Source organism: Leuciscus leuciscus, assembly GCF_965113295.1.
Source record: "Leuciscus leuciscus genome assembly, chromosome: 20".
Lineage (NCBI taxonomy): Eukaryota > Metazoa > Chordata > Actinopteri > Cypriniformes > Leuciscidae > Leuciscus > Leuciscus leuciscus.
In genome coordinates this window covers 17,779,371-18,251,559 of record NC_138744.1, presented here as the reverse complement: position 1 = coordinate 18,251,559, position 472,189 = coordinate 17,779,371, and the positions used below count along the sequence as shown (strand labels likewise).

The 472,189-nt window shown below is 38.4% G+C and overlaps 20 protein-coding genes and 5 long non-coding RNA genes across 38 annotated transcripts; 8 read left to right on the top strand and 17 right to left on the bottom strand.

Moving 5' to 3' along the window:
* Window positions 1-6,950: 6,950 nt before the first annotated feature.
* znf574 (zinc finger protein 574) lies at window positions 6,951-24,074 on the bottom strand. Of its 2 annotated transcripts, none has more exons than XM_082149045.1 (7): window positions 23,983-24,074; window positions 20,313-20,476; window positions 16,602-18,006; window positions 15,060-15,513; window positions 12,243-12,337; window positions 8,768-9,198; window positions 6,951-7,810 (listed from the first exon to the last, which is right to left on the bottom strand). In XM_082149045.1, the coding sequence occupies exons 2-7, from the start codon at window positions 20,472-20,474 to the stop codon at window positions 7,295-7,297; spliced, it is 3,063 nt and encodes a 1,020-aa protein (XP_082005171.1). In that variant the 5' UTR covers window positions 20,475-20,476; window positions 23,983-24,074; the 3' UTR covers window positions 6,951-7,294. The 2 variants fall into 2 exon arrangements, with proteins under 2 accessions (XP_082005171.1, XP_082005172.1); XM_082149046.1 differs by having other exon boundaries at window positions 15,060-15,510.
* A 2,446-nt stretch (window positions 24,075-26,520) lies between these two features.
* On the bottom strand, window positions 26,521-40,543 carry gsk3ab (glycogen synthase kinase 3 alpha b). Its single transcript, XM_082149530.1, has 10 exons — window positions 40,213-40,543; window positions 37,015-37,202; window positions 35,903-35,986; window positions 35,642-35,752; window positions 35,378-35,508; window positions 33,798-34,002; window positions 33,617-33,712; window positions 30,965-31,151; window positions 28,334-28,411; window positions 26,521-28,226 (listed from the first exon to the last, which is right to left on the bottom strand). The coding sequence occupies exons 1-10, from the start codon at window positions 40,385-40,387 to the stop codon at window positions 28,162-28,164; spliced, it is 1,320 nt and encodes a 439-aa protein (XP_082005656.1). The 5' UTR covers window positions 40,388-40,543; the 3' UTR covers window positions 26,521-28,161.
* LOC309483622 lies at window positions 31,159-33,450 on the top strand. Its single transcript, XR_014200603.1, has 2 exons — window positions 31,159-31,461; window positions 32,921-33,450. It is a non-coding gene; the product is annotated as an uncharacterized lncRNA (long non-coding RNA).
* Window positions 40,544-40,701: 158 nt separating the features above from the next.
* On the top strand, window positions 40,702-50,609 carry znf526 (zinc finger protein 526). Its single transcript, XM_082149529.1, has 8 exons — window positions 40,702-41,573; window positions 43,458-43,831; window positions 43,922-44,082; window positions 44,674-44,781; window positions 46,248-47,038; window positions 47,135-47,261; window positions 48,051-49,637; window positions 49,725-50,609. Exons 2-8 carry the CDS (start codon window positions 43,576-43,578, stop codon window positions 49,884-49,886), a joined length of 3,192 nt encoding a protein of 1,063 aa, XP_082005655.1. The 5' UTR covers window positions 40,702-41,573; window positions 43,458-43,575; the 3' UTR covers window positions 49,887-50,609.
* Window positions 50,610-51,410: 801 nt separating this feature from the next.
* cicb (capicua transcriptional repressor b) lies at window positions 51,411-98,756 on the bottom strand. Of its 2 annotated transcripts, XM_082149526.1 has the most exons (21): window positions 98,528-98,756; window positions 87,974-91,838; window positions 70,732-70,881; window positions 70,282-70,438; window positions 69,190-69,298; window positions 68,599-68,781; window positions 68,360-68,492; window positions 65,586-65,773; window positions 65,379-65,511; window positions 65,115-65,212; window positions 62,139-62,979; window positions 59,689-59,828; window positions 59,433-59,593; window positions 59,060-59,241; window positions 58,067-58,534; window positions 57,343-57,653; window positions 56,762-56,916; window positions 55,289-55,440; window positions 55,042-55,176; window positions 54,828-54,953; window positions 51,411-53,306 (listed from the first exon to the last, which is right to left on the bottom strand). In XM_082149526.1, exons 2-21 carry the CDS (start codon window positions 91,734-91,736, stop codon window positions 53,020-53,022), a joined length of 7,872 nt encoding a protein of 2,623 aa, XP_082005652.1. In that variant the 5' UTR covers window positions 91,737-91,838; window positions 98,528-98,756; the 3' UTR covers window positions 51,411-53,019. The 2 variants fall into 2 exon arrangements, with proteins under 2 accessions (XP_082005652.1, XP_082005653.1); XM_082149527.1 differs by lacking the exons at window positions 87,974-91,838; window positions 98,528-98,756 and adding an exon at window positions 71,574-74,093.
* Window positions 98,757-101,297: 2,541 nt separating this feature from the next.
* Window positions 101,298-149,319, bottom strand: erfl3 (Ets2 repressor factor like 3). Its single transcript, XM_082149487.1, has 5 exons — window positions 148,748-149,319; window positions 120,844-121,078; window positions 107,085-107,200; window positions 105,947-106,986; window positions 101,298-104,999 (listed from the first exon to the last, which is right to left on the bottom strand). Exons 1-5 carry the CDS (start codon window positions 148,767-148,769, stop codon window positions 104,367-104,369), a joined length of 2,046 nt encoding a protein of 681 aa, XP_082005613.1. The 5' UTR covers window positions 148,770-149,319; the 3' UTR covers window positions 101,298-104,366.
* LOC309483593 lies at window positions 110,112-116,108 on the top strand. Its single transcript, XR_014200598.1, has 2 exons — window positions 110,112-112,006; window positions 112,045-116,108. It is a non-coding gene; the product is annotated as an uncharacterized lncRNA (long non-coding RNA).
* Window positions 112,206-118,753, bottom strand: LOC309483591. Its single transcript, XR_014200596.1, has 2 exons — window positions 115,460-118,753; window positions 112,206-115,401 (listed from the first exon to the last, which is right to left on the bottom strand). It is a non-coding gene; the product is annotated as an uncharacterized lncRNA (long non-coding RNA).
* Window positions 129,074-138,374, bottom strand: LOC309483592. Its single transcript, XR_014200597.1, has 2 exons — window positions 131,191-138,374; window positions 129,074-131,158 (listed from the first exon to the last, which is right to left on the bottom strand). It is a non-coding gene; the product is annotated as an uncharacterized lncRNA (long non-coding RNA).
* Window positions 149,320-151,617: 2,298 nt separating the features above from the next.
* Window positions 151,618-153,027, bottom strand: LOC309483072 (SCAN domain-containing protein 3-like; the record flags this gene model as incomplete). Its single annotated transcript, XM_082148716.1, has 1 exon — window positions 151,618-153,027. One exon carries the CDS (start codon window positions 153,025-153,027, stop codon window positions 151,618-151,620), a length of 1,410 nt encoding a protein of 469 aa, XP_082004842.1.
* A 14,520-nt stretch (window positions 153,028-167,547) lies between these two features.
* pou2f2b (POU class 2 homeobox 2b) lies at window positions 167,548-204,954 on the bottom strand. 3 transcript variants are annotated; one of them, XM_082149064.1, is made up of 17 exons: window positions 204,772-204,954; window positions 178,977-179,042; window positions 178,573-178,607; window positions 178,429-178,488; window positions 177,294-177,392; window positions 176,875-177,123; window positions 176,601-176,700; window positions 175,447-175,538; window positions 174,419-174,556; window positions 174,180-174,321; window positions 173,777-173,925; window positions 173,204-173,395; window positions 172,657-172,705; window positions 172,417-172,558; window positions 172,216-172,278; window positions 171,282-171,355; window positions 167,548-171,068 (listed from the first exon to the last, which is right to left on the bottom strand). In XM_082149064.1, exons 1-17 carry the CDS (start codon window positions 204,869-204,871, stop codon window positions 170,767-170,769), a joined length of 2,052 nt encoding a protein of 683 aa, XP_082005190.1. In that variant the 5' UTR covers window positions 204,872-204,954; the 3' UTR covers window positions 167,548-170,766. The 3 variants fall into 3 exon arrangements, with proteins under 3 accessions (XP_082005190.1, XP_082005188.1, XP_082005189.1); XM_082149062.1 differs by lacking the exons at window positions 171,282-171,355; window positions 204,772-204,954 and adding an exon at window positions 183,238-183,397 and having other exon boundaries at window positions 170,881-171,068; XM_082149063.1 differs by lacking the exons at window positions 171,282-171,355; window positions 176,875-177,123; window positions 204,772-204,954 and adding an exon at window positions 183,238-183,397 and having other exon boundaries at window positions 170,881-171,068.
* A 20,287-nt stretch (window positions 204,955-225,241) lies between these two features.
* On the bottom strand, window positions 225,242-245,094 carry dedd1 (death effector domain-containing 1). Of its 2 annotated transcripts, XM_082149524.1 has the most exons (7): window positions 244,940-245,094; window positions 244,327-244,505; window positions 243,566-244,050; window positions 243,357-243,476; window positions 238,392-238,520; window positions 227,624-228,011; window positions 225,242-226,573 (listed from the first exon to the last, which is right to left on the bottom strand). In XM_082149524.1, exons 3-7 carry the CDS (start codon window positions 244,029-244,031, stop codon window positions 226,567-226,569), a joined length of 1,110 nt encoding a protein of 369 aa, XP_082005650.1. In that variant the 5' UTR covers window positions 244,032-244,050; window positions 244,327-244,505; window positions 244,940-245,094; the 3' UTR covers window positions 225,242-226,566. The 2 variants fall into 2 exon arrangements, with proteins under 2 accessions (XP_082005650.1, XP_082005651.1); XM_082149525.1 differs by lacking the exon at window positions 244,327-244,505 and having other exon boundaries at window positions 244,940-245,068.
* A 900-nt stretch (window positions 245,095-245,994) lies between these two features.
* On the top strand, window positions 245,995-250,176 carry rabac1 (Rab acceptor 1 (prenylated)). The gene is made up of 6 exons (XM_082149090.1): window positions 245,995-246,102; window positions 247,683-247,763; window positions 247,974-248,186; window positions 248,491-248,588; window positions 249,110-249,211; window positions 249,297-250,176. Exons 2-6 carry the CDS (start codon window positions 247,693-247,695, stop codon window positions 249,383-249,385), a joined length of 573 nt encoding a protein of 190 aa, XP_082005216.1. The 5' UTR covers window positions 245,995-246,102; window positions 247,683-247,692; the 3' UTR covers window positions 249,386-250,176.
* Window positions 250,177-251,392: 1,216 nt separating this feature from the next.
* Window positions 251,393-274,965, bottom strand: atp1a3b (ATPase Na+/K+ transporting subunit alpha 3b). The gene is made up of 22 exons (XM_082149044.1): window positions 274,658-274,965; window positions 274,501-274,565; window positions 261,661-261,777; window positions 261,516-261,575; window positions 260,252-260,455; window positions 260,032-260,145; window positions 259,818-259,952; window positions 259,604-259,721; window positions 259,250-259,518; window positions 257,907-258,105; window positions 257,567-257,811; window positions 257,092-257,284; window positions 256,370-256,682; window positions 255,914-256,064; window positions 255,629-255,797; window positions 255,376-255,530; window positions 255,132-255,255; window positions 254,464-254,609; window positions 254,228-254,358; window positions 254,043-254,144; window positions 252,956-253,047; window positions 251,393-252,746 (listed from the first exon to the last, which is right to left on the bottom strand). Exons 2-22 carry the CDS (start codon window positions 274,504-274,506, stop codon window positions 252,718-252,720), a joined length of 3,072 nt encoding a protein of 1,023 aa, XP_082005170.1. The 5' UTR covers window positions 274,507-274,565; window positions 274,658-274,965; the 3' UTR covers window positions 251,393-252,717.
* A 15,884-nt stretch (window positions 274,966-290,849) lies between these two features.
* Window positions 290,850-361,108, bottom strand: LOC309484671 (nectin-2). 2 transcript variants are annotated; one of them, XM_082151011.1, is made up of 10 exons: window positions 360,573-361,105; window positions 335,675-335,784; window positions 335,227-335,479; window positions 334,152-334,448; window positions 333,668-333,785; window positions 331,833-331,981; window positions 294,794-294,923; window positions 293,451-293,508; window positions 292,039-292,110; window positions 290,850-291,839 (listed from the first exon to the last, which is right to left on the bottom strand). In XM_082151011.1, exons 1-10 carry the CDS (start codon window positions 360,619-360,621, stop codon window positions 291,657-291,659), a joined length of 1,419 nt encoding a protein of 472 aa, XP_082007137.1. In that variant the 5' UTR covers window positions 360,622-361,105; the 3' UTR covers window positions 290,850-291,656. The 2 variants fall into 2 exon arrangements, with proteins under 2 accessions (XP_082007137.1, XP_082007136.1); XM_082151010.1 differs by lacking the exons at window positions 290,850-291,839; window positions 292,039-292,110; window positions 293,451-293,508; window positions 294,794-294,923 and adding an exon at window positions 322,685-326,369 and having other exon boundaries at window positions 360,573-361,108.
* LOC309484672 lies at window positions 354,379-357,699 on the top strand. The gene is made up of 2 exons (XR_014200934.1): window positions 354,379-354,482; window positions 354,561-357,699. It is a non-coding gene; the product is annotated as an uncharacterized lncRNA (long non-coding RNA).
* A 1,326-nt stretch (window positions 361,109-362,434) lies between the features above and the next one.
* On the top strand, window positions 362,435-374,511 carry g6fl (g6f-like). Of its 4 annotated transcripts, none has more exons than XM_082149066.1 (12): window positions 362,436-362,621; window positions 363,572-363,904; window positions 363,994-364,263; window positions 365,720-365,755; window positions 366,377-366,700; window positions 369,503-369,757; window positions 373,141-373,179; window positions 373,286-373,405; window positions 373,561-373,634; window positions 373,832-373,858; window positions 374,191-374,237; window positions 374,431-374,511. In XM_082149066.1, the coding sequence occupies exons 1-12, from the start codon at window positions 362,528-362,530 to the stop codon at window positions 374,450-374,452; spliced, it is 1,641 nt and encodes a 546-aa protein (XP_082005192.1). In that variant the 5' UTR covers window positions 362,436-362,527; the 3' UTR covers window positions 374,453-374,511. The 4 variants fall into 4 exon arrangements, with proteins under 4 accessions (XP_082005194.1, XP_082005193.1, XP_082005192.1 ...); XM_082149065.1 differs by having other exon boundaries at window positions 373,283-373,405; XM_082149068.1 differs by lacking the exon at window positions 365,720-365,755 and having other exon boundaries at window positions 362,435-362,621; window positions 373,283-373,405.
* Window positions 374,512-376,758: 2,247 nt separating this feature from the next.
* On the top strand, window positions 376,759-390,688 carry abhd16a (abhydrolase domain containing 16A, phospholipase). Its single transcript, XM_082149860.1, has 20 exons — window positions 376,759-376,912; window positions 378,110-378,166; window positions 378,317-378,383; window positions 380,489-380,575; window positions 380,708-380,793; window positions 380,880-380,953; window positions 381,773-381,880; window positions 382,044-382,158; window positions 382,818-382,919; window positions 383,036-383,099; window positions 383,191-383,240; window positions 383,393-383,516; window positions 383,596-383,700; window positions 383,790-383,853; window positions 384,316-384,372; window positions 384,459-384,521; window positions 387,440-387,516; window positions 388,312-388,410; window positions 389,780-389,826; window positions 390,063-390,688. Exons 1-20 carry the CDS (start codon window positions 376,811-376,813, stop codon window positions 390,153-390,155), a joined length of 1,641 nt encoding a protein of 546 aa, XP_082005986.1. The 5' UTR covers window positions 376,759-376,810; the 3' UTR covers window positions 390,156-390,688.
* A 218-nt stretch (window positions 390,689-390,906) lies between these two features.
* vars1 (valyl-tRNA synthetase 1) lies at window positions 390,907-412,038 on the bottom strand. The gene is made up of 31 exons (XM_082149859.1): window positions 411,951-412,038; window positions 410,951-411,295; window positions 410,436-410,579; window positions 409,542-409,749; window positions 409,208-409,323; window positions 409,016-409,091; window positions 408,822-408,922; window positions 407,770-407,897; window positions 407,376-407,540; window positions 407,197-407,278; window positions 406,945-407,064; window positions 406,236-406,344; window positions 406,065-406,153; window positions 405,885-405,975; window positions 405,665-405,789; window positions 405,471-405,574; window positions 401,580-401,738; window positions 401,413-401,503; window positions 401,212-401,317; window positions 401,018-401,088; window positions 400,278-400,403; window positions 399,114-399,218; window positions 398,924-398,992; window positions 398,739-398,817; window positions 396,477-396,604; window positions 396,173-396,328; window positions 395,801-396,019; window positions 393,940-394,051; window positions 391,698-391,876; window positions 391,230-391,379; window positions 390,907-391,130 (listed from the first exon to the last, which is right to left on the bottom strand). The coding sequence occupies exons 2-31, from the start codon at window positions 411,293-411,295 to the stop codon at window positions 391,062-391,064; spliced, it is 3,822 nt and encodes a 1,273-aa protein (XP_082005985.1). The 5' UTR covers window positions 411,951-412,038; the 3' UTR covers window positions 390,907-391,061.
* Window positions 412,039-412,990: 952 nt separating this feature from the next.
* LOC309483308 (uncharacterized protein) lies at window positions 412,991-422,044 on the bottom strand. Of its 2 annotated transcripts, none has more exons than XM_082149069.1 (2): window positions 421,367-422,044; window positions 412,991-415,077 (listed from the first exon to the last, which is right to left on the bottom strand). In XM_082149069.1, the coding sequence occupies exons 1-2, from the start codon at window positions 421,661-421,663 to the stop codon at window positions 413,788-413,790; spliced, it is 1,587 nt and encodes a 528-aa protein (XP_082005195.1). In that variant the 5' UTR covers window positions 421,664-422,044; the 3' UTR covers window positions 412,991-413,787. The 2 variants fall into 2 exon arrangements, with proteins under 2 accessions (XP_082005195.1, XP_082005196.1); XM_082149070.1 differs by having other exon boundaries at window positions 412,991-415,074.
* A 133-nt stretch (window positions 422,045-422,177) lies between these two features.
* ino80e (INO80 complex subunit E) lies at window positions 422,178-427,418 on the bottom strand. Of its 3 annotated transcripts, XM_082149086.1 has the most exons (9): window positions 426,970-427,038; window positions 426,814-426,884; window positions 426,656-426,708; window positions 426,510-426,582; window positions 425,226-425,343; window positions 424,760-424,874; window positions 424,253-424,351; window positions 423,849-424,057; window positions 422,178-422,246 (listed from the first exon to the last, which is right to left on the bottom strand). In XM_082149086.1, the coding sequence occupies exons 3-8, from the start codon at window positions 426,680-426,682 to the stop codon at window positions 423,851-423,853; spliced, it is 639 nt and encodes a 212-aa protein (XP_082005212.1). In that variant the 5' UTR covers window positions 426,683-426,708; window positions 426,814-426,884; window positions 426,970-427,038; the 3' UTR covers window positions 422,178-422,246; window positions 423,849-423,850. The 3 variants fall into 3 exon arrangements, with proteins under 3 accessions (XP_082005212.1, XP_082005211.1, XP_082005213.1); XM_082149085.1 differs by lacking the exon at window positions 424,760-424,874 and having other exon boundaries at window positions 426,970-427,418; XM_082149087.1 differs by lacking the exons at window positions 424,253-424,351; window positions 424,760-424,874 and having other exon boundaries at window positions 426,970-427,418.
* A 1,870-nt stretch (window positions 427,419-429,288) lies between these two features.
* Window positions 429,289-432,808, top strand: LOC309483561 (zinc-binding protein A33). Its single transcript, XM_082149454.1, has 6 exons — window positions 429,289-429,477; window positions 429,748-429,843; window positions 430,297-430,530; window positions 430,852-430,874; window positions 431,017-431,132; window positions 432,083-432,808. Exons 1-6 carry the CDS (start codon window positions 429,364-429,366, stop codon window positions 432,643-432,645), a joined length of 1,146 nt encoding a protein of 381 aa, XP_082005580.1. The 5' UTR covers window positions 429,289-429,363; the 3' UTR covers window positions 432,646-432,808.
* A 333-nt stretch (window positions 432,809-433,141) lies between these two features.
* LOC309483559 (uncharacterized protein) lies at window positions 433,142-448,809 on the bottom strand. The gene is made up of 9 exons (XM_082149451.1): window positions 448,642-448,809; window positions 445,660-445,712; window positions 443,881-443,901; window positions 443,497-443,769; window positions 442,228-442,518; window positions 441,051-441,338; window positions 440,760-440,938; window positions 439,937-440,038; window positions 433,142-439,791 (listed from the first exon to the last, which is right to left on the bottom strand). Exons 2-9 carry the CDS (start codon window positions 445,703-445,705, stop codon window positions 438,862-438,864), a joined length of 2,130 nt encoding a protein of 709 aa, XP_082005577.1. The 5' UTR covers window positions 445,706-445,712; window positions 448,642-448,809; the 3' UTR covers window positions 433,142-438,861.
* A 196-nt stretch (window positions 448,810-449,005) lies between these two features.
* Window positions 449,006-459,280, bottom strand: mdc1 (mediator of DNA damage checkpoint 1). The gene is made up of 10 exons (XM_082149450.1): window positions 459,229-459,280; window positions 458,650-458,803; window positions 457,937-458,509; window positions 457,767-457,851; window positions 454,537-455,756; window positions 450,865-454,019; window positions 450,598-450,780; window positions 449,850-449,975; window positions 449,644-449,754; window positions 449,006-449,554 (listed from the first exon to the last, which is right to left on the bottom strand). Exons 2-10 carry the CDS (start codon window positions 458,789-458,791, stop codon window positions 449,345-449,347), a joined length of 5,805 nt encoding a protein of 1,934 aa, XP_082005576.1. The 5' UTR covers window positions 458,792-458,803; window positions 459,229-459,280; the 3' UTR covers window positions 449,006-449,344.
* Window positions 459,281-460,311: 1,031 nt separating this feature from the next.
* On the bottom strand, window positions 460,312-466,286 carry tubb5 (tubulin, beta 5). 2 transcript variants are annotated; one of them, XM_082149452.1, is made up of 4 exons: window positions 466,131-466,286; window positions 463,718-463,826; window positions 462,443-462,553; window positions 460,312-462,284 (listed from the first exon to the last, which is right to left on the bottom strand). In XM_082149452.1, the coding sequence occupies exons 1-4, from the start codon at window positions 466,185-466,187 to the stop codon at window positions 461,227-461,229; spliced, it is 1,335 nt and encodes a 444-aa protein (XP_082005578.1). In that variant the 5' UTR covers window positions 466,188-466,286; the 3' UTR covers window positions 460,312-461,226. The 2 variants fall into 2 exon arrangements, with proteins under 2 accessions (XP_082005578.1, XP_082005579.1); XM_082149453.1 differs by having other exon boundaries at window positions 462,443-462,550.
* Between the last annotated feature and the right edge of the window lie 5,903 nt (window positions 466,287-472,189).

The window sequence follows — 472,189 nt, the reverse complement described above, 5'->3', positions numbered from 1 at the left end:
CCCGCCCTTTCCCTCTCTCTCTCTCCCCTTTTCCCTGAAACGGCTAAATATGCATTCAACAGCTGTCTCTCCACCTCTGCTCTGCTCCGCAGCCTCATCAGCACAGAATCCCCTTTTGATGCAACCCAACACTCTCCAATAAGACACAAATCTGCGCAGGGATGACGCGTTTGAAAGCCTTGTGTTCTATACCTGTAACCGGTGGGAAATCCTTGAATACATTCCTCATTTCCATAAGATTTCCTTGTTAGTCTTACAGAGACATGCAGAAACCCAAGGGTACAAGGCTGAGAGAGAGAGAGGATGGACAGAATGGGAGGGGAAGGAGACACAGAGGTGGAAAGGGAAAAAGAAGAGGAATGATGGAGTGAATTGGAAGAGGGATGAGGGAATGGAGGAGGGATAGGGAAAAGGAGGGAATGGGAAAAGGAAAGAGAGAGAGAGAGAGAGAGAGAATCGACATTCAGCTTGTGCACTGTGCCTCACTGGTGGAATAATGATTAGCTACTCAGTATTCCAGTCACACAACCTCTACAATAAATGGGGGAAAGGGGGGAGTGTGTGTGTGAGAGAGAGAGAGAGAGAGAGAGAGAGAGAGAGAGAGAGAGAGAGAGAGAGAGAGAGAGAGAGAGAGAGAGATGGTATAGCGGTGTAACGAGAAGGACCGGCAGACAGAGAGCGCGTGTGAGAGAGAACGAGAGAGAAATAGACCCGACTAGACCAGATAAGCATGACAAACCTTTCAACAGGAGGCTGTGCACACATGTAGCCATTTCAAAAACACACATGAGCATAATATGGCATTTCCAGACACTGCCGAAGCCGGCATATGATAGCTCTCTTAGCATGCCCCCACCTCATTCACCACATTTAGCCCCTCTCTCGCTCTCAAAGACAAAGGGTCAGAATAATCCACGAGGGCCAAAGCATCTTTTCCACATACAATCAAGCTCATGTATCTCTTTTGTTAATGTCTCGGGCAGCATATACATACACTGCAGTACGGATATAGCACACACACACACACACACACACACACATACACAGAGGGGCAACACACAAGAGGGAACACTCTGTCAAAGTCACAGTAGGTACAGCTACCTCAGCAAAGAGACAGATGCAGAGAGAGAGAGGACTTATATACACACCACAAAAAAAGATGTGCATCATCCTCCAAATATCTTTATCATTTAAACACAAAACAAGCCTCATCGCAGCGAAGTCGCTCACTGAACGAGTAAAACTGCTGTAGCGGAATCAGGGTCAGGCGTTTGCGGTACCAGACACTCGTAGTCTTTACTCACTGGTGTACTGTAAGGTCAGCAGGTTCAGCTCAACACTGAATATGCAGCCTCATGGCTTGTACTCATGGCCTGATATTTATAGAATTTACAAAAACAAGGATAAAGGCAACCAAAATGGTTTTATTTTTGAAGGCTTGATTTTCTCCAGTATTGTTGTTGATAATATTTAATCAATTCAACTTCACTGCATGATTCCTAAAATTTTATTTTATATAAAATACCATAGAGTTCCTAAGAAATCTGATTTAGGTAGCAAGTAAACATTAAAGGAATATTCTATAGGTTCAGTACAGGTTAAGCTCATCAGCATTTGTCCATAATGCGGATTACCACAAAAAATAACAACAACTGTTCACTCATTTTCTTTAAAAGAAAAAGCTAAACTCAAGGTTATGGTGAGGCACCTACAAAGGAAGTATATAGGCCAAGCCATTTTTTGAAGGATTTATATGGCTATTATACTATTTGAGTTGTAAAGTTGTTCTTGTCATTTTTACGGGGGTTTGACATATGGCAAAAAGTTGTAAAATTGGACTTTACACAACTTATTAACTTCCCATAAATTAAAAAAGTTTCACACTATATCATGTTAATATATTAAGGTCTTGAGCAAGATTTTAAATGTTCTTTTTCACTCTAGACAATTTAGCAACAAAATTATTTATTTACTGGCCATTCAAAAATGGCCAAAACAAAAACATTAGGAATAAATCAGATTGAAATCCAGATATCACTTAGATTTAAATATGTTTATTATTAAATCTGCTTATGAATACCATAGAAATAAAATATAAATAAAAACTAAATTCTCAATGACTTTTATAACACCATTTATTTCATTGTATTTTTTATTTTAAAACAATTTATTTGAATTTTAAAGAGGTGGTGCTTCTCGTTCAGTGTGCGACCCTCTCTAATGTTGGAGGCTCCTGGTTGAAGGAATTTTTTTTGTCAATTTATGAATCATAGGAGGACAATTAATGAATCATAATCTGCCAAACTTGCTAGTGAGTGATATGTGTTACCCACCACTGGTTAATTTTCACCCACATTTGGTGTGTTACTGGGTGTTAATTTCAAACCCTTGGTCTTGAAGCTATATTACTGAAACAGCGAGAATTTTAATGTTTACGGATTGGCCTCATTCACTTCCACTTTATTTATTTATTTATTTATTTTTTGTGAAAAAAGGGAGAACGTGTCAAAATGAATTGTTGTAATCAACATCATGCCACAAACGCTGTTGACTGAGCTTAACTTTTACTGAATATCCCTATTGGTTCTATAATAACATCCATTATAGCCCTTTCTGCATGGTTAAAAAGCAACTGTGTTATTATCAACTATGTTGTATGTTAACAGAAGGTAGATTCAATCAAAAGCATTTTGCATAAATCGATTATCTTATTTATTTGTCCCCCAAAGCAGTTCAATGCCAAAAAAGAAAAACTCCTGGTGCATCTTAAATTGGCAAATTGCACATTTACATGAAGGTCACGCAGTAATTGCTAGACAAAGTCTGTAAATTAATGAGCTGGGGAAGATATCTATCAAATAGTTATTTGGGAATTCAGTGCAGGGAAGGGGAATGCTGTTTTGATATCACCGTCTATCATTTATGGGACTAATCATAATGATGCAGCAGCTTTATGGGGGAGGAGTTCAGCGGCCAGGAGTAAATTGAGGGAGCAAAGAACCAAGTGCAGGCAAACGCTGTGAGCTCCAGTAATGGCTCTACTTAGCCTCAATCTCTCAATGAGCTGAGGTAATGGAGCTCAACTCAAACCTCATTCAACTAGTGAAAATTCATGACGAGATTTGCAGTTAAAGAGCCCAAAGTACTGGTTTCACTGCAGTCATCACTTATATGGCAAACTGCAGGATCATTTATTATGTTTGTACTCAGGGGAGCTGGTTTAGTGAATGTCATTATAAAAGGAGAAATTTAAAGGGATTGTTCCCCCAAAAATGAAAATTCTGCCACTAATTACTTACCCTCATGTTCCGAACTCTAAGACTTTCGTTCATCTTCGGAACACAAATTAAGATATTTTTGATGAAATCTGAGAGCTTTCTGTCCCTCCATTGACAGTCTACGCAACTACCACTTTGACGCCTCAAAAAAGTTCATAGATATCATAAAACTAATCCATAAGAATTGAACGGTTTAGTCAAAATTTTCTGAAGAGAAGAGACACGAACGCTTTATATGATTTAGTTCAGGCTTTTGTTTACATGTAAACATTGATCGGCAAACATAAACATGAGCTCAACCGAACCTGCTTGACGTGTGAGAACAAACCTCATTGGTTCTTGCGGAAGCTCAAATGTGCTGCGTAACACACAAGAATGAACCTCATTGGTTCTTGGAGAAGCTCAAACGTGCTGTGTAACACACGAGAATAAACCTCATTGGTTCTTGCGGAAGCTCAAATGTGCTGCGTAACAAACGAGAATGAACCTCATTGGTTCTTGCAGAAGCTCAAACGTGCTGCATAACAAACGAGAATGAACCTCATTGGTTCTTGCGGAAGCTCAAACGTGCTGCATAACAAACGAGAATGAAGCTCATTGGTTCTTGGGGAAGCTCAAATGTGCTGGGTAACAAACGAGAATGAACCTCATTGGTTCTTGCAGAAGCTCAAACGTGCTGCGTAACACACGAGAATGAACCTCATTGGTTCTTGCAGAAGCTCAAACGTGCTGCGTAACACACGAGAATGAACTTCATTGGTTCTTGCAGAAGCTCAAACGTGCTGCGTAACACACGAGAATGAACCTCATTGGTTCTTGCAGAAGCTCAAACGTGCTGCGTAACACACGAGAATGAACCTCATTGGTTCTTGCAGAAGCTCAAACGTGCTGCGTAACACACGGGAATGAACCTCATTGGTTCTTGCAGAAGCTCAAACGTGCTGCGTAACACACGAGAATGAACCTCATTGGTTCTTGCAGAAGCTCAAACGTGCTGCGTAACACACGAGAATGAACCTCATTGGTTCTTGCAGAAGCTCAAACGTGCTGCGTAACACACGAGAATGATCCTCTTTGGTTCTTGCAGAAGCTCAAACGTGCTGCGTAACACACGAGAATGAACCTCATTGGTTCTTGCAGAAGCTCAAACGTGCTGCGTAACACACGAGAATGATCCTCTTTGGTTCTTGCAGAAGCTCAAACGTGCTGCGTAACACACGAGAATGAACCTCATTGGTTCTTGCAGAAGCTCAAACGTGCTGCGTAACACACGAGAATGAACCTCATTGGTTCTTGCAGAAGCTCAAACGTGCTGCGTAACACACGAGAATGAACCTCATTGGTTCTTGCAGAAGCTCAAACGTGCTGCGTAACACACGAGAATGAACCTCATTGGTTCTTGCAGAAGCTCAAACGTGCTGCGTAACACACGAGAATGAACCTCATTGGTTCTTGCAGAAGCTCAAACGTGCTGCGTAACACACGAGAATGAACCTCATTGGTTCTTGCAGAAGCTCAAACGTGCTGCGTAACACACGAGAATGAACCTCATTGGTTCTTGCAGAAGCTCAAACGTGCTGCGTAACACACGAGAATGAACCTCATTGGTTCTTGCAGAAGCTCAAACGTGCTGCGTAACACACGAGAATGAACCTCATTGGTTCTTGCAGAAGCTCAAACGTGCTGCGTAACACACGAGAATGAACCTCATTGGTTCTTGCAGAAGCTCAAACGTGCTGCGTAACACACGAGAATGAACCTCATTGGTTCTTGCAGAAGCTCAAACGTGCTGCGTAACACACGAGAATGAACCTCATTGGTTCTTGCAGAAGCTCAAACGTGCTGTGTAACACACGAGAATGAACCTCATTGGTTCTTGCAGAAGCTCAAATTTGCTGCATAACATGAGAATGAACCTCATTGGTTCACGAAAGTCAAGCGAACATGCTTGAGCTTCTGTTTATCATAACTGATGTGTGAGTTGATGAACGTTTGTGTGAGTAAAAGCCTAAATTCAATCTGTTCATCATATAAAGCGATTATGTCTCCTCAGAAAATGTTGGACTACGCTCAATTCTTATGGATTAGTTTTACAGTCTCTATATTAACTTTTTGAGGCATCAAAGTGTTGCGTTGCTCTCAATGGAGTGAGAGAAATTGCTCAGAAATGAATAAATTCAAGATGAACGATATTAACGAAATTCAATATTTTCAAGATGAACGAAAGTCTTAAGTGTTTGGAACACCGTGAGGATTTTGAGGAGTAATTAAAGACAAACATGTTCATTTTTGGATGAAGTACCCTTTAAAACGCTTTTCCCCAAGTTGTTTCATTTGTGCCTGCACAAAAACAGGCCTGGTTCTCAGCACACACTTCTGAGGCAGATTGGCTGGACAAATGATGCCTCTTTCCTGCAGGTATCTGGCCATTTTTCCGAGTCGCCGCACACATGGGACCGCACATTATATATCGGTGCGTCATATCTCTATGTTGCTTAGCAACCGAACATAGCCTAAAGTTAGTATAAATACATTAGCTGAAGAATTTCTTATTCTCGTTATTATTATTACTACATTTCGGTAATGTTTAAAGGTGATACCAACCTTTCTAGAACTTCCGCCATCCATGGAATTTTTACCTGTGTTTGAACAGCTAACTTACACTACACGTTCCAAGAAGTTACCAACATTTTCGCACCCTCCAAATCACGCACTCAGCTTCCGGCTTCCCATATATGGACTACAAGCTGTGAACGCGCAAAATGATTGACAGGCGGAAAGCACCTCACAAGCCTTCTACAAACAATCAAATTTTTTTTGTGATTGTTATTGTTATTTCAGGACAGTTATTTCAGTGATGGTTGGATCCTGATATTTTGAAGTAGATTTTATTTTGTTGCATTCAGTTCAATAAAAATCGCTTTAAATAAATATCACCTTTAAAGCCATGTGAAAAAGAAGTACACTTTGGCAGTACTTAAGGAAATAATACTTTAAAATAATATACTTCAGAGCGAAAAAAATTAATGTTTTCATACACTTAGCCTACTTCCATGTTATTTACAATTAAATGAACATGTAGTATAGTTAAAAAAATTTATTAAATGCAGTTAGTTGATCCATCTTAAAGAAAGACTAATTTATTAATTTGATAATTACTTCTGCTGTTTTTGAAATGGGGTTAAAGTGTGTTGCCGAATGTACAGACAATAATTTTTGGCAAGCTAAAATATACTTTAATGTAATTTCTATTGAAACTTGTATGGCATGTATTTAAATATACATTTAATTACGCATTTGTAATGATGAATTTGCAATTTAGTACATCAAATAACACTGCAGTTAAAATTATAATCAAATACTTGTGCTTTAGTCAAAGTTGTGTTAGTCAAAACATCAAAATAAGCAACTTTTTTATTTATTTATTCTGAATTAGGATTGTTTGTTGTGCAAGAATCAATAACAATGTTGGTATAGAATAAAACTAGATGATTAAAAATTGTGTCATTGCACCTTCATTTCATTCAAAATGATCAGCAAAAATGATTTTTCCCTGACTGGCCCAAGCTTCATGCGCAGTCATCGGTGAGCCGACAAGAACACTTTCTCAGCGACTGTATTCCAGTTTGCACACTTAAAAATCTCTTTAAATGAAACATTAACAGACCCCAACAAGCTCAAGCTTTTTATTAAAATGTAACACCACAAATGATGGTCCACTTTTTGTATTAAAGGCAAATAAAATACTCAAATGAAAAGGTAAAATTAAAGCGTAATTACAGAGGCAAATTTAATTACAAAAGGCTTTGTGATTTTGTTTTCTCCAGGATAAAGATGCTGAATCCTTGTACATCTATATCACAAAAGCAAAATATATCCTAGTCAAAGAGGCGTCTCTCACAAATCCACACGTACAAATAGACTTAAGTCCTGACCTGTTGTTTATCTATTGCTGAATCTGCCTTTCCAAAAAAAAAAAAACTAAATCATGTTAGGTTGATAATTCTTCATCATCTTTACACAGTCTCCTCTAAAATAACCTCAATTGTGTGAGGCACATCCTGACCTGCCACTACAGAGATGTTGGGAACATTTATAGAGGGCACAGTGATGCTGGGCATGCTAAGGTTAGGGTGCAAGAAGACCACAGAGTTGCCCTCCTCTGCCACCAACATGCCCTCTTGGATCACAGGCATGGTGGAGGAGGATGGTGAAGATGAGGCAGACTCCTGTACTAAGAGGATGGTCTGTACTGCTGCATCATCATCCAGCTGTGCAGAAGGATCCACGGGGTCATTGGCGTGCAGACGCATGTGTTTGTCGAGGTTGGGTCGTGAGCGGAAGGCGGTGGGACAGCGAGGACAGACGTATGGGCGTTCTCCGCTGTGCACGCGGGCGTGCTCCGTTAGCCTGGCTGCCACACTGAAGCTTTTACCGCACACCCAGCATGTGAACGGCCGCTCGCCGCTGTGAATGCGCTCGTGATCCTGCAGGTGCGGAAGCTGCCGGAAACGCTTCCCACAATGAGTGCACTGAAACAGATGTGAGAAATTGTGAAAATATTTTGATGAAGATTTTCTGATTATGACTGATGATGTAGACGAGACGAAAATGATATGAACATATGATTTTTATTACAAAGATCTGACAAAATTCTTGTCCGTAAAAATTTACAGTAAGTTTACAACATGTAAATGTAAATAAATAAGTATAAAAGCAAATAAATAAGCATAAAATATTTTATCTACTATTTAATAGCTTAGGTTTTTCATATTTCATTTATGTTGATAATTTTTTTGAAAAAATATTTATACTTTAAAAAAAATTATTATTTGTCTCTTATGCTCGCCAAGGCTACATTAAAAGCAGTAATATTGTGAAATATTATTGCAATTTAATTAAAAAATAATAATATTTTAATTTATTTATAAATGTAATGTATTTCTATGATGGCTACGCTGAATTTTCAGCATCATTACTCCAGTCTTCAGTCATATGATCCTTCAGAAAATATTTGAACATGCTGCTTTGATGCTCAAGAAACATTTCTTATTATCAATGTTGAAAACAGTTGCTGCTTAATATTGTTGTGGAAATGGTGATATTTTTTTCAAGATTCTGTGATGAATCGAAAGTTCAAAGAACAGCATTTATTTGAAATAGAAATATTTCGTAAAATTATACAAGGTCTTTACTCTTACTTTTAAACAATTTAATGCATCCTTTCTGAATAAAAGTTTTATTTTCTTTCAACAAAAAGAAAAAGTAAAATGTACTAATGATATGTAATGATAATATCATTATGATTATACTAATGATATTGAATGGTAATATATATATATATGAATAATATTAAAATTGACAAAATGTTTAAATTAAAGGACTTTTATGCATGACAAAACCTAAACAAAAGATTGAAATAAACACGAACACTGGAACCAGCACATATTTGAGCCATTCAGGTTCTCCCTTTCCTGAAAGAAACGTACCTCAAAGGGTCTTTCGTTGGTGTGCGTTCTCATGTGAACGGTGAAGGTGGACGCATAGGCAAACTCCTTCCCGCAGAACTCACAGGAGAAGCGGCGCGGGGCGTTTCTTTTGCCTAATGCTCCACAGCAGTGAGCCACGAGGTGCTCCCCTAAAGCAGCACTGGAGGCGAAGCGCCGTCTGCAGGGGGTGAGCGGGCACCGCAGGGGTGTCTGACCCGTGTGGGAGAGGCGATGCAGGTCGAGACCATCCTGAGTCACACAGCGATGGCCGCACATATCGCACTCCAGCTGACCTCCCACCTTGCCCCTTCCCTGACCTTTATATCTGCGGCGTCCCGTCTCCTCCCCCGTGCAGCGCTGCAGGTGTGTGTCCAGCACGGTCTGATTCAGGAACTGAGAGCCGCAGTTAGGACAAATCTTTGGTTCTTTATCTACAAACAAAGACAGAGGGATTGCAGGGGTTTGAGAGCGGGGGAAGATGTGTCACGAAAAATTGGAATATCGCATACAACATTTGCAAAAAAAGCACCATTTCCATATCATGTGTTCAAGAAAAAAAAAATCACCACTTCATGGGAAACTGGTGCAAATTGTCAATAATAAAAATGGAAGATGCTGCAATTGGGAAAGTCACTGTAGCTCTTTTTTCTAACATAATAAACTATTTTCACCTCAGAGAGCGCACAGATGAAACAAACACCGTCATGTTATCTTTCGTTCGGAGGCGGATGCCTGATGTGTGGGAACACAATTGTGAAAGACAGTGGAGTTCTGGGAGGTAATTATACCAATTCATTTTGATAACAGACTTTGGCTCAGGCATTTCAGAATGACTAAAACAACATTTGAAATGCTGTGCAATGAAATTGGTCTTCTGGTTAGTCCAGTTATCCAATCATATGATCTGCTGAGACAAAGTCACGAGTTTATTGTTGTGCATCAAGGAATTTATTTGGTAAATGTGTTTCCATCGTAGTTTATGCGCATGTCTTCTTAATGGATACAACAAATTACCTGCCTCAATTGATATAAAATACACTTTACCTGCATTTTAAGATTTTATGCGCAACTTGGTATTTTCGTCCAGCTTTTGATATCCCAAAATACCATAAAAATACTACAACTAGCAACTGTGCAACCCTTTTCTTTTCACATGACCATATTTAGAAAGGGCCCATCAAATATTTTATTGAGGGATTAAGCTTTTATTTTTATTTTTTGCACGATTTTCTACATAATAATTTCTATAAAAGCAAATTTACCCAGGTTCTTTATGAAATGTCAATGCATTAAGCCATTAAAAAATTGGGATTATTAAATGAACTATTTTATCCAAACTGGTAGCTGTGGGTAAGTGTGTCAGATGCTTCAGGGTAAACTGTGCCAGTGGCTCTTCTAACAAATGCTATTGAAATATGAATCATTGACATTACCTAACAATTCAACTTAGCCCTTTAATGTGGGGGAAGTTGTGCCAATGGACCTTTTTTTTCCTGAGAATTCTCATTTCTATGGTCATATGTTATAGTCACAGTTTTACTTCCCACACATTTCTCCTTGACTAGAGGACAACTTAAGTTAAAAGTGGCCAACTTACCCCACTCACATAGAAAGCGCTTATCTACAATAAGAGAAATGGACAGCCACACAGACCCTCTAGTCCTTGGCTTCTGATGTATTGCACATGAGAGATACTTATGTTTATGCACACGTTTCCTTACACACACACTCAAGCAAAAATACATCTGTGGCTTCTTATCAAATGAATAAAAACAAACACGTATTGTTTGTTCCTTATCTGAAAAGAGGGCTGCATACAAAGAGAGCAACAAACATGAGCGCACAAAAAGATCCCCCTATTTTACACAGCACCAATCAGCGGGAGGGCCGCTGATAAACAGACATTTCACAGAATGCACAGCGCATATACAGAAATAACAGCACTTTATGGGGGTCACGGGTGATGTGATGTTTAGATGCAGAGCATTCAAACTATCAGACTGTGACTGCTTCACTGACCTTTACAGGCTTTTAAAAGCTTCTACTATGCAACCCTGCACTCCCTTGTTTACACCTATACAAAAAAAAATGATCCTGCTTCATTCTCTTCCTCTGCTTAGCTGAAGGGAGGAACATCTGCGGCAGGGGACTGATACATGTAAGAGGCTCTGATCAGAGGTGATAGTGATCAGCAGCTGATCTTATCAATACACACACAAGCCATCCTGATCAATGTCACCTCTGACCCCATCTATTTACTGGGAAGGAATCGATGAAAGCTCATTCATTTAACAGGTCTATCAAAGAGTTGGTGTGTGTGTGGTCAGATACACAAACATGAACCCAGACAGAGCTGTGGAGAATTGAGTGAGTTTGTGAGTGTATTAGGGATGTCTATGATCCTTTACTGCATTTCATATAGAATAACCATTACAAAAAGTAGCTTTAGAAGCCTATATATTTAAAACAATGAATGTCCCCCTGTAGTCAATCATTTGATCCCTTAAAACTAATCTTTGATCACCAAAATGACATATTTCAATGTTTTTACCTCGAAAATAAATTTCTTAATGCTTTAAAATAGCTTGAATGTAACACCCTTGCCTCATTTAGTATACGCGGTATGTATGTATATATACCGGTATATATATATAAAAGCCTCTAAGTGCCATCTGAAATTTTCTTCTAGAATGATAATTTTTATCAAGTTTGTATATTTAAGTTCAGTAATTACACTTACAATATGTTGTAAATGGCCTCAAATGGCAATGAAAATTACCTTTGAATTGTCATTTAAGTGAAATTACTGAACTTAAATATACAAACTTGATAAAAATGATCATTCTAGAAGAAAATTTCAGATGGCACTTAAGAGGCTTTTGCATCTGAACTCTTCACACACACACACACACACATATATATATATATATATATATATATATATATATATATATATATATATATATATATATATATATATAGAGAGAGAGAGAGAGAGAGAGAGAGAGAGAGAGAGAGAGAGAGAGAGAGAGAGAGAGAGAGAGAGAGAGAGAGAGAGAGAGAGAGAGAGAGAGAGAGAGAGAGAGAGAGAGAGATTAACCAAATAAATTACGTTTTCATATATATATTATATTCACTATAATTATTATGTATGTAATAAAAACAATAATGCAATTATTCATTTTACATACAGACAATACATAGACTTCTAAAGCTACTTTTTGTAATGTCTATTCAATGCTTTTGTCTGCCACAATGATATAATGCCTTTGAAATATCTTCATTTGGAGCCTTTTCTCAGCAAATATTGATATGTGCTTAATTTAATTAATCGGTATATTGTTTAATTAATTTGATTAAATTTTTAATCAAATGACAGCCCAAATCCTAACGCATGAGCGCAAAAGAAATAGTGTGTGAATGAGAGCTCGTAAGGACAAAAGGCTGAATGTGTAATTGTTTCCTGTAGGCTGACCTTGGTGGATGAGAGAGTGGAGGTCCAGCTCTTTGCGTCGTATAAATGCCTCCCCGCACACACTGCAAGGGAAGGGATGGCTGGTGTGTAGGAGTCTAGAACAGGGAAAAAAAGAGAGAAAGTGAATAAGAAAGGCTGCATCTTGCAATCCCTTGAGCCAATCCAGAAACAATCGCTATGTGAGAAAAGCCACGTTTGAATTCACCCACATTTCATAAGGCACACAGTAGTCATGCACTCGCATAAAGGTATAATTAACATCAAGGAAAAATAATGCAGCTTCAACTTTGAGCTGAAGAAAAGTCATTAAACATAGGCGTGCGGGAGAGTGGCAGCCTCTATTAATGTCTTAAAGCCCACTCGCATTGGGATCCAAATCACCAGGGTCCTTAGTAATTATTGCTGACATCAATAATTACTGCTCATATTTACTTCTCAGTATCATGGCAATGTCATCTTAACCAGTGCCCTCAGTAAAATGATTGGGAAAAAAAAGAAAAAAGAGATTTTTTTTTAATTATTGACATTTTAATTAAGAACGCAATTTCAGTAAATTACTGACATATGCTTATTAGCTGTATCAGTGCTCTGGAAAATCACGAAACTTTGATGTTTCAGAGATAATAGCTCTGTACTAATGCAGCATTAATGTGTTTTACTCCTGTGCTACAGACCATTATGAGAAATTCAGTAATGAAAGCCCCTGTGAATAGAGTTTAAAATAATTAGATAGGCATTATAATCTTACATAATGTATTATAAAAGGGCATTCTGCAATTCTGGTTATTGAACTTGTTTAGAAGAATTCAACTTATACCAGGGTAATTCCCATTCAACAGCACGTTCAAATGTAGTCAAAATGCTGATGACACTAAAGACAGAGGAAATAACTGTAATCGTGTAAGGGAAGGAGTCAAGTTTATTTGTATAGCGCTTTTCACAATACAGATTGCATCAAAGCAGCTTCACAGTATTAAATTAAAATAATACAACAAAGTTTGTTTCAAGAGGAATTTATTGATTGATAAAATTAAATTAAATATCCCCAAAATATCCCCAACTGAGCAAGCCAAAGGCAACAGTCATATCTCACACTAGACCATCATTAAGGTACTTCAGTAGAAAGAAGCTTACACTCTATTGATTTTTTCCCCCATCAGCAGCTCCCTAAGTGTTCAGCTATGCAAACATTTTAATAAGAACATTTTTTCAACTGTAATTCAAATTACATATTAATTTATGGCTAAACAGCTGAAAAACTAAATACAGAACCACAACCAAAAATGTATATGAAAAACTATTATTGGTGTCAAAACATCAACAAAGATTTTCGTAGATGAACTATTCTCAAATATAACTTAGCATGATGTTTAGCAACATTTCTTTTGTGTTTTCTGTATTGGGAACACTCAATCTTTCAACTCACCCCTCATTCATTTCTACTCATTTCTAATATGCTGATTTAGTGCTCAAGAAACATTTCTTATCATCAATATTGAAAACAGTTGTGCTGCTTAATTATTTTTTTTTTTTTCAAGATTTATTGATCAATTGAAAGTTTAAAAGAATTATTAGCACTTATTTTAAATAGAAATCTATCGAAGCATAATAAATGTATTTCCTGACAAATTTGATTAATTTAATGCATATTTTAGAAAAAAAAAAGTTAAACAAAAATCTTAATGACCCAGTTATCTGCCACCTTTTTCTTTAGTATTATTTTATCATTTTTCCAGCAGCAATAGCAAAGCCACATCCTATAAACACAACAGTAAGATGCCGAATGTCCAGGGTGACTGTTTAGTGCTCCTGCTCGGATTTCTGCAAGATTCACATTGACTGGCTGTCAAATGAAGGCATTGCTAAATACATCACATGGGAGTCAGTGAGAAATGTCAGAGGGACTTGTTTAATTGATCACTTCTCTAAGAGACTAATCAGACCTCTTCTGGACATTGTACGGTTTGACAGGCAAAGTGTTTCTGGTACGGAAAAACCTGTAGGGTCACAGACCATAACAAGGAAGGGCACGAACAGAGCTTGTTAACCAACAGAAACATCTCTGTGATTGGTCTGGTGTCATCTTTAGTTCCCACTCAAATAAAATGGCCTATCCATTGCACAAAAAAAACACACACGTAATACTTTCCATGTTTACAACTGTACACATCATTTTCACTATATACACAAAATGCAACTGTTCACACGCCTCATAGTTCAGCACCGCAGCGAGCTGTCATGATAGACAGGAGAAGAAGCAGCTTTCCGTCCTCTCTTCCCACACTGACAGCTAGTTTTGAGTTGTTGTTTGAGAAAGTCTGGCATCGTGGTGACGCTTCCTTACATCATTACTCCAGCAAGCCATGTTGATGCATCGGATACTGACTACACCGTTTGAACAAACGGATCAGATTTCATCACTTGCTAAATCACAGCTGGACAGTCGCTCCTAAAGATCGGATTTGAAAACCAAATCGGATTTGTAAGCATCGCCAGACAATTTAGGTTCTTGCTGACTACTTATACCTTTCCATCTCTATTTACAGTCAGATTTAATATCAATCCTCTCTGGGAACAAGCTATGGAGGAGGATGAATTTATTTAAAGAGACAGTTGTGTCATTCTAAAAGGCTGTTTGATCTGTTTGAAAATAAAAGAAGATATTTTGAAAGTGTTTTTTTTTTTCTGTCCATAAAATAAGTGTTTTGGACCCCATTCACTTTCATTGCACAGACAAAAACAATTAATTAAAAAAAAAAAAAAAAAAAAAAATGTATGACGGTGAGCAAATAATGAATTTAGAAAAAAAACACAGACCTGTGACTCTTCAGCTGGGACTCAAACTTGAAGCTGGCTGGACACTCTGGGCAGATGTGTAGACGCCCATCACTTGATTGTCCCTTGCCTTTCCCTCTGCCTCTGACCCTGCGTTCCTGGGGTTTCCCCTGGTGAATCAGCATGTGCCGTTTAAGTGACGTCGGCTGGAAGAAGCGCTTGTCACAGAGGGGGCAGTTGAATATGCGGGATCCTCCGTGGGTCAGGTTGTGACGCAGCAGGTTGGCCGGAGTTGGGAAGCTCTTTTTGCAAATTTTGCAGTTGAAGAGTTTCTCGCCCGTGTGCTGGAACACATGCTCACGCAGGCGGCTGCGCCGTGTAAAGCCCTGGCCACAGTGTGGGCACTCGTGGGGCAGGGCGGTGCGTGACCAGTCGCGGCTCAGCTTGGCGGGGGCCTCAATGGCACCATCTCCAGCTGCTGCTGCTGCTGTTGCTGCTGTTGACAGAAACACGGTTAATGGGGAATCTAAACAGAAGAGACTGTCCATGTAATATCAAATTAATTTGATACGATACAGGCTTAAACATTATGAACATTGTGAAATACTTATTAAGTAATGTACCATATCACAATCTGTCACTATCAGATACTAGAAATTTGTAGTACTTAGCAGGTATCAGTTTCACATATTAATACAATTATGATAATATTTCAGAATATTATGGTTTAATCAAATAAATGTAGCCTTTTTGAGCATAAGAGACTTCTTTCAAAAACATTACAAAATTTCACAGACCCCAATTTTTTGAAAGGTAGTGTAACATCATACATTTAATATGTTCTTGCGAGCTGTGGATCAAAAATGTCCAGATACATAAAGTTGGCAACACTGCAAAAAAATCTGATTCTATTCCAGTTAGTCTATTATTTCCTTTTTTGTTTTAAGCATTTTAAGCAATTACTTTATTGCTTATTTTCTATTACAATAGTATCTGTAAAATAGAATAAAATTGTTATAATTATTATCATAGTTTCTGATCAGTCACTATAAAGCAGAATAAGACTATGCAAAAAAATGATTCTGCATAAATGACTTTTTTTCCCTTTCAAAAACATAATTAATCAGTAACTTTAAAACTTTTACTTAAAAGGATAGTTGTTCTAAACTGTATAACTTTCATTCTTCGGAGGAACATAAAATAATACATAAAATAAAATAAAAAGGAATTAACAATAGTAACTAAAATGGATTGGTTATCAATATTCTGCAAAAAATATGTTTTATGTTCTGCAGAAGAAAAGATATTCATGCAGGTTTGGAACAACTTGAGGGTGAGTAAATAATGTCAGACTTGGGTAACTAGCCCTTTAAGCATGGTTTTCAACAATTTCTCAATTGTACAAAAGTTCTCTCCTGAGTAACTTAATGTACTCAGGTCTGACTATTTTAAGACCCAGCGCAGCCTAGAACCATAAACATGGAGTTACATTATCAGTTAGAAAACCGCCCAAACAACAGAGCATGTACGGATATCCTACTTAGTAGGTCTCTTTGGAATTGTGTTGTGTGCACTCAGTCTGACCTGGTTGCCTGAGGTTCACGCTGTCTCTGGGTTTCACAACAATAGATGGAGCTGCAGTAGGGTAGAGTCTGCTTTTCACTTCAGCAGCGGGTTGATGCCCCGCAGTTGTGTTCTTATGCTCCCGGCGATGGTACAGGAACTGTGTGGTGCTCATGAACTCAGCCCCACACTCAGTGCAAGTGTGCAACGCCGCCTCCAGGCCGTGCTCGGTTCTGCGGTGTGTGGCCAACTCCTGATCGCTAGTGAAAACAGATCCGCACTGATGGCAGAGGAAAGCAGAGGAGGGTCCCATCACAGATTCCTCTGCGGCATTACTTTCCACCTCTGCGGCATTACTTTCCACCTCTGCTTGGGTCTCCTCAACCACAGTGCTCATTTCCATCTCCATCTTATCAATGACCACCTCCATTCCTTCGTCCTGCTTAGCTCCGTCTCTTTCCTCCACCAAAATCTCGGTGCCTTCCACCACAGGTTCCTGCTCGGTCTGGAGAGCCTCAGTTCCTCTCATCCCATTACTGTCCAGCTCAACCTCCACATGTGCTCCAGGGGTCTCAGTAATGGTCTGTTCCAGAGTGGTCACCTCCATTAGGCTCTGGCCTTCTCCTGCTGTGGCTAAAAGCAAAAGTCCCTCGCCTGGGGCCTCCAGCATGGCAGTGGAAAGCTGTGGAATGGTAGGTGGTGCCTGCTTGGGTTCGTCCTCCACCTCTGAGCGGTGCTGCTTACGGTGATAGAGGAAAAGAGTGGTGTTGAGGAAGCCCTCTCCGCACACCGTGCACCGGTGTAGAGCGTCTTTCAAGCCATGCTGAGTCTTGCGGTGAGTCACGAGCTCTGGGACCATACTGAAGCTTTGTCCACACTCCACGCAGAGCAAGCTGGAGGGGGGTTTGGCTTTCTTCTGCCCCCTTCGCCTTGTGACAGGGCTGTTCTCTTGAGCCGAGGTCTCCACGGGCACAGCTTCCTGAGTGACCGGGACCTCTGGAGGTTCATTGGGGACACTGTTGCCTGCTATGCCCTGCTGAGAGATCGCAGGTGTCACAACTCTTTCAGAAACCTCCACAAATACTTGACTAGTGCTCTCCTGTCCTCCTTCTTCTGTCACCTCCATCTGTTCGTGTGCCTGCTCAGCGTCCTCATATTCTGGCTGGCCAGGCAGCGTTTGGGCTACTGTTTCGAGAGTTTCTTCACTCTGTTCTCCTCCAGGACCAGGTCCCGTCTCAAGGCAACAGCCCATCTTGCGGTGCTGTTGCCACAGTGACAGAGCATCAAAGAGAACCTCACAGTCAGCGCACTGGTACAGAACACGCGGAGCATCGGACTGAAAAGTTTTCTTCTGTGCAAGCAGAGTAGACAAATCAACAGTTGTCTGAGTCTGGATCTGGGGAACGGACATAGCCTGCATCGCCACCTAGTGAGATGACAGAAAACACACACATACATCAACTAAACATACATCAAGTTATCTGATGACATGCTATGACAATTGTAGAGGGAATTTGGGTCAAGGATCTGATGGTCATTTGTTTAGTTTGAATTTATTTATTTATTTATTCAAAAATACAGTGCTTTATTTTTCAAAATAAAAATGCTACTCTTAACTACAATTAATTGAATAAACCCCTTCTAGGATTTGCACGTTTTGATTTCTGAACTATAATTCATTTTGATATATATTTTATTAATTAAAATTACAAACATGCGTTTAAAACATTTGAAAACGATTTTTCCTTCTCTTTATCATTGATACTAGACAATTTGTCATAGACTTATTATAAATTCTCCAGGGAGTCTAAAAACATACTGAGGTGTTTGTAAAAATAATTTAAAAATAAAAAAATTTTGCAGGTTTAAATTCGATTTTATTCCCAGCTTTTCAGTGTGGACATTATGTCCTCTTGTACCAGCATTGTACAACTCCTTTAATATTTTATATACACTAAAAAGTACAAACAGATTTAACTTCTCCCTGAACACAGTCACAGAAAGGAAACACCCAGATGCCGAATGTAAAAACCCACTCAAAGAGTTAGCTCATGTCACACTCAATTCAAGCTAACATTCACTGTTACTAAGGGCACGGCGTGGGGGTCCGTGCTACCGTCATTTGATGCAACCGGCTGCGACAGCCTATTGAACTGACATGGCACAAAACTGTTTGTGTGTGTTTTTTATTTTTTTTATTAATAGTTTAAGCACCCACTTAAGCCATCTTGATGAGAGGGTATTAAGAGTAGAGAGGATGACTCAGAGAGACAGTGAGGTTTTGCTGAGGACATCCATAAACCGGATGGGCAGATGCACTTATGTTGTATCTATTTTCAGCGTGGATGTTTCAAATGAGATAAGAGCAGATGGAGATCTAAAAACAAAGTCAAAGAGACGATGACACTGCGAATGGGCAGAACAGACTGCAGCCTCGTCTCGTCTCCGTCCACCAGCTGATATGGAGCAGCATTATAATATAATACTAAAAATGAGGTGAAAACTATTGATATAAAAACATGTAATAAAATAACTAATGCTAAAAAAACTAAAAAATAACTATCTTCACGTCACCTCATGTCCTTATTTGGCTCATAAGTGTGGGTCTTGTTTTTGGATATACTTGAAAATCAATCAATTGTTTCTTGGGTTGTACTTCTATTTGCATCTATTAAATAGTTGTTGTTTTTTCAATTTCTGGGAATAAAATAAGGCCTAACAACAGGCCAAAACAGCATTTTTAGCATTTTAACATTTAATAATAATTAGAAAACATTAAAAATATTATTATAACTTTTAACTTAAGTGGACTTAAAACAATATTTACATAAACCCATTATAATAAATGTCACTTTTAAAATGTGTTTGGTAATGTGTCTGTCAATAATCTATAATATTCATACTTGTTTCCACACATACACCTAATACATTTACACATCTGTGTAAAAACATACATTTATTTTTCTGTGTCTGTGTGCATGCATATAATATACACAAAGAAATACAAATGTGAAAAAAATCTAAATTAAAAAAAATCTTGATATAGAGAAATAGTTATAGTTGTGTGGGAGGCCTCATCTGTAACAATGCAATAACGAAAAAGGCACATTTTCTCATTTGATTCACTTTTTTGTGGTGATTTGCTACTTGTTTAAAAAGCAGAAAGACAGAAAATGTCTTTTTCAACTGTGACTAATAACTAGCTTGAAGGGAGCAATTCAGATCATTATAAACACATTCAAACTTGAGTGTTTTTACAACAACTACAGTAAAAGTGCATTCACATCAGAGCGTAAAAGACAGAATCTCAAGCGCCTAATTTCCCCCCTGTAGTGAAGAGGCAAATTAGAAGCTGCGAAAAAAACAAAAACATACGCTTACAAAATGATCCTTTTACATATCCTTTCAGTTCACCATTCAGGATTACGGGAAGCTGCTCTTCAAATTTTCTAGTCTATTTGAGGTAATTATAGTTACGAGTTCAAGGGGTTTTAAGGGAATAAAATAGATTACATTTTTCCCTGGCTTTCAGGAAACGCATGTTAATGCACCCCATTTAGAGATAACGCTGAGTAACACCACAACGAAAAATTATTATTTAATGAGAAGGAATTTGACAAATCCATCTATGTCATGTGACTCTTAGGAAAGAGATGACTTCCTATGTGGGCTGACGAGTTTAATCAGAAAGATAAACCTTTGAATTAGTTTAGGGGTGAAGTGTGTGTATACCTGTGACAGACCAGCAGCGGCGGCTGCAGCCTCGATGGGCGTCTCATTGGGCAGGAGTTGTGGAGTCTCTGCAGTGCAGGTCATCTGATGTGCAAGCACTTCCTCTAGTGTGGGAAACTCCCGATAACAGGGAAAGCACATGTACACTGAAGACGACTCCATGGCTGCTCCAAACAAACAAGAATATGTTGATATAAAACAATAATACACATTTATATAAAGCCAAGAAATGAAAACATTTGATAAAAGGGTAAAATGTTAAAGGTCTGATTCCAATAACAGCGCCCTCTTTTGATGCAACAGAAAATGTACAAATAAAAATAAACTGCAGCAATCCTACTAAATCTTTCAAATAAATATTTAGCACTTAAAGGGATAATTCACCAAAAAATGAAATTTCTTAAAAAGAAGACATTTTGAAGAATGTTTGTAACCAAACAGTTGATGAGCCCCATTGACTTCCATAGTATTTTTTTATTTCCCTACAATGGAAGTCAATGGGGTCCATCAACTGTTTGGTCGACATTCTTCAAAATATCTTCTTTTGTGTTCAGCAGAAGAAAGAAATTCATACAGGTTTAGAGCAACTTAAGGGTGAGTAAATGATGACAGAATTTTCATTTTTGGGTGAACATTAACATTCCTTTAATGAACCTTTCATTTGGCGAACCTTTAACATTCATTTAACAAAAAAAGAGAAAGATAACTTTTAGAAAGTTTAATGCATACTTTTTTAGACAAAATTATTGTATTCAACATTTTTATATTAAGTAATTGTGATTATTTAAAAAAAAAATATATATATATATATATATATATATATATATATATATATATATATATATATTTTGACAGTCTTCATTTCTTTACTTATAAAGATTAAAGTTATTTTACCTACATTAGTCATTTCAAGTTTGCTGTCGGTAATGTAGGCCTAGGTTTTTTTGTTTTTGTTTTTTTGCATTAAATTGATCAAAGAAATGTACAAAGTTACAATTTTAAAATAAATGCTGTTCTTTTGAAGTTTCTAATCAGCAGAGAATCTTAAAAAGTTTCAGTTTAAAAAAAATGTATAAGAAGAAGAAATCTTCCTTGATCAACAAATCAGAATATCAGACTAAAGAGAAGACTGGAGTAATTCAGCTTTGCCAGCAGAGGAATAAATTACATTTTAAAATATACTGAAATTGAAAACATTTATTTTAAACTGTAATGATATTTCACAAAATTACTATTTGATCAAATAAATGCAGCCTTTGGCGTTACTACTTAAGAAAAACAGCAATGCTTTTTTGGCTGATTCGGCTGCATGCGTGTCACACCTCCATGAGGTGACAGGAAGAGGATGGACTGGATTGTTATAAGAAAGAAAGGAGGATGAATGTGAAATAATAGACATTCCATTGCAGATGGCAAGTGAAATGTCCTTACAGCATGTTATCAGTGTTATCATGAGGGGGATGAGCGCTACATGACGAGCAAACTGTGGTAAAAACAAAGCCATGCTCATTAGTTTCACTCAGCATAATTTATCAAGACAGCACAAAAGACTAAATAATTACAGCTGAAATGTCACAGAGCAAGCTTAAATGGGAGTCAAATTTATCCTGACAGTCATAAACATATGAAAAACAAAGCTGCACCTAAATGTATGTAAACAACAAAATCTCAGAGGTGGACAGTAACAAAGTACATTTACTTGAGTACTGTACTTAAGTACACTTTTTGAGTATCTGTACTTTACTTGAGTATTATTTTTTCTGGAAACTTTTTAACTTTAACTTCACTACATTTGAAAGACAAATATCGTACTTTTTACTCAACTACAATTCTGTCAAGGTCCTTGAGTAGAAAATAGTAACGTCAGTCAGGGGATGATTTTGGTTGGAAAATGGAAATGAAAGTCGGGTTGACGTCAGAACCCGACTGATGTTGGTTTCTGATGTCAACCCGATTTCATTTTCAACCACAATACGTCTGTCCAAAATTGGAGATTAACGTCAATCTGACGTTGGATTCTGACATCAACCTGATTTTCATTTTCAACGTTGGGTTTGGTCTTCTAAATGTGAATTTTGTCCTTGTTTTGGAGCACACTAGCTTATAAATAACAGTAAGGCTAACATATTCATACTAAAAGCCAAAAAACTTTAAATAGGGCACTATTTGAGGGAACAGCCATTTGGGTGTCCAAAACCATTGTGGACATTATTGAGTGCACTTATTCAACCTCACATTCAATCCCACGACTGGAACTGTGTTCTAGAAATAAATATGATATTGATATGAGGGTAGGTAAGCAGGCATAGATTCAGAGGCATAAGGCACTGTAAGTTTTACACACAACAATGCAACAATAATAAAACAATGCACTGACATTTACTTTTGATACTTAAGTACTTTTAAAAACTAGCACTTCTGTACTTTTATCGGTTTTTACAACTTTTACTTGTAACGGAGTACTTAGTATTTGACCAGTAATATCTGTACTAGTAAGGAAGTTGTGTACTTTGTCCACCCCTGCAAAATCTGGATATGAAATGATCCCTCCTTTCACTAGCAGGCAATGGCCTGTATAGTTTATGTCAGTAAGGTTAACATGGCCAATTTATTCAGTAATAGTTACAGATAGACTGATTTTCAGTTTGACCAGTATTTGTCTTCTTCAATACGAGGTCAACAATATAAACAAATATGTCATCAGGTAAAGTTAGGTTGGTCTCTAAACAGATCCAGCAATGGATGATATACCCAACAATCACCAAATATTATTGGGTTCAAGAGGAAACAATAGTATTCATTAAGTTAATAATGAAAATTGAAAATGGTGTAATACTTAATAGTTATTTAATATTGAGCTGTAATTATATTTATACACATTTTTTACATTACTAAAACTACTAACTTTACTGTTATTATTTATAATACGTGTGATTTTATTTGAATTTTAGACAAAACTATAAAAAATAAAGTCATTATTGCCTTCTAGACAGTACTGTCAAAAAGCAGATGTAAAATCATTAATAACGGATTCGCAAATCAGTCATAGGACACTTTATAAATAATAGTTAATGTCATAAAACAACCGATATTAATGAATCTCTTGAACTTCAGTTATAATGATAATACCCTATTAACGATGTCTATAGCAAACACCAAAACCGGTTAATTGACTACAAGGGTTTCTCTCTTCCACCAAACTTGTGTTACACTTGGAGGATCTGGATGGACAGCAGCACGATCACAGCACCAAACACAAGCTAACTAACACCGGTTAGCCAACAGCCTCAACCAGCGGGCTTTGCTGGCCTGCTAGCTTTTAGCCTGCTAGCTTTAACTAAACAACAGTTCATATGTTATAAATATATCTTTACAGAACTACAGTCTTTGGTTTATTGACCGTTATGTGTTCAAAGTGCAGCCGCTGTGGGTGCTCGGTCGCGCTCAAACATTGAAAGCATAACGCGAGCGAGCGAGAAGCGCCGAAGAAGGGCGGCACGCGCTTCTTCGGTGGTAGTTTGGCGGAATCCGCCCGTTAGCAAAGGGCGAATGTCTCCCCCAGTCGAGTCTCCGAGACGTCAGGTATTATTAAATTACAGATACTGTTGGTAACCTTGGATTACTCTTAAAAAAAAAACATTGTTCCCGCTGTATAAAATAAACAACTCACCGATGTATGGCCCAGTCCCTTCGTATCTGTCAGAAATGTTATTTTGAACGTCTCAACAAAGCGCGATGTCATTGGTCCACAGCACTTTTCAACTCCACCAATAGAATTCCTTTAAAGGACAGCGTACTTGCAAAAATGCGTCATCTGGGACTCTGCGGGTTCAACTTCACATCAGTAATAAATAACATTTTCGGCGTTTCGGCTTTGGTCAAGAATGGGTGAAAACTGTACCAAAGTCCTTTTCAAGGACTGTACAGACCCTTTATAAAGACATCCCTTAAGGTATCCTTGTCTACTCTAAAGGCCAAGGGAGTTCATAATGGTTTCCATTATGTTAGTGGCGTTCTCGGATGCCTATGGCCTTTCTGTCAATCATAGTAAATAAAGATTTTGACTGTTCATAATTTTGACATTTCAGATGTATGTGGTTAGATATCTTGGTATTTAAACTTGCAAATGTCCATCTGTAACTTTATAATTGCTGGTCTCAGAGGGACCTGGTTATCCTTAGATGTGTTGTTCTACTTTCCCGGACTGAGGGAATTCCGAGGCTCTCTTTGTATGTAACTGTTATGTGCTTAGATATTGATAGAGCGTTATCTAAGTTTATTTGGAAAAACAGAACTTTTTCAGAAGGAAGACTTAATGCTCTTGATTTATTTTTTTAATCAATTGGATAAAACATTGTTTGCCCATTAGAATTTTTTTTATATCACCAATTTATTATTTGAAATGAGTGTCGGATTAATATTTCTGCGATTGTCTGACCCTTAAACTGTCGAATTATTATAAGCAATCACTAGAAGCTTGGAAATTAGCCTTTAAGCATAATTTCTCTTCACACTTATGCATACTGTGGAATGTTATAAGAACATGAACAGGATACATTTAAAAACAATGGTTTCTGTTTGATAAGGGAATTCATTTTGTTTCAGATTTGCTAAATAGTATGCTAATGGTGAGATTCATATCAACAATTTACTTCCTTTTCAGGGATTGGGTCTGTAACGTGCATCTCATAAATGACTTCATCTTGTGAAAACACTTATCTGTTATAACTCAATTGTTTGGCAGATACAGATTCCAAACCATTTTTATTGGAGGTAACATTTAGGATAAGAAATGTAATAATTTTGAATAACTGAAAAAAATAATGGCCACAAATGGTAGGACTATTGTTTGTCATACAACTGTAATGGCTGTTGCCCACCATATTGCTCAAAAACCAACAAATGTGGAATTAATGAATATTTGCAAATGCACTAGACAAAGGACAGTGGAGTTTCACCTTTTTGAAAGAAAAATAGAAGAAATTCATTAATGGCCTTGGAAAATGAATGCAGTCAGTAACATAAGACTAGACCCAAGACTATAATTAAAAATGATGAAGATTATAATGTCATATCAACACAAACAACATTAACCTTTGTTTGTTTTTTTGCGTGATTTAATCTCATATCTCTACCCTGTAATCTCAAACCTTAATACCCAATCTTTGTGTGAATAGAGGACAACCAAGACTTCCTGATTGGCTTTTGTTTTCATAGCACAGTGATCAGTCTAAACACAGAGTTTCAGTTCTTAATTGAAAATCCACTCCGATGTGAACATCTGGTGCCGTTATTCTTTGAATGCCAGGCAATGCAAATGTCCAATCATACAAATGCAATAAGGCATTTCAAAATCATGACCCGGCCTCAGCTGAAGCTATGAGCCAATTCGAAAACAAAGCTACTGAATTTTGAAGAATGTTCAGTCAGATTTGAAATCCATGAAGACCCACACTGGTGATCATCGGGGCATCAACTTCAACCCTACTGAGCTTTAGACAGCAATTCTCTCCATTTAACTAACACCTAAACAAGGTTATTTTTATTCATGATGTTATGATGGCAGTATTTTGTACCTAACCTTTAAGCCTACACCTACACTTTAACATTAAGTTTTAATGGCAATTACAAACATAATTTAAGATCAATTTTGTTACGAAAAAACAAATACAGTAATATTGTGGAAATAATTGTTCTCCAATTAAACATTTTGAAATGTCATTTATTCCTTGATGGCAAAGCATCATCATCAGTCTTTAGTGTCAGAATGTCCTTCAGAAATCATTCTAATATACTGATTTGCTGCTCATGTAACATTGTCTATTATTATTAATGTTGAAAACAGTTGTGCTGCTTAATATTTTTCTGTAAACCATATTTTCTTTGATGAATAGAAAGTTCAAATGAACAGCATTTATGAAATACAAATATCTTGTCACATTAAAACATTATCTTTACAGCCACTTTTGATCAAATGTATCCTTGCTGAGAAAATATTTCTCTAAAACTTTCACTTTTGAACAGTAGCATAGTAGGAATGGTGATTACAGTTTAAGGAAGGTAACAACAATTCTGTTATTTTTTTAGCCTTTTGAGTAGAAGCATCTTCACATTCAATTATTATATTATTTTGAAAAAAATTCTACGGTATTGGATGATCCAAAACGATTGGATGACCCATGAATAAATAAACAATTTAACCCACAGAGACATTTTATAACTTTATTAATGAGTTTATTATTTATACCAACAAACAAAAACATTGTTTATCTCTCCCTCTCTCTCCCTTTAACCGTTCATTTTTTCACTGATGGGCCGAGCAGCCGGTGTGTGGTGGTAGTGTGTCCCTGCCCTTTCCAGAACATTCCATCAGACAATATTCCAGAGTTTGAGATATGAACGTTACATCAATTGACATCACACACAAAACCCCTCCCCCATCAGATTGTTAAAAACAGAATCAAGACAGCAATACAATAAATAAAAGGATCAGAATTAACACTGATGAGGAGGGGGAAGGGCAGGCAGGCAGGGGGGCGGGAAAGGAGAGAGAGTAAGAGAAAGAGAGATCAGGTAAAAACAAAATTTTGTTCAGTTTCGTCTTCCTCCCTGGACGCAGAGAGAGGCTGGATGAAATGTTATATACAGTTGTATGATGAAGGGATAGAAGGAGGGAGGGGGAGAGAGAGAGAGAGAGAGAGAGAGACCGAAAAAGGCTGGTTTCTGTTCATGCCAGCACTGCTCCACTAGGAGAAAAATCTAATTACAAGGACAATAGAATAACAATAACAAAAATAACAAAATAAAAGGTACATGGCATTTACATATTAGCAATGAGAGAGGAGGAGAGAGAATGGAGGGAGGAAGGGAAAGACAAACAGCTCTGTTTCAAAGTCTCATTTGCTAAGTGTCCATGGTGTGCGTGTGGGCTCATGTATCATGTGTAATTTGGATGAATATCCACATTTAATGGGCACACCAATGTATAGAAACACTCACACACAGGTGTAGACTCCATAATGCAAATTCTGTATTCAAACAGAACGGCTAACACAGCTATTGATGGGATTGACCTATGCGTTATACGTGTGTGTGCATGCACATGCACAAAGAACTAACAAAATGAGCACGTTTTTATACTGAAACTGACAAAACAAAACCCCAGATAACCCTGTCTCAGCTGCTCCGCTAAATAATCTCCTTAAAAAAAAAAATTAAAACACAAGTGTGCAATGATTACTTAAAATTGACATACGCACATATTAAGACACTCTTTGCTCATTTTCGTCTCGGCGAAGAAACATCACACATCTGGACACACACAACACTGACATCTCATGCTCGCTGCTTTATAAAACACATTGCAGTCCTTGCTTTTGTCCAAGAACTCCAAAAGAAAGCTAAAATTGATCATTTTAAGAGCAAAAAACAAATTTAAAGGAGCTTGATATCATATATCATTCATTAAAATGTCAAATGGATGGCATCTCAGGCAGAGAGCAGTAACTGTGCGGTGCTCTTCCTGCCACTAGGGGGCAGACATGCCCTAACTGGCCCTTCCCAGTGTTCAATCCTAAAGATGACAATCAACTCAATCATGGGTTGATAATCACACTGAATTTAAATCGACCTCCTGTGATGATCGACGCTATTCATCTGGGCATCACACTTCTACAATCATGGGAGAACATGATTACACATAACACGAGGTGACGAGTGTGAGTGATCGTGTGTTTGTGAGAGCGTGCAAGAGAGACTGTTTGGAGCTGCTGCTGGGAAAGAGAGAGGAATGAGAGAGAAGGGATGAGGAGAGAGGGGTGATGATGTCTAAGTAATGCTGAGGGAACAATTAGGTGTTGTTGCTCAGGGGTCCCGGTGCTGGACCAGACTGGGCTGGACCGTCTGAACCGCCATCTGCAGAAAAACAGAGTTCAAATACTTCAGGACATGTGCATTTTCAAATTCATAGACTGACAAGAAGAGTAAATCAAAGACATGAGGTACGTATGCGTGATCAGTACCGTGCGAGGCAGGTGTCGTCTGCGAGCGAGCGTGGGGAGGAATGAGATTGGAGTTCAACTGTGGTTGGATAGACAGCTCTGCAGGGAGAGAAAGACAGATGTTAGCCATCAATATAGATAGCTTTGTACTTGCGTCACTGGATGTGAAAGCAGTCTCACATTGCAAAAAGCAAAATGATGGTACCCTCTAAGATTCCTAAAGGCCAAAATTTGAGGCATGTGTTGTGACAAGTTCAATGAAAATTGTTTGAATGACAAAATGTACCATTCCACTCACTACTGTCAGAGCTCTAGACCAAAAAATAGTCTAGGTCCTAAAATTACACCACTCAATATAGACGGCACTGTCATTTTAGCTTAAGTTCACTTTTGTGGATTCATTTTGAGGATCTATTGCAGTGGGAGAAGATTCATTTGGCGATGCATCAAATCATATCAAGCTTTCTTTTGGAGTATGAGTGTTCAGTACATTGTTCCTATAGGCACTAGTTGTATAAATACACTGAGTGTGCACTTCAGCTCAGTGAGTGGCCACTTTATAGTCTGCTGCCTTTTAACAAACAGACACTAAAAAAGGGACACTGATTTGTCAACAGTCAAGGGTGATCTCAAAAGCCATTATTGTAGTGAATTATACCTGAAGTGAACGAATTTTATGTTTAAGTTAAACTTGTGTGTGTATATATATATATATATATGTGTGTGTGTGTGTGTGTGTGTGTGTGTATATATATATATATATATATATAAATAAATTGTATATATGAAGAGTTCAGATGCAAAAGCCTCTAAATGCCATCTGAAATTTTCTTATAGAATGATAATTTGTATCAAGCTTGTATATTTAAATTCAATAATTTCACTTAAATGGCAATGAAGATTACCTATTAATTGTCATTTAAGTGAAATTATTGAACTTAAATATACAAGCTTGATAACAATTATCATTCTATAAGAAAATTTCAGATGGCATTTAGAGGCTTTTGCATCTGAACTCTTCTCATATATATATATATATATATATATATATATATATATATATATATATATATATATATATATATATATATATAAATAAATTGTATACACTGCTATTCAAAAGTAAGCCAGGATTAGACCTTAGTTCAATTAGGGCATTTAAGTAGCTTTTATAAATGTGCCTTTGAAAAGAAACATTACTGGTGTGCATCTTGAGACAAAACAAAGGCACTGATATTTTAAGATATGCATTTTAGTCTGGGACTAGGCTTAAGCCTTGTCTGTGAAACCAGGGGTTAATGTTTAAAGTTAGTGGTGGAACGGATCACAAAATTCACTGTTCAGATCATTTACAGTTTTTGAGCCACGGATCGGATAATTTTTCGGATCAGCAAAAAACAAACAAAAAAACTTCTGTTTCTTTCTCAACTGTTCACTTATGACATAAACGAGAGAATACTTGCCAAGACGGGCATTTAGACATAATTGTGTTTACGTGTCCGTTCAAGGGCAAGGAAACGAGAAAGAGAATCGATTCAGTGTTCTGAAACGCGCCTCTCTATCTCTCTTTCTCTCTGCGCGTGCTTCGGGTGCTTGCGGCTGTGTGTACAGATTATCCGTTCCACCCCTATTTAAAGTTAATGTTAAAGTCTCATGCTCACCAAAACGGAATTTATTTGATACAGTAAAAACAGTAACATGGTAAAATATTATTTCAGCAAAACTGAATTTTCAGCAGCGTCACATGATTCTTCAGAAATCATTCTAATGTGATTTGGTGCTCAAGAAACATTTCTCATTATCAATGTTGACAGCTTAATATTGATCAATAATGCTTTATGAGTCTATATGCAGTAATCAGATATCATTTAATCAGATCTTTGCTCTGCAATTAAGGATAATTTCTGTTGCAGTACAATAATGAACAGTGCAAGCTGTGATGCCCAAATCACAAATTAATGACAAATGAACTGGTTCTTATGCTCAAGTTTTAAACAAGTTCATTTATTATACAAGGATAGTTCTTTTTTTTTAAACAGAGAACCACTGCTTTTTGCTGTGTTTACTTTTAGGTTCATTAGACTTAAATCAGTCTAATTACTGAGTGGTTGTTCGTTTGACAATGTGTAGTTAAAGTTAAAGACATGTTCACAACAAAACAACAGAGCTTTACAGTAATAAATGGTATTCTAATGTTAAAAAAATACACTTTAGCATAGACAAGTATACAGTAAGTATACTTTTTTTAAAGAAAGACAATTAGGATCATCAATAGTGGCAGAATTAATTTGGAACAAAATAGTTTTCATTTTTTGTTGCATGTGACCATTTTATTAGAATTCTATTCATAATAATGTAGGATGGTATTGAGTGCTTTCTGTATTGTTGTCTACAAAGAACATTTCAGATCAGTCACTCACAACATTAGATTCTAGGTAAAATACTATTGTAGACCGGTGACAACACACAGGCATTTGAGAAAATCAGCTCACTAGACATAAGCAACGCCTTTATGTACTAAACCACAAGATTTTCCTTATATGTGTGAGATAGAGACAGAGGTAGAGATAAAGAAAGAGAGAGCATGAGCATCCGATTAATCCGACAAGGCTGAATCTGAACAGAAGTGGCAGTTGTCTCAGTTCAACTCACCCACAGGGCTGAAGTTGAAGAGTTGGGGAAGTTCTCGGCCATTAGGCAGACGTGCATTGGGCTGGCGCAGCTCCTCAAAGAAGGCATGTGCACAGGCCTCCAGCGGTGAGAGCCGCGTCACCGGCGTGTACTCCAACAGACGAGAGCACAATGAGATGGCTTCAGGAGGGGTCCTCGGCTTAAACACCTAACACAAACGCACAGATTCACAGGGAAACGTCACATCTAACCAGTTTAGAAGTTAAAGACTTGCAGCATCGGGTATCGATTAACCTAGTGATGCACCAAAATTTCAGCAACCAAAAATATCTTTTCTATACAGTTTTGGAGGGCCAAAACTATTGGCCGGAACAGTGATGGCAAATTAGTCAGTGTCTATTTCGTGCACATAAGATACAACAGCGAAACATGTCGGCTGTGTGGATGCTAGGGCTGGGTTGACAATATCGATTTCTCAATTTTGATGATCTTCATTTTGATGAACAAAGATCTTTTAGGCCAGGGGTCGGCAAGTAACTTTGGCCGCGGGCCAATATTTTTTTTAGCCAGTAGATGGCGGGCCAGCTACACGGAGTAGGCCTATGGATACAAATTAAATACTCTTATATAGGCCTATAATTGTGGAATATGATGTGTCCGTCACCGTCCGTGGATCATTCATTCAATCTTTTTTTTTTTTTTTTTAAACCAAAAATAAAAAGATGAAAAACGACTTGTTTTTCCATTATTTATTTCCTGAACTGAAATGAAAAAAACGAATAAGGACGGGTTTTCTGCTTGTGCTCAGATCAAAAATAGAAAAAATTAATTAGCCTACTGGATTAGACAAATTTTAATTTTGATTTTTAATTTAACACCTTATGCATATATCAAGGAAATCATTTTAAACAGATCAAGTAATATTGTGGTAACAGATTACAGCCATTTTAATAAAGGTGTGAATAGCAATCATGCCTCATTCCGTACAGTCCGACTTTTGAACTTTATTCCTTTTTTTTATTATTATTTATTCGGGGACACACACATACACACCTAAGGTTTAAGGAGGTCTGTGCGGGACTGTTTTTTTTTCTGTCCCGCTCCCACAAGGTTCTATTCAGCAACCGCTTAAAATATACTCGGTGTTCACCCGCTTTATTTCCCGACCTGACGGGTCCACAAAATTTAGATCTCGTTTCCATAATCTCACATTCAAATGTCTCTAACGGAAAGAAGGAGATTAAATAGCCTATAATAATTATAAATGCTATACAAAAATTGTGTTCGTGTCAATATAAATAGTAGGCTATTTTAACATTGTAATGTCAGCAGAGAAAAAAAATGCCACAGAAAAAAAAAAGAAATATAAATAACAAATTAAATAGGACAAAGCCTATCACTCAAATTTCTAAGCAACATAAACGAAAATCATATTGCCCTACTGACGAAATGAAGTAGGCTATTTTCTGGCGAACTATTTCAAACATCCTTGCAAAAAAAGAATGTTGTTGACTGACAATGGTTTCAGTACCAAACAGCTCCTCAGAGATAGGTGTACAGGCGGTCAGAATTAAGTGCGGATACGCTGTCAAAAGATGTCGGGAGTGCGAGTGGGCTATTGTCAGTCAGACCGCCCGCTCCGTCCAAAGTACACCAGAGTTCTGACCGCTAACGTCTTTTGACGCGCGAATGGACACAAAGTGGTCAAGCGTATAACTAGACGCGGCAGGCGCGAATTTGACGCGCTATTCGCGTCCGGTGTGAACGCACAGTTATACTTTATGTAATCCTGCGTCTCATGATTCCCTATGGGCGTTTCACACAGTATGCGGCGGTGAAATCGACTACGGCTTTTCTCAAGTAGTGGAAGAGTTTTGTGCAGCATTTAGGACTACCAAAATAATCCGGCGGGCCAGAAAATATTGCTGGCGGGCCAGTTTTGGCCCGCGGGCCGCCAGTTGCCGTTCCCTGTTTTAGGCTATGCCGTTTTCAGCTGCGGCGTGAACAAAACTTCACTAAACATTATTTAAAGCGCACCTGCCACCCAACAATCGCCATAAGCTTTTCTTTCTTTTTTTTTACCTCTGATATACTTTTGAAACATCATTAAGTCTGAGCTTTGAAATACTTTCAATTTTAAAATGAAGTTCAAACAATGTATTTTTACGCTTTTGAATGTGGCTTAAAAGATTGCTGGAGCCACCTCAGTTAAAGCTGCAGAGCTTGTAAAGTTCTCTTCCACTTTACTACTAGCTACAACACAAATAAACATGAATGAACATATGTTGAGAAAAACATTTACAACTGTTGTTATTTAAGATATTTTTTAATAAATCTGTTATGAAAACTTATTACAGCCGTTTAATTAGTTAATATTTCAAATTAATCTGAGTAAAAAATTATATCATTAAGAAGTTGATATAAAAACTTCCTTATGTGCAATTTTTAAATGGTTTACATAGAAGTCTGTTTTCATTTAAAGTATTGAAATTTGATTAATTCATTATATATATATAAAAAAAAAAAAAAATTCAGTTTTCATATAAAATGAGGGTTTCTGTAAAAAAAAACATTTTGGTGCATCACTAATTTAACCTTCAATAAAGACCTAAATGTTTCTTTCCGTGAGCTAACTGAGAACCTTCATGGCTAGTGTAGCAACAGGTGCTTTACCTTTGTCCAAGGGTGTGCTTTGATCTGTGGGAATTTAAACTCTGTGTAGTTGGGGTTCATCTCTCGGATCTGTTCTCTTGTCGGGGTCCCCAAAACCTGCAGAGGGTGGACAGAGAGAAAATTATAAATGTGCGTCTATGCTTACTCATAAAACACAAAACAATGCCGATTTTCCTCTCACCTTGATGATCTCCACTAGCTGGTCCACTCCACTGTCACCGGGGAATATGGGCTGTCCCAAAAGCAGCTCTGCTAATACACAGCCGGCTGACCAGATATCAATGTTGGATGTGTAATCCGTGGCTCCAAATATTAGCTCAGGAGCGCGGTAATACCGCGAACAGATGTATGACACATTGGGCTCCCCACGAACTAACTGCTTTGCACTGTGGAGACAACACGATGGGGGATTATTGGAAACCCTAAACCATTGCAAAAAAATAAAGCTGCATTTAGAATCACATCAAAGATCTCTGATTCTAAGGGGGCTTTCACACTGGGCAGGTTTGCTGCGGTTCGAGCGCGATTGTTCCTGGTGCTCCCCTCAACCTGATTCTATCAAACCCTGGTGCATTTTCGTTCATCTTACGTCATCACAAACGAGCACGCCGCATGATGGAAAACAGGACGCAGGTCAATACATTGTGTTTTGTATAGGGCTGTCAAAACGAATGAATTGATTGAGTTATTTATTTATCAGTTTAACACTTAAATATTTAACGCGATTAACAGAGCATCTGGTTTTTTTGGCATTCTTTGGCTGCGTTACATTAAATGGTCATGCTATCATTTATTCAAGTGCTTTTAAACAATCCAAGGGCAATAAAATGCAAAAGAGAACACTGTAAAACTTTCGTTCATCTTCGGAACACAAATTAAGATATTTTGGATAAATCTGAGAGCTGGCTCACTCATCCATAGGCTTCTATGTTATTGAAACTTGCTGGCCCAGAAAGTTAGTAAAGACAATATTTAAAATAGTCCAAGTGACTACAGTGGCTCAACCATAAGTTTATCAAGCGACGAGAATACTTTTAATTTTTTATTAATTTAAATTTTCTTCTATGTGGGCCTCTGAGTGAGTTCACAAAGTGTAACAGCGCAACGCTTCTGGGTTGTGCGTCAGAATGTAGGCTCACTATTGGCCAGAATCACACACATGACCAGCGTCGGCCAATAGTGAGCATACGTTCTGACGTACAGCCCAGAAGCGCTGCGCTGTTACACTATGTGAACTCACTCAGAGGCCCACATAGAAGAAAATGAATACATTTTGGACTATTTTAAACTAACTTTCTGGGCCGGCAAGTTTCAATTACAGAGAAGCCTATGGAGGAGTGAAAGAGCTCTCAGATTTAATCAAAAATATCTTAATTTGTGTTCCGAAGATGAACGAAAGTTTTACGTGGTTGGAACAACATGAGGGTGAGTAATTACTGACAGAATTTTCATTTTTGGGTGAACTAACCCTTTAATACCATTAAGCTGCTTGTTTTAAAGCAATTTATTGAATAAAGTGCTATTAACGTGACGGGATTTGACTGGAGTGCCAAACGCTGCTCCCAGCAGCATGGGCGGCATTGGGATGTTCGCCTACAGTATAGACTACCCCAGCTCAGGCATTTCAAACATTTTTGCCCCTAAGCAAAGAGCAAAAAAAGAACTTCGTCTGGAGTATGCTGGGGCCTAAAGACCAGTATATATCTTATACATGGGTGAACTGCAAATACTTGTCAAACAGAGAAGTGTCAGGACACACACCTGCCAAAGTCACACAGTTTGAGTACAGCTGTGTCTGGGTCCACCAGGAGATTCTGTGGCTTGATGTCTCTATGGCAGACGCCTTGGGAATGAATATACGCCAGACTGCGAAATAACTGATACATATACACCTGAGATAGAAAGAGAAAAATAGAAAAATTGTGGGGGAGGAAAGAGAGAAGAAGAGAAAGATGTTATTGTTTACTGTCCATGTGCATATGAATGGGCACAGTAGCAGCAGTCATGATAACACAAGAGACTTACTTTGACATAGATAATGGGGATGGTGGTCTTGGACTTGTTGAAATGGCGTGCCACCCTGTACACGGTTTCTGGTACAAAATCAAGCACCAGATTTAGATACACTTCATCTTTCTGAGGAGAGAGAGAGAGAGAGAAGAGAATGCAGATTAGTTTGGTAAAGAAAAATAATATTCTTCAAACATATTCAATATGAAAAAATAATATTGATGGGATATAAAAACTTGGGGGAAAAAAGAAGCAAGGTTGGATAGAAAAACCTACCTTTTCTCCACTGGAGTAGAAGAAGTAGCGTAGCCTGACAATATTACAGTGGTCCAACTTCCTCATTATCTGTAGCTCACGGTTCTGTAGAGAAAGAAATGACGTGTGAAGAACGGTAAAAGCACACAATGAAAATCAAACATCTATCTTATAATGAATTCATCTGTGAAAATGTGTTGCTCTGAATGTGCAGCCCTATGCTGGCTGTAAGATACCACACACACTCATGATTCAGTGTTTTCACACTCAAGAGTGGTTCCATTTACATTTGATATTAACATGCGTCTCAGGTCTGAGATGAGAGATTGCCATTTAAAGCTTTACAAGCGTTGTGAACGGCAAGTACTCCTGGCTCACATTTGAATAACTTACAAATTACTATACAAAATGTAAAAGATGCAGAAAATCAAGTTTTGCAGACAGAATGAGATAAATTATGACTGCATTATATTACACTACATTTCTAATTGTTTATCTTAATACAACTCTAATATTGAATAATTACATAATTTAATTATTGTAATTATTACTTAATATTTAAGTGGAAAAACAATGTGGACTCATGCCCTATTACAACTAAAGAGGATTTTAAAAAAAAGTTAAGCTCAGACTATAAGCCCAGGTACAATGTTGAAGGGAAGAAGACTTTTTTTTTGGTTCACTTTGGGGTCTATTTGAAAGAGGTTCAGGTCTTCTGAAAATGTAAAGAGCAACACTTCCTCAAGGCAGCAGAGCCTGAACAAAACAACTTACTTTGGAGTCATAAGGCATTGCTTGCTACTTTGTATTTTATGAACAAGCTGTTGAACATGAAAGGGGGTGTTTCGATGCGATCTTAAGCCTTTTTGTTCTTTTAGCTTTGAAATCTAAGCAAAAGCAACACGAGATTTTGAACGTTTATATCACAGTTCAAATCGCAACTTGTCAAAATAATTACAACGTGCTTGTAGGAGCCCGATTTAAAAGGCATGTAGCATTAAAAGTAAAAACCTTTCATTTTGGACTTGGAAAGGAGCATTCTGCCTTGTGTGTGCATGCAGATTTGATATATTTCAGGGTGTTTTTATTATGATACTGACATTTTGCACATATGCATGTTTTCTCATACTTACCTTAAACCGCTTATCCTGAAGCACCTTCTTTATGGCCACCATCTCCTGGCTGTCGATGAGTCGAGCCTGGTACACCACTCCAAACGAACCATTCCCGATCACCTTGATGTCTGTGTACGAAACCTCCTGAGGACGGTCGGGACCCTGCCCTGGTGTGGCTACTACCGTTGTCACTTTCCCACTATCCCCTAAAGACACAACAAAATGAGTTTAAAAAAACAAAACAAATGGTCACTGACTGAAAACATCTGACTGTCATAGACCAATAGAATCACAACGAAGATTGACACCATGCGAGCCTGTGTTAGCACGTACAACCTGAATTAAATGCTTTATCAGGGGTCGGCAACCTATGGTATAATCCTGGCTTAATCTAAGCCATGTGTTAAACCAGGCCTATATGAACAAAAATGTAGCAATCATTTCTTTTTTTTTTTACATTATTCACTACTCCGCTTGGAAAATAACGTAATTTATCTGGGATGATAACGCAGCATTTTGGCTAAGACTACCAGAAAAAGGACATTTTTACTTGGCACAATAAATGTGAGTGTAAAATGTAATTTGTGTTCTATGAGAATTGTATAACGTCCGTGTAGTCATTATATGCGGCAGGATTTGTGGTAGACAAGCTCCTCATGGTAAAAACACAGTAAAATGGCTGACAGTATTAATTATGAAGCTACCATGTAATTTCAACTTGGAAAAACATTAGTAATACTTCTAATCAGCAGGTGATTTGAAAAGACAAGTCGCATGTAAGATTTATGATTCGGTTATTGTGCTTTACATGCTTTTTGAAGCCTGAAATGACCAGTGCCCATTTATTATAATTGCATAGGAAATGCTGATCAGCACATTCCTCGATTCCTCGTGTTCCATGGAAGAAAGTCATGTTTGGATTGACACGAAAGTGGGTAAATGGTGAACTATTCCTTGAAACTACTCAGGCATGCCTGAGAGGCCATTAAACACATGAAAATATTGAGGCTGTGTCAAACAAACAGCTAACCAGTGTTAGATCTACAACAGGTAGATCTTTTTAAACTCATCTGCGCTCTCTTATCCAGCAGGCTATGCCTTTTTGCCACTCTGTCTGACAGGTGTTAATAGTAATCCAACACCCATGTTAAGAAGCGTGTCCAAACACAACAGAACAACGAGCAGAGCTTATCACTAGAAATAGCAGAAACACCCTTAAGTCTGTTTGAACACGGGTGGAGGATGAGAAAGCTAAAATCTGACCACATTTCCACCTGTGGACAAGAGCAGACCTGGATAATGGGGATGCCTGGAGACAAACAAAGCCATAGGGTGATGTTTTGTCCGTCAATTCCTGTCAGTTTAGATTTAGAAAAGGAATGACAGATTTACCCAAACAAATGCTTTGTTTCATTACAAGGCAAAATTATTATTTGCTGGATCAAAGCAGAGCAGACAGCTGTTGTCATGCATGATGGAGACGGGTTGCTGCTATTGAGTCATTTCATGAGAATAACACTGCTTCAAGTGGGATATGGGATACCGTGAGTTAGTGGCCAGTTAATATGGCCATCACATAAACAAGATTTAAAGAACATTTTTGGATGTTGCATTTAAAAAAGCTATATGGAAACACCAAAATACACTTTTACACTTTAGGTGGATAGTGGATCAATTTTTATTCAGATAGATGAGCGCATTAACTATGAGGGAAACATTCACAGAATAAATTACTAAACCAGTCATGTGACTGAATAATTCACTCACATAGAACCTGTACTGTCATGATTCTGAAATGTCAGAACCAAAGCTTGTCATTAAAATACTTGCTAGTATTACCTCCCATGATGTGTGTGTGTGAGAGAGAGAGAGAGAGAGAGAGAGAGAGAGAGAGAGAGAGAGAGAGAGAGAGATTTAGGCCATTCAACGAAACTGTCTTGTGTTCAGTCAGTGGTCATGTTTATGCTACTTAGTGGCTTTCAGTGAAAAAAGCTGCACTGAAGGATGCTTTTGCCATTGATTTCAGCAGAACTGTGTATATACACCATCTATTTGCAAATAAAAATCTAATAATACATGTTACACGTATGTAGAGGAATATGCATGTAAAAGGAAACTCAACTGCTTTTCTCCTGATAAAAATGTGGCTAAAATGTATCAGGTTGTGAGTGCAAAATGTCAGCAGGCCAATTAATAAACGGATATTAGGCTGAAGAAAACATGTAGACAAAAACAGCTATGGCTGTTGTGTGTTGTAACAACTGGTTCAAGGTTTCTCAGAGGACCATGGGTTACAGTCGGACATCCATCCACCCAGTTGTTCTCCCCTCATTCCTAGTAATAACACCCATCACCACTTCCCATGGAAATCCAGCAGTCAGCACCAGTGCAGATGAACGCTGCTGCCAGCACTGCAGTCACTGGGAATCATTTATAGAGCACCAAATGAAGAGGTTTATGCCTCCAGGGAAAACACTAGTTTTCACAGTAGCCCAACCACAAATTTACAAATGGTAATTTTCCTTCATAGGAGGAGAGAGTGTTTAAATTCAAAGCTTTGTAATGACCTATTAGATAGTGATTAGGGAGTCGTTAAACATTACATTCATAATATGTTGTACATATTGATTCTGATCTTTTCCTTTTAATTATATGCACAAGCAAACACCACTTTAGTTCTCTCTATGCTTAACTTACATAATTTCACGGTCAGAATAATGTTAAGGATAGTTATGATGCGATCAAATGCATCCAGGGTGGCACAGGATAAAACATATTTAAATGAAATGCAGAATTGAAGATACAATCTGTTAGATGTTATGCTAACTGAGCTTTGTTGCCAAGCGAGCACATCTTGAAGAACACAACGACGTCTAAACATCCAACAGACTACGATTCATATTTTAAAACAGGGCTGAAATGGGCCAAAAATATGATGCACTTATATCGATCATAACAGATGTGTTTAGCCCTTGTTCTGATGAAGGATTGTCGAGCTAATATAGTTAGCGCAATCAAAGCCCTTGATCCGTCTACAAAAACAAGCTCACGTTAGCTTAGCCAGTTAGCCGCCTAAAGTAGGTTAACGCGATCATTACAAAATAATCAAACGAATTAATGAACATCATGCTACACTGACTAGCACTTCGGCTTTTATTAGTCTACCATAATCACATTTATTGTGATCGTCGTGTGATGTCATTGAATGATACTCACTGCCCAGCTTTAGGTTTCCGAAACCAGACGAACTCCCGGCTGAGGCCTGCGCGCCCCCCGTCTTTCCTGAAGAGCTTCCACCGGCGACGGCTGATCCGGCGGCGGCTGCAGCGGCTCCAGGGACCCCCGGAGGCTCAGCAAACGAGCTAGTCCTGGGCCGCCCGCTGCCGCTCATATCGGGTTTCGTGTGTGCCAGAGCGGGGGTAAAGAGTGCCGGTAGACTGGCCCAGGCGCGTAGTGTATATGTCAATTTAAACAACAATAATCGTTAAAAAATAAAGATCCCTGAACTATTCTATCGGTAAGGTTGTGCGCCTCCTCTTTCTTCTGTGTGGTTGCTGGCTGGGAAACTGGAGCTGACGCACAATGACGCTCTGAGCGCATTGTCTTCTGGGTAGTGAAGTTCAACAACGCTCTCACGTGCAGAGATCCTGCACCACAAGAATGGGCAGCTTTTCATTATTCTTTCATGCCAAGGACCCCCAAATATAATAATACAGTTGTATGCAAAATTAGTAAATGCCTTTTATATTATCATTGCAGTAAAATAAAATAAAATATTTAAAAATGAAAGAATGTTGAATGAAAAGACCTGCATTACAGAATCCTAAAACAGTACAGTCTAAATTGGCCATTTGCATGAAAGTCAAATAGTGCTTTTCCCCTAATCATTTGGGAAATGAGAATGGCAATGTTTTGAAGTCAATGTGTATCACTTGCGTGACTATTTTCACTTTACTTCCAGTATATGGCCTCTTTATCTGAGTTTTCTCATTGCAGGACATGTTGTGTTTTGGGATGTTTCATTATTAACGAATTTATTGGTGGTTTAGGGACCTTTACATCATGATACAGCCTCACATTCACATACCCTAGCATCCAAAAATGCTTCAATCACTAGACTGTCCATCACAGCAGCTAGAGTTTGACAGGCAGTCTTTCTATCCAATCAGCGCCTTGCACAAGCCACACGCGTAGCCCCATGGGGCGGGGCAGCACAGAGCAAGAACAGAGGCCAGACAAACGGTACATTTCCATACCCACGATCTTGTTTACGTTAATATATACTCAACGAGCAGTGCGTCGCGCTGAATAATACTGGTTTCTCTCGGTGAGAAACGCATTGTGAACACCGTAAAGACGAGCGCTGCACGAGGAATTGCCCATCTGCAGCGCGTGAGGCGAGGTTCGGAAACGGTTGGGGAAAGAAGGCCTCCCCTCAGCGATCTTGGACCTGCGGGGAAAAGTGAAGAGCGCCGCCTGACGACCGCCGTACAGCGGGGTGGCTCGCTCAGGAGACAGCGGTGCGCTGCATAAGCTCTGGCAAAATCTGAAGAGCGCCACCAACTGCTCGCCACAAGGTAAACAACTCGTGTGAAACCTGCTAAATGCTGTTGTCTGTGTGCACTACATTATTACTGCCTAGATAGAAGATGATTGATAATAATGCGTATTGTCAATCAGTTGGATTTCAATATCTGCACCCGTAATAGTCTTCTCGTTTACTGATGGACAGCAAATTGTGGACTCTTTATATTACACAACTGCCATATGTCATGAACGGATTAGGTAAAATATGAAGCTAAAGTATGATAATTCCACTTGATGTGCGTATAATATTAAATGCAATGAAATATTAAATATATATTTTCATAAATATCTGACAGTGTTGACAAAAAGTTGGAACACAGCTGTAAAACCTTATAAAAAAGAGATACTAACTTCTTTTCTCAAGACCTAGTTGTAATATTAAAGTCCACATGAAATCAAATTTTTTGTGGCTTTCTGTATGAATATGTTAGCCTTACTGTTATCCATAAGCTAGTGTGCTCCAAAACAATGACAAAATTCACATAAGCAATAAGCATTCAAAACGTAGGATGCAGCCGAAATCGCATACTTACTATATAGTAGGCGAAAAATAGTATGTGACAAAATAAGTATGTCTGAATTCACAGCACTCATAAAAGCAGGCAAAAAGTATCCGGTTGACCTACTTTTTCCAGTGAGATTCTGAAGTGTGCATACGATGGACACTTTACTATCCCGTGAGGCCACAGGAGAGGATTGGCAGTGAAGCGACGTAACTGACGCTGGTAGGTCACATGATGGTGACAACATGGCGAATGTAGTATGTCCAGATAACATTCATACTACACACATTCTTACTATATAGAACATACTTTTTTAGCCGTCGTAAAGTAATTACTTATTCAAAATAAGTACCTAAAGAGAGTGTATTTGATTTCGGACATAGCAACCGTCTCTCACTTCCGCCAATGTGGATACATTATTTTGATGACATCCCTCTGCACTTCAGCTTCTTTTAAGATTTTCTGTCCAATCAAATGCTCTCTAGAATCTAATGCGTCCAACCCCCTACATTATAAATAGATGCTGAAGCTGCGGCTAAAATCCATCACTTGTTTACACACTATTTTCTACATGGTTTGAACAGTGTAAATATGCTTTACATTTAGACAAATGAAGTCTGGTGTCATGCGAACTGCCGCAGCGCTCCCACAGTCTTCTCCGGTCCAGAGACGACAGCACAGAGCAGATACCAGACCAGAAAACATATCACACCCCTTTGAATTCTGCACAGAATGCTATATTTTAAAGTGATATGGAGGAGATTAGGAGGAAACTGCAGCTTTACCGAGCTCAACGGCTCTTGCCGAGCTGTGTTATAAACTAAACGCTATTGGCTTTTTTTAAAAAGGGGAGGAGATGTTGGATATGTCCAGCCCTGTCTTCCTGTTTCAGTGGAAATTACGTCAACACATTGAATAATGCTGCGCTTTTTAAGTTATTCGAAGCCCGTCCTAGGCTGATTTGTATGCCGGGGTACATGTCAGCTTAGGACGGACTTCGAATATTAAACTTAATATTGCTACTAGGTTGAGAAACACTCATATAAATGGATGACTGAGTTATGGTCTGGTATTGAATGATAAAATAAAGAGAAAATCATATGGAATTGTACAGTTGTGTTAAGAACATTATAGCGACCATCTCAAAGTGGAAATGTTACTTTTTTTTTAACTAAATGGCAGATAAAGTGATGTGACATGTTTTGTCCCATGTCTCGATGATTATATAAATTATGTCTGTAATATCTAATTATTGTCCTGTGGAAATCTGCTCCGAAACGATAAATGAAAGTGCAAGGCCAGACAATTTGTCTGGGACTCTGTCTTCTGACAAATGTGTATAAGTTGGATTTTCTTCTTTTTTTGTTTCAGGTTGTTTTTAGGCTTAAGATTCATATCTGGCATGAGAATATATACTGAACCCAGTGGCTGTGACTCATCATAACCCCAGCAAAAGTCTTCGCATCTGAACAGGTTTAGAACTGTTACCATGAGTGAGCAGGAGTATGTGGAGCATCAGTACATGTGCAGTGAGTGCCAGCAGCTTTTTAATACGCTGGAGGAGGTGCTGGTGCACCAACAGATCCACACCGGAGCAGAGGGGGACGAGGTGGAGATCCTGCCGAGCTTTGAGGACTGTGACGCTGGAGAGAGCCAGTATCAGTGCCTGGAGTGTGGAGCCATCCTCAGGAACCCTGACGAACTGCTGCTGCATCAAGAGCTGCACATGAGAGAGGCAGGCCAGGGTGAGTGTGGTGCTTATTATGTGTGCTGCACATGTCAGATTGTTTCCTTTGGAAGTGCGTGTAATCAGCACCTTAATGCTTTATTTTCAGAGCTATGCGAGGTCACAGAAGTGGATTCTGTCGACGCAGAAGTGCCAATCCAGTACCAGTGTCTGGAATGCCTGGCTCTCTTTGAGACACCTGAACTGTGGTTGGCACACAGACAGACACACAGCAGAAGCACCACCCACAGCAGCCTGAACACTGACACAGTGAGCGCACACACACACACACACACACACACACACACACACACACACACACTGATGAACAGAGCTGGGTATCCATGCAGATCTGATTCGCTCAGCTTCTGGTTCATTTGGGAATGCTCCAGCTGTAATTTTCATTTGTATATGAAAGAAATTCTCTCTCAGCTAATGAACCTTTTGACTTTTTTGAGTTGTTTATGAAAATGTGAATTTTAAATGAACAAACTATGCAGTTATTTTGCATACCAGCAAAATAAAACAATACTTAAGAAGTAGTGTAGATATCTAATGTTGACAGACTAAATAAATAAAACCAATCTGTAATATCAGATTCGAGCTAATAACTCTTGTAGTGTCAGTAAGACAATATTGCTGTCTTATAGAGAAATCAATTATTAATATAAGTGAAGCTGTCTACACAGTGAGTGCCACTGTCAGGCTCTTGAGGTGCTCAACAAACAAGTTGTGTGGGTACATACTCAGAGAATAAAAGATTTGTCTTGTCATGTAAAGAATCATTTTGTGATTAATCAGAAACTCTTACTGAAGAACTATCTTTTAAACAGTCTAATTTCATTTTGTGTTCTGTTTCAGGAATATGTTCTTCAGGCAGATGGTACAGTCACTCCGGTTCAGTTGCTTAATGTGCAAAATCTAGTTCTGGATGAACAGAGGGCAGGCCAGATCCTGACCCTAGCCCAGGTCTGTTGCATACTACATACATTTATACTCACACAACAAATACATTCTTTCTGTCGTGCTGAGTAGTCCTCCCCATTCATTAGTCCAAATTCCTGCTGAAAACCATAGTTAAAATATGGTGTCACAAAATTTCACAGGTATAAAAATAAAGAATAAAAATCTTCTTAACTGCTATTTTCTTCTTGTTTTGTTTCTTAAGATAAAAAATACTTAGAATACACGACACATTAAAAAAACGTAATGTTGAGTGCTGAACTTCCATCAAGCTTTTCGTGACAAAAATATTTTTTGAGATGGTTTTCGTTGAATTAATCAACAAATCTTCAGCCACAGCTGCCATGTAATGAGATAAACACCAAAGCCTGTCATTTAGACAGTATTGGCAACTTCAGTTCAGTAAAGGTGCAGTAAGCCATTTTTGTAAAACGCTGTTGAAAGTGGATCGGAAAGAGCACCACAACAAACTTGTAGCCAATCAGCAGTCGGGTCTCTCTCTACACTCATGATGAGAGAGTAGAGAGAGAGAGCAAGAGGGGGATTTGAAGAAAGAGAGATGGCTGAGAGACTTTACAAAAGAGTAAAGGTCAGAGGAATATCACTGGAAAATGAAGGGTTATGATCAGGCAAGAGCTTTAGGACCCATGTTAAAGGAACACGCCGACTTTTTGGGACTTTAGTCTTTTTGGGACTTTAATCACTCCGCAGAAGTAGCAGTGCTTCACCTTCTGAGAATATAGTTCCCAGTATGTTTACGGTTAGAAGATGGCTGTGTCTCATGTGACCTTGTTATTTCTACACGCTGTGACTATACAAATCACAACATGTAAATAGGAAAATGTTGGGGTTATTTTGTCACTTATTGGGAGCAGTATGCTAGCTGGAGCCGCTTACCTCCAGTCTTTGTGCTAAGCTAGGCTAGCGGTGGGTGCGTCAGACAGAGTTACAGCACGCACGGAGATGAGAAGGGTATGTATGGACTTATCTAACTCTGGGGGATACGGTGGATAAGCTAAAGTCGGCGTGTTCCTTTAATATAAGAAAAGCTTTCTAGCGCTGGAGAGACCTGAAGGCCTGAAAGCTGAGGTTGGGTTGTCTCTGCTCCATACGGAAGTCACATTGGTTTTCGTGTGTGTGCTGCTGGCAACTAACAACGAACTCCTGCTTGTATAAACTCTGCTATGATAAAGAAGAATGAAGGGAGGGGTGTGTTTGTTTGGGTTATTCAACAATGAATCTCAGAAATCGCTTACTGCACCTTTAATATTTTTTCAAGAATTGTGCTTGGGAACATCCTTACGGACTTCCAGGAAATTCGCTTAAGACATTTCTTGAATCCGGCCCCAGGTTGTTCCCATCTTATTCATTCTGAAGGTTCAGTGTGATAACGTCTGTGCCTATTGCCATATTGTTTTAGGATGTTGTAGATCCCTATTTCTTAGCTTACCTTTGTTGCTTTCATTTTTCAGGCTCTACGAGAGCAAGAAACCCCATCTAAAACTGCAGGCGCTCCTAGAACTATGCTAGTGCCAGCAAACGCTTCCATGCCCGGCTCCACCTCTGCGATGCTCCGTCTACAGTTCTGCTCCGCCCAAGCCATCGCTGACGGTTCTGCCTCAGCAACTCTCAGAAAAGCTAAACTCCTCGCCCCTCTCTTACCTACCGATCCTATCCGGCTGGACAATGTGACCACTTTGAACCTTCTCCCTTCTTCTGGCCAGGTGAACACACTAAAGAAGGAAAATGAGGAAATTTTAATTATCCATCCTTATGAGTGTTCTGAGTGTAATCTGCTGTTTAGCACACCAGAGGATTTCCTTCAACACCAGGGGGAGCACTTCTTAGGCCAGGACAAAGAGAGCGGGGACACTGGGGTGATGGTGGGGTATGATGACAGTTCTGGGGTTAAGGAAGATGAAGGAAGAAGCGACGGATCAGAAGAATGCAGCAAAGTTGGCAAAGTTAGTGGTGGGAGACGTACGTACACTGCCCGCTCAGCTGCTTTGGGTTTGACGGCATCTGTCTCATCCAGCAATCTTCAGTGTGAGGAGTGCAAAAGAACGTTCACCTCTGCCAATCGGCTTGTGGCACACCTTCGTGTGCATGAACAAGGAACACACGAGTGCCCAGAGTGTGATAAAGTGTTTAAGAAGTTGGTGTCCCTTCAGACACACATGCGCACACACTCCGGTGAGGCACGTTTTCTGTGTGTGGACTGTGGACATGGTTTTACCACAGAGATGACTCTTATGATACACAGGTAATAACACACACAAACTCTACAGCCAAACATCATAACTTGCTTGTGATTTGCATATCAAACATGGCTTTTTTTTTTTTGTCTTCCCCACTTAAGGAAATCCCATACATCTGAGCCACTGCACAAATGCCCATTTTGTGCCAAAACCTTCACCAACATGACCAAGTTCTTGTACCACCGCCGCACTCACCGAGTACGTGAGCCGACCACTCCAGTCTCTCAGGTAATTGTCGGTTTTAGGAAATTAGCAATGCACAAGATCAGCATCATGTTGTTTATCAGTCGATATTAGAGATTAAATTTGTCTAATTTATCCGAATTGGTCAATATTGGATATATATCGGGCAATATTTCCCCTATTATATCCTTTAGATTGTCTTTGGCCTTCACAAAGTTGAACTCGATCTTTAAAAGCAGTTGGGATGCACTGATATTACAATTCTGTCCAAAACTGGTATTTTGATAATTATTTTACATTTTTTGGCTGCTAAGCGACAAATGCCTCGTATTAAAATTCTATACTGTTTTGTCTAAATAAAAAATAAAACACTAAAAACTAAAATCAATTGTTAAAATGCTACAATATAACACATTATATTGTACAGGATGAAAAATAGATTGCTAAAGATTACATTTAAGAGTATTATTAAATAATGACATTGCTTGTTATCTATGATCTAAAGCTTAGTCAACAGTAAATGAGCATGTACAATTTAATATTCAGTATTGGTGATGCTTATCCAATATTTAATTTTTTTTAAATGTGTAAATAAAAAATTGCAAATAAAAAACATCTGATAACGTTGTACAGCTATATTGTGCATCCATTAAAAAATTTAATGATTGTATACTTGTACTAAGGTCTAATTTTGCATTTCCCTTTTTTTCCATTTGTAATTAGATGCAAATTAAGAAATATAGAATGTTTTTTTGTTTTTTGATGGAACTGAATGTGAACTGTTAACAACAAGAAAAAATATGTAAGATTAATTCAACTATCTCCCCTCTGCAGTTTGTACTGGCACAGCAGTCTCCTCTCTCTATTATCCAGAGAGCAAGAGAACGAGAGACTGCTTGGAGGAAAGAAAGACAGTTGGTGACAATTCCTCCAGTGAAAGATGACAGAAAAGAGTCAAGCGACACAGGTCCTGTGCTCATTGAAGGTATTGCTGTGGTCTCCCAGTCTTCAGAGCCGACAGAGAATGGGCTTTATGCTGAACACTCAAACACAGAACAAGAACAAAATGGAGGGAAAATGCTGACAGACGACCCAAACCATTCAGCTACTGCCTATGTGGAAGGAGGAGGAGGGGGAGAAGAGGAAAGTAAACGCAGGATTCCTGCTGCTGAGGAAGATCCAAAGTTTCTGTGCTCTATCTGTAAAAAAAGATTCTCCTCGCAGGTCCGTCTGTTGCGGCATCGCCGAACGACTCATATGACCGAAAGGCGTTTTAAATGCAACATCTGTGGGAAACCGTTCAAAAAGCAAATCCATCTGCGAAACCACCTGCGCACACATACGGGCGAGCGGCCGTTCCAATGCAGCGTATGCGGAAAGACCTTTTCCTCTCTTGCTAATCTTTCCCGCCATGGACTCACACACACGGGAGTTCGTCCCTACCGGTGTGACATTTGCCACAAAGCCTTCAGCCAGTCGTCAAATCTACGTCAACACCGTCAGCATCTTCACAGCAATGCAACACCCTCGCCCTGTCCAGACTGCTCTGCCACTTTCATCCGTCCTGCCAAACTCGTAGCTCATCGTTTTCTTCACCACCCAGGGTCGCCGGCACCTTACCCCTGCCCGCACTGTCCCGAGGGGTTCTTGCGCAAGCGGCAGCGAGACATACACTGTCTGGAGGAGCATCCCGACCAGACTCAGCCTCACTGCATCTCCCAGGACTCCCAGGTTAGAGGTCAGCAGGGTTCAACAGATGACACCGAGCAACAAAGCGCTCCTTCAATGACCAAACCCAATCTGGATTGCACTATTTGCGGCAAGCGCTTAAACTCTCCTGCAAATCTTCGCCTGCACCAGCTAAGTCACGGACCAGGGCCCGGCCGGCCACGAGGCTCCAACTCCGGCCTTGGGAAGTCTCATCCCTGTCCGGTGTGTGGAAAACTGTTTGTTTCAGCCTCAAGCGTTACGCTACACCAGAGAGTTCACACCGGCGAGCGCCCCTATCCTTGTGCGATCTGCGGAAAACGTTTCCGCCAGAACACGCACCTGCGGGAGCACCTCCGCACCCATTCGGGCGAGCGTCCGTTCCGATGCGAGTTCTGCGAGAAGGGCTTTGTGCAGAGCATGCATCTGGCAGAACACCGGCGTACACACACGGGCGAGCGGCCGCATGCTTGCGGTGAATGTGGAAAGACATTCAAAACCGTTTCAAACCTTAGGAACCATCGGAAGACTCACGCTCGCTCCCAAAAGCAACAAGAGTCGGAGCACAGCGGAGAAGCGGTGCTCGCAGAATCCAACTCAGAAACTGTCACTGTTGTGGAGGCGTCCGAGATGGACATGGCAACAGCAATACCATCTTTCTGCCAGCTTGGACAGCCGCAAGTCTTTCAGATACAGACATCTAACCTGACACAGGTCTGTATGCTTGTTTTGCTTTGTGCAATTTTGTTAAAATCTTTTTGCACCAACCAAGTAATGGTTTATATTTTCTCACTGTTTCAGACTCAGGGCACTCCCACTATCATGTGTAATGAGTTTGGAGAGACTATAGCCATCATTGAGACAAGCGGAGACCTGGCAGAGGCCATCGAGCTGTACCACACTGCACTGGAGGGTGGCATCAACATGGAGGCCATCACTGTGGACAACCTGCAGTTGTTGTGAGAGAACAGTGCCGCATTCCCGTGACCATCATCTTGGAGATTTGAATATCATGATTAAAATGAGCTTAAGTAATGTCAGATGGGTCAGAACAAGCATCGAGACAAAAAAGGACAAGTTGAATTAGGCCGTCTAAGATAAGGTGTTGCAAATTCAAGACATTGTATTGATTTCCATTGAAGTTCTTGAATGTGTGAATAAGTGTACCTCAAAAAGCCACTCTAATAGATCCATTCAAATCTTTTTCAGCCTTGTTTTGACTTTTTTGAGACAAAAATAGGGCTGATTTTAGAGGATGCAACTGAAGTCTGTGATAAATTTGCTCCTGTTTTGGGATTAGGAATGGACATTCTGGCTTGCTGATGACACTCTTGTTCTGACAGAAGGCATGATGACACAGATTTAGAAAGAAATACACCCATAGACAGTGGAGCAAGTTGATACCACAGGACGGCTGGAAATTATTCCTAGTTTACATTCTGACCTGCAGTTCTTGCGAGGAGGTAGTTTAAGGGCATTGAGCTGAAGATCAAAACAACAGGGAAGAGGGAAAACAAAACATGTTAGTGCTCATTATGGAGAGACATTATGCACCATCACTGCGATGGACAAAGGATCCCCATGTGTTACATACATCACATTTTTGTCTGTACACTGAATGTTTGTAGCTTTTTTTAATGTTATGATGCTGATTTGGAGAAGTCTTGCTAATAAACTTAAACTGTTCGTCTCTGTCTCGCTTGTAATTGCTTTGAGGAAGTGTAGTTATAACAGAACTAGCCAGAAATCATGATGTCACCTTAAAGGGCATCATTTCCTCTATTCTGTGGAAAAGGTATATGATATTTTGAAGAATGTTTCAACTGTTTTGGTTCATACAATGAAAGTCAAATGTTGCCAAAATAACATTGGAACACGCCGACTTTCATTGAATGTGCAAAAACACACCGACACATTTTGAAAATGTTCCACAGACGAAAGAAAGTCATACAGGTTTGGAACAATGTGAGGGTAGGTATATTAACTTTTTTTGAGTTAACTTTAAATCTGTTTTTGATGTTACGTGGAATCTATTAGTCTCTCAATACTGTAATTGGCTTTGTAGGTTGATTTCCTGTACAGCACCAAATACCCACAATGTAGCACACTTGCATATGGACACAACCCATCATCCCTTTATTCTTAAAAATCACATGAAGCATCTAATAGCTTGATGAACAATGAGCCTTCCAAAACTTCTTCCCCAGTTCAAAAAGAACATTTACATGGATGTCATCCCAGAATCGCACAAAAACAGATCAATGACATTTTACTAAAAAGAAAATCAAAATGCCCATGTATGACATCACCCAAACATTGTCCAGTGAAGAGATAGTACTAGTCTTTTTGTGTGTGTGTGTAGCGTATAACAGAGAAGAGGCTGTTTATTTGAACATCTGTTTATTTGTATACTGAGAGATACAGTTAAAATGTAGAACTTATCAGTATAAAGTATTTCTTGTAAAGCAGCAAAACAAGGTAACGCAATAACAGTTTATAACCATATTTCTTTATTTATCCTTTTGTTTTACAATTTTATTTCCTGTTACTGGCTTTGTTCCTTCCAATGATGCTTTTGCTCTTTATTCTGATGGTAGAGTCTTTGGACTCTTACGGCATTTATGTACAACAAAGACCAGCGTGCAGGAAAAGATCACCGTTGATGGCCTCCCAGTCTCACCTTACAGCCTTAAAGTGATTGAGAAAAGAACGATAAAGTGACAGGAGGAGGAATGAAGGGGAGGAATGTAAGTGGCAAATGGAATTAATAATAATAATAATAATAATAATAAAAGTATACAACTATCAGAAAGATGTTTGGAGTGTCTTACATCAAAGGCCTATGTAATTACTTCCTGGTAAGAAATAAAACATTGTGAATACCAAGATAAAGAGAAACATGTTTAAAAAAAGGTAGTGGAAGGGCCTCTAGGAGTGAGGGAAGAGGGTGAACTCATCCCTCTGTTTCTGCTAAAGAAAGAGTATATTAATAGGAATACAGTATATATAGGTTATAAGGATCAGATCCACAAGAACAACAAAGCATTAATAAGAACAGTAATAATGAGAGATAATTTTATAACATAATGACCTGTAGCATTACTTGTTGAAAAATCAAGTTTCTTCTCTAAAAAGTTAATAAAATTCTTATGGTAAATTTTTAAGAATATATTCCCAACATTCTCATTGCTCTGTGCTTCACCAGCTCATGAAAAGTTGAATAAAAAAGGCAAGGAAAGAAATGTTTAAATATGTGGAATCTCTTAATATATGGAAAAACATAAATCAATGGCAATAATGTGCCTGTTGACTTCCCTTCCATGACCTTTTCCTTCATGGCTAGCCAATCAGAGGCTTTGGAATGACTCCAGTTTGATTGGCAACCACTAAAGCCAATCATAGGACGAAAGGTTTCCAAATGGCAGCACGCAGTTCAGAGTCCCTCTTCGAAGGTTTTCAGTGCCTTAACAAAGCTCTCCGTGAAAAGTCTTCAAAATTAAAACACCACAGAAGAAATAAAAACACAAAATATCAAAAATAAAAGTCCAATAAGTCTTCATTATCACTTAAACTCAGCCAATGGAGGCCCGCCTCACAATGACCTGCAGTAACCCACGAACCAATTTAAAAAAACACCTGTGGCCAAACTACTGCCAATCAGGCCATATGAACAAAACTCAGTCTGAACATGGATTGGGTGCCCTCATACATCCCGCCTTTCTAGAGACATCAGCAGCACTGTGACTTCACTGGCGTATAGGACAGGCCCACTAGTTTCAAAGTCCAAAGGAAGCCTAATGACTAGGATAATGCTGTAAATTCAAGAGTGTCTGTGTTTATGTAGGCAAGTGTCTGCGCGTGTCAAATGTAAAGTTTTCATATTTCAATGTCACGTAAAATACTGAAAAGTTTCAAAACCCTAAAGTGTTTAAGGCGTCTTCCCCTCATCTTCTCCATAGACATGAACATTTTGCTCTTGCTTTTTCTCTCTATGTCCTTCGCAGGCGGTCATAGCAGAGACAAGACAACAAATGTAGATCATGCAGACGTTGAGGGGAGACATCTGGTCTTCAAGCCATCCGTCTGCCCGTCAACCTCATCTGGTAGAGTCCTGTGAATCGCCAGCGTTTCTGGGCTCCTCGGGGCTGTTCTGCTCCCGCTCTCGCTCCACATCTCTATCCTGAGGGTCTGCCCCCACAGCCATGTCACTGATCGCCACCCCAGAAGGTCCCGGTAACGAGGAAAGATCTGAAATGCCAGCCGATTCCGACGGAGCTGCCGTTTGCATGATCTTTTGCCGGACCTCGCGGATCTTGAGCTGTAAGCACACCTTAGTGGGGAAGATATCAGCGTATCGCGCCTGGAACGCAGCAGTAGCTTGAGCTATTGATCGACAGAGAGAGGGGCCAAAGGGGGAGAAGAAAGACAGCATTAGATGGAGACAGAAACTGAAAAGGAGAGGTTAACTACTATTGGACAATCCCAGGGACGCCCAACTCAGACTCAGCCAACATCAAGAAGAGCTAAAAGTTTTGCACAAATAATTTTTTTGCAACTGCATGGAAATGAGAGATCAGCACAGCATTTAAAAATTCTCCTTTTGTGAAAAAAGAGAAATCATAATTGTAGATTTCCACCATTTGATGGTGAGAAAAATGACAGATGACAGAGGAAACTGAAAATGATTAAACCGGTAATTATTATGCCAAAAATTATAATTACAATTATTAATCATGATAGTTGTCATTTCATACATTTATTTGAACATTTCATTGGAATTTCATGCAAGCAAAAATCAAGAGAATGTCAGTTTATACACAGGGTTTACTTGACCTCATCTTGTCTCCTGATTGATTATATTCAACATATAAATTAACACACTCTACATTATGAAAACTAGTAAAACAGTGAAGTTCAAATTAATGTTTTTTCTTCTTTCTTTTTCTATTAAAATCAAATCAAAATGAAACGTTATTGTGACACATATGTTGTTTAAGTGCACTTATTCAGCTGCCACAAACACAAACATAGCTGAGATTAATGTTTTATTACATTTCATCACAGAGAAAGTTCTCTCACAGATTTTTATGGGACCCCCCTAGAGGGACGAGGTCCACCCACCACAGTTTCCCAATAACTGTTTGTTAAATTTTCTGTCTGTGTGACACACACACACGACATACACACGCACAGAAAGCTGCTTTAGACAGCGCGAGCCGGCCGCATTGAGTACTCTTTCGCGCTTGGACAGACAAAAGCCCACAAAATTATGCCAAAATGCCTGTTTTGTTCAGTATCCTCATAAGCACAGTCTTAAATTAGTTAAATAAAGTCTTAAATGAACACAAGGAGTTATGAAAATAGGATGCGCATCAGATCCGAATCATGTGCAACAGGTCTTAAAAGTGACAGCAGCCTAATAAACCTGCTGATGTCACTAATGTTAATCAAAGAATACAAGAAAAAGAGAAAGTCACTCACTGCTCTAGACTGAATAGTAAATAATCTATATTTAATTTATAATTTATGCAGTGAAAACTGTGCAGTGTTTGAAAACTATCCAATTTCTGTATATTTCCAACCTGTTAGATCAAATATTTAAAACATAACGCCTTTATATTGTTTCTACATTAATTTGGAGATTGAATGATTGAAAAAATAAGCTTTTATAAAAATATATAAAACACTTTGTTAGGTGCAATTAATCGCCATTAATTATGGGAAAATGTGCAATTAATTAGTGGATTTTTTTAATCGGGCAAATATTGCCATATTTTTACTATATTTCCATAACATCAGATTAGCGTTGCGAATGATTTGTATTTTATTGCACTTATGAGCTTTATGTTTGCTGTCTGTGAGCTGTGTGGGTGGTACGGGACTCTATCCAAATGTGTGCATTACCTGAAGGGAAAAAGCCATGCTCCTGGAATAGCTGCATGACGAGAGCTCTCCTCTGATCAAGAGTTCGCCTGAGAGAGGAGTAGGGCACCTTTTCAAACTCCAGCTCCCCCAGTACATCCTCTCCATCTTTACCAGAGAGAGAGAAGGGTTATTATAATGTAGTTGAATCTGTGTAACATGAATCATGAAGGTTTTGTGGGTAGTGGAGTATTACCTGGCCTATCAAAGGTGAAAATTTCCCCCTCACACTTTGCAGCGCTTTTAGGTGTGTTGGGCTCTGAACTGCAGCTAGATCTGCGGCGGCTTTTCCTTTTTGGAGAGATGGGATCTTCTGTGGACGAGTCCAGGTCTGCATACAGAAGTGGGGTTGAGGGCTATATGATTTTTGATTTGATATGCAAGAAAACTCATATAACTCAATAACTCATCAGTCTGTGGAGAGGTCTGAATGTTACTCTCACCGGTGGAGTTTTTCCTCTTCCTGCGGTAGCTGCCCAGTATGGCTCGTGGGGAGGTGGCCAGACTCTGCAGGGTTGGAGAGGGCAGCACCTCCTCTGGACGGAACTCTGGCAGCTCTGCGAAGCGCTCTTCAAAGTACACCTCTGACAGGACCCTGCACACATGACCAGTCACAAGATTCTGAACAATCTGCACATGCATTTTTTAAATATTTTTTTTCATGTAAACCTGGATATAAATAGGAATGCAACTAATACATTTTTATATATATATATATATATATAACATTTATGATTCTGCAATATTTCCAAGTCAACAAACGAGGTAATTTGTGACACTTTTGCGTGAACTCAACTTTGTACAAAAAGTACCAAGAATCACAAAGAAATTCTGAAGTTTGTCATTTCTGAACAAAATTTTTGCACTAAAACTTTTATAATAATTTGTTTCATAATTGTTTAATAATGAACCACAGTTTCATAATGATCCGAAAATATTTCAAACTTCTCGTAATAACATAAAAGGTCTCTAATGTTGTTTTATGCCATTGCTTTGGCAAAGTATCTGCCAAACAAACTAAAATCGAAAGTGCAATATGGTACATAAAAGTATATAGTCTGTTTGAATAAAAGTATATAGTCTGTTTGCGCTGCGTGTTTCAAAGTGAAGTGCTCACTTTTCTCACGCCATCAGCTCATGATCCGGTGTTTTCTGCATCTCAGAACGTCTCAAGTTCATTGAGGGTCACAAGAGGGTCATTTATTTTAACTTGAATTTGCTTTACAATATATGGTTACATTACGGTCATAGGAATATTAATAATATTAGTATAAAAATATTATTACTGTTATATTCTATTTGTTTGGCTTCCTAAAACACCAGGGTGAATGTAATATAGACCGAGACACTATTTTTTATTTTTTTTTAACCTTTATTTAACCAGGAAGGTCCCATTGAGGTTAAAAACCTCTTTTTCAAGGGAGTCCTGGCCAAAAGGCAGCAAACTATATCACAACTAAAAAGAGGTTTGAGTCACCTTTACAGTTCAGGTGCTGGTCAATTCATCAAATTTTTTCTTTGTTCAATTTGTACACTAAACATGGGTTGGAGTTCTTAATTTTGAACTTTTGAAATTTTGTTTCACAAAATCTTGTGGGAAACACTGCGCTGTTCAGCAACTTTTCATGAAATCCACATGATTAGAATTTTCTTGAGAGGGCGAAAGATTTATACACGCATATTTCGCATCAGGTTCAAGTTGGTCACACGAATTTACCACGTTGACCAACAGAAAGCTGCTTGGTTTGAAAGTGACTTCATTGGACAATGGACCTTATTGTCTGAGACATTTTATCAATATGATTGCACCTTAAGACTTTTGATAAATAAGTACAAACATATGATGACTAGAGATACATTAAGCTGGAAATAAATCACAGCAGTCTCAAGAAAAACACATTTCAGAAAAAACATACTTGTCAACAGAATCAAATGGTCGTTTAAGTGGTGGGGGGCGGGCCTTGACTTTTTTAGGTGGTGCATCTTTATCACCATGAGACTGAGGCGGGGCAGGATCTGACCCAGAGGGAGGAGGTAATGGAGAAGAAGGGTGGGAGTCCTTCCATTCAGCCTGAGTAGAGTAAAAAAAACAACAGAATTAGCGTTATCATAAAAACAATTAATAAATATATATATATATATATATATATATATATATATATATATATATATATATATACACTTGTTTATTTAGCCTACTGCACCTAGTGATATCTGATATTTAAAACCTGATGGCCCGGTTTCACAGACAGGGCTTAGAGTAAGCCAGGATTAGGCCTTGGTTCAATTAGGACATTTAAGTAGCTTTTATAAACGTGCCCTAGAAAAAACATGTCAGTGCAAGTTGCTGTCAGTTAAAACTGCTCAAACATGCATTTTATTCTGGGACTAGGCTCAAGCCTTGTCTGTGAAACTGGGGGAATATTTTGATATAATAAATAATACTATTAATCATTCAGTTTATCATGTAGTTGACAGTCAAATTAATGAGCCTAACCTCCTTAGCGTTTGCTTCTTTGCCACGCCCACTATGTGTACCACTTTCCGCTCCAGAGTCTGTGGACCCCTCCTCTGGTGGAAGGGTTGCTGGAGAGCTCATCTCAGATGCCTTGTCTATCTCAAATGAGAACCGACTACCACTCTCTTTGTCTTTCTCTCGCTCTCTCTCTTTCTCCCTGTCCCTCTCCTTGTCTCGTTCTTTGCCTCTCCCTCCTCCATCATAACTGCCCACTGGGATGTTGGCCACTGTGGCTTTCACTTTCTGAGGAGGCCTTGCTGTAATCAGTTTGGGAGTCCCCGGAGCACTGCCTGTTGAAAGAGAAAAGAGGGACTGTGTGTACTCTTCAAAAGTAATCGCCACTGGGCGCATACCCACCATGAAAACAGATGGGGTTTATGATGTGAAAGAGGACCTATAATGTTTTTGTTTTTTCTTTAGTGTGTTGCTGTTTGAGCATGAAAAAGGTCTGCAAAGTTACAAAGCACAAGAGAGTTATTCTCTATATCAGTAAGCACTTTTTCTGAAGGAGGGTCTTCATAGAGACAGCAACTATACAGAGTAATACAGACAGACTGGGTCAGGTTCTACAACAATGTAAAATATGTGAAACATAAGGTGTTTTTTGAACTTTCAAGCATGAAAAACTATTCTAGTACACCCAAAAAACAAAATCAAGACTTTGTAAAATGGTATACTTTGGCCTCTTTAAAGTCTATCATACCAGAATGAGAGGGTTGAGCAGGGCTTCCAGGCTGCAGTGGCATTGAAGTGCCCTGTGGAGGCGCAACTGAGCTGCTACTGCCCTTAATCGGGACCTGGAACTGTTTGTCAGGCTGTAAGAGAGAGAGCTTCTCTGTCTGTCTCTCAGACGACTGCGTGTAGACCTGACTGTCCGTGTGCTGCCGGTCCAGTGTTCTCTCCTGGTGCAACTGTCTCTCAGAATGTGCAGATATGTTCCCCTGCCTATCCAAGGTTACAGAGGTCATGGAGTTTGGTGTTGTGTGTTTAGGAAGGATGTGTGAAGATAGACCAGAGGAACTGGACACCGTGTACACCACACTTGGAGACACAGTCGCCACAGACACCACCCCAGTTGCCAAGGTCACATTTGTAGGGGTGTAGATGGCGGTGATGGCAGGAGCGTGAGGGGCGCTGGGAGACTGGGCTGGGGCCAGCAGTGATGGCTGACCTGGGCAAACAGAAGACAATACACTTACAAATGTCCAATATGCAAATTAACACAAAAAAAGACAACACAAATAATGTTTTTTTAATTATTATTATAGCACTGATCAGGCCCTTCTTGTGTATTTTTGCAATCATTGGATTGATGATTTGTTTGAAAAAGTAAAATACTGAAATTAAGTCCATAAAGTGTGGGGAAAGTTGTTTTATTATTTGCAAAGCTTGCTCAACTTTTTTTCAGCAAGAATGCATTAAAACTGATCAAAAGTCACAGTAAAGAGTACAGTTACAAAAGATTCATTTCACATAAATGCTGTTCTTTTGAACTTTCTATTAAGCATAGAATCCTAAAAAGGTGCATCATGGTTTCCACAAAACAATTAAGCAGAACAACTGTTTTCAACATTTATAATAATAATAATAATGTAATTTTTAGAATGATTTTTGAAGGATCATGTGACAGTAAGACATTTAAATACATAATACATTTATTTATTTATTCAATTTTATTAATTATAAGTCCACTGACCTGCAATCAGTGGCTGCACCAAAGTTTGTCCTGGATGAGCGATCGCTGCAAAGGTCGCCAAGGGGGATTGCACATAAGTAGATCCAGGTGTTGCTTGAGCTGTCTGAGAAGAGGAGCCTGTTGTGGTGGAAACTAATGGCAAAGGAGAAGAAACCCCAGGAGTGGACTGTACATAAGTGATTCTGTGGGAGAAAAAGTAATATTCACATAAACCAGATTAGACAGCTTTTATAGAGAGAGCAGCAAGGCAGGGTTATTCTCTAGTGCTGCAGCACTTCAGGAGTGTAGGAGTTGTTAAAATAAGAGTGGGGGAGATGTTTGTGCGTATGCGGCTAGGTGAGTATAAGTATGCCTGTGAGAGTGTGCGATCTACCTTGTTGATGGGGGCGGTAGCAGCACGGTCTGAGACGGGGTAGAGCCTGGGGCGACCACTGTAGCTGTTCCCATAGTAACAGAAAATGGGCTCCCAGGTTGCGCTGGTCCCGTGGAGGGCAGTTGCGACTGGACGACAGGCATCGGAGCAATCTGAATAATCTAGACAGAAAGGAAACAGAAAAACATGCTGATTAATACAGGTATTCTATTCAGTGTAAATTTGTTATTGAAGAATTTCCCATTTGAGATCTCACCTTGCTTCCTGCCTGTGCTCCATTCTGAACAGGAAGAGGAGGGGCTACCAGGGGAAACTGGTGAGAGGGGGCAGGAGCAGCCCTCACTGTTGCCATGGGAACCAGCATCTTGCCCTGCAAGACTGGTGACTGTGTTTGCACTGCAGGGGGGGGGACAGAGTGTTTAAAATAATTGGGTCTTGCACAGACTGTCTTATCTGGCATAGCACAAAACTACGGAGAACTGTACCTGTAAAACCCAAAGCCAACATGATGATACAATGTAATAATACAATGAAAGAGACAATAGGCACTTTCACACATACAGCCTTTTCTGTCAGGACCACTATCGTCAAATACGATTGACAATTAGCATACAGTATGGATTGGCGGTATGGTTCCGTTCTGGGCAAGAACTCCCTGCGCATCCATGCAGCCTAGCATGGATAAGAGCTGGGAGAGCAGCAATAACCCCTCTTACGGTAAACAGAACAGAACCAACATGAATGTATGCAGATATCCTTAATTCAAGATTTTAAAGTACTTCATAATTCGAGAATTTATTCTGATTCAAGGGGAATGCCAAATCCTGACTGACGAGAGGAGCTGGGGATGGAGGGTAATTAGCTCCTGAGAAACGCGATAGCTACTGATAATACTGAAGGAGCTTATATATGTATACAGTGATAGGCATCGTATTCCTATTGGTAGACGTGGATCAGCTGATGTGAGCTTGACTAACGTGACCTGCTAGAACTGACGCTACGCTTGATTTGCTGAAAATGAACAGCATTTTTCTGTTTGGAGTTCATGTGTCAACAGATCCAGCAATTTCATGGAATACGAAATTGTGACATTACCAGTGCATCGGAATGAAATCCCAAATAATTCATAAAGCTGTCTACACCGCAAGTTTAAATTGTGTGTCAGTAGTAGTCAGTTGACACGTTTCCATTTCTGAGTTACTTCGGCCACTTTAAACTCCTCGTCTGTCTCAAATAAAATGATTCTTATTATTTTATAATTGTCCAAATGAAGCCCAGTGTATACTTCAGTTTTTACATGTATGTTAGGGTATGCATACAGTGCGTGGCAAAATTGTAATCATCAGCATGATACGTGTACAGACAGACTTTTCCAACCGCACATACTCGCGCTCAGCTTGTAAATGTGCCTAGAATGTTTTTCACTAATTAGTTTGTCCACAACATGTCAACATTGGCCTAGCCGCAGCGCGCTGTTCTGTAAACTTTCTCCTCCAGCTCAGGCCAACTGGCTATGTGCCCACGATTAACTCCTTTATTTCTTTAAAGGTAAAGTATGTAGTTCCTGCAACACTAGTGACACCTATGTCAAAATTGATTTGTTTTTCGCTCATATTTGTGTGCGTGTATGTGTACTCTATAGCCGCTTTTCCACTGCCAGACCAAACCCATTCTCGTTGCTCAACCGTTCTATTCCATGCCGGTTTAATTTTCCACTGTGGGGCTGATAACAGAGCTCTTGTGAATGAAATACAAATGCATCAGTCATTGCCTTGGTAATAAATAAAAAAAGAGTTTACAGACTGTAAGTGATAAAAATAGCAACTACGCGTTATAGAGGATAATCAGATATTTCTTTTAACTGTATTATTAACTTGTTTACTTCGCTCAAATTGCACATTTCGGCAGCTGCAGTGAAACTGGTAGCCAGGTAACGGACAAGTGACCAAACCTGAGTGGCGACGTCACTACACGCATTCTACAAGCATGGTTAGGCAACCGTGGAAATAAAACCGTAACCGTTCTTTACCATTCTTTGAACCGTTCAACCCAACGATGGAAAAGCAACTACTTTTGATTGCTTGACGTTAATAGCATTATATAAGTACGCAGCATATTTCAGATGATAAAAAAAGCGAACCTGCGAATTTTACTGCAATTTAACAGGTTTCATGTGTGAACGTGGCTATTGTTTTTAAATGGAAAAGTATCGAGTGCTGCAGGGATGACGTCAAAACCCGGAAGAATAATTTGTCAGCGATTCCCTCAAGATGGGTTTTTACATTTATAAGTAGATTAAGTTCTGTTGTAAACATAACTTGACAATACTTGGATGTTTTTCTTTACATCGTAAATTATAAACACTCATATCAAACACGCGGATTTTGAATCTGTTATGATTTTAATTTTAATTTTATTTTAAAAGTAACTAGATAAGAATGTTTGGGGTGTGAGTGTGTGCAGTTTACATTGCAGAACAAAATGTCCGTAGTAGAACAAAAAGTATCGTCAAGTTATGTTTACCACAGACTTTATTTTACTCATAAATTGAAAAACCCCATCATAAAAACCCATAGGAAAATCTCAAAGGAACCAGTGGCGAATTAGACTTCTGGGTTTTGACATCATCCCTGCACTACTCTATTAATATGGCAATGTATTTAACACATATTTGAGTTCTGTTTTATTAAATGTATGTATCCTCACCTCTGGCTCCTGGGCTAACAACTCCCACAGCAGGACTGGAGACGTACCCCGACTGCTTCCCGTTGGCCAGTGAGGCGTGAGTGGGCAGAGCTGTGGGTAGGGTGAAGATACTGGTTGGCTGACTGGCCTGGTGAGGGGAGGGGCTCTTGGGATTGTTGGCAGAGAGGGTAGGGAGAATGTACTGGACTTGTGTTATCGGTTTTTGGCCTGATGAGGCAGAGGGGAGAATGTGCGACTGCAGCACGGGCAGAGGCAGCGGACCGTTACTATGAGTAAACGATGCCGGGGAAACAGAGTTTTGTGGAGGAGGAGGTGTGACAAGCTGTACAGCGGGCGGAGCCTGGAATGTGCCTCCCAAAACTAGATTGGTCACCAGCCCCCCTTGACCTGCTGATGCACTAACAGGAATGGGCGATGATGAGGAAGAGTACCCACCCCCTCCAGCAGAAGCTGTTGTCACGTTTCCTGTGGCACCAGGACCGATGAAAAGCTGTGTCTGGGGCGGAGCAGGTTTCCTGTCGTGAGGGGACTTGCTGGCGATCGGCACTGGTGTGCTGACCACAGGACGCACCACATTTGTGACGACAGTGGACGCCACTCTCACCGCTCCTAGAACTGACGACACTCCTCCGCCAGAACTGACCAGGATGGACTGACCTGCAGAGGACTGGGACACACCTCCTTCACCTTCCCTTCGCTCTCCATCACCTCCCTCCATTGTTCGTTTTCTTTTCGAGGAAGTTTCGCTAAAGCGTCTAGAAGTGGGGTAGGAGGAGAGAGACACGCTCCGACCATGACCGGGGCCGTAAGACGAGGAGCAAATCACTGGAGCAAAAACTCTCTGATGAAAAAGAATAAGAGAAAAGTCGCACATATGCAAAAAGAACATAAATTTGCCAAAGGCAGCAGGCAAATGCAATGACACAGATCTTTTACCAGTTAATAAAAATACTGTATAATGGCCTTCTGTAAACTTTATTAATAATTCACTTTGGAAAAAAGCTCAAGGACTACAAGAAATTTTCTAGTTCTAACAGAAAGCAAAGCGTTCTACATATCACACTATTTTGCGGGACTATATTCATCTTAAAGGGATAGTTCACCAAAACACTGTAATTATTTACTTTTAAGGCCTGTTCACAACCAAGACAAATGTTTGGTGCAACAATTCAGTTTGATAAACATTTTAATTTGAATGATAGGCTGTTAATGCGTCTGTTCAGACCAACACCAACATCTGCATAGTCAACGCAGCCGAATTTCTGAAGATAGTCATAAAATAAAAGGGATCATAAAAATTGCTTGTTTTTATTTAGTACTGTCCTGAATAAGCTGTTTCACATAACAACAGAGATGTTGACATAGTCCAAAAGACAAAATAATGACTGAATTTACAAAATGAAGTTAATGAACCAGTTAAAAATTGGATATACCCTTGAATTTTAATATTGTGAGTTGTTACCTGGATGATCAACAACTGTTTTTATGTTTTGTGATAGTTGTTCATGAGTACCTTGTTTGTGCTGAACAGTTAAACTGAGCACTGTTCTTCAGAAAAATCCTCCAGGTTCCTTATATTCTTTGGTTTTCTAGTAGCTTCTGCATAATGAAACCCTTTTTAACATTATGATTTTGCGATCCATCATCCTACTCTGTGGACAACTGAGAGACTATTAGGTGAAGGTGAAAACATTCACTGGTGCTCAAGATGGCAACGCGATGCATTAAGACTGTGGGTTGTACATCTGCTTTATTCATTTTGTTTAAAGTTCTTTTTATCACTGCCCTTTAGAAGCAACATGAGATATTTACATTACCCTAATGACAAAAGTACAATTTACCCTGATCATCCACTTCAAAAGGTTTACACACACCGGCTTTAAATGCATATTCTGGGGTCAGCGACACCTACTGTAAGACAGTGATTTCGCATTTTCATTAAGCCCATCAACCGTTTTTATGCATTGGTTTGAAAATCACATGTGAACTGAATTTTCATGCCAAACATTTGTGTTGGTGTGAACAGGCCTTTAGTATGAATGCCTCTCTTTTCCATACAAGTCTTTGGTAGCCATTCGATAGATTTGTGTAAGAAAAATACCATAATTTCAGTCTTTGTTCACTAACATACATTGAACTTTGAGAGCAGTAGCTTGTAAATCTAATTTCCAGTGAGGAGTAGGGGCACACAGGCACTGCAGGGGGGCGCAGGAGGTTGGCAGAAAAAAAACACGGAAAACAGCCGTTGCAACAACGTTCAAGTGTGTGAATACCGATTGGTGCTCTGCCTTTATATAAAGCGGCACAAAACGCCAATTCCACTGCAACCCTCTACAACGCAATTAAATCACTCACATATATGACTACATTTTCCTACTAGGCGACTAAATAATGCCTATCATTAGCCAATTGGATGATAAATTGTTAGATTTCACTAGCCAGTTTCTGAGTCAGAGGCTAAGTTTAGGTTTAGCACAGATATATTTTTAAAGTACACTATTGCAATTGATCTCAATTGCAGCGTATTAAACGCACCGTAAACTGTAGTGTGAAAGTGCCGTTGCTTAGCTGAGACCACTCTGTGTTTCTCTCACACACGCAAAGAGAGAGTGAGAGAGTCTTACCACGCAGAATTGATGCACTACATGTAAATTATATTCTTTGTTATATTTTTCTGTCAAATTCCAAAGTTCATTTTGGAATTATTCAGCCTTTAAGAACAAGCAGAAGCCACTGCCGGTTTCTTTGGTAGTGGGTGGAAATTGGCTCACCTATTACATCACATCCCTGTTTTGATTTCAGCAAATCCATTCTACTCTCACTATTTGGACAAGCAGTTTTACCCTAAATTGTTTTCCGGAGCAACATGAGGGCAGGTAAAAGACGACAAAATGTTCCTTTTTGTGTGAATTATCCCTTTAAGGAGCACATTTTGAGCAATTAACCCAGACAGATATAAAATATGTGAGATGGTACCTTGCGTTCTCCTTCATCTCCAGATCCATTTTCACTGTCACTGTCTGTCACCCTCTCCTTACACTTCAGGTCAATAGAGCTACCCGGATACGAGTCCTCTGAATAAGACATGACAATAGCAAACAATAACCGTTACAACAGAATGACGCAATTGCTAATAAATAATTACAAAAAGAAATCATCTTCACTTAATAATGTATTTTTAAGACCCTTATGGAATCAAGGACCAGAGGAAGTGTCTCAGAAAAATGAAGTCTGACTCACCAATGACATCATCATCCCCCTCTTCTTCACAGATGACCATACGCTCGTCATCGCTTGTCATGTCCTCACTTACCCCCCTCTGCGTCTGAGAGAGAGCACCCCGCCTAGCAACCTGACCGCCATCACCACACATCTAAAAATACAGGAAGAGTTAGTTGAGCATGAATCTCTGAAAATGTGTCACTTGGGCAAGTGGGCATTTAATACCTGTGCGAGCTCAGCAAGTGCCTGTGGATTGCCTCTCTCGCTCCTCTCCAGATTGTGCATGGCGCTCTGAGAGAAGGCACGAGGACGGGGCAATTGACCATGTCCTTCACCTCCGCCTCGCTCTGACACGCTCACCATGCCAGGCCCCACACCTTTAAGCTCCATCCCCATTGAAACAGATGGAGGTTCTGAAATAGAAGAATTTATTATATATTTTGTGCATTCACAATGGAAAAAATAAACAACAGGCCACAAGTGCCCATCCACTTTTTCCCTTTTTCAATGTAAAAGGTCTGCAAAGTTTTAAAGATTAAAGAGCACGATACATAAAGCACGATACAATAACCTGCACACGTAACAATGTAACAAATCTGCATAATTTCCACCTATGGTCTTCACTGGCCACCCTCAAACACTGCAGCTTGTTGGTGTTGTGTGCATGTCAAGAAGACGCTGTTTTCTGCGCTACAGAAGCATGTTCTCTTTGTAAACACTTTCAAAGGATGAGGATGTGAAGAGTCAGTAGTTAAAACTACCACAGAGATACAACAGCAGTATAACCTTTTGAGGATTGTTTATCAAATCTCTGCAAGATTAACACAGGATTTGCAAATTAGTAGTTTTAGGGTTTTATATTGTGTAGGTCTCCGGCTAACCCACATTATTAATGTCTTACTGAAATACTTCTGCTAATCAGCTGTGGGCCACTGTTACCTACAACTGTGTCAATTAAGGGATGGTTCAGAGTAAAATCAACCTAGGGTCCTTTGCACCATGACCTCGAGCCAAACACCCCCCCAGAAGCTTTTTTTACACTACATCCTTATGCATTGCTTTCTGCCAGGACTTTTACGGGTTTTTCCCAAATCACGGATGTGACCTCGACGTCCGGGTTAGCAGTAGAATGAGCCATCAGGCAAGTGTTATTTAAATAAACTCCTGATGTACTTACAAACTTTCCAATGCCTCATTTATGAGTACAGAACCTATTTGTACTACTGTAGAAGTTTGGTACCATTCTGGGCATTATTAGTGGGGTAATTTACGAGATAGAACCTTGGAACCATTAGCACCTGCACTAAGCCATTCGGCTGATATCTCTAAATAAGCTCTAACTTTAATAATGTTCAACCAAGGGAAAAAAGGCTTCTGGCGGGGGGGTGTTTGGCTCGAGGTCATGGTGCAAAGGACCCTAGGTTGATTTTACTCCGAACCATCCCTTTAATGCAGATTGTCTGTTATTATTACTACTTTGAGTAATAATAAAGGATGGAGCAAGATTTTTTTTTACAAACTTTAATGTTACATCAGTAATTCACGTTAGTGCTTGGCTAACGTATGCACTGTTATTGATATTGTTAATAATACAGTTCCCACAACACAGAAATATACACATCGGTTTGTTGATGGACATACACTTGTTAATGCTGATGTAGAGGAATTACAGTTGCAACATCTCATAATGTACGACAAACTGAGTAGTGTATCACTGAGAAATGTCCAGCTGAATTCATCCTTGCGATGGAGGTTTGGGTTGAACAACTAGATTTTCCAATGTTTCATAATCGCTCCTGCGCTCAAATTCATATGGTAAAATAGTGTCATCATTACTGTCTTTACAGTGTGTGCATTTGTTATATTGTAATGGCCATTTATTTTCTGACACACGCTGTAAGCGATAGACCAAACACAACAATCAGAGCAGAGCAGGCTCGCGGAAAAGAGGGATTTAAAGAGACTGAATCTTTGGACGAGTTGTTGAGTCTGAGAAATGAGGTAATGTGCAATGTATATTATGAGAAAATGATAGTGTTTTGTGACTTTGATGCATGTAAACCTGTTGTAGGAGACTTCCAAAACAAAATTATGAACCTTTAAATTAGCATAATAGGGGCACTTTTCAGTTGTTGATCATGTATATAAAAACTCAATTTCAAGTTTATTGCAAAAAATGCAAATATACACAAACAATGAATTAGTTTGAGAACGTGGGGAGACTGACTCTGTTTCGCCATTCACAGTGCTTCATGGGAGTGGGCGGTTGCCGAGAGCTCTTTTGGTGCATTTGCACTACACAATTCTGATTGGTGCAGATTTCTTGGCACAATCATGGCTACTGTAGTTTTTCACCAGGAATTGTGCTGATAAATATGAGTATTAAAAAAAATAAGCTGTGGGCTGATGGCTTCAACAAAAGCATTTACCATTGATTAACAACCTCATAGCTCACAGTAGATTATCATTAAAAATCAATTCCATAAAAAGATTTATGGGAAACTGATTCGGGGTTGGGGTTGGGGCAGGGGCGGAGACCAAACTTGCCCTAATCGGTCAGCACTATATCTTACATTTCTTGATCATCTATATGCATTTTATGCCTTGAAAACACTTTTAAAAAATGTCAAATTATCTAGCTTGAAGAATGACTAATTTACAAAACTAAACTAATGTTTTGCCAAGTATGCCATCATTTTTCCCCCAATGTATTGCTGTCTTTGAGATTCTTGGAAATATTGATTATAAATATATAATTTGTAGCTATCTTTGTATAATTGAAAAAAACTTTACTGATGCAAAAAATCTGCCAAGTGATAAATAAAATCCTTATTGTTGAGCAATTAAAATTCAAAATCCTTTCAGCTATTAAAAAGGCTTATAAAATATTGAACCAATTAGATCACATTACTTTTTTTTAAAAGTGCATTAGTTGTTAAACTATAATTCACATTAACACAGTGCACAGTGACAGCTGCACTGCTTGTCCTGTTCCGCACCTGTGGTTTCTGACATGCTCCTCTCGCGGATGTCTTTGCCCCCTGGAACACCACGTCCATCGCTGCTGGATTTCTTTCTGTCCTTATTACACCATTTCCAGTCAGGATGTGCCTTAAAGTGTGCCTCCTTCACCTGTGAAAGAATGGCAGAAATATTTACAAAGGGCTGGATTGACTTAATGGGGGTTATTTAGGTGTCTAAACATGCATATCTGCAAATGTAAGACAGTTGGAGTAACCTGAAATGCGAGGTCGTGGTATTTTTGTTTTTCTTTGGGTCCCAAGGCATACCACCACTCTCCAAGTATCTTGCTGACAGTGCGGTTGTCCTGGTTTGGGTGTCTCTGATGAACCAGTGCACGATGCCGCTTGCTGAAGATCATGAATGCGTTCATGGGTCTCCGGATGTGGTCTTTCTCTCTCTGTAAAGTGAAAGAGTAAGAAGGAATGAGTGAATGTGTCTGTGAAAGAGAGTGAGTTTTTTTAACTGATCAAAAGTGTCAGTAAAGACTTGTACATTGTTACAAAAGATTACTATTTTATATAAATCCTGTTTTGAACTTTCTTTTAATCTAAGAATTTTGAAAAAAATGTTTTACGAATTTCACACAAATATTAAGCAGCACAACTGTTTTCAATATTGATAATAATATGAATTGTTTCTTGAGCACCAAATCAGCATAAAGGATCATCATGTGACACTGAAGACTGGAGTAATGGCTGTTAAAAATGAATAAATTACATTTTTAAATATGTTAAAAAACACCCACATTAAAAAGACTTATCGTCCCCAAACTTTTAAATTATAGTGTACATGTGTAAACGTTTACCTTGCCAGGACTGGTTTTGTCATCTTTGGGCAGTGCACTGAGGGACTGAGATCTACGCTTTCCAGGAGATGCAGAAATTGGCGGATCAGGAAGAACACCGGGGAAAAACCTGGACACAAAAATCCCAGTTAATATTAAATGTTAACAGAGGAGGAGAATCAGTGGGGGTCCAGCAGCATGCTTTTATTATCCCAGTATAATACTATACTGATATATTTCCCCCATATACCTCTACTAAACATGTAAACAGCTCACTCTGAAACAATCTCAATTTCTTGCTTACAAGGAATATTTTTCCTCACATTACAAGCATCACTACAAAAGAAGCATTTGATCCAAGAGGCCTATTTTAAACAAGCATGAGAATCCACCATCATCATCCGAGTTATTTTATTAATTGCAGAGACATTAGAATAATGTATTTCTTCTACTTGCATGCACATGATTTTTAAGATGGATTTTCTATTATACAAGCATTTTGGTATTAGTTAACTGATAATTATTACACTGTCACAACCGTATAGCTACTGTGGACCAAAACAGGCTCAAAAGATCCTCCAATTTCACTTTTGCAACCCTCAGGGCCCTTCACTGTGCCGTGAAACAATACAGCAGAAAGCACCGAGCCAATTACTGAAAACTGCAATGCACAGTGTCAATGAGCTACTGCTTTGCAGCCCACCACCAAGACAGAAAGCACAGAGCACATCTGTAATATCCAGTGTACAATATTAAAGAGATGGATGCTTCACATGTCAATAACACCTTAATGCAAAGATAATACAATAAGCTTAATGGGTAAAACGCATTTAGCAGGAACTGTACCAGATGACTTGATTACAACATGGAGCAGAATTTTATATGTGAATTATAAGGGAGAGGGAAAAACAAGTGAGAGAAGTGTATTCAGATGACAGTTCATTAATGTAAATGCTGCTGTCATTCATAGACACAGGAGAAAGTGGAATGCTTTTGTTCTCCCTTTCTTTGTGGTGCCATTATACAGCTCTTTCCACAAAAAGGAATACCAGCAACAAAACACATTCAAACAAAATGACGCATCTCACACACAACACACACTAGACCACTCACGGATCATCCACGTCACTTTCTGTTTCACTGTCAGGTCTCTCTCGCTCCGCATCCTTCTCTCTCTCCGGGGGCAGTTCATCAGCGGAGGGTGTGGGGCGTAAGGAAGGGTCATGTGTTCCCTCTATAATCTCCTTCAGCACTGACCCGCTTTGAGACTCTGAAAGTGAAAGACGAGTTATTCATTACAGCATCTTTAATGAATCCCTCCAATCTGGCAACCTCGGGGGTCAATCGTTGCACTCGGTAATGGCTAAATTACAGAGGCTAGAGTTACAGAGAGTCACTGCAGATGTGATAGGGGAGGCCAAATACATAACAGAATCCGGACTATCCCAGGAAATATGCTTCCAAATGTTTTTAATATCGACCACACAAAAAATATATATTATAATCTCAAAAGGATAACAAGCTAATTTTGGAATCAAACGATGGATGTACAAAGTAAATTACCTTTCTTCAGAGAAGCTGTCTGCGGATGACTGACAGTTTGTTGGCCCTCACCAGGTTGTGCCGATGGATCTGATTGGGTGGGTGCCAGGAAAGGGACCAATGAATGCCAAGGAAACACTGGAACCGATCTGGGCTCAACATTAGTCCACACTACAGGAGAAAATAACAGAGCATTATTCATTCAAGCCAGTATTAACACCAAATAATAAACCATATCAACAGCCAAATCAAAGCCTGACAAGCCACATAAATGACTAGATGTTTATGTATGTAATAAATATTATACCATTGGCTGCTTGGAATAAAAAGATGTCTCAATATTTATTTATGTTAATGATATAACATTTCAGTGTCACTCTCCATACTATCTAAACCATTAGTAATTTTACAAAAGCCATCAAAATGAAAGAGGAAGAGCAAGGATAACGGACCAAAACATCTCATATTATTTAAGATGCAGGCTAACAAGTAGGTTAATATTATTTATTAAAGCTATTATTTTGTTAAACCAAGCTATCATAAATATTTTAACATTATAAGAGTAAACTAATGTAGCTTCAAGCTCAATTATGTTTCACGAGTGCCATACATTACAAAAAAAGGTCTGACTGTCATGAATACAGTAAGTGCATGGACATATTGTTCCCGAATGATATGAAGAAAGCAGTATTTGGCGCCAAATAATCACTTCAAAATTATTTGAATCAAGAACAGAATATTTTGTGATGCTATTACAACTACAATACCACTATTCACGAATACTTAATTTCGGTTGCAAAACAGTTCATTTTTCATTCTATAAGGGAAAAAAATTGCAGACATGTTGAGTAATAATGACTGACCAAACATGCTGAGTCCTTGGCGAAGATACTGCGGGCTTTCCGATGAAAACATGGTTGAGTTAGAGGCTTTAAATGCTTCTTTTTTTTTTTTTAAGAAAAACTTCAGAAACATGTAATATTAAACAAAAGTACTGTTTCAAACGTGCATCTGATATTAGGTAAAAACAAGTCCTTGCGATTAAAAATGAAGTATCCACATGATGCTTTTCCCAGACAGGTGATGTTGAGTCCAGCGATGAAAATACGCGGCCATAATCGATGCTGCCAGCATCCGTCTACTGGAGTTTCATTGGTACCAAATGTTCTTGTTATGACATGTAGCCACACTAATCTTTAGTTCATGATCGCGTCCTTCTGTTTTCTCAGATTTATTGGCTCAGACACCAGATCATATTCGTGTAAAAAGTATGACAGCGTGCTATCAGGTACCGCACAGAAAAGAGTAAAGCGCCGTTCCACCTCCAGGCACGCGCAGATTATAACAAATGACGATCTTGGCGTTAAAACACTTTCGGGTACACAGCTACTATTATATAGACTGCTTCGGTTCGAAATGCGGAAACGGGTTTGGTTTATTTGGATGATGTAGTATATTTTTGGTCCTGTTGGCCCCCTCCTTGTCCGAGCTTGTTTACATTGACGGATAGCTGCGGGGATGAAGGGGTTAAGTAGGCCTCTCGGTCATCCTCGGGCTCGAGTAGTGCAACAGTCCGCTACCTGAGCTCACCTCAGCCCAGGCGGGTATACATGTACAAGATCACGATTAATAATTAATTTGGCAACAAATTACATTTATAAAAATAAAAGAGCAATACAGGCATTAAATAACCAATGCCTAAAACGTGAACACGGTTATCTCAGTAAATCGTCGCGAAAATGGGAAGCCCAAATCTGCCAAATTAGCAGGTTAGCATGGTCATGGTGCTACTACACCCGCAGTACGAGTGTAATTTATTCTTTGGGTTGCGACACACAACGGAAGCGATTTTCTATTTAAAAAGATTAACGAAAGATAATATCCTTCAGGCAGGGAAGTGATATGTATCAAATGCTTAATAATCAAAGGCCACATGTAATACACATCTGTCTTTTTTCACGTGGCCACTATTATTCTCCCTGGCTGTCAGTGCACTTTATCAGATCCACATCCTGTTTCACATCTGATCCAAATTCATCAGTTTGGCGTACATAGCCTGGTTTCCCGACTTATATCTGATTGACAAACGCATAATTACATCCTGCATAGCATACAAGTAACCGGACTCTTTCTGTACTGCCACTTTGGTTTAGGGGCTGCATGTGGGATCCGGACCTGGTTTCAGCAGCTCAGTTCCAGATGAGTCCGTCCCCTCGGGAACGCCCCTGGTATCGCATCCGCACCACCGGGCGCTACAACAGAACCTGTCCTCATGTCACGGCGAAAAACTGTAGCACTACGCCAAAACACCCATATTTAAAAAAGGGAAGAAACGACCGTGTCCGGCAGTGAGAAACTACCAAAGCCAGAGACAGAGAAATAGGCAAGCAACACCTGACCAACAATCATTAGTTACACTGTAGTAGCACTGTAGCTGTTCGTTGTAATTACTGTTCGTGATACACACAAAATATTTGTTATTCCTAATTTTGAACTAGTCTTCGTGCCACTGAAATGGTCTATACTTTGCTATAAATACTAGTTCGCCACAAAATTCCACTTTTGACTATATCCAGAATAATAGCAGCATCTCATATTGTCAAAGAAAATGAAACCCCTGTAGATTGTACAACCGCACGCTGATCCTCTAATCCTTAACGCGGAAAGCATCGTTTTGTCTTGCTCTCCTTTATCTTACACTTTTCCCTTGGAGGGTTTATTTTGATCAAGTTCAATCTGAATCAGGCTTAAAAACGAAGCACGTTTTCCTTAAACTAAATTCTAGTTGCAGCGACTTCTCTTGTTAAATGCCCGCTCCGAAACCCCCTCCCTCGCACACACCCCGGCCCCAATAAGTCTCATCCAAAGGGCTAATCGTCCAGTAAACTCCTCGCCTTCGCCTCTGACACACTCGAAACTAGTAAGAAATCCACTAACATATGACTGTGCGAAACGACCAAACTCCGCCGTGCTCTAACCCGCCACGGACAACGGTGGGGAAATACAAAACAGAGAAGAAAAGCTGGTCAGAGATGATCCGGCGCAGTGCTGTTGTGATGAAATGACGGGTTTTAATAGTAAGAACAGCCCCTAAAGTCCAGTGCGATTCTCCTGCATCAGGGTCACTTTCCGATCCGAGGCGACCCGCGGCGGCTCACGCGCTCCTCTCTGCTCGCTCTGTAGGTGCTCGTAGTAAAGAAGCCGTTGTCTCATAACATCACTCAGTTGGCCACGACTCTTCCCTCGATTTCGCTCTCCTCTCTCATTTCGCAAACCCGTTCTTTCTTTCTTTCTCTTTCCCTCCCTCTTCCTCCTGTTGTATAGTACACTGCCCTCTTTCGTTCTATCAGCGTGTGTGTCAACCTCGCCCAGCCCGTGACCCGCCTTTTACTCTTCGAATGCTTTCTTAGATTGGTCTACGACGCAACCTATCGTAAGACAATCCGACACGCTGATTGGTGAAAGCGTGCGTTGGAATGTCAGTCATATGCAAATCAGCTTTGCCTTTAGTCGTCTCACTGGACGCGGCTGAAAACGAGCTAATAAATCATTAACACCCGAAAGAATCTGGGGCATGACTTTACGTGGGTTCTCGTGATATTTGGTCCCACGGTGACGTTGAAGCTGCCGCGGTACTCTTAACTGGCAAAGAGGCACAGCATGTCATAACAGGAACGATACATATTCGGGGATTTGCGTTTATTATAGGTTAACGAATGCATTATTTTAGGATAGATTTATAAGACTCAAAGGCATGTGTGAAAACAAATCCTCATATAGCCTGGACAATCTCTCTCCCTTCATAACAGTTGTTAAAATGCAATACTATTTTTTGTGGTCATTTCAAAGAAGAGGGCGCCATAAACACACGTAAATATTGCATCTATTTAAAGGGATAGTTCACCCAAAAATTTAAATTCTGTTATCATTTCCTCATCCTCATGTTTTTCCAAACTTCTGCTGAAGACAAAAGAAGATATTTTGAAGAATGTAGGTAACCAAATGGTTTCTGGTCCCCATTGACTTTCATAGTATTTTTTTTTTCCATACTATAGAAATCAATGGGGTCCATGAACTGTTTGGTTTCTGATATTCTTTAAAATATCTTCTTTAGTGTTCAGCAAAAGAAAGAAATTCATACAGGTTTGGAACAACCTGAGGGTGAGTAAATGATGACAGAATTTTCTTTTTGGGTGAACTATCCCTTTAATAGTACTTTTAAAACAGACAAACTTATATTTTATTTATCCACATTAAAGTAAATGAAACAAATGAAAATGTAGGTAAAATGAAACAAATGAAAATGTAGGTAATTGCAATACATTTAACTTAAATTTGGCGTTGAAATAACTTTTAAATTTTTACAAAAAATATACATCACTAATAATGTTTGTGTAACTAATGCAAAAATAACTTGAGGAAACTGAACATGTCAACTTCCCCTCACACTAAAGCCACATCAACTCCAGTCAAAATGAATTGTCAAAATAAGGCACAAGCATTGCCAACAAATGCAAACTGACCTCATTGCTCACAAAGTAAACTCAACTATACAATTTGCACATTTTCTACACTGCAATTTTCAACACTTTAGTTCACAATAGACCCTTTTCACATTTCCTTGTTTCTCGGAAGCGGAAGTCATCATAGTTGGGTAAACTTCTATAACAGTGAATGAGAGACTACATTAAAGTTTTATTGTGCTCAAATAGCAAAATAACAACTCCACAAGTGTTTTCACAACTTTCAAAGAGAGGAAAAAAATAGAGAGAGATTGATAACCGCAGTCAGAAGAGAGAAAGACATCAATTTTACCGACACTTCCACAGCCGCTGTATTAACACCCTCACAGCAGCGTTAACTAGTTTCTTGTAAATTGATGCAAAGGCAATATAATACAAAGTATAGTGTATATATATATATATATATATATATATATATATATATATATATATATATAAACATTGCAGGATTTTACGCGTCATCACAGTCTGTGAAAAGGGACCATATTCAACAGTTAACTACGGCCCTCGAATCTGATTGGTTGAGCTGATTACCAAGAGTGATATTTAGTATAGCAGCACTGGGATGTTACATAGTTTTTATCACTCTGCTGGTTTGTGTTCATGGCGTTTATATTATTTATTGTGTATAGAACTGTTGTATAATAGCAACATCACACTCGCAATTGTGCTGATTGACAGCTGTAATTCAGCTTATATTCAGTACTACATCGCTCTTGCTCATGTGAACCGAACACCTGTCTGCTGTACACTTCTCAGGAGTAAAAAGTGAGGGCAAGAGTATGGGTTTGGTCTTTATTGGCTAGTGTGTTTGGTTAAAAAAAAATAGGACACAAATAAGATTTGTCATTGGGTTTTCTTGGAGACCATACAGCTGGACATACGTCACAAATGTTAAGCAGACGAGCAAAAAACAAAGCCAAATGAAGAAAGAGAGAAGTATTCTTCACATGCCATCGTGTTTCCCCATCTTTTACTATATATAGGATATACTAAAGCACAGCGAACTTTGTTTTGGTTGAGTGCAGTAATATAGGTCAGAGAATAGACTTGTGACCACGCTTACTGCCATCAGGACATTGACCACTGAATTGGCTGATAGTGGTTAGGTGACTGTAAAAAACACTATTATCAGTGTATACAACTCTCAGGCAGCATGACAGGGGCATGCTCACGGCGCCTATGAGTGTCAGCAGGCCGGTGTGTGGGTCTATGTGTGTGTGCTGAGTTCACTGACTGGTTTGTTTGTATGGGTCAGAGGGGTATTGGCCATGTGCCCAGTGTCAGGCAGTCCCCTCACAAACAGTCACGCTACAATGGGGAAGATTTGTGTGTGAGAGAGAGAAAATACAGAGACATTGTAGACATAAGCGTAGTAACATTTTCCACACAAACCACAGTGACCAAATAATATTATAATGTTACCACATACTATTATCTGAGCAATACATTACACTCTATATTTCTGCCAGAAGATTATCCTACACATTACATACACTAGTATGAAACAGAAAGACACTCAAAAGTGGATGAAAAAAATATCAGTGGTCGTGGAATGTTTGAGAAAAGAGAGGGAAAATGGGTGGGAAGGGGAAACTGTGCAAGTCAGGTGAGTAAAAATAGAACAAGAGTCATTCTATGGAGAGGAGGGGAGGAGGGAGTTGTGAAAGTTGTGAAAACAGGGCCTCGCTCGCTGTATGTGGGAAGATGGTAATCGAACGACAGGAAAGGAGAGACAAAAAGTCTGCAAATGGACTAAAAAATAAGGACTTATGATAGAGAACGTGATTATGTGGGCACACATATTTACAGTCTCAACTGATGTACTGAAATCCATGCACATCGGACTGAAGTAAGAATGGGTTATTAAGAGACATGTCTCCTCTGTATAACACAATGTCAGAGCAATGGGAGGGGCTCTTCATTCTCAGCCACTGAGCTTGTGCGGAGCTCCTGGCAACAGCCAATGAAGGAAGGCCAAAACCTTCCAGCTCAGACTGTGATTATAGTAAACAAATTCTTAACTCTTTCCTTGCTGATTCCAGCAAGAATGACTCACAGCAAAATATAACATCAATCAGTCACTACTTCTAACTTAAATAAAATGTACATATCTAAATACATGAAAATGGCAGTAAAATAAAAATAAATAAACAGTTACTCCATTGTGAGTGACAGTTCTCACAAACAGAGATGGCCGAAGCTGATTGAAGGGTTAATAGTGTAAACCCAGTGCTCCAAAACCTTTCTTTTCCTCCTATCCAATCATTGTTTTAATGTGATTAAAAGACAATCTCAAAAATCCCACTCCCCGTTTCCATGGCAACAGCTTTATGGGTACTGTTACTCATGCCGCTTTGGTGACCACTGACCATGGCATCTACACACACACAGCCCTTTTGTAAGATATTTATATCACTACTGCTGCTGCCATCTGCCAGTACCAGCATTCCAGCTATTTTCCAAAGGACAAATGGAGGGGAAAAGAAATTAAAATGGTGGCTAACCAAAAAATCCAGCATGTTGGATTTCTGTACATATCTGTTGATTCACTTACTCATAACATTATTACCACAGCTAGGAACGTCAGATAGAATCTGGTGCAGGTCCATGAAATGCACCACAGAAAAAAAAAAGAAAAAAGAAAAAAAGGTAGTTATGAAACTGTATGCAGGTAGGTTTCTTTAGTGCTTGTAATGGCACACTCTTCTCACATGGTGGCAGCACCATTCTATGGGAAAAAACGAAGGCGATCACAGCTCTGGCAGACACACAATTGAGTGAAGGAGAGATTACAGCCAGAGATGGGGGCTTTTATGTGAATGTATGTGCAAGAGTCTTACGAGAATACATTTTTAGATCCTGCGATCTCCCTAGAGATATAACATAGAAATCAAACATTCAGTGAATTCTAACATGCACCTTAAAATATAGATTATGAGGAAAAAAATGGCATAAAATATAGTCATGAAAAAATACTGTATAACATGCTGACTATATTTATAGAAATGTATACATGTTTGTGTTGTCAAGGAGAACCCCCCACCCCCCACCCAAAAAAAGGAATGGCTGGCATTCCCAGGAAAACTCTGATCAGAGAAAGAACAGCAAGACTTCTGCACTGCACCAGAGAGAGAGAGAGAGAGAGAGAGAAAGATAGAGAGCGAGAAATAGGTGAGGGAAAAGAGTAGAAAAGGCCGACAAATAAGTGGGTGAAAAGAAAAAATGAAAGAGAATGAGTACAGCACTGATGAAAAGGGAGACACTGTTCTACCATATTAGTGATAAACATTGCAGAGTTAGACTACACGACAGATGGCGACTCGAAACTCTGCACATAAATGGAAGAGATCCTGTTCTATGCACTACTGAGGCAGAGACCTGTCGGAAATGCTGCATCAAATACGGACTAAATTACACTATAGCCCCAAATAAAAACAGTCGACAATACGTAAAATGTAATTAAAGTGATGAGTTGAAGTTTGTATATATCTATACAGTCTCTTTTATCAGTTAAAAATGTGCAACATAAACCTGATGTTTACAGTAACTGTTCTCAGTTATGAAATAAATCAAATAAAAATTGCTTTGCACTTTTGGGGAAAATAACAGTAAACATGCATAACTGATTAGGACAATGCATACGTACATATATAGATATATATATGGACGGACTAATCTTCTCTTTAATCCTAAACATCCACATTCACTCGCTACGTAAATACATCTGAAATAAGAACACACACACACACACACACACACACACACACACACACACACACACACACACACACACACACACACACACACACACACACACACACACACACACACACACGTTGATGCACCTATCATTACGAGGACATTTTATACTGTATTGTATACATGATTTTTATACTGTGCAAAACTGTATATTCTAACTCTTAGGATAACCATCCGAGAATATATATATATATATAATTTATAAGCAGTTTTCTCATGGTGACCAAAAAGTTTCCCCACGAGATCAAACATTTCTGATATTACTATACTTTATTTGTCCCCATAACATAGGCTTTATTTGTCTCTTAAAAATAAATGCTGACTCCTCAGTCTAACAAACTTTGAATAGTAAAAATGTTTTTTAAATGTATGAATTTAAAAGGTTACCAATTATCATAAAGCATTGGCAGCATTGCAAAATTTATTTGTACCACAATCAGCTGATCAACTAAAGAAAAAGAAAAAACAGTTCAGTATTTTCTGTTTAATTTTGCATGATATATTAAAAAGATATTAATAATTGTTTTGTTTTTTCAGAACAATATTTATAATTTACATTTCAATACTTACATTTCAGAATATTGGTCTCTTATAATGCCTATAATCCTTTGTAGGTTAACCTCAGAGGTTAGCTCTCATTAGTGTATACAGCAATACAAAATTCCATTAAAAAGATAAAGGCAAAAAAAAAAAAAAAAACCTTTAGGGCAGATTCTATGAATTTATGGATTATGTTTCTTTTCAGCACACTGTTAAAATTTTTTGTAAGAAATTACAGTATATTCCAGGTTACTACTTGCATTACTTTACCAGAAATTCCACAGTAGGACTTCTCTTGTATCTAACTCATTCTTGGAAATGTCTAAAATATCATACTATATGTCTACAGTGCATATGGTGTTATGAAGGTACCCAGCACGCAGTGCGGCATGAATAGATTATGCTGTTCTTGATTCTTGTTGGTTTTATCTGTACTGCTGAACTTATTTTTGGTTCACATTTAGCAGTTTGTGTTGTTTGTTTATTTTGTAATGTTCAGAATTGATCTTTTTTTGTATTATTATTTGTTGAGTGCCACCATTGTGTTTTGTATGTCGAGTATTGATGTCTGTGCATCATTAGGTGAGGGAAGAAAAAAAGTCTTGTCACATGATGTCACACCTTTCAAAGATAAATCTCAGTAGCCGCTTTACTATTGTGAAATATCCATCTACAAAGAATTATGAATTTGAAAGAAGATATCTTCATGCTGAAAAAAACGCTAATAATAGTATAGTTTGACTAACTTAAAATCAGCCAATTAGCTTATTTTATATTCTAGCTTGTCATTGTTTTAACAAATGTTTCCTTTGTCACACTTCTAACGTGGCTAGATCAGACATTTGAATATGAATATACAAGGTCCAAGATCCCAAGCAAATGGAACACTAAAACAAAACAATTACAGTACTAAACAATATAATTTCTTACAGTGGTAACTTCTTACAAAGTCAACTTTATAATGTGAATTCACAGTAAAAGGAGAGCAGTAAATTACTGTGATGTCAGCATCATTATGCTGTTGATGAACAGTAATTCTTAAGAAAATGCATGCATTAATTTCACTGTAAATGTCTGACTACAGTAATTTATTGTAAAATAATACTCTTTAATCTTGTAAATTCCTGGCAATTTTTTTTACAGTGCAGGTCTGCAATTTTGTTATACAGACTGTGTGTGTTGTCTCTCTGTGTTAACGTCCTTCTCACGAGCCTGCGTGTCAAGGCAGGCCTACACGATCAGGCCTAAATCTTTACAAAGGGCCTGTTATCATTTCACAACACACACTCCCTTTCCCTCTAATAAGGTTTATCAAACATTCAAATATTATATATATATAAACACACTAGCATTCAAGCCACATACAAAACAACTTCCATCAAATTGACACACTGTTATGTTTGTATAATTGACATTCCATCATTCCTTAGCACACACAGCACATTCACAACTGAACACATGTAACTAAATCATAATCACTTCAGTTCAGGTTTTGGCTATTCAAATCAAAATTTTTTTTTTTTTTTTTTTTTTTTTTTTTTCACTTTACTTCACTTTCTCTTTTTTCCATGTAACATGTAATGACCATGTTTTGAATATTGTGCTAAAAACAGCACTGCAAGTGCGACAACCAGAGCAACGTCTAATCGAACCCACTATTACAGCAACTGATGATTACAACCACACTGCAAAATCCAAGACCCAGCAGAACACAACCTAAAACTAGATTTTATTTAAATTATCTGAAATATGGAGAAATATAGTTCTCTGTGATATTTTTTTTATTTACAAGCACTGAAACTGAGAAATCATACTTTTGATGTGCTATTAGAATATATTAATTAAAAATGGGGAAAAAAGGAATGTTTGAACAAGTGTTTGGTCCTTGTGTTCCATTGAAATAGTGTATTTTTTTCTATTAAGAAAAAACGGATCATTATGCAATTTGAGAATCTGAAATAAAGCAGTAGAAAATAAAGACAAAAGAGCATTTCAAAGAGCTAAAGTAAAAAAAATGCATAATTTAGGGAAAGAGTATGTGTCTGAATTTACAAATGGGGACTGTTGGTTAAATTATCAGGAAATGACAGGACAGTTAAATTAAATTACTTTTGAACTATAGGTACACTAATTCTATAGCTGAGAATGGGTCAACCATATCAGGATGTGTAAAAGTTTGTAATAAAAAAAAATACATACAACACATAATACAAAATACCCAGGCCAGCAGCTATGTGTGAAAATATTCTGTGGCAAAATGAGACAAAGATAGAGTCTTTAAGTCAAATTTCAAAGCAACATTCTAACATTGAAACAACTAAAAAGATACCATGTGAGGAAAGGTGATAGAAAGACCATGCTGTGGGACTGCTTTTCATCAGCAGAAACTAATCGTCATTTTAAAATGTGGTTGGTGAAAAATACAGGGAAATGTAAAAACTGCTAAATAATATGATTTTTTTTTTTTTAAATGAAGCAGAATCCTTTGTAATAATACAAAATATGTATGCAAACCTATTTCAATCATATTTCAATAGAAATTTTAATAAAACAAAATAATATTTAAATATAAATGGTAATTTTCAGTGTTTTCAAATAAAAATATCACAAAGAAAAAGATTTTGATATTACATTTGTAATTTAGTATAATGAGAAAACCGGTTAGGGCCAATAAACATATCCTCTTTAAAAAATATCCTTATTATTAAGAAATATACTGTTAGCCAATCATTATCGAGAAAACAAAAAAAAACTGACAGAGCTCAAATTATTTTTATGTAAAAGGCATAGTTTGTGGAGTGAAAAAAGAGACTTGAAACTACCATAGTCAATTATACAGTTTAACAGTCATCATACAAAACATTTTGCAGAATGAGATGAAAAGTATTCTAGAAAGCCATGTTTTATACTGAATTGAATGGGAATGAATGTTTTAAAATATAGTGATTTTTTTTTTTTTTTTTGTCACACACAGTATTACATTGATCTTATACTATTGCATTGGTGAATGTTTGGTTCTGATTGGTTAAAAGGTCTGACTGGTTTTGGTTTTGAGGCGTTGATTAATCTTTATATCACTGCAGTATTTTCAATAACTTAAAGAGAGTTCACCCAAAAATGGAAATTCTGTCATCTTTTACTCACCCTTTTATCATTCCAAATCTGTATGACTTTCTATCTTCTGCGGAACACAAGACATTTTAAAGAATGTTGGTAACCAAGCAATTTTGGTTACCATTGACCTCCATTTTATGGACAAAGATATATTTTTTTATGTTCTACAGAAGAAGGAAGGTCATACTGGTTTGGAACAACATGAGGGTTAGCAAATAATAAATAAAAAAAATTTTGTGAACTCTCTTTAAGTTATTAATAATACTGCAGTTATTGAAGATTAATCAACATCTAAAAATCAAAACCAATCAAGTCAAGTCAAGTATATTTGTATAGCGCTTTTCACAATACAGATTGTATCAAAGCAGCTTCACAGTATTAAATTAAAATAATACAACAAAGTTTGTTTCAAGAGGAATTTATTGATTGATAAAATTAAATTAAATATCCCCAAAATATCCCCAACTGAGCAAGCCAAAGGCAACAGTGGCAAGGAACCGAAAAACTCCATCAAGTGACCTAATGGTGTCCTAAAACTCCATCAGGTGACCTAATGGAGAAAAAAAACCTTGGGAGAACCCAGGCTCAGTCGGGGGCCAGTTCTCCTCTGGCATTTATGAGCTAGAGGCCGGATTGTAGTTTGAACTGTAAGATTATATGAATGCCTGGCTGAAGAGATGCGACTTTAATCTAGTTTTAAACTGGGAGAGTGAGTCTGAGCAACGAACAGTATCAGGAAGACTATTCCAGAGTTTTGGAGCCAAATGTGAAAATGCTCTCCCTCCTTTGGTGGTTCTGGATATCCTAAGTATGACCAAAAGCCTTGAATTTAGTGATCTTAAAGAGCGCGATGGATTATAGGGCGATAGAAGATCGGTTAAATAGACTGGAGCTAAGCCGTTTCGGGCTTTATAAGTCAGAAGCAATACCTTGTAATTAATACAGAACTTTATAGGTAACCAATGCAGTGATGATAAAATCGGTGTTATATGATCATATTTTCTTGATCTCGTAAGAACTCTAGCAGCTGCATTTTGGACTAACTGTAGCTTGTTTATTGAGGATGCAGGACAACCAGCTAATAAAGCATTACAGTAATCCAGTCTCGAGGTCATGAATGCATGAACTAACTTTTCTGCATCAGAAACTGATAGCATATTACGTAGCTTAGCAATGTTTCTAAGGTGGAAAAAGGCTGTTTTTGTAACATATGAAATATGATTTTCAAAAGACAGGTTGCAATCGAGTATAACACCCAGGTCTTTTACTGTAGAGGATAAAGTAACAGGACATCCTATGATGTTAAAGTTGTATTGTGCAAGGTTTTGTGGGCGGTTTTTTTAACCGATAAGTATTACCTCTGTCTTGTCTGGATTTAATAAAAGAAAATTACGCGTCATCCAATCTTTTATATCTTTAACACACTCTGTCAATTTGGAAAATTTTGCGTTTTCATCCGGCCGTGATGAAATATATATTTGAGTGTCATCAGCATAACAATGGAAACTAATTCCATGTTTCCTTATAATATTTCCAAGTGGCATCATATATATTGAGAATAACAGAGGGCCTAACACAGATCCCTGCGGCACTCCATAGTTTACTGGAGTTATGATCGATTTTTCTCCATTTAAATAGACAAAATGGTAGCGGTCAGATAGGTATGATTTGAACCAGCTTAATGCTTGTCCTTGAACACCAGTATAATTTTGTAGTCGATCTAAGAGTAATGTGTGATCTATAGTATCGAACGCAGCACTAAGATCAAGTAAAACTAGTATTGAGATACAGCCTTGGTCAGAAGCTAAAAGTAAATCATTTGTGATTTTAACGAGCGCAGTTTCAGTGCTATGATGCGGTCTGAATCCAGACTGAAACTTTTCATAGATATCATTTTGTTGCAAGAAAGAGCCCAGTTGAGCGGACACCACTTTTTCTAATATTTTAGACATAAATGAAAAATTTGAAATGGGTCTATAATTTGCTAGATTATTATGATCTAATTGTGGTTTCTTAATGAGAGGTTTTATAACTGCCAGTTTAAATGTTCTTGGAACATGACCTAATGATAAAGACCAGTTAATAATATTGAGGAGAGGCTCTTCCACTACAGGTAACACTTCTTTCAGTAGTTTAGTTGGTATAGGATCTAATAAACATGTTGTTGTTTTAGATGAAGTGATACGTTTATTTAACTCTTTTTGTTCTATAGTTGTAAAGCACTGTAATTGTTCTTGCGGGGTGATAATTGAAGCTGAATTATAAGGCGCAATTGAAGATTGAACGTTTACAATTGTGGTTCTGATGCTTTCTATTTTCTCAGTGAAGAAGTTCATGAAATCATTACTACTGAACTGTAACGGGATATTTTGTTCGGGTGACGTCTGTTTATTTGTTAGTCTAGCCACGGTGTTAAATAAAAACCTTGGATTGTTTTGGTTGTTTTCTATTAGTTTGCGGAGGTGCTCAGCCCTGGCCGCTTTTAGGGCCTTTTTATAACGTGACATACTGTCTTTCCACGCGATTCTAAAGACCTCTAAATTAGTTTGTTTCCATTTACGCTCTAAAATACGGGTTTCTCTCTTTAAAACATGCGTAGTATTGTTGTACCATGGTGCTTTAATTTTCTCTCTGGCCTTTTTTAATTTAATAGGTGCAACCACATCCAATGTTCTAGAGAGAATGGTGCTCATAGTGCTAGTTAGTTCTTCTAGTTCATCTGTTTGTTTGGGTTCAGGCAGCAGCTGAGACAGATTAGATAAGCAATTTGAGAAATTATCTATGGTGGATGGGAGGATTGTTCTGCCTGGTTGATAACGCGACACCGCATGACATATTACAGCAGTACGTAATATGCAAGTTACCATGTAGTGATCAGTGACATCATCACTTTGTGGAATGATATCTATATCGGTTGGATCGGTTCCATGTGATATAATTAAATCGAGTGTATGATTAAGACGATGAGTTGGTCCGGTGACGTTTTGCTTGACCCCAAATGAATTGAATAAATCTGTAAACGCAGCCCCTAACGCATCATTTGGATTATCTACATGTATGTTAAAATCTCCAACAATTAATGCTTTATCGACATTGACTAATAGGTCTGAGAGAAAATCTGCAAACTCTTTTAGGAAATCAGCGTAAGGCCCTGGCGGTCTATATACGGTAGCCAAGGCTAGAGATAATAGGGATGTTTTTCTAACATCTAAGAGCGTAACATTTAGTACAAGTACTTCAAATGAAATAAACTTATAACCCGTTTTCTGAGTAACATTGAGAATATCTCTATAGATGGTTGCAACACCGCCGCCACGACCAATCAGACGGGGCTCATGCTTATAACAGTATCCAGGAGGAGTAGACTCATTAATACCGAAATAATCATTTGGTTTAAGCCAGGTTTCAGTAAGGCAAAGTACATCGAAGCTATTATCTGTGATTATTTCATTTACAATAGCCGCGTTTCCACCGCAGGAACTTTCCCCAGGAACTAGGGACTTTGGGCTGGTACTCGATGTGTTTACACCGCAGGAACCAGGGTCTAAATGAAGTTCCGGGTAAATATTTCCCCCTCCGATAGTCCCTGCTCATGAGGTAGTACTTTTTCAAAGTTCAGGAACTTTCAGGGGTGGTACTTGTGCGCTGCACAAGCTGATTGGTTGTGTTCACGCCGCATTTTGGTTGGATGATTCCACGCAGCATTTTATTTATTTTTAACCTCCCTTTTTAAAAAATCTATTGCGGTTCGTGTCGTGGCTTCATGCAGTAGGAGTTGTCTGTCTGCAAATATGGAATTTAATAAAAAAAACTGGTGGACTGGCGACGAGTTTCAGGCTTTATTAAGGGTATTTGTGGAAGAGTAAACTTTCTGCGCGTTCGTCCCAGCCATCTCACGTTCAATGTCCGCAATAGCTGATAACATACAAATTTTATATCTAACGTTAGCATTACGAGCTTACTGAACACGCTTTATCAGTGCTCGTCTCTTTTCTGCCACAGCTTTTATTATTAAGTCATTATGTTTACACATTGTCATCTATTGCAAGGCACTCCAAACCATGTTACAAATGTACTATAACAGGATTGAAATAGCGCTTTTGAGGTTAGTAACAAACAACTATTTACAAGACTGTCACTATTTATGATTGATAGACGGGGTTCAGGCTTTTTTTAAGCGTATTTGCGAAAGAGGAATTTTTTTTGCGCGTTCGTCCCAGGCATCTCACATGATAACACTGATAACATACGTTGTCTAATTTTATACGCATACGAGCTTTCTGAACACGCTTTAGTATCAGTGCTCGTCTATTTTGTTTTGTTAATTACCTCGTTAGTAAACCAATACATAACTGCAGCACAGTTTGAATCTCCTCCATAGCCTACTTATTATAAATGTGGCGCTCAAAACTGATTACTGTCCGTCGCAGACTGGGAGGAGCAGTTGCGCGCAGTTTACCTTCCCGGTACTTTAGACCGCGGTGTAAACGCATAAAGCAACCGGTCTGGGGCGAAAAAAGTTCCTGGGAAAAAAGTTCCTGGTACAAATTGTTCCGGGTAATTTCGGTGGAAACGCGGCTTAAAACTGCCTTAGGTGTGAGTGATCTAAAGTTTAGAAGACCTAGCTTTAGAAATAGTTTTTGTTTACTAATAGCAACATTTTCTGTTTTAATAACAATTAGATTTTTCCTAGATCCTGCAGTAGATTTATTATTTGATCTCACTAAACGAGGAATAGACACGGTTTCTATGCAATGTTCTACACTAGTATTTATATCAGTTAAATTGGTGCAGCAGAGACTATGATTTGAACTTTTGGTTACTAGTCAAAGGGTATTTAACAATCAGACCTTTTAACCAATCAGAACCAAACATTCACCAATGCCATAGTATAGTATCAATGTAATACTGTGTGTGGCTAAAAATATTACTAACAAAACACTTAATCAGTAAAATAGTTTTGCTACTGATACGTTACATAACTTCAAGAAGAGCAATGTTAACTGTTTTCCATTAAAACAATTATGACAACTAGCTTCACTACATTCAATTAATGATTTAAATCTGATATTTGTGGTAGTCTTTTAAAACACATTTTAAAAATTACATTCAATCTGTTTTGACATTTTGTGTGCATAGACAAAAGTTCAATAATGGTGTATCTATATTCTCTAAATCGTTTCTATTTTAAATTTTTATTGAATCAGTTTAACATGGCATTTTCTCATGTGTTATCATGTAATTGAAGCAAAACAACATCTGTCAAGGGAATAACAACTTAATATTTGGTGTCAGCATTAAATGTAAATATAGAATTCTCTTACCAGTTCCAGGTCGCCCCATGATGATGTCTTTGCATGGCACAGGATGCAAGGTCTCTGTGGGAAGTATGAGTGGCAGCAGGGCAGTAGGAGCAGGGTGACAAGGGACAGGCTGCTGCAGCGTTACTTGGGCACTCTTATCTTGTCCCCCTCCATCACCCGCACCAATGAGACCAGGCCCTGGGACAAGGCTAGGCACTGATATGCAGGCTAAAGTGGCGCTGGATTGCGAAGGTAGACCTGCAGGGGTTGAATTTGGAATGGAAGAGGTAGTAGATACTAGAACAAGAGTTGAGGTGGGATTCTGCAGTAAGACAGATCCATTAGAGGAAGCAGCGTTAATTGGAACAGGAACCTGTAGTCCTGTCTCTAGATGTACACCAGTTTGGCTGTTTTCTGTGGAACTGGTCCTGTCCACCGCTGCAACTCTAGCCAGTGGGAGTTCTGTAAACTTTATTAAAGGAACCTCAGGATTTCTCACTATTACTGGAGAGTCTCTCAAAGGCTGCTGGGAGACTGTAAATTGTGAACCTGATTCTAAGCCTAGGGGAGAAGCTGGTGGGGAAGAGGCAGTGGCTGAAGGCAGTCTTTGGGGGTGTGTGACAGTAGTGGTCTGAGGAGAGATAATGCAGAGATTTGTTACATGGGAAGGGTCACGACAGCTTTGTTCCTGATCGGATTTGGCATATTCCTGCAACAGTGGAGTTGGGGGAGGAGGGGCATCTGTCCTGCGTTTGCCTGGGCTCATAGGTACAGTGAAGGTTAGACTGGTGTGGAAGGATGGCACAATACCAGACAGGTGTCTGTCTTTCTCCCTCTCTGTACCTCCTGTTCCATGTTTTGGGACACCACTGTTGGTACCACTTGGGTGTTTGTGGCGGCGAGGAGGCAAGACTGGAGAGGCAGTAATAGGGCTAAAATTTGCAGGGTGAAAGCCAAAAAGTGGTGATGCTGATGGGGAAGGTGTAGGTGAGAATGGGGACTGATTTGAAATTGGTGAGAATGAGGATGTTACAGACCTTGAGCCCAGGGATACCAGCATAGTTGCAGCCTCACATTCATCAAAGTCAAAACGAGAGTAATCTTGAGGAACCAGTGAAGGCAAGCCAAGACGTGGACGAGAGTCAGTACCTCGACTGCTTGTCTCACTACTGTCGCGAGAAGTCTCATCCCAATCAAATTCACTGCTAGCACGACCCCGAAGATCTGAAGGGGTGACGGTCCCTGAGCTACTCTCTCCACCTCCTCCACTCCCTCTCTCTCCCACTGCTCCCTCCATTTCTTTGGTACGCATGGAGAGGTGACGAGAACAGTAGCCACGACGCTGAGACTCTTTCATGCAGCCTTCTCGTGAGCACAGGCGCCGCCACTGCTTTCCATTGAACTTCTTACGGATTCCATTAGGTGTACAAACCACATCGCCTTTCTTGTATTTCTGTTGGGCAACTGACAAAGGTGTCCTTGATCTTGAGGAAGAAGCAGAAGAAGAGGCAGAACTCCCTGGAATTGGGGTGGAGGTCTGTGAAGGTGTAGGAGTCTTTTCCAGAGGTGTCAGAGAACCCCTGGAGCTAGGGGAAGGAGGCACAGAGGGTGGCATAGGGTGAGAGATCCCTCCATCAGACCCTAAAATCGCAGGTGAAGGGGTTGGCCGTGGACTTCCTAAAGATGTCCCAGAGATGCCTCGCACCACTGTAATGGGACTTGGATACCCAGGAGGTTTGGAAAAAATTTGTCTGTGCTGATTAGGAGGACATGCTTTTGGTCCCCCTGAGACTAAGTGTCCTCCACCATCTCTGAGTGGTGCCATGTTGAGCCGCAAAACCTCCATGTCCACCTCTGGAGACTGCAATTGCTTTCGCTCGTGTTCTCTTTCTCTAACTCTTTCTCTATTCCCAGTTCCCTCATCTTCCATCCTAGCTGATAAAGTAAACATATTGTTTGCTACCATCACAACTGCTGGTGAAGTGGAAGATGAAAGATGTGTGCTTCCATAGTGATGAACCCCTGTGTGTGGAGATGGGAATCTGCAGTTCTCCCTGGGAGTACCTGCAGTTACCAAATCCATTCCCTCACTTAACTGACATAGTTCCCTCTCCACTTCTATCTCCTCTCTGTGCTCTCTCTCTTCTCGTTCCTTCTCTCTCATAACCCCATCCCATGGTGGAACAAGGAGGCGCAAGTTCTGGTGGGCAACGCATACAGTCTGTGAACTTGATGTCTGTTGCGTCTCCTCATTACTACACCTCTCCTTCTCCTGCTCTAACTCCTCCTGCAAAAGCACCATGTAAGGGGAAACTGAATGAGAGTCAACCTGACTAACCACACCTTCTCTGTAGCACTCCCTACCATTTTCTCCTCCATAAGGCACACAAACACGCGTCCCAACCTCCACAAGATCATTTCCTGGGGGTGGGGCGTCTAAAATGAGGTCAATGGGTTGGTGTGGACGACTTACTAAAGTATGAAATGGATATGAGAGCAGTGTCCCTTCCCCATTAATCTGCAACTCTACATTCAGCTGCTCTCTACTGGACCCACGCACCACACCACAAATAAATACACATTCCTTCATCAGCTTCTCATCATCCTTTAAATTTGATCTTGGCCGTCTACGTGCTAGCACCCTTTGGTTTTTCAGTCCTTTAGCTAGTGCTTCCGCTATTGTTGCAGACCCTCTCTTCTCAGTTTGAGTGTGATTGGGGGACAGGAGGACAGACAGGGTTGAATTGTTGGACAGGTTGAATCTTCTTGACACTCTTACATGGTTACCTGAATTTAGCTGCACACAAGAGGGCTCAGGTACTTCCAGATCCACAGAATGTTCACTGGCTGTGTCTGTGGATGATGAGCGCACAGAATTTGGGGCTTGATCCCCATATCCATCTACTTCCACCGCTTGCATCACCTTTTCTCTCTCAGAAGGCACCTCACTTTTCAACATATCACCCTTAGTTCTATCTCCTTTTGGAGTTTCTGTGCTTGCTATTTTGCCCATTTCTCTCCTACTATTCTCACTATTGTCTAGATCAGAATCTGCTTTAACCAAATCATTTCTGACCACAGGAGTAGTGCTCTGACAAATGGAGTTGTGTGGAGAACTTAGATGATTGCTATGAAGAGCGAGTTGGGCTACAGGGATCGAACTGATGGAAGAGGTACTGGAAGCTTGATGTTCATACATGTATTTCTTTTTGGGTACCCTGGCTTTAAAAGTGGCTGTTTTTCGACTGGAGGGTGTGGTGGAAGTATGGTTGGCACTGACAGAGTTGCTTTTATTTAAACTGTTGGCTGTATTATTTGTGTTTTGTGTATTGCTAGGAGTGCTGTTTACATGTTGGTTGCTAGCTTTACTGTTTGTGCTAGTAAAGTTTTGTGTGTTTGCGTTACAGATGTCTGTGCTATTACTGTGTACATTTTCCTGTGCATTGCTGGCTATCTTGATTGAGTCTGTATTATCTGTTAAATTGTTAGTGTTAATGTTCCTGGGGCTTTTTGCTATATTCACAATTACTGCATTCTCTTCAGATTTTGATGTTTCCATTGTCCTTTCTCTTATTCGCTTATTTAACCCCTCATTGTTTGAGATGTTGCTACTGTTGATGTGCTTGTCCTGAGAGCTATCTTCTTTGGATGGAGTGCATTTCTGGTGTGAAGGTGCAGGCTGTGTTGTTTGTGAATGTCCTTCAAGCTTGCCCACTCGTTTTCTTGCTCCTTTTGCTCTTGCCGATAAAGGAGAGCGTCCTCTCTGTTTCTTTGGTGGCCTCATCTTTTTTAGTTTGGCAAATATCTTTTTCCCCCTTTTGTTGTTTTTCTCTTCTCCCTTTTAATTGGCTCTTTTGAGGTTTCTTTTATTTCTTCTCAAAACAACCTGTTAACAAGAAGGAAAAGAGTCAGAGAGAGAGACAGATAAAGAAACATTTCCTTTTTGTTATTACAAAGTGATTGGGAAGATACTGCTCAAAGTGTATGAATGTGACTAAACTAAAAGTAGTGCTGTGTACACAAAAAGGTAAAAGACATCAAGTCATTTAATGTCTATATTTAAGTAGATTTTTAGAAAAGATTACAATTATTTAAATAGAATACAGTGTAAAATGTGAGTGTGCTAAATTATAACACAGACAAACTTCACAGTTCACATGCAAACAAAGAATATGCACAATGAAGAAACCTTCAGCAAAGGACACACTCTCTCCAGTACATCAAGTACTCTTCTGACAGTGAGGTTGGATGATCAAAGTATATTCATGTAAAGTTAAAAATAATTGTATTTTTTATTTTTGTAAACAAATTAAACATAATAATTGTAGGACACACTGAAAGTCACACCAGGTGAAAGTCACATTTCAATCAGTGCCATTGAGAATAACAATTTAGTCTTGATGCATTGTAATAGACACGTAACCTCCATGGTGTGCAGAACAGATATTAAGTCTTACTAGATATTTTGCTTATTTATTTTACTTTTCTGTTCTGAAAGAATAGTGTAAATTTCCAAGTCATATAGGTGAAACACTTAAAAAAGTATTTATAATGTTGTTTCATTTTATGTTAAATTTATAGGTAAAGGTCAGTGATATAGCTTTTTAAATTCAAGGTTATAGGTTTCCATTTAAAGCACAAAAAAAATCTGATTTTTTTATGTATAGAATTTTAGCAAATGCACATAAAAATAATAACAAATGTATAATTTGGACATTTAAAAAATTATTCATCCACTGTCGTCACACTGTCAGGGACAACAGAAGGGCCCAGAAGAAAAATATATCCACGACCACATCAGTAGGAAAAACACAAATATCATATCTGTTTTTAATTTTGGCACATTGTGGATTTTCTGAGTGGCATGTATTAGCTGACATGCCTAAAAAACTTAAAATGCTTGTCAAAAACAGAACACCGTAGATATTTTAAATAAATAGTCAATAAATCAATTTTAATTTATGTGTTTATCATTTCAAAATAAATGTTTCAAAAACATACAAAACACATTCTACAGAAAATATATATTTTTTTTTATTATGTGTCCATATTTGTCCCACCCATTTATTAAATATAGTAGGATAAAAAATTTATCAACGTATGTAAAATTATAAAAAATAAATAAATTACAATCACATGCAGTCACATTTAAAATAACATGTGTGACTGAATTAGAATTATTAGAATGTCTGAATTTTATCCCAACTTCCAAAATCAAGATAACCGGATTTGATGGCATATGATGGCAGTTTAAGCCCTGGATTCTGTTGCATTAGGCAAGACCGAGGTTACTCTTAATCATGTTGGCTGCCGAAAACAAATTCCACATATAGGCTATGTCTTCTCTTCAGTGTATTCAAATAAAAAAATGATCAATATGACGTCAGTAGACCTGCATGCTTTCACAGTCTAAATAACGATAATTATAATTTGTCAAGAATGCTTCGTATGGGTTGTAAATATTGAAGTATGCCCTGTAATGTGAAATCAGAAATGCCAAAATCAACAAACATGCACATGCTGTGAGGGGGATCCAAAGCACCTTTCTGCGTATAGACTGGGATACTGTGGGCACCCGAGTGTGTGTGTGCTTCTTCTCCCGTACCCACCACATCACATACACACACAAAACAGACATATTTAGCATCTGCTGTCACGCTGCAATACACAAACCTGGGGAAAATCAGGCTCAAAATTCAGCAAGAAAAAAAACACAAACATTCGCTCCTCTACGCATACATTTTATAGCAGTCTTCCTTTACCGCCAGTCCTTATGCATTCGTACACACAAACACGTGTGTGAAATCACACTCCTCTACTCTCAGTTTCTCACTCTCTCTACTATTCCACACTCCCGCCCACTCACAAAAAATGTGCAAAAAGACACTCCCACACAAACAAAACACGCACAGGATTTTCCTGTGAGAGATGGCTTTAAAAGGAGAATTGGGGAATTCTTTGAGTCATTCCAAGAGACACCCCACCCACTGTTCCTAGTGACCTTAAACTGTTTATTTGCAATGGAGAGATTTCCTTCCTCGTCACTACATGGAATATTATACAGAAAACAATGTTATTAGCTCAACTCAAAATTCAGGATCCCATTATAAATAATCTATCTTTGAACATTCAGACAGTGAATTTGTGAGAAAGTTGAAATGGTTAGTTAAGAGTATGACTGTGACAGCATATTATTTTGGGATTTAAAAAAACGTTATTTAATTTTTTTATATAGTTTTTAATTACTTATGCACATATCAGAACACAATGTATGAGTCAGATACCAACTGTCAAAACATTAAGACAAACAATAGAGTAAATTCCACAATTATCAGCTTTTTTTCTTTCCTCAGTGTAATTTTATATCATGTTTTCCCCTTCTATTCCCACTGATGAGGAGTCAGAAAGTCCTGGCAATGTTAAAACATTAAGGAATGTGTGAGTGCCCATGAGTAACCAGTGTCTTTTTTGGGACGTCAAAAAGAAAGCAAATAATGGCACAAAATACTAAGGGCCAGACCTGATTCATAAACTAAAACAGTTCAAATGAAACACACTAAGAATCTGCAAATTAAATAAAAATAAATAGCCTATATGTGGTAATAAACTTGTAAACTACATGATCAATCTTCAAAAAGGAAGTTACCACACATGTTTGCTGGCAACATATCCCAATTTCACCTCAAAAGACTGCTTTATTACACATTTCAAGAACAACATTCGTTGGTTGTGTATTACAATATTTATTTTAGAAGTTTATATTCAACTAGAGTCACCCAACTATGCATATCATTTAAATTAAATGATATATTCATATTAATAAAACATTAATTAAAACAACTGATGGGATTCACAACATTCATGTTAATAAATATTGTTCTTAAAGGTGAAAGCATAACTGGAATATCCAAAGCAATAAAGATATTGTATAGTGTAAGGATATGACAATCTTTTACAATAAACTCTGAGCATGCTGTGTCTCACTTGTCCTTGGTCTATTAATATATGATAGGGGAAGTTGTTGCCTAACTGATGTCAAACCAACATAACCCCTTAAGTTTGGGTATAATTTAGTATTGACGATTTTTCAACTTCTTGTTTGTGGCTGACAGAATTCATGCCATGCCCATGATCAGAAATGTATCACAGCAATCTGAAATATAGCATGATCATATATATTCTTCTCAACTGTGAAAGCTTAAGCGTGTTAAAAAGTGTTGCTATGATTGCATAAATTCAGAGAACCCTGCAGCTTCTAGAAATTCCTGCTCAGGAAACTGAAAACCCCATGGATGATGTCAAACTGCACAACCTACAATCTTGGAAACATGTGACCTTGAACAATCCACAGACTCACTATTTAGCCAAAGATTTACGTCTATTGAATTCGAACCACTGATAAATTAGCAGGAAATTACGTTTGATAATTGAATCACTATCATCTCAGGCCTATAGCTTCCTTAGTTGGTATTTCACATTTCTAGATACAAATATTCAGATGTGCTCATTTCTAGGTAAATGGGAAAAAATACAGACTAATGAAATAGTAATTATCGAGTATCCAAAAATTATTTAAAATGATATTATATAGGACCAACAACTCTAAATAACACAGGAATTACAAAATGAAAAACTCTAACATGAGACCACAGCAATCTGTGATATCCATCTAGCCTAGGCTATATGTTTAATTATAAGTAGACAGTTAACGTATTTTGAAAATGAGAATACAAATGAGATACTATATAGGCAAAAGCATTCATATATTTAATTTGTGCAACAATAGTCATGCCAAACGGCACGCACACACACTAATCCTAGGTCCACTTCCTGTGACTGTGACAGCTCTGACTCTTATGTATGTGACTAGTACAGCTGGTCGAATGAAGTCTCAGCATTTTAGACATTAGCATGATACCTGTATTAAAGGTCTAACTAAAGTAAGAAAAACTGACGTCAGCCATATGACAGAAGTCCAATCCAAGCACACACTCTAAGCGGAGTGTTTTCACCTGAAACGTTGCTGTGTTATGGGTCTATGTGAACATTGTTGTAAAACCTGCAATCCTTTTCCTCAGGCCAACAACAGTATTCATTACAACCTTAATCCACTTCAAAACAATAGAAACACATGCTTGACTTAAATTGATAAATAGACTAGATACATTCAGCCGTCACTGAACTACTACCTTGATCCTAAAAGGTCAAATGATTTATTTCAGAATTAACAATGAATATTTCCCCTTTATAAGGCTCTACGAAGCCATTTGTTTTTCCTTCTCAATTACAGTCATTATTCAGAGGCTATACATTTATTAAGGTGAATCAAATGAGCCAGAACATATTTCAGTTCACACAGATTAAAATGTGATATAAATTTAATATCGAGCTTTAATACACCATGATTAATACTTACTGATATTGCACAATTAGCCTATTAATGAAAAAAAAAATCTAAGCCTACATATACTGTGCGTCACACACCAATGCCAAACACGCAAGATCACACATACACACTCCTCACGGTGGACCAGTTGTCAATAAAGCAACTGTTTGCTCAAATGAACATACAACCGTGTATCATATGCACTCTTTGCCCTCAGGGGTCAAAAAAGCACCTATCTATATATTCGAACCGATGTGAGACAGGGTAACAGAAAAGGGGGACACAGACTCACACGCAGTGGTGATGCCAGTATGCCAGCCTGTCACAATACTCGGATTTAATTGAAGAATAAGTCTTACAGTGAGTCGCTCCAGCGCAGTGTTACGAAGCAAAATAAACACAAAAACTGCAGATTTCCAAATAAAAACAGCAACAAAAACCACCCACGACAGTGCCATACACCACAATATGTGCAATTGTCAAGTCGACGATCTGCCCACTCCACAAAACACATTGCGTATATGTATCAACACTCATTTTGTGCTCATTCACAGATTGTTCTGCAAATGTGCATTCTGGGGCATACAGGAGGGTGCAGGGCTGCAGCAGTGCAGTGCCGTGCAGCTCAGGGGCATGCATGGGTGCTATGACTTCCTTCCCCCAAAAAAGCATGACCATCTCCAACTGTATTACCTGCTTTATTTGGACTATTTAAAGTGGGTCACCAAAGGAGGTGTTACAGTCACACACATGAAACAGTAAAAACATGGAGAAACTCAAGATACGACAGACACAGGGGCATCAGGGACACATGCCACGCTCTTTGAAAAATCAGCAGTCGAGCAGTTTACACTCCAAAAATACCCTGCAAAAGAGTTCAAACACTTTCAAATCAGTAGCTAAACATAATTATTACACTTAAACATGTAGTGCGTACTGTATGGATGCTGAAGCAGTACATGTAGAGAGTGACGTAGAAGCAAGGCTGTCCAAAACAACATCCCATAAACACTCCACCACCATCAGTCAGACATGGAAGCATATCACTCATTTATCCACCATGACCAAAAGTGGCACACACCTACCATTACTAAAAGCATGCATAGTGGCACATATGACCTAATGAAAAATGAGTTGACGGATGGTGTTAATGCAGGCAAACTGAGCCATCGTTATGGACACACTCTTTAATATCAGAGTGCAATATATTTACGTGCATCTCTTAAAATGGCAAAATCTCAGAGTAACAGTGTAACATGAAGCCACTTGTATCAACAAGACTCTATTCAAGGAGGCCCGTGTGGACTGAATTGTACTTTTTAAAAAATATATTACAATATTAATTGACTACAAAACTGTTGTTCGGATTAAAGGCTGTTTTATAATTCTATAAGGGTGTATTCCGAAATGTATGGACTGTGAGGTGAGCCGCTGGAATAATGCACAACAATAAAAAGCGTATACCGTCAGAGTGCGCACGGAAGCCGCCGGTGGTAGTACTAGTACTCGCAGCGCTTCGCAATGTCACGGCACGGGAGTACTATGCCAAGGACTCGAAACAGCTAAATTAGACAAGCAGGGCCTTGTGAGAGAGTAAAAGAAAGATTTAAAATGTGTTCAAACACACTCGTACTTACGTGCACACTACGCAAAGGTTGTTCATGTTTATAAGGACGTACGTGCAGCAAAAGTTGCAAATTATCCACCTTTAAGAGCCGTCCTGGTAATGAGCCGATGACAGCGCGTAGTAAGTCCGTGTAATGTTGATAGTGTCAGATACGGAGTGAACTATTAATTTGTTTGTTTTTACATTGGCGCCGTGACGTTGTTACTCGCTAGTACTGTAGTGCAATCCTTCCTCGAGCGTAATCCTGCCAGTGCGTAACGCAGTGCATGAGTGCCAGTCTGCTCTGTTCAAGTTGCTCAAACTCATGCCATTCAGTCAAAACAATTCGGAAAGGAGTAACTTATTGAATCAACCAAAAGCTTGGTTTGAACGCTGTCTTTAAAACATTTGACGAAGTTTAACTCTGCATCCCCACCCCCTCCCTTCTTCTTGCTCTGGGTCCTTCCTTGATATTTTAGTGAGCTGGTTTGTTCTCCATTTGTCTTTGCACACAACAGTCATGTCTAAAAAACGGATTGCCACTAATATTAGCGGTGGGTTCTTTTGAGTAATAACTACTTACCAAAACAAGCAGAAATATTTAGGAGGTACCCGATGAATTTACGGTGCAAATTCCAGATGGGCTCTGTCCTTTCGTCTGAAGTGGCGTGCAACGTCCATACATGTCTTCTGTCTGTCGGGAATTTTACTTTATATCGGTCCTCCGTAAAACATCTTTGCCCCCCTCCCAACAGCAACTCAGACAGGGATTAAAAACTATGTGAATCCCTTTTCCACTACAGTCACAAAATGGTGAATGAACCACTAACAGCTGGCCAGCCTGGCCAATCAGCGCGCACTGACAGATACAGTAGCCTATGGATGAGACCGCACAAACTCAGAGGCGTTTCTCATTGGCTTATTCTATTTGATTGCCAGGTACTTTGGGTCAATCGCAATGAGGCTAGATAGCAAGCCGGCGCTCGCTCCAAAAGTTACAGTATCCAATGAGAGCGCTGGGAACCATAGGAACAGGGTGTGGGCGGGCACTAGGGAGGTGTTCAAGAAGCGCTGGCCAATAACGCGATACGAGTCTTCGCTACCTAAATAAAGGTGCGTGTTTACCACAAGCGACAGCACTACACATCACTTTAAAATCAATAGTTTTCTCAATAATCTTTAGTTTTGATTTGATCAACTCGGGTTTTTTTATTTATTCGTTTTTTAATACCGTTTGCAAATGAAACAAATTTAGTCGTCTATCAAGTTCTGAGGATGAAATAGAAAGGCAAAATCAGTAAATTGATTCGTTCAATCACATTAACGTTCCTCTTGTGCGGGTCTCTGACTAACCGTTTCACTTTCACACTACTATGAATACGGGATGGACACTGTTGACGCTCTCGCTCTCGTTTTTTTTTTTCTACTCTGCCTCTCTTTTCTCTCAGCAACAGCCCCTCACCTCGTGTGCGAGAGCCAATCGTTGCGCCGTATTCCGCTGTCTCTAACGTATGTGCCGTTGTGCCCCGCCCCATCCATACAACCCTTGCAGGATTTTGGAGGTGACGTCATCGTACCGCTGTGCGATTGGCCAGAAGGGCCACCGTGACGAGCCAATGATCAAACTCAGCGATGAAGTCATCAAGCATGTTGCCACCAGCTGGATGGAAGGGGCGTGGCCTGACGTACTCGTCTAACCCCATGCTTGATGCGTAGTAGGACAACATACTAGCGACTGATGAAAGTGGCATAAGCCAGTTTTAAAACACGTAGGAAAATTAGTATACTTAAAAAAAAATTGTTGAAATATAAATACCGATTTTACTCTTTTTTTCAAACGGTTGGGTTTAGTTAAATATAGAACGTCATATTCAGACACTTGGACGCTTGAAGCGTATAACTACATTCAAAGAATGGATGTTCGTTGTGAATTTCCTTCGAGAAGTAAAGAAGTCGTTACATAATAGCTGTTGTAGACAGAATCAAGTACTAGCGCCATCCTGAAATGTTAAGGCAATGTATAGCGACCTCTGTCGGTTTTATGTTGAAATGCACAAAGCTATCAATAGGCCTATACGTGCACGCGACTCTGTGTGGTAGTGTAGTAGATGTATTCAAATAACTAAGGTGAAGTTCTTTACGGCACATTTTTCTAGACATTTTCACTGATAAAAATTTTAATAGATGATTGAAAATAAAAGCACTTTTTGTTAAAGTGCCATTCTCCTTCATTAGCACTTCTTCTCCCCAGAGCACTGCCCTTTGACCTGATCCCCACCATGATGATGACCCCTTTGTTTTGGCTCTGCAATGCTGTCAATCAGCTGTCATTCATCTATCCCTTTTCCCCACACTCCCACTGTGCCACAGGGAACCGCATTCATTTCTCTAGTTCCCTGAAATGCAGACAACAACTGAGGTGATGAAGTAAAAGGGAGAGGACAGACAGAGAACGTGACAAAACAAAACATGACAGGGATGAGATGAACCAGAGGCAGAAATATGATTACACTTTCATTTGGAACACACAACGGGTCTATTGAAAGTATAATTTAACGTAATGAATGTTAAATCAGTAAAAAGTTACTAGTAGGTCATGAGACAGTGTCAAGTTCAAAATTCACTTAATTTGACCTGTTTCACAGACACTAGCAATAATAAAAAAGAATAACAAGAAAGTGAAAAACTGAGAGAAGAAAGGTTTACAGCTACTTGGTAGACAAGACACACATATGTGCAATGGCCCTTAATACAATCACAATAGAACAAAATGTTTCTCTTGCTTTTGACAACAGATAGGCTACAAAGTAATATGTATGATCATCTTCTTATACCCCTAATATAAAAAATATATAATAGTAATAATTATTTCAATTAGCAGCATCGTTTACATGGACGTTTATGTTTATATGTATAGATCATTTGTGTGAGCAAAATGATTTGAGGTGATTTTACATGGTTGATAACGCATGCACTTCTTCTCTTCAGACAGCAGAGGTCAGTCTTAAAGTGTCTATGTTATATATCATATCAACAGGCTGAATACATAACACGACTTTATCGAGCACTTTTCAAATGCTAATGGTGTAAACTAAAGCATATTGCTTTGCATGGAATTATATGCATCTACTTTTCGTTTATATCAATTTATTAGAATTTTTTTCTTTTCTTTTTTCATGTTTGTACTGCAAGCATCAAGATGTATGTAGATCCACATATATGTGGGTTTCGTGAGGTACAGAAACACACACTAAAGACAAGAAATAGACTCTATAAAACTCTGGAAGGGAGATTTTACGTGTATGACTAAAATGGATTAATCTGTGTTGTAAAGAAAAGTTGCAGAAACCAGATGGCTTTTAACCAGTTTAATTGACCCTGATTACATTTTAATTACAATTCTGAAAAAAAAAAAGAACACAAAAATGAATAAAGGAGGAATTAAAATGTTACATCATGGTATTAAAACCTGTTATTATGAATTATGAAACCACAGAAATAAATTTCGAGAAAGAAAGTGAGAGAGATATAGACTTTTACACAATAAAACAATACACAATATATCTTTTAAAATCATACAATCCCCCGATGAAAAAAATTTACAAGAGCAAGAAATCAGTAACACTACAAAATAACAATTACATGACATGACTTGAGTACAATTCATAAGCCCGATCCTCCCCTGAATGCCCTTCCTCCATCCTATATCTCTCCACAATAACCACCCATATTAAAGTTACAGTTTTACGTTAATTTACAAAAATTTTAATGTTACACTAAACACACTGTTGGGTTGCTCGTGGGAAGGCAGGGGTCGGGAAACATTCTTAAAAGGATCTCTTACAGTATTGTATACAATGTTATCATGACTACAACATGAGGAAAAAATGTCAACAAAATAATGATAACTAATAATAATAATAATAATTAGGATGAACAGCAACATTGACACCAGAGAGCAAATAAACAGGAGCAGTTCGGGTGAAAAACAAATAATAATAAAAAAAGTGACATCCTGGGATAACCAATGAGAGCAGCCTAAGAGAAAACAAACATCTTCCCTCCTAAAGAAAAACAATGCACTCACTTTGTGCCCAAACAAAAGTCTACAGACTGCACTGGTCAATACTGCTCACCCCATCTCAAATTCAGCTCCACCTCTCACATTATGAGGTATGCCGGGCGTAAAATAAGTGCAGCCTACTTAAAGACTTGACTCATCGAATAAGAAAGCAGGAGGAGATCTTAAACATAACCAAATCTGGCTGAAGGGGGAGTAAGGCAGCTAGAAAGAGTTTAAAACTTTGAGGAGGTGACACCATTGTCAGTCCAATTTTGTCTAATGTATCATTTTAGGTATCAGAGACACTTCAGACATGATACAAATACTACATGTCACTGGAAAACCATTATATCATGGCTAGTGTCCGGCCACCCCGTCGATGTCTCAAGTCCTGTGCTCAACTTCCACATGGCTTTAGTGCACACAGGTTTATGAGGTTCATGATGCAAGATTTCAAATGAATTACAGCCTTGGGTGTGGTGTAACATAAATGCACAGAGACCTACAGCCTCTGTCAAACACACACACAGACGCACACACACACACACACACACACACACACACGCATCAGTTGTGGCAGTAAGAACAGGATGTCGAGGAGGTGCATGCTGGTTAAAGATCCGAATGTGCCACATCATCTGTGGTGCAAAGCTCTCGTGCTTTGTTAGAGTCTTGTGTACAATTTAGTCTTTCGCTCCCTCTACCCCTACCTTTTATTAACGTGATTAGAAAAGCAACAGTTTCCTCCCTTACTTGAACGGCAGCATTATCCCTGAGGAGAAGAGTCAACTTTCCCCTCGAAACGCAATCGGTTACAAAACCCCCTGAAATTGATATATCAGTTAATGCTATGCTTTCTGTTTATAGTATGTTTAACACATAATATATTAAGGTATATTGAGTGTATAATGTTCTTTTTTAAGATTTTTGTTTTCCTTTTCAGACATGCTAGTAAAACAAGGCATAAGAGGCAGTGTGTGTGTGTGTGTGTGTGTGTGTACACATGTGTGCGAGATCGACTTCTGGCCACATGCCTTCTACAGTCTTTCTATACTTATGTTAGTATTAAAATGTTTGGGATTATAGATTGGAACTGTTCTTTCACCTCCCCCGTCCACAGAAAGACCTCATAAGGGTCTGTGGCTGTTGTAATATGGCTAAAGGACTGTGGACAGTAAATAAGTACAGAATTGGCACTTGGTTCTAAAGGGTCCGTCAAGTGCCAAAATAGTTGAACAAGGAGTCCAGGTGAATCACTGTACAAGCTGTGTGTGTGTGTGTGTGTGTGTGTGTGTGTGTGTGTGTGTGTGTGTGTGTGTGTGTGTGTGTGTGTGTGTGTGTGTGTGTGTGATATGCTGGTTTAGTTCACACTAAAGGACTAACTATACAAGGGAAGCTTGTTATAAACTCTCTAATATGTATCAACTTCAGACTGTCATTTCAAAGACTAAGAAAGTAGCCATTTAAGAGATTTAAGAGTATGGTCTCTGAACCGCATGTTACGCCCGAGTCATTTCGTCCCATCGGAATGAAAGTGATTCAGGTATGGTCCCAGAGGGGAAAAAAGAGAATGGAAGAGAGAGCAAAAGTTTTAAGGTGAGCTGGTTTAGATAGAAAAGGATAGGAGGGAGATATCCTGAGAACTTACACACAGCTAGATTTCAAAAACACACACTTTCACACTCGAATCAGACACACGCTTCATACAGGGAACAAGAAAGGGATCATGTCTGAGTGTATGTGTGCGTGTTGAGGGGTTTTGTCCCTGAGGGTTCGGACTTCTGACCAGGCTGGTTTTAGAACAGTGTCTATTTGTGACTTTCTGTGCATTTGTATCCCACCACATCACATAGAGACAGATCACAGTCTGTCACTGAGGAAAATAATGCTGGGTTGCTGGAGATGAAGATCAAGATCAAGTCCCTCAAACCAGACCAGTCGTTCTGATGCCCATCTCTAAGTCTCTTTGTGGGGTTTTGAGGGATAGCTCGCAGGCACTTTGCAAAATAAAATTCTCTTCTAAAAATATAAAATATTCTCTAGTGCCTAAGGTCAAAGTTCATCACTCCTGAGGGTCGCTGGGGCACGTGGGTGAAGTCATTCATCATCACGGTCACACTGAGATGTACTGGAACGCGAGCCCCTCGGCTGAAGTTGAGGGCGGCGGGGGAACGAGGGTAGCCTGGGGAACAGGATTTGATTAAGCAAGGGTCAGTTAGTCGAAGTGTGCAGTGTATGTGTCAGTATTACTGTTGTCAGTATCAGCAGTCATTGATCTACAAAGAGTCACGTTTGAGTGTGGGTCCATCAGCAGTTGTAGAGTTGTGTATCAGCAGTTGTCTACGTGTGGCGATGCGTATCAGCAGTCCTTGTTCTCCAGTGACAGCTGTGCCGTGGCTCGGTGAAGCTCTGCGCTAACTCTGTGGTGAGCGAGAGGAGGTGGGCTTTCTCCCTCTCCGCTCCCACTTCCACTCCCACTCTCCTCCACCATCCCATTCCTCTCTCTCCCCCTCTCTTCTCCTCTCACTTTCTTGTCTTCCGCCTCTTCCATGTGCTGGTCCTGGTCCCAGCGCCGTTTGAACCGGAGCTTCAGTGGGATACACTGGGAGTGCATTTGCGGCAGTCCGCCGGATGCCAGCTGCAAGTCCGCAGGCTCTACAGGTTCGCTCTTCACAACGGGGTTACCGCGGCGACCATCGCCTGAGGAAGAGGAGGGAAGGACAAAGAAGGGTGGAGGGGCGGGGGCTTTGAACACTTCTTCCTCCAAGTCCTCATCTGGGTGGAGACGGGCATCAGTGCCATTGGGCTGTTGGTGCTTTTGGCTGCGAGGATAATGCTGATGCTGATGGTGATGGTGATGATGATGATGATGATGATTACGGTAGTGAGAGGGGAAAACGGCAAACTCTTCTTCTCTTTCATCAGCTTCTTCATCACTGATGTCAGTCACTTCGACTTCCTCTTCTGATTCAATGTCAGATATGGGCTCAACCTGTAGAGAGAGACAGAGTGGATATAGTCAAAACAAAGTTGGGTGTTACTGAAAAATGACTTTCCATGACTTCTCTAGACATTTGTGATGGCTGGATAAGGATTGTTAAAAATCTTGTTTTCGCATTAGCGTAATTTCCAAGAAAAGAAATACTTTATAACTGAGCATAACTACACCGTACTTTATTCATTTCTATTAGTGGTCCAGGCTTCCGAAGATTGTTTGCGCCATGGAATAAAACGTTTTTAAAAGATACCTGAAACTTTATCTCACAATTGTGGGTTTACATCTCGCAATTCTGAGAAAAAGAGTGAGAACTGAGTGATATAAAGTCGCAATTGCGAGTTATGAAGTCAGAATTGAGAGATATAAACTCACAATTGCAAAAAAGAAAAATAATTTCTCAGAATTGTGAGTTTATATCTTACAATTCTGACTTCATAACTCGCAATTGCGACGTAATATCACACAATTCTGAGAAAAAAATGTAGAATTGTGAGATAAAAAGTCAATTACCATTTTATTTTTCATTCTGTGGCGGAAACAAGCTTCCATATGCAAATTACAGAGATGCATTTATTCATTATTAGAACTTATTACGTAGTGTGGACAACCATCAGTACGTTGACATGCAATTTGAAAGTAAAATTTAAGTTGGACCAGTCAAGGCCATTCACATTACAGCTGTGGAATGTATGGACTCTGCTATTCTCCTAGAATTAGAATGATTAATAAAATTATACAGTTGTAGTTATCACCCTTGGTCTAAACAGGCTTTAATTCGTCTTTTTAAAACATCATGTAAATGGTTGAGTCTGACTATAATCATACCAGTCCGATTTTTGCAAAGTTCGACTAATGAAAAACAAGGGGAAACTTTTTAAAGTCACCAAAACACTAAGTAGCTCAATTACAACTGCGCATGTAATCGTACAGAACGAAATTACCTTAATCTTGGGCAAGCCAGCGCTGTTTAGCGAGCCAGTTGAGGAGGAGTTGGACACCAGTCCCGACCCACTGGCTGAACTGAGGTCACTACCAAACGACAATGAGGAGCCCAGACCGGATGTAGATGTGGAGGAAAGTGAGGTCTGTCGACCCTGACCATCACGCTGTTTTCGGCCCAGTGGGGGAGGCTGGAGCTTGAACTTGAAGGGGGAATGGTGCTGCTCCTCCCCCAGGTGGTGGTGAATAGGGTGAGCGTGAGGCGGCGGGAGGCTGGAGTGATGGCTGTTGAGCACCGAGGGCCTCTCGGCAGGGCCGCGGTCACAGGCCTGGGGTCCGGGCATGCCTTTGTCAGGGCGCTGAGGGTGAGGAACGATGATGTTAGGGTAATGAAAGAAGGCACGAGGGCTCAGGTGGTAATTGTAGACACTCTGGGTGTGAGCCTGCAGGTATCGCTGCATGTCCTCTGGGTTGAAGGAGAAGATGGAGCCAGGCATGGGCGACAAGGTAGGGGAGGGCGTGTAGGCCAGGTGAGAGCCTGGGGTCATGGAGAGCGCTGGTGAGAGAGGTGGCGCCAACAGGCCTGGCCCTCCCGGACCAGGCAGAGGCGAAACGGTGAATGGTGAGAGAGGCTCAGGATGAACCCTGTGTCCGACCTCTGACATTCGATGACCTCTGTGACCGCCTGGTCCACCGTACATCCTGAACATAGCTTCGTGAGACAGACGAGGGTGAACGGCACCTCGAAAACCTCCGCCGCTGCCTCCTCCTCCTCCTCTCTCAGCCACTCTTTCCGTCACTCTCTCCTCTGACGCACCTCCGTTCCCGTCTTCAATCTCAGAGTTGACGGAAGTTCCATCACTGCAGTCAGAGACGGACCCACGGGCGATGCGGCGGCCGCTGAACATCCCAGGACTGCGCAGCTCCTCGCTGCTGGGGGACCGCAGCACTTCGGACACCTGCATGTCTGATGGAGCGGATGGAGGGAAGCGGAAATGGGGACCTGTAGGAACTGGTGGAGCACTCTGAGGAACAGCCGCTCCTGCGGAGAGACAAACACAGCAGGGAGGAGGTCTTAGCTGTGTTTTGTATTTTACTGTGTAAATAAATATATGTGATGTGTGTGTGATCGTTTTGTACCTGTAGACCCCATATCAATGAAAGGGTAGTTGACCAGGACCAGCTTGTTGAAATTAAACTTGTAGGTGAAGCGTTTTCCTTTAGTTTTGTGTAGAATTCTCTTGTTGTAATAATACCTGCACAAAAGACAAGCAGTCCACATTAGCCCACATTGAAATCAAATTTAAACCTGGAAATAAACAAAGTATTAGGTTATTCTACATTTTAAAACAAAGAAACGTTATGATGTAAAATCAATAAAAAGATTCCAGATTCGAATCTATTTGTAGGTCACTAATCAAATAAGTAAATGTGTGACACTGATCACGTGAACTCTTTGTTCAGACGGCCATGTTTTTTCTTCCATTGAAGATGCTCTTTGGATCATCTCAATTCATGCTGAAGAACATGAACATCAGGTTTGACAAACTTGTAGAGTTGATGCAGCTTGAGCGCTGCTGTCAATAAAATACAAAAAGGGAGATGCAATATGTACGCACACATGTATGCATTTATATATATATATATACTGTATATATATATATATATATATATATATATATATATATATACACACACACACACACACACACACACACATACATAAATGTGTGTGTACGTTTTGCATACTGTATATATTGCATTTTCACCAGTGCAGTGTATAAATAATTTTTTTTATTAAATCAGTTTAATGCTGATACATCAGAAAGAGACAGAAAGGAAAGAAAAGAAAAGAAATATTAAAATACGTGTTTGTATATTTGTTGTGTACATTTGTGTGATTGGTGCTATTGTCAGGTCACTCTAGTGCCAGTTTATATAATACTATAACCCACTGATAAATTCTCCTTTCTTAATCTCCTTATATAATCCCATTCTCTCTCCCTTCCTATCTATATATTAACCTTTGTCCTTCCCCAGCTCTTTACATAACATCTCTCTACTCCTCACAACCCTCCATCCATTTATGTAACTCCAATAACACAGCATCTTTCTTACAGACCTGCACAAGTGTGTGTGTGTGTGTGTGTGTGTGTGTGTGTGTGTGTGTGTGTGTGTGTGTGTGTGTGTGTGTGTGTGTGTGTGTGTGTGTGTGTGTGTGTGTGTGTGTGTATAAATCCCTGTGACAACAATTCATCTTGTACTTAATAACCTTTGAGCCACAATTCTCAGTGAATGGCATGTTTCAGGGAAGATGCTGACACTGAGCTTTTTAAATGCGTAAGGATATATTTACTCACCCTGTGTGTGTGTGTGTGTGTGTGTGTGTGTGTGTGTGTGTGTGTGTGTGTGTGTGTGTGTGTGTGTGTGTGTGTGTGTGTGTGTGTGTGTGTGTGTGTGTGTGTGTGTGTGTGTGTGAGAGAGAGAGATCAATCAGACAGTCTTGTCTGTAGAGATTAAGCTGAGACAGACAGATACAGTCGTGTGGTCAGATGAAGATGTCATTGTGTGTAAATGTGTTTAATTTGAGGTCAAAATGATGAGTTTTTTTCCCCCTCAGGTTCAGACAAGCAAAAAAGAAAAATTCTTAGTAAGTGCTGTCAACCACCAGTCATGAAAAGCGTGTGACAACGGGCACCAGAGCATATGCTGAATGCACCTTAAATATAACTATTAACAAAGACAGAGATGTAAGCAGGTGATCAGCGATCATGTGACCTACTGCAACACTGAGTCACACAGAGATATAAATATACTTGAGACAGCTGTGGATTACCATGTCTACCAAATACACCAGCAGCAGCAGTGAGACGTCCAGCTCACACAATCCACTTACTTCTGCACTGTTTGGCTGGAGGTGGTAACCTGAGCTTATATGACGGATGACAGATGAAAACATCTAATGATGACATCCTGAACTGTGACGTTCCAATTAACAGGCCGGGCAAAGTAACACTTATTTCTGTGGCTGTCAGAGATGACTGGTTCTTAGCAAAAGTCACACAGTCACACAATGTCATCATTGGATGTACTTTCTATATAACGTGGGGCCGGTTTCCTAAGCACAGGTTAAATCTCCTTAAACTGCAGTACATTGTGCTTTCTGTGGTGAAAACCAGTCAGTGTGGTATGTAACGGCAAGGGTTTTTCTTGAATTGTCATAGTTTGCACTTTCCTCGACATGATCATGAAGACATGACTTTCAGTTATTCCCCGGATGTTTTTTCATTAAAATGCAACCGAAAATCATAATGAAGAAAAACAGCTTCATTAAACACGCCTGATCCAGCTCATCAATTCATTCAGGTTTATTTGAAAGCTATAGGTATGTGTGTTTGAGTAGGGCTTGATCTGAACTCTGCAGGGCTGTGGCCCTCCAGGAATTGAGTTTTGCACCCTTGCTGTATGATTTCTAGAGCTGATATAGGGCAATTTGTTCAGCAGTGATGTAAGTTGCATTGTGATGCCATCATCCGTGATTTCGAGGAATAAAATGATTTAATTCATATCATGTACAACCAGTGGTGTAGTCTACGTGATACGCAGGTATACGCCGTATACCCACTAGAAAAGGCCAAGGATTTGCGTATACCCACTTAAAAAAAGCGTGAGGATACGTATCAACTTCGTTTTGTGTCAGAACTTTCATACTTTCATTCATAAATTCACCCTGTGTTTGCGAAGTGACGGATCGAATCGCGGAATCCAATCACGAAACGTCATGGAATTTGGCTATTTTTGAATGAATAAATCAAAAGTATAGGGATGTACAATGAATCAAATCTCGATATGGACTAGTGTCTATGAATATTAAAGCTAAAAGATACTGCAATTGTTCTACGCGTCTCTGGGAATGAGCGCTCAATGTGTGCTCCACTAACTGTTACACACACACACACACACACACACACACACACACACACACACACACACACACACAGAGAGAAGCACGCGTGATTCACGCTTGTGGTGTTTTCTGCGTTTCACTGTATTGAGACATGATGTAGGCTACACATGTGCATTTCATCGCAGAGCTGCTATTAGAGTAACTTGACGAGAATTTACAGTATACTCACTACAAAAAACTAGACTACACCACTGTGTACAACGCAATACCAGCTTCAGATTGCATCATTAATTGTTTTTCCTAAAAAGTCCAAACCCAGTCACAGATTCATTCATAGATCCATTTAATTGAGATCCCTTCCCTTTATTACTCACATATCTTCTGCCATTCCCAAGTCAAGAGTCGTATACTGACCCAATAGCATACCTTGCAAACTAGAGCCAATCTACAATTTGAAGCATCCTTTTCATTCTCTGTGACCCAGAAGTATAGTTTAACTATGTTTATTTCAGAAGCATTTTGGCTATAGACCTGATAGTGAACTTATTTTGGAATAATCATTCATTCTTATTATTAGAAGAAAATAAGCAGTGATGCTATAAATCTATTATTAATATTTGAAAAGTTTTGTCCAAAGTTCTCAATATTTAAAAACTAAACATAAAACTGAAATTACATCATAGAATAGACCACTGCTGATCACTTCTTTATTGCACAATGCACATTTCTTGATATTAAGCCTTACAATGTGTTTAATATCACTAGTAAGGATAGTACGATCATTGTATAATAGTGCACCCTAAAGTAAACATGGAATAGTTCCACTTTAGCACAATCAAATATACTTTAGTTGAACTATTTATGGGTTACTAAAGTGCATTAAATACAAAATCATTTGTTCTAATTTGGCAGACTTTAAGTAAACCAATTTAGTATACCAAATACTTTTATATTAAGTACATAAATATGTAAATGTATTTTAGTATACTAAAGTATAAAAATATATATTTATACTTAGCATAAACTAAATGTATTTCAAATACATTTTAGTATATTTATTTTTCACTAGGGTTGACCCAAACACCTGCGAGTAAACTACACTTTCTTAAATATTTGTCTTGTTAAAACCAGATCAGCAAAACTGCATAATGTGACTTGTTTACAAAAAAATACACCATAAAGTCATACTTCTATGGCATAGAACAGTGCACTGAAAAAAAAATTGGTGTAGAAACAATTTTCAATCAGAAATTGCTAGTAAATGTCACAAACCATTACAAAGAAATGGCAATTAACACATTGAATTAAAATTCAAAATGTTAAGAATACCAACTAAAATAGTATTTTCTTGTAAACACACTCCAATAATTGTTATTTTATTTACAAATGTACAGTGTGTGTGTAAGAAGTGCTGCCCGCCCCACACATGTGTACCCGCTCTCTCAAACGCACTTTAAAGAGCATTTGAACTGACTTCAAAGCAGAAGAAAGGATTCTTTGAGCATCTGCAACTAGTGGCAACGACCCTCCTTCTGTCACACACTTACACACCTGTGAACCCACACGCTGGTGGCTGGTCTAACAGAAACAGTGAGTGCTGACCGATTTTCAAAGGATAGGATATAAAATGCCCATATTTGAACAGATGCTGGCAGATACATGTATTCCGGTGACTAAATGACTTTAGGTGGTACAGTCAACCGATTTCCAGGAAACAATCAGATTTCACTGGGTTAGAACTTGGATTAAACAGCAGATTATTAAAAGCTCTAGTTCGAGTCAATATTCTGTGACTGACAGGAATACAGAAGCTGAACAAACACAACAGCGATTCGTGGAATTCGCAAATCAGGGCCTTAACAACCTGCTTTATAAAGAGACAGAATGAAGAATAGAGAGGAGGAAGAAGATTATCAGTCAGATGCTGATGATGTACATTGTGCTGTTTTTTTTCCTGTCGTGTGTGTACTTGTTGCGCTATATTTGTGAGGGACTAACTGTGTGGAGAAATTCCTCACAAACTTTCCTTGCATATTTCTGAAAATATCCTTACAAACGTAAAACAAAATAATATAATATTATATATATATATATTTTTTTTTATGTTAACGTCTCCAAGATGCTTGATGAAACCTTCCTGCAAAGCTACAGTACTGTGAAAAGTACTGGCACTTGTGTTAAAATGCTGTAAAGTGAGAATGCTTTCAAAAATAAAATCACAAATTGAATGTATTTATGATTTAACTTCTATTAACTAATTCAAATCAATATATGGTGTAATGACCCTTTGCGTTTAAAACGGCTTTTGTCCAGGTACACTTGCGCATAGTTCTTCAGGTAGCTTTGCAGGAAGGTTTCTTCAAGCATCTTGGAGACGTTCCCGCAGTTCTTCTGGATTTAGTCTGTCTCAGTTTTTTCTGTTTCTTCATGTAATCACAGACGGACTCGATGATGGTGAGATCAGATCATACCGGCTGTTGTCAGACTCCTTGTGCATACACAAATCTCACTGGATTATTAGAATTAATGGCAAAAAGAATGTTTGGAAATGTAAACTGATATTTCCTACTGACACACTACTGCAAAATATATAAATAACTGACTTAAAACCATTTTTTATGGGGGGGATATTAACATGCCTAAGACTTTTGCACAGTACTGTACATATACAGTATATACACATATACACACACACACACACACACACGCACGGATATGTCTGAAAACAACCTCACAAACGTCAAATATCCATGCAATATCCTTTCTGAAAATGTATTCAAAAATGTTGGTAACACTTTAAAATAAGGTCGCATTAGTTAACGTTATTTAATGTATTAACTAACATCCTAACAATGAGCAATATATTTGTTACAGTATTTATTAATCTTTGTTAATTTTAGATAATAAAAATGTAGTCTGTCATTGTTTTTCATGTTCGTTCACAGTGCATTAACTAATGTTAACAAATACAACTTTTGATTTTAATAATGTATTAGTAAATGTTGAAATTAACATTAACTAAGATTAATAAATGCTGTAGAAGTATTTTTCATTCTTAGTTCATATTAACTAAGGAAACCTTATTGTAAAGTGTTACAAAAATGTATTAAAACATCCTCACAAACTTCAAAAAATATACTGACTCACAAATGTCTGAAAACATTTCTTGAGAGAAGAAAAAAACTCTAAACGAATTCTCACATTTTTATGAAAATCAAATTAAGTCAATGGGAGCCCCTCACACATATACAGGTTTATGTATTAGCTATACTTTGGGCCAAATTTGTTCCCAGAAAGTAGTAAATATGACAAAACCTCACTGAGGGGACATTTGGGGCACATAGTCATTAAAAAAATTCTAAAGAATATTATATAGGGTTATGGTATGGTTTAGGGCTAGTTAACAGTTCTTAAACTAGGCTGTATATAATGAATAATAGTTCTCATTTGGATAGTAAATGTGTGTGTGAGGCGAGAGGAGACAGTGGGGAAAAAAGTGAAGTGATGGGGTGGGGTGGGGTACGAATGGGCCTGTGTGGCTCTAGGGCGGATGGTAAACGGACAGTGAGATCCACTCCATCCATAAGCTCAATTGAGAAGCCAGAGATAAACATCATGTTTTGTACGCTGCGTGTGTTAGCGCGTGCCACTGTTGCACTAGTGTGTGTATGTGTGTATGTGTGTATCTCCACCCACTAAGCTAATAAAGAGCTCATTCTGTCCCTGACAATAAGACCCAAAACTGCCCTCAAATACACACGCGCACACACACGCGCATGTCGTCATCCTCCTCCAAACAAAGAGAGCTGTTGTAGGACAAGGCCTCTGACCCACTCTTTCCACAAGTACACACACACTCACACACAGAGTCAATCTTAATCAAATCTCCAAAGAGTGAAGAAGAAATTATGGCTGGCCACTTCAATCAACATCACATCGGTTCTGATGCTGATGACTGCATTGAGAGCATCTGACATCAAAATAACATCACAGACATGTTTAATATAACGACAGACAGACCCAGACTTTGACTTCCTGTTAGCAATGAAAAGAAAAAGGTTTAGAAAAGTTTGAAGGAAGAAAAAAAGGGGGTATTACTGTTTTGGACCCCATTGATTTTCATTATATGCTCTAAAACAGCTGAAACATTCTTTAAAATATCTTCTTTTGAGCTCCCCCCAAAAAAAAAAGTCATATAGTTTTGGATAAGGTGAGAAGGTAAGTAATGATGACAGACTGCATTCAAACTGATCAAATGACTAAAATTGCAGTCAGTTGGCTTTGCCAAGTAAAAATTCTTAGCATGGAGCCACTATGAGTTTAAATAAACAGGTTTTGGTGAGTTCTGTAGTTGGGACAATTATGACAATAGTGGGGTGAAATCGAATAAGGAAGGGAATGAGTAGTTGGGCGTCCATTGTGCCCAGAGCCAGACGGGAAATGTCCTGACGTTCAGTGGAACATCAACAGTGGGACAATAGAATTCCATTTTTGCAGAATTTCCACACGTGTGTGGCAGGAAGGTGATGAGTCAAGTCCCAGCGGGCCGTCCGCAGGAGAATATCATTGAAACAACACCCCTAACTCCATCAACATCAAGTCAAATTCCAGTCAGGATTAGAGCATTAGCCCAGACTTTTATGCATGCCATAGAGTGGCCAAGAAATGTCTGAAAAGGAGCATTTGTTCTGGAATTAAGGGACGTCACAAATGTGTAGGGTTGAATGTGAAAGCCCTGTTTTGAGTTGAAAAGTTTCAGATTGAAGGTATGAATCAGATGGAGGAGTACAGTGTGGGATTGTGTGGGGTAGGGAGGCGGTGTAGATGTGGAGGAATGGCAGTGAGTCATTGGCATCATAAGAGAAAAAAAGAATGGAGAGGAAATAAGACAGGGAAAAAAGAAGAGGAACAAAACTGTACTGACGTCTTACAGGTATTTTCAAAGTAGTTGAAGGTGTATTAACAGAAAATAATTACGACTTGTTTGTAAAACACTTCACAGGTTAAAAAAAACCAGCAACACATTAAGGTTAAATTCCTTAATACCAGTTAATGCAAGCTGTTAATGTTAATTTATACAACTTGAAATGTTAAAATGTATTAGCATCTGTGGAAATTAACATTAATATTGAATAATATTTTTTTAACAGCATTTGTTATTGTTAGTTAATGATACCTAATGCATTAAAGTTGGCATGAAATGAAAATTCAACTTTGTAAATGCATGTAAGATTTTATTGAGAATGATTCATGTATTTAAAAAAATATTTCTTGATCTTGTAACGTGTAATCAAAATTCGGTTGAAATGACACACTTCTCTCATATCACATATCATATGAGAGAAGTGCGTCATTTCAACCGAATTTTGATTAGGCCTTATTTGAGTAGGCCTATGCTGGATTTTAATCATTTAGTCCACTTAAACCCAAGCAAGCTCGTATTTATTTTTGAATACAATGCCCACAATTCAAAATCCAATCAACAACCAATGGATAGAACCATGCCTTCATTTTACATCACAATACGGATGAAAAGATCTGTTCTTACTTCTGTTTCATTGCGACTTTAACTAATGTTAATGAATTGCAACTTGCAGTAAAATTTTACAATAAAAACAAACATTGTGTTTCTTTAAAATAATGCTCTTACAATGGAAGTCTCTAGGGTATTGCACTGGGATAAACATTACAATACACCCTGTTTCACAACACAAGCCACAAGACTTAAAATCACATTGTCTATACAAAGTTACAGACCATATTTCTTCAGTCATGTAAACCCTGTAACTTTTTCATGATATGTGGGAGACAATTTAGGTAACAACATTATAGGTCAAATAACACACATTTGTACCAAAGAATTAATGTATGCACTTCAACAAAAATACAACCTACACACAATTCTGCTTTTAATGCCTTGCCCTGTAGACTTCCATTGTAAGCGTATCACAGTAATGTGCTGTTTACTCTGACTAAGGTCCACAGAGAGAGGAGAGAGAACAGAGGACTCAAATGAGAAGTTATGTGCGGCTGCTTGACCTTCTGACGAGGGCAATGCAAATATCTCCTGGCCAGAACGCAGAGAGGAACTCATGCTGAGAATGATCAAAGGACAAGGTCTCTATCTGACAGCAAATGACGGTCCACCCCGGTCCAACAATTACCAGTTTCAGGTTTCAAAACTCACGTTGTGCCACTCTGTGTGCAGTGTTGCCAGATTGAGCAGATTGAATTCACCAAATTGGGCTGATTTTGATTACATTTTTTAAAATGTGCTTAGGCAGGTGGTCCAAATCTTTTATGATGATTTGGGGCACATTATAAAGAAATTATATAATGAAGAAATTCAATGACAAAATGTGTGGCCAAATTCACCAGTATGTTCCATACATGTAACTTATACTTAAGAATTGAAAGATCCCCAGTGGTGAAAAGATTTTAATGTGGTTTATACGTCTATTTGGTGTTTTTAATATGCTTTAAGATAAACCATGTGCAAATCAACACCATTGCTGAGTATTTTCTCCCTGCAGTTGACCAAAGACAGTCTCAAAAACGCGGTTTGAAACCGACCCCGTTCTCTACGTAACAAACATGTTTTAACCTATCACTATTAACGTGAGAGCGGGCTTTAGCATATCATTAACTATGCTGTGAAGCAGGGGAGTCTCAAGAGAAGTCAGGTTATCCTGGGATATTGTTCTGTTGATATGAAAAATCAGGTACATTTAGTAATTTAGCAGGTGAATTACGTATATGATGTATATTATGATCCGTCTTTCTTGACGTTCTGAGTTGTTCAAAGCATTTCTAAGGATACTGATTTTTAGAAGGCATCTGTCTGACTCTGAGATGGTGAACGGGAACATGGTTTGTGTAACATTAGAAACACATTATTAGCTGTTTGATGATGTAGTCAAGCCAAAGGCTAATCACATATATTACCAGTGTGTCCGACGTTGTAAAGAGCGATACATAAAACGCATCACCATTCTGATGCATCGACTTATAGACGAGCCTGTATAATTCGCTCTTCTTCTTCTGAATCAGCATCTAGTTCAAACATGTATGGCTGAATTAAACCCAATATTTTAACTTGCCATTGTGTAGCATTTACTACAGTTGAGCGAGTGGATCAGGTATTCTGAGCTGGCGTGAGTGAGTGGAGGCGGGGCCTAACTTGCATATTCATGGTTCAGTCAGTGTAAACTAAATGGAGCAAGGGTGTAGAGTTACATTCAAGCTATTTTTAAAGGAAAAAACTTTAAAATATGTAATTTTGGTGATCAAAGATGAGTTTTAAGCGATAAAATTACTGACACCAGGGGGACTTTAACAAGTGACTTAATAAGTGTGGCAATAAAACAAGTTCAACTAAAGCAATCTTAATGTCAAAGTGGGAGGAAATGTAAGAAAACCGACAAAAGTAAGTCATCTTTCTGATGCTCATTTAACACTTGACCATGCTTTAGACAGAGGCCTGCAGAGATGCTGGGAACCAGTGCTTCCAGGATGCTTCCAGAATTTAGCAATTGTGGCTGTCACATTCCTCCATATTTAATCATTATAAGAAAAGAGCATTTTTATGTGACACAAAAACAAATTCCAGTCCAAAGGATTGCAGATCCTCTCTAGATTATCACACAGACATACACAGAATAAATGGGCATCCGCTGTAACTGGTTTTGGGAGCTTCGACTCACCTAACCAAAAGGTACATACAGTTTTTGCAATTACGCTCAAATTAGAATTTGGAATGACAAAATTTGGCACCCATATTTGTGTGAGTATGTGTGTTTGTCTATGTGAAATGAGGATAATATCACTTAAATTACAGCAGAAAGTAGCTTGGCCTCTTAGTTATACTTTCTTTCAAACACAAAATACACATTTGTACAAGCAGGGCACACATTCACATTTGTAATAACAGAGTGAAGAGGAAGGTTGACATCATAGTTCAACACAGCTGTCTGCCTGTAAACAGTTTACACTTCACTCTCATTATACTTTCTATTTTGTTAAAGAATACATTTAAGCTCAAAATCTGATTTTGTAAAAACAAACAACAGGCTAAAAACAGAGAAGACGAGAAGTAGAGTATAACTTGGATTATCCAACATAAGTGGAAGAGCTTTTAAGACAGTGTTTATGTCGTCTGGATAACTGATGGGAAAAACACAGCAACACATACACACCCACCCACACGCGTTAATCCTTCAGTACACTGATAACATGGGATCTTGTCAATGTTTGCGATCATGCAAAATCTCCTTTTCTAACGAAAGCTCCAACTGTCTCCAAACTGCCCTGGATTACATGATGTGATTCCTTAAATCCAACCCCATAACACAACATTACACACTATTTCTGCATAGTCTGGCTCTACTTCTGTGTTCAGTAACAGAAGGCCTACTCACTGGTACTAATAAATACTTGACAAATTAATGAATCACATAAAAAAAAAAAAATGTTTAAGTAACATATGTCAATCAACAATAAACCGCTAAAGTACACCAGGCCGTGGTAGTCAACAGCTTTATTAACAACTTCACACTCAGAACCGGCCCACAAAATTGGGAACTGCACCATGCAAACAAATTTTTGGGTGTCTCTATGCAGTTGCTTGATTTGCATAAATCCTTTAGTCAATTGTGTGTTAAACATAGCCAGCACATTCAAATAAATAATTATTTAAGCAGCCACAATGTAAGTTAAGGTTTCTTGCATCAAACCAGTCATTTTGTTTAGTTTACGTCATTTTTAACCTTCTTTTTGACACTTAGAATTAAACAGGCAACATTGTTTAATTGTTCTTTGAAATATGGTTAAAGTGTATTGCCAAACATGTTGACAAGCATTTATGGTAAACTAAAATACACTTCAATGTAATGGTTTTTTTTGTCCAGACTAGTGTTGTCACGGTACCAAAATTTCAGTATTCGGTACCGATACCAGTGAAAATCCACGGTTCTCGGTACCAATTTCGGTACCAAAGCTTAATTTAGATTAAATTTACATAATTATATTAAAGTGTATATCACAAAGATGGAAACTGTAGTATTAAAAACACTTTACAATAAGATTCCATTTGTTAGATAACATTAGATAAAATGACCTAACAAAAAAAACAATAGTTATATACTGTCGCAATTATTCTCCTTTAGGGGTTAATTTAAAAAATACATTTTTAAAATCAAAAGTTAACATTATTTCTGTTAACATTATTTAATGCACAATGAATGAAGTGAACAAACATGACCAATCAAGTGTTTTGTATTAAATAACATTCACAAACATTAATTAATGTTGTAAAAATATTGTTCACTCAATGTGTTATGTTAGATAACGCATTAAGTGATGTTAATGAATGGTATCTTATTGTAGCATTACCAAACTATACAGGAGATAAAATATGTTTTATTTGACTTGACTATACTTTTATTTAATCCAAAACTGTATTCATATTTAACTTTAAAAGGGCTTTTTAAACCTGCTAAGAGTTATCCAGCCAAGAATAAGACAAGAACTGCTTTTCTGACGGACTGATATTAATGACGGCTTTTTATTTCTCATCTCCATAAATATATCTAGTAGTAAAGCTAATGCAAGAGCTAGAAATCAATTAATAGGCCTATGTCACACTTCCTCGTCGTCATGGAGAGCGCAGTTCGCACAAGCGTTTGTACTCCCGTGGCGTCTGTCGTTGCTATACATCCATGAACGCACATGGAAAAGCGAGAGCGCCGCTTCTATTATGAGCGCGCTTGCCTCGCGCCATTTGAAATAACGTATCTGCACGCGCAAAAACATCAGCACCACATCAGCAGCAGCACCGCCGATCGCCATCAGCGCTTTTATGAAGAGGACGCAACTGCACGCGCTTCGGGCATGCACGCGCATCAAGTACCGGGTTTGAGAAAACCTGGTACCGTGACGTTGAAAAAAAATTAGTACCGACTTGGTACCGAAGTACCGGGTCTTTTGACAACACTAGTCCAGACGATGAAAGTCAACAGGGTTCTGTGTTGTGTAGACCTCAATTCTCTTTAAAAATATATATTTTGTGTTCCAAAGTAGAAAGAAATGCATAGAGAACAACATGAGGGTGAATAAATGATGACAAAACTACTATCCTTTTAACAAATAGCACATCCACTCTAGTGGTCAAACTGCACTGGATCATGAACTGATGGAAATCAATAGAGTGAATGATTGATTAAGTCTAGCGCAGAACCCTTGTGTGGAGTAACTCCGCTAACATATGAGGTCTGCCCTGAGAAGGCTTCAAAATAAATGCAGAAAGTGGATCACTCTCCATCCACTTTGAGGATCAGAGCTGATCTGCTAAAGCAGGTGAGTCAGAGACGAAAATAGAGGTACAAATGAACAAATGCAGATCAGGTCAGAAAATGAAGCGAAGGCTAACACGGTCAGCTGCTCAGAATACATTCGCCTGTCTGTCCTTTAATGAGATTGGCTCCTGCACAGGTAAATGGACTGGGATTAGTGAAAGATCAGACTCTACGCAGTTATAACTCTCCAGCGACAGGGTCAATCCTATAACGCAACACAAGAATTGGATGATTTCGCTGCTTCTGTTCTTCTACATTTAGACTGAGCAGAAATAGGCCTCAGTTTTCATTGGTCAAACTAAAACTGTACAAGATTGCACAATTTAAATAGTGAATGGTTAAAAGGTTGGATGTGTTTGAAGCTGAACCATGTTTTGAAATTATTAGCTTATTCTGGTTGGTTAAGAGATAGTATAAGGAGGAAAAAAAGGCAACTTTTAAAAGAGCCTTTACCTGGCCTACCTTAGTACTGATAGGTCTGGCCTGGTTACCGAAAAATCATAGGTTCATAGGTTGTACACAAATCACTTTACCCCAAGCTGCTCAAGGGGGATTGTGCCTGAAATAAGTGTACTGTAAATTGCTCCAGATTAAATTACCTGCTTAAAGGCAAAGACAAAAATGACAGAGAGAGTCTTACCTGAGAGCTCTGCTGAGTTTGTCGTAGTTCATCTGAGGTTTGCACTTGCGGGCGCCCCAAAGCCTTGCCACCTCATCAGGGTCTTTGATCACAAACTCCCCGTAGTCCCCCTGCCAGGCAATCACATCATGATACTCCTCCTTCCTCAGCAGCTCTAGGATAAAGTGCCACAGCTGGATCTGTCTGGAGCCAGGACTGGACTCGGGCTTATAGGCCCAGTCTGGGAACGCAAACCCTGCAGAGAGAAGAGAGATCAGACTATAGTTGATATGTCCACATGCAAAGTTGAGTAATATTATTCATTGACTAATAAGGCCAATGATCATCCCTTTCAGTGCTGTCATCATCCTCTTCAGCAGGCATGTCCACTATATTGTGCACTCTCAGTCTCTATATATCGTCACATATCTTATCATCAATCACTTTGAGGTCAGTTTTAAAGTCACCAGCAATGCCACTCTCAATCTAACACAATCTGATGTGTGAAAGCTCTTTGCATTTTTAGAAACAAGAAATGATTTGAAAGGGCTGCCGAAAGAATGGAGGGTGTCTAGTCACTGAGGGTGAGAACGGGTGAAGTGTGGTCAGGCAGGGTCGGTTTAAGTTGAGGCTGGTAAAGGTCAGATAGGGTAACGGCTCACAGTGGTTACTCCACAGCTGATCCTCTTTACTCTACACTCAGTTTCACACTCATATTTTTTTACCAGGCAGTTTTGCTTTGTGTTTTTAAGTTGTCTGAATTTTCACTAATGAAGCTACATTGAGTTTAGCTGCATTTACACCTTCTTTCCATTATTTAATTAATTCCTGTATTATAAAAGGTATTTTCCGCCATGTCAAAGCTCTGTAAAACATTCTCATGCATACATTTAAGGCATTTGGGATCATTTTTTATCCAAAGTGACTTAAAATTGTATCAGTTCCTGCTGTCCCAGAGAATCAAACCTACAATCTTGGTACGCTCTACAGACTATGGACACTTTTAAAACAATCTTTTTATAAAAAATTATCCAAAGCAATTTACTCAACAACTTCCGACAATTTACGGATGCTTAGGAATGGGCGAATCACTTTGTCTCGGTGACTCAACAGATCTAAATTACACACTCAAGTGGTGGTTTTTCCTGTTTTTTTACCTGCCAACAACCAGAATGTTTTTTTCTTTTTCTACAAGACAGGAATCCAGAGAAATCCAGTTGTGTGTTTTTACACCTGGACTGACTTTTATCTTTGTACCTTCAGCAAATGAATACATTTATTGTATGACATCCTATAACCTCTACTGGCTCTCAAAACATCACACACACACACACACACACAAACTCTCTCTCTCTCTTTTTGAGGGTAGTGTACATCTGATTGCTCCTTTAAGAGGTCAAATGTACCATGCACTAGAGAGCAAAGTCTGACTTCAGGAACTACAGACAGGGATCTGGTTTCACAGCTCACATTCTCTCTCTCTCTCACACACACACACACACACACACACACACACACACACACGAAAAGGATCCTTACTAAGAAGTTTGAGCTAAATTCAATATGTGTCAAACTCCCTGATGAACAATGAAGAGGAGACACCATGAGTCACACACTCACTCACCAGCAGGCACAGATACAGTTACTGCTCTCTCTCAACACACATACAAAAATGTTGTTGATTCACATTCAGATCTACGCATAGAATCACACATACAGTATAATTCAACACATCCAGGAGAGTCCTGATTCAGGTGCGATCTGAATGAATCTGCTGTGTGAGTCGACTGATTTCTGTGTGTGTCTCAGAGTGGGTGGCTGTTACCTATGCAGAAAAACTAACGACAGTGAGGTCATGTTTTAGGATGAAACCTCTTCAGGCACTCTGTGTGTGTGTGTGTGTGTGTGTGTGTGTGTGTGTGTGTGTGTGTGTGTGTGTGTGTGTGTGTGTGTGTGTGTGTGTGTGTGTGTGTGTGTGTGTGTGTGTGTGTGTGTGTGTGTGTGTATTAATCATGCTACTACAGACAATTATAGAAGGTTCCAGCATCAATGCTCAGTAATGGTCCATGTTTCACACCCACATCACATCTCATGGCACGTCTCTGCATTTCTCAGAAATGCACACCGATATATACAAACACACACAGATGTATGAGCACATTGCAACCATTCAAAAGGTTGGGGTCAGTAAGATAAAAAAAATCAGTAATATTGTTAAATATTAATACAATTTAAAATAACCATTTTCTGTTTTATCATTTCATTTTTTCTTTTTTCTCTAATGGCAGAGCTGCATTTTCAGCATCATTACTCCAGTCTTCAGTGTCACATGATCCTTCAGAAATCATTCCTAATACGCTGATTTCTGCTCAAGAAACATTTCTTCTACTTATTATTATTATTAGTTGAAAATGGTTGTGCTGCTTAAGTGTGGAATTTATTTCAGCTTTTATTTTAAATAGAAATCTTTTGTAACATAAATATATTCTGTGTTAATGGTTAAATTAAATTTGAGTAAAAAAGCATGTGTAATTAATTGAAATCATGAACCAAATACACCGTGACATCATTTTATTAAGTTTTTAGGGTCCAATGAAATCCATATGAAAGGTTTTATTGGTAACACTTTAGTTTAGGGTCCAATTCTCACTATTAACGAGTTGCTTATTAGCATGCATATTACTAGGATATTGGCTGTTTATTAGTAGGCTACTTATAAAGCACATATTTGTCTGCATGACCATATTCTGCTTCCCTTAAATCATACCCAATACCTAAACTTAACAATTAATAAGCAGTAATTACGAGTTTATTGAGGCAAAAGCCATAGTTAATAGTGAGAATTGGACCCTAAACTAAAGTGCAATTTAGTGTGAAAAAGTTTTATTTCATCAGGAATTCTGTGTTGATTTATGATTAATTACAAATTTACATGAAATGGTGAAATGCTTGTGAAGTGAAGCACTGGAGATGAAGTTCGTTTTTATGTCCTTATAGTGAGATGCTGAAAACACCATGAGTGTCACGCATGCTTGAGAATGTATGTAATAACCTAGTATAAGACTCTTTTGTTCAGCAAAAATGTAATGCTGCATCAGAACAACCTTAAACTTAGTTGTTGTCAGTCACTGTGAGTCTTATTTTCTGTGGATGTGCACTATGAAGAGATTTTGTTCCCTTCAAATCTGGAGTTTATGACACTAAACCTCTGTAAATATAGTAAATCCAAAAAAATTCAAACATAAAAATAATTATTTCATAGGGCTCTCCTAATCAGACGCGGCCTTACCTATGTTTCACCCGTTTCAATTGAAACAGGCCCCGCTCTCCAAGGGGGGCCCCAACAGACCAGCAAAGTCCCATTCATTTTCTCCATAGGATAAATGATTTTCAGCCATAATGTCTAAACCATCCAAGGTAGATTGACCACGAGCTACGAGGTTGTGAAACTAAAGTTTCTGCTCCTATAAAAGCCACAAGGTACGAAATCAACCTTGTTATTTGCGATCTTCTGGAGAAATACTACACTACCCACAATTCTAAGCAAAACACTGACGTCTCTGATTAGTCGAACTCGCGCCGCAGTTACCATGGCGATGTTTACCGCCCCCGCGAACGGCTTAAGCGATCTGAAATGAAGTATAATATCGGTAGTTTATATGTTTATACCTTTGCCTTTTTTGCCGTTAGGTTAAAATGTTACTTTGAGCAGGAAAATATTTTTAAGACGAAATGAAACGTACATATGCCAGTGGTGCTGAAAAAAGATAAATATCGGACAACATTGTTAGTAGAACAAGAACATGACGATGAAGTTCCTACCGCTGAGACAGGTGAGGGAGATGCCAGGGAGAAAGCCCCGTTTACTCGATTAAGCAGTGAAGTTGCCCTGCGTGAAAGGGCGATGCTTATTCCAACGTAAAACGCTGTATAATTGTATATCATTTTAATCAAATAAGGTTGGATTATTTTTATGTTGAGCTGCCTGTTCATGAAGCTGAAAGTGCACGTAATAAAATAATATACCATTGATGCAAACCAACAGGAATCCTTGCTTTTTCTGCTCTATTATGTTTATGTTTTATGTGGGTAGGGCCCCATATTAGTTATTGAAACGGGCCCCCAGATGCTTAAGGCCGCCGCTGCTCCTAATGTAAAAATCATTCCAAAATCTAGCTCTAATGTAATTATCAGGTTGTGTATTTTCTATGGCTTTGGAACCTGCACAGAAATGACCATTTCTTGGTGAGTTTTTGAATGTGAATAAATCCACGTGCGTGATGATGAGTTGTGTGTCCTGAGGAGCTGTGCGAGTGTCTTAATAACATGCTGTGTTGTGTGAGAGTGTATGACCTCATCCCCCTCACCCTACTTAACCTTTGTGACCTTCACCCCCCCATACGCCCTCTTCTCCACCCCCTCCACCCCCCCACCCCAGGGGGAGACACTAGATCCCCATTACAGAGGAGAGAAGAAAGACCCACAAACACACACACACCGCATCAATAATGCAACAACCTGACTGCCTTAGTGTGTTTTGTTGGGAGATATTCTCTCTGTCCTGGGACGCCCGAGTTTGTGAGAGTTAAGAAGAGAGAAGAAAACTTAGAAAGAAGAACGCGAAGAAAACAGAGCGAGATGACAAAGAGAGGAGACAAGACAAGAAAAAGAATAGAAAAGAGAGGAGAGGACAAGAAGGAAAATAAAAGAGGGGGCCTGAGGAGGGAGTGGGAGAGAGGGAAACAATAGAGAGAGGGAAAGGGGGATGGGGTGAGAGAGAGAGAGAGGGATGAGATCATAGCTCTTCTAGTAGTCTGTTGTCACTCAGGTCAAATTGCCTGCCTCTCTCTCTCTCTCTCTCTCAGGCATCGATTGCACTCAAGAATGTAAATTTCACAGGAGCTTCAGCACTTTAGTCTTTACATAGGAAGTATTTGAAGAATTCAGAGAATCCGAGGAAACAACCGTTGTGCTCTGCATAGTGGCGTGTTTATAAATAGGCCGACAGAAAGAGAGAGAGTGACACACTTTCACACTTTGTAATATATTTTAAGACCTCATTCCACATTTTCCTAAAATGTCTGAGAGAGATCAAATGCAGGTGTTACTGAGGATGGCAGACATGCATATGTCACAGCCAAATTTAAATGTGAACTGCACACCATCAGATTCCAGGCAATTCTCTGATCTCTGGCTTAATCACTATCTCTGTAACAGAGTAGTCTCAATATGAAATTACAGTCTTTTATATTGCATTTTATGTTTATCATATTTTAATCATTTATTTGATTTCAAACTGTTATTTTTAACCATTTCCAAGTGGACTGACTGGTCTGATTTAGTCTGAAATGTAAGTTACTTAATTTTTTATTATTTAATTATATACTGGACTGTTTCATAAAAACAACAAAATCTCATTCGTAACCTATTTAACATTTTATACACTGTTTAAAAAGTTTGGGGTCAATATGATTTTTTTTGTTTGGTTTTTTATTCAGAAATGTTAAGGTTAACACATTTATAATGTTACAAAAAAAATTCCACAAAAATATTAAGCAGAACAACTGTTTTCAATGTTGAAAACAATAAAAAAAAATAAAAAAAAGTTGTACTCCAAAAATCTGAATATTAGCAAGATTTCTGAAGAATCATGTGGCTTATTTTTTTACATTTATATTAAACTAAGAAAGTTATTAGTCTTTTTATTTTTTATTTAAAAATCCTGAAAAAATCTTTCCGAACCCAAACTTTTGAACAGCAGTGTATATTCTTACATTATATCTCTTGTATTTTTTTCACAATCTGCGTGTGTATTGATGCTCAAGCAAAACTACGCCAATAAAGCACTTTGAAATTGAAATTAAGAGAGTGAGGGGACGAGAGAGAGAGAGGGGGGACGAGACAGAGACTCAAAATGACTTATCAAAAAGTTCTGAAGGAGTTTCTGTCAGGCAGCACAGAGGAGGGATTCAGCTGTTGGCCGGGGAAAAAAAAGCACAACAAAGACAGCTCTTTCTCTGTCTCCTCTCTTCTCAGATGGGAGCTGCCAAAAAAAATCGAATTTGGAAAAAGAGGATAGATAAATCAAATTCATCACGTTTTCGAATGCTATAATTTCATGCCGCTCTCCAAAACTCCTGCAGCCTTTTCATCGGTTTCCAACAGGACTAAATGAGCAGGACTTGAAAAAAAGAACGTCATTGCCTGTGATTTCAGTGGCAGTAGATCTTCGTGTAAAGTACACTGGACCTGTGACTGTTCCCTGGTCATTTTCACACCTCTGCTGAGACTGTGAGCAAGAGTGTGTGTGTGTGTGTGTGTATGTAAACTGATAGAAAATAACTCAGTGTGAAGAGAAAGGAGAGAGAACATCAGTGGTTTAACACTAACAGGTGAGTGTTAGGGCTGAATATAGCACAAAGTCAGCATTCAAAGTGTGTGTTTTGAGTGTGCATGAGCATGTTGAGACCAATCTCTTTGCAGTGTCTTATCCCTTTTCTACTAAAACTTTTTTTTTAAAAACCAGTCCGCGTACGAGACCTGAACGACATAACCTTCTCACAAACATCAGTGTTTGTTTATTTAAAATTTCACATGATTTAATTTAGTCTCTTTATGCCATTACAAGCTGATGTTACGAAATTATTTAAAGGGATAATATCATACATTTTTTATGTATTATTCATTAATAAGTTACTAATGTTGTGTCACAAAAAGAAACATTTCAGGGGGTTTTTAAAGCATTTTTTAGAAAAGCTTTGCTTCTGCTTTAAAAGCTTTGCTTCTGCATCTGAAATGCCCCCTTCGCATGTGAAATGAGCTGCAACGGCTTGTGAGTTCGCTGCAAATACAGTTTCTAACTGTGCGAAACAGCCCTGAAAGCTCTGAAATGAAATGACTGAAATGATCTTGGATCTTGTTCAAAGTAAACTTCGCCGTGTGACAAAATCAGATACAAAAATGTCCAACAGCAGCACTGGCAACCTTTTGGTAGAAAAGAGCGATGCACCAAAACATAATGAACTGATGTCATATATAATGCAAGAAAAAAGTGAACAGAGTGAAACCATAGTGACGTTTAAGATTTATTAGACAGCGTGTATTACAACTAATGAATGAGAGTGAACACGTATATGAAGAGGGTAGAATGTACTCTCCACTGTAAACACTCACTCACTCTCACACACACACACACACACACACACACACACACAAGAGTGGTTTCATTGTGTGCCTTGAGGAACGTAGAAATAAGACCAGGGGGTTAGTGGTGGCCTTGAACCTCCAAAAATAGACACAAACACTGAGGTTATTGTTTTAGAGAGAGAGAGAGAGAGAGAGAGAGAGAGAGAGAGAGAGAGAGACGTCAGAAAGAGCGAGCAAATCAAAGGAAGAAATAAAAAGTTAAGGGGTTTCACACTTTAACTTTCTCACAGTAAATTTCTTCCTTCACACACCAGTACTTCTGCAACCAGTTGCAGCTCTTTCAAAGAACCAAGAAAGAGAAAGAAAAAGAGGGTGGAGCGGTATGCGATTAAAATAGAAAATGTTTGCATAATTTCTCTTTAAATTCCTGCCACCAAAAACACCTGCACTCAGTGCAATTTAGCCCACCACAAAAAAATTCTGTCATCATTTACTCATCCTCATGTCAAGGCCGTAAACTTGTCTTGAACATTGGGGGGTAAACCAAAGTTTGTTTGTTTTTGCGAGTGGGGAGGGGGAATGCAGCAATTTTTTTTATTTAAAGGAATTAAATAATTAAAGGATTAATGGGGTTAAAAAGTGAATAAATAAAAAAAAAAAGCTAAATTTTTCTTGTCTTGTAACCTGGATATTAGCCTACTGTTAGTCACTGACCATTTATATGGTAAAACAGTTTCAAATATTAAGTTTAGCTACTTACATCTTACCACACACTCTTAAAACTAAAGCTGAACGTTGGAGTTTATCCCTCTTTTAAATCGCTTATGAATGCCCGAAGCGGCCGTGTGCATTTTACTCTCACTTTAAAATGCGAAATTTTCGAATTAGCGGCAATTCGGGGGAGGCAATTGCTTGAATGGTGGGTTCTTATTATTCTTAATGAAAAACACAACAACAAAACAGTTCAATGACAAACTCGCTTATATTAAACAAAACTTTTACAAACAAAATGAATAAGATGGCTTTATTAACAAAACGAATAAGAATGGCACACACCCTGCTGATAAATGAAATCTGACTACTGCTGCTGATCTGTGCTGCGACGTTTAGTTTTTAATTGTAGTGTATGTTCTCTAACTGAACTAAATGATTTGTTATTACTATAAAAAATATAACCGACGGTGGGGGGGCGGTGCCACATGATGTAATCGGCCAAGTAATTGTAATCCGTGTAACAGAGTATCGCAGCAAGCCTATTGTGAAGGTGAGTAAATGATGACAGAAGTTTTATTTTTGGGTGGAATATATTTTTAAATAGCTAAACATGTCTTTCTTCACACACACACACACACACACACACTCTTTACGTGTTGTGAGTGTTGAGAATGTGCAAAATATGGGTACACAGAGAAGTGGAGCATCCCGCATCCCAGAGCTCAGAGTATATTTGTCTTCTCATCCTCCGATCATTACCCTTCTATTTCTCCTCTCCATCTCTCTCTCTCTAAACATCACTTATTCACTCAATCCCTTGACAAGAGCCACTCGTCCCCTATCACTCTCTCTCTCATTTAAATTACCATCTCAAACTTCTCACACTCCTGCAGTCAAACACTTACATGCTATTTCCACTCTCTCTTTTTAACTCGCTCACTTATTCTCACACACTCACACTCTCTCACACACACACACACACACACAGAGAGAGAGAGAAGAACCCTCATAGACATGATGGTTTTCATGCTTTCAAGAAAATATTTACTATACCCTACCTCTAAACCCAAACTTAAAGAGATATTTTGGATTTAGGGCTGAAAATGATTTAATGAATAAAATGTATGAAATTAATTCATGAGAATTCTTTCATTATTTACTCACCCTCAAATCGTTCCAAACTTTTATTTTTGGATGAAATATCCCTTTAACCCTCACACAAACCTTGAAAAATTGACATTATTATATGTAAAGCAAAACATGATTTGTGAATCTTTCAAATAGTGAGGATCACTTAAAATGTCCATGTCGGTTCTCTGCATGTTTTTAATACATTTGCAAGGGCAAAATTTGACCCTCACAAGTATAGTCACACACATACACAGCCTCTCCCCAGTTAGTGTTAATGTTCCGACAGATAGGTGAGAAAATGAGAGTTCAGCCCTCCCACCTTAACACATTACTGCTCAGAGTGTGTGAGTGTTTGTGTAAGACTTTTAGAGGACCCATTACTTGCCCCTGGGGAACCCCTTTCACAAGGTCACTTCAGTCAAACAATGCAATCATGTTGAAGATAAGAAATATCAGTCAAGTGACGCAATCGTATGACGAGTCATTGACAGGTTATATCACCCCTTTGTCACAAAGTATTTCAGTGCTGTGGCTGAACGCCTGTAATGAAGGAGTAATAGGGTTAAACGCACTAGAGAGTTACAGTAAAGCGTGTTCGTGTACATGTGTATGTGTGCGTACATGTACGTGTGACTGGGTGTTTCCTGGAATGTGTCACCATTGCGGTACAGGAAGTTAGCAACTGTTCTGCACCACAACAACATCTCTGCTTCCTGTATATGTGCGTGCACGCGTGTGTGTGTGTGCGCGCGTGTGTGTTTGTGACAGATTTTGACTCAGAGCATCTTCTGTCCTAAAACATTTGTCACTTTCCTCACATTTAAATCAGATCTGATGAGAGTCGCAAACTTTCAACGAAAGTCACGCCAACTGACACACAAACATTTCGCAGCATGCAGTGATAAAGATAATAAAGAAAAACAAGCAACAGGCACATTGTGTCGGTGTGTGTGCGAGTGTGCGTCAGCGCTGACTCAATGCGTGAGCGTGTTTGTAATTCAGCCTTCACAACGCAAACAATCTCTCTCCTCCATTCCCTTGCTTTCTCCATCCTCTCCCTCCCTCTCTCTCTTGGACACCGTCTCTTAGCAACCAGACACTTCAGGCCTAAAAATAAACCCCTAGAAATGAAGAGAACAAGAAATAAAACATAAACGACAATTAATCCTTTCACCAGAGCGTGAGTCTCAAATAGAAAAGGTAGGAGCCAGAGAGGAGCATGAAAGAAATAAGCGAGGCCCAGGAGCAGAGATGAAAGAAACCGAGAGAGAGCCAGCAACAGGTATTTGTTAGTTTTCTCGTGCACTTGTAGCTTGCTGGGAAGTAAGCAGGCTTCTCTCAGAGTCTACACACACACACACACACACACACACACACACACACACACACACACACACACACACACACACACACACTATATATATACAGTATAAGTGAAAACTCTTAAAGCCGCAATGGTTTTCACACTAAGACACTGATATTTACTCAACTTCTAAACCTTAACCTAAACCTAAAAAAACAATCCAAATCATTAGATTTGATTTGGTCGGTTTGTGAGAGAAGACCACTACAAATGTTCTCACAAATTGGACATGATTCAGTATAAGTGAGCAGAAACAAGCAAAACACTCTACTCTCGTTTAGTTTTGACTTTGGTATAAAGTCAAAGTTCTTGTCAAAGTGCGTGTCAAAGTGTGTGTTCTTGTCAAACACACACTTATGCATTCCTAACTGGATTACAATACTGGCAGAGAAAACCTGATTCACACACACATGCTTCATTAGCACACCTGATCTAAACAGTGCGGTCCCACCACAGACTTCCTCTTTGCCTGGGTGGAGGATAGAGAGGAAATAAAAATAAATCCAATACGTAAAGAAGAGATAATAAAATCAGTCAAACGCAATAAAACCTCTTTCTCTGACAGACTTTTCTCACACATTAATTACAAAAGCACTGTGCTTGGCAACTAGTACTGAGTGCAAACATACAATAAAATATAAAACACATTCTGATGTTTTGATAAGTAACAGAAGTAGCAACAGATCTTTTCTTCCATATTGTGACATCCGAATGAAAGGGATTATCAAAAAAATGTAGGGAGCTTGCAGTTAATTTGGGTTTGTCAGCTAAATAAAAAGAGAAGTCCGGCATACGTCACCAGAGAGAAGTTTGTTGTTTCATCAGAAGATCAAGATTGTGTTTGATTAATAAATTTGAGGTTAAAAAATGTATTTGTTCACAATAAGATCAACAATGCATTTAGAAAATAGATGGGGTGAATTTTCATTTCATGCCTACTTTAATGTTTTCAATGAAATATTTATTACAAAAAAGTTTCATGAACTTTGAAGGCACAAAACTTGCTTCTTTTATAAACAGACATCTCTGCACGTAAAGATAAGTAAATGAGTCCGATGTTGATTCAGTAACCTCTTAAAAGATTCATTGAGTTCATTCAGTGAATGATTCGTCAGTCTGATTCAAACCAATAATAGATGAGTTTGGGAGTCTTACTGAATGATTGACTAAAAGAACATGCTCTAAGAGTCATTTGTTGTGAATTGGAAAATGCTGGTCACACTGTTTTTTTGTTCGTGCAGACTGTGAGGACAACTTAATAGAAAGATGTGTTTAACTGTCTGACTTGAATGTGATTAGATAAAAAGAATGCTTACAATCATCTCCAATGAAATATACATGCAGTGGAGAATGATATGGTGCATATACAGTGGCCCCAAAAGCTATTTGGGCATTCAACATTTTTAATAAAGAAACATTGTGTCTTGTTAAAGTGGTCATTGAAATGGTTCACTGTCATTAAATGGTTAACAAGTGTACACACAAACCCCCTCCCATCAGAGCACAGCACTTTTATCACCCTCCTCATCTTTGTTTGTGTACGGCAGTCTGACTTGCGTCTGTGTGACGTGTAACCAGCCAAAAATACTCCCTCTTCTTTATCTCCATCACCCCATTCCTCACCCCTCCTTCCTTCACCTCCATCAGCCCTGCTCTCCCTCTCTTCCTGCTATTCTTCTACCTCTCTAATTTTAGATAGTGTGTTGGGGGGTGGGGGGTGGGGGGGGGGCTTCCCACATATGCGAACAATCTGAGAAAGCGAGAGAGACAGGGGTATGAGTGTTTCTATCCAAGTTACACAGTTGTAACACTTGGAGTTGGTGAGAAACTTCTATAAGAGTTATGGGAATGTGTGTGCGCTCAAGGTCCCAAAATGGTCTTGTTGTTGCCTAGTCTGTCTATAGTGGGTGAAGTGAACTAATAACATTTACTGGCCATTTAGAATTATTTGTATTTATTATAATAAAAATAATAAATAATCCATTTTAATACAATTGTATCCGTTTCTGCTTAGCATGAGCCGTGACATTTCAATTGGTAGACAGTTTATAAGTCTTTCATTCGCATCAGCGAGGCTCAGATTATCATTCTTACCACTCAATATAAACCATATTTTTTTATTCATTTTAACTGGCAAGTAACATTATTTACTTACCCAAGCCAATTTTTACTCGCATTTGGCACTTCCAAGCGTTCATTTTGGACCCTGTGTGTGTTTGTGGGAGCGAGGGGACAGAGGACAGGACACAGCGTGTATGTGTGTGAGTGTGTGTCCAACGGTAAACATGCACAGAGCTGGAAGACATGCAGAGATACCGCCTGTCACCATCATACACACACACACACAGGTAGACGTGTTTCTATGTGATGGTGGTGTGATGGTGAGCAGCAGGACGGCTGTGCTCCGTATCTCAGAGATGTTTAAATGGATCTGCTCAAGCTGATTAAAGCCCTGCTGCTCGTCATTACATAACACTCACCTCACTCACACCACAGGAGACCTGGATTACAGCCACCGCTGTGTGTGTGTCTGATCATACTGTATTAGTTCAGTGTTTCTTCAGCATGTCTAGATATTCAGTCAGTGTTGATCTTCTGCTGAGTGTGTGTGTGGATCAGTGTTATCCATGGATGGAGAAACACACACACACACACACAAACACGCACACACACAGCAGCAGGGAGAGATCTCATTAATTGCTGGAATGATTGTATTATCAGGGCAGAGTGTTTTGGGTCCAGATCTCACCACAGCCATCCATCTTCCTCTCATCCTGTTGTTTGTCTTTCGCTCTCGATCACTATCTGTCTCTCTACCTCCAATCACCAACCTCTGTGTCACTCTTTCCATCACCTGTTTGTCTTCCCAGTCCCCCTGTCTCTTTCTGTCCCATATCTCTCTTTCTTTGTCCCAGTTCCACTGTCTCTTAATTTCAAAGTACTTTGCTGGAGAGATTGCAAAGCATGAATACACACAACAAAAGCAGTGACACAAAATAATCATCAACATCACTGTCATTATAAAAAAATATAAAAAAAATACATCAAATTATAATAAAGCAATAATAATTTTACTAATAATAAAACAAAACAAAACAAAACAAATGATAGCAATAAAGATCATCTCTCTCTGTCCCAGTCCCCCTGTCTCTCACTCTTTCTCTGTCTCTCTGCCTCTAGGGACAGATTACCCTCCTCAGCTAGAGCAAGTAAAGGCTGCTACATTATGCAAGACACTGATGATGTAACCATGCTCACTCACTCCTCTCAAACACACACTGTCTCACCAAAGCAACAAGCATCAGCTACTGGGATGTAGAGAATCAAAACAACCATCATCATCATCATCATCATGACTCCTATAGTAACAGCATCAGCCTTGTAAAACATGATTCCACTTGAAACACACGTAACACTCAATGACCCTCAACCAAACAGTGTGTATTTTTTAAAGCAAGCAAACCAACTGCAACATGAATTTATTTTTGGCTCTTAACACTACCATTCTGTCTGTAATGTATCAGTGTTTACAATAGTGAGGTCGATTAGGTCACAAAAATGGGACTACTTTATTGCAACTAAGTAAACAAAGTTTACGTACATTTGGGTGTTTCATCATCATTTTCAAATAGAGTAAGTCACATTGCTAACCTACTGACCAGGTTAGCACTACAACGAGGGAGAGACAGAGATTTCTAACTAGATTATTGCTGGACTGGTGTACAGTATTATGTAATGGGAAAATGACACAAACACACACGCACACACACAAATGCATGCATATACACAATGCAGTCCTTTGGGCAGAGATAAGAAGCTAAATTGTCCAATTAAATCACTTTATTGTCACTAATGTGTGTATAAACAGTACACATATTACACTATGAGTGTACGAGATGTATAAGTATTTGAACATCTACACACACTTGGCAGTCATTAACACACACAGTATGGGATGGAAAATAGTAGGAAAGTACCCCGCCCAGGGGAATCCCATCCAAAAACACATCTATCCTAACAGTACTTTATCCACGCAGCCACACACACACACACACACACACACACACACACACACACACACACACACACTGAGGCAGCTGGCATTGAGTTACAGTACCAGTGGCAGAGACAATGGAAGTGCACATTTCTCAGAACACACACCTTGCTGAGTCATCCAAACACACACACAAATTCTCCAATACTAAAAGCATACGGATGCTTGAAACTACACAGACATATTCAACAAAGTGCTACAGAGGGCTCTAAAATCACTTTATGAATTGTTGCACACACAAAGCAACACAAACACAAGGCTGCAAAGCGAGCCCCTGAGATAACACAGAAATAACAGTCTCTGAGCAGCAGGCCAGGGTAAACCTTATAACTCTCACCACACATTAGCACAAAATGGCCGCTTAGTCAAGCTGGTTTCACGTGTCCTGTTAAATAATCGTGGCATAACATTTTCAGATCTTCCTCATTAGTTTAGTGCATAGGTTTGATTCCCCCAGTGGGGAGATTTCCTTCTTTCACAATTTCCCACAAGTGATCAATAAAGTACTTATCAGGTCTTATCTTACATGCCAAAGGTAGCGACTTGTTGTACATTTACAGGTGAAGTGTGTATTTTCTACAACACTCAAATTTCTATCACAAATGTTTAGGTTTCAGTTATGGGCAAGAGATATACTTTTTGTGATCACTGCGCATATTATACACAATATGTACAGTATTTGCTGTAATATATTGTGGACCTTGTTTATACACTACTGTTTGGGAGTCTGTAAGATTTTTAAAAATGTTCTGTTATGCTCACCAAGAATATATTTATTTTGTCAATATAAGACAGTATATTGTGAAATATTATTACCATTTGAAATAACTATTTTAATATATTTAAAAAATGTAATTTATTCCGATGATCAGACCTTCAGAAATCTTTCTGATATGCTGATTTGCTGCTCAAAAAACATTTATTGTTATAAATGTTAAAAACACTTGTGCTGCCTATTACTTTTGTGGACTGGAAACTGTGATTTTTTTTTTTTCAGGATTGTTTGATGAACAAAAAGTTCAAAAGAACAGCATTTATTTGAAATATAAAATATTTTGTAACCATGTAAAATCTTTTAATCAATTGATTGAATAGATTGGTGATTATTCATCCTTGGTGAATAAAATTATAAAATTATAAAAACAAAACAAAACTTTTGAATGGTAGCGTATTATAAATAGATACACTATTAACCTGTCTGTGAATGTGTGACATGATGCTGAATTTTTGTTCAGATCTATTCAATTATCCTAAAACACAGTATTAATGCAATTCATAGTTTGGCTTTATCTTTCATTTTTATTTCGTAGAACAGCAGTAAAGCAGTTAAGATGTCCGATTTTTTTTATTTATGACAAGATACAATTAGTTCAGAGTGTAACGTCATGTGGTGCAACCCCCCAAAAAAATTTAAGATATTTATATAATGAATATCTCATGATATTTGTTGAAAAAAGCTTTTTTGAAAATAATTAAGTGTGGATGCGTCTTTTCACAAACAGTTCCACCTCAAACTTCCACCTCTACGTCTACATGCTACGTTGAGATGCAAAACACTTTAAGCTACATGCCACTACAAAGTGCTAAAACAGTGTGAGGCAGGGCAGCCGTTCCTGTGACAGACTGAAAGCTAAAGTTAAAAGCCACACTATGGCTGCTGTGCCGAGGGCCTCACGGTCTCTGCCCCGATCCGTTATAAACCCTAATCCCCTAAAACAACAAACACACACTGTTATGCAGGCAAGCCCTGAGCTGCCCTGCACTGCCTTACACTGCTTTAGAGAGAGAATAAACTGAGCGCGTCCCTTAAAACCTGGCCAACATGTGAGTGTGAGCATTGCATAATCAGCCAAACCATGTCTGAGGCTAAATATGGTACAGTTAAAACAATTATGAGGCAAGCACTTTGGCCGGAGATCACAAACACACACAAGAAGATTAAAGCTGATGTCATCTAGCTACAGCCCAGAATATCACCCAAAGCCACAGAAATAAGCATTTGAGAGTGCAAAAAAGGACGTGTGATGTTTTAAAAGACAGGCCACAGAAAGAAACTGAGAGAATATAATAATGAATGAACAGACTAATAATAGAGCTAATGGACGCCTGACTTCTTTCTAGCAAAGACACGCGTGTGTGACGGGCAAACATGCCATTAACATTTGATGCAGAGAGTCGCCTAAATACAGCAGCTCTCAGACCAGTCGGATATGCATTATTCAACAACACAAGACATTAAGCATCCATGTATATACATTGAAAGAGAGGGCAGAAGGCCGTTGAGTTCAAGAGCTTGAAGGGTTTGTTTTCTTGCATACGCAGAGAGGTCGCATCTTCCAGCGCAGAAATGGAGATGTGGGAATTTACTGAGTTTTTCAGAGATGACGACACAGCACAAAGTCCACCTGGCCCGAAAAGGCACTCAAATACTCACAAGCATGTGCAACCCACACCCGGCCTAAAAAACAGGAGAGGGACGGAGGGAAAAGACAGAGAAAGAGAGAGTGATGGAAGATGAGATGCCACTGGGGTATTCCAGCATGGATTAGTGACAGAGAGGTTATGTGTGTGTGTGTAAGAGGAGTGGAGGGATGGAGGTGTAATCGATGGTTTAAAAGGTTTTCAGTCGCACCAAACACACACACACACACACACTATTCTTTCATAGCTCACTATGAAACACAAAACTCATCTGAACACACACACACTGACACACACAGAGTACATGTCAAGCACCAATATCATCTCTTCTGACTGTGGAAGTGTCAGAGGTGTGCACTGAAAGTCAAATGGCACTTTAAACCTGAAGAGTGTCATTTTTTTCAATGTTAAAATACTCGAAATATTTCCCTGAAAAGGCTGTGAATCTGCGGTGCTTTTTGTTGGAGCATTCAGACCAGCCCAACGCAGTAACAGTGCCTCAAGCAATAGCGTGACCATGGGGGCGGGACACTATCTGTCTTTTCGACTAGATAGATGAAGGAATGTTTGAGAAAACTACCTGGAAACAATCATTATATTTTCTATTGGGACTAGCTGTCTTTTCGACCAGATAGATGAAGGAGTGCTTGAGAAAACTGTTTGGAAACAATCATTATATTTTCTATTTCATTTGGTGAAGTGGTACAAAAATTACACACGTAAGTAGAAGATACAGATACAACCCATTTGTTTAAGGACTTTTTCAATTTTTTCCTAATATATTTAGACCTTATGATATTTTCTGGGATGCACCGCTCATGAGATTTCATTGCCGATTTCGATACTGTTTGCCGATTTGTTTTTCTTTGTTCAAGCAAATTTATTTTTTGTTTATTTGCTCTATAACAGGCCAAACTGGCCTTAAACAAAAAAATACCTGTAGCCATTTGAAATTAGAGGCAACCAACCACTGAATTGAATCATGATCCACAGAAAGATGCTACACACATGTAGCATGAGCAGTTGTTTTTGATTTAGCCTACATTAGAAAAAAAAAAACAGTAACAGAAATGTCTGACTTTAGATTTGTGAAATCATGCTTCCCTTTAGTGATACATTCATATACACCCCCAGCCCTAATTTTTGAGATTGGGCAAAATAAAAATAAAAACCAGCCAGTTCAGATTTATGGCCGGTCAATCTCATATTTTCAGTCTAATTTTTTTTAAATAAAATCATAAAAAATTAATAAAATTGTCTTTGCCATTCCATTTTGTCTTGTGATGCATAAATTGCACACTGCCGCTTTAAAAAACAAAAACAAAACTGAAACCTTGCGATGGACTACTTGTACTAACTTTTTCAGTCATTTTGTCCCCAGACTTAGTATATTTAAATGTTGGCATCCATTGTTTTATACTGAATTAATAATATTTTCTATGCTTAAATCTAAATTTAGTTTTTTTATTATAATTTTTTAATACTTTAATTATTATTGCTATTCTGATTGGTGTAGTAACGCACAAATTACACACCTCAGTTTGAAAAAACACTGAACCTTTGGAATGTTTCAGATTAGATTTTATTTTATTTAGATTTAAACAGAAAATAAACCGAATGACAACTTTTGCCAGCAATTTTAACCCCAACGTATAGCGAAATTTTCACACATTGTTTAATACTGAGCTAATGATATTATCTATGCCTAAATATTTTTAAAATATTTACATATTAAAACTAGTTTTGCTATTCACAATTCGGTGTAGTAATGCACAACTTACACACTTTCAGCTTCAAAACATTTTAAAAACCAACAGAACATTTGTAGTGTTTCACATTCAGACCAAATGTCATTTAATATAATCATACAGAAGGCGTGTTGGGTTGAATTCCAGTCAGCCTTCCATGAACGTGCAACAGCAATATCATAACTCAAACACTCTACACAACAAGCGGGCGGCATGCAAAGGTATAGGACATCCTCTCCTCGCAGCTCTGAAAACATTTTCCACCTGTCTTCCATCCAGGCCTTCATATGATTAACAGTACTTAGTGCACAGGTGCACATGCACACACTCGCCTGCTCATATCCAATACGTTACACACACACACAGACCATCCCTTGCCTTGACTAAACACATACACACCCTAACTGATGAATTAGAAAGTGAGTGCCGTAAATGCCAGTGACAAACTGGTTCAAAGTTCAAAACAAACTCCAGTAAGCTCTTGAACAGGTCTAAACACATGAAAAGAAGAACAGAGAGAGAGAGAGAGAGAGAGAGAGAGAGAGAGAGAGAGAGAGAGAGAGAGAGAACATGATCTTGCATTCCTCAGAAGAGAAGGAAATGGAACGGGGTACGGAGTAGAGGGGGTGGGGTGGGGTGGGGTGGGGTGGGGTGGGGTGTTAAAGTGGCGCCAGACAGCATTTGAATTCCCGGCAGTTGACCACACAAACACACACAGGTTTAGTGTGTGTGTATATAATGAATAAAAGTGTGTATGCGCTGACTTTCATTTTTATTTTAATTTGAATAGCATTAAATCACAAACTGTTACACTGTTACATTTACCTAAATGAGGTCATTCCACAGACATCTATTGTTTTTATATTAAGCTAATCACTAGCCCTAATGCTACTGCTAAAAGAAAACTTTTCGCAGTTCGAAAATGTAAAAAAAAAACAAAAAAAAACATTATTTAGCTTACTTTATAAATATTTTAACTTTGTTCTTACATTTTTTCTTTGTTTTTCTATCACTGTGAAGACTTTCTATTGATATGCATTCATTGATTTCATTATGAGTTAATAATATGTATTATTATAGTTTTTATTTATAATATTAAAATCTATAATACTAAACCAAATTCTTTTTTTTTTTTAAACCTATTTTTACAATTTAACTATCAGTATCCTTAAAAAGGGGCATCTGGGCCACCCAATGTAGGCAAACCTGACCTACTCACACCTTGTAGCAGCACAACAACAAAAACCAACATGGAAAACAAGGAAACTGCCTCACATATAAAGTGTATTGTGAGCGAAACACACCTAATCTTATCTGAAGAGCTTACGATCAGCACCTAACATCTCAACGTCACTGGACGCTGCGCTCAGAAAAAACGCACACATACGCATAATGCAGGTGTTGCACTGAGTCATGCTCATGACAATGCAGCCTCTGTAAACTACCTGGATTACATTTCTCTCTCCCAACACACACACACACACACACACACACACAGAGCAACATTCTTCCACAGCAGGCTGAATTTCATCAGGTTGAAGCACAGAAGCTCCTGATGACAGTCTGGACCCAAAACACACAATCCAACAGCAGCTTAGCGCTAATGAGCAGCACAAAACGTCTCGGGGAAAACAACTAAGTACAACGTGACAGAGGGAAACACAGTCCAAAAACACAGTTGAAGCTTTAATCTTACTGAGAAAAAGATTTCAAATCATGTTAAAAGACTGACAAGACCTAAAAGTTAAACGTTTGTGTGTGTGTGCGTGTGTGTGTGTGTGTGTGTGTGTGTGTGTGTGTGTGTGTGTGTGTGTGTGTGTGTGTGTGTGTGTGTGTGTGTGTACCGCATCTGTAGAACGCTATCTGTGTTCAAAACAAGGTCTGAAGCATCCGTGTTCAGAAATGCCTAAAGAAGCGAGCTTTTCCAAGAATGTGATTCGATGTGTGAGAGTTAGTGCTTGAGTAAATGAATGTGTGTGTTTGGCAGAATGCTTTTCCTGGAATGAGTAATGCCACACAGGCTGCAGTGATTTAAGCTTTGAGCAGGAATGTGGGAGGTCCACGTTTTTTCTGCAAAACAAACCAGTGTGAGAGCATGTGTGTCAGCGTTAACAGAGTGAGTGTTTGCTCAACCATGAGAAGATTGCCCCATTATCGGTTGTCAATGGCACATCCATCAATATCAACACTTTGTCCATTATTTAAAATCAATGAACATGGCTCACTATATATGTAGTGTACAGGAAAGAGTCTCTTCTGCAGCGTCCTAAATGAGTGAAAACAGATGTCCAAAATCTATCTGCACAGTGCAATTATGTGCAAGTCTAATAAAAGGCTAATGGAGGTTTTCTCTGAAAGTGTAATGGAAAGCTGCAGTATGAAGTGTAAACAGTGGTCGGAAAGAGGCGTTTAAAATCAGCAGAAAAGGTCACTTAACCTTTAGCATTTCAATAAAACGCACACATTAACATTCACAGACACAGAATTTCATAAAAATCATTAATTAAAAAGTATTTTATCCTAGTTTTTGAATGAATTGCTATTTCTCAGGCTAGCTATTATTCTGTGCAGTCTTGGGAACCCTTTTATGTTGATCCCGGAAGTGCAGCCAAAGAAGCGATTGCTAGTAAGTGTTTAGATGTTAAAGCAGATTTTTCAGATTAGTTCAACAGAGAAATTAAATAGAGAAAGGTAAAGTGACAGACAGGACTAAATAATGGCAAATGGCAATGGCAAAATAATGTCCGTTCACACAGATCTGTGAAAATGACTAAAAAGGCTGTGTTTTGCATGCCAAGTCAGTAGTTGGCGATGTCACTTTGTCAAGAAACACCCCGCGAACACGTAATGCGTATGCGTGAATTGCACTTTGAAACCCGTTTTCAAAAAGCTTGCATTTTCAGGCCGCCAAAACGCTGTTGTCGTGTAAATGAACGGCCAGAATGCTTAAAAAGTTTTCCTTTTCAGTTGAAAACGGTGTCGTGTAACGTACTCTAAACCAAGTGCAGTTACTTTGTTTTAAGCAAGTGAACCAGGGTTTTACTAAATTTATCAATAAAGACACATGTATGCCATGGGATGGCATAAACAATTAACAATAATTTTGTATCATCATCAGCATTGATATAATGTAAAATCATTTGTTGTGATACGTAAAAAAAATGGCACAACAATTTTGACCGTCATCGGTCAAAAACCATTTCTTTAAGTATGGTTTGCTACAAATAAAATGTTAATAGAGTTAAAATTTAAAACACTAAAAATATACCTAGTCAATGGCTTTATTTTATAAAAAAAATAAAAAAAAATGCTAGAAACAATGTTTCCTTAAGAGAAAAAATACCTTAAATTTGTTTACAGAATATATGATCAGCCATCATAACTGTTTAAGAGGCCAGACTAGAAAACCCATGAAAAAATTGAATAAAGATAAGGTACATAAAAAAGACCATACACATTTGTTTAAAGTGTGTGAAATTTTCACATTTTTCTCATATTAATTTTTACTGTGAGTGATTCACCGCTTTCATAAAATTTGCCTCACTATGCAGTAGAAGGAAGATTTTTTTTTGTTTTTTTATCGGTGCTAGGCTATGTCTAAAGAAAACTGGGGAAAGGACTGCGGCATTCGCTAAAAATATAGCGATACTTCAACATCCATAATGCACTGGGCTCGATCCGACTGTCTGTGTGCAGGGATACATGACATTGTAACAATACAACCCTGTTTGAAAATCGACAAACTTATCCTTACAAATGTAAGTAGAAAAATCAATGATCAATTGGTTTGTGGTTGAATGGAAACCAAAAGGCACTGATGAGAATAAACCAAAAAATAAGCACCCTGACAGATTTACATGCTTTCATATAGGCCTCTGAGAGCATCTTCAGTGGTTTGTCATGTTAATGAACATCCTACTGAAGGCTTTTCGGATATGTGAGGTATGCTATTGTGAAAGACATGCAAATATCCAACCACATAATAGAGCATCGGTTAAACTATTCTTTCTGCACAACACTTCAATCATCAACTTGATCTTTTGTTCTAGAAAAGTGGGTACAAAGAGAGAATGCACTAAACTCACATTTGCCTTGGTATGATTAACATTCTCCAGATGCTCGAAGAGGAAGAACAGAACCGAAGGGAAGGAAAGTAAGAGCGATGACATTTGACCTCACTAACTACACCGAACCGGAACCTTAATCAAATATTGTAAATCTGTAGTACTTCTGATTTGAAGAAATGAGGAATTACACAGAAGAATTTAGGAAATTAGATAAGGAAATGAAACCAGGCTGACGTGGTTCATACGCTATTCTTGAGTTTCATATGCGGTTGAGGAGATGGCATCAGGCCCTCATGCCATTGGCTGCGTGGCATGTGACCAACGGGGGCAGGGGCGTGTTGTGGAATGCAGGGTTAAGGGGTGCAGCTATGGAAGGTCATGAGGTCAGGGTCATATCATACACACACACACACACACACACACGTTCCCCCCTCCCCCCGATCATACACAGGGGCCTCTGTGCTGCTGTCAGTCCATAAATGACTCCAACACATGGACGCTCTCGCTCGTATTCTACGCTGCCCCCGTAACCCACTGACATGGCAAACACACACAAACCACTGTGCTCCCCTGATGGTGGACACACCATTATTGTTCTCCAGGGGTAAAAACAAACAAAATACTATTCAACCCCTAAGGACCTCATTCATCCCTAGAAACACACCATCCGTACACTTCCAGTGAAACATTTATTCCCAATGCACCCAAATCGAGGTACAAGTTCTCCCAAGGCGAGCAGAGTAAGAAAAAAAAGTACATACTGTATCGCTGCAGTGTTTAATACAGTCTCACACATCAATGTCAATGAAAAATCCTGCCAATGTGTGTGATATTTACAGGCGTTCCATTTGTGTTCAGAGAAATAGCATGACGGAGCAACCGTTTGATGGGCCTGATGGGAAACCAGGCAGTGCGGAAAAATACAAAACACGCTGGCTTGCTGATTGTCTCGAACAAACACACGCACATGCTGCCGAACAGGATACATAAGCATGTAAACACAGAGAGGTGCCTGCTGATGTTGAACTGGTTCCAGAGAGACCTGAACAACTGAGGCGGCTGCATAACACTGACTAAAATAGAGCATATGGTCTCCTGTGTGACAATGTGAACGAGCAATAAAAGGCTGCTAATTATTCCAAATTAACAATCTATTATAACTACAAGAAAACCGGCTAACAGTGAGCATGACAATGACACACTCACAAAAACATGTTCAATAAAATAAAGCAAAACACAAACTGAGCCAGGATTTGATATTAACTAGGTCAGTTTAGGTCAAATCAGGTCAAAATGTGATTAGATTTGATTAGTGGTCGACCGATATATCGCCACAGCAATTTTTTTTTAAATATTGGCATTGGCCTATAAGTTTTTCTAGTTGGCCGATGTGTTAGAAGCGGGACTTTTATTTTGACGGGCGGCACTGAGAATGCCTGAGAACGGCCGCGCCTGATCACACAGCGGTCACATTATCCGTCTTCATTAGTTTAACCTTTATGGTCTCTGTTTAACAGTCATATCTAATATGTTTAGATAAAACTGTTAAACAAAGTAAGTAAACGGTATGCGAAAAAATATAGCGTTTATATTATTAGTAACAGGCAAACAATAGGCTATAATACTTTCTCATTTACCGACAACATTCAGCAAATATGCAGCATTATTTTAATGATTTATTTCATATTTATTTCTAATTTATTAAATATTAATTAAAATAAATATAAATTATGTATAGGCTTTATATCAGCCACCCTGCTCTCTAAGATATTGGCATCGGCCATCAAAAAAACATTATCGGTCGGCCACTAGTTTTGATATAGCCTAATTGTATTTATACAACAATTAGAATTAGAATATGATTGGGCGAGCGGAGTTCTTTATGTCGGAGTATTTGAATTATTCACTCAACCGATTCATTCAAATACACTGATTCACCCAGGAACAAAACAAGGGACTGTGTTTATGAGGGAGTCAATGAATCATTCAGTCAACCGATTTGCTTAAACCCTGATTCATACAAAATTAAACACCACTACTGTTAGACAAAACAGGAAAAAAATTAGGTAACTGGCAATATTGTCTAAATGTATTATCTTCTTGTTTATTAAACTATCACACTAGAGATTGGGCAGACAATCTGCTGAAATAGTTATTAATATTTTATTCTAGCACTGGTTATATTATCACATAAAATAGTTGATATCAAATAGATGATATTAATTTATTTTAATGGTTAATAGCTTGTTTAATTATTCAGACTGAAATTTGTTTTTAATTAATTGATTAAAGAAAACTTAATTTTTTAAGGATGCCACAGAGTATATGACCTCAAAGGTAAAAAATTATAATATTGAACACATTTCTGACACTGATGGGTAAAACTTATCTCTATGAGAAATAAGGCAATATTACAAATTATAGCTGCAATCCTGACCACTGACTATTCACTAGCGACAATCTCATGAGACAGCGCACAAATTACAGAGTTAGGCTATTTAGGATAATGCCGTACTAAATACACACTGAGGCCTGATGGGTAGACCATAGTTGAACCACAGACACTTTCAGATGTTACAGAGGAAATGAGATCAGCCAGGGTCAGCTAATGCCTGTTTGTGCAGACACACACCGCCCGGAAAAGAAAACAAGTCTGAAGAGGTGCGCATCATTCTCTGAATTCATGCAAAGTGGCAGTCAGAGAGTGAGGAAGTGATAAGAGCAGTGTCTCTTATCCAATTTGATTCATGTGGCGAGAGCTTTTTTGATGCTTTCGATAGTGTCAGTGTTAAGGACTGACAGACACACACATGACTTTTATCAGGATGCACACCATACTGACGCTGCCATCACCTCCTGTTCTCATAACAAACCACGGCTTTCAGAGAAAATGCTCTCTCACCAAAATGCACTACGAATTTATACCGCTGTGGGTGTTTGCAGGTAAGAACACAGACTGAAGAGATACTCAAATCTGATAGAGAATGAAGCACATGGAAACCACATCCTATACTCGGTACTGTATCTTCGTCTCACTCACTTGCTCGTTCGCTCTCTTGCATACTCAGCAGCTGAGCTCACCTCGTAACTATCGAGGTCAGAATGTGGCCTGCACAGCCATAGACTGATAAAACCACAAGGTACTTGTAGTAGTTATTGCCACCTGACTTAAAGCAACATTGCATCCAGTCTCTGCATTTAATTACTGACGTTCAAATTCATAAAGTCAACATACATACGTGTGACACGATTTAGGTCTATTAGAGAAGGTCAAGAGGTCACCATTAAACCTTCATAAAATGTTGACTTTACACACCTTGCTTAATTAAAAATGCACTCCATATAGGGCACTCCACTCCAAGTTTGGACGATGTTGTCTAAACGAATCACAGCTGAAAGTGAAATGTGGTTTTCATGTGTTGACATTGGTATCAGAGCGTATTACGAAATTATGAGGTAATATGTTTCTTTCAGGTGCTTCCCAAAAAATGTAGTTTATATTAATTTAAAGGAATGATCCTTGCAGGTTTGTGGGACACATTCTGGGCTAATCAGCACTATTTACATGGCTATTTAAAATGACTAGCACTATAGTGAGTTTTAATGCACACACAGGACAATAAGTACTATTATTTATTAATATTATTAAAGAAAATTGCTTTAGCTAGGGTAAACCTGACTTTCCGTTTCAAACCCACAAACTGAAAATGCAAGTTTGGCACTAGACTAGAGGGATTTTAGATCAAATAATTTGTATTTTGCCAAGATATCACCGTCATTCATTATATTAGAAGATTATACACAAAAGTAATTGCAAATTACAACACTGCTTAATACAAAAATGTTAGGTCGAGGGAAAAAAAAAACACAAGCTTAACTTATAAGGGAGGGGAGGGCAGGGTTTATAAAAGTGAAAGTGACCATGACGTGCTACTCAGACTTCACACAGAGCACGATGAACTTCATAAAGCCCAGTCTACGGCGCGAGACAAAACTATAACGCATCTCGCGCGCGCACTTTTGTTTATGACGTCGCGCGCTCGAGTGTTGATGGAATGTAATAGTTAAAAGTCCGTTAAACTTAGAGCAACGTGGGTGGCGGGGTACGACCGCTGAGAAAATCGTGATGTGAGAGAATTGATTGTGATTGAGAGAGAGAGAAAGGGGGAGAGTGTGAGTCTGTGTGTCTCAACATGGATTCCCAAACATGCCACAATAGGCCTCCTGAACACGGCTACTGAAACTTCCTGTAGTTGGCGGGACAGTAACAACTTCACAAGTACATATTGGACAAGTGGATACATGTTACAAAACGAATACTTACGGCAAGTATGCTAACAGTGATTAAAGTGAATTCAAACTACTGCAAAGCATTCATCATAAAAGTAGGCGATCCAACACCTAAAGGGAAATTAGTGCGCAGCTCTGTATTATTAGGCTTCGCTGCAATTTACAAGCTTTAAGGCCTATATTAAAAGTGCCAAGAAGCAGGGCCGACTATAAAGTGGTCTAGTTATAAACAAAGTAGTGAAAACTTTTATTAAATACCCTGGTGGAAAAGCGGGGCTTCCATTTTGAATGTGCCATGCTACTGGTTCAAAGCTCGCGCTTGAGCTGCACACAGCTGGCACGCGCAGAGTGCAAGGGGGAACATTTTGGGGGAGAAAACTCTTAACATTTCGTGGGGGATTCACAACATCGATTTCGACATATTTCAACGAACGACAAAAGTACAAGCTGCTGTTTTAAAGTAGTAGCCATTCAACAGGTTTAGTGCGTTTTGCGCTGACAGGACTGAAAGAAACAGTATAGGCTGATGAAGCATTCATTAGGTTTGAATGTAACTATTTAAAGTAAACCCGCAAACTTGGACTTGTTAACATTAGAACTAACGTTACTAGAATGGACACGCTGAGCTCGACTAATTGTATAGAGTATACTTTAGGTTATTGAAATGAATGGAAAATTAACCGCATTATTTATTAGTGAAAACTGCCTATTAAGTTCACGAGTTACAAATATATATTAGATTAATCTGATCATGTAAAAATAGAAATCAGTAGTAAATCAGTTGGAATGTCAGAGTAATAAGCCCTGGAAAAACAGTCAACTTTTCTAAAAAAGTAAGTAAAGTCAGTTGTCAGTTTACTAATATATCAGTTTTGACACTGAATGATACATAAGGCTGATGTAAAATCCTTACTTTTGATGCACTGGCTCAACAAACTCACAAGTCAAAGTTGTTGTGGCAGCACTTGATAATGAATGCCTGGTAACTTACCCGAGTCCCCCGGGGTTTTCATGGTGAAAGTTATCTGCCCCTAACACACAGCAAGCTGGGTTAAGTTGTCAGTTCAGCAGTGGCGAGACTCGGCCTCTCCCGCTCCCCCGTCTCCAAAAGGCCAAACTTTTGTCCAATGTTCAGCACTCTTGTTGCTCCCGTCCTACTATATCTGGCCTCTTTACACGATTCCTCCAAACCCCCCGAACGACAGCGCTGAGTTTGGAAAGCGGCTCAGTACTTCCACTGGCGCGACGGGACGGGGTGCAACTGAGTTCCGAAACAGCGCTTTCCCGTCTGTCCCGGGAGCGATCGATACAATCCCAACACGGCAGAGAAGCAGCACTCAGAGTCTCTCTGTTACATATGCGCGCTCTTGTGCCCAGTTGATGATTTTCGCAACATTTTATCCTTGTGTTAGTTTGTCATCTGCTCTCCCGAGGCTCGCCATTCGCAGTATATCAGTCAGTTTCCCATTCTCTCTTTCACACCGACTTTTTTTTTTCCTTCCTCCACTCTCCCTAGTCTGAAACTACTCGCTGTCTCCTCCCCCCCATTTCTCTCTCTCTCTCTCTCTCTCTCTCTCTCTCTCTCTCTCTCTCTCTCTCTCTCTCTCTCTCTCGGGTGTCGTGTTTCGCTCGCTGCTGCCGCACGGGGCCGCCCACACGGTCGGGGGAAGGAGGGGAATGGGGCGGGAGGGGTGCCCGGGCATTGGCTGAGTCACGCCCCCTCACCACGAGCGGGGCTGGCGTCACTGCAGCACGAGGCGTCGTTATGGAGACCGCCATAGCCACTGTCCGTGATGACATCACATCCGCGTCCTACGAGCTGCAGAGAACTTGAGAATCAGCGTCATCGTCCCAGTGAACGTCAGCAACAAGTGTTTTTCGAGTTAATTAGCCCTCTTACTCTTTCATTTACTGATAATTGTCTACCCCCATCGAGAGGTAATAGTGCAATAATGATTTCCGGAATTTATCTCGCAAGATCAAAGACTGAACTCTAAGGGCCACTCAAACATTTTCTATCAAAACAAAATGTCAAAAATTATGTATCATAATACAGATGAATTGTGGAAACATTTTATACGTGTAAGGGTCAATGACACACACACACACACACACATATATATATAATGTTATATATTATATATATATATATTTATACATTTATACACAGATACAATACCGTTCAAAAGTTTGGGGTCAGTAAGATTCTTTTATCTTTTTAAAAGAAGTATCTTCTGCTCACCAAGGCTGCATTTATTTGATAAAAAACAATAAAAAAAAACAGTAATATTGTGAAATATTATGACAATTTAAAATGACTGTTTTCTATTTTAATATATTTTAAACTAATTTATTCCTGTGATCAAAGCTGAATTTCCAGCATCATTACTCCAGTCTTCAGTGTCACATGATCCTTCGGAAATCGTTTTAATATGATGATTTGATGCTCAAGAAACATTTATGATTATCATCAATGTTGAAAACAGTTATTTACATTTTCATTTCATGATGCTATGATGAATAGAAAGTTCAAAAGAACAGCATTTATCTGAAATCTGAAGCTTTTGTAACATTAAACACTACCGTTCAAAAGTTTGGGGTCAGTAAGAATTTTAATTTTATTTTTGGGGAAAATAAATAAAATAAATCAATACTTTTATTCATCAAGGATGAGTTAAACTGATCAAAAGTTACAGTAAAGACATTTATAATGTTAGAAAATATTCTATTTTAAATAAATGCTGTTCTTTTGAACTTTCTATTCATCAAAGAATTTTGAAAAAAAAATTGTACACAACAGTTTTCAACATTGATAATAATAATGAATGTTTCTTGAGCATCAAATCATCATATTACAATGATTTCTGAAGGATCATGTGACACTGAAGACTGGAGTAATGATGCTGAAAATTCAGCTTTGATCACAGGAATAAATTACAGTTTAAAATATATTAAAATAGAAAACAGTATATATATATATATACATAATTTCATGAATATCATTCATTTTGACGTGAATCAAGACGTTTTATGATAGGATTATTTCTACATTTGACCTGAATACAAATTTTCATAAGATCAGTGATGATAATTATTTTTTTTTTTAAATCTCGACACAGTCATAAGGGATTCTTTTCTCGCCACACTTACTTTGATTTGCCGCATAAAGAGTTTTTTAATTGTTTTTTAAAACAAAATTGGTCCACACACTGAAAAATATGTAGAAGTGTGTTCAAGTCATTTTCTGTTTAAATTTACATTAATAAAATATATATTATAACATATTTATATATACCCTATACCAGGGGTATTCAATTAAAATTCTAAGAGGTCCAGTTAGAAAAAATGTCAGCAACCAAAGGTCCGCAACATCACAATGACTAACTTGCGTTATCATTCAGTGCCACAGCCTAGTAGTTGTATGAAAATATGTAAGTAGCCTAGTCAACAGACGACTGTCAAATAAAATGAAAGTACAAATTTAATAATATGTCAACAATATTTATTGTCAGTTTTTTATATTGAGCTGTAGGGATCATAAAAATAATAAGTACTCTAATAATAAATGATCAATTTAAATAAAATAAAGGCTGCATTTACATTTTTTTAAATAAATAAATAAAACACAACAGAGAGCTTTTGAAAAATGTGCATCTCAAAATAAAGTGCTTAATTTTTAGAAAAATGAAATAAAAAGTATAGCTTGAGTTTCCCTTTTACTTTTTAGTTAACTCCCTTTCACATCTTAAGTTTAAACACATTTTAAAATCAACAATCTCAACACATTAACAATTGAACAGCTTTAACACCTCCTTTTCTCTTTCCTTCCCTTTTATATCCCACTTCCACACTTTCTCTTGCTTAGTGAGAAAAGTGAGCCCTTGCTTGTCCTGCCAGGATTTTAAATCTGGGCTGGAATGGTGTCAGGGCCATTCTCAAACACATGTGTAGGTGCTCATTGGTGAGCCTGGATCGATATTTGCTTTTAATAATGTTCATTGTGGAGAAAGCTGCCTCACAGTTGTATGTGGAGCCAAACATGGTAAAGATGTACAAGGCTACTTTCCTCAGACCTGGGAAAGCGGTCTCTGAAACTATTTGAAGCCAGAAAGTGGCAGGATCAGTTTTTCCAAAATGCTCTTTCAAGGCCACATCTGCTTGGAGATCGACCAGTTGCATCTGGAGAGGCCCAGCATTTTCCCACTTGAAGAGCAGTGTGACTTCCTTTGAGAACTCCCTGACATCTGTGATGAGGAATGGGTTCTGAATGAACAGGGTGAGCTGCTGTCCAAGGCTGAAGCTGTCAAAACGCTTGCTGAAGTTTACAATCAGCTTGTCAACAAAGTCAACAAAAGAAGACACATCTCTCTCACCCTGAACCTGTTCCTTCACAGTTGGAAAGTGTGCACAGTCTGCCAACAGGTCTTCCCTAAACAACACAAGTTTCCTCTGAAAGGAGCGGACAGCTGTCATCAGATCACAAACTGAATTGTCCTTGCCCTGTAGCTTTAAATTCAGTTCATTCAGGTGTGAAGTGATATCAACCAAAAAAGCCACAATATCCATCTTCTTGTCATCCTCCAAAAAGAGAGAAAATGTTGTTGCCTTCTGGCTCTTCAGCTGTGCTAAGAAAGCTGCGATTTCCCCTCGGATGGACCAAAAGCGCTCCAACACCCTACCTTTGCTGAGCCATCTTACATTGTTGTGTAGCAGAAGGTCATCAGCATTTGCATCAACTTCTCTGAGGAATTCCCTGAGCATGCGATGCTGAAGGGAAGAGGAAGCTCTGAGAAAGTTTATCATTCTCATCATTGTGTTCATCACCTCAGCATACTCGTCTGACAGGGTGGAGCACAGGACTGACTGATGAATTATGCAATGGTAAGAGATGAGTTGAGGATTGTCATCTTTCATTCTGGCCACAGCTCCTCTCTCTCTCCCTACCATGGCAGGGGCTCCATCTGTGGTTATTGAAACCACTTGCTTCAGCTCTATTGCCCTCTTCTTTAACATCTCCTTTATGGCCAGGTAGATGTCCTCTCCTCTTGTACTGGTCTGAAGGGGTGTGACACCTAACAGGTCTTCACAGAACTCTTCCTTGTCCTTGTTGAAGAACCTCACAAAAACTAAGAGTTGAGCATTGTCAGACACATCAGTGGACTCATCTACAGCTAAGCCTATGCATGGTGCCTTGTGAATTGCTTCATCCAGCTGAGCTAGCACATCATGGGTTAATATTTCTGTTTTCTTTGTGGCTGATGATGCTGACATAGGTATTTGCTTGATTTTTACACACATGTCTTCTTTTTGTTTTCCCTCAAATAAGGTTTCAGCTACCGCACTCATGCACTCCTTGACAACCCCTCCATCAGTAAATGGTTTTTTATGTTTGCCCAAAATCCAAGCAACTTTAAGGGAACATTCGTTAGCACGTTGTTGGGCAGTGAATGAATGTGTTAGGATTCTGCTGGATCGATCATATTGGGCTTTTAGATCGTTTATTTTCTGCGCCCTCAGTGCGGATTTAAGTGGGTATGTTTGGTCAAAAGATTTGTGCTTTGTCTCATAGTGGCGCTTCACATTGCCGCTTTTAATAATCGCGACAGTCTCTGAACATATGAGACATACCGGTTTTGAACTGCCCGTGGGAAGAATGAACATGTAAGAATCTGTCCATTCTTGATTAAAAGCTCTGTTTTCGCTGTCCACTTTTCTTTTTTTAGAGCACGCCATGTGAAACGTTGTCTCTCTTTCGTCTCGTCTCTCCCTCTGTGTGTGTGTGTGTGTGTGTGTATCTCGCTGTCTGACTCGAGTAGCATCACATGACATGATTTACAACGCATGCTATTGGTCTGTGAGTTTCCTGGGCCGCGCTAAACCAGTACCATAGATGCTAGAAAAGCTGCGCGGGTTAAAATAGAAACGCTCCGTCAAAAGTCAATAATTCTCAATAATTTATGGGTTATTGGTCCGGGTCCGGAGAGAACGGCGGCTGGGTCCGGATCCGGACCGCGGTCCGCCTATTGGTGACCTCTGCCCTATACCTTTATACTATATATAGATATAGATATATAGATAACAGCTTAATAGATACAGGTAAAGAACGAGCCATAAACATTTTCAGAATAAATTCATGAAATTGGACATTTCATCCATGGCTCCCAGGAATGTCTGTTTAAAATCTATAGGCTACTGGGAAGATGAGAAGTATTAAAGGGTTAGTTCACCCCAAAATTTTAATTTTCATCATTTACTCACCCTCAAGTCGTCCCAAACCTGTAAGACTTACATTAATCTTCAGAACACAAATTAAGATATATTTAATGAAATCTGAGAGCTTTCTGTCCCTCCATTGACAACTACGCAAATACCACTTTGACGCTTCAAAAAGTTCATAAAGAGATCGTAAAACTAATCCATATGTATTGAGTGGTTTAGTCAAAATTTTCTGAAGAGACATATTCATATGGATAAGTTTTACGAACTTATGCTCTTTATAAACTTTTATAAGCGTCAAAGTGGTATTTGCGTAGTTGTCAATGGAGGGACAGAAAGCTCTCAGATTTCATTAAATATATCTTAATTTGTGTTTATGATCTCTTTATGAACTTTTTGAAGCGTCAAAGTGGTAGTTGCATAGCTGTCTATGGAGGGACAGAAATATCTCAGATTTCATTAATATATCTTAATATGTGTTCCAAAGATGAACAAAAGTCTTACGGGTTTGTAATGACATGAGGGTGAGTAATTAGTGACAGAATTTAAATTTTTGGGTGAATTGTCCCTTTAAATATTAAATCAGAAACACATAACATGACCTTTCTAATTTTCTTCCTCTATTTTCTTTTCAATGATTAGATGACGATTACCAGTAAAACAGAATTGCATGGCCTATTGACCACAATCCATTGAATTCTGCTGGCACGTGCATGAGTATGAGAGAGAATGAGAATATTGCAGTGGCACTGCCAGTGTGAGAAAGTGTGTATGTTTGTTTCCTGTATGATTTGAATGTGATCCATCTGCTCAAGCATATACATCCTGTTTTAAAGCTGAGCACCTGAACCATAAAAGGACCCCCTTCCCTCCCTCATGAAAAGTGTTTGAGTAAATGTGGTGTCTCTCATGAGCAGTGTAGCATGTCTCCTGTTCTAGATTAGCACATCCTACTGCTAGAAAACAAGGGACTGAGGTGGGTTGGCACAAAATATATTTAAAGTTGCCCCACGTAATATTACGTATATTAATATTATATTAATATTTTGAGAAAAACATAAAAAAATATATGTATGTATATATATATATACTGTATATATATATATATATATATATATATATATATATATATATATATATATATATATAAAGATCAGATGAGCAGCCATATTCTTCTCACCTAATTGCAGTAATCCCCATCATTAGACACCTTTTTTGTTTCCTTTTTTTTTTTTGTATATTTTTTTTACAGAATTCATTAATAATGGCTAATTGTGAATAATCTTTAATAATGTTGCTTTTCATGATTCTGCATTTTTTCCACTAGGCGTCACTATAAATCAAAGATGACTGTCATATGAGCCAGGCCAACATAAAATATTTGTGAGAATAACACACTGCTGCATGGGTTGGATTATTTTTTTTATTTTTTTTAGCAATTCATCAAATTAGTGATGGAAAGGTAAAGAGAAGACTGACATGATGGCTTGTGTTTTATGAGCCTTAACCTGATCATTTGCCCTTTCCTTTGAGAGGAAACCGCTGTTACTGAGCTTTGAGCTGTTACGGGTGTTGTAGTGGTTCTCATGATTGTGCTTCTTGTTGTTATTTGTGCTAGTCAGGCTGTAGAGTGTCAGCAGGCATTTCTGGTCACAGGAAACAGACGTACCTCAGATAAGCATCTCTGCTCCATAATGTTTCTGCTGCTGCTGCAATCCATGTGAACGTGTGTGTGTGTGTGTGTGTGTGTGTGTGTGTGTGTTTTGGAAATATCCAGTGCTGTCACATCTGTCCGAGACACCCCGTTTTCTTTCCCCTAGGAAAGAAAACAAGAGTAGTTACTGGGATGGGCAATTTCCTTTGGCCACAGAGACAATAAATACAATCTATTTCATTTCCTCTGTCTCACACTCTTCTACTTCTCTCTTCACCTGTCTATCTCTGTTTCTGAGTTTGCTGAAATGTCTTCAACAGCATTTGCAAGTATAAGGGAGTTTAAAAAAAGATGAAGGAGGGATGCTCATATCATTGATAAAATAGGGAAGTTAAACACAAAACAAACAAAATCTTATCTCTCTGCCAAAGCACAATACATCCTATTCATCCTTGTACTGTTTCCTTCACTTGTATTATTCATCCACACCGTTATTTAGCACCAGCAACCTTCTCTTCCTCCACGTCCTCCGCTCTCCTAAATCTCTTTGTTTCAAATCTGTTACAGTAAACTCACGGTAATCAGTTTCTCAGAAAGGTTCCTTACTCTTCTCGTTCTCATACGTTATGTGTTTATGTATTGACACACAACTTGCCTTCACCTCCGCAGTTGTGTTTATGTTACCAACAGCGCTTTCACCAAGTCTACCGGCTTCCACAAACATGGAAAAAGCTGGAGTGACTGGAGAAACATTTAGCACTAGTCAAAAGTTTGGATTCACCTACTCTATTGTATATTTGTGCTACTGTATGGAAGCCGTTTCCGCCTCAGCGTAAACATTATTTTTAAAGAATTGATTAATCTTAATGTAATTTCTACATATTTCTACATTTACTAATACATTTCTTAAATTAAAAGCTGTATTTGTTAAAGTTCCCCTGTGGTGAAAATCAAGCTTTGAATGTTGTTTAAATGTTTATGTGGTGTTTTTAACATGCTTTAAGACAAACCATGTGCAACTGCATAAGACACCATTGCTGAGTATTTTCTCCTTAAAACTGCAGTGAAACAAAGGCAGTCTCAAAAACACGGTTTGAAATCGCTGCTGTTTCTGACATCACAAATGACCTTGTAACCAATCATGTCAACGTGCGATCACAAGTGTATCTCTGAGCTGGTGCGAGTGAGGGGAGGCGGGGCTAATTTGCATATTCATAGAACCGCGTATACTAAATGAGGCAAGAGTGCAGAGTTACATTGAAAGGATGTACTTTTTTTCAAGGAGAAAGTTACTAGTTACTAGTGATTGTGAGATTAAGTTTGAAATAAGAAATAATGCAAGATATGGCAACACGTTCTGTGAAATGGCCTTGTCAGTGTTTTTTCATTGTTTAATGTAATGCTGTGATTTTCTCTCATGTGACTCAGTTGCAGCATTATGGGGGAACCCCCTCCCCCCTCCCCCCTCTTCTGTTACCCCACCCCACCAGCTCAATTTCCCTGTTGTTCTTTATGAGATGATCAGCATTTAAAATCGGAGTGACAGACAGATGCTGGAGTGATACCGTGCTTTCCAACACCCTTGCACCGTTCAGCCACTCTTCTTTCCTCTATTTTGCTGCTAATGAAGGTACATTCTCACAATACTAAGTCATGTCCCAAGTGACACCGCTTGTTCTCAGAAATTAGAGCTCTGAGTACAGAGGTGTTTGAAAATATACATACTAGCATTGCACACTCATAAGACCCATGAGTGCTTTTGCACTATCAAGGTAGATGGTAAAAGAGAGTGTACTCTGTTTAAGAGGGCCTCATTGTTCTTTATCTTTTGGCCTCCTAGTGGAGTGAAGCATACAAATGTGATGGATCTGTCAGACTGAGCAAGAGAGAGTGAAGTGATTCCTCAAAAACAAGGGATGGAAGGAGAGACCAACGCTTTAAAAATTCGATTGGTAGAATTAAATTCACGAAATAGAAAACTTTAAAAAACAATTAATGTTTAATTATGAAAAATGTAATTGCTGCATATAGCAAATATTTCAAATAACTTTAATTCTGTTTTGTTTTGTTTTTCTCTGGGAAGAACCAAATTAATGTCAAATTATATTTAAGTATACTGGACATTTAGATCACATAAAATATTAAATATAATTTTTTTTAATCAATAATAATAAAAACAAGAATTACAAAAAATTAAGTAAAATCTGACTAAAATAATTAATAATATGTTTAACAGCATAATTAGTAATTTTTTTTAACATAATATTGTCATTAAATGAGTGATGAACAACATGTATTTAATATGTTTTTTTATGAAGCAGCTTACACTTTGGGGGGGGGGGGGGTGTTCTGTCTCTGTTTTGCTGACAGAGACAAACGCTCTGTCTGACATACTGCTCCCAATAAGTGACAAAATAACGCCAACATTTTCCTATTTACATGTTGTGATTTGTATAGTCACAGTGTGTACAAATAACAAGGTCACATGAGACACAACCGTCTTCTAACCGTATACATACTGGGAACTATATTCTCAGAAGGCGAAGCACAGCTACTTTTGCAGAGTGATTTACTCCAACTCTGAGCGAACTCTCTGCTCCTCACCACGGGGCTTCTCAGCTGCTGCGAGCAAATCACTCCGCCCAAGTAGCAGTGCTTCGCCTTCTGAGAATATAGTTCCCAGGAAAATGTTGGCGTTATTTTGTCACTTATTGGGAGCAGTATGCTAGCTGGAGCCGTTTACCTCCAGTCTTTGTGCTAAGCTAGGCTAGCGGTGGATGTGTCAGACAGAGTTACGGCACGCACAGAGATGAAAAGGGTATGTATGGACTTATCTAACTCTGGGGGATACGGTGAATAAGCTAAAGTCCCAAAAAGTTGCCGTGTTCCTTTAAGGGAGAGCAAAAACACACCGTTTTTGTGTGTATGTCCCTTTAAATGCAAATTAACTGCTGCTTCTGGCCCAGAGGGCGGAGCTTCAAGAGCTCATTCTTAGCAGCTTTGATTACCTCACACAGACACACTGAAAATTTCACAAACTTTTAGCCTTTTATGTTCAAACAAACATGGAGAGACTCGAGAAGAAGTGACAACATGTAGACAACATTTCTGAATGGTTTTTTTTTTGTAGCTTATGTGTAGTTATCTTCTAGTCATTGATTAGCAAATTCTGTCTTGATAATCTATAAATCATGTTCCGGGGGCAAGGTTTATGTCAATTTTAGGGTTTGTGATGTTTGCTTTGAACTTGTAACTTTGCAGATGTTGTTTATGCTCAAACAGCAACATTACACACTAACTAAAGTTAGAAAAATGAAATCATAATCAACCACTCCTTTAATGTTAGACTCGTTGTGATTATTTCACCATGCAATGTGTGTAATATTTTGTTGTAAAATGCTTCTCAGTGAATGCAAATGTCGAGTACATTGGACATCCAATATTTACTTGAGGTTGTTGCATGAAAAAAACTATATATTTTTTTTTTAGCATTTTATTTAAATTTCATATTTGTAATTTTCCATAATGACAAATGTAGAAAATGTAGGATTAAAAAATATATATTATTCTCACATGCTGCCATGTCAGTGTGTAGGCTATATATACTAAACCAAAAATGACCAAATAACATGATATAAAAATTGTGTAGAAACAGAAAGAAGTCAAGCAGGCTACATAACTGTTGCCATATGGCCAGAATATTTTATTTATTTTGTCCTGAATGTTATTATACAAGAAGGCATTTCTGCTGGAGACTTAGCCATATGTGTACTGATGATCACAGATGAAGAATTACAATTTGAAAATATACAAGAAAAACTAAACTGTTTTAGATGGGCCTGTCGTGCGTTTCTCTATCTGTGTGTCTGTGTGAGAGTGAAAGGACGAGAGAGCATGTCAATGGGCTCTGTCATCAAAGAACATGTTTATTTTCAAGTTTGGCGCTCCAACTGTCAGGAATCTCATCATCTCCCTTTAGTGCCCCTCCTCTCTCTTCTCTGTATTCTTCCCTCAGTCTTTAGGGTCATGTTCCATAGTTTAAAGCGCTTTTTGTCTGCTCACCACTATAACAGAACTGACAATCCCTCTCTCCCACTCTCCCTCTCTCTCCATCTCCCTCTCTTTCTCTCAGCTGGCTTTCACACAAGAGTAATAGGATTACCACACACTGCTCTGCCAAGGACAGAGACTGGAGGGGGAGACAGGAGGACAGGTTAAAGAGGGGGATGAAGAGAGAAAGAGAGAGAGAGGAGCGGGAAATGAAAGAGTACAAGCTGAAGAACAGAATGCGATGTCCGTGCACACCCACCCTGAAGCCCCTCAGAGTAACAGGCCTGTGATATTTGAGCAGTGAGAGAGAGGTATGTCTTGCACTATGTCAGTTGCTATATTAAGCACACAGTGTGTGTTGATAGTGTCTCCAGTATCTTGCTTAGGATCAAACTCTTCCTATTGGCACAGTTCACTGTTTCCACTATCACTTGTCTCTCTGAAGCTTCCATACCTTCATTCCCGCGAAATGGATCTGTATCCGGTACAGCTGTCATTTCAGAGGCGTGGAGCTAATCTGAGGTCCGATTTAGCAGCATGACAGGCCTAAACTAGGGTCACGACAGGGCTGCTACTCACTGCTGCCGATAGTATGCCAGCTGCTGAACTTCATGTAACTCAAGCTCTCAAATCACTACACGACATACCACAGATAACAGAAATGGACTTCTGTTTTACACATGCATCAGATTCATATCAAATATCTGAAGAACTTGCTGTAAGCTGTTTTTTTAGGATATTAAAGGGGTCATCGGATGCAAAATACACTTTTATATGGTGTTTGCATATAAATGTGTCTCTGCTGTGTGTGGACACAACCACCATACAATGAAAGAAATCCATTCACTCCTTATTTTTTTAATCCTCAAAAAGCCTAAACACTCTCACGAATCAAGCCGTTTGGATTCGCTGAACAATACGGACTGTCCCTTATTAGCATATTTCTGCCCTCAGCCATTTGTATACTGTCTGCCAAGGCAGCACTTTACATGTCTTGTGTCAACATGCCCCACTGAAGAGAGGGTGGGGTGAGAAGTTGCTCATTATCATTTAAAGAGACATGCATCGAAACGGGTCGCTGTGAACAGAGCTGTTTTTGAGGAGGTAAAAAGGGTGTTGTTTTACTCAACCATTGAGGAATTTTAACCAAAGTATGTTACAAACTTTACATGAAGACCCTAAAGAATCATACCAACTTGTGGAAAATGGGCATCCGATGACCCCTTTAAGCATGTCTCTATACACCAGCGTTTTGCACCGTTCAGAATTGAATTTGAATTGAGGCGCATAACAGGTTATGGAATTGAAATTGAATGTAAGGAAGTAGAATTGAAATTAATTTAAAATTAAAGACATTCATGTCATTTTTAACTAGAAAAGAACTCTGCTTTTCCCAGAATGCATTACCTGTTTTGTAATTCTCTGAGTTGCAAATACAATATGAAATTTGGGTGGCGCACGCTTTTATATGGTTGTTTGTGAGGGGCTCTGTGGTGCATCCCTTTTCACCTACAGTAACCAAACTTCATACACTTATTATAGATCTCTTTGGGCCAAACAAGCAATCATAGTCATAGTCATACGCCAGCTCAACAGGAAGGCAACTAATTTATGGCGAGAAAAGGGAAGAAGTGTGTTATAACTTTTGCATTGACTGATTTTGATGAAACCTCAGCTGTGTGTTCATTGTAGGAGGCTGATCACATGGATGTGACTATTGTGAGTCAGTGATAGTGCCACCAACTGGCAGAAGGTGGATTGCTTGCTTCACTGCTTGCAGCTATGTTTCTGTTTTGGTTTAGTTTTAATACAGTTTGCCTGATTTCTGTTTGCTAGTTAGTTTCCTTAGTGACTGATTACGCTCACCTGTGGTTCATTTAGTTCCCTCTTTAACTGTGTATTTCAGCCTCACTCTATTTAAGCCTGTGTATTGTTTCCTCAATTCTTTGTTCGGTAACGTTTGTGTGGTAATGTTAAAGTAAAGACTTTGTAATTGAATTCCCTGCATCTTGCGATCATTGCAGCACCAATACGTTACACAACCTTTTTGGGTTTTTTGGGTAAATTTTGGGGTTGGACTTGCATTGAATTCTCAAAAACTACTTTTGTGTTCCACAAAAACAAAAACCTGCATACTGGATTAGAACAACATGAGAGTGAGTAAATAATGATTTATTTTATGTTCATTTTTGATTGATCCTTTCCTCTAATAGCATTTCCTGAGCTGCTAGAACTGTTGCTAAAACATTTTCTGATCTTTTAAAATCCGTTCAGCATTTAGTCACATCAAGCTATACCTAAAAACAAAATACGACTATTAATCTATTGACTTTAAGAGGTATGTGAAGCTGAAGAGTTTAGACATTAGACATTTCTGCTGTAACATGCAATGACAGATGTACATTATTCTCTCTGTGTGTGGGCAAATCACAAAGATAGGAAATCTGTGTAGGTACCAAATTCATACTGTGGGCACTAGATGTTCCTAATGACTCACCAAGTCCATGTGTAATGTGGGACACCCCCATATTTTCTCAGATTTGTGTATTTTTGCGTTTCATGCTCTTAGGATCTGTATTAACTGACAAGAGGTGGTGGTGTGTTCAAGATAGATGGCAGTAACACAAAACTCCCCAGTTCAAACTCAGGAAGGGATGATCTATGAAGTTTACCAGTGTATTTAGAGTCCATTGTCTATTTTTCACATCACCAAATACGCTACTAGCATCTACAGAAGCGGCAGCCAGTAAGCATAAGGATTGTCTCTAACATTTAGTGAAACACTGCGGGTCATGTAATTTAAACATGCTAAATTACAGTGAGGGGGCGATCCGCACCATATATAATTAAAACACTTTTTATAGAAAACTATTATGATGAGTACATTTTTACTCTTATGAGAGTGTACACCATTCAAATGAATCTTCACATAAACATCATTTATTTTTTAATGTGTAAAACTGTTCAAATTAACATAAAATGATGCTGTAGGATTTCCAGTCAGGCACTGAACAGAATCCAGATAATGGGATCCATCAAAAGTCACACAGAGCAATTACCATTGAGATTTGCAGGTATTGTGGACATCATTAAAGGTTACCTTGTAAATGCTGTATTAAGCAGTCGACGCTGTTTGTTTCTGCTAAATTTGCTTCATGAAACCCTGTCATAAATCATTTGGGAGGTTTTGAATGTTCTGCTATGTCTAAATCATGAGCACACATGCCTCACAAAGGTCACAGGTTTGACTAATAGAGCTGATCACTGTCCATTTGTGTGTTCAGACTGAATGACAATGGCTACTTAAGAGTCATGTCATGTGTTGAATAGTTTTCAACGCTTTGTTTGCTCTGTTCAGGTGCGGCAGCTCAGGGCAGGGTGTGAAAACAGGTAGAGGAAGGGAATTTCCTTGTCTGTGTGAGAATGTCCTCCAAAACACTGAACGTCTTCTGGCATCAGATGAGTTCCACGCTGACATCTGCATTTGTTTAGGTTTTAATCACTGTTGCAGGATTTCATAACAAAGATACAGTGTTATTGCTTGATAATCTAACATAAACAAAAGAGCATATGCTCCAGCCCCATGTTTGTGGAATTTACTGTGCTCCTGTTACACACCTGAAATGCCACCATCATCTGTTCCATCTTGGACCACTGTTACACACTCATGCAAACACACACCTGTGGCACTGAAGCAACAGATTGGCCACCTGTCTGTGTGAGTGGGCGGGTACAGACTGAGGCAGATTGTGAGTGGGAGCAGAGATGACTGACGCGTCCTGTGACCAATCTGCACACATCTCACGGCTTCTGCAGACTGATTAGCTGTTAGCATTCTCAATGGAAATCCGCAATTTGAAAATGCCAAAAACTTTTAGAGCCTATCACCTGAACAGTAAAGCTGGGCTTCACAGGATTAGGGCCTTAGTTCATTTAGGGCATTTAAGTAATAAACGTGCCTTAGAAAAAAGCAATACTGGTGTGCATCTTGAGACAAAACAGTGGCACTGACATATTTTAAGATATGTCAGTGCAAGTTGCTTTTGGTTAAAACAGCTCAAACGTGCATTTTAGTCTGGGACTCACCCTCATGTTGTTCCAACCCCGTAAGACTTTCGTTCATCTTCGGAACACTAATTAATATATTTTTGATTAAATCTAAGAGCTGTCTCACTCCTCCATAGGCTTCTATGTTATTGAAACTTGCCGGCCCAGAAAGTGTTTAAAATAGTCCAAGTGGCTAGAGTGGCTTTTTATCAAGTTTATCAAGCGACGAGAATTCTTTTTGTGCGCAAAAATAACAACGTCAGAACGTAGGGTCACTATTGGCCGACGCTGGTCATGAGTGTGATGCTGGCCAATAGTGAGCCTACGTTCTGACGTTGCACTGCGCTGTTACACTACGTGAACTCACTCAGAGGCCCACACAGTATAAAATGAATAGCTGAATAAAATCGTTATTTTTGTTTGTTTTTTTGCGCACAAAAAGTATTCTCGACGCTTGATAAACTTATGGTTGAGCCACTGTAGTCAATTGGACTATTTTAAACATTGTCTTTACTAACTTTTCTGGGCCGGCAAGTTTCAATAACATAGAAGCCTATGGAGGAGTGAGCCAGCTCTCAGATTTCATCAAAAATATCTTAATTTCTGTTCCGAAGATGAACGAAAGTCTTACGGGGTTGGAACAACATGAGGGTGAGTAATTACTGACAGAATTTTCATTTTTGGGTGAACTAGTCTAACCCTTTAAGCCTCGTCTGTAAAACCGGGGGTAAATGTCATGTGACTAATCAATAGAGTGGAACAACTTTTTCAGCAGCCTTGGTTCTGGAAGTATTTTTCCTATTCATTTTAACTTAAAACAGTCTTTATTAAAGAGTTAAAAAGCCAGGAACCAAACAAACCAGCAACAAGGTGAATCACATAACAGATTTTTATTTGAAGCAAAAAAAAAAAAAAAAAAACAGCAACAACTAAAATCCCATGGCCATGAAGCATTGCTAATGATATCAAAATAAATGGTGGAGGTATAAAACTACTGATTTAAAGATGTTGATTATGTATATAGAAAGAATATATTTTAAGTTTATTGCAACAACAAAAAAACATGTCTAGTACATTTATTGGATGTCTACTGTCAGAAGCTAATTTCACAAAAAGTCAGTGAGTTGCAGGTATGAAATTTACATTTGAATGCGGGAGGGACATTTGATCATGTAGCTGAGCTTTAGCTTTGTTAATAAAGGTAAGCTTTGGTTGATGTTAACTTAATGTTCTTATTTTTTTCAGTAGCAGATGTGAGGACATGAAAATCTTAAGGTGAGATTTTTAATCGTCTACAGTGGAGAGTAGAACATGAGTAAAGGACAAGCTGTCTGGCAAAGACCAGATGTCCCATGAGTCAGATGAGCAAATGAGAGCTGTGAAAAGTGGAAAAAGAGGGAGAAATAGAGAAACTAACAGATCTAGAGAGAGTGAAAGAAGGAAGGGGAAGAGAAGGTGACTAAGTTGAGGCACCATGTGGAGGCAGAAGCTCCTACGGATGATTCATTCGTGTGAATGAGAAGAGTATGTGGCTGTTGCTGCCACCCAGCGGCCAAAGGCGGAGAGACAGCATCACAGTCCTACAGATCGTTTTCACACATCGATTAAATGAACTCACAAGAAAAAGACAACATTTTCATGCACTGTTTTTTTCTCTACCGTTTTTATTCAGATGAGTGAAACACTTCCAGTTACAAAAATGACTTTAAATGAACAACACTGTACAATGAACAAGCGAGTTATTTGTCAACTATTTTTTGGTTTCAGAGATAATTACACCGAAAGGCTAACCTGTCACCATAAGGAGGAAAAGAGACACGGAGGACAGAAGAGAAGAAAAAGGAATTGCTCAACTCAAAGGAGAAAAAACACACAAAAAAACTAAGGATGGAAAGGGTAAAAACATGGCAACGCACATCAAGCAAAACAGACGTACTACACGTTCACGCACATATACACACTGCCAAAATAACCGCATATCTGTTCCGTTTTAGAGTGTAAAATACGTTCACGCGCACATGAACATGTACGCACAAAAAATGACGCAATCACGCGCTCTCATTTACGCAGATTGAGCAGTGAACATGAAATCAGGGAGAAGATTCAGGGGACAGATCAACATCACTAACCCCCCCAAAAAAAAGAATCAAAAAAGATTCACATACATACTAAGTCTTTTCTTTAAGATCATCGTTATCATCATAAGGATTTTTCCCTAAATAATGATTAATTAAAAATATACATTTCATCATTATCTTCATCGTATGTTACTTTGGATAGTTGAGGTTTTACCTTCAGAAACTGGGTTGCTAGGTGACCAGGGAAAGAGACAAAAGAAAACAGCTGAGGATGTGTTAGTGTAACTCTTTGGTTTAACTAGATGTGTTTAAGTTCTTTGCTATAAAAAAATAAAATTAAAATAAACCTTTGGACTGAAGCTGGTATTTTTATTTTATTTTTTATGTATAATATATAGACAGAGATAAATCAGAGAGTGAAGCGAGAAGTTAAAGACTCGTATTTGCAGTTCTCTTGGTCAGGTCTTTTCAAATGCTATGATTTTTTTCTTTTTCACCCATATCCGATTGTTACTAATTAATAAAGTGAAAACCGATGCGAATCAAACTCAAGGATTGTGTACAGACTTTAGGGAGCGTGTGTGTTGTGTTCGGACCTCGACTGGCGTGTTGCTTTGGTATCATTCTCTGGAGATTCACGCCAGTGAGAGACTTCTACACTTTGAACACGGTCCCTTACGCTGCTGTTATTACTTGCATATCAACATCGTGAAGTTTTTAAGACGTCCTTAACTGCGCCTGACTAACGGTAAGAACGAAAGCTATAGAAAATAGCAAGATTGAAAGGTTTCTCCTTATATTCCTCTTCAACATCTCCTGCGTTTTAAAACATAATATTTGTCACCTAGCAACAACAGTCACCTCCCGCTCTCAGTCACCTATCTTATTAAGTACATTAAGTGTGTGTATATATTATAAAGGTGTGTGTGTATGTGTCCTGCCCTGTGTTTGGTGACTGGAAAAGTGGTCCCAAGGGACGAGGGAGAGTGAACATGGCAGAGCATCAATCTTATAATTAAGTTCTTTGAGTGCTTTCGTCTTCATCCCTGGAGTCGGTTGCATAAACTGACTAGTTTTACAAGTTAAGCCCAATTTATACTTCTGCATCGAGTGTATGCAGGAGGTACGGCGTAGCCTATACATAGTCGTGTACCCTACGTCGTACCCTAACTCGCACATCCCTAAAAATGTAGGCTAACTACACATCGCCATGTCGCAGACCCAAGATCTGTGATTGGTCGGCTTGGTAGCATCGTATTTCCTCCTATGCGTTTCCGGCGCGTTCTTCTGCGCCGCCATTTTTAAGTTCAGTGAAAAATATGGCGGACATGGACCAAGTGAGCGAGCGATTAATTGAAGAGGTGCGGAAATACAGGCATCTGTATTACTCATCTTCAGCCGAATACAATGACTGCCAGGTGGCAGCAAATTCGTGGAGAGAGATTTCCTCCAACGTTGTTTTGAAGGTAGCGGAATGTATGAAGCGATGGAAGAACTCCAGGGACAAGTACGTTCGCCTCCGTAAAAAACTCGCCACAAGGAGTGGGGACCCAGGCGGGAAAAAAGTCCCGCCGTTTAATTTATTTATGTCTTGGCGGGCACCCCATGTGAAACACCGGGTTAACACAGAAGTATAAATGCTCATGACGGTGTCGGCTATGTGCCTAGCCTACGACACACACTCGACGCAGAAGCATAAATTGGCCTTTAGTCATTACATTTTTCTCTTTAAGACTGGTCATAACGTTAAGTCAGTTACATAAAAATGTAGATTGGTCTAATTTGATACAGAACAGTAAGACTGATTACCCCTAACTTAACTGCTAGTTGGTCATACTAGTTCTTAAGACACAGTCTTAACATAATGGCTATGTTTATACAACTGGCCCCTGCTGATCTTTCATCTAAACATTCCCTGGCCAATCCGAACACACGTCTCCGGCCCCTACAGACGACTGGAGCCCGCTTCTCCGTTTTAAAACATTCATCTATTTGGTTTGTTATTAAGAGAGTGAGGTATATGAGGAACTATCTCTCTTCTACACCTCCATAGCCAGGAGACAACAGACACGCTAAAAAATAAATACAAAAAGCAGGAATAGAAGTAGGACAAAGAGGAGGAGGAGTGAGGCAGAGAGGAAGATGGAGCACTGATACATTTCCGCTATCATACAATACATACATTTTGCTGTATTTTCTCTCCAGGAACCCCAAATGCCCCCATCTTTTCTCTCCTAAAGTTTTTGGTTTTGTAGCTGTTTAAAGCTTTCAGGTCAAGGCTCACAGCAGCACTGCGCTCAACGCCATCACACACACATACACACACACACACACACACGGTAGCCATCACGACAGTAACCATAGCAACACGATCGGTAACATCAGCAGTGGTGAGACAGGTACTATACGTTCATACACAATGCAGGTTCCTACAGAACCGTATCCCTTCTGAGCCATGGCAGTGTGTGCTTTTACTCTGGAAGGTTACTTCAGCGTTGAATGAATACTACCGAAACATTTGAGCAGAAGAACCACAGTGCTGCTTTTTCCCCTGATAGGTTTCCCTCCACAGGCTCTGTCCAGTAAGGAACAGCTAAGAGGTCGAGAAGACAAGTGTCTGCCCCTACACTGTCGATTAGTGGCCGGTCCATACGGACCGACGGTTGCATTTGTCGATGGATTTGGTTTGAAAGGTCGCCTTGGCAAAGGAAGTTTACATTTGAATACAATCTGGTGCCTCAAACACACCCACTACAAAACAGCATTTGGAATATATTAAATAAATAATAATAATATTAATAATAAAAAAGGTCTGTTAAGAAAATTCACAAACGAGCAAGAGGAGGATAAATAACAAAATCAATTTGTTTAAAACGGGGATGGAAGAAAACAGAAAAACCCAAAAGAGAGAGAGTGTGAATTTTTGGTCTAAGTAAATATCAACATTTTTTTTATCTTTTCACATTGTTTTCTTCCATACATAAGCAATTAGTAAGCATTATAACATAGATCATTTACTACAAAATCTAGAGAAGCACTAACTGACCCATTCGGACTATACAGTAACAGAACTGAGTTCATGTATCTATCCATCGTTGAACCTGCAGCGCTCACCGACTACAGGTTTCAGCACGATATAAATACAACTGTAAGGTGGATGAGAGCATGTGAATAGTTGTGTATGGGATATTTGGTTCTTTTTAAAGCTTGTTTATACTTGACTTTGGTTCTTTGGATGTACTTGAGCATGTTTATCCTGGTTTCTTGTCTGTTGAACTGATTTCACAGTATTGTTTCAACCACCTGATTAGAGTCTCTAACACAACTAGATAGGAACAAGTAAGGAACGTAAAAAATGAGATTTCCGCAAATACGTGAATTCCTTTTTCCCAAATGAAAGCACACAAATCTACACACACAGCTGAGAAAAGCCCCACAAAACAGACAGACAGAACGAAAGAAACAACCCTCCCAACCCCCAAACGAACCCGAAACATCTTCATCTTCAGATGAGTCCAGTGAGGTCATCAAAGATCCCGCCACCCAGGACCAGAAAGAGTTTGAATGACAGGAGGCGGAGCCAGATCCCTTGCTACATGGTTCTGGGTGACCTCGGTCCAGAGATGCATGAAGGGATGCTGTTTTTTTTTTTCTGTACAGTGACTCGTTTTGCTCCTTGATTTGTTTTTGGCTTGGTTTGGTTTTGGTTTTCCTTTCTGGGAAGTTTGGCTGGCTGTGAAGTTTCACTTCATTTTTTGGCTTGTAAAAGAAGCAGAGAGGATAGGAACCCTTTCACCGCTACAGATCCCACGCCATGCTTTCTCACCAGAGCGGCCTTGTCAAGGTTTGGGTCCCCGATCTCTTTCTGCATCATGTGAATGATGAACTGATCATGTATGAATGAATCGCTTTGGTATTCAAAAGGGACAAAGTGAGTGAGGGAAACATGCAAGCACTTAATTATTAAGAGAGAAATGAGAGTATTTACACTTAGAGCAGTGAAAGCTAGAGAGAGGAGCTTGGTCTCACTTTTATTACACTTTACGACATTCATGTCATTGGACAAACAAGTGCATCAAGCTATGCAGTGCTAATATGATGAACATCAAAGACCAAACACCCAATTCTCTCTATGCGCTCGTTAAGACATGTAATGATGATGATAATAATAAAACAATGATGTACTGAAACATTTAATAAAGACAGATGGAAAATCTGCTACTTCTGTGAAAAAAATAGACTAGAACGAGGAAGAACCAGAGAAACACAAGAGCGTTTGAGCTCGACTTGCTCATCTTTTATGCTGAAACATTGAATCATAGAAACCGTGAAAGAAAACGGTATGATTTAATGGGAAATGAGATGATGAGCTCAGAGATGGCTGGATTGTTGTCACTGGGTCTGGTCCTGGACGGTTGGCTATTTACAGGTCCTTTGGATAAAGCTTTTCCATCCGTATGTTTTGGTGTTTGTTTTTGGTATTTGAGATTTTGGTATGCTTGTATTTCTTTGTCATAGTGAGTCTCTCAAAGTTCCTTTATACTTTTTGGTATTCAGTATTCCACGTTTTCTTAAAAGAGTTGTTCTACAACACAGTAAAGTTTGTACTTGTTGTTGTTTTTGGTGCTCAAGGATCTCTTTTTGTCCTCTTGTCTCACTTCACTACTCACATAGTTTTTTGTTCTCCTTTAATTTACGTATTTGGCTGTGTCCCGCTAAGCCTCATGGTGTTTTTTTGGTTTCATTTTCCCTCTTCTCTTCTTCCTTCCTCCTTCAACTCTGTCTCTCCATCTCTCCCCTCTTCTACTCTTGTGTATTTTTGGCATCAGTTGAGTGGGAGAGCGGAAGAGAGAGAGTATGAACGAGAGGAAACGAAAGGGAGCGAGGGGATCAAGAGTTGCTTTGGTTGACAGGTAAGATTTCACCTCCTCCTTCTCCTCCATTTGTGATTGGACTTGGGCAACATCACTCGATTTTAGACCCTCCGATCGAGTGCGGGCTGTGCAGCAATTCACCGGAAGAGCAGGAAGAGACAGGGCTCGAGCAAGGGGAGGGACTCATGCCGCCTGCGACAGGAAATGAGGTTTTGCCAACAGCTGAACCGCCCAATCCCATGCCGGGGCCTGATGCCATGGGCAACAAAGAGGAGTGGTTGAGGAAGAGGGAAGAGGTAAGACCTGCTCCTTGGGCCCCAGAACCACCAATTAACACCTTGCTGCTGCCTTCAAGACTGGAAATGGGCAGCTGGCCACCACTGGCTGCTAGAGCTGTGGAAGAGACGCAGTGTTACTCACAAACATCAACAACAATAATATGTGACACGATAAACAGGATGCACTAGTGCCGTGTGAACATATGAACAATGGAAGCAAAGAAGAATAGGAGTGGTAGGACGTAAACAAACACTCAAACAGAGAGGACAAAGTGATATGAGGTGGTAAAGTCACCAGTGTCTTTCTCGCCCTTCCTTTCGCACAAACCTTGAATAGTAGCAAGTGGGTTGCTGCCAAGAAGAGCTTGGTTCATTCCTGTGTTAATGCTCCTCATCGTATTCCTGAGTCACACAAACAAATAACCATCCCACAAAACACACAGACAGAAACGGAAAACAGAAAGGAATGAAGGGAAAAAGAGAAAACATTTCGAAGCATAGTTAAGAGCTGGAAAAACAGTGCAAGAAGACAAATCTTTGCAGAATAAACATGGCTTTTCTTGTAATACAATGCAGGTCGCATACCAGCAGAACTCAGTGACGCATCAGTCCTTAACAACCCGTACACTAAGATAGTAGTGGGATTTTACTAAATCTTTTGAATAAATATGAAAATCTCTGAACAAATATGCAAAACATACTAGCACTTTGTGTACTGAGTGGATACTAAAATCAGAATATATAAATATAATTTTTTGTAGTAGTAAAACAACTATTTATAATGAATATTTTTTAATGTAATATATTAAATTGATAACTATTTAAATAAAGGAATGTTTACTTAACAACAAGGTAAGGCCTGTATTTGCACTACTATTCAAAAGTTTGGGGTCTGTAATTTTTTTAAAGAATTTAATGCTTTTATAAAGCAAATGATCAAAAGTGAAAGTAAAGATAAAAAAAAACATTGTTACAAAATATATATTTCTATAAAATAAATGCTGTTCTCTTGAACATTATATTTCACTGTAATTTGCTAAAATCGTGATATTGTGACAACACTGGTGCTCTGAATGCACTGTGTGTATGTTGTCATAAATGGTCAAGTCAATATCAAAAACAAAGCCAATTTACCAGAAATCACCCTGTGCCCTAATCCACATTTCCCTATACTTGGCAATGACAAATGTTATGTGAATGTGTGTTTATTTTATATTTGTGTGTGTGTGTGTAAGAACACAGACTCTGCTGGTTGTATTCACCTCAAACTTGCAGCAAAGTCAGTGATGTAGTTAGAAACGTCACCATTCTTTTTATGCCATGAACTGCGGATAACAAAATCACACACAAAAATACATTTGCACACACACAAACACTGCAGGTACCTATATTTGCTGAGCCAGAGGGAGTAAAAGGTGATGAGTAAGTGTGTGTGTGTGAACATGAGAGAGAAATCAACTCACCCTGTGTTGTTCAGACTTAGCGTACTGTGAGTTGGAGGGGCGGGGCTGGCATCACCACGTGAAGGCGGGGTTACAGGTGATGAGGCGGAGCTTAAGGTGGGCCCGCTTGAGGTCAAAGGGCAAACTGATGACATGGTGGTCACTGACAGAAGCAAATAATAACAGAAAGAACATCCATCATATATATACTAAACAATTATATTTGTCTATGATCAGCAGATGTCCACTTGTGCACCCTACCTGCTGTGCTGAGACTGCTCACTGTCTGGGATAGTCCCTGACTGGACATCTGTAAGGAAGATGTGGATATGATGTCACAGGTCAAAAGGGAAACATGATGGACAGAGAGTATTGAAGGGTGAAAAAGAGGAAAAGGAGAGGGGCCGGTGTCAAACACTGGAAGGCTTGTGCTCTGTTTGTAGATGCTACTCACTCAGTTATACAAAACCTCAATTACAGAGAAAAATACTGAGTTTCAAAGTTAGTTAATACATGTAATATTCCTCCAAAAAACATGTGTAAGTAACAGAGGTTCAATCCTCCTATAGTATTACAACAATGACAGTGAACTAGTTGCATACATTGGCTATGAAGGAATGGATTACGATTATTCCACATTAAAATGCAAAGCAATGCAGGACGGGTGAAACCACATTCAGGAATGAATGGATGTGCCATTATGGGAATGATTATTATCAACTGTTCATGCAGGAGAAACTAGTCGAGTGTGGAGGCACAGGGTCATTTGAGATGGGGGTATGAGCCAAGGGAGCAAGCCAGGTCGTACCATGTGTGGGCTGTAGCAGGGGGGTTTGTGCGAGGTGGGCTGGGGTTGGCTGGGCAAGGGAGGGGTGGCACTGGAGGGGTTAATACGTTTCTCTTTCTGTCGGCGGTTGCAGAACCAGACGCGGATCACCTCCTTCTCCATGCTGAGCTTCTCTGAGATGAGCAGGATCTCCTCTGAGGTAGGCTTCTGGTTCTGAATGCAGAAAACACAACCGATTCAGAGGTTTCAGATAGGATTATTTGAGGACATTCATTTCGAAAGTGTACATGAATGTTCATTTGGTTATACACTACCGTTTAAAAGTTTGGGGTCAGTGTTTTTTTTATATATATACTGTATATATAAGAAATTAATACAAAAAAAAGATTTCTGAAGGATCATGTGACACTGAAGACTGGAATAATGGCTGCTAAAAATTCAGCTTTGCCATCACAGGAATATAAATGGCTATTTAGATAAATAATTATTATATTTTCTACTGCTTTGGTGAGCATACGAGATTTCTTTAAAAAAAATCATACTTTTGAACGGTAGTTTATGTTGTGCAATGGTTTTGTAATCGCGTGTTCTGACCGTGATGAAGCTGCGTTCCAGAGCGATGCGGACGTTGGTCTCAATGCTGGTGCGTTTCTTCCTGCGGCGGCCGGGCAGACCCTCAAACCCCAGCGAAGGAGAGGAGAGAGCACTGGGACTCGGCAAGGTGCAGTCCATCGACATTGTTTCTGAGTAAACCAGTAACAAAAAGATATTACAATTTTTTCTGTTGATTCAACTGCAAAATGTTATATAAAACATTTTGTGGTTGACAGTCTATTTTTACATTCTATTTTACAATTATAAAGTAGCCAAAATGCCACTTAATCTGTAGTATTATTGTATGCACAGAACATGCGTTCGAGACTGATAGAAACTTTTTGGATTGTGTATGATTAGATTGATAGCTGTTAAATCTGATGGAGCTCTTAGTGATGGTTACCTGCGTCATTCAGCCATTTCTCCAACAGAGGTTTGAGTTTGCACATGTTCTTGAAGCTGAGATTGAGCGCCTCAAATCGAGAGATGGTGGTCTGACTGAAATCATTCCCATAGAGTTTCCCCATGGCCATTCCCACATCACCCTGTAGAGGGAAACAGAGACCAAACATGACTTTACAAGGAAACACAAAATCTTCTGTGTGTGTGTGTGTGTGTGTGTGTGTGTGTGTGTGTGTGTACCTGTGTGAAGCCCAATTTGATCCTTCTCTGCTTGAAAGTGCGGGCAAATTGCTCCAGTTCCTCCAGGTCACTGGGCTCCTCAGGGTGAGATGTCACTTGCGTCACTGTGTTCACGCTGCTCTCTGCAATCTTTTCTCTCTGCCACGAACCAGACACACATCAAGACTCAAACGAGAGAATAGCACAGAATATAGTGTTGTGCACATACACTACTGTTCAAAAGTTTGGGTTTGATAAGATATTTGTATGGGGTGGGTAAGAAGGTTTATGAAAGACGTCTTTAATGCTGACTAAGGCTGCATTTATTTGATAAAAAATACAGTTAAAACAGTAATATTGTGAAATATTAGTGCAAAACTATTTTTATATACTTTAAAATGTTATTTATTAAGGTGAATTTTCAGCATCATTACTCCAGTCTTTAGAGTCACATGATCCTTCAGAAATCAAGAAACGTTTATTATTACGGTTAATAATATTAATACCTATTAATAAGTATGCTTAATATTTATGTAGAGCTGTGATTTATTTTCAGGATTCTTTGATGGATAGAAAGTTCAAAAGATTGTCACTTTTGAACAATTAATGCATCCTGGCTGAATAAAAGTATTAAGTTATTATAATATATTTTTTAAACTCTTACTGTCTTTTGAACAGTTGTGCTTATTTTACTACAACTGTAATCCACACAAATTTACAAAGTTTACAGACATTATTGTGTTTTTCTTGTTTAAAAAGGAACTGAAAATAATGACAATTCTTTTACAGTTACTTTATCAGTTATTTTATTCTGTTGACAACACTAATATTTATAAAGGCATAATAAAAGCACTAATATATTTTTTTCTATACTATGGAAGTTAATGGTTATCATCAATGGTTTGGTACCTATACATGCAGAATAAAGAAGTTCATTCAGGTTTGTAACAACTTGAAATATCTTTGCAAAAACCCCTTGGAACCTGTTTATGTGCCCTCTGACATATGTTTATCTCCCAAATATATGGGTCTTTCATTAGATGATGTACCTGTGCTTGAAGACTAAGTCTGGGTGGACCGGCCAGCAGGCTTCCTTGGTTTTGCTGAGGTAGTGGAATTAGATTTGGTGTTGATAGCAGCCCTGAAACATACACAACCATATGATTATATTTATTACCCATAAATGAAATCTGAATGACAACCACAGTTTTTTAATCCAATCACTATGCCCTGGAAAAATTATAAAATAAAGTGACAATAATAAATTCTTGTCTATGTTTTGTTTTAACCAGCTGGATCATGACAACTGACATGCAACAAGTCTGGCTTTAAAGGGATAGTTCACTTTGAAATTAAATTTTGGTATGTTTTAGCTTACCTCAAGGGCATCCAAGATGTAGGTGTCTTTTTTTCCACAGTAGTTTCAATTTTGATATTTTTAGGTCAAACCGTTCTTGTCTGTCAGTCATATAATGCAGATCGATGGTCACTGTCTCAAAGAGCATGCACAGAGTCCAAATTAAAACAATTCCCCATCGTCCAAATTAAACAATTCCCCATCGTAAGTACACATTGATGGCCCAAGACACGAAACGAGCGGTTTGTGTGAGAAAACGAACAGTATTTATATCGTTTTTACCTCTTGTACACAGCCATGTCCAAGTGATCTGAGAGTGCGGGCGGGTATAGATATACACAATAGAAGTCGCCTTACTGCAGTTCATTGGAACGAAACCGTAGCCAATGCGACATCTAGTGTATATATCTATACCCGCCCGCACTCTCAGATCACTTGGACATGGCTGTGTACAAGAGGTAAAAACGATATAAATACTGTTCGTTTTCTCACACAAACCGCTCGTTTCGTGTCTTGGGCCATCAATGTGTACTTACGATGGGGAATTGTTTAATTTGGACGATGGGGAATTGTTTTAATTTGGACTCTGTGCATGCTCTTTGAGACAGTTACCATCGATCTGCATTATATGACTGACAGACAAGAACGGTTTGACCTAAAAATATCAAAATTGAAACTACTGTGGAAAAAAAGACACCTACATCTTGGATGCCCTTGAGGTAAGCTAAAACATACCAAAAATTTATTTCAAAGTGAACTATCCCTTTAAGTGAAGAGGGACAAATGACCTGACATAGGAAACGTATTTAGGACACAGCGTGAGAATACAAATAGTGAATGAGCTACCTTGCTGCCCTTGCTGCGTTTGTGGTAAAATAAACTGTGAAGGCAGAGTGTGTCCTGGAACGAGGACTAACTGCTGCAGCTGTATCAACTGCTGAATGTCCTGAAAGAGAGAAAAGAAACAGATGCTGAGAGGACATGATGGTTTCACTCTGATCGGAGGTGGTCTGAGGAGGGAATTCACTGAGAATAAGCAAATAAGATGCAGGATTTTGACTGTTTAGTGAATTTGTCCCTTGTATCACCGCAGGTGCTGCTCAGCACTGATTGGCTGTACCTGGGCAGTGAGCTGGATTGGCTGAGAAAGAGGGAGCTGGTGAGGAGGAGGTGGGACGGGGGTTGCGGTTTGTTCTTGTGTGCTCTGCGATTGGCCATGTGACTGCGGCTGAGCTGCCTGCTGATTGGCCTGCTGCTGGGCCTGCTGTTGATTGGCTGCGTGGGCCGCATGTGACTGCTGCACAGCTGCAGCGAGGAGCTGCGCCTGCTGTAAGAGCAGCTGTTGCTGTGCAGGCAAAAGTGCAGTCAACTAGAGAGAGAGAGAGAAAGAGCAGCAGAGAAGGAAAATGAGGTGAAAATAAGAGTTAGAAAAGTGAATGAAAGAAAGCACATGTTAAGCAAGGCAAGCAAGCTCACGCAGGAACCCACACAGACACACATAAGCAGCACATGTAAAAAGTAAGTGTGTGTTTGCCTCACCCCTGCGAGCTGGCCACCCGTTAGCATCAGCTGTGTGTGGGAAAGGGCCGTCTGAGCGGGTGCAGCGGGAGACATCTCACCACAATCCTCCACCTTAGCCTGAGACATAGAGACAGGGAAACATCAATGATGAATTCATTGGTTAAAAGAGAAACGGGGAGTGGGGGTATTTAAATGAGGGTGACAAAGGGAGGATAATGAAATAATAAAAAGAGGTGGAAAAACTGTGAACTGTAAAAAAAAAAAAAAAACTGTAAAAACGAACTTTGGTTTCACTTTATTTTGACACTTCTGTTGACTATAAGTAACACTGCATGTCCTACATATCTAGTAACTCTCATTAGAGTGTTGGTAGAGTATTAGTAGACTAGTAGGGTTAGAATAAGTTTGACTTGTATTTGCAAAGTTACTTATAGTCAGTAGAATGTCTGTTGGGGAGCATCAAAATAAAGTTTGAGCAGACAGTCTACTAATAGTCTAATGAGAGTTAGTTGACATGTAGTTGCAAAGTTACTTATAGTTAACAGAATGTTCAAAAGGGACCATCAAAAATAAAGTGTTACCCTAACTATTAATCTAATTGTCTTCAGAACCGGTTTTAAATTGGCCATAACCCACGAACAAGAAAATGTGCAGATCTGTGCAGACTCACTTAAAGCTACACTGGATTTTCTCCCGTCAAGCGGTGAAATTGTTTATGACTACCAACTGAATATTGCTTTCTAGCCCCTCCCATTCTGAGGGTGTTTTAACTCCTACGGTGGCCGTATTATTTCAAATCTGCCGGCAGTTGAGAGTAATCTCCCCCTCGCATTCGTCACGGTGCCACTGAGTGTAAAACCGCGAAAGGCGAAGCTTGAATTTCCAGGTATGTCCCTCTTTGGCAAATGTATTTTCAAGATGGAGGCGCAACATGGCTGCCGTCATTCGAGCGACTCGCTCATATGTGTATTCTAAATGGCAGATTCTACGCTTACGAGAATACTTGATTAGTTGGTAGAAGTAATTACACATTAATGAGCACATATCACTTTGAAAGAACAAAGTGTTTTTTGCTAAGAATCAACTTAAAAAATTACACAGTGTAGCTTTAAAACACTCAGTAATTCACATTCATTTACACACATCTACTCACTTTGTTGCCGCTACTCAGTGTGGGTGAAAGGGAGAAAGGGTTGATTTTCATCAGCTGAACCTGTTGGAGGGAAACACATTGAAAATATGATTTTTTTTTTTTATGCTGTATTCAGATAAAAGATAACACTGGTACCAGTCATACCTGATTATTTGAATCTGAGCCGTTTCTTTCTGAGTCTGAGAAACACAATAAGAGAAGGCAACGTATTAGTTAATTTGGTAAATGTAAGTTTAAGTTAGTTGGTTTGTTAAATTTAGTTAGTTTGACATTAGAAGACTTGGCTACAAACATAACAAAATACATGTATAATTCTCATTCAATATAATGTTACAACATTATAAGAGTTAATATTATTTGATTTATTTATATTGTTAAAAAATGTGTATGTATATTGTTAACATATAAAAATATGCTGCTAAAATACTTTTATCATATTTGTCATAGGGCCAGTGAAGATGTTATCAGGGCAAGTCAATATCTGAGCAGAAAATTTTTTTTTGTTGAGCCCTGTTTCAGACATACAGAAATATAACGTAGCTCTATACCTGTGCTCTCCATCGGAGAGTCTGCCGCTGGATTCTCAACCTCTACTGGCTTTGACATTCTGATATCTGGAAAAAAGACAGAGGTATAAAATTAGTCATGAGCTGATGCATTTCTGTTTAACACAAGTATTATTATTATTATTATATTATATATTATTAAATTTACTATTAGTTTTGATGATGATGAATGGAAGTTTAACAAACACAAGTTATATTTGGAATACTTTTTTTTTTTTTGATGATAGAGCAGCATCAGGTCTAGATTCCTTCATTCTCAAACAAGTGGAGACGTGATTAATCCAACAAACAACTATTACATCACCGCAGACGTATCACTTCAAATTTAACTGTAACCGAGCCAAATGGGACTGTCCCAGATCCTCAGCGGAGAGAAACAGTGTGCAAAGTTAACGTGTGTGAAATACATCTTCTAAGAATTCTAATTAAAAAAATGGAGTTTTATGAAGTTCTGGTCTACATTGAAGCAGGCAGATTCACATACAAATATTCTTCTAAGCCAGAACACACAACTGAACGCGTGTATGTTTCTGATGCATTCAAGCCAATTCAATTTATTAGTATGGCACTTTTTACAATACACTTTGTTCAAAGGAGCTTAGCAGCATCAGAGGTATAAACTCGGTAGCAAAAAAAGAATCTCTCAAATAGACATGCATAAACACACACACACACATGCTCACTCACACACAGAAACACTCACTTCCCTTTTGTGAAAAATGCAAATAAAGCCAACGACTGACTAATAATATCACCCACCTGCATATACCACTATCTCGTCCGATCCTCTTTATCGCAACACTCACATTTCACCCTTCATTTCTCACACTTTCAGAGTTCCTTTCATCAATATTTAATTCCTGCCAACTACATGAATCAATGAGGCCTTTATCAGATACTGATAATTAATATCTGGCTCCTCCAGGGGGAAGTACAACTTAAAAATAATAATCCCAGAGAAAGATACACATGAAACCAGTTTCACTTGTATCAGTTGTGTCACTCGTGTAAAAGCCACCAAAAAGCTGATGAATTGCCGACTTCCTCAGGCGATCAAATCCGTGGTCCAGCCACAGTGGTTGGTGAAAGGAAGTAAAAAGGAAGGAAAGCCCCTCTTGAGGCCCGTCAGGGAGCGGGCCGTAGAGTTCAGGGTTTCCACAGAACGGCCTGTTGGTAAAATGGTGCTCTGATAGCTCAGGGTAAAAGTTTGAGAATATTTTCAGATTGCCTCACACAAGTTCTGACTTTATTTAGTAAGATTCAGTTTCATGATTCATATGAATGAAAAAAAATAAAGGGTCTTTTAAGCTGCCTAGAGGTCTTCAGAGAGGCATGTATTGTTAATTTAAAGCAAAAAGGTCAAAGAAATGTTTTAAATCATGGATTAATTTGAGTGAATCATCAAAAACTTATTTGACCCCTTGCAGTCTATGATAGCTTATTATTTGATATACATTCACCACAACAGTTTTTAATGATCAGATCTAGAATTCAAATTTAGTCTTATATGAAGTAGCCTACATGTACAGTTCATCATTCATATGAAGTTAATATGAAAGGGTGCCTGATGGTTTTGGTGTTAATGTCTCACTTCCCTCTCTGTTTCCCCTCAGGCTGGGGCAAACACAACGTGTTAAACCAAACACTTACTGTCGGGCCAGCTATTAATAGTCTCACACACACAATGTAAAAAATGCTTTTCTTACTTAGTATTTTTGTCTGGTTTCCAGTCCAAATATCAAAAAATTCTTAAATCAAGATGCATTTACTAGATAAGTAAAATTAGATACGATATTATGTCTTGTTTTCCGGGGGAATTAATCAAAATTAAGAGAGTTTTTGCTTAAAACAAGCAAAATGATCTGTCCATGGGGTAAGAAAAATAATCTTAATATTTAAACAGAAACAAGATTATTTTTCTTACCCCATGGACAGATAATTTAGCTTGTTTTAAGCAAAAACTCACTTAATTTTGATTTATTTCCCCAGAAAACAAGACATAATATCTTACGGCATTTTACTACTTTAGTAAATGCATCTTGATTTAAGAATTCTTTTGATATTTGGACTGGAAACAAGACAAAAATACAAAGTAAGAAAAGCATTTTTTGCAGTGTACACACACACACACACACACACACACACACACACACACACACACACACACACGCTTGAATGTAAGTGCCCCTATCATATACAGTCTTTATACAGTAGCTGACACACACAGATCTATTTCTTACTATTTTCCAAACTTCTCCATTTCATAACTTCTGTATTACAAAGATCTCTATTTTTATTATAAAACTGAAATAAATACGCTTACACTGCTTGCACATACTGGAAATTATTTCCAAGCTAATAGTGTTTTACATGATTTTCAACTACACTTAAAGATGAAGATGCCACATGCAAAGAAGAAGAGCTATCTTGTGACAATAATCGGGGCAATCTCAAATCTCCATCACTGTATGCATTTAGCTACAAATTAATAATATAAAAGTATCTGAGTTCAAGTAGACTGCTGATTTCTGGTCTGTTTGAAAGGTCAGATAATCAGTAATGATAATGCAAGATTTCTTTAGGAACATGATACTGGTTTCAAGCTGGCCAACCTGCTGGACACTTCACAGCATGTGAAGGCAACAATCCTCAAAGAAGCATTCTAACGGCTTCTCATAACCTGTTTTAGTATAGTTTTACACACACTATACTAACAGACTACACTATACTCATATTGGTCCGCTAGTATACCAGTCCCCTTCAATATTAAAGGAAAGAGTTCCTGTACTGTGTGCAAATAAGTTCAAGTGTCGGTTGGGATCTGGGAGGAAGGGGGGAAACCCCATGAAGAACTTCACACTGGGTTTCCCAGAGGTTTCCTCGCACTTCCAGTCAACAAATATGATTTCATCAACTCTTCAGTACTTAAAAGAGCTAATTTTCCTGATGGATCAGCAATTTTAAAAAATACAAAACTAGATATACATAATGGTAGTCTAATAACCTGAAGATTTTATGCACATAATACCACAAATTGGAGTTGATGTAAAGCACTTAAAAGCTAGATTTCAGAAGAGGAAAAACTATTTTTTGTGTATCTGGTATTAAAACATATCTTTTTTAACAATATTAACAATTGTGCCTTTGAAATTAATGCAGAGATATGTAAATTATTCAGAGGATTGCCTCACAGAAATCAGAGGAACACCAGTTAATAAGCAGTGCTTAGTAAAAATCAGATCATTGACCAGTTCTCACATTTGACTAAATTACAAATGCTACAATGAGAGCATTAGATTTCATAGTTTAAAAATGCCCACTAAACCTCACTGTGGCAACAAGAGACTCGCGAGAAAAGCCACAGAGTTCAGTAGCTATGTCATTACTCCAAAAAAAAATATGTGAAAGAAAACCTTGGGTCTGCCAAAAAGCTAAACGTTATATATGTTGTGCAAATTTAATACTGGACACACTTTAAAAAACACCATCCTCACAGTGAAGAGGGTGGTGGAAGCGTCATGCTGTGGCACTGGGCATCTTAAAGTAGATGGGAAAATAAATGGCACAAAACGCAGAGAAATACAGCACAAAAATCGTATTCTGTCCGCTGAACTGAACTTTCAGCAGGACGATGATCGAACATGAAGGTGAATGTCCGACATTGGCCCAGATTTCAACTCAAATTCAAATGTGTGAAAACTGCAGCGCATAAACATCATCTGACTACCCGAAAAGCCTGAAGTCTGGGAACATTCTTAGAAAAAGAGATTCACAATGGCTCCAAAAAGTATTTGAACACTGAAACCACGCATGCCAAATGTCTCACAGTCACATTTATAATAAATAAAAAAAAATGTAATAATAATTCAAATTAAATAAAATTTTGGAAGAAAAAAAAAATCTCAAACTAAAAATATTTAATAAAACAATTTATACAAAATTTTAAGTTTCAGTGCTAAAATAATCACAGATAATGCATCTGAATCCATTCGCAAAGCACTGTGACATAAACTCCTCTATTTCTAGAAGAAAAAAAAACACACTCTGAAATTCAAGACATATATATATATATATATATTGGAATTTCAGACTTTGTGTAACTTTGCATAGCACTTCCTTTCAGTTTCTACAAGCTGACCGTCTTGGTCTGATGGCTACAAACGTCCCTGCATTTCTAACGAATCCATCAATAAAACTCAGAAGAGACCAACCTGGCAACCACACAGATGCTCTGGACACATACCTGGCAACCACATATGGGAATAATCCATGGATGCAACAGGACCGGTCTTTGTCATGTTGATGAATATGTGTGCACTCGTTCAGTGAGGTCCTCTTCCTCTCTCACACATGCACACACTCGTTCTCTGTCTCACTCTCTCCGCTTCTCTTTGGCGGCCAAGGAGGAGGAACAAACTGATAACAAGTGGGGGGGAACTCTCCACTCCTCCTTCTCTCCTCCCTCCGTCACCTCCTCTCTACGCTGTACCCACCCACACCTCCGCCCCCTCCTTGCCCACTTCCTGACCCAGAGAGAGCAGGAATGGAGCGGGTCAGAGCAGACACGTCACATTTGCATTTACAATACAATGCATTTTAAACTCGTGAGTGTGTTACAGGTCGTTTCATCGGGCGAATTTATGTGACGGTCGCTTTTGGAGGATAAAGGTCTAAGGAAGGCGGGCAGGATGCTGAGCGAGCGAAGGAGGAAGTGAAGCACTGTCGATCGGTGGGCTGAAGAGTGGGGTCAGGTGAACTGAGAGAGGATGAAAGAGGTTGAGAGTGGGAAGGCGGCTGTGAGGAGTGAGAGATGAAAAATAAGCAGATGTTGAGATAGAGGTGAAAAGAGGGGGAGAGTTGTGCCGCTGGAAAGTGCTGGGGTTGTTGGAAAGAGTCACTCACGAGTCCTGCGGTGACTCTCTCGGTCTCTCTCGCTCACCCGTGTCACGCCGTATCTCTACTGTATATCAACACATCTGTCACAACACAAGCCTCCATCAGAAAATACAGAATGAGGACGCTTTGCTCACACGGCTTTTTTTCCAACCTCACACGTCCGCACTGGGGCATGAATCACCCCGTAGGAGCCCAAAACAAAGCAGAAAAGCAAAACAAGCATTATAAAACATTTGTGATGTAAAACTGTAATGTGTCTGAAGCAGGAAGCAGGGATGGATCACAAGCTGTACTGTTCAGTGATTGGAAATAGAAATGTCTAAACTGTCCTAACTACATGCACTGCATCAGAGAACAGTGTGGACACATCATTATTTTTATTTAATTATTATTATTTTATTTTTTTCACATTTGAGAAAATTAGTAAAGTTATTATATGCTATGAAACAACACAAGTAGAGGTACGTCCTGGGATGCTTTTTTGAAGTGTTGAAGATACTTTTCACTATTTGGTCCAATTCAAATCACTAAAAAAATCTTTTTGTAAAGAAAATAATACGTCGACTCAATCAATTTGTCTAGAAAATGTATTTAAGCATGAGCATTTTAAACAAAAGTTCATGAGAAACAGTCACATTTTACTGGTTCTGTATGTCTTCATTTAGTTTTCGCAAGTATTTGCATTTTCTGAAATTTATGCGAATTTAAGACTATTTAATAACACTAATTTGAACATTAAATAAAGATATAATATTAATACAAAAAATCCTAATACAATATATATTGAAAAAGCTTTGTATTTCCATGAAAGGAAGATTTTAGCATATACATGTACACAATATGATATTGTATATTTAGTAAATATTGTTTAAACGCTAAGTTTTAAGGTGTTAAGGCATAAAGATAATGTAGATGGAGTGATGTAAAAGCATTACATCTGAGCATTTACATTTATGCCTAAATATTCATCACTATTAGATATATTTAAATACTGAATGTTTATTAAACATAGAACAGTTAAAAAGAACAAGATGTAATGACTCGTTCTTTCTGGGGATTTAAGAAACAGTGCTGAAATTATTTACAGTCAAGGTAAAGTCCAAGTCCAGGACATATGAGGTGATCTAAAAGACTGCAGTACTGTATGTTCAACACTAAGAGGCGGCATTGCCTCACTTTATTATTATGTTGAGAATAGTTTTTCTGGAATCTCCTAGTTGATAAGCGCTCCATTTCAAATTTACTGGTTATTTCAAAGAAACATTAAAGTGAAAACAACATAGTTTAGATTCTCATTAATATACAGACACACACTCAAAGACAAATATAACAAAAGACAGCTGTATAACCTTATAAAGTTCATACCTATACAGGCCCGAAATAACAGTTTTTTGGTTATACTCACACTGCATTTATTATTTCTATATAAATATAGATATATTTTCTACACATCACAAACGAATACAGATGGTAGCTTATGTGTTTTGTGGTTTCACACAAAGAGAGCAGAGTGTCAGGTTCACGGTCATCGAGAGCTTGGGCGAATGCAGTGCGGCTGGTGGGGTTAAAGTTCATGACCTCGAGGTCACACACGACAGACATGTCTGCATATGTCACGGGGGTCTCAGGCCATTTGACCGGCCCATCATCACATGGCTTACGTGGAAACGTCACTCCTCGTAATGACATCAGTTTTAGTTTATGTGATGACTTGCAGCCTGATGCATGTGTGAAACAAATAGGAACATCTCATGATCCACCAGCAAATCTGCCCTTATGATTTTTAAAAGCTAGTATGATTCTTCATCCGTTCCTCTCGCTCTCCTTCCCTCCATGTTTATCTGATCAGCTGTCTGTTTAAGAGTGCGAGCTCCAGGCCTCAAGAGAGCCATCAATCTCACAGCTGTCAAAGCTCGGAGCCGCATGCGTGCGTATGTGTGTGAGTGATTAGATACTAACTATTTCACACAGCAAACACTCTTCGCGCTGTAGATGCAATCGCGTTCACTCCAATACAAATGTGTCTTAGTCTTTAATGCTGATAAAGTTACAGAGACGCTTTCTTTCCGTCCACCATTCCAGGCTGATACGTCCACCTCTTCACCTCCATAAACACAAATGTCCATTCCCCCCACTTCCCACTCGCTCCTCCAGCTGTTAAACTATCAGCGTGTCCCGTAATGTAATGATAAAAATGCTCTTTTTAAATTGTTTCCAGACATTTGCTCTTTCTTTCCCTCTTTCTGTCTTTCTCCCCTGCTGGTCAGCAGACGCTGTGACATCACTGGACAGTGCTCTGCACTGTGATTGGTCACTGGCCCACGTTGCCAGGCAACAGCAGTGAAAGGTCTCTTGTGTGTGTGTGTGTGTGTGTGTGTGTGTGTGTGTGTGTGTGTGTGTGTGTGTGTGTGTGTGTGTGTGTGTGTGTGTGTGTGTGTTTGTCTGTGCTTATGTGTATGTTTTTACCCCTGTGACAGACAGTGAAATGGTAAACGGAGAGCAGCTCTTGAGCTGATAAGTTTTCCTATCTGAAATGGAGCATTTTTCCTGTAATGTGAGGGCTGAGTATCGTTTCCCCTGAATGAATGTGTGCATGTTTAATATTTAGGCTTATATCTGTGTGTGAACGCAGCTGTGTGTGAGAAAGAGTGTGTGCCTGGGGAAAAGGTGGTTATTGTTTTTGACACAGACCCTCATATTTCTGCATCGATCGATTCCTCTGACTCCCGACACGACAATAATCGCGCACGCACACACGCACACACACACACACACACACACTTGGGCCTCTTTCTATCAGTAGCATTATTATTGTGCAGAGAGGTAAAGGGGGAAATAAGGGGAGCTAAGAGGAATTCATACGGCAGAACAGGAAGGAACGCGGATGTAGGAGAGAGTCAGGCCACTTGAAAAAGAAGTGCACAGTGGGAGAATTGATAGTAAAATCTCACAGGGAAAGAAAAGGACATGGGGGAGATGAAGAGAGATGAGAAAATAAATGAAAAACTTGGAAGATAAGACTAGAAAGTAGAAGGAAATGTGTGTTAGCGGAAAAAAAGAGCCACCAATCCCGTGCTCTTGGTCTCTACAAATGGCCGGTCAAACGGAACTGAACTATTTATTGGTACAATATTGAATCAAACTGGCAACCTTCACAGTTACAGTTACAGTTTATCAAATATTCACAATATCTATACAACGATTTTACTTTCACAATGTATTATGTACAGTATATATATATATATATATATATATATATATATAAATTAAACTCTGATTTAAACCTCACAAAACCTTTTGAGTTGGACAGTTTGATTCATTTCTGTGAATCAGTTTAAACTTTCCATTTCAATGAATTGATGATGCTTCATTTAAAATGTAATGATTAATTTGCATAATTTTTGATTTGCCTTAAATTCAGTAACAAGTTGGTATATAATATATTAATTTTAGTTATTTGTTTAGTATTGATTAGTTTCTTAATAATTTATTAAATATTAATTAGTCAAATAGTGCTGTATTGTTATATTTGTTATATAATGTTGCTATACTGTGCATAGAAATGAAAGTAATTCGATATTTTATATTTATATATTAAAAATGGATTTAATCAAAAACAGTTTGGAAAACATTCATTATTTTAACTTTTTACTTTATTTGACCTTTTTTTGCACAAATATTTTTAATCTAATTGGCTACAGTGATTTTTTGGTGAAACTATGGGTCCTCTGAACCATAAACACAGATTTCAGAGCAAGTACATACATTTAGAAATATATATCAAATAACTTCAAAATCCTGAAATTGACCACTATAATATTTTTAGCTATCTCGCCCAGCCCTATACTGCAGTATAATAACAGAAGAGCATTGCAAGAGAGATGAAGGATTCATCCCATCTTTTTCCAATAAAAGAAGAAATGAGGGATTGAATTGGGGAGGATGGGGGGTGAGGGTACAACAAAAGAGATGAGACGCACATTCACACAGAAAGTGTTGTTTTTGAGAGATGAGGAAGAGATGTTATTAGGTTGACAGCAGCGTAATGACGGAGCAACTCCAGAGCTGTCACACAGAAAAAGCACAACCGCACGGTGATGGAGGACAAACACACACACACGTTCACACCTACACTGTCACTTTCGAGAGGAACCGTTTGCTTTGACATGAAGGACGGGTCACGATGGTCAACTAGTGAGGTTGACTGGTATACCTAGATTTTTTTTATTAGATTTTTCTTTGTAAAAAGTTTTATTTAGTGCAACGTTTTCCCCTTCACACGGTCTCATGTCTATCCTTCTTACTCATCAATATTCCCACTCACCTTCCATCTTTATCACAACATCCATCTTTCTTTCTCCCATAATCCCCTTCTCCTTCGCTTTCCGCCCCCCTCCTTTTTGTATCACTTCATTCCCCCTTTCGTTCTCTTCTCATCCAATTTCACTTCCTAAACTACATCACTCTCTCTCTCTCTTTTTGTCTATCCATACATTTCCAGCTGCCATTTCTTACCTCTTTTATTGTTTAATTTCCTTTCCTTTTTATGCCCCACTTGGACGTCTCTCTCTATCCGTCCTTGTCTCTGTGTTTGTGATAATAACTAAAATAAGAGTTTCTTCTGCCATTATTTATTTCTCTCCTCCCGAGCGCAGGGAGATATCAAAACCTAGTCAGAGCCGGCACAGGGGACCCGTGCTACATTTGGGGAAAGGAGAGGTGGACTATGAGATGGAGAGAGAGGGAACGAGAGGGGGTAGGGGCTCTACTGTTCTTAGATGGGGGTAGATGGGCTGGGGGGGTGTAGGAAATCGGTCTGGCTAGCGGAACAGCTTTTCACCTATCTCTCTCTTTCTCTCTCTCTTTCCCCATACTGCTTTGTATTCTGTGGAGATGACAGGGGAAAGCTTTATTGCTCTGAGTCGGTATCGATCGGGGCCCTAGGCAGGGGGGAGCGCACAGACGCCCATTAGAGGCACTTTCTCAACGACCGCTCCCTAAGAGCACAACCCCACCCTACCCCCTTCTTTCTCTTTCTTTGCCTCTGAAATTCTAATTCAAGGTTTCTATCCTTGAGGCTTGACTGGGAAAGAGGGAGAGAAAGCGAGAGGAGACGTAATCTGATAAAGAAAGAGGCAACACAAAGCAAAGAAAATATATCAATATTTCAATAGCCTATGAATACATATGAAGTGCTACATTTCTCTTATCCCCCTTTCAGCTCACTGTTATTCCACATCTTCTATATTCTTAATAGCACATGAAAATATGTTGGTTGAAATCAGTGATTTCATGTGTAAGTCCAGGACTATATAGTTCACATAAACCGTGAAAACAAGGATGCACAACAAAGACTGTACACTGGTCCTTTGAATTGTGTCTAACACCAAAGAAATACCTTTCTACTACAGTATGTCTATGCGTTCAGATCCCAGTGGGATGTCACACTCTGGAATGAGGCCTATATCACCTGTAATCTCCCTCTTCACAGAATTCATCATTTTGAATCAGAGTTTGGCAAGACAAGAATCTCACCTTCCTATTCACCCCTTCTTGCTCTCTCTCTCACACCTCAACCAAACAAAACCACACTGCCATCACGAAGAAAATGCTTTCTGGTACCTCCATGGCTATCCAAAATCACACATAGTACACTATAAATATTAATTCTCTATTACCTTGCAGAAAAAGCCTGACCTGCAGAGACTAAACTTTGACCTTGGGGAATTTAAAGTTATATCTGCACATCTCCTCTGTCCTTATAGAGTGAGTTAAAAGATACAGTGGTCTAGTGCACATATTCCAGAAATTGAGCCTCGCTGTTCATGTGGAAAATGGAGATTTGAATCTGGCTGGCAATAAGTCCTGGTCCCAGTCTCCCAAGTCATTTCCTCTCATTCTGTATCTATCAATACAAAGTGACATAATTATATGTGTGTGTGTGTGTGTGTGTGTGTGTGTGTGTGTGTGTGTGTGTGTGTGTGTGTGTGTGTGTGTGTGTGTGTGTGTGTGTGTGTGTGTGTGTGTGTGTGTGTGTGTGTGTGTGTAAAATCTAAAAAATAATAATAATAATTAAAATGTTATATTTACAACAGCATGATCAAAGTGACTCCTCAACTTTGAGCCTTGGTGATCATGTGGGAAATGCAGATTAAAATCTGGCCTGCAACATGTCATGATCCCAGTCTCCAGAATAATTCTATTAACACTATCAATAAAAAGTGCTATAATATACAAAATATATTATTAAAACAAAACAACATTAAATCAAAATATATTAAAATAAATTATTACAATTAAATTTCATATTTGCAACTGCATTAACGATCAAGTTTTAGCCTGCTCATGTGGGAAATGCAGATTCAAATCTGACACGCAACATGTCCTGATCTCATTCTAATCAATACTATTTCTATCCACAAAAAGTGATATATTAAAATATATTAAACATGTTTATTTGCAACAGCATGATCAGAGTGACTACTGAAGTTTAAAACTTTATAAATATAAATCTTTAATAACGGTTTATATTTGATATTTCTTCTTTTCTAGTCATAGATTATCAGTATGGTGTGACCTTCCAATATGAATCTGATTACATGATTTTAGCCTGACAAACACTGAAAAGTCTGTCTCTATAACCACCACATGGGAATAGTTGAAGAGACTTCAACGCAGCACAATCGTGCACCATGTTTACACATGTGAGTCAATCGCTCCCACGCCAATCGATGGAAAGAGAGAGAGAACAGGTTACCTTTGGTCATTAAGACAGGGGGAATCCCAGACTTAGGGTGGTTAGGGGGTTCATTGATAGAGAGAGAAAGAGAGAGAGAGAGTATTTGGCAAAGAGAGAGAGCAGACAATTATCTGTATTGATTAAAGGGAGGCAGCACAGTGAAGAACAGAGCTCACTATGTGTCGATCAATAGAGAGAGAGACAGAGAGAGAGAGAGGGAATTGTTTGGGGAAAGAGGGTCAATAGGGTGGGAACGAGATAGGGACAAAATCAAGTGTGAAAACGAGAACATGTGCGACGTAGGTTATAAAATGATATTTATAATATCTTCATTTATGATACTTTTTATTGCATGAAATAAAAAGATCTGAATTAATGTTTAAGAATTCTTATTGATATCATACTGATTATAAGCGTCCAGCACATGCATTCAAATGTCTAAATTTGGCTGTCATGTTCAGATGCAGTACTGATTAACCTGACATTACGCCCTTATACAATAAACAAAAATTACCACTAGGCCTAACACATTTTACAGTAACAAAATGAACTTGTTTTAAAAATCAATAAATATTTTTTTCTTTGGTCGTGTATTATTTTGCCTATATTAATAAAGTGAGTCAAAATAAAAAAAATACTGGTGCATGATTATCATTAACTTGTGTGCAACTTATACAGACTGAATGTGTGAGTTGAGTTTGAATATAAGTTGGGCACTTTGTAGCCAAGGCCACTTCTCTTCCTCGGAAATGCGTGAAACTCCGGGACAAAAGCTTCAAAGAGGAGTAACATCAAATGAACTGTGTAGACACAAGCCGTGCAGACAGAGCCACTGCTTGCCCCTTCTCAAAATATTAATCCCCTTTCAGACAAACTTGACCCCCAACACACACACACACACTCCCCCTTTTCCGCTCCCATTAGGAGTTGAATGCATATCTACGGACTGTGCTGGCCGTTGCCTAGTAACCGTGACCCTCATCAGCTAACACCAGAAACAACACAACATTCATTACATCCTCTGACTCAGTTGTTGCTTAGTAATGTAACATTGTCCAAAAAGCATGTATTAGTGCAACTTAGCTGGAGTTTTAAAAGCAAAGTTTTAAACAATGAGAGCGTTTTCAGGTTAAGACTATTAAAACATGAACATGTTAATGCATTTGTTCATGCAATGCATTAAATGCATGTTTAAAAACAAATAATACAGAAGAAGTGCAATAATCAACACTTTTTTTTGTTTATTGATGTGTTTTTTTTTTACAACTGTTTGTTTTACATTGTTACTGATTAAAAAAAGAAATTCACAACTAATACTGATACGGATTATTATTATATTGAAGTGCCAGAAAATCAGTATGCAGAAACAATTCTTAATTGTTTTATTTCTACTTTTTGATAATAAATTCAGAACCATTAGACAACAACAAACAACACATAATATCCATATGCATATCATATTTCATACTTTTATTATTTATTATAGAGCTATCTAAATAGGTGCCAATAAAAATATTTCTGAATTATTTATTCCTTGTTCTATAGGCAGTCTAGCTGTAAACATGTTATACATTCCTCACTTGAGAATTTTAAAAGTGCATTAATGTACTTTGACTGAAACACACATTCCTGTTTAATGGCATTGTTGGGTCCCGATCAAAAGATAATTAATAATAGAAATAGAACTAACAGAAAATAAAAGTGGAAGGTGGGGTGGTGGAGCGATGTCAACACAGGAGTGAGTTAAAGGGATAGTTCACCCAAAAAAGACAAATCTTTCATCATTTACTCACCCTCAAGTTGTTCCAAACCTGTATGAATTTCTTTCTTCTGCTGAACACTAAAGAAGATATTTTGAAGAATGTCGGTAATCAAACAGTTGATGGACCCCACTGACTTCCATTGTATGGAAAGAAATACTATATAAGTGAATGGGAAGTCAACTTTTTGGTTACCGACATTCTTCAAAATATCTTCTTTAGTGTTCAGCAGAAGAAAGAAATTCATACATGTTTGAAACAACTTGAGGGTGAGTAAATGATGAAAGAATTACATTTTTTGGCTGAACTATCCCATTAAATCAGCCACTTACAGCTGTTGTGATTGCCAGAATTAGGTGTTTATATTTAGTCTATTCAAATACAGCTTACTCTTTTCAAACTAATTAAAGAAAAGTATTTTTTTTTCTCTAAATAATTTAAAGGTTACTTAGACATGAGATCAGATTGCATCATGGGGACAAACCTTAGCCTAAGATGAGGCAAGGTTAAGCGAATGAGCACACACACACACACACACACACACACACACACACACACACACTATAGCACCCGCACTGATAAAGGCCTGTTTAATATGAATCAGATCTCAACGGATACGGCAAGGACACAGAGTCTGCGTGCATTGTAATGTACCAGAGTAAATACTTATTTACATGTATATAGCACAAACAAACACTCGGTCAAATAACTATAATCTTGCAGTTTGTGTACGGAATTTATAAACAGAGGCTATAAATACAACATTAGAAGAACCATCTGGGTCTGAAATACTAAAGCGTTGAAAAAGAAAAGGAAGAGAGTCCAGCAGAAAGATTAAAAACAGGAGAATTCAGGTGTGTATAGTTATGCATGCATGACATCACAGGTCCCCTCCCCCAGCCACTGGGAGTGGGTGCCTTGGAAACGGTCGCTAAGGGAACAGACGACGAAGAAAGAGAGAGGGAGAGAGAGAGAGAGAGAGAGAGAGAGAGAGAGAGAGAGAGAGAGAGAGAAAGAAAGAGAGAAGGTGAAAAAGAGCGGAAGAAATAAAAGAGAATAAGAAAGCATCCTGTGCTGCCGTGCAAAGGAAAAAAAAGTGGAAAGCCCCAAAAGGGAGGGAGAGAAAAAGAGGATGAGACATAAGAGCAGATAGTAACACACAATATAGTATCTTATGAACATTATAAACAACATTACATAAGTCATATTAAATACAGCTCATTGGATAATGTGTTCGGGCAAGTTAAGGTAACTAAATAAGACATTATGACATTCTGAATATTAGATTATTACATTATTTAAGGCAGCAGCAGCAGTGGCATATAAGTCAAGGCCCGCAGAGCAGCCTGTGTGCCTGTTCACCTGTTCTACACATCCATCTTACTGTCTACTAATACAAAATAATGAAAGAAATGAGCCGCTGGGCTTCTAATGCATTTGATATTAATCTCAGTATCTGTAAAACTCACACACAATCTAACTAATGTGAAAACTGATTAATAAAGATTTGACAGCCATCATAGAGGAAATTATTCAGTGCTATGTTCTCCAATCATATGGCTTTAATGTAAATTTATGCTGATGTAAAAGTTCACATTTCCATTTATATCCCATATACTCCTGCAGCCACATCCACCCGGGCCTAAGACAAGCATCTCCTGTTACATCATTCATGAGTCTCCTTCAATATCAAACTGCTTGAGTACTGTATATATCACCATGAAAACACATACTCTCCACCAAATGAGAAAAATAAAGGGGTAGAGATTTGCAAGGCCATTAGACCTAGCAGACTCCAGTAGCCATCTCACCTCCAATTCAGAAAAGAACCCTTCATCTCATACTTAAAAGTATAATTCTGGGTTCAATACAAGTTAAGCCCAGTCAACAGTATTTGTAGCATAATGTTGATACCACAAAGATCAAGGTTATGGCGAGACACTTACAATGGTAGTAAATGCAGACCAGTTTTTTGAGAATTTAAAAGCAGAACTGTGAAGGTTATAATTTATGAAAGCATCTACAGTAAGGGGCCATTCACACAGAAGACCTTTTTGCAGTCCACTGCGCTGCTTTTCCATTGTGTTTTGAAAACGTACTAGACGGACGTGTTTGACTGTTGCGCTGGCATCTTTTGCAGCGTCTCGTGCATGACTCAGTGCTCAAGTTAAAAGAAGTTCAACGCTTAAAAATGCATCTCTAGACCTTGTATTTCATCTCATGTTTTTAATCGCAAAAACACGTTACTTGTGAATGGCCCCTAATTCTTTTAAAACTTATTTTATCTGAGCTATAAAGTTGTTCTTGCAATGTTTAGGGCAGTTTTAAGGTTTCAGGTGTTACGCTTTCATGGTAACAAAGTTGTAAAATTGGATATAACTTTACACGGAAAAAGTTAGTCAGTGATTTTTCACACTAAAATAATGTTAACACTCATATTGTTTGTCTTGTGTCTGTACTTCTGAAACAGTGAGTATTATAACGTTTACTGATTGGCCCCATTCAATTTCATTGCAAGTGCCTCACTGTAAGATTTTTGCTTTTTTTTTTAAGTGATGCAATCAATTTGATGTAATCAAGATAATGCCTCAAGAGCTGTCGATTGACCTTAACTTGTACTAAACCCAAAATATTCCTTTAAACTGAAATATAAACGCATTCAAACCCACACCAGAGATTTAAATCAGTCTAAAAGCCCGTTCACATTAAGAATGATAAGATAAAAATCTTTCTCAATATTAAAGGATAGCAGAGTTCACGCCACAGCTATAACGATAACAGCACAGAGAAACGATTTTATCCAGCTGATGAACATTAAAACATTGACAGCCAATCAGAATCCATCCTGCTGTAACGAGGTTGAGTATTTAAAGTGGCAGACAAGCACCCACAATTAGAATAAACAGAACGATATCTTCTGCTGGTGTGGGCGCTAATATAGTTATTTTTATATTTATCGTTCTTGGTGTGAATGGCCCTTAACTGTCTATATATATTCCAAAGAGGCTGATGAAGAATCAACCTTTTCCAGGCTCTAATAGTGACTTTCCCCCTTAGCTTTTCGGAGTGTTTCGCATCGCATGAGGCGTTAAGGTTCGTTAAAACTTACAAAAGTGGCAGATGCCGCTATCAGCTGCAACACAGCTGGGTACAAAACATCCAACTAGTTCCAGGACCATCCAAATGTGAATTTACAGATGCTTATCCACGCGAACACGAGTGTATGCGGTGGGTGCATGAGATAGAGAAAGCAGGGATCCCAAACCGACATGTTCTCATTTATACTGATAGGGCTGTTGTATCTGACTCCACAATACTATTGCAGCATTGTGGGTAAATGGTAGACTACCCCCACCTTCTACCCGCTAGGTTGAGTCTTTAACCTTGACCTCTCGTGCCTCTGCCTCCAGTAATGAAGTCAACCCCCCCGCTCCCCATTCCCTCTCTCCCCCCGTCTATCTGCCCCCAGCTCTGCTGTCCAGCGCTCCTCTCATTCATAGTAAACACTATTGATTTTTCAGCACAGAGAGTAAAAAAAGCCATGAATTTTAATGCTACTATCTCTCCCTCGCTCTATAGCTCCCTCTCTTCCTCTGTCATCCTTTCCTTTCATGCGTTTTCCCTCCATCCCTTCATCCCATCTTCTTCTCTTCAAGATGTGAGGGAGGGCAGGAGTTGAACCAAGTGTGTGTTTGTTGGCTATAAACTTTGGATACACGAACGTGTGTGTGAACGGAGCGCTAGCTCACGCTCTCGTCTCTTTCACCCTCTGTGACTGAGACCGATTGATTTTGCTATAAGCAGTGTTGAGGCTATGACAGGCCAGCAGCGACAGACAGAGGAGCTCATCAACGTCCAATGAACACGGAAAAAAATCTCCTTAAAAATCCCTCCATCATGCCACACCAAGACTGGAGGAGAGAGAGCAAGAGATACGGAGAGAAGGACAGAGGGTAGAAGATAAGCCTTTATAAAGAAACCCCATTAAACATCCCACACCGTAACATCAAAACAATAAAGAGAGAACAGACAAACAGGGCAAACTGCATTTGTGAGGGACACCATTTAGAAATCACATTATTGTCTGAAAGGGGTAATGAACAGACAGACGGCTATTATCGGAAAATAAGGGCCAAGACGCAGGGAGACTATCAGCAATAAAAGAAAGAAAGAAATATGTAGTTATGGAATATTAAATTGAGTTGAAATGGTTTTATAATACTGCATAGTAGCTTCCTCTAAAAAATCAAAACAATCCACTACAACGTACAAAACAATCAGCCTAGCTCAGACAAACAATGCAACAACATTTCAGTAATATTAATATTTAAGGGATAAGTTCGTCGTTCCAAACCTGTATAGTAATAAAAAAGAAGATATTTTGAAGAATGTTGGTAATCAAACAGTTTTGGTTAATATTGAGTTTCATTTTATAGACAAAAAATAAAAAACAACAGACATTTCTCAAATTCTCTTGTTTTCTGTTCCATAGAGGAAAGAAAATTACACAGGTTTGGGACGACATGAGGTTGAGTATACTTTCTTTTTTGGGAGAACTATCCCTTTAAGTCATCTGAGATTATTTTCACCACAATCGTTAACTGAGCCGCAGCGAGAGATTGCGAGTACGCGATGTGATACGAGAGACATAAAAGTAGCACCGATTTCAGTTTTCTGGTGACAGCGTTGCCATGGATGACGGTGAACATTAGGAAATATCAGACACTGAATGTCATGATCAACGTCAGAATTTAGTATTTCGGAGAACCATAAAATAGTTCCTCATTCACTCTCAGAAAAAAGTTGTAATATGTACCTTTGAGGTACTAATATGCACTCCTTAGGTACAAAGATGTACCTTTTGAAAGGGTACCGCCCCAGTGACATCTTTTGTACCATTTTTTTCTGAGAGTGTAAAATCTGCAGTTCAACCTATTTTTATGACTTTAATAATTTCTGCTATGTTGCCTAAGCTCCCTCATTGTACGTCTCCTCGGATACGGTACATTCCTGGTTTAATGTCCATCTGCATCATCAGATGCTGGACACCAATTAAGCTAGTATGCATTGATGGTAATAAACTCACAGTGCAAATTGCTCACGGGGAACACAATTATCCCATCAAAGCATGTACGGTTGTCAAATTAAAGCCAAAACATCTCTGTATTTTGGTGCCTTTTTACTACAGCAAGTGAATGGAAACAATTTTCTCTTAAAGAAGTGATGAGAACATGCTGCATAATGGATATAAACTTAAAGTAATCTGATGCAATAGGCATTTTATGTACTCAGGTGCAGAGTACAAATTGGCAAGCCACGTATTGATCGATAAACCCGGATTGAAGGAAACCCTGTTAACAGGAGCCTGTCTGGGGAGTCGGGCTCCATCCCTCCCCTCTCTCCATCTTAATTTGATTGATGATCATACTTGTCACTCAAGGCAGCATGTGGCCAATTACAAGATTTGTACGGGTAGGTGGCTGGTGGTTTCGGCTTGTGTTGTCAGTTAAAAATGTGTGTGGTTGTAAGTGGGGTAAAACTGTATTTGTTATCTAATTTTACTGCAGCTTGTGCTGTTTTGCGAGGATTAAAAGGATAGTTCACCCCAAAATGAAAACACCATATTGTTCCTAAACTGCATGACTTTCTTTCATCTGTGGGACATTAAAAGAAGATATTTTTAGAACACCGTCTCAGTGTTTTTTTAATTTTTATTTATTTTAAATTTTTTGGCCATACAATAGAAGTCAATGGCCAGCAAAACGATTTGGTTACCAACCAACATTCTTCTTTTGTGTTCCACAGAACAAAGAAATGCATACAGGTTTGGAACGACATGAGGGTAAGTAAGCGATGACAGAATGTTTTTCATTTTTGGGTGAACTATATCCCTTTAACAGTAAATAATGTACTCAGGGAAACAGGAACTTCAGGATCCAGAAGAACTATAAAACTAAAGGGCATGAAAGGATGAAGGAATGGTACAAAGAAGGAAGAGTAATCCTGTCACCCCCTAACAGTTTATTTACTGATATTTTCTCAAAAGCATCCAGGGAGAAATATGCCAAACAATTAATGCATGTATTATTATAAATAACACCTACACTGTAACAGTGGGCCACTAATGTAATCTAAAAACTGAATCTATTAGATCATAGCCTATAATTTAGATAACAATTCTGTTTGAATTTTAGCTGATTAATAATACTAATAATTGGCTTTTTTAATCATCAAAACATGACACCAGACAACCTTACGACCATTAAAAGGGTTAAAAAAAAAACCTGAAATAAATTCCCAAAGCCCTGCATGTGAACAGGAGACCTTGATCGCTATAAATCTTAAATGAAATGGAGGAAGAGAACAGATTTAGGTCTTGAGCTTGTTCATGAGGAGTGAAGGACATAATCAAAGAGCAAGCTTTTATTACACATTCTCTATTGTCAAAATGTGCACACACACACAGACACACACACACACACACACACACACACACACACACACACACACACACACACACACACACACACACACACACACACACACACACACACACACACACACACACACAGACACACACAGACAGACACACACACACACACACACACACACACACACACACACACACAGACAGACACACACACACACACACACACACACACACACACACACACACACACACACACACACACACACACAGACACACACAGACACAGCAGCTGCTGAAAGGACAAATTACACTGGTTTAAGCCAATTTTTCACCTAACAGCATCAAAGGGGGGAGGGGGGGCAGATTTAAAAAGTAGTGTATTGCTGTGTCAATCCATCCATCTTATTATCCCACACGGTAATCTGAATATCTCTCAGTACATCAGTTTGTCAGTAAAGCCACTATGTACCTGCCATGTCAATATCAATACATTCATTCATGTCTATTTATACTCATCTTTCAGTCAAGTCTCGATCCCTCCATCCATCTACACACACACAACATTTCTGTATATAACAATGTCTCTCTCTCCCTCTCCAACACATGTGCACATACACACACAAATACACATGTGCAGCCAGATAATCACACTAAATTAACACAGCAGTGGAGAATCTGTGTGAGTGCTGCTGTACTGGTAGGGGGTGTATTGACCAGGTGCTGTCTCTCACAGATGTGTTGATTAAGGGCCTGTCTGAACAATTCTCCTACTTTTGTGCCATCATGTAGCCACCAACACCTCCAGAGTGTGTTTTTGTATGAGAAAGAGAGAGGAGGAGCCCAGAAAGAGAGATTAATAATAATGTTAAATATTATGTGAGGTTGGAACAGTCTAAGTGTAATGCTGCACCACAGCGGCTTTGCGGCTGCATGCGTCATTTTTACCCGACCCCACGCAAGAATCAACACAATCACTGCAGCGTACGGCAGTGTTTCCCAACACTTTTCATGAAGGCAAGCTAACAGAACACATTTTCAAACTCTCACCAGATTAAACTCTTTAGTAGAGACTCCAAGACCAGATATGAATGGGTCAAATAAGAGGGACATCCAAAATGTGTACTGTTGGTGTGCCTCCTGGAAACAGTGGTGTAAGGGGCCATTCTGCAGTCCACTGTTTTTCTATGTAAACATGGACTAGATGCTCATGTTGGACCGTTGCTCTAGTTTGACATCTTTTGAAGTGTCCCACGCATGACGCAGATTCTAAATACATGGCACTCAAGTTAAACGTTGTTCAATTTTAAAAAAAGACGCCCAGTATGCAAAATTACAACCTCTTCACGTGCAGTATACTGTATATTTTGAATGTCGTTATACCAATGAGAACATTTTCATGCATAAAGATAATTTGATTATGAAAAAACTTAACTTAATTTGAAATTCTTGATGTTAAAACAAATGAACTGTTTATGTACTGTATATGAAGTGACAAAAGAACACAATGTTTAGGCTACATGATTACGGCTTCTTATCAGTGTTGGGTAAGTTACTGTAAAAATTGTATCAATAACTACAAATGACATCTTTAACAGTGTAATTAGATTATTGTACTAATTACTCTCTCAAAAATGATTGCATTACTTATCACTAATTACTAATCCCATATCAACTTCGACCAGTTGAACAATACAAAAACAGACATGAAACTGCTCTTTAAATTCTTTTAAATAAATATAAAATTGCATAAATTATTCTTAATCTGACCAAAGTATTTAAACTGAGAAGTTTACATTAAAAACATAAATTTTATCATTAGAAGTTACATTTTGATGTTAAATCTTTCTTGTTTTATATAAAATTGTTCAATGCAATTACATCAAAAGTAGCCTAACTGTAGTTAAATTACAGAAAAATCCTAAATAATCCCTTATTCAAAAAGAAATCAAATTACAGTAATTAAATACTGTAATGCATTACACCAATCACTGCTTATTAAGTACAATCGATATAAGGTTGTAAATTCAACCTTCTTACATTCTAAGTTCATACGCTCTCAGAAAAAAAGGTACAAAAGATGTCACTGGGGTGGTAACCTTTTAAAAAATACTCCTTTGTACCGTATTTACCTGCATATTAGTACCTCAAAGGTACATATTCATAGCTAAAGTGTACATATTAGTACCTAAATGTATTAGAAACTTATGAAAGGGTTCTGTCTCAGTGACAGCTTTTGTACCATTTTTTCTGAGAGTACTGCACTAAAGGACATTTAGTGATTTTGGCTGAATTATTTGCAGAAGTTTAATATTTAGAGTCAGAATGTTTGATGAATATCAATACAGTGCGGCCTTACAAGCACTTGTGAGTCTCTTTAAGCTTTAAATGGAGAGAGTTTAGTCCAAAATGTTGATCAGCAGTTTAGAGACCAGTCTCAAGATGTCTTTCTGTTTGTATATATACTCAGAATGAAGACACAATAGCACGTGTGTGTGTGTGTGTGTGTGTGTGTGTGTGTGTGTGTGTGTGTGTGTGTGTGTGTGTGTGTGTGTGTGTGTGTGTGTGTGTGTGTGTGTGTGTGTTTGTAATGGTCACTGGGTGGAAAGAACTCTAGGGAATTTCTTACAGAGTGAAAAGCAGCAGTGCTAATGAGGGAAAGGGTGCCGTCAGTGTTAATACGCTACAGAAGGTCAACCCACACAGATGCAAACACATTTCTCCTCTGCCAAAACTAACACTAACTAAAAGACCTGTGGGAGTACTGTCACTAAATGAACATCGTGACGACATGGAATATCAATCAGAGCAAGAGATGGTGGAAGAGTGTGTGTGTGTGTGTGTGTGTGTGTGTGTGTGTGTGTGTGTGTGTGTGTGTGTGTGTGTGTGTGTGTGTGTGTGTGTGTGTGTGTGAGAGAGAGAGAGAGAGAGAGAGAGAGAGAGAGAGAGAGAGAGAGAGAGAGAAAGAGTGAAATGCAGTAGAACATTCTCTATTGACATCTTCTTTATATCTATTGATTCCCCATTATGTTACAAACAAACCCAAGCTGACATTTTGTCATTGGCAATCATCTTAACACCAGGACTCGCCCTAATCCATAAACACACTTTCTTTCACATTCGCTCACACAAACACAGCATTTAGCTATACCAAAAAAAAAATAAATAATAACTAGTAGCTACAAAAAATATGGATTCCATTTCTGCCAATGTCACCTGTCATTGTAATTTACATGAACACCACACCACCTTAAATGTTTAAGTACAATGAACTTGGATGTTTGTCATTTCAACTTATACTACATTAAACTGACTTGAAAAATGAGTTGAATCTTGTATAACTTATAAAAAAGTGAAAAATTGCTTAACTTATTTAATACAATGTACAATGAACTTAGTTCAAGCAATGTAAAAACATATGTTGTTATTGATCTTGTAATTTTGTGAAACATTTTTACTAATTTTACTTGTTAATTTTCACCAAATGATTATGACAATGAGACAATTATCTAATTATCTTTCACTAATTTTAAAGTAATTTTCTCTTAGTTGACTAAATATAGTAGTTATTTCTCTCTGTTGATGAAATTAAAAAAAGACTTTTTTTTTGCGCACTCTTTTTCTCTCACTGTCAATATTTTCTCATCCGCCTGGAGCTGCCTGTTACTGTAACACACATAAAACTTTAATGGAGCAGTTAATGGCAATAATTCCCGAGACCACTTACAAGAACAGGTCTTGATTATCTCTTTCTCTGCCTCTGTCCATGTCTATATCCGCTTTCTAATGGAGGGTGTAAAAGCTGCATATATTAGTAACTGGATAATAGTTAAATAGGTTCTGCTCTCTCTAATGGTGATTAAGAGACTTTGATGAGATATGGATATTTCAGCTGGCCGTAATGGTATTTGACATCATAAGATGAAGAAATAAGGACTGCTGCTCTCAGATTTTAGTGGGTTAGCTGACTGCTTTTTTAGAGGTTTAGCTGACTGTGAAGGTTTGTTTAAAGCTTAATCAAAAATATTTAAGCAAACCAAAATTTGTACATTTTTAATGAAATATTTTTCCATATGCCAATCACCCACTTGAAATAAGTGTTAAGTATGTATATCTAAACAACAAAGATTACAGCCTTGCTTATCCTTCATAACTAATGAGAAACTGCCATACAATCTGAGTCTAGAGCTCAAGATCACCTCTCCCTCTCAAACTCGGTTTTCCATACTTGTTCCCATTTTTCACTGTCATCTGCACCTACTTTCCTTTAGTGGTCCACAGCTTTTTCTTTTTCTGCCCTCTTTTTTATCTTCTTTTGACACTCGCTATTTTTCAGCGAAAGGGGCATGAAACTCCTCCTCTTCTCCCCTGGCCCTGTTAATCTCTGAGGGGAAGAGGCTCATTATCCTTCCCCTTAACCATCCTGTATCATTCTTCAGTCCCAAAGAAAGCCTATGAATACCTCTAAGGCTACCTGTAAGTTACGCAAAATATGAAATTGTAAAATCATACAGAGAACAATGCAATCCCACTAACCACTGTAGGTAAAATGAGGTTGCAAAAAAAGTCTGACCAAAAATAAGGCACAACACTTTCCATTGTGCATATTCTGAATGCATAAAAATGGACGAACTTGACATCAACTTGATTTTCATCATAAGGAGAAAGATCACATATGCATATGGGCAGAAGCATAACTTGTGTATAAAAGGGGGGGGGGGGGGGGGGAGTATCATAAATCATAAAACCAATGATTTATGATACAATAATTTGTATCATAAATCCTCTAATTTTTAATAACCATTTAATAACCAAATAGTCATGTAGCCTATTTCAAATATATATATTTTTAAAGTAGCCAAATATTATCATTCCAAATATTCCATGCAATCTCTCAATTAATACGAGTTCATTAGAACTGCATGAATAATACATGCTGTTTACAATAGACTCCACATTTCACACCAAATGAAATGTTAATTTTCCCATATGCAATCCAAATAATAGAATATACATGGCTACTGCATAAATTATCCAGAAAATAATTTCTTTATAAAATTACAGAACATTTCATTGTATTCTCAGACAGTCACATGCCCAGTAAACAGCAGCTTGCTTATGCAGTTATGCCTCTTCTCAATTCAGACAACACCCATCTCCTCCTACTCCACCCCCGCCCTCCTTCTCCATCCTCCTTCCTTCTGTTTTCATCTTTACGTGGCCACCGAACAACCGGCAAGTTCCCGCAAAGAAAACAATAACGGACCAAGTCGTCCGTTTGCACTTCGCCCTTCTCTAATAACAAAAGTCGAGGTGCAAATCACATTATGCACGATGTATGTGATCATCAATTCAAAACGCAATAGCCGATCCCACGTGCAACTAAATGTCTATACATGACCCTCACACTATACATTTATATTTGTGAGCCAACTAACATAAGATGTTTAAATAGCACAAATGCTCATTTCTCTGCTCTCTGCAGTTGCTCTGATTCTCTCCTCTCTCCCCTCGATCCGCCGGCCCCGGAATCGATCCTGCGGAGATCGATATGTTGGCATGAATATTCCCAGCTCACCGCGAGTTTAGTTCGGGGGAGACGGAGGCAGAGGCAGAGGCGAGAGAAGGAGACGGACGGATGCGGAGCCCAACGAGAGACAGGAATATATTCAGGAAACACTTTAACAAAACAAAACCGACCTGCTCTGCATTTCGGAGCGCGACAGTGCAGTGCTAGTTTTGCTGTAGACAAACTTGACTCGCGTCGTTTGGACTAAACTGAAATTTTGGAAAAGGCGGCAAGCGCGCGCGACACAAACAGAAAACGACACATGAGGATGTTTCATTCACACGGTGAATACGGGGATTATGCCGTGGAGTGGGATGAACTAAAGAGGTTTCACCGGATTCGGGATTGGAGGGAAAAAATGTGGTTGTTGTGGAAGAAAGCCTTACCGGAGTGAGAGCGGAGAGCCAGCGGGGACTTGAGGCGCCAGGCGTGGAGATCAGAGGCAGTTCTTGGCAAGACAAACGGCACCGGCAAAGGAACAAACATGATCCGTCTTCTTGTCTGGTTCTTATCAGATGCTCTTTTGCTGTTGTTGTTTTTTTCTTTGCTATTTTAGCAGTTGTGGCAAGATAGGCTTTTTTTCTCACTTAAATCATTGGGTTCCGTCTGTGATCCTGGCGTTTCTGACATAAAACTGTTTATTCATAATATAGCGTTTATACTTTCCTTTTTCGCTTGTAGTTTACTTTTGATCTACATGCATAGATACGCAGACGCGCGCGCAGTCCGACTGTATTTTCCCAGCGCGCGCACACAGGCGGATAGACGGATTGAAACAAGACAAACGTGGGTTATTTCACTATTACTTCACGTTTGTCTATTCGTTTTGGTATTAAGCTACAGTATTTGGTATAACTGTTCGATCTGCTTGCCGAACATATAGGCTATATGTATCTGTCACTCAAAGGCATATAGGCTAATTACTATGTTTGCGAACGTTTCTAACTGCATATCTCGATTCTCCCGTTCTCTCCTGTAGTGTTTCTGTCCTTGTCGACACTGTTCAGCTGGCCTGCTGCTTCACCCCTTGGTTGCAGTCGCTTTAACTTTGGTTATCTGCTTGTAAAATAAACGGACCTTTCAGCATTTATTATAATAAAGGAAAAAAGATGTCACACCCTGACTGTAGGCTATAACGTATAAAAGACAGCGGATATTGTTATTACTTGGATATGTGGTGCATTTTTTGGTGAATTTATTTGGTCTAGCTCTTCTATAGCTCTCTTCCTTGTTCTAGCAGCTACAGGCTACACATTCATTTACACAAAGTCACTAAACGTTGTTAAAATCGTCTGCTTATTTTGCTCATTTAAATAAAAAATCTATAGAAAAATAAGGCAACTCAACGTGCTCGCCGGATTCGCCCCTCCTCCCACGCACCTTGTCACACGCCAGTAATTAAAACGCAATCAATCGATACATGACTAAATAAGGCAAACAAATAAATAAAGCACGAAAACATCAGGGGAAAAGAGCTCGATATGTCGCTGGTTTTTAAGAACACTTGCCTATATTTCCGTCCATCCGCCTGCGTGTTTTGGTCTGTCTGTCTGCCTGTTCCCGTTATTTGGGAACCCCAATATCTTATTCGTGCACGCTCTCCTCCCATACGCTCGCGCGCTCTGATTCCACGCTGCCCGCAACATTGAAGCGCGAGCGGAGCCGTTACAACTCTCACATCACCACCACCCCACCCCCACTCTCTCTCTCTCTCTCTCTCTCTCTCTCTCTAACGGTTCCGTACCCCTGTGCTTGCCTCGCTGAAAGGTAAAATCACACATGGACTGATACGAGCTAAAAACATCTCTCTCCAATACTAATTCACTTCAGATTAAAACAGATTAAAACACCGTTAACGGTGCTCATTAATACAGCAAACCCAGTTTTAACATATTAATACAAAAAAGAAAGGCAACCCATCAGTAACCACGTTTGCATGGACACCATTTTCTGATTAAGTTCCATGCTGGTTAATATTTTGAATAAACGAACAGTTGTCATGACCTCTCTTTTGGAAATACTAATTATTCATGCCATAGATATTTTGGACAATAACCTAAACAAGTTTACCCAAAAATGAAAATTCTGTCATAATTAGGCTACTTTCATGTTCCAATTAACATGCATTTCTTAGTTCTGCAAAACATAAATGAAGACATTTAGATTGGGGTTCAAACAACGAGTCCATTAACATTCATTCTATGGACAAAATACATTTTTCTTCTTTTGTTTTCCAATATCTTCTTTTGTGCTCCACATATATGAAAATCATACAGGTTTGGAACTACATCAGAGTGAGTAAATGATGACAGAGTTTTTGGGTGATCTATCTTTTGAATCAACTCGGTTACACTTTATTTTGAGGTGTCAGTATCACAGTGTAATTATACTTTAAGTACTGAGTAATAATAATAAACTACATGTTACTATAGGGTTAGGGTTAGAATGAGGGTTAATTGCATGTAACTAATTATGCATAATTTATAGTTATTAATACAGTTACTACATGTAACGTGTAACAATGACACTGTAAAATAAAGTTTTAACATCAACTCATTAACTGTCATGCATTCATGATTCATTCAAACAAGAGCACAATAAACGGCAAAATTTCATGATTTTTTAAAAGTGGCTAATAAATATGTGTTTCTTCAATGTATTTAATAGGGCAAATTCAGGTTGATTGAACCCCTATTATTTAATTACCTTTGTTTGAACATGCAAGCCTACAATTCTGAATGAAAGTTCAGTTAAGATATACAAAGCCATATGTGAGCTGATGTGTTCAGATTTCTATAAACTGTAATATTGGCTTATTACTTATTGTCTTATTGTCTTACAACTACAAATCGACCAAATTCTGATTATTATCAGAATATGCAGAAATGCAGTATTTGTTTTTGGACACACCTGAGATTCCCTTAATTTCCCTTAAAGTCCCACAGACAGTTATATATTTTTCCCGTCAATAAACATTGTTTACCAATATGATACAGAACAACAGCAGAAGCAAAACTGGCTGATCTTAGGAGAGCCAGTGTTTTATGTTTCTCAGCTCTGTTCCTGCGCACCCTGACAGCACACATTCCTCATTATACTCATTATAATCCTGAAAGTCCTGAAATAGGTGTGTCAGACATCTAAAAAGTGTACTGTTGGGGAGGCCTCTGTGCAGGACCAGGGTTGGGAAACACTGTGCTAGGAAATCTCGACAAAGCCAGCAAACCTCCCGGGGGCCTTAATCAGCGAGCGGCGCTGCTTCTCTCTCCGACCACCAATTCATCACGCCCTGTCAATTACAAACCATGCTGCGGCGCACTTACACACAAGATTATTGTCAATATAGATTTTTAAATAGAAAAATCTATACGCTAAACACTCCAGTCGATAGGAGTAAATCGATTCCACTAGGCAGCAAAACTCTCTGTGAGCTCAGGCTCAGAAGTCTTGGTAATGACTGAGATGTAAACCAAAACACAAATTATGCATTTTGGAATCTATTGCCACATATAATGACGTAGACGTTGTGTTGTTTTGCATTACTAATAAAAGTGATACAATTACTCCTCTTGTTGAAGACCATGTTGTGTTCATTTTTTGGGGGGGGGGTCTCTACGTCTGCAACAAACCGCATTCCATCCTTATTTTGTTCAATAAAGGGATGTGTTTCATTGTCCCTGTCCATCTCTTGAATCTTGCTATTGACAGATGACATCCGCAGGTCAAGTGAAAGAGATGAAAAGGAGTGACCGGTTGTCCCTCGCATACCCCCCTTGACGCGCTGAGGTAACGGGGCGCTCGGGCCCCTCCCTCCAGTACTCCTTTCAGACAAAAGCAATTATTTCTTGTAGAATATAGTGTGGTTGTGCGCATCTAAGAGAAGGAGAGAGGGACTGGAGGGAAAGAGAGAGTGCGAAATTGAGGGAGAGGAAAATAAGATGGTGTTCGAAGGAAAGGGAGCTAACACCTTCCTATAGCTGTGCTTTCCTCATCCAAACATACCTAGCTATTGTTTATGTGGCATCCTGGAGTAATAGGAAAGAAAAGCTGTTTCTCATTCACATACACCAGAGGAGAACTGGCCCAGCGACTGAGCCTCGTTTCTCCCAAGGTTCTTTTTCTCCATTCTGACACCAGTTTGGAACCCAAACCATTGGGTTGCCATTGTCTCCTCTGGCTTGCTTAGTTGGGGACACTTAATATTCAACAATATTATTGATCTGATGTACTGACACTGTTGAATGAGAACTGAGCTGAGTTGAACGATGACATTCTTTTTTGCAGAACTGCTTTATAGATGAAATGAACAAATGAACTAATAATTGATGATCTTTACAACGGTGCTGAATCAACACTGAACTGACTTCAGCTGAACAAGTGTATCAAGTGTTCACTAAAGCTGCTTTGAAACAATCTGTATCGTATAAAAGCGCTATATAAATAAAGGTGACTTGGCTTGGCTTGACATACACACTTACTGTAAATATGTTCACATACAAGAGTGAATTTACACAAATGAATCACCGCAAACCAAAATGTGAATGTGGTATGCTTGCAAAATGTCGATACTATTTTCTCTGTTCACCCAAAAATGAAAAGTCTGTAATCTTTTACTCACCCTCGTTGTTCAGAACATGTATGAATTTATTTTTCTGTCTTTCTTTCTTTCTTTCTTTCTTTCTTTCTTTCTTTCTTTCTTTCTTTCTTTCTTTCTTTCTTACTTTTTTTCTCTCCATACAATGAAAGTCAATGGGGTCCAAAACAACTCTGGAGCCACACTGACTTTCAATGTAAAAAGCACTGATACTTATATATATATATATATATATACACTCACCTAAAAGATTATTAGGAACACCTGTTCAATTTCTCATTAATGCAATTATCTAATCAACCAATCACATGGCAGTTGCTTCAATGCATTTAGGGGTGTGGTCCTGGTCAAGACAATCTCCTGAACTCCAAACTGAATGTCAGAATGGGAAAGAAAGGTGATTTAAGCAATTTTAAGCGTGGCATGGTTGTTGGTGCCAGACGGGCCGGTCTGAGTATTTCACAATCTGCTCAGTTACTGGGATTTTCACGCACAACCATTTCTAGGGTTTACAAAGAATGGTGTGAAAAGGGAAAAACATCCAGTATGCGGCAGTCCTGTGGGCGAAAATGCCTTGTTGATGCTAGAGGTCAGAGGAGAATGGGCCGACTGATTCAAGCTGATAGAAGAGCAACTTTGACTGAAATAACCACTCGTTACAACCGAGGTATGCAGCAAAGCATTTGTGAAGCCACAACACGCACAACCTTGAGGCGGATGGGCTACAACAGCAGAAGACCCCACCGGGTACCACTCATCTCCACTACAAATAGGAAAAAGAGGCTACAATTTGCACAAGCTCACCAAAATTGGACAGTTGAAGACTGGAAAAATGTTGCCTGGTCTGATGAGTCTCGATTTCTGTTGAGACATTCAGATGGTAGAGTCAGAATTTGGCGTAAACAGAATGAGAACATGGATCCATCATGCCTTGTTACCACTGTGCAGGCTGGTGGTGGTGGTGTAATGGTGTGGGGGATGTTTTCTTGGCACACTTTAGGCCCCTTAGTGCCAATTGGGCATCGTTTAAATGCCACGGCCTACCTGAGCATTGTTTCTGACCATGTCCATCCCTTTATGACCACCATGTACCCATCCTCTGATGGCTACTTCCAGCAGGATAATGCACCATGTCACAAAGCTCGAATCATTTCAAATTGGTTTCTTGAACATGACAATGAGTTCACTGTACTAAAATGGCCCCCACAGTCACCAGATCTCAACCCAATAGAGCATCTTTGGGATGTGGTGGAACGGGAGCTTCGTGCCCTGGATGTGCATCCCACAAATCTCCATCAACTGCAAGATGCTATCCTATCAATATGGACCAACATTTCTAAAGAATGCTTTCAGCACCTTGTTGAATCAATGCCACGTAGAATTAAGGCAGTTCTGAAGGCGAAAGGGGGTCAAACACAGTATTAGTATGGTGTTCCTAATAATCCTTTAGGTGAGTGTATATATATATCTTTAGTGTTCCACAGAAAAATAAATAAAACAGGTTCGAAATGAAATTCTTTTTTTGGGTGAACTATCCCTTAAAAACACTCTTAAATACACTCTTAAATATGTATATATATATTTTTTTTTTTTGGTATCCGCTTCCATGAAGAACCATTAAAATCCATGGAATCTTTCCATTGCACAATAGAGGAAAAAGGTTCTTTAGAATATTAATGTTCTTCACACTAAGAAAACAACTGTTCTCTAAAAGGTTCTTCAACAGCACAAAAATGGTTCTTCTACGGCATTGCTGTGACATTTTTAAGCGTATATAACACACATTCAACTTATGATTTCATGTTATCCAGTTATCATATGCATACCCATAACAAATCCAAATGAAATCCTGAACAAATGTAAGTTTATCAAAAACCCAATGAAGAAAAACTTCATTGATCGACTACTAAAAACAACATTGAATTTTCCACACATGTGCTGTGAAAATGGACAAAACGGTTGCCTGTCATTTTGCTCATTGCTTCAACTGATATTAATTATTTAGATGAGATCACAAGAATCCTTAAAACACAAAAATTGCTGCTAGCAATTGCCTCTCTACCAAAGAGCGGTGACAGCTTTAGCACGCAGATCTTCAAATGACTCCACACGAGCGTGGAATGAAACGCATGCATGATTAATGCTGCTGTGTTTGTTATTGATGATTAAACTGTCACGTCTTGACAACTGCAGAAATATTCCATGCTTATGCGCACAGGAAATAATAAATTCTCTTAGGCTATAACACACATTATCCAGACAGAGACATATAGCAGAGTGGAAAGTATGATTAATTTAATGGAGGAAAAGAGCAGGCTGGGAAAATGTAAGAATAAGCAGTTTTATATGTGTGCTTGTGGGTTTGTGATTGCTGTTGCTAAACAATGATGCCACGTTGACAGATGAGCAAGTCAGATTAGATTCTCTTTTATCAACAAAATGGAAGTCTAATCAATAATATCTCTCAGCTACATCATCTCGCTCTCTCTTTCTTTCCGTCATACATACAGACACATTCAAAGAGCTCAGAAAGAGTTGACGTATTAAAGATTCTTCACAATTCTAAAATCACATTTCTAGCTCCAATTTTAGTGCTTGTATAAGTGAACATACACATTTATGTCTTGTACATCTAAACAGATGGACAGTCATCCACACATACACACACTTTTTGCTTTTTTTATTTTAGAGCAGAAAGGCAGATCCATCTAAAGCCTCTGTTCCTTCCTCACTCGTTGTCTCTTTTATTAGTTTTTATGAACTCCCTCTCCCCTTTTCTCCTTCTCTGTCTCTGTCAGTACTCTCAATAATCAATGCTGATATATTGCCAATATCCCAGCCAGTCCCCGGTGCTATCCCTCACTGCTCTTCCTTTATTGTGGAAGATTGGTCCAAAAATAATGATATTTATTAGATATATTTATTATCCTCCGCAGTGCTGCAGTGCTCGTGCGTGAATGTGCAACCGCAATATTCTCCATTCGACAACCAGCGATTCTTGGTGGGGTTGCAATACAAGAAGCATTTTGCAACAGTCACTTGAAGGAAATGTTGGTTGGTCAGGACTGTGGCACTAAATTTGATTTCCTCATTTCTTTTTACTTTTGACTGCATCACTTTAATGTTTTTCAGCGGATATATATAATTTAGGGGTGTTTTAGCTCCTGTGGCGTATAGAGATTTACTGAGGAGAGCTACAGCCTCATGGCTAAGTCCTAAGGCAGCCCCCCGCGAACCCCCCCCCCCCCGACCCAAGGCCTTCAGACGTTAATCTACACCTCCCTTCCTCATCACTTCTCCTATCGATTTCCTCTTTCTCTCTTCCTCCCTCTCCCTCGCTCTCTTTCTCTCTAGGACACAGCAGGTGCTGCTAACTCATTGGTCAGCAGAAGCGAATGGGAACCTGGCCACATTGGAGATCCAGCCACGGAGAAAAAAAACCCCAGAAAAGAATATAGAAATAAATACATAAATGAACAAATACATGAAATTGTGTAAGTAAAAGCCATGACAAAAAAAAAGTAGAAAATCTTTTTTAGAATCTATATTTAAAAAAAAGTTCTTAGAAATGTATTTCTGTTGGTTTTAAATGGGTTTGAAAAAAAAGAAATGTACACAATTTTTTTTTAAGTTTCAATTTAATTATGAATTTAAAAAGCTGTGCTGTGTAGCCAGAGTAAAAAGTTATTAAAACAGGGTTTTAAATATATTTTCAAGGTAAAAAGTATTTCTGAACAACTATCACGTTTTATTAATCCATAAATATCTTTATTAATTGCACCATGTGATATTTTGTAACCGGAACTCGGTCGTGTCATACAGAATCAAATATCTGATAGTTTAAAAGACTTTGATTTGAAAGGATGTGAAATGTTTGTTATTAACTCTGAAATAGAAAAATATTATTTTATTAAAGAAATAGGCCTAATAATTCAAGAAATATATTTATAAAATAACATTTAAACAGATTACTTAAGGTTATCTTTTCAAGTATTTATTTCTTAATTAATGATTTTGAGGCATTTTCAGAATCTGACTTGGCTTGAACTGATATGGTAAAACAAATGACATTATTAAAGGTATTATTCACCCAAAAATGAAAATTCTGTCCTTCATTTCTCACACTCATGTCGTTTCAAACCCGTAAGACTTTTGTTCATCTTTGTAACACAAATAAAGATATTTTTAATGAATTCTGAGAGATTTCTGTCCCTCCATTGACAGCCTACGCAACTACACATTCTTTCCGCATCAGATTGGCATCTCTTCTCGTGATGATAAAGTTTGAGGGGTTATATGTCCGAACTTTCTTCCTTCGAAGCAGGCACGATTGCTATCCCTATGCTGAACAGATTGAATTCTCAGCTCTCTTCTTCACATAATAATTGAAGAATAATTGATTATGAGGGTGATAATGAAAATTCATGTATGTAACTTATGAAGCTTATGCAGAGAGGAGTGGTGATGCATGACAATCCAAGCAATCGGGGATAGCACATTGCGCTGCTTATGTGTGGAAAAGGAAAGAAAAAGTTGGAATCAATTGCATTAAACCCCCCAAAAACATTCTCATTCCAAACGAGATGAAAATCCTGATGACGGGAAAAAGAAATGTGTGATTCTCTCATTCCGCTGTGAGCACATCACAGCAAATGGACAAGATCAGTTCTATTCCCCATGAATACACACTGTTTCAGAGGAGACACAAGGCCACACACTCACATTTGGTCAGGAAAGGTCTCTCAGCCTTTTCATCAGTGGTCACCCTCAGCTGTGTCCAATCACTCAGAAAATAAAGAGAAAAAGCAAGTTCTTTTTCTTTATATAGATATCCCATCACCTTCCTTTCCATCTCGCTGACTATTTCTCATTCCTTCTCTGGGATCCTATGAGCTGGCAAATGTTGATTATTCTATAAATTCTCTGTTTATCTATTTATCTGTCCACCTCTCTATTGACTCATCACTTCCATTTCAGTGCCGTAGACTCTGTTGTGTGTGGATAAACAGGATATATAAGGGAGCGAGAGAGAGAACGGCAGAGAGATTTAAGCCTGGGATCAATGGGAAGTTTCAAAAATCAATGCTCTAACAACCAGGAAATCAATGAGCTCTAATGAGGATGACAGTTGCTTCCGTCAAAACAATTAAGAGGTGAAGAAATGTTTAACGTGAGGAATGAGGGGGCTTACAGAGAGAGAGCACGAGTGAGAGAAAGAGAGCACAAAAAATGACTGGAAAGACTTGACTTTGGCCCAATTATTCAATTAAATAACAAACAATGGTTTGCAGTTATAGTCACTGACTCATGTTTTATATGATATTTAAGTGATTTCTTATGCGCATTTGCCATTCTAGACAAAATCTCTACTTAATTTTACAGTGTTTTGATGGAGTCTGTCCTGAATGACTCTGTACTTTGACTGAGGGAGGAGGATGGAAAGAAGGGGCTAATTTGGGGTCAATCAATCAATACCACCCACAGTCTCTCTCTCTCTTGTCTTGTTCATTGTTGAAGGCAATCAATAAAAAATAAAAAAATCCCACAGCTTGTCAATTGCTGAACATACAACTAATCACATACTCACACACACTGACAAAGCTGCAATTAACCTATTGATTGAGAAGATGTGCAAACAAGAGTATGCACGTCCAAACAAACACTTGTGGGGCTGATGTCAGTTAAGGCTAATTTCCTTGTTGTCATCCGCACATCCCTCTGTGGTGAGCGTTTGAATAAAGTATTGAATAAAGTATTCAAGCCCTTTACCACACTGAATGTTCTCAGTCAAAATAAAATAAATAAAACCAAAATTAAAGTATATACTTATTTTTGTGTTCATTAATATTCTTAGATATAAAAATCTTAAGAACAATCATTCTGGTTCTGAAGGATGGCTGTGAAAATGAAAAGGATAGTGCATCCAAAAATGAAAATTCTGTTAATATTATTTACACACCCATTTAACGTTCCAAACCTGTGTGACTTTCTTATGTGAAACACAAAAGAAGATATTTTGAAGAATGTCCTGGCTTCTCATTTCTATACAGTGAAAGTCAATGGTCAGCACTATTAACCCCAAAGTATACTTCAGCCGTCCGTGACCTAATTTTCGTAATCAGGAGGGTTTGCGGACGTCCACACACCCCGTGTCCGCATGTAGCCCAATTCTTGTGACTGCACATGTGCAAGTGACTTAAGTGCTTGAATAAAGCCACTAGATAGTTTGCACTCGCCGAATGTCTTTCTGCACTCATGGCCTAAGGAGTATAACTTGGAGAGAGCGGAACACGGAAAATGAAGTATACCCAGGCCTTTAAAGTCAAAAGTAGCCTATTATCAAAAGTAGTCCATATGACTTCAAGTCTTCTGAAGCCCTACAATAACTTTGTGTAACAGACCGAAATGTTGGGGTTTGGAGTAAAAAGTCTTATTAGACTTATAAGACTTATTTTTGGGTGAACTTTAAGAAAAAATCCAGGTTTTGGATGTCCCATGACTACAGTTAGCTCAGTTAAAATGAATTGTAAGCTACAAATCACCAATCAAAAAATGTAAGTGTCAAATCACCTTAAAACTGCCTTTATCGTCCTTTAAACCTCTCTGCACAAACACGGAGGAGAGTTTGAAAGAAGTCAACGATCACTGTGAAGGAGCTACAGTCCAATAGCTGAGAATAAAGTTGAAGAGCCCTGCCTATGGCTTGTATGGGAAGATGGCTGAAGGGCCATTTCTCCAAAAGAACCTTGTGCAAGTATGGAATTATTTGCTTGCTTTCTATTACTTCAAAAAAAAAAAAAAAAAAAAAATTGTAGCATGATTCTTTGGGCTGGCAGGAAATGGTCATCTTGTTAAAGTGCAGCAAAAAACTAGGAAACTCTTAAGGGAGACTTTGGCAAAACTTTTACAATCCCGCACAGCATACAATATCCTCCACTGGAATTTAGACTGTCCCGTTTTGATTTGTGTAAAACTCCTTATTCATTTGCAAGCATGTTTGAAAGAATTGGGTTTCCCACTGTATTTCTTCCTCCATCTTACAACCTGATTTAACAGATACAGTACAAACAACTCATCAAAATAAAAAGTAATACATGAAAAAATGTCTGTTTTTTTAAATATAAAGTTATAAATATATCTCATATCAGCATTATTTTTCAAAGCAGAAGTAAACTGTTTTCTGTGAATGTGCGAGACTTCTAAGCCGCTATAGGGAAATAACGAGAAGAATATCACAGTGCAGTAAACGGACAAACTTTTTGCACTACAAACCAGTGTGTTTATAATTAAGAAAACACACTAAAACAATGTGTTAAGAAATAGCATATTTCAATATGACGCAGCATAATGAGCTGTTTATACAGCTAAAAATAACTTAAAGCGAATGACACTGGAATGACTCATTAAATTTACAAATTGCCGGATCCACTCTTGTGTTAAAAATAAGGTCATTACACATTTTGTATACATCAATAACACTCACAGACATGAGATTTTCACTCACTAAAGGAACCTTATTGACACTAAATTGCAGTGATTTCTCATCAAAACTGCTGTTACTTTGCACTGATGATCATTGTAAATGGAAAATATATTGTGATGGAACACATGAATGGTCTTCTACTCTTGCTCTCCGTTTTGTCCATTTCTCTTCCTCTCTATTCTCAGAAGAGTTTGTTCTGTGGTTGGTATTTAAATGGCATTTTCAATTTTCTAAACACTGTAAAGGGATGCAAAAAGGTTTTCTCCATACAGAGAAAAAATGAAATGGAGAAAACCGTTGAAAATGCTCTTATTAATATGGTTTCCTGTGCATGTTTGGGGATGAGTATACAAATATAAATGTACAAACAGTACAAATTCTTCTGGGGCCAAGCGTTTAAGCAATTTAGGGACAGTCGGGCAGTGAATAAATGAATCTGGACAAAGAAATCTCAACCAGATTACGTGATCTTGATCCTAGTGAAATGAGAGAGAGAGAGAGAGAGAGAGAGAGAGAGAGAGAGAGAGAGATGAAAAAAATGAAGGCATTTGGGGGTGTGGGGAAGCTTCCAGAGATCATTTTTCTCAAATAAGCGTCTGCATCCAGTCCCTTTCATCCCTCTCTGAGAGCCTTGTTTTCAGAGCTGTTCTGTCTTCTTTTGCTCTTTCCCTCTTTCTTCATCCCTCACACCCTTTCACACTGCACTTTTTGTTTGTTTTGATTTCTTGGTCATTTTCTTCCTTGTAACAAATGTGCTGGAGGGAAAAAATAAGCAAGGAGAAAATATAAGATTTTTTTCTCATTCGCCCCCTCAAAAGTAACATTGAGCATGAGATATCATCTAAAAAACAGACAATGTCTCATACAGAAATGACAAAAGATTAGAGGTATTTTGATCTACATTTATTTTTCTTTTTTTTAAATGAATGAGTCCATATTGACTGCTTCAGTCACAATGGGTCATTTAACTTTAATGTAACTCAATGATAGGCCAAAAGTGATTAAATAAACAGAAAATATGTGTACTGAAAAAAGTATGTCTCAATTGTTACCAAAAATGTGTCTTTAAGTTGCTGCCTTAAATTTTTAAGTACAATCAACTTGGATGTTTAAGTCATTTCAACTTAAATTACATTAAACTGACTTTATTTTAATCTTTTATGACTTATTAAATAAAGCTGAAAACCGCTTAACTTATTTTGATGAGTTAAAGCAATGTAAAAACATATGTTGTCATAACTTAATGATCCTTTTTTTTTTTTTTTTTACAGTGATACAGTACATTTCCATGATTGTTTAATCATACTTTTTAATTCTAAACATTAATTTTAATTGTATTTAAAGCTTTCAGTCCCATTACAATCTTCTTACCCATTAGAACATCATAATTACTTCTGTTTGTTTCCGATTTTGTGCAAAAAAATCAAAAAGAAGAATTAGGCTAAATTAATTCTCATTTAAGCTATTTTTATCCAAATACCAAATCACAAATCAAATAAAACACTGTTTTGATTTAATTCAAATTTGATTTAAAACTCATAAAGAGAGAGAGTTTTGCCAGTTTATCCATGACCAAACCTCAACGCAAGGCAAAATATCTATAAATCTTCACAGAAAAACAGAAGAAAAATGTAATTTCATACCATAAAATAAATACCAGGTACCCAGATTTAACTGAAAACGACCAGAGCTATAAAGAAAATCCTCCCTAAATACCCCCATCAGAGAGAAAATGCCCACTAAACACCCCATCTGGTAAACTGACTGACTGAGTATCAGCACAGGCCAGATAAAGGGAACGTCAGCCAAACCTGCTGTTCTCCTTCAGCGAGAGAACACACAGGTATAACTCTGGCTCTGGCCCATGAGGAGAGATGGGAGTAATTGTTTAAATGGGTTACAGGACAGGAACGTTCAGACACAGAAAAAGGGAGAGGTGAGAAAAAGAAAAAAAGCTCAAAAGTGTTCGGAACCGTGTCAAACGATTTTAGAAATACAAAACATCTTATTTAATGAATCAGGGGAATTTAGACGAGAATCGAGATATTAGAAAGTGCATTTAAAAACAAAGCACTTTTGTGATAGAGAATAATGTGAGCGCTGCAATAAGCTTTAACTGAGCACAAAGGAACAAACAGACATTTTTGCGAGCTTTTTCATGTAATTTTCCTCACCCTCAGGGTTGCTTGCGTCCTCCCTCCCGCTCCTTTCTCCTCCCCTGGTCATTGGCTAAGATGAGTAGCTAAACTAAATGGGCCAGACAGCCAGCTCTCTGCTGCCAGGCACAGGTCATGTGTGAAACTGCACCCATTTCATCAGCCCCCTGCATGGCCCCCAAACCCGTACCCTGCTGGGGCTTTTAGAGTGGCCATCAGCCCTGGTTCTTTACTAACCCCCAGTACCTGAGGTGCAGAACAAGGCAACTGCAGGTGTTTAAACCTCAAGGTTATAGAGGAAGTGTGTGGAGATAGAGGAGCACAGTGGAGCTGGGGTGAAGATAAAGGTCAAAGGTTAACTTTTTCTTTTGTGTTTGTGTGACTGAAGCAAATGAAGAATACATTTGGAAGTGGGACGAAAAATATGTATGTTTGATATCCACCTCTGTATTTATGCTTTTACCCTTTGCGACTGCTTTCTCTGTTTTACCCTCAAATCATTTTCTATATCCCTTCAAATCCTTCCCCCATCCTAGTATGACCCCAGGTCATTCATAAGGGCAAGGTCGTCCGTCTGGGGCTGAATTTGCACTCTGACCCCATCGTCTCATTGGGTTCTAAACACACGCGCACATTCATAAACGGCGCGCGTGTCCCTCTGTGTATTATTGTGGTCATCTTGATTCTTTCAACAGCCACATAGCAGCAACAAAATAGAGCTGCAAGCAGACCGGCCACACATTCAAACCAGGAGCAAAAGCCACAATTGCAAAGGTCACAGCAACCGCCACAATTTATTAGTTGCTGATATTGAGGTTTCGCCGGGTGGATTTTACAGCTGCGAATGTGGAAAGAACAATAATTTCTGATTTATGCCATCTAAATAGAATAAATACTTCTTTTTTTTTAACGAAACACTTCCACGCAACTTCTCAAAAATGGCTTGATTTATATTGTATAAATGATGCACCACACCAACAACTATTTTCTGACAAATAAGCATGAACTTATTCTGCCTTCTGCAAATCAACATCTGAAGAATTGATAAAGAAAATAAATAGATCCTGAATATACTGAATAATATATAGTAGAATAAGTTTAATTTTCAGAAAGCAAAACTGAGTGCCAAGACCATTATTTTTTTATATATTTTTTAGGCCCATAAATACTTTATATTTCGACATACAGTATGTCTCATTTACAGCAGTATTAGTATATGGTCATATGCTTTTGATTACATCATATTTCTGAAATAAACTGCCAGGAGTTTTGTTCTTTTGTTAGAGGAAAATTGGATGGGGCCATAATGCTCCATCTCTGTCCGTTTTAATTGCACCGGTGGTCGTTTGGCCTTTGACCCGCGGGGTCGTGAGTTACGCTGACAGCTGCTTATGAAAAACCCCAAGATTGATACCGGACACTGAATATCTGCGGGGCGATGAAAAAAAAAGAAGGAAAGAATAATAACAATAATAATACGAATATAGCCTACATGTGTGCATTCTAAATGAGTGATATAAACAAGACGACGACACATAAACGTTCTTCTGACAGACTGAGCGATATTGAGGATCTGTCTGATCAGTGATTTTCTAAAATAACGAGAAGAACAAAATAGGCAATAATGCCCGAAATACAATCTTCCTCTCACGAAGGAACATAAGCAGGTAATTGTAGGTTAATAGAAGAATAAACAGAGTAAACATAAAAAAATTAAAAATTATAGGCTACTTTTGCTCTTATGTCACAGGCTATGTAATGTAAACAGGACGCGAGAGTAATAATAGCCTATAGCGATTAAGCGTTAATCGATGTGTAGGCTAATAAGTCTTGGATGGCAAAATAAAATAATCTGATTGATTGGGGAAATGATGTAGATATTTAGTTAAGCAGTTAATAATTGCATTGTGTTTTATTTTTATTTTAGTAGCCTACATTTAAAAGCTCTCTTTATAAAACATTTTTTGTCAGGCTAACCGTTGTTTTACCCGCTATTTTTGTGTGTTATTCTCTGGTTATTCCACGAATATAATGTCTATAATATCACTTATTAGCATAGTAACAACAGATGACTTGTGATTGATAAGTGTTTAAACGGAGCAAACTTGAGAGGTTTATTCTTGTCTCTATTCTTGTCTCCACCAAAACGGTAGCTATTATAATGACATTTTCTTTTGAGAGTGTGTTTTCGTATTAACACGTTTCTTTATTTCAATTGTATAGCATAGGCTACATATTATTTCTAGTGCATCTTTGGGAAAGTCTGGCACTTTGGTATTTGAAGACGCGCTCAACTGAAATAATTGTATTTAGGCCTAGGCTATTTGGTGTATTCAGAGGACAAATCATTTATTCGATGTATCACTTTATTTGCGTTTTCTCTTAGGCTAATTAGCTTGAGTATAAATGCTAAACCATTATATAGGGCCTATCTAATGCTCAGTATTTCAGTTATACTCGAGTTTAATTTAGTGAATTTAAAAATATCTGCTTTATTAAAGTACAAAAAAAAAAGAGTTTGTGATTACACAATGACACTATTCGGTCACTAACAATCCAATAATCATCGTCATTGATGCAAGCAAATGCGAATTTAACATTTAAATACGCAAATAGGACACTAGCCAAACAATCTAGGCTACAATAATTTGAGAACACTACTTAAAATATAGGCTTACCTCTGAATAATTATGGGAAGTCAAGTGAACACTTCGTCTCAGTACAAAGATAAGAAGAAATGTATTTTACTGCTTATGTTGAGAAGACCATTATTCGCCTCAGATATATTTGATATCTGACTGAATTATTTTCTTGATTTGTATTATTTTAACTTACCATCATAAAAAAACTAAAACGAGTGAATGCGTGGCAAATAGCACGTTTGTTAATTGTTTTGATATAGGCTAAACTCAATCCGGATAGGTCGCCTAAAGGTACAGGTAAAAATTAGGCTGCTTTGAAAAACGTGAAATCTGTTGTCAGTTTATTGTCTCTTTCTACAATATCAGAATGCAGTGGTGTTTTGTGTAGCTATACCGTTTAGTAGCCTAGATCTGCGTATTCAAATCTTCATTAGAACATTGCATGAGTAGGCTAAATCATAAAAATACTAGGCTAATAGGCTACATTTAATATTTCAGCTTTTAAAACTATGGTTCTCACGATTTCTGCATTGTATTGCAACTCCCAAAAGCGCAAAGATGGCATCAATAATGAGTCCTGAAGATTGAATGACTTAGTATATCTTCAGAGATATGGCACCCGTGTTTCTTTGTTAATCTGAAGCAAATAAAGAACATGTGCCTGTTTATCAACCATGAAACGTGAGAGCACATATATACAGAGAGTCAGGCTGTTCAAATATTTGATAGACCATCTTCACTGTCTAAACTGAAGAGAACGTCTCCACCTTTCTGTCCATCGCTACAAACCTATTAAAAAAAAAAAGAAAAAAAAAGAAAGAAAAGTTCACTGTGAATAGATAGTCCACATCGAAACACGTTTGTTTTTCTTCGGACTTTGTTTACTGAGGCAAGGGAATATAATGAGACCTGATGTAGCTCCGCGCGCTTCTCATACAGTCACCGACACGTGCAGGTTTCATCTTAAAAGATCTGTTGAATGAAACGTATCCTCATTACAGAATTGTAAATATGTTGTAGGGTCGCCTTACAGAATTACAAAAAAAATAGACTAGTTCAACGTCATAAGCTATACGGAAAAAATCCTCACACGGTCGCGCACCTAGAAAAGAGCAGAACCCAGAAATGTGTGAACTGGCTTGTGCATTCAGTCTCTTTTTCTTTTGTACTGGCCGCCCTTTTAAAGCCCAAATCTCCACCTCTTAATTGATTTTCTCATAATTAACTCAGTGTGTTCATCGATTTCCCCCTCAGCGGAGATTCGGCGTGTGTGGCTGCGGACACTGACGGCCGTGCGCAGGCCGCGTGATGCTGTTATTACAACGTCGTTAACAAGGATACGCCGCCAAACACATATCGATCATATTGATTACAAAGCTTCCCAAAGGAGTAAACATATGTCTAGATTTTCCACAAGTCAAGAGACAAAACATAGTTCGCGCGCACAATTAGGCCTACAGAAATAAAATAATAGCCTAAATATTGATAGCCTACCGATAAAAGGATTTAAACCATGACAAAAATAAAACGCTTTTCAAGCTTAAAGAGTTTCGAACATTTAACTACGACTTTGTCAACATTCGTCAAAAAAAACTGCTAAATGAGCCCTTGGAATTTGGCCTACATTCATCAACACCCATATGTGTGTCATAGCGATGAAAACAGTTACTGTAAAACAATTATAGCCTAAATATTTGTCCTTTCACAGACATACGGTTTATATTCCGCCCTTCTCGTTATAATCGCTCCTATAGCGTCTTATTTGGCAAACACAGGGTTTTTATAACAAAAACAGCAGTAATGGAAAAAGCATACTGAAAGCTTCGCTTTATTCATGACAGAAAGCTGTGCATTTATCACCACGCGACAAAAAAAAGCACCGCTAGAGTTCAGGACTGTAAAACACGAGCGCATGCATATTTCACAGCGCGAGCTCCGTTTTTCCCAAATCAAATATTCCCGCGACGCCCTGCGCCAATTACAGCATGCAGAACAGCGCGTGCACATCCCGAGATTCGCAGGAACACGCAGAGAAACACAAGCAGAGGGAGAGAGGGCTGTCCCATGAATTAAATTAATCAATAAAAAGAAAGCAAGAGCAAGAAATCATTACAGGCAATAACTATTTCCGCCTCTCTCCTGCTCGAGCTTGGACTGGTTAAAATAAGATACGACAACTTTAGCGCGAATCGTTTTAATGGAATACAGCCTAACTAACAGAAACATAAGAAAGTAGAAACAAATATAAGTCAGGGTAAAAAAAAAATGGCGTTAGAGTACGGAAAAGTTATACATTATGCAAGATAATAATTGTATGAAGCTGTCAGTTTGTTTACACAACATTACCAGCTTTTCCATCGATGAACGCGTCGGTCTCCGTCACACACGCGAGCTGCTCGGGCACGGAAAACAGTCGGACACAGCAAAACGGGAGAGAGGGCAGATATTTGGTGTGGGTGGGGGTGTTCTCGTGGGGGGGACAGAAAAGGAATCGGATGAGGAGCCTGAATTTTAAATTAGGGGCGAAAGGTGATGGGGTCGGGTGGAGGGTGTGTGTTCGTGCGCAAATCCTTAATGTGTCTCTCGGCCCTCCCTATCTCTAGCGGTTTCCATGACAACGCGTTTGCTGAAAACAAGCAAAACTTGCATTTGTGTGCGAGAATGAGAGAAGCAAAAAATTTGAAGTGTGTAGGCTAGATTTTAATCAATATTTCACTCTTGTACGTCCTATTCCTTCAGAGGGCCTATGTCTGAGTATATGTTTTGCGTACGCTTGACTAGGATTAGGCACTAATACAGCTGCCATCTACAGGTGAAGTTAATAATTGCACAGAAAACGCGGCGAAGGCTCGAGGTAGGCCTCTCTCCAAAACACTGCGCTCTAAGCAAATAAGTGTAGACCTACAGTTTAATTTACACCGTATTATTATTTATTACATTTTCACAATTTCAGCTGTGTTTAATGCTTTGAGCTCCCTTAAAAAGAAAGTTAATGTCAATAGAGATAGGCATGCCTTATTTCTTCAGCACCATGGACAGAGCCCTAACTGAACAGCCCATGGGCACTCCTAAATATCCTCTTTTTTTCCAGTTCCAATCTAAAAAAATATATATTTTATCATCGGTTTTGATCATGGCTTAACGGATAGGGTGACTTTAATAATACCAATAGTTCAAAAGAAAGCATCTTAGCATGTACATAAATACTATTAGCCACCATTAATATATGTTCGTTTTGAAGCAAATTGTAAATGAGTGTAGACTGTAGACTATAACCTCATGGTGTAAAACCTGTTTGAGACACAGCTGGGATCCAATGGGCACTTTTCGCTCACCCTCTTTGCTTTGTGTTGGTGTAAAATTATTCAAAATCCCAACCATCTGAGTCAGCAAGTGTTTAAACGCTGGAAATATATATATATATATATATATATATATATATATATATATATATATATATATATATATTCCCTGCGTTTAAACACTATATAATATATATATATATATATATTAGTCCAGCAAGCTGCTCCTAACGAGAAAAACAAAAACAGGATGTGCCCCAGTTAATGATCCTTAAATCCACAAGGGGGTGCAAAAGCATAGAAAACACTATTTAACAGTAACTAAATGTTATTGCATAATAGCACTCTAATATTGTAAAAATTAAACTATGTATATTACCATCATATACTATATAATTATACATGATACAACTATACACTGTTTGTACACATTATTTATTCTATATTTTGTGTCCAATATATTAATATATTATAATCACTAAATGGTTTAACAAAAAGTTTCAGTGATTATGGGCGCTAAAGTACAATTAATCACAGGTGCATAATGTTATTCATACTAAAACCATAAATTAACTGGAAAATATAAGCAATACTTAGAGGAATTTGACCTTAACATTCCCAAAAGGAATTTAAAAACAGAAATTAAACACATTTTATCACACAATATCAGAGACACAACTATTTTCTGACAGTACTTTATTAAGAATCATATTTACTTAAATGTACATATTCCAAAACAACATCAAGTAATATGTTTAAACAAAAACATCAAAACACAAAAGTGTTCAATTTTCCACTCCCAATTATGACAGGACTGTTCCAAAATGAATTACCACTAACTACTACTAAACATTTCTCTTTCTGTCATAAAAGTACAAATATAACAAAAAGGGTAACACGTTATAGAAACAGGACCAGAGGTAAGTCTGGTTGTGTGTCAAGGCTGGTGTCAAATCAGCAGACATCTAATTATAATTAACTATCATTTTTCTATCTGCAATTTACAAAGGCATCTAAAGGCCCTGATAATCCACGACTTGCTGACCTTGTTTCTGAGACAAACAGCATGGTGACAGGAGTTGTCGGGACAAATGTAGTCTCACAGTAGTGCACACTGTAGAAAGTCTGTTGTAATAGATCAGCATGAATATTTACTCCATCTTGTGGCATTTCCAAATGTTGGCCATGTTGATTGACTGGTCCAGTCAAGTACTGTATAAAGGATTTCAAAAGCCATCTATATGTGACTCTTATAAGCAGTACAACAGACCACTCTGAGGAGTTCGGTTACGCAACATATCCGCCAGCCCGATGGTGGAAGTGTGACTTTGGTCTTCTGATGCATCGTTACCAGCCCAAAATCTTAAGAATTAAGTTAGCATTTAATCTTTCAAACCCTTCCAAAACAGGAGATATGCTAAAAATAAAAATCATTATCTTTTGTTAATTATACATTTAAATGTTTTTTTTTGTTTTTTTTGTCATTCTTTTGTGGATTGATTTGTAATTCCTTTGAGTTACAGTACATATTTTTTGTGTATTCCCATCCTTTCTATCTTTTATCAAAGAAATAGGTTATTTTACTTTTCCCAAACAAAGTTAAACATAACTTGAATTCCAGGGTTCACTGTAGTTCATCACATTTGAAAAATAAATAAATAATCTATACCACCTGGGGCAGAGTAAGTGGTATTCATAGATGCAGAGCCTCCCTCCTGTTTTTCTTCTTCTATGGGTATAGTATTGTGTGTTCGTCCATGTTTAAACTGACCTGCCGTGGAGAGAAACAGCCCCACATCTGAACCTAACCTCTGAACGGTCTGACAGTTTCTGAAGGAAAATGATTCTTGTGTCCAACAAAACGGCTGCCCAGTTTAATCTAGTCTCCTCCAATAGGCTCTCCATCCCAGCAGGGTCACCAACTCTCAATGGGTAATGAAATAAAAAGGCAAAACATCTTCTTCATCCATCACAACTGAAGGTCCCGTGTGAAAATGACATTTCTCAGGGCCTGTGAAGGAAACATGAGATACATCACTTTACACATATGGGAACTTGCAATTCTGTAGACTATGAAGCAAACTAATCAGTATTTACACAAAATATTCATTAAAATCCCAACAAAAAAGCTTTTGATTGCAGATGTTATTGTGTCATATTTGCATTCATAAAAAAACGTATAGCTTTATTTAATGATTTTATACATTCCATACTCATAAAAAGGTACTTAGAGCATGGGGTTTAAACTGTAAAATAACTGTTTTCCATGAAATTAGTTTTTAATAATCAAAATTAATAATAGTCACAAAAAAGTAATGTAACTAATATTAACTAGCCTACATATATTAATGCTATTTTATGTAATACATTTACCGAAATTATGTTAGTATTACCACATCTTTCTGTTATGTGTAAAAATTATTTTGAATATTTATTATAAATAATGCTAACCAAATAATAATAAAAAAAAAATGTAAACAACAAAAAAACATTCTATATATATATATATATATATATTTTTTTTTTTATATATATTTTTTTTTTATTGGCTTTAGAAGAGTGACGGTTTAAAAATCACTTATTTAGTATCTACAACTTTTTCACCAATGTTGTTTTTGTTTACTAAAACTATTCAAATAGTTTTTGTTAATTAAAATAAAGCTGAAATATAAATATTTCACGAAAAACTCTTGGCAACTACTGTAACTGAAACAAAAAACTTGACACAAATATGTAACAAAATAACTAAAACTAATATTAGAATAAAAACTAATAACATAAAATAAAAGGTAATTCCAAAAATGAATAAATACTACAATAAGTATATAGATAATACTAAAATAAATAACACTGTTTCTCTCCTGGTAGGAAAAAAAGGGAATAGGACAAAATTGCTTTCTAACACCCCCTGGTGGTTACATGTTAATATAGAGGGTGTAATAAGAGAGGATGTAGGCTATATAAGAAAATCATACTGTGTCAGCACTAATGTATGATCATTATCGTACCACATGAGTAAAAAAATACACACATTAAAATGCACTTACAAACTCACACTCACCTTTGTGTGTCCCAGTTTGTCCCATTATGTGTCTGGTTGCCAAGCAACAGTTTCCTGCCCTCCTCGTAGTCATCCTGATCCACACTGACAAGCAGCCGGACCCCCTCCTGTCCCGCTGCCCTTTTCAAAGAGTCTGTGATGAAGACCCCTTTCAGTGCCTCGAGCAGAGCCCCGCTCAGGTAGTCTGCCCAAAAAGCATCTAGGTTGGCAAGTTCTGAGAACTTGATATCACAGACAATGGAGCCCAGATCCCGTGCTCGGAGCAGCAGGTTCGCTCGGCTGAACAGTTCAAACTGCCTCTCCAGCGGCTGCTGCTTGTCTGAAGAAACTCCTCCACGAAGGGCCGTCTCATGCTCTGAATACTCCGCACGCACGCGTAGTCGGACATCTGAGAGCGTAAGAGCGTGGGAGACAGAGAAAGAGAGGAGGGTGGGATGAAGGATGGCATGCAAAGGGGCAAAGAAGTTTGATTTGTGAAGATTCGTTTTGAAATTTAAGTTTTTTTTGCAGCAAGGATGGAGAGAAATGAGAAAAACAGCAGCGGAGGAAAGGGGGAGAACACGAGAAATGAAGCAGATCAGTGGGGGGGTCAAAAGGAGGGCAGAAATACAGTCATAATGAGACTTGATATTCAGTTTATTTGTTTATACCAAAAACAAATTTGGTATAAAAATAACTAAGAATAGCAATGATTCACACAGATTTGCTTTACGCAAGTTCCTTTGCAGTTTTAAATTTTGAACTGTTACGGACAGTGTGTTAAACCAGAATGCACAAAAATCGAACTCCTTGTGATACGGCATCAGCTCCAAGATCTACTTGATAACGGAGGCCAACATCTTCAAAATGTTTAACATTGAGATTTTGGAGTCGATTGACCCAGATTCTTCACTTGTAGTCATTAAGGCTTTTGAAACCAGTAGGCTAGTTCAGGATTTGCACTTAAGGAGGGGGAGATCTAGATCAATTCATCATGTGGTGGCACTCAAATTATTTGCAGGCACACAGGGACTTGGAAACACATTGGTAAAGTCCAACATGTCAACTGAACATAGTACTTGCATATTTGCGGGTCGCAGAGATGTGAGTGAATTATGAAAGCACATAAACTGAGGCCGTTCAGGAAGTTCAGGTGGACTGAAAGCACCTCAAGCTAAATCCAGAGATGGGCTCACAGTCAAAGTTTCAGTCGACAGATCTGGTGATATTTATACTTTGATATGTGCATTTGAATTCTGTAGGGGCCGTAATTGATAGGCAGAATGAAGCAGGTTGGCTTTACCAAACAGTGGAGGTAGAACTGATGTCATGCAACAGCACAGGGAACAGAGACGGCAAAATACGATTGGAGTATACATACTGAACCAGAGCTTCGCAGTGATGTCATTTCCTTTCATGTCATTAGCTCAGAGGTCAGAGGAGGAAGTGGACCCATCAATCTTCAGAACATTGCTGCAACACAAATCCAACCTTTCTACAACCAAAGCTCCACCACAGACCCCACCCTTTTGCATGTTGGGACGTTTACAAAGCAACAGTCAATATGAAATATAAAACCATCCAGTAATGTAGGGAGAAAGCGATGACACTAAATATTCATTAAAGAAAATGAATAAAACATTGTTCAAATGCTTGAATATACTGTATTTATGAAGTAATTGTGAACAGTAGCACTTTAGGAATGATAACTTTGTCCTGGCGTTATTCATAAATTGACTGGAGCTAAATATCCAGACATACACATTCCCTTAATTCTATAATCAATGCAGGTACAGTATAGGGCTTAGCTAGTAAATATAATTACACTACCGTTTGGGGTCAGAAAGACTTTTTTTTATAAGAAATAAATAACTTGATTCAGCATTAAATTGAAGTGGCATTAAAGACTTTTACATAGCCACAAAAAAAGACCAGCACAACGGTTTTCAATATTGATGATAAAATAAGAAAGGTTTCTTGAGCACCGAATCTGCATATTAGAACGATTTCTGAAGGATCATGTGACACTGAAGACTGGAGTAATTCAAGTTTGACAGTAATAAATTATATTTTAATTTGTAATAATATTTCACAACATTACTCTTTAAATAAATTAAATAAATCTTATCGACCCCACATTTTTTGAACAGTAGTGTAATTACAAGATTTAGTAACACTATTTTAAAGTGACTACACTTTACTACAAGTACTTACTATAGTAATACGTTTATTAATATTGCTCAGTACTTATTTGAGTAAGTACAATGTATATGTCACCTTAAAAAGTGCAACCCAAGATTTTTTTTTTTTTTTTAAATGCAAGTGAGACAAGGATTAATATGAAAGACAGTGTAACTCTTGTGTGAATACTATCCTACTAATGCTTTGGCAATGTAATGCTTTATTGTACCATGCCAATAAAGCTTCTTTTGATCATTATAATTAAAAAATAACCATTCACATAATGGCCCTTACTAAATTATACTGTTCAAAGATTACCCATTTCAGATGCAGACTTAACACTTGACAAGGAAACTACTCCATGATGTGAGGTCAAACCAATTTAGATGTATTACTGATGCTACTAGTACTGTATGTTAAAGGGGTCCTGACATGACAAATCAAATTGATCTTGATCTTTTGTCATATATGAGGTCTTTGTACCATTACAACATCCTGCCAGTTTCATAACTTAAAATGTCCTCCTCGTTATAAACAAAGCATTTATTTCAAGCACCAAAAATGACTCGTTTAGATATTGCGTGATCTGACGTCACGATATATTTGCATATGACTGCGTCAAAGCAAGACATCAACGAATATTTAAACATCATTTCACCATAGGCCCCAGCCACTGGCATTCAGCCTCTTAACGGCTGATATTGTGAGTGTTGTGTCACGTCAAAAGCAAATAGAACCCATGATAAATCACTGACACTCTCTACACTGGATACAGTGTACAGATGTGCATTCAGTTTCTGACATACTCCACGCGCTTGAGTCTGTCGACAACAGCACAAATGGAAGAGTGAAAGAACGTTTTGCTTTGACGCGTCCAGTTTCAACATATCGTTTGCGTCTCTGTACAGACTTTAGAAGGATCCCGGCGTCGGACACAAGTGAATCGTTTATTTTAAAGGTGTCCCAGATTGTGTCAGAGGATTGTGTGTTTGTTAAGAAGACAGTGTAATGGAGAGTTCAAAAAGAAACTGAAGCAGACAACTGTATTGGGTGTGACAGCAGCTGCTTAAAGGGATAGTTCACTTTGAAATTAAATTTTGGTATGTTTTAGCTTACCTCAAGGGCATCCAAGATGTAGGTGTCTTTTTTTCCGCAGTAGTTTCAATTTAGATATTTTTAGGTCAAACCGTTCTTGTCTGTCAGTCATATAATGCAGGTCTATGGTCATTATCTCAAAGAGCATGCACAGAGTCCAAGTGATCTGAGGGCGCGCTGTGTGACGTGTGCGCAGACTGGTGCATAGATATATACACTAGATGTCGCCTTGGCTACTGCAGTTCATTGGAAAGAAACCGTAGCCAAGGCGACATCTAGTGTATATATCTATCACTCGCGCGCCCTCAGATCACTTGGACGTGGCTGTGTTCAAGAGGTAAAAACGATATAAATACTAGACATGTGCCGGTATTCGGTAATGCGATAAATCGCGGTAATGAATATGCACGATATTGTTAGTTATCGCGGGCACTTCAAAATACCGTGAAAAATTATAGATCAGAATTTATATTTATAGAACGCGCATTAGCTTATTTTCCATCAACCGCTTAAACAAACACTGCGTATATCCTGCGCAAAACACGTGCGCACTCTGATGTAAACAATCCCCACGTGAAGCACTGTGTGCATGCGGCGCAGTGCGCACTCTAATGTAAACAATCCTCACATGGAGAAGAAGCATGACGGAAGGAGGAACGCTGCCGACGATGTATCCCCCTTCTAAAAGTAGGGCTGCGAACTCTATGCATTCAGCGTGAGACTCACGCAATTTACACGTTTCACACGCTCTCGCGCCACACATCCATTTTCTCACGCAGAGAAAAATCACGGAGGAAAGAGGACACTGACACCGACACCGACAGACTAGACAGAGCAGGCTACTTTTGATATGAAAAAAATTCTCAGCTATCAGATTCTGTCCATTTTATTACGAAATTCAGACGATAAATACCGTTTTGGCGTTTGTAAATGTGACGTGACCGATCGCTGTAGCCTCAGTTCAAGCAAACCGATCATCTGCTACTTTTTATTTAAAGATACAGTACAACTTGGTATTTATGCCTCATACATAATATCGATCAATCAGTGTTTTTCAACCACGAAAAGAGGTCAATAAAACTGCAGGATAACAATTATGTCACAAAACGTTACACATACCTCAGGAAAGCCATTTAATGACCAACACGTTAGTTGACTAGAAAAAATAGCTATAGAGAGGAGTATTTTGCTAAATATGTGCACTATATTACATTTGTATTATATTTTTACTTGTGTCATAACTGTTATTATAATGACAATTATAAAAAAAAAAATTTAAACCAAATTATATTTAATTTAATTTGTTAATTTTTAACCTTTAATAATACCAGCTGACAGGGCTCTCTGTATGTTTACAGCATTATGTGATATATTTTTTCTTGAGAAAAATTTACATGTAGGCTATCTACTGTAGCCTACCTAATATTTATCCAAAGAGTCAATATTGAATCAAGATTGAAATCAAATCCCAAGAATTGAATTGAAATCGTGAAAATTGTGTATAATTCTGTTTAGTTACCAAATGTTTTGACGATCACAATTACACCTATTGTGATGCAAGTTGTTTTTTTTTCTACATCCCCCCCCCCAATCCATCCGTTTCTCTTGAGCAATTAAAATACCGTGATAATACCGTATACCGTGATAAAAGCTCAATCAATTAATCGCAGCATGAAAATTTGATACCGGCACATGCCTAATAAATACTGTTCGTTTTCTCACACAAACCGCTCGTTTTGTGTCTTAGGCCATCAATGTGTACTTACGATGGGGAATTGTTTAATTTGGACGATGGGGAATTGTTTTAATTTGGACTCTGTGCATGCTCTTTGAGATAGTGACCATAGACCTGCATTATATGACTGACAGACAAGAACGGTTTGACCTAAAAATATCAAAATTTAAACTACTGCGGAAAAAAAGACACCTACATCTTGGATGCCCTTGAGGTAAGCTAAAACATACCAAAATTTAATTTCAAAGTGAACTATCCCTTTAAGTAAATGATTTCATAATGCTTTGTCTGTGAATGTCAAAACACTTACATGCAACAGCATTGATACGGTTTCCTATCCAATCAGAACAGTGGCCTTTACTGACAAGCCTTAAAGGAGTTGGCCCTTAAAAACTGATCATTTCAGACAAAGGGTCAGAATGAAAATAGAAAATATATTTATTTATTTTTTTCATGCAAAAAACTTTACTAACATTATAAGTGAACCTCAAGGAACATATTAAAATAAAAATAAAAAATCCATGTCATGACCCCTTTTAAAACAAGGATGTAAATGTACTTATTACCGAACAGGAACAACATTACTTATTGTGTGTTAAGTTTAAAAGATCATGGTGCCCCCCCCCCAGAATGTTCCAAAAAATTATTTGTAATGCAGGTTGGAAAGCAGACTCGAAACACAAAACTTCTTTAACGTTCTTTTAAACACAGCACACATTTACAGAGCACTTTTAGTTCCATTAAACAAACATTATCAGAGCTCGTCACAAACACTAATACAGGACAATGGTTTTTCTCACAGAAGGTATATATAATAAGCAGCACAGTGGAGTTTTTTTCGTTAATATATGTAATGCGTCCACTGTAAGCATTATGATTTTTGTGCATCCCAGAGCATAAAAAAAATAGTAATAAATAAATAACATGAATTCACAAATATTTAGATATTTTGTAAATATATTGTAAAGATATTGTAAATTTCTTCAAAATAAACAAACAATAACTAACTATTTTTCTAAAAATAAAAAATAAAAGTGCATCATTTTATGGGGTGTTGCTCCATGTGAAGAGCTTCCACACTTATTTCGATCCCTCTTTTCTGCTGAACAACAAACCCAAGATGGAGGGAGAGAAACGAGGGCCAAAGGCTGACCGACTGAACACACAAGTCAGGGTCAAGCTTTTCTTTTGACTTTTTTTTTTTCTTTCATTCTCTCCCTCTCTTAGTATGTGAGGATGGCCAACTTGTTTTTGTTCCTGACACTTGTGTCAGTCTGTTTTTCAACTGTGGACATAGAGAAAGGAGAGGAAGAGAGAGAGAGAGAAACAAGCAGTTTTGGATGAACGTTGTTGCAATAGTTTTGCTATGTCTAATTTTTTGGTCAAGCAGGCAAAGTTCATACATCATTTCTTGTTTGTGTGCAAGAAAGCAACACTTTCTAATTCATATGGAGACTGCAGGTTCAAACCTCCTGGGTCTAGAATGAGCTTATCAGGCTACTATTTTACTAACTTTACAACCAGTGTCTACTTCAATTCTACAAAATCAAAACACTGGCAAAATTCGATTTAATAAATTAAGGTACCTGTTAACTTTACTTAAAAGTTTAAAGCTTTTAAATATTAAAGTTTCAATGCTGAAAACACATACAAAACACTGGTATGGGTCTAAACAAGAACTGTTGGGTCATTTTCCTCAGAACTGCTCCAACAAAGGTTCACAGAGGAGTTTTTTGAAGACAAAACATCGCAAAACCGAGCTTTGCCGCTGAGTTTGGCCAACGACTGTAGAATGGCTTGTTTTGAACATAGATTACACTGAAAACAGAGTAATTTCATGTCATGTAATGTTGGTGTAATATAGGCAAATTAGCATGGACTCCCAGAAATTTCCAAGGAATTTTTCATGAATTCTTTGAGTCAGTTCTGTGAAACACTGAGGCCAACAACCCCTCCAGAGAGGATTTTGTTCCTATTTTTTCCCAAATCTAGTTAATCGTTTAGCACATGTAACTGGGGAAGTGGACAGTAACAACTGAAAACTGACATTTGAACACAGAGTATTAGATTCACCCCTCCTCCTATGCGAGTTAGGAAGGGGGTTCTTTACCTTAGGACATGGACCAGGCGCGTGAGTTAAAGCACACACATGTCTTGACTGTGTATGATCGGACAGAGCGGACAGCACACACTTGTTTTTGTTGTGAGCTCTGTCTCTTTCACTCTGTCCATTCTCCTGCTTTTTCTACTCATTCTTGAGTCAACCTGCCAAGATCAAATGCGGAGTCAACACAGCAAACAGCATGTTCAGCTAGTTCAGGAGTAAAACAAAGGTGAAAGTTCAAAGGTCATTCATGGCATAGCAGAACTTGTTGTCTGAGATAATCTGAATAACAAGCATCTCCAGTGTGGATCTCACAGTCAATAGAGAGCATTCAAATTTACATGTAACCATTTGAGATTGAAGGTTGGTTTATGAACATTTTATAAGTCAAAAAAGCTCACAGTGCAGTGTACAGTAAGCTAATGTTTAAGGGAGAGGTAAGGTAAGTTAGGGCACAAAGGATTTTCAACTCACTAAACAAAAGGTCAGTGCAGAAAGTAGATTAGCTTTTGCTGCATCAAAGCTCAGTTACAGAGGGGAGAGGATCAATGCTTTAAATAAGAAGTGGAATGACAATAACCAGTGTTTTACTGGATAAGAGACACCAGGAAATACAGGCTGATGCATTCTCAGTCTCAAAGGCCCAATATTCAATAATCTCTTTAAGACATTTCATTCAGGCACACCACAGAAGTTATTAACACAGAAAACTGCTTATCCAAAGGAAAAAGAAAAGGAATAGAAAAAGGGATAGAGAAGTTGATGAAAAATGTGATAGAAATAAAAGCAAAGAATGTGAGTGTACTTTTCTGTCTGAAAATCGAACCATGAAGGAAGCAGGGGGATTGAAGCAAGTCTAAAGCATAATTGAAACATTGTCTTGTGCACACAAATGATCACAACTACAATAGACCTTAGTCAGGTTAGATGCCACATTGAATTTAAGGCGGATGAAAACAAGGCTGTGAGAGTTACGGTCTTTACAATGGCATGCACTGTATAGGTCCTAGATCATACAAGATTCACTACTCAATTTTTTTAATTGTTATTTGTAGTTTGTGTCTACTGAGGGTGTTTTTTTTCCTGAATGACATTTCATCGGCTGAAACAACGTTATGTCCATCAGTATCATAACAACAGTATAATCCATCGTAAGCATTGTACTTCTCTCCCTCACAGCCTCGTTTTCATTCCTGTCAAAAGTTAAATGTGGCACTACCCTGACTATTGGGTATAAAAATGCAATCAGTGACCAAATCTTAATTATACAATCTTGTTTCTGAGAAAGGAATGTTAAAAAATAACCTTTTCTGTAATTTTGATTCTTCAATGAATATGTTAACCATTAAGCAATCTTGTGCTGCACCAAATTACTGTTTTATAGAGGTCTGCAATCCTCAAGTTTATGAGGTTTACGATCGAAAAGTCGCAAAGTGTTTACTTATATTTGTGTGCGTGTGTGTGAGGCGCGGGCGCAATCGAACAGTGGAAACATAAAAACATACTCCGTCATTTTGTTTATACAGGACATCATTCAAACTGCAAAGTGTTTAAGTTACTGTTAATTCAAATGAAGGAAAACAAATATATTAATCTGAAATGTAGCTAATTAAATTTAAATTCATTCAGGTACAATTACCAAACATATCTCAAGGTCTTTTTGTCTTTTTATTAATTCAATTAATAAACTAATTATATATAAACTATTGTCAGTGCACTACAAATAAACTGGTTCTATGCCTTTACTTTATTAATAAAACTTACAAGGCTTAAGTAATTTATTTTCCTTTGGTATTACAGCCTGAGACATGCACAAGCCTTCTGCATTTTTGTTTTGCTTTTCCCTCCATTGTACCGAATTCGTACCGAACCGTGATGTCTGAACCGAGGTATGAACCGAACCGTGACTTCTGTGTACCGTTCCACCCCTACGCAATATATATAATTATCTAATAATAACAGCATCTAGAAGTCTGCAACTGGAGATCTGGAGAGTCGTGTGTGTGGAAATTGGGGAAAATAGCCTATAGACACCAGGACGAGACAGAATCTAACCAGACCGGGACTGAAAAATCCTACGGGCTTTTGCGGGCGGGAACGGGACAAAGCGTGAACGTATCGGGCAGGAGCGGGATCAAATCGGACACATTTTTTAAGGAAAAATCCTTTGGGACCGGGATCCAAAAATCCATCCCGTGCAGACCTCTACTGTATTACTTTTGATTGATAAGAGCAACTGCTACTAGGATAAAAAGTACATAACAGACTATAATCAAAAACATTACAACTTTGGATTTGCTTGTTGCCTTTAGCAAAAGCAAAATGCTTTGAGCAGAAGACATGAATATGCAAGGAAATAAGCAGGTTCAATTGAGGGTTTAAGAACCCCCTGCAGCGCACGTAATGAGAAAGGTTACCAGAGCCATGCAGTCTTTGTACAAGCAGATATAAAGGGTCAATAAGCATCTGTAACAATAGAGTGAAACTGACCAGTACTGCGCATCTTGGTGCAATGAGGCAGACAAAGAACGTGTCTAGAGCCTGACTCACATACGTTTGAAAAAACAAGATGGCACCCTTATGCATGAATTAGGATATTTGATTAAACGTAACATAACAACTCATCCACATTTTTATATTTTATCCTTTTAAAATCAATGATCACAATAGATTAAATAATCTATTGAGTTTTTAATAGAGTTCCCAGATTTTCATTTACGTTTTGAAAGCGAAGTTCAGTGTGTGGCTTATGCATCAGACATATATTTTGAAAGAATCCACACATTTAAAGATGGTGAAAATCTGATTTCAGTCAAAAATCAACAACATATATTTATATTTTTAGTAACACCAGAAGATGCACTGTGAAGCCAAAGATGAAAAGTGTTGAAAGGAGGCAAAATCATGCAGATAAAATGATTATAGGATATGTATCTGCACCGTTACGAAGAAAAAACTACCTATTATAGTGACAAAAATAAATATAAAATTACTGCAAAATTGCCATTGACATGAGCATCTCTATTAAACGTCATCATGAGACATTCAGCTCCCACAAGGGCATTATACAGGAAAACTTGTTCGGTTTTTAATGCTTTACAGCAAATTGGAGCATGAGGTAAATTGGGGCCATTGGTATTTTGAGACTTGAATGTCCCAGAAAAACAGTCCTTGCAGAAAATAAATGCCTCACACAATGCCTTCTTTCCTAACAAATAGTTTGGTATTCCTTACCTACTGTGCCATTATTGCCACTCAGTGTGTCTCATGTGCTCTGTTCAGAAGAGATTTTAGCAATGCCCTGATGGCAGGACAGCTCCCATCTAGCAAAAGCATAAAGAGGCTTTGGTGTGAGCAGCCTTTGAGTCCAGTCAGAATGAAACTCAAAGTGATAATAGTGCAGTGTGCAGGGAATTCATAAAGGGATGAATGGAGATGACATACGTTTAACATTGACCTATTGTGTGACGGTTTGACACTTTCATTCTGACAGCATTAGAGGTTCAGGCACTAATGAATGAATGATTGGTTAATTATAAACTGTTGAGCTCTAAAGCGTTTTATAGATACTATAAAATCAAACAAAAGGAGAGAGAAATGAAAAGGCAAAGAGATTCATATATTCAAAGAATGCTGGTAAGAGAGATTAAAATGTAAAAAAAAAGTGCTCTTACCGCAGGTCACTTTGTTGGGTGTTGGTTGAAGCTGGATTACAGGCTTTCCCCCAGATTTTCTTCTCCAGTGGTGACCTCTACCTCGCTTCCGTCGGACAGGGGTGGTTGTTGTCTGAGAAGAGCCTGCCCCTGACACAGGTATGACAACAGATTAATACACATGATAACTAGGGCTGGGTAGCCTTGGACCTGTAGCACAGAGCCCAAAACCCGTCGAGCCAGAAGCTTCGCAGCGCTTCACTAAAGCAGGGTGCACACTGTGCGATTTATTAAAGTCCTTTACGATTGTTCCTTGTCAGACTGTACGAACATGATCCTCACTGTAAGCCTTCACACTGTAAGATCTCAGTTGTCGTTGATGTCAGACTGTACGACAGTCAAGACGGGATTGAAATGGTGGCTACAAAGAAGGGATGTGACGGTGAAGATATTTTCCCACCGGTTAATCGAAGTGTGACAACACCGGTAATACCGGTATCACTGGCGGGGGCTTTGAAATCGCTAATTTGAAAGCAAAACTAAAATGCGCACATCCGCACGGTCATTCATAATGGTGTGGAGCAGAGCGATCATTTTCAATTAATTCCCACTATAGGAATGAACTGAAAACGCTCGCTCTGTTCTGCACACTCCGCGCCCGTGGACACGCACCGTTATGAATGCCCGTGCGGCTGTGCGCATTTTTGTTTCGCTTTCAAATTAGCGCCAATTCGGGGGCAGATTGCTTGAATGGTGAGTTCATTAGTCTATTATTCTTAATGAAAAACACAACAACAAAACGGTACAATGACAAATTAGCTTAAATAGGCGATTTTACATTTCGCTTTGACACCAAATATTCGGCAATCATCTATTAGTCAGCTCCTCACTCTCATGATAAATGAAACCTAAATTAAGCAGACATGTTTTTAATTGTAGTGTCTGTTCTCTAACTGAACTAAATGATTTTATATAAATAAAAATAAATGATACTGACGGTGGGGGGTGGTGCCGCGATGGGCAAGTGATGTAACTGAACTTGCTTCTGAACACCGACCATCGTAGCAAGCCTACTACAAAGAAATCTCTAATGTTAATTTTGGTCATGTTTTTTCTTGAAAAACAAAGACAATTTGACGGTCATCGTAGGAGAAGTCCCACTGCAGGACTGTGAGTCAAAACTCTTGATCTCAGTTTGAAACAAAAACAAAAATATTCTCAATTTATCCAGAATCGTGCAGCTCTACAGCATGGTAAATTAAATTAATTTCAGTCAATCAGTTCAAACTAGGATTGTCAAAAGTACCAGTACTTTGGTACCAAATCGGTACTGAAATAAAAAAAAAATGCATTTCTGCAGTACCGAGCAGGCGAGCACCAGTTATATTCGGTATCCGCTGGTAAGCGGCTGCTTTTAAACACTCCCGTGTGTATCTGTGTAAGCGCTCTGTGAAGAGCGCCAAAGGTTTCTATTTACAATGTGTTTTTGCAGCAATGATCATTGAAGCCAATCACAAACATATTTATTGAGCGTGTGAATGCAATGGCCAATCAGAGGTGTTTAAGTTAGTCAGAATCCGCTTAACACTACTCACGAAACCTTTCATTATTAACAACAAAGTGTAAACATGATGTAAATAAGAGATTCATTTATTATAAAGTGTAGACAGCTTTTTTAAATAGAGGGGGAGTTTTTTTTGCAGGAGTGTAGATCTAAGTTGAGCAGGCACTGAATGTAACCAAGTGATTGACAGCTTCAGTGATTATAAAATTGCATTTATTGACAATGACATAATCATAGCAACAGACGAAATGAAACAATCTGATACTGTATGTAAAAATAGATATGCATTAAGTTAATGCAAACTAATAGACCTGTCACTTGTTCTATGTAAGGTGTTTCTTTGTCCATTTTATTAATAATTTTCACTTGATCTTTTTATTTAAAAAAGCCTTAAAAAGGCTATTTTATTTGAAAAGTTATTTAAAAATGCAACAGCGTTCATATACATTTTCGATGCAGAGTACAAATGCGACCAGCTGTGCATTTATTTGTGCATTAAATTATAGCTGTCAAAGGATATGTATGTATTTGTGTCATTTACGGTGAGCTTATAAAACATGTATAATATATCTTAGTTTTGTTGAGTGTAATGGTGAATAGCAGCGTGAATTTGTGGGAAGCTTTGATGCTTTTAACTCCATGAGAGCAAAACAAAACCCTTGTTGTGATGTCAGTCTCCCCTCTTCCCCCTCAGATCCTTAGCTTACCACGCCCACTTTGAAGCATTTTTCAAAACTGTATTGAGGACTAACTGGAGCTGAAACAGGGGGTTACATGACACTTTAAAGGGTTAGTTTACCCCAAAATAAATATTCTGTCATTCATTTCTCACCCTCATGTTGTCCCAAACCCGTAAGTCTTTTTTTTCATCTTCTGAAAGTAAATGAATATATTTGTAATAAAATTTGAGAGCTTTCAGTCCCTCTATTGGCAGCTATGCAACAACCACTTTAACGCTATAAAACGTTCACCAAGAGATCATAAAATTAATCCATATGAATTGAGTGATTTAGTCCAAATTTTCTGAAGAGACACGATTGCTTTATATAATGAACAGACTGAATTTAGACTTTTATTTAAATATAAACTTCATCAACGCACACATCAAGCTCAAGTATGTTTGCTTGACGTGCAAGAAACAATGAGGTTCATTCTTTTGTGTTACACAGCACTAGGGATGCACCAATCCGATACTTAGTATGAAGAATGGCCGTATCGGGTATCGGTCAGATGAGACTGATCCAAATCCGATATTGTGCGTATACTATTCTGTGTTATTGTTAAGCCCCACAAAAGGCACAAAAACATTTTTCGTGTACAGTATTATAAGTGTTCTGAAGCCATTCTATAGTATAATGTGAGGTCGAAATGAATATTTAAGTCATTCAATTCAAGTTCCCGTTAAAGTTGGGCGGTATCCAAATTTTGATCCTGTCAAACCTCCTCCCTATTTTATCGTGGTATACGGTATTACCGTGACTAATTAAAAATTATGACGTAAGGCTCAGACTGCGTCACCAAACTGTTGGCTTGTGCCTAAACCGTTCAGAAACTGAATACCAAACACTAATACTGAAACAATAACAACATAACATGCACAATATTAACAACTTTTATTAGCAACAAATAGCAGCTTATAAAAAAGTGCAAATACAACAGTCAAACAGAATTAAATTAACATAAACATCCAGAACAGTTTTCACGCACACAAATCAATTAAATTAAATCACACAGCCGTTGCCATAGCGATCACGGGAAAAGTCAGAGTTCGGGAAAGTTGTGGATTCCCCTGAAAAAATTTACTGAAAACAACTGAAAAACTGTTAACTGAAACATTAACCTAAAGACAACTGAGAAAGCCTGAACACAAACAAAATGCCCCCAAAAAGAAAAAAATCTCCATGTTTTCAGTGCTGATGCGGTGGTGCATGTTGCTTAAAGCGCATCATTATGCGCATAATCGCTTTGTGCCGCACTGTATTGGAGCCTTTCATATTATAATACTTGTTTTGCGCAATGAAAGATTATTAATAGCCTTTCTTGTTCTGTCCTATCATATGTTGCTGCTTCATTAAACAGCTGCGCTATACATTTAAAAGATGTCATAACGAGACCGTTAAGATACTGATATCTCAGATATCTCTAGAAACGTATAGCTCTATGACTAATAGTATATATAGGCAATACTTGTTTTTCATGAATGTATTTTACAACAATACAAAGAGCAATGTGTAACCTTTTACCAGATTTAGTGCTGCACTTATTGTCTCTTATTTGTTCCCCACTAAATAATATTTTTTTTTACTAAATGGTCAGATTTATACAATTCTGAAAAAAAAAAAAAACTGGGCTGGTATCGGATCGCATCCCTACACGGCACATTTGAGCTTCTGCAAGAACCAACGAGGTTCATTCTTGTGTGTAACGCAGCATGTTTGAGCTTCTCCAAGAACCAATGAGGTTCATTCTTGTGTGTAACGCAGCATGTTTGAGCTTCTCCAAGAACCAATGAGGTTCATTCTTGTGTGTAACGCAGCATGTTTGAGCTTCTCCAAGAACCAATGAGGTTCATTCTTGTGTGTAACGCAGCATGTTTGAGCTTCTCCAAGAACCAATGAGGTTCATTCTTGTGTGTAACACAGCATGTTTGAGCTTCTCCAAGAACCAATGAGGTTCATGCTTTTGAGCTTCCGCAAAGGGTTTGTTTTCGCATGTCAAGCATGTTCAGTTGAGTTTCTGTTTATGTCAGTAAAGGACCACAATGGAAACAAGCCTTTAGGCTTTTTAGTGTTTTTATCCTTTTGAACACTTCGTGTTGATTGTTGTTGTTCAATAAAGTTTTCAATCAATCAATTAATCAGCTGATCAATGTTTATATGTGAATAAAAGCCTCAATTCAATCTGTTCATCATATAAAGTGATCGTGTCTCTTTAGAAAATTTGGACTAAACCACTCAATTCATATGGATTAGTTTTACGATCTCTTTACAAACTTTTTGAAGCGTCAAAGTGGTAGTTGCATAGCTGTCAATGGAGAGTACAGACCTGGCTCAGATTTATTACAAATATCTTCATTTGTGTTCCGATGATGAACGAAAGTCTTACGGGTTTGGGACAACACGTGGGTGCTTAAATTGATGACAGAATTTTTGGGTGAACTAACCCTTTAAAACTATACTAGTATATTGTTATACTGATGCATATGAATGACAATGATTAAATATTATTCTTTAATCTTTTCATTTGGCTAAAGAGTGTGGAAAATATGCCTTTTAACTTGATTAAACTTTTTAATCAACTTGCCAACAACAGCTGTTTTATTATATATATTATATTAGACTTGCAAAAAGGCTGAAAAACAGAGGCAAAATCTTTAAACAAACTTTAATAAATGAATGTGCTGAGCTGTCATTTCTGCTCACCTGCTCTCCACTGGTGGTCTTGTGTGTTTTCAAAGGATGGTATATCTGTGTTTGGGCTGATCTGTGTGTCCCGTCTGGTATCCACCTCTGGGTAGTCTATCTTCTCTCGCTCTGGAGACACTAACAGCACAGATTACACATCAGTATCTGACCATAAACATTACTGTTTTACTACTAAAGTATAATGTAGTTTTAAACCTGATACTCACCTGTTCTTCTCTTCTTTTGTGAGACAAAGGGCAAAATATCATGCCGTGTCAGAATCCGCAGCAACTGCAATAAAGGTCTGAGGTTTCCCTCGCTCAAGTACCCTCGCCTCTCCAACTCCAACAGCAGTTCAACGCCACTCTTGGGTCGGTGGCGACAGGCGATGGGGCACAGCTCATTCTGCGGCTGTATTTTTCGCCATGTATTCAGAAGCCGGGGACAAGGAGAATTACCCTGTGGAGATCCATCAGGCCCTGGAGGTAAATCTTCAGTCCATCCCTCTGGATCGAGGGGATGTTTTCCAGGATAGGTTTCATCAAGGAGAAAGGACAAAACCTCGACATCACTCTCTGTGAGTTGGGAGCCCACGATTTCAAAGATCTCATGGAGGGACAGCATCCCATAGTAGCTCATGCACTCAGTCTCCTCCCAGTACAGGGAATATCTTGTGCATTGCGCTGAAGCCATGATAAATGTCTAAATGTGCCTGGTCAAGAAGAACACAAGAATAACAAGAGTGGGTTATTATATAATTAAAGGTTTTAAAAAATGACATACTGATTAAAACACGCAAACAGACCGGATTTCAAAATGATAAAAGAACAGTTCTGAGCGGTTAAACAATCTCGCTAAACATCACATATGTTAGCCTAAGAGCTAGCTTTCAGGATCGATTTTGGATTAAAATAACAGTTCTATAAAACATTCAAATACAATTTTTGTGTCTCCAATTGGTACAAATACAACATAGAAAGATATTTACACGTTCGTAGAGGAAACACCGCTGTTATTTTGTTTCGAACAGCGTTTCTGTGGTGACCCGCCCTCAGTCAGTCCGTCCCTCAGCAGTTCCAACCGCTGTCAAACGTTCCTCTCTTGCAGCGTCACGTGCTCTTCTTATGTAACGTCACGTTTGAGATAAGAGAACAGAAGACCTAAAGCCTAAGAGATAAAAAAATACGTTCAGTTATGTTTAACTACTAAATCTACAAAACACCGTTCAATTCTATGAACGAATAATATGGTTGAGAGAGACTACGTTCAATTGTTTGTGTTTGCTGCGTCAGCTGACATTCCTGCAGCTGACTGACTTCCGCCTCTACTCGATTTTTCCTTGAACTGACCTGACATCACACTGCACCAAAAACACTCGATGTAAAATTAAACAAAACACACACGCGCGCACAAGAAACATGTTACATACTACACACAGCCACATAAGTGCACTTGTTGTTAACATCATCGTATATTAGCGTCCGGAAGGAATTTTTTGTTGTTGTTGTTGTTTTTTAACAAGGTTTTCCCTATCAGTTTTTTTGGTTCATATTTTGCTGTATGACTAAAACACGCATATTTTAGGTCCGAAAAAATCTTACCTGTACCAAACTATTTATCTGGATTGTGATTATACTCTTCAAACCCTTCAAATGCCACCCACTACTCAACTGGAACAACAACACTCGAGCGTCAGCCAGTTTTGTGGACTAATTTCCGCACAGTCGCAGATCGTCATAATGTGTATTAGGAGGAAAATCGCTCGCATATGTTTTGTAGATCGAGGCTTTAAGTCAACAAACCGTTCACGTGTCACGTTTATGAGATATCATGCGCAGAATGTCGCCATATTGGGAAGGGAAAATTAGAAACCCAAAAGGTTTTCATGAAATGAAGCTCTTCAGTAACAGTGCATGGGTTCCCTCTTTTTTTTTTTCTTTTTTTTTTTTTAGCAAAATCATTTCTGTGAATTACTTTACTCATACTTTCGTTTTGTTTTTACAAAATAAATGACACACAACCATTCCTAGACTAGAATTGTTATTTTTTTTAAACGTAGGCTGCGGACAAGTTACTTTATGAGGAACACAACGGTTGTCTAATTTGTCAAACACGCAAACTTACGTCCTTGTGGTAGTTGTAAGACATGCAGCAACGTTTCATTAATTTACGTTTACAAAAATGACGTATGGCAGTGTGTAATTTATGTTGTAAAAAATAACGTCATTTTCTATCCACAGAACTTAATTCATACATTTTAAAACATCTGTTGAAATAGTTCTCCCAAAATGTTTAATTCTGTCATAATTTACTCACCCTCAAGTTGTTCCAAAACCGTATGAGTTTATTTCTTCTGTTGAACACAAAAGAAGAAATTGTAAAGAATGTTGGTTATCCAGATTAGTGCACTTACTAGTATTTTTCCTTCTGTGAATATCAAAGGGTGCCGTCAACTGTCTGGTTTATTAAATGATTAGCCTTCCTAGCTGGCCTCATAATTTATAACAGATAATATTAAAATTATAAGTGTAGTATAAAACAATATAATATACCATATAAATAATAATTAATCATCATTGTGTGAAGAATATCGCTTTATCCGCCTTGTTGGTTTTGTCCATGTCACTAGGTGGCAGTCATTAGTTCGACTCGTGTTTACATCTACAGAAGAAGATCGTAAACGTCACTGACTGCTGTTGCTGGCTAACTAACCACATCATATCCGCCGTGCATCAACACACTGAATACATCTATAGAAAGTACTGTGAGTATGAATTTTGTTTTATGATTTATTTGCCTCTCAGTGCATTGTTTTTAGCAGTATCTAAATTCACTGTCGCTTCTCAAAGCTCACTTTTATAACATTTTTCATAGTTGAGGGTAAATCAGCATTATTTAAGAGAGCGCTTGTTAGTTTCCGTCACAGATTTGATAAACAAACTTTGGGGAGTGTTTTTGTACCAACCCGTCAAAAATATCATGTTGTTAAATGGTATAATGTCGTAATTTCATATGTTTTGGACAAATCTGACGGAATGCAGAAGCTTAACAAACTTGTTCATCCGGATTCTTTCTCGTTGTGGACGCAGTTTCTGTACCAGCCCATGATGAGTGACATCGATTTTCCATTAGCTCACAATGGAATTTAAGACATTTATCACTTGTTGCACAGTTAATGCAAAGTGTTTTTGGAGAATGGAGAATGTTACAAAAACAAAACAAAATTTAAGTTCTCATATTTTGCAAATATATATTTATTTCTAGAACACAGTTCCTGTAGTGGGATTGAATGTGAGATTGAATAAGTGCTCTCAATAACGTCCACAGTAGTTTCGGGCTGTTCCCTCAAATAGTGCCCTATTTAAAAAAAATTGGCTTTTAGTATGAATATGTCAGCCACTGTTATTAGCTAGTGTGCTCCAAAACAATAAAAAAAAAAAAGAGCATTTAGAAGACCAAACCCAGAGGTGAAAATGAAAATCAGATTGATGTCAGAATCCAACTACTTTCTACTCAAGGACCTTGACAGAATTGTAGTTGAGTAAAAAGTATGATACTTGTCTTTCAAATGTAGTGAAGTTAAAGTAAAATGTTTCCAGAAAAAATAATACTCAAGTAAAGTACAGTACTCAAATAAATGTACTTTGTTACTGTCCACCTCTGCATATAGTCAGTGTTCGTTGTAATTAATGACTGTAATTTAATTACTTTTTCCTTGAAAAAGTAAAGAAAGGGATTACTCTTAATGTTTCTGTAATTTAATTAGTTACTTCTGATGTAAGTGCATTAAATACGTAAATATGTAAAATTTTATTCTGTTTAGTCTGTTATTTTGATGTTAAATCCACAAATGTTTTTATAGTTCAATAATTCTGTACAAAACAATAGTGGATTTAACATCTAATGTTCAAATGTATGTTTTAATGTAAACTTCTCCATTTAAATACTTTAGTCAGTTCAAGAAATGTTTACAATTTTATTCATTTTTATTTGGAAAAAAATTCATTTCAGTTTCATTTACATCCTTGATCCTTGTATTGTTCAACTGATCAAGGTTGATATGAGTTTTTGAAAGTAATTCAAAATAAGTAATGCAATTCCTTTTAGAGAGAGTAATTAGTACAATAATCTAATTGCACTGTTGAAGATGTAATTAGTAGCTAGTAATTCATTACTTTTTTACAGTAACTTACCCAACACCGTATATATACATTAATATATGTAGTGTACCTGTATAATATATGTAGTGGTTCCTAACAACATTGGAAATGAACTAGATACTTTAACAGTGAAAGTATTAATATATTCCTGTTAGGCTGTTAATTAAGATCTGTGTGTTATTAGACACGTTAATATGGATGGAAAAGCAAGTGACCCCTTTAGCAGTGAGGCAGAACAGCTTCCTGGGACTGGAGTAATGGGGAGGTGAGTCTATCACCATTTAAATATACAATCAGAAATTTCCTTTAATTTCATTTGTTTGTCATTATATTAAATTGCACATGGTCAAATGTGGTGTTTTATGAGTTGTTATTAGCCTTGACTGTGTTATTATGATTTTTTGTTTTGTTATGATTATATTATATTATATTATTACTCCGGTAATACTATTTTCCTGTCTGTCTGGGTTATCAGGCTCTGGCTGCCCAAAGGTCTGTCTGGTAGTGTGATTAAGGATTGGGTGGACCGCAGGCGGAAGTCCATCCGTCCGTGGGCCAGCTTTGTAGACCAGCGGAAGTTCTCCAAACCTCGGAATTTTGGGGAGCTGTGCCAGCGTGGGGTGAGGAACCTGAACACCTATCACAGCAACTACACCTTCATCTTCCTGGGACTCATCCTCTACTGCATGTAAGGAACTGCTTGCTGAAATCATCTTGAATTTTGCGTGCAAATGAGGTAACTTCTTCAAATGACATAAAAGGCTCCACTGTAATGGAATAAAGACGCTCAACAAGCCTCTGTTCTTATGGACACAACATGGGTGTGTGTGTGTTTAAGTTTCCCTGAAGGTCCACATTCTAGAAGGCATTTCACAGAATAAACATTCACAGGAAGGTGTTCAAATAAATGAGGTGTTCAAATTAAGGTGTTCAAATGAAGGTGTTCAAATAAATTGCTGATTAACAGTTTTCTTTGTGCTTTTCTCCTTCAGTATCAGTTCCCCGATGCTCTTGATTGCTTTGGGAGTGTTTGCTGGTGCCTTCTATATAATCCACTTGAAAACACTGGAAAAGAAGCTGGTTGTTTTTGGTAAGAGAGTGTTTAGTAGTATATAAGGCTATATGAGGATACATCGACTACATTAATCCATACATTTGAAAAGGCTTTTTTTTTTTTTTTTTTACAATTTGTCCACACTGAGACAGAGTTTTTTGAAGACGCTCTCCCAAGTGGATACATTTGAAAATGCAGGTTTCGTGTTGTTGTGGGGACTGTGAAAACGAAGATGTTCGAAAATATCTTCAAATGTCTCGGTTTCTTCAGCGTACTTTTATGACTTTTTTCTACGCATATGCAGTAAGATGATTTAAGCGTTTCAGACATTAAAGTGTGGACAGGTAACTTTTGAAAAAGGCTTGAAAACACTAGTGTGAACAGAAAGCATTTTGAAATGAAAATGTCATTTTTAAATATATCTGGATTAAGTAACCTGAAATACGTCATGTGATTTGTGTGCTTGAAGTGCTAGAGTTTAAGTGCTGAATATCTGATGTTATGATGCAAGTGCTCTAATGATCTTATGAGTAAACTCTCTCATTTCTTTCTCTCAGGTCGTGAGTTGACTCAGGGTCACCAGTTAGGGTTAGCAGGAGGGGTTTCCTTCCCTGTGTTCTGGCTCGCAGGGGCAGGATCTGCCGTGTTCTGGGTACTAGGTGAGTTTTTCACCTTCATCTCATTGCACTTCTGTGTTTTTTCCCCAAACAGTCTTTCTGAAACTCTCTGACTCTTTTTGTTCAGGTGCTACACTTGCTGTTATCGGGTCTCATGCAGCCTTCCGTGAGCTGGAGTCGTCTGACGTGGATGAGCTGCTCATGGAACCTGTTTAACCCTCTCACCTTTGACCTTTTTGCTCATGTTAACCGAAAATGTCTTGCCTCGTCATTTACATGGCCACATATTGGTTGCACTAATTTGACAATATTAGTTTACTCACAGATTGGCCAGCGAATAATTAAAGACTGTTAAACTGAAATCACCCAAGACAGATCAAGCACATTAAAAGACCTCAGATGCCTTTACTGGTACCTATTGGATATCATGATCATTTGTTACATTATTTATTTCCAAAATATCCTCAAAGCACAAACTAAATGCACTGTGACCCAAAGCAAAAAAAATGCAGTTTAGTTGTAAAAACTATTTCAAGCTATACTATCCTTCAAGGAACAGTTCACCCAAACCTGATGCTAGCTAATTTTATGCTAGCTCATCCAGAATAGTGGGGGAAAAACCTGGCAACAAGAATGTTCTGGCTTTACAGTTTCTTTGATATATAGGGTACCAGTCATTACATGATCATTTGTCTTAGGCTATACTTAGCTCATAAGTTGTTACATCAGTCTTGCTAGGACATTTAGCGCATGCATGATTAAATGACAGCATACGTGAGAAAAGATAGTCTATTATTGCTATTCAATGTAATCAATGCCAATATTCCTACTGGAAGATTTTTTTTATATACGATCTCATTTTATGGAAATGTTTGTTTGTCTTTTATTTCACAACTTGCTTCTCTTGTGTCAATGAATGGGAAGTGCAATAAAATGCTCAGCCTGTACCATACCTTTAAGTCTATTATCTATTTAATGGTTGCTCATGGTAAAGTAACTTGACTTATTGCCTCGTTTCATCTTTTGTGTCCTCTCTTTTTTTCACATCACACAAATTTGACTTACATGACCTGTTTTTATGACAACAGGCCAGTGACAGTCCATCTCATTTTTAAGTTGCCATAGTGATGACCTTGAGTGCAATCTTCCTCTCCGTTTAAACACTGCGGCAAGAGCAGCGATCGATATTCCATTACAGCAGTGCAGCAGGGAGGGAGAGGAGGGAGAGGAGGGAGAGGAGGGAGGGAGGGAGGGAGAGGAGGGAGGGAGGGAGGGAGAGGAGCACTGCAGTGAGCCCATAGCGTTCTCCCAAGGGACATTATGAATGTGTGTGTGTGTGTGTGTGTGTGTGTGTGTGTGTGTGTGTGTGTGTGTGTGTGTTGGGCAGCCCACTTTTGCAAGTCAGTAGTTTGCAGTGACAAATGTATGATGTATGATGAATGCTGCGGTCAGCAGATTTCAGTCACTCTCTTCTGTGGCTGAAGATGACAGTCTTGTTAGCAATCATTGAGAGAAATAGATCAAATTGTGGCTAATGTTGGTGTATTTTGTTGATTTCGATTATGTTCATGATTGGGCTCCAAGTAACCAAAATTATGTATGTGTAAAAAAAATATAGAATAGAATAAAAAGGAATGCTCTATATAAAGTTGTTTTAATATTTTATTTAGTATCAGTTCTGATAAACCTAGGAAAGGACAAATTATGGATACTTAAGTGTTTTGTGAGCGATTAAAATGATCTCTCAAAATAGAAAAGATAAATAGGGTTAAACTTTTGAAAAAAAATGTTTAAACCTTTTGTTGTGGATGTCATCATTGAAGTATTCATTTCTATTGGTAGTCCAGGAGATGCGCATATGGGTTGCATTATATGCCCTCCTTATCAAAAACTAGGAACACAACTACTCACGGTAAAATAAAATATCACTATGTAAAGAAATATGAGATTAGACTTATGGTCCAATGTAAAAAAAAAAAAAAAGGTTTAAAAATACTTTTATTATCTGCATTTAGTAGTTAATTTAGTATTATTTATATATATTATGATATAATTAATATATTGAAATAGGTTTCATTTTTATATTTTGTTTTCATTCTTAATTATCTCATTACAATTCTTGAAGTTTTCTCTCTCTCACACACACAAACTTGCAGAGGATAGTTTAGTTCGATATTTGAAGCAGTAAGAAATGTGGAAAATGAAGAGTCAGGCATCACTTGGTAGTATTAAATGTACTAGATGTTTTATTGGATTTGACCTTTCATATGCATGATTCTACCAGTAGTTTTGTCCTTTTGTCTTTAGTCTCAACATCCACATGTCTGTCATAAGAACAGGCAATGGGCCGACTGCAGCAGCACACTCATTTTCCATCATCAAACACACACACGCAGACACTCACGCACAAACAGACCACGTGACCCAATACTGCTTCATATCGATGGCATCTTCTGACAAACCAGCGGTGGAGCCCGCACACACCAGGCTCAATTGTAAAGTTTGGATCTAATTTGTTTCTCAAGTGAGATATTCGGATGTGATATGACAGATGAACATTGAAATCTACATTCACCAGTTAATGTGCCAAAACAGCAAGTTTAACTGGGAAACAATAAAACCTGGTGTGTTTAGGTCCGTGACGGCAGTGGATTTTATTCCATAGACGCTGTTCAACATCATACTAGTTTGCTGTGCAAAACCTGATAGGAAACTGCCTGTGTGTTTCAGTCATATGAGTTAAAACATACAAGAGAATCATTTTTATGGTTTTTCAGTGTTTCTATTTTCCAAGATTTGTCTTCATTTCTTTAATCAGATGTGGTATTCTTTACATTTTCCCTAAAACACGGAGATTGAGAGTGTATTGGAACATTCAGGGTTATTGTAGCGGACAAACAAGCACACAAACAAAGACAGAGAGCGAACGTCAATGAGAGTGAGAGAGGATACCAATGTCAATCAAACGAATTAAAAACAGAAATAAAAATGAAAAAGCCGCCGAACCGCCTCCGTTAGAGATTAAACAACATGAAATGTCCTAAGAAGCAAAAGTATTAATGAAATAGTGAAAGTTACTATGTTAAACGGAGTCTAGTGTGTGCATTGGGATCCGACAAGGTTTTGTGTGATCTGTGTATCCGTGTGTGACTGGAGGACAGGTCGAGGGAAAAGGCATGGATGTAAAGGATCGGAGGAGGGACGGACTTTTTTAATAGGCGAGCGTACATACTCCCTTTTTTTAGCATCAAAAGCTCCTTTCGAATCTACATAATGATTATGCAGCTGCCTGTTTTAGATATATAGCAGACTTTATGTACACAGCCGTGTGAAAATACATGCAAAGAGTATTATAGGAAATGTGGGGGATGGGCGAGAGTCTGGATGGTGTTTTGTGGTTTCCTCTTTGGGGAGAGACGTGCTATTGGCTTAAAGCTGTTGTCTCTTTGAAAGGAGGGCGGGAGAGGATGGTTGTGCATCTCGGTTGGGTAGAGAAGTAGTAGAACAAAATGGAAGATGTAGGAATGTGAATAAAGAAGATTTGTTGATCAATAGTATGTCTCCCTTTCCACCCATCCTGCAAAAATAGACAGAAAAAGAGAGGGAATCACTTTGAGAAATTCTGACGTTTTCATTCATAATTTTTGATTGAATAGTGTTTTACTGTATCCCTAATTCAAACAAAGACCCTTAATGACCCAATTCTGGGACTTTATACAAGACATACTCATAAGAAGTGTGTAATTCTGAGTGTGTGTCTTTGAGGCAGTAGAGGGGAACACGTACCACCGGGGTTCCGGCGCAGGAGAAGCTTTCGCACCTCATCATACACAAAGATTAAGAAACTGTATGGGAAAGCACAGAACCACCAGCTCGGCCTAAGGATGAGAGAGACAAATGAGGAGAGAGACCATTTTAAATAGCAGAATACTTATAAGTACCATATACATATACTTCATGTAGCAGAAATAGAAATTTTAACATTTGTATACAGTATGTAGCATCAATTTAAGGTCATGTAGTTCACATGTGTATTCATTATCAACCTAATAATTCAAGTAGATTCTTTACTAATGAAATGAATCATTAAATCTGAATCCGTTTCAGTTTGATTCGATTATTTTGGTAAGAATTGAAATTATATTTTTTTTAATTATAAAGACATAAAATTATTTGAAAGGACAGTTTCCACCATATTGGCATTTTGACTAAAACAGTACACAAGATTTTACCTTCAATAATTGATTGAAACAGTTCAATAATTGTATTCTGAATAAGAAATTAATGCATAATACATTGTGAATAATACTACTAACCATTTTAATATATTATTAAAGTTTTAATATTATTATTAAATCCATAATCAATGCATTGAATGTTCATTTTCATATTACATTTATGAATTTTGATGCTCGGTATTCAGGAAACATGAACAGTGATGACAGTAAATGGTCAAAATTAGATTTTTCCTGTGATGGCAAAGCTGTATTTTCAGCAGCCTTTATTTCAGTCTTCATTGTCACATGATCCTCCAGAAATCATTCTAATATGATGATTTGATGCTAAAGAACAATTTCTTATATTATTATCAATGTTGAAAACTGTTTTTTATTTTTTTTTATTTTTTGGAAAATGTGATACATTTTTACTCCTGTACAGAGTGCATAATTTATTTTAAATAGATTTTTTTTTTTATAAATCCTTTACTGCCACTTTAATTTATTGTGTCCTTGCTGAATACAATAAAAAATAAATAAACTTTGTCCTTTGGAGATAAGCACATTGGTCTTTGAGAGAACCAAAGGTGGAATTGGATGTGTGCTTGTAAAATTATTTCCACATATGAATTTGCGCACGTGTGTGTTAAACTCACTTGAGCGGGTACATCCTGAGGGCCACATCCATGCCCGGGCAGTATGAGAGGAATGCAGCGAGAGCTGTTTCTTCAAAGAGCCCAAAGATCAGAATCTTATTCCTGTAAATGGACAAGCACAGTTACATCAAATGCTCTAATGAATACAAACACAAACTTCCTGCACACAAGCTTCCTGAACTCACTTCATGCCCTGCTGGAATACTGAGTTGCGTCTGGTCTTGCAGATAATGACATCAGCCCATTGTACAACCACAATACTGACAAAGAACGCTGTGTGACATGTGAACTCAACAATCTTCCTCTGCTCGTATGTCTGTGGAACACGAACACAACATCTTATACATGCAGGGACCTCTGAGACTTGTATGACGTTTATACACTTATGATGTCACAAGATAATAAAACACAAAATACTCACCCACTGCTGTCCGTAACTGTCCTCCAGGTCATTTAGCGAGCGGTCGTCCCAGTTGAGTCTGATACCCACCAGCTGTGAGGGCAGGAAGCCATTCTCAGCCAAAATCACAAAGTAGGCGAAGAAACCACCCAAAGCCTGGATCATTCCTACACACACATACACAACATATGCTTACTTTTTCTGCACAGATGCCTACACAATATTTGTTTCTCTTTTGAGAAAATAATATAAAGTAATAATAACAAACATGTATTAAAATAATTTTACAAAACAATATGATAGTTAAATGCTATTTTATTGCTGTTTGTCATATTTTCTAGTTTTATTTTTGGCACTAAAATAAATCTGTAAATACATCTGTTCAAATGGCTGTTTTTTCAAAAAATGCCACCGACTCTCTCTCTCTCTCTCTCTATATATATATTGTATATATGTCTGTGTATATATATTTTCCATGTCCTCTCTGTCACGATAACTGGATAACAAATCGATCATTTTATAGAAACTGCACTCAAAAAGAGCAATTTCTAGATGGATAATTAAATATCTAGAGCATAACAAGAAACAAAAACTATATTCATATTTCAGAATATATTTTTGTTAATTACCATGACATTTCCAGGCCTGGAACTCACATTTTTAAAGTTTCAAAGTGGTACAAGACTAACCAATTTGTCCGTAAGCAATGCTGATGAGACGCTCGTTCACAAGCTTGTCTCTCTGAGGGTTCCTGGGCTGCCTCTTCATGATGTCACTCTCAGCAGCCTCATAAGCTAGAGAAATAGCAGGTACCTATGGAGGTGGACAGAAAGTAGATTTTTGTGTAAGGGTAAACATTTTATTCATGTTTGTGTGTATATAGGTGTCTGTAAGAAGGCTGAATGTCGAGTGTGAGAGTGCGAGAGTGCTTACCATGTCAGTTCCCAGGTCGATACAGAGGATGGTGATGGTGCCCAGTGGCAGAGGGATATTGACGATAATGAAGAACAGGAAGGGGGTGATCTCAGGGATGTTGCTGGTCAGGGTGTACGCAATAGACTTCTTCAAATTGTCAAAGATGAGTCGGCCTGCAAGGGGAGAGATGGATTTACACATCCTGTTTGACAACATCAGTCCTGTCCTCCCATGCACTCCAATTCACTAGTCTCCTTATTGTCTTACTCACCTTCTTCTACTCCAGTGACAATTGAGGCAAAGTTATCATCTAGCAGAATCATGTCAGCGGCCTGTTTAGACACATCAGACCCTGAAATGCCCATAGCGACACCGATATCAGCCTTTTTCAGGGCTGGAGAGTCATTCACACCATCGCCTGTTACCGCCACGATGGCCCCCTGAGTGACAGAAAAAGAAACAGAGGAGAAAAGGGAAAGAATGAAAGGTCAAATCAGGACATTATTGAAATGACAAAAGATCATAAACCATATTGAATGCTAGTATATGCATTTACCTGTCGCTGGCAACCCTCTACAATGATGAGTTTTTGCTGAGGAGACGTCCTGGCAAACACAATCTCAGTGTGGTTCCGCAGAACTTCATCTATTTGCTCCTGAGAATAGTCCTTCAGATCTGTTCCATGAATCACACAAGCTTTGGCATCCCTAAAACACACAAACAAAAAACACAAATAAATACAATACTATGCAATTCATTTCAATAGTAATCCACTTGATTAGAAATTTTGCATGAGGGCGACAGATATGCCCACGCAGATTTCGCAAAATGGTCATGCATATTTTCAACGTTGACCAACAGGCAAGCTGCTTGGTTTGAAAGCGACTTATGTGTAAGCTGTGCTTCATCCATCATAATGGATCCTTTTTTGCTTGCAAAATTCTGCTGTGACCACAACCTTTAAAGCATGTTGAGTTGCTGTGTGCATTTACAGTGCTGGTCCCAGATTTACCTGGGATTGACTTGACTGACGGGGATGTTGAGACGGGCAGCGATGTCTTCCACAGTCTCGTTACCCTCTGAGATGATGCCCACACCCTTAGCAATGGCCTTGGCAGTGATGGGGTGATCTCCTGTCACCATGATGACCTTGATTCCCGCAGAACGGCACTTTCCTACAGCGTCAGGCACGGCAGCACGGGGTGGGTCGATCATTGACATCAGTCCCACAAAGCAAAGGTTGTCTGTCTGGAAATTGACATCATCTGCATCAAAGGCAAAGCCTTTTGGGTACTGGTCCTCGGGCATTAAGATATGGCAGAATCCTGTGGAAAGGAGGCAAGTTTACACATTTTTTATTATTTTATACTATAATAAACAACAGTGATATTGTTTTCTATTATATATTTTATTTATTCCACTGATGGCAAAAAAAATCTATATTTTTTTAAATTTTTGACCAGTAGTGTAAATACTTTTATATATACTCAATTTTACGGCGGTTATTTTATATAACCATATAATAATCTGTACTTTATCCTCCTTATTACATAGCCACTGACCAAATGAATAAGTACAATGAAATTAAATATTTTAATGAAGAAAGATGACTAGAGTGCTATCAAAGTGTAGAAAAGGAACAACGATCAATTATACAGTTTAGCGGCCATTATGCAAAATATTTGACCAAGAATGCTTTGATTGACCAATCAGAACTGATTATTCCAGACTCACCCAGCACTCTCTCTCCAAGTCCTCCAAGCTCCAGGTAGGCATTTTGGAAGGCCTCCTTCAACTCTTCGTCCATGGGCTGCTCTTTACCCTGCAGCATTATGGTGGAACAACGATCTAGGATGCGCTCTGGTGCGCCCTTCATCACCAACAGGTAACGGTTATCGTTGGGGTCTTCCGTCTCATGGATGGACAGCTGGGGAAATATGGAAAAGATGGATAAGAGGAAATTGTTTGTGGTAATGCTAGTCACTGTTTTCATATCTGGTACTTTCAGTTTTAGGGTTACATGACTAAGCTCACAATTACACCAAGTATTTTATTTTGACATGCTGCAGAGATGCTCCAGACACTTTATTATCCACACTTGGTGTATTTTATGGAGTGTTGAAATGCTATTGGTTGGTTGTTGAACCTCTTCCACTGATCATAACTCTGTTTGCTGTTTGATTTTGAAAATCAATAACTGATGACAAACCTGATATTTGTTGGTAGAGTTGAATGGGATTTCGGCTACTTTCTTGTTCCTATCTCTCATACTCCTGACTGAGCCACAGGACAGCTCGATACACTTAAGCAAGGCGGACTCAGAAGCATCACCCGCCACGTCCCTCTTTAGGATGGGCAAAGTATCTTGTCCTGCCTTAAACTGAGCCCTGTTACACAGCGCTGCCACACGGGCCAGAGACACCCATGTCACGGAGCTCTTATCAAATGAAGCACCTGCAAAGAGAGACCAACTTAGACTCTGAAAAGAAGAATTGGTGTCATAAAGACAAAATTATCATCAGTCTCCGAGTAAGAAGAAAGGAACAAACCAGACTGATCTTCAGTGGTATCGGCTTCATGGATCTGGTTGTCAAACCACATGTGTGCGACAGTCATTCGATTCTGGGTCAATGTTCCAGTCTTGTCCGAGCAGATAGTTGAGGTGGATCCTAGTGTCTCTACAGCTTCAAGATTCTTAACCAGGCAGTTCTTCTTAGCCATACGCTTAGCCGTCAGAGTGAGACACACCTGAGATTAAAGAGACAATAGAGAGACATTAATTCAATTACATTAAGGAATTTACAATGCATTCCAATTTGTTTAAATCAAATAAAGGAAGAAATATTTGAAAAAAATTTGATTGTCAAATGATTATGAATTTATAATTTTAATAAATACATTTAAAACAATTATTGCAAAAGGTGTTAACATACTTTTTTTACTGACTTTTCAGAGCCTTTTTAGATGCAGTATAAATGCAATCCAATAACTGTTATAAATTAGGGCTGAACACATTAAAACATGCGATTAATTCAAAATCCTTAGCATGTTAAAATAAATTAACGCAAATAACGCAAATAAATTAATGAAGCACACGGAATTGCATCATTAACGTGATTTAGATGATCTTGGGAGTCAGGAGTTTATCACACTGCGCATCTACAATGCCTCAAGCACCTGTAACCCTGGTAGGTGGACATTTCTATTCTAACCTAAATTTCTACTTTAATCTTTGCTGTTACACTGAACACATACTGTACACTGAATTCTGAAATGTTTTATTCTGTAATGTTTTTTTCTGTGTGTGCTTTGGTGTGCATAAATTTATGAATTATATGGACTCCTTATATCATTTGGACATTTTGGAGTCTCCAAGTGTCCTTTTTTGGAAATTTACCTTGAAAAAAGCTTGCAGAAAATACAGTTTTGTGAGAATCACCCTTCAATCTGATAGTTTGCTTTGTTGGATATAGCAAATTATGACAAAATAAACGTGTCAAACAAGATACATGATATATGCTTAATTTCACGATATACGATTAATCGCACAAAAGGGTGTTATTAATCGCAATTAAAAATTGTAATCTATTGATAGCACTATTACAAATCCATTGTAAGTTTTGATGCACTAAAAAGAACCGGGTTATGAGAGTCGTTCACTTGGAAATCGGATTAACCTGGATAAGCTTTTTGATTCACTAAAAGGGTTCATAAGAGTAATTTGTTAAGAAATTAAAAAACCTGGTCATGCTGAATGTTTTTGATTGACTAAAAAGAACAGGGTGTCATTCACTTCGGAATCGGACTACACTGGTTGCACTGTATATTTTTGATTCTTGGCTCCCAACCCTCTGAACAGTATTCAAATGCTTAGACGACTGCATGTGCTCACAGTGACAGTAGCCAGCAGACCCTCAGGCACATTAGCGACGATGATTCCGATGAGGAAAATGACGGCCTCCAGCCAGGAGTATCCCAAAATGATTGACAGAACGAAGAAAGACAGTCCCAGGAAGACAGCAACGCCTGTGATGATGTGAATAAAGTGCTCGATCTCCTTGGCGATGGGGGTTTTCCCTGTCTCCAGTCCTGAGGTCAGCGTGGCGATGCGGCCCATCACGGTGCGGTCACCAGTGCAGACCACAATACCACGAGCAGTGCCTAACAGCAAAACAGAAAAAAGTCACACTTCTGAACTTGACTTTTATGTAGATAGACCAGTTCAACACTGTAGTAAATCCCGTACCTTCCACACAGTTAGTGGAGAAGAAAGCAACGTTGCGGGTTTCCAGGGGGTTGTCATGAGTGCAGTCAGGTGATCTTGTCTGAGGTTCTGATTCGCCAGTGAGGGAGGAGTTATCCACCTACGAATGATGTCAAAGACACACAATTGTCCAATAGGGTCGCACCACAGGTTTCACAGATTCTTGACAAATGACTGAGGTTTATAAACCACGTACCTTGCAGCCATGAGCAGAGACGATTCTGAGGTCAGCTGGGATTCGGTCTCCACCTTTGACCTCCACCAGGTCACCTGCTACCACTTCCTCAGCGTTGATCTGCATCTTCTCGCCTTCACGGATCACTAACGCTTGCTGTGGACAGAGTTTCGTTTCAACTCACTGTTTCTCTGTGTTTCTGTGTCTTACGTTTTGCATGGAATGTTCCCAGTACCTGTGGCACCATGTTTTTAAAGGACTCCATGATCTTGGAGCTCTTTGCCTCCTGGAAGTAGGAGAAGCAGCCAGTGATGATGACCACAGCAGACAACACGATTCCCAGGTACAACTGAAAGGAGACCAGAGAAGACACATTCAGTTATCATAATCATATTTAATGCAGATTCTCTGAAAAGGCATATGTGGCAGGGTGCTGGCATGTGACCCATACGAACATTATCTCCAGCCGGCTCGTCTTCGGTGGCAGCCTGAATGGCATAGGCCAGGAAGCAGAGAATGGCTCCGGTCCACAGCAAGATGGAGAAACCTCCAAACAGCTGACGACAGAATTTAATCCACTCAGGTGTTGTGGGCGGCGGGGTCAGAGCATTTGGCCCGTCTCTCACCAGATAGTCTCTGGCCTTTGCATTAGTTAAACCCTTTTGCAGAGAGAACATTGTAAAAATTAACCATTAGCAAAAGTTACTATTAATACACATTCAGTTTTATTTTAAGAACTCAAAGTGTGAACATATCATGTATGCTGTGTACTACTAAGGGTCTGTTATACCAAGGGTTGTCAATCAGGGGACCTCAGTAATCTTCCAAGAAGACCACAAGATGACTTGAATTTTTATCAAAAAAATTAAGTAATATTAAATAACTAAATAAATAAACTAACACCAATGTATTATACAGAATATGGTGCTCCCTAGTGGTCAATAATGAGATGTGCAGCACAACAGTCATTCCCAAGACAAATGATGTGCTATTAAATTTGTTTATTTAATTAAATAAAAAAAATGTAAAAGTATATATTTAATAAATAAATACTTTTTTATTTTTTATTATCTAACTTAAAATTCGAACAATCAGTTTTTTCTGAAATTTCTTTACGTCAATAACTGTTGTTTTTATTGAAGAACATACAGTTAATTAAACGTCTTGAATCATCAAGCGTCATCTATGGACACTACTAGTTTCTGTTAATAAAAAGTTTGAAAACAAGCAGCTCTGACATCATTACGTTGATGATCAGTTATTGAACGGAGCTAAATCAACCCTGAACTGACCTCTGCTGAGCAATGACGCTATTTTCCTTTAGGGGCTACTTTACAGAATTGAACTGCATCATTGAATCATTATTTTCGTGTTTATCCCGGTAAAGCTGCTTTGAAACAATCTGTATTGTATAAAGCGCTATATGGCCACAGCAGAAGTACCAGAGTTTTCCTAAATATCCTACAAAAAGTATGAGAACCAATGTACTATACAGAGTGTGGTGCTCCCTAGTGGTCAATAAAGAGAAGTGCATCACAACACAACAGCCATTCCCCAGACAAATGATGTGTTCATAAACTTAAACTAAAGTGAGTATTTCCTGCACTATTATAATATTTTAACATCAATTACACACATTGGCTTTCTAATTATAAAAGGGGGAATTTAGAAAACATGGAAACATGGTTTTAGCAAACACTAAATAATGTGTGAGTTTACCTGAACAATGTCCGTCTGAAATTTCCGGCATACTTCTTCAATTGACATCTTATGTTCCGTCTGAAATGGAAGTTAAAAAGGGACATTTAACAAAGTAAAAGGCAAAATGGCTAAAAACACGCTACTTTTCTAGTGGGATTCTTACCAGGGGAACTTCTTTCTTCAGTTCATCAAGATCTTTTACTCCCTTTTTCTTCTTTGGAGAACTTTTTTCATCTTTATCTTGCGTGGTGGCCACGCGGTAACTATCCGATCGTCCATACTAAAACAAAAATGATACAGGAGAGAGAAAATAATCAGTTAATCAACACCACCACTGTAAGATCATAATGAAGATCATTTCAAGTAATTTACTCTGAACTAATATTGCTTTTGGTTTGAACACTTGTCTGGTAGATGGTGGATCATGAGGTGACTAAACATAAACCTCCCTCTTGCTCTCTTTACGGTGTGGTCACCTCAAAGAGGTCAAATAAAGCTAATTTAATTTGCTGAAGGAATACAGATCTTCCGTCCTTCCTTACGTTCACATTAACAGTGTGACATCACACAGAGACACAACTCTTTCATCAAAAACACTCTGATTAGATTGAATATGTGTCTGTTTCAGATCACAGTGAGATGAAAGTCTAAAACGTGGAGTTCATGAGCTTCAAAAACAACTTAAATCAGATTCTTTACACTTTGTTATTTATCTAAACGAAGTCAGATATCAAATTTCAGACTCTGGAGAGATATTCCTTTTTTTTTTTTTTTTTTTTTACAGGCTGATTATTTTTTATCTAATTAAAAATATATAACCTCTAGATAATTATTCTGTCATGGCCAGATTTTGACCTTTCAGTGTACTATCATTATTCACTCTGTTCTGTAAACCCTCTGTTTCTGTCGGCTGCGTGTGTAATCCTATGATACCGCAGCACAGAGCGCAGAGCCAAGATGGCTCCCGTGAGACTCTCGGGTGGTGCTATTTTTGTCATCATTAAAGCGGGAAACCGAGTATCATCTGTCCACACAGGCTGATCAATACTGAGCTTCCAGAACTACCAGCATGCCTTCCTCTAGGGAGAAAAGTACTATTCTTGTAGCACTGTTGATATGTGAAGAGTGAAACCCCTTCTAGGAAATTACTGAGGCAAGACCCTGCACTCTCACATGATGTTCTGGATGAGAGCCCCCTGCTGGTCAATATATGGAAAGAACCAGGCCGATTCATTAATTATGAGAGTATGATCAAAACTACGCAATATATCTGTGCAAATTAAAAAATAGAGTGTTTTTAATACATCTATAATGTATCAGAATATCAGAAACTATTGAGCCTTGGGGGTCTTAAGAGCAATCCGAACCAGACCTATCTCTTTTGATTAAACTTGCAAATTCAAACTGTGACGTAAAACACAGGAAAAACAAAACGAAATTTGACTGAGGTTTATATCTGCATGTCTATGGTCAGCTGACATGCCTGCTTTAGACTGAAAGGCGCAGACTCAAGCATGCAGCCAGGTGATGATACCTATTAAAAAAATAATGAGAATGTGAGAGATGAAGATGGATGGATAAAGAGGAGAAACAGAACAGGAGACAGATGGAAAGAGAGAGGAACATGCGGGGGTGGGGACTGACAGAAAGCTGGCGGACTAAGTGAGATATCCAAAGAGAGAGAGATTAGCAGAGAGAAAACGGGAGAGATAGAGGAATATTTGGCACTTCCTGTGGGGTAATTAGATATTGACCTGCTGCTCTCTCGGTGTGAGAGCTTGTCACCGTCAGCGGCTGCATTTAATGTCTGATGACTCTCAGCACGACACCACCTGCCCAAAACCAACCGGACACACACACACACGCAAAGGCGACCTTCTAACCAACCTGCACAGCACACCACAGATCCTGTGACAAAAGCGAGTGCATGTGCGGTAGGTGACACCACTAAATAATTAAGCGAATAGAAAGTGAGGATTACCCTATCAGCTCACACTGATCTTACAGATGAAACATCTTATCACTAATATAGAAGCACATCTATAGTAGGTCTTTTTGAGTTTGGCTTGGTGAAAGTGGCTAAAAGTGTGAAAGCTGATGACACGCACATGGAAACACTGCAAACATACAGTTGAATACACACAAAGAACAAAGGGAACGATGAAAGAAATGAGAGTTGGAAAAATCTGAATGAGAGAGGTGTACAGAGGAAAATAGATTCAAAAGCAAAAAAATAAATAAAAAATTGAGTATACTATGAAATAGGTTACACTTTTATGCTATACATTTTATGTTTTTATGGTAGATGTGTGTCTTTTGATGTGTGTGTACCTGGTATTCCCTACGTTACGGGGACCAAATGTCAAGTTTTTTTTTTTACCTTGTGGGGACATTTATTTTGGCCCCCAACTCCCCATGAAGAAAACAGCTTATAAATCAAACTAAATGATAATTTTTTTCAAAATGTAAAATTGCAGAAAGCTTTCTGTTTGTACAGTATAAAATCGGTCTATGGAAATTCCCCATAAAACATGAAAACACGTGTGTGTGTGTGTGTGTGTGTGTGTGTGTGTGTGTGTGTGTGTGTGTGTGTGTGTGTGTGTGTGTGTGTGTGTGCAATGTACATCTGCAATGATACCTGCACTGCGGCAAAAGAACAGGAAATCAGAGAAGATCGCTCTCGTTCTCTCACAAACAAGCCTGAAGCAATTTTGGAAAAGATATCAGATAGTATTTACTTTGAGTTAAGCTCATGTTGAGAGATTCACTGTCAGACGACAGAGGGTCTGAGAAAATGAGGAAGATCAGGGCGCAAACCACACCAGCTATTGGGAAGATGCCTGAAAATATATATTTTTTAAATTGTTTAAATATGCTGTTTATAAAATGTGCTTAGTTTAATAATTAAATTATTTAAATTGAATTATTTGTCCTCATATTTTTTCATGTTTTGTTGGCTTATTGTGAAGAATATCAAACATTTTAGACATCCTACATAAACTTCTGATGGTATATTTCCTCTGAGACTTCCTCTGAGATAAATGTTGTTGGAAGTCTTAGGTGTGTGTCATTAAGCGGTAACAGTGGTTATCTAATTCCTGATATAATTGTGCTCATGTGGTAAAGTTACCAACTGTGTGAGAAAAACATACAGTACTGCTCTGTAAGAGAACCAGAGCTGATGGGATGGAATTACACGCCAGCACACTGACGTTTCTACTGACTGATTCAGAACACACACACACACCTACACACAGTCTCTGGTGCTGCATGAGGTCCGTTCCCTGAACTCTTCTCATAAGCTATTGATGCTCTTGAAACTGATGCACTCATTCAGTCTGCATCACATTCTAAAGAGTAAGACGCACAAAGAGAATAAAAAGTGTGTGGCTGTGGTGGAGCCCAGGGACTTATATATCCTACATAAGTTTAGACAGAGTGACTGAGGTAGACTTTGCAAAAGAGAGAAAGTTTTGATTAATGAAAACTATGTTATTATTTTTCTTTCCTTTCATATTTTATATTGTTGCAGGTGATATTTATAATTTATTATCATTCTAGACCAGCAGTTCTCAACCAGGATGACTTTAAATTATTTAAAATAAGACAAAACAAGTATTAAAATAAGATAAAACAACTAAAAGCAGGATATGTATTGCTATTTGGTTATTTTTATAATGGATTTACATCTTTCTAGATATGCCAAGCTCTAAAATATAATATGGGGTAAAAATTGTGAGTGGGGGGAGGGGGATAAAAATATTGTTGTGGACAATGAAGAAGTTCGGGGGAGTGGGGGGTTGAAGTAAAAAAGATTGAGATCCTTTTTTCTAGAGAGAATTATATTTGGCCAAAATCTGTGCAGTCATCAATATTTTTGATGAACATTGGAGTAATGATGCTGAAAATTCAGCTTTTCCATCACAGGATTTGAATAAATTACTATACAAAACAGTTGTTTTGAATGGTAATAATATTTCACAATATAGTTTTTTATTGTATTCTTGACCAAATAAATGCGGCCTTGGTAAGTATACAGTAAGTCCTCTTACCAACCCCAAAATTCTGAACAGCATGTAACTTGCAGCCATGACGAAACCACCATCAGACCATCGGAAGTTATCAAATATCATCAGTTAATAACACTAAATAGAAATCATTACATATTTTACATCATTTAAATATTAAGATTATGCATTATATAAGCGTTCCTAAGATGTGGCACTATACAGAGCCAATGGAATGGCCAGGCCAGTCTGATGCTCACAGAGCATGAAGAAGCACATCTGCCAGCAAGATCACTCCTTTCTCCTTTTTCTCTAAGGAGCTCATCTCACTTTATTATAGTCATTTCGTTTTTCATCTAAAAAGCTGCAGTAAACAACTTGGGGCGGTTTAGCAATCTACTTGTATTTAGCTTATCCTTGTATCTTGGGAGGATGTTCTGGGAATCCCTGTCAGATCTTGTCTTCTCTGTCCAGCTATTGATGAATATCTCCAAGCGGCACAGCTGTACAAAAAGTGTTTAAACCACTGTTATGGCAGTAGACACATCAATACTGCCCTCAGAGGACTGTTCGGTGTGTGTGATATATTACTATGAGTGTGTTACTTTTACACATGTCAATACATCCAGTAAAATGCCTTTTTGATCTGGCATAAGGGGGTGTATTTGTGTGCGCGAATCTGGGGTGAGTCATGAAGTGCTTGTTCAAGAGCAGATAACACTGAACACTTCATCCAGATTATGATTGAATGAGTGTGCGTGTAAGTGAACTTGATGTGCCATCTGTTTTGCCGTGAGATGTAGACCAGGCTAGGTCTGGGCTTTAAAGTACAGATTAAATAATCTGATTACGGGCAAACTGGGATTAGCTCCCCCTGAATTGCCTCCACAAAAGAGCCAGACTCACTTTGTGGAGTTTACTGAAGCAAATACCAGACATAAACAAAATCTGTGTACCTACAAATAAAATGAGAATTTATATGATAATTAAATTTTATGTAAATGAATTATTTATTGTGTATGTTTAATTTCTTCTTTATGTGTACACAAACTTATGCCTGCTTAGAATGATTTAAAATAAGACAAAACAAGCTTTAAAATAAGCTAAAACAGCTACAAAAAAATTATTTTCTCTCTCATCAACTGTTATTTTCAGGGTCTTGGAACCTGGTTGAGGGAATGAGGGTATTTTAAAAATGTGATTTCTCGACTTGGAAAAGTCATGGCAAAATCTTTAAAAAATGTTTTGTTTTTTTTTAAATAAAAAAAATTAAAAAGTCAAGAACATTTTAAAATCAATATACATTTTTCTAGTTATGTCAAGCTCTATAATTGTCACGTTCGGGTTGTATATAAGCACACAATGAAGAAGATTAATCACCAATAAAGTCTTTAATATATAATCCACCAGGATAGCACAGATGAAGGCAGTGTAATTAGCAACAACACGTCTACATTGACGAGACCGGACAACTCACAATTGAAACAAGTAAACTTATATACAGGGAACAAACAAAGGGAACTAATTAAGCAACAGCTGAACAAAATGACTAATCAAATGAGTAACCAAAGAAACTAATAAAGACAAAAAAAACTAAACTAACTCAAACCAGAACAATAACGTGACATCGAGCCCCCTCCTGGAAAGGTGCGACCTCGCATTGACAGTCCAAATTGAGGCTCTGGAGGAGGATGGGACACCAAGGAACATGGCAGAAGGAGAAACCAGGGTGTCGATGATGGTTGGAGGAGCCCGGAGTAGGAGACAGATGGGGACCCAGAGTCCAGCCAGGATGATGTCCCACGGTTAGTCGAGGGAAGGAAGAGAAATGGCGGAGATCTCCTTGACGAAGCCATAGGGATGACTGATGGAGACGTAGCCAATGGTGGTGGAGCCCTAGGCACAGACGAAGAGCAGATGGAACCAAGCAACCCCAAAGACTTCAGAGGCGGACGGAGCTGCAGTGATGACCCCCCGAGGTGGAACCGGGTTACCAGGGAGCCCGGTGAAGGCATAAGGCCGATAGTCCCTGGTGGAGCCGAGGGAAGGAGGAGCCAAGGCATAGGAGTCAGGGCGACGAGCCGAGGTGAAGTGACGGAATCAGCAGCTGGAGGCGGAGCCAGAGGATCCACTCGCCCAGGAGGATCTGGATAACGGAAGGCCCGAGGTAGAGCCACGTCACAGAGAGGAGCTGAGAGTTGATGGATGACAGCAAAGACTGGTCAGAGGGACTGGCTGAGTTTTAAAGAGGCAGCGGGGCGCAGGGCTGGGTGGGATCAGCAGGGGTTAGAGGCTCATCCTCGCCAAATACCAACAAACTTTGGTCCTGCAGCGACTCCCTTTCTGTGGCGGGAGTGTGGGCGGGGCTCCTCTCCATACCCTCATACTCCACCATAACTTCCTCGGGGGCACATGATGTTGCCGGCTCACACACCTGGTCAGGCGCGTTGTAAGATTTAGGCTCCGGGGCAATGGTTTGTCAATTCGCTTCTTCTTGCGATGACTCTCCGTCTGCGATGGGCTCTGGCGTCATGTCCACACAGCGTGTTTGGCTAGGCTCTGAGTCTGGAGTGGGACTGCTGATGTCCTCTTCGGGGTCGATGGTGAACTCCGATCCACTATTCACCAGCACCCACACCACATAAGCGACGAAATCCTCACTGGGACTGTTTGCTGGCAGGCGTGCCTTAGACTGAGACTGAGGCTAGCACGGTAAAAAATGCAGAGCAAGCAGTCAAGAGTAGTGTGTAAGGCACACCAGATCTAAAAACGCTGGGTCCTCCAGCGGACGGTCCAGCTTCTCCAGGCACAGGAGTTGAATGGCGGGCAGGTCCATTGTGGGGGGAATGAAACACAAAAACTTAAACTAAAAACGCAGGAAAAATATATATCCTTTCCTGGGTCAGGTCTTCTGTCACGTTCGGGATGTATAAGCACACAATGAAGACGATTTAGAAATAGGAAAATTTAGAAGCATCCTTAATTAAGAATAATGAGATTAAATAATTCCAATTATGAGAAAATGTCATTCCTTTACCCATAGTCATGTAACCCGATGCGAGCACACACACACATATTTAAAGGAGAAAAGAAAAAATAGAAAAGAGGGGGAGTTGTTGCAATATAATTTAATTTCACTTTAAACAAAAATCTGTAATCCTACTTGTTAAAGTATTACCTCTATACCCCCCCTCCTGTTCTTCTCTATCCATTATTCTATCCTTCCATCTGTCTATACTTCATCCACTGAGCGAATCAGCTTTGCCAGAGTGTGGGGCATCTGTGCATGTTCTTGATTGGAACAATAAATCACTGCCCCAAATTTAAGTCACAGCAGGATACACAGATGCTTCACGTCTCAAAAGGGTTGTCTGAGGATTCCTTTCTTTATTCTGTCTTCACACAGACATACTGTACACACACAGTTTCTCTTCTCCTCAGTACTTAAGTCACATTCTCTCTGACGTCTGGCACTGATTGCTCATTACAGCTCTAGTTAAAAGAAGAGCCGATGGTCAGCTGTGCCACAGAATTCCTTCGATCAGAATGGACTGTTCTTTCTCAGCTCCTCTACCAACAAAGGATCACATTAACAAATGATGTGGTGTGCATGTGGAACCTGAACCAGGCACTCCATGCATGTTCCCACCGGTGGAGCGGCATCACAGCAGCTCTGACCTAAGGGGCAGTTACACTACATCAACACTGGGGAAAGACGAGGAGAGGGTAATCTGACCTTGAGTATTCGCTCCACTAACAGACGTCCCGTGGACAGAATGTGATAATGAGACCTAACAGATCCAATCCAACCCACTTAAAGCTGAAGTCTGTCATTTTATGCAGATACAACTATCAGTAAGCCACATTTAAGCTGACATAAAAATTTAAACAAAAAGTAAAAATTACACACTTCATCTTTAAACCCTACAACAACTCATTCATACCCCTAAATATGGTCCAATAACATTAATCCATTGAAGTATAAGTTCCTATGTAAAACAGAGAGTTAATTAGCTAAAAAGCTTCTGTTATATCAATAGTAAAGAGTCATATATCAGTACAAAAGCAGCTATGAAATGCTCTATTTATTGATGTGCTCAATACAAACATGAACATCCGGATATATACAGGATGTTAGCTCAGTTATGCTTGGAGAGGGCATACACAGATTAATTACATTATTAATGCATTATCAAATTTAGAACACAATCTATATCTAGGGTAAATTATAAATTAATGACTTCATAAATACATAAATTGCATAGACACAAAAATCACTTATATTTACTTTATATACTTACTTTATAATTTATTATTATATAATTTCACTTATATATATATATATATATATATATATATATATATATAGGCCTATATATATGTATATATATATATATATATACTCAATATTTATACTTCATAAACTTCATTGACTTTTAAAATATGAAATACATCTTTACATTTTTTTTTGCTAAATTGTATTCATCATTGCATTATAGTTCCACATTATGGACACCTCTGTGTCCTCATCCTTGGTCACTCGTTATCTGTACCATCGGTACCCAGGTAACCCGCCCCACACACACTCTGGAAACACAAGCTGAGCCAGGCTAATTACATGTAACAGGATCTGTGTTCATCCCCCTCCCTGCTGCAGCACAACCCTTCCCCCAGGCACTCACCTGCAGTGTGTATAGGCTATACTACGTACTTACTGGTGCATCGTCATGTGTCTGAAGAGGAAATGTACATACTGTAATGCCACCAGTTGTATTCTCGGTCTCTATCTTTCTTAGCTTAATGAAACAATATTTTTAATTGCTTTACGTTGCCAGTAATTAATATTCATTATAGACACACTCATGAACATTTTAAAGGGATAGTTCACTTTGAAATTAAATTTTGGTATGTTTTAGCTTACCTCAAGGGCATCCAATATGTATGTGTCTTTTTTTCCGCAGTAGTTTCAATTTTGATATTTTTAGGTCAAACCGTTCTTGTCTGTCAGTCATATAATGCAGGTCGATGGTCACTGTTATATCGTTTTTACCTCCTGAACACAGCTGCGTCCAAATGATCTGAGAGCGCGGGCGGGTATAGAATATACACTAGAAGTCTCATTGGCTACGGTTTCGCAGTAGCCAATGCGACATCTAGTGTATATATCTATACCCGCCCGCGCTCTCAGATCATTTGGACGCAGCTGTGTTCAGGAGGTAAAAACGATATAACAGTGACCATCGACCTGCATTATATGACTGACAGACAAGAACGGTTTGACCTAAAAATATCAAAATTGAAACTACTGCGGAAAAAAAGACACCTACATCTTGGATGCCCTTGAGGTAAGCTAAAACATACCAAAATTTTATTTCAAAGTGAACTATCCCTTTAAATCCATGTTATACTAGCTACATGCATACAAGTTGATTCATATTTTAATAAGCTGTGACATTCTTCTAGGTGTTTGTGTCCCTATAAAGCTATCATAAGCCTAGTTGCTCTTTCCAATTAGCAAGAAACTAAACTTAACTATTTATTAAGTAAATTATTTTATTTGCCAATTAAATAAATAAATAATATATATTTTATATGTATAATATATATTTATATTATACTTTGCACTAATGCAGATTTCAGCTTGCTTTACTGTATACCAAAACAAGCATTTCGGTTCTTGAACAGATAAGAGTCAGTTTAACCGATTCTAGTATGTTCAGTTTATGTTAAACTCGTGCGAGAGCATACGGAACTGTCTGTTCTCTAATTGCTCTCACGGTACTTTGATGTCATACACCGACCGGTCTGTGCAGCGCTGCTTTAAGTCGAAAAAACAGTGATCAACTTGAAGTGAGCGTAACCTGAAGTGGGTGTAACTTGAAGGGGCGTAACTTGAAGTGGGCGCAACTTGAAGTGGGCGCAACTTGAAGGGGTCACCGCTGGAAAGATGAATGTGTATTTAAATTGGGTCATTTATGTAGTAGAAATGTTAAATTATTTTAGAAGTTGGTGCCTTCTAGATTGAGAAAAGCCAGAAATTTTATTTTTGGCTCATGTGGATGAAAGACAACTCCCAGAATGCACTTGCTTCGCTGCCCTACGAGGCCACTCCCAAGCCACGCCTACTGGGTACAGAGGGCAGTATCAGAAGAAATTATACAACTAGGCTACTAGTTGACTCAAAACTGAAAAGACGCCATTTTATCGTGAGATCCCAACCCCTATGGGCGGGTTGAAAACATGCAGAACTAGCTCCTACTACTGGCTGTAGTCTCCAGCCTCTGGCCAAAAAAGCCTCCGATGACGCAAAATGACGATTTTTGCGTCATCTGAGTTTTTTTTCCAGACACACAATGCAGAAATCTCGTCTCTGGGAGACATGAGGGAGGGAAGTACGGTTATTCGAAAATACTCCCGGGTTTGTACTGATACAAAGCTTAATGCTAATCGGTGAAGTATCCCTTTAATCAACGTCATGTTGCTCCAAAGACTTTTTTTTCCTAGCCTGGATACCAGCCGAACTTAGCCCCGCCCACAACATTTTAGGTCAGGAAGTTCGGGTAGGAAGTCTGGACTTCCGTTGTGGAACGACTATGCTCGAACCAGAGCTGTTCGGACTAATCAAATTGTCAGGGCGGGCTTTATACGATGATGGACAGATGATCAACAGTAACATAATCATCCACGTCACCAAAGAGCGCTTGGGTTGAATTCGTTTACAACAAAGATGACTGCCACTGGAGAATTGAGATGTGTAGATTCCGCCACCACGTCTGTTATAGAAGATATCGACAGCGCATTAATTTTAAAGAGGAACAGAGAACCGCGATCATTTGTCGATCGGAAAATTTAATGAAGAACATACGTCACTTACTCCGGTGCTCTGATTGGTTGTAGGTCTATCCAATTGAGTGCAAAGACATTTTCTTTCCTGGTTCGTTTGAAACACGCCCCATAATCACAGCCCAATGGAGCAGTATCAGACTCATATTCTGACTAGAATCTGAGTATGACGACGTCAGACAATTTTTTTCTTTTGTGGATAACAAATGGAAATGGTATAGGAAAAATGGACTGACAAACTCAGCCACCACTCACTTTCGCTGCTTTTATATATATATATATATATATATATATATATATATATATATATATATATATATATATATATATAGGGTTTTTTTTATCAAAGTAAATGGTGTTTGAAACTGACATTCTGCCTAACTTCATCATTTATGTTCCATAGAAGAATATTATAGACTGAGTGAGGATGATGAAACCACATGAGGATGTGATGACACAATTTTTATTTTTGTCTGAACTATCCCTTTAAGAGCACATTTGAACACGACCGCAATGAATGTCACTTCTTCATTTAATCTATTCGCTTTCCATATCCGCATCTCGTGCCTATCAAAGGCCGCTACCGGGAATTTCCACTCGCGTGGCTCCGCCTCGTGTTTGACGCAGAAAGCGGCCTATAGGGAATAAAACAGCTGGGATGCTGATGGTGGTGCATCGCCACGAGCATCACTGCGACAGCAACCGGCACGGCACGCCTCAGCGACGTTAAACAAACCGATAACTAACAAGCTTAAAAAATCTGCGCCAGTATATCTGTTACCTTCCACCCCATTTAACTAACTAAGCTCACTCACAAGCGCTCAGATTAATCCTTGACAAAACTGTGTGCGCAATCATTTTTGCCCTGCTCTTACACCGCTAGTCGTCAGTTTTGACGCATTCGCTGCAGCGCGTCCGTGACATTCAGTCCTGCGATGTTGCTAAGTATTCTGCGTTAACAGCTTTAGCAGATCTGTCTGTGTCCCTGGCAACAGCTATAAACTACGCACATCATCAGCTGCTCAACACCGGCGTTCTCACTGCGCTACGCACCTAGTTTTACTCTCCACGTCATTCCGAATATAACATGATAAAAACCACGCCGGTGATGAGGCAAAATGCGCAACTCAGTCTGACATTCGTTTCACCCCAATGCAGTTACACACTGTAGGCTACTTGGGCGAATCTCCATTAGCCGCAATTCAAATTCGACCTTTCGAGTGATTATTCAGAACTGAATCTATTAAATCTGCCCTTGTCAGTGATTACCCGCGCGCGGTGATGTCACAGATGCAGGAAAATAAGCCGGTTTTATACAGATTCCCGGTAACCGCATTATGACGCATGTGGACTTCAGCGATGGACCGGCTCTGGGGTGTGTGTGTCTGTGCGTCTGTGTGGACACCGGTCACTTAAACACACCCAGCAATGCCGGTTGTGTCCATAAAGATGACCCAAATGCACATTCAGAGCATCCGGATTAACGGTTCAGAACAGGCGTCGCGCGCTGCGGTCAGTAATAGCCTACAGACGGAGGGATATAGCTAAATGGGGTGCTGGAGGGGGGACCCCACACAGATGTACCCAAACAGCCCTAAAACCTGTAAAACAACCTGACAATATACTTTTGAGCAGAAATAAGCAGAGACATCACACAATCATGGGACGAAGACAGCACTGCGCAGCGTTGCCCTTTAGAGAGTCTCTGACTAGCATAACCCGATTAAACCGTCTCGTCAAGGTTAAAATAACCATCCAGATATTATCATTCAAACACCGACAAGCTTTCAATTAAGATAACAGCTAAAACCTTATCTGCGATTATGCGTATCCGCTGATTATTACGACAGCATTCTAACAGTTTATAAAAGCAGTTCTATTGAATCTGATGCTGACCATTCATATAGGCTTATAACAATTTCAAAATTATAGCGTATAATTCGTAACGTATGATTACAGAACGTCCTGTTCCATCAGTGTCGCAGTCTAGAAAGCAGCATACAAGTCAATGTCATTCTTCCTTTTTATGTCTGACATGACGCTGCATTTTTCACGATTTAAGGTATGCATGATACATTTTTAAAGAAAATGGGGAAATGGTTTTATCCTTTTCTGTTTGCTATAATGCAGTAAAAGAGAGGTGTCGTTCTTACCCCCATGGTTGCGCAGTCAGTCCGTTCTCTTCAGGTAATATGAGAGTGATGGAGAGAGTGACAGCCTTTTACGAAGAGAGAATGTCAGTCATCAAAAAGGATCTTAAGAAAAACGAATAATTATACTTGGTTTAAAACTTAGTTTTCACTGCTTTACCTCGGCTGAGGGACCGAATGCGCGTAGATTTCACGTCAATGTATTAAGGTATTATTCGTTGCAACATTAAGTTAATGAACCTGCACAACTTTGTAAATATTAAATACAGACAAACTAAATGGTCCAATGAAATTTGACTGCGAGGCAGGGCATTTCGCAGGGATGCCGGTCTCGTGCACTGCTCTTGGTAGTTGCGTTAAAGCCGGCGAAACTAGGAAGCCGCACTGCCGCCTTATATGTTCTGGTGTCCTTCCGCGACACCGCCAGCTGCCGCACCACTCCGCCTGGAAAGAAGCGCCGGTGGATGTGAGAGATGCGCTTCTCCGACCGACCTCATAAAAGAGTACCTCATGAGAAACGCCCACATTTACGCTCTCAGCCAATAGACGCACGCACTCCTTAATATCGACGTATCATCTGTCCAACCAGCGCGCAGGCAGCAAGTACAAGCCACCAATCGCATGCAGACAAAGCTCCTCCTGCGGTAATGCAGAATTCCAAAGTCGCACAGCATCATCGTGTTCTCTGAGAAAATCTCTCTTTTTTTTTTTTATAAATTGGACTAACTAGTCATATAAGCTAAGTCATAATCGGTGTGATTGCATGATTATTGTATTGTAAACGTGTTTGGCATATTGTTTCTTTCAGTGTTTTTTTAATATTATATGTTTTAAATTTGTTGTCAGAGAACACCGGTACTATAGTCGACCCTGCAGTAGGCTAGGCCTTAAACCTACCTATGTTCAACGTGTCAAAAACTGTGTTACTTTCATACATTAATACTATAACATCTTAGTGTTTTATAATAATGCTTCATTATAATCCAATCAATTATATATATATAATTGGATAATATATATATATTTTATATATATATATATATATATATATATATATATATATATATATATATATATATATATATATATATTGATTGCAGTTATCAGATTGATTGTAATGCAACCAGTTTTGGTCGCTTCATTATGTGTGGTGTATGTCTGTTTTGTAGTAGATTTTTTTTCACACTGGAATAATGAAATGATATATTGTAGCTTCTTTAAATAAGAATGCCTAATGCTTCCCTTGAGGCAAACATCTATTCCTATGCTTCATTTTAACTACACAAGTTACTCTCTATTACCATCTATTCTTCTCTTTCCTTTACTCTCCTGTACCAAACATCTTTGTTAAGTTCATACCTTTGTACATTTAATTATTGTTACTTTAATGCTATAAGCTGAATACAGCTTAGTACAGTCTCATGAACAGGTTAACTGAAGAATAGCTTTATACTGCATACCAATTTACATTGAAACAGAACAGCACACAATATGTCAAGTTCATTAGAAAGAAAGGAAGATGGAGAGACAGAAAGATAATCAAATTGTGACTGATGGGTCAGTGACCCTGTAGAGGTCAAGTTTACAATGTAAATACATGCTATCACCTTCAAATAATATATATACTGTACCCTATAAGTATTTATTCATGTCTCTTATAAAGAACATAAATTGCACAAATTCATGTTTATGAACAGTACAATTTGTATGTATATTCAGACCCACCATCTTCAGACCCTTCTACCACTACTACTAGGTATGTATATGACCTAGACTTCAAGTGTAGTAAGATAAATGTACTCTAAAGATTCATACATCTCTTTACAATAACTCCATGTCAGTTACAGAAGAAACAAAAAGCTAGATTCAATCATTGTCTCTTATACAAACAATTTTGGCTTCATTTTCTCTGAATACATGCACTAGCACACACACCTAGGGCCAATGGGTTGATTTGCAATGGAAAGTAGTGATTCTGTAATATGCAGGGGAGACACATTGTTCTGTTTTTGATATTTTGTTAAACTTGGCTACGGGACCCACATTTACATTTGCTGTAAATCTGTGTTTATGTATGTAAGGAGTTTTGCAATGACTAGTATAGCTTGATCTTGTCTTCCCAAAAGCAGTAGTAGGCTACTAAGTTGCTTTTGGCCACATTTGGTACAGTGTTTATAGTTTAATCAACTGTATACCACAGTTAAAGCCCCTCAAAGTCAATGTAGGCAGCATTGTCTGCGGCATATTGCTAATAAAGTTTTTTCAAAATTTTTGAAAAACCAAAATGGCTGACACCATGTATGCTCTATCCTTCTTTAACCTTTGAAAGCATCCCCTCCCCCCTCCCCCCCTTGCTGCAGAGAGAAGTAGAAGGGGGAAAAATCTCCATCTCCATGGCAACAGTGGTCAGGTGATCTTATCTCTTAGTCATTGTGCTGACTCAGAAAATGGGGGGATAGAGGAAGAGAGGGAGACAGTCAAATAAACCCTAATTTTAATCTGTGACAGTTACATCAGAGTAGCGTGAGAACATTCCTGCTAATTCGTTGCATGTGTGTTTGAGAACTGAATCCCTCATAATCTACTACATTACTATCTCTGATGTGGCCACTATCGTCAGGAGAGAGAAAAGGAATGAATATTGAGGAGAGTACTACAAGTAGGCTACAGTGAACAGTACCATAAGTGCAAATGATTAGTAAGTGCAATTTAATGATTTTGTATAAATATTCAATTATATATAGTATTCATTTATAGTACTGATACAAAGTTATGTCATGAAACTCTAGATGGTGCAGGCTAATAGGTCCTGAACTCAATTTGTTAGCGGTCACGTCACAATCTACATAGCGCAGCTGATTGGTTGCTGTGGCATCAGTGGCCAATGAGCTTGCTGCTCAACATTTAAATGCGTGGCATTGTTTGCTGTTAGCAGTCTGCAGCGCACTTTGAGAAACCCTCCTCCTTCCCCAGATCCACCAGTATAGATCTGCTATGGGGGTTATTTCATGTATGTTAAATGTGCAGCAGCAGCATGTCTGTGAATGTATTGGCAGTAGAAAGTCTCGGCACTTGCTCTGCAGAAGCAGCAGCGTAGCAGATCTATTCCACCAAGACCAAATACATTAACACTGCCATATCCATTACCATGCCTATGTCTCAGAGAGTTGTAATGACAGAACTGTATGGAATTTATCAAATATATACACTACAGTTCAAATGTTTGAGGTCAGAAAGAAAATGCTTTTATTTTGCAAGGATATATTAAATTGATCAAAAGTGACAGTAAAGACATAATGTTGCAAAAGTTTCTATTCATCAAACAATCCTGAAAAAAATATATATATATCATGATTTCCACAAAAATTTTAAGCAGTACAAAAACTTTCAACAGTTAATAAGAAGGATCTGAAGGATCATGTGACACTGAAGACTGGAGTAATAATGCTGAAAATTCAGCTTTAAATTATTTACATTTTTAAATACATTAAAATAGAAAAAAAAGTTATTTTAAATTCTAATAATAATTCTAATAGTTTTACTGTTATTTTTGTTTTTTTAATAAATGCAGCCTTGGTGATCATATAAGACTTCAAAAACATTTAAATGGTTCCATTTTTTACCGGTAGTATATATATGTATATGTATGTTCACTGATCAGATCAGTAGTGCTAATCTAATCGCTCACAACTAGGCCAGAATGCTCTGACTATGTGACACTGTCAAAGAAACGGAACAGTGAATCTAAAGGAGGAAGTTCCCCAAATGAGTTTCTTAATTTTTAAACTGAAAATAGGAAGAATGTGTGAGATTATCTGGGTGCAGCATCCAGTATTCTGAGCCAATAAATCATATGAACATGGTTTTGTGCTGCTTGACAGAGAACAGAACATTTTCTCCCAGTAGCAATGTACTTTTTTACCAGGGCGCATCTTAATTAATTGCACAGCTCAGATGCCGTGATGGTATGACTGCTGACTCTGCAGTCTGTCGTGATGCTGGGGGAGCGTGAGGTTACAGTGCTTGATTCAGAAAGTCATCTGCTTACTGGGGGCACTTTTGCTTTAAGAGCCAGATAGCCAATCAGAAGGCCAAACAGCAAGAGTAGAGTGTCCTTGGAAACGACCTTGCAGGGTTGAGAGTGGTAAATGGTTGAGAAAACAACCTCAGTAAAGGTCACAGCAAAGGAATCAAAGCTGTATGTCAGTTCACAGAAATGTGAAATGATTTAGAGATAAAGAATGTGATACAGAGATGAACGAGGAGACTGTTGGAGTATTAAGAGCACAGAGGTCTCTGCTACACACACACACACACACACACACACAGACGTCATCCCCTCCAGATTAAAGTGACCGCACACCATGTGTGCTCATTGCATAACGACTTCCCTGAAAGGAGTAGAGGACAAGATAGGAATAGACCAGGATTAAGGAGAGGAGGACAGGAATGAGAGAGGAAAAAAGAGAGGATGGGGGGGGGGGGATGCGAGAGGTTTTGGGCCAAAGGTTTTAAAACAAGCAATCAAGTTCAGATTAAACGTTACACTTTCTTTTATGTCAGGCTTTCGTGTTAAAGGGTTAGTTCACCCAAAAATGAAAATTCTGTCAGTAATTACTCACCCTCATGTTGTTCCAACCCCGTAAAACTTTCGTAAAAAAATTATAACGACTTTATTCCACTTTTCATTTCCTTCTCTCTGGGCCTCGAGTCTTTTCATGTAGTGTTTAAGCGTAGCGCGTCTGTGTTGCACGTCACCACGTATCACACACATGACCAGCGTCGACCAATAGTGAGCCTACGTGGTGACGTGCAACACAGACGCGCTACGCTTAAACACTACGTGAAAAGACTCGATGCCCAGAGAGGAGGAAATGAAAAGTGGAATAAAGTCGTTATTTTTGTTTGTTTTTGCGCACAAAAAGTATTCTCGTCGCTTTATAAACTTAAGATTGAGCCACTGGAGTCACTTGGACTATATTAACGATGTCTTTAATACATTTTCTGGGCCAGCAAGTTATAATGTCTTAGAAGCCTATGGAGGAGTGAGACAGCACTCAGATTTAATAAAAAAATATCTTAATTTGTGTTCCGAAGATGAACGAAGGTCTTACAGGGTTGGAACAACATGAGGGTGAGTAATTGCTGGCAGAATTTAAATTTTTGGGTGAACTAACCCTTTAAATGTGACTCCAAATCCTCACGGCCTTTGAGTTAAAAAACAAAACAAAACTCTTTACATGTTCTGTGCCAGAATATATAAAGAGTTTTTAGTTATCCCACAGATATGTCAGTCTGCTATTAAACAGTTTATCATAAAAGAGATCTGTTCATACATCAAACATGTAGTTTTCTATAAGGGGAACACTAGATTATCACAAGATCACAACTTGAATATTTCACAGGTTGAAACTACCTTTGTTCTGAGAACATAGTTCAATCTTTCAGTTAAAATCTACCATCATTATATATCTATCTCTTGCCTGAATATAACTAGTATACATTATTATGATATTGGATTTTTATTTTTTTGTACTTTTGAACTAGATGTTATAAACCAAGAAAAAAAAACACTGCTAAACAAGCATCTGTTCAAAAAGAATTTCTTCAATTTATCTTCAGTTTTTTAAATCGGAAAGCTCTACTAAGGAGGTCCAGTCCTTGTTCTTTAATGTGTCAAAGTCAGCTGAACAGAGAAAGAGAAAGAGAAGAACAGGAAACAGATACCTCATTCTAGTTTTCCAGGTGCGGGTCCTCAGGTTTTATTAGCAATAGCATTTAGTGCTATTTGAAACTGCTGTGTTGGCAATTAATTCAGTTGTGATAAAGCACATGCACATGTGTGTATCACACACAGCTCAGTAGCTCATCTATCATCGTTTTTTTTCCGTAATATAATGAAGAACAAGGTGTGTAGACACACACCACACCCTGAAGATAATGTCACTTTTGTCCCATTAGCCTGAAAAAGTGCTGTGGCTAGATTTTAGACACATCATCATTTTCACTGTGTTTCTCTCTCAGTATTGCATACAAAAAAAAGCATAGATACACATACGCAGACACAAAATATCAAATCATAATTCCGGAAGCCAGCAGATTTTGTAGCGTGTGTATGTGTGTGTTTCAGGGCATTTTATTGTACTCACATGCTGTATATGAACACACACACACACACACACACACACACACACACACACACACATACACACCTTACCATTCACTGGTAGTGTATAGCGTAATGTCTGGGCTTCTGTATCTGGGTAGAAACATTTTTCAGCGTTTTGTGATGATTTGGATGAGAGATTTTTCCTTTAACTTACTTCTCTCTTTTGATACCCCCGGAAACACGAACATGCAGAAAATTCACAATGTAAGGGAGTCTATAAATAGCAACATGACATCACAGCACCTCCTCCACATCTGTTAGTCATGCTATTTATGCTTCACACACACCAACACATGAATTCACACATGCAAAGGTTCAGGCTCAGAAATCATGCAGACATGTTTAATCAAACAACTAATCAAGCCTCTAGCCTCTAGCCAATGCATGTCCAAGGACAGATCATTCCACAAGCACAGCTGTGTCAGACATCCAAGACTGAGATTCTAACACTGTAAAAAAATTCTAACCCTCCCAAATCAAAAATTTCAAGTGACCGATAACATCTACATTTTTCAATTGGCCCAAGTGAAATTGTTGTTGCAGTAGTCTGTTAACATTGGCTCAATGAGAAATAATACGTCAGACTAATTGAAAAATTTAGATGTTATCGGTCACTTGAAATTTTTGACTTGGGGATGTCATTTTTTTTTTACAGTGAATCATTTACTGCAGCATAACAGAAATGTATAACACAAGATCAAGCTTTATGTCAGCTTTCTAAGGACAAAGTCAATGGCAATCAAAGATTGAATTTTGAGTAAATATATATGACAGCATGTGTGTAAAATGTCATTTAAAAATTGTGTGTGTGCATATATATATATACGTCTGCTCTACAAAAAAACAAAAATATTACTTGGCTAAAACACATAAATCTGTATTATAAAACAAATAATTCTTGGTGGTGGCTTCTTTGTTTCTATAACCAACTTTCTATAATGTCAAGGACTGTTTTTTTTTTTTAGTGGAAGGATAACATTTTTGAATTTGATTAATAAAATTGTGTTGAAATTAAAACATGTGTCCCTAATGTCACTGCAACGTGTCTGCAGTAATACGAACGACGCAGGAGATTCTGAGAAACAAAAGCCCTATTTGGATGGGAATAGTTTCCAAACGTAGTTTGAGTTACAAATCTTTTCACCCAACGTCTGTGATTTCATGTACCAATTCAGACAGGACTAACATTCGTGTCATCCGCCAGAACTCAGTCTATTAGGGACAGGGAACGCAAAGGAAACAAAAGCAAAACACAACAGACAGGACTTAAACATAACCCTGACAGTTATTATGTGTTAACTGTTTTGAAAAAGCAATAATGGACTTGTTTAACTATAATTAGTTAAGTATAGTGTGTGCTGTGTACAATTTTACACAGACTGTTATGTTAAAGACCTAAAAGTATCACATATTCTATATAATCAGTTATATAATATTGATATAAAATAATGTAAAGTATATTTTTTTATCTGTTACACAATGCATCATCAAAACAGGTCCTAAATCTGGAGTGAGATATAGTTCACAGTGCCAGTCTCCTTTCCCTGTTATGAAGACCAAATTAACCATTCAAATGTAGCTGATCAAACTGATTGACAAGCATGTTCATGAAACTAGCTTAACTAGCAAATCTTGCTTTGTCAAAACAAGTAATTTAACCAGTTTAACTAGTTCCTCTTCAGTCGGTCAGTCAAGACCGACGAATAGGAATCTCGCTAGAGAGGCCAATCTACTTCGATTTAAACTAAACGAGCCAATGCACATTGGCGTGCAATCATTTGCATCAGCTGTTCAGCCATGCAGCGCGAGTATATAATGAGCAGTAGGTGAGATTGCACTTCAGCTTTTTGCTTCGGAGCCGAGCGTTTGAATGCTGTTCTCTTCAGTGAAGTTGTTTATATTAAATGAGCAAGCTCTCCAGGATGATCTCTCACGTCTGGTGCGGGCGGTACAGTGCGGCAGTGGGGTCGACTTCTTTCTCTCTCTCTCTCTTTCTGTCTTGTTGTGTTTGTGTTGTTTGTAAACTGAGTAAAGCAAAAAGGCTGTTCTTACAGCTGGTACGGTGCGCCAAGAGCGCTGAAAGCACATGATCCACAAGTTCTCCAAGAACTTTGCCGCAACAGACCTCGTGCTTCGGGTAACGAAGGTCACCACGCGGTCAGTGGGTCGTGCGATGTCCACTATGGTGGACCAGGAACACCATCTCTGGCTGTGTCTGGCTGACATGAGGGAGACCGACAAAGTCAGGTTCCTTAAATCCCCTGTGTCCCAGACCGGCCTCTTCGGTGATGAGGTCGAGAACTTTGCCCAGCACTTCTCGGCTGTACAAAAGCAGACTGAGGCTATTAAACATATCCTGCCGCGGCGGTCAGCTGCTGCCTCCACCTAAGCGGCGCCGAGGAGCCAGTCGCAGGCAGGCCGCCCCGCCCGTCCCCCGCCAAGAGGAGCAGCAAAGCCAAGGGTAGGCGACCCAAGGATGGGCGACCCGGAGATGGATGGGACTGCTCTTCATGAGATGGTGACCACACCGCTCCCTCCCCCGGCACGCTCAGCACACTCAGATCCCGCAACGGGCCGCCTCCCAGAGAGAGCTTCCTGAGTCGCGTCCCTGCGTTCCACCTCGCTGCCCCACTACGGGTACGCCTACGGTCCCTATGGTCCTGCTTGTATGGTCTCTGCGAGCCTGGTTAACGCTCCCCAGTTCGTCTCGCTGGCTCATTCGGACCATCAGGCTCGGCTATGCGATTCAGTTCGCCCGGCGTCCCCCCTAGTTTCGGGCCATCCTTTCCACTACAGTGAGAGCAGCCGATGCCCATGTCTTGCGAGCGGAGATCGCAGTCCTATTGGCGAAGGACGCAATAGAGCCAGTCCCTCCAGCCGATATGAGGTCAGGGCACTACAGTCCCTACTTCATTGTACCCAAGAAAGGCGGTGGATTACGACCAATTTTGGACCTGCGAGTTTTGAATCGGAGTCTCCACAAGCTACTGTTCAAAATGCTCACACAGAGATGCATTTTCGAATGCATCCATCCACGAGATTGGTTTGCAGCGATCTACCTGAAGGATGTGTACTTTCATGTCTCGATTCTCCCTCGACACATGCCGTTTCTGCGCTTTACGTTCGGGGGTCGAGCATATCAGTACAAGGTCCTGCCCTTCGGGCTGTCCCTGTCTCCCCGTGTCTTCACGAAAGTCACAGAGGGGCCCTTGTTCACATGAGAGCTGCGGGCTGCGGGCTGGGCGACACCAAACAAGTTCGCTAGATATTATAGCCTACGTGTAGAGCTGGTCTCCTCCCGTGTTCTCACCCTAAAAGGGGTAGAAGCACTGAGAGGCCCGGCTCTGTCGGCTTGCTGCACCCTACTGTGCACCCTTATTGCTCCAGAGTGAAAAACCTGTTGAGTCCGCCAACACCCTCGGCCCGGATGTGGCGGAGTGTCCGGCGCCAGGCCTTTATCTATTGAATCCTTGAGAACCGGGTCTAAGCTGGGTCCCATGTGTGTGACCCTGCGGGGATCCCATATGTATATTTCTTCCACGGCTGCTCCTAAACGGAAGCCTGTGTCTTTCCCTTGGGCTAAGTCACCCAGTATTCATATGCAGTACAACCTTCGGGTTAGTCCATATGTATATCTCCACATAACTCCTTCGAGGAAGAATGTGGGTTCCGCAGCGTTCTCCTTCCTAACAGAAAGGGCACGCTTTCCCAGTGTTATCCAAGAATCTCACCTTATGGGTTATCACGGAACAACAGTGACAGATATACTCTGTGTAAGCCCTCTCCTATCGTCCTTCCAGGCAAGAAGGGGCAAGAGGCTTGCACAGGGATGAGGATAAAAACTTGCTGGATGGGGTCAGCAGCTGTGGCCCTTTGGTAGCAATTCCTATTCGTCTGTCTCGACGTGGCGTCGACTGACCGACTGAAGAGGAACGTCTAGGTTACATATGGTAACCCTCGTTCCCTAAAGGAGGGAACGGAGACGCCACGTCCCATCGCCACATCTGCTGCGGCCCGCTGGGGCAGCCAGCTTATCGGCTCGGCTCCTTATATACGTGGCTGAACAGCTGATGCAAATGATTGCACATCAATGTTCATTGGCTCGTTTAGTTTTACTCAAAGTAGATTGGCCTCTCTAGCGAGATTCCTATTCGTCGGTCTCGACATGGCGTCTCCGTTCCCTCCTTCAGGAAACGAGGGTTACCATATGTTCGACTCATGAGTTTCCATGTTCTTAAAGCTTTATTTTTTTCTCTTTATTTTTTTTAGCTTAAATAATTAATTAATGTAAAGGATTATTTTATGGAAATATCAGAAATGAAAGTGGAATGCCTTACAGTCACACTCACAGTAATACTGGAACAAAATGATTTTCATGATTTTCAACTCTGCTAACAGTTATGAAACTTCTTTAAGAATCGTCTTTTGAGCATGATTCATAACACTACTTTTGTGATGTACTCCCTTGTAATGAAGTGTGAAATAAAAGGCCATTTAAGTGTACCTAAAGAGAGTACATTTTCATGACTGTTTCTTAACACACTTAAGTACATAAGTGACTTTGTAGTAATGGCAAATTAAAAGTTTTAAAGTAATAAGTACTCTTAAAATGTCTGCTAAAAGTGTCCTTTTTCACAAGGGCTTGTCACTTTGAGATCAACTAAATCTAAAGTATCCATTTAATAGAGATAACAGAGTTGCTACATACAGTATAAAAAAGTAAGCTTTTTAAAGAATTGTATAAATTTTTTCTTATTTGTTAATAATGTTCAGTTGAAATTTCAAATAATCTCCTAATCCAACATGAATTCTAAGTGTACTTTTGCAATAAGAATTATTTTAATTACAGTTTCCATACTTTCTCCCTCAAAATTAATAATAAGAGAATCGTTTACAGTACAGTAAAGGAACCAAAACGGTAAAGTGAATTGGCAATGGAACCATAATCTAATATACCTCCTAATAAATAAACCTCCAGAATTAATTTTAGGAATCCTGGTGGGGACACCAGCACACTGGCATCCAAAGACCCAACATATGCTGGTGACCAGCAGTACTACTCTTTTCAGCAGAGCAGAAATTACGAGGGAGGGAACAAAAACTGATCCAGTGTGATCTCATGAGTGCTGACTAATTATGTGTTTATCTCACCAGTTACAGTGAACCATAAGGTGCTGAATTCATTTGAGCAGGTGGACAAATCCCAATCCTCTCCGATTGGACAATGTCAGTTCTTCCACCTTACACTGTTTTAAGACAACCCCTCAAAATCAATATGACTAATGTCCTGTATGCCAAGGGGACATTTTTGTATTGCATTGTTTATATTGTATTATACAATATTATATTGTTTTATAGTTATACAAATAATTTTTAAATTAGTTCACCCAAAATAAAAATTCTATTATTTACTCACCCCCATCACCCAGACAATGCCAGTGAAAGGTTCTCACAATCTACTACCTATCTTCCACCTAAAATATCCCACTCATTTCTCTCTCACTCACCATTCTGTCCAGGTGTCCTGCTCCGTCTCCTCTTTCAACTTCTCCTCCTCTAGTCCAGAACAACTTCCCCGCCTCAGGGCCAGAGGTGAACCAGGAGGGAGGTCAGAAAAAGAGAGAGAGGTTCTGTATATGATTCTGGGGTAGAGGAGGCCTCTACTCTACTTTAGTCCACATAAAGAGAATAAGAGATCTTGTCCACTAAGCACCTTAATCAATCTGTCTAATCACAGCTTCTATTACTCTTCACACACAAAGAGTAACTAGGGGTCTGCAGTCACGTGACTGAGGAATATCATCCTCTTAGCCTCTTAGTTGTCTCAAATGTAGTAAAATGGGCTTAGTGGCTTTAAATACCGTGGAATCATTCGCTATGTTATAATTCACTATATTCACTTATCATCACATCATTTCTTTCATGCTGCCTGTACTGAAATTAATTGTAAGGCGAGTCTCATGTGTGCCTTGGGTGCAGATCGCTATTAATATAACACATTTAGTTGTTGCCTATGTAGAGCGTTCCAAATCAGTCACTTATATGAAGTTCCATTTCTGTTCGGATGCTGCTATAGAAGACAGTGAGAAAGAGCACTGGGTTTTGGAGCAGAGGCTGAGCTATTGTGTTTATAACATGCAGACACACAGTGAGGCCTGTTTCTGATACAACTTATCACACACTTAAAATTCTAATAAGTGTGATGTGTCACTGAACAGAGAGCAGACTACGAATAAGTATTTAGGAAACTTTATTCAGCAGCAAGCAACCTCTGTGTATCAAAACGATCTTGTATTTGATCCCAAATCCCAAATTTGATCCCAAGAATTTTGCTCTTGTTTGTGACATAATGGTCTTTTTACTAAGCAAATCCCATTTTCATATTTTCCCCTAACCATGCCCCTAAAATTAACCCTCATAAGGGCTTTTCATATTGAAATAGTTAACCTTGGGTCATTCTAAACCCCGGGTAAAAGAAATCCTGGGTTATCTTGATTCAAGTTTCACATTGCTCATAATTTACCCGAGGTTAACAATTAATCTTGAGTATTCATAAACTGACGTTTCAGACTGTACATTCCTAACCCTGGGTTAACGTCCTTATTTACATATTTGCAGTGTCAGTGTCTCTGAGTGGACGAACGCTTCATGCAATGTTTACACAAAAGCTCTAACGTTGCACATCATCCTATTACTGTATATATTGCCAACTGTACTATCAAGTTTATCCTGAATGGACCTTCTTCACTCCAGTTGTCACGTTTGACATTTTACCCTTCAAACGCTGAAGATACTGTTTAACACAATGCACAGTGTTTCCGTGACTGTCCAAAGCATGTGAATATGTTCCTAAATATTTCTGTCATTGTAGATGGTTTCCAAATCTAACCTGACGTCATATCTGAGCTTCTCAAATCGTGACAGATTAGCACTAGAGTGTGTGCAGCATTAGTAATATGAGGTGTAATCTGCCATATGATCCTGGAGCCCTGGTTAACTCCAGCTGCTCCTCATCATTACATTTCGAAACAAAATGTAAAGTAGTTACACAACATTTTATCAGTCCTTTGTTTAAAATCAACATGACATGCACATTAACCCTAATTCCGCAATGCACATAGGCCTACCTGGTATAACAAAGAATTCATCAGTGCATGATATTCCAAAGAAAAAAAATCTCTTTAGCTTCAAAATCAAATAATCTTTAATCAAATATTTGTTCCGCCTATAAAATAACTTATTTTCCGCTGACATCACCTAGGCCATGCAGGCTATTGGATAATGTTAATTAATAGCCACATAGTGTATTAGACATTCAGGTTTGGCTGTGTTCCAGTACGTTAAGCCCACTTTTTACAATCCAATTAATTCCTGCTGGATAAAATCAAGTCCTGTTCAACTTTTTTTTTTTTCTTGAAAATCCCGTTTCACTTCAAAGTACATCACATTACAAAGTAAAATGTGTTGTGAATGTCATTTCATGTTGACTTTAAGCAACAGTTGTGTAATTAGTATTTGTGGAATCTATTTGTGTTGAGTGTGCTCTACTCTACATGGAAACGGCCTTTACTCACCAGCCATGACAACAGTGCACATGCTGCCATGCTCATCATAGTCAGACACATGGTTACAGACAAAAATGGAGGGGTGGAGTGTGTCCATCAGACTGTGTGAGCAAGGAAGGGACACGTGCTAATAAGTACATGCACACATTTGACTGTGATTGGCAGAGAGCAAGGAAGGATCAGAGGAAAGTGTACTTCACCTGCACCCTCTTTAACCTTCTTCTTTTATCCTTCCATCCTCTCCGCCTGCTCATCCTCCTCCCTTCTCATTTATTTTTAGACGGCTTAGTCGAGGGGTGGAGGATGTTCCCGAGGCGTTCTGTATCAAGCACACAGATCCTAAATGAATGATTATATGTGAAATGGAGTCATTTATCCAGGTTTCTTATTCTTTGAATTTATTCATTAAAAATTATTCGTGATCAATGAATTTGTGTCCCAGGGGTTGATTTGTATTTCATTTTTTTGTTATATGCAGTTCACATTAACACATTTTACAGTATGTCATCTTTTATTTTTGCTACTTTTTAAATACCTTTTATGTATATATTTAATTTTATCCAGACCAGCAATTTCAAAACAATGATAATATAAAGATTATTCAACATAACCCAATTCAATATTTGTTTATTTAAATTACATCCCACAGTTCTGCCACCATAACAAACAGTTTTGCGACAACAGTTTGAGACAACTGTGTCGGTGAAAAGCATGCTTGAGGTGAAATATCTGCTATATATATATATATATATATATATATATATATATATATATATATATATATATATATATATATATATATATAATTCAAAGGCTTCTCTTCGACAGTTTCTCAGTAATAATCCCAATTTTTTTTTGTTCCGAGGGCAGCTCTAAATCCAGAACACAGCTGTCATATTAATGACATACCAGCCAAACACACAGTTCAGAGCCAGACACTTTGTCCTTCTCTCTATTTCTCTCACACTTTCTGTCGGTCTACTGATGAGGCTGAGAATTGTTGCTGTGGTGATGTCATTTGTTGCCTAGCAACAGCTGTCCCTGGGCAACCCACAACCAGGGCCTCTGCACGAACATTTTGGATTATTTGGGGATGTCGATTTCATCAGCGGTTTCTTGCAGCACTCTGCAAAGGTAGGACACGAGACTATGTGAGAAGAGATAAGATGAAGAAAAGACACAATGGGGTCTTAATTTTAATAAATCCTCAAAGATCTGCAGTTTTCAATTAAATTTGTACTAAAATGATTATTCTAATAATTTTGAATACAACACTTTTTATTAAAATAGAAAAATGTAAAATAAAAACATTTTCATTAGTGGCCTTTTGAATCCCACTGTATGTAACAAAGTCAGCATGAAATGGAAGATTAGTCTTTTCTTCCCTTTTGTGACAAATATCCAAGTGAAATGGCTTCTTGAACCAGAAAAATGTAGGGCAGTACTTGATTTTGTCCATTGGGAATGGATTGGATCATTGTGGTTTTTATTGCTACAATCTCATGTGAGTGACAGGTTGCCCCGACCTCGTCCTTAAATTTTTTAATGAATTCAATCTTTAATTATTTGTGTTCTTATGGTGTTTGTGGATGTGAGAACACCCATGGGGGACGAGGGTGTGGAGGTTTGAGAGCCCCGGGGAGTTTCTACAGCTCTGGACACCTTTCAGTCCTACTGCTGACAGGCCCCGTCTTCAATTACTGCCAGTAAATGAACAGAAAAAGCAATGCTGAAGGGGATGATGGAAAAGCTTGTTGACAGCAGCAGCCCATTTCACCACATCCTTACAGCTATGTTTTGTTGACTATTTTTGCTCATCAATTCTCCACAAATTCTCTATGTCTGTTACACTTGCAGTGTACCAGTATCTCTAAATCACATTTCAGGCCATTATTTTTGGCCAAATAACTTTTAGCCACATGTTGTGTTCCTATCACAATTAGAAATGCTTCAACTGGAATGTTTCAAGAAGTTGATAAGACTTATGTATTTAATGTAGTAGTTTTTTTTTACTAACTTGTTTGTTATTTATTTCATTTTAATTGTTGTTGCATCTTTTTCTAATTTATACTCACTGTTGTGGCGCTTTGAGTGCAAAAAAAAGCACATTACAAACAAAATGTATTATTAGCCTTGTATTATTAGTTAGCATGTCTGTGCGGTTTCTACGATTTTAGACTCTAGGAAAGATTGTTGACTGACCTCAGGGAACTCGTTTATAATTACACAATCTGATGACAGTTCTAAATGATTTTAGGTTGTAGAAAACTATTTACCTGTTAGTGTAAGATGGTAATTAGCATGCAACTGCAGTCTGAATCCCTGCGGGAACTACGAGTGCTCTTCATCTGTGAGCGCGCGCCCTCCACTGGTGTGATTTAAAACAAACCACCATCACAGCATCTACGCAGTGAGTTTATTCTTGTGTGTTTGTGCGTTTTACTGTTAGTTGCCTAATGTTGTTGTTGTTGTTGTTTTGGCTGTTCGTTTAGATACTTCTGGAACATTAAACGAGACTGTATTTATCTTGGCTCCAACTGAATGCCTAGTACTATTGGTAGGCCTAAATACGGTAGGCTAGTAATGGCCCCAAAACCTAAATAAAACAATATTCATGAGACAATTAAATATTTTTTAATGATAGTTATTTAAAAGTAACTGAAAATTGCCGTACTTTTATAGCAACATGTGAACTCCTTTGTACAAAAGGTCAGATTTCCATATTTCCATTGCACACACAATTTTAAGACTCTCATCATTCACGCATATTGTTGAGGATAATACACTGTCACTGATGCATACATCACCCCGTTTATTGAGCGTAAACAATCATAGCAGTACACTGGAAAATAACATAACAAATATTAATATTCTGGAGCATATAAATGAAAATGAAAATAATAAAATAAAATCAATTATTATTATTTTTTTTTTAAATCAATGCAATTATATAGTCTGCCATAAAAATCAGGAGTGTGCAAATGATTAGATGATCAATCTAATGCAATTTAATAAAACAAGAAATTTATACAAAAACTAAATCTTGTAAGGTACAAAATAAAAATAAAGAGTTTAGGAACAGAAAGAAGATTATATCGCTAATCATAATAACTACAATAATAATGATTCAATAATGTATGTTGATCACACTGGCTCATTTTGTCCTTATGGCTGCTTAAATACACATTCATAGTCAACCAAAAAAATGGCACAATCCTTAATCAGCTACAGAAGGACAAATAATCGTGCATGTTCACAACTACATCTACTCATTGAGGTCTATATGAACTGGGCACTGAAGAACAAGGCCCTTACAGTGTTTGGGTTAATCAAAGCCTTTGCAATCAAACCCATACTTCATATTACAATATAAAACAGTACAATTGTGCTGAGGTTACAGTATAAAAACCTACTCGGTATGATCCCTACACTATCACAGCTGGTGACATGAAACTGCTCTCTCTAGTGGCAGAGGAGGTGATGTAATATATGCCTTCCTCTCCCATCATACTTTCTTCGTCTTCGTCTCTGTCATCATGGTAAGGAGTCTTATTGTCCTCCCAGGAAGGCTCATGATGATCCTTGTCATCATAGTATACTAAATGATCCTGTCAGAGTAGAGATTGTAGTGTTGTGATTAGAGTCAAAACACATATGTGTTTCTATGATAGAGAGGATTATGATCTGTGAGTAATAAGCCTGAATTATGCATGGAAAATGAACATGCCATCAAATATGTATGATTTACCATCTTAAATGCTACAAAGGATTAGAGGAATAGAGAGACGGAGAGAAATGGCCTCTTACTGTCATTGGCTCCTCTTTCTCTGTGTCATGGTGCATGAGCTCAGGATCAGACTCAGGTTTACTGATGCTCGGCTACAAAAGGAAAAGAAAAGGGTCAATTGCTGCGCTTTATGGAAGCTTGTTTCTGCCACTGAATAAAAAAGAAAAAAGTAATTTTACTTTTTATCTCAAAATTCTGACTTTTTTCTCGCAATTGCGAGTTTACAACTCACAATTCTCTGAGGAAAGAAAAGTCACAATTGTGAGATCAAAAGTAAAATGACTTTTTTTTCTTTTTTATTCAGTGGCAGAAACAAGCTACCATAATTATAGGTGAAAAGTTTCTTCTGAAAGAATTTCAGATTTTTTTTTTTTTGCTATTGTAAAAAAACAAAAAACATATATATATAATTAAATAAAATTAAATAATAAAAAAGTAAATGGAAAGTTTTTAATTAAAATGAAAATTCAATGAAAATTAGAAATGTTGTCTGGACAATAACTGAAATAAAACTTATTATATCATAAAACAGGAACTGAGCAAAACTAATAAAAGAATCACAAGAATTTCCATCTTCCTTAAAAGCACTTTCACTATTTTAAAGAAAACATTTCATGCATTTCCACTAAAATTCCCATAATATCCCCTTTTGATTTGATGACAGCAGCACTCAAGCTACATTAACTTCACAGGTTAAAGTAAAACCTGATGATCATGATCTCCAGCATGATTTGAGATGATCCAAAGAGCATGGAGAACATCTGACTGTCTGTACAAAGATTTTTAACATGATCAACGTTACAAGTATACTTGTTTGATTAGTGACGGAGGTCACACTTTATATTAGGTGCTTTAAACTACTATATACTTGTCAAAAAAAATTATTAGGTAATTGTACAATGTTGAATTACAAAAGGTTTAAAGGTATAGGGTAATGGGTTAGGGTGTAATCAACAGTGTAATTATAGATGTAATTACAGAAATATATTACAGCAGTAATTACATGCAGGTATTTTTAAATATAAGTACAATGTAAACACATGTATGTACACAATAAGTGCAGTGTGTCAAATTATTTGAATGTTGAATGTGCATTATAGGAAAAAGAAACAGTAGCATGCAGAATATTGAATATTTCCAATCCATTTAATGTCATTTGTTTTCAAAATTTTAAAAACATTCAAACTTTCTGTTCATCTCAAGGCTATAGGAATCCTCGATTTTCAGTTTGGACTCAGACTTTTGGACACCACACACACACACACACACACACACACACACACACACACACACACACACACACACACACACACACACACACACACATATATATATATATATATATATATATATATATATATATATATAGCTAATTTGATGCTGCATTTGCTCAAAGTGTAAAATAGAGTTTGAATCTCTCGGCTCTACTCACTCTGTCTGAATATGAATATGTCTTCGTAGGAGGAGGAGGTTTGTGAGTGGGTGGACGGCTGTAAGAACAGACACAAACAGACTATCAGTAAAGTGGGAAACATTCACCGGTCATTTATACGCAGTGTTGGGGGTAACACATTACAAGTAACCTGAGTTACATAATCAGATTACTTTTACTAACGAGTAAAGTAACGCATTACTAATGCTAGTAACTAATGTAGTTAACTAATGTTAACTAATGAAACCTTATTGTAACCTGTTGCCAATGAATTTAGTTTCACTGAACGCAAAATATTCCTCCAATGTTGCATGGTCAAAACCAGATTAGAGATAAACGTGTAGTTTTGTTTATTTTTCCTGTGGCCTCGGCTCATAGTTCAGAGTTAAAGGACAAGTTCGGTATTTTACACTTAAAGCCCTGTTTACAGATCGTATCTGATGAAATAGAACGGTTAAGATTAAAATTTGGACACATGCTGCTGTCCCGAGAATTTTTGGTTTATTTCGCTTCCCCCCCCCACCCCCACAATGGTTGTCTATGTGCACTGGAAGATTCCGTCCTAAAAACACATTAAACTTTCGTTTACAAAGACGTGAAACTCACCGAGTGGTCAGGGGTGTTCACTGATATGTTCACTCAAAAATCGCTGAAAAAGATGCTTTCCAACAGGTTTTATCGTAGTTTTTGTCCAACTCCATTGACTTAATAGGACATGCTGTGAGACCGCAGCACCTTTACGGTATTACTCCGCCGCTTCTTCTTCTGCTTCTTCTGTGTATTCAATGAAATGCTCGTGGTTTGCTTGCAATTGGCAAAGGTGCATTATCGCCACCAACTGGGCTGGAGTGTCTATTATTCAAGCTCTCAACGGAAGAATCACGGGTGTGACGCGTTTGGCAAAATAGGTCCACAAAAGCGGAATAAACCTAAAATTCTCGGGACAGCAGCATGTGTCCAAATTTTTATCTTAACCGTTCTATTTCATCAGATACGATCTGTAAACAGGGCTTTAAGTGTAAAATACCGAACTTGTCCTTTAATGAAACTAAAAGCTGAGTTACTTTGTTTTCTCGTTTATTGGCTGACACCACTCCTGTCCCCATGTAGAGAGAAATCGGGAGCATGTAAATAAATAATTGAATAAAAAACGCAAAAGTAACAACGCATTACTTTCCATAAAAAGTAACTAAGTAACGCAATTAGTTACTTTTTTAAGGGAGTAACTCAATATTGTAATGCATTACATTTAAAAGTAACTTTCCCCAACACTGTTTATAAGTAACTTGTTTTTACCAGGGTACCAGTCAAAGACAGAATATAAAAGAGGAGGCAGTACTTACTCTATGTTTTTCCTTTGGCATTTGCGGACCATCACTATGGTAGTTGCAATTATGGCTATGAGGATGATCACACAAATAATACCACCAATAACACCTCCAGTAGAGGAACCCTGTCTTGTCTCAGGAAATTCTAAAGGGAGAGAGAGAGAGACTTAGATCTCTATGAGTCATAGAATAACAATTACATTTTCCTTTTCTTTTGAAATAAAACAGTTCAGTGCACTTCTGTATAAGTATCTTGAGTTTCTGACCTCAAATCATTCTCCTCAGTCAAAACAGCTTGCATAGTAACACATGACCACCCGCACAACATTGCCACATCTACACAAGTTCTGGTAGTTTATAAACACCACTTAAATCCTGCTGTGCTGTTTTCTCACAGCAGATCCTGCTTTCTTAGGCTGGATAAATAAATCCCAGATTCCACACACATGGAATCATGCTCATCTGTCTTGTACAGCTAGTTTAACATTGCCATGAAGATCTTCTAAGCCAAGAAAAATTATACATTCATTTCTGATGACATTATGTAATGTAATTTCTTGACATTCATAATTATTATGCATATTCAGGTGAACTCTCTATTTCTATACAACTCATAGGACATGCAGATTGATGGGAAGAGTGCTCAGCTTAGAAATAAAATCAGAGATGATGTGAGAATAATGTTTCACACCTCTGGCATAAGGTGAGACATTTGTTTAATTATGTCATTTTTCCCCCCTGAAATATTTTTGTGCATTTGTCATTATGGAATGTTATTTTTATGGTATGTGTAAAATATTTTTTTTAATGAGTGAAATATTTGATGTCTACATGGTATGTTTGGGCTCAGTAAGAAAGATTTTATACAGTGTCCATATCAAATATTAACTTAACAATATGACTAACTGTATAATTATGTCAAAGCTGTTCCAGGAAATAATTATATATTAAATATAGCCTACATCAGTATTACTTGCTACTCCTGGAATTACACTATAATGTAATTATAATATTAAACATTAAAATTGTAAATCATTGTTTTATTAATTATTACTTAATATTTTATGTAAAAACTAATAGATGTCACCATACTTCTCCAGTTGATTGAATACATCAAGAATTGCAAAAACAAAATTGTATTACAAGTTTTCTAAAATGTTTTATTTAAATATGGAAATATTTAGTTAGTATCTAATTAAATATGCACTAATTTGCATCATTTCCAGAAATCTGAACATTGGATAAGGGTTTCAAATTCTTGGTTCAAAATTCTTGGTTCATTTTTGTTGACTTCTTTGAGTCAGGTTTTAACAGGGGATTATTGATTTTTTTTTTTTTTTTTTTTTTTTTATCACTGTCAACATGAGAAAATTACTGGAAAAAACTAATTTTGAGAAAACGGCCTTTAAAGATAGGCTTGTGATTGGAATCTACAGACAATAATAGATGAATATAATCAAATACTTAAACTGTAAGTAGGCCTATGTTTTCTTTCCACTAAGTCCCTTCGAACAAAACCACAGTGGCTCCCAACCCTGGTCCTCCCATCCCCAACACTGCACATTTTTGGATGCCTCTCTTATCTAATCAGGTATGTTTGATTTGAGAGATATTTATTATTTAAACTGTGCAGTCATGACTTTCATGGACTCTATAGGACCACCAAGGTTGGGAACCACTGTGCTGTGCTAAGCTAAATAAATACATGTAAAATAACTTGATGTTACACTAGATGGCGCTACAGCTGTAAAAAACACTCGTGATAGAAAAATCCTCCAGGACAATTTATTCTAGACACAGACTCCCTGATGCCACTACCATAAAAGTGCAGCGTTTACCGTGCAAATATATCCGCTCGTCTCTCGGATCACTCACTTTGCTTTGCAGGTGTTATACTGACAGGCAAGTTAACGTCTGGCGTACGGCCGAGAGCCTGCCTTGGCGATTTTCCACTAGTCATCGACATGGGAATGAAAGAAGAAGTAAAAAGAAAGAGAGAATGTTGGCCAGCTAGACAAACCGGTTTAAAGGACAGAATGGATGCTTTTATTTAAAAGAAAGACAAAAGTTTGGCTGAAGGAACGTGTTTGGCTGAAGGAACGTGTGCGCGTCACGTCTCGCTGAATATCTGCCTTGTCAATCACACGTCGTTCTTTCACTTCGTTCGTCTCGCGCTGTCAATCTCTCGTTCTTGTCCTAAAGCGCTCTTTCCTCTTTTCTTTCGCTTGGTTCTGCTGAAATCTCATAGCAGATAACACATCCGAGAATGTAACGCATATAATTTTATTACAAAAAAAAATCTTTAGAATACGGTTTTCTGTTGAACCCCAAAACTGAGCGTGAACTATTTTCGTAGAATTACCCTAAACTGGATATTTTACCATTGCCCATGGCAATATACCAGTATATAATTGTGACCCATCGAAATATGTGACGTAGTAGACGTTGTGTTGACCTAATCCTAATGCAATTCTAACCCTAACCCTACCCAGATAGATGGCATACATATCCGGGCCTCATCTGGGCACTCAACTAGACAAAATGTCATATGGGCTGTATCTGGCCCACACACATTAAGACAGTTTTAGTGTGACTTGTGGCCCATGTGACCTTTGCCGCTAAGCCTTGCCAGCCACGCTCACATCGCCGTCATTCCATGCGGTACGTGGGCCAGAAGAATGCGGGAGATGTGGGCCACAACTGGACCAGATGTCATTTGCTATCTGGGTAACCCTAACGTCACTATATGGTCACATGAACAATACTTGTGTTGTGACCCCCACCAGATTATCTGATACCCCCCCCCCCAACCCCAACCCCCCAAGTCCCCAGTATAGTAGGGTAGGTTTAGGATTAGGGGATGGGGTTAGGATTAAGCAATCAGTAGTGTCTTCAACGAGTGGGGTAATAATTTGGCAGGAGTCGAAATTCGGCTCAAAATCTGCACTACTTCCGGTCCTATTAAGGTGGGTTCACATTTAACGTTACTCGTCGAATTTTCGCAGGTGAAATGCAGTCATTTCAACAGGAATCCACGAGATTGAGAATTTCATGTGTATTCACATCTGAATCCTGATCACCTTGTTGGGGTTTATTATGTGATAATGACCATCAGAATGCACATTATCCCTTACACCACATACTCGCATACTAAATGCAGCATTACACACAGTTCATAAAAACAGCACATACATGAGCATGAATTACAGAATTATCCCTTCACACAAACAGAATGAGCAAAACTCCACTCAAATCTAAGAACACAATCAGGGAGACAGCTGATTCATTTGAAGAAAGAGCCTTTAGCAGTATACCACTAACACAGAATGAGATGGAGAGAGAATATGAGGTGTAGAGGAAGTGAAGGTCACTGCAGACAGAAGCAGAATGAGGGAAGAATGTGTGTGTGTGTGTGTGTGTGTGTGCGTGTGTGCGTGCGTGCGTGCGTGTGTGCGTGCGTGCGTGCATGCGTGTGTGTGTGTGTGTGTGTGTGTGTGTGTGTGTGTGTGTGTGTGTGTGTGTGTGTGTGTGTGTGTGTGTGTGTGGAGCAATGGCGCAAGAAAGCAGGGAAAAAACTCAATCTATCATCAATGTGACATCTCCGTTTATAAACTCCAGTCTACAGCTCAGAGTCTCAGGACGTCCGTGAGGCTGTTTACTGCCACATAAATGGTGGACACAGATATTGCAGTGCATTAACTTAACAGTGTCACAGAGACCAAATTTGCTATGTCATGTTAAAGGAATATCTCACCCAAAAATTTACATTTTGCAATAATTTTCTTGCACTCATTTCAGTACAAGCATGACTTTCTTTCTTCCAAAACAAAACTCTTTTTTTATTCAAGTGAACACAAAAGAAGAAAAACTAAAAAACTAAAACTACTTTATATTGTACTGAAAACTACATTCATTAGATTTAGTTAAAACATCTTATTTAATAATTTTATACGATTTACTTTATTTATATATATATATTTAGCTTTTACTATATATTGTTTTAATTTAATTTAAACAATAACACATTGACATGGTTTCCAAACATCCGTTTCAATATACTCTTGAAACGAATTGGTAACACTTTACAATAAGGTCTCATTAACTAACATGAACTAACAATGAGGAATACATTTGTTTCAGTATTTATTCATCTTTGTTAATGTTAATTAATTCAAATCCAGTTGTTCATTGTTTGTTCATGTTAGTTCACGGTGCATTACCTAATGCTAACACATTTTAATAATGTATTAGTAAATGTTGAAATTAACATGAACTAAGATTAATAAATGCTGTAGAAGTGCAGTTCATTATTAGTTCATGTTAACTAATGTAGTTAACTAATGTTAACTAATGAAACCTTATTGTAAAGTGTTACCAATGAATTAGTTAGTTTCACTGAACACAAAATTTTCCTCCAATGTTGCATGGTCAAAACCAGATTAGAGATAAACGTGTGTAGTTTTGTTTATTTTTCCTGTGGCCTCGGCTCACAGTTCAGAGTAACTGAAACTAAAAGCATTTTGAAAGCTCTTGGGCTCAATAAACCACGGTATGCAGTAATTCAGTTATGGTGATTACAATCGAGTCACATGACCCATCTCTGTCACAACAATCTTATTTCACACGGTGTGTCTGAAGTGGCAGGTTGATGGCATTAATTTGTGGAATAAACAATTTAAGGTGAATTATGGATGTGTCAATATGAAAAGACATACGCAATTAGGGGGATTATGGCTGTAGACATGATGCTCTGTCAATGTAGGACTGCAAATAGACTGTGTGTGTGTGTGTGTGTGTGTGTGTGTGTGTGTGTGTGTGTGTGTGTGTGTGTGTGTGTGTGTGTGTGTGTGTGTGTGTGTGTGTGTGTGTGTGTGTGTGGAAGAGAAGCCAAGCCTCCAGATCCAGGCTTAATGGAGTTAGATTATCAGCATCCATTCTGACTGAGTGGAATTTGACATCAGAGAACATTTCCCATGAGAAACTGCATCCCGGTGAATAACAATAAGAGACAGACAGATCAAAGAGAGATGATGACACATCTGACACCGGAAAATCAAACGTTCTAACACACATTTTGACATATAAGCCAGCACACATGATGAATCCAAACTGTGAAGTTTGTGTAAAGCCCAAATGAGAGTGAAGGTGTTATCAAAGGTGGGTTTTTTTTTTTGAGGGGGTAGTGGTTATCTTGACTCTGTGCCCTAAGTGAGACAAAACATGACTGAAGGGGTAATGGTTTTTAAAAACGTAGTAGTAAAATGTGAGCAGAAGTCAAGCAGTATAGTTTTGGTTTAGGGTGCAAGTAGAACATCACATTTCACCCTTATTTATAGAAATCTATACAGATTGTTTCAAAGCAGCTGCACAGTAATAAACAAGAAAATAATGTCGCAAAGCTATAAAAAGATGACATTATTCAGCTCAATTTAGTTCAATGTTAATTCAGTTTAGTTCAATAATAGTGAAGTGCATCAAATAATAAAATGAATTTCACTTTCCTCTCAAGATGACCTATACTTGCGCAGTGTTGGGTAAGTTACTCTCAAAAAAGTAATTAATTACTAGTTACTAATTACCTCTTCAACAGTGTAGTTAGATTACTATTCTAATTACACTCTCTAAAAAGTATTTAATTACTTTTAATTACTAATTACTTTCTAAATCCCATATCAACCTCAACCAGCTGAATAATACAAGGATAGACATGAAACTGTTTTAATTCTTTCAAATAAAAACTATAAAATTGCATGAATTATCCTTAAACTGACCAAACAATTTAAAGGGAGAAGGTTAACATAATAAACATACTTTTTAACATCAGACAATACATTTTGATGTTAAACCCACTATTGTTTTATAGAATTGTCCTAGTTAATACCAGTCTGATCTCATGACATTTCACACTTATTTTACAAGGTGGCTAATTCGTACGAATTTGTATGAGAAATGCATATGAATTGCCGTGAGATCGGATTGGTCTATACACAGTATTTAGCTCAATTACATCAGAAGTAACTGTAATTAAATTACAGAAAAATTAAGAGTAATCCCTTACTTTACTTTTTTGAGGGAGAAGTAATTCAATTACAGTATAGTTACTTAGTAATTAGTTACACCCAACACTGTACTTGCGTAATTGTAATGTTAAGCTATGAAATTATGCAGCACATACTGATAAGGTATTTCTAACCTGACAAAATGTTCTCCCTATGTTTTAACACATTCAACTTGACAGATTTTTTCTCTGCATGCTTTTTCATTGTATGGAAAAGAGTAGCTTTGACATTTTGATAAGTTCTTTTGAGTTAGATAATGACAGAATTTCCAGTTGAAGCAAATGATCTGAAAAAGGCTGAAATGGAAAAAAAAAGTTTTTTTTATCAACAATTTTTAATGGATTCTCAAAAACGTAAGGGTTGGCATGTGCACGGTTATCATGCCAACGGGTTTATCTAATGCCTTCTCCGCCTCTGACTTTGAACGGGACATGTGGTTCACAAGTGGTCCCTATTCATTTCACTTGAGCTTCGGCAAGCACTGTAATATCCCGCATATATGCCATGCAATTTGACTCACCCCATCACTCTTCATGATAACAATGCGGCACAAGTGTGTGCGTGTGTGTCTTCAGCAGTCTCATTCATCACACTCTGCCCAGCACTAATCACAGCTGAGGCCAAGACTCAGCCCATGCATTTAAACTGTCTGAGGATTAAACTGATGTCAGCGACACTGAGTCTCTGTGTGTGCACGAGTATGTGTGCGTCTCTCCGGGGAGGCAGTGAGGTTTCTGCCACTGCGCATTAAGGAAGAAGACAGTAGCCACAGGAGCAGGCCGGATCCCCATCTCCAAGGTCACTGCTCCCTCAACACCTACAGCTCCTGACGTCACTCATGCAATTTTTCAATATTTCTGACATTGTTTCTGACAAAGACTGATTTTGTCAGAAGTTACAGTACATCCCAATCATTCATCATGTTGTTGTCCAGCACACAAACATGTTAACTTTTATATAACTTTTATATAAACATTAGGCTATAGGCTACATAAGTTCATTCTGGCATTTATATACAGTTCAACATCTACTTTTCAAAGTGCGACCAAATACATGGTGCGGTCACATTTAACTTTGTTCAGCGAATTTTCGCAGGTGAAATTTGGTAATTGAAATTAATTAGCCTAATTTCAATAGGAATCCACGCGATTAGGAATTTAGTGTGAGGTGAAAGATTTATTGATTGTGCAATAAATTGCAATAAATAAATCGAAATTCATCATGTTACGCTGCTTGAAGGTGAATTCTGTGTGAGCTGCACATGCTTCTTCATATATCGCTACACATTGACCCTTTTCACATTTCCGAGTTTCTCAGAAGCGGAAGTCGTCATAGTTGGGTAAACTTTTATAACGGTGAATGAGAGACTAGCCCACATTAAATATATATTTTCCGTGTTCCCATTTGTGCAAATAGCAAAAGAAAAACTCCACAATAGTGTTTTCACAACTTTCAAAAAGAGGAAAAAAATAGAGAGAGATTGATAAAGGCAGTCAGAAGAGAGAAAGACGTCAATTTTACCGTCACTCCCACAGCATCACAGCAGGGTTAACACATTTTTTTGTAATTTGAATCAAATTATTTGATGCAAAGGTAATATAATACAAAGTATACTGTTATAAATGTACATAGTAGCCATATAAATGTACATTTAAAAAAAAATATATATATATAAAAACTTTGCAGGATTTACGATGCTGATGACCGTTAAAACTAGATCGATGAATGTAATGGTTCAAAAACACTGATTCATTCATTCAGGAATGAAACAAGTAACCATAGATATTGCAAGTAACTCCTAAGGAGCGAGTCATTGAATCATTTAATCAGATTCGTTCGAAAACACTGCTTCACCGCTTCACCGCTTCACCCTGGAACGCCAATGCTCGGTAACTATTTTCTTCAGAGCAAAAACAGACAAAGTAACCGGCAGTGTGTTACAATAGTAAAGTTACGCAATATTAACTTATTGTTTATTGTTGTAGGCCTAAAATAGACTTTATGCATATTGGGATTGTATTTAATTTTGGACAGGAATGAAAACTCTGTAGCCTACTGTTATTTTAGAACATTACATCAGAAAGACATTCAGTAGACAAATATTACATAAAACATTTTGAAAGTTGTGAATTAGGCCTATGTGATCTAGGACCTTCATACATTGCATATTATGTAAGTTTCCCTCATAGTCACAGCCTCGATTTCAACGGTGTTTAAAACATCTATATTATATAGGCCTATAGGCACTTGCAAATCATACTGTGGCATGCTTACGATTGAAACAGGATACTCAACATAAAATAACTTAGTGTATTTCTTTGATTTCATGTCCACTTTATGTATTATTTTGTGTATGAATCATTTTTGCAATTGAGGACGACTACATGTCCTCAAGGGGATGTTTTGTCACATTTAGCTCACTTCTGAGGACAATTCTGTCCCTGAAGTAGGCTATAGCTAAGTAAACACACATTTCTATCAGGTTTTAAAAATGACTCCGGGTTCTTATAGTCATCAAGATTATTTTTAAACTTGTGATCTCACATATACCTAAATGCACACAAACACATGCATATGCTGCTAATTAAGTTGAGGAAACACCACACGTTCTGCTTTCCCCTGTATTCTCTCAGTCTTCAGGATTATATTTAAACTTGTTATGTCTAATACTTTCTCTCTCACATAAACACCGACAGTCAGATATATGGAGCTCATGAAGCAAGAAAGGGCAACCACCGCACTTCCCCTTACATTTCTCTCAATCATTAAGACTTTGATGAAGTTACCAACAAAAGTTTGGGAGAAGGATCTTCATCATCTACACATAGGTATTTAAAGCCTAATTATGTCTCACTATTTTCCAAGCATTCTTCTTTCAATCCAATTGCTTCCTATACTGTCTCAACATTTGAGCTGTCTTGAGCCTCTATCTTGTCTATTTTGAGAATGCAGCAATTAATGTTTGCAAAATAGTAAACATGGCTTAATCTATTTATAAATCGTCTTTGTTTTAAATTGAATCTCAGATTTTCAGTGTGAACTCACACTCAACAGGAACCTGCAGTTTAAGTTTAAAGTTGTTGATTGTATGAAAAAAAAGGGAACGAATGACAGTTTCTCACAAAAAATGTCTAGTTCTTCTCAAGTGAAAGTTAATGTGTTACTGCCGAGGGCAGACAGTGTGTTAACCTTTCTAACCTCTGTCTATATTACACACATTCACACACACGCACAGGAAGTCATTTATCCGAGCATACTCATTAAGATTTCCATGTATTAGCATTTAGCAGTCGCTGCTGGGCAGTAGTGCTGCAGTCGCTCCTGTTTAGAGATGCAGATGTATTAGAGCTCCGTGGTTTAAGGCGCCTGCCCGTGGCCTAAACAGCCTCACGACTGAACCAACCAGTTCCTGATTACCAGGCCATTACCCCAATTACACAGCCGCATTCAGCCACAGGGGCCCGATCGCTCTGTGAGCGTGTGTGTGCTCACTGATGTGTGTGTATTTGTTTACCTGTTCGTTAGCTGGGAGTTATTCAGCTTCATTAGTGAGCATTCATGCTTTCTACAGTCGTAATTGCTGTGTTTTCCCGCCACAGTCCACAGTCACATTCCAAACTCACCCCAACACAACAGCTTTAACCGGAGCAAACACACCCCTACACAACCCAGATATTCAAAGCATCCCAAAGCTCACAACCACACACCCACATCCCTGAATATCTGAGATTCTACCAGCTGCATCATACAAAAATACCAGCATTGTATGATAAAAAGCATCTTTTAGCCTCAAACCAAATGTGCTATATTCCAGAAGCCGTATATATGAGCAGCCCCAAACCTTTAATTACACTGAGGCTATGTCTACTCTACACTAATCCGGATACATTTGGAAATGAATCTTTTTTCCTGTGAAAACTGAACTTTTTGAAGACACTCTCCAAGTGAATAAATTTGAAGCGATGCCACATTTAGCCATGTGGCACATTGTGCCGATAGATATCTATGTTTATGCCAGTAAGTGCTTGCTATTCACTTTCATAGTGTTGCTAAAGTTATATGTTACTTTGTAGGATCTTCATATTACATTCCTGCAACGATGATAGAAATTTACCTCGCAATCGCTGTCCTTCGGCAAAACATGAGGGTAATTGCGTTTAGACATGGAATGGCGATTGAGTGCGACCTGGACTCACTAGGAAGTGGTAAGTTTTGTTTGCTAAATTGCTACTGAAATAATCGTGCCAGAAGAAGATCTTTATTATGTCTGGTCTCGGTAACATCTCAGTGTGCTTTTACGACTTTTTATGCATGTGCAGTACGATGATTTTAGCGTTTTCTGGCATTTAAGTGTGGACGAGAAACGTGGAAAATGTTTGAAAATGCTAGTGTTTTGCAATGAAAAAGCTGTTTTCAAATGTATCCGGATTAATGTAGACATAGCCTGAGACGAGAGAATCTTCAACTTTGTCCTGTGCCACAACACCCACTCCATTATCTGCTACAAAAATAACAATGAGCAGAGAGAGAGAGAGAGAGAGAGAGAGAGAGAAAGGAGGACAGTAATGATCATTACAGGCGTCCATGTTGTCCTTTTCTGCCATGGATGCTGCAGGGCAGGTGGGTGTCATTTTTGTGGGTAATGTCCATACTGCATTGATTAATGTTAAGCTCTTTCTCTCTCTCGTTCATTTTGAAATTATTGCTCATCTAGCTATTGGCCCGACCCCAGTAAACACACTGCTGTATAATGTCTGTGTGTGAGACAGCGAGAAACCATGCAGCTTATATTTGCAGCTTATATGACTGTCGTCATCATCACTAATCAGAGCAACCAGGCAGAGCAGGACAGCAGACTATTGAAAGCCTGTTACAGACACAAGCCAAGACCAGTGTCTGCTGTGTTTGAAGAGCCACAATGACCCACAGTCGATTCTTTCTACACATACATTATGCGAAGGGTGTACAAAACTCTTTATGCTCACTGAATGAATTTTTTGCTTGTATTATTATTCGGGTCAATGAGTGGAATAGCATTTTTTAGAAATAGAAATGCAATTCATACATACAGTGATTTCTATGAGCATGTTTTTATTTTGTATAGGTAACACTTGACAATAAGGTTTCATTAGTTAACTACATTAGTTAACATGAACTAAGAATGAATAATACCTACAGCATTTATTGATCTTAATTAATTTCAACATTTACTAATACATTATGGCCCGGTTTCACAGACAGGGCTTAGATTAAGCCAGGATTAGGCCTTAGTTCAATTAGGACATTTAAGTAGCTTTTATAAATGTGAAAAGAAATTACTGATGTGCATCTTGAGACAAAACAATGGCACTGACATATTTTAAGAAATGTTGTATTTATTAGCATTAGTTAATGCACTGTAAACTAACATGAACAAACAAACAATGAACAGCTGTTTTTTATTACTTACATTAAGAAAGGTTAATAAATACTGTAACAAATGTATTGCTCATTGTTAGTTTATGTTAGTTAATATACATTATGTTAACAAATGTGACCTTATTGTGAAGTGTTACCATTATAAATATTTATCAAAACTACTTTGCTTCTGATTAATATTTGAAAAAGCATCATATCAAAGTAATTTGGTGCAACCAACATGCAGAAAAAAAACAGCAGGAAATTATATCACAGAGAGAAGTCGATGAGTGGAAAGAGAATTTTAGATTGACATAACAGTAATTTTTGACACGGTTTTTAACAACACCAGCAGCTTGTTCTAAGTTATTACGCCATTTCTACGTCATTGCACATCCGCAGAACTTTACAGTTTTGGTTTGTAATCCAATCAAGTGTTTACATGACCTATCAAACCATCCCTTACTTTAATATTTAAATGAAATTATATTGGATTTGGCCAATTCATTCCAACTGATGTGGTTACATGTGACGTTTTTAATTCCGACTGTGCTAGTCCGATTAAAAAATTTATTTGCACTGTAATTTGCACTGTAAAGATTATTGTTGGTTTAACTTAAAAAAGTAAGTAACCTGGTTGCCTTAAAATGTTTAGTTCATTGAAATTAAAACATTGAGTTAATACAATGAAGAGGGAGATTGGTTTAATCAACAGAAATTCTAAATGTGATGTTATCTGAACCACATGAATTATCTATATTGTAGTTAATTATCTATTTTCTATATAATTATATAATATACTTATTATATACATAGAGTGAAGTGAAATTATAATTATCTATAGACTATAATCTATTTCTAGTGTATACGTGCTCTGCTTGTTTTGTTCCGTATTGTTCTTGCTCTGTCAATCAAGCACAGTTCTACCGAAGAATTGGTTGATGCTGATTTTCTGCTATTTATTTTCACATTCAATGCACCAGTCTTGTCTTTTGTGCCTGCTAAACTATTTCTAAATGTGTTTTTGACTGATATGAGTCCTGCTAGGCAGCTGAGCAAGAGTTAAACCGAGCAATCTCCCGCTCTCAGCTTGCTTTGAATGTAGCGCATCAATTTAGATGAACTTAATTAAGCAATCATTTGATCTGATTCATTTGATGTTTTCATTGCAGGAGCCAAATTTACTATGGATTCAAGCATGATTTCATCAGTAGCTTTCCACTCTCGTCCACTCTCTCTCTCAAACAAATACTGGACCACCACAACCTCAATAACTAAAAACATAAATCAAAACATGATCTACCGTCATAAAGATCTGCTCTCCATAAAAGTTAACGAGACCACTATAGCAATAAAAGCAACATGTTAAAGGCCCTGACATTTCATAAATCAGCCAAATGTTATGTTAGTGCTATCACGTCACATTGCAGGCTATCTGTATGCATGCACATATCTGAGAGTTTTCACAACCAACAGAAGCTGTGCATCTGACCATCACACTCCACCGTACCCTTCTGTCACAGCTGCTATGGAGACGGAGGGTGGATCTGTCAGTGTAGTGCCATGGCAACCGTCTCTCCGGTGACTCCAGAGTGTCAGTGGATGAAGAATAATCAATACGCAGCGTTAAGTAAAGAAACAGAGATGAGATTCATATGAGGGATGAGTGAAGTCTGTCATGAGAACGCACAAACACTGAATCACTGTGTCCATCCAGATCATAAAGAGTTCATTTTCCCTTCCTCAGTCTCTCCCTTTATCTTATACATGGAGACAAATCAGTATTGTTCACTGAGGCATGTGCACAGAACTGTTGTTTTGAAAGTGTGCAACACCAGGCTGACCTCATAGTTAAATATTTGGGCTTGTAACCAAGAGGTTTTAGGTTTGAATCCTGCAGTGGACAATCTGAGCCCTCACCATTGATGAGGATGGATTTGTTGGTATCTTTAGCTCGTGTTATACTATTGCATTTAGATCGTTATCATTAATGATTCACTTTTTTAAAAAAACAACTGATTTTGTGGGTGAAAAAACAGACTTAAAGGGATAGTTCACCCAAAAATGTATATGTTGTCATCATTTACTCACCCTCATGTTGTTCCAAACCTGTATTAGTTTCTTCCCTGCCATGGAAGTCAATGGGGTCCATCAGTTGTTTGATTACCAACATCCTTAACATATCCTCTTTAGTGTTCAGCAGAAGAAATAAACTTATAATGTTTGGAACAACATGAGGGTGAGTAAATGATGAGAACATTTTCATTTTTGGTTGAACTATCCCTTTAAGGCCTGTTTACACCAAGAACGATAACTACAAAAATAACTATAACGATCATAACTGTATTAGTGTTCACACCAACACATAGTAATGTTCTATTTATTAGTTTTGTCCTCTGCTGTTTTTTATAGTTGGGAAAAATCATTGTCAAAGTGATTCCAACTATATCTTTCCTCTGTGCCGCTAATAGTTGTGGTGTGGAATCCGCTATTTTAGAAAGATTTTTTAAAACAATATCTTTATCGTTATCGTCCTTGGGCCTTTATAGAAGCAGTTATAATATAATATATCAAATATATAACATAAGTATTTTATAACTGCATTTAGTTTGATATTTGTTGTTTCGGCTGAGACATTATATCATAGCAGAAATCTACCTCATTTTGTTTTCTTTCCTTAAAAATGGAATTTGTTGAGACGTTTCTTAGAAATACAAAATGACATTTTATCAGATTTTTTAGTTTTGACAGTCCTAATATAGCATAATTTCTGTTTTATTGGTTCAACAAAGCAAAATTATATACTTTATATATATGTACGCATTAACAAATACAGAGATAAATGACAAATTAGTAATAGATAGTGAATACAAAAAAAAAAATTCTCAAACTGTTTTTGCACAGTACTGACTTTTAACAGTATCGACTGTTTTTAGATAAAAAAAACATTCATAGATGGCTATTTTAATAATGCTTAATGATATCTAAAATAACACAAGATCAATGGAACACATTTCTTGTTTGGTAAAAAATACAAGATATAGAGAAGTATATCTGAAAAATATTTGAATGCCAAGATGTTTTTTGGCAAACACGCCATAGTATGTTCTCCCCCAGCTCTTGTCAGAAAACGCTGTCAGAGTTGTCATAGCTGATTATGTGGGCCATGAAGGCATTCACAACACTGAGTCGAAATGACAAGTTAGTGTTGGACAAATAGCCTATATGTTTATTTAAGGTTAAATTGCATTAGGTCAGAGACTGGCTGGCACTAGTCATTTTTGGAAATGTCAGGTCCATAGCAGCTATGAGCCTATGACTAATGTTTCTCAGACTGGCCTATAAACAGCTACTGTGCCACAGCACAACAATTATTTGAGTGGAATGAGGAAACAAGCCGTCTTTTATAAAGCTGTAATGGTTTCACCACACCTGCTGCCATACCTGCTCATGTGATGTTTTGCAAAAGCAATAGCCAGAGGCAGGAGGAACATGGCGCTACAGGTTAGCTCTGATAACCATCTGGGCCGTAATGGTTGAAAGGCGACCAAATGATGACTCAACAGGTGCGACAAACGCTTTATGTCTGATCTCAGAGACAAAGACATATTGTCAATGAATGAATCTGCCTGGAAGAGAATTGAACGAAACGTGTTAAATTTCTCATAACAAATGGCAAGAATGTCTGACTACCGAAACTACAATCCGCATACAAGTGAATACCCACCCCAGCCAGTGTATACAAAGCACACCATACAATCCGGTATTTCCTGTCCTGCGGCTCAAGCTTTTACAGAAAAGGTCAGATTTTTAGGCCGCCTACAGCACATACAAGCCTTATCTTTTAATATCCATAAAGAAATGGGTTAGCGGCTCAAATGGTCCAGAAGCAACGGCTAGACGTGCCCTATAAAAATCAGAACAGCAGTAGCCAAGACATTTATCCATCGTCCGGTGCGTCTGCAAACGGTTGACAGGAGACTGAACAGCGAGAAGGAGTGTGCATGACTGTTTCTGGGCGGCCCATTGATCTAGATTGACATTTGTGCGATTTAGCTCGGCTTGGTTGTGAGTGTGTGTGTTTGTTTAGAGCTCTAGAAGTCCTGCTGAATAAATAAGTAAGAGCGGCCGTCAAGCCTGATGAGGAGTTATTTCTGAAATACAGCATGTCGCAGAGCACCCTGCTCTGTTTGGGCTGCAGGGCATTCTGGGGGATCTCAGTCTGAAAAGCTCTGGCCATGACCACAGTTAGATGGAGCAAGCACTGTCCAGTCATACACATCAAAAACTATGTCTCACTAACATACTTACAGTATAAGCCGAAAATTATTTTCATGTTATGGTCGATAATGTATCAAATTTCTATAAAAAATAAATAAATATATAAATAAGTAAAAAACGGTTTTATCTAAATATTTTATCTAAGTAAATGTACGCATCAAAACATGATGAATGGATATCTAATGGATATTTATTGTAATATTTGTTACATTTGTTACAAACATCTTTTATACATATAGATATAAGATGTTTACAATGTTAGAAAAAATCATTTCTCCAAAATGCTGATCCTGAAAAAAAGTAATGTATTATCAACATTGATAATAAAAAGAAATGTTTCTTAAACTCCAAATCATCATATTAGAAGGATTTCTGAAGGATCACATGACACTGAAGACTGAAGTAATGATGCTGAAAATTCAGCTTTACCATCACAGAATAAATTACATTTTAAAATATATTAAAACAGAAAAGAGTTATTACTGTTAATATTACTGTTTTTACTTTATTTTCTGATCAATTAAATGTGGCATTGTTGAGCATAAGAGACATCTTTCATAATCATTAAACAAATCTTACTTAAACTCGACCAATACAATAAATTCAATTGATAAATTCTTCTCCTAAGAGCTCATAATAACATGCCAATACATTTAAACACAATTTTGTTTCCCGGCTTCCTGGAGGATATATTATTGTCAGGCAATCTGAATGGACGGCTGGCCACTGAACATGCTGTGAGCTGTGGGTGAGTGTGCCATCTGAGGCTGACAGACAGTACATGTGCATTTACCCATCAAGGAGTGCAAAATTGTACCCGCCATCACAAAACCAAACATTAGATCCTGGCAGTTTGGCTTGTAATCATTCGGGTGCACACGGGGTTGCTGGCATGTCACCGCTCCACAAAAGCAGCACACACGTTTGTGTTTGTAGAGCGGTCTAACTCTGCCATTTCCAGCTGTAGAAATGAGATGAGGACAAGGGCATCTGAGAGAGAGCAAGAGCCAAAAGGCTAGGCTATGAAGGACAAGAGAGGAGAAAAGGAGAGAGATGAAAACAAATGGAGTGGGGAGCAGTGTCATCTCTCTGCCCGCTGGCCTTCCCAGCTGTTGTTCTTTCTTTCTGCTTTCCCCTTCACATTTCATCTGCCTTCGCCCCACCACAAACCCCTCATTCTCTCCGTCTCAGTGTCTCTCTCTTTCTCCCCCACATTCCCTATTTTCCTCCGTGACTCAGTGAAACAGGTCAAGTGTTACTGAATTTCCCTTCCAGCTCAACCTGCCTAATACAAGACATGACTATTTAAAGGGATAGTTCACCCAAAATGAATATAAATATTGTGTCATCATTTATTCACCATCATGTTGTTCCAAACCTGCACGACTTTCTTTTTTTTTCTTTTTTTTTCACTGTATAGACAAAAAACACTAAAACATTCTTCAAAATATCTTCTTTTGTGTTCTACAAAAGGTTTGGAACGACATGAAGGTGAGTAAATGATGACAGAATCTTCATTTTGGGATGAACTATCCCTTTAATTGTACTCTTTTACCCTTTTTGAGGTTGGTATTTTGTGGTATCCACTTTCATTACAGGTCGAACAATTCATTTTTTTTGATGAACTATCGCTTTAATAGTGCTTTTTTTGGTAACAGTTTATTTTAAGGTGACATACTTACACATTAATACATATACTAGTAATAACAGTAAATTATGCATAATTACAAGTAACTAAACCAAACCCTAACCGTAACTCTATAGTAAGTACATGTAGTTAATTAATACTGCTCAGTACTTATTTGAGTAAGTACAATGTAACTATGTCACCTTAAAATAAAGTGTAACCCTTTTTTTTCTGTGCCCTTGGAGCTTGGCAGAATGTGGTCTCCATCCACTTTAAAACAAGTCTGAAAAAACAAAGTCGCAAAAGTTCGGAATGACAAGAGGGTTAATAAATGATGACAGAATTTTCATTTTTGGGTGAAATATCCCTTTAACACATTCACAGAGCCCATAAAAACTTGCAATCACACAGATTGTGCAGGGTAGCTCATCATCACCAACCCATTATATTTTCATAAGCTGCTCGACATTAAGCCAGACAATCAGCCATCGGTACTTCATTTGATGTGTGGTCCATGTATACACACCACAAGGGCTGTGGAATTGACTCTACAGGGAAGTAGACCGGCTGAAGTGTCGTCCAGTACAATCATATCCATGAATATGGCTCATGCAGTCGATTGGGCGTGTGAGCGTTGAAGGGTGACAAGATGTTTCTGAGTATTGTGCTGTGGAATAGATACTGAGAGTGGTGTGCGGTGTGTCATTGTGGACCCATTACTTGACGGTGCGGAAATAATCGTGTGATGGAAACAAGCTGTAAATAACTGCTGTTAAAGTGTAGACTGTTTAAAATAAACAAACTGCATGTTATAAACACTTTAGACATCATCTTTGGTATTCTGTGAAGGTGGGTCGAATGTTTAAACCTGATGGACCTGTTTAATTCAAATGTTTTAAATACCAAAAGATGACTTTTAATGAATGTGACCTTTTGAGGATAATGTAACCAGTAACCACATCACTATAATTTAATGTGAATGCAAATTATTTCATGAAAGCAAATCACTGATTCGTTCCTGTAAGTACAGAATAGCTCTAGAAGATAATTAATCTGCATATTGAATATTGACACCTGGATTCTCAGTTGATTGCGTATTATTAACCTGTTTATGTGTCTAAGACAAAATATATTAATGAAATTCTGCTCTGATCAAAATAGCCATTCATTTCATGCAGTGTAGTCTGCAGTTCAAGGATACTCGTTGTGTATTTGTAAATGTGATACAGGAACAGAAGCAGATATATGAGCATTGCACAGGTTGATGGACTCATTTGAATGACATATGTTGACAGAATTGTGACAAAATGGCTGCTGAAATATTTGCCATCACAGGAATAAACAGCCATCACAGTTTTAAAATAGAAAACAGTTATTTCAAATTGTAATATTCCACAGTATTAAATTGATTTTTGATTTAGAGAGTTAATCTTTGGTGCGCCACATGAAAAAAAAAATCAGCATGTGGGTTTGGAATGACATAACGCTGTATAAATAATGAATGTTGATTTCTGGATGAATTATCTATCCATAAATTACAGGAACATCTGTCTGTCTTTCGTGTGTGTGTGTGTGTGTGTGTGTGTGTGTGTGTGTGTGTGTGTGTGTGTGTGTGTGTGTGTGTGTGTGTGTGTGTGTGTGTGTGTGTGTGTGTGTCTGTTATTCGCATATCTCTCGAACTGTTAGTCCGATGGATTTCAAACTTGACAGGCGTCTTGCTACGGTCACGAGTAAGTGCAGTGCCAAGTTTGACATTGCATTAGAAATGCAAAAGATATCGTTAAATATATCAGTGAAAGAAGCACACATTGAAGATGTTTAGATGATGTTTAGAAGGTTGTGGTTTAAAAATAAACATTCTGACATACACACTCTGTCAGCTAAACATTAAGTCAGCTACACTGTTTACTTCTGAATATTATATTTTATTCACAGCCATCATTTGTAGTAGCCTATTCACAAACTGTTTGCTCAAACGTAGCGTTTTCTCTGAGTTCACAGTGTAGCCTGCTCCCTGAATCGTCGCGCTTATTCATTTGTGGATGTTAACTGAATCTGTAAGTCAGATGTTCCCCATCTCTTTCACGGCCATCATTTTTGTGGATGTTAACTGAATCTGTAAGTCAGCTATGCTGTTTACTTCTGAATATTATATTTCATTCTGGGGGGGCGGTTAATGTTATCGCTAATTTAATAGTAGCCTATGCTATTCACCATCTCTTTCAAGGCCATCATTTGTAGCCTATTCACAAACTGATTGCTCAAACATAGCCTGGTCTCAATGCTAAGTTATTACTGTGTCATGCGCGCTGAAGTTAGCCTGTAACTATGTGATGTTAAATATGCTATGTTAAATAGTTGCTCTGCCTATTCAACAGGATAGCTCATGTAGGCTATGCAGGCTTAAACGAGCTTAACTCTCCTCTTACCGATCGTGACGGCAAATCCCCATCTTTCCAGTGTAAGCCATCCTTACTTTTCATCATTGAAACAACCAAGTTAGCTGTTTATGTGTTCTCCTTTGTTGTGCTTAACGTTGTTTTATCAGTCGTTAACTGGATAGTAGTCAACAAGTCAAACATAGCCTGATCTCAATGCTAAAACTGGCTATGATGCTCTTAACTATTAACTGATTTTGCACGGGCACTGCACTAGTTCCTTTTAACATGAGGAGTCTATTGACAAAAATGCACTAAAATTACTAACCATGTCTTTGATATTGGGTATTATTGATATTATTTGATATCCTAGTGTCTGTGTGCTGGACTGGGCAGTGAAGTGTTTAGTGTAGTGGACTGTTTTGATGTGATATTGAGCAGTGGAGTGTATGTCTGGACTAGTTGTTTAGCGTGGAGGATAACAGTGGATGCTGTGGAATGGTTAGACTGAGTGTTTGAGTCAGTCAAGCAGAAGTGAGCAGCAATGAAGCTGCAGAGATGACCAAGACGACGAAAGAGGAGAGAAAAGCTCGCTCTGATGGCTTGTCAGATGGATTATTTCAAAGCATCCCACACTCATTCATCCACATCACTTCATCACTATACACAACCTTCAAAAGAGAGAAGGATGGTTGAGAGATGGGAGGAGCTGTAGATGGACAGTGATATAAGAAGATAGAGGTGAACAGCGATGGAAGAGAAAACAGGAGGAGAGACAAAAGAGTGATCGATCTTCACATTTTTAAAGGAATAGTTCACCACAAAATAAAAATTCTGCCATCATTTATTGTACTCACTCTCATTCCTCTCACTTCCTTTCTTTCCTCTGTGAACCAGAATGGAGACATTTTAAGCTTTCAGGGACATTTTCGATTTCAAAAAGGCTGCAAAAGGACAATAAAAGTGTCATGAAATCAACCTTCTCAGCGAATCAGTTGGTCAGAGTTTTCAAAAGCATCTTATAGTCACAAGTTCTGTCATTAGTAACGTAGTTCAATGATTCAGTGTTTCCTGAAACCATAGTTCCAATGAACATTCACAAAAGCATCGCAAAGTTGTGTGGTTGGAACTACAGCTCTTGACCTAAGCAAGTAAGCATAGCTTATATTAGTCTCTTGATTAAATAAGCAAGAATGCAGTACAATCTAAATCTTTCTTTCCATATACTCTGTGTATCATTTCATTCTTTGACTTTTAGCTTGGATGTTAAATAGGCAAATGCTTCAGAGTCAATGATTGGATCATTATTGCAGTGATAATTATGTTTCTAGCATGTTATATGTTTAGCAACAGTTCCTCTAACCCTAATTGATGGAGTGTGTAGCTTTTCATTTCTTAAACAACCATGTAGGAAGACACATCACATCCAGGATGACAATGTCAAGATTCATCAGGCTCAAATTGTGAAAGAATGGTTGGCAGGGAGCCAATGTTATGAAGAATAACATGTATTGGCACCTCTGAGCCCAGAGCTTAAATTCATTGAAAGTCTTTGGGATGTGCTGGAGCAGACTTTACAGAGTGCTGGACTCTTGCATTGTCAATACAAGATCTTGACCAAAAATGTATGCACCTCTGGATGGAAATAAATGTTGTTATTTCCATCAAGAGGTGCATAAAATAAAGAATAAAAGAATTCCTCAATTTCAATGTTATTTACAGAAATGAACTGATATTAATTTGATCTCAAAACAATTAATTAGCATTATTATTCTTCCATCTGCGTGACGTCATTAACAGCAATTCTACATCGTTGAACCATTGTGGTCCACATTGTAAAAAAAAGATTACATCCCCAAGTCAAAAATTTCAATTGACCGATAACATCTAAATTTTTCAATTAGTCTGATGTATTATTTCTATTGCAACAAGAATTTCACTTGGGCCAATTGAAAAAAAATTATGTTATCGGTCACTTGAAATTTTTGATTTGGGAGGGTTAGAAATTTTTTACAGTGCAAACAACAGTTGAGCGACAGAGTTACTACAGTTTCAACGATACATTATTTGGTTCAAAGGCTCAGTGACATGACTTTTAGAAGACTATTTAGCTCACTAGACCTTTGGGCCACCTTTATGATGCCTTTGCAGCCTTTTTGAAGCTTAAAAGTTTATGTTCCTATTAACTGTAATTGCATGTAAAAGAGAAACCAACATAGTCTTCAAAATTCTTCTTTTTGTGTTTTATGAAAGAAGGAAATACAGGTTTGGAACAACATGAGGGTGAGTAAATGATTTATCATTCATTTAATCTTGCTTCTAACGCAATTTCAGTGTGTGGAATAGTGCATGAGAGAGGTGCTTTGTGTATCAGTATACAAGAGTGGCAATGTGCCCTTGCCTTTTGGAAGAGGGAGAAGTGTGTGTGTCCTTTCAGAATGCACTGAACACAAAAAGTCGCCCTCCTTTCATGTCACGCTCTGTTTTTGCAGGTGGGCCATCTCTCAGGGGAGGGGACAGGATAAGTGAGAGAGTGAGTGATTTGAAGAAGACAATTTCCAAGTCTTCCACAGACAAAAATGCAAACAAAATGAAAGACAAGAAAATTATTTTGTTCTTCCGCTCTACCTGTCCGTTTACCCATCACTCATAAACTCATAAACAGTATATATAAATACTGTATATATTAAACCCACCCTCCTTCTCCTCAAGTCCGCCTCATCCGTGTCCTACAGTCATTCTGTTGCTGCACAGGTCCACTCCTGTACCCCCTTCTGGGAGATCTTCCACATCACTCATACATACCAGCTACTTTTCCCCTGTGACTACTCCAATGTCAGCAGGAGGCCAGGACTACTGCTGTCTTCATGTTGTGTCAGAATGATTGTGTTTATGAGATGAATGCCACCACAATGCTGTAATTGCTAGTGGGTTTTTCTACAAGCTCTGACCTTCTGAGTTTAGGGTGTGTCAATTTAAGAATAGTGGCCGAAGCAAATTGTTATTGGTCATGTTGACTGTACTTATGTACTTATGACATTTTTGTATTGTTCATGAAGAGTAGAGTCGCAGAAATTAGTAGGAGAGAGCGGGTTAAGATGTGTCATTCCCTTAATCTGGTAAATGGTGCAGAATATTTGTCATGTGATTTCATTGAATATTTAGAAAGGGCATGTTACAGTATATACTGTAATGGGGGTGGGACAAAATATCGATAGGGCAATATATCGTTGTCCTTATCCGTGCTATACGAAAATCGATACACTGGCATACACCGATACACCAAATATTGATATTTTAATTAATAAAATAAGGCGCTCTAAATAGGATTTTCCTGCTCCCAGCGTCGCCACTTCATGTATCTTCGAGGTGGCACTCAACAAATGAATGAGGGAAACGTGGAAATTAAGCTAGCCTAAGAAAATGTGGTTTTTGACCTTTAACACTTAACCTAACACTTAACCTTTTTGCGGGCATTTTGTTTTCATAGTTAGACAGATATCGTGATGTATCATTAAAGGATTGTCTAGCAATATATTGATTATGCAGAATTGCTGTATCATGATATTATCGGTATTGTGAGCCATGCATCGTGTATCGTATCGTGAGGTACCCTGTGATTCCCACCCCTAGTATATAAAGCTTGTTATTGAGAGATGCAGATGAGAAAAAGTATTATTCTAAGCACTTTTTACACCAAAAATTCAAAATGTTTTAGAAAGAAGTCTCATATGTTCACCAAAGTTGTTAATTTGATTTAAAAAATAATACAGTAACAACAGACAAATTGTCTTTTAAATATAAAAATATTTTAAAATGTAATTTATTCCTGTGATAAAAAGCTGATTTTTTTCAGCCATTACTTCAGTGTCACAAGATCCTTCAGAAATCATTTTAATATGCTGAATTGCTCAAGAAACATTTCTTATCACAGTTGAAATCAGTTGTTGTGAAAACCGTGATTTAATTTATCCAAGCAAATCCACATCCACAAATCCAGGTCAAAAAATACACATCAATGCACACTAGTGAATTTCGAATGCATACAATAATTTATAAGATAAATCCCAAATTATTAAATGAAGGATGCTTCCCAAAATGGTAGATGCTTCGAGGGCAAACTGTGCATTTATGCGTGAATAAAATGCTTAAAGCATCACTTGCACACCTACATGTAATGTCCTCTCTGCTTCATTTTGTTGCACTAGCACTACAAAAGCTTCATCTCTTTGTCAGTAGGTGATAAAGAAAGAAAAATGTAATTGGCCACTGCATCACTTATTTCAGAACTTGAATGCACGTCTCATCATAATTACGATGTCTGAGCTCATAAGTGGAAACTTGAGGTAGCATACCTGACAAAAAAAAAGACAAAAAAAAAAAGACAAAAAGCTAACAGCCGAGAGTGGATAATGGTTACAGAGTCAACACAGAGTTCTGGTGTTACTATGGCTACCTGTCAGATTGGGTCTATATCATCATCTCTGCTGATTGATTATGTGCTCTGTCTTCTCTTAACACGCCAGCGTCATCCACTAATCATTTCACTTAAATGTCAGTGTGTGTAAAAGGTCACTGGATCTTCTACCCATGGTAACTACCCCATCATGGAACAGTGGCAAACTGAGCATGAATTGCTCTCCAATACCCAATGATCAATCACCCATAATCAAAGCAATTGATCAGGTCAGACAGGCCACCAGAAGAACCCCCGCCGGGCCTAATCTATCTATTCATCTGTTTTCTGTGTGTAATGTCGTAGCCTCCGGGTGCCCACGGGAGACGAGGGATACCAGACGATCCTCACAGCCTGACAGCTCAGGGCAACGCGGGTCAATCCAATCTCCCACTGAGCGCGGGTGCGTGCGCACACATGTCCAATTCACAGAAACACTACAGATGACGGAAGTGTCTCAGCTTCAGGGCCAAATCACACCAGCACATCCTCGCTCTTCGCTCGGGCCTTCGTTCCGCTCGCTTTTTTCATCTTTCCGAAACCGTCCCTCTCCATGACAGGGAGTAAAAATAGAGCATTCGGAACAGACTCGTCGCTGGCTATTAACCACACATCCACATGTGAGGCATGTGACAGGAGTTAAATAGAGTTTTGTGCGTGTGCGTCTGGTTTAGAGAGGGGGATTTTTCAGTGCATGATCTCATGAACTCCTTTTAGCCTAAATCAATCCCGGACTACCATTGACAGGGCAAGGACCCTCAGTCACAGGCACAGCCCCAAAAATGACACAGCAATAAATTAATAACTTAATTAATCAGAAGTGACAGTAAATACATTTATTATGTTACCAAAGATTGCTGTTCTTATGAACTTTCTATTCATCAAAGAATCATGAAGAAAATGTATCACGGTTTCCACAAAGCAGCACAACCGTTTTCAACATTGATAATAAACAGATTTAAAAACAAGTTTCTTGAGCACCAAATCAGCATACTGGAATGATTCCTGAAGGATCACGTGACACTGAAGACATAAAAAAAATGATATGATCAATAAGTTATGACAACACGTATTTTTACACTGCTTTAACTCAACAAAATAAGTTAAGCAATTTTCTTTTCTTTTTTTATGTAATACAAGATTAAACTATTTTTAAGTCAGTTTAATGTAGTTCAAATGACTTAAACATTCAAATTGGTTGTACTTAAAAAAAGTAAAAAAAAAATTTTACAGTGAATGATGCTGAAAATTCAGCTTTGTCACCACAGGAATAAATTACATTTTCAAATATACTAAAAGAGAAAACAGTTATTTTAAATTGTAATAATATTTCACAATATTACTGTATGTTTTAGTGTATTCAACTTTTAAACTAGTGTACATCCAATAGAATGTAAATGACATAAATTTACATCTGAAATGGATTTAAATGTAGTTTTGATGCATTGACGTTTAAGCCCTGTCCACATCTGGTACTATCAGAATTCAGTTACAGAAACAAAGATTTTTATGATTGTAATGGATAAATTTAATGGCTTTACTGGACATGCCTACTACTGACTATCCTGTGGCTTGAAAGGCCGCAGACAGGGAAAAATACAAATCAGTATTAAAAAATCTGTTACTGGTAAAACATCTAAACTATTATGACATATTACTGGTTTGTTTTTCTACTAATACCATATGAGTTTTGGTTACCAATGTGATTGTAAAAATGCACTATTAGTAACACGAAAGTGTCTGATAATAGGAAGGTTAACAAGATGAAGCGAGCCGCTGGTCACGTGATCTCAACAGGGCAACCTCCATTAGGTGACCTGTTCCATATAAAATAAACCAGCTTTTATTAAGCTACTGGTATGAGTGGAGCCTCATCTCAAACCATCAAAAAAAAAAAAAAAAAACTTGTTTATCAAACAGGTTTAGAATGGCATGAAGGTGAGTGAATAACTACATTTAAATTTTTTGTGTGCTCTGTCCCTTTAAGGCTGAAGCATTTTCAATGAGAAAAAAAAAAAAAAAGACTGAGCGCACCTTTAAGCTCACATCTGTGTTAGGCCTTGATTGTGTCTCAGGACAAGTGAAACACACCATTACACTGCAACATAAGGCTATTATCATGATACATTCACCTAGTGTTGTGGGAAGAGAGAGAGACGAACTAAGAGAGGAAAGAGGCAGCTGGTCTTCACTCCAGGTTGCAACTCAGAGCAATTAGAGCAGGCAGATGGCTAAATGGCAGAGAAAAAAAACCTCCAACTCCAAACGACAGTGACAAGTGTGCCAGGAGCACAGAGATTCTGACCCCGTCAACTGAAAGAGAAAGAGAGGGAAAGGGAGGAAAAGTGTCACAGAATCTAGGGCACAGCTACTTCTGGAAGAAAGCGTCTGTTGTTACATTAACAGGCACATTTCTATCAGGGTCACCTGCGAATACACACACACACACACACACACACACACCACTGAGAGGAACTCTACTTGCTGAATACCTTTATCATGACACCAACTCTTTCGGTTTCACTCCCCCCTCTTTCACAAAGTGTGCTCTTGGTTAAATTTTAACCTGTTGAGATATGAGATGTGTTGCGCTGGTGTAAACAAAGAGGCTTTTTGAGAGCAAAGTTCCTGTAAGGCTAAACTATGCCGAGACAGTCAACTTCATAACCTAAAGGGAAGAAACTAGAATACGAACTCTACCACATTCTTTTTTTATAGTCGGTGTGGTTTATTTCTGACTTGCATAAAAACAGGTTTCAGTGATGCATCTGAATGCGGGACAAACAAAAACTCAGACAAAATAATGACTTCGGAAAATGTTCCATAATGAGGGTGTTTTTGATTTCGTCATCAATAAAGACAAAACCAAGAATGTGCTTTATTAACCATAATTAAATCATTAAGTAAAACATACTGCTGATAAAAATATGACATGGCAGGAAAAAAATATTATAGGATACTAATGCACTAACACTTTTTTTTTTTTTTTTTTTTGAGAAGAAAAGTCTAGAATATGACTGATCTAAATCATAATGTTGAAGATTGTCTTATAATGTTTAAATATTAATGTTGAAGATTGCCTCACACGAGCTGTATGAGCTAAAGCTGAATCGCAAATGAACACCAGTAAACTATGAAAGCCAGTTTCTGCCATGAAAAAAAATTATTTGTGTGATACTGTAAAAAGTTGCAATTACCTTTTTTGAGTTAACATCATGAAATTCAGACTTTCTCAGAAATGTGAGATTTTCTGACTTTATTTTTTGCACTTCTGAGATTATATCTCACAATTTTGAGTTCAGAATTCAATATTATTGAATCTTATTTTTCGTTTGTGTGAAAGCTAATAGTTATCACTATTGTTATGTTACTTGGTTGTCACATTCACAGCATTGTATTAGTTTGATTTTGCATGTTTTCCTTTCAACAAAAACATTATTTTCAACTAATATTAGATGCCTTAACTGCGTGAAAATTATGTTTTGCCCGGCGTACCAACATATTTTGCTTTACAAAGGGCAAAGATGTAAAAATAGAGCTTTATGTGGATGCTTTGCTCTCTTGCGCAGCCCATTTAGCTCTATTTCAGCTGGCGGTGTTATCCGTGACAGGTTACTTATCACCTAACTATACATTCACAACCCAGAAACCTGACTGAAAACATTGCAGCAAATGATTGAGCCCCAGAGCATTCAGCACATACCAAGATCAGTCAAATATCGGTAAGACTTTAATAAGCAACCAAATAAAATAAAAAAAGACAAAATTACAAAGACTGCGAAAACATTCAGACAACCAAAATAAATCCAAAAAGCAACGCAAGGCGATAAAGCATTTAGTAGTATAGATGTGTTTTCTGTGTGTCCATGAGAGTTCAAGAGCACTGCTCAACAGTTTACAGCACAAACACGTTACAGGCATCAATAAACCACTCAGAATAAAAAACAAAGCACAGATCATTTAAAAAAATAGAAAATAATAAACAACAGTAAAATCAACAGATACAAAACTCAATAGCACTTTACAATATGGTTCAATATGTTAACATGAGTTAATGCACCAAGTAACAAAAAAACAAGGAACATTTTTGCAGCGTTTATTAATCTAGATTAATCTTCATTTCTGCACATACAGAAATGAAGTAGATTTCAAGTTGTTTAAATGAACACGATCCCTAAATTAACATCATCACTAACCTAGGTTAATAAATGCTGTAAAACATTTTATTCAATGTTAGTTAATGATACCAAATGCATTAAAAATGCGAACAAATTCAACATTATTTTAAAGCGATACCAATTAAACCAATTAAAACTAGGTATCCTTCATGCTTTCAGCAGTGAAGTACAATACACAAGGATGTGACATTACCGTTTAGTCTTATATCATGTTTATATATTTATATTATGTACACAGGAGGAATGGTTTGTGACTGGTGACATTAAGGCTTTTAAATGAGTGTGCATGTGTTTACCAGAACATCGAAACCAGACAACGAGAAACTACGACGTCGAGGAGACGTAACATCACGACTCCACGCTCTCTGGAAATCTACTTAAACCGTTTCGCATCTCAGAGGATATTTCCTTAATATTCTCAAGGCATCCGTTCCTTCATTACGGAATTCCTGGTGGAGACGTTGAGCTGGAAGGTCAGTGCGTTCTCCTCTAATGAGGAGCTAAAGCGTTCTGCCTCTCAGAGCACGAGCGACGAAATCACTTTCTCTACTCACACATTCACTGATTGTGGTCTGACCTTTCAATCAGGATGTAAACTAAGCTGCGTCGAAACCCCGGCCTATTCGGTGCCAGACGGATCAGAGCGCGTCAGACCGGCCCGTGTCAGACTGACCACCCTTTCAGAGGTGAGAACTTCAACTTCTTTCAGTGGCATTGATCCAGACGTGGCACTAATAGGGTCAGTGAATCAAGATGGAAGCCCAGGGAAGCAACACTACGGTACCCAATATGCCCTCCAATACTTGGAAATAGAGGAGGACACTTATAGACTGTTGGTACAAGGGCAGAGAAGGAATATATGAGTGTGTGTGTGTGTGGTGTCCAGTTTAAATCACACTGTGTGTGTGCGAGACCCTGAGAGACTGGAGGAATAACTCACTGCCCTCGAGTCAGACACCATTTAACACACTGACTCATTCTCATACACACATACACTCAAACTACACCCCATAGAAAGCTTCCATATGTGAATGTGTTTGAACTCGGTACAGGTGGAACTAGTATTCGATACTAGATTACAGATATAAATATGTGATATGTGCTCTCATATAGTTCTGTACGCACAGAGCCGTGGTTGACATGCGCAACATTCGACCTGGATATTCACCTCGCCCCGTCTTCGTATTTACAACATTTAGAAGTATAGATATTTGTTGTCATTTTTAAGAAAAATAAAATGTGTACATACAGTAGTTTACAAATCACCTCACATCGAACAATACACAAGATCGTTCACTCATTCAAGAGCTTCTTCATTTTATTTCCCCTAAAACAAGGCAGTGTATCTCACTGACCGAGAGGAACGTCAATAAAACAGGGAAATAACAGTATATGATGCATAACTGTGGTGTCGGATGAGAGGTATATATAGCTGCGTGGCCATGGTAACAATGGACATGGGCTATAGTTATAAATATAGATTTGTTGGTAACACTTAGAGTAAGGTTTAACTTGTCAGCATTAGTTAATGCATTAGGTATCATGAACTAACTAACTAATATTCCCACAGCATTTATTAATCTTAGCTAAAGTCAATTTTGACATACATTTCAAGTTCATAAATTAACATGTATTATGAATTAACAACAAACAATAGTATATTAATAAATGCTGTTAGTTCATGATAACTACAACTAATATTAACAAATTGAACCATATTGTAAAGCGTTACATATGTGGCACACCATCACTTCATAAGTTTAACAATATATTTAGTTGAATCTTTATTTTCCGGCAGGGTTTAAAGTTCACGGTGAATAAGGATGTGACCCTGACTCGCTGTTTTTATTACTACAGTAATCTGCTACATTGTTTTGTGACTGAATGCATAAAGAAATTGTACATGTGCAGGGAAAACAGTAAAATGTGCTGCCATCTTTTCCTGACTTAATGGATTGTGGGTGAGAACGCACACATAATTCATTAATATTTGATTTGATTAGCCCCGAAACCAAATGATTCACTGGTGACTCATGTCACAGGATTGAGATATTGAGTGAACTGTACACGTCATCTCGAGACAGATGAGCACTGTGCATGTTTGACTCTTTCATGATCTACACAATACATAAGGATAGCTTCCATAGAACGTGCTGAAAGAGAGATGTAGTGCCGAGGAATGTGCTCTAACCAAACTCAACTCAACTCAAGTTTGAAACTGGTTTAAGGTTGAAACCATGATCAACAGAAAATAAGAACCTGTTAAAACGATTACATAACAGCACAGTGGATTTATATACATAACTTCATGTGTGTGCATGTCATATATATCACGTAGTGTCAACATCTGCAGTTTCGTATTACTCAGAACTTGTCCCCATGACAACCAGAGCAATAATTAGGAATGGAAGCCTAACAGTTTTGCATTTAGTAGTCTCTATTTACTTCATATGTTCATATTCATATACGATCCTTCAATGTTTTAATCTGTGCTATATCCAGCGTATTAATTCATCCATTCATTAACTCAATCCATCCATTAATCCTTTTCTCATGGTATTTGATGCCGTAATTTGTTTTTACAATAAAATTAATATTCGTTGAGAGGGAGAAATGCAACCTTTCTGGAAGAGGTCCACGATCACTCTTCAAGAACCTCTTTCTGCTCTCCTCTTACACATAGACAGCAGTCCGAGAGATCACAGAGCCATCCCTTTGGGACTCCATGTCATCATCTATGTCATCTTCATGTGGGCGGAGCTGTAGGATGGGTCCAACCCCAGTGAAATGGTCATATCGCTCATCCTCTTCTTCCAGTTCATCAAATTTCTTCCTTTCTACCTCATCCATCTCTCTACTAAGCAGGATATCCTCCGCTGTGTGAGTGCGCGTGGTCTCGAGCAGAGCCACGCCCCCCGGATGCAAGCCCTGATTGGCCGTTTTCTCGTTAAGCCCCACATCTCCTCTGTAAATGGGCGTGTTGTTGTTCCCGTTGTTTCCGGTACCGTTTTTGCTTGACTTAGCAGAGCCAAAGAGGCGGGTAAAGGAGTCGTAGGGAGCACCGGTTGGCTTGCCGGTGCCGCGGTAACCATGCTGTTGGCGGCGATTATGGGCTACCAGGAAGTAGGCGAGGACACTTAACAGTACGATGGCCAGAAGACACGCGAAGATCACGCCTGCGATCACACCTGCATTCGAGGAGGGAGGTGATTGCTCTAGAGACAGAAAGGTGAAAAAGAGAGAAAAGAAAGGAGAACAGAATTAGACAGAATTAGATTCATGGAAAGGAAATGGAAATTAAATGTTTAAAGAAAAAATCTAAACTGGAGATTTGTTGCCTTTCAGTCCATGTCTATTAGCGCTGAAGTCATCTTCAACTGACTGAAACCAAATCTTGGTTCATGTCAAGTGAAACATAAAGGGACAGCCCTTTAATATGTTCTATAATAGTGGAGATTTTGATTCAAGTGACTTCAATCGTTTGAACCGTTCAGTAAAAAGATAAATTCAGTGACACCTTTAAGTGTCAACAATGTGGGTTTTTTTGTGATATGAATGAGTAATTAAATAATTCACCTTAACCAGTTTGTTAATAGACAACAAAATATCTTATTACCCTTTATTGAAATTTGTGTATACATTTTATAATTTTTTATAACCCTTTTTCTCTACTTGTTGTGAACGAGACTGACTCACATGCCAAACTGAACAAAAGACATGGCCAACTCTAAGTTGGTCAGTAAATTCTCGTTCACAAGCAAGATTCATTAGTTCATTCAAGCCCTAGTTCATTCAGTTCGTTCATGTGACGGCTCGTTCAATGTGTTCCCCATAGTCTTGTTAAGACTCCAAACAGACACTCGTTCAGTTAAGAGCATATTTGTTTAGTGCATCCAACAACAACAAAAATATCAGTGCATGGTCAGTGCATGGAAGAGAAGAACAATTTTTTCACTTAAAAGATTAATTCAAAAACATCTAATGTAAGTATTTTCATGGGGTCTTTATGAGGACTAGGGAAAAATTATTTCCACATTGTTTCTCACACATAGTCCATGTATACACTTAAATGTCTGTGTATAGCCCTATTCGGATGGGACTAGTTTTCATGGATTATTACGTTAGAGAAATTGGTGTTTCACAGGCATACTTTGTGATTTAAATTTTAAAACCTTTTGTGCACCAAACTTTCGCATGCTTTCATTTTCATTTCAATATACGGATGGAATACGTATTAAAAAATACAATTATAAAATTAATAAAAGAGCCAAATCGCGTAAAACTGCAAAGCCCATTTTAATATCAGTGTCAGGTAAGATACTTGTCTAGATTTCTATGTTCACTTATGTGGGTTTATTATAAACAGCCACTTCTATAAACCCATGTGAAGTTTGTTTAAATAGGGTTTTAATAATAAATTAAAGGTATATCAATAAGTAATTCATTAAAAAACATAAATCACGTCTAGAAAACACACACTCTCACCTCTGTAATAAACACGGATGTTAGTCCCGTCCGAATCGGTACATGAAATCACAGACGACGGGTGATAAGAATTGTACGTCAAACATCGTTTAGAAAACTAGTCGTGTCCGGCTTATGTTGAATCAAGTGAATGCATGTGGGAGGGTGACATTTATGTTCAATTCCTTAAGGGGAAACTACTTTCCATAAGGCCAGTTTGCAGAATTCACAATTACAACTGCACAATGAAGAAGGAAACACAGCACCAGCATGCAGTTTCACATAAAACAGAAAAGAAAGGATGATGAACAAAGGGACGGATGACTGGTTGATGGATGGATAGACAGACGGACGGATGGATGAGAGGAGGGAAGGCATAAGAGAGGAGGCTGGGATTGACAGGGGAGACAGCAGACAGACGCATCGGCCTTGAAACCACAAACACACAACAGCGCACAGCTTCTTCCTCGCTGCCCAGCGAATGAGCGTATGAGATGAGTGTGCGAAGACGTGACTTGCACTGCTGAAAGAGAGCAGTGCATGTGTTAACACCCAAAATAAACAACATCATAATCTCGAACTCTTACGTTTTTCATCGATTGTCACCGTTTTTTCTTGTGCATCTTGCACAGACACACAGCTAACGGGAGAGACAACAGGAACACAATCACGTCTGATTGCCTCAGTCACAATGTTCCCGTTAGCCACCCACTGTGGCGTACTTCTCTCTCCCACACACACACCTCCACCTCCCACTGGTACAGCAGGAGTGAGCGTGTTGTTCTGATCTTTGAGTCAATCTCTCACTGCCTGCCTGAGTCCTCTGAATTATACATGACAGTCTGATCATATAGCGGCCACACACACACCCACGGATCTACATGGCTTCATTATCGGAAGATTTCACACTCGCACACAGCCGCAGAGGGGTGCTTGCCCGTGCCGAAGTCGCAGTCACAATCCCAGGGTGTTGGCACACAACCGAAAAGGTGTTCTGAGTGGTTTTCAGCATGTTGCTATGCGATTTCTAGGGCATTCTGAGAGGTTTCTAGCAAAGGCACTGACCAAGAAGCACCAAAATTTTAAGTAGTACAGAATCCATAATCCGTAACATAGGCAATATTTGTATGCATGTTTTCTTCCCCATAGGAAGTTAATAAGGAGGCAGCTTTAAGTTGGCATGATCCATTTTTGGCTGCATCTTTTTGATCTTATTTTGTATGATTTATCCAGGCATACATCTTTTTTTTTTTTTTGACCTCATAATTTTTTATTAAATTGTTATAACTTTACCTTGGTGAAACAAGAGACTCTTCAATAATCTATTCACTCGGTTATACGTCATTATTTGGAAGAAAGATCTGCTGCTACTTCTGTTACATCACGACTTTAAAAGTTGCTTAAAGGGATAGTTCACCCAAGCCTTAGCGAACACCACTAATTATATTGTATTACCACTAATGTAGTCTCTTCATCTTTCTCTAAGTACTGGCAGTATATTAATAAATGTACATATTAGCGCTCTGAAAGACTTTAAGTAAAAAAAAAAAAAAAAAAATCACATCCTCACATCCTCTTTTCATTTTTCCGTCACACCACTAGACGGGAGAGAGCAAGACAAGGCAGAGGAATAGATTTTTTTCATAACAGCTGGATGGAGAATATGACAGAGTCTCTAGAGTTGAAAATGAATGATGGAGGGGGGAGAGAGAGAGAGAGAGAGAGAGAGAGAGAGAGAGAGAGAGAGAGAGAGAGAGAGAAAGAGAGAGAGAGAGACAGTGTGGAGGTTGAATCTAGGTTAGCCTGAGAGCAACATGAGGCACAGTGTTGAGAAACGATTTGGATTCGAAGTTGGATCCCTGCTCTGGCTCCAGTGGTGGAGTTACGAAACATGCTCCGAGGTATCTCTGTACCGCTCTCGTGCTTTCAGGAGGAACACCGAGACAAGATCTATGCGGTCCGACCTTAGTCACCATGGAGATAGTTGCCGTGGGCGAAAACAGCCACGCGACCGAGAAGGTAGTAGCCATTTCATGGCTGTCAAAACGGCTGCACTTAAGCAGAACCACTTCACGGCTAACCAACACTTCCCGCGGCGCTCCACAAAACATATCTCCTCTTGCACCTGATTCCTCCACTACATGCCGCGAACGCCAACTGAACACAACAAATTTTGTCCGCACATGCACAACACAGCCTGGCTCTGCTTTACGGGGCTGATTAGCATTTCCCTTCCGCTCTTCCTTTGACAGAGGAGGATAAGAGGCCGGGAGCTGAAACAGCAGTGACTGACTTATCCTCACCGAGAGCCTCTTGTGGGGGGGAGATGGTCGGAGAAGGAGGGTGGGTAGCAGTTTTGGAAGGCACAGAAGTGGCTCAGGCAAACAAAACGAGAGAGTTTGAAGTGAAGAGGATGAAAGTGATGCGAGCGGAAGAGGGGAGGAGAGCGAGAGGATGCACGTGCGATGGGAGAGCCGTAGGTTCCCAGGGGGGTTGAAATGCCACCAGCGTTCATCCGCTCCACCCTCCTCGTTTGGTTCAGTCTCTTCCTGCTTGCCCTTTTCTCTTGTTTTCACTCCATGAGAATATGGGAGGGACCAAAGTTGGAGGGAAGGCAAGATGTTGTCAGTTTAGTGTTTGGTAGGGGAATGTACATTTCCAAATGAGCAAAGATTTGCCTCAAAGCCACACAGATCTGCAAGGACACGTATATGTAAGAGAGAGAGAGAGAGAGAGGATAGCAAGGGGAAGGGAGGAAGGTAGTAGGCTTTTAAAACCCAAGTTGTGAGAGAAAAGCACCTTTCCTCCACATTACCTAAGAGCTATTAGTCTTGCTCAGCACTAAAGCAGCTCAGTCTCTCCGCAGTCAGCCATGTGGATATTTTATTCCATCAGCCTGTCACAGGACATCAGAACGGGCCAGAAAAAGCCAGAAGAGGACAATTTTGCACCCAATGACGGCGATCAAACGTAGCGCTCACTTTGGCCATTAAGCTATGGGAAGGGCAGGAGTAGTTTACCAGAGGTCACAAATCGAACCCACCCCCACCTGAACACCAGTGATAAAGTCAATAAAGTTGCCATATTCAAAAAATGTACAAGTGGATAAAAAATAAAGATAAGATAAAGGAAGAATCCTAATGGACTCAAATAAGAATACTTTAACTTTGGTTTTGTCAATCAAGACCAGATGAAACAATACCCCATGATTACAATTAAATGACTCTTTTTGAATATAATTGATTTAAATAGTCCAATCATATTATGTTGGGTTATGACTGCCCAACTGAAACACCAGACAGTTTACTAGTGGGTCCAGTCGCTGCACAACGTCAAAGGTTTGGGGTCAGTAAGAATAAAAAAATAAAAAAATACTTTTATTCAGCAAGGACACATTAAATTGATCAAAACTGACAAAGACTTTTGCATTGTTATAAAAGTAAATGCTATTCTTTTACATTTTCTATTCATCAAAGACTCTTGAAAAAAACAGTTTCCACAAAAATATTAGGCAGTAAACTAGATAACAGTTCATTTTAACTGTAATACTATTTAACAATATTAATGATTTACTGAATTTTTTATCAAATAAATGCAGTCTTGGTGAGCATAAGAGACTTCTTTCAAAAACATGAAAAAAAATCTTACTGACCCAGTGTTTGAGTAAGCTATAACCACGACACTTTCACGCATTGTGAAATTGCTTTAAAATCATGCAGCAGTAAGTGATACAATATCTTCAACTGACTTCTCTAAGAACAATGATTTAAACAGAAAACGATGTCAAAACACTGTTCAAAAACACCCAAAAACACCCGCACTCAACCCAACCCCACCCAAACACAGTTACATCTGCAATCACACACTCCTCTCTTCCGAAAACGTCCTTTAGAATTCTACGGAACCTGTGTCACATTTTCAAGATCAACAAAAAACTCAGACTAAAGTAAAAACGCCACCATAGAGAGGAACAGCTGAATGCTGAGGGATGACAGCGCATGCAAGGTGATCTTGATGACAAATAGAGTGACGAATAAAACAAACATACAGACAGACAATGAAAGTGCCAACAAACTGCCTTATGCCTGAACTGTAACCCCTTGCTTGTCTGAAATTGAGTCTAAATTTCCAACTAGTACCTCTGTCACCACCTCACACTCACCACTGTATAAATGTGTGAGGGTCCTGTTATGAAATACTATAGACAGACTCACCCCTCACGAAGACGGTGATTTGATCTCTGCCGTATCCCAAGCTGTTCTTGACCTCACAGATGAAGGTGGTATTTATTGTGTCATCCACCTTCTGGACAGCTAGACGGTTTTCCTGCACCTGCACTGTTTCAGGCATCAGCCCGGACAAACTGTGGGACAACATTCAGACAATATTATCCTAACTTTTAAAATACCTCATGACTATCAGCATTATGTCCGGTTCACTTTGCAACTTATTCTGGCCAAGAACCACCCACTTAGACAGGAAGAAGCAATCTGACTGACAACAGTCTGTTTTGTCATGCCGTTTAGAGGTGGGTTTATTTGAAATTATTGATACCACAATAATAGACTGGCATTGAAAAAAAAGTGTCTTTCCATTTTTGGGTAAACACCAACATTTTTACAGTATTGCTTGTCAGACAGTAGGGATGTCCCGAGTGTTTTACCAGTGTGAAATGACACCACTTCCTGTGACGGTTTAACACTACGGTAAAAACACTACTCATCATTCTAAAGATCACACCTCATCTGTGAAAGGCTGCTGTCTTTTACTTTCGTTTTGTTGTTCATTTATTTTATGTCATTAAAGTCTTTAAATGTTCCCGCCTACTTCTTCCTTCCCGGGTTTCTGCACCAGTGTAACGCAGTTTGTTGTTATGGGAAGAAGGAGGCGGGAAGCGGGAAGCGGGATACATTTAAAGACTTTAATGACATTAAATAAATATGTGAGAGAGAGAGAGAGAGAGAGAGAGAGAGAGAGAGAGAGAGTGAGTGTGAGTGAGTGAGAGAGTAACAAATCCCTCATACCTCTGTATGGAATTTGTGTGTGTGTGTGTGTGTGTGTGTGTGTGTGTGTGTGAGTGAGAGAGAGAGAGAGAGAGAGAGAGAGAGAGAGAGAGAGAGAGAGAGAGAGCACGAGAACCTGTATTTTTATTTATTTTTTAATTTTTTTGTAGTGTTTGAATAAAGGGTGGCAGTCTTTCATAATCAACTGTTGTTGTGGACTATATACTGGAGAAGTATTTGTTCTCCATTTGAGTGAGATGTTTTTAGGTGGCTAATTGAGCAAAGTGCTTCTATATATTTTATTATTATTAGTAGTATTAGTTCAAGAATAAAATAAAAATATCGGATTGATATCGGTATCGGCAAATAGCCAAAGCTGCGGTATCGGAAGTGAAAAAGTGGTATCGGGACATCCCTAATATATTCCCATTGAAGTTTTGAGTAAAAGCCATGCCACACTGTGCAACATCAATGATACACATCATAGCCAAGACGTTGGTCCCAATCGTCCAATTAACATCTCATAGAAGTCACCACACTGTGCGACTGACACTGACTGAACTTTGTCTGTTACTGAGATTCTTTGCATAGGCTAGGGGTGTCCTGCTCCTGAAGGGCCAATGTTCTGCAGAGATTAGCTCCTACCTGCCCCCAACACACTTGACTGGAAGCTTTTATTAATCCTGAAGACACTGATTAGTTCAGGTGTGTTTAATCAGGATTGAAGCAAAACCCGACTGGAAGGTGGCCTTCTAGGAGCAGGACTGGACATCCCTGAACACACCTGAACCAGCCAAACAAGATCACTAGAGACTTCCAGGAAGGTGTGTTAAAGCTAAACTCTGCAAATAAGTGGCCCTTCAGGAGCAGGTTAGGACAACCCTGCACAAAGTGATCAAAGCCTGTAGATTTTGCCCTATTAAGTATTTTACAATCATTTTACAATGTTTTTTAGAAAAACAGCAAAAAGGTGGCTAAAATTCTACAGCGTAAACCCAATTTAAGGCTCAGACTAAACAGAACTTAAAGTGAAAAGAAATGCTCACGTTTTCCAGGTGACAGTGGTGGGGTGGGGGTTTCCATCAGACTGACAGGTCAAAAACGCACTTGTCCGGCCCCTGTACCAGTTGTTATCGTACCCAACGATCTGCACCTGGGGAAGATCTGATAAAGAAAGAAAGACAGAGTGAATAGGAGGATCGAACAACTAGCCTTAATGAATGAGTTTAGCCTTGCACCATTGAAGTCTTAGGTAAATTGAACACTGATACGGTCTGTCAGCTAACTCCATGATGACCTCATTGACCCTTAGCTCATGTTTCTGGTCCAAGCAGCACTGTAAAGCCTCAGGGTAATTTGCTTGATGACCTTTACTAATGTTTGGCATATTCTGAGACACATTACTGGCCTGGACCGATTGAGACATGACTCACTACAGCAATTATCAGCTATAGCAACAGGGAATGCTTAGCGTAACATCATTTGGATCAGTAGTTGCTGGTGCAGTTAATGGTCTGATTGATATCTTACATTCAACAACAAGTTTCATGGGGAAGGTTTCAGGCTTGGACATGGTACGGTGCGACACTATGCAGCTGATGTCTTTGCCATTATCCGCTGGCTGCGGAGCCAGCATGTAGGTGCTCTGGACGGTGACCGTATTATCCGCATTGTCCGTCTTCATTGGCGTCGTCTCATTTCCGTTAAGCGCCGTGGACCAAGAAATGGTCGCTGCCGGACGGCCATTGGATGATTCACACCGCGCCACAATGACCGGGGTTGTGCCGGCAGTAACTGTGATAGTTGTAGCCATGTTCTTTGGTTTAGCTGTGAGAAAAAGAGAGAGAGTTTGACCTTTATTTGATGCTATAATGTGAAGGAGGGTAAGGGAGGAGGAGGGGAGGAAGTGGAGACGGGAAGATCACAGATCGGCTTGTCCTGCCACACGCTAGCACAGCGCTCACATTGTACTCACGTTTCGCTCTGAGAAAGACATCAAAGAGAGGGAAAGGAGAAAAGCAGGGGAGACGGGGAACGACAGGGAAGCGACGGCCTCTCAGCATGATAAGCAGGCAGATCAATAGCGGAGAGAGAGAGAAGGGAGGGGGCAAGCGAGCGAGAGCCCGGCCAAGGTTACTGCCACATTTCACACACATTAACAGCAGCACAATTGGTCTGACAATACCATATATAAATCCCCTTTAAGCCCGCAAATGGACACAGACGTGAGTATGCGTACACACACATACTCTTTGAAGCAAAATAAGGCTGCAACTTAGAAATATTTTTATACCGCGACCAAGCTGTCACTTGTGTTTTAAATTGTGTTTAAAAAAAAACAAAAAAACTTTTTTTTATTAATATATTATTAATTATAATACAATATCATTTTATGAATGCACATAGTGCTTATGCTATACACACAAATGTACAAATAAATCTCATTACATATTCATCTAATCAATAATACAAATTTGTTGTTGATTTGTTGTTGTTGTTGTTCTTGGTAAATCTTTAATTATTTAACTGATTATTTGTTGCAGCTCTTAAGCAAAGCCCCAAGTTTTAATGTTCTTTTCTCTGGTGCAAACAAACACACACTCACCCAGCATGACCAGTGAAGACACTCCCTGTTCGTTGCCGGAAGGGTAGGTGGCATATTCACAGATATATCGTCCCTCGTCTGTCATCTTCACATCTGTAATCTGAATGGATGGGTTTTCCAAAGTGGGCGGGTCTGTTACAAAACGGACACGCCCATATAGAGGGGATTTGGTAGGGTAATTTGCCCCAAATTTTGGATGGAAGACTGCGATGTTGGTTCTCTCTACGTCAGTCTGTTCAAAGATCCATGACACCTGCATGCCAGAGGAAACAAATCCAAACTAAATTCAGCAGGTGACCAACCAAAGCAGGTGATGATTACAGCACATAAACACTTTCAGAAAGTTCTCAATACGAGCCCAACAAACAAGTTCTTTCTACAAACTCTTGTTCGTTGGGTTCCACAGCTCTGCTTAAGACTGGCAGGTAACATGAAGTTGATTTCAGACCTGCGTGAGCTGGTTTTCGCCTGGATTCGGAAACTGGCAACGCAGTGTCACAGCCTGACCAGGGTATGACACGACTTCTGCATCCACCCTCACACGCTGAGCCAACGACCCTGGAAAGAGAATGAGAAAAGGCCATGAGAACAGGAAACAACCTTCACTTCTGTTTGGCTAAATTCAGATGACCCGCGACCACCTCGCCGAGCGCATCCAGAGAGAAATTTAGCACACACTGGAGTAGTCTAGGAGTTCAGGGATGACAAAATGAGAAATGATAAATGAGGTTACAACCAAACAGCAAGTAGGCCAATGTTTCTGATCTCAGCCAGGGTGTGCGAGATGGTGAGAATCTAAATGTGAATGTGTGTGTGCAAGCGTGTGTGAAAGTTTCTATGAAAAAATAGCATTCAGCTCGCTCTCTGCCTAAAGCATTCATCATCCAACACAACCCTGACAGAGCACATTCACCAGCACAGGAGTGTGTCCGTGTGCGCACGACGTCAATGGGGGTGTAATGTGGTAAAGAAGTGAAAATTGCACCCAAAACACAGTAAAGTACCATGGGAGTACTGTATATGTCAGAGCAAGTGTGGTATCTTGTCTAATATGTGTGGTATCTTGTTTAGTTTCACATGAGATGGTTATCTTATTTGGAATTAAGGTACAGCTGTATTTGCATACAGTTTAGACATGATGGACATGCTTATTTGGCCATTTCTGCTTCTTAGGGCTGGTTCACACAGAAAGCGGTTTTGCTTTGAAAAACGGAAAAAAGACGCGGGCAGTGGAATGGGGAAAAAGCGTAAGGACTCGAGACGCGTCTTTTAAAAGTTGAACTTATTTTAACTTGAGCGCGAAACGATGCAAAAGACGTGAGGCGGTCATACATTGAAAAATAAAGTGGAATGGAAAAAAGTGATTTTCCAGTACAGGATGAGAGCTTATTAATTACGAAAACTATTATTTTATTTCAGTTAGTTTTTTAGTAACTGCTGTTAGTTTCGTTTTAGTTTTTCATTTATGTTGAAATTTCTATTTTATTTCAGTTTACGAAAATGTTTTTTGACCAATAGTTTGAGTCTTAGTTTCAGTTTTCGTTTACGGAAAATAACCTTGGATACTGAACATTTATTTTTTATTTAAATTAAAAGTTCTGATCTATTATTCTCTCATACTGTTATATTTTTCAATGATTCAACGACATTAGAAAGTGAAACTATTGCAGGGAAGGAAAAATTGTTTTTCATTGCACATTTTTCAATTAAAAAAATCTTTGTCTTTATTTTTAGTTTGAGAAAAGTACAATGAGAACCACTGCTCTACAATGATATTATAAAAGTGGCAAATCTACTGCATAAAGGTTTAAAACTCACTCATAAAACATACTGTTGATCACCAAATTTGCAGTTGAAATAATGTCATTTCAATAGGGATTTGCGCAAGATTTACCCACACAGATTTCACATTAGGTTCAAGTTGGGTCACATGAGTTTGCAGCATTCGCACCAAAAGAGAACTGCTTGGTTTGAAAGTGACTTCCATGTGAGCCGTGCTTCATGCATCACTACACTACTGACAATAGAAAATGGAAAAATGTCTGTAGTGTAAATGAGCTTAAGAGCGAGAGCGGAATGAAAAAACCCTACAGTATTATAGGTATAAAACTAGTTAGACCGGTTTGTCTGCTAACCAGCTGAAAAGACTGAAACTCGCAAAAAAAACAAAAAAAAACACGGCCACGTCAAAACTGTGAAGGTGAGAAAAGGAGGAAAGAAAAGGGTATCAAGACGCAGCTTAAAAAAGTAAACATGTTTTATGAGAACTCTCAATTGCTTCCTTATTTTTATCTGGAACATATGGTTCAAAAGTCCACAAATATGGGATTCGAAATTTCTAGGTCACAAAGTAATTTGTGACATTGATCATTTGACTCTGTACTGACCATCAGAGGTTTTTCCATTGAAGCTCAAACGTGCGGAGTTCATACAACTTGAGTGCTGTTGCCATTAAAGCAAAAGAGGAAACACAAATACTAAGACAGTTATTTTTCTCTCAACTTTTCACCCAAACTGTAATGCTAATAATATAACGTGTATAAATTAAAAATGTGTAAAAAAAAAAAAAGAATTTATTTAGACAAAACTGAAGCATGTTTTTTCCCACTAGTGGTCTTGTGGACCCCACCGTGTCTCTTTTTTGTCTTCCGCAGGTGCTCAAACTGAGACGAATGTGTGTGTGTGTGTGTGTGTGTGTGTGTGTGTGAGCCCACGGAGGCGATTACTTCTGAGCCTGCGTTTAGCACCGCTGAGCCCTGTTATTGAAAATCTCCCTCGCCGTCTCTCTCTGGATGGAGAGTGTGGATAGGTCATTACACTGATGTGTAGAGGGAGTCAGCGGTCCATCAGAACACTAAACACACAGTTCTCACCTTAACATACAACAGCACATTGTGTAAATAGAAAGAAGGGAAGTGGGTAGAAGATATAGAGATTAAATAATAAACTGAAAGCACAGGAGAGATGCAGACAACCTCAGTCAGTGTAGATGGAGTATTTAATTTCACGCAAATAAAAAGGCTGTAAGGGATACACGTATGGTACCATATACTGTACAAATTGGTTGTCTTAAATCCAATGTCACATCTGGTTTTTGACATCCTACAGTTATTTTGTGAAAATGTTTTGGAAAGCCATTTTCAATGCTTTTCAATCATTTGAAACTGGCAAGTAAAAAATAAATTTTATATATATATATATATATATATATATATATATATATATATATATATATATATCCTAGCTAAAATGTCCAGACAACATTCAATTTTGTTAGTGGAAATGTAGTAAAACACACACACACAAACATATACATATACATGTGTATATATATATTATATATATATATATATATATATATATATATATATATATATATATATATATATATATATATATATATAATATGGAGGGTATCCATCATAAGAGGATTAATATATTCGGGGCTCCTTTGAAAACCCCTGTACTGAACAATCGGCACAGTTACACAGCATTACATCCCATTAAAAACACTGTATGTCTATCCATCAACTGTTACCATTTGTATAATATTAAATACGGCATCTGCCCGGATTAAGGTCCAAAGCGGCATGTTAAACACAATGAAAGACAGAGGCTGTGTGTCACCCTTGTTTTCTCTGTGCTTGCCGCCTGCAGGTGACATGCCACACACACACTCAGAGGGCGTTTATGTAAATCACACACCACCATTCGGGGGCCTGTCACCCATCATCATGTCACACACACACACACACAGAGAACACCGCTGTCTTAAATCTAGTGAGCTCCTGCTTCTCATCCCTCCAACCTGGGAGAAAAACTGTTCAGTCCAGTGCGGACAGTGACAGACGAGTGCCCAGAATGAGAGTTTAGATGGCAGACAACGCGCTGTGACTACCAATTGCGCGTGTGTGTGTGTGTGTGTGTGTGTGTGTGTGTGAGTAGACCTTCATTTTATAACGCAAGGACAGATGACGGAGCATTCAGGTTCTGTCCGCAGAGCTTATTATCGCTCACACTCACACATAATCGGAGAAAATGCGTGGTTTGCAGGAAAATGGAGATGTCCAGTGGGTGAATGAGAATCATTCATGACACAGCTGATGTGTGCAGAGAGAGGAATAAAGATTGAGGGGTGGGAACAGATGGAAACGAACAGCTGGAGGGGGTCTGTGGGGAGCGCGGGCATGCGTGTGTTAGCGCGTACAGTAAACATGTTTATTTGCATACGCAGATGTCTGGAAGTGTGAAACTGGACCTTCTGTTTTTGGGGACTTTTTCCACTTTTTATTGATAGAGACAGTAGAGAGGAGACAGGAAAGCTGGGGAATAAAAGGGACCTTGGCTCAAAGACGCAGGCTAAATTCAAACCGTGTTCCCCCCATATGAGCAACAAGGATCAATCCCTGCATCTGAATACACTGCAAAAATCTTTTTTAACATTGATAATAATAAGAAATGTTTCTTGAGCAACAAATCAGCACATTAGAATGATTTCTGAAGGAAAATGTGATCCTGAAGACTGGAGTAATGATGCTGAAAATTCAGCTTTTCCATCACACAAATAAATGTAAATTTAAAATATATTAAAATATAAAACAGTTATTTCAAATTGTAATAATATTTCACTATATATCTGTTTTTACTGTACATTTAATCAAATAAATGCAGCCTTAGTGAGCATAAAAGGTTTTTTTCAAACCCCCAAACTTTTTAACAGCAGTGTGTATTGCATAATATATTGTAACATAAGGTAAAGGAAGTTTCTTACTGGAAACCAAGAAGAAAAAAAATACAGTGTGCAAAGTACAGCATGTCAAAAGACTGGATGTCAGATGTCCCAGTGCTCAGTATTCATGAAACAGTAGGTGAACAATCCCCAGATGACTTATTGCATCTGCTGAGATTCTGAAGTGTGCTACCAGTGGACACTTTGCTGTCCCACGAGGCCGCAGGAGATGAGAAGCCATCAGATTCAAAAAGTATAACAAAAATAGTAGAGAACTCAGGCTGTTTGTTTTAAGTCTAAATGTTTCTGCTGAACACAAAAAAAGATATTTTGAAGAATGTTGGTGACCAAACAGGTTACCATTAACTTTCATTGTATAGACCAAAAACAAAAACGGCATTTCTCAAAATATTGTTTTTTTTGTTCCTCAAAAGAAAGTTAGTCATATACATTTGGAACAACATGATAGTGAGTAAATGATGAAAGAAATTTGTACTTGTTATATTATGCTTGTTTAACACCAAGGTAAATTATTCTCATGGTATGTCATACGTCAAAGACATAGGTCAATGGTGGATGTATTTATATTTAAACATACTTTAGCATATCCTTTAACAATGTAAATATGTGATTTCGTGCCCTTCAGAATACACCATCATTTCGTGTGATCATTTCGACTAGGGATGCACCAAAATGAAAATTCTGGGCCGAAACCGAACCCAAAAGTAAATAACAAATGAATAATAATTTAATAAATCAACCTTATTTTATAATCATCACTCAAATAGCTAAAACTGAGTAGTACAAATATTTAAATTGCACACAATGCAGTTTTAAAAACAGAATTGTTTCTACTCAAGCGTGTGCGGTCTTATGAGGAGCTCAAATGATACTAGAGACACACACACACACACAGAGGAAAAAGAGCAGTTTTCACACAACCCTGTTCCCTTTTACCACACACACACAGACTCACAATTATGAGCTAATGAGGCCTGAGAGAAAGAATGAGGGCCATGTGCAGCTTGAAATGAAGCACAAATCATCATCCATTTGCCTCTTTGTACAAACACGTGCAACACACACAGATTGAGAAGAGTGACACATGACCAGGGCGAAGGGACTTCCATCCTACAGGCTAAATTATTCATCTGCCACTTACGACCGAGAGAGAGAGACAAGAAATAACAAGATGCTTTTTGCAAGGACTGAAAGAGAAGCGTTTCACCCAAATAAATCATAGGCTTCTCATTTTCGATTAGGAGTGACACAGCTTGTGCATCACTACAGTTGTTCCTCGTTTTGCCTGCATGTATTCTGGGCTTGTAACAGCTGTCAATCATCAATTCATGTCACTTAAAATGTCACTGGCCAGGGGTGACCAATCAGATGAGACGAGATAAAGAGACGAAAGATTGCTATTTGTTTGTGTTCACAAATCCTTAAGATTAGAGACAACAAAAACCATCCACAATTGACACAGACCACACTGAATGCTTCAACAAACACACACATAATACACACAGAGCTCAGAGGTAATCTGAAGACTAATCTGGAAGCACTTTGTGTGTGTGGAAAACACACTTTGTCCTTGTGGGGACAAAATGTCAGAAAATGTCCCCAGAAGAGCTTTTTAATTTCATGTGTATTACTTCTATTTCATTCATTAATATTGACGTTTAAAATAATTGTACAAAATTAACTATATCTAGAAGTGAGCTCACAAAACACATCCAAAGTAGCTGTTTTGCATCTAGAAGTCATGAATAACTTCGACGCAAAGAACTTCCTTTTTTTCAGAGGTCATATTGCAAACATAAGTGATATGTGGAAGATCGCATGACTAGCCTTTGAACAAAATACAGATTGAATCCAATAATTAAACACTTCTGGTTTCTCTTTACTTCTGCTGCCTTGCACACACACAAACACACTTGCCTCCATCTGTGTGTGGTGTGTAATAGGATTCCTGCATTTTCCAGAAGGAGGGAACCCGTTCGGTTAGTCGCTTCTGGGTAAAGTAAAGAGATAGCACAATCTCCAGCCATAGCTAAGAGACCGCAGCCAATCACATTATACCAGGCTTCAATCGTGTACAATACAAGCTCACAGCAGGCTCGCATTTACCTAAACAATCCTCAGAAGAGCTGATCTAGGAGGCAGAATGACTTTTGTTTAGTCTTACTCTCTCTTGTACTTACTTTTTGTGTTCGGTTTTGTGAATGTAATTAGTAAAAAAAAAAGAAATAAAATATTCAACACATGATGTGGTTCACACTTGGCATGTTTGGTTTGATTAAAACTAACTTTGGTGCGACTGCTCTGTTGGTTCATTTGAATAAGTGAACGCTGAAATATGAATGAAACGAATACGAATGAAATATGAACGCAACATGGACCAAAAACATGTAAATTAACCAAAAACGGAACATGGTGTCACAAGATGCGACCTTAAAAAGGACAGAATGCTCAAGCATACCTGTTTTTTCTTGTTATACCACGTCTCCTCACGTCGTAACCTACAAAATACCATCATATGTAGGTTACACACATACAACGAGCGTATTTAGCCCAGCACACAGCATTGTTTTGGATGTTTGGCAAGTTCCGTCTCGAAATATACGTCATAAAAGCAGACCAATCAGGTTGTGAACATATCCCAATGCCTTTAGGTTCGGTGTTAAAAATGCCAATGAGAACGCTAAGCGGACCAGAACCTTTTTTGGTCCGGAAAAAAACAAACCAAGCGAACCAAACTTCAAGTGTGAACACAACCTTTATTGAAAATTAGATGAAAATACTGTGTGAACTGAAAATATAATGGCAAGACGACATCTTTTTTTTTCTTTTTCAAATGTCCTTGGGGCGACACAGTGACATTTACTGTATAGTCAGATTGCAAACAAATGAGTCTTTTAAATTATTCTTTTTAGTAAATCAAAACATACAACCAGCGTTGCACCTTTCATGAATAAATTACTCTTATTGTTCTGCCTTTTCAATGAATCATCCAAAAAGACTGGCAGACTTTCTAAATTATTTTATGAGAGTTTGTAACCAAAAGTGTTCATGAGTTTATAGTTTTGTAATAGTTTTACAAAAATGTCAATTTGAAAATGTTGTTACATTAGAGAAAAGTGAATTTCATTCAAAACCAAGTAAAATAGTCAATATTACTGAAATACACAACCAAATGAATCACAATCTAATCAAACCTAAATAGAACTGCAACTCAAATCAAACAGAGTTGATTCTGAAATTTTTTACTTTTATCTGAACTTTTGTAACTATTTGAACACATATATGATACCGTGTCTTAACCAGGCACGATGCGATAAGTTCCATCGGCAATAAATGTATCAGTTCATACTGAACGTGAACTGCAATCCCAGTCAATCAAAATGTACATCAAATGCACAAACTGTCCTGTTGTTCATCAGCGTTTCTTGCATGTCGTTTGTTAACAAGTAGTCCTTCAAGCATTATATAATGTTATATTTGCAAATGCTATAAATTCAAGTATTATAAAGTTTTAGCCAGGATTGTTTAGAGTACTGAGCACAAATCAAAGTCCACAGACCCCCTCAGACGCATTCACAGCACGCTTTCTGAACGTACATTCATTACGGTGTCTGTAAACACACAGAGAGTCAGTAAACACTCGGCTCAAAGGAGCTAAATGGCCAGTGTTAGCACAGCACACAGACACAAAACAGCCCATCCGAGGAGAATAAGGGGGCAGTTGGGGTGAGCCGTGCGTGTGGACAGACAGCAGCACATTTACAAGGCTAAGACACATTCCACTGAACACATTAACCAAGCATTTCACTACTTGGGAGTAGCAGTGTTGGAACGAGGTTTAGATGACATCACTTTATGGTGAATAAAGGGCTCATAAATGGTAATTAGCTCACAATGACATTGCTAGGTAATATTTGTACTCCACTTAGTCTTTTTACTTAATGGAATTGCTGTGTCTCATGAATACGAATTATGATTTGGTTCTGAGGTGTTAATGCGATGCGCCGTGTTCTTTTTGCTCAATTCGCTAAATCTGATCATTTACTTGATACCTTTGATCTTCTCTTTTTTTCTTTCTTTTTTGATGGCAACTAAAGAAAGTGTTAACTTTTCTTGAAGAATAATAATAAAGATTGTTCTTCTACCTGATTTGGTAAGATGATGGTGTACAGATATATTCTGATTTACACATCTCATCTGACTGTCAGTGTTCTCTGTATATAAGCGTTTAGCTTTTTCGTCTGTAATTTTGTAGGTCCGTAGACACAGTTGTAGGCAAAGTCTTGCATGCGGAATATTTGATGTAAAGGGTGGAATAATATTTAAGTGGTCATTAGTGGGAATCAATAGGCACGGGCAGACTGTGGGTCCAACAGCCAGGACTATTTCGACTCAATTCGGTGCCCACTGATAGGAAGTTGCTTTCAAAGGTCCCGTGCTTATTCGTGTTCACGCTCTGCAATCTAAAGAACGTCAAAGGTTTCTAATTACGACGTGCTTTGCAGCGTTGAGCACAGCGTTTGCGCACTGCAACTTAAGTGATTGACAGCTTCAGCGCTCTTTGCTCGCTTTCAGTAGCCTATATAATCTATTCGCAGTTTGAATAAAAGTTTTATCTTTCATCCTGCTAAGAGGATCAATGGCCACGTTGGCTATACACTGCAGAGTTTCAGCAGAGACAAGCGGATTAGTAAATCCGCTAAAATATCCCCTATGTTATATGGCAGTAAAGGTTCACATTTGGCTATATGTTCTTTTAACTTATAGAGCCTTCTAAACATCTGTATAGCCTATGGTGTGATTTATGCACACTTGTTCAAAATAGCCTGGTATTGGCAGATTGTTCACATGACGTAGGCAAAAGTTTTGTATCATTTACACGATGGATGCACGCTCTCATTTTTTGTTCTTTTAATTATTACCATATTGGGCTGTGTGTCTGTTTTTCTTAAATGCATCAACTCAGAATGCATAATGTTGTTTGATTGCTTGTGTTACGTAAGAAAATATTTTTTGTCTATTTGATGTAGAAGATTTAATGGACTACATACATAATACGTAGATGCATAAAAGCGTCTGCTAAATGAATAAATGTAAATGTAATGCAGGTGCGGTTCGGGTCGCGGTCTATGGCAAACGGGTATTGGCTGAAAGTTGGTAAATGTTCTGCTGGGGTGCGTGTGTGGTAAACTATAAAGCTCATTTGATTTAAACCATTATCATCATTATAAATAAATCTTGCTAATTCACAGCAAAAGAATGCAGAAACAGAAATATCCAGATCACAAATCTGTGCTGCTTTTCTGTGAGATGGAAGGACACACACACACACACACACACACAACATGGCGGATGAGGTCAGGTTTAACATCTACTCCATCACGATGACCAACAGAAATGAGTCCGTGTTTCAAAAATGTTGATAATGTTTCTCTTGATAATACTGGCACAGAGCGACTTGTCTTGTGAAAAATTAAACGTGAATCCTCTGCCTTTATCAGCATGTGTCATGTCAAAGTCAAACAATAAAAGAGGAAATCAATCAAGAGATCACTCACTACCTGCATCTGCTGATAGCACACGCACGGCACCTAACACCCCCCATTAATTAAACTAGCTCCCTATAATTACACTGATCTTCAAAGAGGGTGACAGAGAGAGAGAGAGAGAGAGAGAGAGAGAGAGAGAGAGAGAGAGAGAGAGAGAGAGAGAGAGAGAGAGAGAGAGAGATGAGAGAGAGAGAGAGAGAGAGAGAGAGAGAGAGAGGGAGACAGGGGGATAAACTAGAAGAAAATAGAAGGAATGAACACGGGGCTGATTAAATGAATACATGCATCCGTGTTGTTGACTTCTGGGAGAATGTAACAGAAGTACAATATATATTAAGCAGATCACCAAAGAGCTAAATATGACATGTACGAGAGAGGCTGAAGGAAACACACACACAAGCAGCAATAAGCTGTTAAATGAGCTGGCTGCCGGCATCTCCTTTTAAAGGATGTGAGGGAGATTAGGCTTGAGGCGGCAGAGATTTGCCACCACTTTTGATTAGGAACGGATCATCCTGGATTTTCTTCACATCACACGAACACACTCGCACATCAGAGACGCGGCTAATTACAAACGCACACAGGCGCACACAAATGCCCCACACGCTCCAGCAGCGATGTCTAACTAATTACCTGCTGGAAATGACAGGATCTGCAGGTGAAATGAGAGAGAGACCCGTAGAACTTTAACACCTGAGAGAGCAGAGGTGACCGTAATCCGTTTAACACCAAAAAAACGAGAAAGAGACGAGAAAGAGTTGAGAAAAAGACGAGACTATTATGACATGAGTACCTGAGAAAGGTGAGAAGGTATGGAGACAAGAGACCCAAAGAGATGAGAAGACACGACATGACATCAAAAGAAATGAGAATTAGACAAGGAAACAGGGACAGACGAGACAAGGAAAATATGAGAAGTAATGAGACTGATGAGAAGAGAAAAAGATTTTCAAGAGAAGAGACGAGGCGAGACGGGATGAGAATTATCACTTGGACACATGGGAGATAAGAAAAGAGAAGATAAGGAGACGAGAAGAGATAAGAAAAGACGACATGGCAAAACAAAGACGAGTATCACTTAAACACTTAGATGAGATGAGATGAAAAGAGTAAGAGAAGTAGTGAGATGAAAGAAGACACCACATGAGATGAGACAACAAGAGACGCAAAAAAGATGAGAAAGAGACAAGATGGTTACTATGGGGGAAAAGATTCAATCAATCATGATGATTTCTTTAATGATTCTGAATCGATTCACAAAAATTGGTACGCCAATCGTGATGGACAAATTTTGGATTGAAATGTGAGGTGCCTAAAGACTCCGACCCCTAAAGGAGAGGTTTATGACAACACCTGGAAGAGGAAAGAGAAGACAAAGGTTATCGCTTCCACATCTGCTTCTCTTCAATCACAGCGACATTCCAGAACAGACCGGTGAAGGAACTCAGCCTTATCTATGAATGATCAGCCAAAGAAAATCCGGACACGAGGAGTCCTGAAAAACGGGTCGTAAACCCATCACTCTGTTATTTCCAGGGATAAGGAGGGGTGGAACGGGAGGTGGGGAAAAATGAGAGCGAGCAGAGAAACGCAACAGCTGTTTCCCATCACATCTGCACAGAGACACAAGCATCAGCTCACAGACACTGCCCTGCGGAGGAGAGAGACAGACACAGGGTGGTGTGTGTGTGTGTGTGCGTGTGTGTGTGTGTGTGTTTGTGTGTGTGTGGATGGTCATGGTGGGGGTGAGCGGTAGATGAAATATGGATAGAGAGGGGAGGGGGGGAGAGATGAAGTGAGAGTTGGAGTTGAGCTCTGTTGCTGAAGTAACCTGCTCTGCATTCCCCTTGAGTGAGTCTTTCACTCCCTCAGACAGCTGAAGTTCCTCTCGCTCGTGCTCTCGCTCCCTTTTTCTGACACTCGGAACAAGAAGGGCCTGTGTGAGTTCAAAGATGAAGGAACCCAAAGGAAAGTGTGGGAGTGTGTGTGTGTGTGTGTGTGTGTGTGTGTGTGTGTGTGTGTGTGTGTGTGTGTGTGTGTGTGTGTGTGTGTGTGTGTGTGTGTGTGTGTGTGTGTGTGTGTGTGTGTGTGTGTGTGTGTGTGTGTGTGTGTGTGTGTGTGTGTGTGTGTGTGTGTGCAAATGTCCTCATCAGACCCTGCTTCACCGTGAAGGCATGGCAGTCGCAGCAGCAAGGAGAAATAGGACATCCATCTAAAGCTGAGTGCCGAAGGAACGCCGCCCTGCACCAGGGCTGTTTTTACATTCATTTCGAAAAAATTAAACTAACATTTGTACATGAAGCAAATATAATGAAAAACTGTGGACTGAGGACAAACACAAATTGCTGCCACAAGTGTAGCTTGTGTTTCAATGAGTCATAAAGATTAGGAAAATCTACTTTGCGAAAACTTACTAACACACAAACATCTTACAGGGTGTGTGTGTGTGGGGGGGGGGGGGGGGGGGGGGGGGGGGTACACTGTTTCCATGGCAACATATGAATTATCATCACCCCCCCACACACACACACACACACACACACACACACACACAGCACCCCTCTGAGTTTGCGTCTCCGGTAACCGCTGGGGATGGAGACACACACGGTTAGTGGTAGGTTTATCTCATCCCAGGTTATCATTGAGAGCAAATGGCTGAAAGATAATAATGAATCAAACTGAGAGGAAATTAATCACACTGGAGGTCTCATGTTGAAAAACACACTAGAGCACACAAACGCACACACATCTGCCTCTGAATCTCCCTCTCACCGGCTTTCAAAGCGTTTTGTTGACTGATAATGGCTGCTAAAATATACAAACGCTACATTGTTTGCTTTGCTTTCAGCCTGTCTTGATTGATCTCTCAACCGCAGAGAACTGAACCAAAATATTTGCTTGCTAGTTCAAAGAGCCATTCTTTACAGCATCTCTGGATTTACTCACATGCATGTTTACTTAACAATTTAAACAGGACTAAATTAAAGCTAATTCGTTTTACTACAGAGACAGACTAACTTTAACCCAAAATCTAACAATAACAGAAAACGTTTTGGATTTACTTTATTCATGAACTTCTGGTGACATTTCTCAAGCATTTTGTTTCCCAAACGCACATGCATGCACGCACGCACACACACACACACACGCACGCAAGCACGCAGAAAGACACGCACGCGCAGTCGCGCACACACACTTCCACCAGCATCTGTGCACTATTTAACCCTGTCTTATTCTATTATAGAGCACCAGGTGTAAGGTTGAGCTCACACTGTCTCTCTTCTTTCCATCTGTTCTCATCATCCATCTCTTTCTGCAGTCCAACTTTCCATGCTCTAATTAATTTATTCATACATACATGCAATGAATTCTGGGAGATTAACCGCTATAAGCAAGATTAGCATTAACAATTTTTTTAAGCAAATTTTTTAAAAGTATTTTTTTTATCTCTTTAGTATAAATATGCTTCAAAAGTCGACATGAAATTGTCAACCCATTTAGCTTCCATAATGTGATGTATTTCAGAGTGAAATGGGATTTTTAATGAGACATAAGGAGAGTTTGATTTTATCATAGCAGATAACATGCCAGCACTGATGAATTATTCACAATAAGACCAGGAAAGTGCATTAAGACCAAAATAAGATTCATTTCAACATCACATTGACTTTAAATAACACCTACATTCTTCGACTGCTAGCTAGAAACTATTTCAACTCTGTTAAGTACTGCCAGGGATCATCCATGCACAAAAGTTTTCACTTTTGCAGTTTGAGTTCCCATCAAAGCGAAGGACTGAACGAGGGGATCTCAGAGAAAAGCGGAATGCTAAAGAAAGGAGATTCGTTTCATCTGCTCTTTTCGGCTCATCAGGAATGACATCAAATAAAATCTCTCACACAAGGTGAGGAAAGAATAACCACGCAGCACAATAAGGTTGTTTGAACAAATCCATTTCAATTGCTTGAAATCCATCAGAAAATGTGTTTGCATAGCCTCTGTGTGAGAGCTGCTTGTTTGTCAGCCACACTTCCTCTGAATGTTAAAAAAATCAATCTTTCTCTCTCGCTCCCCGACACCTCTCCTTCTCCATCAACCATCCCTTCATTCACCCACCCATCTATTCATCCCTCTCTCCCTCAGCATCTAAATAAATAAACATTGAGAAGGGAACGAGGGAGACCAGGAGAGAAAAACTAGGACACTACAACCTGGGACCCACAGACCTCCCCCACACACAGACAGACTGAGAGAGACAGGAAGGAGTGGTATACCGGCACACATTTAGGTAAAGGAAGGAAGGAAGGAAGACGTGAGGGAAAGAGGAAGAGGAGTGTATATATGTTCAGGAAAGAGAGAGAAGGATAAAGAGAGATATGGTGGACATTGACAATAAGATTATTAGCATTCCTGTAGCTCAAACTGTAGAGCATAATGTCATGGGTTCGATTCCTGGGGAACGCATGAACTGATAATATGTATTATTGGATAAAAGCATCTGCCAAATGTATATGTAACTGTCAATGTTATTAATAGTCCAAATCAGATAAATAGACTTCCATGGGAGAAGACAAGGCTGAATAGAGATTTCTGGCCTTTTAAGCTGCATCTGCCTAATCAAAATGCTCCAGTGCTAATCACTTAGAGTCGATTTTACATCCCTTGCTAGCTGGTCCGCCTGGGGCTTTTTTCCTGTTCTTTTCTTTTTCGTTCACTCACAGGCCCGTGTTGCCCTGAGGGCTCTGTTATGGCACAGAAGAAGAATAGCTCACAAACTGAAAACAAATTTACACTTATATCGTGTTAGTCTACTCATACATATGATATACAAGCAGATGTTAAGCTTGCGTGCACATACAAAGCTGCATGAAAATACTCAACCACACAGAGATCAGGAAATTTCATTGGAAAATAAGAACTATGCCTTTCTAACTCCGAAGGGTGCAGGTCATCTGATATGTACGAGTTTGGCACACCCTATACATAGACACAATCACAATTCATGGATCAGTTTATTTTTCAATGGAATATTTGATTGATAACAATTAGCCAACTAAATACATATATTGTTTAAATTAAACAATTTGAAAAATAAACGCAGCCTTAGTGAACATTAGAGACCTCTTTCCAAAAAATATTTGAAAAATCTTACCATGCCCAGACTTTTTAAATGGTATAGTGTAAATATAAATGTATTATAAATAAAAATCCTATAAATGTGAACACATTTTGTTACAATGTTTTCTTGAAATGACTGTAGCACGTAGCCTTTCGCTAATTGAGGGATTGAGCTGCTCAGTTTAATTTAGATTGACCCCAAGTAGCGTTCTTTTCCCGCAGTGCCCTTCGAGGGCACAAAAATTCACCCAGTGTGTCAGCACTTTTATTCCCCATCATGCTTTGCTTCTCAGGGAGCACAGAGGGCCATAAAAAGGAGAGCCAGGGTGAAAACTATCCATTCACCCCTCATAAAGTGTGTGAGGAACATTTTCTCCTCTCTTCATTCTTCTGTCCTCTAGAGAGCAGAGGAAGAGAAGGGTGGATCCTCCGACGCTGCCATATCACTTACCTGTATAAATGGACATGGCTGAGAGAACAATGAGGGGCTTTCTTTAGTCTCCCCCCTCGCCCCACACACACACACACACACACTTGTTTGAAATGCAGTGTGATTCTAGAAGAGGTAGGGAACAAAAACAATGGCTCCTCTGTTCCTCCATGGTCACCATTTCATGTTCCCTTTGCTCATCACTGATGAACTGAGCTGTGACTGACAGGTACTATATGTTAATGAATAATTATGTGTAATTTAGAGAGGAATTCAAAACAAACAATACAATAATGCATTATAATGCATCTACCATCTGAACTGAACTGAACTGAACTGAACTGAACTGGTGCGTAATGTGGCATAAGCCAGCAGTGGGGATTTTGATTCATTCTAGTGACTCTAATCTTTTGACTCTGTTCACATATACCTTTACATTTAATCATTTAGCAGATGCTTTTATCCAAAGCGACTTAAAAACGAGGAACATTATCAGTCAAACAGATTCATTCACTTTCAGTGTTCAGTGTTTTACATCAGTAGGTGGAGGAAGTCGGTGTATTTTTGTGTTTTATGAGCGAGTCACTCAACAGAATTCTCCAAAAACAGAGTAACAATTGTAATTGTAATAGTGTTGTAGAAATAATGTGACTTAGCCTATTTTTACAAATTACAAAGCAAATTAATTTTTTCCTCCATTGTGATGACAACCGATACTCAAAACACATTCTTCCAACTACTGCACACACACAAAAAACCCCAGACCGAAACACCTTTACTGAATTTACATTGCTGTGTGACGCATCAAACAATAGCTTAAAGTAAATCTAGCAAATACGACACCTACGCAGAATCTATTGTCACAGGTGTCAGTGAATTCTCTCACTGATTCTTACAAAGTATTTTGACCTTTAAATGAATCACCAAATGGTGCTCTCTGCCATCTCCACATATGTGTTTTTCTCTTTCAACAATGGAAAATGAGCTATTTCGCAGATTTAACCTTCATGAACCACATAATGTGACAAGAAAGGAAAGAGACAAGAGAAGAGAAAGACTACTGGGAGAAGGAAAGAGAGGTCAGACCCAATTTTAAGAGAAATGGTGTGATTGGAAGCAGAAACGTAGACCTTCTTTTAGAGGAGAAAGGAAAGGGCAGAAGACATGACTGCATCCAAATATTAGAGAGAAATAGACTGGTTGCATTTGAAAGAATGATTTTACATGAAAGGTAAATCAGGAACGAGAATCATGCCTGGGTTCTCCCGTCATAATAATAACTGCAAACACAGCACAGAAAACACAGCACTCTGAAGAAATATCAACAGTCCTGGTTTTACAAAGCAAACTGGATTAAACACATCGAGTGAAAGTCCACAACAAACAAAAAGAAACAGCAGAACAACAACAAAGCTGAGAAAGAAAGAAAAGACATGACTAGAGAAATAATGAGTCAGAGAGAGAGAGAGAGAGAGAGAGAGAGAGAGAGAGAGAGAGAGAGAGAGAGAGAGAAGATGGTCGCTGGAGAGTGACAGACTGAACATCCCAGCAGTCAGACAGACCCGTTAAGTGGACTGAATCCTCAAGATGGAAGAAGTGAGAAACAAGGGATAAAGAGCAAGAGAGAGACTGGTGGGAGGATGGACTGCGCTCGTTTGTTAAATGGCTGACAGGAGCAAGAGAATGAGACAAAACATCACAGAGGGAAGTCTGAAGAAACACAATGAGGATCAGAGGTCAGAAGAAAACAAGAAAACAAAGAAGATTGTTCGGCAAACATACCTAACAAAAAGTTAATTGTAAGTTTGTATGTTAAAATGAGGCTTTAAGGGAAAGTTCAAACAAAACTGATCTTGTTCTAAACCTCTATGAGTTTCTCCGGACTATTTAAATTCATCCTCCATTACGTGGTCCCCATTTACATCTCATTTCATTTGTAAACTCTTGCATTACCAAGGCAACAACTAACACATTTGTATTATTCCAAACTTTTTTTATATCAGCCCCACAGTGGAAAATGAAACCATATCTATACCAGCTGGGCCAGATCGGCATGGAATGGTTAACCAACAAAAATGGTTTAGACAACAGTGGAAAAATAGCTAGTTTTGGATGAACTGTTCCATTAAATTCCAAACTTTCAAAGTCACCAAGACAAGCTCCAGTTCTCCTTGGGAGAACAATCTCAGGAGAACTTAATTTGGGTGATTCACACACTCTTTTTCAGTTATTTTACAGTATTTCTTCTCAAATATGCTGACCTTATAAAATACTACATAGAACATACACTAGCATTCACCAAATGTACCCAACAGAACTCACAGGAGACGGACAAAATTATCTTAAAGGTCACTGCTGTTTTTCTCTGACAGCTCGCTACATTGGGCATGCTAATGACATTAGCGTTCTCTGAGGAGCGCTGTGCCGCTCGCGCTTACAGGAATAAGATAATTCAGCTCGCTGTGACTGTGCTGTAGTTACTGTATCTGGTCTGGAATGAGGCTGCACAAAAAAAGAGGCCATTTCTGGTTGGCTAGGATCCAGTCCGGCTTCATCACGTCGTGGACTGGCACGACATTCTGTGGACCAGGTGCAAGCCGCTCAGGAAGAGGAAAAGAGGAAAAGAGAGTGAAAGACAAGGGCAAAGTGGCGCTAACGTCCTTGCTAACTACAACTGAGTGCAGGGATTAAGAGTGTGAAAAGGATGTGAAAGTGAAAAGAGGGTGGTGGGGATATAAGAGAAAGCGTAGAGAGTAAATAAAAAACGAGAAGATAAATCATCACATCAGACGTCCTCTGGAAATGAGGGACTATATTTCACAGCGATGTCAGTCCGACAGGGCAGAGGCTTAACGTCTTTAATAAGCCGTGTCGACTCACAAGGGCATCACTGGCCTTGCTGATCGATACAGGATCAATAGAGCAATGCCTCGCTTCCTTGTCTGCCTCTGGCTAGCCGACTCCAGATGGACACGCAAAGGACAGTGGGAAAAAACAGAGGAAGGACAATCTTTTAAACAGTATCAGTCACTTCATAAAAGAGTGAGTGAGAGAAACCGAGGCTAATAAGAGGGAAATTGTCTCCTGCATGATTTGTGAATGATGACCGGGCTATTGAAGGTCACATGGTTCATCAGAGACAGCGGTTTTAATTTTCGCTCCCGTGGAGCATAACGTGTAGCATAATGATACAATTAATGACTAAAAGCCTGTTCACACCAAGGACGATAACTATAACGCTAAAGTAAAAAAAAAAAATTCTAAGTGTATGAGAATAGGGTCCACTTTACAGCTATAACAATAACGACACAGAGGAACGATATTGATGGAATCACTTAAGGCTGGGACACACCAAGCGTTTTTGAGCGTTGGTCGGCTTAGTTTTTTTTGTGTGCGTGTGTTCCGCACCGTTGGCTCTAGTCGTAGTAAGTAAGTAAAGTAAGTAAAATTTATTTATACAGCGCCTTTCACAGACTAGGTCACAAAGCGCTTTACAATAGACTACGCCGTTTCTGGGCCGATTCAGCATGTTGAATTGACACTGGGCCGTCGGTGAGAGTTTGTGTCTCAGGCTTTAGAATGATTTTTTTCCAGCTGATGTACAATAAAAACACTGAACGATAAAAAGTCAGAATCCATTCGTTTAATGAGATTGAGTGTTTAAAGCAGTTTCCTCTTAAAATAAGCAGAATGTTATTGTGCATAGGTGTGGATGCTAATAATTAGCCCTATTATCATTATAGTTATTTTTATGGTTATCGTTCTTGGTGTGAGCTGGCATGTGTGTATGCATCTAAAATGACAATAAAATGGAGCATGATATCGTAGGACTGAGATTCTTTTAGCACTACTCATAATATAATGCAACTCTCCATTGTGGGATTCAAGTCTCGCTTATGTAGCTATTCGGAGACACCGCTACCCAGCCAGACACGTTCTTTCACGCAACCTCGTCTCTCCACACTCCGCTGTGCCCAGTGTGCGAGGGCGCTCGCAGCGAGGAGTCCTGAAACCACCGGCATGCTAAATTTATGAGACAGCACGAGTGTGCTTTTAAAAAATCCTCAGGAATCAGAACCACTTTCACCCCCCTCGTCCCTCCCTCTGTGAACCTCTTAGGACAAACACGCTCATTCCACTAAAAGAAAGGAAGCCTTTCAGTTACTTCATCATCTGATGTTTCTGCCTCAAATGATAAAGTATCTGCATGTGTTAGAAACACTCAGTAAGCGTCTCATTTCAACTTAAGGGGGGAAAAACAGAAGACATTTTCTATATGATATTGATCATAATATTAACAATTTCTTCTCATCCTAAATTTTTTTGGTGGGCAGTGCATATCCGTCTGTCCCCCTAACCCTAATCCAAACTCTCAATTTGATTTAATTCTGATTTGTTTCTGATTCATTTTGGTAGGCTATATTGCAATTTTAATGTTCATTTTATGCACATATGTAAAAAAAAATGTTTTTGCCGATGCTAGAAATTATACATGGCAGTCTGATTAAAACCAATGATTCAAACTATACATTAAATGAGCAAAGCTATTGTATGATTTTAATAGACTTTAAATATAGCGCACAAGCCCATTTAACCACTTTAAATGTGCTTTTTGTTATTTTTAGCCTGCTTGACTGGTAACCCGAAGATTGCGGGTTTGATTCTTAATACTGGCAGGAAATGACTGAGGTGCCCTTGAGCAAGGCAACTAACCTCCAATCGCTCCCCGGGTGCCACAGTGAATGGCTGCCCACTGCTCCGGTGTGTGTGTCCACGGTTTGCAGTGTGTGTTCACTACTCAATACTCCTAATGTGTGAGCACTAACTTGGATGGGTTAAACGCAGAGGACAAATTCCGAGTATGGGTTACCATACTTGGCCTTCACATGTCACTCTCATTCATTCAGAATAGAGCAACTATGACATTCTACTAAATATGTACTTTTATATTTGATGGAAAATGAAAGTTACTGTGGAACATGAGAGTTAAATTATGAAAACTCAGTGAAAAACCTCAGTGAATATGGAGCCAACAAACCAGAAAGAGGAGCTTCAGTATCCCAAAAACCGTCAGGGTTACACTGTTAATCATAAAACGAACTGGATGGCATTCTGTCTAGAGAGGCCGAATGCTCATCATGTCCTATTGCTTTTTATGCCATTTGGCTTCACATTTAAAGAGGGCAGATCTGTGGTCATTTTCCCTATGAGTAGACATGACCTACTACAGCAACCTGGCAACTCTCAAAATTCCTATATCAACCTGGCAACCAGCGCAACTGGCTACTGGCCCCTGGAGGGCCACTGATCTCCCAGCATGCAATAGGACAAGGGGGTAAACTCAGCCAGCATGGGGTGTGATAACATTATGTTTTTGTGTGTGTCTCGCTGAATCATGTTTTATCTGCATTTTAGATGCATAAAAACTGGAACAGTTCCACCACAAGATCATAAGGCACTTTATGAAGTAGATGGTACACCACAGCAGGAGCAGAACCCTGCCTTCTCATTCCTCCCTGCCACTTGTTTCAGTTCTCACCATCTTGTCAAAGCCACAATGGTCGGTTGGCTTTCCATCACTAGGCGAAAGACTAAAATATGAGGACCAATTTACTGGACATATCAACCCCATGAATCTCTAATACCGTAAAAGCATTCTAAGATCTGACATCTGCTGAACCAGTGAGAGCGGAGCGAGAGAAAGAAAGTGACAAGAATAGAGCGAGGCAGTCAGAAAAGAAATGCTTGAAAGAGCCTTGTCCTCTAAGTGCTTCGAGGACCAGGCGAGATTCATTTTAGCTCCATTTTTGAACGAAGAAAAAGCGATTCTGAAAATAACCTTGACTACAAAAGTTACTTATATTATATTTCACCCGTCGCTCATAAGTCAGACTCCGTTGTGTTACATGGATATCGTACGAAGCTTGGTGGTAAAATCTCCAGTGTCCGTATTAGTGCAGGTTGATGTTAATTACAAGGTCAGTCATTGATTTCGGCAGACTTCATTCCCAGAGCTGCATGTCAAACACAGACTTGCGACAAGTGTTAAAAGCTTTGGTTCCCTCATCCACAAATCCCAACACTCATCCAGCCTTATCTCTACAAGCAGATCCACAATCACTGATGGCTCCCTTCACCCGCACACACAGCTACAGGTTCCCAAAACCCCCTCATATACACTCATAAAGGTTCTTTATCAGCATCTATAGTATCCACGAAGAACCCATAACATCCATTAGAGCAGCAAGATTAATTGTTAAAAGATCGATCTCATTTCACACAGCCGCGATCTTATTTCTAAATTACAACGATTCGACTATGTCTTTTACATTTGACAAGTACGATCACAGTGATCTTCATTGATGCTGCTGCTGACACAGTTAAAGCAGTTGTCATGTATGAAACAGCTTCACAAACAGTCTTTTCAACCACACAGTATCATTATTTCTGGGCTACAAACATTCAAAGTCTCACAGAAGTACTGCGATAAAAGTTTAGAATTCGGATATAAACACTGATGTCTACAGTAGCGATCAAAATAGAGTAAACTTTTTGAAAGTAATGGTCCTTAAAATAACAATTGTATCAAGTTCATTGTTACACCATTAGGTGGCAACAAATGATTTTTTTTTTAAATAGTCATTGAATAATTCAAGATATTATTATTTTTTTAAATCTGATTTACCCCAATGAAGTACTTATGAGTGAGTCATTGAATCATTCATTCAAACTGTTTTTTTTAAATAATAATGAATAATTATTAATAATTAATTATAATTAAATGTTTTAAATAGATAGCAGCAATTGACATTTTGTCAGGACCTCTATTAAATGACATGTTATTTATAGTTGTCTATTCTCAATTTATCCAGAATTGTGCAGCTCTAACATCCATGGAATCTTTCCACTGCACAAAAGGTTCTTTATAGTGAAAACAATTTCTTTACATTATTAAAATGTTCTTTACATATAAGAATTTTTTTTTTTTTAAAGAATTGTTCACTAAAACGTTCTTTAAAGAACCCCAAAAAATCCCACTGTGAAAATCCCCTTTTGAAACCTTTATTTTAAAGAGTGTACCAAGATAACCTTGTGTAAGAGTTTTTGCAGGAATGCAGCATTTTTTAAATCAATGTTCTTTCCAGTCTTTCAGTTCTGTCTACTGCTACACCTCCTCCCACGTTCTTTCACCAGCTCAGACACTAATAAACAGCGTGGCCTTGAGGTCAGCATGAGGTGGGGCAGGGGGGGGAGATTTGAATACACCAATGGCAATCATCGCTCAAACAAAAGCAAGTGGATAAGGACGGCAAGCCAGGGACGCAAAAAGAGAGGAAGGGAGGGAAAGAAATGGGAGAAGATGAGAGAATGGCAGCAGCTGAAAAAACCTTCAGAGTCGGTTCAACTTTTGTTTGCATGCTCCTCAGTTTCTGGAAACGGCAAACAATGGAGACCGTCTCGCCTGTTTACTCAACACTTCTTCACTGTTTAACCCACTTGAGCTAGCGCTGTTCCAATCGTTGTGTGCGCTTGTTAGTGTGCGTCTGTAACTGCTGTACTCACACAGTTTAGAATAAGGTCATCTTGGCCTCAGCCTCCATCATCGTAGCAGCCTAACATTTTCCCCAACCCCCTCCTCCTCTCACTCAAACAAACACACACACACAGACCACTTGATGCATTCAGCCAGAGACGCTGCTACAGTAGCCCCCCTAACCCTGGCTTTCAATGAAAACACAGCGTCTCCATAGCAACGGGTTCAAGCATTTTTTGACCCGTGTTCACTAGGAGGGTATTATAACACAATCAGTAGCTGCTATTGTGCAGATCTCTGCTGCTCCCAGTAGCCTACATTTCGGTCTGGAACTAGAAAGATGAACTGGCTCAAGTTTTATACTCATAAAACTAGTTAAACCTACTTCCCGTCCATATAACTCTTAATTTAAAAAGCAATAATAAGGTTATTAAAATAATGCTTTTATATTGGTGTGCATGATGTTGGTCTGATTGTTTTTAATAGGCATGCAACGAAAATGAGTCTGCAGGAGCCACTGAGTCGAGCTCACAATACAATGCTTTGACCCTTTAAATATTTTGCAACTTCTATGTATAAAGGCAAAAGCTAAACTAGACTAAACGGATGCGAAGGGAAAGGGGGGAAAGGGAAAAAAGGAAAACACAAGGCCTGTTTATATTGTTTGCTTAAGCGAGGCAATCATGACCCCTTCTTCCTCTGCTCTGTTCATGAATAAAACAAATCCTTTGTTTCGTTATTCTAGTTTTCCTCCTGAAGTGCAGCCGATGTACTGTGAAATAGGCCCAGGCAGAAGAGGTCCAGACCATGAATAAGTTAAAGGAGTAAATTGCTTTTTTCCCCTTATTTAGTTACGACAAAGTACTGCATCCTGTGATGTCACAAACCTTTACCACATCATATCCTCTTAATACATAATGTATTTTCCTATACATTACAAATTTGCCATATATAAGACTATTCATACCTTTTGCTATAATGAAAACTAACAAGTTCTACTGAAGATCTTTTACAGTGTGTGTATGCTCGCTCACACCAGCCCAGCTCACTCGCTGTCAGGTGTTGTGCACCTGCGGACCATGACATGGCAACTGAATAATTCAACTGCAAAGACACTGAGGAGCAGCTGAATATACGATCAAAAGGAGCTGAACTGCGGCGAAATATGACGAAACAAAAGACGGTATACCGGCAATATACCGGTAAATTGATTGACCGTCGGTCAAATAAATTAACCGATTAAAAATTCAACAACATGACGTTTTGAAAGTATTTTTTATAGCTTTCAGAGATAAGACTAAAATGACACTAAGTTGAAACCCATATTTTTATAAAATAATAAATAAATAAATAAATAAATAAATAAATAAATACAACGTCCGAAACACCCTGTTGCGTGATGGATTTATTTACGTCTCCTTTCAGTTGGAAATAATATGATATGATGTGAAGGGAGAAAAGACTCAAAGAGGACGCGAGGAACAGGGAGAAATGTGGTACGAGGGAGAGAGAGCACTGAAGGACGACTGGATAATGTCCATAGTTTCGCAAACAAACACACCTGTCAACACGTATGAGGAAAGAAAGCACTTCTCAAGGCCACACCTAGAGAAACATGGCGCTTATCGAAACCAAACTCATACAATCTCCAGGGGAAAGAAACAAGATTAATGTCCAAACCGGAAAGTTATTTTCCCTCATGCTATATAACATTCATCATTTTATTTCAAGAAAAATATAATCATGATTTTAGTTCAGATGATCAGATATCAGTGAGAGATGTACGCGCGCACGATTAAGATATAGCCTAACTTACTGAAGGATATTTATATTATGACTCCAGACTATCGCTTTGATTGAGTCTATCTATTTGAATGAAAGTGATAGAGAACAGTGTGATTTATAACAGGCAACAATTTGTGATTCCTCATACTATTTATTTAAAGAGCATATCATATGTCTTACCTTGAATAATTAGGAGAAGGAGTGCGATTAACAGTCCTGACATGTTCATCGGAGGGAAGGGTGGACAGTCAGTCCACCTTTACAAAAATTGTCTGTTGTCCGCTTGTTAAACTCGGTACAGAATCGAGAGAGTCAGATGGAGATAGAAACTGTTACGTTAGGTTTCTCTAGTTTCTTTCAATGGGCGAGCAGAGAAACTTAATGTTAAGGTGCGTCGCTGACGCCTGTTCAGCAGTCCCTCTTGAGTTGGTTTACAATCTAGCGTCCGAAATCCCTTTTAAATCGTATAAACAGCTTCTGTCCTCCGGCCAGGTAAGAAGCGTCCTACAGGTGAATAAATATCCAGTGAGTAAGTTGGAGGTTTCTCGGACTCAGACGGCGGAGTCTCAAACCTGTCGCCCTGGGATCGGACTCTGTTGAAACTCTATCAGGAGCGCGAAGCTCATTGGACACAGTCGTGTGATGTCATGCCGTACGTCACGCTTAATTTAAACAGTCACCTAAAATCCAGTGGAGGCTCGGTACTTTCCAGAAACTATAAGGTTTTGACCATTATTCCTTTCAGTTTCAGGCAACTAAACTATAATTCGATCCTATCATGACAGGAATTGCCCTACTTTCAGTTAACAGTTCTCATGTTTCGTCTTATAAAGTGCTGTATTCAAATATCAGAGCCTGACACTGTATTAGCCTACACACCTACTTCGTCATATAATGACGAAATTTCCTGTGTATTTCCTTTGCCTTTTTTGGATGCTGGAGTATATTCTGGAAAACAACATTTAAACCTTTCTAACTAGTCTTTTTGCTGGTTTTCCCGCACTTAGTTGCGACTTGTGGGTTAACTAGTAAAGTGGCTCTAGCGCGCCCCTTGCTGGTAACACTAGACACTACAGCTCACCATATCATCGTTTAAACATGTGGCACATTTTACCATTGCATCAGTGTTTTGCATATCTGCATCTCCGAAAGAACATTGATTTTGTTCAGAATCTATGGAAGCAGGCTTACACAAGGCGAAATACAATCACACTGAACAAAACTTTACGTTTTAGTGAGATGAGATCAGTTCTGATTGCTGAAATAGTTCTGTCCTATGGGCAGAAGTGCTTGACTCTACCACAGTTCCATTCAGTTTCTGTCACTTTCACACCCCATTAAATGAAAACTGAAGCATCTCTCTCTTTACTCATTCTCTCTGTCAATGGCACGTACAGTAGGCTATACTTTGACTCTCATTAGCTGCTTTGCCCTAGTTTGCTCTCTCTGAAGTTTCTCTTCTCCAGCTCATTTACCCCTACCGTCTTTTCTCCATTTCAGTTTTCTTTATTTTTATCTCTTTTCTTTAGACCCTTTCTCATTCTTTAGCTCAGAGGTGATTAGAAGCTAAGCTGGTAATGGGACTTGGAGGTGCTGATAAGTCTGTTAACTTTAATTAAAGACATTTACGGGGATGTAAAGACATTTAGCCAGAAGCTGAAGACCATTTCTGATTACATCTCTAAATCCTTTTTCTTATGTTCTCACTCTCTTTCTCTCTCTTTTTACAAGAATATTCCCACACTCTTGGCTAACAGTCCACTCTGTTCAGTTTTATGACCAGCCAACATTTCCTACGGTTTGCAGTTCAGAAATTAGCATTTTTATACTTGTACTATATGATCTAGTATACTATTTTGTACTTATATGATCTAGCCAGAGGCAGAACTATGTGACTGCAGATAAAAACACTGACTTATCTCATTATGATACTGTAGCTGCATATCAATTACTGTGTTCTGTTTATCAGCCTCCATGTTGCTTCCGTTTTTAATATGTATGTTGACATTTCTTTATCAGCTTCTGTCACATGTTGTTCTCAGCACTAAGTGTTCTGCCATTTTCCTGTCTTATGCTTGTGGTCAAATGCAAGAAAAGAAGACATACACTTGCACTTTAGCTATAGCTAACTATTAATGTTGTTTCCTAGCAGCACCATGGGGAACTATTTTCATGCTTTCATACTTGTTTGTTTTGGTTTATGCTTTATCATCTCTCCGCTCATGGCAGGTATGAAAATCTATCTAAACAAATTTAAAAGCTTGTTATAGTATAATGATAAAGAATACGTGCAACATATAATAATTTATATATATATATATATATATATATATATATATATATATATATATATATATATATATATATATATATATATATATATATATATATATATATATCTGTCTCTCTCTCTCAAATATATATGATGCTGGGAAGCAACATGTTCTGAACAGCTGTATGCCTTCATATTTGATCACATTATTGCAAGGCAGGAAAAGGATTCAACAGAAATACCCGAGAACAATACATGAATATATAAAATCTTATATATAATCTAATTGTTGTGTATGAACTATCACTGATATACAGTATATATATATATATTTCACTTTATTTGGCCTGAAATGAAATAAAGTTAAACCTGAAAAGTTACATTTCCAAGTATAACTCATTTAATTCTATACCGAAAAAAATCAAACATATAGGGACTAGAATCTCTAGATATCGCTGTCATCTAAATGAACCACAGAGACACTAAATTGAATTGAGCTTATATTCATGCGCTGATTAACATAGATAACTGCAGCTTATACTGCACTACAGGGGGTTTCACACTGTGGTTTGGGGATCCGCAGGGTTCTGCAAGGGGAAATTCCACAGAAAATTAGGGGGAAATTTATGTAAAAAGATCAACTTACAGTGTAATTTTCAAAATGATTCTTTTTTTAAGTATATTTCTTGGAAAGTTCATGAACGTTTCTCAAGTTAATGCCTTGACTGAATTTTTTTATATATAATGTTTGTATATGTTTTTATAGATGTCATGCTTTTCAGTAATTGTTTGTGTGTGTGTGTGTGTGTGTGTGTGTGTGTGTGTGTGTGTGTGTGTGTGTGTGTGTGTGTGTGTGTGTGTGTGTGTGTGTGTGTGACTTTTTGCATTTAAAAAATATGATCTACAGATAATCTATGGAATGATGTGGTCATGGTACGTGAGGACTCATCTGTCACCCTATCCTGCTTTGATTCACCACCCAAATCTTCTGTACTGGTTACCTGGAAGATGATGTCAGCGAGGGAGGATCGCTGGTCATATTTGTTATCAGCCAGCTGCATCGATGGACAAACAGATGGACGCAGTAGCAGAGTGTTTGGAGGCAGGACTTTTGAGATCTCTGCGGATGCCTCTCTGATCTTCAAGGCTGCAGCAGCTTCTCAAGGACGCTACTCCTGTGTGATAGAACAGGATGACAAGAAGCTACAGGAGAAGATTGTTCTGCTCGCTCTGATTAAATGTAGACTACACAACCCCACCATGCACACCTCATTCATCATGTCTCAATGTGTCTGATATCTCCAGGCATTCTCTCCCTCTCTTTTGCAGTAACTATCACTCCCACGCCCCCTGTCACAGTGGACAGTACACTGAGACTGGTAGCTCAGGTGTCTCCCTCCTCTGTGGCTGCCTGGGGAACGTGGGTGTCTTCCTCGGGGGAACAGCTATACACTGAAATCTCCCATGACAAGGGCAGTCTGCTCAGCAAGCTGCCTCGCATCACCAGTAAAGACTCCGGAGTCTATACCTGCAGAATCCGTGTCCATGGTAACAATGACACGTCTGTCTCGGAGCACAGGGTGAATGTGACGGTGAACGGTGAGATTTTAAGATATTTTGTGAAAACACGCTAGTCAGATAATCTGCTTAGTAAATGTTATCTTTTAAACACGATGGGAAGGATATAATGTTCAGTTTTTTTCTAGAATGCAGCAAAAAAAGCAGAAAGTTAAAAAAAAAACACTCTCTTATGAAAGAAAAAATAACAGATATTTTATCTAACAGTAGAAGACCTATACACTTCATATTATGGAGCCCCTAAGATTAAAGATGAAAGGATCAATAATATTTCAATGTTTTTGCGTTTACTCGCAAAACTTTTGAGTTCTCTTGCAATAGTATTGCGTTTTCCTGCCAAAAAAACATTGTGTTCGCTTGAAAAACTTTTGCGTTCCCCTGAGAAACTTTGCGTTTCAAATAGAATTTTCCTCCCATGTCTGAAATATTTTTTTTCCACCATCATGATGGCTTATGTACATAATTTTCTCCTTTGGGAAATTGATTTTCGACGATAACGTATAGACATTTAAAGACAGACTTCCTGTGAGTTCAGTGGTTGTTAATTGATGGTATATGATTTTCTGAAGCCACAAGTCCGCATTATTTCAACTTTCAAAATTATCATGTTTAACAACTGAATACATGGTAAAAGACTACATTACCCATCATGCTGTACAGAAAATTCCACCAATCAGAGAGTCACGGAGAGCAAATCACCCAAAATTCACCTGTTTGTATTACTCCGCTTGTCAGTGTTGAGTGACCCATTTGAATCATTCACTCAACTGATTTGTTTAGAGCACTGATTCACTCAGAAAAGAAACAAGTGACAGGCTGATTCTGAATACTTAAGACAAAGTCCAAATTCACAGTATTCATAAAACATTAGCCAACAAGTACTGGGATGACTTACTACTGGTGAGATTGTGAAGTATGCATCGAATGTACACTTTACTATCCCATGAGGCCACAGGAGATGATTTGCGAATGGTATAGTGACGCAACTGACGCTGGGACGCATGACAATATGTAATACATCTGAATTGCATTCATACCACTCACATTTATACTACATCAAATGTACTTTTTTAATGTTCACAAAGTCATTACTTATTCAGCAGCGATTTCGGACACAGCCACAGTCTTTATGAGTCCCTGAATCATTCACTTAACCAAGTCATTCAAAAACCCTGATTAATTCAAGAATGCATAGCTACTGTGTGTTGCTTGCAGAAGCAATGGTTGATTTTACTTGGACTTTGTTTGGAACTATATTTACTGATGAAACAAAAGTAGACAGTACTGTAACTGCCAATACTGTGTCTAAAATGTAGATTGCTTATTATTTAATACAAACAATGTTACAGATCTGAGACTACACTACATAAAAAAGCAGGGAATATTTCATCGTCATTATAATCAACATCTAACTTCCTCTCTCTCTCTCTCTCTCTCTCTCTCTCTCTCTCTCCCACTCTTTCTTTTTCTCTTTCAGAGAGAGCTGTGTTTTCTTTCACAGACGTGACACATGGTAATAGGCTCTTTTGTTCCCGGAATACTATTGTGAATAAAATGGGACCATCCTTATGTGCCATTTACCCAGCCTACACTAGTCAAACCTAAATATTCTCCTTCAGGTTATTTTAACTAACTGAACAGGGAATTGTTTTCAGCCAACCTCAACGTGCTTTAATTATTGATTGATTGTACAACAATTTAATAAACTATTTTGGTTTGTTCTTCCAAAATGTTGTGTCAGCACATGGTTAATCAGGGTTATTAAATCTGAGAGGAGAATGTTTCTGAAGAGCTTTTGCTGAGCTTAATAACATAATCCCCATTTTCATGCCTGTCTCGTTTCTGATATCTCCCATATGACTTTGCTCTGGGACTCGTAATGTTCTATTCGCTTGACTGTGTCAAGAACAAAGAGGCTAAAGTGACTCGCAGCACAGTGGACGGTATCAGTTCAAATTGACGATATTGTTCTTGTATCACAGTCCATTTTTCACTCGATTGGCTTCTTCAGTTTCTTTTTATACTCTTTTGCCTTGTATTTTGTATTTCAGACTTTCTGTTGTGTTGAATGAGTCTCTTTCCCTATGTCACTTTACCTTCCTTTGTAATCTCTCTTACCCTGTGTCCTCTACAGGAGGCCCAAGGTCTATGGCAGCCCTCTCTCATTCACTGGTCACTCTAACCTGTCCCCCCATTCTTGGTGACTATGTGCTACTCTACTGGGAGTATCCTGATTCAAAAAGAATGGAGCTCATATTTCAGTTTGACCGCTGGAGGAGGAGCTCCACCAACAAGACCAAACACCACCTCCATTTGATAGACCCCGCCTCCCTGGCTGCTGGTGGGAACTACTCCTTCCTGTTAAGCCCAGCCCTGAAGGATGGAGGACTCTACTTGTGCGAGGTCTTCCTGGATGACAGGGCTTTCAGCCAAGGCAACACACTGAGTGTTTTACATGGTAATATTTTTTATGTACATCGAGACTTTTTGACATGACGAAAGGACGGGACTTGATTTCGTTTTTTGGAAATTGGTTGTATAACTGCCATTCTAACGGAATGGTGGTTGTAGTAAGCGCTCAACGAAAAGGGATATAAAAAAAAGAACAATCTTTAATCAAAAATCTCAGGAGACAGAAAATGTATTGACAACCACGCAAAGTGAAACTATGCAGAACAATGAACGGAACTAAGGGCTTAAAACCCCATAGTCAATAATTTAATCCCTTAAAACTCATCCTTGATCACCAAAATGGCATATTTAAAAGTTTTTTTCCTGTGAAAAATATTTATTTATGCCTTAAAATTGCTTAAATCTAACTCTACACCCTTGCTTCATGTAGTTTACATGGAACCATGAATATGCAAATGAGCCACAGGTGATTTCAAACCACGTTTTTGAAGCTGTCTTTTTTCACTGCAGTTTTAAAGGTTGTATCAGCGATTTCAGGCCCAAAAAAGGCCCAAACATAAATGATCACATTCATCTAATCTTTCCTAACGATCCGCTAGCTGCCCGCCCCATAAGCAGGCCGTCAAAAACCGCGTCTCTGTAGGCAGCCTAGGCTCTGAGATCTGCACACAAAAACAACTGGTTTCACCAACCACTCAAAACCAAAATAAATAGAGTTCCAACCAATCACCGACAGGGGGTGGGTGTTGTGAGGTTTTGCTCTCGTGCATGGCTGCACGCAAAGTCGGAGCTGAAGAAGAAGCCAGCGTCTATCAACGAACAAGAGAAATTGAACATGGCTGAGTCAATCCCCAAGAGGAGGAGGAGGATTAGGGCGAGGGAATACCATCGTGTTTATTCCAAGACACGAATAGTTATCGGGAAGGCTTTTGAAAGGTGGAGAGAACTTCAGCTCCAACTTCGCGTGCAGCCGTGCACAAGCGCAAAACCTCACAACACCCACCCCCTGTCGGTGATTGGTTGGAACACTATTTATTTTGGTTTTGAGTGGTTGGTGAAACCAATTGTTTTTGTGTGCAGATCTCAGAGCCTAGGCTGCCTACAGAGATGCGTTTTTTTGACGGCCTGCTTATGGGGCGGGCAGCTAGTGGATCGTTAGGAAAGATTAGATGAATGTGATCATTTATGTTTGGGCCTTTTTTGGGCCTGAAATCGCTGATACAACCTTTAAGTAGAAAATACTCAACAATTGTGTTGACATGAATTTGCACATGGTTCATCTTAAAGCATGTTAAAAACACCACATAAATATATACAACATTAAAAACTAGATTTTCAACACAGGGAGTCTTTAAATACACAGGGAGTAATGAGGTAACTAAATGAACAACAGGTGAACATAATAAGTAACTAAGGTAACTAAGTAGCAAACATAACAGGAAACAATAAAAACAAAACACAGAGGGTGCTTCTCAAACGGAAGGCTGCATCCTACCTAGACCGAGTCCTTCCAGTCTTTCTGAGGCTCGTAGGCTAGAGTCCTCAGCATTAAACACTAGAATGAGACGTCTAGCAAGTGTGCATGGCTACGTCACACATGTTCCCGCCCCCACGGTCACGGCACGAAAATACTATTAAAACTTAATTTTGGAAAAATACTTTGTATTACAAATCTAAATATTAACTGGCTTTCTATTAATGCAATACAGTGAATGACAGCCGTCTCCCAGTGGCTTACATTATTGGCAGTTTAGTGTTAAGTGATTAATTTACTGCAAAAAAACCCAAAACAAAACGAACATCATGCCTTCATGTCCGAAAACATCATTTTTGTCTTAACTCAGACAAGCTCAGCACCGACTCATTTCCCATCAGTTTATTTCCGTGAATTGGAATGTGTGCAAAGGATTGTGGGTGATTTAAGGCCGCGAAGGATACATCCGATGCATCCTTCAAAAGAAGGACGCGAAACGAAGGCTGCCTTCCAAGGAGCCTTTAAAATGAGATGGCCTTCAGTGACATTTGATGACGTGGCAGCCGAGATATGCAGCATTCATAGGATGCAGACTTCCGTTTGAGAAACACCCAGAGAAAACTAACCAGACTAGAGCATAATCCTGACAGTCTGTCGCTGATTATGATTAAAGATTAGGTGAGCACATTAATAAAAAAAATATGAACAAATGATATGCACAAATAAATCATCAATAATAAACATGGTGACTTTAATTTTAAATATTTAATTTAAATAAATAAATATAATTTTTAAGAAAATGAAATCCTATCATCATTATTTCACCCTCATCCATGTGTTTCTCCAAACACTCATTCACTGATTCTTAATGTTGCATGTTCTTGCATCACTGGTCTTGAATTAATTTTATAAATGCACAAGCTGTTATATCAATCACAGTAGTTCAGCATCCAAGAGTCAATCAGTCAGTGTCTTGACTTTCATCTTTCGCTCTCTTTTTTAATCCGATCTCCCTCCGTTGTTACTTTAATCTCTTCTTCCCCTTATGTCCTCCCTGCTCTCCTTTTCCTCACTCAATTCTTTTACATTTGTCTCTTCTTTCTATATATATCCCTCTCTCCAACATAATGTTTTTAGTAGGCCTCATTACAGATCTCATTATGTGTAATTACACCTGCCCGTTGCTGCTGACAACTCTGTGGTTTGTGGGATTACAGTTAAAAACTGAGCTCAATTAGCTCAGGATTGATGCTGCTTTGTGTTGAGGAGACACTGTACATCAGTCACAGTTGACCAGCTACACCCGGCTGTTTAATGAATATATATCATTTTAACCCTTCACTGACCATCTTCTGCTGTCTGTTTCACCCTCAGGACACATCAAGTCATCCCGCACCGCTCTGGATCTGAGTTGTATGTACTCGGAGCGATCACAGGTCAAAGCTGTCAGATGGTCATATGTTCAGGATCCCAGTCGCTTTCTGCAATCATCTGCTGTTTTGGGACGGATCACAACCTCTGTAGCGCTTCCTGTGACCCCTGAGACGGCAGGACGTTATGCCTGCACTCTGTATCTGAAAAATGGAAACTCAGTGCAATATATGTACACCGTCACAATGGCCAATATAGGTGAGATAAAGATGTATTTCTCACTCTCTGTCTGGCACTTTGCTTCTTCAAGGTATCAACACTTAGCATTTAAAAACTTGAAAATTGACAGAATGCAGGTGAATATTTATTCCAAGGAGTTATTTTTGTTGCGTGTGATAGGCCTTCAGTGTTTCATTGGATTTTCATAATGAATGAATGACAGGAACATTAGTTAGTGGAATCATGTAGGTCACCGGAGAGGTCACATTTCACAATGCAGAAAAATTAAGTACCATGACCAATCAATTTCATGAAACCCAACTCCATCATTATAGATTATTTCAAACATGGCTCGTGAATCTCTAGAGCAGCAGGGTGCAGAAAATAGATCTCCTGCAGTTCTGCTATTGAAAAGGGACTGATTTACTCAACATCATTTATTTATTCATTTATTCCAAACCTGAATAAATTTCATTGTTCAATGGAACATAGAAAGAGAAATTTTCAAAAATGTACTAATTGCTATTTATCTTGAAATTACAATGAATGAAGACTGTGGCTTCCAAACTTCAAAAGTATCAAGCCATCCACACAGAAATATAGGTATGTTTTTAAGTGGAACTGTGTTTTTAGAATGCGGTGACAGGCACGAGGTGCTGTAAAAGAAGCGAGACACAAGCGCAATGGTCAAACACGTCCATCCAACGCATGTTTATATAAAACAAAGGAAAAGCAGTGCAGTGGAAATGAAAACAATGCATAACACAGGGTAGTGGAATGGGGGAAAAAGTGCTCTTTTTGAATGGCCCTTAAAAGTTGTCCTATCATAGGTTAGGGTCTTATGATAGGTTTGTCTGAAGAACAATGTCAGACCCATGAATGAATTGTTCTTTTGAGTCAGATCTTTACAATGTATTATTTATTCATGTATCGGACATCCCTGCTTCTGCTATGAGGTGTGTTCCGTTCATTATATCAAGTTTCATCTCAAGTTTCTTCTGTGTGTGATGGCACTGGAGAGAATTCTGAATGAACGTATTTTGTCAAATGAAGTGAACTTCAACAGATTTCCTTTGCTCGGGGAATAGAGAGCAGTGAACACTCCAGAGGCCCTATCAATCGGAGCGCAACTATGAACTCATGAATTCACCAAAGAGAGATAGAGCAGATGTCAAGATATTCAGTAAATAATGACTTGTGCCAGGTTCAGACTACACGATATCAGCCTGATTTTGGCACAATCCGCTTGATATATAGGCCTAGTGTTGTAATGATTCGTAAAGGACAAAGGGCTTTGGACGCAAGAATTGATCGTTTTATCACGTATAGTGTGTCATAGTGGAAGACACAATAACTGAAACCGCGTCACGATGTCACAAAGAATGGCATATTTTTTTTACAGTCCTCCACGACTGGTTCCGTCACATTTGTAGCGTTGACCAATAGACCTTATGCGCCAGAGAAACGAGGGCGCCGCCATCTTTAGAATATTGTCTTTGAACTTCCGTTTTTGCAGTCGCTCTGTATATTTCTATGGCATTGCTGTCCAGAAGTAATTAGCTTTTGAAGTGGATTTACTTAAAGTAAAGTTAACGAAAGTTATCATGAGGATTGTAATGTTTAAAGCAGATATCTTAACAAATGTCAGTAGACCGGGAAGATTTTAAAACGAGCCGTTCATTCATAAATACATAAGATCACTGTAAAAATACAGACCGGAAGACAAAAGACAACGAGCGCAGCGCTGAAAAGGGGCGGGGCTACATAAGGTCTATAGAGTGGTGCAGGTATGATGTCACTTTGTAGGCCAACCGGAGAAAAACCTATAGGATTTTCCAATAGGCTTTTGGATTATCGCTAAAAACAAGATCTGTGATCAACAAAAGTTTATGATACTTACATGTTTTGTCCATCAAGGTAATTATCACAGATGAACACAACTTTTATGAATTATAAAGCCTAAATGCAGTCGCCAGAAGTAAAAAGCTAAAGGTAGGCTAAACGAACTACATCACGGTCCCACGATTTCAACGTCACCATTACTAAGCTTCCGAAAACTCTTTCAGATTTGATCTAAAACATTTTCCCAGAATGTTTGAATTAGAATAGTTTACAATTATAAGCATAATGAGGCTGTAAAAGCAGACTGAGTTTACCTGATGATGTTTAATCTCTTCGACAGCCTCTGTATAGTCCCATTTAGCCACTTGTTAGTAATCGCCTTTTTCAAGACACCTAACAGCTTAAATAAAATCACGAGTGGGGTAATAATACTGAGTTATTTTATGTCATAGAATAAAATGTGAAAGTGTCTTGAGCTTGTGTTCACCACAGACCTTATTTCAGCCATTTAACCAAAACCCCATTCAAAAACACCCATTGACTTTGGGACGATGGAATCGGAAATGCTAAAATGCTAATTCACTTCTGTGTTTTGGCCTACAAAGTGACGTCATACCTGCATCCCTTTATTGGAGCACAGAACCACTACTTGGAATTTGTCCTCTGCATTTAACCAAGTTAACCACACATTCTGAGCAGTGAGTATTAACTAGTTATTTTAGTCGATACAGTTTTAAATATGAAAATTTTTCTTACACGAATGCATCGCTTCACTTCAGAAGGCCTTTATTAACCCGCCAGAGCCGTGTCGAGCACTTTTATCAGGGATGGATGTGCTTTGATGGACTTCCAAAAACAAAAACACATTAATTCCCATTATAAAGCTTGAAAGAGCCAGGACATTTTTTTATATAACTCTGATTGTATTCGTCTGAAAGAAGAATGTCATATACGGCTAGGATGGCTTGAGGGTGAGTAAATCATGGGCTAATTTTCATTTTTGGGAGAACTATCCCTTTAAGCTGTTCCTTTAAACATGGTTCAGATTTTTTTTTAAACTAAAGATTCACAAATATATATATATATATATATATATATATATATATATATATATATATGCAGTTATTTAATATTTCCAAGAGTTTAAGTCATGGTTAGAGAGTATTTTAACCACAGCAGTGTCATCAGATGTCGGCTAATGTAAATAACAGAGAGACTCAGACTGTCAATGATAGAACGACATCTGTTTGTTCGCTGTTTGCATAAATGATGCCACCTCACCACATGCAAAAACATTAAGTCAAAACCTTATTTTGTTCATTTCTCTTCCTCGTCCTCCATATCTCTGCATCTTTCCAATACACGCACTCGGGGATATACTCATTACGTCATGTTTGCAGATGGTAGCCTATCGTTTCTTCCGTCCTCTCGCTCTGTGTTTGCCTCTAAAGTTACATGCACTGTGGCTCCTTCATATCTAAGAGAATCAATTTATTTATTTATGAATAATTCATTTTTGAAGGTAATTAAATAATTTCTAACCATTCCTGTCTACTCACATTGACACTCTTGTTGAGCAGATCTAACAGTTTCTCCAGGCCCTGCACTGCCACCTGCAGGTGAGTATTGCTGTACACACACACACACACACACACGCTTCTGCACACTGATGGGTAACCTAACTTAGCTTTTCTTTTTCTGTCTTTCTCACACTCCCCCCAGCAGAAGATGTCTCAGCATCCTCCTATGTTTCTTCGTTCTCGTTTCTCCTATTTCTGATACCCATGATTGCCGTAGCTGTTGGGGTGTTGCTATGGAGACAGGGCTATTGCGTCACCCGCCGAAGTAAGGGCCCACATTTGTCTTTCCCCCGAGTCCATCAAAAATATGAAGGCTGTCAGTTCACCCTGGCAGAGAATGATGGACAGAGCAAAGTAAACCACAATGGATTTGGTGTGATGTGATGTGAAACCCCTGTGTGTCTGTGTTCATTCCTGTAGGTGTCGAGCAATCGCTGTCTCACCACTCCGGAGAGGTGGAGAACATCTATGAAAATCCTGACGATCTGAGACAGGTGATTGAAATGCGCAGCTCCTCCTTCTCTCCGTCTACCTTGCTGTTTCTCTTTCTCCCCCTGCTGTATTATTAAATCTATTTTTACTACCCCTTCTCTCTCTCCTTGTCTTTCTCTCTCAATGTATATCTATCTATCTGTGCTCTATTATTAAATCTATTTCTTCCTTCCTTTCTCTCCCTCTCTGCTCCCAACAGACACCTCCCCAAGGCGCAGTCTACATGGTGAGTTATTATAGTCCTTCTCAGGCAAAGCAATGAGTAATAGTGTGTGTGTGTGTGTGTGTGTGTGTGTGTGTGTGTGTGTGTGTTCCAAAAAAACAGGTCCCAACATTTTACAATCTGTTTGACAGTGTGTGAGTGTGTGTGTGTGTGTGTGTGTGTGGGATGGGGGGGGGGGGGGGGGGGATGGGGGGTGTTCCATTCCAGTTCTGTCACGCCTGCATTAGTGATATTAGCAGATGAACCGATTCAAACCTCTGCCAAACTATAAATCTGAGATGTCTCCGCCCTTCTCATCCTTGTCCCTGTTTCTCTCTCTCTCTCTCGCTCTCTAGGATCTTAAGCCAACGGGTGAAATGGATGTATATAAAGAATTAGATAGGTGAGACATGATTGTCTCTGGGTCATACGGGGGATACAGTGAATGCGTGTCATTGTTCATGCTCTCTGTGCATTAATCATCCTGCTAATGTTTTCCTTGCGTGCATGTGTGTGTGTGTGTGTGTGTGTGTGTGTGTGTGTGTGTGTGTGTGTGTGTGTGTGTGTGTGTGTGTGTGTGTGTTTTCTCATTTCAGATACAACCAGTGCTGTGGTTGAGTACAATGGATGTTGAGATAAAACAACTGTATCTGAAATAAAATTGTACATACATAAATGTGTGAGACGTAGATGTGTAACTTATGACAGCAAACTGCTTTTGTTATTACTATAAAAAAAAACTTTTTCTTTTTGTTACCTTTTTTTATAGCAACTTTATTGTAATGTCAATAATAGTGCACTGTAAGAAAAAAATCTGTAGAAAAATGGACACGGTATAGGTAATTTTCTGCCAGGACATTTTCTATTAAGTTTACAGACATTTTTAACCCTTAAACCCATACAATGCATAATTCAAAATGGGTAGAAAACACCTGTGAATAATCAAGCCGAAAAATTCCTTTATACAACCCAAAATCAAGAAAAGTTGAGACATTTTGTAAAATGCAACAAAATCAAAATTTGATTTGTTAATTCTCTTTCAACATTATTTAACTGACAAAATACAAAGAAAAGATTTCCGTTTTTTTTTTTTTTTTTTTTTTTATGAAACAACTTAATTGTATTTTCCAAAAATAATTTTTTTTGGTTTTGATGGCTTCTACACTCTCCAAAAAAAGTTGGGACAGAAGCTAAATAAAAGTGAAAAGCTTATAGGATATCAAAGTTAACCTCTTTTGAAACAGTAATAGGTGAATTGGTAATAGGTGAGAGTAAAAGGAGCAAAGCAAAGATGGGTCATGACTCATCACTCTGTGCCAAATTTCATGAGAGGATTGTCAAACAATTCAAAAATCACATTTCTCAATGCAAGATTGCAAAGTAGGTCTTTCACCATCTACCATACATAATATTGTAACAAGATTCAGAGAAACCTCAGTCTGTGTAGGGCAAGGCAGGAAACCTTTTTTGAATGTGTGTGACCTTCAGATGACACTGCATGAGAAACCGTCACGCTATAATACAGCCACATGGGCTCAGAAGTACTTTGGAAACCGTTGTCATTTAACACAGTCTGCTGCTGAATCAAGGAATGCCACTTGAATCTTTGTTATGCAAGGAGAAAACTATACATGCATTCTATGCAGAGATGCCACCGAGTTCTCTGGGCCAGAGCTTGTCTTAGATGGTCTAGAAGACAGTGGAAATGTGTGCTGTGGTCATGACCCCATGTTTAAGCTTGTTTTTGTGAAAAACGGACATTGAGTTCTCAGTCCCAAAGACGAAAGGGACCAACCAGACTTTTATCAGTGACAGGTGCAAAAGCAAACATCTGTCATGGTATAGGGGTGCATCAGTGCAAATGGCATGGGTGACTTGCATGTGTGTGAAGGTACCACTGACTATATTGGGATTGTAAAGAGACAATTAATGGAATCAATCGGAAGCAAGATAATGCCTCATTCAGGATGTGTTACAACAGAGTGGTTTCTTAGACACTCTACACCATGCTTGACTGCCTGCAGTCCACATCTGTCTCCTATTGAGAATGTGTGGCCCATCATGAAAAGGAGAATAAGACAACGATGACCACAGACTATTGAGCAGCTGTCTTGTATCAGGCGAGATTGGGCAAAAAAAATCACACAAAAAGAATTTGTATCCTCAATTTCCAAACTGGAGTGTGTAGCAGCCATCCAAATCTAAATTTGTTCATATTTACAAAATATAATTAAGTTGTTCAGTGAAAACATTGGACATCTTTTCTTTGTACATTTGTCAGTTAAATAAAGTTGAAAGAGAATTAACAAATCATTCTTGATAGCATTCACAGATTCACATATTTTATAGCATTATGCAAAATGTGGCAACTTTTTTTTTATCTGGGGTTAGGCCTATTAACAAAGTACACTGGACCCTATTTTTATGGACTTTTTCTTTTTTTGAAGTAACACTATTATTTTAGGTATTACCACCTGATGTATTATATGTATTATGCGTACATAAAGGTGCATTGTGTCTTGTAAAGTTACATAAAACTCATATCAATTGATAATCGGTCCTGACTCAATAATAAAATACCTATTCAAAATACAATTATGAACATTTAATATGTAATTAAATATTTATAAAAAATAGAATCATTATTTTTTATTAATAACTGTATATCATGAAAAAATATCAGAACATATATATATAATTATGTAACGTGAGCAAATAAATTCAAGTTTATGCGTTTGGCTTATTTATGATCACGTTTAATTTATTGATTGCAACATTTTATGATTTATTTATTTATATGATTAGTATTGTCTGCTATATCTCTCCATAAAACTATTTTTTTCAATGTAAAGAATAATGTTTTGAACACCAGTATCGAAACGTATCGAACTGTGACGTGTAAAGGCGCGTTTTAGCATGCGCTATTGTAGCACTTTTGATCCTCACACGCCGCCGTAGTTCCTGACCGAGGTGAGAATGGCCGGCTGGATGTGGCTCCGGTGCCTTTTTGGGCCCAATCTGCAGCGGATCCACCGCTCACCGGACCAGACACGAGCCGACGGCAGAACGCCCCGCAGGGTACGACTCTTCCTTCCCCTTCAAACAGACCCGTAGCAATGAAACACTGCCGAGATCAGTCTTGCACTAATGTGCGGAAGTGCATTATTGTGTTGTTGGCGGAGTCCTAAATCCTAGAGAGCTGCCTATCTAGACAGCAGTTTGGGCATCATATTTAATTTGATTTGATTCAAACGTTTGTATTATGCGCCAATGATGTCCTAAACAACTAGAACCCTAGATAGGCAGCTCACTCGGTTTTGAGACCCATCGAGTGACGGAGAGCTGTTAGCTAACTGAATTGAGCTTAACGTTAGCTCTAATGGTCGACTGACAGTGACAGATCAGTCAAACCAACTGTCATGAGGAGCGCAACCTCATGACAATTATGAAAAACACTATCACCGTTGATTGATTGCGTTTTATTGTGTTTCTGTTTAGTTTATCAGACGTTAGCCATTGGCATGCATCGTACTTAGTTGCATTAATAATTGATTAATATTGTGTTCACCATCTCTTTCTATTACCCACGTCTTCACAGAAACTCTAATTAATACTGCATGCATGAAAGCAATACACTCTACCTATTCCACATGATCCCGACTTAAAATAATGTACTTAAAAAATTAAATAATGTAAGAAGCTTTTTCAATCTTTATTTATCACAACTATGGTGGCTAAACCTTGTATAGATTGACTGATATTGTTTTTGTAACTGATCATGTTTATGTAATGTTATTTTGTCCATAATTGTTGGTAAACACGTGTTTTTAATTATTATTATTTTAACTTACCGTTTTATTTCATGAGGCACAATAATAAATAGCCTAATCATTAGACAACAACAGTAAAACCAAATATTCATTATGAATATTTCAATAATAATAGTGTTGTTGTTGTTTTGAAATATAAATGGTAACAAAGTTGGAAAAAAAAGATATGAATGACTGTAAGCATCAAATATTGTCTCACTTCAGAATGAAAGCTTTTACGTGAAAAATAATGTATGTAAAGAATAAGTTGTTTATGAAAGGAACACCTTCCTCCTGAAGGGTAGAAAAATGAGAATATCAGTAAAATATATCCATCAAGCATATTATGAGTCAATCTCTAATACCAAGTGACCGTGTTTTATTGTTGTGTGCTAAACACTATGGTCACCATAGCAAACCTCTGTAAAGATACTCATAATAACTGGCATGTCTTTATCTTCTGCAGGGGTGGAATTATCAGCCCAGAGGTTTGGAGAAGCACACGGACAGCATCCTCGGTTGGGTATGAGTTCAGTGATGTTTCATGCACATTTTCTCTACAGTTTGTGTAGTGACCAAGTGATATCAATGAATTTATCCCTGTCAAAAGTAAAACTAAAATCCACAAGTTTTGTAATGTGAAATTGAATCACTATCATGTGTTGTCCTTCAGGCCTCAGTGCTGTGGTCTCTGTCATACTACAGTTCTCCACTGCTTCTCTGCTATCTCTACAGGAAAGGTAAAACACAAATACAGCGTCATACAACGGCAAACCACTTATTGGTTACACTTTTATTTTGATGGTCTCCTTTAGATATTCTGTTGACTTGACTATACATAACATTGCACCTACATGTCAACTAACTCTCATTAGAGTATTAGTTGAGTATTAGTAGACTTTTAGGGTTAGGGTTAGTAGAATAAATTGACATGTACTTGCAAGGTTAGGTTACTCATATTCAGTAGAAAGTCTGTTGGGGAGCATCAAAATAAGTGTCAGCAGATATTAAGCAGACAGTCTACTAATACTCTTGTAAGTTGACATGTAGTTGCAAAATTACTTATAGCCAACATATACAATTATTAAATATTAAATATAAATATAATATTATCCAATACACCCCACCCAGTAATAAAAAGTGATTTATTCATGCTCCAATATTCTTGTCAAAGCTTTTCCAGGTTCTTGTTTCCCTTTTGTGAATATAATATGCACGTACGCACAGTATAATGCAATTCTATGTGCAGATCTTAATGTTATTACACGAGCAGGTGTTGATTGGTTCAGTCTTAACGTTACTCTCAGTCGGTGTAATCATATCAAATGAGTCACAGGCTAATGCTCTGACAGCAGTGCTGGATGTATTTTTAGCCGGGTTCATTCATAAGAGCTTTGAGTGATGTTGTTCTGCTAAGCAGACCCGAGGAGTTCTGATGTTCAGGTTGTGTATGTGCTATGCTGTAGTTTATAAACCGAACAAGTTCTTTGCTGACTCACTAGCCGTATTTTACATCATGACCCAGCCAAGGTAGGATCTTGTTTAGTTAATATTCACATAGCTGAATCAGAGATGTTATAATGGTGCATATATACAGTATGAAGTACTGAATAAATGTAATTACTGTATTTTAATGTTGTATCCAGTATGATGTAGTTATGTTATTGTGGTTGTTCAGTATCATTTGGATATTGTGCTGTTAAAGGAGTGGGTTGTGGTTGGAGATCATGTTGTTGTCTTGCAAAAGAGAGTCTGGGCCTTACAGAGATGTGGTTAATGGCATTTTCTAATAATTGTGTAATTAAATGACAAGGAAATGCTACTAATTGTATTTGTTATAATTATTATACATTGATAGTACATTTGTAATGTACATTATAATTTTATAAATGACAGATTATATCTGCAGATTAGTGTAATACGTTATTGACCACAAATAAAAAGAGTCAACAATTTCTGCCGTCTCAGGTGAACTGTAGTTCAGATTTTTGCGCACCCTGCTAAAAATACACCATACCATTCAAAATGTTGAGGTCAGTAAGAATTTTTTTATTTATTCAGCATTCAATTGATCAAAAGAAAGACATTTGTTACAATAGATTTCCATTTCAAATAAATGCTATTTTTTTGTACTTTTCATTCAGCAAACAATCCTGTATTTAACAATGACCGTTCAACATTGATAATAAAAATAAATGTTTCAGAATTCCCCATTGTTTATCCACTGTCCATTAAACATATTTTTCTGGACTGTAATATTTCCACCCCTTTGAGGAACTGGTTTTTTTTAACCTTTGAAAAGGTTTTTAAAAACTAAAATCCAAAATTTAGTCTTAAGGTTTTAGAAAAAAATATTCTTAAACATCTTCGTTGATTTTATTTTTGAATAACTAAACCTGGCTCTCTGTGAACATAGCCATAGAAGCTAGCATGGCGTTAAGAAAGAAAGAAAGAAAGAAAGAAAGAAAGAAAGAAAGAAAGAAAGAAAGAAAAATAAATGTTTCTTGAGCAACAAATCATCATATTAGAATGATTTCTGAAGGATCATGTGACACTGAAGACTAGAGTAATGATGCTGAAAATCCAGCTTTGCCATCACAGGAATAAAGTACATTTTAAAATAGCAGTAATATTTCATAATATTACAGTTTTTACTGTATTTTTAATCAAATAAATGTGCTTTGGGGAGTATGTAACATGTGAAAGTTCTCTTTCACATCTGACCATCCTTGCTGTGCCCTGAATAATATTGTTTTCTAAATGGTGTCAGACTGAACAATTGTAATACCAAGCATTAATATTGTGATGAGTTATTGTGGGCTATTAATAATGCTATCTCTTCTAGGGTACATCTGCAGCAGTAAGCTGGTTCCTCTCAGTCAGTATGTTGGCACAGCGCTGGTCTGTCTGCTGGGAGTAGCCTGTCTGAGAGGTGACACTATATTTGACCTTGTTTATTAGTCATGCTTGTCTGCTTAATTACTTAGTGTGTATTCACACTGTTGTAAAATAACATTTAATACAGGGTAACATTATTGTGTTTGTACCGCTGTGCTGTTGTTAGGGTGGGGACGCTGGAGAAACCCAGAGTACATTCAGTTCTTCAGCATACTGGAGGAGACCAGGAAGAACCACACACCTAGCAACAAGGTGACAGTAGCAGTGTCATAGGAACATTCCCATGGAGCTTTGCTTTAATGAACACGTTAAATTGATGTTGATTTTGTCCCCTACAGAAAAAACTGGCATGCTTTGACTTCGACTTCAAAAACTGGCCTGTAGATTTCAGCTGGAAAGAAGTTAGTAGTCCGTAAGTAAAGCCTGTCTTTCTCTCATCAAAAAAGAGGAATATCCATCCCCAACCGCAGCTCGATTTTTTTTACAGCAGAAGCAAATGTTATCATCTCTGAATAGAGAAGTTTATATTTATAATTTACTTATAAATACAGACTCAAAGTCATGACTTTAAGCAATGTGTCATCCCTTAAAAATGATCACAGCACTTGTAATAATTTTATGCAAACTGCTGGAACTAAAGGTTCATTATTTTCATATCTACTTTTGTTGGGTACCTGGACACTGGAATAATGGGAAACAAGGAAGCAGACAATGCCTCAAAAGAAATTGCCTCCTATGGATCTAAAACCTATAATAAATTCCTATATTAATAACAAATGGCAAACAGAGTGGGATCAATACACCATGAACAAACTCCATGAAATTAGTCCCAAAGTTGGGAGGAGAGGTTTATATCATTTTTTAAAAATCTGTGGGTCCAGATTGTTTATACCTGTTGCCAAATTGGTTTTTAATATTGGAAATAGATTCACCAACATGATCTTTTTGTCAAAATCCTTTATCCCTAAAGCCTGTTTTATGAGATTGTTCTGGTTTTAACTCTGTTAGAAACCCTTTTTTATTCAGTTTACACACATTTTTTAACAAAGTTAAACCCAATATAGAGTTTTTAGCAAAAATAAAATTTTGATATGGCCACGGAAATAATAAAAAAACAAACTAACAATGGTCAGTCTTTCAGTTTTCGAGGAGTTTGCTTTAATTGGGTGTCATTGGCTAACTCTGAGATCAGTGCATGTTTCTAATGTATCTGCACTTCCTCTGTCTGCAGAAAGCTTTCTAAAGGTGGCGTGTCTCTGCTACGTCCAGAGCCGAAACACAGAGGAGCAGCAGACGGTGTGCTGAGTTCAGTTCGCACGCTGCCTTGCCACATCTTAAGGTAACAAGCATGTGCTAACACATTTACACACTTGCAGGGATATACTTCATTGTTAGGGTTGTACAAATACAAAGATTTAGATGAGGTCTGGTAACTGGTGACCTCTATTCTATATTCATCAGCAGTCATGCCTCATGTTTGAGTCTGTGTGTGTTTTGTGTAGTTATCTGATAGCTCACTCTTTCGGGCGGAGGATGCTGTACCCGGGGTCAGTGGGTCTGCTTCAGAAGGCCATGAGGCCCATGTTACAGCAGGGTCAGGCCAGACTCGTAGAAGAGGTAACACCGAAAGATGGCTACAAACACATACTACAACACAGGTCATTTAAAAAACCTCAGGAAAACTTCTCACATTTTAAAATGTGTAATTCCTAAGGTCATGAAAAAACTGGACATATCACAGATTAATTTTTTTTAATTTTTTTTATAAAAAATAAAAAATTAGCAATACAAAATGTAATTAGCTATACAAAATAATTTAATCCTAAAACATTTCTATTCAATATTGAATATTCTGTGCTTATGCTTGTCCATTTAATAGAAAAATATTTACAATTAGTTGAATTCTGTCATTATAAAATATATACTGTGTGTGTATGTATATATATATATATATATATATATATATATGTATGTATGTATGTGTATGTATATTTATGTGTATGTATGTATATAATATATGCATATACGTAGAAGCATTTTTTATTATTATCAATGTCGAAAACAGTTGTGCTGTTTAATATTTTTGTGGAAACTGTAATGCAGTTTTTCTGGATTTTTTGATGAATCGAAAGAACAGCATTTATTTGAAATTAAAATCTTTTGATCGACTTTTGTATGGTATGTGTATCCAAGAAATGATATGGAAATTTGTTGATTAAATGTGTGAGAACCCCTGAATAAAGGCCATAACCCCATCTCTGCCCTGTTGTGTTCAGTATGACGGTCAGCGGAACAAACTGGTGGCTTGTGATGGGAATGAGATTGACACCATGTTTGTGGATCGGAGGACAGATGGAGGACCAGCCGGAAAAACACTGGTAAGAATCTGAATAGTGTAAATTTGCCATTAAAAGCTTCAGAGAAAGAAAGTAGTATAGTTACATAATGACATATTACCTCAAGCCACTTTCCATTGCTGATATGATTATCACAGGTGATCTGCTGTGAGGGAAACGCAGGATTCTATGAGGTCGGCTGCATGAATACGCCACTGGAAGGTAAATGTGTTTACCTCAGTGTGTCTGTGTTGTATTTTCAACATTCACGCACTAGATGGATGTGAAACTGTATCCTCTGTTGTGTTTATAGGTGGATACTCAGTGTTGGGCTGGAATCACCCAGGGTTTGGCGGCAGTACAGTAAGTGAACCTCACGCCATCTGTTCCTCATGCTGACCTTGTCATAACAGCACACAGCTAATGTAGTGGACACTAAATACATGAAATGGTACTTGTTTTGTATGTGTTTTATCTAAAAACCTGTGTACTACTTATCTCTCCTGCTTTTTCAGGGAGTTCCATTTCCTCAAAACGAGGCCAATGCGATGGACGTCGTCATTCAGTTTGCCGTTCACAAACTGGGCTTCCAGTTGAGTGACATTATCGTGTACGCCTGGTCAATAGGGGGCTTCACAGGTAAACCATCACAGATCAGACAACAGACAAAATTATTCATTTGTTTTACTGTAATTCTTAATGTCTTGCTCTATTTTAGCCAGTTGGGCTGTGATGTCATACCCAGAGATCCGAGCTCTGGTTCTAGATGCCTCATTTGATGACCTTTTACCCCTTGCACTGAAGGTCATGCCAGAAAGCTGGAGTGAGTGTTGTACTCTCTTCATCTCTACTCATCTCTAAAGAGTAACCCGAACAATTCACTGATCAATCCGTTTGTTTCCATTTCCTCAGGACCCTTGGTCACCCATACGGTGAGGCAGTACATGAACCTGAACAATGCTGAACAGCTTTGCAAGTTAGTCGTCTTTGTTTTTAACTATGGTTAAAGTCGTTATGAAATGAAAGTCGCAACAGTCTTTTCCTCTCTATGTTGATGTATATCCGAGTGAAACGGCTTCTCGAATAAGAACAAAAATAGGGCGGGACTTGATTTTCTCCATCAGGAATTGAGTGGATCATTGGATGGTTGTGGTTTGCTAGTGATGTCATGTGAGTGACAGGTTGTCCTGCCCTCACATCACTAAACACGTCATCAGAGAATAGAAGTCATTGTAAGAGGAGGGGAAGTTATTTTGATTAAAGATTACGAGGGCACATGAATTAAAAAATAATGTGCACAGAGAAGTCCTTTATAATAAACTGCAATATTTTCCTAAAAAAAATAAGAATGGTCCATTTTGATTTCATGGTGACTTTAAATAAATCACGTAAACTTTACAGCCTGAGCTCCATTTAAATACTTTGGCTCTCATTTCAGGTACCAGGGTCCAGTGTTATTGATCAGAAGAACCAAAGATGAAATCATCACTACCACGTGAGTTATCCAGGACTCAAGTAAACACATTCACGCTTGCGGAGGCAAACGTGATCTTGACGTGGCCGTATTGTGTTTTGATACAGGGGTCCAGAAGACATCATGTCCAACAGAGGGAATGACCTGTTACTCAAACTACTCCAGTACAGGTCAGACACCATTCACACAAGCAGCTTAAAGGAACACTCCACCGTTTTTTTGAAATAGGGCTTATTCACCTTCTTTCCTACATTTAGATAGGTGGGCAAATGCATTTTTGTCTCAGTGCATGCATTGTTTTGGTTTGACAGGGTCGGCGCTAGCTTAGCTTAGATTAATGAATGGAATCCTTTGTTGTCAGCTAGCATTTCCTGAGTTAAAGTGATAAAAAAAATGTATAAAATTTTTTTAATTACTTATTGTGGCCTGCATATTCACAACGAGTACAAATAGCGATGCAGATTAACACTAGGCGATTTCCTAGGCAGATATTGACTTGGGACTATATTAGGGGGAAGCACAGGCGAAGCACTGCTACTTGGGCGCAGAGATATCACGCAACACCTGAAATGTGAATATGTGGTATAATATGTGAATGTGAATACAGTAGGGGTGTAACGATATTCAAACCGAACCGACAAACCGCGATACAACAGCCACGGTTCGAACCGCGATACTCTCATGTCGAACCGAACGCGCCCCGCCCCCTGCTGCCCCGGCCCAACTCTCACATCACTTTGTCACAAAACAATTTTTTTCTTCCTTGACATTTGATTAAATAGTTATTAATGAGTACACTTTTAACAACTAATAAGAGCTGTAGTTTTACTAAATATTATTATAATATTATTTACTAAATAAAGTGCATGTCACGTGATTTGGGTGATCGATCACGCTCGAGAGTTTACATACGCACTTCAGGATGGCAACTCATATTGAGATTGAAGACCCTCCGGTCACAACCACTGACTGATACAGCAGCAACAGCAGCAGTGCTGATCACGAATCACCGACACCTGTCATCATCCAATATGATGACATATCACAGCATTTTTTAATCATCGTTTTGAGACAAATCATTGTTTGTTTTGCGAACATAATCCTCTGCCGTCTGGTCGCTTCCGCTTCAAGCCGGACTCGTCTCGCGCTAACGGTAATTCCTTTTCACTGTCCACGTTTTGATTTCGGCAAATCAATTTTAGCGAATGCAAACAACGTGATTATTGTTCATGAGTCCAACATCCAGCCACGCAAGAAAACATGTAATCTACCTGAGGGAATAATATGCTCACAAAACATTTCTGATTTATTATTAATGTTTAAGACTGGTTTGTTTTTTCCCCCCCAGGATTCTATGAAGAATGTAAAGATCATAAGATATTTATTTGAAATAGAAAGCTTGTGTAACACTATAAATGTAGGCTACTGTCACTTTTGATTAACGTAATGCATCCTTGCTGAATAAAAGTAGGCAATTACTTTCTTTAATTTCTTTCCCCCAAAAAATTATCTTACAAACCTCAAACTTTTGAACTGTAGGCCTATGTACAGTATAATGTTAAAAAAGCTTTCTATTTCATTTAAATGCTGTTATTTTGAATGGTGGTTTGTTTGTAATGTGACATTTTGTTTGTATGACTTTACAATAATTTTTAGAATTAAATTGTACATAAATAGGTTAAGCAATACAAATGTGTTTGTCTGATAACCTTTTAAACATATACTTAACTGTCTGCAGACAATGAAATGATGTACATTGTGCGATGCAGTACAAATATTTTGAGTGTCCCTTGTTTTCCTATAAAGAACCACGATTATCCCGCATTTTACTTTTCTGAAGTTGGCAACCCTACTCAGGTGTGCAGTTTATTTCTGACTAGTCAGTGGAGGCATTTATTTCATTTTAGTTAACTCAGGTGTGCTAAGTGCTCTAAAGAAAGGCTGAAGCCACTGTATAAAGTTCAGTTAATAAAGTTAAAGTTAATCTAGCGTTATTATTGCTGGTGCCCTGCCATGAACCCTGCCCCCACAGCAAACAGAACCGAACCGAACCGAACCGTGGCTCCAAAACCGTGATATGAACCGAACCGTGGCATTGGTGTATCGTTACACCCCTAGAATACAGGTATAATATGGGTCGATCTATACATGCGTCATGTTAAAAAATAATCACTTACTCTGTGGACAGCTGTCCATTCGGCGTGGGGCGTTTTTTCCAGTTCACTTTATCACACCGGAAAAAAACGCTGTGAAATCCTCGGTAGCTGTGACACAACTGCGGGCACGCTCATCTTGATCTGACGCGTTGAGCCTGGTCATCGATGGCAGTAACTTGTCCCACTCGTCACAGCACAGACACTCTATTTCAGTCGGCATAGATTGGCATATTCCCCCACATTCACACCACCAGTTCGTGTTGGCTCTCATCCTCACATCCTCAGGCTGTTGAGTGAACGCAACCTCCTCCTCCTGTCGTTCTATTTCCAAAGCACGCAGCTCATCTTCTGAAAACTATGGTTCATAGAGGATCTGGATCTTGACTGTCTGAGAAGTCACCCTCTTCGTCTCTCACAAAATCAGCCATGTTCATCGCCATTCATGTACTGTTGGAAAAATAGCCAGCTACTATTCACGCCGGTATGTTGACTGAAGTCGTGGGATTTCAGGTGTTGCGTGATATCTCTGCGCCCAAGTAGCAGTGCTTCGCCTGTGCTTCCCCCTAATATAGTCCCAAGTCAATATCTGCCTAGGAAATCGCCTAGTGTTAATCTGCATCGCTATTTGTACTCGTTGTGAATACGCAGGCCACAAGAAGTAATTAGGTAGGGTTTTTTCTCCATTTTTTTTCCCATTTTAACTCAGGAAATGCTAGTTGGCAACAAAGGATTCCATTCATTAAGCTAAGCTAAGCTAGCACCGACCCTGTCAAACTAAAACAATGCATGCACTGAGACAAAAATGCATTTGCCCACCTATCTAAATGTAGGAAAGAAGGTGAATAAGCCCTATTTCAAAAAACGGTGGAGTTCCTTTAATCTGACTCCGCTCCTTCAGTTGCTTTCATCTTTTCGGTTTCTCCGTCCCTCAGGTATCCTAAGGTCATGACAGATGATGCGATCAGAGCCGTCAGGCAGTGGCTCGCAGCAGGGACACAGATTGAAGGAGGTGTGTTTTTATAGTTATAAATTCATTTTCATTAATATTATCAGTTGAATTTTTTTTTATTGGCATAATGGCATTTTCTATTAATATTTTATTACATTATTTCATCATTTTATTCAGTTGACAGTTCAGTTGTTTTTATTCATGGTTACGTTTTATGGTAATGGTGGATAGAAAACAGATAGTGTCCGTTTAATGGGATGGTTCACCCAAAAATAAAAATTCGGTCATTTACTCACCCTCAAGTTGCTCCAAACCTGTGTGAATTTTTTTCTTCTCCTGCTGAACACAAAAGAAGATATTTTGAAGAATGTCAGTAACCAAACAGTTGATGGACCCTATTTTTCTTTTTCTTTCCATACTATGGAAGTCAATGGGGTCCATCAACTGTTTGGTTACCCATATTCTTCATAATATCTTTTTGTGTTTAGCAGAAAAAAGACATTCATACAGGTTTGGAACAACTTGAGGGTGAGTAAATTATTCCAGAATTTTCATTTTTGGGTGAGCTAGCCTTCAATAGAAACCAAATATTTTCCAGATAATATTTTTCATGCACTTTAATATATTTTTATTTTGTACATTATAAATTTGGTCTAAAATAGTCCCTTGCAAGTGAATAATCATTTTGGGGTCAGTGGCATCAGAAAGTTTGAAAACATCTTGATTAGAATACTGGCCATTACACCTAATATGTAAAGAATTGTCAGTATTAGTCCCAATTTCTAGGGTTCTTTCCGTGTTACCTGTTTGATTTGTCTGTATTAAGCAGAATGTCACTTTTACCCTGTTCCTCAGAATCTGTGTACACCGGCTATGAGGTGGATGATGATTGGTGCTTGTCTGTGCTGCAGTCCTATCAGACAGACCGAGAGACCCTGTTCCCCTGGAGCGTTGGTACGTGCTTCAGATTCATACATAGTAGCCATGCTCACTTACAGAACTTAAAGGGTTAGTTCACCCAAAAATTTAAATTCTGTCAGTAATTACTCACCCTCATGTTGTTCCAACCCCGTAAGACTTTCGTTCTTCTTTGGAACACAAATTAAAATATTTTTGATAATCTGAGAGCTGGCTCACTCCTTCATATAGGCTGCTAGGCAATTTCATTCTGCCGGTCCAGAAAAGTTAGTAAAGACATCGTTAAAATAGTCCAAGTGACTACATTGGCTCAACCTTAAAGGGATAGTTCACTCAAAAATGAAAATTGTGTCATCACTTACTCAACCTCGTGTTGTTCTAAACCTGTATGGGTTTCTCTGTTCTGTTGAACACAAAAGAAGATATTTTGAACAATGTCGGTAACCAAACAGTTGATGGACCCCATTGACTTCCATAGTGGGAAAAAAAAAATACTATGGAAGTCAATGGGGTCCATCAACTGTTTGGTTACTGACATTCTTCAAAATATCTTCTTTTGTGTTCAACAGAACAGAGAAACCCATACAGGTTTAGAACAACACGAGGTTGAGTAAGTGATGACACAATTTTCATTTTTGAGTGAACTATCCCTTTAAGTTTATCTAGCGACGAGAATACTTTTGGTGCACAAAAACAAAACAAAAATAATTCAACTATTCATTTTCTTCTGTGTGGGCGTTCACGAGAGCGCCTCAACGCGTGCGCGAGAACTGAGAAGATGACGCAGATGGGTCTCGATGTAGTGTTTAAAATGGTTCTAAAGTGTGCATTTCCTTGATGTCCAAATCGTGAGAAACAAACGAGAAAACGTAAAAGTGCCTTACCAATGCCGCAAAATGAATGGCTTACCTTTGGATCGTGAGCGTCATCTTCTCAGTTCTCGCGCACGCGTTGAGGCGCTCTCATGAACGCCCACACAGAAGAAAATGAATAGTTGAATAAAGTCGTTATTTTTGTTTTGTTTTTGCGCACAAAAAGTATTCTCGTCACTTGATAAACTTCAGGTTGAGCCACTGTAGTCACTTGGACTATTTTAACGATGTCTTTACTAACTTTTCTGGACCAGCAGAATGAAATTGCCTAGCAGCCTATGAAGGAGTGAGACAGCTCTCAGATTTCATCAAAAATATCTTAATTTGTGTTCCGAAGATGAACGAAAGTCTTACGGGGTTGGAACAACATGAGGGTGAGTAATTACTGACAGAATTTTTGGGTGAGCTAACCCTTTAAATGGGGTGGTGTGCTAGAAACTAGGACATTTTGCAGTGATGTTCATTACTATAGCTAGTTTCTGCTTAAAACAATACTGACATTTGACTGTTGGCAATCTGATCTTCTGTTTTAGGTGAAGACATGACTCTCGAGGGCAGAAGACAGCTTGCTCTGTTCTTGGTATGTAAGAAAAATATCAGAGTATACACCTTGTTTTACTGTATTGTAGTATTTTATAGCTACTCATTTTCTTGCACATCAGAGTGCAATAAGCTCTTAAATGCTTTTTTTATTTTTTTTTAAACTCCATTATCACAGTTCAAACTATAATTGCTGTCTTTATAGTGTTTAAGCTATTAAGGGATTTTGAGTAAGTTTTTGTTTTAATTAACTGGTCATTTCTTTCTCTCTCTCAGGCACGAAAGTATATGCGAAATTTTGATACCACACACTGCACTCCACTCCCCATTTCTGAGTTCAGGCCTCCCGGGAGACTAGAGAGCCAATGAGAAGGACAGGAAGAGAGCGCTGGAGGCCAGAGGTCAATGGGAATCACATACCGGTACATTGGAGTCAGTTCTGTGGGGACGGCAGGAGGGCGTTTAGAACTAGTCATTCATCTAAATGTGACAGGGTTACTCGTTTTTTGTTCGTTCACATGGTTTGACAGAGCCATTTTAAACTATTGGTTGTGCCATGCCTCCATTGCAGTGGGTATTTAACATGAAAATGAGGGTTGGAAATGTGTCGACACTCAGGCTTGTCGTCACCGTCTGGACGTTTGTTTCTTTTGAGAGACTCAGTGATGGGACTCAAAGATCTCTTGCCTCTTTCTCAGTCTGTTTTTATTTTTATCCTCTATTTCGTGGAGCACTGTAATTATGAACAAATCGTATCGTTAAATGTCCTGAATGTTATATTGTATATGAATATTAAATAAAAACAGGGGATACTCTTTTTTTTTGTGGTTGGATTTCTCTAAGTCTTCAAACACGTGATTATTTGTTTCACACAAAATAAAAGTTTGTTATTGTACTTGAAATGGTATGATTGTATGTTTCTTTAAAATGTAAACATGAGAGAATATATATAGTTTGAGATTTTATATTCAAGTATAAATTAATTTATATTGTGTATATATATATATAAACACACATTTTTAAAACTTTCTATATCTCTATATATATCTCTATCTATCTATATATATATATAATAATGAACACATGATCTACAGGTTAACTTTCTATATTAAATTAGACAAATGAGACCATTTTTTATATTTAATCTAAGGTTGATTTTTATTCAAGCTTCCCCACATAGTTCAGTAGACAAGACTGAGTGACATTAAACAAAGGAAAGGAAAGGATCTCAATGTTCGTAAACGATGATTAAAAAAACATGATAAATGTGAGCGGTTACATCATTTTCCTGAAGTTCTCGATGGCTTCCTTCACTTTCTGCAGCTCTGTTTCATTCTGCCTCAGCTGGAAAGAAAGAAAATGTTGCACTTTCCTTCAAGACCAGTAGAAAACAAATTTAAGATGATTTTCTCAGACAAATTGCTTCCCCTCCATCCTACTTACCTTCTCAGCATCCGCCTCCTGCACTTTAACAGGAACTTTGTCCTTGTAGTCGTTCTTGTTCATCTTTTCCTTCATCTTTTCCATCTGTTTCTCCAGCTCCGCTTCCTTTGCCGTCAGTTTAGTGACCTCCTTTTCCAAGTCAATCAAACCCTGAGTCGGAGACAAGGATTTTGAAACTGGCATGTTTACAGACACAGAAAGCTCATTATACTCATTAAAATGTGATTCTGTAGGAGGGAGAAATGAATTTTTGATGCAAAGCCAAACCAGATTATTGGGTGTTGAGCTGGTGGTGATGTTATTTTTGGAGTATCATATTTAAATTCACTTTATCTCCTCATTCCGGCTGATTAATTTAATTATCGTATTTGGAAGCTGTGGTGGGGATTATGACAACCAGAATAAAACTCCCTTCAGGTGTATAAGTGCAAGCGAAAACGCATTCTCGTCACGCAACAACATTTTTACCTTCAGCATGAGGTGAACAGTGCATTTGTCCGAGGCGATGGCCACCGCACAGCCTTGTGGGATAGTGTTGTCGCCTCCAACCACTGGGTGAACGGTCTGAGAGTAAGACAGTGTCTGGATCTGAAGGCTGTATGCCTGGACCAGAGCCGCAGTATCAGAGTCTATGCACTGCAGGTAACCTGACACAGAGATAGAACACAAGAGGTACATTTGTGTCTGCTAATAAAATATGAAATTGTGATGATAGCATTTATGGTCAGTAGGTTGTGTGTAAACCTCAACCTGTGTGTGTGATGTGGTTAATGTTTAGACTAGGGATGCACCAACATTTCTCTCTTATGATTCTATAATGAATCTACTAATGTTGTTCTGCAACATAATTGGAAACTCAAATACACTTCAGTCTCAGAAATGTATTATTGATGGCTTTACACAGTAGAAATTTCACATTTGGGTCCATTTTGACCCAGAAAAGGTACATACATTTGTTTTTAGTTTTTATCCATAGTATGAAGATGAAACTTTGTACACATCATTCATGTTTTTAACAAAATTTAAACTAAATTGTTTCACCTTTTGGGTCTGTTTTGACCTGAAAGTGAACTGTGGTTTTACACATGAAATTATGCTTTTTATTTTTTTATTTTATATCTATTCGTTAGATTTGTCTCAAATTACTTCTGTAAAATGCATTTAGCTTCTTTCCTCATTTTATGTACATGCTTGTACATATGCACACAATAAATCTGAAATTACATTAAAATCACAAACACAAATTGTCTTAATGTGTTTGTAGAGCTTTTGCTCTACAATTCTACAATGAAATCTTATTGGTTCATAGACCAAACAGTCTAAATATGGAAAAGGAAAGAGGGTTTGGACAAGGAAAAATTTTACTTTGCTGCCACCTATTGATGAACTATTGCAGCATTAAAAAGAGATTCAAGCCGTTTATCATCATCATTTTTTCATATGAAAGTAAAATTAATATACTGATGTTTTGGTGTTGTTTTGTTAAAAAAGAAAATGTAGGTTTCATAAATGTACACTGTTTTGAGCAGTATAAGTTTCAAATTAATTTAATTAAATCCAGTCATTGGAGTTCATACTGGTAATTCTCATATTATAAGTTCTTATAAATTTTATACAAAATATATTCAAATAAAATTTCTCATAAATACTGATAAAAATATGTTTTCTTGCATTACACTGGATTTTGCAGTCGTTCTTGAAAAAAAGAATTTCTCAATTTTTTGTAAACAAATAAACATGGAAATGTTCAAAAATGTAAAATTTACATGAATTCAGTTACTAATTAGATACCATATGAATTTAGTTTTATAACATTACTTTCCACCAGGGCTATCCAGGCGTATACAGTTTTTTTAATGCATTAGGAGATTTTATTTTTTATTTTTATATATATACACACTTCGTTAATGTTTGGGATCAGTATGATTATTTTTTCTTTTAAGAAATATATTTATTCTTTTAAGAAATTAACTTTTTTTTCAGCAAGGTTGCATTAAATTGATCAAAAATGACAGTAAATGAATTTAAAATGATACAACATATTTCTATTTCAAATAAAATGCTGTTCTTTTGAACTTTCTATTCTTCAAAGAATTCTGGAAAAATAATGATTTCTGAAGGATCATGTGACACTGAAGACTGGAGTAATGATGCTGAAAATTCAGCTTTACCATCACAGGAATAAAGTACATTTTAAGAGGTATTAAAACAGAAAACCTTTTATATTGTAATAATATTTTACAATATTACTGTTTTTACTGGGTTTTTTTTTATCAAATAAATGCAATCTTGGTGAGCATTACACTACTATCAACACATTTTTTTTATTTTTTTTTATCATACTGACCCCAAACTTTTGAACAGTAGTGTATATGGCTGACATGAAGATTCTACACCGTTTTGTCTAAAATCAACAAAACCCCCCCAGAAAATCACTAATTTTAAATGCTACAAGTTAATTTAGACATGACAACATTATAATGTTCAGTTAAACATTTTTTTTACAAAATAATAATTTTGAGATCTGCCAAGATTTTAAAGATTAACTTCCAGTAAGTGTTAGATGAAGGCAAAGTAATATAAATGTAAAAATCGAGAAAAATAGCCAATACTGACCAGCACTGGATTTGGATCAGTCACATCAACAATATTCCCTAGCTGAATCTATTCAGTGTGAAATGAGTGTGTAGTGTACTGTGTGATGTCTCACAGTCAGCGCGGGTCTTGGTCAGGTTGTAATCGGCCCGGAGTGATCGGATGGTTCTGACCACAGACATGACAAACTCCATCTGACGGTCGACCTCCTCGCTGTGCCAACAGAACTACAAACAAACAAAACACCATTTATACTAGTAAACAACACAGGATGCATTTGTTTCAGATGGTTTCCTCTCTCCACTCTTCATGTAATTTAAACTTTATGTCTCTGAATGTGTTATTTTTATTCCAGTCATCTTCACATTCAACTACATTCCCCTCAATGGAAAAGACTCTCCAAAGAACTCATTATAGTGGTACATCAAAGACTATATCATTATTAATAAAGCATTTGTAATCTAAAACTCAATCTTTTTTTATTCTGGCTGGTTCTCTCTGGGATTTTGCCCCTTTTGCCCAGAAAATTATTCTTATTAGATTCAGTCTAATAATACAGGTTTGCTGAACTCATTTGTAGAGCTGCACAATTTGGACAAAACTTTGTAATTATATACAAATATGGCTATAAAATAATAGTAATAATAATATTAGCAAATATTCAATATTCAAATATTCCATAGTTCATATTCAAAATCAAAAGCAAATATTATTATCATCATCATCATCAAAGTTTGTAATAAAATTAGTAATATTTTACTTTATGTATTTAAGACAATATAAAATAATAATTATATTTTACTTTACAACTGTTAAATTACAATACTAATATTTATGGCTGTCATAACTTCATTTTTAAACATTAAACCATCAAACTTTGATTTTGACAGAAAACCTCAGGGAGCCCTTAAAGGAGGGTTCCTCAAACTCGGTCCTGCCTTAAAGCTTCTCTTTTGTAAATAAACGCTTCTCATTAAAAGTACAGGAAGATGGTTGGCGCATATTGCTTTCCCAAATGCAGAGAACCCGCAGAGATGAGATCATGCATAGCAGCATTTCCTGCAAACCGAACCGTTCTGAGATCCTGCAAACATCAGCGGATATTGAGCCGCTCACGTGTAAGAAAACTTGATTCTGAAACAAGCACTGCATATATTTATTTAATCTGAAGCTACCAGTAGGTGGCGGTAAGTCTCTGTCTGAACGAGTGAGCCATCAAGTCGTTCATCTTTTAGTAACAAAGCAAGTGGCTGTATTTATGAAAGGGTCATTGAATCATTGACTCTCGCGATTCGTTCAAAGCCGCAGATTCGTTCACGAAACACCGCTGTGTGTAGCAGTTCTGCTGTGGCTTTCGCTGGAACTTATTTTGTAGCAAAATAGTACAAAATGTACATCACTTAGTATTACACTTTTGTTTGTTGAACTGTTGTATAAAATCAAATGTCACTTTTGCAGTCGTGTGGATTTTTGGGAAAAATTGCATTCTTGCTCGTATAATATTTATGATCAACATTAAAAACAAGAACTCGCACGGGGTGTGTTTTTGTATTAAAGAGAATTCAAGTCTTAATCAACCTCTATGCACAGTCTGGGTCTATATTTTTTCTTCATGCTAATAAGTGCTAAATTCCCACTTTTACAAAGGTACATTGTCGCGAGTGTGACAGGCAAACTGTTCAGGCAAACCTATCATATGCTCACTGCTTGTGTGGATGCAGTCAGTTTTGACTGAAAAAGATGAGGTAATATGATTGGATGTCATCTATTTGACCTTTTATGGCATTTTGCCTGTTAGAAATACATGCACGGTTTTGAAGTTATAATAAGGTGGGGTAGAATTAAATGAATGGCAAAACTCAGCATTTTGTCCACGCCACATATCCCAGTTTGGGAAGCACTGCACTAAGTCATTTCACGATTTCGGTTGTATTTCGATTCATCGTGCAGCCCTACATTTGGTCACCCCTGCTCACCTCTGAAGAGTCTGGATAAGGTGTGACACTGATGCTGGGGGGGCTGTCCTGAGACCGTCTCCTTGGCAACCGCTGGAAGAGCTCTTCAGAAACAAAAGGCATGATAGGAGACAGGAGGCGGAGTCCCACCTCCAGACAGGTGTAGAGAGTCTGTCTGCAGATGTCTGCCTGTTTCTGCCCTTCTGAATCTGTCCTGCTCAACACCGGCTTCACACTTTCCTATATGAGCAGAAAAAGAAAAAAAAACATCTCAAAGTTAAACTTTTCAACAAAACTCTAAAGCTTATTTAGAAATGTGTCCAGAGACCAAATTAAATATACAAATGAAGAGGTCAAAAGCAATTGTGTGTAGGTGGTGTGTGTATTCATTACCAGATAAACATCACAGAGCTCGTACAGCCAGAAATTGTAAATGGCAGTGGTGATTGTCGGAAAATCGTAGGCCTGGAATCCGTTATCACACTGCGCTACTGCTGCACTCAGACGGGACAGAATCCAGCGATCGGACACACTTTCACTGCCACACAGCTGAGAGACACAGAATCACGTGTTTAGAAATTAACTTAGAGGGAAATAAACCCACAATACACCACAAAGTGTGTTTTTCACAATGTCCTGACTCCTGACACATCGTCCATCTATCCATCACCTCCACCTGTCCATCTCTTTCTCTCACCTGAGCTTTTTGGCAGGGAACAAATCCCTCTCCCAGTGTCCTCATGGCAAACTTCACTGCGTTCCACAGCTTGTTACAGAAATGCCTGTATCCCAGAATCCTGTTCACGTCCAGATTAATGTCTCGGCCTGGGAGAAATAAACAGAAAAAGCACAAAGTAATACTTTATCAGGACATGTTTTATTGTTATTAATTATTATTATTATTATTATCATCCACCCAAATATTCAGAATACTGGTATATCAGTGATGCGCGGGTTGATCCGAAATGAGCGGGTGCCTGCGGTCACCCGCGGTCACCCGCGGTTACGAGTCATCCACAAATATTTTTAATGATATTCGGGTCGCGGTCGGTCGGGTCGTTTGAAATAAAGATGCCAATTAAACCTTTGTAATTTATATAGTACTAGAGAGCATATGAGCGGAGTGGAGCGGTGAGAATCTCCGCTCATCGCTCACGGAACTGTCCACCCCTCCGCTCCCCGGCTCAAAGCTACATCAGGCCGCTCCACTCAAATCGCCCCCCGCTCGCTCGCTCCAAAAAAGGAAAAAAAATCTACATGTAGCCTATATCACTGTTAGCTTAGACCACAGCCTTACCTCCTAAAGAACTAATGAGCAACAACAACATTTTTCAAATAGAAATGTTTTATTTCAAATAAAAAATTAGGCCTATGTAAGAAGGAATATAGCCTACACAAAGTCCTGTAAAATTAAACGAATAAATGGGCCTAATAATATAAATAACAATTATATAAACAAAAATATAGCCTACATAAAAATTTTAAAAGTAAATTTACTATTAGGCCAGAATTTTGATAAGTTAACTTTTGCGCAACGCGCACGATTAAAATTGAAATGGGCGTATATCCATTGTACACACAAACTGTTGTAAAATATAACGAATAAATGGGCCTAATAATATAAATAAAATGTATATAAACAAAAATATACATAAACGTTTTATAAGAAACGTAAAAAAGTAAAAAAAAAAAAAAAGTTTAAAAGTAGGCTAAATTAACTATTGGGCCAACATTCTTATAACTGAACTTTTGCGCAGCGCGCAGGATTAAAATTTAAATGGGCTTGTATCAATTGTTTGAATATTACGCTATATTTAATTTACACTTTGTTACAAGTTACCGTAGGCCTATTCAATTTGCTAACGTTTTGCTTTCTTCCCAGCGTGTTCACATAGCACACTGCATGTTTTCGAGAGATGTCTTTTTAGATTCCAAAATGAATCTTTACTGACTGAAACGATGTCTCCACATTCGTTTTCTTCTACCACATTATAGTTAGTTTTATATTATAGTACACCTGTATGACTTCTTATTTTCCTTTTTGAAGTAGCCTACTTTTTGAACTCCATTATTGAGCCGAGTTTTGACTGAAAATAGAATCCATCTTGCAGTCATCAACAGTAGCCTGAGTCAGGCTTGACTGAGCATGCTTCAGAATCTTGGTGTGCGCGGAGCGAAATTGGAGCGGGAAATAGGGCGACGCTCCATCCTTTTAAAAATGCCGCTCTGCGCTCTGTCCAAGATCCGCCCGCTCGCTCCCGCTCCACTCCGCTCACATGCAATTTTCTATGAAATACATAGGCCTACACTTTATTGGCTGAATAACTGGCGCGAAGATGACGCACGAGCTCAGTCTGCAGGTAGAGATGGCGGCAAGAGAAAAGGTGAAGACTGGGGAGTGGAAGCTCCGCAAATACACAAACAGAAAGAGCAAAGTGTGGGGGACATTTGCCGAAATAATGAAAGATGATGACCAAAGTGCTGGCTTTGTCATGTGTACTTCTTGCTATGTATTTACTACTTTTAAAAAATGCGGGCCAGGAAGCGGGTCGGGTACAATATTTTCTTCTTTTTTTTTGCGGTCCGAGTTGCGGGCGGGTTAGTTGAAAACGTCGGTCGGGTGCGGATTGTTTATACATTGACCCGCGCATCACTGTGGTATATCAATACAGGTTTGTCAATGATGATTTTACATTTATTTTGTTATTGAGAGGAAAGCATGCAACACACATTTACATATTCATCTAAACACTGCTCCCAGCTACATGGGCGGCATCGGGAAGTTCACTAACAGTAAATCCCAGCAAAGGCATTTCGATCTACGTTTTACCCCTGAGCAAAGAATGAAAAAGAACTTTGCCGTGAGTTTATCGGGGCTTTTATGATAATATTTGTACTTTTTGTCTACTACAATAACTGACAGGTCAATGTAGATATGCTTTCGATATTTTTTTATTACCTTGACCAGTATAAGCACATAGAGCAAATCTGAGCGCGTCAGTCCCGCATTCTGGAATTCCACTGGGATAGTCGGATTTCTAGAGAGCGGACACATACACAAACAGAATGTAATAGAAAAACATAGCAACAGCTAAAAGGTACAATAACAATAGATTACAGGAGCTCATAGAAAACTGGTTATACCTGTCCCTGTTTGGCCTTCTCAATCTCCAGAGGATCTAGATTACTGTCTATTAGTTGACCGTGAAGACCCTACACACACACACACACACACACACACACACACACACACACACACACCTCAAATTAATTTTGTGCAACGACACCTTATGTAGCCACATGGTGTTAATGTAAGAGTCAGTAGTTTAGCTACCTCCAGTGAAATGCCAGTGATGACGTCCAGAGGGTCGATGACGTTACCGAGAGACTTGCTCATTTTCCTGCCATGGGCATCACGTACCACTGCATGCAGGTACACCTGAAAAAACACACCAGATTTACACCACAAGTTACACAAGCTTTGAATGAATTGGCACATGCTGATACATCTAAGTGGAAGTTTAACAGTCTGTTAGAAACTCTTTTAAACACTTTTAAATTTTGCAGGTCCAGAAGCTCTAAATATAAAACATACAATATACAATATACAATATAATATCGGGGGTGCCCCCGAATAGTCGAAGATTCGATGCTTCGATAGGAGGAGCCTGATTCGACTACCAATCTCACGGTCGAATCTTCGCAGAGGTGTTATGAAACGAGGATCATGCCACTTTGGCTGTATGAGGGCGCTCAATGTCTGATTTCACATAGAACTACCGGTTTTCTGTCAATACTTTAATATTCAGCCTATTATGATAATGCTGTATATAAAAATGTGCAAAGAAAGAAGCTTTTAATAAATATTTTTTAACGTGCGTGAATAAATCCAAACACCCCGTGACACCACGTGAGCGTCTTGGCAGCAAGGATTTAAATCTTTAACAATGTCTGGGATAAGAAAATCTAAAGTGTGGATGTACACCATCAGAAAGGATATTCTCCAAGGCTGGATTTAGCATCAGGAAAACCATGATCGCACTTCTGCCGGCCAACGTTAACAAGTTGGTTTTCCACAGGACATTCTAAAATGCTTAACGTGAAAAAAGCTTTTAAAACGCTTAAAAGGCACTTTAACGTGGCTTAATGTATGTACACAGTACACACTTTATTAAGAAACCATACTATGTGCAGATAAGCAGATTAACCCAGAATATGAACGCAATGCGTTCCTCCTATAGTAAAGCGTTTTCTTTGCATAATTTGATATTTTAATTAAACTATTTTAGGAGATTAAGCCGTAAATGTTTTTCACGTTAAGTGTTTTAGAATGTATTTTATCCGCGCGCACAATTTGAAAAGACTCCAACGGACACAGACAGAGTGAAAGACTGGATTTTTTGTCGACTATAGGCAAGAGTTGACGATTCTGATTCGACTATGAAAATCCATAGTCGGGGACACCCCTAATATATATTAAAAACCTCAAAACACCCACCTCTTTGAAAGGTAGTTTTCCAGTAAGTTTGAGGCCCATCATGACCATACGAGCCACCCAGAAGAACAGGATATCGTGGCCTGTCTCTAACAGTGTTCCTGGGTAGAAGACTCTCAGGTCCTCTGACTAACACACAAATATTGCAAAATTACTTAATCACTGCAGCCTCTGTATATATTATTGAATAAAAACAATAAAAAAAATGTTCCAGGGACATAAAGAACATAGACTTTCTCTATAACACTTTATAATAACTTTCATTGAAAACATTGACTGACATAATTGCATTATATAATGTGTATTCAGTCATAATATATAATAAGAAATGTAATTAGAATATTTCATGTTTTATACATATATTATATAAAAACAAAAATAGGAAGTAAATTCAATTTTTATAATTAGATATATTTAAAAAACAAATTAAATTAAATAAAAAAATCAATCTGGTATTATACAAGTAATATACAAATATTATAAAATAAAAAAATATTATAATGTAAAATAATAAAACAACAATAAAATCAAATAAACAATACAATCAATAAATGAAGAAAAATCTGGTTAGACAAGAAAAGATCAGCCCTACACACACACACATATTAGTTTACACTAAATATTGCCACTACAGTCTTGAATGCATGCTGTCTGTGTGTGTGTGTGTGTGTGTGTGTGTGTGTGTGTGTGTGTGTGTGTGTGTGTGTGTGTGTGTGTGTGTGTGTTCTGTATTAATATCTGACCTCATTGGGCCAGCCAAAGATGGAGAAGGGGAAGATCCCTGAGGAGAACCAAGTGTCCAACACATCTTCATCTGAAACAAACAGACAGACAGAAAGATGCTTTATTGATGCCAGAGGGTAAAAACTGACATGAACAAAACAGGAGGATAAAATGACTCAGTGGTAATGAGAGCAAGTGTATGTTTGATTCGCACCCTGGCGTAGAGAGATTTTGTCTGCAGTGACATTGAAGCGTTTGGCAGCTTTTTCTCTGGCTTCCTCCTCAGATCTCCCGCTGACCCAATAATGTCCGTCCACATCCTAAAAGCATGCAACAATACAGTATCTTAATTCCCAGCATCCCTGTGTATCCACAGCACATACAGCAGGCTGCATTTTCCTGTGTCTCTGCTCACCTCGCCTTGTTTGACTGACGAATCATTCACAGTCACAAAGTACGCTGGTATCCTGTGGCCCCACCACAACTGCCGTGAGATGCACCAGTCCCTGATACCCAAAAAGTGTTACTACACACACACGGTGACTCCAGCAGAAAACGTCTGAGCTGAAATAGATGGGTCACCTGATGTTGTCCATCCAGTTGAACCAGGTTTTGAGGTGGTGGTCAGGGATGATCTTGAGCTCTCCGTTTCTGACGACATCTGCAGCCTGCTTTCCCATCTCTCTGCAGTCCACGTACCACTGAGGCTTCAGCAGAGGCTCCACTATGTCCTTAGAGCGGCTGAGAAACACACAAACACTCATCAATTGCTTTGTACATGTAAACATAACAGCTGTAATGGAATTAAAGTCACCATGAAATCAAAATGGACGAATAATTCTTATTTTTTATGTAATATTGCAGTGCTTATAAATTATTTATCGGTATGTATGCATCATTATTTTTTTATTCATTCAAGTGCCCTCATGATCTTTGAATCATGATAACTTCCCCTTCCTCTTGAAACGACACCTCTACTCTTCGCTAATGATGTGTTTACTGGCACAAGGAGGGGACAACCTGTCACTCACATGAGATCACAGCAATAGCAAAGCACAACCATCCAACGATCTAATCAATACTTGATCCCGAAAAATACTGCACCACATTTTTTTCTTGTTCGATAAGCCGTTTCACTTGGATAAACATCACAATAGGGAAGAAAAGACTACTGCAACTTCTGTTTCATGCCGACTTTAAAGGTCTATTCCAAGATTAGATGGCACTTCTGCAAAGATCAAAGCGGTGCTTCTCATGTGGTTTGGCTTCAGGACCCAGATTTTACTTTGGACATCAAGTATGAGAACTGTTTACTGTACAGTATTAAATTACAATAGTTTCATGCTCTCGTACCGCACAAAAAAATTTGACACAAATTATAGTAATAAATTAAAATACAATATAAACAAATGAAGAGTTCAGATGCAAAAGCCTCTAAGTGCCATCTGGAATTTTCTTCTAGAATGATTATTTTTATCAAGCTCGTATATTTAAGTTCAGTAATTTCACTTAAATGACAATTCATTGTCATTGTTTTGAATTAATTCAAAAGTCATTTTCATTGCCATTTAAGTGAAACTAGATGTACCGCATGGCGGTACAAAATATGACCGCCGCTCAGGCCTGCACTGGCTTTCCACAAAAATAAATGCCGTGGAGCAATTTGGCTGTATTGTGTGTTTATGTATATACCTAAAAAAAGTAGTAGTATGTGCATGTCTGTGTATGTGTGTGTGTTTGTGTATGTGTGTGTCTGTGTGTGTGTGTGTGTGTGTGTGTGTGTGTGTGTGTGTGTGTGTGTGTGTGTGTGTGTGTGTGTGTGTACATGTGTGTGCGCGTGTGTGTTTGTGTGTGTGTGTCTGTGCATGTGGATTTGTATGTGTGTGTATGGGTGTGTGTCTGTGCGTGTGTGCATGCTTGCGTTTGTCTGTATTCCTGCATGTGTGTGTGTGACAGTATCATCCTAAACCAGCAACCCTTCGCTCAACAGCACCATCTACAGGCCGATGAGTGTACAGTCACTAAATGTGCACATAAATGAATTTATTTTATACCCCCCCATGGATGAAATTCTACGAAACTTAGCATACTCCCAGAGGATGTCAAGTTAATCATACACATGAAATATGGTGCAGTTCTGAACATCTCAACAGAAGATAGGGGCGATTAAAGCAGAATAATATTGCATTTTCATTTTTTATGGGAGGGGCGCAAATCACAAATGAGTGATTATGGGCTAGGTTGATGTGGGCCCTTAAGACCAACATACCATAAAAATTTCTTCATCCTCGGTGCCACGGTTCAGGTAGTTATTTAGGAAAAACTGCATTTTTTGGGTTTGGGGGGGCCCAGCGCGGGGGGGGAGTGGCCCCCGGGGACCAAACGAAATTTTTCCGTAAAAGTCTAGTGGGGCTACATGCCCACCAAATTTCATGTTCCCCCGTGTTTCGGTGTCCCTGGTATCGTTGACGAAAAATTCAGTAGATGACGGGGGAAAAAAAAGAAAAAAAAACTTTGACAATCCCTATATGACCGCTTTCGCTAGCTACGCTAGCGGAGGTCATAATTACTGAACTTAAATATACAAGCTTGAAAAAAAATTATCATTCTAGAAGAAAATGTCAGATGGCACTTAGAGGCTTTTGCATCTGAACTCTTCAAATGTAAAAAAAAAAAAAAAAAAAGTACTTTTTTTTTCATTTATAGTTAAAAAAGATTGGTTTGAATATTATTTTATTGTCTAAGGAAAAGGAGACGTCAGGCAAACCGACCACATTGGCATCTCCATAATACGCATATTCTGGGTGTTCATACAAAAAAAGGAAATGAAAAAGAATTATTTCTTCCTCTCCACAAATTTTTTTTAAATATTCCTCCATTTTCAACAGTGGATCTTTCATTGTTAATTTCTTTGTTATTCCACTAGGAGGCACTTTACCTGCGGTTCACATCTGGTGATAGACAACATGTTTGGTTATCACTGGCTGTGAAAGTTATCAAGTTACTTTAAATTAGGGATGCACCGATACCGATACCAGTATCGGGTATCGGGCCGATACTGAGCTCATGTACTCGTACTTGTACTCATGCCCCGATACCAACAACCGATACCAGGCAGCGTGTGTACGGTGTTTGTGTCCAGACAAAGAAACACTGACATGGGGATAAAAAAAGAAGGCTGTCTATGAGGTAAATATATCTTATTAGTGAAATATTAAACAGAATATAGTAACGCCTGTGGTGCGCGAGCTGATAAGAGAAAAACACGCAGTGGATAGAGCGCGCAAGCGGCATAGACGCGCAAGCTGGTCGAGCGCATCAGACGTCAGTGGAAAGTTTGTAGTTCAGTCGGATGTCAATGGCAAAGAAAGTAAAACGAGGCATGTAGCTTATTATTAACGTTAACTGACCAGAGAGAGAGAGAGAGAGAGAGAGAGAGAGAGAGAGAGAGAGAGAGAGAGAGAGAGAGAGAGAGAGAGAGAGAGAGAGAGAGCACTTCTGTTGAACGCTCTCGATTGCTGATCGTTCACTCAGCACGTGTTATTTGGATTAAAACTAAATCGTATATGTACAGGATGTAAAACATGAACTGTTACCTTATTTATGTTTAACGAGTGGTTGCCTACATTATTACAGGACATTTGCAGGTCAAGAAGTTACATGAACTTCAAACATCCAAAGCGCGCGCCCCGAAAACCATCGCCTCAGACTGATACTGAATGGAAGTCTTTCACGTCTTGCGCTTGTATGGATGAATTCATTTTTCACTGTTGGCGAGTATCCTAGTAAACAAAGTCTGTTATATCTCAAGTGAACGTAGACAGTAAATTGTCTCTTGTATAATTCAAATGGGGTCCGTGCGTTCGGTCTTAAAGGTGCAGCAGTTTAATTAATCTGCTGCTGTGTTTTAATGTTAATCAAACAAAGGACAAATAAAATACTCACTGCTCTTGACTAAATAGGCTACCTTTTTTTAACTTTACCAAAAGATCCATCTATATTTAATTTATACAGTAATGAATATGCAGTGCATTAAATATATAGTTGATGAACAAATTAAGTTTAAATTTAATAAACAACTAATATGATTGATATGCTTTTGGTTTCTCTACCAATACATTAAAAAAATTACAAATGCATGAATTAAAAATGAATTGAAAATTAAAAATACAGGTATCGGTTACGGTATCGGCGAGTACCAAAAATTAAATTATCGGTATCGGACTCGGTCTGGAAAAAGTGGTATCGGTGCATCCCTACTTTAAATAAGCAAATTATTTATTATAAATCATTGCAAATAAAGTTTTGCCAGCTACATGACACTTTCTGGGAATGTAAGGTTCATTTAGTAAATTATTTCAGATTTAAGCATTGATTTTTCCCTGCTTTACACAACCTTATCAGACCAGACCAGCGATCCACCAGCTGAAAACAACTGAAAGTTAAGGAGTTAAGAGGAAGTTAGTGTCTAACCTGCAGACGGGCACCACCATCGGATTGTCTTTGACCTCCTTAAACTGGCCTCTATCTTTCAGAGCCTGGAGCACAGTTTTCCTCGCCTCAAAGCGCTTCACCCCCTAAAACACCAGAGATCATATTTATGACGAGATTAAAAATAATACCTGGTGTGAACAGGGTCAAAGATATCACAATGTGTGTGTGCCTACCAGGAATGGAGGAGGAACATTGATTAGTAGACCATTTTCATCCAGGATGTTGATGAAGGCCAGTTTGTGTCTCTCTCCCACCTCATAATCATTATGGTCATGAGCAGGAGTGATCTTCACAGCACCTGTACAACAACACTCCACTGTAAACTGCACACGGACCCAGAAGAAAGACAAACTTACAGAAAATATACATTTCTGTCCTTGTAACATTTATTACCTGTTCCAAAGTTCATATCAACGAAGTCATCAAACACGATGGGCATCTTTCTGTCACAGAATGGGTGAACGACCATCTTTCCTTTGAGATGCTGGATAGTAAAGAGTTGATTTAACTCAAACACATTCTCAAGACCATTTCTCAAACACCAGAGTTATGAAAAGGAAACGTTGGCATCACCTGATATCTGGGGTCATTAGGGTGGACGGCCACAGCCGTGTCTCCAAGCATGGTCTCAATACGTGTGGTGGCCACTACCACCTCCTCATCTACAGGAGAACATTACATTTTATAAACCTCTGTATGTCTTGTCAGTACTTCTAACCTCATTTATCCAGACACAACCCTCACCTGATCCTTCAATCTTGTAAGAGAAAGACACCAGCACGCCAAACTCGACTTTTTCCTTATAACCCGGCACAGGAAGAAGGGTTCGCCCTGTCAGCTCCTTTTTATCGACCTAGAACACAACATTCATCAGGTGACCTCAGAAAACAGAGACTCTGAGACTGTAACTTCTGTCATCTGCTACTTTCCGACATAAATGTAGTTAAACTGTCAAAAAATGTATGGATATATTTTCTCAGACTAGCTTTTACTGTGTTTGGAGAGTTTAAAACTCAATTTTATGAATGTTATAAAAAAAAAAAAAACTCTGTTGCGGTCACACTGCATTTATTTGATCAAAAATACAGTTAAACAGTAATATTGTGAATAGTGTTAAAATAAGTTTTCTATTAATATAATTTAAAAACATTATTTATTCCTATGATGGCGAAGCTGAATTTTAAGCACCATTACTCATCTTCAGTGTCACATGATCCTTCAGAAATCATTGTATGACAATTTGCTGCTGAAGAAATATTTATTATTTTTATTTTCAATGTTAAAAACAGTTGTGCTACTTAACATTTTTGTAAAAACCATGATAATAATAAAAGTCTTTACTGTCACTTTTGATCAATTTAATGTATCCTTGCTAATTAATAGTATTCATTTCATTCATTAAAAAAAAAAATTCTTGACCCCAAAACTGGCTCCACATTTGATATGAATGTACCTCTATGTCAGAGATGGCGGAGTTGAGGGTGCAGGACCAGTTGACGAGTCTCTTGCTCCTGTAAATCACACCTTCCTCATGCATACGTATAAATGCCTCCTGGACCGCAAACGACAGTTTCTGCAAGCAGACAGTATTACACATGATTAAAAACTGATTATCCATTATTAAATAGCGACACTTTAAAGCTTAGCAAAATAATTTTTGGCTGTCATTTAACACCTGGGTTGGGTTTTTGTGCATTGTACTCACAGTATCCATGGTAAAACAAGCTCTGTCCCAGTCCAGAGAGGAGCCCAGCTTCTTCAGCTGATGATAGATGCGATCTCCCTTTCTGTTCGACGCCAAAAGGAAGACAAATTTGTTCATATAATTGGAGTTAAATCAATTATTTAATGATCTTAGAATTCTCCTCAACCTCACACACTCACTCGTTCTTCCACTTCCAGACCTCCTGGATGAATTTCTCTCTCCCGAGATCATGTCTGGTCATCTTTCGCTCTCTCATCAGTTTCTTCTCCACCACCACCTGTGTGGCGATACCAGCATGATCACAGCCGGGATTCCACAGAGTGGTCTCTCCTCTCATCCTGTGCCTGCATTAACACATTAAAGCAAACCAACAATCAAACATATTATTTCTGACACATGATGTCATAGGCTCCATATCATAAATGACCATTTCAAATCTTCATCCAACCATATCCAAACATTAACAATCAGCCACAAAGTGTCTCGTCTTGACTTTTATATGCTTGTCTAATTGTTTTTATTACAGCTAAAATAACATTACATTAATTATATATAACAATTATAACCGGTTACCATCTTGTCAGGGAGTCCTGAATTGCATTGGTCAAGGCGTGACCAAGGTGGAGGGATCCCGTCACATTAGGTGGAGGAATACACATCATGAACACGCCACGTGGGTTTGGCTCACTTACATTCTTTCTCTGGATAATAAACAGTAGAAATATCATTTAATGAATATACACTATCGTTCAAAAGTTTGGGGTCGGTAAGATTTTTTAGCGTTTTGGAAAGAAGTCTCTTATGCTCACCAAGGCCGCATTTATTTGATCAAAAATACAGTAAAAACACTAATATTGTGCAATATCACTACAATTTAAAATAACTGTTTTCTATTTTAATATATTTTCAAATGTAATTTATTCCTGTGATGTAAAAGCTGAGTTTTCAGCATCATTACTCCAGTCTTGTGTCACATGATGCTTCAGAAATCATTCTAATATGCTGATCTGCTGCTCAAGAAACATTTCTATTTGCCTACTCATTACAGAATCGAGTACAAAATCTTACTCCTTGTGTATACATCAATAAATAATCTAGCACCTTCTTATCTGACTAAGTTACTACATCCCTACACTCCCATGAGAGGACTAAGATCGGACGGCAAATTCCTCCTTAAGATCCCCAGAACCCGCCTAAAGACGAGGGGTAATAGAGCCTGGCCCCACTCTTTGGAACAATCTTCCTAATTGTATTAGAATGGCTTCCTCTCTATCTGAATTCAAATCTTGTCTTAAAACTAAACTTTTCTCTTTGGCTTTTAATATGTAATTTTGTCTTTTTTTTTTTTGGTTGCTCTTAAATGTTTTTTCTGTGTATTTTTATTACTATTGTTGAACAGAAAGTTCATAAGAACAGCATTTATTTGAAATACAAATCTTTTGACTGTAAATGTCTTTACTGTCATCTTTGATCAATTTAATGCATACTTGCTGAATAAAAGTATTGACTTCTTAAAAATATATAAAAATTTGATATATAAACATTTGTACACTACATTTTGGTGGTGTACCTACAGTGTTTATTGTATTAAAGTATAAAAATACATTATGATTTTCATGTCATACCCCATATTCAGGCTTGAAAAATCCCTGTTTCTCCCACCAGGGGTACCAGGCCGCTTCCACATACTGAGGACTGTAAGAATCGGGCAGAGGACTCAGGACATCTGAGACGCATGAAGAGAGACACATAAATGATTAGATGGGTGCGTGACAAATAAAGAAAATTACAATTCCTGCTAATGGAAGCAAAAGCACACCTTTTTTCTCTCCAGAAGGCGTGGGTATGTTGTAGCTAATCACACCCAGTTCCTTCTTCTCAGGTTTGGCCTTTTTCTATTGGAGGGGATAGAAGAATAAACAATATGGCAAGTTCTGCGTTCTGCTTTCTTTCTATCTCTGCTTGTGTCGATGTCAATGAGAGAATAATATGCTGAGATTCATCGCTCTACCTCAGTCTGAGGCTGCATCTTCTTCTTCTCCTCAATCTCTTTCTTTTGTTGAAACTTCTCCAGCTTTTCTCGCTTCTTGGCCTCTTTCTTCAGCTGAGCCTCTGTCTTAGGAGGACCTGAGAATCACAAGGACAAGAGGACACACTAATTATTCATGGGCAACATAGACTTCTAAAATGCTTTCAGACTCTGATTTTCTAAAGTCTATCTGAAAGATCATGTGAGCTGTTTTAATTCACTAGTTTTTAATGGTCTTAAAATACCCTCAAAACGCTATGACACATTTCTAAAGTAATTAAAAAAAGCAACAACTTCCAAATACACACATCCTTACCGTTACCAGGTGTGCTGTCTGGTGTAGCAGCGTCAGAAGCAGCAGTTGATGTGGCATTGGCGGCAGCGCTGGGTTTGGGGGTCACGGGCACCATTTTCTCACACAGTGAGATTTTACCCAACACCTTCAGGAATTGTGGCTGGTTCACACAGGTATTAAACCATCTGGTCACATTCACCAATGACTTCCTGTCTGCAGGCTCCAATACCTTAAACAAAAGTACTATAATGAGCGATCAATTACAGCAACTGAAAGTTGAAGCAGTTCCAAAAATCATTTACTCACGCTCATGTCATTCAAAATGTGTACCAGTGTTGTTTTTGTTAACTAAAAACTAGAACAAAAAACTATTGAAATAAAGTTGAAATAAAATAAAAAATATTACATTTTTAAAAAATTACTTTTAAAGTTAAAAAAGTTGCCTTAACTGGCAACTAAATGAAATAAATAAGTTTAAACTGAAGTACTAAAATTGAAACAAAAATATATGAATGCCATATAGAAGTAAAGCTTATTCACAATATTGATAAATACCATAACAGTGCATAAATAATACTAAAATAACACCTATCTGTGCGACTTACTTTCTTCTGTGAAGCACAAAAGAAGATATTTTGAAAAAATATTTAGTTTTTTATCCACACTATGAAAGTCAATGGCATGCAACATTGTTTTTGGACCCCGCTGACTTTCATTGTATGAATAAAAACAGCTGAAACATTCTTCAAAATATCTTCTATGATGTTCCACAGAAGTAAGTCAGCCATGTATGGAACGACACGAAGGTAAGTAAATTATAACAGAATTTTTTTGTGTGTGAATTGTCCCTTTTATTAATGCAAGCCGTCATGATAAAAGAGTTCAAATGGTTTAAGATCACAGATGTGCACTCACATATTTGAATGGCAGCAGTGCAGCCATAGCAACAGCCATATCAGCCAGAGTCACACCCTCTCCTACCAGGAATGTCCGCGGTGCTAGAGTCTCATCTAGAGCTTTGAGAACACGCAGCAGCTCCGCTCTGGAACTCTGCAGAAGCTAAAATTAAAAATGTAAGTTAGTGCAGCTTCTCACCCAGGAACAGTTTAGAAAAATAAAAATACAGGGGCATTCGAGGCCTACTGGTAAGAGAAGGTTGTGGGTTCAATTCTCAATACCGGCAGGAAACGTTCTTGAGCAAGGTACCTAACCCCCAATCACTCCCCGGGCGCCACAGCAAAATAGCTGCTCCCGGTGTGTGTGCCCACAGTTTGCAGTGTGTGTGTTCACTACTCACTGGGTCAAATTCAGAGTATGTCTCTTTCACTTAAAAAGGTCTAAAAATGAGGAGCCGGACACTCAGTGATGCCTATCAATCAACACATGACACACAGATAGTCAGACCATAAAGGCACACACAAAAGTCATACCTTCTTATCAACTCCCATGATCCCCAGCAGAGGGAATGCCACAGAGCAGGCCACAGGCATCAGTTCATTCTCAGCAAAGCTCAGCCATTGCCAGACCTGACTTTCCTGTTTCTTATCGCTGCCTGTCCGTTTGCCCGCCGCTGCCAGGTACCAGCTCACAGCATTGGCACCGGTGAGCACCGTGCCACCCACACCCTCTAAGACCAGTGCAGGACGAGACCTGCCCACCTCAGCCGGAGGGTCCCCATGGACTAGTCGTGGAGGAGATCGACAGAATTCAGCAGCGATCAAGGGTAGCAAACTCCTGAAGTCATCAGGGTGTGAAGAGATGTAAAGAGTGTCCATCTGACAGAGAGATATGGGTCATGTCAATAAGTAATTCACAAAACGAGTGAATAATGTGTAATGAGCATCTCTTTCATTTCTGCAGTTTTGTGCATGTCACAATGACTATTATTAAACTTTATGATAGATATATGTCATTGAAAACCTCATATCGTTTGCGCTTCAATACATAAATGAAAGCAAAAGTGTCAGATTCAGTTTTCAATATTCTCTGTCAATAAACAACACTTTTAAGATTTACAGTTACAGCTACTTTTGTGATCTGAGCCTCGTCATACATTTATGTAAACTGTTCAAATGACAAATAAACTGAACTTTACAATATTAGTGTCAGTCAGATTATTTTCTGAATATGATCTCACTGATTTAAGATTTAAATAATTTTATTCATTTCAAGATCGCAATAAACTCTTTTACTCAGTAACCTTTTTGTATTTACATTACAATGTAATGCTTCAATAATAACTTGAGAGATTTGAAGTCTAAAGATAGACCGGCTAATTGGCTAAACGCATGATCTGTTCATTTTAGCAGAGCTATGACTACTAAAGTCAAGAAATCACATATAAGACATGCAAACTTTTAGATTTATTGATCAGCACATATACGGCAGCATCTGTATTTGAAGTCTCACTGAAGATCATTAATAACTCACCTGTATGCAGCAAGGGAAACGTCAGCCTAAATCCAGCATGCACACAGACTCCAGTGCTTCACAGGCGCTACCGTAAAGTCATAATAACCGTCGTAAAGCGCATCCGTCTGACGCAATAAACGTGTAAACAGACTAAAGTGCCCGATAGAGGCGCTAACGAACCATAATAACCTTTTTTTTTTACAGTCTATGGCAATAACATCAAACACTGAACGTTATGATGCAAGCACTGAAAATGTTGCCTTGCCTTGATATGCAGTTTACGAATTAAATTATGGATTAATTATGAATTATGACAATTATTTATGAATATAAATTATCTTTTTTTTCCAGGGACCTTCAAGGGGCCACAAGAGAGCGTTAGCAGTCCATGGAAAAGTTCAGGAAAAAACTGTAAACATTTTTTAAATAAATAAATAATAAAAATAAGATAAAAATAAATGCATGAGTAAATAAACAAAACCCCCCCAAAAAAATTTAAATGCTTGAGTAAATAGGTAGCATAAATGAGTAAACTTCATGGAAACTATATATTTTCCAAATAATGTTTTAGACATATTTATATTAATTTCACAGTCTCTATTCAAGAATGTATATGTATGTATATATATATATATATATATATATATATATATATATATATATATATAGGCTATACCTTTTATTTTTTAAATGAGGGTCCCTCACACGAGGATGGTCATATTTGGGGTCTATGGCAGAAAAACCCTGACTTAAATAACCAAGATTGGAAAATGTATGTCTACAGTTAAATGTTACAAATTTGTATTTGGCACAATGTTTGTACGTTAAGATTAGGCCTGCATACATACTTCTTTTTTTATCACTTCATAAAGGTTCCACTTTATAATGGCTGTTCATTATAAAGCATTATGCACAGCCAGGTGCTATTCTAATATTAGTACAAGTGACGATGGTATATTAAAAACCATTCTTATTTAGATTCCAGTATAGACAGATACAGATTACCTTGAAGAAGGTCTTTTACTATAGATTGGCCTATAAATGACAGAGAGCATGACTCACAGAGAAGAGGTTTTATTGCAGCATATAAACCATGACACAGCAAGGCCTTTGTATGTCAGATTAAATGACATAAACATCTCACACAATTACATCGTTTGTTTGTCACTTAATAAACATTGCTCAGCACCTTGAAATGGGTTCAAATCACCCTGCAGTGTACCTTTCATTTCCTCCTTTTACGGCAGACAGACACATAGAGGTTTCATGATTTAAATCCACATGCCATGGTCAATATTCATTGTCCAGTCCACAAGCGACTATATAGTGTGACAGTTGGGTTCTGGCAGTAAAAATCCCATTCAATTTCACCAGGGAATTGATTTTTTAACAATAAGACAGATCTACTGTGAGCGATAAGGTTGCTAATAGATGTTTTTTTTTTCTCAGACTCAGCTGAATTTGTGTTAAAAACTACATTACCCATGATTCTGCACAGAAATCTCCACCAATCAGAGAATCGAAACAAGAAAATTGCACCAACTCTTAACAATATATCTATATATATAGTTTAGTCAATTATGTCGCAATGCAATTGGATTGTAGTTCTCTCATTAAAGCCGTAAAGTTGTCTTTTTGTTTGATTATCAAATACTTTTGCTTTAAATCAAATTTTGTAATGTTGTGATTTACCTCGTTTGCTTTGCTTTTTACAAATCCCAATTGAAAAAAAATGAATGGGAAAAATACTTCCAGAACCAACGCTGATGAAAAAGTGGGTGGGAACTGTTGAACTCTATTTGTAGAGCAATATGCAAATAAGGTTTCTAACACAGGCATAAACACACTTTTAAATCTATTCACCAACCACTTCAGATGTCAGCAATTCAGGCATTTGCGATTCGGATGATTCCCCTGAGCTCCCTCCGAAAGCTTCCTGGACATTGGTTATTGTATTCTCCACCACTCCACCTACGAGGGACGCAGCGATGTTTAGCAGGTGACCCACCCCTCTCCCACTTCTCCAGGTAAGTCTTCCAATCCCACTACCTACTGTTGACACCTGGTTGCCCATTTCAGAGCATACGGTACACAGGTAATCTACCATCTGATCCCCAACTGACCCAAGAACCATCCTGATGATACTAAACCCATTCCCCACCGTTCCCGTCATGATCCCTAAGGCATCCGACGCCAGAGTGCCCGTCCCTGTAAATCCATCCTGGAATGCCAGGACCAGGGAGCTGGCTAATGGACTGAGGCAAGAGTAAACCGTGCACACGCTTGTTTCTCCTGTCTGATACAAGGTGCTAAAAATGCATGAAACCCCAGAAGACACTCCTGAGCACAAGTTGTTGACCAAAGTGTAGCTGTCGACAGGCACCGAGGCCAGAACGGCCAGATCTTCCTGAAGAACGTAGGCGAGCTGGAAGGGAAAGTTAGTGACCTGGTTTACAATCGGAGAAAAAGGGGCATAAACGAGAGAGATGGTGGAAGACAAAATGTAGAGAAGAGCAGACTCTGAGCTCTCCGTCTCATTGGTGCTCTCCTCAACGTCCATGTCTGAGCTAAAGGAAGATGTGTAGCTAGGGGCTTCGCCATTCACATGCTCTGTCACATCCTCAATTTCTAATTTTGATGTTCCTGCTTCCTGAGTGTTATGTACGCCAATGTGTTCTTCACTTTGTGCATCAGAGTTGGGTGTTTTGATGTCATTCATATGCTTTTCCAAGAGTGATGTCAGTCCTTCTTCTCTCTGATGTCCCATTTTACCACAACCTCCTGAAAACAGGCTTGTAACTCCTATCAGCTCCTCTAACTCCTCAATGCTGAGCACTCTCACATCATCCTCCTTCACTAGCCCAACACTGAAACTACCATCTCCATCTGAAGCAGCACAACACACTGCTGACCACAATAGTTCCTCCCCACACTCATTAAACCCGCCCACACCAATCTGCACATAAATTTCCCCGCTCATCTCTGAACACATCGGTACGACAGAGCTCTGTGTCAGCTGTGCTGTCAGAGCATCCCATTTCAGGAGAGGGGGGTTTGAGGGAGATGGGGTCATGTTGGTGGTTCCTCTGTAAAGAGCTGGGATGGCCACATGGGAATCGCCATTGATTTCTTCTTTGGCATCCTGCTGATGTGTTGAGAGAGACAGGTATAATGTAATTAATTACTTGTTTAATTGCAAAAGTATACAATGTATTTCTCCACACTATAAATGGACAAAACTGCACAACCATGATTTACATCATTTACAGTACTCACCTTAATGTCATTTTAAAAACCTGTATTTTCTTCTACAGAACATATGAGAAGATATTTTGACACCTTCATTGTATAGACAAAAACAAAAAAACATTTTTTTTCAGATTTTCTTCTCTTTGTGTTCCGCAGAAGAAAGGCATGGGGTCGAGTAAATAACGACAGAATTTTACCACCAAGAGTTTGAAAATTGGGAGATTTGTGGTTGACAGGGAGGGAATGAGTTGTTTGTTTTGAGGTGTGACTGAATGAAACAACCTGTTTCTGAGTCACTTTCATGAATAGCCCCATTAATTAAACGCAACCAGACTGTCTAGGGCAGGAGTCACCAACCCGTCGATGGCGGTCGACAAGTCGATCTTGGAAGCATTTTAAGTCGATCGCGAAGAGTTTTCAAAATCAGAGAAAAAAAAACCCAATATTTTTATTCATTATTATTTATTAATTTAAAATACACTATTGTGTAGTAAATGGTGTCTAGGGGAGGGAGAGGGGTATATCGGTCCAATCAAATAGCCTATTCGGTTGTTAAGTCGTGACGTAACCACTCTCCGATAATACTCTTTCCGGGTCCAAAGTCCAGGTCCTCTCTACCTACCTACCGCTTTCGCTAGTGTTTTGGTTATTATTGAGTGTTTTTACAATGCCGCAGTGCTGTGTCCCGTGTCCCGAGCTAACTCACTTCAACCTCGTAAATCTTCTTTTTCATTGATGTCTGGACTCTACCCTTAATTATGCCACCTGAGTGATGAGCTACACGAACCACTCTGTTGGTGTTAAAGGAATTTAAACCCTTTTTGACCGCCAAGGGTGCCTCACTAAGAAGGACGTGATCGTAAATAAATGTACAGGTTCCACCATTGTTATTTCTGGACGAGAGGAGCGCTTGGACCCGGAAAAGGCTAAACGTCACGCGTGACGTCAGACTTAACAATCGGATAGTTTACATAATGTCTATACTTTCGCCTGGCACCGCAGCGCGAGCCTCCGCTGACTGCGCGCGCACCTCCCCAAACAGACGAGGCATACTTGACGCAACAGTTTTAGACTGAAAACCATACCATTCAACTGATTTAGACGCGCAAACTGGGTGCCAGTGTGGTCAGGGTATATTCTGGCAAACCGTTTGCCAATCACGTCTAGCAATCGGCAAAGCAAACTGTGGTACACGCCATTTGCCAACAAGCGATGGGTAATTCGCAAAGCACAATGTTATTTTCTGTTTTCCCAGCACGGTACCATAGAACGGCATAAAGTAAGAGGTTTGAGAAGTAAGAGGCGGGGCACCAGTTAAAAAATTTCAAAGTTAAAGTTCACGCAAACAGGTATTAATAGACAAGGTTTAGTCAAATATTGATTGTTTATAGCTGAATTAGTTATATATACAATTATACACAACCGATTTTATTGGTTTATAGCCTACAGCAATCTTATTGGCGTAGACGGTTGAGGCATGAGCATAGCCTACGTACACGTCTGGTACTAGTTTATGAATGATCTATGACGCTGTTTGGCCGTACTACAGAATTATTAAGTGATAACCATGACGATTTCAGTAACAATCAATTGGATAATGTTTTGATGAACTTACGAATCAAGTTAGATGAAGTTACTGTAAAAATGTATTCGTATAGAGCTCAATTCACATCGTTTTCGTTTCAAAGTTTTACAAAAAGTCATATTGTAAGCTTTATTGAGCAGGTTTATGGCTAGACGATATCACGAAATATGTTGCTGATAAATGATACACTGTTTGAGAGTTAGCCTATAGTTATACTATTAAATTAATTTACCCGATATATCAGTGCCACTTTTAGTGGGCAATGAGCATGACTGCATGAAATTACTGGCATGTCAAAGTCTGATATAGACAATATTTTTCCGCATGCTATGCATATGGCTCCGTAATTGTACTTCATGCTTCTTCGGTTTTGTGCGTACAATGGGAATAAAAACCGCGCAGTGCTAAAATGTGAAAATAAATAATTTTTTTTTTTTTTTTTTTTTACTAAAACAGATGTTATTAGGCTATGTCGATCTTTAGCAAATATTATTATGTATACACGTGCTCAAGAGCGTATTTAAGCAATAGGCCTACATGTTCATATCACTTCTCTGCTGGGTATTTTATTTTTATTTTATTTTATATTATAATTGCACAGATTTACAGCAGTGGTTTTTATGGTTATGCAGCTAGCTATATGTGAGTGTTAATATTTGAAACCATTTTTACATACATTACATACGCAGATTAAAACATGAACATACAATGTGGGGGTGGATAAATAAATAATTGGATTTTTAATATGATGTCACAGACTCGTATCTGTGACCTATGTTAACCGGTTGACACTTATTAGAAAACATGAATCTTTAAAAAACAGGGCTTTACAGAACCAAAACCAATATATAGGCCCTCATATTTTATTAACAGGTAAACAACAAGGAAACATGAGTTCGCCATTAAACATTGTAAATTTGCACTTTGTACCAAATAATTGGACAACAAATCTCGTTAAAAAATGACAACAAAAAACGGTCGTGCTTTAGAATTTATAATCAGCAGCTTACATTCTTACAGTGAATTATCATCAATTTGCGTAAAATCATCCCGAGTTTGTGCTGATCCACGGATCCTGATAGAAATATGAATAAGCCAAGTGAATGACGCGCTAATGTAAAACATCTCCCAGGTGCCGTTACCAAGCGTTTGTTTTTAAACAATAACTTCATCTATTCTGTGTCTTAAGTACAATAAAACAATAGTCAATAGATCTTGACTAAAATTACCATGGTAAACAGATAATAAGATACGATTAAAGTTAGCATTTAATATTTCTTTAATTAGGCCAAATCATTCACAAAATCGAAAAACTCTGCAGCAGCAGCCCTCCAGAACCGAGTTTGGTGACCCCTGGTCTACAAGATTGCGGTATTATAAACCAATTAAATTGGGGGTGGGCGGAGCGACACGTGTTGACCCGCCCAAATGTGTCGCCCTGCCCCATCGTCCAGACTGCACTCTGGGGTAGGCTACTTGGTTTATTATGACCATACAGCCCTTTGACTGGATTATTTCTTAAATAATTATATAATGTATTTGACCTACACATTTAGTTACGTTTGCATATGTTTGAAAGTGTATATTCGCTTATTTATCCGATTTAAAGAACTTTAAAATTTTATTTTATGTCATTTTACATGGACAATATAAAAGGTTACTAATGTAACGAGCAGACATTCTGCACCAGGAACGATATACACACTGTATGCCTACTGCAATTTTTATGTGATTTTTGTTCTAACTTTATGTCTGATAACTTTCAGTAGGCTGGACCAGAAAAGCACGAACACATGTGGATTAAACAAATCACAGTTATTAAAACTATATTGACAGTCAAAACGTTTTGCTTATAAATGTATGTAAAATAAAGTAATAAAGAACTTGCGATTATTGTAGGCTTCTGTGCGCGGTGCGGGCTGCAAACGCAGCCGGTGTGAAAGCACAATGGGCACGCACGCGCAGCAAACGCTCTTCCGACGCGCCACTCAGGCGTGCTGTATGAAACCGGCCTTAGAATAATTGTAATGTGGCGATCGGGTGCGGATATCTATAAATCAGAGCATTATGTTGCGGGTGGGTGGCGGTGCATTATTAATTAGAAGCAGCCGATTCGGTGACGTTTAATATGATCCGCGCATCTTGCCTCAGTATTAAACGATCAAGCTTTAGATGATTTTTTCCACAGAAAATGAATGACACAAAACCATTTAAAACTTAAAAAACATACATATGAAATAATAGCCTACAATAAATTCTGTTGGTTGGAAGTCTTATTTCTCTGATGATTGGCTACACTGAATTTCTGAAAAAATATATAGCCTAGTTCATAAAATGTCTTAAGTGTGGCTTAGGCTACCCTGTACCATCTGGAAGCCTTACAGCATGGCCACCAGTTTGAGAACCACTATTAGGCTAAAATCTGTGTTAACGGACTTTACAATTATATTACAAAATGGAGGTGTGAACTTAAAGATATTAATTAAGATATTACATAAGAATGGGGTTACTCATGCCAATATCTTATATCGTTAGATTCTTTATTGGATTATAGGCTATATTCTATGTTCCAAATATAATTGCGTTCTACTAATTCAGCTATAAACAATCAATATTTGACTAAACCTTGTCTATTAATACCTGTTTGCGTGAACTTTAACTTTGAAATTTTTTAACTGGTGCCCCGCCTCTTACTTCTCAAACCTCTTACTTTATGCCGTTCTATGGTACCGTGCTGGGAAAACAGAAAATAACATTGTGCTTTGCGAATTACCCATCGCTTGTTGGCAAATGGCGTGTACCACAGTTTGCTTTGCCGATTGCTAGACGTGATTGGCAAACGGTTTGCCAGAATATACCCTGACCCGGTGTGATGAGATGTACTAATATCCGTCTGCTCGGGCAGATTCGGTTCAAAGTCGTGCATCTTCGGAATCGGAATCGGATGCGGAGGCGCGCGCGCTGTTACAATGACGTCATTTTTGCCGCGCGCTGATAGTGTGCAATCACAGCCTTAACATTGAATATGTGTGGGGAGAGAATCTCATCTGAGCCCTCTAAGAGAGGGAGTATTGCTGTTGTCTATATTGTTAAAAGTGTATGTGTTTTATGTTGTTGAAAAAGGGAAAGAGAATCAGTGCTGTAGGCTACATGATTGACTGTAATTGATTGATTATTGAGGTAATGAATGTAGGTCTGTAATTTGTGTGAAAATATTTTTGAAGAATTGAAGGATGACTGTTGTCATAATATTTTGTATGCTAGTTGCACTAACCTGAGTATTTCCATTTTGAAGTGTTTGAAATATGTTTTAAAAGGGAATGTGAAACAGTACATTATTGGCTTACGCCTGTAATTGACTGATTATTGTGTTTATATATGAGTAATAAGCCTGTGGAAATACTTAATGTTATATTACTGTTGAAAATGTTGAATTATAGTTGACAGTTTGTATAGTTATATACTATTTGTATAGTTAAATATTTTGCTAGTGACTAACAGGCAACAAAGAATGTCAAAGTAGAACTACATTCACATTGTGGCCTTGTTTTTTCATAATTTTTTGCAAGTAGTAGATCTTGGTTTACATTTGGACTTTGGATGTGATCTTAGGCTTGAAAAGGTTGGTGACCACTCTAGGGATACTTTACATTGTAGTTTTACATTTCATGTTACAGTACACTGTATAACTCTATTGCACTGGTCCACAGGAGTGACCATTGTAAAGAAAAGGAAAATCTCAGAAAAGTTTTATATTTGTGTATATATTGATGCTGGTTTCGTTAAGTATTCATGCATGTCATTAGGACTTTGGTGAGTTGCAAAACATTTTACAGCCGGAATTAACAATGCTTTGTCATAAAAAGGTCCAATTATCTGATATTTTAAGAGATTTATTGGCCTTGACACGCAAAGTCAGCAGGAATCCTTCTATGACATCACTTCATGTTTGTTTTCTGCATGTTGGTCACACCACGTTTTTTGCAGATGTTTTTCAAATGAAGCAATTTTGTTCAAATATAAAAAATAAGATTTATATTATATATTATAAATATATTTTGTGTATGTGTATATTTAAGTATAAAAAAATACAATTCATTCACAAAGTGCCTTCTATAATGATGCATATCAAAGAGAAAATCTAAAGTAGCAAAAACTACTTTTAATACACACATTAAAAACATGCTCATCATAGAAGAGGTGTACTCAAGTCACTGAGAGTATGAAATGCATTTTTAAAGTGTTGAATACATTTAGAGAAAGGACAAAAATAAGAATCTTATTTTCTCTGTGTTTCTTATTTTCAGATTGACCTTACTAATATGATCCCTGAATGTTTCTTTTCCACTTGACTTGACAACCTTGTACATTTTGCATGACATGTCAGCAGAAACCGTAATGAACGGCGTTTAGCAAGACTCTCTGGTCAAAACCTCAAGAAATCTATAACCTGTGCTTACACTCATTTAGTACAAAAACTGTGTCTGTGAGATAATAACAGCCTTCACTACTATTCAGCAACGCCTTTTTAGCAGATAAGCATTCTCAAGTCTACACAAAGCTCCAATACAGTGACTAAGGAAAAGAAAAACAGTCTCACCGTGCTGTGCACTCCTCTGCCCCATCCATTATTCAGGCCGAGGTGAAGGGCTGTATAGACGGTGGTCTGGCAATTGGTGTTATAGAGCGATGCAAAAGGCCGTCCGGTCAGATGTCTGTGACACCACTGCTCCAAACCCAGCTCAGACAGTGATTGTGGAGGTGTGCCTCTGAAAAAACACTCTTGACACTGGAGAAACCCTGGATCAAGCTCCGTGTGTGTACTCGCCCAGACTACAACACCATTGAACAGCACTGCAGAGATAAACACAGCGAGTCTGGGCAGAGCAAACAGCATGGCCAAAACCCTTGGTACAGCAAAGCAGAGACTGCAGCTAACAGTGCTGAACTAGCAGCTATACAAAACAAGATCCTGCTAGACTCTCTCTCTCTCTCTCTCTCTCTTCAGCAATGCAGAATGAGTCTGGGCACAATCTAACCTTCTTCATCCCTCCCCCTTTCACACTCACTCTCTTTCATCCATCCCTCCCTTTCAAAATCACTCTTTCTGACTGCACCTCATCTTAGTATTACTATAATGCACACAAACCAGTACACACACCTCTCACACGCCTTAATGACTACCTGTGTGTCAGCATTCCCCAACATCCCCACAAGCAAACATGCCATTTTTGTAGCTGAAGTCATTTTTTTATGGCCAAAAGAACGTTCTGACAGGAAAAACAAACAGGAAAAATGTTCAGTCATAAATTTGGAATTTAATTTAATAAATCAGAGGTGGTGTATAAAAACAGGTGCTGGTGTACTGACTCAAAAACAGCATACAGAAAGTAGACAGAAACACAGGAAAACAGATTTTAAATATTTAATAAAAACAACAACATAAAAACAAATATTTTGCTTGCAGTTTCCTTTGGCACCTGTGTGAAGACAAAAAAAACGAGAATTTAATTGCTTTCATTTAATATCTTTTATTAAAGTAATAAAGAATTGTGTTAATAAACTGTTAGAGATACTGTCGTGTCTAGTTCATGTTCAGCTGGTGTGTGTGCATGGTTAATAATCCCATAGCAACTTGCCTGAACTTGTGTTGATGTGCTCCTGGGTAAAATGGGTGTGGCTCCCTCAATCTCAGTGTGTTTTTCCTCTCTTTGTTCTGCTCACTCTCTTTCCCTCCCTTATTGTCTAAATTCTGTCGCACAACTCTAAATGTACTGCATGCTTACAGGTAATGTATTGCAGCTCAGCAGTCTTAAAAGAATGAGCCTATCCAGTATCCAAGATGAGTCAGGGGTTTTTTGGTAACTCAATCTGTTACACAACCAAATGCCAACATTAACAACACAGATCCAGATTTCTTAATGACGCATCACAAAATCCTGGTAACTTGGTCAATCTCCAATTTCCCACATGGGATAAATAGAGTACCTATCAATCTGGAAAGATCTGAATGATCTCTAACAATATAAGACATGCAGAACGAGAATTCTGGTTGACCTGGCAACATTTTCATTGGCCCCACCACAAAAAATTGATCGATTGTTAATTTTAGCAATGCATTTTTTAAATATTTGCTAAAAATATTTATATTTTCTATTTAAATTTAAAACAGAAATTTGACTGTTATAATGTAACTCCATAAATCCATAAAGACAATTTTGCTCGAAAGCGATGGCATATGAAGCAAAACATTTTTAGTTTTCAACACATTCATACCAAAACTTTCAAGCCAATTTTGCAAATTACCAAAACCACATATACACTATTGTCCATATGTTTAGGGTAAGTAAAATTGTTTTATTTTATGATGCATTAATTTGATCAAAAGTGACAGTAAAGACTTTTACATTGTTACAAAGGATTTACATTGCAAATAAATGCTGTTTATCGTTAAAACTTAAAGAGTAGATAGATAGTTAAAACTATTTATTCATTAAAGAATCCCAAAAAAATAATTATGGTTCCCACAAATATATTAAGCAGCAAAACTGTTTTCAACATAGATAATAATAAGCAATGTTTCTTGAGCAACAAATCATCAAATTAGAATGATTTCTGAAGGATCATACGACACTGAAGACTGGTTCAGCTTTGCCATCACAGGAATAAACTACATTTATATATTAAAATAAAAAACAGTTATTTTATATTGCAATAATATTACACAATATTATTTATATTTTTGATCAAATAAATGCAGCCTTGGCCAGAATTCTTTAAAAAACATTACAAAATATCATCAACCCTAAACTTTTAAACAGTAGTGTATGTTAGCCAACTAGATAACATTATGATGCCATTCTTATTGTTGAGCTCAGTAAAAGCAACTTGGTTTTGGATCAAATTTGTTGCAAGATCTCGTCAACGGGTAATTCAGCATGATACTGCCTGACAAAAAGTCAGTTTAAGCTGGATTTAACAATATATAATATTCATAATGATGAAAAGTCCCCTAGATAGAAAGATTTTTCAGTAGTTGTATCTGCAGCTAAATGCTCACAGAGGCCTGTATTTTCTATTACCTTCACTCATTGGGTATGTCAATGACCAGCTCTGCCTCATCACCCTCTCCTCTCTCCTCCTCTCCTTGGTCACTATCTCCGTCGCTTTCTCCCTCTTCATCGGCTGCATCCTCACTCAGCATCTGCTGTGGGACCCAGCTGAACGGCCCACTCGCACCCCCAGCTGCACCACTGCCTGCAGGGTAACTGGACGTGACGTGGCCGACCACCTGAATGAGAGGGAGGAGCAGAGACATTTTTGTCATTATACTGCATATCAGAAACATGTAACTAAAATGCATGAAGAGAAATGTGTTACTGTAAATGCAAGATTATTAAAAGACGTGACAAAGAGTGTAACAATAATGGCCACATGAATCTAGGCCACTGTGTTTCCAGCATCAAACTCTCTGTCCCTCTCTCACCTTCCCTGAACCGTCTTTCCTGTGTTTGGCCAGTTTTGTTTTTCTCTCTTTCTTCACACGCTCAGCAGAGGGAGCCAAATACTCAGGAGGGAAGGGTAACTGCTCACCCACAATCACACACACACACACGGCACCAAAGAATAGGAGTCATTCCCACACACACACACACACACACACCCAGAGTGCCCAGAGAGATGTGTGTGAAGTCCACATAAACCAGGTGAGGTGATAAAAGACAAAAAGAGAGAAAAAAATGAATAAAATGACAAATTAACAGGTGACAAAAACAGAATGTAAAACACTAGCCTAGTTTCCATCCACCTATTTTTATGTAAAACATTTTTTTAAACGCTGGATGGAAAATCCAAGATGTGCAGACATTTTCAAACTTTTGCGCTCAACTGAGGTGGAAAATTTTTTTTATCCATTAAGAAGACATGCGCATAAACTACATGCGCATAAAAAACATTAAGGTATAAATTACTTGATGTGCAACAAAAAACTCACGTGACTTTGCCTCAACAGAGGATGTGATTGGATAACTGGACTAACCAGCAGACAAATTTCATTGCACACCATCTCTAATGTTGTTTTGGTCATTCTGAAATGCCTGAGCCAAAGTCTGTCATCAAAAAGGTTGGGTATAATTACCTCCCAGAACTCTCACATTATTGCAAGGCATCTGAATGCAAGATAACATGACAGCATTTAATCCGTTTCATCTGTGCGCAAGTAACAACCACAGTGATTGCAGCAACTTTCATTTTTATTAAAGATATTTTGCACCAATTTCCCAGGAAGTGATGGATTGAAATGGTACTTTATTTACAAATGTTTCATTTGATATCCCAATTTTGAGCAGCAGTTAAATTGTCAACTTTCGATGGAAACATAGCTAATGTGAGTAACTGAAAAGCATGAGTGCAGTATGTATGAGGCCTGTGGAGTGCTCATGGAGGTGTGATGTACTCACAGTGTTGAGGTACTGTGCCGGAGCAGATGACTGGAGAGGAACCGCACCAGAGCGGGACAGGAGTGATAGATGAGGAGATGAGGACGACGGGACGGGAGGAACTCCAGGACTTCTCCTCCTGTAATAATTTTTTTTTTTAAATCAATAAAATTATTGAAGACACAGAGCTACTGTAAAAAGATTTAAACATATGCAACAGCAAAAGTGGCATTTGCATAGCACATGTTAGCTTGATAAAATCAGGAATGGCACAAAAAAAAGAAAAGAAAGTTGCCATACTTTAATCATGCCCAAATTAGTTATTTCAGGTGAATTTAATTAATTTTAATTTCCATTTTTTCATTTAGTAGAATTATCATTTTTCAAATCATATTTATTCAAAGCTATTCAAAAGCAAATTGTCTATCACTGCATATGAGTTACTATAGATGTGCATCTACAGTACATTCATGTGTTTTTACAAGTCTTTTCCTATCGGATGGTTATTTCTTTTAAGCAGCATGTAACTGGCAAATTTTAAAACACTTGTTTAAGCTCAATGGATAATTGAAAGGTTAATAGGCAGTGCAACAGATAGTGTTTGCACTACAAATGCAACGTGCTGCTCATGCAGTTCTGACTGTTGCAAAATTCAAGAGGTTTACATCCATAAAATGTCAACAACCCATAAAGGCCAGGTTTAGTATAAAGGCCTATACTAGGTTTGCGCACTTTGCTTTAAAAATGTTTCTTATGATCACCAAGGCTGAATTTATTTGACCAAAAATACAGTAAAACTGTAATATGGTGAAATACTATTACAATTTAAAAAGTGTCCTATTTTAATATATTTTCAAATGTTATTTATTCCTGTGATGGCAAAGTAGCTGTATTTTCAACATCATTACTCCTGTCTTCAGTGTCACATAATCCTTCAGAAATCATTCTAATATGATGATTTGATGCTCAAAAATCATTTCTTATTATTATCAATGTTGAAAACAGCTGTGCTGATTAATATTTCTGGGGAAATCAAGATTTTTTTTCCCCTAAATTATTTGATTAATAAAAAAATTCATAAGAGCAGCGAGTATTGATCAATTATTCAATTGCAAACCTTTTTAAATAAAAGCATGAATTTCTTAAAAACAAAAGAATAAAAATCTTACTGAGCCTAAACTTTTGAACGATATTGTACACATTTTATTTAAGGTAAAAAAAAGAGAGTGTTCAACTTTACCAGCTACATTTCTAATGTTTTACATCTGTCAAATCCACACAAAAATCCACTTGCTGTAGACTCACTTTTTCCCTGCATCCCTGTCTCTCTCTCTGGCTCCCTCTCCATCGCTGTCCGAGGAGACTGTCGCGTCAGAGTCTGAAAACAAAAACACTCTCAGCACACAGAATCCCTGGAAGTTTCCTAGAGGTCATTTTCTTTAGAGACCTACCAGAAGACTCTTCATCCACTCTTTCATACTGCAACAGCCTGTCCAACAGAAAACTGACAAAACAAAAGCGTTCAATTATTACGTGCATCATTCATCTGTGGGAGAAGCAAATGTGAAGCATTTGAAAACTTAAATAAGAAGACTAGGGGTTCTACTACCTTTTGTCTCTTGAAACTTTTAATAGTTTCCTCTGAGCTCTTCTCAGCTCCTCCTGAAAACACTCTTGCTCCTGAACAGAGAAATGAATACAGAGGATTAAGAAGCATTTTAAAACGACAAATAAAAAATGGAACACTGAAGAAAACGATACTCACATATACTATAAACTTCAACTTGCGTTTGAGATTTTTGTATTTTCTCTTGTAATCCACCTCTACTTCAGCTTGTCCGTTCATTTTTATGAAACTTCAATGGATATATACGCTACCTACGTTTTCAAATGGCTTTGCTGAGACTGTCCAAATGTTAATGTCTATGTTTATCCAGAGAGATTTAAGAGACTCAAAAAGATTTAAAGAAACTAACGTTACTAACTTTACACCTCTGTTAGCCACGCTACCGCTACATAACCAACCAACAAGATAAAGAATTAACAAACTATTTATTTGTCGAGTCTAAAAAACAAGTAACGTTACCGATGAAGACAACGACAATGTGATAATCTATTATGCCAAAGAAAATTACAAGACATTTAACAATAAACACCAATATCTCGCATGTCAGGTAACGTACAGTGCTGAACTGCGACGTGCTCTTTGTTTACTTCCGCTTTCAACGTCATACGTACAGGAAATGGGTAATGCAGGCAAATCTCTAAACAAATGAGTATCAATCATGGTATCAATGCAATTTCTCGAGGAATATAGGACTATAATATAACCGTTAATAGGCATGAGGCACGACGCGGAGCGGAACTTTTAAAGTTCGCATAAATATTAATGCCATTTCTCGAGGAATATAATATAATATAATATAATATAATATAATATAATATAATATAATATAATATAATATAATATAATAACACAATATAATATAACACAAGATGATATAATAATATAATATAATATAATAACATAACACAATATAATATATTATATAAATATAATATTATATAATATAATATAATATAATATAATTCACATTAACAAAATAAACGCATTAAAATGAATTAATTGCATGCACTAAATTTAATTAAAACAAATGTAACTAATTTTGTTGGTGTCCACTAGGGGGACTCATTATGCATCCAAAAATGATTCAAAATAAGTAAAATAAAAACGGTAAAATGCGATAATAATCAAGAGGTAACTGACATCACTTCCTTTTTTCTTTCCCAAAAATATAGATTTTATTGAAGAACATAGTTATTTTATCACTCTTTTAAAAAATCTACATTTATATTTTTTTTAATAAAATGACAAAGCATACTATTAATTCTGAAATAAATTAATAATGTAAAAAAATTCAGAATTGTATTCAATTTAAGCTATTGACACTACTAGTTTCTGTTAGCCCAATAAAAATGTATGACAACAAACAGCTTTGTCATCATTGCAGTAGAAGTACCACGAGGGAATCTCTTCAAGCCATTGGTCTCAAAATAATCTGAGAGCCACTGCTCATTATCATTAAGTTCGAAAAAGCCTGTGTAATTGATATGTAATTTGATAATTTTGAAGAGTCTTATGTAGACCGTGCATTTAAAATGATTGCACTCTCCCCTTTTACTGAGTCTGCATCTTAATCTCAGCAGTCACACACTCAGGACGGGTCCATGAATAATACATTGCCTTGGTTGAGCAGTGTTCACACACGCGCGTGTGTGCACACACACACACACACACACACACACACACACACACACACACACACACACACACACACACACACACACACACACACACACACACACACACACACACAGAGAGAGAGAGAGAGAGAGAGAGAGAGAGAGAGAGAGAGAGGAGGGGGGATGACGTTCACCACTGTCATTGTCATTCAGCCCTCAACTATTTCACAGAAATATTTGAAAAATCTTTGTCAGACAGACTGGTCTTTATGAAACATAATCTTCCTCTGTTTGCACAGACAACACAGGCACACACTCACTTTGTCTGCATATTATATATCATTTGTGCATACACACACAGACAAAATCCTTGTGTCAGACCCCTTATAGCATGAAACATCAGCCCTCCTATAGCCCTTCTCTCTATGTTGCTGCCTGTAATAGTCTGCCTCTGTTCTCTGACGTTGGCTCTTGTTGCAGACAGAAATAGAAAATCTCTTCCCTCACTTCCATAAATTGCTCATGCTGTGCAGCGAGACAGCTGTGGACCCCACAATACCTCCCTCTGCTTTTCTTCTCCTGAGTTGATATTCTATTATGTGAAGTCAAATTATTTCTCAAGCCATTAAAGATATTATACTGCACTTATTTTTAACTTAAATCGTTCCATGCAAATTTAAGTTGGTCGTGTGCTGGTCACATCGAGTCTCTGACCAATCAGTCTGTAGCCCTCCTTTGATATATTACCCTCATATTGCCTTTGTCCTTCCTTTCTCTCTCTCTCTCTCTCTCTCTCTCTCTCTCTCTCTCTCTCTCTCTCTCTCTCTCTCTCTCTCTCTCTCTCTCTCTCTTGCTCTCTAAAAACTCTAATACACACCTATCACTCAGTTTGATTTAACCCTTCTCTCTCTCACGTATGAGATCCCGAAGCTCTGTCTGCTTTGTTCTGACAAGGAAAACTGGAATGCACACAAATCACATGAAGGACACAAACAACAACTTTAACAACTCCCTCCTTGGCGCCCAAAAGGTAAGAATAAAATCTCACCTTCATATGTCATACCAAGGTGAAATACACAGTGTGGATTGTTTTTATTCCTGGAGGATTCCAAGTGGGACAACAGCTTTAATTTGTTATTTTGGACTTTCTGAGAAGAATAAATAGAAAATTAGTTTTTGAAGAAGTAGTTTACGTTTAGGGTTAATGCATAAACTGTATCAATCTAATTTGTGTATTTACTGAGTGAGCTTGTTACACTACAGAGTGGCTTTGTGTTTGTGCTGTGTGTTTGTGTTTCAGGAGAAGCTTATTCAGGCGATTAAAAAAATTAAACATGAAATTGATGAATGTTATGAAGCTGAGAAAGACGCCTTTGTGGACGCACTGGAGGTCGAGGTACAGATTGATTTACTTTTGTAATATGTACGTGTGACTGAATGAGTATTAATAGTCTTTCCTAGAATACACTGATTGACTCACATGGAAAGATAACTCACAAAAATAATTACGTAGGCCTATGAGAAAATCATTATCATAATATAAACTCACCTCTTCCAAAAATATGTAGAAGTTAGATATTCTCATGTATAAAGATCTGTTTACACTGTAAAAATTAAAGACATTATAACCTTATATTATAAGACCAACAGCATCTTTCTGCAAGCCCATGGGGGTACCAGGACCCCATTTTGAAAATGTGACAATTTCTGGTATTAAATTTGAGTACTAACTTCATTAAGCTAATGTCAGCCTGCTCATTTCTCCAGACTCCAGAGTTAAGTTATTAGTCTCTCTTCCTCTGTGTTTCTCATTAAGTCATTAATGTCTCTCATTTACTCTCCCTCACAGAACAGATTTGAAGAGATAGAGCGTGAAATCCGAGCAGAGTTCCAAAACCTCCATCGTTTCCTAGATGAGGAGGAGGAGACGGACCTGGAACGACTGAAGAAGGAAAGGGAGAGACGAGTGAAGATCTTAAAAGAGAGAGAGAAAAAGATTGCCATGCAGGGTAGAGATCTAGAGAAAGCCATCGAGACACTGAATTGCAAACTGCGGGAAGATGACAGTCCCAAACTTCTGAAGGTGGATTTCCATTTTAAATTGTATGAACTGACAGCCTAAGCAGTGAAAGACTTTATCTTTAAGCTTTAAGTAGTTTGGTGTTTTGACATCATCTACATTTACCACATCACATATTTACTTCCATAGTTAGTTCATGCAGTGCAATAGACACCCACAGAACATGCTAGATGCCATTTGACACTGTTCAGATAGAGTGCCTAAACAATCACATGATTGAAAGAGTGAGGAATCTGAAGTGCTGACTGCTCTATTCAGGCAGTGAAACATGGCTTTGAATCTGCAAGGTTCGTACTCTAAGCACTATATTTTTTATCCATTTAGGAAATCAAAGAGCTTCTGAAAAGGCAAGTGTCTTTTATATTTCAATTTTTTCTCTCTTGGTCTCTAATTAACATATTATCATATTCATTGTTGTTAGTTTTCTCATTTTTTCAAACTGGTCATCATTTACCTTCTTTCTTGTTTATGTGTCCTTATATTTATTAGATGTGAGGTGAATTTCATTCGACCTGCCCCAATGGACAGCGAAATCCTCTCTGGTCAGTTTGTGGGGCCCATACAGTACCGGATCTGGAAACACATGAAAACAGCACTTTACCCAGGTACTATTTAATAATATTACATTATTTTATTACATACTAAATAACAAATATTTAATTTCCTTTACTTAAGAGCTAAACATCTCATTAAAGTGGTGGGAATTTTTATTCATCCCAGTGAATCGAATCTTTTGAAAAACGATTACTTAGTGACTATTTGTGCAGTTTACATCGCAGTAGGTGGCGACAGGGGAGTTTTTGTGTTATGATTGATATTGATATAATTTATTCAGGTGATTCATTAAAACATTGGCTGTGTCCAAAATCGCATACTTTCTGAGTAGGAATACTTATTTTTAATAAGTAGTTACTTTGCGAACACTAAAAAGGAAAGTTCTATATAAAATGAATGTGGGTAGTATAAATGTGATACGAGCATACTACATTCGCCATGTTGTCGCTGTCATGTGACCAGTGTCAGTTGTGTCACGATACTGCCATTCACAGATCCTCTTCTGTGGCCTCATGGGATTGTAAAGTGTCCAAAATATGTACACTTCAGAATCTCATTGGAAGTAGTAGGTCACTTGTGCATTTGCCTACTCTTTTATGAGTAACGTGAATTCGGACACGCTACTCTTGTCACAAGCTGTTTTTAGCCTACTATAGGGAAGTATGCAATTTCAGAAGCAGCCAGAGTGTTCCTTAAAGCCTTGTTCAGACTCAAATCACTGACTTGATTAGTAGGTTCATCCAATGAAATGCTCCTTTAAAATGCTCGAAAGCTATTTCATGCTATAGTCAGTATTTGAAAGATGGAAAGCATTCACACGCTTCAAAAAGGACAAAAAGTCAGTTCATGGAAGTGTTCAAAACACTGAATCATTCACGAACGAAACACCTCAACTTAAGGCTAATAGATGAAATGTTTGTTACATTATACAATTTATTGTACATATCACTGATTACTATTACTGAATTCTCAATATACTCTATTTCGTTTTCATACACAGACATATCCACGTTGACTTTTGACCCTGAAACGGCACATCCCCTATTGACCTTATCTGCTGAGAGGACATCAGTGATTTTCAGGGAGGACAAGGTGGTGCCCAAGGAGAACCCAGAAGACAGGAACCCGAAGCGCTTCCACTACTACTATAGCGTGATCGGCTCAGAAGGCTTCACCTATGGCAGTCATTACTGGGAGGTGGAGGTGAAGGGCAAGACCGCCTGGCGAGTGGGGGTGGCCAGAGAGGACGTGCACCGTGGGGAAATGGACTCTTCCTCCACGTTAAACGGACTGTGGACGCTGTGCCTGAAAAATGGCTCAATCACGGCCTGCACCCACCCAAAGCCCACACAGGTGCTCTTGTACCATCTCCCCATCCGCATCGGCATCTTCCTGGACTGTGATAATAACGAGGTGTCTTTCTACAACGCTGTCACCATGACACCACTCTTCTCCTTCTACATGGGGACTGTTCTTTTGCCGATCTATCCATTCTACAACCCATGTGACTCAGATGAAGGAAAGAACTGCGGTCCTCTTTCCATCTTCCATCCATCACTCTGAGGGTTTGATATAGGAGATAGATGTTTGTTTTTTTCCACCTACTGCTGACACAGTTTGAAATGATGAATTCTGATCACCACACAGTGTGTGTATACCTAGAGCAGTTTTGCTGTGTAGTTTTGTTTGGATAAACTGTTTAAGTTACAATAAACAGTGGCATGAGCGAGTGAATTCGGACAATAAATTAAAATAATTTTCTAGGCAGGAATTCTTTTTTGCTCACAGTGCATGAATATTCTGTAGTGGCTAGCCGTTGAGTGTACATCAGTTGCACACTTGTTATTGAGGTGCATTATGGGATTGAATGACTGCACTTGTTAATTCTGTCATTATTTACTTGTTCCAAAACGGAATGCAAATATGGTTTGACATCATGATGTTGGAGATTCTCAAAAACCAATGAGCTTTTATTGATGTCCAGCCTGCATCATGGGCACTTTTGTATGTGGTTTGAGAGGCACAGACATATGGACAACATTTATAGTGTTTTTTGTCATTATTTTATTTTATTTTTTAGCTTGAAAGGCTGCTGTCACAATGAACAACTGTATCAATGTATTACAGCTAAATAACCATGAGCATCTAATTTCAGAAGCTAACCAGGGTTTAGCTTGGTTAGAGCTTAGTACTTGGATGGGAGTCTGCCTGGGAATACATTATAATAGTGTTTTATTTTGGGTGGCTCAGTGGGTAGCACTGTTGCCTCACAGCACGAAGGTCCCTGATTCAGGTCCTAAGCCAGGAGGCCTTTCTGTGTGGAGTTTGCATGTTCTTCCTGTGATGCTGTAGCTTTCTTCTGGGTATTCTGGGTTTCCCTCAAAGGCAGGTTATGTAAAATGGAGACAGTAAAATGAGTGAGTTTGAATGTGTGTGTTAGCACTGTGATGGACTGGCCGTCTGTTTAGGGGGTTCCCCTGCCTTTGGTCCAGGATGCGGAGTAGGCTCCAGCATTCCAGTGACTTTACATATGACAGTTGGTTTAGAGAATGGAATTTCATTAGGGTGAGTAAATAATGACAAAATTTTGATTTATTTGTATACACTTTATTAATAAAATATGTACAAGTTATCATGCAAACGTGCAAATCATCTTTGTGCAAATCATCTTTGTGCATGTATTGTATAGTAGTCAATTTTCTGGCACAATAAAATGGAAAGCACTGCAAAAATAATTAAAAAAGGAATTATATTTCTGTGCCAGCTGACAGACTATTAATAGTAACTGTTTACCATTACCTGTCTATAAATAAGCCAGAACCGTCTGTTGCATTCAGCCATGCCCGGGAATTACTTTGGAAACTATGTGCTGTTGGAGGGGCAGAAAAGAAAAAAAGAAGGGGGGAGAGAAGGGAAGAGAAATAGGGAAGAGACTGATAGTGACAGGCCAAAGGAGAAGGGAAGAGAAAGCTAGAGAGACACTTTGAGTGTGAATGACTACAAAGGCAGAAAGGCCTTCTTCTTACTTCTTTTTTTGTTGCAAATTTCTTGCAGTCTTAGGAGAGTCATATCCGAGTGCTGTGTCACAGGTGTGAGGAGGAAAAATAACACTACGACTCTGAGAAACATTTTAAAATCATTTATTATTATTTGTAGGCATGAAATAAAGGAAGTATTTCTTCTTTACAAAATGTTTATGTGTTGTGTTTGTGCAAAAAGAAAGAACGGGAACTGATCAAATGTAGAGCATCACTCAGGGGGAATAAGGAGAGAAAAAGAGAGGCAGAAACCTCTCATGCACCTGTGGGACACAACTGCACGTTGAGTTTACTGGGAGAATGCACAACACTCAAGGATACTTGGACTTCTCATGCTCTGTACATTCTCACCACTCATTCTCCTCACTCTTGAGAGATGATTCCACACCCACTGAATTCTGGGTATTTACTTAAAGGCATAGTTCATCCAAAAATGAAAATTCTTTAGTTTGCTCACCTGCATGTCATTCCAAACCTGTATGACTTTCTTCTGTGGGGCACAAAAGAAGAAAGTTTGAAGAATATTTCTGTCCATATTATGAAAGTCAATGGGGTCCAAAACAACTCTTGACTCCACAGACTTAAAATGTATGGACAAAAAATATTTTGAAAGAAAGCCAGTCATACAGCTTTAGACTAGCATGAGGGCGGGTAAACAATCAGAGAATTTTCTTTTTCAAATGAACCCCTTTAATGCCCTTTAGAATGTCATTGACCAATCAGGTCTACCCATTGGAATGGTAAGATACAGGGTGAAACATACAATGCAACAGATTCAGTGACATCCATGGAAGGGATGTTTTACACAATGGAATTGTCCAAATAGAGACCTGCAGAGCCATGCGATACATGAAGATCAGAGTACTTCTTTTAGACGTCTACACACTACCTCCTAAATATGCATGACCACACTAGCACAGATAGACACTATGGGAGAGTAACTACAGCATGCAATGACAGACTGCAATGACAATGCATCGTTACTTTAGTGTCTGTATTTTGTAAAGCACCTTGAGCAAGGGAAAAGCTCTATAAACTAAATTACTATTCCGTTGGCGTAGTCTTGAGCATCAATTAAATCAAAATGACCTGTAGTACATGGCTATCTTGATATCAGAACAGATATAGTCAGGTCCCACTAAACATCATGGAGTCCATTCTGATATAAATCTTGCACTGTGCTCTTCTTTAAATTGCTTCTGCATTTAATACCACTTAAAAAGGAACAGCAATTACCAGCCAGCCGGGGAGAAAAGGGACATTGCTAATTGCATTGAAATGACAACTATCCAATGGAGATTGTTGCTAACACACTGACACACACAAACATACTCACGTGCACTTGTACAAACACATACAGGCCTCCTGATGTTGCCAATTGTGAATAACATCTATAATCTCTCATCATAAATACCATACATACAACACAAGTATCAACACACAACACACAAAATACAAAAACAGACAGTAATCATGTCATGATACAAGACTATTATCAGTGGCAGTGTCCTGAAGGGTAACGGATATCTTAAGTATGGTCTTCTGCTTTAAGACACTGTGATGATTCAGTGAGTGACCAGAATAATATTGATTTTGCCTGGAAACCTGTGTGATGTGCATTACCGGGATGCACTTAACTGTGACATCATTTGCTGGAAGTGAATGTAAGGGTATGTGACATTTAACAGCCAATGGCATTAGCTGATGGGAGCATGATAGTTATGCTACACTATTTTCATTGGTTTTGCATTGTATAAAAGCTGATAAAAACCATAGTGGCTGCCTGTGAATGGTTGTGAAAAACTAAAGAATATGGAAAGTGTAGAGCAAACTACAGAACCTCACAATACACAATTGACAGCAAGTTATTATTATGCATGTGTACACCATTGTGTGTGTATCTGCACATTTTTATATTGCTTAGATGTTCTTCAATACCGGCTCTCTTTCTCTCTCCAAACAGAGTGAGGAGGTTAACTTTTAAGGTGGACTCAGTAATTGTATTTAAAAATTGGCTTGTTAAAAAAATGAATGGTAGTTTTCAGTTTAATTTTACATGGAGTGGGTCACTTCATGGGTGCTGCCATGTTGAAATAACTAGCAGAGAAGGCCTACTACTCATTTTATTTTAGAGGCCCACCTATTAACAGACATGTTCAATTATTGTATAAATGAATCAAGGCTGACTGCAAACAGAGCATTTCTACTGTAGAAATGCTCTGTTTGCAGTCAGCCTTGATTAACCTAAACCTAAAACTATTGAATTTCCATTGCTCTGCCTCCAACCCACCAGGTGTTAGTGTAAGTTCAAGAACACTGTCGGCTAGCGCAACAAACGAAAATTACTGAGTGCATCTTTAACATCTCAAAACGTGGTTTAGATGTGCTCATAATCTATTCTGTGTCAGATTTACTTACTTTGTATAATTTTTTTTTGTCACAAAATGGTCGGTTTGGTCTGCTTTGTCATGGAATATATAATTTTGAATGCTACAGTGCACATAGGGTTATGATATCTAGGGTTTGTGATATTTACATTATGAGATGTGACACTAAGACTATATTGGCTTCAAGTGTCATTTCCTTTCACTGATATTAAAACAGCTGTTGATGGCTGAGAAGAAACAAGGCAATTTTTGGAGGTTCAAAGGCATTGCCAAATATCTGATTGAGATTTGTAAACCTTTGATTGTATTTCAAACCTTGTGCTTTGCCAAAATAACTACATCTTTTTTTAAATGTCGACATACGTTACAATGTTGTTTAGTTAGTGGTTTAGTAGTTTAGTCAGGATTAAATGTGAGGTAGTAATCATCTTCAGTTAGAAATTCTACCCACAAACCTCCAGTCTGTCAAACCAGCCCATGCTTTAAGTTCTTAATACATATATTAGCTACCATCCGCTACTCACTGCGATTTAACATCAGCTCCCATATAGTGTGGTAGGAGCAAGTTCCTGGACGGATACAACATTAACAGGCAGTGGTGTTCAGGCTCCACCGGAGGCACCTGGAATATATGTAAACTGATATGTGAGACTGTCTTTCAATTATATGACCATAAATCCAAAATTACTTGTGGACCATTTTAGATTAACCAGAAGCCACACAAACAATCTAGATCTTCATATGAACCATGTCCACTTGCTAACCCTAACCCAAACAAGAATCAGCGGATTTAACCATACAAGATGTTCGTGGGGCTAATTCACTGCTTACGCCACTTGTTATAAAAAAAACTGTCTTATTCACTAACCACCTGCAATCACTGTCATTCTTTTCAGCACAAACAAACAAATTTATGTAAATTAGGGTAATTATAGATTCAGAGTCAGCGCTATTTACCATTGCGCTATTATCGTCTGTGGAAAGTGGGCGGTAAACAGAATTTAATTTAATGAGATGTCTGGGTACATTTTCAATACATTTTCGACCATGGGAGCAATTCATCAAACGATGAAAAGATCTTGAATGGTGTGCTATCAAACACACTTTTTAGCCAATTCAAGAGTTTGGATAACAGTGTGGGAGTAATGCTGTAAGGTGCCAGTAAAAGCATATTGGCATATTGCAGTAGTCTGCTGCATCCTCCACAACCGAGCACTCCGTTCCAGGCAGAAAAATGGGAATATGCACTTTTTTTGGGTGTGTTTGCATCAATACCTGATTTGCTTTCCTTTTGGGAACCATAAGCTAAAATAGCACTATTAGTAGGGTCAACTAAATTTTAGCACAATATTCCAGAACACTTGCTAATGATGGAAACAGCCTCACTACTGAGATCTATCAATCTCAACATGACTCATTCAAAGAACCAAACTTGTTCATATTCACATATACTGTTGCCTTTGACCATTGTCCGAAGTTCTTGCTTACAGAAATAACTGAAAGAGACTTCAACAGCAATACTTTTGTTACTAGATGAATAGGAAATGTGCACCGTCACATCTCTGGACAAGAACATCTGTGAGACTAGAGTCCTAGGTTAGACTGATAGAAGAAGATTCTCAAAAATGTCTTTCAGGTACAGATTAGTCTATGAAGGTTTGTGAATTCTTTTTTTTCTTTTTTTTTTTCTTTTTGGCTTTGCACTTCACTTCAATAGTTTCCTCGTTCATCCCCTTTGTCAAAAGGACATGTTGACTTGCATGCATCGAAGTGACATGATTTTTCAATCTTTCCAGTCCTCAGACAGCAGATGGTTGGCTCACCACTTTCTCAGTATCAATCCTGCAATTTAGATTCTCCGACTTGTCAAAATGGAGCAGAAATGATCTTGTAAAGAATGAAAATGATTAATGTCCCATGCCCTTCTGTGCCTTTCTCCAAATTCAACCACAGTTATCTTGGATTACGGAACTGATGATAGAGTTTATTTTCTCAATAGCTTCATGCAGTGATGTATTATTTCTGTGAAGGAAGATTTGTCTTTGTACACTTTCGTGGAATACCCCAGATAGTCTCCCTCATTTTGTATTAAATCAGCCAATGGTGTCTGGAGGTCTGAAGTGCTTCATCTCTGTTCGAACCCTTTTATGGGGTGACTAAATATTAGTAAACTGAGTGGATTTACAGTGGATCTTTCCATTGATGCTTGTTAATCATATTAAAAGTGAGACTCAAAAGACTGAGGAACCCACCCCCTTAGGAAGTCTTTTAGCTTTTCTTTGTTAATTCAAGTGTCTAGATTGTCTGTGGTGGTTAATATAGGAGGAGGCAGGAACTAGGCTACGGTTTTTATCTCAGTTGGTGGCAGCTCCATCAGTGCTTGAAGGTGGTGCACTGTCATTGGGAGAAGCCGAGTCTAGGCCTCCACTGGAGATGAGCTCAGGAGTTTTGACTGAGCTTTTCCCAGTATCAGGGGTTTTGGGAGGGGTAGTGCCCTTCACATCCAGGCCAGGAGATAAAGGTGCACTTGGCTCCTTGGATTCGGGAGTACCATTCGTAGTTGGTTTCGAGTCGAGAATCGGTGAGACTGGTGGTTTAGGCTCAGGGATTGGAGAAACTGGTTTAGGATCCGGAGTCTTGGGATCAGGTGTGGGGCTTACGGCGGGTTTCTGTTCAGGGGTGCCAACTTTATCTGGTGTGAGTTCAGGAGTAGGTGAAACTGCTGGTTTGGCATCTGGAGTAATGGCTGGTTTGGCATCAGGAGTTGGCATTAATGCTTTTGGAGATTCAGGGGTTGGACTTGGAATTGGTTTAACATCAGTTGATTTGGCCTCAGGTGCTGGACTTGTTGGTTTCGGGTCAGGTGTCACGGGTTGCTTGGGTTCTGGCGATGGGCTTAAGGTTGGTTTTGTTTCAGGTGGTGGTGAGATGGTCACTTTTGGTTCAGGTATAGCAGCAGGTTTGGGTTCAGGTGATGGCGTTACTGGTGGTTTGGGTTCAGGCGAAGGTGGTGGAGGAGCCGTCGACTTGACCACAGGTGCTGGTTTTAGATCGGAAGTTGGTGCTGGTTTTGGAGGTGAGGGGGCAGTCTTTGGCTCTGGAATTTGGTTGGGAATGGCTTTGACGTCAGGGGCAGCAGATACATCAGAATCTGCAATGGCTATTGTTGGGGCATCAGTGTCACTGTCAAGTGGGAGCCCAGAGGTATTAAAGCCCACTCCAGAGTCACTGGTCTCCATGTTCCTCTCTTGTAGGCTTGGCTCTTTAGTAGACACCTCCAAACCCTGAGGAACATACTCAGAACTTAGCATTCTTAAAGCATTTCAAAAACATTACATAATTCAGCATTTTATACTGAGAAAATGCTAAGGGTTTAGATTTAAAGATAGATCAAATGACTAAAATGTCTTTCAGCTTCCTGGTGCTCACCTTAATGCTGACCTCTGTGCTCTGTGATTTCTCAGTGATGTCTTCTTTCTGTGACAGGGCCGGGGCTTCCTCATTCTGACGGGTACAGGCTTCTTTCACAACCTGCAGAAATATGAGCAAAGGGCTTATAATATTCCCCATTATATAAACACAGAAAGACAAACACTTTTTCTTATTCCTTTCATGTTGTAGAAGACATGAAATGAGAATGTAAAACATAAAGCAAATGTTTGTACTTTACATATCTATTATTTATTTATTTTCAAAGTTTAGGTGTGTCCTTTTTATGGCACTTGCAAATGGAATTGCAAAATTTTCAATCAGGTTTCCCCAAACAGTCTTCCTGTTTTTCATTGGCTGGTCAAACAGAGAGCTCCACCCTCCAAATTACGTCATTGGTTGATCTAATGTTGCTCTGTTGAGCTGGTCAGGATTCTGTTTTGATAGTGTCACAGAGCCACTGTTTGTAGACCTTTTGGGGAAATCAACATATGAATTGATTATTCAGCTAAATAAAAGGTAATAAAATGTATTTTAACTTTTTTTCCCTACAATATTCACAGAAACATCTGTGAAATTTTCACTTTGCTTTGACCCTTTTCACTTTTCAAAAGTGTTGGGTACAAATACATAAAACTTAAATAAGACTCATTTGTTTGGAAATGCCACTTGGTTTGATATTTTGTATCTAATGCAATGACATTAATATATCTGTAAGTGTGATCAAAGTCCACATACGTTTTAGTGCCATTGTGTATTTTATTTTATTTTATTTTATTTTTTTATCCTTGGTGCTTATATAGGTGATAAGATAGGTGGATACCTTTCTGAAGGTCTCTCCCTCCACTTTCCCTGCATTCTGGGCTTTCTCCTCAATGGCTCTGGCCTTTGCTGCACGTCTGCGTATCTTCACCAAACATGACACCAAGCACACCAAAAGCAGCAACACCAATAATGCTACCAAAGCGATGATGGCAATGTAGAGTTTAGGAAGCGTGTATGCTGAGAGAGAAAGAGATACACCATTAGGTGCAAAGCATGAAAATTAAATGAACTGGCCTGGGTTTTCCAAAAGCATCATTTAATTTCCCTTTGTCATCTTGCATCTCCTCACCTGCCATCTCCAGGTGGACATCAGACACCAGGAATCCCTGAAGGTCAGTCACACTGAAAACTCCGGCATCACTGGCCTTAACATCTGTCAGAAGACACATGGAATTCTCCAAAGAGATGCGACCTTCGAGATCCAGGTTAGGAGGCGGGTTGAGCTCTCCACTCTCCATAATCAAATAATTATGGTTATCAGACTTAGGGGTGTACACCAGGCGAACTAAGGAGCTATCTAAGTGCAGGTTTATTTTCAGAGTGCCACCGTATGAAAGGGTTTCAAATATCTGATGAGCTGGAAGAAAGAAAAAACGAAGGACAGAAAGAAAGAAAGCTGTTACTGAGGCCAAGGTGTTCAGCTATTTTCTAAGATGATGTCATGAGAGTGAAGAAAAAAGAAAAAGAATCGGTAGGGAGGAGAAAGCATAAATTTTTTAGGGAATAAATGCTGCAGACAGAGAATGGCAGACTCCATTCCATCCGTCTTTCTTCCTGTCTTTGTACTTCCCCCTAATATCCTTTCTTTGAACCCGAAGAGTTCTCCCCACTCTTAAAAATAAAGGTTATTTATTGGCATCAATGGTTCCATGAAGAATAGTGGAAAAGTGGTTCTTCTATAGAATCACTGCAAAAGAAAAAACCTTTTGGAAGCTTTATTTTTAGCACTGTGTATTCCATAAAAACAACCTCCAGTCTTATATTTCACACCTCAGTTTTTATGCCTCTCAGGATACTTGATTCTGATTGGTCAGTTGCAGTTTTTGGATAATGACCACTAAACGTTTTATTGGACTATTGTCCCCGGGAAAAAATCTTCTGGACTAGTTTCAAATATCTCATATCACTCTGCGGCCTCTTTGTTTTCTCATAATCAAATAATTTCACCACAAATCAATATTTCCATTTATTTATAGCCATGTACTGTGCGGTAAAATGTACAGCTATTCGGTTATTAGAACAAAATAAATCCCTTCAGGATGATACAAGACACTTATGCTTCACATTGTGGTCCTATTCACCTTCTCAGTGTTTATTTTAGGGTCTGGCAGACTTTATTATCCTATTTCATTTCTCCTTCAAAATGTTTCCCATAGCTACTCATATATTATTCATATGTTACTTAAATGTTATTTAAAAAATATTGTTGTGTCATGAACCCCTGAAAATGTGCTTCCTGCTCTCACCTTTAACATTCAGGCAGATCTTCTTCTCGACTTTCCCATTGGGATCGCTGAAGGTGTAACTACCTTCATCAGCCCCTGTAACGGCAAGCAGAGTGAACTTTTGAGGAGTGATCTTGATGCGGTCCTGGTAATTCTCCTTGGGTGTTCCATTCAACAGTTCCACAGCCGGTAGTGAAGTCTGATTGGCCTCCACTGAGCTGTGTCGAAAGCCCACACGCACCGTGTCTGAGATATCACTGAGCGAAACGTGAAAATCTGAACCATAATAAACAATGTCCTCATTAAAGCAATCTGGAAAAGTAAGAGAGAGAGAAAAAAGAAAAGGAATCCATGAGATTTTTACATTTTCTAAGAAGAATAGAATTGCAGGTCAAAAATATGTTGTAAGAACTATTAGATAAACTATTATCGAACATAACATTGAACATGAAAAACTGCTAATGTCTGTTCCCTTTAAAGTCTATATTATTATGTCCTGTCCCATATCAGAAGTAGACAGTTAGACGTTCTCAACTGTATCCAACAAAATCATACATTATTTTGATATTGCCTATTGAATTGGCATTCAAATCATTGTAGTAAAACACATTTTAATTATTAAATTTGCAAATCCACAGTTTGTGCAATAGCCTGTTAATAATGTATACCCTAAATATCCTTTATAATAAAAACAAACAAAAGTTTTGACAGCGAAATGTACTGTAACCTTTTGCATCTTTTCTACAGCATGGTGAGAAGACGAGTCATTTCCTTTTACTTTCTCAATTCCTATTGACTGCATGTGTCAAGCTGAACCTTCAATACTGTAACCAATGTTATAGTAAGAAACAATTATACAATAAGAAACAAGTGCAAATTTGGTAAAACAAACAAACTATATAGCATCTACTGGGTGACCGCTTAATTTAGACTTAACTCAGCAGTATTTGCAGAATTATTTTTTGCAGAACATTTTTGTTTATTTAATGTTTATTAATGGAAAGTGTCAGCCAGCACCACTAATAATGGGAGAAATAGATATTTGGGTAGAGAGAAAGAAGGGTCTTTAGGTAGAGAAGAACGGAAGGCAACCAGTGTGCCTTGACAGAGCTACAATTACTGCAGGAGGTCATTAATCCTCCCTCACTGTTCACCACATGACTTCCTATAATAATGGAAGTCACTCAGAGCTATTCTAATGTGAATGTGTGCATCCAATTTAGTGTGCAAGCTGTTGTTCAAAGTGAGCAAACCATTTTTTGGTATTCTGACATGAAAATGATGCAGTACCTCTAACATAGAGTATGATGCGTGTAACTTCCTCTGAGGTTTGGTCAGATGTGATGGTGTAGACTCCTTCATCACTTTCTCCAACATTTTCCAAGATCAGGTGGGTCAAAGCAGTGTTGAGTTTGGCACGAAGATCAACCACTTCACCAGATCTCATCAGCGACTTCTCACGTCCTGGAGCGATCGAAGGCTTGAACGACACGTCAGCTTTACCTGCAGGCATGGGGATGTGGAAGTCTTCCCCAAAAAACAGAGCCTGGGACACTTCTTTGCCTACAAGAAACACAAAAAGATAGAGAGAAATGTTATAGTGCTACACAATTTTCTTCTTCTTTTTAATAAATAATTTGAATAATAAAAAGTAACTTGTTGTGTTTGCATTACCTTTTAGAGTTGCAGAGAATGCTAAAAATCCAAAAAGAAAAGCACCAGTGTTTAGATCAACACATTCATTAGCAGCATAATGTGACATCAGCTGGTCAAATCATACAGAACCTGAGAATGTATTTTCAATTTATGCAATATTCAATTTAATTACATTTTCATTTTTTATTTATTAATATGACAATTCATATGGAAAGACTTTTTTAGGTTTATTGGAATATTTTAAAGAAAATATTTAAATAAATTTTTTTATGGACAAATGCCATTTAGTTAAAGTGCACATCTGACCATTTAAAAGAACAAGAACTAATTTAATACTTCAAGTTCTCTTTTTTGGGGGGGGGACTGATATCCAATAGTCATTCAGTGTGAAATCAACAAATTTCAGAAACTTCTCCAGCTCAAATTTTTTGATTTTGTTAATATTTTTTTCTGAAGAGAGACGAACACAAGTAGTGATGAAAGGCAAAATATGAAATGAATAGGCTAAACTATTTTGTTGAAAATTGTCTTTAGGAGGATGGCAGCATCGTTATTTTAAGAGAGCTATGTTGTATGAAATTGTTTTGATAGAAGGAAAAGAGATACATTTCTAGTTTCAACATTATTTGTTTTTTAGACATTCTTCAGTTGTTTAACCACATTTGGTTTTTGACCATTGAAAATGGTTAAACTTCAACAGTTTGAACATGAAGTTGCATTGAGATCCCCATATCAATGGGATTGAACCATATAGGGCCTTAAAAATAAATAAAGATTACAAAAGAAAAGTTTATTAAGAATGAGATTCTAGAAGGATATTGAGATATCTTGAATACTTCTTGAGTTACAGGCATGCAAACTTTGGAAAAATAATATTTTTAGCACTCAGACAGGTATGTTCGATGTAATTGTGTTGATTGTTTTTTGATTTGTTCTTCAGATATTCCTCTTTAAAAGAAAAAAGTATCAGCTATGCAAAGTGACCCACATTTAGTTATTGACTACTGAAAATATGTCGGCTACAATTTACCAATTAATTCATGAAGACACATTGAAATCCCCATTTCTCTGGAAATGGACCACATTGGGCCTTAAAAATTAAGCTACTAAAAGAAAAATGTGTTAACTACCAGAATCTAAAAGCATTTTAAGATAATTAATTTAAATTAGAATATTTTTTGAGTTACAGGCATACAAACTTGGTGCAAAAAAAAAAGACATTTTGAAATGTCACCGTTGGCATATAATGCAACAAATATTCAACAGATTTGACTAATAGACCAACCAATCTCTGTGTAAAAATAAAATAATGATGCTGCCATCCTTCTAAAGTCATTTTACCCCCCCCAGTAAATTGACTTAAAATCTCAGGTGAAAATGGTCATTTTGACCCCCCTTTTAGCACGACTTCTGTTTGTCTTTCTTCAGAAAAAAGGTATTTGAGCCAAAGACACGGAATGACTCAATACATAATTTAGTATGTATGAAAACGACCCACTTTGTTAAGGAAAATATGCTAAATACATCCATTATAGATGGCACATTTAATATTACATGTCACGTGGTCATATATTCATTATACCTAAAACCTATTTATGTACAGTACACAGTCCTTCCAAGCTGGTACATTCAGAACTCCACTGCCATTTGTGAGAACATTACAGCTCTTATAGAAGATGCATTGTGGATCAGGACTGTAATTAAAGAACTACAATAGCTATTAGCATGTCAGAGCCACTGTCCAATAATGATACAGAAGATCAACCGCTCAAAAGATTCACAAGGACTCTTTCTTACCCGAGTAGAACAGCACGCTTAAGACGAGAAGTCTCAGATTCAGCATATTGGCTCTGAAAACATTCACACATGAAAATACATTTACATTCAAAGAGGATTTCAATTCTAAACACTGACATTGTAATCGTAAATTTCATGGTACATTGCTCAAATGCTCTCAAATTCCTGCTATGGAAAAGGACAGCAATGAAAAAGGCAGTGTTTCGGCAAATGGACACAGGTCGATTGAGTGCTTTGATGTGGACTTGCAAATATAGGGTGTGACTATAAAACAAATCCGTTTATGTTAATGTTAGTCATACATCTATGTTTTTCAGCTTTTATGGGAGACGTGTGAGCTCTGATCGTCAGGCCAAGGCTCTAAAAGGACTGTGTTGAGGAATGAGCCTCTAAAAAAAGAGATAGGCTATTTGGACATGTCAGTAATTGTGGGTTTATTGGCTTGACTTGTGGATTGCTTATGACAACTGACATTGATCTGGTATCTCAGAGGGGCTTTATAATGAATAGTAAGAACAGTCAGTTTATTGAGATTCCAAGATTCATCACCAATAAATTACATTAGTCATTTCATGAGAAATGATGCTTTTAGACACAGTGCTGTCTGTGAGTTTGTGTCTTTATAAATGCATATGGAATGAGAAACATGACATCATTTGGGTGGATCATTATCTCCATAATCAAGACAGGATTGTAATGACTGAAGACATTAAAAATGTGAGAGGAAATGAGACTGAATCTATCGGTTAGCCTGATTTGTTCTACAAAAATCTCTCTTTCCATGTTACATCCCAAAGAAATTCCATGATTTTTACACAACTTTTCTAGTCTGCATTTTCTTTGCTGACTTTAGGCGATTTAAAGGTGGTGTTAAACAGAAGAGTAGGCAATTATTGCAAGAAAGCATAAGTAAAATATAATACAAAAATATAATGATCGACGTTTAAAAGTGAATAACAGGTGTTTAAACTCAGCACATACATATATTTTTTTTTATTTCCATAGAAAAGGAATATTTCCATTGCAATTATTTATTATTTTTGAGTAAAAGATCATTTGAAAAAAATGTATTATCTATAACTTATTATTTATGTAATTATTTCCATGACATGTACAGGCCGGGATATAAAAATTTGAACATTCCCTGATATTTCCAGATTTTCTAATGACTGTGGAAACCCATATTTTGATGCACAAACTGTACTTTATACTTAACATAATACTTAAATGATATTTAAGTTTAATTGTATTAATTAATTGTAAAGGTGGCATCATAAAGGTATTATGATCAGTAATGTGGAAATATAAAACAAACACAATCATTAACGTTCTGAAATAAGCCGGCACTTCACACATAATGACATAGCAAGATTCCTAAGAAAACCTTTGCCAGGCCAGACATTAGACAGCAAGGCGAGCATCCAGAACAGCAGATGCATTTAGGCCATTCAGTGATTTCATAACAGACTTCTGCTCAGACGCTCAAATATTGCATATGAATGTTTTATTGTCATTTAGTTGCAAAAATGGTAAAACAGCAAATAAGTATATTATTTTTCTGTCTCTGGACAGTGCTGATATGTAAATGCGTCGGCGCTTTTTTAGTTTCAAATGGACAAAGTGCCATCTGGTCCACTTACATCCTTTCCCTCCCTCCCACCCTCTCAGTATGACACCTCTTACAGCAACCTCACAGTTCCTCTCATGTAAGACAGCATACATAAAACATGGGCAACACAGAGGCAGAAATGCAGACCGGGTGCTCAAATACAACATAAGATGCAGTTCTCCTGAGTGCAATGCAACAATGAACCTCAAATCAACCTGCAGCAGATAGCCTATATGAACTGCAATATCATAAATTGGTTAATTATGCAAGAAGCAGGCTGTGTAAACCAGGGAAATAAAACAAGATAAATAGGGGCTCAGGGAAATCAAGCTCAACCTTTGGAAAGGTGCTGTATATGACTATTTCATATGTGGTTATTGATGTTGGAAGCAGGTCATCTCCTTAGAGACCCAGGACTGGGAATCTGGAAATTACTTCCAGATCATTTCATTCAGACTCATTTGCTATAAGCCTTGAATCATACTATTCAAAAGGCGATAATGTAGTTAGAGGGGTCTGATGTATGACATGAAAGGGGATGAGATCATGGCTGTGTCTTACAACCTAGTGAGCTGTCTACCTAGGCACCATCTTGGGGCATCATTATGGTTAAAAATATGGCGTATAGATAAGCATTTTAATAGGTTTTGAGACACAGTGCAGCGGGGGCGGCGAAAGCTTGACTTACCGCATCTCCCCTCTATTTCATACGAAACCTTCAAATGATCTTATCACCTCCCAATCATAAAACTATTTGCCAGTCAAACAAATTTTCTCTCGGTCACACGATGAGAAAGATCGCCCACACATGTTCGGGTTATTACGGTGCACAGACGACGAAATGAAATAACTGTTACGCCGCAGTCAACCGGCAAAATTAGACTTAAATAAGAATTATACATAGGCTATAAAATCTAGAATATTAATGTTATTATAAAATAACATATTTAACATAAATATATATTTTCGAGCTCATCGCGACAAATAAGTCTAATTATCATATTTGCTTTTCTCATCTTAATTTTCCGGTAATTTCATCCCAAAGCATATTTTAGTGAAACATTTGATATTATTATAGGATGCTTAACCTGCACTCGCGAGCTGACGGGGCATTTAATGTGATGCTATGCAGAACCGACCGCAAATCTCTTCAACAAGCCTAAATGCTCTTCTAAACCTCTAAATATGAATCTTGCGCCTTATTGTATTCGCGGTCCAACAGCAAACATCAACTTTATCCAATCGGAAAGGTACCAGACGAAGCAGAAACTGCAGAATTTAACCCTTCAATTCCTGCAACCCAAAGCCAGCTGCCCGTTTATGACATCCCTGCCGCAAAATTGATATTCTCCCTTACCGTGTTCACAGCTCACCTTCAATATGCTCCTCGAATGATAGAGTGTAAAAGGGGGAATTTCCGTTATTCGTCCCTTTCTGCTTCTTTTCCAGCTCGAAAATCACTTAAGGACTAAGTTGCACCTCAGGAATCCGTCCGGTCTCTCGCCGCGTCTCGAGTGCGCTCGGTAAAGCCCGGCTCTTCAACCCCTTATGGGCGTGTCAACGGATCCGAACACACTCAGACAACCTTTGCAGAACCGACGTGAAGGTCTTTAAGGTGTTCTTCAGATCGATCCATCTCTGAGACCAACGCCCCTATGAATAAGAATGTGCACTAGACCATTTTGCCGTTTTTATCTGCATTTTCTATTGATCAACAGCTTTTTAAACACTAAAGGGCAAAAATCCACAACATCTCTGTATTTTGGCTCTGAAAGTGTTTATTGAAATATTACATTAAAAAATTAGAGAAGCTCATTCTCCCTTCACTAACAAACTCATCATTCATCGACAGCCACCTCACACTCTCTCCATCTCTCACATTCACAGGAATCGGTGGGTGTGTGGGTACAAGCCTAGCAGCATCTCAATCTAATTCATTTCGGTCTTCAGAAAACTGGGATGTTATGTGTCACATTTTCATCTTGCGCAATCTGAACTTAAACGTCTGTGCATAAATCAGATTATGTCTTCTGCACAAATGTATTACAAGGAAAGTCCTTTTCTATGTCATTGTCACTACTTCCTACGGCCCCTGGCAGCAGCTTTGGGGGCTGCAGGCTGATTGGATGTGTTGAGAGAGGAAGTGAGAGAATGGGCCTGCAGGTCAACTCTCTGCTGCAGAATGCCAGTCAATAGGAACTCTGTGCTGACCACGGGCAATGACATACTCACTGCCTTCTGACAAAGCCCCCTGTCCTGTTCACATGACACCACCACAGTGTGCTCCTGAATAGAGAGGGAGAAACCACAATCAAATATGGGAATAAGTAATATGTGCAACAAAATTAGAGAATATATGCACTGGTTCTGGGTACCTTCTGAGCAGAAGGCATTTTAGGGAGGAAACGTGCACCGCAGCAGGTGATGATTTCTTTCATTTGAGATGGTTCTGGCATCACAGATGGGGTTACGTGAATCTCATAACCCTATAGAAGCAAAATTAGAGGAGAGAATATGTGTGATGGAAATAGTATACTTTGGGTTTGATACACAAAGGCGGAAGAGCTTGTGAGGGACTAACCTTTAAAAGACGTTGACTTTGAGCGGTTTGCAGTGTCTTCTGTAGGCTGAAACTAAACTTCTTCTCTTGCTCGACGTCTTTCAATATGTATTCATCAGTAGAAAGGAAATGGCCAACTTTTCCACACTGGGGGAGAAAAAGATGTTGTCACACTAAAATTCTAATTAAAGTTCAAAATAAAGTCTGTATTATGTACTTGTTAGACTTCTTTAATTATATAGCTAGAAACCCTTAAACATACATACATTATATATATATATATATATATATATATATATATATAAAATCATCAATACCATAAAAAAACATTCTTGACCAGGAATTATACAGTAAAATTATTTTAAGTTCAGGAAAATTATTTTAATGTTAATTATTGTAAACATGATTTTTCAAAACTGGTAATAATATTTCATAATATTACGTTTTTTACTGCATTTTTGATTAAATAAATGCAGCATTGGTGAACATAAGAGACTCACCGGTAGTAGAGTATGTGTGTTGAATGTGTAGGGTTATTAAAAGCATTCCTAACATAGATCGTCTACGGCACTGTTGTACACTTTTTTTGTTGTATAATGTCACCCAAAACAGAACCATTTTCAATGTGTGAAAACATCTCACAATGCATTTAAAAAGATACATTAAACCAACATATGCATTTTATGGGAGAAAAGTCAGATAAGGATTGTGGTTTTTAGGTTTGGCTTGGTTTGAATCAGGAACATTTCTGTAATAATCACTCCCTCACCTTCTTAAGCCAATCAGGATTCACGATCGGTACCCCTCTGGCAACAGCGCACAAAAACTTGACAGTGCGTCTTGCTTTATCAGTCACCAGGTGAGTCATATCGTTCACCCCTCTCGCCAGACTTCCACCCAATCGAGAGACCACTCTTTCTCCATCTTCATCCGTCAGCCCAGTGAATAACACCTAAAAGAGAAGAGGGCAGATTGGTGTCATCCACACAGTGAAAAAACTTGCTAGTTAATGTCTGTATCCGAGGGTGTGTGTGACCTTGTACGCCTGACTGGAAACAGAGCGCCTTGGAGTCTTGGGTGTGGGTGACGGAGCCTCTTCTGTGGATGTGCTAGTGTTGGCTGCTCTCTTGCGACCTCTGCTGTTGCTTTGGGGTACAGAAGTGTCATTTACCATCTCTGCATCTTGTTCAAGCTCATTGCTCATTCCGACATTTACATTCTTCACACCAGAATGCCTGCCTCCTCTCCCCCTGCCTTTCCCAGAAGTTTTAGTTTGGGAAACTTCCTGCGGCTCTTGTAGCTTCACACTCTTCCTGCCTCTGCCTCTTCCTCTCGTCCCTTGGTTTGAGGTTATGACACTATTAGCAGATCTCTCAGAACTTCTAGAACTGGAGCGGGATCGGGAACGGGTTGTTGAATTGGAGTCCTGCTCTTTGTCTTCGACACCAATAGCTAGTCCTCTCTGGCTAGACTGTCTAGCACTGATTGGTTGCTCATTAGTTGTCTGTCTCCCTCTGCCCCGTCCCCGTCCCCTGCCCCTGCCCCGCCCTCGGCCACTCTGGATGGATGGCTCCTGTTGTGAGGATACAGATTGTTCCGAGTTGATAGATGAGCTTGAACAACGACGTGATCGTCTGGCAGGAGGAACAAGAGGAGTTTCCAATTCTGTTTTGTCCTCCTCCAATCGCTCATTCTTTTTTGCTTCCTGATGGTTCCCATCCTCTGTTTCTTTTTGTTCTCTTGCTCTCATCTGAAGCTCCTCATTTTCTTGTTTCTCCTTTTCTAATTGTTCTCTCTCTGCAGCTAATCTTTCCTTCTCTTTTTGTTCCCTCTCCATTTGAATTCTTTCCTCTTCTTTTTGTCTTTGTTCTTCTCGTTCTCTACTCTCTCTCTCCAACCTTTCCTTCTCTTCTCTTTCTAAACGATCCTTTTCCTCCTTTTCCCTCTGTATTCTCTCATTTTCTTTTCTTTTTTCCTCTTCCCTTTTCAGTCGCTCTTTTTCCTCTAATTCCTGCTGCTCTCTTTCCAGTTTTTGCCTCATTTCGGTTTCAGCACTCTCCCTCTCTTCTTGTTCCTTTCTCTCACGCACCAGTCTCTCCTTTTCTTCCCTCTCTCGCTCCTCCAGTTCTTGGAGCTCTTTCTTCATCCTCTCTTTCTCTGCTTGGGCATTCCTCTCCTCCAATCTTTCCTCTTCTTCCTTTTCACTACACTTATGTTTTATACCTGTTCTTCTGGTTCCTCTCCTTGTAGTTTTTTCCTCTTCACTCTCTCCCTCTTCCTCAGACAATGCTTTCCCCCTCTTTCTTTTCCCTTCCTGCCCTTTTCTAGTTTTACCTTGGACTTTACCAGATGAAGGTGTCTCACTCTCCACCTCTGTCTTGTCTTTCCTATGTCTTCTGCTACTTCTGCCACTAGATTCTTCTTGACTGTTTTCCTCACACATGGGCTGTGTTTCAACAACCATGAGATCAGAGTTTGGTTCAACAGACTGTGCTGGTTCACCTTCATCATCTTTTTTTCCTCTGCGAGATCTTTTGGATCTGATGATACTCAGATTTTCATCCCTTCCAGTTCCATCCTCACAAACAGGCTGTGTTTCTGTGATAGTGGAAAGGGAACTGACGGTAGCTTCAGCAGGTTGTGGAACGCTGTCTTCTTTTATCTGTCTTCCCCTGCGGGATCTCCTGGATTTGATTCCACTGCTCAGATTTTCATCTCTTTCAATCACTTCCTCAGGAACTGGTTGGGTTTCTGTGATAGTGTGATGAACAGCAACCTCAGAAGTTTGTGGAACCTCATTGTCTTTCTTTGGTTTTCCTCTGCGTGATCTTCTGCTTGACGTTTTACTGCTGAGGTGTTTCTCCTGTTCTTCATCTTCTTCATGCATAGGCTGTGTTTCAGCTATCATGAAATGGGAGCTGGAGTGTTTTGGGAGTTCTGTGGAGTTGTGTTCATCTATCTGGCCTGTGCTAACTGCCTTAGTCAGATCTTCACATGGTGCTTCTTCTTCACACATAGGTTGAGTTTCAGCGATAGAGACACAGGATTTCAAGCCTGTTTCAGCAAGCTCTGGAGATCTGAATTCATCTGTTTGTTGTCCTGTACTTGGTGCACCATTGTTGATCCCACTCTTCAGATCTTCATCCAATGCTTGTTCCTCCTCACACATCAGTTGCGTTTCTGTGATAGTGTGATGCACAACATTCTCAGCAGGTTGTGAGGCTTCCTTTTCTTTTTTTGGTCTGCCCCTGCGTGATCTTCTGCTAGGCACCTTGCTGCTGAGCACTTTCTCCTGATCTTCATCATCTTTACCAACATGTTGTGTTTCAGGGATTTCAAGACTGGAAGTAGAGGCTTTTTCAGTTTGTTGTATGGGTTTGCCTTTGTCAGTTTGTCTTCTACTGACCTTGTTTAGATCATCCTCTGGTGCTTGGTCTTCCTCAAACATTGGTTGCGTTTCAGCGATGGTGATATGGGACCTGGTAGGTTTTTCTGTACGAGTACTGCTGATCACATTGTCCTGATCTGGTGCTTCTTCATCATCATCACCCATTGGTTGCGTTTCAGCTATGGTGACACGGGAGCTGGAGTTGTTTTCATCAAGATATGCAGAATCACATTTCTCAGGCTGTTGTCTTGTACTTGGTTTCTGAAAGCTGTCACCACTCAGATCAACATCTGTTGCTTCTTCCTCACACATGGGCTGAGTTTCAGCAATGATAAGATAGGAGCTGGAGTGTTTACCTTTGTGTACTTTTCCTCCACCATGGATTTTCCTGCCTTGTTTCATGTTCAACTCCTCTTCACCCTCTTGCGTTTCATTGATGGTGTCTGCCTCCATGAGCTGGGTGGGCTCACTCTGATTAAACTCTTTGTCTTCTCCCTCCCACATGAGTTGCGTTTGAGCTGAGAAGAGAGAAAAGGGCTGTGTCTGCTCTTCTCGTCTTGGGGTGCTGGCGATGATTATAGTGTCTGCTGTGGAAAGGTGAGAGTAATTAGGTGTCTCTTCATCCTCCTCCACATTTGCTACAGGAATGAACTGAGTTTCAGCATTGGAGAGGTTGGAGTAGAGTTGGGTATGGCTCAGTGGCTCCTCCTGTTCTTCCTCTCTGTCTGTCTCTGTGCCATATGCCTGCGTAGCCTCAAGATCAAGCTGCTTTGGCTTGAACCCAGCACTGGCCCTAGCAGCACCTGGATTTGACATTAAAGACAATGTATGGGTTCAGTATAAGTTAAGTTCAACTGAATGCATTTGTGGCATAATACTGATTAGCACAAAAAATATATTTGGACTCATTCACACAAAAAAAAGAAGAAAAAAGCTAGGTTATGGTGACGCACTTACAATGGAAGTGAATAAGGCCAATATTTGAAGGATGTAAAAGTAGAAAATTGTCGAAATTGTAATGTAACTTTCATTCATTCTTCTGTTAAAACGTGTATTATGTTGCGTTGTGTTGTCATGATATAAAGTTTTAAAACTGAACAACTTTGGACAGAAAACGTTTACCACTTTTTTTCACACAAAAATCAACATGCATACTGTTCACATCGTGTGGCTATACTTTTGAAATGGAATATTTTGATGTTTACAGATGGGCATTTCAACTTAAAAAAAAAGAAGCAATTTTAGACATTTACTGTTTTGTGAATATGATGATAAAAAAAAGAATGAGATTAATAGGCAGGAAGTGAAAGGGATGGTTACCATATATTTGTGTGGGTGGTAGGTCCCAGTCTTCTAAGTGACCAAAATCTTGGGTTGGTTCCTCAAGACAAGTCTTTGCTTGAGAATGATGGTCTTTTTTTTTATGGGTGCTCTCTTCTGACTGCATTGCTTTGCCACCCACATAAGCCTTCTGACTCTCTGCAACCTTCACAGCTTTGCCTGGTACAGGTTTAAAAGGATCCTCATCATCTGTTTCACTGTTTGACAGAAGATCTCTGGCCTTTATCTTCTCCTTGTCCTTATTCTCTTCATCTACATCTGTGTCACTGTCCATGTGGAGCTCTGTCCCTGGAGTTGATGTAGGTCTGACATCACTTCCCTCTCCAATGGGATGTGAAACCTCTGTCACCATGGAAACCTTCATGGGATTTTCATCTTCAACATCAGTGTCACTGTCCAAGTTGAATTCTGTAGGTGGTGGTGCTGATGAAGTACTTTCTGTAACTGCTAAAACTTCTGCTTTCTTTTTGGAGACATTTTCAGTTATAGGAGCCTCATTATCCTCAACATCGGTATCACTGTCCATATGAAGATCTGCTGAAGGTACTGATTTTACCTTTGGAGCTTCTTCAATCAGAGCCTTTTGTTCAGTCTTACTTTTCTCTTCCTCTTCTTCAACATCTGTATCACTGTCCATATGAAGTCCAACTGAGGATACAGATTTATCAAGAGTTACTGCATTTTGAGCCTCTGGTTTAGCCTTATTTGCCTCTGGCTCCTCTTCCTCAACATCAGTATCACTGTCCATATGAAATTCAGCTGAAGGTACTGGTCCCACCTTTGGAGCTTGTTCAAGCTGAGCCTTTGGTTCAATTTTGCTTTTCTCTTTCTCTTCTTCTTCAACATCAGTATCACTGTCCATATGAAGTCCAACTGAAGATACAGATTTCTTTAGAGTTATTGCTTCCTGAGCCTCTGGTTCAGCCTTACTTGCCTCTGGCTCCTCTTCCTCAACATCAGTATCACTGTCCATATGAAATTCAGCTGAAGGTACTGGTTCCACCTTTGTAGCTAATTCAGGCTGGACCTCTGGTTCAGTCTTGCTTTTCTCCATGTCCGCTTCAAAATCAGTGTCACTGGCCAAGTTGAGAGCTAGCAGGCCAGGTTTAGATGAGTTTGAAAAGGGTTCACCGGAGGTTTCCCTCAGTCTGAATCGGTCCATTGAGGCCGAAGATGGAGTGATGGAGCTCTCATCCTCACTGAGAAAATAAGACAGAAAATAGTGAAGTTTATTTTAAAGGTCCCATTGCATGGATTATTTTATTATTTTAGAATGTTTCCTGGGGTGCCCTTATAATGTTAGTATGTTTTTTAGATCAAAAGTTGTTATAATTTAGAAATAAAAGGCATATTTCCTAGCCTAATTTTAGCCTCTGATTTGAACGCTCTGTTTGAAGGGGCGTGTCTGCTGTGAGACTTCAGTGTAAACGCCCACTGCTGTGATTGGCTGACATGCTTGCATATGAAATATCTAGCATTACATGTGGAACTCTCTCGAAAACTTTTACTATTACAGCTATAATACGTTTTTACTATTACAGCTATCGAGATTAACGAATCGTGAGAAGTTTTTTAAAGGGATACTCCACCGTTTTTTCATATTAAACTATGTTATTCCCTTAACTAAGACGAGTTGATACATACCTCTCTCATCTCAGTGCGTGCACTAAATCACTCTGGCGCGCAGCGACACTTTGATAGCACTCAGCTTAGCCCAGTATATTCAATGGTATCTAACAGCAATGAATTTAGAAGTGACCAAACACATCAACGTTTTCCCTATTTAAAAACAGTTACACAAGTAGTTATACGACCAAGTATGGTGACACAAAATAAAACGAGGCGCTTTTCTAAGCGGGTTAAAAAGGATAACTATAATGTATGGCGGAATAGCACTTTTGGGAATACTTCAACTCAGCGCAGTAAAAAGTCACGCCTGATCCTCTTCCCACTATTGACAGAAGTGAGAGGAAGAGGATCAGGCGTGACTTTTTAAAAGATTGCAATCTCAATTCAAACACACACATGATCTCATTCCTAAATGACAACGATTCACCTGTGTCTATCCTTTAACGAAATCACACCGGAACATTCAAATCTATGTTTGTGCTAATCTATGAATCATGCAGCTCTATTTATTTCTACAGTATATAGGGAAAATCCCATAGGTGTATTGTACAGTTTAAAACATAAAGGTGCAGTTCATTAGTGAAATTTTGAGGACACTGTCCATTGTTAATAATTTAACAATGCATGAAACACAGAAAGAACTTTCAAACCAAGCAGCTTTGTGGTTAATTTGAGCGACCAACTTCAACCTGAAGCAAAATCTGTGAAAGGAAAATTTCCCAAACAAAATTTCCAATCACATGGATTCCTACTAATTAGCCTACAGGATTTTGTCTGTGAAATTCAGAAGAACTGTTACTACATTGAAACTATATTATATTGAGAACCTGATCATCATAAAAGTTAAACAACATGAGAAGACGAGTGACATTTACATCAAAATGGCAATTAATCTATAACAGAACCTCAAATGTGTCTGAACTCATTTACTGAATAGAAAGCGCTGTCTGTGTGCCTGTCACTGCATGAATTTGCATCAAGCCAGGCAGATTTTTTTTTTCATTCACTCCATTGTTTTAGGTTGCTTCATACATACCCATTTTGCAAAAGGCTGATTGGCTAAACAGGTTAATAGTAACCTAATAACAGCTTTTAATAACACATTTTTTGTTTCTTACAAAGATTGATGGGACTCATTGAAACTTTCAAGCTCATAAAAATAAAGTTAGAGTGAAATGAATCTATATGACTCAACTGGTATATTGTAAGTGTTCTGATGTGACACTTCAAGCCTTAATGTGCTTTCAAATCATATTTTTCAAACATTCATTTAATAACTACAACAAATAGGGCAATACGAACCTCAATGGTTCATGCACATTGCATGACATTTTAATTTGAGATTAAATAATGGCTTACATTTCTATCATACAACACAACTGCGTTGACTTAACTGAATTTACCAGCTGAGTCGTATTTGTAGAAAAGTAAGAAAGTAATTTTTCTTTAAGTATATATCCGTTGCCCTGCTTTATGCAGTAACACGTCAACATTATATAACCAAACTATTATGTCTATAATAGTTTGGGAAAAGTTCAAAGGGAACATTAAAAAAAACATTCAAGAAACATTCAACCTACCTCTCTGGAATGACTTTTTTTGCAGGGGTCAGGAATGATGAATTTGTGGAACTACACAGATGAGAGGAGGACGCTGAGTCTGAAACTACAGCAAAAGAGCAAAAAGAAAGCATGAAAATAGTGTGCTACCATAGCTTTCAGTAATATTCTTTAGGTCTCACTTTACTTACCAAAATCTTTCCTCTCATCACTCTCTCCATCTGAACCAGAGTCTGAATCAGGTACCAGGGTGATCTCAGGTTGTTTGTGAGCTGGTTGTGGTGAACACATTTTGGGATCTTCATCCTCAGGGCTCCATAAAGGCACAGGAGGCAAGGCACTCCTCTCTTTCTCTTTCAACCCATTCTGCACGCCTTTCCTCAACTTTGACTCCGAGTCACTGCTTGATAGCGGCGAACAATCCTTTTCCTCCTTTTTGGAAAGTCCTTTCTCTGGGGTTTTGTGTGTATCTCTCTTCGAGATGTTTAGGCCAATGTACTGACAAGGCACATCAGCGATCACCACACTATCTCCCTCGGTCAAAGCATAACGTACCTGAGGCGTCAGCTTGAATCTGCCTTTTCTGGTACCATTCATACTGCCCATGTCCCATAAAAGTGCTTCCACAGCATCACCGTTACCGGAGCGGAAAACCGAGATGGAGATGACAGCATGCCGACCGGACACAGATCGGGCCGGAAGCAGAACAGAACAGGCAGCAGGATCACGGCCCAAGACATTCTCTCCGACGTAGAGAGGGAATTCTAAATGAATGTGTGAAGAGAGAAAAAAAGAAATGAATGCCATAATTTCAATAATGTTCAGGAAATAATCATTTCAAAAATGTTCAGGAAATATTAGTTATACAATATCACATTAAAGGTAGTCAGGTTTATTGTCTCACCTGTCTCTGGTATGTGGTCATTTTTAAACACCTTCAGTGTAGCTAACTGTTCTCTTTCTGGTCTTCCTACTTTCTCCTCCTCCTCTTCTTCTTCTTCTTCTTCTTCAGAGAAAGGATCCTCAATCTGCTGAGTGGCATCCATCTTCCTCTCTGGCTAAAGGATCAAGAGTGATGTTACAACAGAAATACGGTTGTTATGGATACCATTCACAATGTAAATAAAGACTTTTTAAGCCCGAATGTATGCATTACACACATAACAACATTGCTAATCATCATTCTCAGTTTTATGATTAGAGGAGATGTATATGTGTAATAAAAGTTTACTTAACACATTTGGCATGATATTAGGCCACTAATGACTTTTTTATTATTTCTTAATCGAATATGTTTTGCTAGTGCAACAGTGGAAGCAGTTAATTAGCTAGAGAAATGAAAGCAATACTTCTCATGAAAATGTAATCAGAAATTATTCTTCCCATCATAATGCAAAGGTAAATATGCAAGACATGGCCATTGTTTACGTTTGTGCTGGTATATCGTCATGATCCACTGCATTTAATAAAAACGTGCGCTTACCTTATCATGCAGAACACTTGGAAACCATTTCCTGAAAACTAAGGACCGCCTTTTAAACGAAGACTACTGATTTGCTAGTCAAGCTGTCAGTCAGAGAGTGAGCCTACACTGATTGGGTGAAAATGCGTCAGAGCGGCTTGATTGGTCAACTGAGAAATAGAAGTCGTCTTTGTCCAAAGTTTTCCGCGCTCTCTGCAGAGGGGGCGTGTTTGGTAGGGTGCTTCTCACTTCTTATTTGTGCATCCTCGTTTCCTTTCCCCGAGGGAAGGCTGCAAGGAAAAAAAGGATGACGGAGGAATCGAATGAAAACTTTTTTATACATTGGAATACTTGATCATGATCACTCGAGCGTCACTTCAAAGCGTCATCAGCAGCGCTCAAAGTATCTGACCTTCTGCTGTTGAAGTTTGGTTAATTAAGAAATTCATAATAAATAATAATAAAGCAAGATACCCTGTTGAAATATGTGTGATGTGTGGTTTACATAAACTGCAGTGGTAAAGTATAAATTAAAATGATTGTGACCGATGTGAAGGGGGAGGAGAATTGATACGTGCGTCACGTTTAGTCGATAAAAGACTTCCGCAAAGGCTACACCTGTGCATCCTCGCTCATGACTCCTCTGCAAGCCTCCTCACTCCTCGTTCCTCTCCTCCTCGCGAATTGAGATGTCCTTCAAGATGGCTGAGCTCGATCGGTTTCTTAGGATGGAGCGAGGAGAAGGGGAGGGTTATTGAGAAGCACCCAAAGTTTTTCCTACATCAGGATTTTTGAGAAGCCATAATTAAAATATTTCTTACTTGTATATATGTCTGAACCTCACGACTAAGGTTAATTGATTAAAATCTATTAAAAACTATATATATATATATATATATATATAGTATTACGTGTATATGCCTCATATGCATACTCCCATATCATTTGTATATCGTGCTGTACTTTACTGTAGTATGAATCATGTGTTTAATGCAGGCAATTCACTAAGGCATTATTCTTCTAAGTGCAATCTAAGTGTGACTGTATTGGTTCGACCTGAGCTTCTTCAAGGATGTGTACCATGCCAAAAACTACAGCAAAAACTTATTATTAATGAAATCATTTTCATTTTTATTTTGGTTTCTCCAGAGGCTCAGTTTTTTTTCCACAAGGGACAATAAAGGAACATCAAAACATTTAAAATATGACATATATGCAGAAACACTTAAAAGTATGGGCTCAGAAATTAGACATAACAGAGTCCAAAATTGCACCAACAATCAATTCAACATGCTAAAACTTTCTTTCCATCTGCATAATCTAAAATACTTTCCTGTATCATCCATTAATCAATGTCCTCCTGTAGACGTTGGCTGGCGTCCAAGCGAGGTTAAGATTAAATAACCCTGTTACCCTGAACCTGTTATTTTGTCTTTCTTTCATTCGGTCCTTTTCTTTTCCTTCATTTTTCACACAACATACTTTTCTCTTCGAAACATTTCTTTAAATACTGTGATCAGACCCATTAAGGGTCACGTTGAAGTGCCATAATCTCACAGAGTTGCCCTGTTCTAGTGCAATAGTAACAAAAGAAAACACAAAAAAACACCATAATAATAATGATAATAATATGCATAATTTGCATACAAAAAGAAGCAAATGTTAAAATTAAAGAAAAATGAGATGTTACTGTCCTTGTCCCCGCCATCTATTCAATTATAACATTGATTCTAACTGGATGTTTGCCTTTTTTTTCTTCCTTTTTCTGTAAAGAGAGCAGCTGACCATCAGAATAGTAAAGAAATCACCAAAAAGTGAGCAATTTGTAATTGTAAACACGGTTATCCACCTACTCTGTGTTTAAGAACATTCTTTCTGCCTTCCTCTGGTTATTTTTGGCCCCATTGGTCTAGTGCTAATTCCTACTTCATCTGATTGAGACACTAAATGTTGTTGCCATACTTTGCTACATTTACTTGAACACACTATCCCCCCCCCAAACACCCTTTCATTTCCTTCTTAAGCATCGTCATCTGCCTCTTCCTCAAACTCGCCCTCTTCTTCAGCGGTGGCGTCCTGGTACTGCTGGTACTCGGACACCAAATCATTCATGTTGCTCTCCGCCTCTGTGAACTCCATCTCATCCATCCCCTCTCCCGTGTACCAGTGCAGGAAAGCCTTACGCCTGAACATGGCCGTGAACTGCTCGGAGATGCGCTTGAACAGCTCTTGGATGGCCGTGCTGTTGCCGATGAAGGTGACGGCCATTTTGAGACCCCTAGGAGGAATGTCGCACACGGCGGTTTTGACGTTGTTGGGGATCCATTCCACGAAGTAGCTGCTGTTCTTGTTCTGGACGTTCAGCATCTGCTCGTCGACTTCCTTCATGGACATGCGGCCACGGAACACGGCGGCGACGGTCAGGTAGCGCCCGTGTCTGGGATCGCAGGCTGCCATCATGTTCTTGGCATCGAACACTTGCTGCGTGAGCTCAGGCACGGTGAGGGCGCGGTACTGTTGGCTGCCTCGGCTGGTCAGAGGGGCGAAACCGGGCATGAAGAAGTGCAGACGGGGGAACGGAACCATGTTGACTGCTAATTTCCGCAGATCTGCATTTAGCTGGCCGGGGAAGCGCAGGCAGGTGGTGACCCCGCTCATGGTGGCAGAGACCAGATGGTTGAGGTCGCCGTATGTGGGAGTGGTGAGTTTGAGGGTGCGGAAGCAGATATCGTATAAGGCTTCATTGTCTATGCAGTATGTTTCGTCTGTGTTTTCCACCAGCTGATGGACTGACAGTGTGGCGTTGTATGGCTCCACTACGGTGTCAGAGACTTTTGGGGAAGGGACCACACTGAAGGTGTTCATGATGCGGTCAGGGTACTCTTCACGGATTTTGCTGATCAATAGGGTGCCCATGCCGGAGCCGGTTCCTCCGCCAAGGGAGTGAGTGAGCTGGAAACCCTGCAGGCAGTCACAGCTCTCGGACTCCTTACGGACCACATCCAAAACCGAATCCACAAGCTCCGCCCCCTCCGTGTAGTGGCCCTTGGCCCAGTTGTTACCAGCGCCGCTCTGTCCTGTGAGGTGACAGGGAGGAAGTGCACACATCAGAATGTGCAAGCTGATACATTTTACATCTGTTTTTATATTAATTTGCTTTTGCTACTTTTATTAGATTTTTTTTTTACATTATATCTAAACATTTTTAACATATTCACTTTTGCCAGTCACTCACCAAACACAAAGTTGTCTGGTCTGAAGATCTGTCCGAAGGGTCCTGAACGCACAGAGTCCATGGTGCCAGGCTCAAGATCCACTAGAATAGCTCTTGGCACATATTTACCTCCTCCACGAGACAGAGAGAGAAAGAGAGACATGGGAAAGAAGCAGACCAGCTCAGTACACATACGAAAATAAATATATAAAATAAGCTATCAAACATGAAGGCTGAGTTGCCATTTTCTCTTGACCTTTAGATGTCAGTTCAATTCAAATGTGATTTATTTGCACTGTTACAATGTATTGCCAAAGCATTTCTAATGTTTACAGTAATTCTAGAACAGATGAAAACAAATGATAAAAAATTAGTAATTAAATACAACAATCAGCATTTTAGAATTCTATGAACACTTTTTGTGTCAATATATTGTGCCGCTAATAAGATACAATCTCGTTTTTTCACCTAATAAATATTGAAGTTGTGTATTATCGTTTAACTTTCTGAAGCCATGCAGGGTTAATTATTTCACATTTTTGGAGAGAATTTTAGATGTCACCAAGTGTCATCTCAACACATTTATTGCATTGTTATGCTTTATACACTAATAATTAATTTAGATTTGTGAAATTAAAATATTGTTTTAATACTGAATTGAAAAAATTTAAAACTGACCTTCAGAACTGGGGCAGAATATTGTTGCTGGTCTAGGTTCATATTTAATAATTTATCTAATTATTAAATGTAATAATTAAAATAATTGTATTTTATTCTATAACTAAATTGTCAAAATGAATACATTTACATTACTTGCTTACAAAGTATTTCACATTAATGACAACTATTTTTAGTTGTTTCCATTTATTTCCCTAATAGTCAGCATGAAGCGGAAATTGTGACTGTCTTTTCTTCTCTATTGTGACATATTTCCAATTCGAATGAGAAAAAAAACTTGACTTTGTCCATGGGTAGTTGATTGGATCGTTGTCGTTTGCTAATTGCTGCATTCATTTCATGTGAGTGACAGGTTGTCAGTTCGTGCAGGAGGAGAGGGATTATTGTCCTGCCTTGCTGGTGAACGCATCATCAGAGAAGATAAGTGATGTCATAATGAGGGGGAGGGGCATTACTTTTTTTGATTAAAGATTACATTTTTGGATTTTTTTTTAAAAATAATGATGTGCACAGATAAATCATTTACAATAATCTTTACAATAACTTTTAATGGGGACACACTGTTATTAAAGGGAGCATCTTCCCCATCTTGCCCTATTGTGTATCTTAGTAAAGTACCTGTTGCTTCGTTGTAGTAGACACTAATTCTATCCAGCTGCAGGTCACTGTCTCCATGATAGGTTCCTGTTGGGTCGATTCCATGCTCATCACTAATGACCTCCCAGAACTGCAAAAAACACACAGCAATTAAAACTTGCATGCAATTCAGTAAATTCTAGATCAATTCTATCTTATTAAACACTGAGAACATATTGAGAAACAGTGTCAACTAATCACTAATCTGGAATTGGCTTCAAATGAGTTTTAGCTCAGAAAGAGGCTTTATTGATGTTTAAATCGTTAATTCTATGTTACTCTCCTAGTGACCTTAATCTGAGAGAGAAGCAGGGAGAGAGGGGTCGAGATGAACTTAATAAGGCAGCGAGCGAATGCGAATGGAGAAAGAAAAGATTGTTCTCGGGATATATTGAAAATAATTGTTTTGAAAGAATGAGGCCAATAAACTGGAAGGCGCTGACTGACACAGCCCTACAGTGACCCTGCTCTGATACTCTTGCCTATCAAAAACCTGTTACTCCAGGCAGCCTACATTTCTGCTGTGTCATCACATAATATCATCATAAAATACCATGCTGACACATATGAAATCATTCGGCTTTACATATTTGACACTCCTGGATACATTTCATTTAGCCAATTAATCCAGCAAATCAAAGGTTTTCCAAGAATATGTCATTTACTTTTGAATTAGTTATGTTTCATTTAGATCTGTATACTGAGGGGATGGGTAGCAGCTGTTAGAGCTATTAAGTCCAGTTGTGGATGCCTCCTCCTCCCCGCCTTGACCTCAGATGAGTTTAACAGACACTCACTATCTCATCATGTGAAAGGCATTTCAAAGTCTTTTAAAGGATGAGGACGATTTAACCCAATTTCTGATGCCACAGAAGACATGCTACATCTCATGGGCAATCTTTAAAAAATGTGCATCTTTAATGGGGCCATGGGTGTGAACATGTCCTTATTGGCAGCTTTAATCTCTATGTTGATGTGGCAAAGAATTGGATTTAAAGGAATAGTTCACTTAAAAATGAAAACTCATCATAATTTATTAACCCTCAAGTTGTTTTTAAACCTGTATGAATTTCTTTCTTCTGCTGAACACAAAAGATAATATTTTGAAGAATGTCGGTAACCAGACAGTTGATGGACCGAATTGACTTCCTTAGTAGGAAAAAAATACTATGGAAGTCAATGGGGTCCATCAACTGTCTAGTTCTTCAAAATATATTATTTTGTGTTAAGCAGAAGAAAAAAATTCATACAGGTTTAAAAACAACTTGAGAGTGAGTAAACAATGACAGAATTTTCATTTTTTAAGTGAACTATTCCTTTCCTTCAATGGATTAATTGGATATTTTAAATGCATAGATGTGGGTAATACTTTTATGAGAACAATTACAGTTAAAATAACCTAATTTTAGGGCAAATTAAACAATGACTTGTGCAAAAAGCACACTAAAATAACTTTATTTAACTGATTAAGAGTTAATAATTTCACATTATTAACCTTATTTAATAACAACTACTATTACAATTGTTTATTGTAGCCTAATTCTCCATCGCCCCACCCTTCCCATCCTCCCCATCCTCCTCCGCTTGACCATTGACCACAGCGGTCAATATCTGCAAAATTAATAAAATTAAGAATTTAGTCAAAAGGCAGAAAAGACTTGCTAAAAGTATTTCGCGTGAAAATGATGTTAAGGTATGCGGTAGTGATATTAGTGGCATGCATCATATGTCATGGCTCGCGAGCTGGTCCTGTCATGACAGCTGTTTAAAGGGCTCGTGACACTGATAACGGGTAGTTTCATTACTGAGAGAGCTCTGCTGTTCACATCAGATCCGCCACACCCGGTGCGCATTGAGAAGAATGAAAGAAAGAAAGAGGACAGACCCCCCTTTCCCACAGTCAATCCATTCACCCACATCTCTGTTTTACAGACAAAGAGGTTTATGGTTAGAGTCTACGGAATGTGAGCATCATTTATTTAGAGAAATAGCTATACAGAGCGTGTTAAAGAAATAGTGAGAATGAATGAAGAGTGGGATCCGCAAATTTAGGGCGTGAATGAAGGGGGTTCACAAGGACACAGCAATGTGGGTCTATAAAACTGTCCAACGTGTTGCTAGTGTAATGCATTATTAATAACATTTGGTAAGATGTGCAATGCAAAAAAATAGGTCTGTTCTGCATAACAGTGTGCCTTCTAATATGTTCAGAAACAAAATTAAGATCAAATCTTGCTGTTTTAGATTAAGTAAAAGTTATAAACTAGTATAACACTGGAGTTCTTCACCGGGGCTTTATTGTTGCATTCTGAGACCTCTGCACAGTATTTTTTGTCTCTTAGATTCAAAATATAAATTGCTCACTTTGTAGGCTACTCTTAAAAACTGTTCTTACCTTGGCACCGATTTGGTTTCCGCACTGACCGGCCTGGATATGAACAATCTCCCTCATTGTAACAAATTGTGCGAGAAGTTCTCAGATAAATCTGGAAAGTAACGGGGCGTAGCTCAGAAATAATTTGGGAAAAGCCGGACAAAGGCTTTATATTCCTGGACTGTCTCCAGAACGAGGCTGGGTGGTAGTGGGCGGGGCTCTGCTAGATGTTGTGAGACCTGATTGGTGCATGACCGGACCGGAAGTATATAGGGAGTGTCACTGCCAACAAGGATTGCTTGTAGAAAAAAGAGAGAAACGTCCATAGACAGTATAAGAAGGGAAACGTCTGCTTGTTGTATTCATTTGTGCTCTTCTTATTATGATTTTTTTAGTAAAATTTTTAAAACAAATCACAGACATGTTTTACATCAGACGAGGCTGAATCCAGCTTCTTATTCGCAGCTTCTTATTGACGCTATCCGTTCCACCTTAAATGACGCGAACTTCCGCGTTTGCTGGCTTCTTATTGACGCTCAACTTAGGGACCGTGCGGTTTTTCTCTTTTTCGCGTTTTTTAACGGAATTGTGTTACTTTTGTGTCTATTTTTAGAAGAAAAGAATAATATTTTTTTTAAATGCAAATAACACTGATATATCAGCGAAAATGGACTGTAAAAATATAAAGGCACATAATTAGGCTACAGTATTCTTTAATAATTGTACATGTCATCAGCTCAATTTAGGGACCATGTGGTTTTTCTCTTATTTACACTTTTTGGGGACCCTGTTTATATTGTAGGCCTATCTATTTTCAGAAAATAATAATACATTATTTTGAAAGGTAAATAACAAATAATAATAACATAAAATGACTGTAAAAAATATAATGAGGCCTATACATCAATATTGCAAATAACATAATTTGAATGTATTTAAAAATAAATATATTGAATACTTTTTATTTTTTATTTTTATTATTGTTACAAATAAAAATTTCACAAGGTAACCAGAGATTATGCTCCAGCTTGGATCCAGGCCCTGATGAAGACTGATTATATGATAAATATATATAAATTATCATTTTATCATTGCTTTAAACTGCACATTAATTTTGCTTAAAATTCATGCGTTTGTAAATACTAATTTGTTCTATCTTATAACTGTACTTTCTGATATCTCATAAAATCCTACTGTGGTTTTGTAACAGAAATCTGCATTTTCTGTAAAGCTGCTTTGAAATATGTATTGTGAAAAGTGTTATACAAATGAATGTATGTATCATGAATTAAATTGAATTGACTTGAAAGAGCCATTGCATTGTTACTGTACATTTTAAAGTTATGGACCCAATCTGACAATACAGAAGAGTTATCACATTGTTGACCCATTTGGGGGTGTTTCACTGATGCTTTATCCTGCATCTGTGCTTGAATATAATCATGCACAATTTCAGATATTTATACTGTAGAATTTTGCAATTATGGACCCATGAAATAGGCCAAAATTACCCATTACCCATTGGGGGGGATCTATATCTCAGCTGCCTTTTAGGGTGCGTTAAAAGTTGCACTGGGGCCTTATACCCATTGTGCTTGACTGTCACCATAAACAAATTTAGACATTTTTACTGTAGCATTGTGAAGTTAGTAGAGCTACTACTCTAACGAAATCCAAATTAAGCATTTTTTATTGTAGAATTATTTTTGTATGAATTTTTGAATTTGACATTTCACAATGTAAAATAATCCGCCTATTGCATTTTCTGCACAATTCGCGGCGCTGTTTCTCGGCAACCTCAGAGGGTGCGTTAAATTGGACATTATCCCATTATAGAAGAGCTACAACTCTAACGAAATCCAAATTTTAAGCATTTTTTACTGTAGAATTATTTTTGTATGAATTTTTAAACTTGGCACTTTACACAATGTACAATAATCCGCCTATTGCATTTTCTGCACAATTCGCGGCGCTGTTTCTCGGCAACCTCATAGGGTGCGTTAAATTGGACATTATCCCATTATAGTAGAGCTACTACTCTAACGAAATCCAAATTTTAAGCAGTTTTTACTGTGGAATTATTTTTTTATGAAGCTTTAAACATGGCACTTTACACAGTGCACAATGAGCCGCCTAATGTATTTTCTGCCCATTTCGCGGCGCTGGTTCTCAGCCGCCTCAGAGGGTGCGTTAAATTGGACATTATCCCATTATAGTAGAGCTATTACTCTAACGGAATCCAAATTTTAAGCAGTTTTTACTGTAGAATTATTTTTGTATGAATTTTTAAACTTGGCACTTTACACAATGTACAATAATCCGCCTATTGCATTTTCTGCACAATTCGCGGCGCTGTTTCTCGGCAACCTCATAGGGTGCGTTAAATTGGACATTATCCCATTATAGTAGAGCTACAACTCTAACGAAATCCAAATTTTAAGCATTTTTTACTGTAGAATTATTTTTGTATGAATTTTTAAACTTGGCACTTTACACAATGTACAATAATCCGCCTATTGTATTTTCTGCACAATTCGCGGCGCTGTTTCTCGGCAACCTCATAGGGTGCGTTAAATTGGACATTATCCCATTATAGTAGAGCTACTACTCTAACGAAATCCAAATTTTAAGCAGTTTTTACTGTGGAATTATTTTTTTATGAAGCTTTAAACATGGCACTTTACACAGTGCACAATGAGCCGCCTAATGTATTTTCTGCACATTTCGCGGCGCTGGTTCTCAGCCGCCTCAGAGGGTGCGTTAAATTGGACATTATCCCATTATAGTAGAGCTATTACTCTAACGGAATCCAAATTTTAAGCAGTTTTTACTGTAGAATTATTTTTGTATGAATTTTTAAACTTGGCACTTTACACAATGTACAATAATCCGCCTATTGCATTTTCTGCACAATTCGCGGCGCTGTTTCTCGGCAACCTCATAGGGTGCGTTAAATTGGACATTATCCCATTATAGTAGAGCTACTACTCTAACGAAATCCAAATTTTAAGCAGTTTTTACTGTGGAATTATTTTTTTATGAAGCTTTAAACATGGCACTTTACACAGTGCACAATGAGCCGCCTAATGTATATTTTCTGCCCATTTCGCGGCGCTGGTTCTCAGCCGCCTCAGAGGGTGCGTTAAATTGGATATTATCCCATTATAGTAGTGCTGTTCCTCTAATGAAATCCAAATTCTAAGCAGTTTTTACTGTAATATTATTTTTTTATGAATTTTCTAACTTGGCATTACAGTGCACAATAAGCCGCCTAATACATTTTCTGCCCAATTCGCGGCGCTGTTTCTCGCCTGCCTCAGAGGGTGCGTTAAAGTGGACATTATCCCGTTATAGGACAGCTGTTCCTCTAATGAAATACAAATTTTCACCAGTTTTTACTGTGAAATTATTGTTTTATGAAGCTTTGAACTTGACACATTACACAATGCACAAAGAGCCGTATTGCGCCTTAGGCCCATTTCGTGGCGCTGTTTCTCACCCGCCTCAGAGGGTGCGTTAAAGTGGACATTATCCCGTTATAGGACAGCTGTTCCTCTAATGAAATACATATTTTCACCAGTTTTTACTGTGGAATTATTGTTTTATGAAGCTTTGAATTTGACACATTAAACAATGCACAATAATCCGCCTATTGCATTTTCCGCCCAATTCGCGGCGCTGTTTCTCGCCTGCCTCAGAGGGTGCGTTAAAGTGGACATTATCCCGTTATAGGACAGCTGTTCCTCTAATGAAATACAAATTTTCACCAGTTTTTACTGTGAAATTATTGTTTTATGAAGCTTTGAACTTGACACATTACACAATGCACAAAGAGCCGTATTGCGCCTTAGGCCCATTTCGTGGCGCTGTTTCTCACCCGCCTCAGAGGGTGCGTTAAAGTGGACATTATCCCGTTATAGGACAGCTGTTCCTCTAATGAAATACATATTTTCACCAGTTTTTACTGTGGAATTATTGTTTTATGAAGCTTTGAATTTGACACATTAAACAATGCACAATAATCCGCCTATTGCATTTTCCGCCCAATTCGCGGCGCTGTTTTTCGCCTGCCTCAGAGGGTGCGTTAAAGTGGACATTATCCCGTTATAGGACAGCTGTTCCTCTAATGAAATACAAATTTTGACCAGTTTTTACTGTGGAATTCTTTTTGTATGAATTTTTGAACTTGACATGTTAAACAGAGCTAAAGACAGAGAATAAACATGCTTTACACAGGTTGCAGTGAGAACACACAATCAATCATTTATTGGTACAGGTGCAGCTTAACTAGAACATCACATGGCATGGACACATAACAAACACACCTGAGAGGAATCCACAATAATTAGGAGCATACTCATTAACCAATCAATCAATTAACGACACATTACACAATGCACACATACGCCTCTTTGTGCATTGTTATGTCAAGTTCAAAGCTTCATAAAACATTAATTCTACAGTAAAAACTGGTCAAGATTTGGATTTCATTAGAAGAACAGCTGTCCTATAACGGGATAATGTCCACTTTAACGCACCCTCTGAGGCGTGTGAGAAACAGCGCCGCGAAATGGGACTAAGGCGCAATACGGCTCTTTGTGCATTGTGTAATGTGTCAGGTTCAAAGCTTCATAAAATAATAATTCCACAGTAAAAACTGCTCAAAATTTGGATTTTATTAGAGGAACAGCACTCCTATAAGGGGATAATGTCCACTTTAACGCACCCTCTGAGGCGGCCGAGAAACAGCGCCGCGAAATGGGCCTAAGGCGCAATACGGCTCTTTGTGCATTGTGAAATGTCAAATTCAAAGCTTCATAAAATAATAATTCCACAGTAAAAACTGCTCAAAATTTGGATTTCATTAGAGGAACAGCTGTCCTATAACGGGATAATGTCCAATTTAACATACCCTCTGAAGTTGCCGAGAAACAGCGCCGCGAATTGTGCAGAAAATGCAATAGGCGGCTCTTTGTGCATTGTGTAATGTCAAGTTCATAAATTCATAAAAAAATTATTCTACAGTAAAAACTGCTTAAAATTTGGATTTCGTTAGAGTAGTAGCTCTACTATAATGGGATAATGTCCAATTTAACGCACCCTCTGAGTTGGCCGAGAAACAGCATCGCGAAATGGGCAGAAAATGTATTAGGCGGCTTGTGCACTGTGTAATCCAAGTTAGAAAATGTATCAAAAAATAATTCTACAGTAAAAACTGCTCAAAATTTCGATTTCATTAGAGGAACAGCACTACTATAATGGGATAATGTCCAATTTAACGCACCCTCTGAGGCGGCTGTGAAACAGGGCCGCGAAATGGGCAGAAAATGCATTAGGCGGCTTATTATGCACTGTAATGCCAAGTTAGAAAATTCATTAAAAAAAATTCCACAGTAAAAACTGCTTAAAATTTGGATTCCGTTAGAGTAATAGCTCTACTATCATGGGATCATGTCCGATTTAACGCACCCTCTGAGGCGGCTGAGAACCAGCGCCGCGAAATGGGCAGAAAATACAATAGGCGGCTCATTGTGCACTGTGTAAAGTGCTAAGTTTAAAGCTTCATAAAAAAATAACTCCAGAGTAAAAACTGCTTAAAATTTGTATTTCGTTAGAGTAGTAGCTCTACTATAATGGGATAATGTCCATTTTAACGCACCCTATGAGGTTGCCGAGAAACAGCGCCCGGAATTGTGCAGAAAATGCAATAGGCGGATTATTGTACATTGTGTAATGTATCAAGTTCAAGAATTCATACAGAAATAATTCTACAGTAAAAACTGCTTAAAATATGCATATCGTTAGAGTAGTAGCTCTACTATAATGGGACAGTGTCCAATTTAACGCACCCTCTGAGGCGGCTGAGAAACAGCGCCGCGAAATGGGCAGAAAATACATTAGGCGGCTCATTGTGCACTGTAAAATTTCCAAGTTTAACGCTTCATAAAAAAATAATTCCACAGTAAAAACTGCTTAAAATTTGGATTCCGTTAGAGTGATAGCTCTACTATAATGGGATCATGTCCAATTTAACGCACCCTCTGAGGCGGCTGAGAACCAGCGCCGCGAAATGGGCAGAA

Bases quoted from the DNA above. Each gene is read 5' to 3' on its own strand.
- znf574 (XM_082149045.1), bottom strand. From the start codon at position 20,474: ATGGAGTCGTCTTCAGTGTACATGTGCTTTCCCTGTTATCGGGAGTTT. The intron at 18,007-20,312 runs GTATACACACAC...TCATCTCACTAG, and splicing joins CCGCTGCTGGTCTGTCACAG to GTGGCGATGCAGGCTATGTC. The intron at 12,338-15,059 runs GTCTGTGTTTTT...TCCCTGTTCTAG, and splicing joins TCCCAGCTGAAGAGTCACAG to ACTCCTACACACCAGCCATC.
- gsk3ab (XM_082149530.1), bottom strand. From the start codon at position 40,387: ATGAGCGGCAGCGGGCGGCCCAGGACTAGCTCGTTTGCTGAGCCTCCG. The intron at 35,987-37,014 runs GTAAGTATGAGA...CTTTCTCTACAG, and splicing joins TTCAGGATAAGCGGTTTAAG to AACCGTGAGCTACAGATAAT. The intron at 28,412-30,964 runs GTGAGTTGAACT...CTCTCCCTGCAG, and splicing joins CTTCAACTTCAGCCCTGTGG to AGCTGTCTATCCAACCACAG.
- znf526 (XM_082149529.1), top strand. From the start codon at position 43,576: ATGAGTGAGCAGGAGTATGTGGAGCATCAGTACATGTGCAGTGAGTGC. The intron at 44,083-44,673 runs GTGAGCGCACAC...GTTCTGTTTCAG, and splicing joins GCAGCCTGAACACTGACACA to GAATATGTTCTTCAGGCAGA. The intron at 44,782-46,247 runs GTCTGTTGCATA...TTCATTTTTCAG, and splicing joins AGATCCTGACCCTAGCCCAG to GCTCTACGAGAGCAAGAAAC.
- cicb (XM_082149526.1), bottom strand. From the start codon at position 91,736: ATGAGGCCACCAAAGAAACAGAGAGGACGCTCTCCTTTATCGGCAAGA. The intron at 70,882-87,973 runs GTAAGAGAATTC...TTTCTCCTGTAG, and splicing joins CATGGGGCGACCTGGAACTG to TGTGGACTAATGTTGAGCCC. The intron at 56,917-57,342 runs GTTAGGCTCATT...TACTCTACTCAG, and splicing joins AAGAAGCAAACGCTAAGGAG to GCTGAATGGAAGGACTCCCA.
- erfl3 (XM_082149487.1), bottom strand. From the start codon at position 148,769: ATGAAAACCCCGGGGGACTCGG. The intron at 107,201-120,843 runs GTAAGACTCTCT...TCTTTTGTGCAG, and splicing joins AAACTCAGCAGAGCTCTCAG to GTATTATTACAACAAGAGAA. The intron at 105,000-105,946 runs GTAATTTCGTTC...CTCTCTCTACAG, and splicing joins CTGGCTTGCCCAAGATTAAG to GTTGAGCCCATATCTGACAT.
- pou2f2b (XM_082149064.1), bottom strand. From the start codon at position 204,871: ATGTTTGTTCCTTTGCCGGTGCCGTTTGTCTTGCCAAGAACTGCCTCT. The intron at 177,393-178,428 runs GTGAGTAGATGT...TCTATGTCTCAG, and splicing joins CACTGAGTAGCGGCAACAAA to GCTAAGGTGGAGGATTGTGG. The intron at 174,322-174,418 runs GTACACACACAC...TTCCCTCTACAG, and splicing joins TCAAATTGGGCTTCACACAG to GGTGATGTGGGAATGGCCAT.
- dedd1 (XM_082149524.1), bottom strand. From the start codon at position 244,031: ATGGCTTCAGCGCAATGCACAAGATATTCCCTGTACTGGGAGGAGACT. The intron at 243,477-243,565 runs GTGAGTATCAGG...CTGTGCTGTTAG, and splicing joins ACAAAAGAAGAGAAGAACAG to TGTCTCCAGAGCGAGAGAAG. The intron at 238,521-243,356 runs GTGAGCAGAAAT...TACCTGTGTCAG, and splicing joins AGACCACCAGTGGAGAGCAG to GGGCAGGCTCTTCTCAGACA.
- rabac1 (XM_082149090.1), top strand. From the start codon at position 247,693: ATGGATGGAAAAGCAAGTGACCCCTTTAGCAGTGAGGCAGAACAGCTT. The intron at 248,589-249,109 runs GTAAGAGAGTGT...TCTTTCTCTCAG, and splicing joins AAAGAAGCTGGTTGTTTTTG to GTCGTGAGTTGACTCAGGGT. The intron at 249,212-249,296 runs GTGAGTTTTTCA...CTTTTTGTTCAG, and splicing joins TGCCGTGTTCTGGGTACTAG to GTGCTACACTTGCTGTTATC.
- atp1a3b (XM_082149044.1), bottom strand. The intron at 258,106-259,249 runs GTGAGCACATGC...CTTTAATCTCAG, and splicing joins GTCTGCTGGCTACTGTCACT to GTGTGTCTCACTCTGACGGC. The intron at 254,145-254,227 runs GTGAGTTCAGGA...GTCCATTTACAG, and splicing joins GTATTCCAGCAGGGCATGAA to GAATAAGATTCTGATCTTTG.
- LOC309484671 (XM_082151010.1), bottom strand. From the start codon at position 360,621: ATGAACATGTCAGGACTGTTAATCGCACTCCTTCTCCTAATTATTCAA. The intron at 334,449-335,226 runs GTGAGTGTGTGT...TTTTTCTCACAG, and splicing joins GTCTTCACTGGTCATGCTGG to CTAAACCAAAGAACATGGCT. The intron at 331,982-333,667 runs GTGAGCATTTCT...GTTGTCCCACAG, and splicing joins ACCACTGTCACCTGGAAAAC to TTTGTCCGGGCTGATGCCTG.
- g6fl (XM_082149065.1), top strand. From the start codon at position 362,528: ATGTTGTTTCCTAGCAGCACCATGGGGAACTATTTTCATGCTTTCATA. The intron at 363,905-363,993 runs GTAGACTACACA...TCTCTTTTGCAG, and splicing joins TCTGCTCGCTCTGATTAAAT to TAACTATCACTCCCACGCCC. The intron at 373,406-373,560 runs GTAAGGGCCCAC...TCATTCCTGTAG, and splicing joins CTATTGCGTCACCCGCCGAA to GTGTCGAGCAATCGCTGTCT.
- abhd16a (XM_082149860.1), top strand. From the start codon at position 376,811: ATGGCCGGCTGGATGTGGCTCCGGTGCCTTTTTGGGCCCAATCTGCAG. The intron at 376,913-378,109 runs GTACGACTCTTC...TATCTTCTGCAG, and splicing joins ACGGCAGAACGCCCCGCAGG to GGGTGGAATTATCAGCCCAG. The intron at 383,701-383,789 runs GTGAGTGTTGTA...CCATTTCCTCAG, and splicing joins GGTCATGCCAGAAAGCTGGA to GACCCTTGGTCACCCATACG.
- vars1 (XM_082149859.1), bottom strand. From the start codon at position 411,295: ATGGACACTCTTTACATCTCTTCACACCCTGATGACTTCAGGAGTTTG. The intron at 400,404-401,017 runs GTCAGATATTAA...TTTGTGTGTTAG, and splicing joins TCTTTGGCTGGCCCAATGAG to TCAGAGGACCTGAGAGTCTT. The intron at 396,329-396,476 runs GTGAGAGAAAGA...TGTGTCTCTCAG, and splicing joins TTCCCTGCCAAAAAGCTCAG to CTGTGTGGCAGTGAAAGTGT.
- LOC309483308 (XM_082149069.1), bottom strand. From the start codon at position 421,663: ATGCTGTTTGCTCTGCCCAGACTCGCTGTGTTTATCTCTGCAGTGCTG. The intron at 415,078-421,366 runs GTGAGACTGTTT...TCAACACATCAG, and splicing joins GCAGAGGAGTGCACAGCACG to CAGGATGCCAAAGAAGAAAT.
- ino80e (XM_082149085.1), bottom strand. From the start codon at position 427,050: ATGAACGGACAAGCTGAAGTAGAGGTGGATTACAAGAGAAAATACAAA. The intron at 426,885-426,969 runs GTGAGTATCGTT...TTCTCTGTTCAG, and splicing joins AGTTGAAGTTTATAGTATAT to GAGCAAGAGTGTTTTCAGGA. The intron at 426,709-426,813 runs GTAGTAGAACCC...TTGTTTTGTCAG, and splicing joins AAAGTTTCAAGAGACAAAAG to TTTTCTGTTGGACAGGCTGT.
- LOC309483561 (XM_082149454.1), top strand. From the start codon at position 429,364: ATGAGATCCCGAAGCTCTGTCTGCTTTGTTCTGACAAGGAAAACTGGA. The intron at 429,844-430,296 runs GTACAGATTGAT...TCTCCCTCACAG, and splicing joins TGGACGCACTGGAGGTCGAG to AACAGATTTGAAGAGATAGA. The intron at 431,133-432,082 runs GTACTATTTAAT...TTTCATACACAG, and splicing joins GAAAACAGCACTTTACCCAG to ACATATCCACGTTGACTTTT.
- LOC309483559 (XM_082149451.1), bottom strand. From the start codon at position 445,705: ATGCTGAATCTGAGACTTCTCGTCTTAAGCGTGCTGTTCTACTCGG. The intron at 440,939-441,050 runs GTGAGGAGATGC...TTTCTCTCTCAG, and splicing joins TGTCCACCTGGAGATGGCAG to CATACACGCTTCCTAAACTC. The intron at 440,039-440,759 runs GTATCCACCTAT...ATATTTCTGCAG, and splicing joins AGGGAGAGACCTTCAGAAAG to GTTGTGAAAGAAGCCTGTAC.
- mdc1 (XM_082149450.1), bottom strand. From the start codon at position 458,791: ATGGATGCCACTCAGCAGATTGAGGATCCTTTCTCTGAAGAAGAAGAA. The intron at 458,510-458,649 runs GTGAGACAATAA...ACATTCATTTAG, and splicing joins TGACCACATACCAGAGACAG to AATTCCCTCTCTACGTCGGA. The intron at 450,781-450,864 runs GTCACACACACC...CTTCTCTTTTAG, and splicing joins TTTCCAGTCAGGCGTACAAG to GTGTTATTCACTGGGCTGAC.
- tubb5 (XM_082149452.1), bottom strand. From the start codon at position 466,187: ATGAGGGAGATTGTTCATATCCAGGCCGGTCAGTGCGGAAACCAAATC. The intron at 463,827-466,130 runs GTAAGAACAGTT...TGTTTTTTGCAG, and splicing joins GAAACCAAATCGGTGCCAAG to TTCTGGGAGGTCATTAGTGA. The intron at 462,554-463,717 runs GTACTTTACTAA...TGTCTCGTGGAG, and splicing joins CTACTACAACGAAGCAACAG to GAGGTAAATATGTGCCAAGA.